General features: G+C 42.0%; 2 protein-coding genes across 3 annotated transcripts; one reads left to right on the forward strand and one right to left on the reverse strand.

Moving 5' to 3' along the window:
* The first annotated feature begins 114,860 nt into the window (after positions 1–114,860).
* On the forward strand, positions 114,861–287,815 carry EGFLAM (EGF like, fibronectin type III and laminin G domains). The gene is made up of 23 exons (XM_081230395.1): positions 114,861–115,048; positions 165,386–165,495; positions 166,670–166,753; positions 170,011–170,037; positions 178,149–178,266; positions 179,485–179,620; positions 199,367–199,533; positions 235,662–235,777; positions 236,374–236,692; positions 237,358–237,458; positions 238,720–238,820; positions 240,833–240,977; positions 244,249–244,438; positions 253,951–254,076; positions 255,201–255,444; positions 258,702–258,813; positions 263,610–263,726; positions 266,139–266,319; positions 274,251–274,329; positions 277,325–277,468; positions 284,080–284,163; positions 285,683–285,786; positions 286,827–287,815. Exons 1-23 carry the CDS (start codon positions 114,952–114,954, stop codon positions 286,979–286,981), a joined length of 3,057 nt encoding a protein of 1,018 aa, XP_081086521.1. The 5' UTR covers positions 114,861–114,951; the 3' UTR covers positions 286,982–287,815.
* Positions 287,816–298,101: 10,286 nt separating this feature from the next.
* On the reverse strand, positions 298,102–388,373 carry LIFR (LIF receptor subunit alpha). Of its 2 annotated transcripts, XM_081231056.1 has the most exons (21): positions 388,093–388,373; positions 386,821–386,857; positions 357,232–357,392; positions 355,469–355,583; positions 352,902–353,038; positions 346,644–346,807; positions 341,635–341,809; positions 339,154–339,408; positions 335,420–335,549; positions 334,807–334,976; positions 332,650–332,795; positions 331,312–331,474; positions 329,124–329,194; positions 318,591–318,804; positions 316,145–316,324; positions 313,361–313,462; positions 312,616–312,783; positions 308,464–308,625; positions 307,447–307,540; positions 305,721–305,799; positions 298,102–305,336 (listed from the first exon to the last, which is right to left on the reverse strand). In XM_081231056.1, exons 3-21 carry the CDS (start codon positions 357,371–357,373, stop codon positions 304,710–304,712), a joined length of 3,294 nt encoding a protein of 1,097 aa, XP_081087182.1. In that variant the 5' UTR covers positions 357,374–357,392; positions 386,821–386,857; positions 388,093–388,373; the 3' UTR covers positions 298,102–304,709. The 2 variants fall into 2 exon arrangements, with proteins under 2 accessions (XP_081087182.1, XP_081087181.1); XM_081231055.1 differs by lacking the exon at positions 386,821–386,857.
* Between the last annotated feature and the right edge of the window lie 188,343 nt (positions 388,374–576,716).

Consider the following 576,716-nt stretch of genomic DNA (forward strand, 5'->3'; position numbering starts at 1 on the left):
GGGGCTTCTTTTTCTCTTCTGTAAAAGGTGAAGGAGGTCTTCTTAACAGAGCTGTGATGGATGACTGTAAGATCATCAGTGTTCAGGCTCCTACTATCTTTCTTCTTGACTATCCTTAGGGGTTGCCTTACATCCTCAGGGTCACTTCATGGTCCAAGATGGCTACTAAAGCTCCAGCCATCACTTCTAGGTTTTAGACAGGAAGAAGGTAAAAGGGAGATGGGAGCAAAGGACAGAGGGCATGTACCAGCTGCCTGTCCCTCTTTTAAGGAGTTTCCCTTAAAGTCCCACCTGACAAATGCCACTTACATCTCAGAAGCCATCCTAACTGCAAGGGAGGCTGAGAAATATATTCTTTCAGTTGGACACATTGCTTTCTGGAATAAAATTAGGGTTAGTTTGGTAAGAAGGAAAGAGATAATGAGTAGACAGCCTCGGACACATTACTGTACCAAAATCCTGAATTTGGGTACATCAGGGCCCAAATTTTAAGTAAAGAAAGAAACTCAATGCCATCCTTTGGGCACTTACAAAAAGGATGAGTTCTCATGTCACGGGCCTAAAAAAGAGACATTGACAACCCAGCGGACAGCTATCAGTCTAAAGTCATAGAAGCCTTTCTACTTTGGGTGAATAGTGAGAAGCTGGCGGAAGAGATTTCTTTGGCCTTCATGCTAATATTTGCCTGAGAGTCACCAGACATACCCCAATCCCAAGTCATAATGATAGAGCGTGACAGAAAAGCGAGCTGAAGAAGGTAGATGATTATCATTCCCCAAACTTCCAGGGATGACCATGAAAATATGTATTTTTTTCTCATATACCCTTGCTGAGATTTAGCTCAGATATGGAATTATTTGTGATGCAGTGTAAATAGTTGTATCAAGTTACAGCATAAAGTGTTGGATCATTTGAGCTCTCAGCTGAGTTGGCAGGTTTGGGATGAGGAGATGGGTCTTTTCACATAAAGCCTAAACTTTTCAGCACGAGAAGCACGATGTGAGTGGAAAGTGCTCAGTGCAGAGGAAGAGCTTGCTGCCTGATGAGTAGTTCTTCCAAAACCTGATGCTACTGCCCTACCCTGGCTGAGGCAAATGATTTGTGCTACGTCGCCAGTAGTGGTGTAGAATTTCCACTCTGATACTTGTACTCATGTGCGAAAATTGGTTTAGGATCTGCCATAGCTGCAAGCATCCTGGAAACAGGTAGGCTGAACTTGTGGTGGTGACACTGCCAAGGACAGTCCCCTGCTGTCTGTGACTTGTTGTGACTCTACAGAGATGAACCCACCCAATAAATCAAAACGATTGACAGCTGCTAGCTCCTTCCTAAAGTCTTTGGATTGTACTTGCTTTACCAATTCTACCTCCTCCTTCCTCTTTCTCTTTCCTTTTTCCTTCCACATAGGGCCTTTTGTTATTCTGATCTTTGGTACCTAAATCACCATCGGTTCACAGTCCGCTAAACATACTCTAGACCAGGCCTGTGTGTCCTTTGATATACTGTGCTCTCTGAGTTGGAGAAGATTTTTATGGTTTGCCCAAAACTGTGCTGAAAGTACCTATAAGTGAAAAACAAAGATAAATTCTTGGAAAGGTAACTGGGGGAGAGAATATCGTGACACGAGTGGATAAGGGAAGACAAAATACTCCGCTGTGCAAGGGGCCTCGGGGGCTGGAGTGGGGAGAGTCCTCAAGAGCACAGCAGGACTGAGAGCTGGGCACCACCTCAGTCAGAAACTCCACAGGGTGGGGTCTGAGCACTGCCTTTCCCGACAGCCTCTGGGTGTCAGCCATGAACCTGCATCCTCCAAACTAGAAACTGCTAGACACGTTACCTGCCTCCAGAAAGAAACTTCAGACATCAATATTGCTGTTGAAGGGTTTATAATTGTGTCAGGACTTGAATTTGGGGCTAAGAGTTTGGGGGTGGTTGTGGCAGAGACGATGGAGGATCTGGAATGCTGTTCTACCAGTTCCCACGAAGATGGAGAACAGCACAGTGTAACAAGAACATAGTGTGAGCCGCACATGTGATTCCGATTTTTGCAGTAGGCACGATTCAAAAAGTAAAAAGACACAGGTGAAATTAACATTAATAACCTTATATATCCAAAATAGTACCATTTCAAAATGTAATCAATGTGAAATATTAATGGGATACTTTACAATCTTTTTTTTTGCATAAAATCTATAAAATCTGGTGTGTATTGTCTACTGACAGCACATTGCACTTCAGACCAGCTGCATTTCAAGGGCTCAATGGTCACACTTGCTAGTGGCTGCCATATTGATCAGCACAGCTGTACGAAGATCCATTGCTTCAGTATATCAAAGCAACTTTCAACTCTCTTCCCCATATCCTCCGTCTCTCTCTGGTCATTTTGAAATCTTTCCCTTCTTTCTACTTGTCCCCTTTTCCCTAACTTCTTTTCCAATATTCTCCACTCCTTCTCTCCCTCCTTTTCTTTCTTATAGCAACGACCTGTATAAATCACTTCTGGACTCATTAGAAATGAGAAGAGGGCCAGGGCTAGGACCAGGAAAAAAGGGACAAAAAGAGCTTAATTTTGTGGTATAATAGAAGGAATATATGGCAAATGGTATGCAGTTTTAGCCCAAACCACACCTCCTCAAGCTCCAGGAAGAAGTAATATTTCTCAGTGAATTTTGTATGGAAAGGAGTTCATTAAATGAATTTCATTTATAATGAAAAGAAATACTAACTCTCCTCTGTGATTTAATTACTCCATGCCCACGTGTGTCAAATTTTCCGGTGGCAACCATGCTGGTTTTCTTTACCAAAATTGAATTTCTTTTAGTTGCATAGAATCTAGTTAGTTGCTCACTCTCTTATCTTTATGAACTAGCATCCAAGCTCATGCAGAAGGTGTACGAAGCATTCTCAGATGCTACACTCCTCTTTGTCAACAGAAGACTCCCAACCATAACCATGTTTCTTAGAAAAGAGGAATGAGGAAAGAGTTTCTTTCGCGCCCTCCATCTTCCTTCTTCTTCTCTGATGTTCAAAGACAGCTGAGCAGAGCCTGAGTGGTCACATAATGAGGTGGTTGTCTCAAAACTGTGAGCTGTGGGTTTTGTTGGGGCTGAAAGCTATTCTTCAAAGTCTTGAATGTACAGGAAGCTCAGCCTGGGCTCCGAGGGACATTAGGTTTTCCCCCAGTTTCCTTATTTCCCTCTGGTCCTACACTACTACCTATTAAGTCCATCAAAGATTATTTGGTTGATTCTGGGCAGCCTTCCTAATTATCCCAACTCTTCTTCTTGTTGGAATGCATTATGAATGTAAAGATCATTTCCAAAGTTTGGATATGGTGCCCTATTGACATACTGCCTCCAACTGTCAACCCATTGAGTTAAAACAGGCCAAATCCATTATTCAACTTCTTCACTAGAAATCAGTTGTTTCGCTGAATATTTTAACAGCTCATTCCTGCATTTAGATATAATTTTGGTGAGGTTGCTTTTTCCTGTCATGTGCTGGTTTGACATTAAAACTCTGCTTTCTTTAGCTTTAGCCTCGCTGGCTACACTGAGCCAAAGCTTTTGTTGTTTTCTGTCTAGCTTATCCACCACCCACTTCGTTTGACCTTATAAACATGTTTAAATAGATTTCTTGGATAATGACCATTTTAGCTGGCAACTTCCCGTTTAGATATTACAGCAGGCATAGTGCAAATTAGAGGGCAGAGCAAAAAGCACTAAGGATCATGAGACCCTGGATAAATATAGTCAGACCGCTCAGCCTCCATAGGACAAGGCTGCGTTCTGATCCTAGTTTACTCACTGACTCAGTGAGTGACTCTGGGTAGGGAGAGTAAAACACTCACTGATTTCATCCACTGGTGGCTCAGTCATGTTGATCTCGATAATGGGGGCCAAATAAGGAGCTTACTGTCACAAAGATACCTCATTTCCATCCTGGCTGTTTCACTGTTTCCTGGGCTTGCCTCTGAATTCACTCTGAGCAAAACAAAGACGCCCTTTGTGCACTATATACTGGGCGATCATTGGGGTGACTGGCCTGATCAGCGATGAGAGGAATGTTTCTAAAGTTTAGCCGATGGGCAAATAGAAAGAGCTGGTCAACCTGATATTAAAAGGTAGCCTTGAAAATGTGGCTTTGTTCAATTTGGTGTTACCTTGATGGGATGTGCTTCCCTGCTCTGTGATCTCAGTAACTGCCCAGGTCCACAAATGATTCAAACTTTCAGTTAGAAGCCTGATGAGGTTCTGCTCAGCACCTCACACAGCCTTTGGCACGTACTAGATGCTCAGTGAATGTTGAGAGAGTGAGCGAATGGATAAAGGACTGAAGAATTAGGAGTGATTACATTGGCAATGGCCTCGTTCACATCTCTGACAGCATCTTTCCTTGGGGACTTGATTTCCCAAGTGTCAGAATTGTCAAATCTGAACTTCTTCAAGTCTTCTTGCTTTTTCTGATTTTTAGAGCAAGGGTTTTTTACAAATTGAATTATAAATGACATACAATATTGTATTAGTTTTAGGTGTACAACATCATGACTCAATATTTTTATACAGTAAGCATTTTCAGTTTCTTGCTGGCCATCTGATGGGCCTTTTATGTTCAGTTGTTTGCAGGATATCATACTTTTGTGACCTAGATGGGAAATATTTTGGCTAACTTTTCACTAGTCCTTATTAAATAAACTTAGCTTATCTCCCTTCTCATTCCCCAAAATGTATTTCCATCTTTTCGGAGGTGGAACATAAAACTATATAGCAATTTGATGAGCAACTAGGTTGATTTTTTCAAAACGCAGAAAACTTGCAAAGCAAGAAAGCAACTGGCAAAACAAATTACAAAAAATTAGTCAGTTCATACTTTTTCCTTTAGAGAAAGAAGCAATTTCATATGGATGAATGATGTTATATTTACTAGTTAATAAACACATCACCTCATACTATATAGTTCTTTTACATTTACTGACCCCAAATACCTTTAAGCCCTCATAAATATTGCTTGAGGCAAATGGGACAAGTGAAATGTGCTACTTGAGCAGAGGTGGTAACTGAGCTTTCTTTCAAAGATCTTATTTTTAAATTTTTTTATTTTTTTTAATTGAAATACAGTTGATTTACAATGTTGTGTTAGCTTCAGGTGTACAGCAAAGTGATTCAGTTTTATGTAAATATACACACACACACACACATATATATATATATATTCTTTTTCAGATTCTTTTCCATTATATTTTATTATAAGATATAGAATATAGTTCCCTGTGTGATACAGCAGGTCCTTGTTGATTATCTATTTTATATATAGTAGTGTGCATCTGTTAATCCCAAACTCCTAATTTATCCCTCCCCAACCCCTTTCCCCTTTGCTAACCATAAGTTTGTTTTCTATCTCTATGAGTCTGTTTCTGTTTTGTAAATAAGTTCATTTGTATCATTTTTTAGGTTGCACATATAAGTGAGAGCATATGATATTTATCTTTCCCTGTCTGGCTTGCTTCATTTAGTATGATAAACTCTAGGTCCATCCATGTTGCTGCAAATGGCATTATTTCATTCTTTTTATGGCTGAGTAGTAGTCCATCGTATATATACACCACATCTTCGTTATCCATTTATCTGTCAGTGGACATTTAGGTTGCTTCCATGTCTTGGCTACTGTAAATAGTGCTGCTATGAACATTGGGGTGCATGTATTTTTTTTGAATTAGAGTTTTCCTCTTTTCCAGATATATGTCTAGGAGTGGGATTGCTGGATCATATGGTAACTCTATTTTTAGTTTTTAAAAGAACCTCCATACTCTTCTCCATAGTGGCTGCACAAATTTACATCCCCACCAACAGTGAAGGAGGGTTCCCTTTTCTCCACACCCTCTCCAGCATTTATGATTTTTTTTTTTTTTCGGTACGTGGGCCTCTTACTGTTGTGGCCTCTCCCGTTGAGGAGCACAGGCTCCGGACGTGCAGGCTCAGCAGCCATGGCTGACAGGGCCCAGCCGCTCCATGGCATGTGGGATCCTCCCGGACCGGGGCACGAACCCGTGTCCCCTGCATCGGCAGGTGGACTCTCAACCACTGCACCACCAGGGAAGCTCTGCATTTATGATTTGTAGACTTTTTGATGATTGCCATTCTGACCAGTGTGAGGTGATACCTTATTGCAGTTTTGGTTTGCATTTCTCTAATAATTAGCAATGATGATCATCTTTTCATGTGCCTGTTGGCCATCTGTATGTCTTCCTTTGGAGAAATGTCTGTTTAGGTCTTCTGCCCATTAAGGATCTTGTAGTCTATTTGGGAAATTAAAGGTGTATATAAAAGTGAATAACACGGGGTAGATTCTGAGTACCCATTAAATAGTAGGAGTTCAGGCAATGGTGATACCACCTCACTGTATCAGGGAAGCCTTTCCAGAGGAGGATGTGTTTATGAATTTAAAGGATTAGTGAAGCTAAAACAAGTGGAGAAAACTAACTTTGGTGGATCAGGGATGCAGAGAAAGGGGCAAAACCAATACCAATAAATCTAATGGTTTTCCAGATTCCTTGAAATGTTTTGGGCAGGTCAGTTTCCAAGTACACATTGTAACTTATGCTCTGTATGTACTGATTGTACTGAGTTTGAGTCCCGGTGTGACTCTCACAAAACAAGATTCTGATAGGTTCCTGAGATAGCACTGAAAGCTATAGAACAACCCTCAGCTAAACGATCCAGCATCTCTGACCAGGAGCATAGGAGACACTGCCCTGGACTACTCAGATCCTCTCTGGTTCATTTTTCCATTTTGGTGTGTCCTTCTTTCCCCTGGCTTCTGCGTGATTTTGTTTCTGTGTTCACACCTGTGACTCTCTCCAAAGACTGACTCTTTGCCTTTGAGCTTGAAAGCCAGAAGCACCTGAGGGTTTATATATCCCTACGCCACCCCGACCCAATGACTGACTGGCAAAGGAGAGTGAAAGCCCAGATCCATCGCCTCAATTTGGAATAAACCTGGTGGTGTAATTCACACTCCAGAGTTCTGCTGAAAGATCAGGCTCAAATAACCTTTGTGAAATTTTCCCTAAAATCATAGCCCTACTTGGACTTCCCCCTTCCCTACCCACCATCCATCTTCCTCTACCCGCTTATGAAACAAATCTTCATTTCAGAGTCCGCATCTAGAAAAATGTCCTTAAAATAAGGAAACACGTTTATCTTCTAGTTTGGGTTTAAGGTCTCTAAAAGAAAACCAAGAGGGAGGGGATGATGATACAGCTAAACCAGAAATTAATCTCTCATTATTTTCTGAGCACAGGAAGACTCTACTCTGCCTCCTTTCTTCTCCACTGTCCCTTCCCCTGTCTCCGTTTTAGAGTCCTTCAAGGCACAGTCAAATACCACCTTTGGAAATGGTAAACTCTGATAACTAGTTCCTGAATAGAAATGAACGAGTCATCCCCCCCATCCCCACCATCCCCAATACAACCTGTGTTCACGACATGCAGTTTGGAAATGATGATGATCATAGTCACATAATCATAGTCACAGCCCTATTTCACTGCTCTATACCCACGCATCCTCTTGCTCAGCCCATTGATGGTTACCAGGAGGCAGCTTGCCAGGAAGGAAGCCAGCTGTGGTGGCTGCACAACCCCAGGAGCCAATCCATCAAGAAGACATTTGTGACTTTTGGGCGTGGGGGTGAAAGGGAACAAAAGTAGTATTTGTTTACTTGCGTCATGGGAGCAGCATTGGGAGAAATCACTCCTGACCAACCAGTGCCATTTGGTGGAGGCCAGGCTTTGAAGACCATCTAGTTGCCCATAAGGAAAGATACCCAAGGGATGAATCCACCACCATGACTTTCTCTTTTCTTCTGTTTGATTTTTTCAGAAGGAGTGCCAATCCTGTGACAGGCTATACTCATGTGATGATTACTCTATTGTGAACTCACTGACGCTAATGATGTACAGACTTTCCAAAGTTCAGCTGTGTTATAATATCCCCAAATTAATACTAAAAGCATTTCTGGGAAGAAGAAGGGAACTACTGTGACATATGGGCCAAATCTGAGGATTTGTCTGAAACTGATCAGCTGAATTTTTACCTCCTTTGTCCCCTAATTCCTTGAGAAATAAGAGTCGATCAATGTCATGTCTAATTATTCCAAAGAGAGAAATAATTGATAGCACCTTGCACTTAAGAAAGGCCTTCTTTGATGACTAGAATCACTAGAAAGTCAGTTTGTATCTCATGAATTTTGAGTTATTGGAAGTTCAATCTTAATAATTCTAATCGTGAATTGACTGAATTCCAGAGTACTTTGTACAAAAATTCATATTGAAAGAAATGCTACCCTAAAAGATGTTTCAAATGCCTTGATTAAAATTTAGATATATGGGACTTCCCTGGTGGTGCAGTGGTTAAGAATCCGCCTGCCAATGCAGTGGACATGGGTTGGAGCCCTGGTCCGGGAAGATCCCACATGCCGTGGAGCAACTAAGCCAAAGCACCACAACTACTGAGCCCACGTGCCACAACTACTGAGCCTGTGCACCAGGAGCCCGTGCTCCACAATAAGAGAAGCCACTGCAAAGAGAAGCCCATGCACCACAACGAAGAGTAGCCCCCGCTTGCCACAAGCAGAGAAAGCCCACATGCAGCAACAAAGGCCCAACTCAGCCAAAAATAAAAATTAATTAATTAATTAATTTAAAAAAGTAGATGCTGTTTCAAGGATGCAGCCTTGAGAGAGTAAGGTGGTGTTGAGACCATCGGAACTGAATATAGGACTGAACCCCTATATGAACTTTTAAGATTCTGGTGGTCAGGTGTGATGATCTACTCATCTTACCTCCGCCAAAGACAAGCCTCAGCACTACAATAAGTCCCCTACATATGAACCTTAAAGTTGAGAACTTTCAAAGATGGGAATGTGCATGCCAGCCCCTGTATGCCAGCTGCTTTACTATACTACTGTACTTTTCAAGCTGCTGAACTTTACTTGAACCAAATGCTTAACTCATAAAGAAAGAAATCAGGAGAGGGCAGATAGCAGAAGCAAGGAGAACTACAATCCTGCAGACTGTAAAACGAAAACCACATTCATAGAAAGATAGACAAGATTAAAAGGCAGAAGACTATGTACCAGATGAAGGAACAAGATAAAACCCCAGAAAAACAACGAAATGAAGTGGAGATAGGCAACCTTCCAGAAAAAGAATTCAGAATAATGATAGTGAAGATGATCCAGGACCTCGGAAGAAGAATGGAGGCAAAGATGGAGAAGATGCAAGAAATGTTTAACAAAGACCTAGAAGAATTAAAGCACAAACAAACAGAGGTGAACAATACAATAAATGAAATGAAAACTACACTAGAAGGAAGCAATAGCAGAATAACTGAGGCAGAAGAATGGATAAGTGACCTGGAAGACAGAATGGTGGAATTCACTGCTGTGGAACAGAATAAAGAGAAAAGAATGAAAGGAAATGAAGACAGCCTAAGAGACCTCTGGGACAACATTAAACGCAACAACATTCGAATTATAGGGGTCCCAGAAGGAGAAGAGAGAGAGAAAGGACCCAGAAAATATTTGAAGAGATTATAGTCAAAAATTTCTCTAACATGGGAAAGGAAATAGCCACCCAAGTCCAGGAAGTGCAGCGAGTCCCATACAGGATAAATCCAAGGAGAAACACACCGAGACACATAGTAATCAAATTGGCAAAAATTAAAGACAAAGAAAAATTATTGAAAGTAGCAAAGGAAAAATGACAAATAACATACAAGGGAACTCCCATAAGGTTAACAGCTGATTTCTCAGCAGAAACTCTACAAGCCAGAAGGGAGTGGCATGATATACTTAAAGTGATGAAAGGGAAGAACCTACAACCAAGATTACTCTACCCAGCAAGGATCTCATTCAGATTCGAAGGAGAAATCAAAAGCTTTACAGACAAGCAAAAGCTGAGAGAATTCAGCACCACCGAACCAGCTCTACAACAAATGCTAAAGGAACTTCTCTAAGTAGGAAACACAAGAGAAGAAAAGGACCTACAAAAACAAACCCAAAACAATTAAGAAAATGGTCATAGGAACATACATATCAATAATTACCTTAAATGTGAATGGATTAAATGCTCCAACCAAAAGACACAGGACTGCTGAATGGATACAAAAACAAGACCCATATATATGCTGTCTACAAGAGACCAACTTGAGACCTAGGGACACATACAGACTGAAAGTAAGGGGGGGGATGGAAAAAGATATTCCATGCAAATGGAAATCAAAAGAAAGCTGGAGTAGCTATACTCATATTAGATAAAATAGACTTTAAAATAAAGAATGTTACAAGAGACAAGGAAGGGCACTACATAATGATCAAGGGATCAATCCAAGAAGAAGATATAACAATTACATATATATATATATATATATATATATATATATATATATGCACCCAACATAGGAGCACCTCAATACATAAGGAAAATGCTAACAGCTATAAAAGAGGAAATCTACAATAACACAATAATAGTGGGAGACTTTAACACCTCACTTACACCAATGGACAGATCATCCAAAATGAAAATAAATAAGGAACCAGAAGCTTTAAATGACACAATAGACCAGATAGATAAAATTGATATTTAAAGGACATTCCACCCAAAAACAGCAGATTACACTTTCTTCTCAAGTGCACACTGAACATTCTCCAGGACAGGTCACATCTTGGGTCACAAATCAAACCTCAGTAAATTTAAGAAAATTGAAATCATATCAAGCATCTTTTCTGACCACAACGTGATGAGATTAGAATTCAATTACAGGGAAAAAAATGTAAAAAACACAAACACATGGAGGCCAAACAATACATTACTAAATAACCAAGAGATCACTGAAGAAATCAAAGAGGAAATCAAAAAATATCTAGAGACAAATGACAATGAAAACACGATGATCCAAAACCTACGGGATGCAGCAAAATCACTTTTAAGAGGGAAGTTTATAGCTATACAAGCCTACCTCAAGAAACAAGAAAAATCTCAAATAAAAAATCTAACTTTACACTTAAAGGAACTAGAGAAAGAAGAACAAACAAAACCCAAAGTTAGCAGAAGGAAAGAAATCATAAAGATCAGAGCAGAAATAAATGAAATAGAAACAAAGAAAACAATAGCAAAGATCAATAAAACTAAAAGTTGGTTCTTTGGGAAGGTAAACAAAACTGATAAACCATTAGCCAGACTCACCAAGAAAAAGAGGGAGAAGACCCAAATCAATAAAATTAGAAATGAAATAGGAGAAGTTAACAACAGACACCGCAGAAATACAAAGCATCCTAAAAGACTACTACAAGCAACTCTATGCCAATAAAATGGACAACCTGGAAGAAATGGACAAATTCTTAGAAAAGTGTAACCTTCCAAGACTGAACCAGGAAGAAATAGAAAATATGAACAGACCAATCACAAGTAATGAAATTGAAACTGTGATTAGAAAGCTTCCAATAAACAAAAGTCCAGGACCACATGGCTTCACAGGTGAATTGTATCAAACATTTAGAGAAGAGCTAACACCCATTCTTCTCAAACTCTTCCAAAAAATTGCAGAGGCAGGAACACTCCCAAACTCATTCTATGAGGCCACCATCACCCTCATACCAAAACCAGACAAAGATACTACAAAAAAAGAAAATTACAGTCCAATATCACTGATGAATATAGATGCAAAAATCCTCAACAAAATACTAGCAAACAGAATCCAACAACACATTAAAAGGATCATACACCAAGATCAAGTGGGATTTATCCCAGGGATGCAAGGATTCTTCAATATACACAAATCAATCAATGTGATACACCATATTAACAAATTGAAGAATAACAACCATATGATCATCTCAATAGATGCAGAAAAAGCTTTTGACAAAATTCAACACCAATTTATGATAAAAGCTCTCCAGGAAGTGGGCATAGAGGGAACCTACTTCAACATAATAAAGGACAATTACAACAAACTCACAGCCAACATCATTCTCAATGGTGAAAAACTGAAACCATTTTCTCTAAGATCAGGAACAAGGCAAGGATGTCCACTCTTGCCACTATTATTTAACAGAGTTTTGGAAGTCCTAGCCTTGTAAATCAAAGAAGAAAAAGAAATAAAAGGAATGCAAATTGGAAAAGAAGAAGTAAAGCTGTCACTGTTTGCAGATGACATGATACTATACATAGAGAAGCCTAAAGATGCTACCAGGAAACTACTAGAGCTAATGAATGAATTTGGTTAAGTTGCAGGATACAAAATTAATGCACAGGAAGCTCTTGCATTCCTATACACTAATGATGAAAAATCTGAAAGAGAAATTAAGGAAACACTCCCACTTAGCACTGCAACAAAAAGAATAAAATACCTAGGAATAAACCTACCTAGGGAGACAAAAGACTTGTATGCAGAAAACTATAAGACACTGATGAAAGAAAGATGATACATACAGATGGAGAGGTATACCAGGTTCTTGGATTGGAAGAATCAACATTGTGAAAATGACTATACTACCCAAAGCAATCTACAGATTCAATGCAATCCCTATCAAATTACCAATGGCAATTTTTATGGAACTAGAACAAAAAAATCTTAAAATTTGTATGGAGACAGAAAAGACCTCGAATAGCCAAAGCAGTCTTGAGGGAAGAAAACAGAGCTGAAGGAATTAGACTCCCTGACTTCAGACTATACTGCACAGCTACAGTAATCAAGACAGTATTGTACTGGCACAAAAACAGAAACATAGAACAATGGAACAAAATGGAAAGCCCAGAGATAAACCCATGCACCTATGGTCAACTAATCTATGACCAAGGAGGCAAGGATATACAATGGAGAAAAGACAGTCTCTTCAATAAGTGGTGCTGGGAAAACTGGACAGCTAAATGTAAAAGAATGAAATTAGAACACTCCCTAACACCATACACAAAAATAAACTCAAAATGGATTCGAGACCTAAATGTAAGACTGAACACTATAAAACTCTTAGAGGAAAACATAGGAAGAACACTCTTGACATAAATCACAGCAAGATCTTTTTTGACCCACCTCCTAGAGTAATGGAAATAAAAACAAAAATAAACAAATGAGACCTAATGAAACTTAAAATCTTTTGCACAGCAAAGGAAACCACAAACAAGATGAAAAGACAACCCTCAGAAAGGGAGAAAATATTTGCAAACAAATCAATGGACAAAGGATTAATCACCAAAATATATAAACAGCCCATGAAGCTCAATATTAAAGAAACAAGCAACCCAATCTAAAAATGGGCCGAAGACCTAAATAGACATTTCTCCGAAGAAGATATACAAATGGCCAAGAAGCACATGAAAAGCTGCTCAACATCACTAATTATTAGAGAAATGCAAATCAAAACTACAATGAGGTATCACCTCACACCAGTTAGAATGGGCGTCATCAGAAAATCTCCTAACAACAAATGCTGGAGAGGGTGTGGAGAAAAGGGAACTCTCTTGCACTGTTGTGGGAATGTAAATTGATACAGCCACTATGGAGAACAGTATGGAGGGTCCTTAAATAATGAAAAATAGAATTACGACATGATCCAGCAATCCCACTCCTGGGCATATACCAAGAGAAAACCATAATTCAAAAAGACACATGTACCCCAATATTCATTGCAGCAGTATTTACAGTAGCCAGGTCATGGAAGCAACCTAAATGCCCATCGACAGACAAATAGATAAAGAAGATGTGGTACATATATACAATGGAATATTACTCAGCCATAAAAAGGAACGAAATTGAGTAATTTGTTGAGACATGGATGGATCTAGAGACTGTCATACAGAGTGAAGTAACTCAGAAAGAGAAAAACAAATATCGTATATTAACACATGTACGTGGAACCTAGAAAACTGGTACAGATGAACCGGTTTGCAGGGCAGAAGTTGAGACACAGATGTAGGGACAAATGTATGGACACCAAGGGGGGAAAACCGCGGTGAGGTGGGGATGGTGGTATGCTGAATTGGGCAATTGGGATTGACATGTATACACTGATGTGTATAAAATTGATGACTAATAAGTACCTGCTGTATAAAAAAATAAAATTCAAAATTAAAACCAAAAAATTACAGTAACACCTAAAAAAAAAAAAAAAGAAATCGGACCTCAGGTGTCTATCCTAAAGTTGATCACATTCCTGGGATCAGGAGAAGTCATCATCCCTGGGGGAGAACTTTACTCATTTAATCGTTTTGCTGTTCTCTTCATCTACTGTCTCCCTTGTCCCTCCAACTTCCACTCCTATGTATTTAATATATGCCCTTCCTTTCATTGTTCATACATTTACAGATTTTTTAAAAAATAAATTTATTTGGCAAAAAAAAATTTAAAAATGAGATATACTATAATTAGCACTGCCTTCACCTACCATTCCAAGAGAAAGCATATTTTTTTTTAAAAAAGAAAAGTTTATTTTGGCACAATTTGGTCTTAGTGATTCTCTATGGTTCCTCAAGGATGGGGCTTTGTAATCACAGCTGAAGGGATCTTATCAAGTCTTGATTAAATGAATGAGTGAACAGAATATAATATCATCAATCTATCCATTCATCATTTTTAGTACCTCTCTCTTTAACTATGCTTCCTAAAATATTATTTTCACTGTGAATTGGTTTTATAAAATTCTTTTAAAGCAAAGGTGAAATTCAGTTCAGTCACTGTCTTATTGAAAATACCAAATTAATAAAGCCTAAATTTATGATATTTGACAACTTTATAGTAGTCGACATCTATAGAATAGATTATCTAGACTTTCATAGGATCTATATGACATCTACAGGATGTCCAGCAGAAGAGAGGCTGCTTTTGCTGTGTGTCTTTTCTTATCTGTAAAGAAACTTTCTCAGAATCCCCCAAGAAAATTCATATGTATTACTGGCCAAGATTGGATCCATGCTCCTTTCTAACAATAACTGGCAAGGGAGATGAAATTATAAAATTAAAGACTAATCAAAATTTGCTCCCTGAGTCATGTAAAGAAAGGGTGAAGGCTTGAACCAAAGCAAAGGAAGGGAGGCATGGACGATAGCCGAGAAACCGGAAAACATCTGCTCCAACTGCCTTCCTAGGAACCTAGCTTCTTCTGCCACTGCAGTGGGGAAAGATGTGTTCAAGGTGTGTGAGGTGACTTTTTGTAAGGGTGGCTTATAAGTAAAGGCATGGGGCTATTAAGTTATGATTAATGGATGGACATGCTCACCTTTTCAAAATGTCTCACTAATGAATCTTCTGAAAAGTCTTACCTTATTCCTTTGGGTTAAATTATTTTATCCAGAATAAAAGTACCTAATAAAATGCATGTGAAATTTTAGAGTGATATAGCACAGTAAATAGGATATTTGTTTAATATTTATTTAGCAACTTTTTAAAAGTATCTAATAGCAAGGCACTATGCTAGTGCCGTGGGAGATACAAGAATACATCATAAATAGACCCTACTGACAATCATTTGGTTTGAGTGAGCTATGTGCACAAAAAAACAAGGTAGAACGTGATGCCATAGAGATGTGGCTGGCTACTGGAGTTTAGAGGTAGGAACTATAACTTCTGAATAATGTAGAGAATGGGAAGAGAATGGTGGAGAAGGTGGTATTTGAATATGTCTTGAAGGACTCTAAGATGGCAACAGGGGAAAGGACAAGTGAGACATAAGGGTTTTGTGGGGAGATGAGAAGCATGGAAAAGAGATCTCCTTTCCCTGAAAGAAGTTGGCAACTCATGGTTGGCCTTTGGTGCAAGGCTAAGGGGTTTGGTATTTATGACAAATACGGAGAGGATCCATTAAAGGCACTGAAAAGAGAGATGACTTTTTAAAAAAATAGAATTTATTATTTTAGAGCAGTTTTAGGTTCACAGCAAAAGTACAGTGAGTTCCCACATATCCTTGCTCTCATGCATGCACAGCTTCCCCGCTATGAGCATCTCACTCCAGAGTGGTACAGTTTGTTACAAACTACATTGACACATCATTATCACACATCATTATCATCATTATCCCAGTCCATAGTCTACATTAGAGTTCACTCTTGTATATTGTACATTTTATGGGTTTTGACAAACTTATAATGACATGCATCGACCATTATAGTTTCATATGCAATAGTTTCACCACTCTAAAAATCCTCTGTGCTCTGCTTGTTCATCCCTCCCCTTTAAACTCTGGAAACCACTGATCTTTTTACTGTCTCCGTGGTTTTACTTTTCCCAGAATGTCATACAGTTGGAATCATACAATATGTAACCTTTTTAGATTGGCTTCTATTACTTAGTAATCCATGTCTTTTCAGGACGTGCGTCTTGAGCTTTTATTAGTGGAATTGTTATAGTTTTGATTCGTGCTTAAATTGATGGGGAGGGGATGATAATAGACTATGGCAGTAGTAGAGGCAGTTAGTTATTCATTAATTATTTGAAAGGACCTAGCTGGAAACAAGAAATATTTATCAAATACTTACTGTGTGCTAGGCTTTATGCTAAACGCTGTGGACAACAAAAAATAGAAGCAAGCACAAGCCTTACTTTTTTTTAATTGAAGTAGAGTTGATTTACAATGTTGTGTTAGTTTCAGGTGTACAGCAAAATGATTCAGCTGTATATACATATATACCTATTTTTTTTCAGATTCTTTTCCCTTATAGATTATTACAAAATATTGAGTAGACTTCCCTGTGCTAAACAGTAGGTCCTTGTTGGTTATCTATTTTATGTATAGTAGTGTGTATATGTTCATCCTAAACTCCTAATTTATCCCTCCCTCCCACCCCTGCAATGAGCCTTACTTTTAAAGAGCTTTAAACTTTGGAGGCAAAGTACATACACAAATAACTAAAGTTTGTACATTCACCCATCATTCGCTTGGAGGAATAGCCTTTCCTGTGCCTTTTAGATAAAATGCTTTGATCACAGCCTAGAGCATGTCATGTCACCCCTTCTGTGCTTTGCATACAGAGTGCCCTGAACCCACAGGGCATGTCCCCAAAACAAAGAATAAGTCACTTTTGCTAGAGCTGAGGGAGTATATCTTCCTTCAAACAGGATGGGTAGGGGTCCCAAATGTTTGTTGTACTCAGGAACAGTTGGCAGACTAATGACCTATTCAGGGATCCCTTGTTTCTCCTGCTGTATTGTCCTCTCCAGGTTTGGGGAGTTGGATGACTCAGGAGCTGGCCAGTACTAAAGCTTATAGCTAAGCTTCCCTTTGACATTTCATTGCTACCACTTAACAATATCCAGGCTTTGTAAATGGTCACAAAAAATAGTATTTTATCAGCTTTGAGAAAAGCTCCATCATGGGGAGAAGTCTTTGTCACATGTATAATTTCACTGTCAGTTTCTTAGACATGGTTGCATTTGGAAATGCTTTAGTTCCAGCCCATTTATGTTATCTTGGAGAAACAGGTCCATTCTTCCAGTCTCATTGATTATGTCCTTATTCCTCTTTGATGTCAGAGCTTGGCTGGATTATTCCAGTTTCTTGTCATCAGTGTTTCAACAAAGGCCTTTAAGTAGGCCTTTTAGAACAAGATGACTACAGACCTCATAGAAAGCAATGAAATTGTTCTAAGATACAGATGAAATGGTCCAAGACTAGTAAGACAGTGGGAATAGGATTGTCTTCCCTGCTGTTTCTCTATATTCCTAAGCACCCCTCTAACTTCTGGGTCATAGACGAATTAAAATGAAAAACTTACTTTTCACATCTCCTTATTCCAGCCCAAATTCTTACACACAATTATTTCTTATAATTTCCTCCCAGAATTACAAATATTTAAGCTGACATAGACAAAGATAAAATTAGAAAAGAGGATAAATTCCCAAATCAGTTCTTTGAAAATATCTACAAAATAGAAGGAAAACAAACAAACAAACAAAAAACAACCCTTGTAAGCCTGATTAAGGTTAAAAAGAGCAAAAAGGTTAGGAATGAAGATGGAAATGTAATATAGATTCTAATGAAATGAAAGTAATTATGAGATCATTTCCCAATGGCGGCAAAGTTGAAAACCTAAAATAAATGTAAAGACTGGTTCTGCTTACAGTATAAGCAAGTAATCCCCTACCAGACCAACCATAAACTACAGACCAAATAAAATCAACCACTCGAAGGCACTGGAAAGGTAGATTCAGGGGACAGATTTTGGATAGTCACTTAGAAGAAGGAAACATTATGGGGTGAGTTCCCTCCTCTTTTTTCTGAAGGCTGGTTTCAGTCTATAACATACAGGGTGGTAAAAACTCTGAAAGAAACTCTCGATCTTATTGGCTTGTAGAACTAGAGGATTCAGGGCAACCGCAGCCACAAGAAAGTAAAGCGATTCCTGGAAAGAGCCAGAAAGGGAGAGCTCCAAGGTCTGAGTATGAACTGCTCAAATCTCTGGCTGACCCCTCAGCTATTACAAGAGCAGACTGAGAGGCCCATCTAAGGCTAAAAGAATGGAACTGAGATTTGCGGTCCTACCCAAGAGATAGAGTGTGAAGTTTGAATCCAACCATCTTGATTGCTGCTAAAACAAAGAAATTAAATGCAGAGTGTCTACAACTTAACACTGCAATAATCAAGAGACAAACAAAGTTACCTGACAAAGAAAGGAACAGGAAAATGTGACCCATTTTTTGAGAAAGAAATCCTAAGGTAGCTTACATTTTTGGAATTAGCAGATGAATATTTAAATCGGCTATTTTAAATATGTTCAGTGATATGAAGAAAAATAAGTTCAAAGTTAATGAAAAGCTGGGACATTTCAGCAGGAAATAGAAACCACAAAAAAGGATTTAAAATTAAATTTTTTTTCCATCCTAGTGTAGTGTCTGTCCCTCTTTCCAAGAGATCTGTCCTTTCCTGTTAGAAATATCATCAGAATGACAAACAGCTGAATTTCCTTAGAAGTATGACTTGTTCTTCTGTAATTACCTAGAGCTTATTTCTCCTTTCTGTGCCTTTTAGCTCCTTGTTCTTCACCTCACCTCTGGCTCTTGCTAAAGTAGAATTTAGAGTCACCAACATCTTTTAAAATCAATAACAACAACAGTAAACTTGCAGGTAAGCTTTGAGGACACCATGCTGTATAGTTTGGTCTCCTGGTGCTTATATTCTAATGGAGTAAAATAATTTAATGCAGGGGTTCTCAACTTTGGCGACTTGGAATCACTTGGCAAGTATTTTTTTTAATGCCTGGGTTCCTCCCAGAGATTCTAATTTGGGGGATCTGGGGTGCGGTGCAGGCAATAGCATTTATTAAAAGCTCCCCAGACAATTCCAATGGGCAGCCAGTGTTGGTAGCCACCAATTTAACGTGTTACCCATCAAAAGAATTAAGAAAACAATGTTTGGGGCAAAGGAATTCTCAAAGGAATATATCCTGAATGTGAAATTTCAGACATTGTGGCTTTTGCATAAAGGAGATAGTTTGGAGTTTAGAGATGAAAGTCCTTCTGTTACCCCTCAGTTTACACAGTGTAGCAAGTGAAAGTTTTGTTGATGGCTAAGGTCAACTTGGCCCCAAAGCTTTCTGATCAAAATTCCTCTTATATCCTGACTACAGGTTATATGGTCGCATTAGTTACCATTTACTAAGTGCTACTGGCACGTTATCTTATTGGATTCTCACAAGGATATTGTGAGGTAGACATTCTAATTTCCACTTCACTAATGAAGAAACAGAGAGGGCAAGCCACATGCTGGAGCCCACATAGCTCGGAAGGGAGACAGCCAGTTCTTACATCCCAGGGGCCAAACGAGTGGTGCTGAGCAGAGTGGTCTGAGGAAAGCGACCGGGGGGATAACTCCCAGACCCACTCAGCCCGGAGGCTCTGCAGACCCCGGTCCATGCTGCAGCCTAGGTAGGGGCGCTGCTTTTGTATCCTGAGTTGTGCTACCCTAAATTAAAAATAAGCCCTCTCTTCTTTCTCCTGGAACATTAGCAGCATTTCCATCCTTCACTCTCTTTTCAGAAATGAGAGTTGAAGAAAGACACTGTATTGCACACTTCCTTTCCCCTGTCACCTGCTCTGTCAAGGCCACCAGAGATATTCGCGGCTGAACAAAATCAGGAAGTGACTGACATGTGTCTTTGTGGTTCCCATCCCCTTTTTCTGTGCTCTTTCTTTCCCTTTGTGGAATCTAGAACCTTTAGGCTTTTTAAGCAAAACTTTCTCTCAGGAGAGGGTAGAGTCAATCCATTACAATACAGTGTGAATGACTGATAGAGTCCCACGTGCTGCCTTTCCCAGGGACAGTCACATTTTAACAGGGGACAAAGAGTTCAGTTTGGGAGTCCGATACATGTGGACTTGACTCTCAGGCTGCCGACTGGTTATGTAATGTTTGGCAAGTAACCTAACCTGTCTTAGTTTCAATTTCCTCATCTCTAAAAAGGGAAGAAGACCTCAGAGGACTGTGATGAGGATTAAGAAGATTTGAGAATGCACCTAGCATGGTGCCTGGCATGTAGTAGGTGCCTGTTAAAGGTCTGGTCCCTGTTCCTTCCACCTCAGTGGCAGAAGTGATGCATCTGTTGGGCAGAAATGAAAGTGCTTGGGGCTCTGTTGTTTTGGAGATCCCTCAATAGCAGATGGCCTCCGACAGCCTCTATGCCACAGGCTACACAAGTCGTTGTTGAGGAACACACTGAACTTTCCCCACTGTGAGTCACACTCACACACACACACACTCACACTCCATTGTTGTGTGACAAAAGATTATTTCACGTAGGCAGGCTGGGACTGTATTTCACATCCAGGCTTCTCATCAGCCCTTCCTTTCAATCCTGAAGCTTCCCCGGAAACCTATTTGTGAATGTTCATATCTCACCTCTGATGCACTAAGTGTTTGGATACATTCTGGACGAAACAGCTACCTCTTGGCCCTTCTTTCTACAGAGGTTGAAATGCAGCTCCTCTGAATGAAAAACTAGCGGCTGTGTTCACATAGAACGTGGCTGAAATGCAAATACACTTTGGAGCTTGTGCCTTGACGGCATCGTGCTAAAAGGTGATTGTGATTAAAGAACAATGCAAAGCCGCTAATTACCAAGCTTTCACAGAAGCTTTGTGCACAAGCTTGACTTTCATTATCTGTCTCTGTCATCCCTGTAAAACAGCCCATTAGACTTTCTACTAAGGCAGAGAAACCAGCTGACAATGGAAAGGGAGTTGTTTAATTGCTACTACCTTTGCAAGTTTGAAGTGCATTTTTTTTCTCATAATTGTTTCCAGGAAAAGAAACCTGGATTTGAGGACCAGGTTGGATAAAGGAAGGACTGAGATGGAGCTGGCTGCTACATCAAAGTTCCTCCGATACCACAGATCCCGCCTGGTTACAGTAGGCTTCTGACTTCACCTCGACTGGGTGTACTCTTCCAGGCTTGAAGCCACAGTGATCTGGGTTCAAAGCCCAGTGCGGAGGCCACTTATAGGATGGTAGACCTTGGCAAGTCATGTAATCGCTCCACACATCAATTGCCTCACCAGTAAAATCAGCAGAATGATAGTGCTCCAAGGGTCTTTGTGAAGGTCAACAGAATTTATATAAGGTGCCATCACATTGCGCAGAGGAGAGTCAACAGATGCTACTGCCCTTTTCTCTCTGTATGCACCCAAATGTCGTTGGTCCAGAGCAATTACATTTGCTGAGATCAAATGAAGTGGCCATTAAGGGCAGTTTTGGAAGAAGAGAGAAGTCACAGAGGGAAAATACCCTCAGGGGTGTGTGTGTGTGTGTAAGACCCAATTTTTGAAACTCAAGGTATAAACTATAAAAACTCCAGTACATTTGAATAGCTACCTTATGGCAAAGCGTGCAAGCAGGAGGCCCAACACCAGCACTAAAAAGGGCTACCATTTACCTGGCCTGGCGATGTTTACTTCCTTCAAACGTCATGTTCATAACAGAGGATTTGATGAGTTAATTCAAACCAAGTCAAGGCATTACATACCTTGCGGAATAAATAACAATGGGTCACGCGTTTCTGAGACAGGTTTTCTGGGCTCTTTTTTTTTTAAACCAAAGTAGTCTTTCCTGGCTCCTGAACACAAGCCGTCCTCATGTATTTCCTAAGATAATCCATTATAAATTATGACAGGCTCCGAAGGGCCTGGCGGGCAGCGCGGCCCTATCTGCTGCCCAGGTCTCACTTTTCCTTGTCATCTCCGACAAGTTCCATGAGTGACCGGTCAGGGGACGGCTAATTCTAGTCCACACATTTTTCAGATGAGCTTCATTTTATTTTTAATTTCCCCACAAATGCACGCCAGGCACAGATTTCAACAGTTACAGACATAGCTCTCTAATCTGTGCCGCCCTTCCGTAGCTCAGACTACCAAATGAATTAAGGTCCAGTTACATATAAAAGTGATTATGATCAGCAAAATGTCTGCCCAGAGCGGCCCTCCCCAGAAAAGGGCGATTCGTGAGTCTGACACTCCCCTTTGGCCATCCATTTTGATCCTGTACGATCAAAATGACCCCACCAGCAACCTTCTGAAACCTACGCTCCCTTCAGATTTTATAGCTCAGGGGCCTCTGGCCACCATGGAGCAGAGAAATAAATTGTTTTCTTGTGTTGGGTGAAATTTATTTGTTTTCTATCTTCATCTGACAAGATTTCAGGAGAGCTGACCTGATTCTTTTGAAAACTTCCTATTTCACTTCTACTGGCGCCTGGCTTTCTCTTAGAGGCAGATGACTTCTTGCAAATCCTAACAATTGAGGGACAGGACTTGACATCATTTTAGAATTCTTGTTAGGCTCATCCAGGCATTTCTCAGGGCAGTTCAGGGCTGTTTTCCCCTTAAATGGTCAGCGGCCAGGAGCACATAAGGTAAACACTGCACAGAGAGTATAAAATTAACTCAGGACCAGGGAGCAAAGGAATAAAGGCCACCTCTCTTTGCTCACAAAGGGTTTATAGCCTACTTCAGGGAAGAGGAAATATTCCAAAGGATGCATTTACTTATAGTACTTTATCATCGCATCTTGATAAGTTAGGGAGTTAGGTACAAGGCTGAGAGAACAAGGACTAGTGTAGCAGAAAGAGTTTTTATTAGGGACCAAGGAGCTGGATTTTGCCATCAGAGAAGTATGTGATCTTGTATACTTCAATGCCTCTCTCTGGGGGTTGGTTCCCACAAATGTAAACTCTATTATATTCGGGGCTTCTGTGACAAGTGGTGACGGAGCTAGGGAAATCTGGAAAGCCTTCCTCATTGGAGTTTTTAGAACAATGATCACAAAGGCATAACCAGGCTGATCCTGTGGGGACATCTCAGTAGCCCCCGAATCATGCCTCTTATGTGGATTTTTACAACTTGCTGTGCAGACCCCAAAATGGGTGAGGCTGAGTCTACTCAAACCATTTGATACAGTTCTTGTCCGGGTGGAACCAAGTTTATAAACGGTCCAACAAGCTCCACCAGATCTGAACCCCAAGCAGAGCAAGAGAGAGGAAAGGCTGCCCTCACCGGCAGAAGCGCGCATTATACCCGCTCCCCTACACCTGCCAGGCCAGGACCCAAATGCCCTCTGGGACAAGCCAACCTTGGTAGCCACCCAACTTGAGAATCTTTTGAGCTCTTCCTGTCGCCATGCCCCACCCCATCCCATTCCACCCTGGCCTCTTTTTTCTCCTCCCTGGCAGCCACTCTGTTTTCAGATGTTTACCCTGAATTAGAACCTCAGTGGCCAGCATGAGGCTTGGGGGAGGGAGGAGGGAGAGTGCCCAGAAAGAGAAATTCCTCTGGGAGGCATCTAGGAGGCATCAGAGGGATGCCTACTCTTTCTCTTGGTGTCTGGCAGACTGTGCGTGCGTGTGCGTATGTGTTTTCACTGGCTGACAGTGGTCTGTCTCTCTGGCTTGTAATGTCCTTAATCCTAGATTAGCCCAAGTCGGATGCCTTTTTTGGGAACACTCATCTCTGAATGCCCCATCTCAGTGGTCTCTATTTGATCAGGACATCCGGATTTTGTAACATCATTTTACAACCGTTCCCCCAACCCTGATTTCATCCTTCGGAGCTCTGAGGACATGTAACTAGAAGCCACTCCAGTTACTCTCCCCCTCTGCGGTGGACCCGTGTCACCTGCCGCCCTGGCATCATCACCCAGGCATGCACTGTCACACTCCCAACCGGAATGTCAGCTTGCTGTTTGAGATTCACACCGACACTGGGTCCCCAGAGGGCCCCTCCAGGAGCCAGGGCGGCCTGCGCTTGGGAACACATAAAAGCACAGGAGTCCCCTGGCTTTCTGGCAGCACTTCAAGCGCTAGCCCAATGAAGAGATCTTGACAGCATACTTGTAAACTCCACAGGCCCCAGGGGCTCAAACACCACGATATTTATGCTCGTGGGGTGGACAGCCAAAATAGTTGGGTTGTTATGCAGACGTGGGTCTCTTAGTCGGGGCCAACATTTCTGACACCTGTTAATTGGCATCTGAGAGAACTGAGTCGAGGGGGTTGGGGGCCTTTGGAGCAGCTGCTGGCCTGTACCTGAACAGCAGGGAGTCCTGTAAAGGTTTGGCTCACCAGTGGGGGTGGGGAGCTTCCCGGGTGGGGGGTGGTGGTGGTGGATGAGCAAGTGAGTCCCAGCATTGCCAGAAAGGATCATCAGAGAAGGAAGAAAATAGGAAGGAGGGTGAGAAGAAAAGAGACCAAGAGGGAAAGAAAAAAATAGAGAGGGTGGGTATTTTTAGATTTGCTAGTGCAGGGCTTTGTGCCGTGGCACCCTGGTCCCTGTTTCTGCAGCACCAGTTCTCCTGGCCCAGGTTAGGACGAGCACTCCTTCCCCGCTGAGGCTGTAGACCCACCCACGTTTCAAGGTCAGCTGCAGGACCACCAGCCCCCACGAGCCTCCTCTGGAAACCCCCAGGTCCAGCCCTCTCTTCCTCCCGCGTGCTCTCACCCTCACACACAGTTCAGCACTCCCCCACTCTCCCTGTGCACCTTGTGCTCCTTCCCTAAATGGCCCCCTCGCCCCGATGATGTTCGCTCCTTGGCATCATAATGGAGACTTTCTTTGGCCCTTGCTGCCCTAGACTCACAGTGGATTTTCAGTTTCCACAGCTGGATGGCTGTTCTCCCTTTTCTTCTCTTTAGTTCCGGGCTTTCTGCTTCAACTTCCACTCAGCAAAGGCCCCTCTCTGTCCCCACTTAGCTTCAAGCTGACCTCGGAGCCCTGTGCATCTTCTTCCCTGTTCCTATCTCAAGGTTTGGATGGTCCACAGTTCAACCTGAGGTGAGACTAGGTTTAAATGACTTAGTAAATGTCATTTCTATATTTCATTATTAACACACACAAATGTCCAGAATGTCCCTATTTGTGAACTGACTTATGTTCCAAAAGTCAGCTTATAAATTAGTGGTTGAATCTGGAAGTCCATGGAAACAATATTATAAACGAATTCATTCATTCATTTATTCAACAAATACATCTGAACAAAAGGCAGTCACTGTGTTGACCAACCTGCGGGAAACAAAGCCCTTGTCCTCAAGGGGAGTATTCCCTGGTCAGGGGAGACAGATAACCCACAAATAAACAGGTAAAATATATATGGCAGAAGATCCTAAGTGCCATTGAAAGGAATACAATAGGGAATGGGAATAAGGAGTACTGGAATGGGGCTGGGATTATAAATAGGGTGGCCTGGGAAAGCTATCTGAGGGAAAACTGAAGGAGAGAGAGTGGGTGAGGAAAATCCAGACTCAAGGCAAGAGTGAAGTTGGGCTGTTCAAGGACCAACAAGAGGCCAGAGTAGCTAGAGCTGAGTGAGCACTGGAGTGAAATATACTGGTTGGTTTCCTGGCCAGCCCACTGGTGGTCAATTTAACTGTAATTCTAATTCAATGCAAGGCACATTTACTGGGTGCTGACTCTCTGCCAGGGTTTAGGGCTGAGACTCATTCTCTTGACTTCCATAACCATGGCTCTCTGGGAATATCTCTTTGGAGTATCAGCTAGGAGTGTAAGAGACTACAGAGCCCACTCAGGGTAGCACAGTGGGCAGGCAGATGACAGGCAATGCCCAGTAGACAAAACCTCCCTCCTAGAGGCAATGTGGGCATTAGAACCATCTCTCAATTTGCTTGTAGACCAGATGGCTTCAATCACCTGGGGTGACCAACCATCTCTTGATTTGGAAACCTGGGCACTTGATTCATTGCTGAGTGTTGGTTTTTGTCCATAGACGTGTTATATAACCTTCCTGATCTTTGATTTCCTGGTAGTGATAATGACTGCTTCACCTCTTTTGTGAAAAATTAAATGAGGTTAGTGTCCATAACAAAGACTTGTAACACAGAACAGCCTACTGATCTGAGTCATCATGATTTTAGAACAGCCACTCTGTCTTCTACATCAGGGAATTAAGGGGAAAAGGGCTCAGGAACAGATACCTTCCAATGACACCTTCATATATGGAAATATCTGTTAAGTTTTATGTTGGCTGTCTAATCTCCTCTGGAAAAGGTGATGAGGGTGGGCAGTTTCAAGATGGTGAATAACTCTGCTAAAAGGTCCAGGTAGAAGAAACAGGCTGATGAAAGAGAAAATTGCCTAACTCTAGGGGAGGTTGTGGAGTAGAATTTGAAGAAAGGTATATAGTTCATCTCAAAAATGACAAGCAAGTGGACAGACCCAAACAAATCATTACAGAGGTAAAATCACATTTCCCCTTTGGGCACTGCTGTTTTCTCTCCATTTCCCTGCATCCTCCAGTCCCCATTTCCCACAATGTTTAAGCTGCTCAAATAGCCCAAGTCTCACTACCCCAGCCTCAGCCATCCAATCCCTCCCAAATCTGCCTGCCTTCCCTCCAGTGCCCTTTTGAATGGGGCACTCTATGTAGGAAGGAAAGAGAACTCATTTCCTTATTATAAGGCAAGCTGTACATTCTGGAGCACCCTTATTATTGGAATGTTCTTCCTTAAACTCACTTAAAATCTGCTTCCCTGTGATTTCTACTCCTAGGTCCTGGGTCACCCTCTGAGGGACTCAGAGGCATCCTGACTAACTCTTCTTCCAAGACACAACTTTTCAGATATCTGAAGACAGGTCCCTTTCTCACTACCCTAACCCCAACACGTTCAGTTTAAGATTTTCTCTTTATCTTTGGTGTACTTCAATTTTGCCATGAAATATTTTGTTTTGTTTTTTAAATGCTGCCCTGTATACAGTATGTGCTTTTAATCTGAAATTTCATGACTTTCTTCCGTCCTTAAAAATTCTTAGCCATGACTTCTTTAAGTATTGCTTCTCCCCCAGTCACTCTTTTTCTTTCATTGAAATGATTAGATATGTGTCAGAACCTTCTCAATCTACCTTCCCCGCCTGTCTCTTACAACTCTTTCATATTTATCTCTTTGTCTTTCTGAGCTGTGTTCTGAGTGAGTCCTCAGAACTGTCTTCCAATTCACAAATTCTCTCTTTAACTATGACCAATGTAGTGTTTACCCAATATTGTTTTATTTGCTTGTATCTATATATTTTAACTCCCTATTATTCCACAGCAGCTGAACTCCAGTCCACCTCTTTCTGCTCCAGAATTTGGCTTCCAGCCATGGAAAACTTTATCTTTCTATTAAATATGAATTGCACAAAAATGTCTACCTTAATTTAAAGTACAGCTTTTCCTTTTAATGTTCTCCTTTTATATTCTAGTTTCTCTGGTTATCTTTTCAGAATAATAATGGCCTCAAAATGGGAACTTAACTCTCTGTCTTGACCTTCCCCCTGTAGTCCTTGAACTGACCTCATATGCCTGATCTCCTGAGCTTTACTTATCAGGATCCTATCCTCTGAACTCACTCAATGATCCCCAGAACTGAATGCAGAATAGTCCAGAGAATGCTTGGAAAGTCAGTCTTAGAGACAGGGAACACTTAGCAAACAGGATTCTAACAACTTGTGTTCTTTTACGGATGCATCTATAAAAGGATAAAAGAAAGACACTAGATAAATTTCTTTGAGGCAGTTAATGAGTAGGCCTAAACTATGCAGGGCTTAGGGTCATCTGTAGGGTCTGCAGGCCTTAGTAAATAATGCTTCTTGATCTGGGGAAATCAGGCCAAATTCCAGGTAAGAAGCCTCAAAGGGGAAAAGAAGTTGTCAAAGGCCAGTGGGAGGGAGTCTGTGGAAATAGGAGGGCCAGACATGCTTTGGCTTTGGAGGTAATAATGGTTCAAACTAACTGAATGAAGCATATCTTTATGGGCCTCAGGTACTTTCCTGGCTTGTTTATCATAATCCCTCTTTTGGCCAGGAAGTCACTCAATTCCCGCTCAAATTTGCTCATTCCACTACCATCCCACCCAGTCTCCAAGAGACATTTTTGATATAAAGATTTTCATAGAAACCTGAAGCTTCAGTGCTAGGACAGCAGGACTCTATTAAAACTTTAATATTATATATATATATATATATATATATATATATATTGCATTTCTTTCAAACTCAAGTTTGTTCAGTGCAGCTGGATAGCTAACATTCCACCTTAGATAATACTTTTCTCAGCCCCTAAACTTCTTTAACTTTTCCCAGAAAGTTTGGCAGAAAGACTCTGGGCTTCATCTGCTGGCAGATTTTGATCAAAGGGTGGGGTGCTGGGATTCAGGAGACCAGCACACACACACACTGGCCTTGGAGCCTAGCCAGAAGTTACAGGGACACAAGCAGGGTGTACTTGCCACTCTCCCCTCATGGTGTAAGCAAACAGCCTCTGTTGCATCACTTGTTTGGCTGCTTAATGTGAAGACCACGCTAAATTAAGAGCCAAATGTCTGGATTCAAGCTCCAGCTCTGTCATCGGTCAGCTGTGTATGTTTGGGTAAATCATCTGATGCTTCTCAAACCCAATTTCCTAAACTGCCAAATAGGGCTAGTGAATGCACTCTGACTCACAGGGTGGTCATTAGACCAAATGGCAGATTGTGCAGATTTAGCTTTGTAAATTATAAAGTGTTCAATGTGTGCAAAGAAGTACTTGTATCCACCATGCACATACATGTTTGTATGTGAACAAACATACATGATTGTTTCATGTGAACATACCTGATCTTTACAAGTAGACTCTATGATTCTAGAAAGGGGAGGCTACAAACTATGTATCTTTGCAGTACCTAACACAGTGTTGCACGCCTACTGACACTTAATGGGTAAATGAAAGAATGAGATGGGAAAAAGACAAGGACTTGGCTATATCATATACCTAGGAAGAGTATTCAACATCATTTATCCAACAAAGAGTTATTGAAGACCTGCCATGTTTAAAGTCTTGTGTAAGGCTTTAAACGTAGATGAGTGGCCTCTACCTTAAGGAAATTAAGTGGAATAAAGTGCTAAGAGGAGCGTCTGTACTGAATACAATGGGAACACAAGGAAGGGCTTGGCCAATTCTACCCCACTGGGGGTTGAGGGTGGAAATGAGAAGAGGAAGGAAGAGCGTCATACAGAAGCTGAGGCATGAACTATGTTTTGAAAGATAAGTGGGTACGTGACATCTGGGGACTCAAAAGGCCTGGGTACTGTGTTCCAGAGGGAAAATGTGAGCAGAACCAACAAGAGAGCAGGGCTAAAGGCTTACAAGTTGTTTGTAGGGCCAGAGAGTAAGGAGCAAGGGAGGAGTGGTTAGGTGAAACTAGAAACTAGAAAAAGGAAATCTTTCCCACTCTAAGAAAGGGGATTTTTCCCACACACTCTCCTGACTTCTCTCCATTCTTGGGGAGGTGCAGTGACTTCTCTGATGGGTAAATTGGAGAATAGAGAGCATGTATTCTGCTCAGCCCTGTCCTTCTTCCTTTTGGGATCTGGAATGTCTGCCACATGGAAATCTGCTTCTCTGTGCGCCAGTCCACATGCCTGGGGCCTGCATGCAGGAATCTGCCTAATTGGGGGTCAGCTGGCAGGTCCCTTGGCTCTCTTACTAAGCTATATTCTCCACTTTAGCCTTGATCAGTAGTGTAGGTGATATTCCGGCCGTGTTTGCACCTTTTGTTTGATTTTGCAATTTGTCCAGAGCCCACATGGGGAAGAGGGATATGCTTTGTGTTGGGTGCCCCACCAGGTAGATAGGGGCTGGACCATGGAGGGCTTGGAATGGTCTGCCTACAAATTTAGAATATTGTGAACCAAAGGGTCCCTGCTACAATGAGCGTGGGATGAGAGGACCTGTAGAAGGAAACAACTAATGTAGACTTTGTAGGAAAAGCATGGATCTGAGTTTCAGGAGAATTGGGAGCCACCTGGGCTCTGGATGACTTTGGGCAGGTCACTTAAACCTTCCAGGTCAATTTCCTCAACTGTAGAATGAGTTGGTTTATAAAAATCTCTAATGGCCCTCTCAACTTACATAAACTTAGATCAGGGAGGATTTCCTAACAGGAGGAAGTTTTGAACACTGGAGCAGGTCAAACAATGTGGCAGGCTGTGGAATTTCTTTCTTTGGAGGTCTTGAAGAAGCGGCTGGTTTAGCATCCCATTTAGATAAGCAATTTAACTTGTATATGCCAGGTACTCTATCACAAGAGTTATGTGAACTCTCTTATTTAGTTCTCATGCCAATGTGTGAAATAGAGACTATTATCATTCCTCATTGACATTCAAGGAAACAGAGACTTGAAAGAGTTAAATAACTTTCCCAGGAGCCTACAACTAGTAAGTGCCAGTGCTGGGCTTTGAACTTGGGCGGTCTGGCACCACGGCTGCACCCTCCAGCACTCCACTGCACCACCTCCGTGCTAAGAGGCAGGTCTGGGTCCTTTCCCAAAAGCCCATCATGATCCATGGTGTCTCTGGAGGGACCCAGTTTGCAGCTTCTCAGACATGTGCAAAAAGCAGGTGCTTGGCTAGTGAGAGAAACCAAACTCTTTTGGCTCTCTCTTAGCTCTATGTCCTCGCTTTTGACATTCAGGGGTGAGAAGCACTTGTTTGGCAATTAATAATACACTGGCTTGTCACATCTCTTTATTGATGTCTTTATTGTTGTTCAGTTTCTATGTGCTTATGATTTGTCTCCTTCCTTAATACTGATTGCATAATTACCACCTGTCAGGCACTGTTCTACATGCCTCAAATATGTTATTCCATTTAACACTCACAACAATCCTTCAAGGAAGGTACTATTATTATCCCCAATTTACAGCTGAGAAGACTGAGGCACAGAGGGAAGAATGTTATTATATCGTTAATAGAACATAGACACTGACAGCGTATACTAGCTCTTCAGTAAATATTTGTGAATGGATTGACTAGTCAAGGTTCATTTATTTCAAAGATTCCCTTTGCCCAGGTCTTTCCACAGTCTCCTATTTATTCTCTACTTAGCTCTACTTTTTCTATAAGCTCTATCTGTTCTTTTATTGGCTGTGTCTAAGATGCTGATTGAAAACAGAAACAGCCTTCCAGGTGTGGGACATTCCTAAATACCTGTTCTAGAGGACCATGGGGAAGCCACAGGAGCCTCCCAATCCAGAATACACACACAACGCCTTAAACTCAATAATTATGCATCAATTGACTAACTTATTGATGGTATGTTGGTTTGCTTCACGATCTGCTGGTGAACATGTTTGTTCATTCTTTCATGAATTTCAGGTCTGAGAGTTAGAATTTTTCTTGCTATTTTTGTTTTTCATTCATCTGAATATTGGCTTAAAAGTAGAAATAAGAGAAACTAAAATCAGCAGAATGAGGGCTGCATGGAGTAAATATGCTTTTCTGAACTGATGTGTGTGTGTGAGTGTGTGTGTGTGTGTGTGTGTTTACATGTATATACATATTTTGGAAGGTGGCTGGGGCCTGGGGCAGGGGGGAACCTCTCCTCTCTATCTCTTGATGTCCTGTAAACTGTGTCAACTCCAAAGCCACAATTTCTATTTTTACATTGGGCTCTGACAATAACTAGTCAGATTTTTATTTTATTTTACATTGGTCTTCTCCAATGGCGATGCACCCACTTTGGACACACTGTCTACACTAGCATTACACTTTGCAAACCAACCCAACCTGACTGTAGCTGGGACAATCTGTAGTGGCAGCAGCAGGAATTCACATAAATCAGACGCTAGTCAGGTGTGGGAGCTGAGGTTGACTGATCCTATGTGCCCCCCACCTCCTGTATCCTCACTTGTTTAAACCCCTTGTGGACAAAATCAATTTTCCACGAGAAGGGTTAAACAAGAATGAACACAAGAGGCTCTTTGCCTCTTCACTTCCGACCCTTCTTTGGTGAACACTCTGCTCCAAAATTGCAGTTAGAAAAATCTCAAATTCAACCTTGGGCATGTTTCTCTTGGCTTCACTTGTGACACATCTCTAAATAAATGTTAGCGTTTTGCAACTTTGAAAAATACCAGAAGTACACATTTCTCCGTAGAACCCAGGAAATTCTCAGTATTAGAGCATGAGCCATAACTGTGACTCTTTACTGGAGAATGAGTGTGCACAACCTCCCTCCAGTGCATGCTTAGGCCTCTCTAGATCAGGTGGTGCAGGTGGCCATCTGGATAGAATCAGTATCAGCTCAGCAACAAGTCCTGTGAAGACCCCAGGTTTCAATTTTCTAACAGGAGACTCACATTCTCCACCTGAACTGACTGGTGTGAAGAAAATATGGGTACACTGAATGTACCTAAGGAAAGGTAATGCTTGTCCACACATTCCTGTAGTACAAGTGGAGCTATGTTATAACTTCTCACAACGCAATCCACAATAGTGAGATCTGGTCATGCAATCTATGACTTTCCCTGGACATGTAGTAAACAGTTCATCTATGTTAAAATCAAGGGTAGGCAAAAAAAATATGAAGAAGCAATTCACAGAGGAGGAAACATAAATGGCTACTAAACATATGACGAAATGAATTATCATGGTGGTTATCAGGGAAATGCAAGTGAAAACTACACCAGGTTACCATTTTATGCCATTAGACAGGGTATAAAATGACACTAAATGATGGTATGGATGTTGAACAATGGGAAAACTTATACTCTGATGTTGGGAGTATACATTGGTTCAGTTGCTTTAGAGAAAAATTTGGCATTATTTAGTCACGGTGAAGATGTGCATTCCCTTTGCCTTAGGTAGTCCACTATTAGAACAAGTCTCACACGAGTGCAAAGGAGATATGTACATGGACATCTGGAGTAAGATTACTAGTTAAAGCAAAACAATGGAAACAACTTAACGTCCATCAACAGTGCATAAATAAATGGTGGTGCCTTCATATAATGATGTAATATATAGGGGTGAAAATGAACAAGAGCAACATGCATCAACATGGATGAAGGTCACAAACAAAAAGTAAGAGAACAAAAGCCATTTGTAGACTAATAAATACAGTATGATATTACTGATACATAGTTAAAAACAGGCAAAATGCCACATGTTTCTCAGGGATCCATATATATGCATATAATAAAAATGTAAAGAAATGCATGAAAATGAAAAGCACAAAATCAGGATGTGAGTTGTTCTGGGATGGAGAACACACATGTTCTGGGATGGGAAGGATACACAGAAAGTTATCTATTATTTTGATAACATATTTCTTAAGCTGGGTGGGTATTCATTGTATTCTTCTTTATATCATTTTGTATGCCTTAAATATTTTATAATACACTTAAAAATATTCCTTTGAGATGCCAAAGAATTGCAGAGCTAGAAAGGCCTTAGAAATCATCTAGTTCAACAATCTCCCTTTAAACATGATGACAAATAACTAAAATCAGAAATGGAAGAGGAGGCATTGTAACTAATGACACAGAAGTAAAAAGGAATATAAGAGACTACTATAAACAATTATACACCAACAAATTGGATAACCTAGAAGAAAGGATACATTCTTAGAAACACACAAACTATGAAGACTGAATCAGGAAGAAACAGCAAATCTGAACATACCTATAGCTAGCTAGTAAGGAGATTGAATTAGTAATCAAAAACCTCTCAACAAAGAAAAGTCCAGGACCAGATGGCTTCACTGAATAATTCTACCAAACATTTAAAGAAGAATTAGTGTCAATCCTTCTCAAACTCTTCCAAAAAATTGAAGAGGAGGGAATACTTTCAAACTCCTTTTACAAGGCCAATATTACCCTGATACCAAAGCCAGACAAAGAGACTAAAAGAAAAGAAAACTACAGACCAGTATCCCTGATGAATATTGATGTAAAAATCCTCTACAAAATATTAGCTAACCAAGTTCAATAGCACATTAAAAGGATTATACACCATAACCAAGTGGCATTTATCCCTTGGATGTAAGGATGGTTCAACATACAAAAATCAATGAATGTAACACACTACGTTGATAGAATAATAGACAAAATTTACATGATCACCTCAACTGATGCAGAGAAAGCATTTGACATAATTAAAAATCCTTTTTTGATGAAAACACTGAACAGATTATGAATAGAGGGAAACTACATCAACATAATAAAGGTCATACACTAAAATCCTATATAGCTAACATCATACTCAACAGTGAAAAGCTGAAACCTTCTCCTCTAAGACAGAAAAAGGACTAATATCCACTCTTGCCATTTCTATTCAACATAGTACTGGAAGTCCAAGCCAGAGCAATTAGGCAAGAAAAATAAATAGAAGGCATTCAAATTGGAAAAGAAGAAATAAAATTATCTGTTTGCAGACTACATGATGTTATATGTAGAAAATCCTAAAGATTCCACAAAAAATGAAATTGTTAGCATTAATAAACTAATCCAGCAAAGTTGCAGGATATAAAACCAGCACTCAAAAATCAGTTGCATTTTTATGCACCAACAGTGAATGATCTAAAAAGAAAATTAAGAAAACAATAACATCAAAAAGAATAAAATACCCTGGAATAAACTTAACCAAGGAGGTAAAAGACTTGTACACTGAAAACTACAGAACAGTGATAAAAGAAATTAAAGAAGACACAAATAGGTGGAAAGAAATCCCATGTTCATGGATTGGAAGACTTAATATTGTTAAGACGTCCATACTGCCCAGACCCATATACAGATTTGATAAAATCCCCATCAAAATCTCAATGGCATTTTTTGTAGAAAGGAAAAAAATAATAAAATACACATAGCATCTCAAAAAATCCCAAATAGCCAAAAAACCTTGAGAAAGAAGAACAAAGCTGGAGGCTGCACAATTTCTGATTTCAAAACATATTACAAAGCTATAGTAATCAAAATGTATAGTGCTGGCATAAATACAGACATATAGACCAGTGGAACTAAATAGAGAGCTCCCAGATAAACCCTCATGTATATGGCCAAATGATCTTTGACAAGGATACTAAGGCTACAAAATGGAAAAAGGATAATCTCTTCAATAAATGGTGTTGAGTAAACTGAATATCCACAAGCAAAGGAATGAAGATGGACCCTTATCTTACACTATATACAAAAATTAAAGTCCTAAATGTAAGACCTGAAACTATAAAACTCCTAGAAGAAAACACACGGAAAGACTTCATGACATTGGAGTAGACAATGATTTCTTAGATATAACACCAAATGCACAGGCAACAAAAGCAAAAACAGATAAGTGGTACTACATCAAACTTTAAAACTTATGCACAGCAAAGGGTACTATTATCAGAATAATAGGCAACCTACAGAACGGGAGAAAATATTTGCAAACCACGTACTGAATAAGGGATTAATCTTCAGAATATACAAAGAACTCCTACAACCCAACAACAACAAAACAAATAACCTGATTAAAAATGGGCAAAGGACTTGAACAGGTATTTCTCCAAAGAAGATATACAAATGACCAACAAATATATGAAAAGATGCTCAATACCACTAATCTTCAAGAAAATGCAAATAAAAACACAAGATATCACCTCAAAACTGTTAGGATGGCCACTATACAAACCAAACCAAACCAAACCCCAGAAAATAATGAGTGTTGGATATGAAGAACTTGGAGTTTTTGTGCACTGTTGACGGGGTTATAAAATGGTGTAGCCATTATGAAAAACAATATAGGAGTTTCACAAGAAATTAAAACTAGAACTACCATATGATCCAGCAATACCACTTCTGGGTATATATCCAAAAGAACTGAAAATAGGATCTCGAAGAGATATTTGCACACCCACATTCATTGCAACATTATTCACAATAGCCAAGATCTGGAAGCATCCTAAATGTTCATCAGCAGATGAACAGATAAAGAAAATGTGTACACACATGTAATGGAATACTATTCAGCTTTAATAAAGAAGGAAATCCTGGCATGTGCTACAACATGGATAAACTTGAGGACATTATGCTAAGTTAAATAAGCTGGTCACAAAAAGACAAATACCGCATGATTCCACTTATATGAGGTAGCTAAAGTAATCAAACTTATAGAAACAGAAAGTAGGATGGTGGCTGCCAGGGCCTGAGGGGAGGGGAAAATAAGACTTTGCTTTTCAATGGGTATAGAATTTTAGTAATAGAAAGATGAAAATATTCTGGAAATCTGTTGTATAACACCATGAATGGCATATAGTTAACAATGCTGCACTGTGCACTTAAACATTATTAAGAGGGTAAATTTATGCTGTGTGTTTTTTTACAACTAAAAAACAAAAACACATGATGAAAGCAAGGTCCAGGATGATGGAATGACTTACCCAAGATCATGAACTAGTTAGTGCTGGGGCTAGAACGGGGGCTGGCCAAGTCCAGATCATAGGCCTTTTCTCTACACCTTGCCACCTCCTTGTGCTGATCTGTTTTATTTGTAACACCATTTCAGAGATGTGAGACGGCCTTTAGTGATGATGGCTCTAGGGGAGAATCAACTCTTTGTTGAACCATGATGCCTCTGCTTCAAATATTGCCTTGTATCTTTGTGAGGCTTGCCCATCAAACTTCTATAAATGAGTTCCTAATTTTATTGCAAGCAATCACACATTGATATCGTGCTCAGCTTTTGCTGCCTTTCAATTGTGGAGCTCAGGGCCCTTCCAAGGCAGTTAAGATTCATGATTTGCTTACTGGATAACATGACAGCTATATTATAGAGAGAAAACTGCTGAGGTCTAGGAAGGTTAAAGGGCCTATCTAACATTACAATGTCATCCTTGAGGGGAAGACGCTTTATTTTAAGGTCAAATTATTTAAAACGTCGCCACCCCCTCCTTCACTTCAGCAGACGGTGGTCTGTCTCATTCCCTAGCAGTGGAAAGTGATTAAAATATAGAAGTTTGAGTCCCAGCAGTACCTTTTGCCCTTGGAAATGCCCTTCCCACCACCAGCCTCTGTGAGACAAGTATAAAGCGTTTCCTTGGTTCTAAGGACACCCTTCTGAAAATTTTCGTACTTTGGGGTGACTGAGAGTCCAAGGTGAGAGGGGGCATGGGAACCGCTCCCCAGAGCGGGAATGTGGGCATGTTAAAATAAGTAGCCCCTGCACATGGGAGTTCACAGCCAAAGGCGTCCTGAGTCCAGTCATAACTCATGGTTTCCTGAACACTCCAGGGGCTCCTGAGGGTAATTAGGGCTGCCTTCTCAGGGGCCCATTTGCCCCAAATGGGCCCCTGGGGATTGAGGCTGGGCACCCGGTCAGCCGGCCTCTTGGATCAGCTCAGGTTCTGGGTTTAGAAAGTAAGAGGCTGCCAGCCACGGACCCGTCTTCCCGGAGGCTTTGCTTCCTTTCGGTGAACTTGCCTAAACTGGCTTCCAGGAAGAATGACAGACGCCCGGCATTCTTCAATACAGACAAGCAGTGGCCGCGCGGGGTGCCGGGGTGACAGCTTCCCCAGGACCCTGCTGGCCCCGCGTGGGAGCCGTGTGGACCCCGAAGCCCCGCCTCCCAGGGGGGGTTTGCTGCTGCCCAGAGACTCCTGGGACCCCAGCGTTTGTGGGTATCCCTGCGCCCCACCGCATCTCCCGCCTTGCATTCCTCACCCCGGGGTGGGCATGCTTGTCCCCCCCAGGCCTCCAGCCTGACCTCTGGGTCCTGATGTTGGCACGGATTTATGACCCTGAGCTGCTTTTTTATCTCTTCGGGAAGTAAAGGTTTTGGTTGGGAAGTTTTTCAATTTCCTCCTGGCTTGGACCAAACTGCTCAGATTTCCAAGGGTGAGATTCCCCTCTCCTCCTGGCTAGGAGGCTCACTTCACCTGCAGACAGGCCTCTGCAAATGCTTTGAGGGTGGAGCAGACAGAAAGCCCCTCCCTGGCAGGCCTCCTCCTTTCCAAAATGTACATGAGGGGCAGGGGCATAAGGTCAGCCATCAAACAGCCTTCCCTAAGTGTCCCCTCCAAGTCAGTCACCAATTCTCCTAAGCCACAATCTCCTAGGACAGGGCCGGAAACCGACGCCTTCCCCCAGCGGCCCAGGTGGCTCTGCTACACCCCAAAGTTCTAGACCAACTGCTGTAGTCACAGGAGACAGAATGGGGCAAAGCAAATCTTAGTCCCCCTACTTTTAGGGGGACTAATCCTCCTGAAGCCGTACAGCATCATTCGCAAGAAAAAATGATGAACCCAAGACAGTGCAACAATGCCATGCGTCGGCTTCTCACCAACAACATTGCGCCTTTTTTCTTTCTTTCTTTCTTTTTTTTTTCCCTCCATAAGATCCCCTCCTTCTAATCCCCATACTCACCCTCCCACGCAGTTTTCCCTCTTAGCCTGGTGCCCGGCACGATGTCATTTGAAAGTCAGGGAAAGCAGTAAAGTCGGGACATCCCTTTTATATACCTTGGTGAATATCTTCCGTTTTGATGGGCCCTTTTATCCTGAAATGCTTCACCCACTTTATATCCCAGGATAACTTCACCCACCACTGAAGTACCGCCAGCCGGCTCAGGAGGGTAAAGTGGCAGCTGTTCCTCTGTTTAAGGCAGGAAGCGAAGAAGAACATGATATTCAATTAAAACTGCAGGGGGAATTCAGCGAGATAGCAGGGTCTAATGGAGACTGATGGCCCCGGGAGATCTGCCGGTCTGAGTTCTATCCCCATCTCTGCCACCAGCTCATGGGGCTGACCTTGGGCCTGTCGCTAAAACGTTCCGGGCCTTCGTTTCATCTGAAAAATGGTGGTGATGATACCTGTATCCTCACAGGGATAGTTCTGAGGATTAGGGAGATTAGGAAAATACACAGGGCTCTTTTGATCCCTTCAAAGTCAGCAGCAAAGGATGGATGGATGCAGAAAGCCGTCTTAGGCTGAGTGGAATCAGCTGCCAATTACAGGATGTGATTTGGGGTATAATGAAAAGGCGGCCAGTGCAGAGTTACCTCGCCTACCAGCCTGAAGAGTTGCTCTGAAATCCCATTTCTGGAATGGCATGCAGAGAGCCAGGTTCAAATATAAACGTGACCTATAGGAGCAACAGCACATCACCTGCCTTCTCATGAGTTGGCTGGAACAGTTTGCCAGTTTCCCAGGAGAAAAAAGTGTCCTGAGTGAGTGAGGAATTTGAACAGGTCCATGTTATTGGTGCAGAGTTTAGTACAAAGAATGAGCAAACTTGGTGTCAGAATGATGGTGGTTAGGGACTTGGGGAGGGAAGTAATATCACGGAAGCTGGTTTTTTAAAACACTTGTAATCAGTGTTAGGTTCTCAATAACAATAAGATAGCCCTCCCAGGGTGATGTTGGCTGATGTCTGTCCTCTCTGTAAGACACTGTATATATCATTTCTGATCGATTTTTGCTCTTTATATATAGCTATCCTTACATATATATTCAGGACACCAAGAAAAAGAGTTGTTCTCCAGAAAGCATTATGATGATGATGACTGCAGTTGTGTTGGCCAGTATTATCATTTCCAGGTACACGTTTGGTAGGTGTCAGTCATCCTACTAGGGAGGGTGATGGAGTCCAGGTGCTTGAGATGGATTCCCAGTTCTATCACTTTGCTCTGGGACCCTGAATGCTTGAGCTTTCTGAAACCCAGTTTCACTATTTGGAAGATTGGGGTAAGAGACCTACTTCACAGCTCTTTGCAGAGAATCAAATGACGTGGTGCAGTGTGCACAAGGCATGTGTATATGGCAGAGGGCAATAAAGAGGAGAGCTGTTGTCTCAGTCAGGGTAGGCTGGGTTATGCTCAGTAACAAATAGCCCATAACACCAGCATTCTATGGCTCAAAGCAACAAAGGTAGATTTCTTACTCCGGCTACAGGTCTACCACAGGTCAGCCTAGGGGGAGCTCTGCTCATTGTAGTCACAGTAGGACACAGGCTGGTGGAACAGCCATCAACCGCTGGGTCAGAGGGAAATAAAGAACTGCATTGGCTCTTAAAGCTTCTGCTTCTAGTTCATTAGTCCAAGAAAGTCACACAGCCCTATCGACTTCAGGTGGGTGGGGAAGTGCGATCCTACTACGTGTCAGAAGAAGAGAGATCTGGGCTCTTTATTCACAGCCCTATGGCAGGCACAGTTGCTGTTCTACAAGGCTGGATAAGATGTGGTCCCTGCCTTCAGGGAGCTTACCCAGAACTTACCTCCAGATCATGCCCCAGGGTCTCCAGAAGAGCGCACGCACCTTCGGCCCCAGATTCCCTCCCCCACCTCTGCCCCACGCCGTCTCCTGGTCTGGGCTGCACTCAGTCCCATCTCAGGAATGCCTGTGCTAAAGGCAGGTGGAACACCCACCTGCTTCCTTGGCCTCTGCCACACCGGTTGTAAAATAACCCCAAGGCCCCTCTTTCAGAGCTGGTGTCCTGCCTTTGTCCTTCACCCAGACTGCTCGGAGAGGTGCCCAGGCAGCAGACCCCTCAGGACGGCCTCCCCTGGCTGCAGCTAATTGCACTGGGCTTGACTGCTGCTGGGAAGCACACCTCCTCACCTGCCTCCAGCCCTTCCTGGGCCTGACGCCTGCCGACCTTCCCTTGGCCCAAGCTCAGGTCTGCCATTCTGCCTTTGGGGAAGAAGCAGGCAAACTTAGGTCAGGCGTTGCCCCTCCCAACCTCCCTTAGAACCGTTTTCCTGCTCTTCTGCCAGACTGTAGACATCTCCGACGTCCCCTTCTCCATCATCCACAGATTCCTGGCATGGCCTGAGATTCAGCAAAGTTTTCCCTCCTTCCTCCTGAATCATGTCCCTTCTCCTTGACATTTCGGTTGGGACCCTGAAAGAAAATGAAAGGGTTTAATGTAATATTCTTAGGAATAACAATAAATAGCTTACCATGTGCCAGGCTCTGAGTACATAACAAATACTAACTCGTTAAATGTTCACAACAAGCCTACAAAATTGGGATTATTTATAGTCTCATTTTAGAAATGAGGTGGAAACAGGCCCAGAGAGGTGAAGTAAGTTGTCCAAGGTCACACAGCTAGTAAGTGGCAGAGCTGGGATTTTAACCCAGGCAGCCTGACTGCAAAGCACATGCAAATCATTTTCCGTCATGGTAGTTATTTATACAGCGGTTGAGAGAGGTGGTTGAAGTTATGGGTTGTAAGAGCGATTCACTCCCAGATGCCTTCATGAGGTATTATGAGGCTGTCACTGCCCTCTGGTGGTCATTAGTGAGCATTGCCACTCAAAGTGCACTGATCCTAACCCGCTGGCAAAGCGTTCCTCGGAATTCAGAGTAAACTGGCAAATAAATGTGCAGCTTACATGAGACAGTGTCATATTGACTATTTCTTTCCCTCTGGCTTGGTGTGTCTTTCCTCTGGGAGGAAAAAAAAAAGGAAGGGAGAACAAAAAGCACACAGGCAGCTCTCCACCTCTATGAGAATAAGCAGAAGAAAACCACAATTATGTGACTATCAATTAAGTCTATGTGTTTATTGTCATGGAAATTGTGATGTAGCATGGATGCCCATGAAACGTCATCCTAACCAGATGCAAAAGCACATTTTCAGTCGTTTATAACTAAGTTAGGGTAAAATGCTCGCCTTAATTAATCAGGGTATTCTTCCACTATAGAACGCTGCATGCAAGAAGATTCTTATTTTAAAGTACAGCCATTTTGGATCATCTGTGTTCGAAAAGAAATCCGAAGTCATTTTTTGGTTTGATGTAGAAAGATGAAGGTGACCATGTCTAACATGGTTGTAATCGGACAGCTTGGCCTGAGAAAGTGTTTCATTAGTTACTACAATTCAGGAGTAACCTGGCTTCTTATTAAGCTCCAGCCAAGAGGACCCCTCAGACAAGGTGATCCAGTAAGTCTTCATGGGTGGTGGTGGGGGGAGAGGGAAAGATGACGGAGGAAAAGGATCCCCGCCTGCAGCCACAGAAACCCCTGGTCTGGGCCTGGAGGCTTGTCCGGGAATTGCCCAGATGAGGCCCCTGGTAACAGGTGGGAGATCTGAGGAGTCATGGCTTCTGGAGGGTGGGTTTTCAGCCCCAGATGGAGAATCATCAGCATTGGCAGCTCTTAATTTGGCTATTTAAAGTTTCCCTTCTTGAGAAGACCAAGCAAGTTATACATGCACAGGACTTTGGTCACACCAACAGTAAATGCTTCACTGATCAGAATTCCTCTGTGTATTTTTCATCCCCTGCCAACACACTTTGCTCATATCAATGTGAAAAATTGCAAGAAAACTGCTGATAGGAAAAGTTAGTAAGACAGACCTACTTTCAGGACACATTTAGGATCTGTACTTAGCCCCAGCCGCAGGTCATGCCTGGACGATGAACATTCATATCCTGTCCTTGGGTAACGTTTCTGGTCCATGCCTCCACCTTCACATCATTGTCTCCACGTGGGCCACGTGCAAATCCATTTCCATACCGCTGCCTCTGTCCTGGGGTCCCAACTCGCATCCAGCTGCCCAGCGGCAAGCTCCATCCAGTTGTGCCCCAGGACCCCACTCAGCATGTCCAAGGTAGACCAGAGTGTCCTGTCCCTGGAAGTGCCTCCCCTCGACGTCTTGATTTCTTTCACCAGCTTCACCATCTCCCTGTGATTCCAGCTCAAAACCTGAAACTCCTCAACGTTGCTTCACGCTCCTGCCCCACCCACTGGATCTAGTCACTTGCAGAGATGGCTTACATGTGTCCTCTTCTTCCTGCTTCCCACCCTCACTGCCCCGGATGGCACAATGTAGTGGATGAACACCAGTTTCAGAGTGAGACATGGGTTCAAATCCCAGCTCCGTTGTTTAGTGTATGTATGAGTGTGGACTTTTTACTTAATGTATTCAAGCCTCATTTGTACAATGGAAGATTGATGATGAGTTCAGTAGGATAATATAGGTTAAATGTCTGGCATGTGGTAGGTCCTCAGTGTATATTATTTCTCTTTCCTTCTGTTCAGGCCTTGCTGTTTCTCACCAGGGCTAACTTAACAGCCTCCCAGTTAGCCCTCGCTCCTTTGCTTTCCATCACTAGTATGGATTGGATACCCATTATTTGCCAGGCACTAAGCTGACCACTAGGAAGAGAAACATTAAACAATTCCACAGGGCCCTGCCCCCGTGAAACTCTAGTACAACAGAGCAACTTAAATTCTCTGCTTCCAGGGATTTATTTGTACTCTTCTGCCCAATGAATCTTGCTAAAGCATAGATCACTCGTGACATTTCCTTCCTCAAGACCGTCAGTGGCTCCCCACTTCTCATCTCATGAGATATATGTTCCTTTGCCTACATTCAGGCCCTCACCTCCTCTCGCAGCCTAATTCCCTCCGCCCCACAGACCCTCTGTTCTGCAAGCAGAGCTACTTGCCAGTCCCACAATAAAGTAGATAATTGTTTTTTTTTTTTTATGACTGATTATTGTAACGTCCTTCTTGTTGGGAGAAATCCCCGTGACTGTGGGTCTTGGTGAGAAGCAGGATTCTCTTCACACAGAAGTGGGAGCACAAGGTTCTTTCTCCCAGTCTGTGGACACTGGGAGGTAGGCCAATGGTCAAGGCTTGGACAGTCCAAAACCCTCCCCAGGATTCTGAATTTTGAGGGAGTGACATGGTATCAGATGAAACACTTAAAGGTTTTAACTGAAAAGAACTTAAGGAAGAGACTATTTACAGAGGTATGGGCAGGGTTAAGGGGGTTAGGAAAACCAACAAGAGGTGATGAAGTCCTCCCAACCCCCGGGAGTAGCAACACCATTCCCTTGGGATGTACTTATAAAGACAAATCTAGATGAAAGTTTATGTTCCCCCCAACTTAAAAAAATGTGACAGTTTTCTAATTTTATCAGCAAAAATGTGAAGAATCACACAAGAATGTATTCTCAGCTTGTCTGCCCAAGGGGGGAAGGGCATAATTTTAGTCTGTGACTCTAGAGCTCAAAAGACCTGGAGGGATGGGAATGCAGGAGTGGATTTAGCATGTCTGATCAGCAGCCATCCTCTGTGTTTCTGAAGAGGGCCCAGTTACCATGTTCTTCACCAAGACCTTTAGAAATAATGCAGGAGGGGAGACCCACCATCTTTGAACAGTACATGTGGGCTGGGTGTACGAGTGGAAGGTTCTACAATTGAAACAGGGTCCCTGACTTCAGTGGGGTGGAGAGGCAGTAGGAGGGGGCTAGTGGGGGGGGCAGAGGAGAAGCCCTTACCAGACAGAGACAAAGTGTTTACCATGATAAGCAGAAGAGTTGACTTGTACTAGGAGTGATCGAACAAGCGTTTTTGGTAGAGAATTCTCGGGCGGTACAGTGGTTAGGATTTGGTGTTTTCACTGCCAGGGGCTGGGTTCAATCCCTGGCTAGAGAACCAAGATTCTGTAAGCCGCGTGGCCAAAAAAATTTAAAAAGAATTTTTGGCAGAAGTTTACTGATTCTGAAGTTCCATGTGTATATGGATTATCACAGCCCTATTTGCATAACTGAAAATAATTTTCAGGGTGAGAGACTGTAGATTTGCCCAATTTGGGGTAATATAAACATGTGGCCAGGGAGAAGCAACACTGAAATACCACTGCCCTCTCAATTCCTGACTCCCTTCAGGGAACCAGAGGCCCAAGGATGGAGGAAGGGAGTGCCACTTTGACACAGGCAGACAATTGGACACCAGAGAGGCGTCGGGGGCCCCTGTACCTGACCACCACCTGCCCTTCAGCAAAGCCAAGGTGTCCAAGTTATTGGGAAAGAACAGCTGGGATAAATGAACTTGAACTTAACTAGTCACAGGGAAAATATGTTTTTTTTTCTTGATTTCACATTTTTGTATCCAACTAAAATGATCAATTTAGTGACAGAATTGAGACTTTCGATCTATAAACACCAAAGTGATAGCATGTTCTGCTGATTCACAGTTGACCTGTTTAGTATGGGGTAATATTCCTCATACACAGAAGGGACTTGGACCTGGGAAGACCTCACTTTATTCAGACTCAACCCATCAGATCTCAAAGGATGATAGTCTAAGTGAACTCAGGCCACAGTTTTAGAGCTCTCTTTCCTATTGATGAAAAAGGAATTTCCAAAGACAGTTTACAATGGAAGACCCTCCTGCTGGCAGAATAGTGAATGAGATAGTGTGCTTGGGCAAGTATTCAATACACTCCTAATGCAAACCTGGTGGTAAAGCAAAACTCCCTGACTCAGCGAAAAACTTGAACTGTTTTGATAAACTAAATTGAAAACGTCTCTCTTAGGTCCTGATGCCTAAAAGTTATCAATAAAAGTCATCAAATATAATTAAATAATTTCCATATCTTGTGACCACGTGTCTGTTTTGAGCTAAGCCACAATGGCAGAAAGTAATAGTAGACAGAAAAATACATGAAGAAGTTGGGTACCGTAGGAAGGACCCTGTAATAACATCTCAAGGACACAGTATGGTTCTTCCTCCTAGTTTTCCAAAGATCTCTGAAGACCATTTACCAAGGTAACTGGGTACTTGGGAAAAACATTATTTTGACACTGACTCTAAGCTAACAGATTCTTAGAGATTAGCGAGGGGGTTTGTGGAAGCCACGTGATAAGTGACATTTTGTCCAAATCCACCTTGACTACAGCTTAGTGAGATTCCAAGCATATTCTGGTTATTTCACCAGCCCCTGGGTATATAGTTAAAATTAATATTTTAACAGTTAGAAAAATCCCAATCTGTGTAGTAAGATATCTCATGGTAGGAAGGACCCAAAGAAGATTCAAAGAGCCCTACCAAATTGGCAATAAATAAATAAATAAATAAAAATAAAAGTAATACAAATTTCCTGGGTTAAGGGACGGAGGTATTCATATAAATTAGTGCTACTTGAAAGATACAGGGGTGGTGATTCTCCAAAATAAGGATATTTACCTCATAGAGATATTGTGATCATTAAATGAGTTAATACATGTGCATGGCAAACTATAATCCCTTAATAAAACTTAGCTACTATTTCCACAATTATTAATAATTACAAATCCTATTTAAGTCTGCATGGGGGTGTGCAGAAGACACCCAGATCTTGAAGAATTACTATAGGTTATTTGAGGCTTAATCAGGGATTACGCCTAAAATCCTGTCACTAAATTGATCATTTTAGTTGGACACAGGGATTCTAGAGTTTAGGTAAGAGAATGAAAAGTAAATCCTCCCAGTACAAGAGCTTTCCACCTCAAAATTCCCTTGGGGCTTCAGTGGTCTGAGGCAAATCAGGATATCTCCTCCAAGGTGAAGTTATGTCGGTGCTTTTACACCTCTTACCAAGAGGACTTTGGCCTGAGAGGCTGGGCGGCCAGTTCCAGGTGGGTGCTGAGGCTACCAGACCAAGATGGCATTTCCCTCCTCCCGTGGATGCACTGAAAATACACTCAAGAAACAGAGCTGCACATCACCTAGCTCTGAAAGCCAGTGGGCCTGCGTTCACAAGTTCCACAGGATGATAGCAAACAAAGAAGCAGTTGTCAGTGGGTGAGCCCTCCTTAACAGCTATCCCTCCAGGGCTCAGTGCGGTAGAAACAGGCAAAAACACCCATCTTCCCTGGAAGGGGTTTTATTATTATTATTTTTTTTACATCTTTATTGGAGTATAATTGCTTTACAATGGTGTGTTAGTTTTCTGCTTTATAACAAAGTGAATCAGTTATACATATACATATGTTCCCATATCTCTTCCCTCTTGCGTCTCCCTCCCTTCCACCCTCCCTATCCCACCCCTCTAGGTGGTCACAAACCACCTAGCTGATCTCCCTGTGCTATGTGGCTACTTCCCACTAGCTATCTACCTTACGTTTGGTAGTGTATATATGTCCATGCCTCTCTCTCGCTTTGTCACAGCTTACCCTTCCCCCTCCCCATATCCTCAAGTCCATTCTCTCGTAGGTCTGTGTCTTTATTCCTCTTTGACAGCATATTTTACAAACTGATGTTGCCTGAGGGTCTGGCTTCCAGTTAGCATTCATCTAGGTGCTGACTGCATTCCTCCAGGGAACCCCAAAGATCCAGTGGCCACTTCCCAGTCTTCTCCCTCTGGCTCACTCGAACAATATAACTAAGCCAGCCACCAGTATTGACTTTCCTGTCTTGAGACCAACAATGTTGTAGAAAGAGGCCGTTCCATCCACCTGGCTCCCAGTGAGGGAGCAAGAAACTTTTGTCGCTTGTTACTGCATTACTTAGCCTATGCTGACTGATACTCCCTCTTTACCAAGTGTCCCATCACCCAGAAGCAGTGTGCTCTATGGAATGGTAAGATGGCTTAGGCAGTATGCAATTACAGCGCCAGTTTGGTGTGCTCTCCTGAAGATGGAGAAACCAGTCAAAACCAATGAGCATATTATGCAGTCTTTCCCACGACATGGTTAGAGATCTGAGGAGAAGATGTAGACCTAACTGCAAACTTTCGCCTCCCCTCTCTGAAGCTCCAGGCTCTGTTGTTGTAGAAGTTGTTTTAAGCAGGAAAAGAGTACTTCCCCCAGGGAAACCGACAGTAGCCACATGGACTTGGAAGCTGAGTATGCCACCTGGTCAGTTTTGGCTGCACATCCTACTGGGTGAACAGGCAAAAGAATCTCCATTTCCTAGGCTCTTGCCAGCTGCTGTCAGGTTGGGTCCTACTAGGGAGCACTGACTGGATATTAGAAAGTGAGCAGGGGACAGGACAAACTTGTGGTGTTTCTAGGTGCTGGAGGTATCTTTCCAGCAGATAGTAATAGACACCTCTATGCTCTGGAGTCCTCTGACAGGTGCAGCATTGCAGCATGGAGATTTCCTGGAGCCTACAATGGAACTCGGTGCCCTCTCAGTGCTGCCAACACTAGCCACACAGTGTCCCCTTGGCAAGCCAGCATTGCCATCTGTGCTTCCCATTAGGGATGTCCCAGCACCAGCTGTGGGAGCCCCGTGTTCCGGGACTGCTCCAGGTGGCACCCCTCTGCAGCAGTCCCGCTGGCTGCGAGACGCCCCCGGCAGCGGGGAGGATGAGCTCTTGGCTGTGGATGAAACCACCTCCTCTTCTTTGTTTCTGCAGCCGTAGGGATAGAAACTTCTTCCTTCAGCTACGTTTCTCTGCATTGCCTGGGCTTCCTGATTTTGCTTTCTTGGCTGATTCCGTGTTGTTGTAAACAATTCCCTGAATGAAATCCTTAGTTAGAAATGTTTAGCTTGGTATCAGCTTTCCGGATTGGACCCCTGAACGATACACTATCCATTTTAGAAAGCACATCCCGAATGCCCTCCCCTCCCTGAAGTCTTATCTGATCTCCCATCCAGAAGTAATATACGAACTATTTGCAATTATTTAATGCTTTTTGAACATCTTTTGACCTTTGTGATTTTCTGTCTTGTAAAAAATTCACTTATGCTGTCCCACTCGATTTCCATTAGATGTAGACACACTGAAAGCAATCACTGAATTGCAGTCATTTTTTAATCTCCTACAGCAACTAGCTTGGTACCATGAACTCAGTTGACGTTCTGAGAAAATACCAGTTGATTTGAATTGCTGTTCTAAACGGTAACCTAAGATATTATGGTATCGCCACTCATCAAGATTCTATTGCCTTGGCTCTGCTGTCATAGTTGTACTCATAGCAATGAGTAAATTTGGGGGTTAAAAAAGAACTGTGGTTAAATTGCAAGAAAAAAAAATTCTATCCATAATTCCCCAAACTGAAATGAAAGTATTTGTACACCCTATTTCCTGCCTTACACTCGTTCTTTCATACACTTAAAACAGTGCTTTCTGCAAACATTATCTCATTTAAACCTCACGTTGATGATGAGACATAGGAATTGGTACCCTCACTCACAAACAGTACCAAAAGGCAGAGTTTGGGCTCCTACCCAAAATACTAACTCCAAAGTCCAGCATTCTTCCTTGCCTTTTGTCTGAAGTTGGGTTCTGGTAAGTCAAGGATCAGATTTCTCTCAATCTTTTCTCCCTGCTAACAAATGCCATTAGACACCCAGACGGCCATGTTTTATACAAAGGTACAAAAGAGCAGATTATCTGTGATTCCTTTTTTCATAGGAAGTAAAGGGGAAAATGACCATTTTATTCCTCTGGCTTAGAGAATGTGGACAATCGTGTTCTCAATTTCACAGTTCATTGCATGAACATTTATTAGATTAGCACTGGTTTAGAAATGCACCACAGAGCCTCCCAACATCTTGGCAGTCGCGTTTTGATTGCTTTTCAGAATTGTACTGCCTGTTCTCCCAAGACTGAGACCAAGGTTTAGCGAGTTAAAACTGAAATGCTGCGGGCAGAAATTGAATCCAATCCAGGCAAGGCTCAAGTTATTACTTTCTTCCACCTGTTGGTTATTTGGTTTTTCACTGGTGCCACTTCTTGTCTCAGGGGCTGATGTTATAGGAGCAGATCTCCTTTCTCAGAGCGACTTATGTACCCTGGTAGAGAGGGGAGACTCCTCCCATCATTGGCCCTGTATTGGCCACCAACGACCTGAAAATATAGCCCCAGTAAGCTCATCTTGGGTTTGGCTGGAAAAGACTTGTTCTGTGGCCAAGCAATATGAGGTGCTATTTGAAGGATGCTGGGAATGGCCAGGCATAAATGCCATTCTCTGCACCACAACCCTTGTCTTACATTGTGGTTGATGCCTAAATTCCACCAACAGTAAGTCATTTTCTCCTTTCCATCTGGTTCTTGAGTCCTTATTCCTGAGAAATCGATCACGTTGATTTTGCTTCTCTCATCATGCTCGGTCCCCGTCTCCGATCAGACAGTTTGGGCTCCAGAACCTGAGCCACTCACTTGCAGCCACCAACCTAATGTGGGCAAAGTGCTTAGGATACTTCCTGGCAGATAGTAAATTCCTCCAACAATGCTAGTTATTACTGCTATTGTTATCATTATTACTATTATTAGATTTGTTTTGTTGCCCAGATCAGCAAATCACGGTGGCTGATATTTACTGAACACATACCATTTTAGGCACTTATTTTGCTATTTAATCATTGCAACCACCCTATGAAATAGGTATTAATACCTCATTTGAAGGATGAGGAAAAGGAGCCAGAGACTTAAAGCATGTTTCCCAAATCTAAAGGGCTAGAAAGGGGCAACCCCAAAATTCAACTGTCGGCACGCTTAAGAGTGGAAGACTTGAAGGGAGGGGCTGCAAGATGAGTCTAGCAGACACGTCACCTACTTCTATGAGGGCTGGGAGATACAGCCTACCTGAAAAATACTGAAAGAAATTTGTCTGGACAAAAGGAAAAATTCAAAGGCTTGTGTCATGGAGGAGTAGTATGGGCCCTCTTTCTCCCCCAAACTTTCAGAATGGGGCACATAATATCAGGAAAAGCCTGGTGTCAACTGAAAAAAAAAAAAAAAGCACAGTGTGAGAGTTGTGAGTTAAGTTTTATTTGGAGCAAAATGAGGACTTTAGGCCAAGAGACAGTATTTCAGATAGTTCTGAGAAACTGCTCTAAAGAGGTAGAGGGGAAAGTCAGTATATGTGATTCTGGGGAAGGGGGAGTCCATGCACTCAAAAGCATACTTTTTTAAAAAAATTATTAATTAATTTATTTATGGCTGTGTTCGGTCTTCGTTTCTGTGCGAGGGCTTTCTCTGGTTGCGGCAAGCAGGGGCCACTCTTCATCGCGGTACGCGGGCCTCTCACTATCACGGCCTCTCTTGTTGCGGAGCACAGGCTCCAGACGCGCGGGCTCAGTAATTGTGGCTCACGGGCCTAGTTGCTCCGCAGCATGTGGGATCTTCCCAGACCAGGGCTCGAACCCATGTCCCCTGCATTGGCAGGCGGACTCTCAACCACTACACCACCAGGGAAGCCCCATAAGCGCATACTTTTTGCAGAAGGTTTCTGCTGGTCTCATGAAGGTTACTGCTGGTCACGAGTAGACGTCATCTTGAAGGATTTTAGTGCTTTTCTAGGTACGAGGAGATGCAAGAATTGGGCTCATCAAATTTTCTCCTGAAAATATCTAACTATCTGAAGGCCTTTTCTGCCAGTTTTCCCCGGAGCACAGAGTGCCTCATTCCTGATCTCCACCCTGAACTCCTTTCAGGGGGTGTTGAAGGTCAGCGGCTGCAGCAGTTTGTGACTTAATCCTTGGAGAGGTAGATGGCAAGTGCCAGGTTGTAGTTGGCACTGGGAATAGCACACCTTAAGGTAGAAGATGTATTGGAAATATTGTTCTCAGCCTTCCTTTGTTCACAGCAGACGTATGTGGTGGGTGACTTCCACGGGGTATGTTTAGGTTTGTGTACAACTTCCGGCCCTGACCTATGGATCTCTCTTCTACTTCTCCACTCAGGGAAGCACACTGGAAATTAAGTGAATCAAGTAATGTCTTTGGACCAAATAACTCTAGAGAGCATTGTTCTGGTGACCCCGGTGGGCTATCTCCAAGGGGAACCTGACATTCCCATGCTCCCTGCAGGGTATCTGTGGGTGTACTCATACCTACGGCTCTACCGTGAGAGTTGGCATACTTCTTGATAGAAAAATGGAAGATGGGACTTCCCTGGTAGTCCAGTGGTTAAGACTCTGAGCTTCCATTGCAGGGGCCACGGGTTCGATCCCTGGTCAGGGAACTAAGATCCCGCCTGCCACACGGTGCAACCAAAATTTTAAAAAAAAGGAAAAGTAAAGTAAAACGGGAGTGAGGAAAAGGACAGAGGTATGACCGCGCAAACCCAGATCTTGCAAGCACACATCAGGCATGGTTGAGAACAACTTGGTCGTGTCATCTCCCCAGATTTCCAGCTTGGCAAACCCATGCTCTATTCCCAGACTCAGGCTGCAGAAGGAGTCCAGCCAACCCTTGGTTCTGGGTAGGGGGCTGAGGCTGGGCTGACAGCCAGGAGGGCAAAGCGACTGGTGGAGCAAAATCAGTAACCAGGGCTTCCCTGGTGGTGCAGTGGTTGAGAGTCCACCTGCCGATGCAGGGGACACGGGTTCATGCCCTGGTCTGGGAAGATCCCACATGCCGCGGAGCGGCTGGGCCCGTGAGCCATTGCTGCTGAGCCTGCGCGTCCGGAGCCTGTGCTCCGCAACGGGAGAGGCCACAGCAGTGAGAGGCCCGCGTACCACACACACAAAAATAATAATAATAATCAGTAACCATCTCTCTGGTGACCAGTCTGGCTCTTGGGTCTCCTGTTGTCCCCTTTACCTGCTCTCCTGTCCTACCTTTCCTGTCCTCATCACCTTCCATCTTGGCAGCCACTTCCCAGTAACAACAGTGTCGGCAGTGGAGGCCCCTGTCGCCATGTTATAACCCGCCAAGTTCCAATGTCATGTCCCAAGGTGGGGAAATTGTAACTGAAAAGTAGCACCACATGAAATATGAAGGTACATGAAATCACCAAAATGGAGTTCAGAAATTTAGTTGTGGTGCCATATTGTACATTATGTTTGTCAAAATAAGCGTGCCCCTCTGTTAGCCCTGAGTACGGGGAGTGGGGGCACCTACCCCACTCTTCTCCATCCCCAACTCCCTGGATTTTCCAGTGAGAAATCTCTGTCCCTTTCGCTTCTGTCTGGACTTCCTTTCCAGTCCTCCCGGTTCCCTCCTTCTCTTATCACCCCGCCTCCCTTTTTTCTGTCCTGTATCCCTTCCCTCGCCTCATATTCTCATTTTGCTGCTCCTCTCCACCTCATGTCTCTTTCAAAACTGCTACATGATGGCAAATGACAATGACAAACCAGAAATCTGACTAAAAGTGACTTCCTCCCTTCTTCTAACTCTTTTTTCTGGAGACTTGGAATATGCATGTAAACATTTTTCTTTTCCCACAAGGCTTGTACATTTTTAGTTGGAAATGGTTTCATGCCATGGCAAAGCTTTGATAAGCAGAAGCTATTAACTGAGTTCCTCAATTACCTATATGTTTTGCGGTGCCATATTTTTAGGAGAAAGGTAACTGACAAGACAGCAAGCATCATGAATTTTGAAAGGATACTCCTATATAGTAACCTATTGCCACACAAAATGATGTATAACAAATAACTGCAAAACTCAGTACAGTAAATACTTGTTGAATTCTGCTCACTCAGCTGCAAGTCAGCTGCAGGGTGGCTGATCCGGGCTGGGCTCCAAGCTGTAGGCTGGTTCTGTTTCTGTTCTATGAGTCTTTCCTCATCCTTGGATCAATGAGATTCTTGGAAACGTTCTTCTCATAGAAAGGATGGAAGTCCAACTGGCCAAGCCCAGTTCAAGCTTCTGTTTGCGTCGTATCTTATAACATCCCACTGGGCAAAGCACCTCCCTTGGCCAAGCCCAGCGTTAAGGGGTCGGAAAGGATACTTTGCTTCTAGTGGAAGGAACTGCAAAGTCACAGGATAAAGGGTCTGAGTACGGGGAGGGCTGAGGAAATGGGGCGACTGAATTCAACCTACCACTCCTGGGACAGTAGCTGCTGCATTTAAAGCCTTGAATAGCCAGCAGTTGGATGAAAGCTTCACTTTGATTAAACTCTGGTGGCATAAGGAGACCTCCTGAGGCAGAGGCAGTGGGGTGTGAAGGAAAGTGGGCACAGGAGTGTCCCTGGCAATGAGACACCAGTCAGCACTCTACTCACAAAGGATCACTTTCCAGGACACTATCTGCCTCCTTTTGTAACCTTCAGGTTGTCACTTGTCTACTTAGAGCCTCCATTTTTTACCTGTAGAATGGGCGCAAGGGGGTAGAGAGGACAGTATGAACTGCATGACCTCTGGGTTCCCTTCACACTGAGGAGTTTGTTTTTGAAAAAAAATACTTAAAATACCCTTACTTCCCTTGTCCCTTTCTCCCAAAGCTAGATTCACCAAGCAAGACCTTAACCCAACTTTCTGCCTGCTTCACACCTAAGCCCAAGCCAGCTTGCTATCCTGAAGGGAATCACACAGCAGGCTTGCCCAGCCCACCTCAAACTTAGGACCAAAAGCTCCAATGGGCTCTTACGTAACGACTGGGCAGTTGTTCTATAATCTCCTAATAAATGCACTTTCCAACCTTATCTCTCCTCACATTTCCAATATTTCTTCCTTGCCTCATGGTCATGGGATGACCTTACTTTATAACTTTGTAGACAATATAGAAACAATTTAAAAAAATACCTCATTTCCCCTCCAATTTCACCAATGGACTTACAGCTGTACTCGCACATGGCTGACAGAAGCAACCACAGCTCAGACACGTGAAGGTCATGTAACAGGAGTAAGAAATAAACCCTTGTGTTCCGTTCACCACTGAGATTTTGGAGTTATTTGTTACTGCAGGATAACCTAGCGAAAGCTGACTAATATATGTTTCCTTTTAGTTTATCACACTAATACATACAGTGAAAGCGACTCTGTCATGGAAGAGTCCATGATCTAGAGTTAAAAGACCTCCATTTGAAATCTATATCTGACATTGGACTTGTTACCTTGGGTCTATCACTTGACCTCTCGACCTCATTTTCCTTGTTTGTAAACTGGAAATAATAAAATTTGATGTTTTTGAAATTATTATTATTTTCTACTCTAACCAATAATAATAATTACTTCCACTTTTTGCTTTCTTATTATTGAGCACTTACCAGCCACTGGGGCCAAGCACCTTCCATGGGTTTAATCTTCCCCACAATGTCATGAAGTAGGTTTTTTATCCCCATTCTACAGATATAGAACTCAAGGCCTTGCAATATTAAGTAATCTAGCCATGGTCGCATAGCAAACAAGTGTAGATACAGGATGTTTGCTGAAGCTGAAACTACTGAACTTAGCAAGGATTTCAACTTTACAATTAGAAAATAAAGCCCCCAAGAGGGAATTTATAAACTCCAACCCACACACTTCAGAAGTTTAGTATTTTTAAGATTCATTGTTCTTAATTAGCTTACCTAACACAACAGCATTGTGCATAGGTGAGAACTACATTACATTTGATTGTTTCTAGATTTTTTTTAAAAAAAGGTTTTCTTGTTTTGGGCCACAAGATGGAGCCCAAGGCCAACAAGCTCTAACAAGCTGCTCCTGTCTGACCTTAAGTCACTTCCCAGCACAAATTTGCCAGATATTCTGGCACTTTCACAACAGGCTTCACACCTTGCCCACACCAGAGGGCCCAAGCTGGAAGAACTGACCAACATCCATGGGGTTCCGGACATCTGGATACCTAGGCCAACACTGGGACTATATTTGGAATTTTTTCCCATAAATTTGTTAACATTTTTCCAAACCAAATAAATTTACCTTGGAAACTCCCGTCATTTCCAGAAATGACACGCCTGTCTACCTCTGGCCAAGATATATTATTACAAGTGTTACCATTTAATGCAATGAAATAGATATTTATTGTAACAAACTTTTGAGTTTATTATTACATTAAAAGTCCCACTATACTACTCAAGCATGGCTCACGGAGCAGCACTATGGGCAAAACCTGGGGACTTATTTGAGATGCCGAATTTCAGGATCTGCTCTGGACCCACTGGATCAGAATCTGCATTTGAATAAGATTCCCCAGGTGACTTGTGGAATCCAATGTCAGTTTGAGAAGCACACAAGAGCCACTAGCCCATTTGTGGTCTTCCTATAAATTTTCTTTAAAAAGTATCTCGCTGCAGGCAGATGCAGCCGTAAAGTTCTGAGCACAGCGGGTTTTCAGCCTCTGCTAGCATGTGTGCTGGGGTTCTTGTGCTGGGGTTTAATCTGCACCAGGGGCTCTTGTGCTGGGGTTTAATCGGCACATTACACAGTGACCTTGATGATTGATTTATTGACAGTTAGATCTGTCCTCTTTCTCTCTCTCTCCTTTCTCCTTCCCACCTTCCATTCCCCTCTCTCTATGGTACCTATACCAAGGATCCATATATAATATTTGTTTAACCAGAACACAACAGGTTACCTTGCAAAGGTGTCCCTAAAAAGCATTTTTCAATTTTCAGCTCCTTGGAATATTGATGTCACATCCATTAGCCCTGGTAATCAAGAGCTGGTTATATTCTGAATCCTGGGATAAACATACACCCACTTACAAACTCACACTGCAAAAAGGATGAAAAAAACTGATTATGCATCTGTTTCTTCCCTACCACGTTCCCATCAATCCAATACCCCTTGCATATTTCTTTAAATGCTTTGGGATCTTGCTTTAAAAATAACAGCAAAATATTCTTGATGGTCTTTGCTTTAATTCTCATCTGGTCCTTCCTAAACCTTTTCTGTCTGATGCCCAGCATCTGAGGAATAAGGTAAATCCTCCTGGAAAGCTCTGGCCTGGACCAACCTTCTCGCTGGATCATTCCAGGGGCAGTGACCTCCTTGGTTTCATATGCCACCAACAGAATGAAGTGTTACCTAAAAGAAGAAGAGTTATCGAAGGGTAAAAAAGGGTCTAGAGGAGCACAGGTGAAGAGGCATAGATAGATGGGGAGAGAGAAGATGGGAGGAGTTGGGAGGTAGGAGGAAGAGTGAAGAAAAAGTGCCAGTGATACAAGGTAATAATAATTACAATTAATGATAAGTATAATATTCCCCATCTCCTGCAGAATTAAAACCAGGGCCCGGGCTTCCCTGGTGGCGCAGTGGTTGAGAGTCCGCCTGCTGATGCAGGGGACACGGGTTCGTGCCCCGGTCCGGGAAGATCCCACATGCCACGGAGCGGCTAGGCCCGTGAGCCATGGCCGCTGAGCCTGTGCGTCGGGAGCCTGTGCTCCGCAACGGGAGAGGCCACAACAGTGAGAGGCCCGGGTACCGCAAAACAAACAAACAAACAAAAACAGGGCCCATAACCTGTCCTCTTCACATTTCCTCAAACTCCGCCCAAGAATTCCCACACTGCTATGGCCACGCCCACCTCACCAGGTTCTTGCTTCAGGGATTTTGCATTGATCTTATCTGCATTGACACAGGCTTCCTCCAGGTATCTACCTGGCTCACGTCCTCCCTTCTGGAAGTTTTCTGCTCCACGGCTCTCCTCAGGCCCACCCTACATAAAACTTTACAAACACACCTCTCCCACCCACTCTTAATCCCGTTTTATTTTCCTTTTCAGCCTTTATCACCTCCTGACATCTTTCATATCTGTTTCTTTCTCTGACTTGCTGTATCAGATTTTTTTTATTACATCTTTATTGGAGTATAATTGCTTTACAATGGTGTGTTAGTTTCTGCTTTATAACAAAGTGAATCAGCTATACGTATACATATATCCCCATATCTCTTCCCTCTTGCGTCTCCCTCCTACCCTCCCTATCCCACCCCTCCAGGCGGTCACAAAGCACCGAGCTGATCTCCCTGTGCTATGTGGCTGCTTCCCACTAGCTATCTACCTTACGTTTGGTAGTGTATATATGTCCATGCCTCTCTCTCGCTTGAGTTGCAAGACAGCAGGGACTTTGTTTTGCTTGCGATGGGACCTCCAGCACCTAGGACAGTGGCTGGTCACAGTCAGGGACAGTAAACCTCTGTGCAGGTGAGCCTGTTAACGCAAGTTCCTGTGCCCAACGCACAGTGAGGCCAAACAAACTGAAACATCAGAGTTTGGAGCAGAGAAAGGTTTATTGCAAGGCCATGCAAGGAGACGGGTGGCTCATGCCCTAAAAGCCCCGAACTCCCTGAAGGGTTTCCTTAAAGCACTTTTAAAAACCAGGCGAGGGAGGGGTTTGCAGGGTATGTGATCAGCTTGTGCACAGTTCTCTGATTGGCTGATGGTGAGGTAGCACGGTGGTGTCACAAGGGTTAACCTGATCAGCCCTTAAACTCCAGGAGGCCTGGGACTGTGTGCTCATGGTTATCAAGTAGTGAACATCTTCCATTTGTCAGGGAGGGGGGAGTTTCACATCTGCAAAACAACTCAGGAAATGTGCATCAAATGCTATTATCTAGGTGCTTCAGAGGAGCTAAAGCATAGGATATGGGGGAAGACCCCACAGGGTCCCGCTCGATTAGTATGGCTTGCTGCTTGCTGGGCACTCTTCTAAGTGTGCTACGCTTAGCAACCTGTTTCATCATCACAATAGCCCTGTGGGGTAGGTTTTGTACTGAAGAGAAATCCGAGGCACAGAAAGGTGAGGTAACCTGCCCAAGGTTTCTTTGTTTAGGTTCTTCTCTGACTTTACCTCGACCAGTCTTTCTCTGGGGAAGGACAAGTGTGGGCAAAGTACTGCTCCCTGGCCAAATTCAGCCTGCTGTCTGTTTGTGTAAAGAAGTTTTAGGATGGCAGCAATGCCTGCTTTTGACATACTGTCTGTGGCTGTTTTTGCACTAAAATGGCAGCATTGAGTGGTGTGACAGAGGCCATGTGGCCTGCAACATATTTACTATCTGACTCCACAGAAAAAGTTTGCTGACCCATGTTCTTGACGGTAACCTATCAGGAAAACGAAGCCAAACTCCTGGTCATCTAGTTGAATGCGGTGGTTCAATAACTGTTTGATCATGTCTTTTTAGGCATTCAAATGAATTGAGGGAAAAGAATTACAATCTTGGCCTTAATAAACATGTGTTCTCATCTCTGTTCTGTTCCTAATGAGCTGTGTGATCTAAGGTCAATCATTTCATGTTCCTGGATCTGTTTTCCCACAGGTAAAGCTCTTGCTAAATGCCAGGCTCTGTTCTTGGCATTTTACTATAAAATAATGCTGTTTGATATTCTGAGTTAATCATTGGGCTTTTCGTAAATATTCTGACTCTGTCCTTGCATGCACATGGTAGAAGTGTGCTTCCACACCAACTGGGAAGTAAGTGTGGCCATGAACTTGCTTTGGTGAATGAAATGTTAGAGGAGGTGGCACATGTAACTTCTGATCAAACTTTAATAGCCTGTGCACACATTTCTTCATTTTCTTTCCCCATTTTTCTCTCTACCATGGCAACCAAAAATGTTTCAAGAAGTGGATATTATGTCAGCTGGGTCTCAGAGTGCAGATACTGCAGGGCAGAAACCCTGGTTGTCCCTCATGGAGCATAAGCATTCAATACACCTGGTTTGTTTTGTTTTTTTAAGCCACTGAGATATGGAGCTGTTTGTTACTGAAGCACCAGCTAGCCTACCCTGACTAATGACACAGCCCATTACGATTCTCTTCAGGTCAAATTCTAGAGTCTTAAAAATAAAACTCCATCCTGCAATCACACTCCTGGGCATATATCCAGAGAAAAACATGGTCTAAAAGGATACATGCACCCAATGTTCACTGCAGCAGTGTTTACAATAGCCAGGACATGGAAACAACCTAAATGTCCATTGACAGAGGAATGGATAAAGAAGATGTGGAACCTACCTAAGGAGACAAAAGACCTGTATGCAGAAAATTAAAAGACACTGATGAAAGAAATTAAATATGATACAAATAGATGGAGAGATATACCATGTTCCTGGATTGGAAGAATCAATATTGTGAAAATGACTCTACTACCCAAAGCAATCTACAGATTCACTGCAATCCCTATCAAACTACCACTGGCATTTTTCACAGAACTAGAACAAAAAGTTTCAAAATTTGTTTGGAAAAACAAAAGACCCCGAATAGCCAAAGCAATCTTGAGAACAAAAAACGGAGCTGGAGGAATCAGGCTCCCTGACTTCAGACTATACTACAAAGCTACAGTAATCAAGACAGTGTGGTACTGGCACAAAAACAGAAAGATAGATCAATGGAACAGGATAGAAAGCCCAGAGATAAACCCATGCACATATGGTCAACTTATCTTTGATAAAGGAGGCAGGAATGTACAGTGGAGAAAGGACAGCCTCTTCAGTAAGTGGTGCTGGGAAAACTGGATAGGGACATGTAAATGTATGAGATTAGATAATTCCCTAACACCATACACAAAAATAAGCTCAAAATGGATTAAAGACCTAAATGTAAGGCCAGAAACTCTCAAACTCTTAGAGGAAAACATAGGCAGAACACTCTATGACATAAATCACAGCAAGATCCTTTTGGACCCACCTCCTAGAGAAATGGAAATAAAAACAAAGATAAACAAATGGGACCTAATGAAACTTCAAACTTTTGCACAGCAAAGGAAACCATAAACAAGACCAAAAGACAACCCTCAGAATGGGAGAAAATATTTGCAAATGAAGCAACTGTCAAAGGATTAATCTCCAAAATTTATAAACAGCTCATGCAGCTCAATATCAAAAAAACAAACAACCCAATCCAAAAATGGGCAGAAGACTTAAATAGGCATTTCTCCAAAGAAGATATACAGACTGCCAACAAACACATGAAAGAATGCTCAACATCCTTAATCATTAGAGAAATGCAAATCAAAACTATAATGAGATATCATCTCACACCAGTCAGAATGGCCATCATCAAGAAATCTAGAAACAATAAATGCTGGAGAGGGTGTGGAGAAAAGGGAACACTCTTGCACTGCTGGTGGGAACGTGAATTGGTACAGCCACTATGGAGAACAGTATGGAGGTTCCTTAAAAAACTACAAATAGTACTACCATATGACCCAGAAATCCCACTACTAGGCATATACCCTGAGAAAACCATAATTAAAAAAGAGACATGTACCAAAATGTTCACTACAGCTCTATTCACAATAGCCCGGAGCTGGAAACAACCTAAGTGTCCATCATCGGATGAATGGATAAAGAAGATGTGGCACATATATACAATGGAATATTACTCAGCCATAAAAAGAAATGAAATTGAGCTATTTGTAATGAGGTGGATAGACCTAGAGTCTGTCATACAGAGTGAAGTAAGTCAGAAAGTGAAAGACAAATACCGTATGCTAACACATATATATGGAATTTAAGAAAAAAAAATGTCATGAAGAACCTAGGGGTAAAACAGGAATAAAGACACAGACCTACTTGAGAATGGACTTGAGGATATGGAGAGGGGGAAGGGTAAGCTGTGACAAAGCGAGAGAGAGGCATGGACATATATACACTACCAAATGTAAGGTAGATAGCTAGTGGGAAGCAGCCGCGTAGCACAGGGAGATCAGCTCGGTGCTTTGTGACCGGCTGGAGGGGTGGGATAGGGAGGGTGGGAGGGAGGGAGACGCAAGAGGGAAGGGATGTGGGAACAGATGTATATGTATGACTGATTCACTTTGTTATAAAGCAGAAACTAATAATATATAAAAAAAAGAAGATGTGGTACCTATATACAATGGAATATTACTCAGCCATTTAAAACAATGAAATAATGCCATTTGCAGCAACATGGATGGACATAGAGATTGTCGTACTGAGTGAAGTAAGTCAGGCAGAGAAAGAGAAGTATCATATGATATCATTTATATGTGGAATCTAAAAAGAAATGATACAAATGAACTTATTTACAAAACAGAAACAGACTCACAAACTTAGAGAATGAACTCATGGTTACCAGGGGGGAAAGGTGGAGGGAAGGGTTAGTTAGGGAGTTCGGGATTGACATGTTATTTTTAAAACAGATAACCAACAAGGACCTACTGTATAGCACAGGGAACTCTGCTCAGTGTTATGTCGCAGCCTGGATGGGAGGGGAGTTTGAAGGAGAATGAATACATGGATATGCATGGCTGAGTGGCTTTGCTGTGCACCTGAAACTACCACAACATTGTTAACTGGCTATACTCCAATATAAAATAAAAAGGTTTAAAAAAAATCAAAAATAAAACTCCTTCCTTCACAGGGATGGGATCTTCACTGTTTTTGTCATGAGAAGATGACTTCTCCCTGTGCTGTGGAAGAGGAGTGATAGAGGGTACAGGGGAAATGGACAAGGAACAGGAGGGGAACAAGGTTCTCTTTGAATGGAGAAATAGCAATCCAGATTGCCCTGTTGTTATTTCAGTTATACTAGTTTTAGGTGATCTTATCCCCAAATATCTGCTCTTGTGGCCACTTAAAAATTCTATCACTGCTCATTCCTTGGGTCAGATAGTAAAAGCTCTTATTAGAATATGTGTGCATGCAAATTCCTATTGTTTTAGGAAGGGTAGAGAGTTAAGTTATTAGCAATCACAATAAAAACCAAGGCATCAAGTTTTATTCCCTGGAAGGTAAATGAATGTGGCCTAAGAGAGTTATATTTTGAAAAAGAATGCGGGGAAAGGTTCATACATGGACATTTCCTGCAAATAGAGAACACGAAGTGGCCAGGGTTCAAGGTTCCTGGGGTTGAAGGAGAACTGAAAGAGAAAAAAAGGAGGATGAGGAGGGAACAACACAAAATTTTAAGTGTCAGTCAGACCCAGGATTGGTATGAGTTTTAAGATTAAGGATGTAAAAGAGAGAGGTTGAGCATTTTGTTATTTTTGTCAATTCAGTTTGAAAAAGATTCAACTTGGCACCAATAAAGGTGAGGGGTGGGCAACAGATATTATCTGAATTGTAAGCATGATGTGTTGTCCCCATAAGCCATTTATTTTTTTCCCTTCCCATTTTTTGTGAGAATACCTTCAGGTTGCATTCTTCAATTTACAGTGCAGGACATCTGATGGGCACAAGAGTCCTGTGGCTCATATGGGTAAACTTTCACTACATTTGGGCATTGGGTGGAGTTATTTTATCAATACAAGTTGGAGGGGTTTTGCACTGTTCTAGAATGGGCAACTAATGTCTGTTTTAAGATGAGCCATGGGCCATCTAAGGTGTAGGTGTCCTTTTGTGTGACCAGCAAAGCCAAAGCCAAATGGCAGCCACATTAGAGGGCCAGGTGTCTGAGCAGTGGACGAGCCACGTGACTGTGCGAGCTGCTGCCCTGACCCCTCCCCAAGAGCAACAAATGTGCCCTGAGCACCGACACTGTGCCAGCAGACAGTCCTCCTCTGAGAATGTTGGCTGCCAGGCCCCATGATGCACAGCTCCCAAGGGACCATCCACTTCTGTTAAGGGCTGCATTGGTGCTCTTCAGACAGAACGCAGCCTGAGTGTGCTCCTGGGAGTTGTACAAAGTAGTGACCTTTGTCTCTAACCTCTTATGAGCATCTCACCTCCCAGATACCATGGATATTGACAAGCTTTTACAAGCCATTGGCCAAGTTTCCAAGACCAACTCTTCTGGGGTCAAGGCAGGAGAGAGAGGGGTCTCTCAAGAAGCTGAATGGGTGGGAAAAGATGGAGTGTGACCTTGCACTCATGATGTATATAGGAGACAAAGGAGGCTCTAGGGCTAGAATGGGATAAGAGGCTTTGGAAAGTGCAGGAACCCCCTCCTTCCTGAGCAAAGGTGGAGGCAGGAACCCTCCTGGGAAAAGTCTCAGGAGTCAGGACACTATTTCAAGGTATCCAAATGAGTAGTACATGTGGCTAACATATTTCAGGAGTTTTGAGGAATGAGAAGGCTTTGTGGACTAAATGATGTCATTCCTTCGAATATTCTCTAAAATTTTTTTTTTTTACCTTTTGTATATATTGCTTTTATAATCAGAGATGGCAATAGCTACTCCCTTTTGACAAAATTAACTCGTGTGCTGAAAAAAGAGGTGGCAATGTAATATATACCATTAATTCTTTATTAATTATTTACATTGTTTTATAATAATGACAATAATTATACATGCACATAATTATACATAATTATAATTTTAAAATAATTATTAAATTAATAATTAAAATAGTTAATTTATATGAATTATTGAGAATGCTAAGAATGAATGAGCATTAGCTATGGCCTGGGATGTATCCATTTTTTCCAGATGTGTACTGAAGGGTAGAAAGTATTTCTGACATCTGGACCATCAGGACATGTGAGCTTCTTGCTTCCAAAAGTTAGTCATATCATGTGAACATCTGTGCTTGGTATCCAACCCCTTAGTAATTATTAACTGAACTGAAAAGCACAGTTTTGCTATCCAGTAAGCCTCTGGTTTGAGGCAAGTTTTTTGTTATGGAAATTTGTTTCCCTGACCCACCAGTATTACTCTGATGTGCTCTGATTTGAGATTTAGAGACCTAAATGCTGCCCAGGTTTCTATAGAAAGCTGACAATCTTTGCAACATCTAGTATATGCATTTGGAAATGTGAGCTTTCATATTAATAAGATTTTGCCTTAGTTGTTTGAACTCATATTGCATCCCATAGCAAAGAGAAGAAGCCCCATCATGTCTGAAGCCCTGGGAAGGTGGGATTTTTAGCTCACACTATTCTCTTGTGGGGCAGAATTTCTTTATATCATTATACACATGAAAAATGTGAAAAAGATCTGCATTTCCTGTCATTTCTCCCTTGCATTTTCCCCACCCTCCTTTCTCCCTTGTTTCTATAGTTCCGTAATTACAGATGCTTTGTAAAGTGCTTAGAGATATGGTTTATAGGGAAGATGTCATATAAAATGAAGTTGCCATGCGTGTGGCTCTACTATCTCAATGTGAAGCATTTTGAGCACGAGGAGACTTTTCAACAGCAAATGAAAATGAAATGAACAAAATATTTTTGATTCATTCTAATAACACTGGTGAGTGATTTCCTGTAGCACCATGAGGTCAGAAAACCATGCTTAGTTTCCTCTGCAAGATGGATCAGAAATGTAAAAAGAAATATTAAGCCTAGAATGATAGTAACTTCCAAATTTGGAGCTAAAAGGAAACTTGAATTCATTCAACCTTTTCATAGATGGGAAAATCAATACCTACATAAGTCAAAAGCTTTGCTGAAGATTGTGCAGGCAGTGGGAGAGTCAAGCTCAGAACCCTGGGCTCTTAGTTCCCAGCCAAGTATTTGTTTCAGTAGACTATATTGCCTTGCTCTACCTGCAGCCAGGGTTTGAGGTCATACAACCTCTCTCTTCCACTAGGATCTCTTCACTGTGCTTCACTGCAGAATCAGAATTTGGGGATCATCTTGACCTAAACCTTAACAGATATAGGCTTCCAATCTTGGTATGTTGCATAAAGGGCATTGGAAAAAGAAATGCCACCCTGCTGGATAAACCCACATGATGGGAGAAATGAGGAAGAATTATGAAAAAAATGAAGACATCGGGTTGTAAGAAGTATGGATATCAAAGCTTTGATTTATGCTCATGATCATTTCCAAGCAAATTTTTCATGTTTTCAATTTTACTTCTTCACAGACTGAAATGTGCACCAGTTGGATTCCATTTCAAAGTTAAAATTCCAATTCAGTGAAGTTAAGATGAAGATCTGAGTTGACTCTTGTTTCAGTATGACCTAAGTCTCCTATCCATGCCAACTTTTTCATTTTTTTCTTTTTTGTGCATTAATGATGGCTTCTTTCCTCCTTGAAGTTTAACTCCATAAAATATCCTCTATAACTGTTCTACTTGTCACAGTCTAAACAATTCTCCAATCAAATTGTCCTGCCTAGCACAATACCTCCTCTCAGAAAGCCAAAAAAATAGTTATGGAGCAAACAAAGTGCAGCTGTGTTGAAGTTGTTTAATAGCCCGCCAATGTACAGTCCACCAATTGCACGGTGGGAGATGGGGGATGGTCAGAGGTTGGGGGAGGGGTAGAGAGACTAGCATAGACACCCAAAGAAAGAGCAACAATTTTGATTTCAGAAACAAATTAAAGAGCACCTTTTTTTCCAAAAGATACTTGGGGTAAGAATGCAAATTGTGATCTAATAATATAGGCTCCAGCATCAGGACTGCCCAGGGAGAAATCTTATCTGGAAAAGTTAAGCAGGTGGGTGGCTGTTTCCATGGAGATTGTTAGCTGCCTAGGGTGAAGCTCTCTGGGAGTCTTTGTGACATTCTGTGGTGTCCATTAGATGGGTGAGGGTGTCTTACCAGCCCTATAAGATCCCATTGGCATGGCCAGACAGTCTTAACGTCCTTGAAATTGGCTGCACATCATCAGAAAGTTAATTCTTTAGTGGTCAGGAAAAAAGAAAGGAATTTTGGTTGGGGGCAGGGGAATATGGAGCTGGCTGGTAAAAATGGCTTGAAGCTACAGAGAGTATTTTACAATAAGCCATTGATGATGAAGAATTTCAGAGCTGAGGCAGAGACGTTATTAGCCCATGGATGGGTTGTGAGACAAAGCAGAATGGGATTATAGCAAGTGCCCCCAATACGAATAGTGTTCTGGCTTTTCATCTTTAGGCTTCTGTGGAAATGTATGCTTCCCGATTCACATGTGCAAATCAGCCAAATGTCAGAGAAAGAGATGTGTTCTCTCTCCTATTGAGTTCTATGAAGCACTAGATGGAGGGGTGTTTTGAAATCAAACTGTAACCTTTCTTTTGGTAAGATTCACTTGCTGAAAATAACAAAAGTCTTCAAATATTGTTGAATAATGTTTCAAGGGTAAAAATTGAATTCTTAGAGGTTTAGTTAGTCACTTACGTTCTATTTTAAGGAAACTTAAATCTTTATTTTTTTCTTCATTGCTAGAATATCTTTCCACTTTATTTGATGAGCTTTGTCCAGGTGGATCACAGATATTTGTGACAGTTTTGCTGGTTTCATATTTCTGAGCCAGGCTCAATTTTATAGGCCAGTTAGTTTTACCATCTGTCTCAGTAACTCTCAAATATTGGAATGTGTCAGTACCCATTGAAAGCCTGTTTTCGTTTGTTTGTTTTTTAAATTTTTTAATTGAAGTAGAGCTGAGTTACAATATTGTGTAAGTTTCAGGTGTACAGCACTACAACTCTGTTATACACACATATATATATATATTCTTTTTCAGATTCTTTTCCCTTTTAGGTTATTACATAATATCGAGTATAGTTCCCTGTGCTAAACAGTAGGTCCTTGGTGGTTATCTATTTGTATAGAGTAATGTGTATATGTTAATCCCAAACTCTTAATTTATGCATTCCCACTCTAACTTTCCCCTTTGGTAACCATAAATTTGCTTTCTATGGTTGTGAGTCTCTTTCTGTTTCATAAATAAGTTGATTTGTATCTTTTTTTCTTTTAAGATTCCACATATAAACAATATTGTATATTTGTCTTTCTCTGTCTGGCTTACTTCACTTGGTATGATAATCTCTAGGTCTATCCATGTTGCTACAGGTGGTATTATTTCATTCTCTCGTATGGCTGAATAATATTCCACTATATATATATATATATATATATATATATATATATATATATATGCCACATCTTTTTTTTGTTTTTTTTTATTTTTTGCTTTATAACAAATTTAATCAGTTATACATATACATATGTTTCCATATCCCCTCCCTTTTGCGTCTCCCGCCCACCCTCCCTATCCCACCCCTCCAGGCGGTCACAAAGCACCGAGCTGATCTCCCTGTGCTATGCGGCTGCTTCCCACTAGCTATCTACCTTACGTTTGGTAGTGTATATATGTCCATGCCGCTCTTTCACTTTGTCACAGCTTACCCTTCCCTCTCCCCATATCCTCAAGTCCATTCTCTAGTAGGTCTGTGTCTTTATTCCTGTCTTACCCCTATGTTCTTCATGACATTTTTTTTTCTTAAATTCCATATATATGTGTTAGCATACAGTATTTGTCTTTCTCTTTCTGACTTACTTCACTCTGTATAACAGACTCGAGGTCTATCCACCTCATTACAAATAGCTCAATTTCATTTCTTTTTATGGCTGAGTAATATTCCATTGTATATATGTGCCACATCTTCTTTATCCATTCATCTGATGATGGACACTTAGGTTGTTTCCATCTCCGGGCTATTGTAAATAGGGCTGCTATGAACATTTTGGTACATGTCTCTTTTTGAATTATGGTTTTCTCAGGGTATATGCCTAGTAGTGGGATTTCTGGGTCATATGGTAGTTCTATTTGTAGTTTTTTAAGGAACCTCCATACCGTTCTCCATAGTGGCTGTACCAATTCACATTCCCACCAGCAGTGCAAGAGTGTTCCCTTTTCTCCACACCCTCTCCAGCATTTATTGTTTCTAGATTTTTTGATGATGGCCATTCTGACTGGTGTGAGATGATATCTCATTGTAGTTTTGATTTGCATTTCTCTAATGAGTAAAGATGTTGAGCATCCTTTCATGTGTTTGTTGGCAGTCTGTATATCTTCTGTGGAGAAATGTCTATTTAGGTCTTCTGCCCATTTTTGGATTGGGTTGTTTGTTTTTTTGTTATTGAGCTGCATGAGCTCCTTGTAAATTTTGGAGATTAATCCTTTGTCAGTTGCTTCATTTGCAAATATTTTCTCCCATTCTGAGGGTTGTCTTTTGGTCTTGTTTATGGTTTCCTTTGCTGTGCAAAAGCTTTGAAGTTTCATTAGGTCCCATGTGTTTATTTTTGTCTTTATTTCCATTTCTCTAGGAGGTGGGTCCAAAAGGATCTTGCTGTGATTTATGTCATAGAGTGTTCTGCCTATGTTTTCCTCTAAGAGTTTCATAGTGTCTGGCCTTACATTTAGGTCTTTAATCCATTTTGAGCTTATTTTTGTGTATGGTGTTAGGGAGTGATCTAATCTCATACTTTTACATGTCCCTATCCAGTTTTCCCAGCACCACTTATTGAAGAGACTGTCCTTTCTCCACTGTACATTCCTGCCTCCTTTATCAAAGATAAGGTGACCATATGTCCGTGCGTTTAACTCTGGGCTTTCTATCCTGTTCCATTGATCTATCTTTCTGTTTTTGTGCCAGTACCATACTGTCTTGATTACTGTAGCTTTGTAGTATAGTCTGAAGTCAGGGAGCCTGATTCCTCCAGCTCCATTTTTCGTTCTCAAGATTGCTTTGGCTATTCAGGGTCTTTTGTGTTTCCATACAAATTGTGAAATTTTTTGTTCTAGTTCTGTGAAAAATGCCAGTGGTAGTTTGATAGGGATTGCATTGAATCTGTAGATTGCTTTGGGTAGTAGAGTCATTTTCACAATGTTGATTCTTCCAATCCAAGAACATGGTACATCTCTCCATCTATTTGTATCATCTTTAGTTTCTTTCATCAGTGTCTTATAATTTTCTGCATACAGGTCTTTTGTCTCCTTAGGTAGGTTTATTCCTAGATATTTTATTCTTTTTGTTGCAATGGTAAATGGGAGTGTTTCCTTGATTTCACTTTCAGATTTTTCATCATTAGTATATAGGAATGCCAGAGATTTCTGTGCATTAATTTTGTATCCTGCAACCTTACCAACTTCATTGATTAGCTTTAGTAGTTTTCTGGTAGCATCTTTAGGATTCTCTATGTATAGTATCATGTCATCTGCAAACAGTGACAGCTTTACTTCTTCTTTTCCAATTTGAATTCCTTTTATTTCCTTTTCTTCTCTGATTGCTGTGGCTAAAACTTCCAAAACTAGGTTGAATAAGAGTGGTGAGAGTGGGCAACCTTGTCTTGTTCCTGATCTTAGTGGAAATGGTTTCAGTTTTTCACCATTGAGGACGATGCTGGCTGTGGGTTTGTCATATATGGCCTTTATTATGTTGAGGAAAGTTCCCTCTATGCCTACTTTCTGCAGGGTTTTTATCATAAATGGGTGTTGAATTTTGTCGAAAGCTTTCTCTGCATCTATTGAGATGATCATATGGTTTTTCTCCTTCCATTTGTTAATATGGTGTATCACGTTGATTGATTTGCGTATATTGAAGAATCCCTGCATTCCTGGAATAAACCCCACTTGATCATGGTGTATGATCCTTTTAATGTGCTGTTGGATTCTGTTTGCTAGTATTTTGTTGAGGATCTTTGCATCTATGTTCATCAGTGATATTGGCCTGTAGTTTTCTTTCTTTGTGACATCCTTGTCTGGTTTTGGTATCAAGGTGATGGTGGCCTCGTAGAATGAGTTTGGGAGTGTTCCTCCCTCTGCTATATTTTGGAAGAGTTTCAGAAGGATAGGTGTTAGCTCTTCTCTAAATGCTTGATAGAATTCACCTGTGAAGCCATCTGGTCCTGGGCTTTTGTTTGTTGGAAGATTTTTTATCACAGTTTCAATTTCAGTTCTTGTGATTGGTCTCTTCATATTTTCTATTTCTTCCTGGTTCAGTCTTGGCAGGTTGTGCATTTCTAAGAAGTTGTCCATTTCTTCCAGGTTGTCCATTTTATTGGCATAGAGTTGCTTATAGTAATCTCTCATGATCTTTTGTATTTCTTCAGTGTCAGTTGTTACTTCTCCTTTTTCATTTCTAATTCTATTGATTTGAGTCTTCTCCCTTTTTTTCTTGATGAGTCTGGCTAATGTTTTATCAATTTTGTTTATCTTCTCAAAGAACCAGCTTTTAGTTTTATTGATCTTTGCTATCGTTTCCTTCATTTCTTTTTCGTTTATTTCTGATCTGATTTTTATGATTTCTTTCCTTCTGCTAGCTTTGGGGTATTTTTGTTCTTCTTTCTCTAATTGCTTTAGGTGAAAGGTTAGGTTGTTTATTCGAGATGTTTCCTGTTTCTTAAGGTGGGATTGTATTGCTCTAAACTTCCCTCTTAGAACTGCTTTTGCTGCATCCCATAGGTTTTGGGTCGTCGTGTCTCCATTGTCATTTGTTTCTAGGTATTTTTTAATTTCCTCTTTGATTTCTTCAGTGATCACTTCGTTATTAAGTAGTGTATTGTTTAGCCTCCATGTGTTTGTATTTTTTACAGCTCTTTTCCTGTAATTGATATCTAGTCTCATAGCATTGTGGTCGGAAAAGATACTTGATACAATTTCAATTTTCTTAAATTTACCAAGGCTTGATTTGTGACCCAAGATATGATCTATCCTGGAGAATGTTCCATGAGCACTTGAGAAAAATGTGTATTCTGTTGTTTTTGGATGGAATGTCCTATAAATATCAATTAAGTCCATCTCGTTTAATGTATCATTTAAAGCTTGTGTTTCCTTATTTATTTTCATTTTGGATGATCTGTCCATTGGTGAAAGTGGGGTGTTAAAGTCCCCTACTATGATTGTGTTACTGTTGATTTCTCCTTTTATGGCTGTTAGTATTTGCCTTATGTATTGAGGTGCTCCTATGTTTGGTGCATAAATATTTACAATTGTTATATCTTCTTCTTGGATCGATCCCTTGATCATTAGGTAATGTCCTTCTTTGTCTCTTCTAGTAGTCTTTATTTTAAAGTCTATTTTGTCTGATATGAGAATTGCTACTCCAGCTTTCTTTTGATTTCCATTTGCATGAAATATCTTTTTCCATCCCCTTACTTTCAGTCTGTATGTGTCTCTAGGTCTGAAGTGGGTCTCTTGTAGACAGCATATAGATGGGTCTTGTTTTTGTATCCATTCAGCCAATCTGTATCTTTTGGTGGGAGCATTTAGTCCATTTACATTTAAGGTAATTATCGATATGTATGTCCCTATTCCCATTTTCTTAATTATTTTGGGTTCGTTATTGTAGGTCTTTTACTTCTGTTGTGTTTCTTGCCTAGAGAAGTTCCTTTAGCATTTGTTGTAAAGCTGGTTTGGTGGTACTGAACTCTCTCAGCTTTTGCTTGTCTGTAAACGTTTTAATTTCTCCATCAAATCTGAATGAGATCCTTGCTGTGTAGAGTAATCTTGGTTGCAGGTTTTTCTCCTTCATCACTTTAATTATGTCCTGCCACTCCCTTCTGGCTTGTAGAGTTTCTGCTGAGAGATCAGCTGTTATCCTGATGGGGATTCCCTTGTGTGTTATTTGTTGTTTTTCCCTTGCTGCTTTTAATATGATTTCTTTGTGTTTAATTTTTGACAGTTTGATTAATATGTGTCTTGGCGTATTTCTCCTTGGATTTATTCTGTATGGGACTCTCTGTGCCTCCTGGACTTGATTAACTATTTCCTTTCCCATATTAGGGAAGTTTTCAACTATAATCTCTTCAAATATTTTCTCAGTCCCTTTCTTTTTCTCTTCTTCTTCTGGAACCCCTATAATTCGAATGTTGGTGCGTTTAATGTTGTCCCAGAGGTCTCTGAGACTGTCCTCTGTTCTTTTCATTCTTTTTTCTTTATTTTGCTCTGCAGCAGTTATTTCCACTATTTTATCTTCCACCTCACTTATCCGTTCTTCTGCCTCAGTTATTCTGCTATTGATCCCATCTAGAGTATTTTTTATTTCATGTATTGTGTTTTTAATCGATGCTTGATTCATCTTTAGTTCTTCTAGGTCCTTGTTAACTGTTTCTTGCATTTTGTCTATTCTATTTCCAAGATTTTGGATCTGGGAAATAGAATCTTGGATCATCTTTACCATCATTATTCTGAATTCTTTTTCAGGTAGACTGCCTATTACCTCTTCATTTGTTAGGTCTGGTGGGTTTTTATCTTGCTCCTTCTCCTGCTGTGTGTTTTTCTGTCTTCTCATTTTGCTTATGTTACTGTGTTTGGGGTCTCCTTTTTTCAGGCTGCAGGTTCGTAGTTCCCGTTGTTTTTGGTGTCTGTCCGCAGTGGCTAAGGTTGGTTTAGTGGGTTGTGTAGGCTTCCTGGTGGAGGGGACTAGTGCCTGTGTTCTGGTGGATGAGGCTGGATCTTGTCTTTCTGGTGGGCAGGTCCACGTCTGGTGGTGTGTTTTGGGGTGTCTGCGGACTTTTTATGATTTTAGGCCGCCTCTGTGCTAATGGGTGGCGTTGTGTTCCTGTCTTGCTAGTTGTTTGGCATAGGGTGTCCAGCACTGTAGCTTGCTGGTCGTTGAGTGAAGCTGGGTGCTGGTGTTGAGATGGAGATCTCTGGAAGATTTTTGCCGTTTGATATTATGTGGAGCTGGGAGGTCTCTTGTGGACCAGTGTCCTGAAGTTGGCACTCCCACCTCAGAGGCACAGCACTGACTCCTGGCTCCTCAATTTGGGATGATTTGTTGTCTATTCATGTATTCCACAGATGCAGGGTACATCAAGTTGATTGTGGAGCTTTAATCCGCTGCTTCTGAGGCTGCTGGGAGAGGTTTCCCTTTCTCTTCTTTGTTCTCACAGCTCCTGGGTCTCAGCTTTGGATTTGGCCCCGCCTCTGCGTGTAGGTCGCCGGAGGGCGTCTGTTCGTCGCTCAGACAGGACAGGGTTAAAGGAGCAGCCTCTTCGGGGACTCTTGCTCACTCAGGCCGGGCGGGAGGGAGGGGCACGGAGTGCGGGGCGAGCCTGCAGCGGCAGAGGTCGGCGTGACGTTGCACCAGCCCGAGGCGCGCCGTGCGTTCTCCCAGGGAAGCCGCCCCTGGATCCCGGGACCCCGGCAGTGGCGGGCTGCACAGGCTCCCGGAAGGGCGGTGTGGGCAGTGACCTGCGCTCGCACACAGGCTTCTTGGCGGCAGCAGCAGCAGCCCCAGCGTCCCACGCCCGTCACTGGGCTCCGCGCTTTCAGTCGTGACTCGCGCCCGTCTGTGGAGCCCCTTTAAGCAGCGCTCTTAATCCCCTCTCCTCGCGCACCAGGAAACCAGAGGGAAGAAAAAGTCTCTTGCCTCTTCGGCAGCTCCAGAGTTTTCCCGGACTCCCTGCCGACTAGCTGTGGCACATTAGCCCCCTTCACGCTGAGTTCTCGCCGCCAGCCCCAGTCCTCTCTCTGCGCTCTGACCGAAGCCCGAGCCTCAGCTTCCAGCGCTGTGCGCCCCGGCAGGCGAGCAGACAAGCCTCTCGGGCTGGTGAGTGCCGCTCGGCACCGATCCTCTGTGTGGGGATCTCTCCGCTTTGCCCTACCCAGGTATGTGGGGAGTTTCTTGCCTTTTGGGAGGTCTGGGGTCTTCTGCCAGCGTTCAGTAGGTGTTCTGTAGGAGCTGTTCCACGTGTAGCTGTATTTCTGGTGTATCCGTGGGGAGGAAGGTGATCTCCGCTGCCACATCTTCTTTATCCATTCATCTGTCAATGGACATTTAGGTTGCTTCCATGTTCTGGCTATTGTAAATAGTGCTGCCTTGAACATTGGGGTGCATGTGTCTTTTTGCATTATGGTTTTCTCTGGATATATGTCCAGGAGTGGGATTGCAAGATCATATGGTAGCTGTATTTTTAGTTTTTTAAGAACCTCCACACTGTTCTCCATAGTGGCTGCACCAATTTACATTCCCACCAGCAGTGTAGGAGGGTTCCTTTGAAAGCCTGTTAGATTGTGGCTTCTTGAGCCCTACTACCAGCGATTCTGATTCAGATGTGGGACCAAGGAACCTGCATTGTGACAAACGCTCTAGGTGATTCTGATTCTGATGCAGTTTGTCCACCAGCGGCACTTTGAGAAACCCTGCCTTGCCTCCTCCCCTTCTAGTTGCTGTCCCCTTCTGCATGTCCTGCCCTCCCTCAATTTCCCACCGCCAGACAGAATTCTTTCAGGATTCATATCAAGGGGAAAGCCAGGGGCCCCAAACTTTCTCAAAGTCCATCACACATATCATCAGAACCCAATTTCCCAATTATTCCAACTCCAATTCTTCCATCCTTTGAAATCAGTCTCTAATTCCCCCTGCTCTAGAATGTCCTCTAGAAGCAGGCAAAGTGAGAGATTAGGAATAGCTTTTCTTTAGGCAAATCACAGTTATCTCTTTAGCCTTTTGGTCCTTCAGCTACAAAATGAATTGGTTGGACAAGATCAATGGTTCTCAAGATTGTTTGGGACGCAGAGTACCTATGAGCCTTTGTGGAAAGCTATAGAATACAGAACTATTCAGTTAAGTCCAGGAACAATTTCACTAAAAGAAAACTTGGCCATGCAATATAAAAGCACAACCAGGACCACATGAGGAGCAGATTGTCTTTCCCAAACATGGCCACACCCAACTACACATCCCTTCCCATATGTTCTTTTTATAATGTGTCTGACACTCCTTTCACTGAGAGGTGGGCTCTGTGTTACCTCCCCTTGAATCTGGGCAGGAATTTGTGGCAGCTCTGGTCCACAGAGTACGGTGGAAATGATATTTGTGAGCTCCAAGTCTAGGTCATCAAAAGAATATACTTCTACCTGGCACTCCCACCTCCCAGTGTACTTGTACCTGTCCCAGCCTCCATACTGTGAGGAAGCTCAACTATAACATGAGGCAATCATTCTGCCATTAAGGAAGTGGTGCCACCCAGGTGTCATGGCTGGATTAAGGGAAGGAGAATTTTTGCTCTGCCAGCATTAGGACAATCTCTTGTTATCTACATCTTTGCTGCTGAGCTTAGGAGTTCTCCAATTATATGCATTTAGGAGTTTTCTGTGGTAGGCCTGGTCATCACAATAAGGAGTTTTTATTTTATTCTAAGTGTAATGGGAAACTGTTGGTGGATTTCAAGAAAAGGCATGACATTATTTATGTTTTAAAAAGATAATTCTGACAGGTTCATGAAGAATAGGTTGTGTAGACAAACATGGAATCTGGGAGGCCTGTAGGAGGTTATTTTAGGAAAAAAATTATGGTGGCGTGGACAAAGGTGGCAACAGTAGTGATAAAGATAAGTAGATGGATTTGGGATGTGCTTTGGAAGAGAGATGACAGGATGTCCCAGTGGATTTGTCATGGGAGGTGGTGAGAAAATCAGGGTTCTCTTAGCTTTTCATCTTGATTACCCAGTTGGAAAATAGCGTCATTTACTGAGATGGTTAAGAAGGAGGGAGGAATACCTTTGTGTTAGGGAGATGTAGAAATCAATAGTCATCTTTTGAGATCCTATTAGTCATCCACACAGATATATCAAGTCCAAAGAAGGATACAAGTGTGGAGTTGAGGAGAGAGGTCAAGGCTAGAAATGTAAATAGAGGCATCATCAGCACACTGATGCTATTTAAAGCCATGGGGCTGGCTGACATCAGGGAGAGAAGGGTAGCTGGGAAAATCAAGTGGGTCAAGGCAAAGCCCTGGATAATCCCTGTTTGGAGAATTGGTAAACAAGATGGAGCTGGCAAAGGAGGCTGAGAAGGAGATGCCATTGACAGGAAAACCAGGAGGGGTCAGCATGTTTACAGGTGCTTAGAGCATGCCGATGGGAATAGATGAATAGAGGGGAAATAAAGGCAGAAGAAAAAGGAAATAACCACAGAAGCAAAGTCCTTGAAAAGGTGAGGAAGGAGAGATCCAAGCACAAAGGAGAGTTGGTCTTTCATAGGAACAGGGAAAGCTTTGTGACTGACCAGAGTGCAGACAGACTGTGCATGCGCAGAGGCTGCAGACTGGTAGATTTGATGTGGGAAGATGAGAGGGTTTGGCTTGAATCACTTGCTCTAAACCCACTTGGTTTGTTTATTTGATAATCCTATGGGAAACCTGTTTATAAAAGTCAGCTATTCTGGGAGAGTTCCATTTGGCATTGCTCAAGGCGTTTGTATTGCAGATGAGCTCAAAGCTAAGATGGGCACTGAGCAAATGGTGAGGTAGATAAGGCTTATCTTTAGAAACCCTCCCTCCCCCAACTCCTTCACCTCCTCATCCCTTTGTTCAGCGTTCTCAAAGGACCTTGGTAACTCAGGTCAAAAAGAAAACATCAGGACTTCCCTGGTGGTCCAGTGGTTGAGACTCCGAGCTTCCACTGCAGGGGGCACGGGTTTGATCCCTGGTCGGGGAACTAAGATCCTGAATGCCAAGGTGTGGTCAAAAAAAAAAAAAAAAAAGCATCAGACAAACTTCTCTATACCAAGCTATAAGGGCTTAAGTGACACCCTTCCCAGGACTGTTTGACTTTATAAAGAGAGTTCTGGGAAAAGGGAAGACAGTTCCCAACCCAAATTCCCATGGGGAAGATTTGGGGGGAGTGGCTTTCCTCCCTCGAATCCCAGTGGGGACAACAGTCATAAACAATTACGAGACTAAGAAACAAAACATCAACCAAACCGCTGTTTACAAATCTGATGACTGCTTACAGATGCTTTCTGTTTCATCTTTCAAGGTATTTAACTGTGACATACTGTGAACCCTCATGATGGGGGGAAACAATAAGGGAAGGAGGAAGGAAGCAGGAGGGAGAAGAGAGGAAGGAAAGAAAGTATATTGTTTGGCATAGTTTGCGGCTCTGTTATAATACCTCTCTAACAGTCCATTTGTATATTTAGCAGCAGTTCTAGTTGGAGTATCCAAGCACTGGGATTATAAGGTGATCTAGAGCAAAATGGACTTTTTATGAAAGTTGGTTTAATGATTACCATCAGTCACCACACTAATCTTTAATAATAAAATATAAAATTTCAGTTAAAGCGTTTGTGTGTCATATCAGATACAAAGGAAAGAAACAGAGCTTGGCTTTTGTATAATAAGGAGAAAAGCAGAATAATTCTAACAACAACAGTAATGATAATGGCAGTAGTAGCAGCTATGATATCGGGCATCTACTATGTGCCCAGCACAGTGTTAGGTAATTGATATTACCCCATTTAATTATTCTTGTTTCATCTTGTTGATATTTTAAAAGCAGATACTTTCATAAAATAAGTAGCTGTAAAGTTTGCAGACGTGGAAAGGTCAGGAATAAGGTGGCTCTCGAGACCTACAAAGGTAAAGGGGGGGACAGTGATCTTTAGCAGTAGGATTTTGTCAAATTCAAAGAACACATGTTCTCTGTGTTGATTTCTGCCTCAACTGTCCCTTCTCCACTCAAGTCAGAGGAAACAACACTTAGCATCTGCATTCACTTTTCTGTCTCAGGTCTAGATATTTCCCAGACTCTCCACGGATGGTGAATGCTGTGGAATGAAAATAGCGTAAGGTCAACCTATCCTTACTGCAGAAAGTTATCACTCAGCATAAACCCATGCCTGGCTCCCCCACCATTAGCCAACAGGTGACACTGAGGTTTATGCTATTTTGCATGGGGTGGCTCTCTGGTGGACTGAAGTCGGCAGCAGGTGTCACACCAAGCCTGCATTTGCATCTCATCTCTGCTATTTATTAGCTGTGTTACCTTGGGCAATTTCCTTAGCCTCTCTGATGCTCAATTTCCTCATTAGTAACATAAGGAAATCCTGGTTTCTTGTTAGGATCAAATCAGAGAGTGTATATGAGCATACAGAATTTGTAAATGGAGAAGGAACACTGAAGGAAGTGGGGCAACAAAGAAAAGGAAGGAAGGCGGGGAGAGATAGAAGAAGAAGGAGGAGGAGAAGAAGAAGGAGGAGGAGGAGGAGGAGGAGGAGGAAGAGAGAGAAAGAAATTGCTTTGAAGACTGTAAATTGTTTTGCACATATGGGAAACATTTGTTTACTGGCTAAAATGCTGAATCAATTTCAATGAAAAGAATCATAATGAATAGCTAACAGTTTTCTCTTTCTCTCCTTTATCCCCAGTAGTTTCCAATATCTGCCCCACCAAAACGTTTGTAAAGAGGTAAAATCGCAGTTTACAACATCACCGTCTTGGGGCAATCCTAATGAGGGGAAAAAGAAGACAGTATGGAGGTTTTTGATAAGTCAAAAGCTGAACAATCAGCCCCTGAATAATTGAGAGCTAGCGGCTTTTGCAGCACTGCTTCATGCTAGTAAGAGAGCTGGACACACAGTGAGGCATTGTGTACCCACCCCCCCTCGCCTGGCCCCAAACACAGGGATGAGTATTTGACCCCGATGCAAACTCCACCAAGTCCAGAACAGTCTGATCTGCATTTGGTGCAGCATACTCTGTGTGTGTTCATTGTGTATACATCATACATGTTTAAAATATAAGTCTACCATGCTTTCTAATGATTGCAGGGAAAATCAGGCTACCTGTCTGCATACATCACTTACTTGAAGCAGTATTAAGAAAATATTTCCACTTGATTTCCTGAAAAAGTGTCAATGGAATGATTTTTAGGCCATGAATTTAGTAACAGGCAATAGTATAATTATTAAGTGAAATCTATAATATGTATTACATATATATTATAAATCTAATTATAAATTAAATATATATAATACATCTAATTATAAATTAATATAGATTTAGAAAGTAAATGAATATATAATTAAGTGAAATCTATTTAGATTTTACTGGAATTGGTTTTGCTATCTTGACTTCTGCATAAAAATGGATATTTACACTCCCACAAGAATCAGTAAAAAAAATAAAATCCCTCCAATTCTTGTATTCTTCTGGACACTACTGCAATGGAATAAATAATCCTATCAGTCAATGCTTGTGCTATGAAGGCTGTGATTTCTTTTACTCTGCAGCAGAAACCACGTGTCAGCGGGCTCATTAGTACAGGGCAGATGCCAGTACCATTCCAGAAGCGTGCAGGCCTGGAGAAATAAATGCTTTCTGAGAATAAATGGGGTCAGCAGCCACTGCTACATTTCCAAATCTTTGGCCTTTCTCCTTAGTCTGGGAATGGAATGAGGTGTTTTTCCCAGAGGTCATTCTGTCACCTCCTTCATCCCACAGGAGGTGAGAACTCATCCCTGGGCTGGAGGTGAAGACGGGAGCAGGCACTGGCATGGTCCCAGATATCAGCATGAGGCTGGGCTCATGATTTCCAGGAAGCCCAGCTCACGTTGTGTAGGGCTCCATCACTGCCTTACTCCCTGGTAATTCTCTTCTCTGCTGATTTGTCAGGTTACGGGAGAGGTAACAACTTTGGAAACAATACAGACCTACTAGAGATGGACTTGAGCATATGGGGAGGGGGGAGGGTAAGCTGTGACAAAGTGAGAGAGTGGCATGGACATATATACACTATCAAATGTAAAATAGATAGCTAGTGGGAAGCAGCCGCATAGCACAGGGAGATCAGCTCGGTGCTTTGTGACCACCTAGAGGAGCGGGATAGGGAGGGTGGGAGGGAGGGAGATGCAAGAGGGAAGAGATATGGGAACATATGTATATGTATGACTGATTCACTTTATTATAAAGCAGAAACTAACACACCATTGTAAAGCAATTATACTCCAATAAAGATGTAAAAAAATAAAAGATTGGATACATGTGTATGTATAACTGATTCACTTTGCTGTACACCTGAAACTAACACCAAGATTGTAAAGCAACTATACTCCAATAAAAAGTTTTTTTAAAAGAATAAAAAACAAACACTTGGATTGATGTGCCACAGACTACCTTCTATCATGTGTAGGAACAGGGATAACTGCTGGGGGCCAAGAAGGGATAGGATACGGGGTCTATTTGAAATGGAGCAAGTGTGTTTGCTGTGGAAAGAAGTCCCCTGGGTTCTAACACTGGCTAAATGGTGGCTGAAATCCTAAAGCCCGGGGCAGACGCCCCTGCTTAAGGTCTTGACCCTGCTGCATCCACAAATATTTCTGTGATCAGAATCATGCTCTGTCCATGAATTAGCCTATAGAGAATTACTAAACATTCAGACGATAAAAGAGTCAATGACCAAAACACACACGTTCTTTCATTGTGAGAATGAGAAGGGAGGGCTTCAGATTTAGTCTTCAAAACAGCTCAGTGTCGGTTCACTCTGTTGTGACCCTCATGTGTTATTTCTTTGAAACCATCGGGTCTTGCCAAATGCAGGGCAGGGCAGGAGTATCAGAGGGAGACCTTGGCAGGACGAGGGGGACCAAGGACAATCTTGAGTAAGTATTGATCAAAAGGCTGAACCTTCATCCTAGGGCTCAGATTCTTCAAAAATGGCTCCTTGGTATCTAAATTACCAAATTTGGATAAATTCTTTTTAAAAGACAGTTCATACATATAAAATAATTTTCCTTAAAATCAAAGTATCTAGAAAAGAGGCTTGTTGTTTATAGAAGTATGTTTCCTCCCTGAAGTGCACAGTAAGCACCACTTTAGGACTTTCTTCCACTCTCTTGCTTGAATCATGAAGTCTCTTGTGGCAGAGACTATGTGATCTCTCACCAAACCATTTCCATTTTCCCCCAAGGCACGCGGCTGGGGCGCATGTCCCAGCCTCCCCTGCAGTCAGGTGCAACCATGAGACTGAGATCCACGCAACGTGGGCAAAAGTGATGTTTGCTTCCACTGCCACCCCCAAGCCTGGTCCATAAAACCTCCTTTGCAATCTTCCAGGCTCCCTCTTTTACTGATCACTGGCTGGAAGCAGAGTAGTCAGGAGAAGATGGGGGGTTTAACCTGGGGTTCTCAGACCCCCAGAGAGGTCTGTGGACAGAGTTCAGGAGACCTGAGAAGTTGAAAGGGGAATTAATATGTATCTTTATTTTCTCCAGCTAACCGACATATAATAGTTTCTTCAATTATGAATGAAAGCAACAAACCACAGTAAAATTAACAGCATCTGTAACTTTGTCACTAATAGAAATGACAGATAGTTTCATATCACATTACAGTGGTTGATGAGATCCCAAAATGCTGTGTGATCATCACCACTGTGACGTTATGGTAGTTCTTATTATAACAAGTGTATATATCACCATTTCTTTAATATTTTGATAACTGTATCTCAGTCTTTTTGATGTTGCTATCTGAAGTCATTCACTGTATGCATTTAAAAATAATATTTAAAAAATATTATTCTGGGGTTGGTCCTTAAGCTTCACCAGACTGCCAAGTGGGTCCATGACACAAAAAAGTTTGAGTTCCTGCCTTGTGGGGGGTGGGCCCATGAGATAGAAGGACCCTGGAGTCCTGAATGACTGCTTGGAGCAGACCCCTCCCTTTCTCCTACTCCCTCGCTCGTTCTTCCATCAATTCACATTAACCTGTGATGGGAGAGGGAAATAAACCATTGCTTCAACAGTTAGTCTACTACCGATTTGCTTCCACAGGAAGGTAAGTAGGGAGGAAGTTAACATTCGTGCTGAGGTTAACATTCTGAAACTCAGGTTGCCAGGTCTCACTGGCAGGCATCCCGCTGCTGGACTCTCACCTTTGTGATGCTCAGCCAGGGCTCCTTGGCCTTCAGCAGGATGAGAGCACCTCGTTCCCCAACATTCTCAGACTGTGTTCTCCCTCAACTGCATCCAAGTTCAGCTTGGGAAGGGGCATAATGCAGCTGGTGTGATTGCTCATGAAAGTGGCATGAAGTAGCATCTGCCTATGTACACCACAGTTGTGTAAAATCACCCAGCTGACCAGCTCTTTAACCAGGAGACTTAAAGCAGTGAGCCATGGAGCACTCCATAGCTCTCTGTCTTTTTCCTTTCAAAGTTAATATTTCTTTCATTGGGGAAGCCATTACTTCTAAAAATTATATACATTTATTTATTATTTTTTCTTTATAAATTTATTTATTTTATTTCTTTTCGGCTGCATTGGGTCTTTGGGCAAGCAGGGGCTACTCTTCTTTGCGGTGCCCGTGGGCTTCTCATTGATGTGGCCTCTCTTGTTGCAGAGCATCGGCTCTAGAGAACAGGCTCAGTAGTTGTGGCATGTGCGCTTAGGTGCTCCGCAGCATGTGGGATCTTCCCGGACCAGGGCTCGAACCCATGTTCCCTGCATTGGCAGGCAGATTCTTAACCACAGTGCCACCAGGAAAGCCCTGTATTTATTTTTTAAGTTGGTTTTAAAGCAAAAAAAATTCCAATGTGTTCATCAAATTTGGTAATTAAATGAGTGAAGAGATTGTGATGACCAGTGGCCAAGCATACGCTTCTTGTTATAAGTTTAGCTGAAAATCGCTTTTTCTTTCCTTTTCTTTTCCTGATTTAACAGAATATCTTCCCACAATTCTATTTTAATGGGCTCCTAATGATGTTCTGTGTATTTGCTTGTACGTTATTGGAGGGCAAGGGGTTTATAAGCTTAATGAAGTTGATGATTATAGAAGTTCAAACCAAAATCACATCTGTAACATATGCAGTTCTTTTTTAACCTCAATGTACTTGGCAGTAGCTAAGGCATCAATATTGTTTGACTTTTAGCCTTTTACATAGGCATATGGGCAAACAAAATACTGTAACTACATTCCTAGGTTCCCAACAGTTAAACTTCAAGGAAGCATATGACACACTTAAAATTAGTTTTATAATTTAATTTATTGTTTGAATATATAATGTAATGCAGACAATATGCAAACAACATAAAAGATCATCTAGTGAAAAAGCAAGTCCTTCTCTTTCCCTTGCCTTCTAGAAACCCAATTTCTCTGAAAACTACCACTATTACCCATTTCTTATATATCTTTTCAAAGGTATTCTATATATATTTAAATAAGCATGTATATATTTATTTTCCCACACAAATATGATATTATACTTAAATGCTTTTTTGGAACCTTTCGTTTTTAACCTAACAATATCATCCAGAAGTTCTTTCCATATCAATGTATAAAGAACTTTTTCCCTTTCTGTATAGTATTCCATCCATTTTAGGGATGTACCATGTTCTGTTTAACCAGTGCCTATTAATGGACATTTATGTGGCTTCCAATCTTTTCCTATTATAATATTGCAATGGATATGTTTGCCCAGTAATGTCACTTTGCACATATGAGAGTGCCTGTCTGTTAACCAAATACCAAGGAGCAGAAGATATGAGCATTTTTATTCTGAGAGATACATAAAGGACTATGATTATACAATCATGTCTTTATAATGACCAATGTTGGACTCTTCCACTTGGGAGGAATTCTCATGATGCAAGGAGCCAGCAATTCGCTTGGCCTCTCTGGACCTTGCTGAAGGGCTAAGTAGGTACAAGAGTCTAGACCTAACGATGGTCAACCAGAAACGAATTTGAAGGACGCAGAGACATCTGGGAGCTTGGGGTGGGGAAGCTAAGACAGGGGTGAGAGGAATGGGCTAATGACATATAGAATTAAGACCACCTGGCTGAAGATGCCAGGAAATGCAAGGGCAGCTACCTGGAAAAGATCACTGTGCCGTTGTGGTGAAGGGGAGAGACAGAGAGAGACAGAGACAGAGACTGAACACGGAGCCTGGAGTTACAAGACCCAGCTTTGAACTCCAGCTCCACCACTTATGAGAGCTGTGTGAATCTGGGACCAATTATCAAGGCAAGGTTGTTGTGGGTGATACAGAAAGGGTGCATGTGAAAATGCTTGGTTAACAGTTTGAACTTTTTTTTCTTTTTTTCTATTTACTTCATTATTTATTTTTTTTATTGAAGTAGAGTGGATTTACAATGTTGCATTAGTTTCAGGTATACAGCACAGTGACTCAGGTATATCTATATCTATATCTCTATATAAATCTATATCTATATCTATATATGTATATATGTATTCTTCTTCAGATTCTTTTCCCTTATAGGTTATTATAAAATGTTGAGCAGAGTTCCCTGTGCTGTACAGTAGGTCCTTGTTGGTTATCTATTTGATATATAGTCGTGTGTATATGTTTTTTTTTTCTTTTGGGGGGGGCGGTTTGTGGGCCTCCCATTGCTGTGGCCTCTCCCGTTGCGGAGCACAGGCTCCGAACGCGCAGGCTCAGCGGCCATGGCTCACGGAACCAGCTGCTCCGTGGCATGTGGGATCTTCCCAGACCGGGGCACGAACCTGTGTCCCCTGCATCGGCAGGCGGACTCTCAACCACTGTGCCACCAGGGAAGCCCAGTCGTGTGTATATGTTAATCCCAAACTCCTTAGTTATCCCTCTCCCCCAACCCCGCACTTTCCCTTCTGGTAACCATAAGTTTGTTTTCTATGTTCGTGAGTCTCTCTGTTTTGTAAACAAGTTCATTTGTATCTTTTTTTTTAGATTCCACATATAAGCATTATCATATGATATTTGTCTTTCTCTGTCTGGCTTACTTCACTTAGTATGATCATCTCTAGATCCATCCATGTTGCTGCAAATGGCATTATTTCATTCTTTCTCATAGCTGAGTAATATTCCATTGCATTATATATATATATATATATGCACACCACATCTTCTTTATCCATTCATCTGTTGATGGACCTTTAGGTTGCTTCCGTGTCTTGGCTATTGTAACTAGTGCTGCTATGAACATTGGGGTGAACTTAACAACTGTTAGTGGAATCTGAATGAATTTACGTTTCAACATGTTTAGGCACAAAGGAATACTAACTTCAGAAAGTTCATCGGGACATCAACTCCATAAGAACTGGAGCTGTGTCTGGCTTGTTCACTGCTGTGTCTGCTGTGCCCAGAATTGTGGCTGGTGCTGAACAGGTGCCCGATGAATATTCTCTGAAGGAGGGAAGTTCAGGCCATTTCTACTTCACTGAGGAAGGAAATGAACCAGAGAGAGAAGGAAATTAACCAGAGAGCCTGGTTAAGGCTGGAGATAGAGTTTTGAGAGTTACACACTCACAATTATTAGTCCTAATCTTTTTTTTTTTTGCGGTACGCGGGCCTCTCACTGTTGTGGCCTCTCCTGTTGCAGAGCACAGGGTCCGGATGCGCAGGCTCAGCAGCCATGGCTCACGGGCTCAGCCGCTCTGTGGCATGTGGGATCTTCCCGGACCGGGGCACGAACCCATGTCCCCTGCATCGGCAGGTGGACTCTCAACCACTGCGCCACCAGGGAAGCCCTTTTTTTTTTTTTTTTCCCTAATCATTCTTTATAAGGAAAACCTAACAATGCAGGTATTTTATGAAAATTTGTCGATTGCATAAATGAATGGATGCATGAATGAATGAACTTTTCAGAGTACTTTCAGAAAGTATTTCATGAAGTCAATGAGTTCCCCCAACCCGAGAGGAAGAAAAAGATTATTTTTATTTGAAATATTTATGTTACAGTGACTTGAACGGTTGACAAAGTTATTCTATATTTTACTTTTTTGTATGTTTAACTATTTTTTGACCTATGTTTTGCTTGGGATAAATTAACAGATATGTTGTTGGTCACATATTTCTAAAGTCTGTTTTACGTCTTAATGTAGTTTATGTCTCCATATGGAAATACACAGATAAGGAGGAAATTCCTCAAACTTTCTCACAGATTAGGGTTGTTTTTTGTTTTTTTGTTTTTTTTCTGCGGTACGCGGGCCTCTCACTGCTGTGGTCTCTCCCGTTGTGGAGCACAGGCTCCGGACGTGCAGGCTCAGCGGCCATGGCTCACGGGCTCACGCTCCACGGCACGTGGGATCTTCCCAGACCAGGGCACGAACCCGTGTCCCCTGCATCGGCAGGCGGACTCTCAACCACTGCACCACCAGGGAAGCCCCTGATTAGGGTTTTTGAAATTAAATGAGGAAATTGAGGTAAATGATCTCAAATGACCACTTTTGGCCTAAAATTATAGAATTTTGAGAATAAAAGCACAAGGGGAGAGCGGAGGTTAAAAAAAAAAAAGCCCGGGATCCCTGTGGGACAGAAGTCACGTTATACTTGGAGGATGATAATATACACCTCACATTTATAGGGTGTTGACTAAAGGCCAGGCCTACATACCTTGTTTCACTTAATCCTTACAATCCCTATAAAACGGGTGTTGGAAATTCTGCCTGGTGTCCAGCAACTGGAAGGGAGGAGATCATTCTAAGCACAGACCATGATTCGAAGCAGCAAAGTTGCCAACAATAACATGCTTTGTAAAAGTAATTGCTGCCCCAAGTCAAAGAACTGTTCCCCCCACCCTTCCCCCAGCTGAAAGGGCTATTAAATCTGGGGGTGGTCTCTCCAGCTACAAAGACACACAGAGATAATGTCATCTTTGACTCTGAGGGACAGGGTTCTGTGTGGTTATGACTTCATGGAACGGGGCTTTTTTGCTTGCTGTATCCCTTTCTCTAGAATCAGTTCTTTCCTTAATTGGTGATACTCTTTCTCCTTTCTAGTTTCTACTTCTGCTGTGAACTGACCTAAGACAATGTAGCAGCATAGAGTTCTCAGGTTCTTTTTATTCACAGCGGGTGTATATCAGTGATCAGAAGTAGGTGAGGACTGCAGATCTCTGAGCCCATCATCACACTACAGGTAATAAAAGCAAGGCTCAGACAAATTCTGCTCCCACACAATTATTTATTATTTATAAAATTTAGTTATTGACAAACAGGCATCAAAGCATGTAACTTAATGACTTCTAGTTCTTGCCCTTCCTGATGCTCCAATTACTTCCTGTTTGAATGGCACATTTGGGGCAAATGCCACAACATCCTAGAGGTGCAGTTCAGTTAACCTTGTAGTTATCAGACAACCAGAATCCTCCAAGCCAGCAGTGGACTTGGGACTATTCTGGAATTCAGCCTTAGGAACCATTTTATTGTGTGATGAGATTTATATTCTTAAACCCTGTCCATTCAAGGACAGGCAGTGTTTCTACTTATTCTAGCCTAGTAGCTGGCAAACGGTGCAAAGGCCAAATCTGGTCTGTGCCTATTTTGTAAATAAAGTTGTACTGGAACACAACCATGCCAATTCATTTAGTATTGTCTATGGCTGATTCTGTGCTATAACAGCAGAGTTGAGTGATTGTGACAAAGATGGTTTGCCCGCAAAGCCAGAAATAATTTACCATCTGACCTGTTTCAAAAAAAAAAAGTTTTCTGACCCCTGCATTAGCCAATCCACATATATTAAGCACGACTGTTTTCATCAATGAAAACCCATTGCTAATATCCATTTTGCTAATTAGCAAAACCTCTGGTGCAGATCAGAGATAAATATAGCTGAAGTGCTTACAGCAGCTGCTTCTGGAGTGTGGCCTTCTTATTAAGTATTAGATGACACCCCCAAAATATGCAAGTTCTACTAGGGTAATAGTAGACTCAGAGTATTTATTAAAACTAACACACATTTATAGAACATCGTCAATTTTGAAATTTTAAAAGTAAGTTGCAGTCATCATAAGACTTTCTTTTATTGCTTCTCAAAGCTCATTTTTGTTAATGATTATGATTAAATTTTCAGGTACTCTCATATCAATATTAAGCCCAGAGTTTGAAAACTATGTTATCCAATTGGATCTCAATGCAATAACTAAGATAGAGCAGTTTATTATTATCCCATTTTACAGAATGCAAAACCTAAGGTCCAAAAGTATATCTACTTTTCTCACAGTTGCAGAACTGATGAGTGATAGAGTGAGGCTTGAATCTGAAGCTTTTCATTTTCCATATCTTATCATCTCTTCTCTACACCATGATAACTTTCCAATAGCAACAATGAATTGATCTTTTTTTTGGGGGGGAGCAAACTGCAGATTCTAACTTCAGCCAATAGAAATATATTCTGTCTTCAGAAAAAAAAGAAAAACATTCTCAGAAACTTCTTGATTATTTTGCAAACAGACTTTGTCTCCCTTCTCCACATTGTTTATTCTTAAAGTTGTAGAGCCACCATTGGGTTGCAGGATTGGTTACTAGAGGTGGGGAGAAATTTCCCAGAGGAATCAAAGGAATGAAGGTAAATACTTGAAAATGGATCTGTTTCAGCAACCACATAAAATGAGACCCTACAGAGTCAAAGAAGTCTTTGAAGGACCACCCGGACTTAGAAATCTGTAACTGTAGCACAGCATAACAAGGCTCCAGGGCTAGTCATAGACTCAGACATGTTAGAAAAGGAAGAAGCTCATTATTAGGTCAGCGAGTTCACTCCACCTCGCTGTACAATGCTGGGTTGTTCTCCCAGCTGTGCTGGGCTGCATGGGAAATTCATTTATTATTGATTAGCGGGGGTTATGAGAACTGGTGTGGCATCTCCTCAGCCTTTTCTCAGCCACTCTTCCCCATGACTGTGACCTGCAATTCCCCATAATCTATTCCTTCCCATCCTATGGAATCATCTTGGTTGGATTTAAGCCCATAATTGGTGCTGGTGCATTTTGCTTCTTCTACCTGCAGGTTCTGAGTTGGAGACGGGAGAGTCTTTCCTCCAAGACTGTCCCTTCATCTACATGGGCTCTAATAGGCCTCCATCATTACCATAACTGGGGGAGAAGAAAAAAGGGCAGGTATTGTAGTCAGGAATAAGAATGTTAAGCTATGAGCCCAAGAAGGAAGCTAGAGGGCATCTTTCCAGACCCTAGTGTGATTGTCTGCAGGCGACTTGGATGACAAGTCATAACCTTATGGATTCTAACAGCCATTGAGAACCCGCATTGGAGACTTTTAAAAACAACTTTAAAGCAACAAGTCAGTAGTGTAAAGAGACAAAAATGAGTTCAGGTGTAAGTCTACCAGTAGATGGTAAAAAAGCAGTAATGTTAGGAGAAGTCCCTGTGTGTGTGTGTGTGTGTGTGTGTATGTGTGTGTGTTGAGAAGACTCTAGTCTCTTAAAGATAGCTTCTCATTTCTGAACCTCTGAGAATCTTCTTTGTGATTCTTCTAGTTGACTTTTTGGTGATGCGTGGAAATAGCAGTGCCAATGTTGGGAGCAAGACAAGACTTTCAAAAGTTTGAGTTTGAGATTAAATATTTATGATCCAGCCTAAATAGAAGAGTGGAGGGGGAGGACAATGACAATGTTGGGAGAAAGACAAGACTTTCAAAAGTTCGGGATTGAGATTAAATATTTATGATCCAGCCTAAATAGAAGAGTGGAGGGGGAGGACAATGAAATCTTGAATACTGATTTTGGGGGAGAAGACTTATTCCTCTTTTAAAGATAATTTACTTGCCACATAACACTAACTTTAGGACTATGCAGTGAATCATTCAGGATGGGTTAGGTTGTCCTGTGAAAATACACAACTTCAGAATCTCAGTGGCTTAAAACAACTAAGGTCTATTTTTCATCCATGGAACATACCCATTATCAGTGTTGACTTCACTCTGGAACACAGGATTACAGAACAGCTGCTCTATGGAACAGGTCTGATCATTGTGACAGAGAATAAGAGCTTTGGAAGGACTTGAATCAGCAATTAAATGCTCCAGCCCAGAGCAACTATGCTCACAACTCACAACTCATTGGGCAGCAGTGGTCATGTGCTCCATTCAATCACAAGGGCCAAGGAAGTATAATCCTACCAAGTACCTGAAAGGCAGCTGAGAATATTTGTAAAATAGTACTAATGACTTCCACATGTCATTAAGATTGACAGGGCAAATTTTGACCTGTAGTATATTCAAAATCACACATGTCAAATGCTTCTGGTAAGGCTGACTTTTAAAAAGCAGACACAGTATCTGGAGGATCTACCCGATGGTTCTCTGCACTTGGAGAGTAAACATGGGGATCTCCTGGCAAGTTTGCAAAACACTGATGCCTGGGTCCCACTCCAGGGATTCTAATTTAATTAGTTTGAGGTGCAGCTTGAGCATCAGGATTTTTTAAAGCTCCCTGAAGTGATGCTAAGGTACGCCCAGAGTAGAAAGTCAGTGATCTCTTCTAAGCATCAGGGCTTTACCGTGATTTTCAACTCCAATACTATCTGTCCATCTGTGTGGTCTTAAGTCAATTAACTACTCTGGGTCTCTGTTTTATTATCTGTGAAATTAGGGGTGGAATACAATGACTTCTACAGATACTTCCAGCCTTAAAAATCTCTCCTAGACTACTGATATCTATTTATACGGAGTTTCAGAGCTCAAGTTAATGTGTAAGTGCAGCTAAATTACTCTGTAAGTTCATCTGGTTAAGCTCCTCTATCTTCGATAATGGAATAAAGGCAATAATTGGCAGGAGTCTTTACCAGGTAAGTAGCTGTGTTTTTCCAGCAAACCAGGAAGCCTGGCCAGACTTGGGGATAAAGTCATGTTATAAGAAAAGATATGAAGTTAACTTGATCTCTTGGTTACTTGTGGACTGAGGGTGAACATCCTGCTCTAAGATGAAAAACTTGTATGACCTAAGGCTATTAAGATAAAAATAAATTTTAAGAAGCCACTTCCCTCAATTCTTCTTGCTGAAAATGAAAAAGTTAAAGGTTTCACAATTTCTTCACCGTGTAATCCTATCTCAGTGCTGTCAGTGTCTTAATAGCGTATTGATTGGCTCACACTCCTGCTATCTTTAGAGAAGCATTATTACTCTGTTGGGCCAAACATAAAAAACTACTTTTAAAGACCCTTTTAAGAGTTTTTTTTGATTTTTCAAAAGCTTCTTAGGGGCGTATTGAGCTTCCCTGGCAGCTGGAATTAACTCTACAATGCTCCTTCTCTATTTCTGACACAATGAATTCATCTGAAGCCGGCAGGTTATCAATGACTCACAGGCGGGAGAAGATAAGGGGGTCCTGGAGATAAATTAATGTGGTAATTAGTTACACGAACACCTGTATTTTTAGGTTCTTTCTAAGTGCTACCGTTGCATTGGAAACTCGTGATAATTATCAATAGCCATCTTAAGTATGTGAAGTTGAGTAGTATTAATGGGTAGGAAGTGAGGAGAGGAGAAGATGGATTGTAAAAATGAAAACTGTTAGTGTGTAAAATAGCATTAAACTGCTTTTCAATTATCAAAATGCCTGACAGCTGAAAAAAGACAAACTTCATTTATAGCTCTCCTATATTTATTCAACGTCTGCAGCTCTCTTCTTCAGTTATTAGAAAAAAGCATCAGAATAATTTTTATTGAATGCTTAGAAAAATATTTGATGATAATACACCACCAGAATGTTATCACTGTGGGCGATGGTATTGTGGGTGAGTCTTTTTTCTTCTTTTGGGAATCTCTATGTTTCACTACTTTTCTCTGTTAAGCAAAACATTTTTTACCTTCACTCCTTCACTGTGTTTTGGGAAAAATTACTTAACCATCTTGAGCCTCATTCTGTACCTCAGAATGAAGATAATAATAGTATCTACCTCAAAGAGTTGTGGTATTAGATTAAATCGCATGAAACAGCTGATACTTGATCATTTTTTTTTTTTTTTTTTTGGCGGTACACGGGCCTCTCACTGTTGTGGCCTCTCTTGTTGTGGAGCACAGGCTCCGGATGCGCAGGCTCAGTGGCCATGGCTCACGGGCCCAGCCGCTCCGCGGCATGTGGGATCTTCCCGGACTGGGGCACGAACCGGTGTCCCCTGCGTCGGGAGGCAGACTCTCAACCACTGCACCACCAGAGAAGCCCCTTGATCATCTTTTGACCTATGAACTTGGCAACTTGAAATGGTTCAATGTAGTAGTAAACATTTAGCATTGTGCCTGCCAAATACTAAGCACTCAGGTACTATTCACTGTGAAAGAATGTTAAGGAAATATAGAGAGAACAAATTTAAAAATAGATAGGATATAATATGCAATTTAAAACATTACGTTTATGGAGGTATCATTTGCATATAGTATACAGTTCTAGAAAAGCTGACAAACGCATACAATAGGGTAACCACAGTCAAGATACAGAGCAATTCCATCATCACCCCCAAAATGCATCGTGCCGCTGGTAGCCAGCCCCTCCCCCCTCCCCCCTCCCCAGCCCCTGGCAACTGCTGATATTTTTCTGTCCCTATAGTTCTGCCTTTAATATGAATTTCCCCCCTTACTTGAATTAACTAAATGTATTCATTTGCCTCCTTCCTACGTGGACCAACACTTTCACAGGCAGAAGGGAAGTGCCGTCACTCTGGCCAGCCGCTGATGAAGTTCCTTGAGAGAAGCCACTTTTAATTTGCTCTGAAGGGTGAAGGATGCTGGGGTTCAGGGTGTGAAGGGGGCAGGGACAGGCATTTGCTGAGGCTCGACTTCCAGGAGTAGAGGTTCATTCCTCGTGAAAGGAGGCGAGAATGTGCTCAGGCAGCCCGTTTTGGCTACTTTTCCTGGGATCCAGTGTGGTTTTGGACTCGATTTTTCTGTTGATTGTAACATATACACAGCTTGTTGGAGGTCTCAGGACCTAGGGGTCATTTTAAATTCTGTATCTCCAAATAGCGTTTAGCAAAGAGCCCTCTTCAGTCCGGTTCTCCTTTTAGAAAAGTGCCCAACCTGTGGATGTAGGCGAAGCTCTCCTTTCTTGGATGCTGGGGCACTTTTATCAGGGTCAAGCTCATTGTCATGCTCTTTAAGGTATTTTTTCTTGCCCTCTTAGCAACTCTTCATGATATCACTTGGCTGCATATTATTGGCCATAGCATCCAGTTGACTGATCTTTCTCATCTTGAAAATAGAATGTCACTCCCCTGTGACAAGCCTGCAGTGCTCCCTTGGGCTCACAGGATGAAACCTGGCTTCCTTTGCCTGGCACATAAACCCTTCACCATCTGACCCCACCTGGATTTAAACAGCACCATTAATCAGTTTGATTTTGGGGGGCATATAGAGCCCAGTACCCACCAAATAGAGAACCTGGAACTTTTGCAAGCATAGGTCACTTATTAGCTAGAAAACAAATTACAATAAAATTTTTTTGGTATCACAGAGACTGCTTCCCATAGTGGAAAAGTGCACCGACTTGGGAGCCCACCTGCTTTTCTTTGGATCCTGACCATTCCTCCTACTAGTCCTATGAGCTTGGGACAGTTACATAACCCTCTATGCCTCTGTTTCCTCATCTGTGAAACTCAAAGGCTTGTGGTGAGGAAAATGGTAGTCCCTTAATCATGTCACACTCTCCAGGATTCTCTACCTTTGTACTTGCTGTTTCTGCCTTGGAACATGCCTTCTCTGCCTCTTTGAACTCACAGGGAATCCATCTGGCAGGTTTATTGTATGGAAGTTGCTGGGATTGTTGTCTTCCCACTGATCTGTACCCTCCCTGAAGTAGGAATAGCACCTAGAACTTAATGAGTATTTACTGAGTGCTTATTACAGGCAAGGCATTATTTACCTTTTACATATATTAATTCATTTATCTCCATAAAAACTCCAAGAGCTGGGTACTATCGTTTTGCCCACTTTACAGATAAGGAAACTGAGGCTACGTAATTTACCTAACTTCACCCAGCTAGGGAGAGTTTAAGATGGATTCCAAAGAGTCTACATTTGTAATCATTGGGCTGTATCGAGAGTAGGATCAACTAACTAAATAAAAACTACAGTCCAGTGCTTCTCAAATAATTGTGTCCATGAGTCACCTGGGGACTTTGTGAAAATGCAGATTCTGATCAATAGGTCTGAAGCGGCACCAAGATTCTGACTTTCCGACAGGCTCCCAGCCAGTGGACTACACTTTGAGAATCAAGGCCCTAGACTTGTGGTTCAAAGCTTTGTTTGTTGGGTTTTTTGGTCTCAGGACCCTTTTACACTATTAAATATTATTGAGGACACCAGAGAGCTTTTGTTTACATGGGCTATATATGTCGATATTTACTGTAATAAAAATTAAAAATGAGAAATTGAAAAAGTATTTTTAAAATATTTAAGGAAACCCATTACATGTGAATAAAAATAATGCATTTTAATGAGCAATAACTATATTTTTCAAAATAAAAGATTAGTGAGAAGAATGGCCTTGTTGCACATTTTTGCAAATCTTTTTAATGTCCAGTTTAATAGAAGATGGCTGCATGCTCACACCTGCTTATGCAATCTATTATCATATGACGTGACATGCAGCCTCTGAAAAACCCCATTGTGTTCTCAGGAGAGAATGCAAATCAAAAAAAGCAAATGGCATCTTAATATTACAGGAATAGTTTTAACCTTACAGACCCCACCAGAAGGTCTCAGAGACCCCACCCAAGGGTCCCCAGACACTACCTTAAAAAAAACACTGCTCTAGACCACTCTTAAGAATCCGAGAAAACTCTGAAAGTCATTACGTTCACTGTGGAATTGGGCTATTGACATTTCGTAAAATTTCTGACTTCTAAAATTCTGTGAGGATACTCTTTCTGAATCTAGATTTTGTATCTATTCCAGTTGCAGTTTTCATCCTCATCTGCATCCTCTGATGGTGCCTGATCATAGTCTCAACACAGAGAAGACTCTCTTCAGAAAACCATCAGCCAAAAAGGTAGTACTCTCTCTCTTTTTTGAAAAAATTTTCTTTTCTTTCTTTATTTATTTGGCTGCGATGGGTGTTCATTGCTGCACGTGGGCTTTCTCTAGTTGAGGTGACCCGGGGCTACTCTTCATTGCGGGGTGCAGGCTTCTCATTGCGGTGGCTTCTCTTGTTGCGGGGCATGGGCTCTAGGTGCGTGGGCTTCAGTAGTTGTGACACACGGGCTCAGTAGTTGTGGCTCGTGGGCTCTAGAGTTCAGGCTCAGTAGTTATGGCGCACTGGCTTAGTTGCTCTGCGGCATGTGGGATCTTCCCAGACCAGGGCTCGAACCTGTGTCCCCTGCATTGGCAGGCAGATTCTTAACCAGTGCACCATTAGGGAGGTCCCGGTAGTACTCCCCTTAGATAGAATATTGATAAAGAAGAAGGTCAAGTGGAAAAACATATTTTATTGAATTCCTTAAAGATTTTTAAAAATTGCTTTAGAATAGATCATCCTAAACTAATGTATTAAATGACTTATATAGGATTTTATGCTATATACATTTACTACATTTATCTTTAGTTTTTTTGTTCACACATAGTTTCACAATTTTTAAAATAAAAGATGTAAACTGAAATCATTTGATATGCTTAAATATCATATACCCACTTCTTGTCCCTAATTTTTAATACCTTACTCTTATGCCTGGATTTCCAAGTTTATAGCAGGTGTTCTCAGGAGAACATTTGAGTAGGTTCCTGGGCTGTTTGATTTGCATTCCCCTTTGAGATCTGAAATGTTTCCTTAACACATTTGCTTCTCCGCTGGGTCTGTATCAACTGACTCCTCTAACTGTATGTCGAAGGAGTTATGCTCATTGGCAAATCTGTTCATCATTATGTTAGGGCGAGGAAAATAGGACCCTGTGAGTTCAAGCCTTCAGGCTGTCTCTGGAAGAATATCTCCTCAAGCCTTGATGCTCTCAATTCAGAGAATCAGAGAATCTTACGATGAGGAGTGATCTTCAAGGTCATCTAGACCCTTGCTACTCAAGGGTCAAGGCACAGGCACCACCTGGGAACTTGTTAGAAATGCAGAATCTCAGGAGCCACTCAGACCTACTGAATCAGAATCTTCATTCTAACAAGATCCAAAGATATGAAGTATGCATGTTAGTGTTTAAGAAGTGCCGCTCCAGACCAGCCCCCCATCCAGTGGAGAAATCCTATCTGCAGCGTCTTCTGCCGGGGCTGCCCCTCAGTGCTCATAAGTCTTTACCTTCAGGCTTTGGGATACAGATCAAAGATTCTAGATCAATGATTCCCAAGTTTGATTACACATTAAAATCACTTGGGGGCTTTTGCAAGGAGCCCGCGAGGGGGGTTGGCGCGCGCTAAACGGGAGAAGCACTGGTTTGAGAAAAGCATGGGTCGCAAGTACACATTGGGACCCTGCCATTAATGGAGGGGAAAAGCGGGGAGACGCCAGCAGATTCCATCCTGTAAGCTGGTAGGAAGCCTGAAGGCTTGATGGGATTCCAGTGTGATAGGAGGCAAGGACATGCTTCAGGACCCCGGAGGAAGATGGCGGAAGAGTAAGACGCGGAGATCACCTTCCTCCCCACAGATACATCAGAAATTCATCTACACGTGGAACAACTCCTACAGAACACCTACTGAACGCTGACAGAAGACCTCAGACCCCCCAAAAGGCAAGAAGCTCCCCACATACCTGGGTAGGGCAAAAGAAAAAAAGAATAAACAGAGACAATAGGATAGGGACGGGACCTGCACCAGTGGGAGGGAGCCGTGAAGGGGGGAAGGTTTCTACACACTACAAGCCCCTTCGCGGGCGGAGACTGCAGGTGGCGGAGGGGGAAAGCTTCGGAGTAGCGGAGGAGAGCACAGCAACAGGGGTGCGGAGGGCAAAGCGGAGAGATTCTGGCACAGAGGACCGGTGCCCTCAGGCACACACCAGCCCGAGAGGCTTGTCTGCTCGGCCGCCGTGGCGGGCGGGGCTGGGAGCTGAGGCTCGGGTATCGGCTTTCAGTCGGAGCGCAGGGAGAGGACTGGGGCTGGCGGCAGGAAGAGAGCCTGAAGGAGTTAGTGCACCACGGCTAGCCCGGAGGGAGTCCGGGGAAAGGGTCTGGAGCTGCTGAAGAGGCAAGAGACTTTTTTCCCTTTTGTTTCCTGGTGCGCGAGGAGAGGGCATTAAGAGGGCTGCTTGGGGAAGCGCCGGTGACAGGCACGAGCCGCGGGTAAGGCACGGACCTCGGAGACGGGCGTGGGCCGCCGCCGCCGCCGCCGCCCGCCCGCCGCGGCCCGCCGCCGCCGCCGCCGCCGCCGCCGCCGCGGGGCCTGTGTGCGAGCGCGGGTCACTGTCCGCCCCGCCTTCCGGGGGGCCTGTGCACCCCGCCACTGCTGGGGTCCCCGAGACCCGGGGACGGCTTTCCCGGGAAAGCGCACGGAGCGCCACGGGCTGCTGCAACGTCACGCCGGCCTCTGCCGCCGCAGGCCCGCCCCACACTGCGCGCCCCTCCCTCCCCTCTGCCTGAGTGAGCCAGAGCCCCCGAATCAGCGGCTCCTTTAAACCCGTCCTGTCTGAGCGAAGAACGGACGCCCTCCGGCGACCTACGCGCAGAGGCGGGGCCAGGTCCAAGGCTGAGACCCGGGAGCTGTGAGAGCAGAGGCAGGGAAATCTCTCTGTGCAGCCTCGGAGGCAGCGGATTAAAGCTCCACGGTCCATTTGATGTGCCCTGCGTCTGTGGAGTGCATGAATGGACAGCGAATCATCCCAAATTGAGGAAGTGGACTTTGAGGACAAGATTTAAGACTTTCCCCCCTTTTCCTCTTTTTACAACGAATTATTCCAAATTAAGGAGGTGGACTTAGAGAGCAAGATTTCAGACTTCTCGCCCTTTTCCTCTTTTTACAACGAATTATCCCAAATTGAGGAGGTGGACTTGGAGAGCAAGATTTTTGATTTTTCCCCCTGCTCTCTTTTTGTGAATGTGTATGTGTAATCTTCTGTGTAAGATTCTCTCTGTATAGCTTTGCTTCCACCATATGTCTCAGGGTTCTATCGGTCCGTTTTTTTTTTTTTTTTTTCAATAATTACTTTCTAATTTTAATAACGCTACTATATTTCATACTTTATTCTATTTTACTTTACCTGCTCTTTCTTTTTTTCCTACTCTCCCTTCCTCCCTCCCTCCCTCCGCTCCTCCTTTCCTTCTTTCTTTTTCTTTCCTCCCTCCCACCCTTCTTCTTTCCACTTTCTTTTTCTTTCCTTCCTCCCTCCCTCCTGTCTTTCTTCCTTTCCTTTCTCCCTCCCTCCCTCCTTTCTTTCCTTCTTTCTTTCCAGCCTTCCTCCCTCCCTCCCTCCCTCCTTTCTTTCTTCCTTCCTTTCTTCCTTCCTTTCTTCCCTTCTTCCTTTCTTTCCCTCTCTCTTTCTTTCTTCTACTAATTCTTTCTTTCTACTTTTTCTCCCTGTTACTCTGAGCCGGGTGGATGAAAGGCTCTTGGTGCTGCAGCCAGGAGCCAGTGCTGTGCCTCTGAAGTGGGAGAGCCAACTTCAGGACACGGGTCCACAACAGACCTCCCAGCTCCACATAATATCAAGCAGCAAAAATCTCCCAGAGATCTCCATCCCAACACCAGCACCCAGCTTCAGTCAACGACCAGCAAGCTACAGTGCAGGTCACCCTATGCCAAGCAACTAGCAAGGCAGGAACACAACCCCACCCATTAGCAGAGAGGCTACCTAAAAACATATTAAGGCCATAGGCACCCCAAAACACACCACCAGACGTGGACCTGTCCACCAGAAAGACAAGATCGAGCCTCAACCACCAGAGCACAGGAATTAGTCCCCCCCACCAGGAAGCCTACACAACCTACTGAAACAACTTTAGCCACTGGGGTCAGACACCAAAAACAACGGGAACTACGAATCTGCAGCCGGCAAAAAGGAGACCCCAAACACAGTAACATAAGCAAAATGAGAAGGCAGAAAAACACACAGCAGGTGAAGGAGCAAGATAAACACCTACCAGACCTAACAAATGAAGAGGTAATAGGCAGTCTACCTGAAAAAGAATTCAGAATAATGATAGTAAAGCTGATCCAAGATTCTATTTCCATGATCCATAATCTTGGAAATAGAATAGACAACATGCAAGAAACAGTTAACAAGGACCTAGAAGAACTAAAGATGAATCAAGCATCGATTAAAAACACAATAAATGAAATGAAAAATACTCTAGATGGGATCAATAGCAGAATAACTGAGGCAGAAGAACGGATAAGTGAGGTGGAAGATAAAATAGTGGAAATAACTGATGCAGAGCAAAATAAAGAAAAAAGAATGAAAAGAACAGAGGAGAGTCTCAGAGATCTCTGGGACAACATTAAACGCACCAACATTCGAATTATAGGGGTTCCAGAAGAAGAAGAGAAAAAGAAAGGGACTGAGAAAATATTTGAAGAGATTATAGTTGAAAACTTCCCTAATTTGGGAAAGGAAATAGTTAATCAAGTCCAGGAGGCACAGAGAGTCCCATACAGAATAAATCCAAGGAGAAATACACCAAGACACATATTAATCAAACTGTCAAAAATTAAACACAAAGAAATCATATTAAAAGCAGCAAGGCAAAAACAACAAATAACACACAAGGGAATCCCCATAAGGTTAACAGCTGATCTCTCAGCAGAAACCCTACAAGCCAGAAGGGAGTGGCAGGACATAATTAAAGTGATGAAGGAGAGAAACCTGCAACCTAGATTACTCTACCCAGCAAGGATCTCATTCAGATTTGATGGAGAAATTAAAACCTTTACAGACAAGCAAAAGCTGAGAGAGTTCAGCACCACCAAACCAGCTTTACAACAAATGCTAAAGGAACTTCTCTAGGCAAGAAACACAACAGAAGGAATATACCTACAATAACGAACCCAAAGCAATTAAGGAAATGGGAATAGGAACATACATATCAATAATTACCTTAAATGTAAATGGACTAAATGCTCCCACCAAAAGACACAGAGTGGCTGAATGGATACAAAAACAAGACCCATATATATGCTGTCTACAAGAGACCCACTTCAGACCTAGAGACACATACAGATTGAAAGTAAAGGGATGGAAAAAGATATTCCATGCAAATGGAAATCAAAAGAAAGCTGGAGTAGCAATTCTTATATCAGACAAAATAGACTTTAAAATAAAGACTATTAGAAGAGACAAGGAAGGACACTACATAACGATAAAGGGATCGATCCAAGAAGAAGATATAACAATTGTAAATATTTATGCACCCAACATAGGAGCACCTCAATACATAAGGCAAATACTAACAGCCATAAAAGGGGAAATCGACAGTAACACACTCATAGTAGGGGACTTTAACACCCCACTTTCACCAATGGACAGATCATCCAAAATGAAAATAAATAAGGAAACACAAGCTTTAAATGATACATTAAACGAGATGGACTTAGTTGATATTTATAGGACATTCCATCCAAAAACAACAGAATACACATTTTTCTCAAGTGCTCATGGAACATTCTCCAGGATAGATCATATCTTGGGTCACAAATCAAGCCTCGGTAATTTTAAGAAAATTGAAATTGTATCAAGTATCTTCTCCGACCACAATGCTATGAGACTAGACATCAATTACAGGAAAAGATGTGTAAAAAATACAAACACATGGAGGCTAAACAATACACTACTCAATAACGAAGTGATCACTGAAGAAATCAAAGAGGAAATTAAAAAATACCTAGAAACAAATGACAATGGAGACACGACGACCCAAAACCTATGGGACGCAGCAAAAGCAGTTCTAAGGGGGAAGTTTATAGCAATACAATCCCACCTTAAGAAACAGGAAGCATTTCGAGTAAACAACCTGACCCTGCACCTAAAGCAATTAGAGAAAGAAGAACAAAAATACCCCAAAGCTAGCAGAAGGAAAGAAATCATAAAGATCAGATCAGAAATAAATGAAAAAGAAATGAAGGAAACGATAGCAAAGATCAACCAAACTAAAAGCTGGTTCTTTGAGAAGATAAACAAAATTGACAAACCATTAGCCAGACTCATCAAGAAAAAAAGGGAGAAGACTCAAATCAATAGAATTAGAAATGAAAAAGGAGAAGTAACAACTGACACTGCAGAAATACAAAAGATTATGAGAGATTACTATAAGCAACTCTATTCCAATAAAATGGACAACCTGGAAGAAATGGACACATTCTTAGAAATGCACAACCTGCCAAGACTGACTCAGGAAGAAATAGAAAATATGAATAGACCAATCACAAGCACTGAAATTGAAACTGTGATTAAAAATCTTCCATCAAACAAAAGCCCAGGACCAGATGGCTTCACAGGTGAATTCTATCAAACATTTAGAGAAGAGCTAACACCTGTCCTTCTCAAACTCTTCCAAAATATAGCAGAGGGAGGAACACTCCCAAACTCATTCTACGAGGCCGACATCACCTTGATACCAAAACCAGGCAAGGATGTCACAAAGAAAGAAAACTACAGGCCAATATCACTGATGAACATAGATGCAAAAATCCTCAACAAAATACTAGCAAACAGAATCCAACAGCACATTAAAAGGATCATACACCATGATCAAGTGGGGTTTATCCCAGGAATGCAAGGATTCTTCAATATACGCAAATCAATCAATGTAATACACCATATTAACAAGTTGAAGGAGAAAAACCATATGATCATCTCAATAGATGCAGAGAAAGCTTTCGACAAAATTCAACACCCATTTATGATAAAAACCCTGCAGAAAGTAGGTATAGAGGGATCTTTCCTCAACATAATAAAGGCCATATATGACAAACCCACAGCCAACATTGTCCTCAATGGTGAAAAACTGAAACCATTTCCACTAAGATCAGGAACAAGACAAGGCTGCCCACTCTCACCACTCTTATTCAACATAGTTTTGGAAGTTTTAGCCACAGCAATCAGAGAAGAAAAGGAAATAAAAGGAATCCAAATTGGAAAAGAAGAAGTAAAGCTGTCACTGTTTGCAGATGACATGATACTATACATAGAGAATCCTAAAGATGCTACCGAAAAACTACTAGAGCTAATCAATGAATTTGGTAAAGTAGCAGGATATAAAATTAATGTACAGAAATCTCTGGCATTCCTATACACTAATGATGAAAAATCTGAAAATGAAATCAAGAAAACACTCCCATTTACCATCGCAACAAAAAGAATAAAATATCTAGGAATAAACCTACCTAAGGAGACAAAAGACCTGTATGCAGAAAACTATAAGACACTGATGAAAGAAATTGAAGATGATACAAATAGATGGAGAGATATACCATGCTCCTGGATTGGAAGAATCAATATTGTGAAAATGACTCTACTACCGAAAGCAATCTACAGATTCAATGCAATCCCTATCAAACTACCAATGGCATTTTTCACAGAACTAGAACAAAAAATTTCAAAATTTGTTTGGAAAAACAAAAGGCCCCGAATAGCTAAAGCAATCTTGAGAACGAAAAACGGAGCTGGAGGAATCAGGCTCCCTGACTTCAGACTATACTACAAAGCTACAGTAATTAAGACAGTCTGGTACTGGCATAAAAACAGAAAGATAGATCAGTGGATCAGGATAGAAAGCCCAGAGATAAACCCACGCACATATGGCCAACTTATCTTTGATAAAGGAGGCAGGAATGTACAGTGGAGAAAGGACAGCCTCTTCAATAAGTGGTGCTGGGAAAACTGGACAGGGACATGTAAAAGTTTGAGATTAGATCATTCCCTAGCACCATACACAAAAATAAGCTCAAAATGGATTAAAGACTTAAATGTAAGGCCAGAAACTATCAAACTCTTAGAGGAAAACATAGGTAGAACACTCTATGACATAAATCACAGCAAGATCCTTTTGGACCCACCTCCTAGAGAAATGGAAATAAAAACAAAGATAAACAAATGGGACCTAATGAAACTTCAAAGCTTTTGCACAGCAAAGGAAACCATAAAGAAGACCAAAAGACAACCCTCAGAATGGGAGAAAATATTTGCAAATGAAGCAACTGACAAAGGATTAATCTCCAAAATTTATAAACAGCTCATGCAGCTCAATAGCAAAAAAACAGACAACCCAATCCAAAAATGGGCAGAAGACTTAAATAGGCATTTCTCCAAAGAAGATATACAGACTGCCAACAAACACATGAAAGAATGCTCAACATCATTAATCATTAGAGAAATGCAAATCAAAACTACAATGAGATATCATCTCACACCAGTCAGAATGGCCATCATCAAGGAATCTAGAAACAATAAATGCTGGAGAGGGTGTGGAGAAAAGGGAACACTCTTGCACTGCTGGTGGGAATGTGAATTGGTACAGCCACTATGGAGAACGGTATGGAGGTTCCTTAAAAAACTACAAATAGAACTACCATATGACCCAGCAATCCCACTACTGGGCATATACCCTGAGAAAACCATAATTCAAAAAGAGACATGTACCAAAATGTTCATTGCAGCTCTATTCACAATAGCCCGGAGCTGGAAACAACCTAAGTGTCCATCATTGGATGAATGGATAAAGAAGATGTGGCACATATATACAATGGAATATTACTCAGCCATAAAAAGAAACGAAACTGAGCTATTTGTAATGAGGTGGATAGACCTAGAGTCTGTCATACAGAGTGAAGTTAGTCAGAAAGAGAAAGACAAATACCGTATGCTAACACATATATACGGAATTTAAAAAAAAATGTCATGAAGAACCTAGGGGCAAAACGAGAATAAAGACACAGACCTACTTGAGAATGGACTTGAGGATATGGGGAGGGGGAAGGGTAAGCTGTGACAAAGCGAAAGAGAGGCATGGACATATATACACTACCAAACGTAAGGTAGATAGATAGTGGGAAGCAGCCGCAGAGCACAGGGAGATCAGCTCGGTGCTTTGTGACCGCCTGGAGGGGTGGGATGGGGAGGGTGGGAGGGAGGGAGATGCATGAGGGAAGGGATGTGGGAACAGATGTATATGTATGACTGATTCACTTTGTTATAAAGCAGAAACTAATTAAAAAAAAAAAAAGAAATCTAGAAACAATAAATGCTGGAGAGGGTGTGGAGAAAAGGGAACACTCTTGCACTGCTGGTGGGAATGTGAATTGGTACAGCCACTATGGAGAACGGTATGGAGGTTCCTTAAAAAACTACAAATAGAACTACCATATGACCCAGCAATCCCACTACTGGGCATATACCCTGAGAAAACCATAATTCAAAAAGAGACATGTACCAAAATGTTCATTGCAGCTCTATTCACAATAGCCCGGAGCTGGAAACAACCTAAGTGTCCATCATCGGATGAATGGATAAAGAAGATGTGGCACATATATACAATGGAATATTACTCAGCCATAAAAAGAAACGAAACTGAGCTATTTGTAATGAGGTGGATAGACCTAGAGTCTGTCATACAGAGTGAAGTTAGTCAGAAAGAGAAAGACAAATACCGTATGCTAACACATATATACGGAATTTAAAAAAAAAATGTCATGAAGAACCTAGGGGCAAAACGGGAATGAAGACGCAGACCTACTTGAGAATGGACTTGAGGATATGGGGAGGGGGAAGGGTGGGCTGTGACAAGGCGAAAGAGAGGCATGGACGTGTATACACTACCAAACGTAAGGTAGATAGATAGTGGGAAGCAGCCGCAGAGCACAGGGAGATCAGCTCGGTGCTTTGTGACCGCCTGGAGGGGTGGGATGGGGAGGGTGGGAGGGAGGGAGATGCATGAGGGAAGGGATGTGGGAACAGATGTATATGTATGACTGATTCACTTTGTTATAAAGCAGAAACTAATTAAAAAAATAAATAAATAAACTTAAAAAAAAAAAAAAAATCACTTGGGGATCTTTTAAAAATCCCTATGTTGAGGCCCTATCTCTGACTAATAAAATCTGAACCTCTGGCATTGGTATTTTATGAAGTTCCCACAATACTCTAAATGTGTAACCAAGTATGGACTGGTGATCAAGAGCTATCCATTTGCATCTTAAGCCATTTACTTCATTCCTTGCTTTAATTTTCTGTGAAAATACACATATCCCCTCATTTTGCCTGGAAATAGTTTTTTTTAAATCAGCATAAATAATTTATTGCAAACATTTTCATATCATACACTTGTAGGCTTGACAATTCACACAGCAGTATTCTGGGTTGGAGGAACCAGGAGTTAGGGAATGAGAAGAAAGTATATGATGGGATGTTAGGTTGCTGAGGGGCAGACTTCATGCCTAGTTCTTGGTCATGACCAGTTCTTGGCCAGCTAAGCTGCCTTGGGCAGGAAGGGGCTAGGTCAGGCCAAGAAGGGGAAGTTCTCCTTTGGCCAGCCCACTTCTGGTTTCCAGCCTTTCCTCTTGCTTCTGCATTCGTGGTTCTCTGGGGGTGAGGGAGGTGTAAGGAAGCAAGAACCTCTACAGCTGTCGGGTAAGTGGGCTCCATCAGCTGAACATGGGGTGCCCAGTCTAGTCCTTGGCCTGATGGGTCTAAGAGAAATTTTGCTAATGTCATCGTCTTGCTGGCCTCAAAAGTGACCGGATGTTTTTCTCCACTCAATAATCCTCTTGAGTAATAAGCACTTTCATCTGTGACATGACTGTTTCAGAAACTGAAAGCTGCATTTTTTCAAGATTATGGGAGACTGATTTTGTTGACGTTTATTACCTTTTAAACTATCTAGTTTTATTTTAATAGTGCTGCATTAGACTAAGTGTTGCTTGGAAATATATAAATCTTGTTAACAGTAATTCTGAACAGACTAAATACATGATCAAGTCAAAAGTCTGAGGAGTAGGGAGAGAGTGTTATTTTAAAAGGAAATTCAAATTACTACCCATAGTGATTTTAATTGACTATTACTAAAAATATAACACAAAGTGAACTCAATAATAAATAAGTTTGGGAGTTCTAACATTCTAGAGTCTAATGAGTATCATTCACATATTCAAATAAAATTTAGAAAATGTACAACTTACAAACTTTCCTTTTCACATATGTGTTTTGAACACTAAATACTCGTCAAATTAATTTGGATATTCGGGGAGGAGGTGCCATCACATCTTCTTCTCCCTCCCATCCCTGCTTACCCAGGCTTCAAATCTGGAGAAACATATTCAAGTGTTGTTTAACCATGAATATGACACATTAGACAGATTTATAGATACGTGAAGGATTTAAAAATTTGATTATTCTCAGTTCTTTAAACATCCCAATAAGTAATCTAGAGAGGACATTGACGTTTACTCTGTAGACTAAGCAAGTATTGTAGGAAGAGAAGATTGTGGTTTGGGTGCCTGAAAAGTACAGAGAATTTTAGAGTATTTCTGTTCTCCATTAAGGAACATGTAATTTGGCTGCCTAAAAAAATGTGAGCGAGGAAGATGGAGAACGTTTTAAGAAGGATCTTTTTTCTAAGTATAATTCTTGTCTTCTATTACTGTAACATTTGAATTTAATATGTTTTTAATGAAATCTCAATTTTGGTACATATTTTCTACTTTCTTCACTGGCTTACATTTTCATTTCAATAATGCTTTATTTTTGGACTTCCCTGGTGGTGCAGTGGTTAAGAATCTGCCTGCCAATGTAGGGTACACGGGTTCGATCCCTGGTCTGGGAAGATCTCACATGCCGTGGAGCAGCTAAGCCCGTGCACCACAACTACTGAGCCTGTGCTCTAGAGCCCGTGAGCCACATCTACAGAGCCCGTGTGCCACAACTACTGAAGCCTGTGCACCTGGAGCCCGTGCTCCGTAACAAGAGAAGCCACCGCAATGAGAAGCCTGCGCACCGCAACGAACAGTAGCCCCTGCTCGCCGCAACTAGAGAAAGCCCACGCACAGCAACGAAGACCCAATGCAGCCAAAAATAAAAATAAATAAATTTATTTTTTTAAAGACTAATGCTTTATTTTTACATTTGAATACAGATAAATTGAAACTGAAGCTAACACTTTAGTTTGTCTATTCTACTTTCAATTAAAACATTTGGGAAAATTTCCCTGTAGTGACTACTTTCTAAAATTGTTTAAAAATTGTGAAAAAATCCCAATCATCCCCCAAATGAATATTTTACATATATTCAGATTTCTTAAAGAAGGGCACACCTGTAAAGAGCCACCTATTTGAACTGGTAATTTTGTTTATCTACTTGACTGGTTGTTAATATGTTAAATTGTTAAAATTTGAAGTCGTGCTATCAAACTTGTGAGCTAATTCTGTGGACTTTCGGGAACATGTGTGAGAATAATGCTCTTCCCATTCTCTGTATCTTCCACTTCATTTCCTTGACTTCTGGGTTTCTTCTTTGTCCTAATTTCCTTACATATAGCTCTCTACTGTTTGAGACGGGCCCAGGTATATACCTGCATGGGTGGGGATCCATGGGGACACTTTCTTACACATTCAAAGTCATTGTATTGCTGCTGTCTGATTTTCACCTCAGTAAAAGTGAATAGCTTGAATTGTGTGTCATTATTATTGTTGTGTCCACTAAACCCATGATTATAAATAGAGCCTAGAACCAAAGAACAATTAAAGCCATCCCTCTCTGTTCACCACACAAATACTTTCAGGACTGCCGTCTTCATGCAAGTCAACATCTCCACATTCTCCAACTGCTTCTTGGGTTTTTTCCCATCATCTGGACTCAGCAACCACTTTGGTCTATTCCTTTAGCTCAGACACCAGAGCCATGGCAGCATTTCCCAGGATAAGCCATTGGGGTCTGGACATAATTGAGGAGGATGTGCCTGGGGCCATTATGCCCAAACGTGGATTCAAGAATGTCCCAGTGGGGAAAGGTCTTGTGCTCCATTCAGTTCAGCTCAGGAAACTGATGCCAGGGAGGCAATGTGACTCATCCAGGGAATATAATAAGTAATAAGCAAGGAAGAAAACAGGGAACATGGAAAGTACGCATACTGGATCAATTAAGAGACACTAAAGCTGAAGGAAAATATGAATGGGCCTCAGTGTTCCCAGGAGCAGAGAGGACTAATTGGCGGCTACCAGTGGTAGTTGTATCCTGTGTGTATCTTTATTTGTTTTGATGGCTCAGCCATTCTTCCTTCCCTGGAGAATCCCTATCTAGTATATCATTATCTTTTGGGAGATATCTTTCATTGTCCCAAAATACACACCTTGATTTTCCATTATTTCCAGTTCACATTGAAAGTATCTGGATCAAAGCTTTATCTTTGGTCTTATTTGCCATCCTAGCAGTAATCCACTAGTGCTTCTAGCATTTAACTCTGGAGAGAACTTAGCTTGTCTCTGTGATAAATGTGAGATCGATGGAATGAAATAAAGCCAACATTTAGTGAATGCCAAGGGTATGGTATGTATAGTGCACTGGGTTATCCCAGCTGATGGGCACAGCCTTTAAAGTGGGTGTTACATCCCATTATACAGGGGAGGAAACCAAGGCTAATTTCTCCCTCATCCTTCACCATTGATCTTTCTTTATGTCAACAATTAACTTAAAAACATGGATCTAAGCCATCCCTCTTATTTTTTGGATTTTCCTTTGAAGCTATCCCATTCCTCTTTGCTTCCAGCAGCCCTGCTATCCTGACGGGCTACACGACTTCTTCTCTTGCTTAAACTTTTTCCTTTCACACCTCTCCTCCCTGGGGGCTGGGTACAAGCCAAGTCTCCTCTTACTCAGCTACTTTGCACCTCCTTGACACCTCCCACTTGGTGACATCAGACTGTATCTTCAAATCTCCCAGTCCTCTCCTCATTTCCTCCTTTAAGAAACATCCAAATACAGATATAACCAAACTCAGATGGAAAAACTGGTCTTTTGCTTCCTTCCACAGGTTTTCTCTTGGCATCAGAAAATCCGGATTTTCTGGTTATTTAATGCACTGTCATTAAATAACCCCGAAACTGAGCCAGCATTCCTCTGCTTCCTACACCCACCTCCCCACACTGGTCTCCCCTGCCCCTCCTTTCTCACACCTCCCCATTTCCTCTGTCTGGATGGACTGGATATGGCCTGCTTGGAAACTGTGAATCTGCATCCTAAGCCTTCTCAGAGGCTTTTGTCCTGCTTTCTTTCTTTCTTTCTTTCTTTCTTTCTTTCTTTCTTTCTTTCTTTCTTTCTTTCTTTCTTTCTTCTTTCTTTCTTCCTTCCTTCCTTCCTTCTTCTCCCTCTCTCTTTCTTTCTCTCTCTCTCCCCCCTTCTTTCTTTCTTTCTTTCTTTTAACAAGACCCTGCTTTCCAAATTCAAAGTTTTTCTGAGAAGAAACTTTTTGCAAGAGTTCTTGCTGTTTTTAAGTAGTGACATCTGTCTATCCTGGGGAAAGTAAAGAGGTTCTTCCACGATGCTGAGACTGTGAGCCCCAGGACTAGCGAAGACATCCTCTCATCCAACACCGTCATTTGATAGAGGAGAAAAATAAGGTCTAAAGAGGTTGATTGAATCACTAATGTCCCATTGACTGTTCGTGACAGGGCTAGAGCCACAGGGAAGGTCTCCTGACCTCTAGTCCACCGAGATTTTCTTGAGATTGTGTCATTTCACAAACAAGCCCTGCATTTTGAAGTTGCATGCTGACTCTCGAAATAGATGCCCGTTAGTATGCTGAGCACTTGCCTGTGGGCACTGCAGGGCTCCTGCATTTTGTTGTGTTGTGTGTGGTTCACAGGTCACTGGAGACCCCAACATCGTCAATGTTCTGCGGGTTCCCTGCATTTCCAGGAAGACGGTAGCTCCAGCTCTCTCTTTCTTACATTAAATCTGGCAGCACCAGACAGAATCACATGATCTGTGAGGTCTGCCTTTCATGCCCCCTCCTCTTTGAAGGGACTGCCTGTCTCAAACTTCTTCTCTCCTTCTAAGATGTCTGGGGTCTGTATCTCTTCTCTTGGTTTCTCAGTCCCTACCATTCCTCCTGTCCCACCAGATACTCCACCTAGGCTGCCCTATATTCTTTTAAAATTCATTCACACTTTCTTTTTCTTTCTTTCTTTCTTTTTTCTTTTTTTTGCAGTACACGGGCCTCCCACTCTTGTGGCCTCTCCCATTGTGGAGCACAGGCTCTGGATGTGCAGGTCCAGCGGCCGTGGCTCATGGGCCCAGCCACTCCGTGGCATGTGGGATCTTCCTGGACCGGGGCATGAACCCGCGTCCCCTGCATCGGCAGGCAGACTCTCAACCACTGCGCCGCCAGGGAAGCCCCATACTTTCTTTCTAACCCCAATAAAGACATTCCTATGATTAAAAATATAAGTAGTAAAAACATCATCCCAGACCCCTCAGTCCCCTTCCCACACTCAATTAACACTTGCACTCTGTTCTGCATCTTGCTTTGTCCACTTTGTCCACAAGTTTGGGAATACCAGGTGATATACCTTGGTAATTCCAGTTCTGTCCCTGGTGAATCCTATTATGTATATAAGCATGATTTAAACACTCATGATGCTGAGTGCTGTATTTTATAGTATAAGATTACATAACTTATTATTTGAAATGCAGGGTCTTCCTCTCCTGACACACAACAGCATGTTGCACTCTTACCTGGTGCTTCCTTTGCTCTGCTTTGTGCGCAACTGCCTTCTCTCAACAAAACGGTGGTCTTCTTGAGTGCAGAAGAAAGACATTGTTGTCTTTTCTTTCCTGTAGTCATTCTGTTCTCAGCACAGAGCCTTGCACATAATGGGATCACATCTTTATTAATGCTTGTTTCATACTGAGGATGGGAAGTGTTTACACTTTTTGCTGATCTATTTTTATTTGTGTATTCTAATTAAAAGTGAATGGGAGGTTTGAACTCTCCTCATTCTTCTTCTTCAAAAATATATACATCTAGGGGCTTCCATGGTGGCGCAGTGGTTGAGAGTCCGCCTGCCGATGCAGGGGACACGGGTTCGTGCTCCGGTTCGGGAAGATCCCACATGCCCCAGAGTGGCTGGGCCCGTGAGCCACGGCCGCTGAGCCTGCGCGTCTGGAGCCTGTGCTCCGCAACGGGAGAGGCCACGACAGTGAGAGGCCCGCGTACAGCAAAAAAGAAAAAAAAATGTATATATATATATATATATATATATATATATATATACACACATCTAGAGATGAAGCATGAGGAGGGATTACTGGGGGTGCTGGTCATGCTGTAGTTCTTGGTCTGGATGGTAGTTATACATGTGTGCTCACTTTGATATAACTCATCAATTGGCACAGTTCTTATTTGTATACTTTTCTTCATATGTTGTATGTCTATTAAAACATGTAATATGTATGTGTATAATATATAGTTCTAGTTTGATAAGATACTGTGTTTGTGAGAGTTTGTGGAAATAGTCATGCTTGTGTATTTCTTGTGGGAGTGTAAATTGTATAATGTCCTTGGGAGGAAATTTGGCCAAACTATCATAATGAAAAGGCGCTTACCCTCTGGCTGAGCAATGGCTAGCCTAGAGATGTACCCTACAGTCTATTATAACATGTGCAAACTGTTATACATTCAAGATCATTTACTTGTCTATAATAATAAAACTGGAAACAACAGAAGGAAGAACAAACAGATTGTTGTACATCCTACTATAAAATATTATTCAGCAGTTAGTAAAAGGGAGGCAGATCTGTTACTGCTGATTTGGAAGCATCTTTGGGTTAAAAACTGTGTACAAGATGCTCCTGTTTGTGTTACGTATGTGTATATATATTTGCTTGTATGTTCATAGAATATCTCTAGAAGGATACACAAGAAACTGATAATAGTCATTGCTTCTGAGACAGGAAGCGGTAAAAGGAAACTTATTTTTCACTATACACTCTGCTTGATGTACATTTCAAATTTTATATGTACCTGTAACCTATTCAAAAAATTAATTAAATCCAAAGCTGCTTCTTTGCAGCTGACTTTTCTTCATTCTCATTTACGGGCTTCCTAAACATTCTAGAATTGGTGAGTTTGCCTTTACTTTCTTGCAACAGCCTCCAAAACCATTCCATGAAGCAAAGATCATACTCTTCTTCCATGATATTGAGCAAAGCAGGCAGGTCACTCTTCTGCTGGTGACCTTATTAACTGAGTTTAGACCTCAAGTGAATTTGAACAGATTTTTGTGTTTTTTTAAGGAAACATTCAAAGCCTCTTTGCCCTCTTTAGTTCCTCTCCTCCCAGAAGGCAGGAAGAGAGTGAAAGACAAGTGTTCCATTTGTCTTTATTCAGATTTACAAGTGCTGTAAACTGGCTGTCAAACTAGAAGAAGAGAAAACCTTGGGGGATGTGGTTTGACTAGCAAAGGAAGGGAATAAGTCGGGTCTAACATGTGCCCCAGATTTGTAACAAGTAGATCTCAAGAAGTAAGGTTTTATCTCAATAGCCTGAGAATCCAGAGCGTTTGGAAGCCCTCAAAAGTAAAATATAACAATATAATCAAAGGTAACCCTTGCAAAGAGGAAACAAAGGGGCCTCTGAAGAAGCCAAGCCAGCTTCCAAATTGCCCATGGTCATCTGCAGAAGATGGAAGGGAGGCCTGGGGCCAGGGATGAGGAGGTGGTACGGGTGCTTGCTGAGGATTTCAGCAAGAAGGCTGAAACTCAAGCTTGCAAAATTCGCCATGGACAATTTGTACAGGTCTTTGAAAAGGCACATTCAGAGCAAAAATGGCTTGGATTAGATGGTGCTGTTTTATTAGATAATAAAGAGAAAGCAAACCCTGAAACTCAGCGATGATTTCGTCCGGCTCCTTCATTTTGCCAAGATGCACTATAGGCAGAGCCTATTATTAAACACCCAGATCTCATGATTCTTGGTCCACTGCTGCGTCTGCTCTCCACCTGTCTTCTTAAAAGTCTGGACTCTGGAACCAGACCACCTGTACAGAGCTCTGTCTCTCAGGAGCTGCATGATTTGGGGCAGGTTACCTAATTTTACATGCTTCAGTTTCCTCATCTGTCAAATGGGGATAATGCTAATAACAGTAACTACATGGTATGGTTGTTAGTGGGATTATAAAGCCCTTCAAAGAGGGTTGGGTACATGGGAGGTGTTATATAAATTCTAGCCATAATATTAATGGTTAGTATTACTTCCAATTTCTACATCAGGGAGAATCATTTTTAAGTGGGAAAGACCACAACACCAACATGGGAGGGGTCTTCATGGTAATAGTTACTTGGCTCTGGGTGCCACCTGAGGTCTGATATAAGAAATCCCTTTCTCATAAAAAGAGCTATCCAACAACTTCTGGGCTGGTGGTAAGGTAGATGCTCTTTGTCACAGGTGGAGTTCAAGCCAAGGATGCAGAAGGCAGATTCCTGTGTAGAATGGAGGCGGGACCTAGATGACCTCTAGGGGCTCTGATCCTAAGGGTCTAGGATTCTGCTACCTTTGAGACTAGTAGCCTTGGGGACAGTCACATGGCCGGTCTCCTGGACATGGAAGTGAAGAGCACAGTTTGTAAGACTTTTCTCCTCCAGCTCCGTGTAAAAGGACAAGCTCTGGTGTGACATCTAAGACTTCCAAAGACTCATGACTTTGAATTTCTTTATGGAGAGCTGCACACCTGAGAATGCCAACACAGAAGGGAACATATTCTTAGATCTGGCTCAGTACAAACCCTCTAGCCAGGGAGGATACTTCATTCCTAAAAGAGGAGTAGAAATCTTTGGGGGTTGGGGGGGAAGGGAGATACATTGGTCAACATTGTTCCCTCCGGGTCCCCAAACCCAGGTTAACAGTGAAGGGCCAGGATGCCAGGAGCCTCTGCCATGCTGCCAGGTGGGGCCAGCCCAGCACGAAGTCCCATGCCAGCGACCTCGGCTCCCTCTGCGGGGTACTTCCTAGGGCCTTTAATGTTTCCCCAGGAACTGGCGAGGGTTGCTTTTCCCTCAGGGTTTATTCCCTCTTGGTTTATTTATTGTATCTGCCTTCTCGTCTCGCTGGCTTGAAGATCAGCACGCAGGTGTGCAACGGGACTTAAGTCCACGGGTCTCCTCTAGCAGCGCCACCTGGAAACCCGGCAACAGGCGCATTTTACTGAGTTCTCGGGCAGCAAATCCGGAGGGGAAGGGGTCTTTTTCGGGCCAGCTAGCCGATCTGGAAACCCTGGTCCCAGGATCAGTGGCCAGGACTCCCCGTCGGCCTCCAGCCCCAGCGTGGCCGGCGCGCACCCCCTCCCAGCCGGGTCTTCTCGGTCTGCCAGGGGGCTCGAGTTCGCTTCCTTCCCCCCCGCCCCCGCAAAGCCAGGCTTAACCCAGAGCTTCATCTCCTCCCCTGGAGGGTCTCAAGTTGCCTTCCTCTGGTGGGAGGGCACCACACTTCCCCGTGCCGGGCCCTAATCTCCACCCGGCGTTTCCAACAGAGTGGCAGGCTTCAGCTCTCCATCTGCGCGCCTTAAACCCCATTTATCTTCTTAGCGCCTGTGTCCTGGCCGGCCCCGCCCCCTCTTCCTCCTACGCACCCTCCCGCCCCCCCCCCCCCCCCCCGCAAATCACAGACCCTCTCCTCCTCCCTCTGCAATCCCCCTTACTCCTAGTGCGGTGGACCGGCTAGAGCAAGCTTTGGAGGTGTTTGGTAAAGTACCCGAGGAAGGTGGAAGCGACCTAGAGGGGCGCGGCCGGAGGAGAGTATACCAGGGGAGGGGGAGGCGCCGCACGATTTCAGGCTCAGGACTAAGGCAGAGGGTCCTGGACTCGCAGTCACCTAAATCCTGCCCTGCGTCTCTAGCGGTTGAAGTCGGCCCCTCCTAGCGCCCCAATCTAGGTCACCAGCCGGGAAGGGCTGCGCTGGGGGTCGCTAGAGGGGTGATGCGCGGGCTCTCTGCCCTAGAGATGGGCGAAGAGTAAATTGTCTCAGGGCCTGCCCCTCTCACTTCCACTCGATTGTAATTCCATCCCCGGGTCTGTCGAGCCTCCCTCCCTCTCTCCCGCGGCCAGCCAGTCCCTCCCCGTCGGCTTCCCTCGCCGCCCCCATCCCCGCCCTCCAACCCCCACCCCGCCCGAAAAGCCCTGCTGCTCGAAGCCCGCTTCACTCCCGCACGCGGATCTCCCGGCTGCTGTCCTGCCTCCGTGGACTCCTCCGTGGTTCCCGTCCAGCTCCTCAGCCCTTCACCTCCTCAGCTCGGTCAGGGGATCCGCGGGGGCCGCGTCCTCCGACGTATCTCAGGAGACGCCCTTTCCCTGTGCGCCCAGGACTTGGTGAAACTTCGCAGGCGCCCGCGGTGAAATGGATTTAACTCGAGGCGTCTTGCTCCGGCTCTTGCTCCTGGCTTCCAGCCTCGGACCCGGCGCTGCGCCGCTCAGATCAGCTCTCAGAAAACCAGGTAATGCTCTCGGTGCTCCCGGGAGCATCACGTCCGGAGCGCCCAGGTCCCCGTCTCTAGCGAGGACCCAAAGCGGGCAACGCACCGCCTCTCTCACCCCTGACCAGCGGCACTTAACTAGGTTCTTCTCGGCCCAGAGCCGAGAAAAGACGCCAGCCTCGCCCTCCCCCTCCCAGGCCAGGCTGTTCCAGGGATATTTGTTTGTTAAAAGAATGATCTATTTTCCAGACACAGTAGAGGTGGAGGGCTCTGTATTTGACCACAGGGAGCTGAGAGTTGGGGCAGCGATCATGCTGTCTCAATTACAAGGATTGCAACTGTGCAAGAAAAGTCAAACAGCTCCTCCTGTGTCTCTAAACAGCTTATTGAATTCATATTGTTCAGAGCCCAGCGATTTCCTGTTAAGTGTCTGAAGATTTGCCTGGTGTACCCTATGCCCATCTCCAGCCCTTCCCACGCACTGTGTAGGGATGTGGCCTCTGCTGTTAGGATCCTCTTCCACTCTGGGGCCGTTTTCTCAGAAAGGAGCACCCAACGGGTTAATTTTTACCGTGATTTGAGCTCCTGTCTTTGCTCTGCGATTTAAACAAAGATGTACAGCGTTGTGGGCTCTTACAGTGAACTGCTGAGAACCCGAACACACTAACTTGCATTTTCTCTAGTTACACAGGCAGAAAGCCTTACTGTGTTTTTGCCTACTATGGTTTGGCCTGTGTGGTGAGATTATTCAAAGTAGAACATTCTAAGCAAGAAAGTTCTAAACATTGTTTCTCGGATAATGAGTTTTATTCCTCTTTGCTGAGACTATATTTAGAATTCTGAAAAATCTGTTTTTTCTTAGTTTACTTTGCAAGCGGGGTTGTCTTATGGTAGTAATTACATCGTATGAACAATGGAAAACAATATAACTTTATTTGAATACAGTCTGCAAAACTTTGCAGAAAGCACAGTTTGTCTTCACAAATAATGTTGCCGTTAGAAAGAGACAAACAGGGGAAATTTATCAGAGGGCAAAGAAAATAATCTTGGCAGGTTCCCATATGGCTGCTTAAATATTTTCACTGCTCCGGGATCTCTCCACTTGGAAATATGACTTGTTGCCTTTCTGCTCTGGAAGATGCCTTCACCCTTCAAGCTTCATCTATTATCACCTGCGCCTTGCTACCTGCCTTGGAATTTATAATTGTTATTATAATCTGAAGCCCACTTAAATTATGAGCTATTCTAGTCCCACTGATCATTCACTTTGGAGAAAATAACAGCAGTCCCAGGTGATATTATATTAAATTGTTTCTTTCCTACACGCACACAGACACACATCTTCAAGGATTTCAATGAAGGGCTTCTTTCTAACTTTCCTCCTTAAAATACCCACATGTGATCATCTGCATTCTGTGGGTTTATTTACATAAAATCATCTAGTCACAATTTTTGAACAATGCATAGTTATACCTGTAGTTCTTAAGCATGAGCAGTGTATGTAGTGTTCTTTTAAGGATAGATTTCAATTCGTTTAAGCAGAATTTTTTTAAAAAGTATTTCACGAAAGCCTGCTGTGTAAAAACTGCTCGTATGGTTCACCATATTTCCTTTCTTATTTTCTGTAGTTCCTCTCCTCCAAATATTTCCTACCTGGTTCATCCAGGGTTTCACTCTGTTATTCATGCCATGAATATGCCATGTTGGTCTCTTTGGTTTTATTTGAAGCATAGATAGGGTGTTGATAGTGGAAACTCTACATTTTAAATATTTTAGCACATTAAATATATCAAATTTGAGGTAAAAGGAGTGTTTGGACTAGGTTCAGCCCAGGAGAGTTTTTCATTACTTGATAATTTTATCTAGACACTGGCTTTCAGGTTGGAAGGCTGCTCAGATTAAAATGACAGCTACTTCATAAACTTTGGGGGCAAATATCCTCCTGGGCTCATTTACAACCCTTGGAAAGATTAGTTTTTGATCCAGAGAATTGGTCGAGATTAAAGACTGAATGTGCCCCACTTGGCTCTGATGTGAACAGCAGCCAGCTGATTTATAATCTTCCCCAGACACCAGCAGATCCTGCTAGTATCCATACAGGAGTTTCTTTGTACCTTGTTTCCTCAATAGAAATTGATTTGTGTGCAGTACTTTGAAGGTAGCATGGCTACCCCTAAGGTGTACTGCAACAGTCCTGTTTTATTTGGCTGACCCTGTCTTTCTCCTCACACCCCTAAATCTCCCTTTGACAAGTTCGGCTTTGTTAGAGAAATCTTGGATTCAAAATCCACCTGAAAATTTCCCATCCCCCATCTACTCCTGGTGAGAAAAAACCAAGCAGCACCTTCAATTATGAGTCTCATTTGGGTCCAACATGGACAACTTTTCCCTCCACCCCAAGATAGATACTCCTCTGTCACCGAGTGTTAATAAAGAAACCTCTGCATTTGCTGAGACTCACAAGAAAGAACAATTCGCAAGTTAAGTCAAATTAAATAATAAAAAGGAACATTAATTAATTGCTTTCTACACTGTCCTAAGAACTTGACACATACTGATTTATTTAATCAACCCAACAGGTCTGCGAGATGGGTACTATTACTACCCCTGTTTAACTGAAGAGGAAATTGTGGCTTAGAGAAATTAAATATCTCACCCAGGGTCACCCACCTAGTAAGAGCCTGAATGGGAATGCAGGCTCTGATACCCAGGAGCAGAAAGGAGTCCTTAGCAGCCCGGTTAGGAGAGGTGTGCAACCCCTCAGGGAGGGTGTCTTCCCCCTGGATGAATGGGGCGGGGCTCCCAAATTCGAATCACAGACCTGACAGGAAGTGAAACACCCTATTGTACAGCTGGGCTGAGCATGACCAAGGGACTTGCCCAAGTTAACCTCAGAAGCTCAGCTGGGACTAGTACCCAGACCCTCTTGAGCAGTCTCCAGTTCTTCCCTTACCCAGAGTCTCACCAGGACCTGTAGGGAGGATTGTTGTGCCTCTGATGTAGGGCAGTGGGGAGGGAAAAGGAAATCCAGACACATCTGCTGGGACCAGCATGTGTCAAGCCACGTGTGTTCCCACAGGCAGATTGGTAACTTAACGGTGTTAGCTTAACTCTCTGGCACAGAGAGAGGGGCTGGAGGGCTGCGTGAGGGCCCTGCCTTTCCTCTGCCTTTCCGGCTGCCTGAGGTCCCAGGGTCAGTGGGACAAGGTCAGGTCAGGGTTCAGAATTCAAGGTTTTCCCCTGGAGGACTGGAGATCCACAGTCATTTTGGCGGGGAGATGCAGGTCTGTAATCTTTTCCTTTCCACTTTTTCCTCAGTGTTTCTCTATCTGAAAAAGTGGACTAAAACAAAGATCCAGGGAAACTCAGAAAGAAAAAAAACAAAAGCCTGGAGGACCAGAGCACAGTTAGCGCAAGGGCAATGTGCCTTGTCGGTTGCTGGTGAGGAATACATGCGCCTCTAGGTGGTTTCTGCTGCTACTAGTGTGAGGCTGAATGGCTAAAGGGTGAAGCAAAGGTCAGGGGTCATCCTCTTCTACGTCCCCCACCCACCCGGGATAACCTGAAATTCACAAGAGACTGGTTATGTCCTCACTTAAAGCTCTCACCCAAGTCCCTTTCCCAAAGCATGTAATCTGGGGGGGCTCAGCTCTTCCAGATGTCACCCCCCCCTTTCCAACCAACCCTACTCCTCCGCAAGGCTGATTCAGATTGTCTTGCTTCTTGATAAAAACTGGAGCGACAAACGCCCTAAGGGGGATTATATATATTTCTCCCCAGCACCTAGCTACTAGTGTCCTATGCAGTTCTGGCACCATAGCAGAAATATTTCCCTCTGATCCTTCCTTCCATCAGCCCTCCTACCCTCCCATTTGTTTCCACATCATACCTCATCCCTATAAGGAAGCCCCTGCCTCTCTTTCTCTTTCTCTTTCCTTTGATCCTCTATGAGGTAAAGGGACAGAGAGGTCACGGTCAGGAGTAAATGTGTATAACATGAGGCAGTACTTTTTTCTCAGAATTCTTTCTCATGGGAGAGTGACTTGACCAGAAAGGAATTGAGTGGTGTTTTTCTTTTTGGCTTTGTTTTTGTTTTTGCTTTTTGTTGCTTCCCTGAGCCCAGGGCTTTAAAAACCTTAGAATTCTTCTGGGAGTAATTGTCCATCTGTTCATGGGTTACTGTAGCTCAAAAGTGGTCCAGTGAACCAGAGCTAGATTTCTGGAAAACAGGGACTCAGGTGTCTGAGGTGGAGGTGGGATCTCAACTCCTGCAGTGTTATCCTGGGGAGCTCCTGTCTTCTCCTACCTGACCCACTAGGCAAGCAGGACTGTATTTCTCCCAACGGACTAAATGAGTGACGTGATATAATGATTGCAACAGAGAATCTTTTGAGCTGGTCAAGACCCTTGCCACTTGTTTTGGTCACAGCAAGTTGCAGGTAGTAGAAGTGCACCTGCTATTTCAGGGATAAAAAAGGGAAAGGGTGAGGAGATGCTGCAGAGACTAAATGGCAGTTTGTAGGAGAAACCCCCCAAACCCATCTTTGATTGCACTGGTTGTGAACCGTCGTTTCGAAGAAGGACCCCAAAGTGTGCTTCAGCCTCCTGAAATGAGCTGGAAGACATTTGCTTCCTTGAAGAACCCCGATCTCATGGGATGGGGGTCTGGGCCTGGGGGCAGAGAGAGACTCAGGTGAAAATCAAATCAAATTTCTGCCAGCGGAGGGCGCAGTTTCCAGAGCTGGCACAGAGCCGATCTTAGACTTCTGACCCAGGCGAGTCACTGCTGAACTTCAATGTGTATAAGAATTCTTGGAGTGCATCCCAGACATCTGCTTTTTTAAACAAGAACCTCAGGTCACTTGGTGCATGTGGTTCACAGTCCACACTTAGGGACGTGACGGAGGAGAACTTGGGCTCCTCCCATAGCCTCCCTGCCTCCACCCCAGGTACTCTCCGGTACCCTGACAGCCTCCACTTCGACAGCAAGCATCTGTATTTCAGCCAAAACAACCCCAGTGTTTAGACTCTCTGCCAGGTTTCCGAATGTTGGATTCGGGACTTGAGGTCCTCTGAAGGACCCTGAATCAGGACATCTCTTCTGGGCAGGTCATCCTTCTACTCACCCTCTTTCCCAGTAACCCCGTCATTGAGAGATGGCTGCACACGGTGGGGACACCCTTCAGTAGCATCAACCAGAAGCCAGGCTGTATATGACCAGCCCCTGCCCCTCATTTCCTCCAGGCCCATTCCATCCCTGCTCCCACGCAGCTCCTTCTTTCAGGCAGGCTTCTCCTGGCCGAACCAGAAGGCTTGGGTGAAAGCACAGACTCTGCTATTCAACAAATTTGGGTTCAAGTTATGACACTTTTTAAAAATTATTATTAGTTACTTGGTGACATAGGGCTAGTTATATTAGCTCTGTAAACCTGGGTTTCCTTGTCTGTAAAAATAGGATAAGGAAAGAACCTACCATTTAAGGATTAAGTGAGGTAATACATACACCAAGGCATTCAAAAAGGATTAGAAGCCTGAAGCTTGAAAACAATGTTTATGAAATTGGGATTGTTTAATCTGGAAGGGGGTGTGGGCGGGAGAAGAATGTGTTTATTTCCAGGCATCAGAATAATTAACATAGACACTTATGAGTGCATGTACTTTTATCCTTTCTTGTACATGTTAATGTATGATTGACAACATAATTTTAATTTTACTGAGTTGTACAATTTTTTAGATAAACTGACAAATAAGAAAGACTCTTTGGTCAACCACATGCCTTGGTTTGGGGTTTAGAAATGTGGCTGTGAGGTTTGTGGTCTTGCTTGAGTAGATTCTTTTGAGAAACAGTATCCCCAAGGGTGATGGACAATTTTTGTCTCGTAATTGTCATGTGGAGGTTTTGTTCCTGAAAGAGAATTATCCAGACTGACATGTGACTGGGAGTCTGTGAAAATCTCCATGAAGCTAGAGAGCTAAGAAATGGTCAGGGTCTGCTCATTGATCATCAGTTTGGAGTAATTTATGAGCCACTACCAGTGACATAGAAAGATAGAGACTGGGCTCCATTGGCTCTTCCTTTCTTATTAATGATTCGTGCACTTCCAGAGCTGTAAAAAAAACCCACTTACCCCAGATAACCCCACCAGCTTATTTTAAGAATCAAAGGAAATAAAGCAGACTAGGGCTTTGAAAGAACTGAAGTGTTACACAAAGATGGGATGTTACTATCTAATAATACTCATACTAATTATTATCACCTTAACCAACCAGACCAACCAAGGACACACTTTCTGAAGCTTTGATCTCTTTTCCAGTCTCTTCCTCCCCATCCCTGTAAAGACACTTGAAGATTCTTTCTTTGTCTGACTCTGCAAATCCTGAGCAATTTAAATCTTAACACTTGTGTTTGCTGACAGAGCACCCAAAATCCTGAATCAGATTTAATGCAGTGTTAATGCTATTTATTTTTCTTGATGCAACAAGTTTATATTAGCCAGTTAATGGTTTACATTGTGCAAAAGGAGTTGTATCAGCAGGTACTTTTCTGTAACATCTGGGCAGTTGGAAACATAATACTTAAATACAACCTGAGTTTAAAGCCTTCTTTGGACAGATGGCTAATTTTATTGATCTAATCTTACACTTAGGAATAGGTCCCATTATCCTTTGCTGGTAATTCTTAGAGTGAGCAGAGACGTAAATAAGCTGGATGATGGCTGTGAATTAGACGCTTGTTTGCTTGTAATTTATTTTTTAAATACTTCAGTATAAACAGTCATGGTGTGAATTACTTTAATCTCTACCCTAAGGGTGCTTAATTAACATTTGAAGTAAACCAGGATAGAAGGTACCTCTCTGGCATAAGAGTTTACATCGTTTTTTAATGTCTTGGTGGCTGTGTCATACCAGTGGTTAAATATTTTGAATTCACCTCTGTGCTGGCCAGGAGTCTACACTCCAGGGCTGGTTAGTTACCACTTGAAGAGCTTTACTATGATGTCTACTCTCAAAGGTGGCTGGGAAGATATTAGAGGGATTGTTAATTGGCACAAACAAATTATGTTAGAAATAATGTTTTCATTGGTGAAATATGTGATTGGCTAGAAAGATTGTACATGCCCCTCTATTTTTGCATGGACAAAGAGTAACAATTCAGTAAGCCCAACAATCAAGCTGCTTTGGCATTGGGCCAGAGCTCCATTCAATCCTGTATCTTCCTCACTTAACAGTAGATTCCTTTGCCTGATCACTCTGGATGATTTGTTGATTCTGCCCTTAGAACACTGATGCATCTGCCTCAGCAAGGTGCTTGCAGCTGTAACAAACAACTCTAAATCTCAGTGGCTTGACATAAGATTTATTTTTCATTTACTCCAAGCCCAAAGTGAACGTTTCTTGTTGGGCAGCTCTCCTGGGCTGCCCTTCTCCAAAGGGTGACTTGAAAACCTGAGTCACTCTGTCTTTAATACCTTCACCTTGTAATGCCACCATCTTTATTTTTTTATTTTAATTAAAATTTTTTTTTAATTTTTTAATTTTTGGCTGCACTGTGTCTTTATTGCTGCACACAGGCTTTCTCTAGTTGCAGCAAGCGGGGGCTACTCTTCATTGAGGTGTGCGGGCTTCTCATTGCGTTGGCTTCTCTTGTCATGGAGCACAGTCTCTAGGCACGCGGACTTCAGTAGTTGCAGCATGTGGACTCAGTAGTTGTGGCTCGCGGGCTCTGGAGCACAGGCTCAGTAGTTGTGGTGCACAGGCTTAGTTGCACGGGCTTAGATCTTTCCAGACCAGGGATCAAACCCATGTCTGAATTGGCAGGCTGATTCTTAACCACTGAACTACCAGGGAAGTTCCTACCATCTTTAAAACGGGCCTCCAAGGTGTCATGGAAGGTAAAAAGAAAGAAGGCTTGTGTGGGAGATGTTTATGTGTCGGGCCAGAACGCGGTCACAGGGCCTCAACCTAACTGTAAGGAGGTCGGGAAATGTAGTTCAGCTGTGTACACAGCAAGACAAGGACCAGACGTTGTGGATTGTCTCTCATGCAGTGCTTTGGAGTTCCTAAAAGAACAAACAGGGATGTTAAAAGAGTAAGTTATTTGAGAATTTTTGCAACTTCCTGCCCATCAATTGTTCATATATGTGGCAGAATTTGGCCTAGAATTTGCTTTCATTGTAGTGTACAACGTGGCTGAAAAGCAGATAGTTACCACCTATCTTGACTTGTTGGAGGCTACCATGATTTAATAAAAGTTCCTAAAAACCAGGCAGCCAAATTGACTTATATCAGTTTACAGTAGGGTCCAAAAATAGGTATATGTTTACGTGACTACATGCTGTTTGTTGCTACATATTTCCTACATTTTACAAAAAGTAAAATAAATCCCTTTTAAAAGGTAAAATAACTACTCAGTGGGTTAGAGTGAATTTCTAAGGAACGTCAACTAGAACTTCAGTTTTTACCACAGTTTTCTAGAAGCTCCTTCTATTTGTATCCCATAACAAAAAGGAGTATTCATGGTAGAATAATTTATTCAGTGAGAGATGCACCTTAAAATATAAAAATCATTTTTTAGACACCACAGCCTGCTTTGATGGGGATGAAGATGATCCCCCCAAAATAAATTGATATGTTTTGTTGAACCACTGCACTTTTCAAAGCACTTTTAGAGAAATGATCTCGTTTGATCTTGTAACACTTGCCCCACTGGGAAGTCAAGAGCTGATGACTTAGCAAAGAGGAAACAGGCACAGCCAGGACATGAGCCCAGGTTGTCAACCCATAACCCCTGATGCTTCCCATCAATCCAGAGGTTTTCTTGCAGCTGATGGATAAGAGCATGATCACTGTGATGGCCCTGAGTCTAGCTCTGCAGCCAGGAGGGACCCTGCCAACAAGACTTGCCCACGTTTTACTCGCAGAGGCTTCATGCGTGTCACAGGACACTCTGTAGAATGAACTGGTACTGCTTTCAGTCATACTCCTGACCAGTTGGTGTGTGTTTTGCAGAATATGTGATGACTGAGGGACTGTTTGCAAATGCGAAGCAGCTGTAGTGGCTGGAGGATAGCTCCAGAGTCCTCCCAGTGTCTCCTATAGAAGATCCTTTTGGGGTCTCAGGGACACCCAGGATACTCAGGCTGGCTTTGTTGTTCCTCCCAGCTTCCCATTCCTCCACTATTTAGCCATCTTCTTTAGTGGAAATAATATTTGCTACACCTTCAATGTGAGTATTTCAAGGTTTATCATTCAAGTCTCAAGGCTTTCTGGTAGTTTCTTCAGCATCTTTTTGATGTTCTAGGAGTTCCTAATGGCTGTAGTTAAACAAGTAAATCATTAGGTTGGAAAAAGAAGTCTTCCTTTGATAGCTATTTTAGAGTAATTGGTGGGCTTTGGCCACAACCTACACACATAACACACATCCCTGAAGCTTGGAGGAATTGTAACAAGAATCCAATCAAACAGACAAGGGTTTGAATCCTAGTTTTAAAATTTATGGCTGCCTGATCTCAGACAGAGTATTTAATCTCTTTATACCTTAGATTTCTACCTGAAATATAAGGCTCATAATACCTACCACAAGGGTTTTATCTGATAAATCAGTGAAATAATATGATGACTGGAAATGCAGCTAGGTAAGTACTTAAACATTTGGTACATAATGGGCACTCCAAAGTTAGTCCATATTAACTAGGTTCTTTTTGATTTATAGAGTTTATGTAGTGGTAGAGATGGTAGTTTTCCCATATTTGATATAATCCCAAATATTGACAACATTGACACAAATGTATAATTGAGCTTAGGCTCCCATGAAAATGGAATTGAAAGGAATTTCATTTCCTTAATCTCATATTATAGATTCTTCAAGTTTATATCATCAAATGATGACTTTTGGTATCTAGATCAGTCATTAAGTTCATTTTATTGATAAAAGATCTGGAACCAGCATCGAGTTTAATAAAAATAGCTCACATCCTTTTTGGCCTTTGTATAAAACCAAGAAGAAAGATCCTGTATCAAGATTATATATAGCTACTATAGTAGTGATAGATTTTCATGTATCAGCTATATGGCTCTGTACCCCAAAAGAGGTTATTTTCAGTTGGAATATAAAGAAAATTTTCCTTAGCTACCGTCTTTACTGTGGTATTAAGATAACAAGTATAAAAGATGCTACTTCTATGATATCTGCTCTCTCCCCATTTTGAGTTAACCATACTCTCTGCCAGAATACTCTTTCTAAAATGCAGTTCTAATCCTGTCACTCTTGGGTTTAATATTCCTTTCTGGCTCTCTACTGCCTTCTAAATTCTAAAGCTGAGCATCCAATGTCTATTAGAGTATGGCCTCCACTTCCTTTTCCTGTCTTCTCACTGAATACATAATCTGTATTCCAACCAAGCTCGATTATTTGCTCTTCCACAGTCCTCCTCTTTGCTTCCCAGTGGTGGACCTGTCCAGTTGATCCATCCCCTTGGAACATCCTTCCCTCATCTCTGCCCAAGGAAATGCAGTGACTCTTCCAAGCATGGCTCAGTGCCATTCTGTGAGGTCTTCACGTACCCTCCCAGCCAGAAGCCCCTACGCTTTTCTTCCATTTTGTCTTGTATTATGTTTTTGATGTACTGACCCATGCCTTGTCTTAGATTTGTAACTTGTGGAGGAAAGCCCTATGATGTCTTCACCTGTGTGTCCCCTCCATCGCCTGCTGGAGTGTCTTGCATTCACCTGGTCTTTCCCAGACAGCTGTGCAGTGGAAAACGATGGCCTCATTTGGGGCAAATACTTTTTAACATGGTGTGATTAATTTGATCATGTTCCCAGCTCCCAAATTCACTTCCTTCCTCCCTCATGATACAGAAAAGGTGTCATTTCTCTGTGCCAACATTTTTTCTCAACCTGAGAAGACATTTGAAAACCCACACTGCCGTGTGATTTAGAGAAGGAAATGGCCCAGGAGTCAGTCTGTAGCAGTATATAATTTAAATCCTACCTCCATGCTGCCAGAGGCTATTGGAATTGTGGGTTTTTAAGGAGCGTCTGATCAAGTCCATACTCTGAAATATGTCATTTTCAATACCCAGAGAAGAGGTAGAGTTTGAAGTAATATGTGGGGCTGCCTTAGACCTGCTTTTTATCATGTTTTGGAAGGTTAAGAAGCAAAGGCAATAATGCTGTTTACTCATACATCAAAAGATAATGGGGGAGGATGAGTTAAAACAGTCCAGTGTTCAGTTCCCCTCCTTCTTCCAGTTGTCTTTGAAAGTAAAGGAACATAAGATGTGTGTGGGAATGGCATTGGCGATATGATAGAAAACGTCAGGTTGCAGGGGAAGGGATAAAGCCAGTCCATCTCTCATAACGAGATCTGACTGTGAGTTTGGGAGGAAAACAGTACTCAACAGTTTTCTTCAGTTTTATTGTGCTGACCCTGGCTTACTTACGAAGATCAATCCTTTAATCCCTGGAAAGTAAAGCAGCCCAATGCCAGAGTGTTTGCAAAGGTTTTTCTGGTCTTTGTTTTGTAAGGACTGTCATACCTGATAAAATGAATGCTCCTGGGTGGCCCAATTGAAAGCAACCAATTGATTGACCCATTCATTGATTAATTTCTTGATATATACATACACATACATACATATATATATATATATGTATGGAAAATAAACTGCATTGTAGTAGAATTAAAAATAAACAAAGTAAATGATATGATGCTGAAGTATTTAAGGGGAAGTAATGTCTGAAATTTACTTTGAAATACATTAAAAATCAGATTCACTGATGGAGACAGGGATAGATTGTTGATATAGGTGCGATCAAAGAAGTATAGTAAAATGTTTATGGTAGCATCCACGTGGTGATTATACACATGTTCATTCTAAAACTCTTTCACTTTTCTGTAGTGTCTGATTATTTTCATAATAAAGTGATGGAAAAATGAACTAAGTATTAAGGAAACCAATGAAATGACTACAGAGTTTTTCCCACACAGAGTGAGGTTCCAACATGCTCTGCCCTGCACCCAAATAACGATGGGTTTTCTACTTTCGTCCTGCTCTTCCCTCCACATTTCCTCTCTGTCCTTCTCTGCCCTGCTCCTTGCTGCCTGGGGCTGGCCTTACTGTATCACTCAGGCTGCTTTGCCCTTTGGCTTTTTGGGATTCAGCTAACGAGAGGCATCGGAAGGAGATCAGAGGAGAGCAGCGGAGAGACTCTGGTGTACGTCTTACCTGATTCCACCCTGCTTTGGTACTGCTTTGCTGGCAGCAGTTGCATTTCTCTAAAACTGCATCTCCTGGCTGTCCTTGGCTTCCAACTCTGGCTGGCTCCAGGAACAGTATTTTCTGCTCTTGTACTTTCTGCCCTGGGTACCGGCAGCATTTCACTGCTGCTGGTCTCTGGGTGCATCAACAGCCCTAGTTGTTTCTCAGAGCTGTTCTTACCTCTGTAAGATATCTTTTAATTACAATCTTTTTAGATTAAGTAAATTCTTCTTCCTGCTGGGACCCTAATTGCTACCTTTGGTACCACTGCTTTGTGATACATGCTCTGTTTCTACTATTTTCCTCCTTAGGTGTAACCATGAGGTTTTGATTTGTGCTCAGCTTGCATTCAGAACTCTCTGAGGATCAGGTCTGATTTAGCTTAAGGATGCCTGCTGTAAATTCATGAAGTAACTGCAAGAGCAATAGAAACCTTGATCTTTTGAGAATGAGCTTGTCCTCTGGGCCCAAATCTGCTGGCTTCTTGGCTAAGAGCACATTGAGATTGACCTATTCATTGCTGTGTGGTATTGAGAAATGATTGCAGTGATGTCCAGGGTTCTTAATAGAAATTCTAGAAACTCAAAGGTTTCTGGAACACATATGAAATGAATGGAAGATAATTCTTCATCTCTTGAGAAAGCCCCCTGAACCCAAATTAACCTCTTACAACTCCAGGGAATTTGACCTAAAGGGGAAGACCACAGTGAGCTTGGACTTTCTCCCACTTCTGTTAGGTTTGTTGCTAGTTTTTATGATGATGATATTTTTTTCAACTCTGTTCTGATTTCTTGGCTATAAATATCTTGTACCTGATATTCTACAGATCAATGCTTATTATTCAAACTTTAAAGAATTAATTAGGTAACACCTATTGTCTTCATTTGGATTTCCCAGGAACAGACCATAGGATAAAGATTTGAATTAAAATAAGTTATATGAAAGATAAAACAAAACAAAACAGAACAAAAAGAGTGGGAAAGTGAGACAGGGAGTCTACTGAAAAGGCAGTCAATGAAGGTTTTCTCATCAAATGAGTTAACACTGTGATGATTAGAGCTTATACTCATGGGAGAAACTGTAGAAAATGGAAGAGAACACATAGCGCAGAGTTTTCCTACCTGAGGGGTGAGGGAGCTGGGGTATTTACATCATCAATTCCATCTGTCACCAAGGGAGGGCTGCTTCAGGGATGGGTGTTAATTTCCTGACACTTCTGGCCTGCCAGGCTTATGGGTAGAGCAGTTTTCTATGTCTTCTGAGAAAATTCTTAGGACAAAAGGTGCAAAGATTGGTAGCTAGAAGTGGGTTGGCCAGCTTTGAAGTGGTGAAGCCTGAGGAATTATGGTGGGTACTAACAGTTCTTCTACACCCATAATTGACTAATTATATTTGGAAACTCAAGACTGAATGTCATTTACCATTTTGATGGACAACCTTGCCCCCTCCCCTGCCCCCACAAGGAGTTTAATATATTATGAGAAGAAGGGGAAAGATGTTTGGATGCTCCAAGGAATTCGAGTTCTTAGTCTCAACCTATATCAAGATTTTCAGGGGAAAAAAATTTATATTGCAGTACAAAATAGACTTTTGATTAAACCAGTTCTCCAACTGGAGATATTCAGGAAGGGTGACTGTTTGGGTTTTAGATTCAAGAACTACAATCACAGGGCTTCCCTGGTGGTGCAGTGGTTGGGAGTCCGCCTGCCGATGCAGGGGACGCGGGTTCCTGCCCCGGTCCGGGAAGATCCCACATGCCGCGGAGCGGCTGGGCCCCTGAGCCATGGCTGCTGAGCCTGCGCATCCAGAGCCTGTGCTCCGCAACATGAGAGGCCACAACAGTGAGAGGCCTACGTACCGCAAAAAAAAAAAAAAAAAAAAAGAACTACCATCACCACCAACCACCCTCTACCCCCCCGCCAAAAAAAAGCTTTATTTATTTGTGCTGAGAAGGCCAGTAGACATTGGAGTCTTCATTGCTTATGGTTATGCTCTGTTATTTATTTATTATTATTATTATTATTTTTTTGTGGTACGCGGGCCTCTCACTGTTGTGGCCTCTCCCGTTTCGGAGCCCACGCTCTGGATGCGCAGGCTCAGCGGCCATGGCTCACGGGCCCAGCCACTCCGCGGCATGTGGGATCCTCCCGGACCGGGTCACAAACCCGTGTTCCCTGCATCGGCAGGCGGACTCTCAACCACTGCGCCACCAGGGAAGCCCGATATGCTCTGTTATTTAGAACTTGAGTTTAGGTTGTTGATTGTTACAGTGGGGAAGAACCCACATTTACGTTTAAAGGCATGCGTTGTGCCTTCACAAAGCAGTAGTGACAGCTAACATTTATATAGTGCTTGCTATGTGCCAGGCACTGGTAACAGCACAGCCTCCTAAGGCTGGTATCATAGAATCCAAAAATTTTAGCACTAGAAGGGACCTTAGGGGTAGCTGTCTAAACCTATATGGCTTAGTGAAGGTAAGTCACTCGCCTGGGGTCATGCATCTTGTTAGTATCAGAATCAGCACCAGGACCCAAGCCTTCTGACCCCTGACCTAGTGCTCCGTCTACTAGACGCACCACCCCTATGACCATGGGGTAGGTAAAGACTCATGTTCTATTTTCATTGACTATCTCTTTCTTTTTGAACTTGGTCTTGCTTGTAAGTTTAGAGGTAATGAACCCTTAGCCCAGGCTCCTGTGACAGTGCCATGCCTGGAGAAACAAATGAGCTGTGAAAAGGCAGCCCAAGCTACCTTCTCAGCTCAGCTCCAAAATACAGGGTCTGTGAGAAGCACCATCTTCTAAGCCACAGAGACCCACAGGTAGACAGACAGTGGTATTAGGGCAGAGAAAAGAGTACATTTGTATAGGATCAAAATTCCCATCTGAAATTATTTCCACAGCATGATTTTAAGTGAATCCTTCTAGGAGGCACCCTTGAAGGGGAAATTGAGGGGAAATTTGTGTCATAAGACAGTGTCAGTGGCTTAGTTAATCACTTGGCTTGCTTCTCATTGTTGGGGATAACCTTGAGGAATTAATCCACTATGGCAAAGTTCCAGGGCATTTTTTTAAAACACAATTACAGTCATACTTTGTCAAGACTGACTTGTACAGAATTGATCCTTTAGAGCTGAGGTTAGCAAATTTTTCTGAAAAGGGCCAGATAATGAATATGTTATTTATTTCATTTTTATTTATTGGGTCTGTATCGCAACTACTCAGCTCTGCCATTGTAAAGCAAAAATAGCCAAGGGCAATATGTAAATAAATTTACATATGTTTCAATAAGGCTGTTTCAATACAACTTTATTTACAAAACAGGCAGAGGGCCACATTTTGCCAGAACCCTAGTCAGCCTAAGCCTTCAGATAGTGTACGTCACCAGGCCTGTTGCTTTCTTTTGTTTGCTGCCTCTATGGTGTCTGTATTCATTATTAATATTATTATTATTATTTTTTTTTTTTCCCGATACGCGGGCCTCTCACTGTTGTGGCCTCTCCCATTGCAGAGCACAGGCTTCGGCCGCGCAGGCTCAGCGGCCATGGTTCATGGGCCCAGCCTCTCCGCGGCATGTGGGATCCTCCCAGACTGGGGCATGAACCCAGCCTCTCCGCGGCATGTGGGATCCTCCCAGACCGGGGCACGAACCCGTATCCCCTGCATCGGCAGGCGGATTCTCAACCACTGCGCCACCAGGGAAGCCCCCATTATTAACATTATTGATAACCTTTTTTTTTCCTGATGAAAGTTTCCTGTGTCCTGGCAAATAGCTTGATTCAATTCCCAAACACAACAAAGATGGGGGTGTTACAGCAAGTCCAGGGGAGTTAGCCTTAGAGAGATGTGAGGTCTTCCCTCAAGCTCTCCATTTGATATAGGTAATGGGCCATATATGACTATGTCCAAAATACACACACATAGAAAGCATTGTAGACTTGACCCATATCCTAGAAGCCCCATTCTGCTCATATTTTAGAGTAATGACAATAACTCTGTCTTAAAGGAAAAATAAGGGAGTTCCCTGGCGGTCCAGTTGTTAAGACTCCTCGCTTCCACTGCAAGGGGTACCGGTTCGGTCCCTGGTCAGGGAACTAAGAGTCCCATATGCCTCGAAGTTGTTATCAAGAGTAACTATTCTCATATAATTATGGTAGAAACTCTCCTATCTGCTCCAATTTGGATTGATCAGTTAATTGGAAGAGTCAGTTAAGTGGACAGCTTAAATATAGTTACATTTTATTTTCAGTTGAGAGATAGTAGTGGGAGACTTATTTGACAATGCTTGGATGTAAGGATAATGCTTCTTCTTCTTCTTCTTCTTTTTTTTTTTAACATGGGCCCACTGATTGGAGTTCTTAGTCATCCTTCAAGCATAAACTGCAGCAATAGGGCATTATCTGAGTATAGCAAGGCTCCAGATTTTTCAGTCTTTTAGAGTAGCTGCAGGTGTTGCTTAGAAAACACCTTTATTGAGTTATCCCAAAGCAGTCAACCTAGTTTTTACAGAAACAATTTTTTCTTGTTATGTTTGTATTTCATCCATTTACAGAATGGAAGGCCATGTAATTAAAATAACAACCAGGAACAATGCAACTGACCTTTGGTAAGCATACCACTCAGCTGTGGAGTGAGTGGATGCCCAAGGGCCATACAGAGAGTGGAGCCCTGCCAGCACAAGCCTTCTGGGACACTGGGGCCATCAGTATCAAGGACACTTGAGAGGGAATCTAGGATGTTGGTTAATACAGGAAGTAAGTAGGACTTTCTCTTGCTCACAGTACTTTAAAAAGTTGTTTCATTTGGGTTTGTTAAGACAAGTTTCCTGCCCACTTGTTCAAACTCATATTTTGCACAGGTAATTTCTTTGCAGTAGGCTGTACACAAGCTTCTGCCAAATGCTGATGAAATTGTCAACTAACTTGGCCTTGGTGGAGTTCAAATCAACTAAATGCTTTTCAGTGAGTTGAGTACCCTTTGTCCATGAACCTGTCTTCTCTAATGACACATGTAAAAAAAAATACAGTCATTAGTAAACTATTTCAGAATTAAAAAACCTTAAGACTCATACAGCTCTACTACATGCCAAGTATTATTTCAAGTGCTTAGAAATAATATACTATTATTCCTCTTAACATCCCTTAAATGTAGATCTTATCTCATGACCATCTTGCAGATGAAGAAACAGGCAGAAATTTGAGTGACAGAGCTGGGCTTTCTTCTTAGTCATTTCTTTCTGTCTCTCCAGAGCTGAAGTTGCCTGAAGAGGATGGGTTGGAAGCTTGACCCAAATGAGTACTCTGACAGTCAGATCTTTTACATCTTATAGTTCTCTCCAATAAGCACAAATGATGGGTTGTCAGCCAAGTGTATCATGAGGTATCAGCCCAGGGGTGGGGTGTAAGGTAAGCACAACTTCCCAAATCTCCAGTTCTGCAAGGAAGACACATTTGACTTGGTGGCCAAGTCAAGAGGAGGTCCTGCCAGGTCATGAGAAGCCCTGAGTAGGAGCTGACAAAGCCTCTTTAATCCTCAGCCAAAGACCCTGAAACTCCAGGATACTTAGCTTTTATGGATATAAAATTGCTGTTAGAAAGCTAGATCACTGGACTGAATATCTGAGTGCAGGGTACTGTGTCACCAGCACCATCTTGCTATGCTTGACCCAAATTTATAAAATCGTGAGTAGGCATCACTCCTGAACAGTAACTTGGCACCTATGAAATGATGACCAACATATGAACATGCTCAGACAGTCAGGTCTGATCTAAACAGACCAAGAATCGGTTGAACACAGCAGGCCTGGCCAGAGCCTACCACAGAGATCAGGCAAATTAAGGACTCCACCAATGTATTAAGTGGTTTTCGTTGCCATCAGACAAGAAGTATCTATGAAGGCAATGATAGAAATATAGGAGACTGACAGATTATGATGATAGTGCTTATGTGTATGGTGCTCAGAGTTGGCAAAACTCTTGTCTATATCATTAGCATTGCTACTGATGATAGATTTTGGAGTCAGATAGAGCTATTTTACAATCCTGCCTCTTAGACTTGTGACTTTAGGTCAAGATCCTTAATTTTTCTGAAGGTCAGTTTTTGTTTCATGTGTGAAATGTGAATAAATCCTTTACCTTTTGGAGTTTCATGAGTTAAAGCCTATAATGCCTATGAAGTGCGTAGCACAGAGCCTAATTTGTAGTAGGTTTAATGATCTCCTTTACACATCTCTTTACACAGAAAGAGTCACAGGAGTGGCAGGACCTGACCCTATATCTTCTGATTCTTAGGTCAGTCGTCCTTGTCCTTAATCACATGTTCTCTAGAGGCAGGCACATTTCTGTTTAATGAACTGTAAGGCAAAGGATCGATCCAGTCAGAATGGGCACCCAACTGATAGAAGAAAATAAATCAGTGCTCTGAGTTGAGACACAGAAGTGAGTATCATTCATCCCCTGAGTGGGGCGAGGGGAGCAATGACAAATGAACGTGCTTTTGCCAATCACTTACTCATGATTACATATTCATTTATTTATTCAGCAATTGTTTATTTAGCAAGGACCATATGCCAGGTATTGTGCTAACTGATGGGAATAAAGTGAATAAGAAATATAGTCATTTCTCTAAAACTCATTAACGCTCTGCAGAATTCCAAAGGTATAATGATTGCTGTTGGAAATAGAAATTACTTAGTCTGTAATTTAACTATATTAGATTTAAATCATCTGATTAAAGATTACAGAACTAATTATAAAGCTGAAAGATACATTATGAACTTCTTTTTCAGTATAATTTCTTAATATATACCATTATTAATTTATTTTTACATAAATGGGAATTCAGTGCACACGTTAGATGGTCTAGAGATTTAAAAAGAAACTGCTAAAGATAAAAGGTCTTAAATATATGGTAAGGCTGTTTTATTGTATTACTCAATTTTCTTGACATCTTCTAAGACTTTTAGTATAATTAGTAAAATAGCTGTAACTTCTGAGGTTATGAAAGAAAGATGGTCATTTTGAAAATTGGAAAACGAAAAAAACATATTGCTGGGAAAGAAAAGACCTCCACTTTAGTATTATTTATTTTCATCTTCTGGTCAAATAGAAAGCCCTTATTTTGCAATTGAACTTTAACTAGGAAAACTAAATAATTTCATAAAATTTTATCAAAGAGTCTGATTGAGGAGTCCATATTTAAGGTTGAGAGTGGAGTTTTCAATTCCTGAGACTTTGGTCCACAAGTTGAGAAAATATAGGGCTCCTATCAGTTCTTGGAGAGAAGTGGTAGTTTTTGGTTACAGAATAAAGCTTAGGGCAACCTAAATGCTAATTTTTCATGTGGTAAAACATTTTCAACTATAAGAAGGAAAAAGATGACAAGCATTTGCTTTATTTTCCTTACAAGTTACACAATTCAGTTGTCTAGACAATATTACATTAACCACATTGTTGAGTAACCCCTCCTCTGGTTGTGTAGACCAGATGTGTGTTATTTCTTCAATACTGGGGCAGTTTTAAGGGATAGAAAGAGTACTGGGTTATAAGCCAAGAGCCCTGAGTACAAGCTATCCCATCATTATGTCCTATAATTGGGTCCATGATCACCCTACATTATTATGAGGGAAATACTAGGGAAACCCTTTGTTGCTTACCCGTTATTAACCCCCAATTCCTGCCTTCTGTGGAGAGAGGGCATAGGAAGGCTTCTTTTGATGATACTGTATAAAGTAGAACATCTTTAAACTCATGTCTTATATCAAACCAGCCTCTCCAAGATCCACTCTTCCTCTAGACTTGCCCTTTTCTTTTTTTTTTTTTTTTTTTTTTTTTTTTTGTGGTATGCGGGCCTCTCACTCTTGTGGCCTCTCCCGTTGCGGAGCACAGGCTCCGGATGCGCAGGCCCAGCGGCCATGGCTCACGGGCCCAGCCGCTCCGCGGCATATGGGATCCTCCCAGACCGGGGCACGAACCCGTATCCCCTGCATCGGCAGGCGGACTCTCAACCACTGCGCCACCAGGGAGGCCCGCCCTTTTCTTTTAAGATACCATCTTCCAGTTTTCCAAGCTTGAATCCCAGGAGTCATCTTTAAGTCCGTTTCTCTTCTCCCCTACTTGCTGATTTGTCTTCCTTGGAAGTTGCTCTTTTATTTCCCTCCCTCCACGTTCCAGTTTCTAGATCTTAGTTCAAACTCTTCTTACTCGAGGCTTACCATAGACTCCTAACTAACCTGCCTTCTGTCGTTCTGCCTCCTTGCCATCTGTATTAGTCAGGGCGAGCTAGGTTATGCTACAGTGACAAACAATTAGAAAATCTCAGTGGTTTAAAACAAAATTTACCTGTGGTTTATGTTACCTGGTTATCATAGATTCTAGGGGTTGACTTCCATTGCCTCTTTACTCAATGACCCAAGCTCCACTCTTTCGAATTTCATCAGTTTTCCAAGGAGAAAGGGGTGTTGGATGATCTTACTCTGACAATTAAATGTTCTGTCCCAGAAGTGACACACTAACTTCCACTCACAGACATTGGCCAGAACTAGTCACATGGCGGACATGTGGAGTCCACTCATGAGCTTGCAACAAGTGGAGAAATGGATATTGAGGAGCACTAGGGGGCTGCACTGTTCCATCCTACAGTAAAGGCCAGAATCCTCCACTAAAGACCAAGTCCTCCAATGAAGGCCATTGGAGTTTCTGCAAAGCACCCCTTTACCTAAAACCTTTCAGCCATTCCCACTCTATCAGATGGCCTAGAATTCATGGATCTCTAACATGTATTGAATAGCCAATAGTTCTCAAGCCTTTGCTATGTCAGGTATCCTGCTACGTTCTTTAATCCATTATCTTATCTATCTCTTACAACAAATATTCAAAGTAGGCTTTATTATCCCCATATGACAGATAAAGAAACTGAGACTTAAAGAGTGTCCAAGTTTGGGTTTCTCCGAAATCCGACCATGTGGCAAGGACTTGGACACCATAAAGCCCAGTGAGGGAGGGGGCTTGTGATAACAGCAAGAGAGGCATGTCAATAATGGGACAATGAGTGGGTTACCACAGCGGGCAGCTGCAGACCCTCTGAGAGACTGCAGAACAGGGCTCTACACTGCGGGCCAAGGAACTCCTATATGTCATTGCTTGAGGGCTGCTCTTGAGATGTGAACTCCCCAGCACCTTTGCCCTACCCTACCCGCAAGCCAAGCACATGCTGTCAGCCTTCTGCAGAGGCAAACAGGTTGCCAATTTTCTGGAACAGTGTTGATTCCCTGAGGGGATATGGGCATTGGCAGCTTCTGCTACAGAGTGGTGAATCTACTTGCCCAAGGAATACAGTGAATAAGATTTAAATCCAAATACTCTTTTCCCCCATTGTCCACATGGACCTCTCACTATTTACTAACACCGGAGGTGGATCCGGGCTCCAGCCAAAAATGTATCACTGACCACTCTCCAAGCCCTCTTGTCCTTTTTCTTTCTACCCCTGGGTTCATACCATTTCTTTCTTTTTTAAAAAATAAATTTATTTTACGTGTTTTTATTTTTGGCTGTGTTGGGTCTTTGTTGCTTCACGCGGGCTTTCTCTAGTTACAGCGAGTGGCTACTACTCTTCATTGCAGTGCACGGGCTTCTCATTGCGGTGGCTTCTCTTGTTGTGGAGCATGAGCTCTAGGCGCACCAGCTTCAGTAGTCGTGGCTCGCGGGTTCTAGAGCACAGGCTCAGTAGTTGTGGCACATGGGCTTAGTTGCTCCACGGCACGTAGGATATTCCCAGACCAGGGCTCGAACCTATGTCCCCTGCATTGGCAGGCAGATTCTTAACAACTGCACCACTAGGGAAATCGCATACCATTTCTTCTGCTGGGAATTCTCTCTGTCCCGTGCCTCCTGTTTAAGTTCTATCCATATTCTCTGCTCAGCTCAAACGGCACCTTCTCCCTGAAGCCTTATTTGATCATCAGAAATCCTGCTCTCCCCTCTCAACCCTACTGTGGTCAGCTTCACTCTTCTAGCACTTCCCCTGTCCTTTCTTGCGTGGCAGAGATGCATGGACAGGTCTCTCTGTGGATTAGACTGTAGGCTCTTTGAGGGCATGAATCCTATTTTATTCAGTTGCTTCGAACACTTGGTGGAATAAGGCAGATAAATATGACTGTACATGTGCTCACGTCCACATGCACATTCATTTCACATTCAGTCCAGGTTGGCTGAATTTGCCAAACGTCACACTGAAGTCTGGATTCCGGAGGAGGTGGTTTTCTGCTTTTCTGCTTAATGCACCACCATCAGCTTCTCTACTCACCTGACTTCCAGCCCCTGTGTTGCCACTTGCTGTGTCCGCTCCGGAGAGGGACAGGCGAAGGAGCTGACCGATGAGGACAGAGTGGCCTCCAGCAGTTTGTACACGTCATGTCTGGGGGATGCGTACTTGTCATTATTCCCATTTGAAATGGCAGCGGAATGAAGATGCTTTGCCTAGTTCAGGTGACATGACCAGGAGAATGTAATTAACCTTCAGGGGACACACCATATCACCATGAACTATGTGCCAAGAGTTTCTAGTGGTTGGGAGGCAACAAAAACCTTCAGCTTTGCGTGTTCAGAATTTGGTTAACCTGCAGTCTCGGTGGTGCGGTGAAGAAGGGAATTCCCCTGGGCTCTCCCTGGCTTCCAAAGAGACACTCTCCTGTTGCTGAATAGCAACTTTCAGATTTCCATTGCCCACCGGAGCTCCATGACAAGAAATAACATCAGAATAGATGGCCCTGGCCTCCATGGTGTTGCTGTTCCCGTGAGGTTTTCTCATATGGCAATCCCAACCCCTCCTTGGGAATAGTACTGTTCATTTCTGAAACGCTAAGCCCAAGGAGGTACTTTGGCTACAGGTGGTAATTCATTCTAAACAAAGATAGATGACCTTTCTCATCTTCCCCCCCACCCCCAATTATGGAAACAGATTATATTCTTAGTCAAATCCTTTTTGAAAAAACTATGTCTAATAACTTGCCTTAACAATTTTCTGCACAGAAAATTCTTAATTATGCAGTGGACCAAAAAAAAAAAAGGCATTTTCTTTTATCTGTTTTGCGAGTTGCCTTTTAATTTCATTGACTGCCCCTTTGTTCTTATAGGGCTAAGAGTTTGTTTGAAGAATGGCTTTGTCGTGTTTCCTGTGACTGTCTCCATGGCCTAGATAAAAAGTCTACCAGAAAAACACTGAAAAAATCAGCTTGTTAGTTGTGAGTCTCTTGCAAGAGCAGACAACCTAAAAGTTTGCTTTTATCTTTCAGATTCTGAAATCCATCCCATTTATAAATCGCTCATGTCCCCCCATTTGCTATTTGGCACTAACCAAGTACCCACAGTCAGTGAGTTAATAATTATTCCTGTACCAAAACCACAAAGATTCCAGATGTACAAAGGGGACAGTGCTCACAAGTATATGTATAGGCAATTTAAGTCCACTTTGCAAAGGTATGTGTTGATATTAAGAGAATTTTGTATATATATGTGTAAGCAGATTGGCCAGGGCTGGGAGGGCTGGCAGTGATTCATCAAGGTGAACTTTCTGGAGGAGTCAAAGTCTGTGCCAATGTTGGAAGGAAAGGGCATAATTCCATAGCGAGTCATATAAACATTATTATTATACTTGGTGAGATAGTTGATATTTCTATGGAGAACCATTAACAATTGTTAAAAGTAAATCAATTCCTGCTCTCGGTCTTCTCCTCTCTCTATGGAACATACAACAGAGATTTGCCGTTGTGAAAAACTGCTCTGTTGGAAAGCTCCTTTCCTGTGTTCTGTTTGTTTTTAGGTTGCAGCTTTTATTTCTGCCTTTAAGCCTCTGACTCCATATGTTTTTCACTTCCACTCAGAGGAGTTAGGACTGCTGTTGACTGAGAATGTCTAGTCTAATAAGGCTTTTTATTTCTGACCTTTTAATTTGTCTAGTGTTTCAAACTACGAAGACCCTTTGCTTTCTAATCTAGGCTGGTTTGCAGTTGCCCTCGTAGGTGGTGTGGTGGGAAGAACATGGGATTTGAAGGCAGAAGACCTTGGTTTGAATCCCAGTCTCAGCTGTGTGACTTTAGACAAGACCTTCAACCTCTCTGAACTTCTGTTTCCTTGTTTGCAAAGTAAATTAAATAAGGAGGACAATACTTATTGGCCCCAGAATGACAGTAAGGATTACATTTAGTCACATACATTACGTAAATTTAAATGTGTTATTTTAAATGATCAGTGCTATAATTGTACAGGCACTGAACGGAGACTGGGCTGCCAAGAATTTCCCCTTTAAGGTCTTCTTCCATTCCTGAAATACTTTAACTGTAAACAGTTACTCACACCTAAAGCATATTTTTCCTTAGCAGTTGCCCCTTGTCAGTCCCCAAAAGTGTCTTCACATGTGGTTCCTCAAGATGAAAGTGCTGGAGTTATAGGTTTTATGGGATTATTTCCTAATGTTAGTGCATCATATCAAAATTGCACAAGAAGCCAACATTATTCTTGAACGTCTTTATTATTATTATTATTCATAAAGTAGAGTATATAAGCTTTGATGACTACACATGTGACTCCCATTTAGGGAGCCATTTGTAGGAAAAGTATTTCTCTTAAGCATTCTGTGGGGTTGATACCCACACTGGGAGATGCATGTGGAAATTGATACCTGTTAAGGAAAAGTAGATTCCAGACCCCCATCTCACACTCACTCCATGTGCTCACTCATTAGGAACGCTTTATATTGATGTTTCTTTCTTCTTCTTTTTCTTTATTACTCCAACTGTCAGTTATTACTGGATAGCAAACCACTCCCAAACTCAATGATTTATAAGAGCTATTATGTATTCTCACTCATGTCTCTGCAGGTTAGCTGGCATCAGACTGATCTTGGCTGAGCCCAGCCAGGCAGTGCTGTTTCAGGCTGCAGGTTTTTCTGGGCTTGATGCGTTGTAACAGTTTAGGTTCAGGTCCACCCCACGTAGGTCTTATGTTGATTCTGGTTGAAGGGGTTGTCATGGCAATGACAGAGGCACAAGAGGCAAGCCCAGGACTTCCCTGGTGGCGCAGTGTTTAAGAACCTGCCTGCCAGTGCAGGGGACACGAGTTTGAACCCTGGTCTGGGAAGATCCCACATGCAGTGGAGCAGCTAAGCCCGTGCGCCACAACTACTGAGCCTGTGCTCTAGAACCCGCGAGCCATGACTACTGAAGCCCGCGTGCCTAGAGCCCATGCTCTGCAACAAGAGAAGCCACCGCAATGAGGAGACCGCGCACCACAAGGAAGAGTAGCCCCTGCTCGTTGCAACTAGAGAAAGCCCCAACAAAAACCCAATGCAGCAACAATGGCCATTGTAAAAAAAAGCAGCAAAAAGACCCAATGCAACCGAAAGTAAATAAATAAATAAATAAATGTATTAAAAAAGAAAAGCAAGGAGTATTAAAAGAAAAAAGAGGCAAGACCAAGGGCACAGAACGTATCAAACATTTTATGGCATCATGTCTGCTAACACTCATTGGTCAAATACTGCTAAGCTTAAAGACAAGTAGCAAGGAAATAGATACACACTGCTTACCCTGAAACCAAAGCAAAGCACATGGCCACACCCAGTGTCAAAGGGGCGGGGAAATATACTCTTTTCATGTTGGAGCATGGGGAGGTTACATATTTTTTGTCAATAGTCTAATAGTCCTACTGCCAAGTACATACGTTGAATTCCTATACACAAGATACATATGTGTGGTGCAACTCTACAGTATAAACATGGAAGTTCCAATGCCCCTCTACAATGGCCATCCTGAAATGACACATAGAGGATGATTCTCCTGTACAGAACCATTTCCACTGTTAAAAAAAGATAAGATAGGCTATAGATTTTATAGGTTTGTCTTGGGTCTATCTATAATTCTACCATCCTGCTCCCTTTCTAAAAAGTATATCTACCTTGATTTATTTTTTAAAAAAGCAACTCATGGAGCTCAATAGCAAAAAACCAAACAACCCAATCCAAAAATGGGCAGAAGACCTAAATAGACATTTCTCCAAAGAAGATATACAGACTGCCAACAAACACATGAAAGGATGCTCAACATCATTAATCATTAGAGAAATGCAAATCAAAACTACAATGAGATATCATCTCACACCAGTCAGAATGGCCATCATCAGAAAATCTAGAAACAATAAATGCTGGAGAGGGTGTGGAGAAAAGGGGACACTCTTGCACTGCTGGTGGGAATGTGAATTGGTACAGCACTATGGAGAACAGTATGAAGGTTCCTTAAAAAACTACAAATAGAACTACCATATGACCCAGCAATCCTACTACTGGGCATATACCCTGAGAAAACCATAATTCAAAAATAGTCATGTACCAAAATGTTCATTGCAGCTCTATTTACGATAGACCGGAGATGAAAACAACCTAAGTGTCCATCATCGGATGAATGGATAAAGAAGATGTGGCACATATATACAATGGAATATTACTCAGCCATAAAAAGAAATGAAATAGAGCTATTTGTAATGAGGTGGATGGACCTAGAGTCTGTCATACAGAGTCAAGTAAGTCAGAAAGAGAAAGACAAATACCGTATGCTAACACATATATATGGAATTTAAGAAAAAAGAATGTCATGAAGAACCGAGGGGTAAGACAGGAATAAAGACACAGACCTACTTGAGAATGGACTTGAAGATATGGGGAGGGGGAAGGGTAAGCTGTGACAAAGTGAGAGAGAGGCATGGACATATATACACTACCAAACGTAAGGTAGATAGCTAGTGGGAAGCAGCTGCATAGCACAGGGAGATCAGCTCGGTGCTTTGTGACCACCTAGAGGGGTGGGATAGGGAGGGTGGGAGGGAGGGAGATGAAAGAGGGAAGAGATATGGGAACATAGGTATATGTATAACTGATTCACTTTGTTATACAGCAGAAAGTAATATACCATTGTGAAGCAATTATACTCCAATAAAGTTGTAAAAAAAAAGCAAATCATTCTTAAACTTTGGTACTTTAGGTATGATTAGTCATTAATTGCTTACAATAAAGCTCATACTGATGACAGCATGCCGTGACTAAGGACCACAGGTAGATTCCACTAACCGCTAACCAGAATGTGTGGATAGTTTATTACAAAAGGATGTCCTTGGAACATTGTAGTGATCTGGGCTTTTTTGATGGACTTTTTATTTGGACTTGAAAAGGGAAGCATGTTTGTGCTGGTAATCAAGACAGAGAGAGGACCATGTTTGATATTTGAATAAGTGGGTGTTTTAACATAATATGCTTGAAAATTTTTAAAATATATATGGCTAATGAATAATATATAGATGGACAAACTGTCTAATAAGGATGACCAAATAGGACATCCCTTCTCTTCTTTAAGTTGTATGTTAGAAGAGTCCCACTATTTCAACACATGGAAAAGGTTAGAAAAGTATCCTTTACAAATAAGAATTTAATTGATTTTTTAAAAATTTATGCTGGAACTGAGAGGGGGATCCTGATTTGACTTGGTAAGTAATATAACTGTATACCTTTCTACATTCCCGAAATGCACCCAAACAATAAATAAGATTATGATGATAGTTATCAGACAACTAGTGAAGGCTACCTTACACATTTCTAGTAGGAAAAAAAAGCCTATGTAAAGCAGAATGTAATCCATTGCTAAGCCAACCTCCTTTTTCAATTGATATTGGGTTGAAAGACCACATCGCTTTACACTACCTACATTGTGAAGGCAGTATCACAATTTAGGTAGTTCAAGTAGCAATTCTGAAATGTGGAGGAATACTTGTTATATATTTAGCATTTGTGCTATTTAAACTGCAAAATACAATCAGAAACAAGAATAATTGTTCTGATTTTTGTTTCCAAGAATAATTGTTAAGATACTTTGAGGAGTTTAACAAGTCTACTTCTGGCTAAACACAACACTCCTAGACGTGCAATTCTTTTTTTTTATTTAACATCTTTATTGGAGGATAATTGCTTTACAGTGGTGTGTTAGTTTCTGCTTTATAATAAAGTGAATCAGCTATATGTATACACATATCCCCGTATCCCCTCCCTCAAACGTGTCCCTCCCACCGTCCCTATCCCATGCCTCTAGGTGGTCACAAAGCACTGAGCTGTTCTTCCTGTGCTATGCGGCTGCTTCCCACTAGCTATCTATTTTACATTTGGTAGTGTATATATGTCCATGCCACTCTCTCACTTCATCCCAGCTTACCCTTCCCCGTCCCTGTGTCCTCAAGTCCATTCTTTACACCTGTGTCTTTATTCCTTTCCTGCACCTAGTTTCTTCAGAACCTTTTTTTTTTTAGATTCCATATATATGTTAGCATACGGTATTTGTTTTTCTCTTTCTGACTTACTTCACTCTGTGTGACAGACTCTAGGTCCATCGACCTCACTACAAATAACTCAATTTCATTTCTTTTTATGGCTGAGTAATATTCCACTGTATATATGTGCCACATCTTCTTTATCCATTCATCCAATGATGGACACTTAGGATGCTTCCATATCCTGGCTATTGTAAATAGCACTGCAATGAACATTGTGGTACATGCTTCTTTTTGAATTTTGGTTTTCTCAGAGTATATGCCCAGTAGTGGGGTTGCACAGTGATATGGTAGTTCTATTTTTAGTTTTTAAAGGAACCTCCATACAGTTCTCCATAGTGACTATAATCAACTTACAGTCCCACCAACAGTGTAAGAGGGTTCCCTTTTCTCCATACCCTCTCCAGCATTTATTGTTTCTAGATGTTTTGATGATGGCCATTCCGACTGGTGTGAGGTGATACCTCATTGTACTTTTGATTTGCATTTCTCTAACGATTAGTGACATTGAGCATCCTTTCCTGTGTTTCTTGGCAGTCCGTATACCTTCTTTGGAGAAATATCTATTTAGGTCTTCTGCCCATTTTTGGGTTGGGTTGTTTTTTTTTTTTGATATTGAACTGCATGAGCTGCATGTAAATTTTGGAGATTAATCTTTGTCTGTTGCTTCGTTTGCAAATATTTTCTCCCATTCTGAGGGTTGTCTTTCATCTTGTTTTTAGTTTCCTTTGCTGTGCAAAATATTTTAAGTTTCATTAGGTCCCATTTGGTTTATTTTTGTTTGTTTTTATTTCCATTTCTCTAGGAGGTGGGTCAAAAAGGATCTTGCTGTGATTTATGTCATAGAGTGTTCTGCCTATGTTTTCCTCTAAGAGTTCGATGGTGTCTGGCCTTACATTTAGGTCTTTAATCCATTTGGAGTTTATTTTTGTGTATGGTGTTAGGGAGTGTTCTAATTTCATTCTTTTACATGTAGCTGTCCAGTTTTCCCAGCGCCACTTATTGAAGAGGCTGTCTTATCTCCACTGTATATTCTTGTCTCCTTTATCAAAGATAAGGTGACCATATGCACTTGGGTTTATTTCTGGGCTGTCTATCCTATTCCATTGATCTATATTTCTGTTTTTGTGCCAGTACCAGACTGTCTTGATTACTGTAGCTTTGTAGTATAGTCTGAAGTCAGGGAGCCTGATTCCTCCACTCCATTTTACATTCTCAAAATTGCTTTGGCTATTCGGGGTCTTTTGTTTTTCCATACAAGTTGTGAAATTTTTTGTTCTAGTTCTGTGAAAAATGACACCGGTGGTTTGATAGGGATTGCACTGAATCTGTAGGTTGCTTTGGGTAGCATAGTCATTTTCACAATATTGATTCTTCCAATCTAAGAACATGGTATATCTCTCCATTTGTTGGTGTCATATTTAATGTCTTTCCTCAGTGTCTTATAGTTTTCTGCATACAGGTCTTTTGTCTCCTTAGGTAGGTTTATTCCTAGGTATTTTATTCTTTTTGTTGCAATGGTAAATGGGAGCATTTCCTTAATTTCTCTTTCAGATTTTTCATCATTAGTGTATAGGAATGCAAGAGATTTCTGTTCATTAGTTTTGTATTCTGCAACTTTACCAAATTCATTGATTAACTCTAGTAGTTTTCTGGTGGCACCTTTAGGGTTCTGTATGTATAGTATCATGTCATCTGCAAACAGTGACAGTTTTACCTCTTCTTTTCCAATTTGGATTCCTTTTATTTCTTTTTCTTCTCTGATTGCCATGGCTAGGACTTCCAAAACTATGCTGAGTAATAGTGGCGAGAGTGGACATCCTTGTCTTGTTCCTGGTCTTAGAGGAAATGTTTTCAGTTTTTCACCATTGAGCATGATGTTTGCTGTGAGTTTGTCGCATATGGCTTTTATTATGTTGAGGTAGGTTCCCTCTATGCCAACTTTCTGAAGAGTTTTTATCATAAATTGGTGTTGAATTTTGTCAAAAGCTTTTTCTGCATCTGTTGAGATGATCATATGGTCTTTCTTCTTCACTTTGTTAATATGGTGTATCACATTGATTGATTTGGGTATATTGAAGATTCCTTGCATCCCTGGGATAAATCCCACTTGATCATGGTGTATGATCCTTTTAATGTGTTGTTGGATTCTGTTTGCTAGTATTTTGTTGAGGATTTTTGCATCTATGTTCATCAGTGATATTGGTCTGTAATTTTCTTTTTTTTGTATTATCTTTGTCTGGTTTTGGTATCAGGGTGATGGTGGCCTCGTAGAATGAGTTTGGGAGTGTTCCTGCCTCTGCAATATTTTGGAATAGTTTGAGAAGGATGGGTGTTAGCTCTTCTCTAAATGTTTGATGGAATTCACCTGTGAAGCAATCTGGTCCTGGACTTTTGTTGTTGGAAGATTTTTTTTTTAAATTAATTTATTTCTTTATTTTGGCTGTGTTGAGTCTTCGTTTCTTTGCGAGGGCTTTCTCTAGTTGTGGCAAGCGGGGGCCACTCTTCATCACGGTGCACAGGCCTCTCACTATCGTGGACTCTCTTGTTGTGGAGCATGGGCTCCAGACGCGCAGGCTCAGTAGTTGTGGCTCACGGACCTAGCCGCTCTGCGGCATGTGGGATCCTCCCAGACCAGGGCTCAAACCCGTGTCCCCTGCATCGGCAGGCAGACTCTCAACCACTGTGCCACCAGGGAAGCCCTGTTGGAAGATTTTAATCACAGTTTCAATTTCATTATTTGTGATTGGTCTGTTCATATTTTCTTTCTTCCTGGTTCAGTCTTGGAAGGTTATACCTTTCTAAGCATTTGTCCATTTCTTCCAGGTTGTCCATTTTATTGGCATAGAGTTGCTTATAGTAATCTCTTAGGATGCTTTGTATTTCTGTGGTGTCTGTTGTAACTTCTCCTTTTTCATTTCTAATTTTATTGATTTGAGTACTCTCCCTCTTTCTCTTGATGAGTCTGGCTAATGGTTTATCAATTTTGTTTATCTTCTCAAAGAACCAGCTTTTAGCTTTATTGATCTTTGCTATTGTTTTCTTTGTTTCTATTTCATTTATTTCTGCTCTGATTTTTATGATTTTTTTCCTTCGGCTAACTATGTGTTTTGTTCTTCTTTTTCTAGTTCCTTTAGGTGTAAGGTTAGATTGTTTATTTGAGGTTTTTCTTGTTTCTTGTGGTAGGCTTGTTTTGCTATAAACTTCCCTCTTAGAACTGCTTTTGCTGCATCCCATAGATTTTGGGTCATCGTGTTTTCATTGTCATTTTCTCTAGGTATTTTTTGATTTCCTCTTTGATTTCTTCAGTGATCTCTTGGTTATTTAGTAACATATTGTTTAGCCTCTATGTGTATGTGTTTTTTATGTTTTTTCCCTGTAATTGATTTCTAATCTCATCACGTTGTGGTCAAAAAAGATGCTTGATATGATTTCAATATTCTTAAATTTACGAAGGCTTTTTTGTGACCAAAGATGTGATCTATCCTGGAGAATGTTCAGTGTGCACTTGAGAAGATAGTGTAATCTGCTCTTTGGGGGTGGAATGTCCTATAAATATCGATTAAATCTATCTGGTCTATTGTGTCATTTAAAGCTTGTGTTTCCTTATTAATTTTCTGTTTGGATGATCTGTCCATTGGTGTAAGTGAGGTGTTTAAGTCCCCCACTATAATTGTGTTACTGTCGATTTCCTCTTTTATAGCTGTTAGCAGTTGCCTTATGTATTGAGGTCCTCCTATATTGGGTGCATATATATTTATAATTGTTATATCTTCTTCTTGGATTGATCCCTTTATCATTATGTAGTGTCCTTCATATCTCTTGTAACATTCTTTATTTTAAAGTCTATTTTATTGATATGAGTATTGCTAATCCAGGTTCATTTTGATTTCCTTTTGCACAGAATATCTTTTTCCATCCCCTCACTTTCAGTCTGTATGTGTCCCTAGGTCTGAAATGGGTCTCTTGTAGACAGCATATATATGGATCTTGTTTTTGTATCCATTCAGCGAGCCTGTGTCTCTTGGTTGGAGTATTTAATCCATTTAAGTTTAAGGTAATTTTTCATATGTATGTTCCTATTGCCATTTTCTTTATTGTTTTGGGTTTGTTTTTGTAGGTCCTTTTCTTCTCTTGTGTTTCCCACTTAGAGAAGTTCCTTTAGCTTTTGTTGTAGAGCTGGTTTGGTGATGCTGAATTCTCTTAGCTTTTGCTTGTCTGTAAAGCTTTTGATTTCTCCTTCTAATCTGAATGAGATCCTTGCGGGGTAGCATAATCTTGGTTGTAGGTTCTTTCCTTTCATCACTATAAATATATCATGCCAGTCCCTTCTGGCTTGTAGATTTTCTGCTGAGAAATCAGCCCTTAACCTGATCGGATTTCTCTTGTATATGATTTTTCGTTTTTCCCTTGTTGCTTTCAATAATTTTTCTTTGTCTTTAATTTTTGTCAGTTTGATTACTGTGTGTCTCGGCATGTTTCTCCTTGTGTTTATCCTGCCTGGGACTCTCTGTGCTTCCTGGACTTGGGTGGCTATTTCCTTTCCCACATTAGGGAAGTTTTCAACTATAATCTCTTCAAATATTTCCTCAGGTCCTTTCTTCTCCTTCTGGGTTCCCTATTATATGAATGTTCTTGCATTTAATGTTGTCCCAGAGGTCCCTTTGGCTGTCTGCATTTCTTTTCATTCTTTTTTCTTTATTCTGTTCCACAGCAGTGAATTCCACCATTCTGTCTTCCAGGTCACTTATCCGTTCTTCTGCCTCAGTTATTCTGCTATTGCTTCCTTCTAGTGTATTTTTCATTTCAGTTATTGTATTGCTCATCTCTGTTTGCTTTTTGTTTAATTCTTCTAGGTCTTTGTTAAACATTTCTTGAATGTTCTCAATCTTTGCCTCCATTCTTTTCTTGAGGTCCTGGATCATCTTCACCATCATTATTCTGAATTGTTTTTCTGGAAGGTTTCCTATCTCCACTTCATTTAGTTGTTTTTCTGGGGTTTTATCTTGTTCCTTCATCTGGTACATAGCCCTCTGCCTTTTCATCTGTCTACCTATCTGTGAATGTGGTTTTTGTTCCACAGGCTGCAGGATTGTAGTTATTCTTGCTTCTGCTGTCTGCCCTCTGTTGGATGAGGCTATCTAAGAGGCTTTTCAAGTTTCCTGATGGTAGGGACTGGGGGTGGGTAGAACTGGGTGTTGCTCTGGTGGGCAGAGCTCAGTAATACTTTAATCTGCTTGTCTGCTGATGGCTGGGCCTGGGTTCCCTCCTTGCTGGTTGTTTGGCCTGAGGCAACCCAACACTGAGCCTTCCCAGGCTCTTTGGTGAGGCTAATGGCAGACTGTGGTAAGGCTCACACCAAGGGGTACTTCCCAGAACTTCTGCTGCCTGTGTCCTTGTCCTCACAGTGAGACACAACCACCCTCTGCCTCTGAAGGAGACCCTCCACCACTAGCATGTAGGTCTGGTTCAGTCTCCTATGGGGTCACTGCTGCTTCCCCTGGGTCTCAATGTGCACACTACCTTGTGTGTGCCCTCCAAGAGTGGAGTCTTTGTTTCCCCCAGTCCTGTCGAAGTCCTACAATCAAATCCCGCTAGCCTTCAAAGTCTGATTCTCTAGGAATTCCTTCTCTTGTTGCCGGATCCCCAGGGTGGTAAGCCTGACCTGGGGCTCAGAACCTTCACTCCAGTGGGTGGATTTCTGTGGTATAATTGTTCTCCAGTTTGTGAGTCACCCACCCAGCAGTTATTGGGTTTGATTTTATTGTGATTGTGCCCCTCCTACCATCTCATTATGGCTTCTCCTTTGTCTTTGGATGTGGAATATCTCTTTTGGTGAGTTCAAGTGTCTTCCTCTTGATGATTGTTCAGCAGTTAGTTGTGATTCCAGTGTTCTCACAAGAGGGAGTGAGAGCAGGTCCTTCTACTCTGCCATCTTGATCCAATCTCCTTTTTCATTTTTTTCTGATCTGATCTTTATGATTTCTTTCCTTCTGCTAACTTTGGGGTTTTTTTGTTCTTCTTTCTCTAATTGCTTTAGGTGTAAGGTTAGGTTGTTTATTTGAGATGTTTCTTGTTTCTTGAGGTAAGATTGTATTGCTATAAACTTCCCTCTTAGAACTGCTTTTGCTGCATCCCATAGGTTTTGGGTTGTCATGTTTTAATTGTCATTTGTTTCTAGGTATTTTTTGATTTCCTGTTTGATTTCTTCAGTGATCTCTTGGTTATTTAGTAGTGTATTGTTTAACCTATATGTGTTTGTATTTTTTACAGATTTTTTCCTGTAATTGACATCTAGTCTCATAGTGTTATGGTCAGAAAAGATACTTAATGTGATTTCAATTTTCTTAAATTTCCCAAGGCTTGATTTGTGACCCAAGACATGATCTATCCTGGAGAATGTTCCATGAGCACTTGAGAAGAAAGTGTCTTCTGTTGTTTTGTGATGGAATGCCCTATAAATATCAATTAAGCACATTTTGTTTAATGTATCATTTAAAGCTTGTGTTTCCTTATTTATTTTCATTTTGTATGATCTGTCCATTGGTGAAAGTGGGGTGTTAAAGTCCCCTACTATGATTTTGTTACTGTCGATTTCCCCTTTTATGGCTGTTAGCATTTGCCTTATGTATTGAGGTGCTCCTATGTTGGGTGCATAAATGTCTATGATTATTATATCTTCTTCTTGGATCGATCCCTTGATCATTATTTAGTGTCCTTCTTTGTCTCTTGTAATAGTCTTTATTATTTATTTATTTATTTATTTATTTATTTATTTATTTAGCATTACGCGGGCCTCTCACTGTTGTGGCCTCTCCCGTTGCAGAGCACAGGCTCCAGACACGCAGGCTCAGCGGCCATGGCTCACGGGCCCAGCCGCTCTGTGGCATGTGGGATCCTCCCGGACCGGGGCACAAACCCGTGTCCCCTGCATCAGCAGGCGGACTCTCAACCACTGCGCCACCAGGGAAGCCCAATAGTCTTTATTTTAAAGTCTATTTTGTCTGATATGAGAATTGCTACTCCAGCTTTCTTTTGATTTCCATTTGCATGGAATATCTTTTTCCATCCCTTCACTTTCAGTCTGTATGTGCTCTTAGGTTTGAAGTGGGTCTCTTGCAAATAGCACATATATGGGTCTTGTTTTTGTATCCATTCAGCCTGTCTATGTCTTCTAGTTGGAGCATTTAATCCACTTACATTTAAGGTAATTATCGATATGTATGTTCCTATTACCATTTTCTTAATTGTTTTGGGTTTGTTTTTTTAGGTCTTTTCCTTCTCTTGTGTTTCCTGCCTAAAGAAGTTCCTTTAGCATTTCTTGGAAAGCTGGGTTGTGTAGGCTTCCTAGTGGAGGTAACTGGTTCCTGTGTTCTGGTGGATGAGGCTGGATCTTGTCTTTCTGGTGGACAGGACTGTGTTCAGTGGTGTGTTTTGGGGTGTCTGAACTTATTATGATTTTAGGCAGCCTCTCTGCTAATGGGTGGGATGATGTTATTTTCTTGCTAGTTGTTTGGTATAGGGTGTCCGGCACTGTAGCCTGCTGGTCGTTGAGTGGAGCTGGGTCTTAGCATTGAGATGGAGATCTCTGGGAGAACTTTCGCCATTTGATATTACATGGGACTGGGAAGTCTCTGGTGGACCAATGTCCTGAACTTGGCTCTCCCAACTCAGAACTCAGGCCTGACACCTGGCTGGAGTACCAAGACCCTGTCAGCCACATGGCCAGGTACGTGGGGAGTTTCTTGCATTTTGGGAAGTCTGAGGTCTTCTGCTAGCATTCAGTAGGTGTTCTGTAGGAGTTGTTACATGTGTAGATGTATTTCTGATATGTTTTTTGGGAGGAAGGTGATCTCCACGTCTTACTCCTCTGCCATCTTGAAGGTCCCCCATGGTGGTTAGTTTTTTATAGGCTGCGTAATTTCATAGGCTAGTGAGTAGGAGGATTATTCCAACTAATTTGCATAAGAGGTGAGATTTCCAGGAATTGGGCCACCACCCACTTTTTGACCTTGTGTGGTGGCCCTTGGAACTGTCATGGTGCCTATGGGTGTGTCACTTAGATGCTAATGTATTACGATGAGCATATAATGAGGTTCAAGGTCTACTGAAGGTTGAACCTTCTGTAGTCTTAGGCCTAGTTGGTTCTAACCAGTTTCGTCATGTCCTATGGCTATGTCATTCTTTTAGAGGTTGTGCCCTGCCCCCTTCCCTCCTATTTCACTTCCATACCCTCTTTGGAAAGATGACTATGTTTCCTGCAGCAGACCCCTGCTTCTTAGGGGTATCTGTGTCTCTATCTGAGGTCTATCTCTTTAGACCTCACATTGGGAATGACCCACAGGTCTCAGTGGGTCTCTGACCTAGAGCAAGTGGCCTCTGGTCTCAACCAGAGATCTAGTGATGGAGATGTGACCCATTCTTGCCACCATGGTTTCTTCTTTTCTAGCAGTCCTTGTGGCAACTTGGGTACGTGGGAGAGCAAATTCAGGTTTGTGGCTAATTTGGGGATGTTAGTACAGTTTGACAGGAGCCTGAACTAAGGTCATGGCAGTAGCACTAGAAGGAAGATGTGGATTTATTCAGTCAGTCATTTAGTCAATCAGCAAATATTTCTGTAATGCCTATTATGTTCTAGAGACTACTATAGGTGCCAAGGATAAAGGATGATCACAAAAGGCCTGGCCCTCATGGAGCTTACATTCTATGGTCTATTGGGGACAGCATGGTGGGTGGTGTTGTATCTGGAACATAAGAGAGAGGGAGGAGTTAAAGATGCTCCCAGATTTTTGGATTGTGGAGAACATGGGAGAGGAGATTTGGAGACTGAAGTTGGTTTTAATCTAGAACATTTGGAGTTTGAGGTGTCTGTGAGCCATCAAGGCTGAGATGCTTAGTTAGATATGCAGGGCTTACTTGAAAAGATACACTGGGCAGGTGCTTGGAGATACTGTGGGAATGGATGAGACCACCTGGAAGAATGGGACTCACAGTAGGGCTCAGCCAGGAGCAGGTGTACATCAGGACCACCTGGGGAGCTTCTTCAGACTTTCTGCATCAGTGTCCTTGACCCAGACATTTTGAGATTTTGAAATACCCCATATGGGCATCCTCCCTAAACTACCACCATTGAGATGTCCTCTAAGGGGAATGTGATTACGTTGAAGCAACAAAAAGGGTTGAGAGTTACTGGTACAACCTGAGAGGAGGCCAGCGTCCAAATGAAAGCCTCTACAGCTTTGTGAAATTTGGAGGTACATGCCAGAAGCTCCAAAGCTGCTGGCTAGGGACTGAACAAATCAAGGCTTTAGTGTCAGTTTTTCACTAGCTGCTGAGATCTCACACGGTGCTTAGCTGCTCTGAGTTTGAATTTCCCCATCATTAAAATCAGAGGGTAGGCCAAACCAGTGATTCTCACCCTGGGGTTTAGCAACTAGCAGCACCAGTATCCCCTGGGAGCATGTTAGAAATGCATATTCTTGGGCCCCATCCCTTACCTCCTTAATCAGATATTCCAGGTGGGGCCAGCAATCTGTTACGCCAGACTGTCACGTGATTCGGATGCTCCCAGACGTCAGAGAACCTCTGGATGAGATGAATTTGGAACTCCCTTCTAGCTTAAAATCTTCTGCTCTATACTCTTGTCCAGATGCTTTTGTCAAGTTTCACAGTCTAAGTCTCTTTGTCCCTCTCCCGTGTTAAATGATCTTAGCATTTAATCATTGTTAATAATGAATCATTGTAAAATGATTTAAATGATTTCTGCTTGTGGTGGGGAGGATGCGCATGTGTGTATGTGTATGCCTGTGTGTGCATGCGTGTGCACGTGTGTGTGGCAACAGGAGGCTGGCGAGTGGAGACTCAGCCTTCCTGCTTGCTTTTTCGGATGATGTGGTCAGAGTGAGCCTGCACCAGTGAAAGCAAAGTGTCACAAGGTGTGGTCGCCCACAGTAGGCACTCAGAAGCTGGTTTTGGCCTTAACCCCCTCTAACACACCTGGAGTTAGGGGAGCGCGGGGCCTCGAAGTTGTTACCAATTGTTACTCTAGTAGGTGGCCAGCTCTCTGGTGCTACCACTGTCTCCAGCATCCTTCTCCATTTCTGGCATGTGTGCTTTGTTTGGCTTGCTAACTGTTACCAGGAACTGCTGTTAGAGGCTCTCAGCTAGATTTCCCTTTGCTGGAAGTCCACAGATGGGCCGGAAGGACTCCTCGGCAAGATCCCCTCACAACCCAGCTGAGCCCAGTTTATGAAGCTGCGTGATGCTCGAGCTGGGCCTGCCCCTAATGCTAGTGCATCCAGAACAAGAGTTCAAATGGACACCTACATACCAACTGTCAAAACTTACAGTTCATTCACAAAATAAACAGTTAGATGCAAGATTTTCTCTCCTTCTGACTTGACAAATATACTTTCATAATGACCTGGAAGACCAGGTTCAAATTTAGATTTCTCAGCCTCCCTGAATTTCCACTTTGAAAGAGCCAGTGTGGACAGGACTGGTCCCTGAGGCCCGGTCTGCTGCTCTGCTTGCTCGGCCTCTCCCTGGAGGCTGCGCCTGTGCACACACGTGGACACCGCAACCAACAGCCCAGCTCCATCCACTGGCCGTCCTAGCAAACAGCGACCCACTGGCCACCCCATCACTGAGGGTGCACACACCGGCAGCACAGGTCCCCCTCAGAAGGACAGACACAGGGAAGAGGCCACTGAGGACCAGGACGCAGGCTCAGGACTATCCGGGCAGGGAACCCAGGGTCTTGTGTGCTCAGGGAGTGGTCCACAAGCGGAGGGGCCCCAGGCTCATCTAGGCCTGGGACACACACTCCAGCCAAGGGGCATGGTGTGGCCAAAGGAGGATCCAAACTGGGTCTTCTAAACCAGGGCCCACGTTTGTCTGGGTCTAATTGTGCCAGGAACCTCTCTGAGTGATTCTCTTCCCTGTCACCTTTAGTGTTCTGTGGATGCTTCCCCATGTGCTATTCAGGGAAGTGTGAATGTCAGAGTAGGAGGGACATTAGAAATCATAGAATCCGGCCCATTGGTTAGCAGACGAGTAAATCGAGGCACTGAGCAAGGGTGGATTACATTCTGGAAAGATACATTGCTCCCTGGAATTGTACTCTGGAGTGGTGGATTGTGGAATTACATGCTGGAACGGTGGATTTCAGAGGGAAGTATGATTGTGAGGTGAACCATAAACCCCCCACTAAAAGAAGCTGGGAGGGCTCTGGAAGACATTTCATGCTGCCCCTCAGTGTCTGAGAATTTCCTGAATCCCTAGGTCACTAGAACAAATACTGTTCTGTGTCTTAAACCCACATTTTTACTACTGCCTTGAAGGCATCACCTTGAAAGTGGCTCTAGTGGCAGATTCTGGTTACATTTTCATAGTGCTGCTTTAGTAATATTAGTTGGAGCAAGCTTCAAAAAGATGGAAATAAGGTTTTTTTCCTATTCAGAATTTCCTGATTATTTTTAGTTAGTCTGGGCATTTTCCATTGCATCAGTGAATATAACTCTGTTCATTCCATGAAAATCAAATAGCTAAAAAGCGAGCAATGTATTTCTGTCACAGATGACATTTTTGTTTGCATTTTGGAGTGTTTTTATGAATTGGATTACAAAACTAATTGAATCGGAGATGAATTTTACACAGGAAGTTGAAGTATTTTATGAAATAAAATTACCATAAGAAATCGACTTAATCATTCAGAAGTTTCTAATGCAAAAACATGGTTTTGAAAGCCCTCCAAAGAAGAAAGCCCAAGAATACAGCTCCCTCATGGCAAAGAAACGCACTTTTTATTTATTTATCTCTTAAGAAGTATGGCTTTTAGCTTATAAGAACACAGCTTCAGGATAGATTGTATAAATGCATTATACTAGTTTTAAATGCTACAGTTCTTCAAAACTAGTTTTTTATTGCATAATATATAATCCAACATTCTAACCATAGTTGCTTAAATATGAGTTATTTTTGTATTTAACTGCTTAAATCTTGTTTAGTCCACATGTAAGTGGCCTACCATTTTAATTTTTTTTAATGTTGAGGAAGCACTAATACATTTTTATATCATAATAGATAAAAATCCCAGAAGACCTCAGTGTTACAACTATTATCAACATTTTTTTGCTTCCTTAAGAGTTTTTAGAGAGAGTAACTTGGGCTCGACTTGCCCTGTCAAATGACTGGACTTTCTCCTGATGACTCAGAGGTTGTAGAGATGTGAGGAAAGTCTCTTTAGTTTCACTCCTAATCTTTCATTCCCTAGCTGGAAGAGAGTGAGAGAACTAGTTTGCTTGGTTCATTCCGGTTGGGACTACACTCCAATGTCTCTTTATCTCCAAAGCTAATACCAGGCCAAGCCTCAAGACTTCCCAGCTGGTTTCTCTGGCCTTTCCAGGTCTGCAACCGCCTGTCTGGAATCTATCTCCAGCTCAGAGGGGCCCTAGTGGGTGGTTTACTCTTGCCTTCAGCTTGCCCGCTCTATAGATACTCCAATAATCATACAAGGTCTGTATAAATATTGTGCTTGCCCTACAAATCCAGCTTCAGATGGCCCCCAGCTGGACACCTGCCTTTCGTTCAAGGACACCCCAGACAAACTCACAAAGAGAAAAATGCTGTGCTCACGATGCAAATATGCCTTAAGACAAGGCCTCTGATGCTTCCTTCCAACCAGACGGCCCTTCACACGCCCCTCCTACTCATACGATTTAGTCACCGATCCTATGGCCTTCAACTGCTTTGCTGAAAAAAGTTCCATTTAGTTTACTAACACACATTCTTCTGAGGAGGGCGCAGGCTGAGGGAACTGTGGGAGGGAAACTATATCCCTTAGAATCTGGAAAGGCCAGAGAAACCTTGGGGGAAGTCTTGACAAATGGCAAATAAGTTCCATTGTGAGCACAGCTCTGAACAGTTGGTGGTGCTGCTCCAGGCACTGGGTTGAGGAGGATTTCTGAGGCCTCCATGAATAGGAGAGAATGGACTTCCATGTGATCAGTTTGATGCCGAGGGTGACTTCCAGGTTTCTGGACGTCATGGTGGATGATGATACCACTTACCAGAACAGGGATTACTGGAGGGGCTCAGGTTAAAGAGAAAGATGATGAATTCACTTTTGATCTGTTGAATTTGAGAGGCCTGTGTGACATCTGGGTCCACTTGGCAGTTGGGTACATAGACCTGCCCTCTGGAAGAGAGGGCTGGGCTGGGGAAATGGAATGGTGGGGGAGCCCACCAGCATATATGTGGTAATGACTGGCAGGGATGAGAGCACCCAGGAAGAGAGTGTAGTGGAGCTGAGAGGAGGGTGTTCGACAGAATCACCAAGAACACAAACTTTAAGGGGTTGAGAGAAGAAGATCATCTCTTCTCTGTTACTACTCACTGTCTCTATCTCCTGCCCCGTTGATAAGATCTTACATCAGTAGACTCTAGACCTCAGTTTCTTCATCTGTAAAGTGGGAATAATGTCTCCTTCCTCTATCCCATACTCTTATGAGGATCAGTTGATTTCTGGTGACACGTTGTAGGTTGAACAAACATATTTACTACTGGTCCCTAAAAAACCCCACTAAAATGCTTGTCAGCTGGGGCAAAGAGCATTAACCAGCAGGACAAAAGGATCAGCAGATGGCAGTGATGAAATTTTGGAAACTGAAATGCCCATGGACAAGTGGCAATGTATTTAGAAACCAAAGAATGGTGGTTGCTAAGCCAGCAGTGAGGGGAAGATCAGAAGCTGGCTAATACTTGGAATAGTGCTTTAAAATACACAAAAGTTTTCTTCTCTCTCTCTCTCATTCTCTCTCTCTTTTTTCTCAGATCTCTTTTTCTCTTTAAAGGAATAAATGTTCAAGTAGAAAAGGTACTGATACATTGTATGAATAAACCAGTTTTTCCCTTCCTTTACCAGTGGACAATTAAGTTATTTCCAGTAAAAATATTAAATAAGAAATGTGCAGATAAAATCAGAGTACACAAACTCACATGGGGATAGGACATGTAACACCAAATGGTTGTTACCTCTGGAAGAGAGGAATGGAGAATGGTGTTTCAGCTATATTTTATCCTGTCCCCCAACATACATACATTTATTTATTTATTTATTTATTTATTTATTTATTTATTTATTTATTTATTTATTTCCAGCTTTATTGAGATATAATTGACATATAACATTGTGTAAGTTTAAGGTGTACAATGTGGTGATTTGATACGTAGAGAGAGAAATGATTACCACAGTAAGGTTAATTGACATATCCAACACTCACATAGTTAGCATTTGTGTGTGTGTGTGGTGAGAACATTTAAAATTTACTGTCTTAGCAACTTCCAAGTACTATTAACTATAGTCATCTTGCTGTACCTTAGATCTCCAGAACTTACTTATTCAATTTATAACTGAAACTTTGTATGCTTTGACCACCTTCACCCACTCTCCCTGCACCCCCCGTACCTTTTCACCTTCTTCCACCTCTGGCAACCACCAATCTACTCTCTGTTTTTATTATGTTTGGCTTTTTTTGTATTTCACATATAAGTGATATAATATGGTATTTGATTTTCTCTGTCTGACTTATTTCACTTAGTACAATGCACTTAAGTTTCACCCACGTCATCACAAATGGCAGGATTTCCTTTTTTATGGTTGAATAATATTCAATTGTATGTATGTGCATATATATCTATATCTATATCTACCACATATTCTTTATTCTTCCATCAATGGACACTTAGTTGTTTCCACATCTTGGCTATTGTTAATAGTGCTGCAATGAACATGGGAGTACAGATATCTCTTTGAGATCCTGTTTTCATTTCCTTCAGATAAAGATAACTGCCCAGAAGTGGGATAGCTGGATCACATAGTAGTTCTATTTTTAATTACTTGAGTAACCTCCAGACTGTTCTCCATAGTGGCTGTACCAATTAACATTCCCACCAAAAGTGCACAAAGTTTCCCTTTTCTCCACATCCTTGTCAATCCTTGTTATTTCTTGTCTTTTTGATAGTAGCCATTCTCGCAGGTGTGAGGTGATATTTCCTTGTGCTTTTGATTTGTGTTTCCCTGATTTGTGATGTTGAGCACCTTTTCATATATCCGTTGGCTATTTATTTGTACATCTTCTTTGGAAACATGTCTATTCATGTTCTTTGTCCTTTTCTTTTTTTTTTTTTTTTTTTCTTTTTTTTTGTGGTACATGGGCCTCTCAATGCTGTGGCCTCTCCCGTTGCGGAGCACAGGCTCCGGATGTGCAGGCCCAGCAGCCATGGCCCATGGGCCCAGCCGCTCCGTGGCACGTGGGATCCTCCGGATCGGGGCACGAACCCGCGTCCCCCACATCGGCAGGCGGACTCCCAACCACTGCACCACCAGGGAAGCCCCTTTGTCCATTTTTTAATCATATTATTTGGTTTTTTGCTATTGAGTTGTATGAGTTCCTTATATACTTTGGATATTAACCTCTTATCAAATATATTGTTTGCAAAAGTTTTGTCCTATTTTGTTTCTTTTTAAAAAAGATTTGAAAATTCAAATAATAATAATAATATCATTACATGTTAATTATTTTTAGAAAGGGAAAAGAAAATCTTCCAATCAGTATTCAAGGATACCTGAATGAATATACTGTAAAGGCAGCATGCTCAGGGCACTGGCTTCCTGACCTGCTCTAGTTTAGAATCTTCATGAAGCTGTGAGGCCAAGACCATGGTCATGACCCCATCTCTCCTCCCCTACACATCATGAGATCTGGCTGGGCCAGCCTCTAGGCCTTCATGTCCTGTGAGGCCCCGTGTTGATGCCCCCTTGGACACAGTTACATCCAAAGGGACATAATTGTGAGATGTAATTTAGAATCAGAACTGTCTGAGAATTGAGGGCATAGGGAGCAAAAAATTGGGGGAAATACTGTTCTAGGTTATGGCCAGCCACCAAAGTAGGGCAGAGCAAGAGAGTGCCTGTTCTGTGTCCTTTGTAATATCAGGTCCCCCCATTAGTGCTTCAGTCACTGTTGACTGACAAATCTGTGTGGCATTGTTTTCGGCAGCAATAGCCTCTTTCCTGGACACCTTCATTTTACTGTGATAGTTAACTTGTGATACGGGCATATTATTTTATGCAGGTACATTACCTTTGGTTAAGAGCTAGTAAATCTGCTTCATTAATTACAAACTATTTTTAATCTTACTGTTAGATTGAGAGACAGACAACAAACATGAGACAATGCAGCCTCCCCTAAACGGACTGGTATAAACTAGTACAAACGCTTCATGAAGCGTTATTTTGTAGATTTCCTTTCGTTCTGAAGGAGCCTGGTCATACTGGCGCCCATGCAACATTTGGTCTTTGAATATAAAGATACTTTTCCAGGTAATTTTTTCAAATTATGAAAAACAATATAATAACATTCTGTAAAGCTTACTAAATAGAAGAAAACAGGAAAAAAAATCATCCTTAATCTCAACTACTTTAATGTAACAATTAGCCTTTTACTCTTGGCTTCTAGTTATTTTACAAATGAGTATTTCGTATGACTCTAATAACAATATTGACGGTAATTAGGTATACTTTTTATTTAACACTACATCCTAATTGTTGCTACAGAGTGATACAAGCCTGATTCTTAAAACAAGCTTTTAATTTTGAAATTTATTTAGATTTATAGAGAGTTGCAAAAATAATAGAATTCCTGTCTTTTACCCAGTTTCTCCTCATGTTAACATATTATATAACTGTGGTACATTTGTCGAATCTAAAAAATTAACTAGTGCTAGTACTAACTAGTAATAGTACAATATTATCAAATAAACTACTGACTATTTGGATTTCACTCATTTTCCCACTATGTCCTTTCCCTGTTCCAGATCCTAAGAAACCATAACGTGTTTAGTCAAATTTCATTTTTGATGTTTGTATAACAGTCCATCTTGGTAATGTACTATTATTGGCTTGACTTTTGCCCTGTTTCTAAATATTTAGATTGTTTATGGTCTTTCCATAACACAAGTGATCCTCTGAAGATCATCTTCATGCGAGCAGCCTTCTCTTCTTTTAAGATTCTTTCCTCATGACAGACTGTAATCCCACCTCAGAGAGTCCAAGGGAAGGAACATACTTGTGGCTCTGGATATTGCTGCATTTTGCCAAATTGTCTTCCAAAATGCCTGCGCTCATTTACTCTGCCATAAGTAATTTTTTGAGACTAGCACATTTATGTACTCTTGTCAGCATTAGTTACTATCACTTAAACATTTTTGGCTAATTTAATAGGTGAAAATGACATCTCAATTTTAAGAAGTTGTATTTATTTGATAACTAGCAAATTTGAATATTTTGCCATGTGTATTTATCAGCTATATTTTCTCTTATGGGAGTTGTCTTTTCATATTTTATTTATTAGAGCCTGAGTATGTTTTTTCTCAGTATGTATGAGTTTTGTAATAAAGGGATCCCTTAGCCTGCATTTTGCTGCAATTTTGATCTGTTGTTTTTATTTTTTCTTTTGTAATCTTTGAAGAGCATAATGAAGTTTTATGACATGGATCCATCACTTTTGATTTATTTTCTTTAGCACTTTTAAGCTTAGAAAGGTTTATCTTCAAAAAAAAGTATCTGATTTTAAAATTCAATTCTTTTCCATAATTTGATTTCCCATCTTTAACCATTTGATTCATCTGAGATAGTTTTGGTGTTTCGCCCAAATGTCTGACCTGGCTACCTCTCAGTCACCAGCTGCCGATGACCACACCTCCTACATCAGCAGCAGTCAAAGCTGCCTTTGTGATCCTAGATGAGTAGATGACACGCACCCCTCCCCTGCATTGCCCAAGCCAGAATCCTTGGAGCTTTCATGACTCTCATTCATCACCCCACCCACATCTACTCAACCATGGCGCTCTGTTATGTGGTGCTTCCCCCGACTCTTTGAGGAGGAGTGTATACTGCTCCCTCTGCTTGGGACACTTCTCCATCCCCACTTTGTCGCATTCTTATTAGTCTGCCAGGTGGAGTCAGGTGTGTCCTTGCTATGTGCCACCAAACTGCTCCATCCTTCCCTTTATGTTCCTCACACCCAACTGTAATGTCCTGCTAACTTGTTGGTGGTCCCCTGTGTCTCTTCATTATTAAGGTAGCCTCACCGACTAAGCCAGTGCCTGATACATATAGGAGCTCGATAAATATATGTTAGGTGTGTGAAAGATTGAATAAATGAAAGAATATGCTGATAAAAATAAAAGTCATATCTAGCTGTGTTCCAGCAGGGCTTGATTTGAATACTTTCTTAGAGAATATGAACATAAAGGGGATAGTATATTAGAATTCAGGCTTTTCATGGTACCAGCATGTCATGGATGCTGTGGATTGGTTGTTCAACAACATCCATTTTACCCTCCTTCTAGGTGTCATTACTGTAATGCAAAGGCTGGAGAAATAAAAGCATTTCCCAGACTGCCTTGCAGTCAATATTCTGGATGTAAATTAGGTCCCACCAATTAGATGCACTCTTAGGACTTACAGAAGGCAGGAATGGGAGGAAGGCCACTTTCTGGCTGCTGTTTCTCCTGACAAGCAAGGCCATCAAAACATAGCAACTCATCATTCCAAGGTTCACCACCATTTTTGTGTGTGTCTGGAGGCAATTGAAATGGTAAGAATGACAGGATCAAGTGTGAAGGCTGGGGTTTCTTGGTTTTGAATCACTGCAATAGCGAATTAGCTAGTCATCATCTATCTACTTATTATCTCTCTCTCTTTCTCACCTATTTATTTACATATTTATAAAATAGAGCTAATGGAGACTCCTGAATTCTAGTCCCCTAGTCTTTCCACCAATTTTGTAACCATGTTTCTGCTTAAAATACCTAGAGAGTTTTCTGTTTTCTGTACTGAACAGATCCACAAAGGATACAAGGACTGGTTTCCCACTCACTGACCCAAGTAGCCCAACTTGATAAGTTGTAATTTTTCCTAAAATGAAGAGAGTAGTGCTATTCCTAGGACCTAGGATGAGATTGTGCTTACTGGTTATTCTGTGGTCTGTGAGGGTTCTGTAAATCATTTCCACTATCTTTTCCCCCATTCCCAGCTTCCTTTGAGATTTTGATAGCATAGACCTCAACTCAGCAATAAAACTGCCCAGTAATAAATAATTATACAGCTGGACCCAAATGTAAAACTACACAGGAAAAAAAGTATAGGTAAATGATTCAGATCTTTGAACATATTAAGAGCTCTTTTAAATCAGTGGGAAAAAGAAAAATAACCCAATTGAAAAATGTACAAAACACATGAAGGGAGGAAGAAAAATAGCCAAAGAAGATACTAAAATATTCCTCCTTCTTTCTTATCAAAGTAGCAACGATTTTAAAGTAATACTCAGATCTGGGGAACATGTGTTCCTTATACTGGGCATTCTCATACACCTCCATAAGCTTCTAAATTGGTTAATTTTCTAGACGTAAGTTTGGTTATATTTATAAAAATCTTTAAAACATTCATTCTCTGGATCAACAGTTTTCAGCCGGAGTCAATTTTGCCTGCCATGGGGCATTTGACAATGTCTGGAGATGTTTTCGGTTTCCACAGCTACAGTTGGTGGGTGCTACTAGCATCTAGTGGGCAGAGACCAGGGATGCATCTCAACATCACCCTACAATGCACAGGACAGCCCGCATGAAAAAATATACAGCCCGAAATGTCAGTAGAGTGGAGGTTGAGAAATTCTGTCTTAGACACAAAAACTCTGCTTTGAGAATTTACCCAAATGAAAAAATTGAATGTACTTCAAGATTCATTTATTAAATCCTTTTTGGAGAGCAACAGGTCAGTAGCTATTCAAAATTAAGATGTATATGCTCATAATTTTTAATAGATATCCATCCTAGAAATGCTCAGATTTTGTGCATGAAAAGGCACACACACAGATGTTCTTCTCAGCATTATTTTTAACAGTGAAGTTTTGGAAACAACCTAAATGTCAATTACTGGAGTAACAGTTAATGTCCGTGCATGCTCTGCATAGCAGAGTATTTGGCCATCCCACTGACCACTACTCTTTTCCTATCATCCTGTCCTCCTTTGGGAAACTCCTGTACAGTGGATAGGCTTGGTGGAAGAACTATTTCCGGGACTCCATTCATCCTGTCCGTTTCCAGTTTGGAAACCAGAAAAAACTGATCTTTCCTCTCTGATCCTTTGGTCACATGACATGTTTGTCACATGACATAAGTTTGGCCAATCAGATGGGACTTTAAATCTTGAACCAAGGCAGAGCCAGAGAATAGTTGAAGATCAAATCCCTGAGTGGCAGCACTGGTGGCAGTGGTAGGTGTCTATGGCAGTTATTGCCAATTGATGACACTGAACCTCTGTTACTTGGTCCACCAGAAAGGCCTTCGATTTTGTTATTGAAAATATTGGTGGTGGAAGGCCCCAGCAGTAGCCCAGTAAATAGACACATTAGATCTCTGTGAATTGCAAACAAAGTATCCCAACTGATATGCTGGAGAATTATACACAGTCACTAAAAAGAAAGATCATCAGGATATATTAGTAGGTGGAAAATCAAACTGAAGAACACTCATTCACTAAAGGAACGTTTATTGAGCTCTTCCATTTATTAGTCTCTGTGCTCTGAACAGGACATACCTAGTTGCTGCCCTCATGGAGCATTATTTAAAATAGCAAAATATCAGAAATAAATTGTGTCTAACAATAGTGGAATGAGATACACTATAAATTATGGCACATGCATTATATGGAAGAGCTAACAGCCATTAAAAATAAAAATAATTATTTTGATTAGTAAATACATACTATCAGTTTATATATATATTAATATATATATATACACTATATATACTAAGTCAAATAAGAATATATATGAATATATATTGAATATGTATAATATGAATATATATGAATATTATATGTAATGAACACAATAAACAATTAAAATTATATATACATTATATAAATAAAAATATATATATGTTTGTATGTGTGTGTGTGTGTGTATATATATATATATATATATATATATATATATATATATATATATATTTCAAAAAATTTCATGTAACCAAAAGGAGGTATACTGTATAAAAATGTTGGCAGGGCTCATTTCTGAATGATGGAATTTTTTGTTTTTGTTTTCTAAATTTTGAAATCTGCATATGTTGTTCCTATAAACATAAAATTTATTGTTGATAACCATAAAATTATTTAAGGTAAGAATACAGTAAAACGTTTGAAATTTCCTAACCCCATTTTATACTAAACCACATTTTTGAAATATTCAGCAATAAGAATATACGAGCTATATAAACAGAATCTATATAACATATCTATAAAACATATATGTTACTGAGTAAACCAAAAAAAATTCACTATCTTGCTTTAATACATTCCAAGCGCCTTGGTCTATGCTGCCCTGAATCTCCCTTTGCTGGTCCTTGAGGTATTAGGAGTTACAGAAGGGACTGTGGGCGATAGCTGGGCTGATTTCCCTCCCATTGCTGGTTTGGGAGGGGTCCGTAGAGGTCTGGTGAAGTCAGCTGCCACAGGTGTGGCCTCCTGGAGAGATGTCTGAGTTTCTGGCCTGTGAAATCATCTTTAAGTATGCTCTCCATCTGTAAGCACACACTCTTATTATCTCGTGTTAAGTGTCCTCAAGCTGGGATGCATGGAGCTTTAACACCATCTCTTTTGCTTTGGGGCAGGCAAGGTGGGGCCGCCTCTTGATATCATGCTGGAGGCACTGAACTGTACAGCTTTCAGCGTCCAGTGGAAGATGCCAAGGCATCCTGGGAGCCCCATCATGGGGTATACTGTGAGTACCTGGCACGGGGATTTCTGTAGTGGGTGTGTTGGGGTAACTGTTCCTCCTTCCCATCTCCTGTATACGGCCTCCTGATACCAGCCTTCCCGTGTGGGGCTTCATTCTCCCTCCGTGAAACCAGAGGAGATGTTTCCTTTTAAGGTCATTTGTAAGTGCCTTGAAATTCAGTTGGCTCTACTGAGTCCTTGCCCTGTTCAGGGATGGGAAAATATAAACTCAGTAGAAGACATGCTTCCTGATCTCCAATTGCCCACAGTTAAATTTGGAGACTAAAGCAGAAACATGGGAAATAATGAGTCACTGTCCTATTTTGTCAATAGGACAAAATAATGTAAAATCTGAATGAAAGTGACCGGGTGGACAGGCAAAGTGGAGAAGGGAACAGAGAATGCATTCCTACCTCCGAGAGTTTACAAACTGACCCTTTTTCAGTTTACCAAAATGTTTTCTTTGAACAGTGTTTTCTAAAAATGAGTCAACTTTTAGAAGTTAGGATTGGGATTGACATATATCCACTAATATGTATAAAATGGGTAAGTAATAAGAACCTTCTGTATACAAAAATAAATAAAATAAAATTCCAAAATTCCAAAAAAAAGGAAGTTAGGAGATTTCAGATAAATACCTGAAAGGCTGAAATCTCTGGGACTATCCAGAGAGCTGGCCACCCCAGGCTCACCTTCCTATGGGGCGCCAAGCCCGCTGGAGCTGAGCTGCCCACCAGGATGTAGACCCCCCATAAGACCCCAGACCCACCATTCCCTCCTGTCTCCCCTTCACCAAGGGAGAGAAGCCATGTATCATGACCCTTGTCCTGTTGTCCTCTTAAAGTAGAGAAATGGATTTCTAGACTCAGGTAGAATCAAAAGTGGGAAAATGAAAGATTACCTGAGAGAATCATGGTTTCAGGGAAAATACTAGGAGCCGGGTCCAGCCCTCTCCATTCCACTTTACTCCGTGTCTTCCTCTGGGTCTCGGCAGGCTTAGGAGTTTGCAACTCTGGCCAGGTATGTCTGATGTTTGCTGACAAGGGACTAGTGTGAGAGAGGTGAGGCAGCGTGCCTCAGGACCCGCTGTGGTTGTGAGTACAGTTCGAACCACGGGCCCTTGGTCTGGTGGAGACGTGCTGGCCCCGCTCTCACCCGGATGTCTGCATCTTTTCCAGGTCTTTTACTCTGAGGTCGGCGTAGATAAATCCCTGCAGGAGCGGTCCCACGGTGTGCCACTCGGCCTGGATACCCTGACCACGGTGAGTAGCTCCATCCTGGAAGCCTCCTAAAAGCACATCCCTGGTTGGCATTTCATTGATATTCAGAAGGATTTCTAATTTGGTGTATATATGAATGTATAATAATAATAATAATAGCGACAACAACGAAAACTAATATTTGTATAGTCCTTTGGAATTTAGAACGTCTTCCGTGGCCATAAAGCCATCACGTGCATGTGTATCTCCAGAAAGGCAGCCATATGAGGAAAGCTTCCAGAAAGGCAGCTTCCATGCTGGACGCAGCCCACCCCATTTATCCTGTGAGAAAACAGCTATCTTACAGCTGTTTTTTTCCCCTTCTTTTCTCCATAAAATTCAATTCTGATTTTTTTTTGAAATCCCAATAAAGCTTTATAAATAAATATGACACATTTGTATCTTCTCAACTCCCTGCAGACACAATGCAGAAGAAAATGATGTAATTGGAAATGTATATTCAAACGGTGCAAGTTGTTTATTTTTCTTCCCCAGCCGGCATCCTGTCCTTCCACTAACCAGTTGCTGGCTCTTCATCTATTTCTTTTCTGTTTCCTGTCAAGGTCTCTTGGGGTGAATTTCTCTGCCTTAGGCACGTTCTGTTTTCTTTTCTTTCACTCGCTGCCTCCTTCCCCATTCTACTACAATTATTCTACAGGCTAGAGCCTTTCTAATTGCTCTACAAGGAGTTAGCATCAGTGCCCAGAATACCGTAGCTATAATGCTGGAGGAAGAGGTGGTGTTTGTAACTCCTATTTAGTAAATGCCTGCAGGGCGCAGCACCTAGAAACTTATTTGTCATCCGTGAATGAGTGGCTGTCACTTACTGAGAGTCTGTTACCTGCCAGGCACTCTCCCTCATGCTTTTACATTTGTTCTTCCATTTCATCTTTACAACTATCCTGTGACCGCATTTTCCTGACAAGGATGCTGAGACTCAGAGAGGTGAAGTAACGTTCTTCAAACCATACATCAGCAAGTAACCGTTGACGGTAAACCTAGGGCAGACTGAATTCTGGGTCCTGCTCTGGCTATTTTTACCAAAGCTCTCATGACTCAAAAAAGAAGAGATGCACGTGTTCGGCTTATTTGTATTTTGCGTGCTGCTTTTATTCTGACTTTTGCTTAAGTACCCCTCATTTGCCTCAGGAGCCCTCAGCCCCAGCCTCTGTGGTTTAGTCTATCCTGAGGTTGGGAGATCGGGTTGGCTGCACCTAGGCCACCACGGGTTGAGGTGCCATCTCCCCTTGACAGCACTGGAACTTTCAACGAGCCCCTGGACCCCACTGTGGGACTGACATCATCCCTAGCGGTGTTCCCAGCTGCCCAGCCTCCTGTTCTGCAGTGAGTGTGGCTCACGCACAGCCTGTGCAGAGAGGGCACGGTGCTGGTGACAGGGGTCCTGGACCCTGCATGGTGCCTCTGAAATCAAGATCCTGCCCCGTTACATGAAGCCGGGCCCGACACTCTGGCATTTCTGGGAAGGCCACTGCAGTGCAAACAGAAAGCAGGGGCCAGGAAGGGAGACAGGCACCCTCGGCTTCCAGACCTCCTTCCTCCACTTACAGGTTGGGTAACTTTGGCCAAAGCTACTTAAACCGTCTAAACCTCAACTTTCTCCCATGAAAGGGGTGTAATACTTATACTGTTGTGAGTGGCAAATAAAATTGTGCATGTAAAAGCCTTTAGTAAAAAGTAAGAAGGTATATAGATGTTAGTTGTTATTCCTGATGATCATTGCCTTTATGTTAAATATATTCTCTCCATTGACTACACCGAGGTGTTAGAATATGCTACCAAATTATAGCATTTGATTACCTTGCCGATTTCAACAAACCTGCACGGTTGCTACTCTCTACCCAGCATGAGATAACACACGGTCGCTGTTCTTGGGCAGCTTTTGGTCTCATTGAGAAAACCACATTTACATTGATAAAACAATTAGAGAGCAACATGAGACCAGATGTCATTTACATGCCACTTACTAGACAGACTGAGGTTTTGAAGACGGAGAGATTAGTGTAGGAACAAGTGGTCAAGAGGTAAAAGTGGGGGCTGAGAATTGAAGCAGGGGCAGTTTCTGGAAAGGCAGAGGAGAGAGAGGGGCACTCAAGTCGAAAGGAATGGTTTGAACCGAGGGAATGAACACATATGTGTGGTACATGCTCGTGGGCTTGTGTGTTTGGGCAGAGGGGCAGGGGAGGTGCAGAATACAGAGAATGGAGAGAGGAAATGATGACTAGACATAAAGGCAGCAAGTCAGGAAGGGGGAGGGGAGCGGTCTGGTACAGCAGAGGGGGCTCTGGATTTAGATGACTTGCATTCAGATTCCTGTATGACGACAAACCAGCTGGGTAACCTTACGGGGTCTCAGTTTCCTCATCAACAAAACAGGAACTGGAATAGGAGCTATATCACGGGTAGCGTATCTGTGGTTCCCAGCCTGTGTGCTTCAGGGCTCTGCAGCAAACTCACAGGGGTCTTGTGGAATATTTGAACTTTGCACGGGAAACAGCAACATCTGTGTAAACTACTACTACCAAATCTTTTGGGTATAACTATTGAATAAATGGAACTGTTAAGGATTTTTTTCTGGATTAGAGGTGCTTTAAAAATAATACTGTGGGGGCTTCCCTGGTGGCGCAGTGGTTGGGAGTCCGCCTGCCGATGCAGGGGACACGGGTTTGTGCCCCGGTCCGGGAAGATCCCACATGCCGCGGAGCGGCTGGGCCCATGAGCCATGGCCGCTGAGCCTGCGCATCCGGAGCCTGTGCTCCGCAACGGGAGGGGCCACAACAGTGAGAGGCCTGCGTACCGCAAAAAAAAAAAAAAAATACTGCGATACTAAAGGTGCCACGAACAGAGAAAGTCTGGGAACCTCTGTACTCCATCACATCATCCTGTAGCATCCTACAGACCTCAATCTGTCTAGTAAGTTGCATGTAAATGACATCTGGTCTCATGTTGCTCTCGAATTGTTTTATCAGTGTAAATGTGGTTTTCCCAATAAGACCAAAAGCTGCCCAAGAACAGCAGCTTTTAATGTTGTGGGCATTAAACAAGGTCATGGTCGTAGAACCCTCAGCACCACATGCAGCACAGAATAAGAACTGAGTGAGGGTTCAAGAGAAACCACATTGCCAAGGTGTGTGTTTGCTGCCGTTGGCAGTACGTGGTGGAGGGGCAGCTACTCTACGTGTTCATTTTAGTTCCTGCAAGCTTTCCTTTCCTTTTCATATTCTGTTTTTTCTCCTCTCCAGGGACGATTGGATCATCAGATGATTTTTGTAAGTATGCTTTCGAAAAGTTAAACCCTTGCCCCAACCCTGGATTCAGGGGGTCTCTTTTCATCAAAATGTTGATTTTTCTGCATCTCCCTCGCTGATGAAGGCCCACGGAGAGTGCTTGGTTCTAGTGGAAGCAGCAGTCGCGGAGCATACCGGGTGAATTTTGAATCATTTAGAGAGAAACTTTTTTTTTTTTTTTTTTTTTTTTTTTGCGCTATGCGGGCCTCTCACTGTTGTGGCCTCTCCCGTTGTGGAGCACCAGGCTCCGGACGCACAGGCTCAGCGGCCATGGCTCACGGGCCCAGCCACTCCGCGGCACGTGGGACCTTCCCGGACCGGGGCACGAACCCGCGTCCCCTGCATTGGCAGGAGGACTCTCAACCACTGCGCCACCAGGGAAGCCCCTAGAGAGAAACTGTTTTATCTCACATGGTAGAGTAAGGTTAAGAGTAACGTTTTTAAAGGTTGAAGTAATTTAAGTTCTGTTCCAAGACAAGGTGAAAAAGATTGAAAAGGAGAGAAGATATTTCAACTAGCGAGCCCCACTGTGAGGGGAGCTCCTTCACCCCCTTTTCTAGTGAGCCCCAGTGTGAGGGGAGCTCCTTCACCCCCTTTTACTTCTTCTTTCCTCACTGCCTCTAACAATCCTAGACCTTCTCAATGAGACAAAACCGGGTCACCTAAACCTGGTCGACTGACTTCCTGGAAGAATGCAGAACAGAGGATTGGTTCGATTCAACTGAAGAAATGACCAAAATAGCCTGGTGGATTATGTGGAATCCTGATGCACTCTTTGATAGTCTGCCTATATAAAGGCTTCTGATTTGATTAGCATTTGACACTTAACCTTTTCTTAGAAGAACAACCAGCAAGTTTCATCCCGGAAAAATAAATAGTAAAACAAATCAGGACAATTTGGTGATGTTTTTAGAGTTAGAAATAGAAATGGATGCTTAAACTAGTGGTCTTCAACACTTTTGTTCATGCATACCATCAGTTAAAAAATATTTGAACATATACCAATATATGTATATGTATGTATTTGTAAATTATACATCTGCTACTCTACATATATATTGTGTACATTATAAGATCCCACAACATTTTAAAGGAGGAGATAAAATAGAAGTAGAAAGTTCTTATGTTTTCTTCCAACATCTCAGTAGATTGTCTTGCTCTCTCAGGGGGATGCACCACTGCCCTGCTTTGGAGTCCACTGGTCTGGCTGACCCAGAATAGTGATTCTATTTGGGTCTTATCCAGGGTTAAGGGATAAAGCAGACAGGAATCATGAGACTTGCATCTAGTCCCAGCTCTGTCACTAGAGCAAGGGTAACTGTGGGCAAGGTCACTGAACCCCCTTGAACCTCTCTTTGACTATAAAATGAAAAGGCCAATTAGTAATGGTTGCCAACTGGGCGATTCTTTGTTCCCTGTGGGCATATGGAAATAGGTGTGGGCGTTCTAGTGAACTAGCTTCAGGGATACTGACTCTCCTGCAATATGCAGGGTAGATCCATACGAGGAAGATTTGTCCAGCCCCAATGCTGCCCCTCTTGCAAAACCCTGGAAAATACTCTATGTTTCTGTGACCACTCAGGGAATGGAAATCCCTCCACTCTGGCCTGCGCAGCCTTCCTCTGGACCTTTGGGAGAAGGCTGTTTGGAAGATAACCCTTTTCTATTTCCCTGTGCCTTCCACCTAATGATGCTAAATATTCCCAACTTCTACTAAGGCAGCCGAGGCACAGACTTAACTTACAGAGTCAACTGTGAAGTTGAACCCAAGGTTACTAGCTACCAGTGAAGGTTATTTTAGAACAATTGTAGAATTTCCATGTTGAAACTTTGGCCCAGAGAAGTTAAGTGACATCCCGAAACCACGCAGCTCTTTGGCTCTAGAGTCTGGGTCTCCTGGCTCCTAGTCCAGTGCTGTCCCACTTCATGCCTCCTCTTAGCTGTGCTCACTGGATGCCCTCCCGGTGTAGGGGCTTCTTGTCCAGACTAGTGAACAAGACAACATACAGCTTCATTTCTGGAAACAAACCACCTGGGTTTCCAGCAGTAGGAGAAAAGTGCATCATGGAAGCGGGTAAAGGTGAAGTTTGATTCAAGGTCAGAGATTTAAGTTCAGAGCCATTCAACACGGTTTCATCATTGCAAAGTGAACAGAGATTCAGTTAAGAATTGTCCCATCTTTTCAGGGGCTCCTCTTACATAGCTATCCAGGTTGTTTTTGAACACTGAGTCTAGCATGAATTAGAATGAAAGTTTAGCAGTCCCCAAATCCCAAATAACAGTGATCTTAACAAGATGTGCATTCTTGTTCTGTCATGTAATGGTCTGGATATAACCAGTTTAGGGCTTTTCTGGTGGCTTCCTTGTGCCAGGTTTCTTCCATCTCATTGCTTTGCCAACCCCTCTGGCCTGCTTCCCCATCATCCAAAATAGCTTACTGCCTCATCCACATTCTAGCCAAAAGATGAGGAAAAGGGGAAAGGGAACATATCACTATTGAAGGAATAATTCAGAAATTGCCCTCAGCGTTTTTGCTCACATCCTATTGGACAGAATTTAGTCACATGGGCACATCTAGATGCAAGGGAGGCTGGGAAATGTAGTCTTTGAGTGGCTGTGGTCCAACGAAATGTACAGGGGTTCTATTACAAGAAAGGAGAGAATGGATACTAGGGGCAGAGAGTCATTCCTATCACAGACTGTGAATGGAGGGAATAGATCTGGTGCAGTAGACATGGAAAAGGCAGTTGGACATCTGAAAAACAAGGTGCTAGCCTGAGGATTAGATGTACTCCTTTCTGAGTCAGGCAGTCGGAAGCGTATTAAGTCGTGCATTTTATCAGTGAAACCAGACCCATTTTTGCCCCACCCAGAGTGTAGTTATATAAACTTTCTGGATCCAGTTTCGTCATCTATAAAATGAGGAGGATAAGACTGACATCTCAGAGCTGTTGTGAGAATTAAATGTGGCACTGATACACAAGGATTTTATAAATTCCAAAATGGAGTATAAGTTACGATTATATTATGGTTATACAATCATAAGATAAAAGTTTGTTGCTTCTGGTAGTCTGTGAGGGAGGCAAGTGTCCTGGGGAATAGCTCACTTGGTTGTAAAGTTGTTGGAGCTTTCTTCCTGGGCTCAGTGAACTAACCAACTAGGCTTGCTTTTATCTTCTACAAATATAAATTTTCTGATCACATGACAGCCACTGGTGGTGTTAAAAGACAAAGGAGGCAACCTTTGGAAGGGGTTTTGCATTTCAGAAAGGGACACAAAGTAGGGTTATTTTGCAGCAATGCACCCAACTTTGCTCCCCGCCCCCCCCAAAAAGTATGGAAGGGGCCAGAGGAGACTGTGGAATCACTCTGGCTTTTACTCCAAGAAAGCAATTTCTCTGACTTTGTTTCTCACCATCTTGTGCAGAATTAGGTCCAAGAGAGATACATATTTTGACTCATTTTCAAACTTCCACAAGGTAAAAAAAAAATACTTTTTCTACTTTGAAAAGGGTATATTTAGCATCTTATCTAGCTTGATGAAGGCTGAAGTAGTGGCCATAAGACATTGAAGGACAGAAATAGAAAGACTTGTGGAATTGTGCAACATTTTACTAAAACATTCAAGGGTTATCACAAGTCACACTCCTCTGAGGGATTCCATTTGGAAGGAGAGATATTGGAGGAAGAAGTGACAGTTAGATCACTGAACCCAGCCCCTCTTTTTACGACCCCAACTACTCAGTCCCCTTGACCCTTGCTCTCTTATGCTAATCTACCAGCCTGTCCGCTCAGGAAAAGACACCAGAAAAGACTGGAAATAGTTAGCTTCTGGGAGGGTGACCCTCCCCCTCTCAGAATATACCTGGGCTAAAGGTAGCACTGGTCTTCAAACAAAAAGATTAGTTGTTTTTTAATCCACATTAAGAACTTCTACAAGTGTAGTTTCCCTTGGTTTTCAGTGATCACTTTTAAATTGCGGATACATATCTTTCCATGTTTATAGATAAAATAATTATCTGGTCTTCAGTGTTTATGATAAGAACTTTTGATTTAAATATTATTTAATATTTTTCATTCATGGATTATCCAATTAGAACTTGGTCCCTGGAGTCAAACAAAGCAGGATTCAAATCCCCACTTTGCCACTTAATAAATATACAGCCTTGAGCAAATCATTCACTTTTCAGAGATTCGGTTTTCTCCTCTGGAAGTGAAAATAAGAGTGATACCTACCTCATAGGCCTGATGGAAGGCTCAGGCTATATATATTCCTGGAACAGAGAAAACAGTCAATAAATGGTAACTAATGGTAGCTGTATTTGGTATTGGCGCATAGCTAATATCTACAATAATCTATGAAACCACATCACTACCCCTGTACTTCATACAGTGTAATGATGTCACAGGAGGAAGGGATTCTACAGCAAAGGCTGTGAGAGCATTGGGTTGGTTTGAAAGTGTGATTCCGCTTCCCTGGGAAAAAGCCTGGGAGTGGCAGTTGGTAGAGGAGGGAGACAGGAGTCTTGTATACACCTGGGGCCCGCGGCCTCCTAACCACCCAACTTGAAATGAAACCAGGAGACAGATGGTGGAATTAGGATGCACAGATGCAGAGAATTAGAGCAGGAGTGAGGATGGGGGTCAGGGAGATGTGAAAGCAGGACCATATGTTCAGCAAAGACCCCTTGTGCAGTTATATGTAGGATGCAGTCAGGGGGAGAGAGAAGGAAGGGACGACTGGAGACGGACACTCTCTTGGAGGCTGTAGAAATGGCCCAAGTAAGGATTCAAGGGAAGAAGGGAAGAAGGGAACAGGTCTGAAAGGCATGTGGAGGTGGCTGGGGGGAGGTGGGTAAGAGGCAGTCAGCTTTGTCTCTGGGGTTACTAACCGGGGTCTGGGGCAGAGATACAGATGCTGTTAATCAAGTTGGAGGGGTCAGTAGGAGAAGTTGGTTCTTGATGAGGTAATCTGTTTATATCCTACATCTTGGTTTGATTTTTTTCATTCACTCAGTAGTTCATTTATTCATTCATCAAAAAGCACTGTTTGAGCATTTGCTACATGTCGGATAATGCTAAGCTTTGGGATGCCGGAGGAATAAGAACTTGCTTCCTGCCCTCAAGCGGGTGGGGAGAAGGTGACCAGTAAACAGACAATGACAGTATAAGGCGAGTGTTGCTATGATTGAGGTACACCAAGGACACCAGGGAAGCATAGAGGAGGGATGCCTAACCAGACTGGGGGCTAGGGGGTCAGAGAAATGAGGTAATGTCTTAGCTGAACTGAGTCATGAAGGATGAGCAGGGGGTGAGGCAGGCAGGAGCAGGGAGGACATTCCATGGAGAAGGAGCAGCCAGTTCAAAGGCCCAGAGGCAAGGAATTGAATGGCATAAATGTGAGCCCTGCCAAGTTCTTAAGCATGACTGGAATGTAGAATGTAAGGAAGGGAGGTGGCAGGAGATGCTGCTGGAGGGATAAACAGGGGGATGCAAAGATGCTATTGTAAGTGGAAGTGACATGATCAGATTTGGGTTTAGGAAAATAACTTAGCAGTGTGGAGTACAGATTGGATGTGCAGGAAGTATTGGTGGCTGGGAGAGTCAGAGCCATTGTCATCATTATGAGGACTTGGACTTAAATGGCTGTGAGGATAAAATGACATAAACAGATTTGAGTGATACGAAAGAATATTGGTAACTGATTGAATGGTGGTTAGGGAGGAGGGGTGGTGAACACAGAGAGGAAAGTGTTGAGAATTTCTGGTTTAGGTAATGAGAGAGAGAACACAAAGGGTGAAGCAATTTCTCCTTTTGTTTTTGGTAGTCAGAGGAGGGATGGTTAGTTGAGCTTTGGTTATGTTGAACTTGAGTTGCATGGTAGTTGCTGGGTAGAGAAGTTCAAGAGGCAGTCACAAACCCGTGTCTGGAGATCAAGAGGCAGGTTAGAGCTGGAGATGGTGGGAGATGTCATTCAAAGGTGCTAGAAGCTAAGGGAGTGGTAGATGAGCTCACCTAAGCAAGGCTACAGAGTGAGAGGAGATGGTGAGGGGTGAACTTCTGGGAAAGACCAACACCTAAGGGGCCAGCAGAGAATGGGGAGTCAGTGGAAGATACTTGGAAGGAGCAACAAGAGAAGTAGAAGGAGACATAGAGGAGCAGTCATGGTTTCCAAGGAAACCAAGAGATTTCAGAAGCAAGGGTGGGCAACAGTATTGAAAGCTGCAAATAGTCAGGTAAAGATGGAGACATTCCCACTGGGTTGACTGCAGAGTTGTTGTGGTAACTTTGGTAGGAACATCTCTGTTGTTTGCAGTGAGGAGAGGCCAGACGGGAGCAAGTTGAGGAGTGAATAGGAGGCGAGAAGGTAGGGACAACTTCTTTAAGAAGGTTGCATCTCTGGAGAGGAGACAGGGGCATATGCGTGGTGGGGAATAATTGATTGTCTAAGATAAGAGTGACTTGAGCACAGTAAATACTTACGGAAGCATCAGGTAGATAAGGGAGAGGTTGGAGATACAGCAGAAAGAGAGGAGGGGAGACAGATGGAGTTCAGAGGCCAGGAGGTGAACCAAGCCCTAGACCAGTGGTTCACAAACCTGGCTGCCCATATTAGTAACACCTGGAGAACTTTAAACAAACTGACACCCAGGCTCTGCCCCCACAGAAGTTCTGATTTAAGTGGTCTGGAGTGGAATCTAGCACTGATATTTTTTTAGATCTTCGAGTGATTCTAATGTGCTTTCATGGTTAAGAACTACTGTAGTAAGTATTCAATAACTATTTGTTGAATCTTTTTAAAAGTTTTGTCGATCAGTTGATTAGTTCTTAGCAACAATGAATGTTTAATCATTTGCAGAGGATGTTGTGAAGAAATATAAGACAGGATACCTGCTCTCAAGTGGCTTGCGATTCCATGGGAGAAATAGTAATAATTTTTAATATGTATAAGTGCTAATTTAGTGGCACAATACTTGGTAGGGTAATATCAGTTCTGTGTGGTCAGCTGTCAAGGGGAAGATTTTGGCCTCAGAGAAGGTGGAACCTAGGTAAGTGGAGAAAAAGAAGGGTTTCACATGCCTAAGACAATAAGCATTACAATCCTGTTTCTTGAGGACATCCTTGGTACCAGCTACTTTACATACATTATCCCAAATATTGTAACTATGCAAGATAGTTATACATCATCCCCATTTTACAGAAGAAGAAACTAAGGCTCAGGGAATTTAATATCAAGGCCATAGCTAGCAATAAGTGACAGAGTCAGAATTCAAGCCCAGTACTGATTGATTCCAAAGTCAGTATCCTTTCCACAGTGTACTGGGACCAGTGGCACCAGGCTCCCACTTACTATTTGGTACCGTAGTGTTAAGATGGAGCAAGTCATCTTCAGCTGGTACTTTTTGCTCAAGGCTGTTTGTGCAGGTGAAGTTCACACACACATCCATCATCAGTCCTAGTGGTTCTCAATGTGGGTGTTGATGAACCACCAGCAGCATCACTTGGGAACTTTTTAGGAATGCAAATTTTCAGACCTCTTCCCAGATTTACTGAATCTGAAACTTTGTGGGCCAGGCTTAGCAGTTTGTTTTAAGAAGCCCTCCTGGTGATTCTGATGCAGTTTAAAATTTGAGAACCAAAGTTTGAGACCCTAATTTGTGGATATAAATCAAGAACCTCAATTTGCTGTTGTGGCTAGTCCCTGAGCATCTGTGATATGCAAATGGAAAGAAAGAACTGGGGGATTCTAACCCCGGAAAAGATTGTTACCTGAATTCCAGCAGCCAGTACTCTCATTCCAGTACTCTCATTGAAGAACTCAGATGTTATGAGCAACATCTGATAGGGTGAATGAGTCCCAGTTCTACGACAGTATATTGATTCCAATAAAGGATAATTCATTAGTCTTGGGAAATATGTCATGGTGTTTTCCTCTTTGCAAATTAAAAAAACTTGGCCAATCCTAGAGGAAAGCAAAACAATCTCCTAAGCAGATTTCACAGGGGCCTCAAGATGCAGCCCTCATGAGATTGTCTGGTTTGCCTCAAAAGAACTTCTGATCATTGACACATTTCCTGTTTGGTCATTAACAGGAGGAAGTGATCGGAGATTTGAAACCAGGCACTGAATACCGAGTAAGCGTGGCAGCTTACAGCCAGACTGGCAAAGGGCGGCTTAGCTCTCCTCGGCACGTTACCACTTTGCTCCAAGGTAAAATGCGTTCAATTCATTAATAATAAGAAAGTGATGGGTGCTATTCATTCATACCTTCATTCAGTATATCAGTGAGGACCTACTATGTACCAGGCACTGTGCTATGCTAGGCTCTGGGAATTCAGTGGTGAACAAAAACAGGCACAGCCCCTGCCCTCTCAGAAGTGAGTGGCGTGGGTCGAGATGTTATCTGATTAATGTGTGGCCGTGGACAGTGAGAAGGGCTTCCCAGAGTGCTGTAAGATCTTCCGTTGTAAGATCCGATATAGGGGTGCGGTGAGGATTCCCTGAGGACATGACTGCTAAGTGGGAATTAAGTAAGTGGGAGTTAAGAAGGCGAGGAAGGGGAGTGGGAGGAGAGATCTTATAGGCCAGGGGAACCCAACAAAGGCTCATTGAGGTGGTCTGTCCTGGACACTGGGGGACAAAAGTGGCTTGAAGACATCGTTGCTCATAGGAGCTCCTTGTGGAGGGAGAGGCACATGGTAGGCAGGTAGATCCAGTGCATCCGAGGTCTGCCCAGCTGGCTCTGGGAGCGCTCAGAAGGAGCGCGTTCTCCACCCCAAGGCTCAGGGAGGGTTTCAGAAAGAACCATATCTTTGGCCCGGTTTTTGAAACCTGCATAGGGTTTTGCTAGGAAGAGAAGGCAGAAAAAATATTTCTGGCCGAAGCAATAAAGAAAGGCTGGGAAATGTGAACGTCTAGATATGAAAATAGTAACAGCAGTTACCTTGGGGCGATAGGATCATCCTACATCTTTACCCATGAGGCTTTTCCCAAGTGTCCTACCATTGATATGTATTGTGATGATAGGGGGCAGGAAGGGATACACAAAAGAATTGAAAGTAAGTGACAGTAACGCTAAGCATTTAATTTTCCTTGTAGGTAAACATCAATTCCGACATGCTAACAGAGGTTCTAAAGGGTACACATCATTGTGTGTCCTGGGGTCAATAGTCTGGACATAATGCAGTTGGATTTCCAGCCTGGGGTGCTTGAGGAGAAGGGAAGACCAGCTCTCATTGACAAACCTTACATGAATCCAGTTGAGAATCCAGTTGTGATTTTGTGTGTGTGTGTTTATTTGGTTTGGAGTGTGAGGCAGTTCTGAACAGAGATGTTTAAGCTCTAGAAAGCACACATGTTGTTTTATACATGAAACCTCTCCAGCAGCAAAGACCACAGCCAACTCTAGTCGTTCGCTGTCCTGCCTAGATTCCTGCCTGCTTCCAGTAGCACCTCAGCAGCTGCATGTCACTGTGGTTTCTGATTCCGAGGTGGCCCTATCTTGGAAACCTGGAGAGAGTGAAGGAAGCTCCCCTATTCAGTACTATTCCGTGGAATTCATCAGGTAAGTTAGTGGGTCCCATTCAGAAGCCAAATGTACTGACCTCAGTCAGTCCAAACACGATAGAAGACTCCATTGCCTGTGAATTTAAGAGACGACAAAGGCTTGGAGGCCTATATTTAAACTCTGACTTGGGCCAGCACCTGTCCCCAGCCCTCTTTGAGGGTGGGTCATCTGGTTAACCTGTCTGTACCCACCTGACCTCTTCCCCACTTCCCCGCCACAGTCAGACTGTCCTAGACTCTGAAAACTCCCGAGGGACCACTGCCAGCCTGCCTGCATTTCAAGCTCAAAATTTGCCACCCTGGGTTTGAAACATTATGTCTGAAGTATATATTTGGTGGTGACTTTTCTCGAGGGAGAGGAAAAAAAAAACCTTTAAAAACAAGTGCAATGCATTGTTGCCTTTGCATCCATATTGCCTTGGGGAAAGTTTCTTGGTTTGGTTTCAGCTTTTTTCTCTTGTCTACCTCTCCAGCTCTCGTATTCAGATTATCAGAGGTAGAAGAGTGATTGGAAGTTCTTCTAAGAACTTAGAGATGTAAAAACATGGATTCTCAATGCTGCTATGTAATTTTAAGCAAGAACAAAACTGAAAAAACACCCACCCAACCAATGAGCAAAAGTAGTTCCCCATCTAGGGCTCTTCCTCTGAACTCTAGTTGCAGTTGAATTTTGAATTGAAGCCCCTAGCTGATGAAACAATGTTGTTCTCTACATTAAAGGTGATTGGGTTTGTCTGAGACCAGTTGCTTCATGGATTCATAAAGAGTCTTGCTCAGCACCTCATTCCTTAGGCTCTCTGAAGCTGGGGCAAAGGATTCTGCCATGATTTGATTAGCTCTGCTTCTGTTTCTTGACTTCCTAGCCTATTTTTTGGTAGTAGAAAACAGATATTTGTTTCTTCAGAGAAGTACTGCACTGAGTCTCTTTAATGCTTGAGTACAGAGCTCGTTTCAGGCAGGACTTACTGAATTGCAAGTGGCAGAATCTTGAAAGAAGATGAGGCCGTAATGTATTGGCCCCTATGAGTGTCAAGTCCTGTGACAACTCTAAATTTGGGGAAGACTAGTTCCATATCACATCAGCAGTCTGTCTCCATCCATCCCTGTGCTATGCTCCCCCCTTTATTGGCTTCAGTTTCAAGCTCTTCCAGTATGGTGGCAAGATGGCCACCAGGTACTGAAGGCTTGCTGTCTACTAGCTCAGCTCCCCACTGGAAAAGAGTGGGTCTTTCTCAGTGGACCCAGTAGAGTCTCAGTATTCATTCTAGTTGGCCAGGCTCTGGTACCTCTTCATTCGCTGAGCCAATCACTGCAGCCAAGGAGAACAGTACACTGATTGGGCAGATACTCGTCATATTCTGAGCTCTGGAACTAAAGACTGGTGGGTCATTCAGGCCTGGAGTACACAGATTGAGAGTTCAAGAGGGTTGGTTCCTCACAGCGAAGTTGTGCAATTAATGGAAAAGGGAGGAAGAGATGCTGGGAAAATTAAACAATAAATAAATAAAAGATGCCCCCAGCCAAGCTCCAGACCAATGCCCTTCAGTGAGGATAATCTACAATCCTGTTGTTGAACAGATTTAGTAGGCAAAGCCCGGAATGTGCCTGGAGTAGAAAAGATTCTAAGCCTGGTTCCAATAGTAGTTAAACTGCAACAGTGAAAAGTCCTAAAACTTCAGCTTTCTCATCTGTAAAACTTGGAGTGAAACTTAACATTTCTAATTTACTTGTCTAACATCAGCAAAGCAAAATGTAATACTTTAAAATTTTGAAAACTGGGCAACGTTTTTCATAGTAGCCCAGCAGGTCATCTGTGTAACCCTCAGCAAAGATGATAGTTATCATTTACTATTTTTTTTTAACATCTTTATTGGAGTATAATTGCTTTATAGTAGTGTGTTAGTTTCTGCTTTATAACAAAGTGAATCATTAATTTTGTGGTAAAACATGTATTCCTTTTTTAAACTTCAGTCTGGCATATTGGTAAAAGGTGGAAATTGCAGTTTCTTAACCTGTGTGTACAACTGAAAGTAGAAAATGAGATGGATTTAGAGGCAGAACTGCTAAACAGAACTCCTCTACTGCCAGCAGGGGGCCCTGTGCAAGTCACTTCGCCTCTGTAGTCTCAGTGCCTCACATAGTTGAGGGTCCCCAAAAGGAGAGCGTTTTACAAGGACTTGGGTGCAAGTAGTTTATTTTATTTGGAAGCAGGGATGAGAAGGTTGGGAGAGGGATGGAGGACATCTGACTGTGTGTTACAGAAGTCACTTCTGCAGGCAACGGGGGCCTCTATAGGGGCTTAATTCTATGGAGATCTCTCTGGAGCACACAGAATTCCTCTCTCATTTGCCTATCAAAAAGACAAGAGCCATTTACCCGCTGGCTTCTGTCCTCTTTTTGGTTGACTGAAAGTTTCCCCCAGGGGTACAACTTCCCACCCTTCTAGGCTCTGCTGGCCCTTGGATTAAGGAGGCAGGTCCAGGGAAGAAGGAGGAGTGATGTGAGCACAGCATGTGCTTGAGCTTCGATGCTGACCTTGCAAGGCAAGTTGGGCTCACATGAAACTCTCCACATGACAGCCACAGCTGAAATCAGAACTGGGAGAAGGGGAGGTGACACAGGCCCCAGAGGCATTGACTACAATGTCCTTACAATGCAAAATATGGGTGATAACTTCTTCCAGCCTTGTAGCGTGTCCTCATTAGGAGGATCAAGTGAAATCACATATGAGAAACAGCTTTCTACAAAGCTCTTTTGAAATGTCCATGTCAAAAACCAAGCTAAGGAAAAGGAAACAAACAAGCAAAAAAGCAAAAGCCCTATACACCTGTAAGGTATATATGGGTGTTATGTACCTACATTTAACAATTTTAATTCTTCTCCAACAAAAATACATCTTAACATTCAAACCTCTAACATTTGAGGGGCTCAGACCCCAAATTCTTATGTATAAATATTTTTAAAGTATATACCATTTTAACAAACTGTTAAATATTTTTTGTATCTGTTTATCTTAACAAATATACCTCTACAATGTCCTGGAGACATTGTAGATGTCTTCATATTTAGAACTCCTGGATATCTCGGTGTTCCAAATGGAACATGGTCGCATAAGGAAAGCCAGCTCCTGGCTCCAGCCCCTATACTAGGAATTCTGCTCCTGCTATCTCTTCCAGAATATGTAACCTCGGTCGAGTTATTTAATCTCAGGACCTCCATTTCCTCATCTGTAACATCAAGTTCATGCGACCCTCACAGCAGGGTTGTTGCTGATAGTCTTCATAAAGTGTTTATACATAGTAGACATTCAATATCTGTTTATTTCCTTCCCCCCCCACTACCACTATTGCCCCTTTACAAAGAAAGAAATTGGGACTCAATTGCTTAAGTTGCTTTGCCAAGGTAAAATGACTGGTTAGGGACAAAATTAAAATTAGAACTGAACTCTCTCGACTTCCAGCCCAGTGCTCCTTCTACAAAGCCCCATGTCCCCTTCATGTCTGTGATCCACCTTCAGAGATGGAATGCTGGACTCAGCCCGCCTGGAGCTCTGCTGGCTAGGGAAATGGGAAGCCTCATCTTAGGCTGCTGTTTGCCATTATTCCAGAAGGAAAGCTCTTGCAGCTTGTCGTGGCATTTAATGTTTGGCTGCAAAATAAATCCCCACATTCGTTTGTAAACATCTCAGAGTCTATCCCATTTCAGTTGAGAGCCTGAGGATATGTGTTTAAAGAGAGCTTCCCTGGGCTCTAAATCAGAAACTGCAGTTAGTGTGAAAAGCTTTGGGGGCCTACAGTTATCTATTTTTTCCAGAGAGGTCTGTTTAATGTTTAACATTGAATTCTTTTTGCCCAGATACCTACTGTGTACACAAACACCTGTGACAGGTCTCTGGGTGAGCCAAAAGTGTCTTTTCCTATCCCAGAGGCAGGCCTTTGACAGGCCAAGGCTAGGAAAGTGTAGAAATCAGTGTATTGCCAGAAGTTATCCTCAGATTTCACCCATCTGAATGTGAAGTTCTTGTCTGAGTGCTGTCACTGGAGGATTAGCTTCCAGTCCTCTGTCTCGGTAGGTGCTTATTCATCAGTTGCCCTTATTCAGTGAGGATAACGGTGTCAAAGGCATTGTTGGGAAATAGTCTCAAAAATCTTTTAAGGAAAAATGTAAGTGGCTAATAAGAGATTAACCTGAAAAATTACACTAGACCAGGCTATGGGGTCTCATATGGAGAGGGTATGGACTGCTTACTTGCTAGTTTTGTTCATATTTTGGGTGGACATTCCATGTGTTTGTGATGCTGTCTTAGGTCATGGGCTTAGGACCAAGCAAATTTTTGTTCTTCAGCCAGCTTCTGCCTCCTGTAAAATGGAGGATGCCCACAGGGTGAGCACCTTGAAAGGTGCTCTCAGTGATTGTATCAGAGAGGAGACTTGGTCTCTGGCTCAGGCAGGATGAGAGTAATCTTCATAATGTCTCCCAAAGTTGGCCTGGGGACTATTCATCAGCTTCCTTCTTTACAGTAGATTTAAAATTTTTAATCAGTGTAGAAAAGACTTGAAGAGGCAAATTCTAAGTAAGCCTGCAGGCTGTAACGTATTTTGCAAAGTTTTTAAAACTTTTTCTTCCTGCTTTTCTAAAACAGAAAAAAAACATGCATTTGAAGTAGGAAGAATATATATGTATATATTTTTTGCCTGCTGTTGGGTCTTCGTCACTGCACACGGGCTTTCTCTAGTTGTGGCGAGCGGGGGCTACTCTTTGGTGCATGGGCTTCTCATTGTGGTGGCTTCTCTTGTTGCGGAGCACGGGCTCCAGGAGCGTGGGCTTCAGTAGATGTGGCACGTGGGCTCAGTAGTTGTGGCACGTGGGCTCAGTAGTTGTGGCTTGCGGGCTCTAGAGTGCAGGCTCAGTAGTTGTGGCATGTGGGCTTAGTTGCTCCGCAGCATGTGGGATCTTCCCGAACCAGGGCACGAACCCGTGTTCCCTGTATCGGCAGGCGGACTCTCAACCACTGCGCCACCAGGGAAGTCCCAGGAAGAATATTTTATTTCTAAAGTGATACTGAAAATTTCTTTGTGGGCAGCAATCTTAGTGTTCATTAAAATAAGAACCAGGCATAAATATAGCTACCTATGTTTTGAAATATTTTGTCTATAAATATCTGAGAAACTTTCCTCCTTCTGCCTAAGAATTTCCTCAGGGTAAGTGCTTTTCTCATAAGTGAAAAATATATACTATGTTGGCAATGAAAACCCAAAGGCCTGGACAAATAGTCCTTACCAGTAATGTTTCAATTGGGGTGCTGTGTTCCATATATGCTATCTATCAGGTTGGTTAAAGGTGAAAACAGTTTTCATTTAACTTACCTATACAGTTAAGTCCCCTACATATGAATGAGTTCCGTTCTGAGAGCACGTTTGTAAGTCCAATTTGTTCGTAAGTCCAACAAAGTTATCCTAGGTACCTAACTAACACAATCAGCTATATAGTACTGTACTGTAATAGGTTTATAATACTTTTCACACAAAGAATACATAAAAAACAAACACAAGAAATGAATAAAACATTTTTTAATCTTACAGTACAGTACCTTGAAAAGTCCAGTAGTACCAGCTATATCACTGCTGCTTTAACACTTGCTTCCGGACATCCTGGGCTTGAAATAAAGATACTGTACTACCGTCTCTATACAGTACTGTACGGTTAAGTACACAAAAGCACAACCACTTGTAGAGGATGCACGCATGTGACAACGTACGCCAGACACATGAACTAGCTTACATGACTGGACAAGTGAACGCATGTTCGCATCTTTGAAAGTTCCCAACTTGAAGGTTCGTATGTAAGGGACTTACTGTAGCTTTTCTGTAGGTGTAACCTGATTGGTTAAAACTGCTTCAGTGTTTTGTATTGTCAGTTTTTGGAAAGGACAGATTAAAGCTTTCAGTGGCTATTTTTAATATAAAGTCCACCAAGGCTAATTTTGGGTGCATGTGAAAGTTCAAAATATTTCTGTGTGTTTTAGGGACATAGGTCAAGAAATGATCTCAAAAATCTCAGCCCAAGACACTAATACTAATAAATATGAAAGAGCAATGCTTCCTTTCTTTTCCCTTTCACACCTTTCTGCCTAAATAATTCCCTGGTCCCTTGCAGATGCCTTCTATAATAAGACTTGCAAAATTCATCTTCACGCAGAGCTGCTTTTAAGCTGATGGCAATGTCTACATATTGGTTTTACTTGAGAATCTCAAGGTCATGCACACCTGGCTGGTACATTGAAATTATTATTTCAAAATAATTTTGAAAATTATTTTACAGATTGATATTTTTGTCAAAAGTCATCTGTCTTTCCATCCCATCATCAGCCGACAAGTAACAAATGAATTTAATTAGTTTCCTCCTAAGAAGTGACCCTGCAAAGTCTGTTACTGACATGAGGATCAAGTCCGGGATTCAGAGCGGAAGCTGAACGGCTTATGGATTCTCCTTGAACAGTTTTAAGGGGTGATGTGATATGACTTATGGTCAAGGGCACAGGCTATGAAAGTTAAAGAAGTGTTTCATTCAGAAGCGAGACTTACAGTCCAATGCTTGGTATCATCTCTCAGGTTTAAGTTTGTCCAAATGTGGAATCAGAAGACACAGCTCTGAGCTGGCCACTAATCCTGGGGACAAATGGCTTTATTCCAGTTTTAAGCTTCCTTACATATGAAATAAGGCTGGACTGCTTGACCTCTAAAATCTGGTGGCTCTGATTTTCTGTCCTCATGACAAAGGTGAGGAAGTATAGGCGGTTTATTACACAGGGCTCTGGACCTAGCTTCCTGGTCCAACCCTTACCTCCACCACTTTTGAACCATAAGATTTTAGTTGCATTATTTAACTTCTCTGTGCCTCAGACAGAAGAATGGGGATAATAATTTACTTACCTCATCGAGCTGTTGTGAGATAAAGCGAATTGATGCACACAAAATGCACAGAAGAGCACCTATTATACAGTAAGTGCTCAGTCAATGCAAGCTGTTCTTATTAAGGCTTTTATGATAGGTCTTTCCTGCTTTCCTTTATAGCCATGTTCTTTCTCCGCTAAAGGTCTTTATGCTTGCTATACTCTGCCAGGATATATCTTCTACTTCTTTACCTAGTTAACTCTTGTTCATCCTTCAGTTCCCCTGCTTAAGTACCACCTCCTCCAGGAAGCCTGCCCTGAACCCTGCCCCCCACCTCAGACTAGGTTAGGTACACCTGCAACATTTACGAGCAACACTCAGCACACTTGTAGTTAATTGCTTGTTCGAAGTCTGTCCTCCCTGCCAGGACATGAGGGCAACGTCTTGACTGGCTCCCTTCTGTGGAATATGGCACCTACATGAAGTAAACATAGCACGTGTCAAGTAGGTGCTGGAGAACATTTGGATACAGGCAGTCATGTGATTGAATCCAGATAGTGACAACTAGCTGCCACCTTGTGCAAGATCCTTGACCTCTCTGAGCCTTACTTCCCTTGGCTGTAAAGTAGGGATGATAATAGTGGACACCTCAGTAGGGTTGTGAAGATAAATAGATGTCTGTACAGTACTTAGAAGAGTGGCTTATGGAAGAATATATATATATATTTTTAACTTATTTATTTTTTTTGCGGTAAGTGGGCCTCTCACTGTTGTGGTCTCTCCCATTGCGGAGCGAAGGCTCAGCGGCCATGGCTCACGGGCCCAGCCGCTCTGCGGCATGTGGGATCCTCCCAGACCGGGGAACGAAACCATGTCTTCTGCATCGGCAGGTGGACTCTCAACCACTGTGCCACCAGGGAAGCCCTGGAAGAATATTTTTAAGTGTCAGTTCTTTTCCTTACCTTGAGCCCCACGGTAATGGAAGTGTATTGACATACTAGTCACAGGAGATTGAATGAATCCTTTACCACTGATTTCTAAGGCCACGGCAGAAACCAATATCATTCCTTACTAACTGCAGAAATAAAAGGCAAACAAAATCCAACCTGGATCTGCATGCACGTCCCCTTTCCTTCCCCCCGACCCAAAGTTACTTATTGCTTTTGTTTTCTCATCATAAAAGGGATAGTGGTATGTGGTAAAGCTTCAAATAATACCTAATGTATAAGACTAACTGGAAAGCTGCCATTGCGATTTTATTTCATATTAATGATAACTTGTGTTTTGGAGCCCTTCATACCTGCAAGTGAATTGCCAACTTTTTCCATAGCGTTTTACTAGAACTTATAGCAATAACTGGGCAAATGGCTGCAATATTTAACAGTGATGTAGCCCTGTGTTGGTTTTCCTGCCCCCCAAAATTATAGAGCTTGATATACTTAAAGAATTGTTCTTATACAATTAATCAATTTTGAGGAGAAAGGGGAAAAACAGCAACAAAAATCTCCCTTTCTTTTCAAGAAATTGTCTAGGAAGTTGTGCTGTTTAAGTATAAGCCTTCCTTACAGCCAACAATAGAATTAGAAATAAGCAAGAGTGGGCTTGTTTGGGTGTCAGCTGACATTTCATATTAACAAGTGGTGTTTTGTGAAAAATTCCTTTTTCTTACCTTTAGTTTCCAAATTGAAAATCTCAGAACCACTTTCCAGAGTGGTATGTAGTCCCAGAAATTCTGGTAGCCATCAAGTTCCTCCATTCAGGATCAAATGGAAGGGCGATTCTGAACGTTTTTGCAGAAGTTTGACCTAGAGTTCTACAAATTGATCCCTTAAAGCTTCAAGCCTTCCTACCGTGAGCTTTCCTGATGTAATCCCTGGTCAGACTGATGGGAGTTGACACAAATTGAATTCTTGGGTACCAGTGTTGGGAGCCATTTGTAAACTGTAAATGAAAGTGTGCCCTGCAGTTGCCCCATCAGGGACAAATTGCCAGCTGAGTTTATCATTACCTCATTTTATCCATCTGTTTGTCATTTGGTTGGGTGGAATCAATTCATAAATAAAGAAATATGGCTGAAAGCTGCAGGTCAAATAATACATCTTTCTTTTTTTTTTTTTTTCTTAACTGTGATTACTTAGTGGTTTTGGACTTCCCTCTGCAATTTATTTTAGTGTAGAGCAAATCCTGCATAAAACCAAGTCTGTAAAATTGAGAGGGACTTGGAGGCCTTTCCGAGCAGGAGGTTTTCTTTCACTCCTGTCGTATTTACCCTGGATAACTATGGGATCTTAAAGCAGGCTGCTTAACCGGTAGTCTGTGGATCCCCAAGGGGCTCATGGATGGAAGGCAAGGGGTCCCTGAACTTTGGTTGGACAAAAATTACGCTCTTAGTTTTACCGACTGAAATGTAATGTTTTCTTCAAATATGAATGTAATCAACAAGCTGCAGTGGCATTAGCAATTCCTGTGACTTTGTCACCATTAGAGTCACAGATATGTTCTTATCCCATTACAATTGTTGCACATATCACTCACATATTTATGGTTATCACTACTGTGAAATTATTAAATCTATTGCTAAGTGTTGTTATTTAATGTGTTAATGAAGAAGTATGTATATTAATATATCATAATTTTTTATTGTTTTGGTAATTGCTTCTAGTATAACTGGTTTCCTTTGTGATCCTATGCATTTTATGCATTTAAAAATATTATTCCAAGAAGGGATTCACAGATTTCCGCAGACTGTCAAAGTAGCACAAACAAGGTTAAAGACTGTTGTCTTAAACGTTTTTTTTTGGGGGGGGGGTTGCATTGGGTCTTCGTTGCTGTGCGCAGGCTTTCTCTAGTTGTGGCGAGCAGGGGCTACTCTTCATTGTGGTGCACAGGCTTCTCATTGCGGTGGCTTCTCTTGTTGCGGAGCACTGACTCTAGGCGTGTGGGCTTTAGTAGTTGTGGCACGCGGGCTCAGTAGTTGTGGCGCACAGGCTTAGTTGCTCTGCAGCATGTGAGATCTTCCTGGACCAGGGCTCGAACCCTTGTCCCCTGCATTGGCAGGTGGATTCTTAACCACTGTGCCACCAGGGAAGTCCAAGACTGTTGTCTTAGACCAGGGGTTGGCAAATTTTTCTGCAGAGTCAGGTAGTAAATATTTTGTGCTTTGCCAGCTTTGTGGTCTTTTTCTCAACTATTGAGTTCTGCCATTGTGGCAGGAAAGCAGCCTAGACAATACCTAAACAAATAGTTGCGGCTGTGTTTCAATAAAAGTTTATTTACAAAAACTGGCAGGCAGCTGAAGTTTGCTACCCGCTGGTTTAGGGCATTGTGTTATTGCTAATGTCTAAGTTTGAAGATATTTTAATTGAGCTCAATTCACCCTTTACTGGATACTTACTATGTGCATACATTCATCCAAACATGTATGTATTGAGTATCTTCCATGTGCAAAGCATGTGCAAGAGATTTCGGGGTGAATCAGCCATTGCCTCTCCTTGGACAGTCCAGTGGGGAAGGCAGGTGAGCAGAGTCCAGAGCTGTGAGTGTTGCGGGCAGGGGTGGGGGCCAGGGGCCTAGAGGAACACAACCTTGACATCTAACCCAGTTTTGAAGGAATCTGGGAAGGCTTCTTACAGGAACTAAGGAGGACATATCAGCAATAACCAGGCACAAGGGGAGGGAGGATGCAGTGTGAAAAGGCTCAGGCCAGAAGAAGCTACTCAAGCAGTGGCTTGGAGGCAAAAAGAAAATGTTCTTGGACTTGCTCAGAAGCCTGGAGCTCTGTGTAGTGAGAGATAAGGCTGGGTAGGTAAGCAAGGATTGGAGCAGGAAAGTCTTTATAAGGATCTCCTTTTGTCCTGACAGGAACAGGGAGCTATGGGAAGGGTTAAGCAGAAAAGGAATTGGTAGTATTTACATTTTGAAAGATCATGCAGACATTCCAAGGAGCACGGAAATGAATAAAACAATCAGCATGTTAATGCACTCACAGCCTAGTAGGGAAGACAGAAATGTAAAATTCCATTAGAAGGTGGAATATTCAGTGTAATGGTAGAATCAGGTTTAAGCGGTAGGAGAATCCAGAGAAGAATTTTTTCAATTCTGTGTCTGAAAGGATGCTTAGAAGGAATAACATGAAGGAAAATATTGAAGGAAGGAGCCTCCAAATAGCCCAAGGTCCTCCAGAAAACATTAAACCATGGAATGCTAGGTCCCATACTGAGGGAGGGAGGACACACATGGTCCCCTCCATCTCAGACCTATAGAGTGGTCTCCACTGTCAAGGCCATTCTGGATGTTCTGTGGATCCCCTAGAGGGCTATTTTCTTCTCCAAAGAGTTCCTCTCTCAGAAGTATTTTCTTAGCTGGATTTAACCATTCCTAACCCAGTTTCCTAGTTAATGTCTCTAACATGCTTGAATATCACTCCCCACCTCAGCTTGAACTTTCTAGAGAAGGGGTTCTCAACCCGTGGGCTCATTAGAAGGTAAAGAAATCAGCTGAGGGGGTCCTGACCAACAGGTTTTCAAAAGTAAAATGAAACAGAAAAGAAAATATCAGAAGGCATCACACGTAATAAAAATAAGAATTATTTTGTGAAACTTGTGTTTCAGCTGTGTGTGCATATTTGTGGTGTGTACCGGGTCACTATGTTCAATGTATGTCTTATTGTGGATCATTCACAAATGTTGAAACACAGTGCTCTAGAGAGTGATGTATCTAGAGCATACTTGGAGTTTAACAGGCTGCATTTCCACTTTATGAACATTTATCTGTAAGTCATAAATTTGTCTTCATGGCTGAAAAAATCTGTTTTCTTTATTCTCGGAGTTTTAGAGTTGGAAGCACCATCTAAGGTATTCTAGAAGAAAAACTTCTTGTCCAGTGTTTTTCAAATTATGGGTCACAACACTTCAGTGGGTGGTGAAATCAGTTTAGTGGGTTCTCAGAATTTTTAAAAAAAGAAGAAAAGAAAGGAAATGAAGAGAAAGAAGAGGAAATAGCAAAGTGAATAACATAGTAAGGATAAGTACTTTTTCTTGAAACTTTTTTCAGTTTTGTACTCACATGTGAGTCATATACATATAGTATACATATATGAATAGGTATATTGGGTTGCTATACAAAAATGTATTTCCTACTGTGAGTTGAGGTCAGAGACATTGAATGAAGTCCAACCTCTTACTGTGTTCAGGAAGTAGTTGGTTACATTTCTGATGGATGGCCACCCAACCTCGGCTTCAAGACAGCTGCTGATGCAGAGCTCAGCCCTTTCATGCAGTTGACTTTGTTGTCAACCATTCCTAATTGCCATCAAAGGGTCGGTCTTCTTTATAATGCACTGCCATTGGCTTCCCTGTAAGGAGCCATTGGGCCTCCTAGTCCAATATGGATAACACAGAAGGCATCTTCACCATCTTCATTTGACTGTCTATCTCTTATCTAACGACACTGGCATACGTTCACTATATCCTCTCTACCCCAAGCCAATCAATACCAGCCCTTTGAACTCTGCCTCAAGTGGAGATGGGTCTAGAGCACTTCTGCCAAGTGATCAACCTAGAAAACCACTTTTTCCAAGGATATGGACACTAGGCCTTTTCAACAGCAAGTAGTCCAGAGAATTCATATTGAGTTTGTGATCAATGCCCCCTGCCTTCCCCATAGATCTTTGCCACACCAGGTTTTCTCTGCCTTATTTCTAGGCCATTGGCTTTTTAAAAAAACCTAATATAAGATTTTACATTTATCATTTGAGTTGGCTTTGCCCTTGTGTTTCTGCACACGGAAGTCATTTTGACGTTTTATTCTGTCATGAATGTCTTGTGAGGTCACGTCCCAAGCAACTATTTGCATTTCCTAAAGTTCTTTTTCAGATAGTTTGTTAGTGTATATAAATGGAACTGATTTTTGCTTTGTTTTGTTTTTTGTATCTTGCAACTTTATTGAATTTGTTCATTAGTTCTAACAGTTTTGGGTGGAATGTTTAAGGTTTTCTATATATGATACCATGTCATCTGCAAACAGAGACAATTTAACTTCCTCCTTTCCAATTTGGATGGCTTTTATTTCCTTTTCTTGTGTAATTGCCCTGGCTAGGACTTCTAGTAGTAGGTTTCTTAGAAGTGGTCAGAGTGGACACATTTGTTTACCCTTGTTCCTGATCTTAGAAGAAAATTTTTCAGCTTTTCACTGTTGAGTATGATGTTAGCTGTGGGCTCGTCATATATGGCCTTTATTATGTTGAGGTAAATTCCTTCTATACCTAGTTTGTTGAGAGTTTTTATCGTGAAGCGATGTGGACTTTTGTCAAATGCTTTTTCTGCATTTATTGAGATGGTCCTCTGGTTTTTTTCTTTCATTTTGTTAATGTGGTATATCAGATTTATCAATTTGACTATGTTGCATCCCAGGGATAAATTCCACTTGATCCTGTAAGATCATTTTAATGTGCTGTTGAATTTTGTTTGCTAGTATTTTTTATATTTCTGTGAAAAATGCCATTGGAATTTTAATAGGGATTGCTTTGAATATGTAGATTGCTTTGGATAATATGGACATTTTAACCACACCTCGAAGGTATCACCTACAATTTCTACTTATAGTTTTTTCAAGTTAAAATTTTAAAGTCACTTGCAAAGTTATCTGACTACAAAATCATTCTAGAATTTTATAATCTGCTTTTCACTCTTTTACAGTTGCCTTGCTTTCACTTACTTCAAAGGCAATTATGTTTTAGTGGTTCAGCTTTACCAAGTCTTTCAAAACCATTAAACATAGCTATCACTATATTTTTTACTCATATTCACTAGTTTATATAATATGGCATTAAATAACATAATTACAATAACAAACATGAAAGTCATAAATAAATTTAGAAATAAACACAATGGACTCTTGATAAGCCAACACCTGAATTAGTGGGAACTAATGAGGATCATTGGTTAATCTAACAAACTGGTAGAGGCTGACAAGGAAAGCTTTGACTATGTGTGATATGCAGAGGTGCCGTATATTTATTTACCTACTTACTTATGGCTAATGTTTTTATATATTATACCAATCTTTTATATAGGTTAATTGATCATTCATGTTAGGAACCCATATTATTTATTCTTTTTGGATATTCCACACTATATTTTACATGTAGTTGGTGCTTAATTTATCCACATTCATACATAGAGCTAATGCTGCACTCATCTCTTCTCCACCCAGAGGTGCCCTATTCCTTTTCAGTTATCACAACTCAAATATATTTGAAATCTAACTTAAATTCTTCCTGGTCTCATATACATTCCCCAGGATGCCAGTTCACATTGACCTGTTCAAATATGGCTCTTGAAATATGCAACTTTGCACTGGCTTCCTAATTGTCCTTAGATGTATTATCTACCAATTAAATTATAAAGTCCCTGAGAATGGAGTTGTGTTTATAGTTCCTTAGAGCCTCCCAGAACATAACTTCTGTGATGGATGCATGGTTGATAATCATTAATCACTTGCCAACTGAATAGCCCAAGGCAGTCACCTACTGGGTTTGATGGTACCAAGAAAAATGATTGTCCACTAAGGGTGAACTTGGCAATAGTTGAGGTGGTCAAAATGCCACAAGAAAGGGAAGAAAACAGAAAAATATACCACCCTGTGGTATTATGACTTTGGATAAATTATTTTCCTTCAGTGTCCATGTGGGTAGAATGAGAGAATGGACTAGACAGTGACTCTAAAAGTTTTGGGATCACGATTATCTTTGAGAATCTGATAAGAAGCTGAGGACACTTTTCTTAGGAAAATGAAATGAAGTTCACACATAGAATCTTGCATGTAATTTCTGAGAGCCCTCAGACACTTGGACCAAACAATCTCTAAGATTCCTGATAACCAGGCTAGATGCTAATATTGCCAGTGGTAATGCTTCCTCCCACCAAAACGAGCCAGTGGGTGTTTTGATTACTTGAACCAGCTAACTGGGTTTTGAATAGTCACTGCTGACCATATTGTATCTGCCCCACCTGAACTCCCCCGCCCAACCACCTTCCAAAGGTGTCCTACGGAACTCCTGAGATACAGGATGCACAACAAACCCTATCCCGCTATTTGGAAAAGTTTTTAAGAGCCTGCCCTACTGCTGGCTGCCCATCTTTACCTGGGATGGCTGCACTTTCTTAGGCTGCTTCTTCCCCTCTAGGCTTTTCCTGGTTGGGGCAATTGGGAGGCTAGTGTTGCTATGGTGATTTGACTGGCAACTTTGTAGTTAGGATGATTTTCTTTAGTGAAAAAAGATAAAGTTATTGTTTGAGGATGAACTAAGACAATACTTTTGCCTGAGTATCTCTCTCTCAACCTTGCCTTTGCACTTTTGTACCTCAAGAGACTCTAAAAACATTTAAATGCAAAACCCATGACAAAATCAGAGGCAAAATATTAAAGGTTTTGGACTGGTATTCAATCTACATGAGCTTTCCTGTCTCACTGTATGTAATGAAATTAAATGTTAATGATGTCAATCTCTTATTCGCTGAAAATGTAGCTTTCTTTCTTGCATTAAATGAGCAAATAGAAAATAATCTCTTTTTTTGTGGGGGTTGGGAAGCTGTAATTTTTTACATGAAAATTGTTGCAGATATTTGCAGGTAGCCCTGGGTTGACAGTGGCACATTCTGAGAGCAGTGACAGGTCCTTTCCTCTATAAATGTCACAAGGGAAACTTAGCAAAGGCTAACAGGAGAGTTTTATCTAAAGATCATATCTTTCCTGACTTTACTGTTAGGCATCCCTGTGGCTTTCCTCTGTGAAGTGATTTTGTTCTAATTTGAGTTTGTAAATGTGTTTCCTTCCACTCACTGAGGTTTTCTCTTTGATGACAAAGTTAGTTTACATGAGAAATCCATCTTTAGGGAAAGGATACCGAGAAAGAGAAATGAGCCCTACATCCTACAGTGGTCATGCTTGTGACCTCTGCTCCTCCAAACACATGGATTCTTGTGAGATATGGGCCCCATAAACTTTTCTTCAGCACAGTGAGCCCAAGGAAGCATCTTTTGCTGGGCTTAAGGACTCCATCTGGCTTTCAACAATTCTTGCTAATGAAAAACTAGGAGAGCACATATTAGAGAAATCCTTGTACCATCCAGGCATCTCCTTTTAGCAAAATGAATCTTTACCTCCTTGCCTATTAAGTTGTTCATAAAGGGCAAACATCAATATTTTTTGCTTCCTGCCTTCCTCTAAATATCTGTGAGAAGAGGGGTTTAACAATAGAAGAGCTGAGAGGTTGGTCAGGGAGCAAAGTAAAAGATGGAGAATCCCCCAATCCCTATCACCCCAATTTTTCATTCAGCATCAAGGATCTTCTTAATCTAATCTTCCCCCATCAACCCAATTTGGCCTCACCATTTATCAGCTGTGTGACCTCAGGCAAGTTACTTACCTATTCTGTGCCTTAATTTCCTCTTCAAAGAAATGGGGGGGCTGTTTAATATTAGTATCTACTGTATAGAGTAATTGTGAGAAGTAAATGAGTTAAACTATTAAAAAAAATGCTTGATATGCATTGAAGAACATGATAAATGATAGCTATTATTAGTTATTAACAAAACCTCTCCACTCCAGTTAGGCCATTTGCACTGTCCCCCAGCCATGCACAAAGATTCCCAAATTTCATTTTGTAGTTCTTATTACCTGGAAAGCTCTCCTTTCTCCCTCCAACTAGGAAGTCCATATAGAATAGCACTGGCCAATAGTAAATGCAAACCTATATGAAATTTTAAGTTTTTTGATAGGGGCATTTAAAGGGTAGTAAGAAACAAGTGAAATTAATTTCAATAATATGTATTTTTAACTCACTGAATCCAAAATATCATCATTTCAACAGGTAATCAATATAAATATTAATGAGATATTTTACACTTAAAAAAATCCATTGTACATTTTACACTCACAGCACATCCCAATTCAGACGAGCCACATTTCAAGTACTGACTAGCCACGTGCGCTAGTGCTACTGCATTGAAGCTCATGGGTATAGAGTGAGCAGGTGGCCAAGGGTTGCCTGCCAGCTCTGTGAGGTGGGTACATCCCTTACATAATGGCTAATCCATGCTGAGCATTTACAGTGTGATGCTGTTACCGAACCAAACTTGGGTCTGCTTGCCCGAGCGCAGTAAAGCCGATCTACTGACACCAGGTTGTGGTGAAGGAAAGTGCAGCGTTTATTGCGAGGCACCAAGCAAGGAGTCCAGGTAGCTAGTGCTTAAAAGACCCGAACTCCCCAAAGGCTTTCAGGGAAAGGTTTTTAAAGGCATAAGGGAAGGGGGTTGTGGGGTGTGTGATCAACTCATGGACACTCCTCTGATTGGCTGGCGGTGAGATAATTGTGAGTCAATATCATCAACCTTCTGGTTTCAACCAGTCTGGGCTGTACGTGCCTGTGAGCAGCAGACAGTTAACTTCTTCCACATGGTGGGTGTTTCAGTTTCTGCAAAACAGCTCAAAAGATGTGGCTCAGAATATTATCTATAGCCCTTGAGGAGGAACTAAAGGTCTTTGACTTTGTTGAATGGCTAAACTATTATTATTTTAACTTGTTTGACGTTTTTTTTTTCCTTTCTCACTTTTCTGATTAAATTTATTCTTTGACTAAAGTTTTTCTACAGGCAAAAGGCAGGCTGAGGACATTGGGAAGAGGGGGCTCCTGTTCTGGGAGGGCCCCATAGGGTCCTGCTCAGTTACATTGCCAGGCACTGTGCTGGGATACAGAGCTCATTTCTCCTTTATGACGGCCCTCTTAAGTAGGTACTTTTATCACCCCATTTTACGGATGAGGAACTAGAGACTTAAAGAGGTGAAATAGCAGCTAGTGATCAATAGAGGCAGGATTTGAACAGCTCAGCCCAACTCCAGAGTTTGTTCTCTTACCCCCTGTATGCTGTCCCCCAGATGGAAGCTAGACTTTTTTTTTTGATCCTTTTATAATTCTTTTTTAACAAACGTCTCCAGGGATAGGGGACCAGGGGAGGGGGGAGGAGGGGGAGCAAGGCCCCAGACCCGCAACCCTTCCCCACCCACCCCTTTCCCCCTTATATATTTATAATCTATATACAAGCCCCAGGAGGTGGGGGCAAAGGGTGCTCCCTCAGTGGGGTGGGGGCAATCCAGGCTCCTTGTCCCATGGGGACCCAGGCTCCTGTGCCCTTCGGGACAGTGCTTCCTGAGAAGGTGGCCCTGTCCGCTCCCAGTGCTTCAGCGTCTAGCTTCGGGCATCCGGTGGGGAGGCCTGCTGGTAGAGGTCGATGCTCTGGCTGTGGAAGACTCCACTGTAGGTGGAAGGTGGGACCTTGAGATGGGAATTGAGGCCAGAGAAAGACCTTCCAGCTGGAGGAGTACGTGATGACCCAGGTCCCCCAAGGTTGCTGTTCAGTTTTCGATAATCCTGGAATGGCTTTAGTTCTACTGGGTGCAGCTCTGCTCGCCCCAAGCTAGGGCCGAAGGGCCTGGCAGGTGAAGGCAGCACCCGCGTAGCAGGAGCAGGCGGGGGCCACACAGCCAGGCTGGAGGGCCGCAGAGCAGGGCCCACAGGTAACAGAGAAAGGGGGGGTCAGGCAGGAGGCGGCACTGGTGGCAGGGAGCTGCAGTTCACCACAGGCAGCTGTGAGTCCACCGTGGGTGGAAGCTTCTTCTGGGCAGGGGCCCCGCAGGGAAGGAAGCCACTTTGGCCGCCAGGTTGCAGAGGAGGAGAATAAAGATCTGAAGGGGATGGCAGATCCTGTCGCACCTGAAGCAAGGGTAGGTCTGGCAAAGGGCTGGAGCAGAAAGCTGGAGGGTGGAGGAAGGAAGGTGGAGGGTAGAGAACTCCTCCAGCTGGTGACTTCCCCAGCTCTGTTGCTTGCAGTGTGGAGAAATCCAGAAACTGGCCCTTGACAGCTACCCCAGAGAGCAGTGCCGAGGGTCGGGCTGGGCCTGGGAGGAGGTACGGGGCTGTGATCTGCAAGGGTGCAATGAGGGTGTCCCAATGGCGGAAACCTCCGTCATTGGGATATAGCTGAGAGGCTGTGGCTCCCCCTGAAACCTGAGAACTGGGAGGCCCAGGGCTGCCATAGAAGACCTCAGGGTACAAGCGTTGGCCTGATGAACTGGTCTCTGGGCCACAGTGCCCGGAACCCAGGTGCTTGGATTGTGGCTCCGCTGAGGCAGAAGCACTGGGGAACAGCTCCCAGTCTCGGGCGATGCGAATGGCCTCAGTGACTGATACCGTTAGCTCCTCCTCTGCTTTTCAACCGTCTCCCACCACTAGGCACAGGTCCGAGTCCATGCAAACATTCGGCAAGTTGGCACACTTGTAGTTTTGTGAAGAGTAAGAATGGCCATGCTACAGAATCTTCTTGGGTTTTCCCATGGCAGTTCACTCAATTAGTCACCCTAGAACATTTATATTTGTTTATTTTGTGAACAGATTGTGAATAGATGGAATCTGTGCTCTCCTGACCCCTGGGAATGGGAACTATCAGGGGAAGGCTTGTTTACGAAACATCTGGAAGGCAGAGTCCTTGAAACCGAATTCCTATGTGGGGATCTTTTTACCACAGTCAAGGCCATGCAAGGAAAAGTGGGTGATCTTTAAACAGTGCTTAGAACTGGCCCTAAAAAGGATCTACTTTCTTTTATTGGCAAGAGCTTAAAAATCATGACCTGGGATTTCAAATCCAGATCACTTTTAGGTGGGAAATGTTCACTCATTTTGATGTCTTGCTTCCAGAACTCAAATGCTGTTAGTTGACATAGCCAGCAAACTTTCCTTCCCTCTGCTGTAACTGAACTACTGCTTCTCATTCTGTTTTGTTTTTTAATCAACAAAGGCCAGATTTTGACAAGAGTTGGACCTTAATCCAAGAGCAGCTCCAGATGGATTCCATGGTCATCAAGGGCCTCGATCCGGACACCAGCTACCAGTTTGCCGTGAGGGCCGTGAACCCCCACGGTCTCAGCCCCCGTAGTCAGCCCAGTGACACCATCCGAACCGCCTGTGAGTACTGCGGTCCTTCTGAAGGACAGACAGACGTAGCTGCGTTGCTGGGATTGACTCCTGAGGACCCACTTGACGGAGGTTGCTTAGCGCCCCGCAAAAGGGCAGTCTGGAAGGGGGTGTCCTCAGCCTTTCCTGCTGTGGTTTTCCCAGGTCTTTGGAAGTTAGAGGCCCTCCACAGGGCCAGGCTGCTTCTTTGTACGGGAGGTCAGCAGAAGGTTTATTTCTGCATTATCCTTAGGGAGTTTGAGGTCAGTTTTCTTTCATGGGTACAAAACAGATCACATACCAAGATGATGTGCAGCCCCTGCCCCTTTCCATCTTTTGGAAAAAATGGGTTCAGCTTAGAATCATAGGAGAAAAAATGCTGCTCCCAGACCCTTCAGGGTTATTCTTCACCGGCAAATCAAGGACGCTCAAGTAACATCAGCCCCTCGGAAGGATGGTGAAGGAGAATCCAAGTCGCTAGCATGCCGATGTATAGCTGGGGGTCTGTAGCATAGGCTCTGTCATAGTGCCTCTCTGGGGGCCTTGGAGAAGCTTGGGCCAGTTCATCAAACTGTGAAAAGTCAGATTCAGATTGTGGTCTGGGGTTTAAGAGGCTCCCACACGATTCAAGAACTATATTTCGATTGCTTAGTCCACCTTGCCAATCTGGCTTAGAAACCTCTGTCTTTTGGAAGTGGGAGGTACATGTACACAAACCTAGAACCCTGTGTCGTGGGGAGATCTCGGAACTGACCTGTTGGCACTTCTTTTGTTTGAAAACTGTAATGTTTTCAATTTTGCCGGTAAATTCCCCCAGGTTCTTGTGTCTGAAGAGCCCCACTACCATCCCTGGGTCTCTTCAGCCAGGAAAGGAGCCCTCAGAAAAGAAGCCTACGTAGCACCGCCAGAGGCTTGCCTTGGCCAGCACAGAGCCCTGCGTTCATTGGTTAGCTGATCTTTCTAAACTCCTCCCCTCTGCTTCACAGCAGCCCTACAGCTGACTTCCGTGCCCACCTGCTGTTTCCAGGGGTGGAGATTCACCAAGTTCCCTAAGTCCTAGGAATTTTGGCTCTTCTAAAACCAGCCCTCACCCTAACCTTGAATGTTAGGACTCCATCCTTCAAATTGAATTGTTGCGGAATATGGGGATGTAGTGAGTCCACACCCTACATACACACGCACACACACACACACACACCCCTACATACACAGTAACTACCATCACCCAACAATTGTTTCACTGCTTTTTAGAATTTAGAAGCTAAAACTCCCCATTCATGCGGCAAGGGATGAAGCTCCTTCTTTCTAGAAGAAATGTTGACAATTTTATTTCAAATCAAAGGACGGCCACCTTCCACTCTTGCTGGATGAGATCTACTCTGTAATCTTTGGTTAAGCTTCGTGATGCATGGCCAAAAGATGGGGCAACAGTAGCTGAGGCAGGCCTCAGGATCTGACTGTGTTTTGAAACACGTAGTTTGTCTTTCTGTATTATAAACCGAGCAGGCACTGTGTGCTGTGTGCCTACCCACCCTTCCCCAACGCTGAACTCGTCCGCTCCCATTTTGTGAGCTGCCCCATGTTCACTTCCTTCCTTCTATCCCCTAGTATCTCCTTCTCCACAGAGGCAAGAAAGTGCAAAAAGGATGAGCTCTAACACCTCAGCTGGCCCTGGACGTGGATGTGGAGACTGGAGTCAGGGGAGGGGGCGTGGAGGGGCATCTCTTGAACTTTTTCTTTTTAAACTGAAACACTAGTCTGGTCTTGGAGTTTCTGATAATTACTTCCCCTTTGGTAGATGCCAGCTCTGTGAATTAAGTGGGATAAGGTATGTGAAAGTGCTTTACAGATATGTAACATTTTGTTACAATTGGTCTCCTTTGTGAAGTAAACTTTATCCTTTCAAAGTAATTGTGTGCAAGAGATGTGGCTGATTCAGTGAAAGCTCTCAATTATGAAATATTCTTAAATAAGTCAAATTTAACTGTTTATGTATATACAGCTACTCAAATCAGGATAACAGAAATAGAATTTATTAGATAGCCTGTTTCATGAATATATAAGAATGTGCTGTCATTGGTATTTCAATTGTGATTTTTTTGGTCATGACCATTTCTAATGTTTTAGAAAAACCTGTATTCTGGCAAATTCATACTTCTTATTCTGCTGTTTGTCTAGACTATTATTTTACCTCCAAAACCCACTTTTCCATATATAAAAATGCCTAATTACCAAATAGCCCTTATTGGAATTCTAATAAATTCTGAATATCAGAGCTACCATTGGGAAAGTCTCCTATGAGCCGTCAGCATCTCGAGCACTTACCTGGGAAGCCCCGTAGTAATCCTTACAAAAACCCTGTGCCACAGGAATACTATCCCTTTTTAATAGTATCCTTTTTTAAAAAAATAGATTTTAAAAAATTGAGTCTTTGAAAGATTACGTATTTTCCCAAGAATAATAATTGTAAAGGCAGGATTTGAACTTGGGTTTGGCTGACTGCTAAACCACTTCCCTGAGGGAGATTCAAATTAAAGAATGTTCTTCTTCTTCTAGTGCAAAATGGCATGAGAAAGGTAAGGTCAGCAGTTAAATAAAGCACAGGGGACAGTCCTTGTAGAATCTAGGGACTAAGGAAGTTCTGACAGCACAGAACAAGAATTTTAAGAATTTTTTTTTCTTTTAAAACCTGTAAGGTGTATTGCACATACCAAAAGGTGAGTAAAACATACATGCAGGTCTGAAATGCTACCAGCAAGCATCAGTATAGCCCTGGTAGTTTACAGCTGGCAGCCCTTGTGATTGGTTAGACCCAAGCCAAGAAGTTGTTAAATATTTTGAACACCTCCTGAAGGAATTTGTGAGATGAGTATTTCTACATGCTGGGCTTCCCCTTTCTCATAATTCCTACTCCTCCCCACCTCGGGTCCTTCCTTCATGGATGTTTTGTGGGTTGATGCTCCCTGAACCGTGAACCTCAGGACAGATGTCAAGTGCACTACCAAGGTGCAGCGGGCTCGATGGGAACCCTTGGATCACACCCCAGACACTGCCACTCGCTGAGCTCCTCTGTCACCTGTTTTAGGCTTGCATCCACCTCCTTTCATAAAAAATATAACACAGCACCTCTAGTTACTCACAAAGCATTGACTTCCCCTGGACCTATTAGGGCCCGACCCTGTTAGCAGACCTCGGGTGCTCTGTGTCTGTAGTTACTGAAAGCCAGAGCCCAGCGTTTTCCTTAATTGGTGCTCAGCCTGAGTGAGGAAGAGAGAGGGTTTTGATGGCTTCAACGGGGAATTGTGAGGTGTGTTCAACATCCACATCTTAGCTCAGCTCCACAACCTTACAGGTAGAAAGGGAAGGAAAAATTAAGATGTTTTAGTGTCCAGATCCTCTGCTGAGAACTAGATCATTTCCGACCTTGACTAATAAAGACGCTACCCTTTATTGACTCCCATCCTCTCAGCAGAGATTTTCCACATGTCAGCACCTCTTCTCTTCCTCTAAGGAAATAAAAGAAAGACAAAGATCATGATTCCTCATTCTTTACCCCATCCTACTCTACTTTTCTTCTTCCAGAAAGAAATGCCAAAAACATTATAATTTGCCTATTATTCCATGGCATTCTATTTTCTCTTAGTTGATCTTATAAATTAGCCAATCAGAACTGGACTGGTGGAGCCTCACGAACACAGGGGCACATATGTGGCTTTGTAGTAAGACACGTATTCGCCCCGTCTGGTGGTCACTTATGCTCTGGGATTCAAGCTTAGCTTGATCAAGAAGGATGGAACAAGTAATATGGGATATGAATTGTAAATAATAGAAATGGCAGAAGTCAGAAAGTCATGTGTTTTCTTTCTTTTTCCCCAAAACAAATGAAATGAAATGAAAAGTCACTCATATGTGCAACCAACTCTAGGATTATATAACCTTCCCTGGGTATGGAACTTGGTCCTACCACCCTAAAGCATTTAATTTCTCGTGTTCTATCCTCATGATACAAGCAGAGAAAGAACCAGTAAGTTTTTCACTGAAGTAAAATTGGTATCCTCAGGGAAGTCCCCAGTAGAAGGTGTTCTTTTGTTCCCAGCACAGGTCATTTTGCTCCTTTCTGCCTCAGGGCTTTTGTACCTGCTGCTTCCTCTGCTTGGAACTCTCTCTCCCCAATCTTTCTATGTCCCTATGACCTCCCTCCCTTTCTTCTTTTATATCATAGCTCAGATGTCACTTCCCCAGACAGGCTCCCCTAAACTTCACACACTGTCTCCTCGGCCCCGTTCCCTGCTTTGCTATGGCCCTTTCACTGCCTGAAACTCTTTACTTATCTGTCTCCCCCCTTCAGTATAAACTCCATACTGGAGTTGGAACTACTCATTCAAGGTTGTGTTCCTAACACCCTGTACAAAGTAGGCTCTCAATAAAATATTGATTGAGTACATGAATGACTGAATGTGACTTCACAAGCCAAGAGCCCGTGACTACTTTGGTGGCTGGATAACTTTCTACTGCTGCTGTCTGGGAAATTTGAAGAGAAGATGTGAGGAGAAAGTTGGTCTAGAGACCCACCAGGCCAAAAATGGGTTTGCCCATTGGCAAGGTTTATAGGCAAAGTCGAGCTCCCAGAATTGCAATGAGACACAAGTAAGAACAAATTAGAGTGAAAGAGGGAGGGAAGAAGGAAGGAAGAAAGGAAGGAAGGAAGGGAGGGAGGGAGGGAGGGAAGGAGAAAGCAAACCCAGGGAGTTTAAGTTCAAGGCATTAGGATGGAAAAGAGGCCTTTGAGAGAGATTTCAGTGATCAGTAGAGTTCCATTTGCTAATAAGGAGGTTGAGGAAGGGAAAGACATTTTCCAACTCTTTTGAATCAAGCCCTATTTTACCACTGTGTTCTTTTTTTTTTTAAATTCTTCCATTATGAATTATGATCATTTTTATAATTGAAAAGATGATGGATCTGAAGATTTAGGAAGCTGGTTAAGGATATTATTACATTGATATTTTCCATTTTCCTATTAACAGTAAATTTTTGAAACCCTTATTTCTTTTTTTTTGAATTTTTGAATTTTATTTTATTTTTTTTTTTGTACAGCAGGTCCTTATTAGTCATCAATTTTATACACATCAGTGTATACATGTCAATCCCAATCGCCCAATTCATCACACCACCACACATAACCCCCACCCCTGGCTGCTTTCCCCCTTGGTGTCCATACGTTTGTTCTCTACATCTGTGTCTCAATTTCTGCCATGCAAACCGATTCATCTGTACCATTTTTCTAGGTTCCACATATATGCGTTAATATACGATACTTGTTTTTCTCTTTCTGACTTACTTCACTCTGTATGACACTCTCTAGATTCATCCACGTCTCTACAAATGATCCAATTTCGTTTCTTTTTATGGCTGAGGAATATTCCATTGTATATATGTACCATATTTTCTTTATCCATTCGTCTGTCGATGGGCATTTAGGTTGCTTCTATGACCTGGCTATTGTAAACAGTGCTGCAATGAACATTGGGGTGCATGTGTCTTTTTGAATTATGGTTTTCTCTGGGTATATGCCCAGTAGTGGGGTTGCTGGATCATATGTTAATTCTATTTTTAGTTTTTCAAGGAACATCCATACTGTTCTCCATAGTGGCTATATCAATTTACATTCCCACCAACAGTGCAAGCAGGTTCCCTTTTCTCCACACCCTCTCCAGCATTTATTGTTTGTAGATTTTCTGATGATGCCCATTTTAACCAGTATGAACTGATACCTCATTGTAGTTTTGATTTGCATTTCTCTAATAATTAGTGATGTTGAGCAGCTTTTCATGTGCTTCTTGACCATCTGTATGTCTTCTTTAGAGAAAGTCTACTTAGGTCTTCTGCCCATGTTTGGATTGGGTTGTTTGCTTTTTTAATATTGAGCCACATGAGCTGTTTATGTATTTTGGAGATTAATCCTTTGTCTGTGATTCATTTGCAAATATTTTCTCCCATTCTGAGGGCTTTCTTTTCGTCTTGTTTGTAGTTTCCTTTGCTTTGCAAAAGCTTTTACGTTTCATTAGGTCCCATTTGTTTATTTTGTTTTTATTTCCACTACTCTAGTAGGTGGATCAAAAAAGATCTTGCTGTGATTTATGTCAAAGGGTGTTCTATGTTTTCCTCTAAGAGTTTTATAGTGTCCAGGCTTACATTTAGGTCTTGAATACATTTTGAGTTTATTTTTGTGTATGGTGTTAGGGAGTGTTCTAATTTCATTCTTTTACATGTAGCTGTCTAGTTTTCCCAGCACCACTTATTGAAAAGACTGTCTTTTCTCCATTGTATATCCTTGCTTCCTTTGTCATAGATTAGTTGACCATAGGTGCATGGGTTTATCTCTGAGCTTTCTATCCTGTTCCATTGATCTATATTTCTGTTTTTGTGCCAGTACCATATTGTCTTGATTACTGTAGCTTTGTAGTATAGTCTGAAGTCAGGGAGTCTGATTCCTCCAGCTCCATATTTTTTCCCTCAAGACTGCTTTGACTCTCCGGGGTCTTTTGTGTCACCATACAAATTTTAAGATTTTTTGTTCTAGTTCTGTAAAAAAAATGCCATTGGTAATTTGATAGGGATTACATTGAATCTGTAGATTGCTTTGGGTAGTATAGTCATTTTCTCAATATTGATTTTTCCAATCCAAGAACATGGTATATATCTCCATCTGTTTGTATCATCTTTACTTTCTTTCATCAGTGTCTTATAGTTTTCTGCATACAGGTTTTTTGTCTCCCTAGGTAGGTTTATTCCTAGGTATTTTATTCTTTTTGTTGCAATGGTAAATGTACTCCTATGTTCTTTCTTGATCATTAGAATAAACTTTAATATTTCTATGCTAAGTTAGAGTACATTTTCCCTCTGGTCCTCATGAGTCTAATTATGGTCTCAGATCCTTAGAGATTGTGTAGGGAGGTGTGAGAGGTGTCTGGTTGGGGTTTGGTCTTTGCCATACTCTTCTCCCCACAATCCATTTTCTTCAACAGTTTCAGAAACTTCTGCTGAGCTGAGACAACGCTCCTTGACCCCAATCAATCAAATTTCTACAATAAACCTGATTCCATGATGTTCTTTGCCTCCCCCACTACCCCATCCCCCTTTTCTTGTCTCTACGGTCCTGCTTACTCAGACATTGCTCTGTTCAGCTGTTGTTGGGTGTGTATCTGTTTATGTCCTTTTGTCATACAACTGTCCATGTGTGAATCTGACCTAGTTTTGCTCTGAGATTTGGACCCTTGTTTTTAATTGCCTGCCTCTCCAGAGACCAGCTTGGCATGCTGGGTCTCCTGGTTTCTCATATATGTAGCCACAAAATAGATTTCCTTTATCCCCAGTCACTAGAAATGGCCCCTATTTGGTGGCAGTGCCCTGAACTGCCTGCATCTGTGAGCAGAGGGGAAGCAAGTGGGGGCAGAAGACAGTGACATCGCTAGGGGTGGGAGGAACATTCAGGAAGGGACTGGAAGTAGCTTCTTCCAAAATCCCCGTGACTTATCATCACCCTCCTGCAGCTTCCATACAACCCGCTCCCTCCTTTGGTCAATGTCTATGGAAAGTCCTCAGCAACCCTTGAAACCTTGTTACTGCCCCCAAACACAGTACCTTTGGACAGGGCAGAATCTGGCAGCCATGGCTGTGCCTGGAGAACTGTCTTCTTGGACAGACACAACAGGTAATAACCTTGTTGTGAGACCTTCTTGGAAAGTCACTTTATCTCCCTGGGCCTCAGTGTCCTCATCTCTAAAATGGGCACAGTAATGTCTGAGGCAGGTGATATTTTCTACTTCTCAAGATTATTTTGAGGAAAATACATGTGAAACAGAGATTATGATGTCAGTCCACTTTTCAAGATGAAGGAGAGGTTGATACTTGTTTCCTCACATAGTTACTGAAGGATGGTATAACTGACCTCAGTGACCACCAGCTGGTCTATTGCTTTTTCTTTATGACTCTGTGCCCTGAGCTGTGCTCTTGGGACTTGAAGTCATTAGAATGTAAGATTTTAGGAACCAAGGGTCAGGAGCGAAAACATTCCTGACAGAAGTGGAAGAATAGAAGAGACCACATGAGTTAAGTCAAGTAGAATCATTAGGATGGGTTTTGGTTGGTTGGTTAGTTAGTTTTAAAAGACTGCAGATTTAGAAGATATCAGAGAATTAAAACTGCTAGGCACAATGAGCCATGCTAACAATATAATTTCATGTCTCTCACTGCTCAAGCACATCCTGGATTCAGGCAAAGAGAAAAACAAAACAAAACCCCGCAGAGTTATAGTACCGTACCTCTAGTTTTTGTTTGTTTGATTTTAACCTTCCAAAAACTAGACTTTTACTTAGACAAGGTCAGCAGCTTTTTCTGCAAAGTGCAAGATAGTAAATATTTTGGGACTTTTGGGTCACCTTTGCTGTTTTAGCATGAAAGCAGCCATAGACAATAAATAATGTGTGTGACTGTGTTCCAATAAAACTTTATCAATGGACACAAAAAATTGAATTTCATATAATTTCTATGTGTCACAAAGGATTATTCCCTTTTTAACCTTTTTCAACTATTTAAGAATATAAAAACCCTTCTTAACTTGTATACTGTTAAAAATGATTAAAGAAGACAATTTAGGTAATACAAACAAACTTAAACATTTCATGAAGTAAGCAGTGTCCATTCTCAAAGGACCAGAGGACTGCAAAATGAGGCAGGAGGCAGGAAGCTTTTATAAGATAAAGAATGAGGAACAAGGACGAAAAAAGCAGAAAATGAAGAAAGAAGAAGGACGTGAGTATAGAGCTCAGAGTTGCCTTGGCATTTGGAGATTGGCTGACTGGATACAGGCAGATCTCGAGACATTGCTGGTTGGGTTCCAGACCATCATGATAAAGCAAGTATCATGATAACTCGAGTCACAAGAATCTTTTGGTTTCCCAATGCATATAAAAGTTATGTTTACACAATATTGTAATCTATTAAGTATGCAAAGGCATTATCTCTAAAAAAAACAACTTAAGTACCTTAATTAAAAAATACTTTATTGTTAAAAAATGCTAGTCTTCAATTTGAGCCTGCAGTGAGTTGTGATCTTTCTGCTGGTGAAGGGTCTTGCCTCTGTCGATGGCTGCTAGCTGATCAGGCTGGTGGTGGCTGAGGCAATGTCTTAACATAAGACACAATGAAGTTTGCAGCACTGATTGACTGTTCTTTTCACAGTCGATTTCTCTGTAACATGCAAAGCTATATGATGGCATTTTACCCACAGCAGAACTTCTTTCAAAATTGGAGTCAATCCTCTCAAACCCTGCTGCTACTTTATCAGCTAAGTTTATGTAATATTTAAAACAATTTTTAAACATCTTTATTGGAGTATAATTGCTTTACAATGGTGTGTTAGTTTCTGCTGTATAACAAAGTGAATCAGTTATACATATACATATATCCTCATATCTCCTCCCTCTTGTGTCTCCCTCCCATCCTCCCTATCCCGCCCCTCTAGGTGGTCACAAAGCACCAAGCTGATCTCCCTGTGCTATGCAGCTGCTTCCCACTAGCTATCTGTTTTACACTTGGTACTGTATATATGTCCATGCCACTCTCTCACTTCGTCTCAGCTTACCCTTCCCCCTTCCCGTGTCCTCAAGTCCATTCTGCACTGCACGTCTGCATCTTTATTCCTGTCCTGCCCCTAGGTTCTTCAGAACCATTTTTTTTGTAGATTCCATATATATATGTTAGCATACGGTATTTGTTTTTCTCTTTCTGACGTACTTCACTCTGCATGACACACTCTAGGTTCATCCACTTCACTACAAATAACTCAATTTTGTTTCTTTTTATGGCAGAGTAATATTCCATTGTATATATGTGTCACATCTTCTTTATCCATTCATCTGTTGATTCTTTGTTGTCATTTCAACAATTTTCACAGCATCTTCATCAGGAATAGATTCCATCTCAAGAAATCAGTTCCTTTGTTCATCCATAAGAAGCAACTCCTCATCAGTTAAAGTTTTGTCATGAGACTGCAGTAATTTAGTCACATCTTCAGGCTCTACATCTAATTCTAGTTCTCTTGCTAATTTTACCACTTCTGCATTTACTTCCTCCGCCGAAGTCTTGAACCCCTCAAAGTCATCCATGAGGGTTGGAATCAACTTCTTCCAAACTCCTGTGAATGTGGATATTTTTACCTCTTCCCATGAATCATGAATGTTCTTAATGACATCTAGGATGGTGACTCTTTTCTAGAAGGTTTTCAATTTACTTTGCCCAGATCCATCAGAGAAATCACTATCTATGGAAGGTATAGCCTCACAATATGTATTTCTTAAATAATAAGACAAGTCAAAATGACCTTTTAATCCATGGGCTGCAGAATGAATGCTATGTTAGCAGGCATGAAAAAACATTAATCTTTTCTTTTTTTTTTAAAGAGGCAATGAAATTTATTGATTGTTAGGAATGAAATAAATAGGGAGGGAGGTGCAACTGTGTTATGTAAATTGCCCACCACTCTATACACTGGCAGCAGCTATCCAGTTCAGGGTTTGTGTTTGTTTGTATTCACAGATGTGCTCATATTGTGTCTTTTCTAATATTTTGTCATCCCATGACTTTGAGCTTGTAAATGGCTTCCTGTGCTCCTTAGGATGAGAGGAGAACTGCTTAAAATCATGTACAAACCTGACTGGACAGACCCTCACTTATCCCCAATCCCCCAGTCCAGCTCACAGTATTTTGGAAACAACATTACTCTTGTCTGTCTCCATCAGAGCTCTTGGGTGACCAGGTGCATTGTCAGTGAGCAGTAATATTTTGAAAGGAATCTTTTTTTTGTTTTTTTCTTCTGAGCAGTAAGTCTCAACAGTGGGCTTAAAATATTTAGTAAACCATGTTGTCAGCAGATGTGCTGTCATCTGGGCTTTGTTGTTCCATTTATAGAGCATAGGCAGAGTTGATTCAGCATAATTCTTAAGGGCCCTAGGATTTTCAGAATGATAAATGAGCATTGACTTCAACTTCAAGTCACCAGCTGCATTAGCCCCTAAAAAGAGAGTCAGCCTGTCCTTTGAAGCTTTGAAGCCAGGCATTGACTTCTCTTCTCTAGCTATGAAAGTCCTAGATGGCATCTTCTTCCAATATAAGGCTGTTTCATCTACATTGAGTATCTGTTGTTTAGTGTAGCCACTTTCATTAATGTTATGAGCTAGATCTTCTGGATAACTTGCTGCAGCTTCTATATCAACACTTGCTGCTTCACTTTGCACTTTGATGTTATGGAGACAGCTTCTTTCTGTAAACCTCATGAACCAACCTCTGCTATCTTCAGATTTTTCTTCTGCAGCTTCCTTAACTCTCAGCCTTGTTCTGGATTAGGCTTTGACCTAAGGGAATGTTGTGGCTGGTTTGATCTTCTCTCCAGACCACTAAAACTTTCTCCACATCAGCAATAACACTGTTTTGCTTTATCATTTGTGTGTTCATTGGAGTAGCACATTTAATTTCCTTCAAGAACTTTTCTTTTGATTCACAACTTGGCTACCCGTTTGGCACAAGAGGCCTGGCTTTGGGCATATCTCAGCTTTAGACATGGCTTCCTCACTAAGCTCAATCATTTCTAGCTTTTGATTTAAAGCGAGAGACATGTGACTCTTCCTTTCACTTGAACACTTAGAGACTATTGTAGGTTTATTAATTGGCCTATTAGGCCACTGTTGTGTCTCAGGAAATAGGGAGGCTGAGGGAAAGGAGAGAGATGGGGGAACAGCTGGTCAATGGAGCAGTCAGAACACACACATCTATCGATTAAGTTCACCGTCTTATATGGGCACAATTCATGACCCCCCCATTACAATAGTAACATCAAAGACCACTGATCACCATAACAAGTATAATGATAATGAAAAACTTTAAAATATTGCAAGATATGTCAAAATGTGACACAGAGATATGAAGTGAGAAAATGCTGTTGGAAAAATGGTGGCAATAGACTTGCTCGGCACAGGGTTGCCACAAACCTTCAATTTGTAAAAAGTGCAATATCTGCAAAATGCAATAAAGTGAAGCACAACAAAACGAGGTGTGCCTATAGGCTGTATTTTTGGTTGAGTGGAACATTTTCAGGGACATGAAAGTTATCTGAGTTTTGGTTTACCAATGTGGCAACCCTGGCAGAAGTGGCTTCATCTTGGGCCTAGAAATATATTTCACCAGTACAAAAACAGGTGGCCTTCCAGATTTGGCCTGTGAGATGTAGTTTGTTGACCACTGTAGTACATTGCTGGGAGTTATCTTCCAAATTTTGGGAGACTCTCCAGGAAGTCTGGGAAATCCTCTCTTTGGTAGTAATTCTGTCAAATTGGAAGGAATCAATTAGTGCATACTAAGGAAATTGTCCCCTTGATAGAAATCCCTGCCATTTAATTTTCACATGAATGTTCTGAAATAAATAAGAGGCCTGGAGAGCCTGCAACCTAACTATATTCAGACAGGTTTGTACTACTGTAAACAGAGAGAGAGGAGAGAGAGAGAGAAGAGGCATTGTTTGGTGTTACTCCAGGGACTTGGGATGGACCTATTAATTGGTGAGCTTCGTGGATTTGTAAATCTTTAGAATGTAAGATGAAAAAGTGAACAGGAAGAAATCATTTGTTTCACTCCTCGCCTAGACAAATCTGCATTTTAAATGTGCAGTTTGTGCATAAACATAATTTCAAGTGTGATTTTACACTCAGGTGCCCTCCAAGGTAACCTCTCCATTGACTTGCTGACGCCATGATGCCTGTAAAGCTGAGGAACACTCATTTGTGCAACTTTATTGGTTCTAAAGGGAATGATTCACTTTGCTGCTTAAATACCTGCTACCTATTAATTGCTCTTCTGAGACCTTTATACATCCTACGTTACCATACATTTACTTACCATCGGTGCACCGATATTTTACCGCCTCTGGCTAGATATGGATGAATGACTAAAACAAATGATAAAAAAAACCATAATTTTCTAAAGAATTGGCACTCATGGTGCTCTAGTTTCAACTGTGGCATCTCTTTGATCAGTCAGCTAGTGTTTTGCATTCACACGGTGAATATGCTATTTATTCACTCTGTCTCAATGGATTTTTAAACGTTAGTATATTGAAGTAATACACAAATGTTCTTAACTATTTTTCCTTTTGTTTCCTCCTACTTGCTTATTATTCGTTTTGTTCTCCTTCCTTTATACTCATCATTTCATGGTTAATCTTTTCTGCTCTTTGGAACACTTCTTGCTCGTCCACAATTCTCCACTGGGATCGTTTCTTAGCATCTAAATCCCTGAATCACTTAGGTGCTCTGATGAGGAAGGAGGGCTGCATTCGTGGTTTGGCACAGAGAAGGGGGTGTAGGAAATCAGCTTGACCCAGTGACAGACGTGTGGGAGGGACACAGTGCACTCTGGCTGAGTCTGGTGGATCTCGTCTGAATATGCAAACACATAGGAAACAGATTTGTGCAAGTAAGAAGCAACGAAGGGAGAAAAGATGACTTTTCTTATGATCTCAGGTGTCACCAGGCTCCCAGCGGGGAACAGGGGCTCATGCAGTTTGGTAATTTTTTTTTTTTTTTTTTTTTGCGGTACGCGGGCCTCTCACTGTTGTGGCCTCTCCCATTGCGGAGCACAGGCTCTGGATGCGCAGGCTCAGTGGCCATGGCGCACGGGCCCAGCCGCTCCGCGGCATGTGGGATCTTCCCAGACCGGGGCACGAACCCATATCCCCCACATCAGCAGGCGGACTCTCAACCACTGCGCCACCAGGGAGGCCCCAGTTTGGTAATTTGAAGTGAGTTTAGCAAAGGGACTCTTTGCAAAAGTTTGAGTAGATGTAAGGAAACCAAGAGGGGGCAATTACCAGCATCTGGAGACAGACAGGGAGGGCAAGTGCTGCGACCTTCACACACGTGTCCCGTGACAACCACCTAGGGAGGAAGTAGGAGAACAAACACTCTGACTCTTTTCCTCCCTCCTTCACTCCCCTCCTGGGGCCTCTGGCTGGGCAGACACTGTGGGAAGCCAGACAAGTCTGCCTCCCAGGGCCCAGGGCAGAGGTAGATCAGAGGGAGGAATCTCCCATAAGAAGTAATAGGATCATCTCCTATAATAAGAGGATGGTGCCTTTTAGATGGATTGCAAAAATATTGATTATTTTTGGTCTTTCGCTCTTAGAGAGCACAGACCTCATCTCGTTCATCTTTGCCTATTTAGTTTTGTTGACTGAAAAAAAAATGTACAACGTGAGAGTTGTGAGTTAAGTTTTATTTGGGGCAAAGTGAGGACTGTAGCCTGGGAGACAGCATTTCAGAGAGCTCTGAGGAACCGCTCCAAAAAGGTAAGCGGGAGAGGTCAGTATACATGTGATTCTGGTGAAGGGGGAATCCATGCACTCAAGCGCATACTTTTTGCAGAAGGTTGTTGCTAATCTCATGAAGGTTCCTGCTGGTCACCAGGAGCAGACGTCACCTTGAAGGATTTTAGTGCTTTTCTAGATATGAGGAGATGCAAGAATTGGGCTCATCAAATTTTCTCCTGAGAATATCTAACTATCTGAAGGCCTTTTCTGCCAGGTTTTCCCAGAGCACAGAGTGCCTCATTCCTGATCTCCACCCTGAACTCCTTTCAGGGGGTGTTGAAGGTCAGAGGCTGCAGCAGTTCATAATTTAATCCTCGTAGAGGTAGATGGCAAGTGCCAATCTGTAGCTGGCAGCTTATTTCCTTGAACATAGGAGATAATGAGGTCTCACAGCTAATATTCGTTTACTGAGGGTTTGTAAACTCATAGAGCTGGAAAGGACCACCTCCACCTTCAACACATGGGGAAACTGAGGCCCAGAATACCCCAGCAGCCCTCTCAAGGTCACTTGGTGGCAGATCCCGGGCAAGAACCCAGTTTGGTGATCACTTTGTTTTCAACTTGATTCCCAATGTTAGTGGGATTCCTATTTTCTAAAGAATCAGTTTCTCAAGTTATTTTATGTTATCTCCGTTTCCTCTTTCAAACAAATATTTCATGCCCACTATGTGCCAGGCACTGTTTCAGATGCTGGGGATTCAGCAGTGAACAAAGCAGGCAAAAGGAATTCCTGACCTCACAGATCTTACGTTCTAGTCAGGGCAGACAGAAGGTGAACAGATAACATTAAAAATGTAAATAGTGTGTCAGTTGGTGAAAAGGCTATGGAGAATAACGAAACAAGGAAGGGGATGGGCAGTCAGAGAAAGCCTCCTGAGAAGGGGACATCTGAGTAAGAAGGACGGGGTGATAAACCTGGATCGGTTGATCTATCTATCATCTATCCATCCACCCGGGGGGAGAGCACTCCAGGTAAATGCTGAGGCCTCGTTACAGGAGCATCCTGGGCTGTTCATGGAAGAGCAGGGCTGCCTGTGTGGCCGGGTTACGGGGATGTGAGGGAGAAGAGTAGAAGATGAGGTCAGAGAGGGAGGTCACAGTCGGTGGAGGCTGATTAGGACCTTGGAGGCCAGTGGAGGCCACTGGACTTTGCTTTTTCTCGGAAAGAGATGGGTAGACTGGGAGAGTTGGGAGGTAGGATGGGCTTGACCAGAGGGGCAAAAAGACCTTACTTAGGTTTCAACAAAATCACTCCTCAGTGGTATGTGAAAGAAGGACTGTAGCTGGGCAAGGGCAAGAGCAGTGAGACTGATTAATGAAACCTCTGTAATAATCCCAAAACAGAAATAGCTTTTTTGTTGTCTCTAAATAGTAAACCATACTTATTATTAGGAAAAAAAAATGAACAACATATAAAATGCAAAACAAAAACAAATCAAGATGAAAATTATCTGTAATCTCAGCATCCAAACATAACCACTATTAACAGTTTGGTATATAATCATCCAGAATTTTAAAAACTCCAGTATGAGATCATAGAACATATACTTTTTCTGTATAACAAAATATGGTATACATCTTTAAATATAGATTAATATAGATCTACATCATTAATTTTAGTGACCACAGTATATATCATTGTAAATCTCCACCATTTATTGAACTAATTTATTATTGATGGGCTTTTACATTGTTTCACTATTATATACAAAACTAGGCCACTTGATGGTTCCCTTACTTACCTTTTGTCTTGTCCAAGTTTGTATTTACCCTTTTGATATCTCTATGAAGGAGGGTGGGTCAGGACTTTTAGTTGTCTCTCCCTAATGTTTATCCATGGGTAGACCAATGTGTGCAGCCAATTTGCACTATGGATGGCATTTGAAGCCCAACTGTCTTCCTGCTATTCTAACCATTATTAAATGTTTTGATAGATAGTATCCATACTAAAGCATGGTGTTCATACACACTTTTGAGACAAAATCTTAAAAAAAAATAACCTGCTGTAAGGATGAAACTATCTAGTTTTGAAGTTTAGGTCTCATACTGGAGGTTTTGGTGGTTCCAACTTCCCTTTCCCACTTGCAAGGAGAGTCATTAGTGTTGCCATCTAACTCCAACCATACCATTTCCCATATTTTAAAATGTAAATGTATGTCCATTTTGGCCCAGTGAAATGTTTCTTCCATCAGTAGTCTTGATCACGTGGTCATGGTGGGATTCCAGAGACCCACAGATTCTGAGGATCACAAACACGTAGGGAATGACCAGCTGCTCCTCGGGAGGAAGGACGGAGACTGATGCCCAGGTGGTGGTAGTTCACAAGTCAGCCAGCAGATGGCGATAGTTCACAGACTTCCAGAGCCGGAAGAACCCTTTAGAATCAGTTTGGAGTCCCTTGTGGTGGTTGAGATGAGGACAAAACGGAGAGGTTCCATTATGTTGCCTCAGACGACTGACTTCTTCCATGGTTAACTAGTCCCACCAAAATGGGAGAGGGCAGCTAATTTTAGATTTTAGTTTTTGCAATGGAAAGAAAAGTTCACAAGCAGAAACTGAAGTCTCTTCAGTGATCTGAGACGTTTATAATATCTTACTTCACATCAGTGCTGAGCCCTAATGGTAAAAAGAACTGATACAATAAATTTATCTCTAAAATAAAATGAAATAAAGGGCTGTGAAATTCAGAAAGAATTTAAACAATGAAAAACAGAAGAGTGAGAGAGAAGAAAAACTGCAAATGACTGGAAGATAAGTCAGGCCTTTTTTGATTGTTTTTGCATCAAACATCACCACTGGTAATTATTTACATTAATCTGGAAAATGTTTTGGTGATGCTCAAGAAAGTAAAGAATTTAGTTTCTGAGTCTACAGTGATTATTTCTCTTGTTTAAACATTCATTTGCCAATTCATTTTTTATAAATGTATTTATTTATTTATCTTTAATTTTGGGTCTTCGTTGCTGCATGTGGGCTTTCTCTAGTTGTGGCAAGCAGAGACTACTCTTCGTTGCCGTGCTGCGGGCTTCTCATTGTGGTGGCTTCTCTTGTTGCGGAGCAGGGGCTCTAGGCACGCAGGCTTCAGTAGTTGTGGCTCACAGGCTCTAGAGCTCAGGCTCAGTAGTTGTGGTGCACGGGCTTAGTTGCTCTGTGGCATGTGGGATCTTCCCAGACCAGGGCTCGAACCCATGTCCCCTGCATTGGCAGGTGGATTCTTAACTACTGCGCCACCAGGGAAGTCCTGCCAATTCATTTTTTAAAATGTGTATTTAATACCAATGATATGCCAGGCAGTTTCTGGGTGCTGGGTTCTTAGCAATAAGTAAGATAGACAATCTCTGCATTCATGGAGCTTATATGTGGAAGAATAAGTCTCAATAAATAAGTAGATAATAAATACTTATTACATTATCCTACATAAATAATATGTTAAGTGTTAAGAGAAAAAGAGAGGGGATGAGAGGGCATAGAGGATGCAGGAGCTGCTGTTCGGAATAGGCTACCAAGGAAGCCTTCTCTTAATAAGAGGTTTGAGCAGAGTCCCTCCTTGTGGGGGGAGCAGCAAGTGCAAAGGTCCTGGGGTGAGAGCAGGCTTGAGATATTCTACAAACAGTAAGGAATATGGTAAGTGAGACGAATGTTAGGAAATGAGGTCAGAAAGGTAGCCAGAGGCCAGGGGTCAGATCATGTCCAGTCTTGTAGGTTCTGGTGAGGACTTTGGGTTTTATTCCAAGTTAGATGCAAAGATCTTGAAGTGTTTCGAGCAGCAGAATGATCAGATCTGATCTACTTTTTGAACAGGATCACTATGGCTATGGTGTGTGGACCCCTGCAGACAGGAAGGGAGACGAATAGAGAGGCAATATATTGCTCGAAGGAGCATATATATGAAAAGAAAAGGTAGAGAGCCAAACCCAAATCATGGAATTTTGGAACCAGCAGGTTGTTTAAGGACCTAGCCAAATTTCCACAATTTTCTGATAAGGAGCTGAACTATCACCAGATTATGTGACTAGTTCTAGGTCACAGTTAGTTGCTGTGAGTATTAGATTCACAGGACTCTCTGTCCAGGGTTCCTGGCATTCCCTACCCTCCTCTCTGTGCAGAGACACCACTTGCATGCGTGGTTGGGCCCTTCCGTGTAAGAGCAGTGTCACTTCTTAACATCTGATACTTAATTTGTCACCCATCTTCTGGATGCTTGTAGCTCCTTTTTAGAGCAGGGGGACTGTTGTTTCCATGATCCCAGGTGCAAACATTACACGTGAGTTTCCTGAGACGCTTCTTCCGTTGCAAGGCTTTATGTCTTCCAGCCAGAAGTGCTGGGATTCCTTCTCTTCTCTTGGTGCTTCCAAGAACACCTTCTGACCCTAAACACATTCTGGGTCCTACTGCACAGCCCCCAATGGAAATCCTGTGCTTAGACCGTTAGCATTCTGTGCAGTCAGACAGTGGTCTACAGGTACCTTGTTGTAAACCTGATGGAGATTAAGAATCTGTAGGGATCAGTGTTCCCAGATCTTCTGTTGCAATGGGCTATTATTTTGGGCACCATAGGGTATAGTTCTCAACTGAGGGTGATTTTGCCCCCTATAGGGCTCTTGGCAGCCTCTGGAGACATGTTTGGCTGTCTCAGCTGAGGGGAAGGTGCTCCTGGCATCTTGCAGGGAAAGGCCAGGGATGCTTCTAAACAGCCTACAATGCACAGAACCCCACCGTCACCACACACACACACACAAACACACACACACACACACACACACACACCAAAAAGTGATCCAGCCCCATATGTCAGTAGTGCCGAGGCTGAGAAATCCTATTACAAGACAAAAGTAAAATTAGAAAATCTAAGCCTTGCTCAAAATAAAATGGCAATCAGGCTGGAAAATTAACTGACATTCAAAAAATCAACTCAAGTGAAGACTTTTTCTCAAACTTTTTTTGGACTGCAGCACACAGTAAGAATATGCAATTTGTACTGCAGCCCAGAGCACACAAACATATCTAGAAATACATGTGTGTACGTGCAGATGCCTCATCGAACAATACTCACCGATGCTAAATTCAGAGCTTTATATTTTCATACCATTTGGTTCCATTTTTGAAAACTGTGGTCAGGCCCCAGTGAGTTATTTTTACTCGCCCCTAATGGGTTTAAAATGTGCAGCTTGAATAATACTGAATCAGATATATAAGGAAATTGAATAGTTTCATATAAATGACATATCAGCACTGAAAGGCATAGAGTGAGGGTAGATTCTGTATAGAAGCCACCAAAAGGATCAGCCACTAATTCCACAAATAGTTATTTCTGCCACACCCTTGTCAGAGTTGAGCCAGTCCTTGCTTTCCAGGGTTCAGGAGCCAGTCCAGTGAACAGACACGTGGCGTGCGCTCTACGGAGGTACTCTGCAGCGTGGGGAAGGGGAGGGGTTGATTTTGTGGGTGTGGGAACTGAGAGGTGGGTTGGCAAAGACTCCACAGTGAGGTCACACTGGGCATGGCTGGGAAGAATCGAGTGGGATTTCTCCAAAGGGACAGTGGAATAGGAACAGGAGAATCCAGGCAGAAGGATTTCTGGGTTGAGTGATGAGGGAGATCTTCAAGGGTATGAAGGAGGCCAAAAGATACAAGCGTGCGGAGGGAGAAAGTAGAACCTCCCCTGCACCCTGTGTTGGGTAATGTAAAGCCACCCTCATTAGCGTGTTGCTCTCCTGCCCCCTCCTTGTTTACAGGATAAAGGCCACACTCCCTAGCCCAACGTTCAGTATCTTCCATGGTCTAGCCCCAGCCAACCTCTCTCCCTTACCGCTCTTGACTTCGTAGCATGAGGCCTCCATCCCGGCAGATGGATGCCAGCTACACCCACTGTGCCCAGGAGGCTGCCTGCTCTGTCAGTTCCTTCTCCTCCCTTGCTCAGCAGATTCTAGGTGGTATCTTCTCAAGGTGTAGGTTTCAAAACCCTGCAGAAATTCTTCCCTTAGAAAGCGACCCATGGCATTCCACTGGATAATTCCATTCAGTGAATTCTCAGCATTGGCATTTCATGAGTTTCTCTCTGATGAAGAAAGGTTTGTGAGGCTTCAGTGCTTGGAAACTCTCAGGGCACCCCGGCTCCTCCTCGACTCTCTGTGTCTTGGTTTAATCAATCTGCCACAAAGTCTACTGCAATTGAGAACAGATTACTCTTGTTTTCATTCATTTTGAAAAGGTTTCTTGGGCACCACTAATCTCATGGCCCAGAGAGAGGCTGCCTTGCTTCTGTCACATGCTCTTATGGAGTTGTCGATTAATTGTTGGGCAGGATTGCGGGTTGGACTGCCTCCCCTGATTTAAGACTGGTTCTGCTCCCATGACAATATTCACAAAGTAGGAGCTGTTTTCATCATGATGGGACCTCCCCAGCTTAGTTATCACCAACAATCTTGTCCACAATATGGCTATCTTCTGGGGCCATGCAAGCTTTGGGAATGTGAGTTTACTCAAGACATTGGAATGTATTTTTTTCTTCCGGTTTTATTGAGATATAATTGACATACACACTGTGTAAGTTTAAGGTGTGAGGCATAATGATTTGCCTCACATACCTCATGAAAAGATTATCACAATAAGTTTAGTGAACATCTATTATCTCATACAGACACAAAATATAAATTTAAAAAAATAGAAAAAAGTTTCTTTGTGTTGAGAACTCAGGACTTAACTCTCTTACTAACTTTCATATATGACATCCAACAGTGTTCATTAGATTTATCATGTTGTCCATCACATCCCTCGTACTTACTTATCTTTTAACTGGAAGTTTGTACGCTTTGACTACCTTTATCCAGGTCCCCCTCCCTCAGTCCCCACCTCTTATAACACAATTCTGATCTCTTTTTCTATGAGTTTGTTTGCTTGTTTGTGTTTGAAGTGTAATTGACCTACAACACTATGTTAGTTCTTCACACACCATAGTGATTCGACACATCTAGTTATGATGTGTCACCATACAAAAATGTTACCTGACCTAGAAGGTATTATGCTAAATGGAATACGTCAGACAGAGAAAAACAGTTACTGTCTGACTTCACTTACATGCGGAATCTAAAAATCAAAAACAAACGAACAGACATAACAAAACAGAGTTGTAGATACAGAGAACACACAGGTGGTTGCCAGAGGGGAGGGGGAGCGGGGGGCAAAGAAATAGGTAAGAGAGGTTAAGAGGTACAAACGTCCATTTGCAAAATACATGAGTCACAGGTATGAGATGTACAGTGAATGTATTTTTAAGTCATTTGTATTTCACCCATGCACAATACCACTTTGAGGAAATTTACGTACATACACACACACACTGTCTCACACACACTCACACACACACACACTGTCTCACACACACTCATTCACACACACTGACACACACACACACTGTCTCACACACACTCATTCACACACACACTGACACACTGACACACACACTCACACACCTTAATTAAAAAGAAATATGATAAGATGATCAGAAACCAGATAGAGATAGGTAACATAATTGTATGAGATGAGACAGTTAAGTCCTGGATGTCACTAAACGCCAAACTTCTTATTAGCAAAGACAAGAAAGAAATCAAGGTCTTATAGAACTCTCAATGTCTGACCAAAGGATGCAAACTAGTTTTTCAGTGAAAATATTTTTATTTTCTGGATACAGTTACAGGAAGAAATTACCGAAGAAATCATTATATAAAGAATATTGAGCATTATAATGAATACTGACTGTAATGGTGTTTTTAATAGTGGTTTAATGATGAGGAAATTTTTTTTGCATGGCTCGATTTGGACTGATCCTCCTAAAAAATTGCATTGTTGAGTAATGGCCTGTCTATGGGAATGATCAAAATTGACAGAAAGAAAAACCTTCGAAAATTAGATGCAGGGATAATATGTCCCTTAGAATTATTCAGTAAATTCCTTGATTATATATATATATATATATATATATATATTTTTTTTTTTTTTTTGCGGTACTCGGGCCTCTCACTGTCTTGGCCTCTCCCATTGCGGAGCACAGGCTCCGGACGCGCAGGCTCAGCAGCCATGGCTCACGGGCCCAGCCGCTCCGCGGCATGTGGGATCTTCCCGGACCGGGGCACAAACCCGTGTCCCCTGCATCGGCAGGCGGACTCTCAACCACTGCGCCACGAGGGAAGCCCTGATTATATTTTGAAGACCAACACCTAACATACATTTTGCTATTGAATACCAGAGATTTTTTTTTTGCAGTACACAGGCCTCTCACTGCTGTGGCCTCTCCCGTTGCGGAGCACAGGCTCTGGACGCGCAGGCTCAGCGGCCATGGCTCACGGGCCCAGCCGCTCCGCGGCATGTGGGATCTTCCCAGACCAGGGAATGAACCCGTGTCCCCTGCATCGGCAGGCAGACTCTCAACCACTGCGCTACCAGGGAAGCCCAGAGATTTTTCTTTTAAACTGGAGTTCAAAAGGATATTTCAAAAGTATCTTAATTCTTTTTCTTTCGTTTATTATTTTTGTATGGTGGTAAAATATACATAACGTAAAACTGACCATTTTCACCATCTATAGTGTACAGTTTGGTGGCATTAAGTTCATTTACAATGTTCACAACTGTCACCATCATCTACCCCCCTGAACTTTTCCCGTCACCCCAGACAGAAACTCTGTCCATTAAGCAATGTAATAATTCTCCATTCCTTCCTCTCCCCAGCTCCTGGTCCAAATTATTTTGTCTTTTTTTATTGAAGTATAGTTGACATACAATATTATATAAGTTTCAGGTATACAACATAGTGATTCACAATTTTCAAAGGTTATGTTCCATTTATAGTTATTATAAAATATTGGCTATATTCCTTGGGTTGTACAATATATCTGTGTAGCTTATTTATTTTAGACATAATAGTTTGTACCTCTTAACCCCCTACCTCTGTCTTGCTCCTCACCCCTTTCCTCTCCCTACTAGAGAAAGACAAATACTGTATGATATCATTTATATGTGTAATCTAAAAAATAAAACAAACTAGTGAATATAACAAAAAAGAAATAGACTTACAGACATAGAGAACAAACTAGTGGTTATCAAAAGTATCTTAATTCTTTTTAGTTCAGACACACTCTCTCTGAAGATAGTAGAACTTCCGTTGCCTTCCTAATTTGTCTTTACTAAACCAGAAACAATCTGTATAAATCACCTCCTGTACTATGTATTTCAGCATCAAGTATTTCTTTACTTGACCAACTGCTTGTCTACACAGAAATCACCATCTTGATTCCTGAAGTTTTTCTTTATCCCGTCAAAATTTTGCCAGTTTATGTCTAGGTGTAGATCTTATTTCAGTGGAAATATTAGCCCTTTCAAAATATATTCTCCTGCTTTTGTTCCAGCTCAGACAAGTTATATTTTTATATATATTTTTTATTTGTTTGTTTGTTTGTTTGTTTTGTGGTACACGGGCCTCTCACTGTTGTGGCCTCTCCCGTTGTGGAGCACAGGCTCCGGACGCGCAAGCCCAGCAGCCATGGCTCACGGGCCCAGCCACTCTGCGGCATGTGGGATCCTCCCGGACCGGGGCATGAACCTGTGTCCCCTGCATCAGCAGGCGGACTCCCAACCACTGCACCACCAGGGAAGCCCCTATTTTATGTTTTTGATTCTCATTTCTGTTCCCATTATTCTGGTAAATACCAAAGAAACACCCATAATCCCTCAGTTTGGACCTTGTGCTCTATATCCACATCCATATCTATTATTTTCTTTCATATATTTTTTAATCTCTTTGACATTTTTCTCAGCATTCTGGGATAATTCCTCAGGTTCATCTCCAAATCACTGGTTCAAGTCTCTCCAGTATCAGTTTTGTTCCTTATTATCTTAGGTGTGGATTTTCAATCTCCTAATAAAATTCAGGCTTTGTTACATTGCTTTCTTTTTATTATGGATAGTTTCAAGCAGAGTGAAAAATATCAGGAATCCTTTGGATCCATGACTTCCCTGGTGGTCCACTGGCTAAGACTCTGTGCTCCCAATGCAGGTTCGATCCCTGCTCAGGGAACTAGATCCCACATGCATGCTGCAACTAAAGATTCCACATGCTGTAACTAATGATCCCTCAAGCTGCAATGAAGATCCCGAGTGCCACAACTCAGGGCACCGGCAAAGCTTTCTTGCCGAATCTTAACAGTTGCCGTATTTTCTTCAGTGTTACCAAACAAACAAAAATTACAGATATTGGGGCAGCCCCTGTGTACCCCTCCCCACACCATTCTTCTCCCTTCTTTCTGAGAAGTATTTGTATTTAGAGTTTATGATTTCCCTACATTTTAATCATTATATGTAACATGTATATATATATATATACATACAATATAAAACAATGTGGTGTTGTTTTGATTGTTTTTACATTCCTTATAAATGCAATGACATGGCAAGTATCCTTTTGTGACTGATTTTATTCCACTGCATTATGTTTTTGCAAATTAAATTGTAAAGTTCTACTTCATGCAGTGTCACTGCTGTATAGTGACACTGGTGTATAAATATACCATAGTTTATCCATCAATTATTTTGATGTTGGACATTTAAATTGTTCCAATTTTTTGCCATTACACGGTTGCAATGAACAATCTCATATATGTTCCCCTGAGTATGTGCTTACAAATGGAATTGCTAGGTTGTAGTGCATGCATATCTTCAGCTCCATCGCCTTTGAGAAATTTGTTCCTCAAAGTGATTGTAGCTATCTTCACTCCCCCTGGAAGTGTGTTCAAAACTCTTCTTGCTGTATGTCCTTGCTGACACTTGGTATTAGTCAGACTTTTACACATGGTTAGTCTGATGGATATAAAATATGTCATTATTGCTTTGATTTGCATTTCTCTATTGTTAGTGAAGTTAAACATAATTTTATAACTATTAGTCATCTTATGACTTTTTATATGTTTTGCCTATTTTTATTGGAATAAACATGTACTTAATTATATACATAGTGTACATTTACATATAAATAAATATTAATAAGCATTAATATATGTAGAGTTAAATGCTTATCCTTAGCCAATAATGTGTTGCAAATATCTTCTAGTCTGTGGCTTATCCTTCACTTCACTGATGATATCACTTATGATATCAAGTATTGAATAAAAGTATATTTTAATGTAGTTAAATATCTCAATTTTCTTTATAATTTATGCTTTCTGTATGTTTTTTTAGAAACTACTTCCTTTCCCCAAGGTCATTAAGCAAAATCTTCTGTTTTATTCTAAAATTTTGAAAATTCTGCTTTTCATATTTACAATCTTAATGTATCTAGGATTTAGTTTTAGGCATGGAGAAGTAGGAGACTAATTTAATATTTTTTCCCATACAGACAACCACTTGCCCCAGCACCAATTATTGAATTATTCATCTTTTCTCCTGTTGATTTGCAACAGCATCTTTCTGATGTATCAGATCTCCATACATCTGTGAATCTGTTCCCGAGTTCTACAGTCTATTTCTTTATCAGTACCACACTGACTTCCCTGGTGGTCCAGTGGTTAAGACTCCATGCTTCCACTGCAGGGTACATGGGTTCCATCCCTGGTCATGGAACTATGATCCTGCATGCCACACAGTGCGGCCAAATAAATAAAATAAAATAGGATACCACACTGTCTTAGTTTCTACAACTTTATAAAGTCATGATATCTGGTAGGTAATTCTACTGCATTTTGTTCTTCAAAATTGTCTGTTCTTGACCCTTTGCTCTTCAATATAAGTTTTAGAATCAGTTTTCCAATATGGTGAAAAACCTGAAGGGATTTTAAAAATCAGACTTATGTTGAATTTTAAAAATTAGAATTATATTAAGTTTATAAATAATTTTTGAAGAATTAGTATCTCTGTGATATAGAATCATCCACTTCATGGCTATATCTCATCTGTTCATTTGGATATTTTTCAAAGGCTTTTAATAGACTTTTCACATTTTTTTCATAAAAGTCCTTCATAGCTTTTGTTAGATTTATTCCCAAGGCTCTTATATTTAGAAGTCTGTTTTAAATTTTTGGAATCTGTGGAATTTTCTTTTCTTTTTCTGTAGTTACAATTTTCGTTTCATGCACTTTTCCCATGTACTTTTTTTAAAATTAATTAATTTATTTATTTTTGGCTGTGTTGGGTCTTTGTTTCTGTGCGAGGGCTCTCTCCAGTTGAGGCCAGCGGGGGCCACTCTTTATCGCGGTGCACAGGCCTCTCACTATTGCGACCTCTCTTGTTGCAGAACACAAGCTCCAGATGCGCAGGCTCAGTAATTGTGGCTCACAGGCCCAGTTGCTCCGCAGCATGTGGGATCCTCCCAGACCAGGGCTCGAACCCGTGTCCCCTGCATTGGCAGGCAGATTCTCAACCACTGTGCCACCAGGGAAGCCCCCCCACCATGTGCTTTTGAAAAGAATATGCATCCTCTTATTTTGGTGTCTAGGGTTTTATATATGTCCTTTTGATCAAGCTTTTTAATATCATTGTTCAAATGTTCTATATTATCAGCTTGATCTAACAATTACTGAGAGAGGTATGTTAAAATTTTCCATTGTATCTCCCTGCACCTCTCTCAATTTTTTTATTGATATATATATGAGGTTGTAATATTAGATATGTACACATTTTGTATTCCTGATGGTTTCTTTACTCATTACTAAGTAAGAATTGTTGTCATTAATAATACTTCATTTTTCCCTTAAAGTCTATGTTGTCCAATAATAATGTAGATCCACCAGCTTTCTTTTAGCTATTGCTTGAAACATCTATTACTTTTTTTTTTTAAACATTTGATCTCTCTGTGTCTTATGTTTTAAGTACTTTTGGGAAACAACCTAATGCTTAACTTTTAAAATTCCAATCTGACAAGCACTGTCTTTTAACTGGTGAGTTTATTACGTTAATAGTTATTATAATTGTTGACATTTTTTTATGTCTACCATCTTATTTTGTACTATTTACTCTGCTTTTTCCATTTTCTTGGAGAGGGCGTCTTTATCTTTGCTCCTTTCCTGTCTTCTGTAGAATTGACTGTATTTTCTTAGTCCCCTTTCCTCTCCATTGGGATGAAATTATATATTCTTTTATTTACTACCCATAAATTGTTAACTTTCAAACTTTTATGGTCTAAAGCTAATAAACATCTATTACCCTCTTCACAAACAATAAAAGGACCGTAGCAGCTTTGATCCAAATCAATTCCTTCTTGTCTTACATGTTACTTTTCAGCATTTTTGTTACACTTTGTTTAATAGGTACAAGTTTAGGCTTTTTATATATTTATTTTTATAGTAATGCTTGTTTAGATTTATCCATACAGTTTCTCTGCCCACTACCCTTTGCATCTTACTCTTTCCTTCTTCCTGAAGTATACTTCTCAGTAAATCCTTGAAGGTCTGTTAGGGACAAACTCTCTCAGGCTTTGCGATCATGTTTTTGTTTCACTCTCACTGCTGAACAATCATGTAATCAAACACAGAATTTCGTGATGGTAATTATTTTCTCCTAGCACCTTTTCTCAGAGGAGAGAAGAGGGATGATAGGGTGTAAATGTCTTTGGTTTAAACCATTTGCCAATCAGAATACCTACAAGAGAACTGAACCACAGTTGGTGCTCCACTCTGAAGCCACTTTAAGGAGCACAGAAAATCCACAGAGACACTGGAGCTCACTCTCACAATAGCATCAGTCATCTTGCCCTGCAGTTGTAGGTACATGTGTCTTCCTCCTCACTGGATTGTGAGCGACTGGCGAGCTGCATCTCCTCTCTCTTTCTCATCTCAGTCTCTCTATTCTACCTCCTGATTCCCAAGTGCAAGATCTGAACCAAGCCCTGTCCTGTACAATACTAAGCCAATTGTAGATCACACCAAACACATCTTTTTTTGTTTGCTGCCCCCCAATCTCTCCTACATGATCCATCCTTTACTCTCTGCTTTTCTAGATCATTCCCATCAGCATGCAACCATGTATTCCACACTCACAGAAAAGACTTCCTAGATCCCACAATCCTTCCATCTACCATTTCATTTCTCTGCTTTCCTTCAGGCTACAGTTATTGTGTTGTCTACATTAACGGTTACTACTTTTTTCCCAACCTCCTATTAACTCTTCAACTCACTCCAATCTGCTTCCAATCCCACCACTCATGTAAAGAGAGCCAATGACCTCCATATTTCCAAACACAAATTCATCCCATGAACATAGAACATGCCATTAAATTTCTTAAAGTAATGTTTAAATGATAATGAATGTTTTTATACATCTGACCATTTTCTTAGGACAAATTCCTAGTAGTAGAATCAGAAAATCAAATAACTCAAACACTTAGTATATACTGTCAAATTATCTTGCAGAAAGAGAAAAAGAGGGGTGGGGTGGAGAGAGAGTAAACTCTCACTTTTTAAGCCCTGTTATCTTCCTGACACTATGGACAGTAGTTTTCTGTTATTAATAGTTACCTGAGAATTACTACTAAACTCCCAGTGAAAATGACTGATTAGACACTTACAGCATTGCCAATGACCAGATTAAAGCTAGGGTCTTTCAACAAACATTTTTTTTTGCATTTGTCATGTGCAGAGCACCTTGTAAGAAGATTTAGCTCTTATAGAGAACATTCAGTCATTCACCCACTCTCTTATCTAAGTAATACGCACTGAGGGCCTGCTGTATACAAAACCCTGCCAGCCACTATTTCAGCTGTTTAGAAATATTTTACTTGCCTATCTAAATTGTACACTGCCCACTCCACCTCAAGTCCTGAGTATCCCCACAGAATGTTGTCAACAAATTAGTATTCATTATTCTCTGAAGTTACAAAGAGTCCACACCTGAAATTTTCAGCACACCATGATGAAAACATGGCCATAGGTTGTCCTGCTGTGTTCACAGCCACCTCTTGCGTTATGCTTTGCCTATGTATCTCCTCCATCAGCAGGTAGTAGAGAAGCAGGTACCTAACACCTTGGTTTCTGGCCATCTGCTTAGCTTTCCACAGCCCCATTATCTTTAGAAAGGGAGACTCCAAGGGAGAAGGCTATAGCAGGTTGTGCTTGGTTGACTGGTTTGTGTTCTTTAAAAGACAACACTCCACAGGGGTTGTGCAGTTGACGCTTCCCCTGTGTGTGCAGGCATAAAGATCATAAAGGTAAAGGAGTGAGGGAAGTTTTGAGGTGGGGGCTCTAGAAGTCATTTTGTGCCTGGGGTGCCATTCTTGGGCTGTTGTCAAGTAAGTGTTTCATGAAGCATGATGAATGGAAAAGAGCAAACATATCTGCCTGTAGCTGGTTCTCTAGAGCCATTCTCTCCCAACCATCCCACCCCTACCACCACAGAAACGTACCCTAGGATGATTTAGTTTCACTCAGGTGGAAAGAAAAGAACCAGACAGATTATCTGTGGGAAAGGGAGGAGCAAAGGAAACCATTCAGCATTCTTGCAGAGCCTCTGAGTCCCTGTTGCTAAGGCTGATGTTGGGGTTTTGAGGATACTCAATTAATAACACTTCTTCTCTTTGTCCATTTTCTGAACCAACTGAGAAATAAGACAACCAACTCAGACGATAAAGAATCAAATGCCATCCTCGTCCTTGTTTATGATAAAGGCTAGATCAGAGAACATAGTTTACTCTAAGGCACAAGCTCCCTTTTGCAAACTCCCTTTTGCCCAATCCAGGCTATGGAACCCACTTGAGGGAAAGTTTGGGTTTACAGAGAGATCACGCCTGCCCAGGTCACTGCTTTCCACTTGTCGAGGTAGAGAGGGAAGGTGGGAGAGACCAAATTTGCCCCAAATTCCTCCTCCCTCCCCCAGGTCCTTTGATAGATTAGCTTCACTCAGTTCAGAAATATGGACCAAATGCTTCTACTCAGCATCTAGTTTCTGTCTCTACCTCTGTAGGGAGACAAAAATGTTGGACGAGCATTCACCAGTATTTCAGGAAGCTCTTCTCATGATTGCAGCTTCAGGAGTGAAGAATAAGTGCTCCTCTCTCATCATTGCTAAGAGCTGTTAAGAGACCCAAATACAACCTGGTCCTTATGAATGAAGATGAATTCTGATAAATGATAACTCACATCTTCTGGGAGGCTTATATTATTGAACACAAAGTTACAATCCCCAAGGCATGTAACTTCCATGCTGAACTAACTCCTTTTTTTCATCCACATAAGTGAAATTCCCTAGTTGTTTCTTTTTCAAACTTCGCTTGGAGTAACAGATGCTTGCAATGTGTCTGAATTAAAAGTGTAAACTTTAGGGTCGCAGAATGTTAGTGCCAGCAGGTCATCAAATCCAGTTCAGTTCCTTGTTTTATTAGAAAACATGAGAACCGGTGAAATTAAATGACTCATTCAAGGTCACACAGTCATTTGTGTCCATCTCTCTCCCAATTTTTGGTTTCCATGACTAGGGGTATTTCCAACTCTGCCACGATACATCAGAGAAACTTACTGTTTATAGAAAACCGGTGATGCCTCAATAAAACCAAGCATACAGGTTTTTTTTTTTAAATAAAAGTCATCCTGTAATATAGTAATAGAAATTTGTCCTTTCTGTGTTAATTTTTCTTGTAGTGGAATAACCCTTGAACTTGTTTTGTATTCAGTTAATGGTTTGACTATTCTGGTTCTAAATAAATGACTCCTTTTTAATGTTCTCTTTTCCTAATTTACAAAGTGTCAAGTAGAGAGAGATGAGTTATGCACTTTAATTATAATAACCCCAGGCTACTGGGAGAATTCTTATCAGTGGCTTGGACTGTACATTCTGTGCTCACTTAGAAACAGCATTGGTAAAATCTTCAGGGAAGCCATGGATTTGAGATCTGAGGTGGTGGGGTCATCAGGAAACAAGAGTGGGGAACTTCATTCCAGATGTCTTCACACCATACTGTGTCTGGTCCTCTCTCTGCTCATTTCCTTCCTGTTAAAAATGGGAAATGACAATTAGCCTGGATAATTATGAGAAACAGGAAGAGATGCTGCAAAGAGTATTGGAGTGCAGCATCAGGAGTCCAGAATTCTAGACCAGCTCTGCCACTGAACTGTCTCTGTGGGCTAGTCGCATGGTCTCTCTGAGCCTCAGTTTACTCCTCTGTAAAATGGACTTGTGCTAGCTGATCACCAAGGCCTTTCTACAAAAGTCAAGATGTCTTTGACTCTAAGTCCTTCTAATTCCATATTCTTATCCTATCCTTATCTCATACCCTTTGTTTCCCCAAACTGAGCAGTAACCTCGGGCTTCAAAGAGATAAGTTATATGCAGTATCAAACAGAAGCAATGATTATAAGACCCAAAGAACCTTATTCATTGAACAATATATGTCTTATTTTATTTGTCAAAATGAGCAGAGAAGGTAGAGTCATTTCCATTCTCATCATGGTACCATTTCATAGCCGAAGCAATGCATTTGTGGTCCTTTCCTCTAAGAGTTTCCTTCAAGGTAGACTTCCTAGGGTGGGTTAAAGGACAGGATGAGAACTCAGTTACCCACACTCCAACCCCTGGTTCTTCTATACCCTTCTGGCTAAAGTATATTAGATACTCGGTGCCAAAACATGTGTATGTTATTTTGCGTATTGAACTAAGGGTCATATGGTTTGGTTCTGGTCCTGAATTTTCCACTAATGAGATGCATGACCTTGGTTTTAAGTCACTTCTCTTCTGTGGCCTGAGTTTCCACATTTATGAAATGAGACTTTTGGACTAGATGGTGTTTAAGTCCTCTTCCAGCTCTAAATTTCTTGCTCTGAGTTGGGGAAAGAGACAGGGATGGTGGCAGTTTGGGGAGAATGTCTTTGGATTTGGGGACAAAGTCTCACCATACAAGGATTTGTCCCCAATATTCCACCATTTAAACAGGCCTGCCCAGCTGGGCCAGGACAGGACAAAGTCCCACCATAGTGCAGCACTGTGGTAGTATCTCCCGTGCCTGGTGGAAGCCTTGGCTGTTGGTGAGCATGTGAAGTATTAGTTAAATGGAGGATGGGGAGGCATATCAAGAAGTCTAAAATATGGTTCCTGCCCTCAGGGGTTCACAATTGAGTTGAGAAACACAAGGGCAACATTCCGAGACCAGGAGTCCAGAAGATGTAAAAACCATCTTAAATATCCATTGAGTTCAACAAATTGTGGAAGCTTATTCTGAGCTCATGATTAGGGACATATATTCGTGGGTGGATGGCACCATCCAGGAGGAGTTGGAAGAATGTCCTACAGGCCTTGGCTGCTCCATCTTTTCTGGAGTCACCATTTTTTTTCCAGAAGAGTCTGTTGTTCTCTTTTTAAAATATCTCTTGATTTTGGTCTTTGGATGATACACATTCAGCTCTGTCTCCACAGAATGCGTGCAGCTGGAAGGATGGGTAGACTATGTATAAGGACACACAAGAGGGAAAAGGAAGGTGATGTGGACAAGAGCATTAACCAAAGTCTTGGGGTAGGAAAACATAAGACATGTTCACAAGTCAACTGGTAAACCAGTTTGGCCATTAAGACTTTGGAAGAGGGGAAAAAAAGAGTCAAAACCATGATTTGGAGTCCGATCATAAGTGGCATGATGTAATCAAAAAAGAGACCAAGGATAAATCTAGTGCTGCTGTTTATTGTCTGTGTGCCTTTGAGCAAGTTAATCTTTTTCAGTTTATACCTTCACATGGTAAAATGGGAGTAGTAATATCAATTTCACAGGATTTTATGAGAATTAATAGAAACAATCTATGAAAAGCTCTTGGTACAGTAAAAATGAGCAATAAATGTTAATTTTCTAAATCCCAGGCTCTTCCTCTCTCCACAGTGATTTCTTCTCCTACAGGCACTGGGAAAGCAGCAACCAGACAAACTTGGTTTTGAGTTAGGCTTGGCCAGTTACAAAGGCTTTCATCTTGATCAAACGACTTAACTTCCCTGACTTCAGTTTCTTATCTACCAAATGAAATTTACTACACTTACCTTTCAGGATTATTGTAAAGTTTAGAAATGTATGATATGAAGCAAACAACAGTACCTGTCAGTAGGAGAGAGGCAGTAGGTTTCAATAAGTAGTGGTGATAGGAGAAGGGAGGGAAAAGAGGAGCTGTGATCATTGGGATTCTCGACCAAGGAGCATGGACATCTATCTTGTTGGCAGTTGGTTGAGGTCTTTGAAGATTTTTTTTCCAGATAGAGTATTATAAGATGAAATGCAGAGAACCTTGACATGATGAGAATAGTACAAGAATGGCTAGAATGTGCAGGGAAGCTGTTTTCAAGGGCCTCTGGCTTTTTGTGTGAAGACATCTGGCACACAGCTGTGCTGGCTGGATGCAGGTGGCTTAAGAGAATTTACATCCAGGTATAAATCTGACATCAACAGGCTTGGATTTTCAGCTGACATGTGGGCTATTTTAAATAAAACTGAGGAATTGGTGTGGAGGTGGTGAGAACACCTCCACCAAGATGTGCCTGATACCTGAGAACAGGACCTTCTCTGATGCCTTTGGATCACCTGCCAACCACGTCTCCCTCTTCCTGGTGCAGGAGGAGATATCCAGTCAGCAGCATGCCCACTGAGCAGGCATCCCACGCTCCCTTTCTGACATTTCCTTTAGTTTCGTGTTCAATCTGCTTGCTCTTTGCTTAGAAGAGGGTGAGTTTGCTTTTGTGAGAAAGGTTAGGCTTAGCTTATTCTGAAAGCAGAATTGTCTTTAAGTTCAATTTATGTTTTTAATGTCATTTTTTTCTTTTTTTAACTAATCATTCAATAACTAATGGTCATCAATGACCTACAAAAGTCAGTTTCTGTTGCCAGAGTTGTTACAGCCGTAAAGCCTGGTGTCTGGTTGTGACTGGATTAGAGAAGACAGCTGGTACCTGTGCCTACCCAAAGCCACCAGGAGGAAATGGGGGCGCTATGGAGCAGCACTTTGAAAGACTCTCAGATCCTGTGGGTAGGGCTTCCTGTGTCTAGCCTAAGTCAGGACTGCTGTGGATCAGTAGACTTTGTGGATGACAACTGAATAAAATTGTTCATCTGACCATCCCCAAAGAACAATACCCTGTATTGTCCCCTATGAGTTTTTCTCAGCCCACCTTCCAATTCTGAAAGATCCTGTTGTCCTGCTAAGAGGTTTGGAAATGGTTGACCTCCAAGATGCCACCCAGGGACACTTTTTTTTTTCTGGGTGTGGGAGTGTTTGCTCTAGTATAATGTCTCTTTCTTATTTTGAAGAACTTTTAATGAAATATCTCATACATCAAAAGTATATATATATATATATATATATATATATATATATATATATATATACTTTTATATATATGTGATATTACTTTTATGTTTTTATATAATATATAAAAATAATATGAACACTTATGGGTACCCAGCATCTATCTTAAGAAATAGAATATTATAGAGTACTATCAAAGGCCCCTGTGTGTCACACCTCATTCATATCCCTCTTCTAACCTTTCCCATGTATTTTTGGTCCTTGCCTTACTTTTCTTAAGAGTTTGAATATAGTTGGCCATCCATATTGATCCGTGGTTGGTTGAATCCGTGGATGCAGAATCCACAGATACCAAGGACCGACTGTACTCTGCCATGTTATATAAGGAACTTGATCATGTGGAGATTTTGGTATCTGAGGGGGTCCTGCACCAAAACCACCCCTCAGATGCCAAGGGAAGAGGGACAACTGTATATATATATATATATATATATATATACTTAAATAATATATAGTTTTTCTTCCTGTTGACTTTTATATAAATGGCATCAAACTGGATATGCTCCTGTGCAACTTGCATTTTTTGCATGAAATCTTGTGAGATTAAACCATGTTGATTCATTAAATATCCATTTATTCATTTCCTGTGTTACATAGTATCCCATTCCATAGATATACTATAATTCATTTATCCATTATCTGTTGATAGATTTTTGGGGTATTACTTGATATTATAAAAATAGCAAAGTTGGGTTTTTTTACAATTACAAATTCTGATGCTATGAATGTGTTATGCACATGTCTCTTTGCACATGTGGAAAAGTTTCTCCAGATTTTGTAAGTTGGGGTGACATTGCTGCGTCAAAAGGTATGAACATATTCTACTTCATTAAATATTTCTAAGTGTTTTGCAAAGGGGATGTACCCGTTTACACACCTAACATCAGAGTGTGAGTCTGCACTGATCCCATCCTTGGTAATATTTTTTATTGCCCAACTTTTGTATTTGCCAGTCTTGTCAGTATAAAATGGCAGCAGCTCTTTCTGGTTTTAACAGGCATTTCCTTGTTTTATTTTATTCTTTTTGCGGTACGCAGGCCTCTCACTGTTGTGGCCTCTCCCGTTGCGGAGCACAGGCTCCAGACACTCAGGCCCAGCGGCCATGGCTCACGGGCCCAGCCACTTCGCGGCATGTGGGATCTTCCCGGACCGGGGCACGAACCCGTGTCCCCTGCATCGGCAGGCAGACTCTCAACCACTGAGCCACCAGGGAAGCCCTAACAGGCATTTCCTTGATTACTTATGAGATGAAATGTTTTTCATATTTTTTGCTCAGTGCTGCTTCCTCTTTTGTGTTCAATTCCTTGTGTATTTCCGATACATCTCCATCCATTCAGCACAGCTCTGTATGTGGCTGTGTTAGCATAAAAAAGGGAGTGAAGGCACGTGTTGACTGCGGTGTGCTGCTTTTCTCTGTGAAGGCCCCGAGGAATCAGGAAGTGGGAGCTATGGACCCCATTATATAACCGACACAGAAGTCAGCGAGGATGATGACACATATGAAGATGACTTAGATTTGGATATTTCCTTTGAGGAGGTAAAGAAAAGTACTGCTTTAAAACCTGGGTGTTTTTGTTTCCTTGCTGAACAAGGTGATTTAGTCAATGGACCACTAACGTTTTACTTAAAACTTACTTAACTTGGCTCATTTGCTTTTAACACGTTTATTCCCTCTGACGATTAGGCACCAGGTGATCATAAATTAATAGTAACTAAGTACCAACCATGCTGATGTTCTGTAGTCAGCTCCTGCCTGCTGACTTCACAATCTGGCAAAAACATATTTAGATTCCCACCAAGTGAAATTTTATAAACTCAGTTTTTATAAGGAAATGAACAATTCCTTGACAAGGTAAATGCATCTTTGTGATATTGTAATAATAATAAATCACATAATATCAGCTTTAGCACTGATTTTCTGAGTAACACAGGAGAAGGTACTTAAAATCCTTGAGCCTCAAGTTCTTTCTCCATAAACTGGAGTCAGTACTATTTGCCCTCTGTACAGCCCAAGGTTTTGGTAAGTATCAAAATTGACTATATTTTCAAGTATTAGGCGTCAGCTATAAATAAGGCAGTCTAGTTACTGTGCTCTGTGTTAATCCTGAACTTCTTTTCCTTCTCTGTCTTTAGGTTAAACCGCTTCCTGCTATCAAAGAAGGGAATAAGAAATTTTGGGTGGAATCCAAGATGGCGCCCAGATCGAACCCAATAACCATTTCTAGGCTTGTCCCCGCTACTCCAGCATCTCTCCCCATGACTGAGGTGGCTCCTCAGCCCGCTCCAGTGGAGAGGAAAGGGAAGAATGGTGCGGCTATGATGCCAAGGCTTTTTGACGTGTCTTGTGATGAAATTCTCTGCTCTGCTGGCAGCTTTTGTGTCAATGACTACACCTGGGGGGGCTCTCGATGCCACTGCAACCTGGGCAAAGGTGGTGAGAGCTGCTCAGAAGGTAGGCCCTTGGGGGGTGGCGTGGGGAACATGGTGGTGGGTTGGCCCTACTGGGAGCCAGAGGGCAGGTTTGCATCCACACGTGGTTCCTTCAAGTCCTTTTTCTAAGATAAGCCCCTTCTCCCATGTTTTAGTCACTAAATTAGCTAGTTAGCTACACAGGGCAAATGTGAGGCAACTTCCATTGCTTCTAGTTAGATAGCAGCCCTATTCTTATATCTGCCAAACATGTAGTCCTTTTGGAGCAATTAATAAGTCATCCTGATGGCATCTTAGGGGTGGGTTTACTTTTATCACACCTCTACTAAGAAAATGCAGCAGAAACATGTGTGTGAAGGTTAAGAAGGATAATAATTGAGCCAACTTATATTACACAGATGTTCAGCTAGAAAGCAGGTGTCAGTGGCCTTAAAGCCATTGATTTCTCTTTAGGGTGGCAAGTAACCATCTCCAAAGATCCAGTTTCTCCCTAAGAATTTCAGAAACTCAGAGTCCCCTGGAATGAGAATCCTGGGGGTAAAGAGTAGAGTGAAGAAGACGGTAAGCTAGGTTTAACAGACTGTCAGGGGTTTTTACTTAATAACATCCAGGCAATGGTGTGTACTGATTTTTTGCATTTGAAGTGAGGAAACAGCATGCTTTTATTTTGTCTTTTTCTCTTTTCAGATATCGTTATACAGTATCCTCAGTTCTTTGGCCACTCCTATGTAACCTTTGAACCTCTGAAGAACTCTTACCAGGCATTTCAAATTACTCTTGAATTTAGGGTAAGAAGGATTAATCCTTTGATGAGTGCTTACTGGACACCGTAACACAGCAGTGTGCTACATCAAAGGGAGGAGGAGAGGGGAGAGGAAGCAGGGGGTAAACCCATTCACAGGTTAGTGAGAACGATGGGCACACTTACACACTCAAGGGCGGCAGCAAAGGGAGGGTGGGTTCTGTATGTTACTGAACTATGGAAATGGTTGGCCTGAAGGTTCCCAGGAAGAATATTTGGGTCCCACACATGTTGCTCGTGTTGACTGAAAAAAAAATGCACAACCTAAAAGTTGAGAGTTATGTTTTATTCAGCAAATTTGCTGAGGACTTAAGCCCAATAGCTCTAAGGGACTGTTCCCCAGGCTAAAGTCCTCAGCAAGTCCACCAAATAAAACATAATTCTCAACTTTTAGGTTGGGCAATTTTTTTTTCGGTCAACACTCATAATAGTGACACTTCTCAGGCCAGGATTTCAGAAGGTATAAATGCATTCTCCAGCCCCAAATTCCTTTTAAAGGAAGCCCAAACAACGTTCATTATTATGACTGTAACTGAACAGATAGAAAAATGACTATATGCAACCCTGGCACACAGTGAGGGCCCAATAGATGCTCTCTGATCTGAATCAGCTGTGGATCAGAATTCATTGCCTTCAGCTTAAAGTGATTCTTTTGGGTATCTCAGATGACAGGAAAAGGTTTGGATATATGGAAACAAGTCCCCTTCAGGTCACGGTCAAAGTGTTGATGGTCCAAAAGATGATCTGTCCCAGTCTAGGACAGACAACATGGGTGAAAACTAAACAAGTCCATGGGCTGTTTGTATTGTCATGTTCTCCTAATGGGAGGAAAGAAGCAAATTTACATGGGAAATTAAAAAAAAAAAAGGAAAAACTAAAATGCTCTTTGGTGAGCATAGAATTTGATGAGCATGAGAGCAGCCCCTGTGTGACTGCGGTCTTTGTGCACATGGTTTCCCAGAGCCTCTGCTGGTGGATCCATGAAGCCAAGTAAAGAGTGGGTCAGATATGGGGCCACCTTCCTCTCACGTCACTGCAAAATTCCTCACACACTGTTTATACCGCTGCCCTCTGTTTATTGAAAGTGAACTGGGACTAGGTACCTGGGAAGTAATTGGAGTCCACATGCTTGTAAATAGGAACGCAGTGGAGATGCTCAAGTTTCGTATTCATGAGTGTTTCCAGGTGGCCCTTTATGGAAGAAGAAGTGCTCATTGTTCGTGTGGCTTTCGTTCCTATAATAACAGGCAGAGGCGGAGGATGGCTTACTGCTCTACTGCGGGGAGAATGAGCACGGGAGGGGGGATTTCATGTCCCTGGCTGTCATCCAGCGCTCACTCCAGTTCAGGTAACTCCTTCCAAAAACCCCTCAGATTTTTAATACTACCCTACATTATGTTTTCCTTTTTATAGTGTGAACAAAATCTATACACAATGGATCCCTGTAAATAAAGGAACAGTGTGTATAAGATGAGCGTGGACGAGTTTACTAAATCCTGGGGTATCAGGATTGCAGGGTTACCCCTCGAATTTGAGTGTAGAACCTTGTAATCATTTATTCATTCAACAGCAAATGTTTCTTGAGCCGCCACAGTGTACCAGGCACTGCTGCAGCGCCTGGGAATGTGGCGGTGAGCCAGAGCGATCGAGTCCTTTCTCTCCTGGAGCTTTGGTGGATGCGATGGGAAGAAGGCTAGGACTTCCTCCTTGTCCCCTGCGGTAGATACGGCTGACAGCGTGGAGCCCAGAGAGGAGCCCATAGCCTCCTAAGGGTTTCCAGAGCCTCAGACCCCATCCTTGTCTTTCCTCAGGGCTGTGGTGGACTATTTGACTTACCTCCTCTGCCCTGATCATTTGTGTCCCAACGCACCTTGGAAGCCACCATTGGTTTATGTGTGGTTTTCTGCATGCAGAGTTCTATGGACGTGCGAGTGTTTTAACCACCCTCATGGAGGTGCACACGGCACCTATTTGAGGACAACCAATGGGGATCAGCTGGGTGCTTCTCCGTGGCTCACTGATTAAGATCCTGAGGACACTATTCTCCTGCGGCCTGACCGTCAGCAAATGACTTAACCTCTCCGAGCCCATGTTTCCTGCAGGACTACTGTGAGCATTAAATGCATGAAAACATAAGAGTACTTAGAGTCGTGCCTGACCCATAGCAAAAGCATTGAGTAAGCACCAACCATGATTGTCTTTTGACTATTTTAGCACAAAAATTACTTTTGGTTAAGAAGGATAAGACTGTCAAGCATTTCACGTGGGGTAGAAAATGCCCCCACTCCCGTCCCCACATCCTTTGCTAAATGCGTTGATTGATGGGAGATTGAGGTCAGCCAGCAGGATCTGGGCTAACCTTATGCGGATCTAACCCTTGGAGGATCTGATTGACTCCCACTAGCCCCGCTGGTTATTTGCTGGTAGCACCTCTCCATCTCTGCACCTCCTACTGAGTGATTCTGAGATGCCCCCCTCTACGTGAGCCTGTTTTGCAACACCTCTCCACCCCATTCCACTCCACTGACGATCAGGAGACAAAGGGAGGCCATGAGAAGTGGGCTGCAATTAGTGCACATCCTGATAAGGACAACACCCACCATGCTTCCTTCCCCACCGGCAGTCTCAGAACCCATGGTGACATGGCATGGTGGCTGCTTGGAGGTTGGCTGGAAAAGGTCAGAATCCTACATGTCACGCATAGTGACCAGAGAGCACCCCAGGCCATACGGAGGTTGGGAAAAAAAAACAAGAATAATGCAACTGTCTGAGAATGCTCGTTCTCCACCCACATGCCCTCTGAGCTGGAGACTCCCATGGAAACCATCCCTGCACTCAGGCCCAGCTGAACACAGATGGCAGTGCTGGCCAGCTTGTCAAAACGAGTGTGAAGACTTGGTTTCTTTTTTTTTTCTTTTTTTTACATTTTATTAACATCACTGAGCCTGTCATTTCGGAGCTGTGGGAAGTCCCCAGAGAAACCCCCGGAAGCAGAATGGTTCAAGCTCTAATCCTCTGAACCTTGAGTCCATGTTCAGCATCTGGTCATTGCTGAGAAGGAGAGGGAAGATCTTAGTTGCCCAGGATTCTCTAAGCTGCAGAGAAAATTGGGTTAAAGGAGACCCCACACTGAAAGTTTCTATAGGCAGATTAAAGACAACCAGGCTGAGGAGGTCTCAGGGAAGGAGACGTCTAGCTCTTCCATGTGTAGATTTAAACAGCTCTTGATATTTGTAAACCTAACTCTGAACGGACTGGCTCTCAAAGAAGCCATTACCCTGGAAGTGATGTCCATGGAGTCTGAAAACATAATGAACTGGTTGATCTAAGAATTTTCCTTTTCTTTTCTTCCCCCACCAGGTTTAACTGTGGAACTGGGCTTGCCATCATCGTAAGTGAAACCAAAATCAAACTAGGGGGCTGGCACACGGTTACACTCTACAGAGATGGGCTGAACGGGCTGCTGCAGCTGAACAATGGCACCCCGGTGACAGGCCAGTCCCAGGTGAGTGCGAGCCTCACTCCCTGCCCCCCTGCCCAGCACGTACCACAAGCACCCTGGCAGGGTCCCACTGCAGAGAGCTGGCAGCCCTGGCAGATGGGCTGCTTTTCATGGCAAACCCATGCAACCTGGCTCTGATGTGCCCCTGCCAGCTTTCCACCCTAGGTGGGCTTTCAGGGCACGTGTCCATCCCACATCTACCGAGGAGGAGGATGACTTTGCCAGCATCATAGCCCTGGGTGCACAGGGACGTGCAGTAGGCTCTGTGCCCGGGGACATGTTCTCTTTCTACAAGGACATCAATGTCAGGGGGTGGAGGAAGGCCCATAGTGGAGGAATTGAAGGCATTATTAGTGCCAAGCACAAAGCTTGCTTATAAGGCAGAGGTGTTGCAATCCTGTGGCTTTAGAAAATCGTCCCGGGGCTTCCCTGGTGGCGCAGTGGTTGAGAGTCCGCCTGCCGATGCAGGGGACACAGGTTTGTGCCCCGGTCCGGGAAGATCCCACATGCCGTAGAACAGCTGGGCCCATGAGCCATGGCCACTGAGCCTGTGCGTCCAGAGCCTGTGCTCCGCAACGGGAGAGGCCACAACAGTGAGAGGCCCGTGTACCGCAAAAAAGAAAAAAGAAAGAAAAAAAAAAGAAAATCGTCTCGAAAGGTTCAGTTGGTTCAATATTCAGGAGTAATCCATTCATCCACCTTTTTGGGGCCATGATTATAGGAAGTGGTAAAGCAGCATAACTGTTGGGCTACTCAGCAAATCACCTAGGTATTCACATATTTGTCATGCTCTGAGCAATTTTAGGACTGTGTTTAGAATAAACAGTTGGGATTAGCAACCTGCCAAGGAACTGAGCCTGTAATTCTAATCAGGCAGGTATCTGTATTCTCTGAGGAAAAAAGTAGCAAGAAAGCCTTTGTGTATATGTGTATAGCTTTCTCCTTGCCCGGGCTCTTCACTATTCTTTGCTGACAAGACATGTTATATTAAGGGTCATGACTTGCTGATTAAAAAAAAAAAGAATAGAAAAAATAAATCTCACTCATTTGAATCCCAGTGGTTCCAAAAGAACAAGAATCCAAATATAGTGAATGTGAATCCAGGAAGATCATTTATGCAGATATGCATATATTTCTAAGGAAGGGAAAGATGGGATAAATGCACTGCAGAATCACATAAATGCCAGAACAATAGGCCTACTATGGTTAAAATTAAATTTGACAGGAATAAAGAAACTTTGAACTTGGGTCCAAAATACTAACATGAATACAGGTGGAGAAGCTGTAACAGAAGTAACACATGTGTAAATGTCTATGGTTTAAAACAAGGAAATTCAATAAAGGTTACTAAATAGGGCCATGTGATAACAACAAGCTAAAGAAATTATAGGCTGCATTAATAGAGGCATAGCATCTAGGAAAATGGAGGTGATAATCCTATTCTATTCTGGTGCCTATGTGTGTAGTTTGCCATACTCTAACAGGGACTCTAATCCTCGAAGAGGATTGCCTTCAGAGTATATGATTTTAATGCATGTAAGCATTAATTACAAAAAGCATATAATTTTGTGGATACTCAGGGCAACATCTGCCTCTTGACTACCAAGACTTGCTAAGCAAGTTGTATAAGCAGGACCGCAGATGTGGAATGTTTGAGAAAACTGTCTCAAGAGATAGTGACTCTGTCTTAAGTCAGGGTTCCCCCAAAACAGACCTGAGGTGAGGAGTCTTATGCAAATAATGCACTAAGAAAGGGATCCCATAGGAAACCTGTAAGAGAGGGGATTAAGATGAATGGGGGAGGGGCAGAAGTCAGTAAGAGCGAGATCTCAGGCAAAGTTCATCAGGGTCTGGCTTTAGCCTGATCCCACAGGGGAGCTCTGGAGTGTAAGTAGTACCACGGAGTGATGCCAACCAAAAGCAAGGGAATTGGACTTTCACACTTAAGCACCCGTTAAAACTTGTTAAGGGCTGTGCCAGGGGACTGCAAACTCCAGGATACCACCAGTTCTCTGCACAGGCAGGCAAAGCAGCCTCCAGAGGCCCAAAGACAGCCCTCATTAGAGGAAGGTAAAGGCTAGGCTCAAAGACTATTGCCTGGGATGTTGTGAAGGGAGCTTCAGAGGAGCTATCCACCCCTCTGATGCACTTAATGTTCCAAAAAAAGAGAAAAGGATTTAGCTGTCGGTCTCCTGCTGTGGTCCTGGATCAGGGAATAGGGCCAGAAGGGTGAGGAAGGGATCCAGAAGAAGTAAATCCTGAGGATCTTGGTGAAATAAGCCAACAGGGCACTCAATTCGTCTAACGAAAGCTATATGCCAGTGGCTGGCAAATAGTTAATCCTTAAAATCCACTGTAAATAATTTAAAGCTGCCTAGCTCATATTTAATATACTATTTACAAATGATTCTTATCTATTCATTAGAAAAGATAAAGCAATGATTAGGTGTTTTACTTATTGATAACAAAAGGATAAAGGGTAAAGATTACATTTCAGTGGCTTACATTCTAGACATTTTATAACTTCTGGCAGCATACCTTTTCCCAACCTCCTTCTATACCCTTTAATCCAAGCAAATGAGATATTTCTGCCATAAAAATAACAAATAACCAAGAGCACCTTAATTCTGTCCCACCTAATGTTCAGCTCTGTATTTTGTAACCTCAAAGTCTACAATCCAGGTTGTGGTTTAGTCTAAGATTGGAAATGTCCCTACCTAGCTGTAATAACACTTTAAAAAAATTGTATCCATGAGCAAATTTCAAAATATTTTGCAACTCAGTCTTGGCAATTTCCCTCTCCCTCACAAATGCCCCTTGCAGGATATAGTATAAAGGTGACTAGGACCGTAAAATGGTAAACGTTAGCCCACGTATACACAAAATTAGTATTATCACCTTTTGAGACACAGAATAGCCCTATGACCCATCCAAGATACACAGTACATTGGTGTCAGGACTGGAAAGAGAAAGGTTTTTTTTTGGTTGCCCATCATGGTACACTGACTGTTGGGTTGCTCTTGGCTCCAACCCACCTTCCCTTCCCTTCTAGGTTCCAAAATCATCCCTTCTCGAAAGACAGCCCTGTGAGAAGCTCTCTTGAGTTTTCTATGGTAACCGTGGGTTTAATTTTCCAGTAGGACAGTGACTTAAATACAGATGGAAGAAAACACTGGTGCTATAAATTGCATCTGAACCATGTCCCTCATGAAAATCTGTTGTGTTTTAGCTTTTGACTTTGTGTAGTGAGTTACTGTTTCCATCTTTCTTAAAGGGCCAGTACAATAAAATTACCTTCCGGACGCCTCTCTATCTTGGTGGGGCTCCCCGTGCTTACTGGTTGGTGAGAGCAACAGGGACAAACCGAGGCTTTCAAGGCTGTGTACAGTCACTCACTGTTAATGGGAAGAGAATGGACTTGAGGCCCTGGCCACTGGGGAAGGCACTCAGCGGGGCTGATGTGGGTAAGTGGTTGCCCAGTGGGTGGGATGCTCTCGTGGGACTGCCTTTCTGCTTTGGGCCAGGGTGGGGAGAAGCTTCATGGGCTACAACCCTAGGCAGATGGTTACTGCAGAGCTTTAGGAGGGAGGTGGGCCTGAGGGGTGAGGTTGGTGCTCTGAAGACGTGATGACCTTGACTCTGAACACTCAGACGTGGTACATAAGACCAAGGGTGGACCAAACCCTTGGTTGTGTCCTGCTGCCATCTTGGCCCTCTTCATGAAACGTAGCCTGGTCTCATCTGACAAGGCAACAGCAATTCAGCCCTTTCACCCTTCCTCACCCAGTCCAGTGGAAGAACCAACACAATAATGTAGAAAGATCGTTTGTATACTCTTTGCTTCTAAAAGAAGTGGCCACATTCCAATTCTTGACCACCGTGCCAAACACGTTCTTGACGCCCTCTCATTTATTCCTCGTACTGACTCGAGGAGGTAGAAATTATTATTATACTTATTTTACACATGAAGACACTGGGACTTGTAAAAGTTAAAGAACTTATCTAAAATAAGGCAGAACTAGGATTGTGTTTTTTTTCTTTTTCTCTATTTTCCTTTTTTTAAATTAAGATTATTTTTTGAGTAGTTTAAGGTTCACAGCAAAATTGGGGGGAAGGTACAGAGATTTCCCATATGCCCTCTGGTCCCACACACACGTAGCCCCCCACCCCCCAATTATCAACATCCCCCATTAGAGTGGTATATTTGTTACAATTGATGAACCTGTTGACACATCATAATTGCCCCAAATCCTTAGTTTACATTATGGTTCACTTATAGTGTTTTATGTTCTATGGGTTTGGACAAATGTATACTAACATATATCCATCATTATGGTATCATACAGAGTATTTTCACTGCCTTAAAATTCCTCTGTGCTCTGTTTATTCATCTCCTCCCCCCATCTCCAACCTCTGGCAACCACTGATCTTTTTATATTCTCTATAGTTTTGCCTTTTCCAGAATGTCATATAGTTGGAATCATACGTTATGTAGCCTTAATAGATTGGCTTCTTTCAGTTAGTAATATGAATCTAAGTTCCCTCCATGTCTTTTCACGGCTTGATAGCTCATTTCTTTTTAGCACTGAATAATATTCCATTGTCTGGATGGACCACAGTTTATGTGTTCACCTACTGAAGGACATCTTGGCTGCTTCCAAGCTTTGGTAATTATCAATAAAGCTGCTATAAACATCCAGGTTTTTGGGTGGACATAAGTTTTCAGCTCTTTTGGGTAAACACCCAAGAGTGTGATCGCTTGATCATGTGGTAAGAGTATGTTTAATTTTGTAAGAAACCCCCGAACTGTGGACTGTATCATTTTGCATTCCCGCCGTGAATGTATGAGAGTTCCTTTTGCTCCACATTCTTGTTAGCATTTGATGGTGTCAGTGTTCCATATTTTGGCCATTCTGAAAGGTGCATAGTGGTATCTTGTTGTAATTTGCATTTCCCTGATGACATATGATATGGAGCATCTTCTCACATGTTTATTTGCCATCTGTATATCTTCTTTGGTGAGGTATCTGTTAAGATCTTTGGCTCATTTTCAATTGAGTTGTTTGTTTTCTTATTATTGAGTTTTAAGAGTTCTTTATTTATTTTGGATAACAATTCTTTATCAGATGTGTCTTTTGAAAATGTTTTCTTATCTGTGGCTTGTTTTCTCATCCTCTAAACATTGTGTTTCACAGAGCAGAAGTTTTAAATTTTAATGAAGTTCAGCTTATCAATTATTTCTTTCATGGATCCTGTCTTTGGTGTTATACCTGAAAAGTCATTGCCTTACCCAAGGTCATCTAGGTTTTCACCTGTGTTATTTTCTATGAGTTTTATTGTTTCATGTTTACATTTAGGTCTGTGATCCATTTTGAGTTAATTTTTGTGAAGGGTGTAAGGTCTGTGTCTAGATTCTTTTTTTTTTTTTTTGTATGTGGAAGCCCAGTTGTTCCAGCACCATTTGTTGAAAAGACTAGGATTGTTTTTAAAGCAATAAGGACATTTATTCCATCACTGAAGGCAGCAGATAGATAATTCTAAGGTTGGTTAACTCAATGACTGTTTTAGTCAGCTAGGGCCACCATAACAAAATACCACAGACTGGGTGGTTTAAACAACAGATATTTATTTTCTCACAGTTCTGGAGGCTGGAAATCCAAGATTAAGGTGTTGTCATGTTTGGTTTCTCCTGAAGCCTCTCTCCTTGGCTTGCAAATGGCCACCTTCTCACGGTGCCCTCACATGGCCCTTTGTCTGTGCTTGAATCCTGTGTCTCTCCCTTTTCTTATAAGGACACCAGTCAGATTGGATTAGGACCACTCACATGACCTTATTTAACTTTCATTACCTCTTTAAATGCCCTGTCTCCAAATACGGTCACATTGGGAGTTAGGGCTTCAACCTATGAATTTTGGGAGGACACAGTCCAGTCCCTAACAGTGACTCAATGATGTTAGAACTCTGGGTTGGTATCTCAGTGGTTCTCTTGTTTTTCACTCATAATCCCAAGATGGTGCCCCAACTGTGAGCATCACATCCTCATATGACATTGTTATTGCAAGAAGTGGCAAGCTCCTTTCTTGGGTCTCTTTGTTCTCCATCTTCAAGACGTCATTTTGAAAGAATGCATGGTGAATACCATGTGCGCATGATCTTGCTTCTACCATTCACATTTGGCTGCATTTGCTCTACCACATATGATCCTATTCCTCCCTCTCTCCATTTCTGAGTCAGAGCTAGGATTTGATCTTCATGACTCCAAGTACAGTTTGTTTGTTTTGTTTCTTTGTTTTGAAGCTAATATTAGTTGAGTACCTACTACATGTAGCCACCATTCAGAACTACTTTAATCTTCTCGAGATTCCTACAAAGTAGGTGCTATGATTAGTCTTAGTGTTTACAGATGAGAGCTGGTGGTTCAGAACAGTTAAGTAACTTGCCTAAGGTCACACAGCTAGTAGGTGGTAAAGCTGGTAAATGGTGACCTCAGCAATTCTGGCACCAGTGCCTGCCCTCTTAACCACATCTGCCACATCACAGGCTCCCAAATTGGTTTCAAATTGCTTGCTTCTACTTTTCTCACTCCTAAAGGTGACACCATTGTTAAAACTACAAAAGATGGAGTTTACTTGAAAGGAAAAGGTTACTCTCCACCTGTTATTCCCTATGCTACTTTTTCCCTCAATTGATCACTTGGTCAAAGCAAGGAATCAACAGTAGTGACTAAAGCTATTACAAAGGCTCCCGCTGTGGTAAGGTGAGAACCAGCAGGCCCACGAGAAGTCTCCCGTGGTGTTGAAAAGTCTGGACTCTGAAGGCAGATTGCCTGGATTTGGCAGGTCAGTTAACCTCTTTGAGACTCAATAGCCCCATCTATAAATAGTAACTGCCTCATAAGATTATTTTATCTGGATGAGTCACGGTGCATATAGAGTACTTAGAATAAAGCCTTGCACATAGGAAATATGTTGTAAATGTTTCCTGTTGTTGATATTCTTATTAATATTCTGACTCTACCAATCCACAGGGTATAAGCTGTTTCTTCTCTCTTCATTGGACTAACAGAGAAACAGCCCCAAAGGACAGATCTGGCAGTCTTGTAATCTCTGACAGGTAGTTAAGAAGTTGCAAATTTGAGTAAGGGCCAATTTCTGACAGCATTTTAAATTCTCACCTGGTACAATACTAACCTCTCCATTGAGCAGATGAACCCAGAGGACCCACCTTGCTGGCTCTGGGATCCCTGGGGGCAGCTATTGGATTATTCCATGGCTCTCTGTCAACCTTAGTGGCAGGCATTGGTCACATGGCCTTTTTTTTTTTCCATTTCTTCCCATTTTCCCCCCTGGGTACAAGAGCAGGGCTGGCCATCCTTCCTCACCTCCATATTTGCTTTCCTTTGAATAAGTCCTCTGGAAGTTCAAGTTCCTATAACTTAAATGCAGTCTCACCATGGAGGAGACTGGGCTCTTGGAAACAGCGGTGAATTTCCCATGGAGATGCAGGCTTCCAGAAGAGGGTGAGGACAGTTGCACGTCATGGCTCCTTCCCTCTGATCTCTAACTTGGCCTTGCCGGCTTCAACCACAGTTTTTTCTCTGTCCCACCTCCCCAAACCCAAGAAACTTGTTTCCAAGGGGCCTTTCATTACTCGACCCCTCCCACCTCATCTCCTTCATTAAATTATTTCCAGCTATTGGATTCTCTGTGAACTCACATTCTAGAATAGTCAGAAATCTCAGCAAAATTTTGTATTCTCTGGCCCAGACTTTTCTTTTATTATTTCCACCCAAATTCTCCAACCTAAGCCACCACCACTCATTTTTTACAATCCCTTCTTGGATCCCCGCCCTGCAGTGTCACAGAGCCAACTTCCCAAGTTATTCGAGACTCATGAGGTCTGCAGGGGCCACGGGTCTCACTATGGCTTATCACTCTCTTACTCTTTCTTCCATTTGGTAAATACTTATTTAAGCTCCTGTGCTGGTCACAGCACTGGGTGCTTAAGATAAAGCAATAAACAAGACAGGATCTCAGCTCATCCCTCCTGTCATAACTCTCCCTAGGAGAGACCAAATTAATCAAATAAACATCACAGAAATAAATGTAAAATTACAATTTGGAGTGTTACAAAGGGGAAGTGCAATATAATGTATAATAGGGAGATTTATGGGCTGGGGGTCAGGAAAAGCATTTCTGAGGCTGTAATGTGAAGTTGATATCTGAAGCAAGAGTAGGAGTTAAAAAGCAGAGATGAGAGGGAAGTGCACTCCAGGCAGAGGAAATGCCCTGTCCCATGGGAGTATGAGGGGAGGTGGGTCTCATGATCTTGTTTGTGTTTTGCAACGATCCCTCTGACTATAGACAGCTTTTTGGAAAGGGTCTTCATGGGGGGCATGTAGACCAGCTGGGAGGCTGTGCAGGAGTTCAGATCAGAGATGATGGTGATTTGATCCAGGGTGGTAGTGGTGACACACTTGACAGATCCTTAGGAGGGGAAATAGACAAGCCTCATTGTCGCGCTGGATTGCGGGACGAGGCACAGGGAGGCTGCTCGCCCTCCATGGTCTCCTTAGTGTATTCCACTCCACCTTCTCTTCCCTCCCTGGGAGTCTGATCTCTCTCCTGCCCCTCACTTCATTATCTTGCGTAAACTTACATAACAGTTAATGTATAGGCAGTATCAGTGTCAGTAAAAGTTATTTTATATATTGATGACGTGGTCCTGCCAGCTCCCTGTACACAGGATCTGACACCTCCTTCCTCCTACTCTCACAGTTGAGAGTTCTCCTTTCTCAGACTAACCTTTTTATCTACACTCTGCACCCATCCTTCCCTATGTTCCTGGGACCTTGCTGCCGAGGTTGTCGCTTCTCAATAACCCAAGGCTTCTTTTTTTTTTTTTTTAACGTCTTTATTGGAGTATAATTGCTTTACAATGGTGTGTTAGTTTCTGCTTTATAACAAAGTGAATCAGTTATACATATACATATGTTCCCATATCTCTTCCCTCTTGTGTCTCCCTCCCTCCCACTCCTCCAGGAGGTCACAAAGCACTGAGCTGATCTCCCTGTGCTATGCAGCTCCTTCCCACTAGCTATCTATTTTACGTTTGATACTGTATATATGTCCATGCCACTCTCTCACTTTGTCACAGCTTACCCTTCCCCCTCCCCATATGCTCAAGTCCATTCTCTAGTAGGTCTGTGTCTTTATTCCTGTCTTACCCCTAGGTGCTTCATGACATTTTTTTTCTTTTTTATTTACTTTTTTTTTTTTTTTTTTTTTTGCGGTACGCGGGCCTCTCACTGTTGTGGCCTCTCCCGTTGCGGAGCACAGGCTCCGGACGCGCAGGCTCAGCGGCCATGGCTCACGGGCCCAGCCGCTCCGCGGCATATGGGATCCTCCCAGACCGGGGCACGAACCCGTATCCCCTGCGTCGGCAGGCAGACTCTCAACCACTGCGCCACCAGGGAGGCCCCCATTTTTTTTCTTAAATTCCATATATATGTGTTAGTATACGGTATTTGTCTTTCTCTTTCTGACTTACTTCACTCTGTATGACAGACTCTAGGTCCATCCACCTCATTACAAATAGCTCAATTTCGTTTCTTTTTATGGCTAAGTAATATTCCATTGTATATATGTGCCACATCTTCTTTATCCATTCATCCGATGATGGACACTTAGGTTGTTTCCATTTCCTGGCTATTGTAAATAGAGCTGCAATGAAGATTTTGATACATGACTCTTTTTGAATTATGGTTTTCTCAGGGTATATGCCCAGTAGTGGGATTGCTGGGTCATATGAGCTTTCGTATGCTATGGACCCTTTTGGCAGTCTGGTGAAGTCTATGGACCTCTTCTCAGAAGGATGTTTTCAAATGCAGATAATACATATACATGATAGGAAAAAAATATATTGAAATAAAGCTATATAATAAAGTTCTGTTATTAATGTATGTGCTTCTTTATAAAGCATTAAAGAACAGGATTCTTCAATGGTGGGTGCAATAACGACCATGCTGTCAAAGGAGTGATGAGAATAAATGATGTTTTGAGATACCCGCAGCAAATGGAAAGTGATTCACCCCGTTCTCAGGTCCATTGGGCACAATTCACAAGAACTGCTAATACTGGAGATTCGTTACCTCCATTAATAAGTAAGGGAAATACTCAAGTCCAGTTAGAGATCATGGAAAATAAAGATAAAAGTTTTTCCCCATCAAAGTTCATGGACGCCTTGCTCTAGCTTATTCACACCCACTCAGGTCCTCTCCAGCTTCAACCAGTGCCATGTTTGCGTGACCCTGGACCCTTTTGATTCGGGAACCCTGTGGACTTCTCTCCTCTCTTTCAAAACCTGAGTCAGCAACCTTCCAGGCCCCCTGTCTGAACTTCCTGTGGTGGGGTTCTGCCTTCCACTGCAAAGCAAAGCTGCTCCCCTGAAGCTGTGAGTGGTTCTCTCTTTGCAAACCCCTCCTGGACCTCTCAGTGGTATTCACTTGACTTCTCTCGGCTTTTGCTTCCCCTGAGCTTCTGGGAACCCACCTTGTCTGGGTCCTCTGTGTCCTTCATCTGTTCCCCCTTTGTCTTCTCTGCCAGTTCCTCACCCTCCTTTGGTGCCCTGGGATTTCCAGGGGCCGTTCCATCCTGTCCTCTCTCAAGGAGCGCATATGTTCTTGGTATCAGGGTCACCCCTACCTTGCTGCGGCCCCTCCAGCCCTCACCTGTGTGCAGGAAGGGCTCAGCAGCAGATATTTCCACCATCACCTTATGCTTAAGTTGAACGAAAGCCAGCTGCTCTGCTCATTGGAAGCCAGGTCCTGTTCCCAGCCTCCCTCGTTTCCTTCCTCTTGCCACTCTCCTTTCGGTCTTCCAAGCTAGAAGCCTTGAGGTTATGCTGGAGTCTTCCTCTACCTTCAACTTCTAGAATGAACCGGCTACTCCTGCTTGCCCTGTGCCTCTTTGATTGTTCACTTTCTCTCCATTTCCTCTGCGATCACCCTCTCCAGCCGCAGTTTATCTCCCCGTAGGATTTCTCTCCTCTTTCCCACCCCCATGGCTCACAATCTATCTTGTATACCATTGCCAGCACAATCTTGCTGAAACACTGCTTTCATCAAGTAAACGTCTCTGGCTGGCTTTCAGCCCCCCTCCCCGTCAACTCCCACCTATAAAAAATAGTTACAAAGCAACTTTGTAAAATAATTTTCCCCATGTGTATCTAAGATAAGCCAAGGACTCCACTTCCTCCTGTGGGACAAGACCTTCTCTGAGAAAACCTCCCAGCCCACAGAAATCGGTGGAGCATGGGGACCTGTGAGAGCTTGGCTCTCCAAATTCCAGTTGGCTTCTCTATGGAGGCTGTGGTTGCTGGAAATGTTCTCAGGGCTGTGGCTGAGAAAAACAAGAGACCACTGTCACTTCTGCCTGAACCTCCAGTGGCCCCCAGCTGGAATTCATAGAGGCCAGCCCACCTGGCTGGAGGGGCAAGCCATCTGGAAGGGCTGTAATTAAATCTGTTATCAGCTCCTGGAGTGGGTCTCCTCTCCTGGGTACACTGTATGCCAAGCCCTTCCCCCTCCTCCTGAGGAGGCTTTCGGAAAAGAAAAGGCTGGATGCGTTTTAAAAAAACAGATGACTGATGATGAAAGGATGAGAGAGTCACCTGTTGAGATGACACAATCAGGCCACGGGGGTTCCTCATCTCACGGGGTGGTGGGGGGTGGGGGGGAGGGGTGTAGGGGGGCGGCTACCAGCTCCCACGGGTGTCACACTGGAGACTGTGCGATGCACAGCTGGACCCCTCGCGGCTCAGCCAGAGATGCACCCCCTTTGCCTCCATCCCAAGAAAAAGGGCTTTGGACTCACCTTTGTAGTTCTGGGCCAGGTTGTGGCCCATCTGCCTAATTTATTTCTTATACACAAGGAGAAAAGGAAGAGCAAAGGAGCAGAAGAAAAGCAGCCCAGGATGGCTTCCCTGGTGGCTCAGGGGTTGAGAGTCCGCCTGCCGATGCAGGGGACACGGGTTCGTGCCCCGGTCCGGGAGGATCCCACATGCCGCGGAGCGGCTGGGCCCGTGAGCCATGGCCGCTGAGTCTGCGCGTCCAGAGCTTGTGCTCCGCAACGGGAGAGGCCACAACAGTGAGAGGCCCGCGTACCGCAAAAAAAAAAAAAAAAAAAAAAAACAGCCCAGGAAAAGTCAGTTTGTTTTCACTTCATCTGGTGACCTACACTTGAAAATGACCAAGTGTACCTTTCACGGGTCTCTCCGATGTGTGTTTGGTAGAGAGAACTAACCCATCTGATGTTGAACCTTTCGGCACTGTTTACTTCCGGTCACCTTGCTGGCCCTCATAAGACTGTAACGTTGAGTTTAGAAGTAGAGATTCTGGAACCCCCTGCTAAGGTATTGTGGAGCCCCCCGCTCCCCTCCCTGCTCCAGACAAACGAGTTAACAGTCCAGGCCAGTTAATAAGCTTCTGACAAGTCTCCTTACCCGCTTCTGTGCTTATCTTGCTTGACCCAACGTTCAACCAACAAGGCGGGCAGCACTTAAGGTAATTGGGGCCAAACAAATGAGAACGCTTTTAACATAAACACTCTGGTGACATTGGAGGGACGGTAACACACTCTTGTGAGGACAACAGCGAGATGAGTTACCGGCAGAAACAACTCTGTCATCCCTGTCAGTGGTCATAAAATTGCCCAGTTATTTATTGTTTGATTTCCTGTGTCCACCATGTTTGAAAGCATCCCTGTTCTAAAGCTCTTCATAAAGAGTAAACCAAAATCAAATTAAAATGAAGGGAAGTTCCACTTATCCTGAAAGCTGGTTTGCAGTTCTGCAGAGGAGGAAATCAACAGGAGTGGGGCATGAACTGTATTTGTTCAGAAGCGTGAGCTGTCGGCGTGCTCAGTCTCGGACTGGCTCACGTGATGAATTGGCTTTGTCGTTCCCGTTCTGTATTTAGGGGAATGCAGCAGTGGAATCTGTGATGAAGCCTCCTGCATCAATGGTGGCACCTGCACAGCAAGCAAAGCTGACGCCTACATTTGCCTCTGTCCCCTGGGATTTAGAGGTCGACACTGTGAAGACGGTGAGAAAGAAGCAAGCTGATGGCGATTTCTGTCTGCATTGTTAATTCATGTTGATGTACTTTTTCATCAATGTACTTTTAGCAAAGTCCCAGATATTTTTATGGGATTAATGTTGCTTTGTTGGGAGGGATGGGAGAATCTTTTCTTTAACCAGCTTGGAGTGTCTTCAAGTGTCAGAGTGGCAAACCAGCCAAAGACAAGTTCTCTTTAAGATGGTCCTGGGCCAGGCTTTGGTGGGCTCATCTTGGCCCTCAAATAGCTTTGAAAAGCCTATATTTGTGGAGTTTGTGTCGGGATTTGAAGCATTCACAGCTCAGGCTCCTTAGACTATCTGATGGTTTCAGAGAAAATGTTGGGAAGGTACACACAGAAACATTAACAACGTGATGTTTCTTTTTCTTTGTACTGTTCTGCTGAATTATTCTACCTCTCAATACTGTATATATTGATTATATTTATATATATACACATATGTATACATACATATAAACACACACACGCACACACAAATACACACATATAATAATGGACATTTTGAAAGAGTTAAAAGATTTTGGAGAAACCAAGCAGGGTTGAACATGTTTTAACTTTTCTGCCAGTGATTCAGATTTGGCCCTAAGACACCATCCGGGGGAAAAGTTTTTTTTAAACACTGTCTAATCTCAAATTTCTCGTCACCTAGAAGAGGGCGTTGTGAGTCAGAGTAAGCCAAAGCTGTTACACACCATCTGCATATTTCTGTAGCCTAACACACTAAGGGTTGATCTTTGCTCATGTCACTGAAGGCCAGTGGGAGGACTGTACTCTGCCCCATGTAGTCATCTGGGGACGCAGACGTCTGCCTTCTAGTGGCTCTGCTGGGGCCTCAGAATCCTCCACTGATTCCTGCATCCAGCCAGCAGAGGAAGAAGAAAGAGCAAGTGGAGGATGGAGGGAAGCTTTAGGGGCCAGACCTGGAATTCTGTGTACTACCCCCACCCACATTCCAGTGGCCAGAACTCAGCTACACCACCCACCTATCTTCAGAGCAGCTGAGAAAGAGAGTTGAGTTCTGTACCCAGGAGGAAAAGAAGATGCTGCTTCTGGCACGGAGGGATTTCTAACCACGTGCTCGTTCTTTCAGCTTTCACCTTGACCATCCCTCAGTTCAGAGAGTCTCTGAGGTCCTACGCTGCAACACCCTGGCCACTGGAGCCCAGACATTACCTTTCCTTCATGGCATTTGAGATCACGTTTTGGCCTGACTCAGACGACGGCGTCCTCCTGTACAGCTATGACACGGGCAGCAAAGACTTCCTGTCTATCAACATGGCAGGGGGCCACGTGGAGTTCCGCTTTGACTGCGGCTCTGGGACTGGTGTTCTCAGGTAAGGGCTGAGACCGTCAGGGTCCCCCTCCCCTCAAAAGCCAGACAACAGTCACTTTGAAGAAAGAGAAATTTGTCATCTACCAGCTTGCTCTCTTCCTGTCTTCCCTACACAGTTATCTTTTCTGAAACCTGTCCTGATTCATACAGATGACGTGCTTCCCAGAGATCATGCTCTCCTGCTGGCAAGGTTTCCTCTTCTTGAATAACTACCCAGTCCTCTCCACCTAAGATCATGCAACGCAATCAGCAGAAACGTGATAACTTGTCAATCGGCGCCTTGCTCAGAGCATCACTTAGTGGGCAAATATATGACAACTGGTTTAAAAAGTACCAATAGAAATGTAATGAACAGAAATGTCCTTGGTGACCTCACTTTATTTATTTATTTATTTTGTCCATTGGAAGAGGTGTGTATCAGAGCCACAATCACTTAAAAACATCAAATTATTATTCATCTGCCCTATTCCCCACAAACGTCCTATTGATAGAAGCTTAACAAGTTGTTTCCATTAGATTAAGAGGATTTCAAAAGGACACCGACTTCCTCACCAGCACTGGGTGAACACACTGTGTCATTGCATTACACATGCTCCTACGTGAATAAATACAGAATTGTCACGTAATCACTCATTGCTACGCATCAATAGATTGGGGGGGCCTCACTTTAAATTTTAACTTTCCTCTTGCTTTATTTCTTTGGTGGCAACTAGTTATCTGGCATGGCTCTTGTTCTTCTGCATATAGAGAAGCTGATAGCAAATCACCAGCAACTGCAAAGACCCTTCCCAGACCAACGTGCTCGTGAAGGCTGTGTGATGACTGGTTTCAATGGCATGGAGTAACTAAGTGCTTCTGAAGCGCTTGCTGGTGTCTGCAGGTTGGGTCCTGGGTTATCAAAACTTTCCTTCTGTGATCTAGTTTGTACTATTCATTGTGGCAACATCTTTGTGAATCCCTCAGAGCCTTCAGTTGGGAGGTGCAGATATTTTTCTTACTTGTTTATGTCTCCCTCTTCTCACCGTGTTCCTCCCATGGTAGTTTTTACCTTCAAGCAGGAGGCCTGCTAATCTAATGCAGGCATGCCTCTTGTTCCTACATTTGGCGATTTCTTCGCTTTTGAAACACACTGCGGTGTTTTGTTCAACACTGCCCTGCAGCAGGAAATCGGTTAGTCTTTGTTGTTGTTTTAAAGGAAATCCTGGGCTGTATTGAATCACAATTCATATTGCTAGACTGTCATTTCTAGAAAGAGTTTGTCGCTGAGATCTTATAGCCATGTGTTGCCCTTAATTGCTGATCATTTTTCATGGCTGATGGGAAGTGCTTACTGCATTAGGTTTCAACAATTCTTTAAAAGGACAGTTTGTTTTTGTCCTTAAGGGCTGAATTCCTACACATCAGTGAGCCCTCCCACCTTGGGGAATGGACAAACACTTTTGTACTTCTGGTTATGCAAGAACATCCTGTGTCTCAAGACAACTTTGGTGGGTATTTAATTGATTCAATTTACATATGATTATGCAAAACAGTCTAAGCAATTCACTTAGAACTATTTGTCAGGTCGAGAAAGGAAGACACCTTGGATATCACCTTGTACTTTCAAATGGCCTCTTCCTGGATGAAGAATGAACAGAAAGGGCTGAGGAGGGTCGGGGCTCATCAGCCCTCCTCCTGCACAGATTGCCCCCTGCTCCCTGCACCTCGACAGTGGCAGCTCCAGCTATGGGGTCACAGTGGAACCTTAGAAGTCCAGCATTTCCCTCTTTCATAGTTCTGTTTCTATTTTTGACAAGAGGTGTTTTTCATTTTTTTTCACATAAGTTATTGCTTCCCTGCCTGGAAAAAGAATTCTTTAGTATTAGGTGTGATGAAAAGGAGGCAAGAACTCAGAGATTCCAAGGAACAGACCACCGTCTGCTCCCCTGGGCCATCCCCTCTCCAGTGTAACTGACCGATCACCGTTAGTATTTCAGACCGCGCTTTGGAAGATGTTTATTCTGAAAACCACTTCCAAGACTTCCTGCTTCATTAAGACAATTCAGTGAAACACTCAACTACTGCGGAATTGGCCAGATCATTTTAACTTTAGGAAAAGGATAAGGTGGTCTGATTTATGATGAACTTGATTCAAAAATCGAGACAACTGCCGTGAGCTCATAATGGCCACAATCAGTATCACTCTGCTGAGGGAAGCCGCGTGTCGACAGGGAGTGACCTCTACACAACAAGAACAGGCTCAGGCACCGTTAGTTATTATGGAGATGGGCTGCGGAACAAGATCTTTATTGCATATTGATTGAGCCAAGGTGCTTAAATTCTAATTGCTAAGGACAAATGGCAAAAGCATTTGTCAGAGCAAAAAATCAAGTGAGGGGGTGGAGACCTTTCAATAATTGTGCCCATTGGTATTCCTGGTGGGTTTCTAAAGAGAATCTAGGACCAAAAAATAACTGGGAGGTTCAGTGAAGGCCAGGAACTATATAGACATCTTTAGAAACACAAATGCAATACTTATACCCTTTTACACACCTCGCTGTAAAGTGTAACATGTAAAACTCTTATCAATATCATTTAAACTTCAAGTGTTTCCATCTTGAATTAATAATTGAATTGTTAAAGTACTTTTAATCCTTTTCACAATATCAGACAACATGGAAACTGTCTCCCCAGTATTTTATTATGAAACATTTCAAACATATAGAAAAGTTGAAAGAATTGTACAGTAAAATCCTTATACCCACCACCTATAGCCTACAATTAATGTTCTACTGTATTTGCTTTATCATGTATCTATTTATCCTTATAGTCCCCATCCATCCATCCACCCATCCATCCATCCATCCACCCATCTTATTTTTTATGCATTTCAGAGGATGCTACAGATATCAGTACATCAAGGAATCTGTTTTACATCATAGCCTATATAATTTTCTCTTCTTCAAAGCTTGTATGCAACTCTGATCACACTTTAGCTTCATGTCACCCCTCATCTTGAAAACCAGACTAATCCTACCCCCATTTCAGACTTGTTGTAAGGAATAAGTAAAATGATAAGTGAGATACTTACTTCTCCCATGAAGGGGTCCAATAAATGGAGCTAGCACTGCTGTGTTTACCCAGAAGGAAAGAAGCTTTTTCTTTTTGCTGAAGGGAGTGAGGTGCCTAAGGTTGGCACGTTTCATGTGAGCCAGATTGGTGGACGTTATTTCTAACGCCAGTGATGCTAACCCATGCTCAGTTTCCTTCCTTCAACAGGAGTGAAGAGCCCCTCACCCTGGGTCACTGGCATGAGCTGCACGTGTCTCGCACAGCGAAGAATGGTATCTTACAGGTGGATAAGCAGAAAGTAGTGGAGGGAATGGCGGAGGTAAGAAGGACGTCACCTCCTGATGGCTTATGTGAATGGGGTCACTATTTCCTTCCTGTCTTGGAGGTGAAAGTGGCAGCATAATGATTAAACACAGTGCCAGTTTACCTGGGCTAACAACCAAGCTTCCCACTGGGCAAGTTACTTAACTTTGCAATTCCTCAACTGTGAATATGGGGATGATAAGAGGGGCCTCATAGGGTGGCTGGAAGGATGGAGTGAGCTCATACAAATGTAGCGCTCAGAAAATTGCCTGCCTACCTCCATGCCTCCCAACCTCTGCCTTTGTTCATGTTCGTGTATAAGGAAGTTCAGAACACAACTCCAAGGCAGGGCCAGAGATGGGGTGGTCGCGGCTCAGAATCTAGCTCCATTTCTCACCAGTAGTGTGAACTCAGACCAGTCACTCGATCTCCCAAGTTGGTGTTTTTGCATCTAATAAATGGGGTAATGGTGACACAATAATGATGTCTTAGAGAGTTGTGAGAATTAGAATAACTGTATTTATAGAACACCACAGAACCTGGCATATGATCAGCACTTTGTAGCTTTACTTATTGTTAATAGTGTGCTATCATAATAGCCTCAAGAGCTCAGAATTTCCACTCAAGTTTATAATGTTCATCCATGATTTTATTTCCAAGGTCATGTTCAAAGGAAAATGACATTTTTAAGGAGCGATAAGAGAGATTTGCTTTAAACTATAACCTACTGCGATTCTGTACACACACGAAATTTACAGACCCCTAAAGCAGAGGGGACTTTAGATTTGCCAGGATGTTCATTACAACAGTCTTCACTTTGTGCATCACAGATTTAAAGGGCGGCATCGATGAATGTGGGTGTTCTGATAAGAAAATGAATTGATAGAAAAAAGAAAAGGAAGGAAAAGGGACTCTTGGTGGTAGGAGGTATTTGGTTGAGGAGGAGAGAAGAAAGAAGGACACACATGTCAAGAAGGCAGCTTTGGGGACAGCAGTGGTGGGTGGTCCTATCAGAACCAAGGACCTCCTTGGGAATTAGAAGAATCAGAAACTGGGCTCTGCTTCAAGAGGCGAGTACCTTAGAAAATATCCCATATATATTTGTGGAAGGAAGGAAGGGAGAGGGGAAGGGAGGGAGGAAAGATGGAAGGAAGAAAGGAAAGCAGGGGAGAAGGAAGGGAGACAAATAAAGGAAAATGGATTTTAATGGGAGAATGGGAGTCACTTCTTGTACAATCCAGAAAACTCTAACAGCTGACTTTAGTCCAAGACAAGATTGGAAGCTCACAGGCATAGATCTAACTGTGTGTTGACTTAATAATATAAATTCAAAAAAGCATTGTATCGCTTTAGGCTCTAGTTACCAACATCTGTAAAACAGTAACAAAACTTAGGATGAGCCCGTTTGTAAATAGGGAGCTTAAGGCCTTTGATTCTAAATAAGGAACTCTTCAGGAGGCAGTATTTACCATTGGGATCCTAGAGTGAAGAGGTAACACAAAGGTAGAAACCACACCTCGGGTTCTGTTACTACCACGCCAGGGAATGAGAATTAGACAATATGGTAAAACCAGTGTCCTCCCTATTGGCTATTTGAACGGATGGAGCTGACCGGAGGGCTGCCCACCTGGAAAGCAGTATAAACATGTGGGAAGGAAGGCGTGGCTGTTCTGTGTGCATTTGAGGGTGGTTCTTGTGAGGCTGCCTTGAGACAGGAGTGGGAAGGCCCAGTGCTTGATCTCCAGAAGTTAAACCTTAATCAGACCACCCCGCAGGGGTCTCTGCCCCCGCAGCTGTCCTGTCCATACCATGTTCAAAGGTGTGGCTGAGAGGGGCAGAGGTCTTGGAGCTTAGAGATGGGTGGGGACGGGGATTAGAGGATACTGCTGGGGGCTAACCCAGCCCCTAAGTATCCAGGCTACACTCGAGGCCAGATTGCTGGCTGCAATGAGAAACATCAACAGTGCAGGGTGAGCCAAGCTATGCAGACTCAGAGGAAAGGCAGTGCTTCCCAGGGCTTCAGGAAAACCCAACCAGGGCGTTTGCTCAGGTTTTCCAACCACTCCCAGCCCGAACGGAAGCGGGAGATCCAGGCCCAGAGCATCCCAGGGCAGAACAGGCTCCCCTTGGTGGCTCTGTTTGTTTATCTCCTGCGGTCCTGCGTGGGCGTGGCCGCTGCAGCCCCGCCTCTTATCCACCGGCCGGTGGCGGGGGAGAGTTTTGATGGGCAGCCAAAAGGGACGCCTCTCACCCCACGAGACCCCGCCCCGTTCTCTGGACCCAACCAAGAAACTGCAAGTGTCTTCTAAACGGCCTGCTTCTCTGAAATCCTTTGACCCTGCAGCCTTCCTGCTTTGCTCCTAGTATTTTATTTTAAAGACAAGATGGAGATGGGTTCATGGGGGTGTGTGCTGACAGCTCCTGTCTGGTTCTCTGTTTCATGGGGCCACAGGAATTCGCGAAAGCCCTTCTTTGATGACCACCCCCCTCCACCTCCCCGCTAGTTAAATAAGAACCCTCGAAGCTGCCTGAAGGTTATTGACGGAAGGCAGTTCAATCTGTCTAATCCAAGACCTCTCTGCTTCTACCTGGCTGGACCCCGCCACCGTGAGCGCTCCCCTACATGGAGCTCCCTCCTCTCTGTCTCCATCGCAGCCAGATCCCAAATCAGTTCTCCTCCCTCTGGCCAGTTATATTCCTAAAACACAGTCTGACTGTTCTCCCTCCTGCTGAAAACTCATTGCTTTTGGGGTGAAGTGCACAGTTCTATCCATGCATGATCTGGTCCCTCCTTGCCTCTGCCCTATACCTACATGCCCTCTAAGCCCTGACTTTGTCCAGTTTCTTTCTCAGTTCTAACTCTCCCTAGTGCACCTCCCCACTCCTTAGGTCTGGGGTAGAGTATGCGATGCCCCTCCCCCCTGCCAGGTGCACCCATAGTCACCCGGACAGTCCTCACAGGGTTAATCTTACCTGCCCAGTCACTTGTCTGTGTTCACCCCAGCGTAAGCCTCTGGAGGGCAGGGACCTGGGCTTTTGTTTTACATCTTTATTGGAGTATAATAATTGCTTTACAATGGTGTGCTAGTTTCTGCTTTATAACAAAGTGAATCAGTTATACATATACATTACATATGTTCCCATCTCTCTTTCCTCTTGCATCTCCCTCCCTCCCACCCTCCCTAAACCGACGCACATGTGGTCACCTTATCTTTGATAAAGGAGGCAGGAATGTACAGTGGAGAAAGGACAGCCTCTTCAATAAGTGGTGCTGGGAAAACTGGACAGGGACATGTAAAAGTATGAGATTAGATCACTCCCTAACACCATACACAAAAATAAACTCAAAATTAAAGGATTAAAGACCTAAATGTAAGGCCAGACACTATCAAACTCTTAGAGGAAAACATAGGCAGAACACTCTATGACATAAATCACAGCAAGATCCTTTTGACCCACCTCCTAGAGAAATGGAAATAAAAACAAAAATAAACACATGGGACCTAATGAAACTTCAAACTTTTGCACAGCAAAGGAAACCATAAACAAGACCAAAAGACAACCCTCAGAATGGGAGAAAATATTTGCAAATGAAGCAACTGACAAAGGATTAATTTCCAAAATTTACAAGCAGCTCATGTAGCTCAATATCAAAAAAACAAACAACCCAATCCAAAAATGGGCAGAAGACCTAAATGGGCTTTCTTATTTACTGTTGTTTGTGCAGCACTTTGTACCTGGGACATGTAGTATGTACCCAATAATATTTGTTAAATTATTAAATGCTGCTACTGTTTGTATTTCTTTTGATCATAAATCAAAGCAAACAATAACTTATGTTACCCAAAGTGTGTTCATCCCCCAGAGGTCTCAAATGTGTATGTTATCTTAGGACATTTTAACATTTTGCTTAATTAAGACTCATGTTTAAAGGAGTTTAGACATTACATCTCACACACTGCTTGTTATCTAGCCCAGCTGTTGCGTTTAGGCTGTTGAAATGACCAGAAGCAGGGGAAGCCTTTGGGGATTGACAATGGGGAATTCTCCGAGAACCTGGAAAAGAATTTCTCTGCCCTTGTATTTGATAACAAGGAATGCCTCCCACCTGCCATACCTTCCCTTTCTCTTGGCCTAAAGCGATTCTATCTTTACCATTAGTGAATATAACAATAGCTGCCATACTGGAACGCAGATCCTGCATCCAACTCTAGGCAAAGTGCTAAATCAGTGGAATCTCAGCCGCCAGGACAGGCTAGACTGTACTGCAGTCAGCACACATAAGCCCAAAATAGCAGCACCTTATAATAAGGAGTTACTTCTCACGCACACTACATGTCCGTCAATGGTCAGCTGCAGCTTTAATCTGAGACCCAGGCTGAAGGAACAGGGCTTGGGGGAGGAGGGCATGGTGAACCACTCCTGGCTCCGAAAGCCTCTGCCCAGAAGTGATTAACTTCTCTTCTGCTCATGCTTTATTGACCAAAGCAAGTTACATAGCCCCACTTGAGATTGGCAGGTTGGAGGTAATCTTCCTGCAGGGAGAGGGGTATTGATGATGGAACAGTCTACCATATTCACTCGCATTTTATAGATGATGAAACTGAGTCTCAGAAATGTCAAGAAGTTTAAACAGGTGGTAAGTAGCAATGCAAAACAAGGCAAAGGTCAAGCCAATGTGTAGACAGGTTGTCATGATGAGTCTTGAGTCTCTGCCATTTACTCCCTGACAGGGAACCAAAGGTACCTTTGGTAATCTTAACCATTTTTTTTCTGAAGTTGCACCGTGTTTTGTTTTTAATCTGTTGGCAGGGAGGCTTCACCCAGATTAAGTGCAACTCGGATATTTTCATTGGTGGGGTCCCCAATTATGATGACGTGAAGAAGAATTCAGGCATCCTCAAGCCATTCAGTGGGAGCATCCAGAAGGTACAGGCTTCCCTTCCTCATGTGTATTGTGTGATCTTGACGGCAGACAATGGAATTGAGAACTGTGATCAGTGCAACCTGCTGCACCCAAGAAAGAAAGCTTGAGAAATTTTTAACATTTTTTAAATTATATTTTTTAGTGCTCAGAGCATACCTTTCCAACCCCACTTTCTTATAACGTCTGCTCCTAGCTATATCCCGCAGACATCCCATGAATGCAACTCAGTGGAGATGACTTTGTACAGCACATCCACTAAAATATCCTGGGATTGTTGAGGGAGGCACCTGGCACCAGGTCGCTATAGACACTTCTACAAAAGGGAAGGAAGAGGATGGAGTCTCATAGGGACTCCTGCTTCTCTTTGGGGTCACTTTGCTTTTTGCTCAAGGCAAGACCCAATTGTTTTCGCCGCCTCCCCTCCTATCCCCACCACCATGATTTAACAGTTGTTCGTCAATCATGTAACCATATTCTTGAGCACAGATTAGAGTCCTTCTATAGAAGGTCTGGAAAAAAATCCACTCAGCTAGTAAAAGAGACAGGATGCTGACCCCAGTCATATCTGTCTCTTATTCCTTCTCTTGGGGCTGCCCATGATCTCTCCAGTCATGAGATCATGTTCTGTCCGCAACAGATACGCAGGTTGATCCACCAACCCAGATGTCCAGGACCACTAAACACTGGGGGACAAGAATTTGAAGAAAAGCACTGCCGGTTCTTGGGTGTTAGCAGTATCCTGTTTCTTTAGCAACCACTGGAGGAATGGGGGCCACTGATCCCTTTCACACCTGCAGCAAAGCAAGGAGAGTCTAAGAGGATGGAGGGACAGTGAGAGAGGAGGGTCCTCTCACGATTTGCACATCGGACTCTGGGAAGCGCCCCTGGGGCTGTGTACTCTGTATCCCAGTGTATGGCCCAGAAAAGGGGCCCAGTCAATATTTCCTCTCTCTGGTGTGCTTCCCTTTGTTGCTGAACTGTGGTATCAGTGACACGTCAGTTCGGATCATTGTCCCTCCAGGAGTAGAACAGGGACATGGCCCCCATCGGCCACGTGTGTAATCACGGGTTTGAAATGAGGAAGCGGGCTGAGTTGCTAAGAGGCTTCACCTTCCTTCCTACTGTGTCAGGTTTTGCCCCGTCTTCACACAGCACACACAAGCCTTTCCTCCTTACTTCCTGGAAAGGCCCTCCTCCCCTCCCAGTGACCCAGTCATTGGCTCTGCCTTACCCTGCAGTGGGCCGCGCCATTCTTGGCTTGTTCAAGTCCTGCATTCTCAGCAAGAAAAGGAGGAGACTGCGGAAGGATTCTGGCTCTTGTCTGGCAGCTTCTGAGATTCAGGGCTAGGGGAAAGTTTTCTCCCAGCTCTCCCGACACTGTCTAACAACTAGACAAACCTGTGGAAACATGGGTTAGTGGCTGGAAGTGCCATTGCTCATCTCTTAGGTCTCCCCGCATGGTGGACCTTCCCCTGGGATGTGTTCTCTCTGTCTCTGAGTTCAGCCAAGCCTGTGAGACTTTGAAATACCAACAGCTCAGGGCCAATGCACACTCCGTTTATTTGTGGCTGGGGAGACCAGTGACCTTGCCCTATAATTCATCAGTTTCACTAAAGCCCCATTGCAGGGACAAAGGGTGACAGCAAAGATCTCTCTCGTCCAGTGAATATGCACAGCAGCGCTAAGAATGTGACCTGAGTTTCACTCCAGGGAAGAGGATGTGGAGAGAAAGGGGATTCCAGAGTGTCAGGGGAGGCAGGAAGCAGGAGGGAGGGGGGCGATTGCGGAGGCCGAGATGGTGGAGCTGGAAGAAGCTGCAGAGAACTCTGGCCAGGGAGACACAGCAGCACAATTCCACCACCTCCAGGCGCAATCACCCGCCCTTGGATTCCTGCCTGTGTAGCATTTTGTGTTGGATTCTTCCTTACTTCGCTTTACTAGTAGCATCTCTCAACCTTGGCTGCACCTTAGAATCACCGGGAAGCTTTTTGAAGTTACCGATGACTCCATTTCACCCGCAGAGATTCTAGTTCACTTGATCTGGGTGGGGCTTGGGCATGAGTATATTTCTTAACCCTCCCCCGCTCCACCTCGGGTGATTCTAATATGCAGAATTAGAACCCTAATTTTGTGGTTATTGGGACTTCTTTACAACCTCACTGAGTAGCCAGGCCTTCCAGAGACAGAGGAAGCTGCGTGTATAGTCTTATAAATGATGCAGAGTGTCCCAAACACCAGATGTAATCACTTCAGTCCCTGTGTCACTTACAAGACTATGAAAGCAGCAAGCGGACTTTCTCTCTTTTGTTTAAAGCTCCCTCACTAGGCATAGTTCACATTAGCTGAGGAAAGCTGTAGAAGACCGAAAAGACGTTTTCTGAATTCCTGAATTTCTTTACATTTTCTTTCCTAAGATCATCCTGAATGACCGGACCATCCACGTGAAGCATGACTTCACGTGGGGCGTGAACGTGGAGAATGCAGCCCACCCCTGCGTGGGAGCCCCCTGCGCCCACGGGGGCAGCTGCCGACCCAGGAAGGAGGGCTATGAGTGTGACTGCCCCTTGGGTTTTGAGGGGCTGCACTGCCAGAAAGGTACACCACAGGGAGGGTAGGGGGAGAGGGGACTCAGGTGCTGCTCCTGGGAGCAGAGGGAATGGACGGACCATTTGGGGGACCAGTTGATAACCCTGGGATAGCCATACCAATTATTTTTATCAATGATGTCAATAGCATATTAGATGCTGAATTATATATAAACTACTATAATTATTTAATAAGAATTAAAATGCTGAAACAGTTCTGTAAACAGTAAGTAAATAGTTCCCCCCCTTCCCCCAACCTACCATGGCTCCTTCCCTGAGAACCCCGTCATGGTCTAGCAAATCAAAAGGTTAACTCATAGGGAATTCCCTGTTGGTCCAGTGGTTAGGACTCGGCACTGTCATTTCCGGTGCCCAGGTTCGATCCCTAGTTGGGCAGCCAAATTAAAAAGAAAAAGTTTAACTCATAATGTGGGTAAGGGAGGTTTCCAGGACTCGTACACCTGAGCCACTCCCAGAGCCTATCCTGACAGGTGGATGCCTGGGCTTTATAGACCGATAAATATCTTGACTAAATATTTTTGGCTCCTACCTGTGAATGCAGTAAAGAGAAATCTGAGAAATCTTGCCAAGTATGGCAAAATATGAATTGTACATTAGTTGCTCCAAACAAAAATATGAATAACCTTCTATAGACTGCTATTTTCCATGCTGTGTATGTTTCCTCTGTACCTCAGTTTCCTCATTTGTAGAATGGGAATAATAGAGCAATGTTGTCTAACATAAGAGAATTGTAGCGTAGATTAAATGAGGCAGTGCATATTCCTTAGAAGAATGCCTGGTAAGCACTCAACCAATATTAAACATTATTATTCTTGGTGAGAAAAATAAAATGCACCAGCAAGTGCTGTGAGCTGCTCAGCTTTCAACCTGCCCTCGTGTGAAAGCAGAGCAGGTCCCAGACCACAGGCCCTGCTGGACTGAGCTTTCCACACTAGCTCAAGGAGGCGGAGGCCACGGCGGGTCCACAGGAGGCCTGTGTTGTGCAGCTGTGTCATGTCGGGCCACACGGGCCTTCTTGTTAGAATGCCAGGTGACTTCACCTGTCTGGGAACTAATTAAAAAAGGTAGACAGGCCGGAAGGAAAGAAGGCAGCCATCCTAAGTGAAGGAACGTGCTCTTTCTCTTTCCTATTTGTTTCCAGGTTCCTGATTTTTATGAGAAGTGGGGCTTAGAGGAAAACAGGTAGATATTTCGGTACATGGAGTGCTAGGAGAGGTTGTTTTGCAGCAGTCTTGGAAAATAGGAAAGGTGCCAGTTTTCCAGCTGGAAGACTAAGTAGTAGTATACTGAAATGAATTGTGAAACCTGCATGGCAAATCATATGAAATATATTCATTAACATAGCTCACCTTGGTGACGAACCCCCAAAGAAGAAGAGCATTTGTGAATGAGCCTGATTATAATTCTAACAAGCAAATCACTGTTTAGCTAATAGCATGTACTTGAAGAGGTTTAGCTCGAGTGGCCCGTTCATTCAGAAAACTGGATCTGGATTTCACACTCCAGCATTTGAATCTCCTAGGTCTTCCAATTTTACTGCAGGCAAATTCAAGCTTGCTCCTGCCTTAAATGCTAACACTAATGGCCAATATATAAAGTCCAAGCTTAAGTGAACATTTAGCTTTGGGAATTAAAGGAGGAAGGAAAGGATCACTTGTGATCTTGTTAACCCTGCTTTCCTGTTACAGAACATTAGCCATACAGATAAAAAGTGCTCACGTGTACAGCTTTGTAACTATAGGTTCGGGTTTCAATGAGAAATAAATCTCCCCAGAATGAAGAGTCAGCTCGCTGAGGCGGGCCTGGGCCTCCTTGCAAGATCCAAGGGAATGGACAGTGGCAGGGAGGCTCTGGGGGACTTTTAGGGCTCTTTTTCTTCAACATCCTAGGCTCGAGCCAAGATAAAACCCAGACAGAACATCAGCTGTCCTTGTGTTATATCAGTATTTCCTTGCGCTTTGAAATAAAGATGGTGTTTCTGGCAAAAGGGCACCTGTGGCCAATCCTAAGAAGATTCATATATAGGAGGGATGGCCTGTATCCCATAACTTCTCCTGTTATATGGCTTGAGAGGATTAATGGGACGCTGGGTGCAGGTTAGGACTGTTAGGGACAATTTTTCCAGGCCCCAGCAGGCTCTCAGGAGCGCACAGTTACCAAACAGACTTTTGAGGTGATCGTCTAGTCCTGCGTAAGGATCGGAAAGAAAGGGAGGAGCGCTGGTTCCACAGAAATGCAGGAGAACAGTCTAAAAGCTGGGGTATGTTCTTCGTGAGAAAGACAAAGAATGGTTAGAAGCCATCCTTGGTTGTCAACGAGCATCCTGTCTGATCCAGCAAGGTGATTCTTAGCCTCGTATATTTAAGGGTTGTTTCCGTCCCTGATTAACAGATCATGCTTCAAAAGCACGAACCTTGGGGCTTCCCTGGTGGCGCAGTGGTTGAGAGTCCGCCTGCCGATGCAGGGGACACGGGTTCGTGCCCAGGTCTGGGAAGATCCCACATGCCGCGGAGCGGCTGGGCCTGTGAGCCATGGCCGCTGAGCCTGCGCATCCGGAGCCTGTGCTCCGCAACGGGAGAGGCCACAACAGTGAGAGGCCTGTGTACCACACACACACAAAAAAGTACGAACCTTTCCTAGCACTCCCCACAGAAGTTAAACCAGTCCTTTTCCAGCGGGCAGCACATTGTAGAAATCCCCAGCGCCAGGCCTCGCTTAGTCCATACCAAGGCGTACCTTCTCCGTCAGGAAATTAGCTTCTGGATCCTCAGTGAGTCTGGTTCTTTCTACCCTCCTCAGAGGCAAATTCCACTGGGACCCTAGTCGGGAGACTGGAAACTTGTTCTCACCTCTTGGTGGTGCAGACAGGCTGGGGCCAGAAACTCAGAAAAATCCTGGAGCGGCCCAGGCTCCCGGACCATCAGAACGTTGGGACCCCCGTCCTGCCCTTTGTCTCTGACAAAATCAGAGGCAGGAGCAGAGCCTGAGCCCAGGTGGAGGTGGGCACCGGGCTCCCACTGAAATGAAGAAAGGTGAGCCTCTCTGTCCCCAACCGGGGCAGGAGGGGCCAGAGGGTCTTCCGACTCCCAGCCGCGACTTCAGGTGCCAGCAAAACCCACAGGGCTTGGTGGTCCCCTCACCTTCCGTTTGGGGGCTGTCACTCTTAGGTGCCTTCTTCCACCTCAAACCTCAGCACTCCATGCTGAGCACCCCCAGTACCGAGGCCCTTTTCTCATCTCACCAGAGGGGTGTCAAAAAGCCGCCCTCCTCAAAAAGATACTCCCCATGCTTAGAGATTTCTGTCTTCTTTCTCTCTGCTCTCATCCACATTTACCCACCTGTGTCCCAGTCCCTCAGGGCTCTTGTATTTAAGCTACTAACAAGTTAAGGCAGAGTTCCACGAAGCACATGTAAAAAATTAAGTTCCAAGGAATACTGATGGCTGTTTTGCGCTCACACAGAGAGACAGACAGCATACGTTCATAGGCACAAAATGGGAGGGGGCTTCTGGGGTCGAATAAATCTGGGTAATCCATGGTAAACAAACCACTGTCTCTTCTGTGGGACTTCTCAGAGCATTTGCTATGTTCTGCGTGTCCAAGACAGGGGTGCAGGATGCAGCTGTTTCCTCCTGGGGTTCCCCCAGCCCATAGCAGACAGGCCACTTGGGAAAGAACTCTGAGCCCGGTCCTCCTCTCCCTTCCCTGCATTAGTTTGGGCTCAGGCCATGCAGGACCCTGCAGGCCACTAGATGGGGTTGTTTCTCTGTAGCAGCTGAAGCTGCTCCACACTCACTACCGACCCCAAAAGCTAATGGCTTAGGTCACACATTTGTCAGAGATGCGCAGTCCTCAGAGATGGGAACCTGCCTGATCCATACTGATCGCCCACATTCTGGACATTTTATGTTGTGTTTAGTAAATTCACATCGTACTGCTGGGTGTGATTTGGGTGATTTTTTGGGCCGGGGAGAGGGGTCCCAGTGCATAAAACACATAGCATCATTAAGTATGGGCTATAATTTAAGAAAACTCAGTATGAAAAAACACAAGTGGATAAGACATAGAAATTGTGCATACTACAGGGAATTTGTTTTCTTTTGATGGTGTATCATAAACAATGGAAAATTTGGGGGGGTGTTCAACCTAGATGTTCATGTTTAGATAGCTGAAGACTGGTAGTGTTGAAAAACATTTTTTTGCTGTTCTTTATGGCTGCAGAGTCAGTTTCATGGAACCAAGACATCTGCTCCAAGTAGAGCTGTCCAGCAGGGGAGGGTGCTGCCCTATGGGCGAGAGAGCTACCCATCGTGGAAAGTGTTCCCTGGGGCTGGATGACCATCTCTCAGGGGGTTGTTGAGAAGAGTCCTGGCCGCTGGGAAAGCTAGGTTACAGCACCTCAGGTCCTTCCTTCACTGGTGCTGGGACTGTATGAAGGAACCAGCAAGCTCCCTTTAACTCGTCATGGTCCATTGGGAATTTCAAGTCCCTGCAGTGGAAAATGCTTTGCCTAGCTTGCAGGCTGCTATTCATTGGGGTATTATGTGTGTTACCAGAAGGCATGAGCTTTTAGGTCTAAATGTGAGGAAGCACCCAAAACACTTTTCGACTAGTGCCTTTGCCACAGAAAAAAAGACAATGTAGAAGAAATTGGATATAAAGGGTTAGGGTCAAATATAGTTGTGCTTACAATATTTAAACAAACCACAAAGGGCCAGAAAGGGCTAGATGGTCACTTCTAGCTGTAATGTTGTAGGACGGAATTAATATCTATCCACATATGCTGACGACACTGAGTATATTTTCACCGGTTTTGTATTCAGTGGTGTCATTTCTAGAGCGTTCCCCTGATCTTTGTTAGTCGCCACATCACCAGAGCTCTGGAGTATTGCAAAGGGGGTGGGGTGGGAATTAGGGTGATATTTTCCACTACGGAGAGAAAAGAGGCAGCTGGCTGGCTTATCATTCCTTTTTCACACATAGCCTGGAGCCAAGAAAATAAACGGTCATTGACAAGGTAAGTAACTTTAGCAAGGAATTATTTCTCCAGGTTTAGATTAAATGGGGATTGTCAGTACAAGCTCAGGGGAGCCTCAGAGGTGTCAGACAATTTATTACATACATCTTCTTGGTCCACCACCACCTGTGCCTCCACTTGTGAGCTGGGACTGGGGAGGTGTGTTGGGTGACTTGGTGCTAACCATGCAGATTTCCAGTGGTTCCTGTTGGGAATCAGATTCACATTCCGTAAGAGGAATGTGAATTCCTGCAGGGCTTCACGAGAACAGCAAGGCTGGTTCCCAGAAATCTGCAACCGAAGTAATTGGGATTTTATGAGGACTGTGAGATTCTGACCTTCCCTGTTCTGTTTCATGCTGGCACCTGGCAGAGTGTGGGAACTATTGCCTCAATAGTAAGTACAGTGAGTCCTCTGAGAAGCTGTGGCAGTGCCCTGGGCTCACGCCAGGGCAGGCTGCGGGCACAGTGCAGGCCAACCACCTGCAGAGGTAATGAGGGGGACACACCTCCCAGGGTGGTGGGCATCCTCCCACCAAAATCGCCGGCCCTGGGGACACACGTGTCTCCCAGCTGGACCTCGGGAAGCCCTGAGCTCCTGAGCTGGGGGGGGGCTTAGCAGGCACCTGGACGGGGCTCCTACACACCCCTTTGAGGGTCCAGGTGCAGAGCGTGCCCTGACCATTTCAAGGAGTCCAGGGGAATGATGACTGTTGGCCACAGACCCACATCCATGGCCAATAACAGCAGGGACAGGCTCTGCCTGAGGCTCAGCCAAACCCAGCAGGGGCGCCGGGGTGATGTTTAGCTCCGGGTGATAGTCTCTCCTCCTGTCTCAGCACTAGCAGCCTGCAGTCCAGGGCCTGCCAGCCCAGCTGAGAGCTCTCCTGCCCTCCTGCATTTCCGCACTCTTACTTCTCATCCCCCCTTCTGGCCCTCTCCTTTCTATTTCTGCTCCTCTGGGTGTCTCTCCCAGCCTCACCTTTCCCATCCCCCTCTCCTTCCCCTGCCCGGGGCTGCCATCCAGTTTTATACCTTCTCCACGTTTTCTTTTCTCCTCTTCTGGCATCTACTTTCCCCTTTTTCCCTCTTCCCCCCATCTTTCTGCTCGTGCCATTTTGCATCTTTTTCCTTCTCTCGACTTCCTTGTCTTCCTTCTTCCTCCTACTTGCTTTAAGCAGAGGAAGACAGGCCTGTGGTACAGCCCAGAATCTAAGATGCAAGAGATGTTCATTTCAGTCTCTAAAAGGCCCTCCGGTCAGCAGGCCCTTGTCTTGGGCTGTGCTGCCTCAGGGGACAGTGAAGCAATTTCTGGGATAGTCACCTCAGAAACTGTCTTTAACATTTTTTACTTCTGTTCTGCATTTCTTGTTTTTTTCTCTCTCCCTTCCTCCTTTCCTTCCTTCCTTTATTTTTTTATGAAGAGACTGGGAGCGTGCTTTGGGTGACCTGCTAACATAGGAACCTATATTCGGGGGCCCAATGTCATTGAGTTTTGGGTTTTGCTTTCCTTCCTTCCTTCCTTCCCTCCTTCCTTCTTTCTTTTAATGTTTAGAAGTTGAGTTTAAACTCTCCTGTTGTTTATAGTGTCAATAATTGTACGTTTTCTCCCCTGGGTACAGAGTCCTTAGTTCAGTGTCTTCTTTGTACCAACAACATATTTTTGTGAAACTAGAACTCGTTTTCTAAGCTGGCTTATTCTCTCTCGTTTTGCACATTTCTTTAAACATGAGATTCACTCTACCTTAGTTTATTTAAACTGCCATTTGTGTCTTTCTAAAGAGAAAAGAGATATGGCTATCATCTCTTTAGAAGAAATTCCCTAAATTATCCCTAATTTGTGACACCAAACACAACTCCTTAGCCTATTCTTTTACTGACTGTATGGAAGAAGGAGATTCCTCAAGAAAACAAAGATGAGAAGTTGGGAGGAAGGAAACACACCTCTAAAATATTGAAAAGTAAAAAGTGGGCTCAGGGCCAGAACTGGGGAGAGCCGGTCTGGCTCATGGTCTATTGCTTTCTTAGCTGTATGATCTTGAGCAAATCCTTGATGATTTTATGCCTCATTTTCCTATTCTATAAAAATGGGGGCTTCCCTGGTGGCGCAGCGGTTGAGAGTCTGCCTGCCGATGCAGGGGATGCAGGTTCGTGGCCCGGTCCGGGAAGATCCCACATGCCGCGGAGTGGCTGGGCCCGTGAGTCATGGCCACTGGGCCTGCGCGTCCGGAGTCTGTGCTCCGCAACGGGAGAGGCTGCAACAGTGAGGCCCCCGAACCGCAAAAAAAAAAAAAAAAAAAAGTGGGAACAATCAAACCCTCCCATCCTCCCCCCACCCCACTCCCTGCTCCTTCCTGTCATTGTGGTGGAAATCTTGTGAAATACAACACCGGAAGGTGATTTGCAAACAATTGTCAAAGCCTCATCCCCTCTGCTTCACCAGTGTCTGAGGTCATGGCTGAAAGGGCTCGGGACCAGATTGGCTTCAGCTAGAGAAATCCTGGTGGGTTTTGTTGGGGGGATTGTTTTCTCTGCCTCCCTTGGAGAACGGGGTTTTCCCCAGCTGCTCCTAGCATGGCCCAAGACCTGCCCTTTGGCTTCCAAGAATAATTGGGCACAGTTCAAGTTTTGGCATATTGCAAGGCCTTCTCGGCAGTGCTGAGACCGATAGGAGTGACGGCCAGCCCCAGAGAGGGGACAGCAGGGAGATGCCAATTACAGGCCATCAGGCCGGGCAGTCCCAAACCAGGCCAAGTGCCTGTGCAGCCAAGAGGAAGGGGCCGCCAAGTTGATAAATGTCCTACCTCCAGGAGCTGGCTTTCTTTGTATTTTCCTGCCACGTGGTGGAGTGCTGGGGTCAAGAGAGCCATGTAGCGTGTAACCTCCATTTTCTGTTCTGTCTCAGCCATCACAGAAGCCATTGAGACCCCTCAGTTTATCGGCCGCAGTTACCTGATATATGACCATCCAGATATCCTCAAGAGGTAAGAAGCTTCCACAGGCACCTTCCTTATCTCCTGGTAGGTCAACTTCTCAATATCTTACCCAGAGCGTTTCCTTATCTTCTGTGCCAGAAGATAGTTCTCCAAAAAGGCACGAGAATTTAGCCATAGTCCCAGGGGGGAAAAACATACAAAATAAACATAGAAACTAGAACAAAAACAACACAAAAAACAAACTAAAAAATGCAACCTTTGAAACAAGCCCATGACAAACGACCCAAAGCCTTTCTGGTCCAAGGGACGTTCCCAGAGAAAGGGACGTGCCCAGCCCCGGGATTTCTCATATTCAGGCTTTGAGAAGTAGTGAGAACTTGATGCTCCCGAAGCCAGGGTTATATGAGTCCGATTCCCCAGCAGGGCAGTCAGCGTCATGCTGCTCTGTGGCCATGGTCTGAAGAAGCCAGCCGAGGAAGGGTTCTGGGGCACCCTCCACCAGACAACAGCCCCAAGTCCGTGTCCTACTTTGCGTCTCCATCGACGAGGTCCACTGTCCTCTTCAGGCTCTTTCCAGTTCGGTGGGGGGCTCCTCAGCTCTCTTCACATGGATACAAGAGCATGATCTAAGGAGATGCCTGAGTCACAGCTGTGGCTTTTAATTGCTGGTGGCAGACGCTCCTGCCCTGCTCCGGGCTCCAAGCTCCTGGTCTGGAATAGCCTATTTTGCATGACATGGGAAAGACTGGCTCTAGGCAAAGTCTTCAATCTAGTGAAGCTTGGCTTTGGCGCTTTCAGTTTACCCTTTTCTCTTTCTTTTCCTTCCCCCCTAGCTCTTTGTAGTTTAGAGTGTGCCATCCCTCACCCTACCGCCAGCACAACCATTCTAGAATTTTTCCATCGTCTTCAGGTTGATCACATCTTCACAGACTAAGGCAATGCTTTAAGCCAAAGGCATCCAGTTCTTAGGGTGGAATTTGGTGGCTTTTCGAGGAACAAAAGAGGTTGAGAGACATTTTCCTAGGGCACTGGATGTCCCTGGTGACTCTGAACACACACCAGACAGACAGGGCTTTGTTTCTCTAATCCCATGTTGTGTTTATCAAGGTTGTCTTGCATGGGCCTTAGGCAAAATGGATTCCCAGCCAAGAAACCCTTTTCTTTCTTAAGCCCTTTTTGCCCAGAGATGGAAGGGTGTTCAGTCCCCAGAAACTGGGAGGGTGTGAACAAGGCCCAAGTTTCTAGCCCCCTGGTGCTTAGTGAGAGGCACTGGGTGGTTGGGAGCCGAGGGGTTTGGTGAAAGTAGGAGGTGCAGTGCCCCAAAGCAGAAAGCCCAATGGCACCTTTGTGCATTTATGTAGGTTCATGTACGTGTGCATGTGTGTGAAGCTGCAGGTAAAAGTCAAGTTCAAGGTCTGTTTCAGTTAGATGCCTTTGGCGGCAAGTAACAGGAAACTCAGCTCAAAATGTATTAAACATGGAGGGTATTTATTATTTCGCATAACAAGCTGTCCAGACTTAGACTGGATCCTGAGTTGATTAATTCAGATAATCAACTGTATTATTCAAAGACCCATTTTCCTGCCTTGTTATCCTCAGCATATTTTCCAATGGTTATACCTTTTCTGGTTATAAGACAGTTGTTCATAAATGCTCATTAAATGGCTATAAATCATGGCAATATCCCATGCAAGTAAAAACAACTTTTTTTTTCATGTGACTCTTTTAAAAAGGAAAGGAGTCTTTTCTAGAATCCTCCTGATAAATTTCCTCTGTCTCATTGGACAACAGTGGGTCACATGCCCACCCCTAAACCAGTCACTGCAAGAGAAATGGAACCATTGTGACTGGCTTGTACCGATCAATGTATCCAAGGCAAGTGAGGGAAAGAAGGAAACTTGGACAAAAGATTGGGAAAGCAGCTCTCTAGGGAACAGCCCGGGGCTGGATCACTCTGCACCTGGCCTGGTGAAGAAGTCAGTATCATGGACCCTGCTTCTCGCTCACCACTCTGAGACCCTGCCTGGGGAGGGCAAACTTGATCTCCTCCTGTCTAGCTCAGGCTCTGGGAAGCCTCAGACAAAAGTCCCCTCCACTGTTCACTACTGAATGCACTCTGCAGCTCCAGGCCATGTTCGTGAGACAGAGGGATGGTACACATGACAGGAAAATGGACAAAGAGCTTTTTCCAATAGTGCCATCTTAGGAGCAATATTAAATTATGTTTACTCTTATCTCACCTTTTATTTAAGGACCTCATGGTTGCTTTTCTCCCTATTGCAGATGAAACACTGGTCACTTTCTAGGGAAACTGGATCTGTGAACTAGTCTATTCCCAAGAATTGTTAAGAACATCCCAGAACTGACAGGGACACATAATCACGTGATCCTATTCCCAGCCAAAGTAGGGCCGGGACCTGACCTTCCTGACCACCCCTTCCTTCCTCTCATCTTCCTGTCCCTCTCCACCCTGCTTTTGCCCCAACACCCCTAGAGACCATTATCCCATCAAGGCACCTTCCTTGTCTGACACTCTGCCCCTTGTCCAGTCATTCCTCCTCTGCCCTCAAGGATGTCACCTCCAGAGATAACCATCCACAGCCACGATCATAGCCCAGAGAAGCTGCCAACTTGAACCTCTTGGTAATTAAGGAAACCACTTCCTTTTGAGGAATAGGGGACACTTTCCCAAGGACGGGGAGTGGTAGGACAGGAAAGAGAGAAGACTGAGGTGTGTATTGGGGGTGCAGGCTGGGACCGTGGCATTGGCCACAGTCTGGCTGGCCTGTGACTCATCAAATGCTCTCTTGTGGCATTTGACCACACCTGGGGAGAGAGACAGACTCCAACTGCAGAATGAGGAGGTCAGACCTTTAGACCCATGGCATGACCTGTGGTGGTGTTGCCTTTTCTAATCTCCTGGTAGTAAGAGTCAGAAATGTCAGATTATCCTCATAATTGGCAGATAAAACTGGGATTCCTCAGAAATGAAAGTTGGTGGAGACTGGTTGATTTGATGTAATTATTTGTGTATTTCCTCCAGGGTGTCAGGATCCAGATCAAATGCATTCATGAGGTTTAAGACAACTGCCAAAGATGGCCTGTTGATGTGGAGGGGAGACAGCCCCATGAGACCCAACAGTGACTTCATTTCCTTGGGCCTTCGGGATGGAGCCCTGGTGTTCAGGTAACCCCGACTCCAGCTGCTTTCTACATCACCTTGCGATTTTTCTCAGACAATACAGATCGTGCCAAACAGAGGGTTGCAGAGGGAGCCAGAACACAGTCTGCTAGAATTAACAGCTGCCTGCAGCTCCGAGTTAATTTGAGGCTCCTGGTCTTTCTTTCCAATATCCATCCCTAGAGCAGCAGTTGGTCAGCTATAGCCTGACGGCCAAATCTGGCACACCACCCATTTTTGTAAATGAAGTTTTATCGGAATACTGCCACCCTCATTCACTTATGTATTGTCAACGACTGCTTTCATGAGACAGTGATACCCTTGAGTAGTTTCAATAGGGACTGCATGGCAAAGCCTGAAATATTTATTATCTGGCCCTTTAGAGGAAAATTCTGTGACTCCTGTTCTAGTAGGTTACTGCCATATACTCCCCACTTACAAATTAGGAAGTAGTCGAAAGAGGACTTTGATCCTGCCAAGCATGGACTCGGGTACTTGGCCCAGTGCTCTCCAGCTCAGGAAGATCTGAAGATTTAGTCTAGAGACCTTTCTTTATATTCCGATTCTGCTCCCTATTCACTCTGGGGCCTTGGGAAGGAGAATGCCTGCTTTGTCCAATGTCCCACTGCAAAGAACAAAGCACAGATTCATATCTCAACAGGGCAACCCAACATTTGGATTTTTAAAAGTGCTTCTTGGGTGATAACGGATAAGCCAGTTCCAGAAGTTCTAACATCTTTTACGTCAGTTTAGACTGCTCTCAAATTTGTCAGATGGGTACCTATGAAGTAGCTAAAGGATTACCTGGATGACTTCTCACCACCAGAAGCTGGGTGGCAGCTGGGTGCCAGCAGGATTCCCAGGGGGCAGACACCAGCTGTGTACTATGAAAACGCTTCTCTACAGATGGTGATAGCTCAGCCTCACTTGAGGTTAGAAATGTCTTGTTTAGACCAGTGATTCTCAAATTGTGGTCTCGGGACCCACAGCATCAGCATCTCCTGGGAACTTATTAAAAATACAAATTTGCAGGCTCCACCCCTGACCTACTGAACCAGAAAAATTCTAGAGATGGGACCCAGCAATCTGTTAACTGTTTCTCCATGTGATTCTGACGCCTGCTAAGGTTTGAAACCCGTACTCACCATCTGTTCCATGGGGACAGGAATTTCTCTGGCTTTTCCTTCTTTAATCCCCCCTCTGGTGACTAGCACAAGTGCTCATTAAATGATATGGAATTAATTGGGATTGAAATAGACAGAAAGTGAGAGTGGAACTGCAGAGAAGATGAAGGCTTAATTGTGGGGCTTCAGTGGGTCACGCTCTGGGATTGCTGACAGCCAGGGTAGAATGCTATGTCTCTGCAATGCTGATAAAAGGCATTTTGAAAGGACATGTCACTTGTCCAACAGCACGCTTGCCCCTACCCAGCAGAGCGTGCTCAGCGATGCGACCCTATGGTGTTGAGGACTTTGGGGTGCCGCGTGTGGCTGAAAGCCGGAGAGAGCCGTTCTCACCACCTCCGTCCCCTCCCCCGGGCCCCGAGGTCAAATGCTGAGCTCTTCACACCCCAGTTTCAGGCTGGCTGCCGCAAAGCCATTTTCTTGTGGTTTTCCTGTGGTTAACCTCGCCAAGGCCTCAAGTACTTGATTGTGCCCAGAAAAGGGAACTGAAACAGTAGCTCAGCTGTGGGTGGGAGGCCCAACTTCCCCCTAAACCGCCAGCGAAAACCCAGCTGGACAGGGAGGCTCGATCTGCTCGGGGCCCCTCACAGCCCCCGCTGGCTCTCACAGCGGGCCCTGGGCAGACCCCCAGGCCCCAGGACACCCTTCTTACAACTCCACGCCATCCCGATGTATTTCTTTTCTTACCATCTCTTTCTCAGGTTTCTGGAAATAGGCCCCGTGTTTTCCTCTTAAGCCTGGAGTTCTGGCTGTGCTCTGCGTAACGGGCACACCACTCAGTCCCCACCGGAGGCAGGCAGACATCTGAACTCTTCCCTGGGCCCCAGGCCCGGCGCGGCTGCTTTGCTGCATTTCCTGCCTCTGGGCAGCCACTCCCCCCAACATTACTCACCCAACACAAAAGTATGGAAGCCCAGCAGGAGGCTGGGCACAGAGAGGAATCAGAGTGTGGCCACTGGTTTGAAACTGTCAGCATACAGAGAGTCAGCTGTGGGGCTCGTGTTAGAGGTTACTGGATTCCTGGGCCCACACCAAGAGATGCTGGTGGAGGAAGTCCCGCTGAGCGCCGGAATCTCATTGGAAGCCAGCAGGAACCACCGCGCCCTGAGAAACAGGGTCTGAAGTGGTCACAAGCATGGGCTTCAGAGTCAGACGTGCCGGATTCCCACGGCCACGTGATCTCCTGCAAGTTACCCGACCTCCGTAAAAGGAAATGGTTAGTCGTGAGGACTGAATGAGTTAATTCATAGAAAGGCCTTAGTGCAGGGCCTGGCATATCTAGTTATTAGTGATGATGATTATCCTTGATCGGGTGTTTTCTATGTTCTAAAAACTCCGATCACTAACATATGTCAGGAAGTTGGCACGATATATCTACTAAATAAAATTTAACTATTATTATTGTTATGGTTGTTATTATTCTGAATAAGGCCCTGCCCTCAAGCAGCTTACATCAGTGGAACCTAGAGAGTGAACTGGTTGATTGGGTAGAGAACCATTTTTGAGGTTTTGGTGTTTGATCCAGGTCCAAAGCAAACAGTAGGGAACCTAAGATAATACAATATAATCTCAGCTTTCTTCACCTAAATGCTTGTCCTTTTGCTAAGTTAGTGCTCAAAGCACTTCAACCAGAGAATAAGGAAAAACAGTGGGATTCTAAAAAAAAAAAATTATGTATGGTTTTGGTGCAAGGTTAAGTAAAAGAAAGGGAATCAAAGTGCTCAGCGATGAGTGTGGTTTTTGCTGTTTGTTTCGTTTCATTTTGTTTAATGATTATGTTTAGGGCATGAAACCAGGTGTGTGAATATCACTTTACGGGTGCTCTTTCCCACTAATTTTCCATGTGACCTTGATAACATTTTCATGTAGCAGAGAAAGGAAAGCAGTCTGACATTAGCAAAGTACCCTGTGCTATACTTTAAAGGAGGCCTAAGTATAAGTGCCACCATAAGGACCCCACCTGATGGCATTTTCTGGTGGCCCACCTTGGTGCTCAGCCTCCTAGCCTTCCGTGAGCACCAAATTGGGTAGGTACGCTTGGATCAGGATAACTGATTCATGCTAACCGGATACACAGGACATTGATAGAGAAACCAGGTGTGCATTTATTTGTTCATTTATTCGTTCATTCACATGTTTTTACCTTTTTTAAAAAATGGAGGTATAACTAAGTGAAGTGAGTCAGAGAAAGACAAATATTATATGATATCACTCATATGTGGAATCTAAAAAAAACATGACGCAAATGAACTTACCTACAAAACAGAAGCACACTCACAGACATAGAAAACAAATTTATGGTTACCGAAGGGGAAGGGGGTTGGGAGGGATAAATTAGGAGTTTGGGATTAACAGATACACAGTTCTATATATAAAATGAACAACAAGGTCCCATAACTATATTCAATATCCTGTAATAACCTATAATGGAAAAGAATCTGAAAAAGCATATACATAGACTGGTGTACACTTCACTGTACACCAGAAACTAACGCAACGTTGTAATTCAACTATACTTCAATTTTTAAAAATTGAGGTTTAATTTACATAAAGTGAAAAATGCTAGGTGTACAGCTCAATACATTTTTAAACATGTAAACTCCTGTGTAACCACCCAGAACAAGGTATAGAACATTTCCCCACCCACACCCAGGAAGGCTCCCTCATGCCCTCTCCCAATGAAGGCAACCACTATTCTTGGTCATTTATTATTTAAAAGAAAGAGAAGTTCCAGGGTGATGTATCAGGTATCTGGGGGAGCAGGAGGTTATTCGGAGGGTCTGAAATCAGAGAGAGTGGGGGGGGCGGTTGGAGAGTCATGCCAAAGATGTGCCAACTGGGCCACACCACCACCTGCAGTGATGGCTGGATTCCTGTCTGCTGGGTTCAGCGTTTGCTCCCTTGAATACAGCCTGGCTCATTGCATGAACAGGCATGTTATCAGGCTGGAGAACAGAAGAAGAAGGCCCGTCCTTTGTCCGAACACAACTGAAAAGGTTTCCATTCACTTGATTACAATCACATTCCAGTCTAGTGCCACTGTAGCTATACCCAAGTCACCTTGATTCTGAGACCTGGGTGTTTCTGGACGTTCTGGTTACATATTTACAGCCTGTTGGTTTACTCACACACATGACTACTCTTCCAGGAGAGGCTTGATAAGTTTATCTCTTGGCGGCAACTTTCTCCTATTGCTAGTTCCCCCAGGTTGTATTGTTTGATGCTATATCCAAGCTGCATTAAATACTGCATATATTTGGGGCAGTGGGATTATTTGTTTGGCTCCTACTATGTGCTGCGCTCTTTACATATGTTATCTTACTGAATCTTCCCTAAGATCCTTCAGGGAAGGTATTATTACCCCATTTCACAGATTAGAAAATTTAGGCTCAGAGAAATGAAGCAAATTGCCCAAGATCACAGAACTAGTAATTGGGGAGGCTGGGAATTGAGGCGGATTCATCTAATCCAAGTGTCTAGGCTCTTCTATCACCCCGTTCTGCCTCTCATAAAAGCCCACATAGTAATTCAGCTACATTTCTGCCAACCAGCTCTCAGCCCTTCCTTATACTCATTCATTTCTTCAACAAGCATTTGGCCACTAAATAATGAAATCTGAAAATTCCACCTCCAGGCTGCTTCATACAAGGAGACACTTGATGTGGGAAAATTCATTAGAAAACAGCGGATTTTTCTGGGTCAGAGCAACAGCTTTGTCTCAGAGTTTGTCAAGTCACCCGAGTTCTATTCTTGGTTAAATGTCGATGGGCTGTGTGACTTCTTTGAGGCTCCAGTATTAAAGAAAGGACCCATAGTGCTTTCCCTGGGGAAAGCCAAAGCTTTCTATTCTTGCTCCTTTCTTATACTGAGTGCATGCAAGAACTCAGTGACTAATGTGGGTTTCCTCTCAATATTCCTATTTCTTGGCCAACGAGCTAAAGGGGAGACATGTCCTCTTACAAGATGAGGAGAGGGTTGTCCAGGTGGAATACATTTTCCTTCAAAAGCATGATTACATAGGCTTTATTATTTTATCAAGGGGAGGTCTAGGCAGCTGGCCCAGTGCCCGGCCTAGAATCGTCACTCACCAAATATTTGTTGTATTGAATTAAATTAGAATAATTGAATGAACACTGGACTAAGAGGGTTATTTCTCTCTGGTAAACAACAAACGCATGTCTTCTGATCCCCTTAGCGTATCACAGTATCTGGCAACTGAAATAGGAAATAGAAAGCTACCGAGTAAAATGTGGCAGGGTGGGGGGCAGGTAAGACACCAAGTTCAAGTCCTATACGTTAGCTTTGAGATTTTAGGCAACTTCCCGTAAATTCTTTGGGGCTCAGCTGGCTCTGCAATGTTTTGTCTTTTGAAAAGTAAAAACACATGAATTAGTTTCTGAGAACTGCCATAATAAGTTACCACAAATGGGGTGACTTAAAGCAATAGAAATGTATTCTCGCACAGTTCTGGAGGCTGGAATTTCAACCTGGAACTGTTGGCAGGGTGTCTTCCTCCTGGGAGCTCTGAGGGAGTCTGTTCTATGACTCTCCCCTGGTTTCTGATGGTTGCTGGCAATCCTTGCTGTTCCTTGGCTTATAGATGCATCGTTCCAGTCCCATCTTCATGTGGCGTTCTTCTCCGTATGTCTTTGTCTCTGTGTCAAAATTTCCCCTTTTTATAAGGACACCGGTCATATTGGATTTTAGGCCTCCCTAACCCCATATGACTTCTTCCTTAACCCCATATAACCCCCGTATAACCTCTCTTAACTAATTACATATGCAAAGACCTTGTTTCCAAATAAGGTCACATTTTAAGATTCTGGGTGGACATTAATTTTGGGGGGATACTATTCAACCTAGTATTGATACAACACATTTCAAACGATAAAGCCCTTTTGTTCCTTATACTCTAATACTGTACATAGAGCCTAAAACAAATCAACCTTGAGGACATTATGCTAAGTGGAAAAAGCCAGTTACAAAGAGACAAACACTGTATGACCCTACTTATACAAGGTACCTAGGGCAGTCAAATTCATAGAAACAGAAAGTAGAATGGTGGTTGCCAAGGGCTGGGGGAGGGCGAAATGGGAAGTTGTTTAATGGGTAGAGGGTTTCAGTTTTACAAGATGAAAAAGTTCTGGAATTGGTTGCACAGCAATGTGAATATACTTAACACTACGGAACTGTACACTTAAAAATGGTTAAGACTGTAAACTTCACCACAATTAAAAATAAAAAACCAGTTTTGGTCACTCATGGCCTAATCTGGGGACCCAGTGTCTTTATAACATTGTTTTGTTTTGTGTGAAAGAAACGACATCCTGAGCTCCAGAGAACTTCCGCAGTGAGAACCATTTGTGAACGACCCTCAGTCTTACATCAGTGTTTTATTCTGTTCTCTGTCTTGTTCTTCTCCGACGCCTTTAGCTATAACCTGGGCAGTGGTGTAGCATCCATCATGGTGAACGGTTCATTCAATGACGGTCGGTGGCACCGAGTCAAGGCTGTTCGGTGAGTACCTGCCACAGTGTGCGACAGAGCTGACGGGATGTACTCTCCAATTCCCTTTAGTCCCATTTCCTGTTCCCCATCCTGGCCTGGCACCCACGTATACTTGATCCGGGTCATTAGGGTATCTCGGTACCAAGTCCCACCTGTGCCCTTTACTAACACTAGCAGACCAGAGAGGCTGAACTCGCAAATCTTCACTCAGCAGAGATCTTCTAGAGAAAGAACTTTGATGGCTAAACTTGAAGAAGCCCTCACCTTCCAGGTAGATCTAGATATCTCTAGTGAGATAAGATTTCAGGGCAGGTGGACTTTGAGGAGATTCCAGAATGCTGGGAGCCAGGTCTATACCCCACAGTAAGAAGAATAGGAAATCCAGGTATTCCCCCAAGGAAATGACTGAGCCAGATCACAGCACTTTCAATAAAAGCCATCCAGCACACAGGGCTTCCAGTCTGCTTCTTGGTGCTCAACACTTATCTGTGTGGCAGTTGAGGATCACTAGGCATTTGAATAAAGTTTCCAGTATGAAAGATGGATATCAGAACAAATAGATACAACAAAGCAACTTGGAGGAAACAGAGACTATGAATGAAAAAAATGATGAAAACATGAATATCATCAGTGAGATAGGAGAGGTTATGAACCCAAGGAACAAGAAGTGATTGCTATAAAAAAGGAACATTAAAAGACCAATAAAGAACTCGTTAAAACAAGAGGAAGAAAAGAGGGAGAAGGAGAAGAAGTGTGGCTGGTTTTTGGAAACCACCTTAAAAAACTGCAAAGCCCTTGCCACAGATGAACACCTCCATTCCACTGTCCTCAGAGTCACTTTTGGGTGACTCTCTGGGTCCTTTAGAAACCTCAAAGCCATTCTTCGTCCTCCCTGAGAGTAATCTTCTACAAACAAAGACTACTGCACTGGCTTCCCATTGTGCTTAGAATCACATCCACACTCACCATGTGTCACCATGTCACCACCACTCCTCCTGTTACAGTACTTCTCTGGTTCCCTCTCACCTTCAGGATAAATTCTAGCTAAGCTCCTTATGCCCTTCACCATCTGCTTCTGGCTTCATCTTTTATACTCTACTCCCACCTCTAGAATGCTCTATACTCAGTCTGTACCAACCCCCATGTCTTTTCTCTCATTGCCGTTGCCACTTCCTGTCTGCATTAGCCTTCTCCTTCACCTGACCCACCCAGCCTTCAAAACGCACCTCAGAATCTTTTTTCAGAAGCTTTCCCTGGGCTTCTGTTCTCTTCCCGTAGAATTCCACAGCTCTCGGCCATTCTTCTATCATAGAGTGGTGACACTGTGTGATCACTGGCAATTTGATTTTTTGTTTGTCTTAGGAATTTCGGTGGTTTTCTGTTTGTTTTTGTGTGTTTCATTTTAGCAGCTCCATCATTTAGTATAGTGCCTGGTGCTTAGTAAGGACTTCAATAATACATTTGTATTAAAATGAATGCATGACTGAATTATTGAATGAAGCTCCAAAAATGGTGGCGGTTTTTACAGGGATGGCCAATCAGGAAAGATAACTGTGGATGACTATGGGGCCAGAACAGGCAGGTCACCTGGCATGATGAGGCAGCTCAACATCAATGGAGCTCTGTATGTGGGTAAGTGACCTTGACCTTTGACGAAACCTAAATTATGCCAGTGCGTTTTCTTCTTAGCCTTCCGTGTGTCATGCTAGGGCTTCCCAAAGCTGTGTACTTCATGAGATCAGTCAAATACTTGGAAATCAGGAAGCTCTCCAGATATTCCATTCTTCCTTTTTCTGAACTTCTGACTCATGGCTGAGGGGTCAGGAAGCACTTAGATGATTTTGTGCTGTGGACCGATCCACCAGGAAAACCCTGCTTTTCTTGTTTATAGAACAGGAACCTGCTAAATATAGCTCCTTGAATTCTCCCTGAGGAAGGAGGATCTGTCTTTCCGGCCCCCCTCAGAGTTAGAATGAGTGGTGTTTTTGTAAATAGCTTAGAACCCACTAACACTGACACATCAACATGAAAAGATACCTCTATCTGTAGGATATTTCCTAAAAGTGAACTTAATCGAAAGCATTCAACATCAGTGTATTTCTCGTGGTTTAAGATAACATCACTCCGGGCTTCCCTGGTGGCGCAGTGGTTGAGCGTCCGCCTGCCGATGCAGGGGACACGGATTCGTGCCCCAGTCCGGGAAGATCCCACATGCCGTGGAGCGGCTGGGCCCATGAGCCATGGCCGCTGAGCCTGCGCATCCGGAGCCTGTGCTCTGCAACGGGAGAGGCCACAACAGTGAGAGGCCAGCGTACCGCAAAAAGAAAAAAAAAAAAAGATAACATCACCCTTACCACACATACTACATTTTGTTGACATTATACAACATTTCAAAATTTACCAGGTACTATTTGGTTTTAAGTGGTCAACTAGGTCAGAAATCACTTATGAGGTGGATACTTATAGACTCTGATTGTGTATCATATTGATTCAAGTCAGCTTGTTCCTTCAAGGACAATTATAAATTAGACAGCTGCAATGTCCTGAGTTCTAGGTACCACAGCCTCACCTATCCTGTCAGCTGAGGGATGCCTTGGTGAGTAGACACTCAGGCAGACTGAAGAGGCATCCTTCCCTTTGACTCATGTCATCTTCCTTTGGCTTCCTGGCAGGTGGAATGAAGGAAATTGCTCTGCACACTAACAGACAGTACATGCAAGGCCTCGTGGGCTGCATTTCTCATTTCACGCTGTCCACCGATTACCACATTTCCCTCGTGGAAGACGCCGTGGATGGGAAAAACATCAACACTTGTGGAGCCCAGTAACACCAGTTGGCTCTGCCCAAGGGACAGAACCTTCTATGCTGAGAATCCTGGGGGCCCCAAGACCTTGCCTGACACCACACACAGAGGCACGGGGACCAGGTGTGTTTCCTTTCATCAAGGAGCAAGTACACCCTGATGGGAAACTAGGACCGAGACAAGAGTCCCTGGGTGGCCTTTCCTGCTGACATTCCTTGGGCCAAACCCAACGGAATGCTCTGTGTAGGAAGCATCGGACTTTGTCCATTGAATGTGTAGTGGCCACCAGAGATCACACATCACGGCGAATTTCCGAGCCTGTCTGCTGTAGCTCAATGACTGTGTTGTGATTCATAGTTTGTAAGAAAAAAAAAAAAAGAAAGAAAGGAAAAAAAACAAAGAGAGAGAGACCCAAAGGGCAGTATTAAGATACTTCTCTCCTCCCCTGACTCTTGACACTCTTACTGACAGCAGAATGACTGTAAGACCTTCAACCTCAAACTTCTCCACTTTGGCCCATGAATTACTAGGATTAACCCCTTCCCCTCCTCACTGGCTGGTTCAATGTGCTCTATGAAAATAAGGATTATGGGAGACTAGAGATAGAATCATAATTATAAAGCTGCCCCCTGAAAGTTTACCTTTAATGAGAAATCCTTACTTTTTATAATGCAAATCTAAGAAAATGGGCACCATGACTTTGTAGCTGTCCTTTTGTATGTGTATATTTTTATAGCTACAGATTGTCCACACAGTATACTTTTGCAAGTTTGGGTGGACAACCCTGAATTCTTTGCACACTTCCTAAGAATTTTCTCCCAAAGGAGACTTGTCTGGGCCCTGTGTGGCATCAGCAGAGCGGGGTAGGTAACTTGGGGTGGGCACTTCAGGGAGCTGACTGTTCTCTCTCGGTAAATGATGACTCAAGGAGGTGACTGTGAAGCTTCCAGAATAAGCAGATGGAAAGGCACATGTATTACTGAGGTGGGTCACTGTTATTCTCGTTTTAAGTGGGGGGGGGTGTCTGTAGTGAACCTGAATAAAGAAGATGAACAAGGCTACAGCACGTTCATTTAGTCGTTCGTTCACCTGTGTAGGGGTTACTGATCCCTCCCGAGGCGGTGTCTAGAAATGGACACGAATACAGTCAGTGTTTCTCAGGCTGGGCTGGGGGCGCCCTCAGCCTGGTCTGAACATCTGGGCAAGAACCAGAGAAGCGGGGCTGCTTCCTTCTGAGCCATCACAGTGCCACTTTGCTACTCACGTGGTGACCCCAGAGACAGCTGGCTCACTGGCAGATTCCCATGGCAGGACTTGCTCAGGGCAGGTGAGATGAATGCTACCACCAAAGAGGCGGGAAATGTGATCCACCTCACACAAGCGCCTGTAATTAGTCCCATCATGACTCTGCTCTTGTTTGTGCAGCAGGCGGTCAGCGAAGGCTTCGAGCTTTGTGCCAAGCACAGTTTTAGGCACATTAAGGGTTCTAGAAAAATGAATAAATAAACTAGAGACGTTCACCTTAAGCATCACCCTTCCGCCTCCTGTCTTTGGGAACCTTTGATGACCAGGATCCTTCCTCTCAGAGCAATAATGCTCACAACGACAGCAATTCCTCCTCTCCTGCGCACGTCACCTGTGAGTGCGGAGTGGAGAAAGCCACGTGGTAGAGAGTGGGTGTCACCCACAGGTGAGCTCCCTGTCACCCTCACCTCAACACCGTTTCCTTGGAGACATCCGGGGTCAGTGCTTCCCAAGATATAACAGAGTTGCTTTCACAACTCCAATTGATTCACATTTTGAATCGATTGCCTCCAGTCAAAAAAAAAAGTTGCGGTGATTTTGGCAAAATGTCCAGTTGAGCTGAAGCCAAAAGAGTTGTGCTGTGGATGGGCTGTTGTTCCCTGCAAGTGTCATCCTGAGAAGAAGCACAGTAACCCGGGGCTGGGGGCCCGGGAGTGATGAGGAGGAGGAATTGCCTTTCCCTAGGTGGGCTAGAAAAAGAGGGGTGACAGGTGATGAAGTCAGAGCCATAGAGAGGCTGCGGGTGAGAAGGCAGCAGTATAGGGGGACCCAAGAGGAGCTGATCGTATGGGAGGGCTCAGTGTGGGAGAACAGGGTAAGAGACAGTACATCCCAAGCTCTTTCACCCTCTCAGTGGCCAAAATTCGGGAAACACGGGATGAGTTTATAGCAGAGGTGGTTGGGGGAATATAAACTTTGTCCTGAAGCTGAGGCACTAGACCTAGGTTCAGATGGGCAGGACAGCCGAGGAGAACTCAGCCTGGTTTTGTGGGTCCCCCGGTTTCCTCTCTAAGTGTATCTGCTATCTACCGTCACAATAATGCTGCACGTCAAACAACCACAGAACCTCAGTGGCATACCGCAAGGTGTGCTGATTGCTTCCATGCCTCAAGTGGTCAGCTTGGCATTTCTGCTGATCCTGGCTGGGCTTGACTAGGTGGTTCTTCTGGTCTCAGTGGGGCTTGTTCACATGTGTAGGGTGGCTCGCTTATTGTCGCCTTGGCTGGGATGGGGAGGTGACTTGGGTCTGCTCCACCCTCCTGCTGGGACCCGTGAGCTAGGCTGACATGCCCTTCACACGGTGATGGAGGAGGGTGAGAGCGCCGGAGCTGAGGTCTAAGGCGTTTTACAGCCTGGGATTGGAACTGCCTCGTGTCACCTTTGCCACATTGTGCTAGTCAAAGTCCGTACGTTCAAGAGATGAAGAAATAGACTCTCTCTCCATTGTGAGAGCAACTACAAAGTCACCCGGCACAGGGCATGGATTCAGGGAGGGCGGAAAATTAGGGCCATTAGTGCAACCAATCCCCCACCGCAAGTCCTGTGCTGTTGGGGAAATGGTGCAACAGGGATGAGGTGACCCCTGACGGGAGTTCATCCGTGGGGTCCCTGGGGCTGGGCGGAGGCCTGGGAGGTGGCAGTCATGGGCCCAGCAGGGGGAGCAGCGCCTGCCTCTTCCAGCCCCGCCTGCTGTGCCCCCTTCGTCCACGTGCTGCCTGATACCTGGCAGCCGTGTTGTCATCCTGAGCAGGAGGGCCTGGCAGGGGATGGGATCTGTGCCACGGCTTTTGGGCAGTGGCTCTGTGCACGTCATGTTGGGGAAGGCTGGCTGCACGCTTGGCTGAAGGAAGAGCTTTAAGGAGGAGCCAGGGAGCCTGAAGATTAACGCCATCCCTGTCCCGCCCACGAAGGATATTATGAAGCCTGGGTTACTGAAAAGCTTTTGTCCCACAATCAGCATCTGAGAAAATTCTCCAGAACTTCCCATGTGTTCTAAGCAAGGACGGCTGGGGTGTTGTCAAGAAGGGGAAGGGTAAGCTGGGACAAAGTGAGAGCGTCGCATGGACATATATACACTACCAAACGTAAAATAGCTATAGCTAGTGGGACGCAGGCGCATAGCACAGGGAGATCAGCTCGGTGCTTTGTGACCACCTAGAGAGGTGGGATAGGGAGGGTGGGAGGGAGACGCAGGAGGGAGGGGATATGGGGACATATGTATATGTATAACTGATTCACTTTGTTATAAAGCAGAAACTAACACACCATTGTAAAGCAATTATACTCCAATAAAGATGTTTAAAAAAAAAAAAAAAAGAAGAGGAATGTTCTTGCTTTTCCTACAAAAACTGACTTGCACACCGGCATGTGCTTCCTCTAAGCTCGCCTGGCGGCTCTTTCTCAGAAAGGTCTGCGGGGTCATCTTTGTCCCCGTGCTGCCCCAGGGCCTGAGGAGCGGCAGCTTGGTGACCCTGCGACTCAGGCACCTCTGAGCGGCTGCCGGTCTCCCCTCTTCTTTGCCTTCCATTTCTGGGCCCAGGCCTGTCCAGCCCCCAGGCCCCTCCAACACAAACAAGCCCTCCGCTTTCCACATGCCCACAGCCTGGGCTTCAGAGGAACCGGCGCTTCCCTTCCGGTCTCCTCGCCTCCCTCCCTCCCTCCACCGCCCACCTCTTCTCTCCCCCTTGCAAGGAGCCGTCTCCTCCCCCGAGTGGGTGGAGGGATCTCGGAAATGTGCCCGGAGCTGGCGGGCCCAGTGCTTTCCACTTGGAGGAAGTGCTGCATTTTTCACCTTTCACCCAGAAAAATAGGATTCTCAGCAAGCTTGTTTTTAGCACAGAGAGCTCCCAAAGGAAAGAGAAGAGCGGGTGGGAGGGGCTCGCTGCCCCTCTCAGAGCTCTGACAGCCAACCCCCTGCCAAGGCTGCTCCCCCCCCTGGGAGGGAAGCACCAAGGGGCAGCCTGGTGGGGGGGCCTGGCTGAGGGGCACAATAAAGGCAGAGAATTCCAGCTCCACATGGAAAGACGATTCACCCTTGAGGGGCTTGGACGGAGCATTTACTGCTTGCTTCCCCGTCCCTGCCTGGTCTCTTCTAGGAACACCCAGTCGCTGCCCTTGCAGGTGGAGGGGGGGTAAGGTGTGTGCCCTCAGACAGCCAGTCCCTTAGCTGAGAAGGGTGTGTGTTTAGCTTGTCAAAGGCAGGAACGAAGAGCTCTAGGACTACCATCCAGGAGGAGTCCAGAGGGACGCGGGCTGCCAGCACGGAGTCCAAGATCAGAATCCAAAGGAAGGGATTTGTGCTGCGTTCAGCCCAGTCCGCATAGTTACTTGCCAAGATGGAAAAGGGGGGTCATTCAAGTGCCTCGGCACTGGGTATTCTACAGCTCGCACGAAACAAACAAGGGAAATATCAGTGGCCCTGCGTCAGCCTCGGGGAGGCTGTGGAGTAGGAGGTCTGAAGGCATTTAAGCTCGTGCGTCCTGGTGGAAGTGACAGGCTGTCATTAGGAAGTTCCAGTCTACAGGTGGCTATATTCAGGCAGCAAAATGACTAAGCCAGTTCTACAGCATGGTCTGGCTGCTGAGACAGACCCTGTGAGTAATTGCACTTCAACCTCATGTTCAAAGAATGTTCACGTATTTGATCTCGGCACCAGCCCTCCTCTGATGACAGCCAGAGCACATGGGCAAGGCCAGTTTGACTCACAAAGACGAAAGCTGGCCAGAAAGACCGAGTGACTTGCTCCTGGTCCCACCACAGGACACAACCATAGTGCTTCACTGTGGAACTTTTCTACCCCTTACCCAACCTTCAGTCAGATGCAGCGGCCCGTGGACCCCAGGCTTGTTCAGGGGCTCCTGGGGCTCCCTCCGGTTAGCTGTCATTGGCAAGAGAGTCTTGTGGGTGAGGGGGATTTGGGCAGAGGCCAGTCCCCTAGTGTCTGCCTGCTGGGCTCTCATCATAGCTCCAAGTCTGCTGTCTTCCAAAGCTCTCCCATCGCAAGGACTCTGGGTTGAACCAATCTGAAAGCAGAGACCAGAGCCACTCCATCGGAGAGGGATTCAGGGCCCCCGACGGGCAGTGAGGTCTGGGCTTGAAGTCTTTTCCTTCTCTCCTCTGGCTTCTCCTCCACAAATAACCTCCAGCCCTCAGGGGAGTTCCTGCAAGCTATTTCCAAGTAGTGGTGTGCTCCCCTGGGCCCCTGCCCAGCCCTGGCCAAGCTGGGAGCAGCAAGAGCAGGGCAGGCAGCAGAAACAAACTCCCTGCCTCTCCTCCTGCCCTTGCTAAGACATCTGTATCCTAGAAAGTGCACGGCTCCCAGGAGCACTCGCCTTTTCCTGGAAAGACGTGCAAGGAACTATGTGTCTCAGCGCTTGGGCTGCGTTTGCTGCCTTTCTCGTTGTCCTCTCTGTCCCTCTGACTTGCTCAAGATCCAAAAGGTTTACCAAGGCACAGAGATCTTTGACCACGTGGTAAGGCCTCCCTCACCATGTCCCAGCTGCCCACCTTCAAGCCAGGGCCCGGCCTGGGGCTCTGGACACCTCGAACAGCCTGGTGCTAAGGGGCTGCACCTCCAACTTGGCTAAAACAGGACTTGGATGGGAATATCTGTGAGAAGGAAGGCCAGGGAAGCGCAAGGAATCTGCTCTTCTACGCTCATTTAGAAAAAAAAAAAACAACCGGCGCCAGGCCAGAGGATTAGCTATGGAAAACCCTGTTAGGAAACTGGCTGAAGGAAAGTAGAGGCAGAGTAAAGGGACTCTCAGACGAGAGGACTGTGGGGGAGAGAGGGTGAGGGTACAGGGCCTGCTGCACGGTGACTCCCAGCCCTGGCGGCAGGCATTCCTTGCTCTCACAGGCCTTAGGGTTCACAGGGCAACTGTGGGCAGGGTGGGTATGAAACGGGGGGCACTGTCCAGTAGAGTAGAAAATGTGCCCACTAGTTGTCCAGGCCACATATTCGCCTCAGAAATAGAATAAGCTGTGTGATCTCCTGGTCCAGCGCCTCAGAGGATTTGCCCAGGGTTGGGGCCTGATTCGTGGTCACATGACTACCTCTGGCCTGGAAGCCTGAGGTCCTTAGAGTTTGTTTGGAGGCTTTGGGGTTGATAGGATGGGGTGGGGATGCGAAATGATTTCCTGGATCCTCACAAGCACTGCTGGAGCGGCCCCTCCGTGGATACTCACTGTATGCAAACCAACCTGGACGAGGCACTGGGGAGAGGCCAGTGAAGTCTCTATCCCTCAAACCAGCATCGGCCAGGCCTGTGGGGTCCTGGGAGACTCGGGCCCTCTTCCAAGCCCACTGGGCACCTGCTTCTTCAAAGGCAGCAGGAGACCTTTCTGAGAGGCCTGGTCTCTCTTGTAAGAGCTCTCCTGATTAGATTAGGCCCGCCCTGTGCAGCCTCCCTTTTCATTAACACAGGATCCACTGATGACTAACCTGATTGTGGGAGTGCCTTCCTGTCATAGGCACAGGCCGGGCCACACTCCAGGGGGTGGGATTGTACCAGGTGTGTAGAGCTGGGCCCAGGAGTCCCAGGGACCATCTTAGAATCTGCCCCTGCCAACCCTCTTCACCTCTGACCCCGGTCTCTCCCACCTCCAGACCGTACTTCACCAGAGACCTGCTTTGTTTCCTTCAAGTGCACTTTACGTCATGTGCTGTCCCACCCGAAGAATGTGCCACAGTCTGCTACTTCCACAAACCATGAGCCAAACCAAGACTCCCAGGATAAGAGAACTTCTATTCCCAGAAGCATGGCAGTCTTTTAAAATTTCTCCTTATATCAATAAATATTGCAATATCCTGTTTCCCCTGGGTCCTGGAACCGTCACCGATGACTAGGGGCCCAGCTTGGAATTCAGTGGATGAGCCCTGAGCAGCCCCTGTTCCAAGCTCCTGCTGGCCGCCCCATCATCTCAGAGGAAACGGCACGTAAGCAGTAGAACTCTGCATTAGGTCAAAATCTTCACTAGTCACTCAGTGGTGAAAACCACATATGACAGCATAGGAAAGCTGGTTTGGGAGTTCTTGAGCATCACGGGCCAGTGGCACCTAGTGTGAATTCAAGTGTGGCTTCTTAATGCTGAGAAAAATCAGTGCCAAACAGCTTCATCTGCGTTTTAAAGTCATCCATTATTTAATGAAAAGTGTGAACAGTACAAATGTCCAGAATGCTGAATTTAAAGAATTCATCTATACTTTGGAATCTTATATATCCATGAAAGAATAATGCCATAAAATATCCTATTGATATTCAAAGATTTTCAAAATGTTATATAAAAGAATCAAGTTCGGGCTTCCCTGGTGGCGCAGTGGTTGAGAGTCTGCCTGCCGATCCAGGGGACACAGGTTCGTGACCCGGTCCGGGAAGATACCACATGCCGTGGAGCGGCTGGGCCCGTGAGCCATGGCCGTTGAGCCTCCGTGTCCGGAGCCTGTGCTCCGCAACGGGAGAGGCCACAACAATGAGAGGCCCACGTACCACAAAAAAAAAAAAAAAAAAGAATAAAAAAAGAATCAAGTTCCAAAATAGAATATACAATATAATTTTATATATATGCATACAGGTACAAACATATGAAAATATGTGTAAATATATATATACATACACATTCACATAGAAAAATGTCTGAAAGGACAAAAAGTAAAACGTTAAAAATAGCTAATGCTGCATGAGAAGGTTGAGGGATTCTTTTTCCTTTTATCTATTCTCGAGCTTTTCTTCAGGGAGTCTGTAGTGCTGATTTATTGTTCTGTTCACTCAGAATATCACCTTCCTTCTTTTGGGGGACTGGTCCTCTTCCAACTCTAACGATGTGGTACTTGTGGAAGTGGCCCTTGAATAGAACTTCTGTTGGGCCACACGACGGGACCAGTGATGGACACGTGACACAGGCCAGGCCAAGCAGAGTCCTCCCTGGGAGCTGGGAGGAAGGGCGCCCTCTTCTCCCTGAACGTAAGGCTGTAGACTTGGAGGAGCCTGGAACCACGGGTCCAGCTCTTTGGGGACGTCTGACCTGAGAGTTTCGGTGTAGAGGAGAGCGATGTGTCATTTCCGGGTGGAGTACGAGACTGTAGCCCAGCGCAGCCTGCAGCAAGTACCAGGGCACCTGCCCATCAAATAAATGCCTGGAAGATGGGGCAAGGATTGTCTCCTAGAGAAGCAGATATGCGATTGGGGAGAGAGAGATGGGGGCAGGAACGAATCGCTTGATGATGCAAATTGTCACTTGGAAGGATGGAGAGAACCCGACAGAGAGGGTGAAATACATTCTAAAGCGGGAGGAGGTGGGGAATGGGCAGTCGGTGGGAGAAGGGCCCTAACCTGTGGTCACTTCCAATAAAGCCCATTTATCCCCTCTCTGCTCCTGTCAAAGAGATAACAGGATGAGGGCAAATCTCCTCTGAGGAGAACAAAGGGTAGCTGCGTGCAACAAATACTGGAGCATCTGCCATGAACAGCAGGATCTTCTCCCAGATGACCTGGGAAGACTCCTTCCTCTTCAGAGGCATGCCAGCTCCACGAGGACTGCCCTGTCTTGCCATCCTTGGAGACTCTTCCACAGGCGTGTCACCTCTCTGTAAGATAACATTTCTAATATCTAGGGAAACATATTAAACTGCTTTTTCTTTTAAGGCGCAGTTATTTAAAGAATATTCATCAAGCACTTGTGATGCGGCGGACACTACGCTAAGTAAGCTCTGTGGATGCAGCCGTTCGACTCCTGCTATCAAACGAAGCCTTAGGATTGTGCTCGGACCGCGGAGAGGTGGGTGTGCTGGGAAGGCAGACGACGGGGCTCCCAGGAGCCTGGAGAGACTTACTCTGAGCAGCGCCGCTTAGACGGAGAGGGGAAGTTACCCAAGTGAAGAAAGGTGAAGGCTACAGCATTGGTCCCATGGGAAGAGATCCCGTGCTTTAATTAGCAGGGCTCCTGCTGGCTAACTCCCCTCTTGGGTACCTGAGAGATGTCACTAAACTAAGGTGCATCTAAGCCAGTTTTAAGGCATTTACATCTTTAAGGTGCTGGTCAGAAAGTCCGAGGTGCTCCTGAGGTTTCTCAAGGGATAGAGGAGCGTGTAACAACCCGACATCTGTTCTGTCGGGAGTGTTGTGTCCGCTACCCGGCATCCCTGCAACTGCGCAAAGCTAGGTGATCAAGACCCACAGCTCGGAGCTGAGGACAATGAGGTGAGAGGTGGGGGAATTTCTCCGGGGTCGCCCAGGCAGTCAGTGGTGGTGAAACTAGCCGGGGGCCAGGGCTGCGCAGCTCACACGAGGCAGCCGCTGCCCGGGGCGTGACACCTGCAGAAGCCACAGAAAAGGAAAGGAGCCACAAAAGGTGATTGAGGAAGTCAGACTCCAGGTACATCTCTGAAGAGGGTGCGTCGTCTGCACTGGTCTTTGGGCCATTTGGGACCAGGAAGGGCCACGTGTTGTTAATGCTCTGCTTCCTCAAGGCTTCCCACCTCTCCATCAACTCGAGGAAAATGTGGGTAGGGTGTGTGTGCAAGGCCTCTAGTGCCAGGAAGAGAACCAGACCCGCCCTGCTTCTGAAGGCTGAGTCCAGAGTGAAGACCCAGCTCTGCGGCCGAGATCAAGTTGGCTGGGGACAGCAGGGGGAAAAGGTTTCAATGTCAGCTGAGACTTGAAATTCTTTCACATCTTGCAAACGTGTAGGGATGGATAATTACGAGCTCCATGCACAGCAGTTGTACTCGTTTTAACATGATTCCCACTTAACAGTTTCTATCAAAATCATCCTTAAAAGCTTTTCTTGTTTCTTTAATCTGAAAGTAATTACTCTGGGATAAAAATCATCTCAGGTTTAATCCCAAATCAGTTTAAGACATTCTCTTGTTACTTCAACTTCATTGGTTCTTGCAGACTGACTAAGTACTTTTAATTCAATTCTATTATTAGTCACTCTGGGGGAAGGGTAATGGATTAAATTTATAGGCCATTGAAAACCAGTTCTTACACAGGCCTTTTGTAATGAACTTGTTTGTACGCTAACGTTTTAGTGTGATGGTGAATACCATACATGAAAAAACATTACTCATACACCTCTATTTTGCTTTCCCCTAATAACTACATCATTCCTCTCCTTTTGATCCTTTCAAACTTCCTGGGGTTGATGGTGCTATACATTTTGGCTCAAGAACTCACCATCTGGGAAACTAGATATGCACTGAGGTCTCCGTAAAGGACAGACCACAGGTATGAGCTCTTAAATAGTAACATGTGTTTCACAGTTAATTTAAAATTGGTCTACAGTTTCTTCATAATACATCAGTTGTTACTTTGGGTGAGAGTAGGCTACGTAAGACTGAAGACTTAATTTCTCTCCTTATGAAATTCTATTTAAGATCACTTCATCCTTTAAAATTACTGAGGTTTAGCTGAATCAATGACTATATTTCCAAATTCAAAAACTTGATAATAAAATTTTGATATATTTCTAGAATTTTAAGAAATGTTTAGGTTATCCTCAGAGGAGAACAATTAAAAACCATACTTTAAGGGCCAGTATTTATTTAGTATGTGTTTTATAATGTTGGCTCCCCACTATCTGATTATTTTCTGGTAACCTGTCTGGTAAATAGAATATAGGTTTAAGAAAACTTATGGAAGGTTATATCAATGGCATAGTAATATATTAAAATATTAAAAATTTAGTCAGAGCCCTATGTGATTGCTTCATAACCACTATAATTCTTATGAGATAGAACCAAAAGTATTAACAACAACAAAGCAGGAGCCACTTCTCCTAAGTGCCTAAAACAGGAGGAAAAAAAAAAAAACCCAAAATAATGTCCAAATCTGTCAGTGTAAGTTGTAAGAAAATATATTTATTTTTCCATGACAATACTATGATAAAATTGTTAAATACATGCATGTTTTAAAAACAAACATAAGTAACATCTTTAGAGTTAACAGCCAAGCATACTAGTTTTACATTTAAGGTGTCTTAGTAATAGGTTACTTATATTCTATGTTCTTGCTATTAACCATGTCTCCCAAAAGATATGGAAACTAAATTCTGAAATTCTACAATGATATAAAATGTCCAAATTTTTCCTTCTAACAGCAACATAATCTCTAAATTTTCATAAGGTAGAAAATACTTCAGTTGTCTCTGTAAGCAGAGTTGTTTTATTCCATATTAAACTCGGACTTTTGTGAATCAGACTGAATATCACACAAATATACTGCAATCTATAGTTTGCTTCCTGCATATGTATATTTAAATGTTTCCTGATATGATTAAGCACGATTTTAGGTACAGAACATCACAACTGATCATTCAGATTAAAAAAAAAAACAAACGTCTGTAGTGGTAACATTTCAAGAAATGAAAAATGAAACAGTTCTGGATTTGCAGTTTCTCCCTATCTTTCAGCTACATTTGCACACACCTGACCAAACAAAAATTAGTAAACAGTTACTAGTATTTATAAAAAACTGAAAATATTTAACATATAACATCCCCTTTAAAAAAACACTCATTCTACAAACAACCTTATAAAAGACAAAAACTTATATCTGTTCACAGTATGTGTATTTTGTAAACAGTAATTCACTATAATGCAATTTTGAAAGTAAAAAATGGTAACTTCCTAGCATTATAAGGACCTCTGACTTGTGGCCAGCTAATGAAAGAGAAAGAAAGGTAACACACTCCTACTAGGAAAACTGAGTGTTCTAAAATGACTTTACCTTTGGACATACCTTAAGGTGGCACCATCTCAAATTTAGGATGTCTCTCTATCCAGGCCAAACTTTTTCAAGCAATTCTGAATTGAAATGTAAGAAAATGCCTTACTCCTTTTGGAGAAAATAATTGGATAAAACAAATCCCAATCCCAGGGTATCATGTAATACCTACCCTTCCACAACAGTGAATGGAATAGGGTTTCTTTTTGTGTGTTGTATTCATAACGTATTCACATTTTTCTGAAACATTATGTTGGAAGGAAAAAATTAAGTTGAAGGATATATCATAAATAATGGGAAAAAGTATTGAAAATCAAATTGGGGACAGAGTATTTGAAAAAAAATTATGAAAATCATTATTCAGTACTGTTTTCTACGATCAACTACAAACATACTAATGTTAAGGTGAAACCTAACAGTTAACTTGTCCATGTTTTTTTAATGAAAATTGCATTACCACCTAGAAATCTTCCGATCTTTTATAATATACCACCGGAATGCTGAGGAAAAATAGTAAGTTCAGAAATTGAAAGGTACCCATTTAAAATGGAGTAATTCTTAAGGGAAGTACTTTTTAAATGTATAAGGAAATTCAATACATTTAAGTGAGCCATTCAGTCAGGTATACGAAGTATTTTTGGCTTAAGTGCAGCATAAGGTCTATATTGTTAGTTTTTTTGTTTTGAAGTTCTGATTGGCTACTGCAAAGGCAATCTTAGAAGATATATGTAAATGTAATAAAAACCAATTCTTTATCAAATTAAACATTCATTTTTTTCCCCCATTCACATCTCTCAGTTTTTAGGGTATCAGTTATAGCAACCAAAAAGTAATATGTTATTACTGTTTTGTATTTGGTTAGTATTTAAGAGCTTTTGAATTTATTGTTTCTACGTTTCTTCAACTAGGCACTTGCACATAGGAAAAAAAATTCAGAGGGTTTCCCTCTTAAAAACATCACTTTTCATTTTCATAAAAATGTTGCACAGTTAGAATTTGTCTTGCACAGGTAAATTCTCTTGATAACATGGACATGTATAATCCAAAATATTAACATTCTTAATAGAGGAAGAAACAAATGTTACCCATGGTTAAAATTAATAGAATCCTGTCATAACTCAGTATCATAATTATAAGGGTTTGGATATATTCAAATCACATCCCCTGAAATTTTACCATATACAGTAAAGCCTGACATTTCAGTGAACAGAATGTTGTTCTTTAATCCATTATCAGCATTAAAAATATTCCTTTGTATTATAATTAGCATGAATATGATCATGTAATAGTTAAGACAAAAGTACTAACTGAAAAGGAATAAAAATCTCACCACCCTATTGAAATAAGAGGTTTAAGTATTAATAGCCCTGGTACATAATCCACGGAGGTATAAATAGATCAAATTCAAAACAAGCCATTAACAATGATATTCTAAGGTCATGTCTAAAAGCTGCATTTCCAGTAAGTTTAGTCACAACTTATTTTCTTTTGTGAAAGATCTTCTTCTGGATATAAAAAATAAAGATGGGCATGGTACCATGATACATTGTTTCAGCAGGAAATACCAGTTTAAAATAATGCTTTGAAGAAAGAGTTTATCAGGAGAATGAGTGCTTATCCTAGTCAGTTAAGCTTACACATCAATGTGTTGTTGATTTACTAGGAACACTTGGTTGGTACAAACATGTCTCACGTTGTGTACCCATCAAATAAAAAGATACTGTGAACACTTAAAATTAGGTTGGAATAAGATATCTAGTGATGCTTTTGCATGAGTCTTTCTCAAGTTTTCACTCAAACTGTGGAGTCACTTCTAGAGTAGATTTGAATCTTCAAGCCAATGGTCTCAGATGCACACAAGCTAGATCTTGACACACACCACCTTTCAGGAAAACTCTGCTGAATCTGCACATTCTGGGATGGAACTCAGTCAATAAAAAATGGACTGAACTTCCATTGATTAGCTAATGATCCTACATTTGACTTCTGAGATGCCCAACTTTATACTTTCAAAATAAGGATAAAAAGGCATTTTAGAAAAGATATACAAATTTTAGCATGGTTCAAAACAGAAAACAGTAAAAATTAAATAGAAAAAAAAAGTTTTATCTGGTTATGTGCCTGAGCAGTAGAAAACTTTGAGATAACATTTTCTGCATATTGACAGGTTAGGGAGTACTTTCATTTCAAGCTATCATAAAATTGATTCCAAATTCCTTTTGGAAGAAAATGTTCCCTAGTCTCCTTCACTAAACTACATCTAATTATTCAAATACAGAAAGGCCTGTAATGTTCTTTAAATATGGACGGTATGAAGACAATTAAGAAATTACAGGACTAATTTCCAACAAGAATACAAGTTGCAAGAAGGTTTAAGAATGTGACTTTTACCACAGTTTCCGAGAGGGCAAGAGGAGTAGACGTTCTAAGTGCAACCCTTCAGATCCATGAACCATGAAAGCAATGCTGGTATGGAAAATGAGGCTGAAACTTTTCCGTGAATGGCTGCCTCTGTGTCTAAGCTGCAGGAACAAAGCACCTCTATCACCTAAGCACATAAACACCCAATTCAACTATCCAGATACTCGGGCCATAATGTCAAATCCAGGCTTCTACAGGTTCAGCACACTGAAGACTTCAATCGTATACGGATGCTAATCCATGCAATACATACTTTACAAGGTCTGTCTAATGTCAAAAGCCTAGCTAAGTCTTCCAAGAATACTTTTATGTTAAATATTGTTTATTTAAGATGGCCACTCACAAGAGAAATGCAGTCAAAATGACCACCAGAATCTCCATTCCTCACAAGGGAAGCTTGATCTGAAACTGGCTGATAAGTTAACTGGCTTGTAGGAGATGTGAAAATGTATCCTTTACACAGCACTAATCAAGACATAATGGGATATACTTCTGCTTCAGACATTTAGAATTTTCTAACCAATGACTGGGCTCTAGTTGGAAACTTTAGCAGGAAAGAGGGGTTTCCCAATTATTCTCCCAGTCAGGAAGCGCTGGAGGGAACACATCTAGCCTCCCCTTCTAAGCAGCCTTTAGTTAGCCCTGCCCCAGAAAGAGGCGCTAATGTGACTGGACAGAGAAAGGCCCTATTAGACCACCTGTCACCCGTGTGCATGGTCCTGGCACCGAAAAGCAGTGCACGTTTACCAGGGTCTCCAGTGCCACAAGCAGCCAGAGATATGTGACAGAGGGTGTTTTCTCTCTCCCCAGCCCCCTCCCCTCGCCCTGTCCCCATGTGCCCAGGTGGGGCAGGGGTTGGGAAGTAATCCCTTCCCATCTGCAGAGCAGGTCTGGCTATCCTCAATTCACCGGGAAGAGATAAGGAAAACTGTTTTGACCTCAGACCTAAACCACACTCTTCTAAGCATATCACAGGTTCTAAGGAGCCTGCCCAGACTAACAGAGTGATACCCTGCTTCTCACTAACCCAGTGATCCGGCGTATGGATCTCCAGAGGCAGGGGAGAGGTGGGCTGCACTCTGAATCTTTTTCATGCAGAAAAAGCTGTGAAGTCTTGGATGGAGTGATAGGACTCAAGAGCCCCGGTGATATTCACCATTAGCCAAACAAATGAGTCATAATGTAGGTTACATAGGGCTCTGGATACAGATGGTCACCGTTGAAACGCATATGCATTAATGGCAGAGATCAAACAATCTCTTCTGGCCTTTTCCCGTTACCTCAGGTTAGTGGAGTTTAGATCAGTAAACTTCTACCTTGGCCAACACTTATCCTAAAGAGAGGAGGTACATGATTGGTGAGTTTTGATGGGGAAAAAGGCATGAGTTGGGGGCAAGAGGGGTGTGGTAACAACAAGCTTAAGCAGGGAGAGAAGGCAGGCCCAGGTCTGAGTGTCTGGGGTGAAAGCAAAGGGAAGGAGCCCAACAGGAGAAATGAGAAGACAGAGTGAAGTGTTTACAGGTGGCTCTGGTTTGATATAATTTTCATTGTTGAAAATTTCTGTGAGCTATTATGTAATTTTACTACACTATCTGTATACATAATTAATTGTATTTCACTCCACATGTTCATAAATCAAGAAGCTCAGGAATTTAACTGAATCCTAGCAATTAAAATCAGGATTCATAAACAGAGTACCTAAACAGACTTTCTCCCTTGTCACCCATATTGTGGCTTTTTTCCACAACATGGTTTTTACAACGATACATTATGGGCTAGAAAAAAAATAACTGATCCATTATGTGCAAACACATTACAGAACCTCAGATGATAAAAAAAAAAGGCATATCTTGACTTCTTTAGATCTTCCAAATTTTCAAGTACTTTGGCCTTAACTCAAAATACATAGACAACCTGAGGGCAGGGAAAATATACACTTTTTAGATTTTCAGTTTGCTTTTCCAAGAACCACATTCATTCTAGACATCACTTATGAAAACCAGAGGTGGGCAGAGGATGCTGTGAGGACACAACTCTGGACGACTCCCAGAGCAACTGCTGCACCTTTAATACGGGTATGCCCACGGATTCAAAGCCATCTTATGATATTCCACATAAAATAGCCCTTGAGTAACTGTCCCTATAAGAAGCATTATCTTTTTAGTTTTACATGTAAAAATCTGAGGACTGAATCAGATAGTCTGGACTGATGACCCTTTAAGAGGGAGGAACTGCTAAGATGCACAGTGAGGAGGAACACCTGCTAGAAGGTGTCTGAGATCGTCACTGCCTGGGCAACCGGGGCTCAAAGCGTGGTCTTCTCAGGAGGGACTGAGACCAATCCGAACTATACAGATGGCTAATGCCGCCAGATATTGCTTAGTAGTCGTCTCAAATAGTAAGTCACTGGAATTACATGCTTATGAGGAATATTGAATTTGCTCATATATTTATAAAGCTGACACTGTCACCAAAAAACAAAACAATGAATTTTTTTTTAAAACTTAAGATCCATAGTCCTAGAAATTTAGTTTTAAATATTAGGGCAACCTAATAAGGGAAGCTAGCATGAAAGCTAAAAAATAATGGAACGGTGTGAAAAATTTTTCAAAGCAAGAAAACAGGATTCTGATTTGAGCTGGTCAGTGTCATGCTTGTTTTCCAAGTTTGTACCCCTGAGAAAACTGTTTGATAACCATTATACAGTAGGCACAGAAATCAACATACTTTATCAAACAAAACACTAAATAGGTGTTGCTGTTGGTACATTAAAAATTATATTAGTTTTCTTAAATGCTGTGGATAGAGAATAATGTTAAAAGTTTTTAAATCTGTGCTTGTTTTTCATCTAGAATGGAGCAAATGTCAGGCAAATAAACATCATCTGCTACTCTGACATTTTTCTCCCTTGCCTGCAAATCTGCTTACAATTCCATAAGGTATATGCATGAGAAAACCTGATGAACAACAGAACAGAATACAGTTGCTGTGGGATTTGTTTTGCACGTATGGACCAGGCAGTATCCGTTATTGAAATGCTTCCTAAAGGTAAAGCAATGTGAGAATTCTTTGGCTCGAATCACAGATAGCTCCAAACTGTGAGTTGTGTGGACTGAATTTCGGAGTTACTGTGTTTTGGCTTTGAGACCACATCAGAAGCACATTAACGCTTTCAGTGTAACTTGCATGAGTGAAGTCCACCTGGCTTAGCAACACTTCACAGGATCCCTCCAAGGCGCCCAGTGCTGACCCGGCAACAGGAGCTCATTGAGATGGTAGACTGACGTGACAGGGAGACACTGTTAATCGTTTGGTTTGTTCTGAAAAAAGTTTGTGAAGGACCAGCCTCCTCCATTAGATTTAGGAGAATCTTCATCTTTAGGAGGAATCAGAAATTGTCGGGAGTTAATGGAGCATGGACTTCCAAAAGAGACAATTTCACTGTTGCTGTCTGTGGACCTAGGTGAGTCTGGAGATACTAAGTTCCAAGTATTTACATTTGCCTGAGGTCTGTATCCTGCAGTTTTGTCTAAATCATCATCTGCAGCCAGATCTTCTTCTACAGTAGAAGTAACGAGGAGGTGCATTTGTGGCTTATAGCCCGTCCCCCCTACAGGGTCATTTTCGGGTTCTTCCTCTGGTTTTGCCTGAGGCTGGTACATGGACTGAATGTCAATGTAAATGACTTGTGAGGCCCCTCCGGCTTCATCCGCTCCTGGGTTCACTATCTCTTCCTCAATGACTGGTGGACAATAGGATACAACCACATGGTTTTCCGGTTGCACATCAGCGCTATCTTCTGGACGCTCAGCTACTGGAGAAACTATTTCTGTATCTTCTATTTTAGGAACTGTTGATCGAGTTTCCAGAACCTCGACATTATTTGGGGTACAAGGATTCATTTCCAATGTTTTAAGAGTGTTGTTTCCCTAGAAATAAGTTTTAAAACAGGGATTAGGATGCCACGAAAAGCTGCTGCAATGCCTCTCCGACAAAAAGAAGCATTGTTTTATATTGTTTTTCACAGCTGCTTATAAAAATGTGTCTCTACTATTCTGTAGTGCATACTAGAGCAAAGCTACTTTCTTTTCCACATATCAGTATTTTCCTTGGTCTTAATCGTAGTGAAAAAAAGACCATGTACAAACAATTTAAAATTCATAATTTTAGAAGTTCAGCAGATGTTCAAGCACCGCTATTTTCTCAATACATATTTTACTCTGGATGACACTGACATGTTAAAAACTTTTCACAAAAAACTAAAAAAAGGAAGTCAGTACTTCAAAGGTAAACGTAAGAAAATAAAGGATTACCTCACAGACACTCTTTTGAAACTGTAAAGCTTTACAATTTTCTGGATTTGGAATATCAGGGTAGAAGGTTTCTTTAATCCTTTAAATAAAGATGATTAAGTACATTTAATAATGATCAGATTATCAATTAGACAATAAATAAGTTAATAACTTATCAGGCTTATTTTGACGTTTCATATGAATACTCTAATGAATATCTGAGATAAAAATGGAAGATCATTTTCAGCACGGTCAGTCACTAGAGCTTTGAATATAATGCACTGAGAGGTTCCTATCTGAAAAGCAGAAACAGCACTTCCATCCCTAGAGCTACAGTATCTTCTGTACCTTATGGAAATGGGAGGCAAAGAATTCAAGTGGTGATTGTGCTATCAGGTCAAAGGTCAAATACAGGCATCACTCGCGACCAAAATATGCAGACTGCAGACTGGATTCAGCGCAGTCAACTACTTGGGAACATGTTTGCATTATGTAGTTCTCTACTGCTCAAAACAGGCTCTGGATTATCAGAAAAAGGAAGGCTATTGATCTGGAGCAAAAACTAAACACAAACAAGAACGAAATTTGCTTAGTGCCCTATCACATGTATAGCCGTTAAAAACCTTTATTATTTGAAAGTCCTGCAGGAAAAAGAAGTGTTGTTAATATAAGTCCGAAATGCTCTAACTTCTAAACTATCTCCTAACTGTATCTTTTTTTTTTTGTATTGAAATCGTTTTTAAAATGTGATTTTGGGTAATGAGAAAATGGTTACCAAACAGGGTATTCTACAGTTCTAAACTGTTACTATTTTGATTTATAAGCCAGGATTGCTAGAGTACATTCTCTTCTTTATCATGAATGACGGCATTTTTAAGGCCAGTGAGGACAGTCTATGCATGGACATAGCCAGGTGCCACAAGCCCAGCCCAGGGCAGCTCCCGCCGGCTGGCCACGAGACGCTCTCTCCCGAGCCCCACGCTTACCCTACCTCACCTCACTCAGCTCACACCACTCCCTCGGCTGCTGCACCCAGACACACACTTCTCACTTCCTTCAGAAGATCAAGCTCTTTCCAGTTTCTGGGCCCTCACAGAATCCATTCTCTCTGCCTGGCGCATTCTCTCCCTCTCCTTCCCCTTTGGGACCCTGCTGCAGTGGAACGTCCACAGGGAAGCCTGACCACCTCCTGTGACGTGATTCCACGCTATTCTCCTCTTGCCACCCGTGCCCTTCCTAGCACCCGCTCACAGTCTGTACCCATATATTTATTAAATGCTTACGGGTTTCACGTCCATCCTCCCCACTATCCTATAATTCTAATGGCCATTCCTATTTAGTTTGCCACTATGTCCCCCTCCACATGGGAGGGGTCATTCTTATTTGTTGAATAAATGACCAGATTTTCTAAATAGGTCACCAGGACAAGTGATACCTCAATCATTAAACTACATGTAATCTTGCATATAGCTATTCACCTATTTATGCCTATAAATATTTTTTTAGTCCAACTGCTATTACTTTAATTAGTAAATATAGTAGGGAAAATTTTACACTTTTACTTTGTTAATTTTAAAACCTTTAAATAATGTGCCATGTTCTTGCCTAATATTAATTCCAATATTAATTCTGACCAATACAAATATTTTTTACTACCTTGTTTCCACCAAAAAGTTGTACTTATTTTTTAACACATAAAGTAAATAATCATGCCCTTAAGAACAAAACAGCAAGAGTAAATCATTACCATTCTCGTTTCCGATAGCAAAGGATACTCGTTACCACTCCGACAATGACAGCCACTGCCACGGGGATGAGAATGGCAATAATCAACGCCACAGCTGAAAAGAGAATATTGCAGATATAAAATCAACATTTTTAGTATGAACTAGAGAATAAATTTGCATTATAAGATATTTAAGTCAGTAGATTATTTGAAGAAAAAATCCAAACTGCTCCAGGGAAACTGAAAAACTATTAAAATATAACCTTAAAAAGTATTGTAATAATTTTTATACTAACACTTAAATTCTTCAGAGCAGTGTTTCTCTACCTTGGCACTACTGACATTTTAGGGCAGATACTTCTTTCTTGTGTGCTTTGCAGGGAGGAGGCTGTCACATGCATTGTAGGAAGTTTATTAACAGCATCCTTGGGCTTCTAATGACCAGATACCAGTAGCACCAACCAAAAATGTCACCAGACACTGCCAACTGTCCCCTAGGAGGCAAAATCACCCCCGGCTGAGAACCATCTCCACATGGTCCTTTATTTAATGGCATATATGAACTCCAGCCCAGGGCTAGAGAATAAGCCCGTGATCAAATGAAGGTTGTTTGCTGTTGACAAGCTAGTCAAGTCCATCACTCTTCTCTACTTTCCATCTCAAATTTATGAGTGCTGTGCTTTATGCTTTTTCTTAAGGCTATTTCTTACACTCTTCCCTGGATATGTCAAAAATCACAGAATATTTCGGGTAAAAACATTTTAAACCAGTTGACCGTTATATAAGTTCAACATGAATTTAGAACTCTAGACTTCAGAGGTACCCTTAATTCATTAATTTCTTAAGTACGCATTAGGCAATAACTGGTAAGAATAAATATGAAGTCATCTCATGGCCTTTCATTACTGCCCTCCACCCACTATAAAAGTGTAACAAAATGTGAAATTTTAAAAAGGGGCGTTCCTATATAAACAAAAATCACTAGAAACACAACGCACGTAAGTTCGGAAAGCAACTCGATGACAACATTTAACTCACAATTTTCCTTTGTCACCACAAACATGCTCTTCTCTGGCCCCATTCCTCCATTTGTATAGGCTCGCAAGACCAGATGGTAACTTGTTTTACCTTGAAGATCAGCAATTCTCAGTGTCTTCTGGGATATGTCGGTAATATTCTTAACCTTTATGTCAGAACGACCTATTTTTAAAGTGAAGAAGAGTATTACTGATCTCTATACCATTTTCATCACATGGTTACTCAAACCTGTCACATTCACATCCTTTTTAAATGAGTCTGAATGCTGGTCGCCCAGCCAGAGCCATGTTCAAGTACTACCTCGGCCAGGTAGTAGCTATATTATCTGTACCTATTATTTAAACGCCTCTGAACCTGAGTTTCTCTAACTATGAAATAGAATATCATGACTTAGCTCTCAGGGCTCTGTGAAGTTTTTGTGCACATTCTCTAGAATAATACCTGGCCTATAGCAGGCAATCAATAAAAGTCTCTTCTTTTTCTTTTACTAAGAGCATGAAAACCCACCACAACCAAAACCCACGGGGGCAGCGACACTGTCACTCCGGCTGATTGTGCCTGTGAGTCAAGTGAGAAACTCAAGGAAGCAAGATCATAAGTCAACAGAGATCGCTCCAAACCACGCAGGAAACGAGGCAGTGCATCTGAGTTCTCAAATGAGAGATTAGAGAGGACGCCCTTGAACCATTTTGAAAGGAAATGTGGAGAATTGTTTACATTATTAAATTATTTTTTAAATTTTAACCAAAAGAATGCAGTTTAATAGCTTAAAACTAAATCGTATTATATGGCTAAAAACAAAAAGTAGCAGTTCCCTGCCAGCATCTTTCCCCACCAGGAACAATCACTTCAAAATCAAGTTACCGGTCTCTTTGGGTACTGACTTCCATATCTTGAAATAAACTTAAGTTGGCAGTGCTTGATTTTTAAATATTAGACATTAGTTCTAACACACAACCACTACCCCTTCTCCCCTCGAGCCCACATCATTCATAGAGAAACATCAAAAAATTTGGTAACTTCAGTGTTCACATTGTAATGATCATATAAATACAAATGACTACTAAGACAAACTGCTTGATATGATCATATTTCCTTTCTTATTTTTCTGTTGTTATAACTGCTTTTCTTCCTTATTTGCTTAATGTACCAATTACTGATTCGTCCAACACCCTCCAATGAATATTCCATACAAGTTTCCATGTGGTCCAAAACAACAGCATCCCAGGGCCGCTGCTTCCCCCAGCTGCTGCCCACTCCCCCCAGGCTGCTTCCTGGGGCGTCTGCTCTGGACTGCAAGTCTTCTAGGTGCTCTCATCCTAGAACTCCCTGCCCCACTATTTCCTCGTATTGACACACGCTCTTCTAGGAGCTTCTGGAGAAGGGATACATGGGGGAAGTAATAATGTGCAGCCTTCCATGTCTACAAATGTCTTCATTCTACACTCATAGATAGTAGTACAGATACTACTGTATCTGTAGATAGATTGGCTGAGTACAGAATTTTAGGTTGAAAATAATTCTCACTCAGTATTTTGAAGATGTAGCTGTGATATCTTCTAATATCTGGTACACTGTTGAGAGGCCTGCTACCATTCTTATTCTTGATCCTTGCACAAGAGATGCTTTTCTGTTTCTAGGATTTTTTCTTTATATATCAGGTGCTCTGAAAATTCAGGGTGACATACTTCAGCATAGATCTTTTTCTCTATTTATTTTACTGTGTGTTTAATGGCACCTTTCACTGTATATACTGAGGTCTTCCAGTTTTGGGAAATGTTTTTCTTGTGCTATTACTTTGATAATTTCCTTCTCTCCATTCCACTCTTCTCTCTTAACAGAACTCTTATAAAGGAGGACAGTGCAGGTCTTTGACTCAAACTCCAACTTTCTAATATTTAACCTCCAAGCCTTCTCCTTTGCCTTTGTCTCGTTTTCAGAAGAATTTCCCCATTTTTCATTTAATTTCTCCACTTGTATTTAATTCCTTAAAAATTTCATTGATCACATTTTTAATTCTGAGGAATTCTTAACTGTCTTCTGTTTGTTCCTTTTTATAACATCATGTCTTTTCAATAAATACAGTATACGTCAACTATCCAAGCATAGTTTTGTTTTAAATTTCTGTTTTCCCACATTGCGTCCATTTCCTCTGGTTTCTCCTGGTGTCTGTCTTTCAGGTTAGAAGCTTTCTCAATCATCTGGTTATCCCTGGCTGCTCGTCATGTTCGAGAGTGAGCCACTAAAAGGCTCACTGGAAGCCTGGTGTACACAGGTGGGGTTTACTGGGGGGTGGGCTTCACTTATATCATGGATGAGGAATGACCAGGTGGGTTCCTGGCTTTTCACTGGGATAATCTCCCAAATATCAGCATCTTTTATGTCTTTCCTCAGGAACCACTTACTCTAATCCTCTCATGTCCTGCCCAGAAAACAGGCCTAGCTGAAGATGTCCTATTAAGCAGGTGGGAAGGAGGAAGAGGGAGAGTCCCACGGTTTGCTACAGTGTCCCTTGTCTGGAAGCTCTCTGGTCCAGGATAAACCTCTTGTTCTCATGCAGGAGAGACAGCACTCACGTGAGCTACATGAAGCTGGTGTAGGACTTGGGGGTTCTACCTGCTCCTTACAGACTTACAATCAACTCCCGCTGTCCAGCCCAGATTCATCCTAACCCTTGGCCTCCACTTCTGGTGCTGCAGGATGAACCAAGTTACTTCTCACTGATGCCCAACTGTCCACCTAGACTGCCCCGCCCTCCACTCCTCTAGGTCACTCGGCCCACTTCCACACCCAGTGTTTCCAAATCCTCTTTTGTGCCTCTCCAGTTCTCTGTGTCTTTGTGGCTTTATGCATTGTTGTTGTTTTTTTCTCTACTTTGCTCTAACTTTAGTGACCAATCCGCCCTAACTAGAAGTCTACATGTTAGAATTTTAACTGGTTCAAGTGTAAACTTTCTGAGCACCTGAGGGAAATTACACTGGAGTCTGGATGTTTGCAGAATCTGATATTTAGGGTTTCCCTCAACTTTGAAGGTTCAGGAAATGCAGAACTTAGTGGTCTGTGGGAGGCTCATGTTTACGCAGCTGCTCTCGGGACGTGACTAAGCTAATGCCCAGTTGGTCAGCATCTCCCCATGGCGTTGTTGTTCTCTACTTCTCAGGCATAAAATATTATAATTAAAATGGTTTCTTTCCAAGGAAAGGTCATTAAGGAAAATAAAAGCTCTCAAATTGAAGAGATGATACGTTTGTGTTGTTCAGCCATGAATAAAAAGCATCTGGCTTCCAACAGAAATGTAATTTAGGGTTTAAAGCCCAAAGTCTGCACAAACATTTCTGTATTTGTAAATTTGAGGATTCTCAAAGGTCTGTGGACATACACTTACCACTTGTCAAGGACTAACTGTACTTTTTAAGATTTAATAGATACACACATCCCCAATCAAGTCAATTAAGTTTCCTAGCTCATTAAGGTTGTGGCTAACTGTGTGGATGGCTCTTTGTCAGCTAAAAGGAGACTCTGAAGCCATTCTTTAGGTTCCTGAGTTTTCTCTTCCATTAGTGTAAGTACAGGAAGACCTATTTTTTTTTTTTTTTTTTTTTTTGCGGTACGCGGGCCTCTCACTGTCGTGGCCTCTCCCGTTGCGGAGCACGGGCTCCGGATGCGCAGGCTCAGTGGTCATGGCTCACGGGCCCAGCCGGTCCGTGGCATGTGGGATCTTCCCGGACCAGGGCATGAACCCGTATCCCCTGCATCAGCAGGCGGACTCTCAACCACTGTGCCACCAGGGAAGCCCAGACCTTTTTTTTTTTTTTTTAAAAATAACCTTCATAAAATGCTATGTTATGGATCATGCAAGATTAGAAAGAGATACTCTCTGTCCTGTAGGGCTCATGATCAAAGGCCTCAGAATAAATGATTTAAATGATTTCTGAAAGACTACATGCCATTGATCACATAATAAAATCTTAAAAATCTCATATTCATCAAATGACTGCATTTTCACTTCCTTATTTTTCAGAGCGTTCTGGAAATCTGTATAAACTACTCAGTAGCTTCTTTACTTCTTTTTTTTCTTTCCTCCTCTTTTTTTTTTTGTAGTTAATAAAGAACTTCTAAGAAACAGTATACTTATTCTAGTAATTTACTTACCCGATTCCAAAACCCTCATCTTAGATGTGTCTCTCTCTCCTTTTTCAAAGTAAAATAAATACCCTCTTAAAAAGCCTCTAAGCTCTTCCACAGGAATTTCTTCCCATTTCACTAATATCGAATCTGCAGACGTATCCTCAACAGTAAAATTTGGTGCAACAGTTGGAGCTGTAAAAGGAAAAAAGTCAATAGCTAAAGGAGGGTTTACTAATACAGAGCAAGACATTAAGGTTTAATGAGATTTCTAGCCTCAAAAATAGCTAAACTTGTAATTAGAACTTTATTTAATCATAAACTTTCACAGATATTATCACAAGCACTTTTGCTGTGAAGATACAAAGGCAGAACTTACAACTTTCAGACATAAAACATATCTAGGGAGGTAACCTATGCAAAATTTTTAAATGGCTACTAGAATAGGCTTTACTAATATTTCCCCTCTTTACTGATAGTCTTGAATAAGTTAATAGTCTTAAAACTTTGTATAAGTGTAAATTAGTATTTTTGACATCCAAATTAAGATTTAATTTTCTTAATGACAACAGTAAAATTATGAAACATAAACATTAAACAAATGAAAAGTAATTATAAATAATTTTACAGTTATCATACAAATTATTTTTCTTCCTTGAACTAATAAACATCTCAATTCAATCTATTTTTAGAATTCAATCTTAAAACTGATGTTGTTTTATAGTTTCTCATATTACCTTGAACTCTAAGAAAACTTACCCATTTAACTTACCCAATTCTTCTACATATCCAATTATAGAACGTAGTAATTGATATCCTTGATTTCTGCACCCATACACGAAAAAATTGTATCTTACACCTGGTCGAAACTGATCTATAAGATGAACACAACCAGTAAACGTTCCTAAGTACATATTACTAAAAATATCTATTTTAGAAATATAAAATTTATAATAACTCACTTTGAAATTTCTAAAACTAATTTTAAAAAGGTTACAGAAAATCCACATTTTCAAAATTGGTAAATATTCAGAGTGAAAACTGACTCAGCAAAAATTAAACTCACTTCTGTTGTAATGAAAAGGTTAGTATTATAACGACATTACCTTGAAGGGAAAAAGTGGTAATCAAGGCTTTCATTTTGTTCCTTCAAATTAAGCAATGACAACTTCTTCCCAGATTTGGTCTAAGGTCAGTTTTCTAACCAATCCCAGGCCCATGTCATGCCTCGGAAAAAGCCCTTCACTAACTAGTGTTATTTGTGGGTTGGAAAGAACCCACTGCTCTTCCCTTGTTCCAAGAAGCAGATACTAAAATGTCCACTCTACTTGGACACTTCAGTGTTAAAGGAAATGGGCCATAGAGTCTATTCCTCTTTACAGCATCAGCATTTAGTGCCCTTGAGTTAACTCCACAAGACATACAAGAGAAGCACCATAACTTCGATCCAAGTTAATCACTTTTAAATGCCTCCTCGATACAATGCAACGTGTAAGTGTTAGGACCACAGAGGTGGATATGTAACAAGGCCCCTGACCTGGAGCAGTTGGCAGAGAGGTGGCAGGACAGATGAGGAGGGGTAAGCATAAGACCCTGTGTTAGACTAGAGGGGTCTATCACAGAGCCTGTGGCCCCTTCAGTGAGGGACCAAGTGAGCCTAAGAAGATCAGAAAAAGCCACCAGGAAGTGAGCCTTGAAGGGTACTTAGTAGCTCACCTGCAGTGATCAAGGAAAAAGACACTGCCTGGGGGAAAAATGGCAGCCTATGGGATTGCATTTAATTTGTGGAATACAATTATTCTAGTGTGGTTAAAGCACTTGCTCTCGGAATCAGAACACCAGTGGTCTTCAGGCTCAAAAGTGAGATGGTTACCTCTAAAATCACTCTGCAACTTTTTCTGGGGGGGACAAGTATACTTGAGGTTCTGATTTTACACCACATGTATGTTAGTAAATCTGTACCTAGCTTTATATTATGGTTATGCATACCAGTATTCTATAAGGTTCTTCCGCCTGAAAAAGAAAAAGCCTGAGGGGTTAGAGCATCAGGAATGTGTTTTGAGATCATAAAAGAGAGAGGATAGTTGAAAGAGTGGGTGACTGAATAAGAAAGGAACAGGAAACGTGCAGGGTTTGGCCACACCCTGCATAGCAGCAACAAATAAGAGACAAAATCCCCAGCCACTTAAAGCTCTGAATTGCTTTAAAGTTAAATCCTGGTGTGATCACATACTAGTTTCGTGACCTTGGGCAAGTTACCCAACTTCTCGGAGCCTTTGTCTTCTGAGCCACTACAGGGCCTTTGTTCACCTGCCTCAGCATCAAAAGTGCTCCTTTTCATCCTACAGGTCTCAGCTTAAACGCACATCCCAGATATTCCATCTAAAGAGACGCCTCTTCACATCACTCCACCCGGCCCCAGTCCATTCTCATTATTCTCAAAGCCCAGGTGAGAAAGGAGGGAAGAGGGCTCAGAATTTATACAGAGTACACTACAACTGTGTAAGGCTCAGGCAGCTACACATGTTGCTGGTTAGTGACGTCAGTTGTAAAAAGGATAAAGGCGACCATCAAGTCATTGGCTAGTTATTCACGTGAAGGAGTTTGGCTCTATTCCAAGTAGAACTGGAAAATAATCTGAAGCCACACGTAGGAATCCAATGACTGGGACTCATCCTCACCATCTGACAGTGAGCAAAGTAGACGAGCGGAACGTGTTCTCTGGAGGGACGGGATCAGCAGCCGCTTGCTCGCCTGAACTTCACTAACATGAGGGAGAACCGAGAGCGGGAATGACGTCAAGAAGCTTCACTACCAACTGGTTCCAGAATTTCCACAGGTAAAGGCACAATCCACTCTCACCAGTTACTCAGAAGGAACAGTGATGGTGGAGAGAGGGCCAGAATTCCAAAGGTCAAGGCTGGTTCAGCCCGTAGGTTACCACATACCCCTCCTGGTTGCGTCATCTCAAGGGCAGCCCACCGTGCGGGGCTCGCGGCTCCTGAGCAGTCAGGCACTGGGAGCTGCCCCTTCCCTGCCACGCCCGTGCCCCCCCCCCCGCACACCCTACATCAGGGTACATGGGAACGGCTGCAAGTCCTTTGTGCTCAGTAACCTGGGCCCTGGGCAAACAAGGGCAAAAGGATGGTGAGTGACGTCATTACAATTATAAATAATGCTGTGTTGAACACTCAGGTGTAAATCTGTGCTGCCCTCGGATTATTTCTTAGAATAAACTCCTAGACCAGTAATGACTAGATCAAAGCCTATGAGTCGTTTCGCACACATACTGCCACAAACTGCCTTCCAGAAAAGTTAAACCAATCCACACCCAGCCCAGTGGTGAGGGGAACAGTCACTGCATTGCAACCAGTCACTCCGTATGTTGCTCTTTTTAAAAATATTTTTTTTGGTGGGGAGCATGCTGTAGTGTATACGGAAGTAGAAACATAATGGTGAACACATGAAACTTACATAATGTTATAAACCAACATTACCCCAATAAAAAGTAAATTTAAAAATTATCTTTAAAGAACTTTAATTGCGAGACACTCACCAGATTCTATTACAGTTTCAGTGCTGTTTGAAGGGACTTTTTTCCAGTCCATGAGGCAGGGTTCAGACCGAGATGAGTTACACCATTTAATTACATAGTCACAAGTCACGTTGGGGTCATAATTCCAAGTGAGCAGAATCCCATTTCCCATTCCAACAGCCTGCTCTATTTTGAGATCATCTTCAAGAAAGAAGGATATTTTACCAGTGTTAAAAATAATGTTTTAAGGTAAATCTCATGAAAATGGGCAAGAGTTATAAAAATCACTTCACCGTGCAGACATTGCAAAATAGTGCTAAACTAGATAAACCTTTAGCAAAGTTAGAAGTGCTGCTCTGTTGTTTTCGTTTTAACGATGGCAATTACCTGTGCATATATATTAACTCAGCAGCTGGAAAAAAAAAAAAAAACAATGAAAAAGCACCTAGGATCAGGCAGTGACATAACTGAGCCGGGACCCGAGGATCAAGAGCCATGAAGGATGGGGCAGGGGGAATACAGGCACTAGAGGGTGGCATGGCAGCTCGGGGGCGGGGGGAGAGGCAGGCGGGAGGCTGGTGAAGAACATGCGTGGGTGTCAGAATCCCCCGTCTCCTCGTCCACTGTGGGTGTGAGCTCCACGAGGGCAGACGGGGGCTTGTGCCTGCAACTCCAGTCCTGAGCACAGGCCATGCAAAGCAGGAGCACGATGACATGCAGTGAATGAGTGGGTGGGCCAGCCCCTCTCTTCCTTTCAAGGGAGACTGCTACCCCCATGGGTGGGCTGAAGGCATTGTGGAGACAGGACAGTGATGAAATGCTGTGGGGTGGGGTGGGATGGGATGGTCGGTGTGGGAAGAGAGGGGAAAGCATCCGCGAGCACGGATGGGTGAGGTGCAGAGGCTGGCAGAAGGGGGCCGTGCTGAGGTTTGGCTTCCTCATCCTGCCAGATCTCAGCCTAGGCAATAAGGGAGGCCCAAGGCTGGGGGTGAGGAATTAGCATGGGTTAGGGCAGCGTGGCCAAAGGGAGAGGGAAATTTTCCAAGAAATAGGGGAAAGAAGTAATTTCTCTAACTGATGTATATTTAAGGGTTCAGTAAAAAGCCATGGAAAGGTTTTTTGAACAAAATTTGCATTCATAAGCAACTACTACTGGACACAAGACAACAACTTGGCTGGGAATACAGAAGACTTTGGATATGACAGCTTCTTGACTCAATGTGACTAAAAATCCACAAGGTAACCTGCGCTGAGGCCGCAAGGCCTCTGACTCGGGAAATCCTCAAGGAACAATGATTTGTTCTGAGCTGTAGTAACTGTCTGAAAGCTGATAGCCAGACCGTTGTTAGTTCTGTAAATTACTGTGTCCTGATGGACACACAGAAAAGGTAGGAACATAGTTCTTGAATTAAAAGATAACATAGCGAGAGCCATTAAATACCTAATTTAAATCAGCAGGTTATCTTGCTATGGGCGTTCACATCTCTCTCCCTTTTCTTTCTTTTGACTCCATACCACTACCTGCAGACCTCTCTTCTCCGGTATGCACTGATACCTGGGCTCTGGACGATATTGTGTGTCTCAGAATGTACGGTGTGTCCCCAATTCCTTCCTTCTGATGTGCCCACAACTGACTGAAATGAAGAACCAGTTACATAACAAGCAGTAAGACACTACCTCAAGCAAGAACTGGGAAGATACTTAGGACCCAAACTGGACCAATTTTTCTGCCTCTCCGAGTGGGTAGTCATAGAAAGGTGCTCCCATATTAGGGTGGGATAGCAAGGGGGACCAGGGAATGACTCAGAAGAGGAGTTAACTAGGAGAAGAGGCAGGAGTGGCCACTGAAAACTTGTGACTCAAAAAGCTGTCAAGGCAGCTAAGGAGGAATGGACTAGTCACTGGTAATCCATCAAATTTACAGGGGGGGCACTAAGGAATTTTAAGATTACACTGCAGTTGTTTTCTTAAAGCTTACACTGAAGATCTAATTTAGACTTTAAGAAGAATTTCTGATCAATAAAGGATTCCTATTAATAAAGAATGCCTTATCAACAGAGCTGCCATTTAAAATGAGTAGTTGTTCCTGCCTGACAGTTTGAAAATAGCCCAGCTGACGTAAGTATCAACTGTCATGGTCTTGGGGAGCTATGTGAAAAGGGTATCTGACTAAACTGTTAAGACATTTCTAAGAGTAACATCCACTACCATAGCTCTACAACATTACGTGTTCAAGTCGCTGGGTTTAGTCATGTTTTATCCATCCGTGTAGATGCTTCAAGTCCATACTAATGACTGCTGCCTCTCCACATCAATACGTGACATTAATCTGCCTGTTCCTCCTTACATAGCAGCAGCAGCAGGGTATATGAGAAGAAAGCTGACATTCAGGAGAGCAAGTAACACCTTCCAAATGTTGCACCTTCATTTCTTGTTCTTATATACTACTTTTATCTTAAGTACTCACCATTTGGAATTTCCATACTAGCTATTTTAGAAGGTGGTGACGAGCCCACAGAATTTTTTGCCACCACACTGATGATGTAGTCACTTTTATCAAGTTGTATTTCTGCCTTATGTTGAGGATCAGGAATTTCAGAAAGGGACTGTGTTTCCTCGTCTGACGAACATGATACATTATAGGAAAGTATTTTTCCATTAGCTTCATTAATGGGTAAAGGCTACAAAAACAGAAAAATAAATTCTGTTATAAAAACGTGCGAGGAGTGATTACGTGACAAGGCCAAGGCCATCGAGTCTAAACTGGACACTCTGCTAATCCTAACAAAGTAACGTTAGAAAAGATGAAGTCGTTGACAGTGCACAACGCAGATTTAAAATCCACTGAGATAAATCAGGAAAGTGATTCTGAAGAAACACTACACCTGCTATAAGCAGCAAGAGCATACAGAAATATAAAAATTAAGTAACAAAATATTTAGCCTCATATTTTTCAGAAGTAAACCAAAAGGAGTGATGAGCAACATTCTTCTACTTAAAAAATAAAATATTAAAAAGGATGGCATCATTTTTTTTAAACAGTTATTGCTTTCTCATTTTAAAGGAGTACTTGCTCATTATAGAAAACGTGGAAAATACTAAAAAGTTGGAAGAAAGCAAGAAAAATCTCCCATATTCCCATCTCTTAAATACTCTTACCTTGTGATATTTCCTTCAAGTTCTTTTCCTAGATGGAGATTTTTATTAAAATTGTTTCAATCATACTATACAATTTACATTTTTTCACTCTTGTATAATAAAAACCTGTCCATAATACAGTTATATACATTTTAATAGCTTTATATTTCATGTAGCATTTTTATCACTTTACTTGAATATTCCTTAAATAAGTGAAATTTAAGTTGTTCCCAATTTTTCGCAATACTAAAATGAATCTTTTGGTGCAACATTTATTTTTCATAGCTAGGATTAATCCTTTAATGTGAGTTCCCAAAATTGGACTTACTGGATAAAAGGAAAAAAAACCAGTTTGAATGTTTAACATCTTTATTGGAGTATAATTACTTTACAATGGTGTTAGTTTCTGCTTTATAACAAAATGAATCACCTATACATATACATATATCCCCATATCTCCTCTCTCTTGCTTCTCCCTCCCACCCTCCCTATCTCACCCCTCCAGGTGGTCACAAAGCACCGAGCTGATCTCCCTTGTGCTACGTGGCTGCTTTCCACTAGCTATCTATTTTACAATTGGTAGTGAATATGTCCATGCCACTCTCTCACTTTGTCCCAGCTTACGCTTCCCCTTCCCCATGTCCTCAAGTCCATCCTCAATGTCTGTGTCTTTATTCCTCTCCTGCCCCTAGGTTCTTCAGAAACATTTTTTTTAAGATTCCATACAGATGTGTTCGCATACAGTATTTGTTTTTCTCTTTCTGACTTACTTCACTCTGTATAACAGACTCTAGGTCCATCCACCTCACTACAAATAACTCAATTTCATTTCTTTTTATGGCTTAGTAATATCCCATTGTATATATGTGCCACATCTTCTTTATCTATTCATCTGTCAATGGACACTTAGGTTGCTTCCATGTCCTGGTTATTGTAAATAGAGCAGCAATGAACACTGTGGTACATGACTCTTTCAATTATGGTTTTCTCAGGGTATATGCCCAGCAATGGGATTGCTGGGTAATATGGTAGTTCTATTTTTAGTTTTCTAAGGAACCTCCATACTGTTCTCCATAGTGGCTGTATCAATTTACATTCCTACCAACAGTGCAGTAGGGTTCCCTTTTCGCCACACACTCTCCAGCATTTATTGCTTGTAGATTTTCTGATGATGGCCATCCTGACTGGTGTGAGGTGATACCTCATTGTAGTTTTGATTTGCATTTCTCTAATGATTAGTGATGTTGAGCATCCTATCATGTGTTTGTTGACAATCGGTGTATCTTCTTTGGAGAAATGTCTGTAACAGGTCTTCTGCCCATTTTTGGATTGGGTTGTTTGTTTTTTTGATATTGAGCTGCATGAGCTGCCTGTAAATTTTGGAGATTAATCTTTTATCAGTTGCTTCATTTGAAAATATTTTTTCCCATTCTGAGGGTTGTCTTTACATCTTGTTTATGGTTTCCTTTGCTGTGCAAAAGCTTTCAAGTTTCATTAGGTCCAATTTGTTCATTTTTGTTTTAATTTCCATTTGTCTAGGAGGTGGGTCAAAAAGGATCTTGCTGTGATTTATGTCATAGAGTGTTCTGCCTATGTTTTCTTCTAAGAGTTTTATAGTCTCTGGACTTACACTTAGGTCTTAATCCATTTTGAGTTTATTTTTGTATATGGTGTTAGGGAGCATTCTAATTTCATTCTTTTACATGTAGCTGGTCAAGTTTTCCCAGCACCACTTATTGAAGAGGCTGTCTTTTCTCCATTGTATGTTCTTGCCTCCTTTATCAAAAATAAGGTGACCGTATGTGCATGGGTTTATCTCTGGGCTTTCCATCCGGTTCCATTGATCTATATTTCTGTTTTTGTGCCAGTACCACACTGTCTTGATTACTGTACCTTTGTAGTATAGTCTGAAGTCAGGGAGCCTGATTCCTCCAGCTCCGTTTTTCTTTCTCAAGATTGCTTTGGCTATTCAGGGTCTTTTGTGTTTCTACACAAATTATGAAATTTTTTGTTCTGGTTCTGTGAAAAATGCCCTTGGTAGTTTGATAGGGATTGCAATGAATCTGTAGATTGCCTTGGGTAGTAGAGTCATTTTCACGATGTTGATTCTTCCAATCCAAGAACATTGTATATCTCTCCATCTGTCTGTATCATGTTTAACTTCTTTCATCAGTGTCTTATAGTTTTCTGCATACAGGTCTTCTGTCTCCCTAGGTAGGTTTATTCCTAGGTATTTTATTCTTTTTGTTGCAGTGGTAAATGGGAGTGTTTCCTTAATTTCTCTTTCAGATTTTTCATCATTAGTGTATAGGGATGCAGGAGATTTCTATGCATTAATTTTGTATCCTGCTACTTTACCAGATTCATTGATTAGCTCTAGTAGTTTGCTGGTAGCATCTTTAGGATTCTCTATGTATAGTAACATGTCATCTGCAAACAGTGACAGCTTTACTTCTTCTTTTCCAACTTGGATTCCTTTTATTTCTTTTTCTTCTTTGACTGCTGTGGCTAAAACTTCCAAAACTATGTTGAATAATAGTTGTGAGAGTGGACAACCTTGTCTTGTTCCTGATCTTAGAGAAAACGGTTTCAGTTTTTCACCATTGAGAACGATGTTGGCTGTGGGTTTGTCATATATGACCTTTATTATGTTGAGGAAAGTTCCCTCTATGCCGACTTTCTGGAGGGTTTTTTATCATAAATGGGTGTTGAATTTTGTCAAAAGCTTTCTCTGCATCTATTGAGATGATCATATGGTTTTTCTCCTTCAATTTGTTTATATGGTGTATCACATTGATTGATTTGCATATATTGAAGAATCCTTGCATTCCTGGAATGAACCCCACTTGATCAAAGTGTATGATCCTTTTAATGTGCTGTTGGATTCTGTTTGCTAGTATTTTGTTGAGGATTTTTGTATCGATGCTCATCAGTGATACTGGCCTGTAGTTTGCTTTGTGACATCTTTGTCTGGTTTTGGTATCAAGGTGATGGTGGCCTCGTAGAATGAGTTTGGGAGTGCTCCTCCCTCTGCAATATTTTGGAAGAGTTTGCGGACAGGTGTTAGCTCTTCTCTAAATGTTTGATAGAATTCGACTGTGAACCTATCTGGTCCTGGGCTTTTGTCTGCTGGAAGATTTTTAATCACATTTTCAATTTCAGTGCTTGTGTTTGTCCTGTTCATATATATATATATATTTAAAGAAACATTCATTCATTCATTCATTCATTCATTCATTTATTTATTTATTTTGGCTGTGTTGGGTCTTCGTTTCCGTGCAAGGGCTTTCTCTAGTTGTGGCAAGCAGCGGCCACTCTTCATCACAGTGCACAGGCCTTTCACTGTCGTGGCCTCTCTTGTTGCAGGGCACAGGCTCCAGACGCACAGGCTCAGTAGTTGTGGCTCACGGGCCTAGATGCTCCGCGGCATGTGGGATCTTCTCAGACCAGGGCTCAAACCCGTGTCCCCTGCATTGGCAGGCAGATTCTCAACCACTGTGCCACCAGGGAAGACCCCGTATTTTCTATTTCTTCCTGGTTTAGTCTCAGAAGGTTGTGCTTTCTAAAGAATTTGTCCATTTCTTCCAGGTTGTCCATTTTATTGGCATACAGTTGCTTGCAGTAATCTCTCATGATCCTTTGTATTTCTGCAGTGTCAGTTGTTACTTCTCCTTTTTCATTTCTAATTCTATTGACTTGAGTCTTCTCCCTTTTTTTCTTGATGAGTCTGTCTAACGGTTTATCAATTTTGTTTATCTTCTCAAAGAACCAGGTTTTAGTTTTATTGATCTTTGCTACTGTTTTCTTCATTTCTTTTTCATTCATTTCTGATCTGATCTTTATGATTTATTTCCTTCTGCTAACTTTGGGGTTTCTTTGCTCTTCTGTTTCTAATTGCTTTAGGTGTAAGGTTAGGTTGTTTGAGATGTGTCTTGTTTTTTGAGGCAGGATTGTATTGCTATAAACTTCCCTCTCAGAACTGCTTTGGCTGCATCCCACAGGTTTTCGGTTGTTGTGTTTTCATTGTCATTTGTTTCTAGGTATTTTTTGATTTCCTCTTTGGTTTTTTCAGTGATCCTTGGTTATTTAGTAGTGTATTGTTTAGCCTCTATGCGCTTATATTTTTCACAGATTTTTTCCTGTAATTGATATGTAGTCTTAGAGCATTGTGGTCGGAAAAGATACTTGATAAGATTTCAATTTTCTTAAATTTACCGATGCTTGATTTGTGACCCAAGATTCGATCTATCCTGGAGAATGTTCCATGAGCACTTGAGAAGTGTATTCTGTTGTTTTTAGATGGAATGTCCTATAAATATCAATTTAGTCCATCTTTTTAATGTATCATTTAAAGCTTGTGTTTTCTTATTTATTGTCATTTTAGATGATCTGTCCATTGGTGAAAGTGGGGTGTTAAAGTCCCCTACTATGATTTTGTTACTGTCGATTTCCCCTTTTATGGCTGTTAGGATTTGCCTTATGTATTGAGGTGCTCCTAGGTTGGGTGCATAAATACTTACAATTGTTATATCTTCTTCTTGGATTGATCTGTTGATCGTTACGTAGTGTTCTTCTTTGTCTCTTGTAATAGTCTTTATTTTAAAGTCTATTTTGTCTGATATGAGAATTGCTACTCCAGCTTTCTTTTGATTTCCATTTGCATGGAGTATCTTTTTCCATCCCCTCACTTTCAGTCTGTACGTGTCCCTAGGTCTGAAGTGGGTCTCTTGTAGACAGCACATATATGGGTCTTGTTTTTGTATCCATTCAGCCAGGCTATGTCTTTTGGTTGGAGCATTTAATCCACTTACATTTAAGGTAGTTATCGATATGTATGTTCCTATTACCATTTTGTTAATTGTTTTAGGTTTGTAATTTTAAGTTTTTCCCTTCTCTTGTGTTTCCTGCCTCGAGAACTTCTTTTAGCATTTGTTGTAAAGCTGGTTTGGTGGTGCTGAATTCTCTTAGCTTTTGCTTGTCTGTAAAGCTTTTAATTTCTCTGTCACATCTGAATGAGATCCTTGCTGGGTAGAGTAGTCTTTGTTGTAGGTTTTTCCCTTTCATCACTTTAAATATGTCCTGCCAATCCCTCCTGGTTTGGAGAGTTTCTGCTGAAAGATCAGCTGTTAACCTTATGGGGATTCCATTGTATATTATTTGTTGCTATTCCCTTGATGCTTTTAATATTTCTTCTTTGTATTTAACTTTTGATAGTTTGATTAATATGTGTCTTGGCATGTTTCTCCTTGGATTTATCCTGTATGGGACTCTCTGCGCTTCCTGGACTTGATGACTATTTCCCTTCCCATATTAGGGAAGTTTTCAGCTATAATCTCTTCAAATATTTTCTCAGTCCCTTTCTTTTTCTCTTCTTCTTCTGGGACCCCTATAGTTCGAATGTTGGTGCATTTAATGTTGTCCCAGAGGTCTCAGAGATTGTCCCCAATTCTTTTCATTCTTTTTTCTTTATTATGCTCTGCGGTAGTTATTTCCACTATTTTATCTTCCAGGTCACTTATCCGTTCTTCTGCCTCAGTTATTCTGCTATTCATTCCTTCTAGAGAATTTTTAACTTCGTTTATTGTGTTGTTCATCATTGTTTGTTTGCTCTTTACTTCTTCTAGGTCCTTGTGAAACGTTTCTTGTATTTTCTCTATTCTATTTCCACGATTTTGGATCACCTTTACTATCATTACTCTGAAATCTTTTTCAAGTAGACTGCTTATTTCTCTTCGTTTGTTTGGTCTGGTGGGTATTTACCTTGCTCCTTCATCTGCTGTGTATTTCTCTGTCTTCTCATTTTGCTTAAATTAACTTACTGTGTTTGGGGTCTCCTTTTGGCAGGCTGCAGGTTCGTAGTTCCCATTGTTTTTGGTGTCTGCCCCTAGTGGGTAAGGTTGGTTCAGTGGGTTGTGTAGGCTTCCTGGTAGAGGGGACTGGTGCCTGTGTTCTGGGGGATGAGGCTGGATCTTGTCTTTCTGGTGTGCAGGACCGCATCCAGTGGTGTGTTTTGGGGTGTCTGTGACCTTATTATGATTTTAGGCAGCCTCTCTGCTAATGGATTAGGCTGTGTTCCTGTGTTGCTAGTTGTTTGTCATGGGGTGTCCAGCACTGTAGCTTGCTGGTCGTTGAGTGGAGCTGGGTCTTAGTGTTGAGATGGAGATCTCTGGGAGAGCTTTCTCTGTTTGGTATTATGTGGAGCTGGGAGGTCTTGGTGGAACAATGTCCTGAACTCGGCTCTCCCACCTCAGAGGCTCAGGTCTGATACCCGGCCTGAGCACCAAGACCCTGTCAGCCACATAGCTTAGAAGAAAAGGGAGAAAAAAAAAGGAAAAAAAATATAACAAAATAAAGTTATTAAAATACAAAATAAAAAAAATTATTAAAAATAACAGAAATTGGGCTTCCCTGGTGGCGCAGTGCTTGATAATCCATGTGCCAAAGCAGGGGACACAGGTTTGAGCCCTGGTCTGGGAAGATCCCACATGCCATGGAGCAACTTAGCCCGTGTGCCACAACTTCTGAACCTGCACTCCAGAGCCTGCGAGCCACAGCTACCAAAGCCTGCATGCCTAGAGCCTGTGCTCCGCAAAAAGAGAAGCCACTGCAATGAGAAGCTTGCACACAGCAACGAAGAGTAGCCCCCGCTCGCCACAACTAGGGAAAAGCCCGCGCACAGCAAGAAAGACCCAATGCAGCCAAAAATAAATAAATAAATGTATAAATAAAATAAATAAATAATTAACTAAAAATAATAAAGGAAAAATAAAGAAAGAAAGAAGGGAGCAAACAAATCCAAAAACAAAATCCAACAATGATAACAAGTGCTAAAAACTATACAAAAAGAAAGAAAACAAAAAAAAAACCGGACAGACACACCCCTAGGAGAAGTGGTAAAAGCAAAGCTATACAGACAAATTCACACAAAGAAGCATACACATACACACTCACAGAAAGAGAAAAAGGAAAAAATATATATATCTATATAGAAAAAAAGGAAGAGAGCAACCAAATCAATAACAAATCTACCAATGATAATAAACTCTAAATACTAAACTAAAATAAACATAAAACCAGAAACAAATTAGATGCAGAAAGCAAACCCCAAGTCTACAATTCCTCCCGAAGTCCACTGCCTCAACTTTGCGATGATTCGTTGACTATTCAGGTATTCCACAGACGCAGGGTACATCAAGTTGACCGTAGAGATTTAATTTGCTGCTCCTGAGGCTGCTGGGAGAGATTTCCCTTTGTCTTCTTTTTTGCACAGCTCCTGGGGTTCAGCTTTAGACTTGGCCCCGCCTCTGCTTGTAGGTCACCTGAGGGTGTCTGTTCTTAGCTCAGACAGGACGAGGTTAAAGTAGCAGCTGATTAGGGGGCTCTGGCTCACTCAGGCTGGGGGTAGGGAGGGGTACGGAATGCAGGGCAAGCCTGTGGTGGCAGAGGCCTGCCTGACGTTGCACCAGCCTGAGGCGCACCGTGTGTTCTCATGGGGAAGTTGTCCCTGGATCACGGGACCCTGGCAGTGGCGGGCTGCACAGGCTCCCGAGAGGGGAGCTGGGGATGGTGACCTGTGCTTGCACACGGGCTTCCTGGTGGCTGCAGCAGCAGCCTTAGTGTCTCATGCCCGTCTCTGGTGTCCACGCTGATAGCCGTGGCTCATGCCCGTCTCTGGAGCTCGTTTAGGCGGTGCTCTGAATCCCCTCTCCTCATGGACCCCGAAACAATGGTCTCTTACCTGTTAGGCGGTTCCAGACTTTTTCCCATACTTCGTCCTGGCTAGCTGTGGTGTACTAGCCTCCTTCAGGCTGTGTTCACGCAGCCAACCCCAGTCCTATCCCTGGGGTCTGACTTCCGAAGCCCAAGCCTCAGCTCCCAGCCCCCACCTGCCCTGGCCAGGGAGCAGACAAGCCTCGCAGGCTGGTGAGTGCTGTTTGGCACCGATCCTCTGTGTGGGAATCTCTCCGGTTTGTCCTCTGCACCCGTTGCTGCGCTCTCCTCTGTGGCTCCGAAGCTTCCCACCCCCGCCACCCTGTCTCCGCCAGTGAAGGGGCTTCCTAGCATGTGGAAACTTTTCCTCCTTCACAGCTCCCTCCTAGAGGTGCAGGTCCCGTCCCTATTCTTTTGTCTCTGTTTTTTCTTTTTCTTTTGCACTACCCAGGTATGTGGGGAGTTTCTTGCCTTTTGGGAGGTCTGAGGTCTTCTGCCAGTGTTCAGTAGGTGTTCTGTAGGAGTTGTTCCACGTGTAGATGTATTTCTGATGTATTTGTGGGGAGGAAGGTGATCTCCACATCTTACTCCTCTGCCATCTTAAAGGTATCCCTCACATTCAAACTTCTTTATTTATATAGCTAAACTGCTTATTAAAATAATTGCTCCAATTTATATAGCAGTGCATGGGACCCTCTGCTTCAGACTGACACTGACATTAATACTCTGTTGCAGACACTGCTCCAACAGACGTCCCTGATGGCTCTCCAATGGCCTGGTAAAGTGGACATGTTACCATCCTAAGACTTGTGGGTTTCATTTGATACTATTCATTCCTTCACACATCCCCCTCCCCTGGTTTCTACAAAAGCTATTTTCTTCTGGTCTTCCTGCCTCTCTGGCCTCCCCAACCCCCCCTGCTGGATCCTCCTCCTTTGCTGGTCCTTTATATCCTGCCATCACCTACAGTTCCACTCTTGGCCTCTTTCTACCCTGCGTGCTCTCCCTGAGTGATCCCATCTATATGCTTACTCACAGCTATGTCTTTAGCTCAGACCTCTCCCGAGCTCCAGAGCCTTACATCAAACCACCTCCTACTGAACTGTACTCAGATATCCTTGTGGCACATGTTTAAAAAACTCAACATGTCCAAAACAACTTAATTTTCCAACCAAATATGGCAGAACCATCAACTAGTCACTGAAGTTAGAATCCAAATCGCTTCAATATTTTTAATCCTTGGTTCAACATTTATCTCGTTTGAACAATATTCTAAACTTTCTCACATTGAAGTAATTTATATCATTGTTACTATATTATTGTGAAATCTGACAGACAACTGAGAGTAACCAGGGGATTTGCTAATCAAGAGTAAGAGGCGATGCACAGTCATATACAGACAACCTCAAAGCAATGGAATGTGTATACAACTTGCTCACAGACTTCAAAGATTTACTTTACTTAAAGCTGTAAAGATGTCAAATTTTTATAAAAATAATAGTTTAAATTTCAATAACAAAATTCACTGTTTAAAAGAATCTGGTTATAACTGTTCCTATGAAATCTGGTGTAGAAGACAACTGTTCATGGTTTTCACGTTCATAAATCAGATTAAAAAATACAGCAACAAAAACATCTGCTCTGGTAAGGAAAAGCTAGTAAACATAATGCAATTCATATTTTATCTAAAATTTTAGAAAACTATGTAAAACTTTATAATTGTCATATTATAATGCAACTTACTTAGGGGACAACAAATTACACATGATATATATAAAAAGTTGGTTTCCTAGTCATTGAATTGAAAATGCAGCATAAACACTTGAGATTCTAACTTGTGGTTTCTGGCTGCATTTCTGACTAAAGTGAGAGAGATGGAATTCATGAAATCCTTAGTCCTTTACAGGCCTCATAAAATCAAACTAAAGAATGCTCAGCTCTTGACACAGAGATCCTCACTACAGTGACTGTGGTGCATCTGCAGTGATGTGGAATCTGGGGCTTTTAGAAGCCAGGTTACATTCTCAGCAATACTATATGCTAAGCCAGTCTGGGAAGTCCTGGCTGCCTGATAACCCAGGTACCATATGTAAGTTAAGTAGTTCAGCATAATAAAGTTATTTAAATATTCAAGGAAGAATTAGATATTTACCTTCCAATATATTATTAAGTTTTTTCCGTCAGAACTCCACTCTCTCCAAGTATCTGGTCCCTTTGAAGGAACTATAAAAGAGATTTAAAAGTTAGTATTTGAAGTTGATAAGATCAATAAGTGGGATGGTGGTGTTTGAAATTTTTGTCTAGGTTTTTGAAATTCTCAATAAAAATGTGAAGAAGTTAGTGGCTTCCACTTAGAAAATGGAGCAATGGAAAAGCTGAGCTCCAAATGTCTACAAAACACAAGGCCCCTTACAATGGGTTAAAATCACCCTCAAGTCCCTCAAAAATGGGTCCAAGGCTGCCTCTCCATCTCACATCCGTCTCTTCCCCCTTACTCAAGCTGGCTCTGGCTACACACTGGTTTCCTGGCTGTTCCTCAGACATGCCAAGGACACCTGTCCCAGGCTTTCTGCACTTCCTATGCCCTCTCTTCCTCTGCCTAGAACTTTTCTCCTCTGAATTAACTACGTAGCTTCCTTCACCACCTCCTTGATATCTCAGATCAAGTGTTACCTTATTAGTGAAGTCTCTTCCAGCTACTCTATTTAAAATTGCAACCTCCCTCCTCAACCGCCTGGCCTTGATTCCCTAGCCCTCTCTCTAGGTTTTATTTTTTTCTGTGGCACTCACTGCCATCCAATACGCTATTATATACATATTTTAAAAACTCATTTCTAGTCCACTATCCTATAAACTCCATGGGCAGAGACTGCTGTTTTATTCCCTGCTATATTCCTAGTAACTAGAACAATTCCTGACACATGGTGGATACTCAACAAGTATTTGTTAAATGAATTCATCTTAATGAGGCATAAATAAAATGTTTCCTCTTGGCACCAACAGCTCATCAACTGAAAGCAAAAGCAGCCAGTCTCCACAATGACCAAGGATATTGGTCTCGCTTCCTGACATTCATGCCCTTGTGTGGTCCCTCCCACACTGTATCAGCGTTGGCCTGTGTGACAAGTAGGGTATGGCAGATGTGATGTATGTCCCTTCTGAGGCTAGGACATAAAAGACATTGTGGAGGCTGCCTTGTTCTCTCTTTGATCACTAAGTCTGGGAGTTGCTGGTTGCCATGTTGAGGACACTCCAGTAGCCCTATGGAGAGGCCCGCACGGTGAGGAACTGAGGCCTCCTGCCAACAGGCATGTGACTGAACCATCCTGAAAGCCAATCCTCTAGCCCCAATCAAGCCTGCAGCCCCTACCCACATCCTGACTGTAGCCTCAGCTAAGCTGTCTGAATTTCTGATCCACAGACACTGTGAGATAACAAACGTTTGCTGTTTTAAGCCACTGAGTTCTGAGGTAATTTGTCATAGCAATAGATAACTAATACACTCTCTCCCTGGACTCAAGCATGATCCAAATAATTCTTACATGTACTGTAAGGATCCTCTCTCATCTTTCTAGTCTTCATGTAGAGAGACAAAATCTGGGTTAATACCTGTCATTTTTTATCTTACTGTTTGTTAAATTTTTTGGAAGAAATTTTATATTCCCTGTATTATATAGTTCAAATAAAGCTTTTGCTATCTTTTGTTGAATGACTTCTGAAAATCACACCTATTTCTAAATTTTTTGCTTTGTTTTAAAGCTGACACCTGCTTAATCAAGAATAGTATCTCATTCTGTCTTTAGAAATTATCATACTTAGAAAACCAGTTACCTGATTTTATAGATATATTGACCTGGGTGTACCACAGAAACTAAAGTTCAAGAACTTGTAGTCCCATCCATTTCTCAGGCCTAGGTCACAAATAAAAATTCCACCAAATTAGCTTTATTAATAATTGTTTTCAATAAAGAGACACTCTAAATAGGTTATGAAAACTCCAGGAATAGGAGGAAAGAGTGTGAGAAAAATCACTCCATAATCTTACTACAGTTTCAAGTTTGGTTTCCTATGTATCATTTTAATACAGTTGCAATCATATTGTGGATAGGGTAGCCTAGTCCTTTCACATAACACATGCCAAGGATTTTTCCATATTATCACAAAACTTGAAAAACCATCATTTAAAATGTCTGTCTGATATTTTACTAGCAGATATTATATAGTTACACAATATATCTAAACATTCTCCTGCTTTTAGTCACTTTGGTGACATTTTCTTTTAAAAACAAAATTTCAGGATCCATAGTAATAATTAGCCATAAGTCATTCAGTTAACTTACTGGCTTCTGTGGTTAAATATTGTTTTCCATTGCTCCACTTGCTCCACTTCCAGAAGGGGTCAGTACAACAACGAATCCGGAAAGTATATATAGTATATGGATTTAACTTATCCACAGCAGCAAGATAACTTGAATTTTCTATTCCTCTCACTGTGATATTTCGCTATTAGAAACAAACATATATATTACATATATAATATCACATGTATATGAATACATACATACACTCATATACTTTTTTTAGAAGAAAGCCTCCCAAATTTGTAACATAAATTGACTGAATGTCATAAGAGTTTACCTCTATAAAACCAAAGACAGTTCATCCATTATATTTTAATTCTTATATAAATGCCAAATCAGTGAAATTATGTTCTGCAACAGCAATAAATGAAATTGAGGTATCTTTTTAGTCCAAATGTTGGATCTAAGTAATAATGGTCAATTAATTACGCAGAGAAGATGATATTCAGTCAATGGTTAATGGTAATGCAATATACCTTAATATAACTTAGTAATCTAAGATGACCTTGAGGATTAAATACATTATTCAGATGATATTTGGAAACTGACTGGAGGCAGGCATCATCTTATGCATCTTTTTTTATATGGCACTTAGAACCTCTAGTGTGGTGCTAAACATGTGGACTATTCAATATTTAAACTAAATAAATTAAGATGAAGCAATTCTAAACAAATTTGAGAATTTGCATGCCTCAGGAAAGTCTCTGAGTTCCCAATTACTTATTGCAAAGAAGCTTTCTGGGTTACGTTTTGCAGGTTGACTGATTTTCTAGAAATTATCAGTAAGTTTCCAAGTGACTATTTAAGTACATCATTTATTTTGGACCTACTCCAAATTACAAGATGGTGCAGCATAAAAGTCAACCTAAGTATTTAAAATGTACTAAAAAGCCCTGTTTTGACTTATAACGCCCAATTATAACTTGCTCCTATTGCTGCACTTAGCAGTTTTAAAAATCACATCTTCTCTTTGGTGCCAATTAGTCCATTAACTAACACCAACGGTTACAGCAAAAACTACTAATTCATTCATAAATTTATTGAGCACCAGTTACATGCCAGGTACTATACTAGACCTGGAAATATTCTGAGTAGTAAAAGTCAAACTTACGTTCTATAATATCTGGTATTATCATTGTTTTTAAGTGCTAAATATAATGCTGTTATGATATTGATATATAATGTCTTCACTCTTAGTAAATCTCTATAATAAGTAATCTGAGCACTTATGCATACCAATTTACTTAATTCTTTTTGAAAACTAAGTATTTTATCCAAAATAACCTCAAAGGAAGTTTATAGAAGAATCTTACTCACCAATTCATGTACTGAGTTAGTTTTATTAATTTCAATTTGACATAACAGTTTAATCTTTGCAAAGCTGCCCGGTAAATGCCAGGAAAGTGTAACAGCTGTTGAACTGATATCCTTCACTTTGATTGAAGTAGGAATATGGGGATGAACTGTAAATACAATTTTCAAAGATTACTTTAAAAGCTCTTTTCTAATATGACAAATGAGAGTCAAAGAAAACAAAAAAAAGATGTCATCAGTGCTAATCAACAATGTTCCACCCACTGTTGTGTGGAATACAAATCTCACCTTTACTGCTGACACCAGGCCAGCATTGTTTAAGAACCATTCACACTCAAGGTTCCTCAGTTGGCATCAGAAATACTAAAAGGTAGTAAGTCAGTCTCTACCTTTAAGGAGCCCCTCATTTACTTGGGGACTGACAAACAGAAAGAAGGAAAATCAACAAGAGTATATACATTAAGTCCTAAATGCATGGTACAGATATTCACTGCTACAGGAATTTAGATGTAAGTGTAGATGTACAGTGAAGATAGGACTTAAGATGAGCTCTGAAGGATGAATCAGAATGAAACTGGCAAAACAGTTGCAGAAAATCATTTCAGGCTGGGGTCTTGGCAAGAACAAAGGTACAGTGAAGCAAACTGCACATTACACTGGTGATAGTGCATATACCACATCGAGTGATGGGAAAGAATCACGTGGAAGATATGGCTGAAATGGCAGAGGGCAGAAAAACATATATAAAACTGCCATGCAAGTATAAGATGTAGCTTTTATGACCTTATGGAAAAAAATCAAGACATAACAAAGATGATGAGAAGGAATAATTGATAAAAGTGACTTATATTCACAAGTAAGGCAACAGGAGCATCTACTAATCACTTGCCAGGCTGTATTATAATGCATTTGGTTTAAGCCCTTACGCCCCTGACTACCTCTAAGAGAAGGCCTCTACGCCACTGCTCTGTGTGTTGCAGAGCCTGGCACAGAGTAGATACACATGGAATGACCACAGGAATGAGTGCCAAAAAGACAGGACTCTTTTATTTCTATTTTGAGCTGTACATTAATAGGGTTGGTAAAATTTCAGAAATCACCAGCAGTAAAAAGGAACAAACTATTTACTGATACATACTTGGATGGATCTCAAGGACATCTTCCTTAGTAAAAAATGCCAACCTCTAAAGGTTAAATAGTGTACAACTCCATTTACACACCATTCCCCAAATAACAAAACAATAGCGATGAGGAACAGACTAGCTGTTTTCCAGGAACAGAGATTCTAGCACGTGCCCATGTGTGTTGATGGGGGTGGGGGTGGTGTTGCTACAGTGACAGCGGGAGGCGGTTCCTGTGGGCGACAGAAGAGCTCTGTATCTGAACTGTATTGGTGGGTGGCGTGAATCTGTACGTGGATCCGACTGCACAGAACCACACACACACATACACACACATACACACACAATTAAATGCATATAAAAACTGGTGAAAACAGAGCAAGGTCAGTAGTCTGGTTCAGTGTTGAACCAGGGTCAACTGCCTAATTTGGACATGGTACTACAGTTACATAACAGGCTACCACTGAGAAAGTCGGATGAAGGACTGTAATTATTTTTGCAACCACCTGTGAGTCTACAACTATTTCAAAATAAAAAGGTTTTAAAAATTGGGCAGGGCTTCCCTGGTGGTGTAGTGGTTGAGAGTCCGCCCGCCGATGCAGGGGACATGGGTTCGTGCCCCAGTCTGGGAGGATCCCACATGCTGCAGAGTGGCTAGGCCCGTGAGCCATGGCCGCTGAGCCTGCACATCCAGAGCCTGTGCTCCACCGCGGGAGAGGCCACAACAGGGAGAGGCCCGTGTACCACAAAAAAAAAAAAAAAAAAAAATTGGGCAAAAAACTATTTTCAGAAATCAAAAACTATCAGATAAAGCCACTTACAATTTCTATGAAACAATTAATTCAAATTTTTATTTGAATTTAATAAAACAGTGAAACTTGAAATTATAAAGATTTTTAAACGAAATTTACAAAATTAGTATTAAGTAACTATAAAGGAAATAATCAGTAAAAAGAAATCCCTAGAAGCACTTTTCATTAATCTCAAGACATTTTACCACTTCTAAAGTTATTAGACACTGGTTTATGCAGCAGCTTACCTTTTTCAGTTATGTTAACTAAAAGTGTTGATTCTGATTGACCCAGAGGATTTCGAGCATTCAACGTAAAATTGTATATTTCTTGATTTGGAAGCATTTGAAAGAACAACTGATAGCTTTCATTTGTGGACAACTCAACTCTTCTAAATCTAACATATTTTCCTGAAAAACTGAATTAAGAGAACATTAAGGAATATTAAAATAATTTCAAAATGGCAAGAGATTTATTGCAGGAAAAGATGAACGGGTAAATTTCTAATAAATGTTTTTTTAAAAAAGTTTGTATTTCTAATTATAGATATACTACATATTCAGGGAAGAAAATATATACAATGCAGAAAACAGAAGAAAAAAATCAGCCATTAAGCCCACTACCCAGAGACAGTCTCTATTCATATTTGAGGGTTCTTCCTTCTAGAGGCTTTTTAAAAAAGACAACAAGATATCGAGTCTGCATGCGTTTAAAGTGCAGTATTTATAGTATACCCAATTTTCTACAGCATATTTTGCTTTATATTTGTTCTCATAAATGAAACAGAGCATCTTCTTATGTCATTTAATATCCTTCCAAGGTACTCCTCACTGTTTGACAACCTTTCCCAGAGACCTTTACCTTTCAAATAAAGTGTAACTTGTATTGCGTGGGCCCACCAAGAACGTCGGTCTTCCTGGATTCCAAGTGCATACAATCTCTTTTAAGTCATATGTCTCACAGTTCAGTTTTTGAGGAATATCAGGTGGATCTAATAAAAAAAAAGAAAGAAAGGTAGTTACTTTGATTATGTACATTTTCTCTGAAAACGTTATGTTTCATAAATGTTAATTACATTTTGGACAATTTCCTTAAAAAATCATTTGCTTACATTCCGAATGGTGCAGGAATTACCATTTTTTGTATAGCATGTTGTTTCAGAGTTCATATTACATTAGGAGTGATGGATTAACATAGACTTAAGAGTGACCATTAGCTCATTTGGAAACTCCCCAGTAGCAACCTGAAGAGATCAACTGTCATGTTTTTCCCTTAAATCCCATTTCAGAGTCCATCAAATCTCTCAAAGGAAACTTTGTCCAACTAGTTAAATCAGAAAAATCTACAGGTTAAAAGTATTATTACCTATCCTTTTTATACTGTGATTTGAAAAGAAGTACCAAATCATAAGTCAGTATAAGCCATGGTACAAGTTTCAGAGTTCTTAAATAAGTTATAAGGACTATTATTTACAAAGTCACTCTTGGTAAAATTCTACATATCCCTATATTCCAAGTGACTACTGATCTTTTGTTGTTTTTCTTCTTTAATGAGACTGTTCTGTTTTTGTAGGGGCAAGACTAGAAAAAGAAAAAAAGTTGTTTTGTTTTTGTTTTGTGAGAGTGATAAATAAAAATTCTACAGTCTGACACTGATTACAGAAAGTGATATTTCTGTAATCTTACTTATCCAAGCATATACAGAAACTGATATTTCCTACTGTCATATTTATCCAAACTATCCTCCATGGAAGTAAGTTTTGTTAAATGACTATCTACTCACTGAAAAAGTCTAAAAGATCACTTTATTTTTAAAAACCTGAATTTTTAAAATAGTCCTTAGTTTATCAAAAAGACTTAGAAAATTTCACATACTTTCCCCAGAGATTAGCATTACATCCTTCAAATATCTTAGGTAACATTAAGAGCAGTAATGAGTATTTATATGAAAGTTTACCAACTGGATAATAAAACTAACACTGACATATTTATTTTGAAAACTGTTTTAAACTTAAAGACAAACTTTTGGTCATTTTATTAAATTCACATACCCCAAATTTTGAGGATATTTAAAATGCTGATTATTTTAGGATCTGGCCGATATATTAAGTTGAAATACTTAGAATCCAAATAACAGGAGCAAACTAGACAGAAGTAGAAGGAAAAATTGAAGGAGAAAAAAATATGAGAGGGCAGTACTTGAAATATACTGATTTTCTTTTCAAAGAAATTCACTTAGAAAAGAATCAATTGAAGCTAGGTAAAAGTTCGGTATAAATCAATTGTCTTTCTATATAGCAGTATATAGAAAACGCGATTTAAAAACATCAATTTTTAATGGCACCAGAAAACATCAAACACCTAGGAATAAATTTACCAAAAGATATAAAAGACCTCATATCACTAAAATAAATCAAAGAAAATCTAAATAAATGGAAGGCTATACCATGTTCATGGTTTGGAAGACTCCATATTGTAAGAATAAAAATCCTCCTAAATTGATAGATTTAATGTAATATCAATCACAATCCTGGCACATTTGAATGTGTATGTGTGTGTGTAGGGGAAAACTGACAAGCTGATTCTAACATTATTTTCAGCCTTTTCAGTAAATGATGGAATAACAGGCTACCCATACGGGAAAGGAAAGTAAATCTTGATCCCTAACTCACACCGCAGTCTGCCCTTGCTGCAAGTTTCTAAAGAGCTCCCTCTGAAGTGAAATGTTACTGCTGTTCCTGAATTGACAAATATTGATCAATATTTCAACCTCCAAATGTTATAAATGAAAGCTAAATTATGAACTAAATAGGTTTGCTCTAGCACTATGACAAAAGATTAGAACATTGTTAGAAACAATAAAAACAGTGAATATCTCATCTTTTAAGTTTTAATTTTTTATTTCATTCTTTTAAGTGAGTATCTCACTTTTTGATATCAGTTATCAAGGAGTTTCACTACACTGGTTCTTTACTTAGACTCCATGATCATTTGTGAGGAATGTTGCACATCACTTCCTAAAATTCCATTTAGGAAAGAAAATTTAATTTTTTTAATTTCTAAAATTTAAATTCAAATATATCCTCACTCTCACTTGAATTCCAAAATGCCTTACTGGAAGGCAAAAAGAGAGTAAGGTTACAGCCATCAAGCTGAGAAGGGCACCTAATCCCCTTCCTTTGGGAATCTATCAGCAACTGAATGTAATTTATCATAAATTCCTATGGAAGTAAAAAAGTGACTGAAAGAGGCTGATCCACAGCATAACTGACAATCATAAGAAAAATCACTGAGTGAGCAAAAGAAAATGACAAAATCCATTCACTACATTTCACACACTTTATTCATGAGACCTTCGGACCACTAGAAACGTTAAGTTCCGAATGTGAGCAGGAAGGGAGGCACTGCTGGAGGCAAAGCCATCAGTGCACTATAACATTACAGTTACCACAGGGGAGGGGACAGAAAAACTCTAAATACGAAAGTATCTGTGGGGCTTCCCTGGTGGCGTAGTGGTTGAGAGTCCACCTGCCGATGCAGGGGACACGGGTTCGTGCCCCAGTCCGGGAAGATCCCACATGCCGCGGAGCGGCTGGGCCCGTGAGCCATGGCCGCTGAGCCTGCGCGTCCGGAGCCTGTGCTCCGCAATGGGAGAGGCCACAACAGTGAGAGGCCCACGTACCGCAAAAAAAAAAAAAAAGAAAAGAAAAAAGTCTCTGTGGATGCATAACACAAGCCATATAGGTAGGGCAGTCCACCCACAACAACTTTTGGAAACATCATGGAATGTAGAAGTGACCATGTTAAAAGATGCCCCTGCATTACGGAGAGTACATCAGACACAGAACACAGTGAGAGGGGACTCTTCCTCCCACCATGTCCTGCAGCCACCCTCCTCTCATCAGAGAAGCGTAGGTTATGCTTTTGAAAGATTTTGTGTAAAATCATTACAATTTCTTTAATTCAGGTACTTAAAAAAAAGGTATGCTTTAATTAGGTGGGAAATTAATTTATATGAAAAAATTCCTAAATGATGTAGGAATAAGAAATATTATATACTACCTGCCCTTGACTCAACAAAGCTGTTAACTAAGAATTTAAACTAAAAATTAGCAGATGAGGGCTTCCCTGGTGGCGCAGTGGTTGAGAGTCCGCCTGCCGATGCAGGGGACACGGGTTCGTGCCCCTATCCCGGAAGATCCCACATGCCGCGCAGCGGCTGGGCCCGCGAGCCATGGCCGCGGAGCCTGTGTGTCCGGAGCCTGTGCTCCGCAACGGGAGAGGCCACAGCAGTGAGAGGCCCGCGTACAGCAAAAAAAAAAAAAAAAAAAAAAAAAAAAAAAAAAATTAGCAGATGAATGTTTCAAATCTTATTACAAAAGCTATTTTACAGATACACAGGTATGTAGAAAACAAGCTTAGAACTCACCTTAAAACAAGCAAATATGCTGGTACCCTCATATGTCATTTGTATCAAAGAATAAAAAAATAAGAAATAAATAAAATCATCCCCCCAAAAAAGCATTAAGGCTTTCAAAGAGGATCAAAACATATTAATAGGAACTCTTTTCTTAAAAAAAATAATTATATACTTACATCCTGCAAAAATAACTGTTCCAAACATGTTATCTTCTACGGAGAAAACCACATTTGTTCCACTACTTTCGGAAGCAGAAATATTACGGATCTTGATTGCAACATTTTTCCCATCAAGATGGATAAGGGGACAATATGTACTGCCAATCTGTGCTGATAACACTTTTTCTTGAGTCACACAACATACTGTTATATCTGAGCCTACAAGTAGCACTCTGTCTTGAGGAAAAACCTTAGTCTGAGGATCAGGAGACCCTAGAAAGAGCAAAAGGAATTTTAAATACTTTAGAAGTCTTTTACATAAATTAGCCCAGTGTACATAAAACACACTGTTAGGTACTTTGTAATTATGGTGGCCCAAAAATAAGGTATGCCCCCCAGGTTTCAAAGGAGCCAGACATACACAAGAAATAAAAATGTGTGTGGTTTTATTTACTTATGACGGGGTGATGGTGGGGGAGTAAAGGGGACTGCAGGTCACCATGTAAGGTCACAGATTAATATCTAAGAAATCTAAACATTCAAATTAAGTGGGTTTATCCACATGTGAAAAATCCACACCAAGAAAAAGGTACACATTAAATAATTCCATTCCTCTGAAATTATTCTATGTATTTAGATCAGATATCCTACTTTCCATCAGCTTACATGCATGGTTAAATACTCCACATCCTAAAAAGCGCTTTCTAAAAAAATCCCAACTCTGTAGGTTAAAGCCACCCCTTTGTTTTTATTTTCCTAAATAGCCAATTTAAAAATATTATCTCTAGTCTCCTTCCTACCTACTCACTCTTTAATCTACTGCAATCTGGCTTCTACTCTGGCCACTTTACTAAAATGGTTCCATGGCCTAACTGCTCAATCCAATGGCCACGTCTTAGTAATCTTTCCTTCAACTTCCACAGCATCTGGTATGTTGCCTAAAGTCTTCCTTCTCCAACTCCCTTCTCTCTTGGGGTGTAGACTACTTACTTTTGCTACTCTTAACCCTCCGGCTGCTGTTTGCTTTGCTGGCCTCATTTTCTTCCATCCTCCCCTCCTCATACAAGCTTCTAAGAGATGTGTCCTTGGTCTTCATGCCCCTTTCCTTGAGTTATGTTAACCTCCAAGATTTAAAAATTTTCACATCACGTATGTTAACGATTCTCAAATACACAGTTGACCCTTGAACAACACGGGTTTGAACTGCATGGGTTCACTTATGTGTGGAGTTTTTTCACTAGTAAATACTACAGTACTACAGGATTTGCCGTCGGTTGAATTCTTGGATATGGAACCACAGATACAGAGGTTCCACGGGTATGGAGGGCTAACTATAAATTATGTGTGGATTTTCCACTACATGGAGGCTCGGAGCCCTTAACCCCCAGTTGTTCAAGGGTCAACTGTATATCTCCAGTTCGAACTAATCACCTGGATGCCGAATTTGTATTCCCAACTGACAATGAGAAATTGCTCCCAGGCACTTCACAGCTACCTCAAGCTCAACACATTAAAATCGAAATTTATCTTTCCCACCTAGTTTGTTCATATAGTTTCTGTCTCATTGGACAGCATCACCAGCTACCCAGCTGCCCAAACTAATAGTCATCTCTGGCTGTATTTCTCCCCTACCAAAAGCATAGTCACTAATTCTAATTCGGTCTCTTCAGTGTTTTCATACTTCTTCCCTCTTTTCATTTTTAAACCCAGGTGTCCTATTTTATACCTTCACTGTCTTTTGCTGAACTACAAGATTCTCCTTATTAATCTGCCTGCTTCCAGTCCTTCCTCCCTCTGATCCATTTCTCCACATTGTCACTAGAGTGAATAATCTACAATGATTACCAGCCTTTTAAAGCACTTTATTTTATTGTCAACAATTTTCTAGGCCCTCTCTCACACTGCAAACATTATACCTGCATGAGTTTTATTCAATGTACAGATGATGTTTGATATACTTGCAGAGTCACACTGTTAATTTAATTTTATTTTTTTGTCCACACCACATGGCATGCGGGATCTTAGCTCCCCAACCAGGGGTCGAACTTGTGCCCCCTTCATTGCAAGCTCGGAGTCTTAAGCACTAGACTGCCAGGCAAGTCCTATACTTGCGGATTCCCATGTTCTCTGCAGTAACTGCAGCTCACAGCGGTCTGCTCTATGGGCAAGAAATTGGGAGCTATATTTTAAAAACATGGACTTGATCTCATTACCGTCTACATAAAATTTTTAAATGTTCTTCCAATGTCTATTCGAAGTGATTTTTAAACCTGGATGTTTATCTAATCACTCAGTATGTTCTTTAAAAATACAGATTCCTGAAGCCTATCTCAGAGTTTTTGAATCAAAATGTTCTGGGGTGGAAGACTTGGAAGATCCCCAGGTGACCCTCATGCATCCAAATGGGGTTCAGAGAACTAAAACCGTGAGCTAAACCCTACCCTTAAGCAAGAGTAATCTAATTCATCTGAAACGAAAATTCTTTAAATATGCACTTACAAGAGATGTTCTTCAGTGGGCTCCAGTCGCTCCACTCTTTGCGACCAGAGAACTGAGGATCATCAATGTAGCATCTAATTCCCACATAGTGAGTGGCACACTCCAAGGGCATGTCTGAAGTCCAGCTCCAGTGATGAATTGTATCTCTGCCATTCAGAGTTGTGTTGTGAGTCACCTACAAAATGAACACAAACACAAAATTCTATTTCCAAGTACTATGTCCTGCTTTCCTTTAGGGTTAAAAAAACACAACAGACTGTATACAATTACCAGCTAAGTAAATCAAAGCTTTGTTCTTTTGTAAAACTATCTGTTTTCTATAAGGCATAAAAGGAGAGTTGTAGTTACAATAATTATGATTCATTTATGTCTACTTCTTCAACTTTAGGGCCTACTTCATCATTACACAAGATGTTAATATTCCAAAACATTCAATACAGTTCACGAGAAAATACATCATTGCCTAAAATGGTCCCATTTTTCATGGAGAAAAAACAGTTAATGCTTTTTTATCTCCAAGGGTTAAAGTCAAAGAGAGGAGAGCATTTCAACAAAATAAACTATTATTTTAGACTGGATTTTTTTTATATAAGTGTCATATATTTCAAATTTTATTTTTAAATATGCAACCTGTAATAATATAGAAAGCTTAATTTCAATTGTGGAAAATGGGCAAGATTTCAACCAAATATATGAGGATATACTAAAAGAGACCTTGGGACTTCTGGTTAAAGACAACAGATTAAATAAATGTACTTCCTTCTCTTTACTTCATGAAATTCCTCTAGAACAAAAGTACAAGATTTTTTTTTTTTTTTAAAGGCACAGATGCACAAGGGCAAAAAATTGAAGAAACAATACCGGTAAGATTCTGGACACTGGAAAGCAGATGGGCAATGGTAACTAACTATGCATTCTAAAGGCTGGGGCACTCCTGCCTTCTTCCCTACTCAGCCCCCAGGATACTGATGGCCAGGTACATACTCACCAGGTAAGAGTCTAAGCAAACTTTTCTAAGGAGCACATGAACAGGTCAAGGTAAAAGCCTAAAATAATATTAAAATTTTTCCAGCTTGACAGCCCATCCTTATCCCATACAGTGATGCCCCAGGCAACAAGTCCCACCCAGGCAAACAAAAGTTCCAATTAGACTTGTTTTATTTTTCAAGAACTACTCACTTAAATATGAGCAGCAACCAGGATGACCAGAAAGTGGAGAAAAAGTTCGAATGTGAAAGTCAAAGATCAAAATAATAATAAAAAAAAGCAATGTGAAAAAACAGAGTGCACAGGAAGAAAAAAAATTTTAAATCACTGATATCCTCAAAGATAAGAGATAATGCATCCATGAAATAAGAACATGATAAATTTTTTTTTTAAAAAAGGACTAAGACAAGGGATCTCTTGTATATTAAAAATTATATTAATAGAAATTCAAAAGTGCAAGATAAAGTTCAGGAAAAATTGCTCAGAAAATGGAGCAAAATACTGACGGAATGTAAGAATGATAAGATAATTAGAGGAAAGGTCAGAAAGGTACAATTTCTAAAGAACAGAAGTTAGGAGAAAAAAGAGATGAGGAAATCAAAGACATAAAATAAGAAAATTTCCCAAGCTGACAGGCATGTGTTTTCAGACTGAAAGGGGCCTAACGAGTGTCCAGCACAACAGATGAAGATAGATCCACAATGAGAAGCAAATGGAACAATGCCTTCAAAATCTTGAGAAAATTTCCCAACCTAGGATCTTTTACCCAGCTAAACTAGCAATCATGAGTGAATGTAGAACAGACATCTTCAGAAATGTAGTATCTCAATGTATTAATCAAGTAGCATTTTACATTCCCACCAGAAGGGTATGAACCTTCCAATCCTTCTGCATCTTCTCAATATTTGGAATTGACAGTCTTTAAAATTTTCCTGGCAACTAATTTATTTTTTTTAAGTAAAATGTATCTGTAAGCTACCACTGCAGTTAGCAGAGAGCATCTACAAAAAATAGCAAATAACTACTAGAATTTATGCTTCCACCAAAATGAGGAAACAAGGAATTCAGGAAAAAGAGGATCCATCATAAGACAACTATAAAAGGAATCCTCTGGAGGAGGATGAACCATAGCTTCCTAACAAATGTGTTGAAAAACATAGAGGTTTGTCTTGAATGAGTTACAGGTATACCCAGGTATTAATCTCTTCAAACCAAGGGTTGGCTACTGGGAGTGGAGGCTGCTGGAGCTCCTGAGAAACCTCAGAATACTCAGCTATCTGCCACACTTTGTGCTATACAAATATTGGCAGCATCCACATGAGCTCTTATATGAAAAGGGTCAGGAAGTAAGTCAGAAGGCCCTCAGAGAGATGTATTCAGAAAGACAAAACTGATGTTTGTTTGAACATTTCGACAGATTTACATAACCTAGAAAGAATTTAGGATTGAATTAATAAAGCAGACAAATAAAAACTAAAAGTACAAGACAATACAAGAAGATGTACAAAATAAAGGAAAAGTAAGAATAGTAAACACTACTTGGTTCAGTTATAAATAGTGTTTACATAACTGTAATCCAAATAATGAATACTGGTCTACCAAAAATTATAACATAATGATATTGGAAAAAAATAAGTGGAGAGAGAGAGAGCGCGCACGTGCATGCACATGCATGTGAGTGCACGTACATGCGAGTGCGTGTCCCTTGGCTGGGAAGTGAGACAGGACTAAATTCTCATTTTCCATTGTGGGAAGTTAATATAACATGGCTCAAAAAACTAAAATAATAATAATAATAAAAATAGCAACATAAGTGTGTTATCTGGAAACATGGAGACAAATAATAAAAGAATCAGCTAAAAGAATTCATTGTTTACAAGAGAGAAAAATGAGAGGAGGAGAGAGGGCTGCATAACTCCCAGGCATCATTCACATCCTGGCTTGCGCAGTGCAAAGCTTCCACAGCTGTTTGTGAGGCTGCGGGCAGAAAATGTCAAGTTATAAATGAAACACTATAAATTAAACTTATAAATGAAACTCACATTTATAGTGTTTCATGATCTTTAATGACCTTTAAGCTATTACAAAATAATAGCATTATAACTTATAAGCAAATCTACCTTAAATACTAATACTAATAATATAATTATAAATAAAAATGTCATATTTTACTATGGACAGGAGTAACTTTTTAAAATTAATTTGTTCTAGCTCTATTTTTCTTGCCTCTTGCTATTTTTCCCCACAGAAAGATTTTTCCCCAAAGATCATATTCCAAAAAGTAGGGAATTACTATCTTGCCTTTGCTGTCTTGTTACACATCTTGTGGCAATGAGTTACATGACCTTAGAATAATATTTCCATTCATTTATGTTTGATTTCACTTACATGTCAAAGAGTATCCCTCTTACTCTAGCATCCCTAAGTCAGTTAAAAAAACAAACAAACCATCTAGCTCCCAAAGGAAGTAATAACAACTAATAGCTGTTTAGTAGCTTTATAAATATCATATCATTTACTACAGCAATTATTAGCACCATTTTACAAATAAGAAAAAGGAGGTTTTGAGAAGTCGTCCTAAGCCAGTAAGTAGTAACGTAGAATATAGAATGTTAGGCCATAAAAATAGCTACACAATACAATTTTAAATAAGTAATAGTTTTAAGACAACAATGGTAGAGCTATATCAAAGTTAGTTGCAAATCAGACTGACACACAAGTATTGCCATTAAAACTCAAGAAAAGAGAGAGCATTTTTACATTGAGGTAATTAGAATGGGCTTTAAAATAAGGGATAGGATTTGACCTGGGTCTTGAAATGTGTATTCTATTTGCATAGGTGAAAAGGAAAGGGAGGGCATCTTAGATGAGAATAAGTATACTGATTATGTAATACAATACAGATCGTACTGGTTAAGGAAGAGCACAGACTCTGGAATCAACTGTCTGGGTTTGATTCCTGGCTCCTCCACTTAATGTCTTCCTGTGACTCTCTATCTTCATCTGTAAAATGGGGGTGATGCTAATAGAGCCTCCCCCAGGGGCCTGTTGTGAAGATGCAAACTATTAACATATAGAGAGCTTTCACAATAGTGCCGGGAAGGGGAATGCCAGAAGCATTGGATACAAGATAACTACAATTATGGCTGCTATTGTTTCAGGATGTAATACATAGGCTGTCAAAAAGGAAAACTAATACAGTGACTATGAAATACAGGATAATCCTATTTATTATCTTTACTATTTTATCTACGTACTTAGGCAAATAAACTGTAAAATCATTGTCTTCTAATTCTTAAGTCTATAACTAGGCATATTTCAAGTGCATTTAAAGAGGAAAAGAGTAAAAGGATGAAAGAGGGAATTCCCATGTACTAGCTGTCAATACTTTTCACTGCTATTTCTCACTATTCCTTAGATGAATAACAAACTAAAGATGGATCATTAGGAAACTATTCATAAACAAGATTTTAAAAATTAGAGGAAAAAAACCATGTACTATTAAATATAAGAATGTTATTTTGGATTCAGATAAGTTCAAACTTACAGATTTATTCAAACTTATAGATTTATACAAACTTATAGATTTATACTTATAGATTCTCAACAATTACTATGGCTAAATGTGTTGCAAAACATTTATTTTTATGTCTATAATGTTAGATAATTTATAGTAATATGTAAATTAAACTATATGTATATGTTTAATTTCATTTATGTAAAAACATGCATATAAAAAAGGTTAGACAGGAATACACAAAGATATTGTTTACTATGTTCAAGTGGCAGAATCATGGATTAATCCTCCCTTAATTTCCTAAACTTCCTATAATGGTTACACATTATTTCATTAATTTAGTGGGGTTTTTTTGGCATAGCATACAGTTTTTAATGAACCCCCAAAGGATATCTGATTTACTTCTTTAATAATCTAAAGGTTCACTGTTGCCACTTTAAAATTTAAAAAAAGTATTCAGTTTCTTTAATGGCACAGGAAAAAAACTATTTTTGTTCAAACTTACTAATTTTACGATTTCCATATTCTTTTTACGTAGAACTTTGATTTCCCAGATGACATTTGAGTGATGTGGAAAAACAGAACCCTTGTCATTCCACTTTAGGTGTAATGTAGAAGTTGAGAAATCAGCAGACAAATCCAAGATCTCTGGAGCATCTGGAATTAAGGCTTAAAAAAAGGAAACAAAAGATAAAACTTAGTCAAATGAGTAACTATTTTTCATATTATAATCCCATTAATCAACTAATTTTAAACTCTACTTCTTGATCAAAAAACAATTAAGGATTAAAGTAAATTCTTGCACCTCCTACTGAAAAAAGAGAATAAATATATGTATTTATTTGTATAAGCAGCTCCCAGTTGCTCATCAGCCAAATCTGAGAAAATTATTTACCTGCCTGCTGTTTCAAATCCATAATACATCTTCTAATACAAACAGTAACTGAGTTCCCACAACACTCCAGTGTCATTGGGTCTGAATCTCCAAGCAGATGACATTGGAGAGAAGTAAAAAAGCTCCCTTTGTATAGATTATGGACAGCTGGCCTTGGTAAACCTTTCCATCTGTTTTCTCTGCACCCTTCCCCACTCATCTCCAGTCACAGCCTGCATGCTAGGGAAAGTTACCCACTTGAGGATGCAATGAGCTACTACTGGCATAGGCAGCAGTAAACAGCAGCAAGACCGTGGTAGTGAGCAAAGCACTGAGTTGAGGAAGCCAACAAGGTTCTAAGAAGTACTTGGCAGGATCTGGGAAGTCCTTCAGAAAGGCTAGTTTGCAGTGGTGTGCAACAGGTCTGCAGGTGATTGAGAAAGAGATAAGGTGATCCAGCAGGAGACAGCTGGAGAACGCCTGGCTATAGTAATAAGGATGTGACTCAGGACGCCATATATGGAAAATAAAGGACAAAATCTAATGGGCATTTCAAAGAAATGACTGGATCAAAGAAATGAAGGATTAGTAATAACAAGACATGAAAACATCTAGGATTTCTTCAAGTCACTAGCTCAGAAAGCAGGAAAAAAGGCAAAAGGAACCAGGGACAATTGTGAAGAGATGTGGGAGTATGGCCACGGATGACTAAGTACTGGGGAAAAAAAGACCATCAATGGAGGGGGGAGGTGCAGACAGTGAGAATGGGGACCAATCAGAGCGTACACACAGTCTCAAGAGGACTCGCTGAGTGCAGCTCAAGAAATGAACATAACACACCAACACAAAACAGCCGAAGCTTGTTTGAGAGCTAGTGACACAGTCACACCTTCAAGGAGCCAGAGACCCCAGCAAGAATCCCGAGAGGGAATGACGTAGAAGCAGAAGGAAACCAGAGAAAATCTGGGATCGCTGAGATCAAAAGAAATGGGTTGTCGTCCAGGCCCAAGAAAACAGAGTTCAGAGAGGAAGGCTGAGAAAAGACCACTGGGGGTCTTTTGATGCTGGTGAGGGTACCGTCAATTCCTGAGAAAGAAGGCTGGCAGGGAAGTAGGCTCTGAAGCTGTAGTACAAAAGGTAAAGAGAAAAACCATGCTCAAGGATAGAGCCTCTCACAGGGAGAAACTGGTAAACTTAAAAAAAAAAACAAAAAAAAAGGTAGCCGCAAGAGTAAGATATTCTTCAAAATCTTCAAGTCTTCCTACCTATAAGGAATGAGTATGTTAATGAAAAATGTGGGGTCAGTGGAAAACACACAAGGTATGAGCCTGTTCTGTTCTATGAAATTCAGGCTTTCTGGTAGGAAGGGCTCTTTCTTGCCTGTGCTCTCCTCAAATGACAGTAAGGTGAAGGTAAGTTAAAAGAAATCCAGAGTCACAGGCTCTCAGGCCCCATATCTATCCTAGTGCTGCCCCAGGAAGTTCAAGGACCATTAAGTAAAGTCACGTCCAGCACAACTGCGGGAGCTGACAGAGAGAGGCTGGCTGAATGTGCTGAAGAACAAAAATGGCAAAGCAGACTAATATAAATTATACGTAACATAAATTAGTCTTGGAACTTAAAAATAAGTTTTTACTAAACTTACTGAAAATGTGCTGATCACAGCGCTCTACACTGGATTTACGTACAATGTTTAGGGTCGCACAGGAAATAGAACATGTGGATTAAAGCCTGAAATATGCAGCAGTCAACAGTTACACAGCTACGTAACGACAGTGGAGGATGCTTTACACGAGAAGTTTAAGTGGGAAACTGCTTTTAAAAAAGAAGGAGCAAATGAGGAGTAACAAGCTGATTCAGTGCCAGGAGGGACAAGTTCAAGGTGGCAGGGCAACCACACAGAGCAGAGGCTGCCAAGAACACGGATCCTTCAAATGTTCCAAGATGTCACAACGCAGTAACTTAAAATTATTAAACATGAGAGTACTTTATTAAGGCAAGACTCATCTATTAAAATGCTTCCCTCCCTGAAAAGTACACATAATTAACATTTTATCTAAATAGCAGTGGGCTATTCTTCAAAACACAAGTCATATCTAATATTTCCAGCTAAAGACAGTAACAGCCATAATTACAAATGAAAAGATTAAACACAGTTTTTTCACGACTTCATAGTATACTTCTTCATTGTGTGCCAGGGGAGTTCCCCTAAGCTCCCACGAACTGTCTTCTGCATTTTTCTCCAGATAAAATACACTTGAGGACAATGTTAGCTTGCTTTCTAGAAACTAGAAACTTTTCAGCTAGAAAAAATTTCATCAGTCTTGTTTATTTTTTAAATAAAGCTGGTTTATCTTTACCCATAACCTCCATGCCCCTTCTGCCTTAGAACATCAGAAGATGGGAGCTTTCCCAGCTCTTTTATAGGATCCATGTTATTTATTCTGCCTCATACAGATGCAAATTTTTAAGTTATTTTAAGAAACTTAGAGATTAAAAATCTTACAAAGACTTATTTTTGTGCTTGCCCTTGTCAATTAGAAGCTTATTAGAGGGGACTTTCCCAGTGGCGCAGTGGTTAAGAATCCGCCTGCCAATGCAGGGGACATAGGTTCGATCCCTGGTCCGGGAAGATCCCACATGCTGCAGAGCAACTAAGCCCGTGTACCACAACTACTGAGCCTGCACTCTAGAGCCCGTGAGCCACAACTACTGAGACCGTGCGTCTCAATTACTGAAGTCCGCGTGCCCTAGAAGCCTGCACGCCACAACTACTGAGCCTGCATGCTGCAACTACTGAAGCCCACGCACCTAGAGCCCGTGCTCCACAACAAGAAAAGCCCGCGCACCGGAACAAAGAGTAGCCCCCGCTTGCCACAACTAGAGAAAGCCCACATGCAGCAACAAAGACCCAACACAGCCAAAAATAAATAAAATTTTAAAAAGCAGCTTATTAGATATTAGATATTATTAGATATACATATATGTGTTAAACATCTTCTTTGCTTTATATGTATACTTTTGAAAGCATCTTAAGATTTGGAGAAAACTTAATTTCTCATACTTTTATTTAGTAGCAAACTGCCAAAGAACCCAAATCTTCTAATGCACAGCTCCACTATCATTTCACAGCATCTCTTGCATATGACAGGTGTTCAAAGGTTTGCTGATGGACCCACCTCCCTCTCTTATATTCATTTAATTTGCTTTTCATTTTCTTATCAGTATTTTTCTTATTTGAGTAGCAGTAGTAATATCTTAGTGTTGGGATACTGTTAATCTAATATTCAAATCACAATGAGGCCCATTATTATTAAAAATGCTGTCAACAAATTACATGCTATGCAAAAACAGTGAACTATTAATCAAGTAAGTCACCTAGAGTCTGTCCTGATTTGCCTTTCTAAGTCTAACACTGTTATCTTCAAGTAGCTTCCCAGACAGAACGTTCTCAATCCCTACTGAAAAAGCAGACAGCACAAACTGGCTCTCTGACAGAGTCCTGGGGAAGTTTTTAAAAATCTGGAATAAAATTAAGTTAGATTCCCTCATACCTTAGTACAAAATAATTCCAGATGGATGAAAGATTTAAGCATGATAACAAAACCAAAAACTCATGAAGAAAAATATCGAGATTCTATTATATAAAAATGAAAATCGGTGGTATGAAAGAAACACCACAAAGTTTAAATTTTAAACTTGGAAAAGTATTTGTAGCAAACAGAAGTGATAACCATACTATACAGAAAGCTCTTGTGAACTAATGAGGAAAAAGATGAATTTCAACATGAGAGAAAACTTACAAAGTACATAAATAGTTCAGAAAAGGATAAAAATGATAATTTAAACAAGTAATCACAGAAATATAAAAACAACAGCGCTATAATTTGGGGGCCATCAGATTGAAATCACAAAACTAAGAGAGATAGACAATACCCAGTCCTGGCAAGGATGCAGACAAGCAGGCATGCTCTAATATGATGTCTGTGGAAATGCAAAAAGATTCAAAATGTGGGGGAACAACTGGTAGCGGACATCAAGAGTCATAAAAAGCGGATGTCTTTAATGTAGCATTCCCAATTCTAGGAATTTAGTCTAAGAAAATCATCACACAAATTCAGCAACATATATGTGCAAAAAATGTTCATTAAAGCATTGGTAATAATGCTGAAAGACTAGAAATAAAAATCTCAATGTTACTAGTCAGTGACAATCCCGAACTCCCTAGCTATCCCACCCCCCCACACTTCCCGCCCCCCGCCCCGCCCCAGTTTGAAATTGACATGTACACACTGCTGTATTTTAAATGGATAACCAACAGTAGGATGGCCTACTGTATAGCACAGGGAACTCTGCTCAGTATTATGTAACAACCTAAATGGGAAAATAATTTTTTTTTAAAGAATAGATACAGGTACATGTATAACTGAAAAAAAAAAGACATCAATCTAGTTCAATTTTATAAGGCCTCTATTTAAAATGATGTGGTAATTGATTATAATAAAATAGTATAAGTAAAAAAATTTAAAAATATATATATATATATAATTTGCTAAAAATAAAATCAAATAAAATACAAGTTGCTAAAAAAAAATCAAGGACAAAGTAATTATGGTACCTCCATTCAACGGAATACTAGGCAGCTATAATGTAGATTTATTTACATAATAACTTGAAAATCTATCTATATCTTCTGATAAGCCTATCATAAAGTAATATAAACTTTACTGTTTATATATATATATATACACACACACACACACACACACACACACACACATATATAGAGAACACATGTAAGTATTAACAATATTTCTTCCTGGGTATTGGGATCATGGCTGATCTGCACAAAACAATCTCACATGTATCTCACATACAACTACAGAAAGAAAATAACAAACATGGCTCTTCTCTATCTTGAAAACAGCCCTAAGTAGCACTTTACCCAGACAATACTTCAGCCAGAAAATGAGACCGGTTCTAAGTTCCTGGACAGCATGCTTTGCTATTATTCAAAATCTGTGCTATGTCAGACACAGACCACTCCAAACATGCACCTTGCCTGTAAAATTGGAGAGATCACCAAGTTGCTTATATTTTCTTTCCCTTGCTTCAAAATAAGTCATCCTTATAAGACTCACTGTAATATCATTATGATGCCATCCCATAATAGTTGTCAGAAGGCAACAAACCTGCCTACCCCACCATTAAGAGAGTCAAGACCACTGGAGTTTTTAAGGTCTCACTGCATGGCAAATTCTCCATCTCCAAGAGCCTGGATTTATTTCATGCTTCCACCCAGCTTGTAGCATACGTCCTAGGCATTCGGTCAACACATCTATAAAAGATGCCTGCTATGTGCAAGGCACTGCACTAGACACTAGGTGTAGAAGACAAAGTCTCTGCCCTCAGGGAACCCATTTTCTTGTAGAGGAAACACACAGGAAGCACCTAATTATATAATAAATTATTTATGCAATTGTGAGAAATACCACAAAAGAGAAATACAGACTGCCTAAAGGAATGTTAAGAAAGGAATGGGGTCTCCTCTGGGAGGGGATGGTCAAAGACTATTTCCTAAGGATGGCTGAGGAATTCTGAAAGGCATGCAGGAATCAACAAAGTAGAGGGGTAGGAGAAGAGAATCCAACCATGGGAAGGACCTTAACTTGTGTGACGTCTATTTGACTGACCAGAGGAAGAGTTTGCTTCCATCTTGATCTTGGCTATGCTCCACAATTGGAAGTATGGTCGCCGGGTAAATGAGAATATTAGTTTAACAAAATATATAAAAGAATGGTAAATTCCTGTCAATTATACAGCAGCACAATACTAACAAAGGCACCATTCTGAGTTATTTTCAAATCAATTTTCTTTTCAAATACTTACAAATGTTTTTTTCATTTAGTGTGAATTTACTTATAAAACTTCGAAAATCATGTAAAGGGTTTATTGTTATTTCATGATCACCAGGTAAAAGAGCTGGGATTTTAATATTTTTCTCCAATTGATAACAAGAATGGGACCTGCAATATAAGAAATCAAATTTTAATTAGCAGATAAAATTGAGCACAATTTTCATAAAAACTTGATTAACACAAAATCCAGTGGAAAATACTTTGTTCTTTTGTATACAAAAATATGACAGGTTATATCGCATTTTAAGACTGCCAAAAAGCGAGGTAAATGGTAAGTCCACTAATGTGTTGGTGGGAAAAATAACCAAGACTGTATCAGAAAGTCAAGAGAGTAAGCAGAGACGATTCTATCAAGAAACTTAGGGCTTTAGCATGGCCTTCAAACCCCGCCCAACCCTGCCTTTGCACACACCCTGCCCCCCACACCCCCCTTCTGGACCGACCACTACAGGGTCCCCATCACTGAGACCTCAACCAGCTTGTCTGCTCCTCTGTCTTGCCTCACGGTTCACTCGTACAACACGTTCTCATGTTCTCATCAGCTCCGCTTTCAAAGTGCCTCTAGTTCCCACCCATTACCTCTCAGACAAAAGTGAATTTTTCTTCTGTGGTTCCATGGCCCTCTGTATCTTTATAGGGCATGTTTACACGCTTTGTTATTCACATACATTTCTAATTTCCCGTAAAATTTTAATTCAAGCAAAAGGACTTTGGGTGTCTCCTGCATCACCGCCCTGCCCCACACAGGCCTCTTCACATTCCTAAGTGAATTAGGACTGAGGACTTGAAAGGGTCGGCTAACCTCACGTGTGTGGTTTCTTTGCGTGCCAGCAACACAAAACCACCCAAATTCTCTAAATCATGCTTTTTTATACATTGATACCATTGTACCCAATATTCTCTCAGGTTGGAATGGCTTTCTGTCCTATTTCTGCTGAGAAAACTGAGTATTCCTACTCCACCACCAGGCTTCTGACAGCCTCTCTGGACCTCACACTCCTTAGTCAACGCTCCCTCAGACCATCACAGGCAATTAGCATCAGCACTTAATCCACAGCATCATTATGTCTGCTTCTCGTGAACTCCTGGAGCCAGGATCACTTCTTCTCTGTGGGTTCTGCAGTAGTCAGTAGTGTTATTTACCAGATTTTTCGGATTCTCCCCTTCTGGATTCACAGGAGGATTGCACTTCCCTGCTCCTCTGAAACAAGGCATGGCCATGGGATATTAGGTGTAGAGAAAGTGAGTGAAAGTCACAGTTTCTAAAAGCCAGGAAGGCTCTAAAAGCCAGGCAGGCTCTGCTACCCTCCTGTCCTGGTGCACTGGGAGATGAGGGCCCCCTGGCCTGTGGCCCTGAGGGAGGGAAAAGGGGCAGAGATGCCAGCTGACCTCAAGATAGACACAAAACACAAGCAGGAGTAATCCTTTATTTTCACTGCAGAAAATAAGGACATAAGATTCGAGGGTTGTTTCTGCAATAAAACCAAGCTCGTCCTGGCTGATAAATTACCATCACACTTAGACTAATGTTCAACAAATGTACACCGACTGGGAAAAAAAATCTGAGTGTATTTAAATCCACATTTATGTCAATTTACATTAGGACCACTTATCAGCACACCGGTGCTTGGAGCTCTGCACTGAACTTCTCTGGCGTTGCTAAACAACTCAGAGCCCTGCTGGGATCAGGGAAGGGCAAGGAGAGTGCTCTGGCTAGCAGAGGGCCGGACGGCTTCCACTCCAAGCTCTGGGACTTGCAGCCACTCCAGGATTACCTGAGAGGGTAAGGCAGTGTGACGGAACCTACCACTTGCCTCCTAATGTCCACTTCCCCCTTTCCTTAGTAACACTCCCCCAGGTTTATCCGAGTACATGGCCATCAGCTATGAGAACACATCACCTAGCCTCTTATGCAAATAAGTCTAGCCACTGCACTAAGTTCTGCCAATGAGATGTAAGCAGAGGTGCTGTACGGGACTTCTTAGAAGTCTTCCTAAAGCAAACCACCTCCTTCCTGCTTTCTGGAAGGCAGACATGACAGCCACTCCTGAAGCATCATCTTGAACCATGAGATCACACCCTCAAGATGGCTGAGTAGCATGAAAAAAGAGTAACCTGGGCCTCTCATGGCCATGTGCACCCACGTTGGCCTTGAACTGCCTACTCCAGACCTTTCACATGACAGTAAACGCCTGTCTATTACTGACGTTTTCTGTTAGGCAGAGTCAAAACTTGAACTTCATTGATACAGGTAGGCACTGGTTTAGGACAGACCAGTAAAACTTCCCCACAGACGATCAGAATCCCATGAGAAGCGTTTCCCATACTCAACATTCACATGATAAAAGAATCAAAGTTGTGGCCAGGAGAAGGGTTTGTTTCCATCCTGACTGAAGTAAGATTTAGATTTTTAGAAAACAGAGAGCTAAGATTTAAAATTTCTTTAAAAAATTTCCAGAATGAAATCTTTATATTCTAAAATTAAAGACAAAGAACCTTTAGATTATAACTATAAATTAACCAAAGTATGTCCATTACCCGTTTTCAAAGCAAACTTCGTAAGCAGCACCATGGCTGGCTCCAGAGGGGGCTCTCCAAGAACAGTCCCACACTTGTAAATTGTTAGTTACACACTTCAAATCACGAGGAGTCCCTGGAGAAGGAGAAACAAAACACACACACGCACACACGCACACAAAATGCTTATTAATTTAACTGCACTGTAAAAGTCAACAAGTGAAACCGTCCCCAGCCATAAGTACAAGCGTATGTGTCTGCAGAAGGCCCATGTTCTTTATGCAGAGATGAACCTGCAGTCACAGGAGGTGACTGGCTTTATATTTCTTTCTGTAGCTTTGGTTTAAAAAATCTAGTGAGTAAACTGATGAAAGTGGGTCAACCACTAGACCACTCAGGGGTTAGGCCTCTCTCAAAAATTCCACTTCCAGAAAGCTAAGATAAATAGAGGGAGTGGCTATATGGACTCAATGAAGGGACCAAGAGAGCGCCTGGGAGAATTTTAGCCTCCAGTGACCCCATTTGCAAAAAAGTAAAATTAAAAAAAAAAACAAACTCTAAGACTTTAAGTAAAAACTATGTATCTCCTATGCCACAAACACAGCTTCTAAGCACTCCTAACTACTAGTGCTTCACAGCTTGTTACCAGACTGCCACCTACACAGAAATCCCATAGCCAATATTTAGATCTTTATGAAGCACATCACATAAACAGTAATACACTGACATGAGTCTCTGAAAAATATATATTTTGTGTAGGCCTAAACAACTGAAAAGTAACAAATAATTCAGAAGATTACAGTCCTAATAGTATTTACTCACCTCTATAAAATAACATTAGATCATGGAATACATAAGCACTATACAATGAAAAACTGTCATTCTAAAAAGACAGTGAAAAGAAAGAAAGGAGAGGACTTGAGGGAGGGAAAGAGAACAAAAGGAAGGAAGGAAAAGAGGGAGGGAGGCGAAAAGCAATTAGAGTGTGAAAAAGGTATTCTATCTCAGATTCTCTATATAAATGTCTATTAAAAAGGTTTTTTCTTTAATTTTTACATGTGATTGGTATGATATTTACTACAGCAATGAATTATAAAGCTATTTATGTAAGACAGAAAACAAAAACATTAGAAACACATTAGAAATCATTAGTAATCATAATAAAGTTATTTAGTAGTAATTTGGGGGGAAAAGAGAAGATCTCTTTAATTATGCAAATAATATAAAAACTAAACTCAGAGGCGGAAGGGTGAAAATGCTCTTTATAGGGTAAGCTAGATTAACCCCTACAAACATTCTTAATGTTTTTAAACAAAATGAAAACAAATCATATATTTCTTAAAGCAGATATCTGGATTTAATTTATGTGACATTCTGAAAGGCAAAATTACAGACAGAAAATAGATGAGTGTTGGCTGGAGGTGGGGATGGCGGGCTGACGGCAGAGGTGCAGGGGCATGTTCTGGAATGACAGACTGGTCTGTATCTTGATTGTGCAGGTGGATATATGTCTGTATGCATCTGTCAAAACTCACAGAACTTTATCCTAAAAGGGTGAATTTTACTGTATATAACTTATACCTTAATTTTTTAATGGGGAAAGAATACTTAGATCTATCTTTATGGGCCTTTTTAAAAGAAACTAGAAGTACATTAAAAAAAATGACATAGAAATGGATTTTAACCACAACCTGAAGGGTTCAATAAAGTCTCAAGATTGCTTCTTAAGCAAAACAGTAATGACATTGCAACCAGTTCATTTTCTCTGACTCTGACGCACTTACTTCTTTTCTGGCTGTTTACTTGATTCATTAAATATAGAAGAAGAACTGTTAATAAGAGCCACTGGAAATTTGAAGTCATCCTCATTCTTTTACTGTCCCCCATCCGGGATGGTCGTTTCAAACATAAGGAAATGTCCATCATCTGTGCAATGTAGTCAGTTCTGCATGAGGAGAAGAATTTCAAATGGTGTTCAAACTGGTCCAAGGACACTCCTTATCTTGTGCACATCAACACTGAAAATGGATACTGACAAATACCAAAACATGCTGCACATTAAAGCCATGGAGACACCAGACTCAGCTACCCTGGCTTTAGGAGATGTGACAATCGGACACAGCTGTTGCTCCGGGATCCATTATAGGGTCAGGATAGGCTTCAAATTCAAGATTACAACTGAGCACATACTTATCAACACTCCAGTACTGCTAGAGTATAGAAAAGCAGTGCATAAAACTGAGGTTTTGACAATTTTAAGTGATATATGAAATGGCATTTTTAATTTTAATTAGTATATATTAACTTTTATAGTCACTTATTTATGACAAGTAATGTTGGTTTTCTTTTCCATGTACACTGTGATATTAAGTTTCTATTTTACATAAATTTAAATAGTTTAAAGAAAAAATTAGGGTCATTAATCACATATGGGGGATTGCAGATGTGACAAAAATATTGACAATGACATACAAATGACTGAAGTGTAACAAACACTTCAACAACTATAACGGGGAAGGGACTATCAGTAGACGAGAGATTTCAACATATTTCTGTTGAAAACTGAGAGCGCGCGGACGAGCGGTGACTGCATCCGGCGGGTGGTAGGGAGGGGCTGCAGCGGAGGGAGGCACTGTTCAGCCCAACATACCCATCAGCCTAGCGAGTGCCAGGCCCTCCTCCAGGCACGAAAGGTGCAACACCGAGCTAGACGAAGTCCCGCCCCTCAAGGAGCTTAGACGCTAGTTCTAGAGACACATACATAAACAAGTAAGGTCCTGATACGAACTTTAAAAACTTGAGTAAGTCAATGTGCGTGAGAGTGTGTGAGTGAAGGTCTAGCATCTGAGCTGGGATCTGACTAATGAGAAGACTGCCATGGTAAGATCAGGGAAAGAGTAGCAAGAGCAAATACAAGGACCCTAAGACAAGGACAGCTTACCAGGTTCAAAGGTCAGGAAGAGGGGCTGAGAGGAGGTGGGCTGGCCAGGCCACAGAGGGCCTTTGGTCATCAAAAGGATAAGGGCTTTAACAGGTCGAGATGAGCAGCAGCCACTGGCGTGTCTTAATCGGGGGAGACCCATGATCCGATCTGCACTTTGGGAAGATTTCTCTAGGTGCTACATGGAGAACGGACTCTAGGGGAGAAGAGAGGCAGGGGAACCAGAGTCCAAATGAAATAATCAGTGGTGAGGACCCTCTGCTAAGGTTTTCAAGAGCGGAGGTGGTGATAGGTGGTCAGATTCAGGATCTGTACAAGAGATGGAGGGTCTTATCAATCCATTATAGGCAGGACAGAGTGGTGGTTAAAAACACAGGCTCTGGGCTTCCCTGGTGGCGCAGTGGTTGAGAATCTGCCTGCCAATGCAGGGGACACGGGTTCAAGCCCTGGTCTGGGAAGATCCCACATGCCGCAGAGCAACTGGGCCCGTGAGCCACAACTACTGAGCCTGCGCATCTGGAGCCTGTGCTCCGCAACAAGAGAGGCCATGACAGTGAGAGGCCCGCGCACTGCGATGAAGAGTGGCCCCCACTTGCCACAACTAGAGAAAGCCCTCGCACAGAAACGAAGACCCAACACAGCCAAAAATAAATAAATAAATAAATAAATTAAAAAAAAAAAAAAAAAACACAGGCTCTGAATCCCAGCTTTTGCACCTACTGTGTAACCTTAACCGCTCTGTGTCTTGGTTTCCCCATCTGTAAAGTAGGAATGATAACTGTATTTTTCTCATAAGTTTGTTGTGAAGATTAAATGAATAAATATATGCAAAGCACTTGTAATAGTGCCAACAACATATACGTGCTATAAGTGTACTTTGTGTATTATATGAGGTATAGGGAGAAGAGAGAAGGCAAATATGACTACTAGATTTGGTGGAAAAACAATACTGGATGGATATGGTGCCACTTAAATCCTCTGGGCGTGCGTGAAGGAGGATGCAGTGGTTCATGGGGCTGAAGCTCGAGGATTCCAAGATCTGTTTATATAAGTCAACTCTGACATGCTCCTACACCCCACTCCCAACAGCAGTGTTCTCCCTACAGAACATAAAAGAATTGTTGAGGACACAGAGCAGCTAACAAAGACATGGGTGTCACAGAGGAAAGCCTTCCACACCTGACCCTGGGGGATTCCTCCGAGTAATGATGTTGGCATCCACTCTTGTTGAATGAAGCTTGCCAGACAACAAGTCCTCCGAATGTGCTGAAAACTCCTTGTCAGACCTAATATTGCCTCATTTTTATACTGGAATAGATGACTAAGGATCATAAAACATATAAGAAAGCCTAAATCGTTGAAGAGAAATTCAGGATAAACAGGATCCCCAAAAGGAAAATAAAAATTACTCCCAGAGGAAATAGGGATAATGTGAGAAATAGGAAAAGTAAAAAACAAAACAAAAAAAAACAAAAAGAAAATCACTTCTAGATAGTACTCTCTGAGCAGGCATGGCACAGTCATAAAAACAAGAAGAGGATGCAATGAAAAAGGAATAATCAGAAATAAAAATAACTCTTACACTTTACATACATTGGCTGATAGTAAAAGATTTCTAATGACAGATAAAACATTGAGTAATCTTTCAGAATACACAAAAGACAGAAATAGAAAATGTGAGAAGAGATGTGAGAAATAGGAACTTGAAAAAGGAAAGGTGATCGAACATCTAAATAACTGGAACCTAACAAGAGGATTCAAGAAACATGTTTCTTAGTGAAAGCAAACAGCAAGATGGCTGCTTGGCTACTGCTGAGCACTGTCACAAACCGGGGAAGTGAAGCCCAAGTAGCACAAATGATCATAAGCAAACATACACGAGGCACAAGCATACATTTCAAAAGTGTTCACAATTATTTTCTGGATGAATAACTTCCTAGTCAATCACAGTTTCGCCGAGCTTACTTATTAAAATGAAAATGTATTCATGGAATGTCTAAAATGCCAATTGCTGAAGTTATAGAATTACGTGGCGTGTACAGGAATAATAAAGGAGACCAAACCATGACTAAAATAATCACAAACCATATTCACTGACTGGCTAAACATTATCTTGAAATGAGACAATCCCTCACTACAAGTTTACAGTTGTCTAGAAAAGAGTGTGTCCCATGAAGTGGCAGGCGGGGTACTGTGGACTAAGGCTTTCATCCTGGCTCCATTACTAATTAGCGGTGTGAATGAGCGCAAATCACTTAACCCACCACCCCCCCGCCCAACCTCCCTGGCTTCAGCCTCAACCAGGGTGGCATGGAGGCAAGCTCTGCCCAGAGTACCTAGGAGAGACTTCCCCAAGTTAAGTTGGGATATTCTATTCCTGTTGGCAGGCACAAGCACAAGGTCAGCAGTGCCAGCAGCACTGTGCCAACAGTGCCAGCCCCACCCATGAGGGACATGACTGAGCAGGTCTGCGAGGGTCAGGGTGGGGTGCTTGGGAACAGAAGAATCAATGGCACTGTCGCCAAGTCCAGCTTAACTGAAAACAGGCAGGATGATAAAGAGGACTTTCTTGTTATAACATTTACACAGAAAACTTTGAGCAAGTCATCAGGCCATATTATATTACGCTTGTAACAGATCTGACTTCTCTATCAAATGGACTTATGTGAGGCCGGAACAATACATGAACAGAGCCCTCCAGTGCACCTCCAGGAAAACAGAGACCCATGAAACTTGTCCCTGCTCCCTCCTGATAGATGCATTGTCAGAACTTACTTTTTCCCCATCAATGGCTTATTCTTTAGAGGAAAGCACATTTTTATCAAATTTCAGGAGCTAATTTTAAAAATTAGAGTAGCTGTCTTTTGACACCAGAAGAATGCAAATGTAAATTTCTAAAGGGGTGAGACAGGGAAGAAACTATTCAGGCAGGTGTCAACCGGAGCCCTGTGTCCTTGGTGGGGACAGCCACCTGCTCTAAAGGTGGCAGCAATGCGCCTTGTTTTGCCAGATTTTCCCTTTTCAAGACTAGGTAGAAATCTGGGATTTTACATGAAATACTCAAATCTGTAAACATAAGCAACTAACTCATATTTTTTATACATTCTAAAGGCCAAACAAAATACGCCTTCAGACTGCATCCTGCCCAAGGGCTACCAGGTTCGTATCCTGCTCAATGTAATTATTTTAAAGGATTCAAAAATGTCAATAAATCCTTCAGTTTAGGAAAACTGATCATGCAGAATCAATGTATAAAATTGTTTAACACAAAGAAAAAAATCTGCCTTTTGCTTATTAGTTCTTGTGTCTTTGCGTGTATCCTGCCCCTCTGTCTTAGGCGTCTGAGCGTCCGGGGCTCGGCCACCAACCTCATAGGCGTGGTCCCTCCCCTGAAAGTGGGCACAGAGGTGCTCTGTCTGCTTTCTCATCGGCTTTGAGAGTTCTGCCTCTAGGCTACGTGAGGTTCTGGACTTTTCTGCTGAGGATACAGTAGTTAGAAAAAAGAGTGGAGAAAAGTAAAGCTAAAGGCAGAGGAGTGCCAGAAGCTGCAGTCCTGATGTATTTTGTTTAGTTGTTACGTTTGTTTTCTCTTTTCGGGGGGTGGAGGGGAGACAGGTGGGCAGAGAGGGAGCAGGAACATGACAGAGAGTGAGTGAGCGCGTTCTGCTGGTGAGACTCTACTGCGGCCTGGAAGGGGGCTTGAGAAACACCTGCTCAGGCACAGAGAGGCACAGAGAGGTGAGCAAAGACGACCCAAAGCGTCTTTATTCCGACCCTCTATTCTTGTCGCCACAGTGAGATAAATCCCTTGTCATTAACACACAAAGGAATGAAACACTGGAAGGAGAAAAGCTGCTTAATCACAGCACAGCAAAATAAATGTGCAAGTAGTTCGCCGAGCCTACAGGAGAGGAGGTGCCTGGGTGGTCACCCTGAGCAACCAGGTGGGAAAGCAGACAGTGTCCTACTGCTGAGTCCCATCCTCCTTAGTGTCCCTTTTTTTTTTTTCCCCCCTCACTGTTTCCTGTTAGGGAACATAAAAATCATTAAAAAACTCTGACCAGCAACCACTCTCCTAATTCCACTCCCCAGTCCTACCCGGTTCCTCAAGCACCGCCCTCTGAGGAATGCTGTTCCAGGAACAGAAACTTTGCAGGCAGGTAGACTCTACTGTATTATTAAAGTGAAGCGTGGGGATTTAAGTAAAATAAGAGATGTACCTATGGAAAACCCCAACCTGGCCGGACTGGAAAGCTCAGTTTGGGAAGGCAGACGGAGACCAGGCTGTGTAGGGAGACGTAAAGGTTTGAAGGAGGGGGAAGCTTGAAGGCAGTGGTGTTTAAAGGAGACTGATTAAGAGACAACTGCAATAATAACATACACAGAATCCATATTCAACTGAAAAAATGTAGTCCTCAAAGATGCCACCAAGTACCCAGCACAATGAATTTAAACAGACTCCTTCCACAGTACAGCACCCATAATAACTGTGTAAAAGAAGCTCTGAAAAGCTTCCAGGGAGGGGGAGGGGGAGGTCCCACCCAGGGCCCAGGAATGAGCGTAACATGGGAGCAGCTCCCTGAGCCAGGACGCTGCGACTGCCCTGTGAGCCCCACGAACCCTCTACTGTCACGTGGGGAAGGTGACAGCGCTATCTCCAGAGCGGGCCACGGGTGTACAGGAGACACTGGGTGTGTGGTCAGTAAACACTCTGGGGGAGGAGAGGGGAGGTGGGGAGGAGAGGAAAACACAGACTTCTTAGCACTGAAAGCTAAAGAGAACGTCTTCCAAAAGCCGAGTGAAAATTACTTTCACGCTTGACTTCTATACTCAAACTATTAATTGAGTGAGAGAATAAAATACACTTTATAAAGATATGCCAGATCTCAAAAGATATTTCTTCCTTGCAGCCATTCTCTGGAGACTACTAGAGGACATGATTCACCAACAAAACTAGGCAGAAAACCAAAAATGAGCAAAATGATCCATGAAACTGTTTTAACCCAGGAAAGAAGCCCTGTGCCTCCCCTCCGATCTCATTCCAGGTTACACTGAAATTGATTCCAGTCTCCAAGCTGCCGGACCCCTTCATGACTCTTTACATTTGCACACGTTTTCCCTTCTGCCCGGAGTTCCCTCTGTACTCCTTTCTGCCACCCTCTCCTCAATTCACCTGGGAGACTGCTGGTGGGAGTCAGGAAGAGCTCATTACCACCTTTGTGATACCTTCCCGTTCCCCAAAGGTCTGATGCTCCTCCTTCTGCTTCCAGGACACTTTAATTACATCTCTATTACAGGGGTTGCACAAACTGTGACCTGTGGGCCAGAGTCGACCCACCTCTGCTTTTGTAACTAACGTTTTACCAGAACAGAGCCACACCCATCTGTTTACATACTGCCCAAGGCTGCTCTCGCATCCTCATGTTGCGACTGAACAGCTTCCCCAGAGACTGCAAGGTCAGCAAACCTAAAATATTGACGACCTGGCCCCTACTAGAAAGTGTGCTGATCTCTTCCTAACTCTGTAATCCTCCAACAGACTATAAGCTCCTTGAGAGGAAATGCTGTCTCTCTGTTCACTGTAAGGCACTTCCCCCTTCCCCCCCACCCGCCATCAGTGTCCAGGCACAGCTCCTGGTACTCAGCACTCAAAGCTCAAGCTGGCTGATAGGTGAGTGAACACCAAGATGTAAATGAATATGTATATGTCTGCACACTATGCTTTGATTACCAGGCTTCACCACTAACCCAAGTACTGCCAACACTGGGAAGCTAAGTTCGAGGTGTAGTTCCCAAACCATGCACTAAGGTGCCCCAAGGCACAGAAGCAAATGAACTGGGGTACCACAGTATATTTTAAAATTTCAGAGGAAACAGTGACATCTATCCAACACTATGAGAACCTTTAGCTAAAGGGAGTTTGGTTTCAACACTAGGTCATGCCACAGTCCTCTCAATGACATCATATCTTTGTGAAGGGGGAGGGAAGACTTGTCAGATGCTGTGATAAAACACAACTACCAGCCAAAAATCAATGTAAAGGTGGAAACAAGAGTGGCAGTGCCAAATCTGTTTCCAAGGTTTGAGAAGCTGTGCAATACCCAGGCAGGTGCATATACGTGGCTTTTTAAGAGTAAAATAAAGATATTATTTCCTTTGCGTTGATATGCATTATTTTCTCCCAGTGCTACTAAACTGTCAGGTCATAAACACTCATTAATATAATGGGACCTACAACTTCATAAAAAGAACTGTTAGGTTATCTTTTTTGCCCTGGGGATACTATAAGAACATTAATGAGAGAGGGCAGACAGCAGAAACAAGAAGAACTACAATCCTGCAGCCTGTGGAACTAAAACCGCATTCACAGAAAGACAGATGAGATGAAAAGGCAGAGGGCTATGTACCAGATGAAGGAACAACATAAAACGCCAGAAAAACAACTAAATGAAGTGGAGATAGGCAACCTTCCAGAAAAAGAATTCAGAAGGACCTCGGAAAAGGAATGGAGGCAAAGATCGAGAAGATGCAAGAAATGTTTAACACAGACCTAGAAGAATTAAAGAACAAACAAACAGATGAACAATACAATAACTGAAATGAAAACTACACTAGAAGGAAACAATAGTAGAATAACTGAGGCAGAAGAATGGATAAGTGACCTGGAAGACAGAGTGGTGGAATTCACTGATGCAGAACACAATAAAGAAAAAAGAATGAAAAGAAATGAAGACAGCCTAAGAGACCTCTGGGACAACATTAAATGCAACAACATTCACATTATAGGGGTCCCAGAAGGAGAAGAGAGAGAGAAAGGACCAGAGAAAATATTTGAAGAGATGATAGTCGAAAATTTCCCTAACATGGGAAAGGAAACAGCCACCCAGGTGCAGGAAAGGCAGAGAGTCCCGTCCAGGATAAACCCAAGGAGAAACACGCTGAGACACATAGTAATCAAATTGGCAAAAATTAAAGACAAAGAAAAATTATTGAAAGCAGAAAGGGAAAAATGACGAATAACATACAAGGGAACTCCCATAAGGTTAACAGCTGATTTCTCAGCAGAAACTCTGCAAGCCAGAAGGGAGTGGCATGATGTACTTACAGTGATAAAAGGGAAGAACCTATAACCAAGAATACTCTACCCAGCAAGGATCTCATTCAGATGGAGAAATCAAAAGTGTTACAGACAAGCAAAAGCTAAGAGAATTCAGAACCACGAAACCAGCTCTACAACAAATGCTAAAGGAACTTCTCTAAGTGGGAAACACAAGAGAAGAAAAGGACCTACAAAAACAAACCCAAAACAATTAAGAAAATGGTCACAGGAACATACGTATCGATAATTACCTTAAACGTGAATGGATTAAATGCTCCAACCAAAACACACAGGCTTGCTGAATGGATACAAAAACAAGACCCAGATACATGCTGTCTACGATGCACCCATTTCAGACCTAGGGAAACATACGAATGAAAGTGAGAGGGTGGAAAAAGGTATTCCATGCAAATGGAAATCCAAAGAAAGCTGGAGAAGTAATACTCATATCAGATAAAAGAGATTTTAAAATAAAAAATGTTAAAAGAGACAAGGAAGGACACTACATAATGATCAAGGGATCAATCCAAGAAGTAGATATAACAATTATAAATGTATATGCACCCAACAAAGGATCACCTCAATACATAAAGCAACTGCTAAGAGCTATAAAAGAGGAAATTGACAGAAACACAATAATAGTGGGGGACTTTAACACCTCACTTACACCAATGGACAGATCATCCAAACAGAAAATTAATATGGAAACACAAGCTTTAAATGACACAATAGACCAGATAGATTTAATTGCTATTTATAGGGCATTCCATCCAAAAAGAGCAGATTACACTTTCTTCTCAAGTGCGCATGGAACATTCACCAGGATAGATCACATCTTTGTTCACAAATCAAGCCTCAGTAAATTTAAGAAAAGTGAAATCATATCAAGCATCTTTTCTGACCACAACGCTATGAGATTAGAAATCAATTACAGGGAAAAAAACATAAAAAACACAAACACATGGAGGCTAAACAATACATTACTAAATAACCAAGAGATCACTGAAGAAATCAAAGAGGACATCAAAAAATACCTAGAGACAAATGACAATGAAAACACGATGATCCAAAACCTATGGCATGCAGCAAAAGCAGTTCTAAGAGGGAACTTTATAGCAATACAATCCTACCTCAAGACAAAACAAACATCTCAAATAAATAATCTAACCTTACACCTAAAGGAACTACAGAAAGAAGAACAAACAAAACCCAAAGTTAGCAGAAGGAAAGAACTCATAAAGATCAGAGCAGAAATAAATGAAATAGAAACAAAGAAAACAGTAGCAAAGATCAATAAAACTAAAAGCTGGTTCTTTGAGAAGATAAACAAAATTCATAAACCATTAGCCAGATTCATCAAGAAAAAGAGGGAGAGGACTCAAATCAATAAAATTAGAAATGAAAAAGGAGAAGTTACAACAGACACCATAGAAATACAAAACATCCTAAGAGACTACTACAGGCAACTCTATGCCAATAAAATGGACAACCTGGAAGAAATGGACAAATTCTTAGAAAGGTATAACCTTCCAAGACTGAACCAGGAAGAAATAGAAAATATGAACAGACATATCACAAGTAATGAAATTGAAACTGTGAGTAATAATCTTGCAACAAACAAAAGTCCAGGACCAGATGGCTTCACAGGTGAATTCTATCAAACATTTAGAGAAGAGCTAACACCCATCCTTCTCAAACTCTTCCAAAAAATTGCAGAGGAAGGAACACTCCCAAACGCATTCTATGAGGCCACCATCACCCTGATACCAAAACCAGGCAAAGATACTACAAAAAAAGAAAATTACAGACCAATATCGCTGATGAATATAGATGCAAAAATCCTCAATAAAATACTAGCAAACAGAATCCAACTACACATTAAAAGGATCATACACCATGATCAAGTGGGATTTATCCCAGGGATGCAAGGATTCTTCAATATACGCAAATCAATCAATGTGATACACCATATTAACAAATTGAAGAATAAAAACCATATGATCATCTCAATAGATGCAGAAAAAGCTTTTAACAAAATTCAACACCCATTTATGATAAACACTCTCCAGAAAGTGGGCATAGAGGGAACCTACCTCAACATAATGAAGGCCATATATGACGAACCCACAGCAGACATCATTCTCAATGGTGAAAAACTAAATGCATTTCTTCTACGATCAGGAACAAGACAAGGATGTCCACTCTCACCACTGTTATTCAACATAGTTTTGCAAGTCCTAGCCACGGCAATCAGAGAAGAAAAAGAAATAAAAGGAATACATATTGGAAAAGAAGAAGTAAAACTATCATTGTTTGCAGATGTCATGATACTATACATAGAAAATCCTAAAGATGCCACCAGAACACTACTAGGGTTAATCAATGAATTTGGTAAACTTGCAGGATACAAAATTAATGCTCAGAAATCTCTTGCATTTGTATACACTAATGATGAAAAATCTGCAAGAGATATTAAGGAAACACTCCCACTTACCACTGAAAAAAAAAGAATAAAATACCTAGGAGAGACAAAACCTACCTAGGGAGACAAAAGACCTGTATGCAGAGAACTATAAGAAACTGATGAAAGAAATTAAAGACGATACCAACATATGGAGAGATATACCATGTTTTTGGATTGGAAGAACCAATATTGTGAAAATGACTATATTACCCAAAGCAATCTACAGATTCAGTGCAATCCCTATCACATTACCGATGACACTTTTTACAGAACTAGAACAAAAAGTCTTAAAATTTGCATGGAGACACAAAAGACACCGAATAGCTAAAGCAGTCTGGAGGGAAAAAAACGGAGCTGGAGTAATCATACTCCATGGTTTCAGACTATACCACAAAGCTACAGTAGTCAAGACAATATGGTACTGGCACAAAAACAGAAACATAGATCAATGGAACAGGATAGAAAGCCCAGAGATAAAACCACGCACCTATGGTCAACTAATCTATGACAAAGGAGACAAGGATATACAATGGAGAAAAGACAGTCTCTTCAATAAGTGGTGCTGGGAAAACTGGACAGCTACATGTAAAAGGATGAAATTAGAACTCTCACTAACACCATACACAAAAATAAACTCAGAATGGATTACAGACCTAAATGTAAGACCGGACACTATAAAACTCTTCGAGGAAAACATAGGAAGAACACTCTTTGATATAAATCACAGCAAGATATTTTTTGATCCACCTCCTAGAGTAATGGAAATAAAAACAAAAATAAACAAACAGGACCTAAGGACACTTCAAAGCTTTTCCACAGCAAAGGAAAGCACAAACAAGACCAAAAGACAACCCTCAGAATGGGAGAAAACATTTACAAATGAATCAATGGACAAAGCATTAATCTCCAAAATATATAAACAGCTCATGCAGCTCAATACTAGAAAAACAAATAACCCAATCCAAAAATGGTCAGAAGACCTAAATAGATATTTCTCCAAAGAAGACATACAGATGGCCAAGAAGCACATGGAAAGCTGCTCAACATCACTAATTATTAGAGAAATGCAAATCAAAACTCCATGAGATATCACCTCATACCAGTTAGAATGGGCATCATCAGAAAATCTACAAACAACAAACGCTGGAGAGGGTGTCGAAGAAGAGGAAGAGGGAACCCTCTTGCACTTGGTGGGAATGTAAATTGATACAGCTACTATGGAGAACAGTATGGAGGTTCCTTAAAAAACTAAAAATAGAATTACCATATGATCCTGCAATCCCACTCCTGGGCATATACCCAGAGAAAACCATAATTCAAAAAGACACATGCACCCAATATTCACTTCAGCACTATTTACAATAGCCAGGAAATGGAAGCAACCTAAATGCCCATCGAAGGACGAATGGATAAAGAAGATGTGCTACATATATACAATGGAATATTACTCAGCCATAAAAAGGAATGAAATTGGGTCATTTGTAGAGACATGGATGGATCTAGAGACTCTCATACTGAGTGAAGTAAGTCAGAAAGGGGAAAATAAGTACCGTATATTAACGCATATATGTGGAACCTAGAAAAATGGCACAGATGAACCAGTTTGCAGGGCAGAAATTGAGACACAGATGTAGAGAACATATGGACACCAGCGGGGGGAAATGGTGGGGGTGGGGGGTTGGTGCTGTGATGAATTGGGAGATTGGGATTGACATGTATACATGAATATATATAAATGGATAACTAATGAGAACCTGCTGGATAAAAATAAATAATAAATTTAAAAAATGTATATTTTGTCATTCCTGAAGGACCTCATTTGAGTGGATTTGTGCATATAAGCAAGGAATTGTCCAGTCGATGGTTAATCAGTAACTGGGAAGATACCTGGACATATGTATTTAGAAGTCATCAGTTATAAATGATGGTTAAAGCCACAAGAGTAGAGGATGCTGTTCAGTGAAGGAATGTGGGGTGAAGGACCAGTGGTTAAAGGAGTTCCACCAAGGATGTTGAGAAGGAATGGGTCCTAATGGCATCTCAAGTCAGTGGAGGAAGGATTGTGTTATTTAAGAAAAAGTGTTGGGACAAGTGGTAGCATTTGGTGGGGAGAGGGGAAAGCTGGGCCCCTGACTCATATTGTTCACCATAATTAATTTTATATGGATTAAACCTTAAAATGTTAAAAGGCTTAATTGTACTTGAAGACAATATAGGTGACAATTTATAAAATATTCACATGAGAAAGAAGTTTATGGTCAGAAATCATAAAGGACAAAATTGAGAAATCTGACTTAATGAAAGTCAAACAAAAACCTCGCTAGAAAGTAAGAGAACTGGGAAATATATTTGCAGTGTATATAACACGGTTAATATGCACATTGTGACATTTCTTTCTAATTGAGCAGTAAGGAACAGATTAATGCCTAATTAAAAAGGTAGACAAAAGATAGAATAAGCAGTATACAAATAAAGCATTGTAAATCACCAATAAACATGAAAATGTATTTTGATTACATAAGGAAATGAGATTTATGGCTAGCAGTTGGAAGAGATTAAAATTAAAAAAAGAAAAGATAACCCTTGATAGTAGAGAGTATGGGGAAGTGTGGACTGGGGAATGAAGCTGTTCCTGGTTCTTTTTGAAGGTGAGCTTTTATCATGCTTTCTTTCACGTTAAAAATCTCTTGACATGTTTTTGAACAAGAAGGAATGTTCTTCAGGTCGTTTCTTTACTATAATAGTAGAGTGTTTCACCTTTGTGATAGAAGGAAGAAACAAGTTCATTTGTCTGACAGACGCTTGTTGACATTTCTTGAAGGCTGTTGAAGTCACTCCTACTATAGCAGAGCTGAGGTGAGACATGAGTGGCTAGATGTCCCTCTTCGGTGGGGTGGGGTTTCCAGGGGCCTCTGAAAGATGGGAAGCATTGGCGAGTGGAGAATGTTGGTGGGTGGAAAGAGCCATTCCCTGGAGCTGTGGTTTGAGGAGAGGCCTAAGGCCTGTGGGAGTGAGGAGGTTTGGGGAGTCACTGGTCTTCAGCTGTACTGTGGAGGGCATGGAGGCAGACTGCTGGTGGCCACTGGAAGGGCCTGGTCTACCAGGCAGAGCAGGGACTTGATGCTGGAGCAGCAGGGGCCTTCGAAGGGTTTTAAGCACCTGAGTGATGTGCTCCAATTTGTTATGACATGCTGAAGTTGATAAGGAACAGGCTCTTGAATGAACAGGGAAATCCTCACTGGAATGATGACCAAAACTGACAGAGAGGAATGTCAGGATCCCGAGAAACAAAAAATCTGGATGACAGTGTACCAAAAATTCCTAGGACATTCAGAAAAACATAAGCTAGATTCTTATAACACAGCAAAGGTTGAATTTCAGTATTATTCTCCTGCATGCACAAGGCAGACTAAAATATGATACTGGAATCCCTAAGCACTTGATCTGTCCTCTAATTTAAATCCTAAACTTTCTTTGTTCATAGTGCCCTTAGTGTTTCATTAATGTTTTTTTGTTTTTTTTTTAATACAGCAGGTTCTCATTAGTTATCCATTTGATACACATCATTGTATATAGGTTATACCTTTCTAAGGTTATACCTTTCTAAGAATTTGTCCATTTCTTCCAGGTTGTCCATTTTATTGGCATAGAGTTGCCTGTAGTAGTCTCTTAGGATGTTTTGTATTTCTATGGTGTCTGTTGTAACTTCTCTTTTTTCATTTCTAATTTTATTGATTTGAGTCCTCTCCCTCTTTTTCCTGATGAGTCTGGCTAATGGTTTATCAATTTTGTTTATCTTCTCAAAGAACCAGCTTTTAGTTTTATTGATCTTTGCTACTGTTTTCTTTGTTTCTATTTCATTTATTTCTGCTCTGATCTTTATGAGTTCTTTCCTCCTGCTAACTTTGGGTTTTGTTTGTTCTTCTTTCTGTAGTTCCTTTAGGTGTAAGGTTAGATTGTTTATTTGAGGTGTTTGTTGTTTCTTGAGGTAGGATTATATTGCTATAAACTTCCCTCTTAGAACTGCTTTTGCTGCATGCCATAGGTTTTGGATTATCGTGTTTTCACTGTCATTTGTCTCTAGGTATTTTTTGATGTCCTCTTTGATTTCTTCAGTGATCTCTTGGTTAGTTAGTAATGTATTGTTTAGCCTCCATGTGTTTGTGTTTTTTACATATTTTCCCTGTAATTGATTTCTAATCTCGTAGTGTTGTGGTCAGAAAAGATGCTTGATATGATTTCACTTTTTTTAAATTTACTGAGGCTTGATTTGTGAACAAAGATGTGATCTATCCTGGTGAATGTTCCATGCGCACTTGAGAAGAAAGTATAATATGCTGTTTTTGGATGGAACGTTCTATAAGTATCAATTAAATCTATCTGGTCTATTGTGTCATTTAAAGCTTGTGTTTCCTTATTAATTTTCTGTTTGGATGATCTGTCCATTGGTGTTAGTGAGGTGTTAAAGTCCCCCACTATTACTGCGTTTTTGTAGATTTCCTCTTTTATAGCTATTAGCAGTTGCCTTATTTATTGAGGTGCATGTGTGTTGGGTTCATATATAATTGTTATATCTTTTTCTTGGGTTGATCCCCTTATCATTATGTAGTGTCCTTCCTTGTCTCTTGTAACATTCTTTATTTTAAAGTCTATTTTATCTGATATGAGTATTGCTACTCCAGCTTCCTTTTGATTTCCATTTGCATGGAATACCTTTTTCCATCCCCTCACTTTCAGTCTGTATGTGTCCCTAGGTCTGAAGTGGGTGCCTTGTAGACAGCATATATATGGGTCTTCTTTTTGTAACCATTCAGTGAGCGTATGTCTTTTGGTTGGAGCATTTAATCCATTCACATTTAAGGTAATTATCCATATGTATGTTCCTATGACCATTTTCTTAATTGTTCTGGTTTTTTTTTTTTTTTTTTGTGGTTCGCGGGCCTCTCACTGTTGTGGCCTCTCCCGTTGCAGAGCACAGGCTCTGGACGCGCAGGCTCAGCGGCCATGGCTCACAGGCCCAGCCGCTTCGTGGTATGTGGGATCTCTCTGGACCGGGGCACAAACCCATGTCCCCTGCATCGGCAGGTGGACTCAACCACTGCGCCACCAGGGAAGCCCTGGGTTTGTTTTTTTGTAGGTCCTTTTTTTCTCTTGTGTTTCCCACTTAGAGATGTTCCTTTAGCATTTGCTGTAGAGCTGGTTTGGTGGTGCTGAATTCTCTTAGCTTTTGCTTGTCTGTAAAACTTTTGATTTCTCCATCGAATCTGAATGAGAAACTTGCCAGGTAGAATAACCTTGGTTGTAAGTTCTTCCCTTTTGTCACTTCAAATATGTCATGCCACTTCCTTCTGTCCTGTAGAGTTTCTGCTGAGAAATCAGCTGTTAACCTTATGGGAGTTCCCTTGTATGTTATTTGTTGTTTTTCCCTTGCTGCTTTCAACAATTTTTCTTTGTCTTTAATTTTTGCCAATTTGATTACTATGTGTCTTGGCATTTTTCTCCTTGGGTTTATCCTGTATGGGACTCTATGCCCTTCCTGGACTTGGGTGGCTGTTTCCTTTCCTATGTTAGGGAAGTTTTCGCCTATCATCTCTTCAAATATTTTCTCCGGTCTATTCTCTCTCTCTTCTCCTTCTGGGACCTCTATAATTCAAATGTTGTTGTGTTTAACGTTTTCCCAGAGGTCTCTTAGGCTGTCTTCATTTCTTTTCATTCTTGTTTCTTTATTCTGTTCTGCAGCAGTGAAGTCCACCATTCTGTCTTCCAGGTCACTTATCTATTCTTCTGCCTCATTTATTCTGCTATTGATTTCTTCTAGTGTATTTTTCATTTCAGTTATTGTATTGTTCATCTGTTTGTTTGTTCTTTAATTCTTCTAGGTCTGTGTTAAACATTTCTTGCATCTTCTCGATCTTTGCCTCCATTCCTTTTCCGAGGTCCTTCTGAATTCTTTTTCTGGAAGGTTGCCTATCTCCACTTCATTTAGTTGTTTTTCTGGCGTTCTATGTTGTTCCTTCATCTGGTACATAGCCCTCTGCCTTTTCATCTCTTCTATCTTTCTGTGAATGTGGTTTCATTTTCACAGGGCTGCAGGACTGTAGTTCTTCTTGCTTCTGCTTTGACAAAATATTTTGATGCTACATATCCACTGAGATATTTCACAGATTTCTCAAAAAACTCCACATGTGCAAAATAAACTCACCTTCTCTTCCAAACCTGCCCCTTGACAAGCCCATCTCCATTCATGGCACCAGTCTCTCCTGGGTCACACTCAACTACTCTTCCTTCTTACCCCTCCCACCTACTCACCAGTTCTACCTCCAAAACACACCTTGACTCTCTGCCCTAGAAACTACCCCTACTTCTATTCCCACTGCTCTGGCAGGCCCTATCAGCATCTCTGGCATAGGTCATTCACATCAGTTCTTAATTCATCCCATGGTCTCCGGCAGGGGCCCCCCACAGTCCGTCTCCCACAATGACTCACCTGGCTCTGAGCAGCAGCTCCATCTCAGTCTCATTATTCATCCCAACTCCAGGCCAAATGTCTGGAGGCTGCCACACCCACTGCCCCTCGACTCCCGTCCCTGGGGCAGCTCTGCCTCTTGGCTCTCTCAAAGACCATCACATCCAGATACTGGTGGTCTCTGCATGTTTCTGCTGCACTGTGGGGAACCTCCACTTTGGTCATTTACCATATCATACCAAGTATTACAAAGATTATTCTTTCCCTCCCTCCCACTCTCATATCCCATTAATTATAAGTTCCCTAACAGCAGAGATTTGTCTTTCCAACATTCCTGCATCTAAGAGGGCTTTACATGCACTACATATTCCAGATTCATTTAGTCAATTAAACAAATCCATCCAAATGACATCTCTGGTAAGGACTTAAAATATTTTCATAACACCCAGTTATTTCTTTACATTCTGAAGAGAAAGTTGAATGCTATGCTTTTGAATGCACCTGTCTGCTACGGATAAATTTATGAATAGAGAACCAATATTGGATCAAATTGCTGGAGGCTTTTTACAAAATAGATGAAGTAAAACTATCCTTAATGCCCTTTCTAAACTCTAAGAGGAAAAAAATTGATAATTATGTAATAGTTTTGAGTTTTTGAAATGCTGGTTTTAGCTAAGTTTACCATAATACAGAATTCATAAATACTACTTTTGAGATACCATGCACTGTTTACATATTGTTTATTACAGGCAAGGCACTGTTTTAAGTTCTTCAAACGCAATATTGGATTTTAATCCCTATAACGACCCTATGGAGTTCCATATCATTATTGTCCCCCTTTTTATAACACAGAATACGAGGCACAGAGAGGTTTTTGATGCTTGCTTGACGTCCGGCAGCTAGACAGGGGCCGAACTTGTATTTAAATCCAGATCTGGCTATAAATCTCATCTCTAGACTAGTACACTAAACTGAAAAACGTGGAGCAGAAAACTCACTGAAGTGGAGTCAGGAATCCAGGGCTCCAGTCTCCATTCCACCACTGACTGGGTGGCAGGCATGAGACCTCAGGCAAATCCCCTCACATCTCTAAAACCACACAGGTATGACCCAGGGCCTACTTGCTCTACTTTAAATGTCATAAGAAATTTATAGCTGTTTTCTTCTCAGGACACCTTGCTTGTCACATCTATGAACTCGGATATCTAGAATGTGAGCAGGAATGCTGCTCCCCCAACCCTGCCCAGCTGAGTGCCATTCCTGACAGAAATACCACTTGCTTTACCAAGCCCTTCCAACCATTACAGTAGGACAAAGGTCAGGCAGTCGATGTCAGGAAACAAAACAGCAAACAGCTACCATCTTACTGTTCTCCTCCAAACTCAACATACACTTCTGATTGGTTAGCTCTTGACTCAGCAGGTGTAAGCCCAGACATCCCCTGAGGGCCAGGCCGATGAAAGGGGTGACGCTGGCTGCAGGAAACACAGTGAGGAGGACGGGAGGGCTGTGGTGGGCGGCCTCCAGCTAGCGCCTAACTCTCGTATTACCACCGGTTAGGAACACGTGCCCAGTGTAGTCACAGACTTTCAAGGTTTTCAAAAACAGCCAGAAATGCAGGGATTTTTTTCTTTAATGTGAAATCACCTTATTTTTAAATGCTGGCAACTAATTCCAATTTTTCAAAAAAACAGTATGTGGGCCAAACAAAACACATTTGCAGGCCCAATAGAATTCCTGGGGCGCCAGTTAACAACCTGTTTCAAAATGTATGGGCATGAAAAAATTCTTGCCTTGCTGTTGAAATAATCTCAAAATATAAATTGTTTGAAGACATATATTTCAGGGCACAGATATTGACCAAACTGTACCCGAATGTTTTCTTAACATTCTTTAGGGCTGGAATCTGAAAGTTCTGTTCTCCAAAAGAATTCGAATGGCTTTTTCTTTCTTTTTTTTTAAAAAATAAATTTATTTATTTATTTATTTATTTTTGGCCGCACTGGGTCTTTGTTTCTGCGCGTGGGCTTTCTCTAGTTGCAGCAAGGGGAGCTACTCTTCATTGCAGTGTGTGGGCTTCTCACTGCGGTGGCTTTTCTTGTTGTGGAGCACAGGCTCTAGGTAAAAGGGCTTCAGTAGTTGTGGCACACGGGCTCAACAGTTGTGGCTTGTGGGCTCTAGAGCGCAGGCTCAGTAGTTGTGGTGCACGGGCTTAGCTGCTCTGCAGCATGTGGGATCTTCCTGGAAGAGGGCTCGAACCCATGTCCCATGCATCGGCAGGCAGATTCTTAACCACTGCGTCACCAGGGAAGCCCCACTGAATGGCCTTTTCTTGATTGGTCATATTATTCAATCCCAGATCTAAAAATCCTAAGCATCATTTTAGAATAAAATGCTTCTCAAAAAAAACCAAAAACTAAAATAAAATCTTTAGCATTTGACCAGGGTTACAAGGTCTTCTAAGTATGTGGAAGCACCGCATTCACCTAACGTTCACTTGAGTCTTCTACATAAGACGGAACAGAGAATGAAAAATACAACAGAACCTGAAATAACTATCATTTGTCAAAACTATCTTGGAAATGGGCATCTTATCAAGACAGCAGATTCTACAGACCAGAAACATGTGAGCCTGACGCTGATCCTGGATAAGATTACAGAACGCATTAGGAAAGGAACCCTAATCCAATATACCCCAGCCCCACCTCACCCCCAAATTGACAAGGCCAATGCACTGGGAAAGCCAGCATCAGAATCAGACATCAAGTGTCTGGCTTTGAAGAAGACCTTTCCTGATGTCTGAAAGATGTTTATGAGCAAGATGAAGGTTGCATAAAAAAGAATGAAGGGGGCTCTTTCACCACGTGATCAATGCTACTCAAAGGGTGCTAATTAATTGATGAGGCCAACCTGGATGAAGATTATGGACAGATGTGCCAGAGTTCTGTTTTTCTTAACAGTTTCATTAATGAAATGGAGGAAGATACAGGAATCACATTTCTCAAATTTGTGGACCAAAAAATGGGCAAAGTAGAAAATATAATGCACGTAATAATGAGGATGCTAACAAATTAATCTAACAAACTAATCCGATAAGATAAATTTTGCATTGATAATTTCAGGGTCCCAAAGAAAGTGGTTATGATGATGACAATAACACACAGAAGATAAACAAATACAGTTTGGAGGAGATATGACTTAACAGCAGCATGTGGGAAAAACACAAAAGACTCGTTAGTGAAATGGGCCAATAATGTAATGTAACGGCCAAAATAACAAGAAGAGGGACAACTCTCTCGTCTCCTCATTTTATCATAATATCTAAAATCCTGTCCTCTGGTGGCATTAAAATTGAGGGATTCATTTTTAGTCTAAAAAATGAGTAAACAGGTAATCTAACATGAAAGTATTATTAATATGAAACATAAGCTATTATTGTTGTCTTTATTACTGTCCAAATTATTATAAATTCTTGCTTCAATATAAACCTTACTCCAAGTATTCTGATCCCTTCTCTCCATAGGTGCAACCTGCTCCCTATTGTTTTTCCCCAGCTTTACTGAGGTACAACTGACGAATAAAATTGATTGGATTTGAAGTACACAGCATGATGATTTGACGTGTGTATATGTACGCTGTGAAATGACCACCACAACCAAGTTAATAAGACATTTGTCACCTCACAGTTTTCTTTTCCATGTGTGGTAAAAATGCTTAAGATTTACTCTCATAACAAATTTCAGGTATACAATACCGTATTATTAACTATAGATCCCCAGAATTTATTCATCTTATAGCTGAAAGTTTGTGTCCTCTGACCAATATCTTTAGCTCAAGCGGCTACTTCATTACTCCCACTTCACCTACTCCCTGTTTTATAACCACCCACACTTAGGATCTCTTAAACTTTTAGCAACGTAAGGGTAAGGCATCAGTACATCTGTGTTTGATAGCTTTAAACACATTGAATGCTTTCTCACCATTTGAGTTTAATCAAAAGCTTTAAGAAAAGGGCATGATGGACTGAGCATAGGAAGAGCAGAGTCATTACTGTTGCACGTGTCATTATTAGGAAATAACGCCTCAACATTATTAGGAAAGTAAAAACAAACTTCCAGGGCCGGGCCTGGCTGGGGCCTTGTTGGGGCTTCTTCCCCTCGGTCTGCACTCCTGCCAGGTTGTTTCCTGGTCTCTGGATTCCCAAGCCTCCATGACACAAGTTGGAGGGCCCCTTCTGAATCGTCGGTCTCACATGCCTGAAATTTTCCATGGCTCTCCCTGGCCTACGGAGAAGGTGCCAGCTGTCAGCATGGCATGAGGCTCTCTGCTGTTCCAAGCTGCCTAACTTCAGTCCCACCTACCTTTGCCCTTGGCCCCACACTGGCTCTGTGCTCGAGTCCCAACAAACGCGGCAGGCTCTGCTGTCCTCTGTGTCACTGACACCTTACCCTCTACCCAGAATGTCCTTCCCACTCCACTCCTCCCTGTCCATTTAACAAACACCAACTCGCCCTTCAAAACTCAGCTCACATCAGCTCAAGGTTGCTCCAGATCCAACCTTCCTCTGTGTCTTTCCTTATTGGTCCCCAAAACTGAGACAAATTTCAGTTACCATTCATCTAGACTATCAGTGTTGTCTATCTTGTAGTAGGATTAGGAAGTAAAATATTCCTTATGTTTTTATCAGAAGCATAAAGACAAAAGGCAGATCAGACCCACTCAGCAATGTCTGTGACCTCTTCTGTCCCTGTAAGCATTTGAGTTTTTGATCCCTGCAATACAGCCCATGGAATGCGTGAGTACAGCAATCACAACTTTGACTATTCGTAAGTGAGCTGAAAAGTTCCAAAACAGAGTCACCTGTACTTTTATTGAAGCTTGCATTTGAGAAAGGGTAAGTTGGCTAAACTCTACGTCTAGACAACAGCCTAAGGTCTGCAGGTCAACACAGTTTGGTTGCTCTCCCTTTACTATTACATACTCAGTACATCTCAAGAGAGATAAAGGGTATTTCTTTGTGAAAAGAGATCCCCCCACCACCACTAAAAAAAAGAAAGCTAATTGCTGGTTCCAGCGGAGGCCAATGGAGTGGAATAGGCCATGGAAAGCAATGGTGTAGATGGAAAAAATGTGAGATAAAGAAAGAATAAAATGTTGGCTTTGCTAGTGGCTCCAACCTGTGACATGACTTCTACATTCTTTCTACACAGGAACAAGAAAAAATGATTTATGAAACTGTCTTCTTTTATTAGGCTGTATCAGGGAAATAAAATACACCGTCAGTATTTGTCATAAAGGTCCCGAGACAATTCTCATGAAAACTGAGGGTGTACTTTACATCAAAACATTTACAGCTGCTGCCAAAACTGTCCCTACACAAGGAACAAATTACAAAATTAATGTATTCTTATATACCGTCAAATGGAAACCGTAAACTGCAGGCTTTTTGCCCTCATCCTCAGTGAGACCACGTGCTGGAATATCTCAAATGGGGTATCGATAAATTCTATCCACCCTAAGTGTATTAGTAGGAACCCACAGCAGTAATTTTACACTAGATAATCTCAAAAAGGCATACCCTTCACAGAGGATACACAGTAGCAATTTTAATACTATTAGCCCAGGATATTCTCACAGATATATAATGCAAGTCATCACTAAATCATCAGTAAATGTCAAGGTGAAATAACCTAGTCTGCTCCTCATGTACTTGGTAGAACAAGCAAGAGGCAATGTTTGTGTTCATTGAAAAGTAACATCACAACATAGTTTCTTTTAAAATCGCAGGAGAGGAAATGAGGCCCACTTGATTGTCAGCTGCTGTAACACACCTTTTACTGAGTGGGTGTGCCTCCTGGCCCTGAAGTGCTCTGGTCACTTTCCTTGTCATGCAAGTAGTGGGGGCGTGTCTGCCCTGCCCTCTGCTGCATATCTGATGCCTACCTGCTGCCCGGGGGGGGGGGGGGGGGGGGGGGGGGGAAGGCCCTTAATAGTTGCTGAATGAATGAATCACATTTCATTTTAACAACTCTATAAAAGGAAAAAAGATCGGACCCTGACTTTTGAGAACGTTATCATACAGAACTACGGAAACCGGGAACAGAAGGAAACAAAGGGAAAAAAAAAGCTTTTGATTCAAAATAAAATTTCTTGGCACTGGAAAGCATTTCAGTTTTAAAGTAAATAATAACTCAACAAAATATTTCTCAGTGACCAGAAGCAGTGAAATATTTTGTCAGAATGTCATAAAGTGCTTCTTACAACAGTTTATATGTTATTCTGCTTAGAAATCCTATATTAGTAGGAATATTGGCCTTAATCATAACAGAATAGTGAGGGAAAGGTTACATTTATCTAACACATACTACTCACAGGCACGATAAGGTGGATACTATTATTCCCTTTCACAGGTAAGAAATCAGACACAGAACTTGTCCAAGTTCTGTGGGTTGCCTAACCAGTAAATGAAAAAAGGAAGCTGCTCTCATTCTCTTTACTACATAATATGCTCCTTATGTTGGAAATTCAGGAAAATAAGAATAGTGGTCACCTGTAATTTCAGCACAAGGAGATATTCTCACCTAACACCTGGTGTACAGTCTTCCCGGCATTTTCCTACACAACAGGTAGAAAACTGCACACTCCTGCTCGCTCGCTCTGCCTTTCTCCAAAAACAAACAAAAAAACCTCAGATCCACTTACACATGCTGTCTTGCAATCTGCTTTTTCAGTTTACAAATTTTGAGTACCTTTCCAAATCAATAAATACTTCTTACCTCACTGTCAATGAAGAAAGGGTTTTTCATTACAAGTATTGATATATAATACCACAATTTATGTAATCCATCTCCCTATTATTGAGCATTTAAGTTGTTTCTAGCTTATAACTATCATAAACAAAGCTACAAAAATCATTTTTGCAAACTAAAGGTTGGGTTTTTGGTGTACTTTTAGTGGAGGTCACCAGAATCTGGAGATGAGTTTCCAAGCTTGGGGGAGCACCCCACCCCTCGCAATTTGAGACACCCCACTATGTGGACTTCCCGCCAAGTGAAGAATCATTGTGCGGGGAGAGAGCTACTGACAGGAATACGGTGCCCACAGGCACCGCGTAGGCGAGGACCACTGCTATAGACTGGTCTCTGTGCACACACTTTATTTTTTTTTCCTTAGTTTAAATTCCTAGTGGTGGAAATGCCTGACTAAGGGACATGGCACATTTTTGAGGCTTTCGGTGAGTAATGAACAAAATTGCCCTCCTGGAAAGTTATAACAATTGAAACACCCACCAGCAGCATTTGAAAGTGACAATCCCCCAAAACCTAATGGTTAGCTAGATTTGTTTGTAAACAACCAAATCCCTATATGGCTCTAAGTTTTAATAATAGTGAAACTATTGATAAAACATATCTAGAAAAATAGCAAACAATTCAGACAACAAATGCTAAATTTTAAAGTACATATGTTTTCAAACACAAAATATAAAACTTAAATGACACCGGATCCCAGCAGACTGAACAGAATGAATATTACAAGATCTAGTGACATCAGGCTCTGAAAATTGCCAAGCTAGTAAGTAAAACACATCTTCATTTGTCCATCTGACTAATATTAAGCTTAATAGTTTGGGCTTTAATAGCAACATGCTCTATTGTTTAACAAGAAAAGAAACTCATGAAATCATGTATCCTTTCAAATTTTATAAGTATTATCTTATAGCTAATGTGCAATCTTAAGTTCTCAAAATTCTCTTACGTATTCATTTATTAAACAAATATCTGGGCTGGGCACTGTTCTACGGAGACACAGCAACGAACCCCACAAATTTCCTGCTGTTCCAGAGGGGAGCTCAGAACCCTGCAGTTAGGAATCAGCAAATCGTGGTTACAAACACCAGTCTGGAACTACTGGATTCTTAGGCAAATTAGAACACCTCTGGGGCTTGGTTTATCAGTAAACTTAAAAAAGTTGACCAGATGATCCGAGGCCCCTTCTGGCCCTTAAATTCTATACTTTCTTTGGTTTTGTCTGAATGCTTAAGCTCCTATTACTCGTAAATGCTTTGCATTTTAAGTTATATACAGGACTATATATAGCCCTTCCTTAGAAATCAGAATGAAGCTCTCAGCCCCTTCCTCCCAAATTTTACATCTACAGTAAAACTTTGGTGATCCAGGTAACTTCAAGGAATGATACAGGATAAGGTTCGTGTTAGATGAAGACTTATGCTCCCAATTTTAACTGTGTGTTTGAAAAGGATCCTAAGATGTTCTTGCCTCCTTCGCTTTTGAACTGCACTATAAATACTACAGCATGAAACATGAAACAGGACCCACTGGTGTGGCGGCAGGTCTCCAAGCCTGGGACTGGGAAGGCTGGCACCCAGCTTTAAGGTGGTACGCTGGCGGCTGCAGCACTCAGTCGTGATGGTGGAGTCTCACCTCTCTCCAGCTTACCCTCATCCCCATTTCAAAGGCACATTCTGTCTACAGAATGTCTACAATTCACTGCCCCACCAGCATTTTCAATATGAGAAATGGGAAGCATTACTTCTGCCACCACTTGTTATTTTCCACCACATGTTCCCACCACCACTGTTTCAACTGTCCTCCGATCCAGGGTTTCCTTGGAGAAGCCTGCTCCTGCAAGCAGTGAGAAGAAGGCAAGGGGCCTCAGTATCCCAAGTCACCCTTAGGGAAGAGCCACACACTTTATGGGAGTGTTAGCGCCTTCTTGTGGTCTTCCAGGATACTGCCACTTAATAATACAGATAAAGATTCTCAGCTACAGGCACATACTGATTGCAAGTCTTCCTCTGTACCTGCCCTGCAAACCAGAAGAATGGGAAGAGGCAAGATTTTCTCACCTCTCTGCAAAAGTACATGAAAACTTCACCCACCAGAAGGTTTTCTTCAACTTCCAACATAAAAGCATAAAACAGTATTTGATAAACACAACCTTTGCTCACACGAGCAACAGGAGCAGCAAGGACTGGTAAGGAATGCATGGGTCGCAAATTTTAGGCAATGTAAGACAAATCTGGAACTGCTGCATCTCTGTAGTTCACAAAGGAAAGGTAAAGGTAGCAGTAAAAGTACTTTAACTCAAGCATCTAAGCCTCAATGTACCGGTGACCTATAAAACAGATGCTTATGGGCTTCCGCAATTTGCCTGAAGACCTTTCACTGCAAGGAGAGTGACGAAAATCAAAGGTAACTTGATTTAAGATTTTGGAATCACAGAATCCATCCTTTACATAGCATGTGCACAGAGCTTAAGAGAGAATGCTGGAAGATAAAATTATCTTACATGGGAACAACTTGTTGGGTTCAGGTATCAACCAATTAGGATAGGAAATAAAAAATCAACCCCCCTCATTCTGCAAGATCACAACTCCTGATATCGAACAGGACCTCAAAAGTCACAGTTAAGAAAAAAACAACAGATTCTAATTAGGCATTTACAACAATTGCTTGGCACAAAACTCATTTCCCAAGCTTTCAGTTAATATAAAGGAACATATATTTAGAATGACAAACAGATTAGAAGTTGGGAAGAGGAAATACCACAGTTCCTGATACTCCCTAAAATAGAACACACACACATTCTTCCTGTGAGAATAAAAGTACCTGCATAAAATACATACATTTTATGTGCTCATTAGTCGGTCATCTGCCCAAAAAGGTTCAAACATTCACTATACCAAAAAAGGCATCTCTGAAATTTTTACCCTTAGGCAAATGGCTAATCCACGAAAATCAAAGATGGAACTTCTAAGTAAATTACTCAGAAATCACTATAATGTCCTGGAAAATTAGGCATGCTTTTAAGGCTTCATACTCTAATTTCAGGGAACAGAAATCAAATGCAACTGACTTAAAGCAACAATTTGAGAGGATGTGTTAACAGTAGACCAGATTTGGTAATGTCAAGGGCCAGAACCAAGATGGAAAACTCAACTAAAAGACTCCCAAATCTAGGTATTTTGACCCAAACCAGGCAAGATTATTTCTTAAACTCTCTAATTATTCATTAATTCTATAAATATTCACAGTCCATTCTGACCAAGGCTGTTCCTGGCACGGGGGAAGCAACGAGGAACAAGTAGATCCGTGCCTGCCCTCCTGGAGCTTCCAGCAGGTGGAGGAACTCCGTCACCCAAGGTCTCCTTCCCACTTCTATAAATGTGCCTTGACATATGCAAATACCCAGGACACTAATCCCAGTGCCTGCTCTCTCCTGCCAGCCACTTTTTCATCATAAATACCAGCCACACAGGCGGCCCTCTGTTCCTCTGGCGTGCAAGGCTCAGCCCCACTGCAGGGCCTTTGCATGTGCTGTTCCCTCTGCCTGAGTCACCATTCTCCAAAAACACACTCAACTCTCAGTTTAAATCTCTCCACCTCAGAGAGGCTTCCAGGGCCACTCAGTCTAAAACAGCAGCCCCTACCCTGCCCCTGTTTGCCACAGCAAACCTATTTTATCACTTGTCTAGCACTTATCACTCTCTGATATTACTGCCTTTATTGCATCTCTGCTTTTTATCCACCTCCCTCACTAAGATGTGAACTCATTAGAAGGGGATCTGTCTGTCCTGTGCACTGCTATGTTCTTAGTTGCTAAAAAGTTGCCTGGGATATAACAGATGCAATATTAGCAGTTTTGTAGCACAACGACAGGTACTGAATAACAAAGGAAAAAGAAAACACCTTAAATGTGAAAAGATTTGTTTGGTCAGTTAAAAAGAAAAAAAGGATTATGACAGTACAGTTTCTTACATTAGTCCTAAAATCATTCTCAGAAATAAGCATAATGGAAATATAAAGCTTAACACTGGCTAATACTCAAATTATATACTGTATTTGGCTCAAGTGCTAGCTGGCATTAGTCTTACTTTTACAATTTACTCTGTTTTAAAAGCACTCTAAGAGACCTCAAATTTTAATTTAAAAGGGCCAAATACTTTCTAAAAGCATACTCCCTCTTAAAAGTTATGAATAACCTTCTCCCAAAGTGTACAATTTATAACCATACTATAGCAACATTAAAATATGAGATACTGGTGATAACCTACAGAAGGCAGGGATGTTAGTGCCTAATGGCAAACAAGTTTTACAGCTGATAAACTGCCTTTATCTTCAACTTAATCAAAGGTACGAGCCTCTTCTCCATGTTCAAAATATTCAAACTCTTAAGAATTTTTCTTACAGATTATTCTTTTTTTTTTTTTTTTTTTTTTTTTTTGAGGTACACGGGCCTCTAACTGTTGTGGCCTCTCCCATTGCGGAGCGCAGGCCCAGCGGCCATGGCTCACGGGCCCAGCCGCTCCGCGGCACGTGGGATCTTCCCAGACCAGGGCACGAACCCGCGTCCCCTGCATCGGCAGGCGGACTCTCAACCACTGTGCCACCAGGGAAGCCCTCTTACAGATTATTCTTAACAATTTATATCTATTCTTTTATTTCTTTTGTTGAAACAAAGAGCTAAGGTGTTAATCAAGGAATATGACCTTAGTAACTGGCCTTGACGTCTCATGCTTCACCACAAAGACACCAAAGATCCTTATGGATTGCTTTGAAATTATATAAAAGGAAAGGGTGTACATTGGAGAGAAGGGGCATTTATTTCCTGGACATGATGCAAAGAAGTAAGTTACTACTGCCTTTGGCCCTTTGGGAATAACTGAAATCCACTTACAAACCTCAAAAACTAATGTTTTACAATAATTCTAGAGCAAAATAGTAGAAACAACCTACCGCAATGAAGAAGAGGTTAAATAAATTACGGTTCATCCTTAATGGTACTCAGCAGCTGTTAGAGAATGAGACAGCTCTTAGGTACTGATGTAGAGACTGCCAAGATTTAGTACTCCGCGGGGAGGGGAGGGCAGGGAGCTGGTGCAGTACAGAGTATACAATGCGTCCTCATTTGTGGAAACACAAATAAAAAGAACACATACAAAATGTTTACACTAGCATAGGCTTTATCTGGAAAGATATACACAGGAGTTAGTAACCCTGGGTCCTGGGGAGAACAGGGTGCAGTGAGGCCTGGCGGCGGGGGGAGGGAGGTATACTTTCCACTCTATAGCTTTTTATACATACTGAATCTTCTACAGCGTGCATAGGTTGCCTGCCCCACAAATTAACATGATAAATCTTAATGTTATAATAAGTTATACTATTGCCAACATATTATTCAGTGAGGACCATCAATAAGCAAAAGCTTTCAAAAATCCCAAAAGTTTGTTCTCTTCAACAGCGAAGTTCCTGATCCTTATTTCCCAGAAAAGAATCCCAGTCTCCACTAACTAGAGAGAAGCACTTGTGATCTCACCTATTACAAAGCAAATAAGCCTCAATTCAACCCTTGGAAGGGAAATCTAAATCGAGCTTGTACCTACCTAATGAAGCCTCCAAATCAACAGTTTCCCCTTGGCTCTAAAACAGAAAGTCAACGTAAGAAACAAGTAAGAGGACAGTGTTTTTAAAAACACACACGCTATACTTAGGTTTCCTTTCCCCTGCCAGGCTTAGACAAGGAACCCTCCGATACTAGTGAAATGTGAGTTCAGATCTGTGGCAAAATCAGCATTTAAGGGAAGGGGCAAGCATCATTTGCACTAAACGAACGCTTTAATTTTTCTCTTCTGGGGAGGGGAATTTGCTTTAAATTTAATTTAAGAATCATTTTTGGACCCCTGACTAAATGATACTACTAAGTCACTTAATTTTAATCCAAGCAAATTTCTTTTAATTAAAGACAAATCTGAAAGTGAAAACGAACAAATCAGAAGGCAAACTTTAAACTGAAACCTTTCTGTTGAAGAATGTATCTTAAAAGAACACATTAAAAAATGCAAAAAATTCATTTCCATACAAACGCCATTCAGTATCAGTATATATGCTATATCAATATTTGACTGCAGTAACACACCCATACAAAAAGGAGCACACAGGTACCCAACCGCAAATAAAACACCTCATATTTTTGGTAGCCAAAGGTGGGGACGCGGACGGTGGAGGCCAGAATCATGTTATTCAAGGCGTAAATTCACAGCATTTGAAGCACAGTTTTCTGTCAGACACAACTCAGGATTCCTGCTCTGTCTTTTGAAATGACGCATTAAAAGTGTCATCTTTTACGAAGCCTAACTTTGATCGCCAACTCTTTAACTGGTTTTCATCAGTATAGCGCCTTCGGATACAAGCACATAAAATACAGGTGAATCAAATACACCATGAATACAGAAGGGACAGAGAACTAGTTTAATGAAAAGTTGAGGCACGGGGTCACGAAATCACTTGGTTGATTACATCCCTTAACAAAAATAAAAATTCAAGCTCGTTCCCATCCCCCAGGTAGCCTGTGGCCTCAGAACTCGCTGCCCTACGTGGGGCAGAAGTTCGCGGCCGGGGAGTCGGCGTCCTCTGGGAGCCGAGGGTGGCCCAAGGGTGCTTGGAGAGCGGCGCGACCTGGCGCGCCCCACCCCCCGCTCCCGGTCACTCCTCTCGGACGCTCCCCGACACCCGGGCCGAAGCCGGCCGGAGCGCTGCCCCCCGCCCCCCGCGGGCCGCCGGGCGCTCGCGGCGACGCGCCCACGGGACTGGGCTCCAGGCTCTGCGGCTCCCACTCCCCGCGCCTCGCGCCGCGCCCACCCGCTCCCCGTACTCACAAGCCGCTCCCGCGCCGCTATCTCGCCATCCCCGGCCGTCAGCTTGGCCGCCTCGGCCGCCGCCCGGGGGCTGCCAGGAGTCCGCAGTAGCGCGGGGGCTGGAGGCGTAGAGGAGGGGGGCCGGGCACAACCCGCCGCCTCCACCGCCGCCGTCTTGCCTCCCCGGTCCCAGCACTGGGCTGCTCCAGGCGGCCACGGGCGAGGGTCGGCCCGCTGCCCTCCGCGAGCCTCGGGAGCCGCCGCCGCCGCCAGAGCCGCGCGGAGGCAACAGTAACGGCCACGGCCAGCTTGGCGAGAAGCTCCAGCGGGGACTGCGGCGCGCGGGGGCGGTGCCTGCACGCCGCTCGGCGGGGGGCGCTGCTGTCCCGGCCCCGCCCCCGGCTCCGGCCCCGCCCCGCCGCCCGCGCGCCCCCGCCGGAAGCCTCCCGCGCGCCCCCGTCGCCGCCCCCCGCGGCGGGGCCGCGCGCGTCCGGCGCTCGCCGCGGGGCCGCCCCTGGGAGCAGGAGGGGAGCGGCAGCGCGCGGGGGCCGAGCACCGAGGGAGGTGCTTCCGCGGAGAGTCCAGTCGCGAGGCCAATCTCAGGAGGTCATGGAAGAGTCGGGGAGAGGAGCGGCCCAGCTGGTGCAAATGCTCGGGGAAGGCCGGCCTAGCGTGCGGCGGCCCTGTGTGGAGAGCGGCCCCCCAAACGCTGTCAGTGCGCTTTGCAGACATTGCATAGAGGAGAGGACGACGCAGGGCCGTGTTTTAGCTTCTTTTGTAAGGACACACGAAAACCAGCCTCTACGCCTGGGCGGGGGTAGGGGGAGCGATTGCTTAGATTTTATGAGTTACCTAAAATGCCCCCATGGCTGGGGCGCTGCCACTCAGCCCACTTTCCTCCTCCCCGATGCAGGGCTCCCTCAGCCCGAGAGGGCCCGCGGGAGCATTCTGAGAGTATCCTGGAGCCATCTAGTCTTGCCTCCAAGGCGTGGTGGGCTTATTTGTGCGGAGAAAAAACGGATCCCTTAATGGGGTGAGATTTTTCCTCCTTGCATTGTTCCCATTTCCGCAGTTTCACTTGGCCTCGATTTTCTTCCCGAGTAATGCACCAAATGTAATTAGCTGGAGAGCGTTTGATGGCGCAGAATCGTGGTTTGAAGATGTTTACGCTCTATGCCGGACGCGTTTGATGATGTTCTCTTCGACACAATTAATTTTGCAACGTTCAGAAATGTGCCAGATGGAGCCCCTGGCACGCAGAGTCACAGGGCACTGCAGACACACCTTCAATAGGAAGCCAGCTTGTTTGTTTCATTTGTGATTTATTTGATGCACCAGCACCAAGGCCAACGTGTTTTTTAGAGACCTCTGGATGAAATTCCAGAGCAATTTCTAAATTAGCAAAGCGAAGCTTATTTTCTGAGATAACATTTCCCTGTTGATAATGTAACTCAAATGGGCGCAGAACACCAGCAAGTACATTGATTGAAAAGTAGGCTCCCTAAATGAAAATATGTGTTTCACAATAAGACATGGTCCCCACTAGACTTCTAAGGGCCAGCTTCATCTGTGTGCATATTTTGAACGCCAAAACTAAATGCTTCCTATTATCCCTAAGACCTAGTTTGCAAAACAGTCTTCTACTATGTGTACTGGAACCCCTGTTTAAGATGTACAACGTTGCTTTTTCCGTTACCCTGGTTCTTGAGTCCTTGGTGGTTTGGGAAATTTATCTTATTTTTAAATTTTTTAATGGACGAAGGGGTTCAACAAAGGCACAAGGACCTAGGGTCTAAGAAAATCGTGATGCAGCCCCTACATGGAGTTGAGAAATTCCTTCGGTAGGAAAAATTTGTAGTTAATTTTAAGCATATTACATAGAATGTTAACTTCTGTGACTTTGTTTTATATATATAAAAAGAGAAAAAGATACAAAGAAAACAAAAGAGAGACATAGAAACATTTTGGGGAATAATAATGCCTAGCATCTATTGGATACATACTGTGTCTGGCACCATCCATCACCTCATTTGATCTTCACAACACACCTGTAAAATAGGTACTGTTATCACACCTAGGGGTTGATGCAGGTTTTAGGAGAAATTTACGCAATTTGGGTGGTCCTCCCAAAGGAAAAAGAAAAACAAAACAATATAGCACATCCAAGCTGCTCCAGCACTACCCAAACCAAGGGAAAGTGACAAAGGGAAAATCCAAATAGAAAGAGACCTCAATCTCAGCTGATGGTGGTTAAAATACCTTACTTTCGCCAGCTGTACAAAAACGTGACCACCTGAATGTATTGCTAGGTCTGCCAGGGTCTTGGATGTGGAGCTAGAAAGATGCCTTAAAGCTTATGCTTTGATTAGCTAATTGCCTCCGATGTATACCCTCATTTCATAGGTCAGGAAACTCAGGAACTTGCCACAGCTTCTAAGGAGCACCTCGGTGCCCGCACCATGCTGAGGTGTGAGGTCTGGTTTGAAAAGCGGTGTTAGACACACTTTTCATGAGAAATAATGGATGTTATAGTTCCATAACAAAACCAGGGCTTTAAACATATGTTAGCAATTTTCTGATTATGACCAGAAACTCAGTGTGCAGTACTCGATACGGTCCTGCCATCTAAGTTGATAGTAGTAAAATTTCCGTAACTATTGTTTAAAAGGTGAACTAAGCACTGTGGAGTCTTAAAGGAATTTCAACTCAGTTTCGTGTGCCACGGATTGACACCATTTTTATTTCCCGTGTCATAGACCAGTCTATGTTGTATATACTATTTTATACGATAATTACTTTTTTTTTTTACAAAAAAACCTAAGATGTTGCAAACTAAGTATCAGAACATAAAGTTTCGTTTGAAGTTTATGTTGTAGAATATGAAGAGTCTGACAGTAGTTCTCATTCAATGTTTGTTGAACAAATAAAGAATGAAATGGAAATGATTACATAATTAGAAGTAAGAAGGTAGATTATATAATAAGCTAAAATTGAATGGGAATGAAGCAGCAAAAAAAGTTGAACTTAAGCTACTTGCTGGATAAGCAGAGCTGATCTCTTTGTTAATTATTGTATGCCCAAGATTTGTGCTCTTCTTTCTAGCTATTGACTTTTCTTTTCTCCCTGCATTTCTGTCTTATTCATTAAAAAAAATTTTTTTGTAAATAAGATTTCATTTGAAATGCTTAAATATATAAAAAAAATCTTTAAGTGAAAGAAAAATCGTAATCACACCTGTAATGAAAATTTTGGAAATGAAAGGCTTTATTCTTGAAAGGATCAATCACTCACAAAAGCAGCAAATGTGAGATGATGGGGTTTTGTTACTAAATTACTCATATCTTGGCCCATACACAGGCTTCTTGGGATGTGTGATCTAACATGAGTACTGTTTACCAATCAGTGGGACAAGATATGGCTTTGTTCCTGGAAGAAGTTTTGGAAACAAATAAAAATCTACAAATTAAGCATAGTTATTAGCCAGTGAATAGTTGAAATGAGTGAAGCTGTTCTTCATTTTAAGCCTGACTAATAAATGTAGATTTAAATTGGTTTATTTTAGAGCAAAGTTTTGGACAAGATACAAAATTTAATTAGATATATGACAAGAAGATACATGAGAATAATCAGCTAATTTTCTCTAGATGTTATGTTCTTTACCCAAAGTGGTTTGGAATGTTATTTGAGGGGCATGAAAAATGCAACAAACACCATGAAAGATATTATCTTCCCCGGATTCTGTTTAAAATACTCTCTTTCAAATAGAAAGATTTCAGGGGTGTTATGTCAACTATTTTGGTAAATTATTATATCCCCAGCATGGCCACAGCAGGATTGCATTTTGTCTTTTGCTTAGTTATACTGTGCCTTCTTTCAAAGAGACTTAAGGTGGTTTACAATGAAAGACAAATATTAAACAAAAAAACAAAAACAAACAAACCTTCTGGCTAAGACAAACAATAGCATTTGAGCACAAAACTTAGCTCCAGGTTTCCCCGTAGCCAAATGAAATAGGGGAAATGAAGGTTTTTGTAACTCTCATTGTCAAGTGCAAGGAATCACAAAGCAGAATTTATTTAGGAGAAAGTCTTTTCTAGCTCAAGCTTGGAGAGGAATTTGTCATTAGGGTCCTTATATGACGGATATTCAAACGTCTAAGTTAACAGGGACACTGCACAACACATCATTGGTTTTGGCCATCTTTTGATGACAGGCAGAGCTGATATATTTTTTCTGGTGAATAACTTTGAAATTGCTATTGTTGAAAGTAAGTAGTGAGACTCCTATAGAGTTATTATTTTTTTTATTCTGCCCTATGAAGGCAAGCCAAGGACATAATATCAAATCTTGGTTTTCCCAGTTTCTTTCTTTATAAAAAGGACTAATTGAAAGTACCTATCAGAGGGGGGCAGAGAGAACAAATGAGTTAATTTCTATAAAACCTCTTACCATGCTGCATTGAATATTCTATAGTTTTCCTCAGGCAAGGGGTGTACATAATAGTTTTTCCTCCCCTCTTATAATGTCTTTCATGGTATACCACCTCAAATCCCTCTTGGAAGAATGCATGGTGTATGTGCCTGACAACAAGTAAGCAGTAACTATTAGCTACAGATAGTATCATTATTACCACTTCTAAATCTATCAAAGCAGGTAGATGAGCCTGTTTGGGGCTACATGTAGTAGGGAGGTGGTTATAAATCCTGTTATCCTCAATGCGTAAAGCTTAGGAATTAGAAATTGTTTGATTTGAGAAGCACTGAGTAAGGGGTGTCCTTTCCACAGAGAGACTAACATTTAGTTAACTCCCTGGGTCCTAAGACCTGTCACCTGAAGAATCCTGTTAAAATTCTTATACTTCTGAGAGGTTAAAAGTCTGTTAAGCTGTTAAGGCTAACTCCCAGAGCCAGAGCCTAGGGTTGGGGAGGGAGTACCAGGAGTGTGGAGAGAGCCACTGAAGGCAGGAGAGGACACCACTAGCAAATCCTCTCTTTCTGGAATAAACCCTGCCTGTCCCCTCTGCCTCCTTCTCCATCCCTCCCTTTAGGTCCCAATGAACTGCTGTCTGATTGAAACTTCATTTCAAATCCTTGCCATCCTCTCACTCAGTCACTTTCCTGTTTCTCTTCCTGCCTCTCCCATCTTCTCTTTTCTGCATATGTGTCCACTCACATCACACGTCTTATCTTTTGGTCCTCCATCCCTTCAACTTTTATCGTTTCCTTTTGACTTACCAGGCTCTCTCCTCTGTCCTTGCTTTTCTCTTTCTTTCCCCATATTCTTTATGTGTTGTCTAGAGTCACTGAGGGGCAACACAAGACATTCAAATTGATGCTACATTATTCCTTATAGTTCATCATAGACCCAGAATCCTGTGCTCATATTCTCAGTTGAGCTAATGGATCCCACAAAAGAGCTATTTACTCCAATCTCGGTGGTGATATTAAGCCCATTATTTAATTTGTTCCTACAGCTACTGCACTCAGTGTGTTGCCAGAGGCATCTTGCACAGATGGAAAAAGAAGCCAAAACATTAAGGAATTGAGCTGCGGTCAAGCCAGAGGTAGTGGAGTGGTTCGAAATCAGACCCAGACTACTTAAATCCTTGAATGTATTATTCTAACTAGTGCACTTAATCCACAGCCTTCAACGTACTGTACAAGACCAAAAAATCTAAAACCAAAAGAGAGTGAGTTGTTGCTTCCAATTTCTGACTGTGGAGAATTTTCAATGGTTACACATTTGCCAGCAGAATTAACTGAAGGTCTCTAACATCGGGTAGCTGAAAAATAACAAGTCAGTTAAATAATTAATTGTAATAACTGCAATGTCCCTGGAGTTTCCTTTGTGCACGTAATCTGGTACACCGCCTGGGTCTCATATTGGAAAACAGAAGTGGCCATCACTGTGGCAGCTCCGGCCAACAGCGACATTGCTGTTGATGATTTCCCTGCTGGAACTTAAGGTAACTGAGGACACCACTCTCAAACAAGTCTGCAGCTCTGAGATTCTTTTCTGTGACATGCCCAAGAAATCTGGGTTTCCTGGCTGTTTAATCACAGACTCTTACACTCAAAGAGCTGACAGAAACCTTAACGCTACCTAAATTAAGATACCATCCAATTCAAACTCGAGTGCTCATAGAATCTTATTCTACCCACCTAGATAGGCCTAACCTGGACTACATCCATTAATCTAAGCTCGCTAGATTTTTCTCTTAACTCTAGGAAAGAGAAACAGGTATACCTGTGACCCTCAAGTTGAGATATGAGTATTGATTGGTGATTAACATGAGTAGTCTCATCTCTGGGCACTTTCTTTGTGTTATAGGTATTAGTCCCACTTACAGGTGAAGAGACGGAAGCTCGAAGTAAAATAACAAAGATCTGAATTCCAGTCTAATTCGAACGTCATTATAGTGATTTAGAAGACACTGGCTAAAAGTAGGGTTCAGAACACTTACTTGCTAGATACCAGCAATGAACATTTATTGAGCACTTACAGAGTGCCAGGTACTGTGTACCACCTCACTCCATCCTCTCTGCAACCCTGTGAGTTGCAGGGAGGGTTGTCCCCCCCATTTACAAAGGAGGCCACATGGACATTGACAACCGTGTAATTCAAGCCCCAGCAGTCTGCCTCCAAAACCTACACTCCTAATTACTGGATGCTGTGTTCCACTATCAGTGCCAGTCTGACTGCTAACCCTTTTGCCGCTTCTAGTTTCAGGAGCTTCACTAGGATCTCACCTACAATTTGCTGCTGCTGTAGGTGAGGTTCTGACAAAGTTGAGCTTTGACCAAGTGCTATACAGAGCCCTTCTCAATCTGAAGGCCTGGTCTGAATGTTCTCCAGTCTCTCCTTAACGCAATTTGCTCCTCTCATTTGCCTCTGTCGGCATGAATCTAACTCTTTCTCTCATTACATCCCTGTTTCGGATTTTATTACTCAGTGAGATAGATGATGTGCTATTTCTTCTGGGTATTATTTGCATTCTGCCACGTCGTACAGGACTGCGTCTGCAGGGCCTGGCCCATCCCACTGTCCCCAAGCTTCTCCCCTCTGCACTGAGACCCCACGATCAGATTTTCACACTACCGTTTACCTCTGTGGGGTTACTGCTTCCCTCCAAATGAAAGTGTCTCTGTATTCAAAACCCCAACGGCCAGGAGCATCCCCAGATGCTTCCAACGGATTTAAAGAGAGTGTAGGTTTTGCTTCTGCTGTACGACAACATCTTTACACACAGCAGTTTTGTTAGGAGTTTCTTAGAATTACACAAGAATTATATTTATTGAGCCCTGGATTTTCAATACATTTGTCCATCTTTAGGCAATAAGAAATTTCAGTTAAAGAATAAAGAATATCAATAATTCACAAATACAGTTTTCAGTATAATAAACATCAGTGAAGACTGATCAATGACGATTCCTTTCCTGCAAATGGTAGAAATGCAACCCTTACTAAGTTTGCAACGCAGGGCAAAAAAGGGGTTGGGGAGAGAGCATGAAAAAACATAAAATCTTTTAGATGGCCATGGAGATTTGTGATCAGGTCTGTGGAAGGGAGATCAATCCTAAATGAAGGGATGCGTGATGGGCAGGTTTATGAGGAAACATAAGATGGGATAAAAACATCCCTCTGTCATCAATTTTAGATTTTTAAATTCAATATTCAATACATATTCATTGAGCGCTTACTACATACAAGTGCTAAGGATACAACAGTGAACAAAACAAACAGAGCCCTTATCCTCATGACGTTTGCATTGTAAGACCCTTTCAAAACATAGTCAGAGTGTAATCAATTTCCTATTAGTTAAGTATAAATAGTTTTCTATTGCTCTCTGTTTTTCATTTTTTGTTCCTATCATATCACTAGATTAAGTTTCATACTTAAATGCTTAAAACCTTAACATTTGATTTCTCAAAGACACACGGTTAATTACAGCTTGCAAAAGTATTAGAAATTAACATGTACTCTCCAGCCTAAAATATATAGGAAATTTGTTGTTCCTTTGATTTTAAACCTTTTTTATTGGCTAAAAGTAAAAATAAAATATGCATATATCTCAGCTGGCTTAAAATCAATGCTTTCTTTACTTTAGGTATTTTCTAATTGCTATTCAAGGGAGAGGGAAACAAAAGAATTGTTTTTTTTTTCCCAGCCACTAACACAGCAATAGATCTGCATATTAATATTATTTTTATCCTTAGTTCCCTTATCTGCTGTCTCTATAGTCTGGCTCACTAGTTTCCAAAGATGTTAAGAAGTTAATCTGAGTTTTATGAAAAAAGGGAATCCCTAATCAGAGATGTTTGGGTGACAATGGGTTAAATAAAGCCACACAGCTTTTTAGATTATAGGCCTGTAGAGCCATTAGTTCATTACAGATCTCCAATTATAATATAATGTGATGTGATGCAATGTGATAATACAATATAACATAATATACGGTGTAGAGGACACCGCCCAACATTCATTCTCCCATCTTTCTGTAACAATATCCTGATTTCCCATTAGAGAGCCACCCCCTACCCCATTCTTAGTCCTTCAGTTCTGGAGGTCCATTTCCCATTGCTTTGCTTTAGAAATGGTCATAAGATGAGTGATGTACTGGTAAGTATTTAACAACCAATTCTCCACAGAAAAAAACCTTGATTTATAGCATTTGCCAATTTCCATGGTGTAAATACTCCCACCGTGGCCAGTTTCAAGCTACCAAGTGAAATTACTGAATGTGGAGTTGGGAAGAGATGTGCAGAGTTGAGTTGTAGGGGCCTCTAGCACACCATATCAGATACACCCCAGACTCAGAATCAGAACACATCCCTCTGGGTGCATGACTCAAGCCAGACCAGCTCCTTAGGCCTGATTCCTTAATTTTTTTTTTTTTTTTTTTGGTGGGGGGAAACTGTTGTGGAAGAGGCAGTGTGTTTAGCTGGGTTTGCTGATTGAAGGAATTGGAACCAATTCTGGTGATCTACTTGCCATTTGGTCCATTTCAAAGGAGGCTGGCTGAGAGTGCAGTAACTCAGAGAAGAGAAGGACAGAGCTGAGAGGTGAAGAGAGACCAAGTTCTGGTATCGCTCTTTGAGTCCCTGGATCTGGACCAGCCTGAGCCTCTGGACTTTGCAGTTATGTGAGCCAGTGAGTCCCCTTCCTTCCCCTTCCTTCCTTTCTCTGTCTCTCTCTCTGTCTCTCTGTCTCTGTCTCTTTCTTTGCTTATTTATTTACTTTTCTTTTATTACATCTGTTTGGATTGGGTTCTGTTCCATTGAAAGACTATGGCCATGCTATTCTTTTTTTCAAAGAGCCTCTCATGAGACTAATATTCCCCAGAGCAACTTGGGAACTGCTGTTCTAGCTTATTCTCCCCCATTCACTTTACAGGGTTCTGGACACTCAGAGGAACTTCCACTTCTCTGTCTTTACCTAGAAACCTGAATTGGTAACTGTCTTCTAAACTTCTGATGTGACTAATCTAAAGACTGTTCAGATTCAAGGTATTCAAAATGAAACTCATTTTTCTTTCTACTGAAAGTACACTCCTCCTATGTCCCTGGTTTTCATTAACTTATACACAAATTATGTTCCTGACCAGAGATATAACAGAGAAGGACACAGTTCTTGTCCTCATGGAGCTCTCATTCTAGAGGGAAAAACACACCATCAAATAGGTAAATAATACTGTGTCAATGTCAACTTGAAATAAGTACTTTGGAAAAAAAATAAAGTGGGTTTGAGGGATAGAAAATGACAGAGGTTGCTATTCTAAATGGGGTAACTGGGGAGGCTTCCCAGAGAAGGAGTTTTTGAATGAAGAGGTATAAATTAAATGAGAGATGGAACCTAGGGAATATCTGGGGACCAATATGTGCATGGCTGAATGTTTCAGAAATGCAAAGAGGTCAGGGTGGCTGGAACGTGGGTAACATGGGAAGCATGGAGAGGTTGGAGAGGTATCAGGGGGCCAGGTTAGGGGGTGCATTGTAGGGAGGATAGGGACTTTTTATTTTCTTCTCTATGTGATCCCTCTGGCATATGTATGAAGAGTGGATCATCCCTGTGATGGTCAAGAAGAGAAGCAGGGAGGTCATTAATGGGCCTTTTACAGTTGTCCAGTGGAGACACCATGCTAGCTTAGACCGGGATTCTTCTAGCTACCTTGGTTGGGCATCTTTGACTTGCCTTCTCTTTCACTTGCTACATACCCACAGAGATACCCAACTGTGGGTTTTGTTCCCGCAAAGCACCATGCAGCCATTGGAAGCAGGTTGAGTTTCCCAGGATGAAGACAAGGCAGGAAGGAGGAGGTTGATTAGGGAGTGCTCTTGGGATAACAGCCTTTCAAAAAGAAAAGGAAGGAGGCAGGATTGGGCAGAGAAAAAAGTTCAGCTGCAGTGCAAGGAGTTCTGAAGCTGGGATGATCCTTCAGAGCTGTCCCCAGCTGGAGTGAGGGGTAGGGGCCTTTATACCCCTGCAGCAATCAGTCACTGGATGCCAGTCATCCAGCAAGAGGGCATGACCTTGGATAAAGGGGCTTGACAGCTGAGGGCTCTCTGATGGCAGCATTCCCGGTGACTTGGAGAGTAAGACCTTTGTTCCTGAAGTGGGGTCTGGGCACTATATCACAATATCCACTACACCATCCCTTTTTACATTTGTTACTGAAACTGCCCTGATTTAATTTCTCATTCCTCCTGCTTAGGCTATAGCCCACCGTGCTAACTCCAGAATTATACTCCAAGGAAAAGCCAAATTGCTCCTTGTTGCCTATAGAATTACATTTAGTCTCCTTAGCACCGTGTTCAGGACCTTCTAAAAGCCACCCATCAACTCCTTACTGCCCATCTCACAATCTATGCAGACAAGCCTATTTGGCACACCATATAATCCATGCTGTTGCTTGAACCTGAAATGTTCTCCTCCCACTTTATCTATCAAAATTCCATCCTTCAGGACTCGCTCAAATTCTACCTTCTTCTTTCCCCAGAATTTCTATTCTGGTAACTCATTCCATTCTGCCGGGACGGAGTTGCTTATTTCTTAGCTGGGTAAACACAGTAATGAAGTCCTCATCATTTCACCCCCCTCAGTTCCCAGCAGCATTTAGCAGAGTGGGCTCTCCATAAATGTGGGGTGACTTGGACTATTTCAGCTTTCATCAAAGGCTAGACAATATCCTGAGATGGCAGTAGAACAGAGTGGTCAAGCAGGACTTCTAGATCTCTACCACCTGGGTTCAAATTTGGCTCCATCACTTACTAGGTCCATAATCCTGAGCAAATGTAACCTTTTATGCCCCAGTTTACCCATCTGTAAAGTCCTCATTTTCATAATCATTACACCTACTTCACAGGGCTGTTGTCAGGATTAAACGAATTAGTATAACTAGAGCATTTAGAACAGTGGCTGCTACTTAATAAGCACATATAAGTGTTGGCTCATAATAGGGTCCGTGTCACACCAGTGCCCTTGTTGACCCATGCTTACCCGTGCCCATCAAGACAGCCACAGAGGAGACCGCTGCCCTCTCTAAGCATGATATATTTAGTGAAAGGGCCTTCACACAGCTCTTCTGCAGGGAAATCTGTTAACAGAGCTCTTGTTTTCCTCTTATGAACATTCCTTTAATGAGTGAGGATATTCTTGCAAAATGTTCTGGAATTCTCTGCTTTCCTGGGGCTCTTTCAATCTGGACTCAGACCTGGTTTTATAATGAATATTATGCACTTTTCCAATGTTGCAAGCGCAAAGCATAACATTTTTAAGTGAACAGATTCACAGACACTTTTGAACTGAAAAGATCTTTAGAGGTCACCTAGTCCAGGAGACAAGAAAACAAGGAGATTATGTGATTTGTCTAATTGATAATACAAACCTATCCAAGTTATTAAAGGACAAAGTTACTCAATAACATTAACCAGTTTTTGCCCAAAGACACTACTTTCTTCAGTATGTATAACTCAAACAAGAGTAGATGTAACTTGCTAATTCTCCATAGAACAAAAAATGAAATGTTGTTTATTTCTCAGACTTATTGTTTAATTGAAAATTTCTCCTTGATTTGGTACAATACCTAGTAGTTTCATACTTAGCTTTTCTTCTGAGAACAAATAGTGTCCATTATTATTCAGTTACGTATTCGTTCATTTACTCAAAAGATATTTGTGGAGTGCCTTTTATGTACCAAGCAGTGAACTGAAAGTTGGAAACTTTTTAAATGAATCAGCCCTAGTGTTCTGAGACTGACCCACATCTGTGGAATCTGTGTGTCTGCTGGGTCATTCAGATTCAAGGGACTTCAGAACATGGGTTCAGGCTAGGAATTGACCTTTATCAGCCAAAGGTTAAATATCGTCAGTAGCAAAGTCATACATATACAACCAATATACAATCGACATACAACCATATATACAACCAATTCTTACTAAGTGAGAATGGTTCTTTAAAAACAAGTAAATGCTGCAGACTTGTCTCTTCCTCCCTCTCTCTTTCTCCCACTGATTGAGCTCCACAAAATCCAGGACCAAAAAAGATGGTATTCCAAATTTTGTAGCACAGCCTCATGTTATTATAACACAATACCAGTGCAGATGTTATCATGTTTCTCTGATATGTTAATAAGTGTTAGATGAAAAAGAATTTCCACGGTCACATCAATTTGGAAAATTCTGGTGCAAGAGCATTAAAGAGGTTTCGTGCAGTGTGCTTCATTTCCTGCACCTTTAACTTGCTGATATGCATCATGGATCTCTATGAGGGGATAAAGTATTTGACCTAAGTCAAATTAATTTGCCTGTGGAACCCTCTGTTTGCAGTGCATTGTCCATGAATATTTCTGAACCTAAAGTCAATTCTGTAAGCCTGTATAATCCACCATCCATTAGTTACTGCTTTTTTTTAATTAAAAAGAAATCCTTTTATAGTTTAAGCCTATCTTTCATATCATATAATATTTCATGTTGTATTTTAATATTATTTTTATAGAGAAAAATGACTCAAAATCATCAGTGTAAGAATCTTATCTGTACTTGAAGATCGTTATTAAAGCACTCCTCTGCATATGCGCTACCAGCTGCTGATCCAGCTCTCACGGCAGACATCTCCAATCCATCAAAGAACTCTTTCCATGCAGATCTGCAAAAGGTACGAAATCTTTCTCAATGCCAGGCTTTAGACAACAATTTCCAATCCATGAAATTTGGCCTGCTAGGTTGAAATGATCTTGCCTTCATTGTTAACAATATCCACCCCCTACACTGTGCCTACTATGTGCCAAGCATTTTGCGAGTCCTTTTACTTAGAATCCCTCACTTCATCTCCATTTTGACTGCCATCACACTGGCCAGCATCTCTCACCCAGACTATTTCAGTCACCTCTTAACCAATCATATTGCTCCCTTCTGCACTAAGAGAACAATGTGAAGGACTTCCATGGTCTCCAAGGCCAGCAGGATTTGGACCCTCCCCAATCTCTACACTTATCACTCTCCTGAGGTGCAGTCATGGATCCACAGCTGGATTGGCAAGTCTGAAAGCTCAGCCTTCTTAGTCCACTATGAAGGGATAAAGCCCTAGGGAATCGAGTCATGCTAATCAGCTCACCAGAGATGAATGTGTACTGCACAATGTTAATTTATTAATTTACAATGAGAAGTGGAGCAATCCAACCAACCAGATGTTCATGTTGGCACATTTGTGACCTCTTTCTGGAAGCTATTAAGAGTAGTCATTGAGAGCTTGTGGGCTGGAATCAGACTGCCTGAGTGTGAATCCTGCCTCTGTGCTTACTAACTGGGTGATTTCAGGCAAGTGAGTCAGTGTTCCTTTCAGTGTCTACTTCCCCATCAGTAAAACGGGGATAGTAATAAAACATACCTCCCTGGATTGTTGGGATGAGGATTAAATGAGAATATATACTTGTTACGTCCTGCTCAGAATGGAAGTTGGTACACAGTAACACAATAAATATTAGCTACTGTTACTAGAGTGGAGATCTACTCAAACTAAGTTAATATCAGAGCAAAGAAAATTAAACAATATTAAACAGATTTTTTTCAAGTTGTGTTAACTTCATAAATTACTATTTATGTATTCATCCATTTAATAGTTATGGATACTCAAATAATTTCATACACTATGAAATTCACTTGGTAATCCCACATCCCATAAATGCAAATGAATTCATGGATAAATATGGAAATGCACAAATCAATCTGTATCTTTGCACTTATCCGATTTTGTCCATTTCCCAGCTCTCTCCTTGCTTTCAGTTTAAAACCTTTAAAAATCAATTGTTGGGCTTCCCTCGTGGTGCAGCCGTTGAGAGTCCGCCTGCCGATGGGTCAGGGGGTGCGGGTTTGTGCCCTGGTCCGGGAAGATCCCATATGCCGCGGAGCAGCTGGGCCCATGAGCCATGGCCGCTGAGCCTGCATATCCGGAGCTTGTGCTCCGCAACGGGAGAGGCCACAACAGCGAGAGGCCCGCATACCGACAAAAAAAAAAAAAAAAAAAAAAAAAAAAATCAATTGCTATAAATTTCATCGCTTAAAAAGTCTGCCTGCCCCTCCATGTGCCTTCTGTCTGCACACTCACTGTCTCTTTTCCTCACACCTGCCAAGCTTCTTCCCTCCTTAGATTTCCCTTGTGCTGTTTCATCTGCCTGCAATTCTCACCCCAACCCTTGTCCTGGCTCACGTCTGCTTGGCCTCAGAGAAGCCTCCCTGACCCCCAGACGAGGTTTGATCCCTTCATTGAACTTACCATAGTTGTAATTAACTGATCATCATTCAGTGTATTATTCCCAGTAAAATCAATGAGGACAAGGACCCTTCTTTTTTGTTCACCGTTGAGTCCCCAGTACCCTGCACATAGGTAGGTATTCAATCAATAGGTGTTGAATGAATGAGTTTAATCTTCTCAACAGCCTGTATTTCCTGCAATGGAAAAGTCAAAGTTTCGAGCTGTCAAGTGATGCACCCAAGTCACACAGCCATATTTGGCAGAGCAAGGTTCACACTCAAGTCTTTCTGACTCCTACCCAAGCCCCTTACTACCCCACATAGCTGCCACTTGATTTCTGCAAGTTACATGCCTATCTACACACATTGTTCTCTGTAGCTTCAACTACATTCTACTTTGCATCCTTGCTGTCGCAGTGTTTTCTATCCTGGGCTCTGGGCTTTTTCTTTCATTCTTGAACTAATCCAAACCTTCCCTATCATATTTATACAACTTGTTTACTGGTATAGCTATAATATGCTACATTTCATCTTATTAAGACATCTTTTCTCTCCTATAACCCTGCAATTCCACTCCTAGATGTATACCCACCAGAAATGTGTACATGTGTTCACTAAAAGGCATGTACTGGAATTTTCATAGAGCACTACTCGTAATAACCTGAAACTGGAAACTATCCAAATGCCCATCCAAGTAGAATAGACTAACTATTTTATCTTCACACAATGTCATATTATGACAATGAGAATGAACAATCTTCAACTTTACGTGACAGTATGGGTGAATCTTACAAACATAATGTTGAGGGAAAAAAGTCAAGTACGTATTATATGATTCTATTTATAAAACGTTCAAAAACTGGCAAACTAATTTATAATATTACAAGTCAGGATGGTGGCTACTCTTGAAAGAGTAATGATTGGAAATTGGAGGAAATGGTGAAGGTTTTCATGACACCGATGATGTTCTGTTTCTTGATCTGGGTGCTAGTTAGGTATTGGTGTTTTGCTTGTGGAAATGCATCAATATGTGCATTTATAATGTGTACATTGTTCTTTATGTATAATAGACTTCAGTAACAGGTTTTATGAAATGACTTCATATCTGTTTGTTTCTGACTACTTCAATTTACAGAGACTATTTTGAAATCTAATGCTAGTGTCCAACCTGCTGGCCACTATTTGCCCGGATGGGAGCTTCCTGTGCATGTAAAGAGCCCGCTTTGAATTGTTTAAAGTCTCACTTGGAAAAAAAAAAAAAGCCCCCGGTGGTGTCAACCAAAAATGTCTCCAGATATTCCCAGATGTCCCCTGGGAAACAAATTGACCCCAGTTGAGAACGACCGGCTTAAAATGGCTTAGATGATTTCCTCACCTGCATCCCTCACCGGCTTCCTCTCTCATCTTCCTTTCTGCCCCTCACTTGTACAAATCCAGCCATCTGTCCTCCTTGCTGTCTTCTGAATACACCAGACACGCTCTCACTCACTTCTGCACCAGCTGTTTCCTCTGCCTGTAATGGTCCCCTCCAGGTGTCTGTGGGCTCACCCCCTCACCTCCTTCAAGGATACGCCCAAAGGTCACCTTCTCAGTGAGGCTTTCCCTGGCCTCTTTATTTAAAATTTGAATCCTCCAGACTCCCTGTCTCTCCACCTGGGTTTATCTTTCTCCAGAGCACTTACTGCCTGATAACCTGGCAAAAAGTTTACTTATTTTGTTTGATGTCTGTCTCCCTTATGAAAATATAAGATCCAAAGGGGCAAGAATTTTGTTTTCTTCCCTGCTCTATCCCATGCCTCAAACAGTGCCTGACACATAGTAGATGCTCAATTAAAACTTGTTGAATAAATGAATGAATAAATAAATAAATAAATACAATCTAGAGCCCAGTTCAGTGACTGACATTCAAATGACATCCAGAATGCTTTAGGATTTAATCACTGTGCTTCTTCTGTCTTACTGTTCTTCTTGTAACCCCCATCCCCCAAGATTAGGGTCTACCCCTTAACTCCAGATGGCACCATGACTTTGGTTGACTAGCACTCTTGATTGTGACTACTCCCTTCCTTCCCACCACCTCTGGTCATGCTTAGCCCACCTGCCAGGATATTCACCTGCTCATCCTCACATCCACCTTCCTAGTGCAGGCTACCTGTCTGGATCACCACCTTCCTGTCCCTAGATTCTCCAGGTGTTGGGACCCTCTGTTGCCTCTCCTTCCCTGCCCTGAACCTGCACTGTCCTCGTCCCTCCTCTTCTCCCAGCAACACCCTCACCCACCACCTTCCCAGAGGTAGAGATGGGTCTGATTCCCAGTTCTGACATGACCTACTGATGTCCCCAACTCCACAACCTCCTTCTGTCAAAATCTTGGAAAACTCAAGAGATGATGTCTCTCATTTCTCTGTTTGTTTACCACAAAACCTGAAATTGTGGCAGGCCTTTCTTTCCATGAAAAGCTGCCTGAGTTTTCTTGCTTCCACTTAACTGTAATGTGAGCCAGCACTCAGAGCCGTAGAAACCTGACACCATTCAGTAAGCAAACAACTGTAAATGCCAAGAGTCAAGATGCCTCAAGTGAAGGAGAACTTGGAGTCAAGGTTGGTCATCATTTTTGTTGCGTTAACATGACAATAGACAGTTTCCTTGGCAGACATCACAATAATGTTAGCAGGCACTTCAACTTTATGTGACAGTATGGGTGAATCTTACAAACATAATGTTGAGGGAAAAAAGTCAAGTACGTATTATATGATTCTATTTATAAAAGGTTCAAACACTGGCAAATTAATTTATAGTATTACAAGTCAGGATAGTGGCTACTCTTGGAAGAGTAATGATTGGCGATTGGAGGAAAGGGTGATGGTTTTCATGACACCGATGACGTTCTGTTTCTTGATCTGGGTGCTAGTTAGGTATTGGTGTTAGTAGTTAGTAGTTAGTTGCCTGTGATAAGCAAGAATCAAGTAAAAAGACACATAATATTTCTACCTCAGGTTCGCCTGCATGCCTGTTGTGGGGAGGCATTTGGGGCAAAAATCCAGATAGACCCAAAGTAGAAACCTGTAAAAATTGGCAAAGCAATACTCTTAAAACTAAATTTTTACCTAGAAATAGATCTGTGGACACTTTCCCTAAGTGCTCACACAAACAAAACCATTGATGGAAGCATAATGCGTTTGCCTGTGATAAAATTGAAGATCATTTATCAAACTGTCCATGGAATCCATGATTTGAACTGACACTGATGACATAAACAGATATTCGAGGTTATAAGAATCATGAATAGCTCAAGGAATTCAAGGACAATAGTTGAAAAGATGATTATGATTTGGTTTCTGGACATCTGGCCATGAGATCCAGCCAACCCACTCTCCTCCCTCCTCTCTCTTCCCATGCTGACTTCTAACACTTTTCCTACAAGCTACCAAAGGAAGGAGCTGACAAACATAAGCCCTCCATGCCCTTGAACTTTTCAGTGCTTGAGTGCTCTGCGGGAGGACAGCCATCTATCCCCCTCACAATGGCCAGGAGGCTGCGGGGGCAGGACAAGAGTCTGCTTTCCTGGCTGGTTCTCTGTTTTCTACACTGATCTGAAAATGATAAATACACTTGTTACTGTATCAGGCCTGCAGAGGAGGAAATGTGATGTGAGAAAGGGCAGAAATGGCTCAATCTCTGTGATCACACAAGTTATGTATGGATTATACATGTTGGAGCTACTTCTCTGCAGTCAGATGTTGAAATCTTGAGTGCTAAGTTTGTCAACATCTAGATAGAGTTTAATGGTCTTCTAAATACACCTCATTTTATTAATTGTGCTCCCTTTATGTTTTGAGCATTAACAAATAAAAGTGTTATGTTTTGGGCTTCCCTGGTGGCGCAGTGGTTGAGAGTCTGCCTGCTAATGCAGGGGACACGGGTTCGAGTCCTGGTCAGGGACGATCCCACATGCCGTGGAGCGACTGGGCCCGTGAGCCATAACTACTGAGCCTGCGCATCTGGAGCCTGTGCTCCGCAACGAGAGAGGCCACGATAGTAAGAGGCCCGTGCACCGCGATGAAGAATGGCCCCCGCTTGCCACAACTAGAGAAAGCCCTCGCACAGAAACGAAGACCCAACACAGCAAAAATAAATAAATAAATAAATAAACTCCTATCCAAAAAAAAAAAAAAAAAGTGTTATGTTTTGATTTTTTAAAAAAAGGAAGTGATTTTTTTTAAAAAAATCTCATGTGTGGAATTTCCCAAGTCTCTGGTAAAATGCCCAAATGTCTAGAACTTGGCAGAGTTCCAAATTGCCTCAGAAATGTCTCCACAGTGCTTCAGTGAATGGTGGCATAATGCAAAACATGTTGATCCTGTGTTGAGTCATTAATTAGTGACACTTATTGAACACTCGTTGTATACAAGGCATTATACTAACACAGTATACAAACAAAGATAAGAGAAAGGGAGCCTAATTATACCAGGGAGACAAGCAGAGGAAGCTTTCTTTAGGTAAAAGGAGAAGGGTAATGGAGAAACAACTTTACTTATAAACTTCCTTACCTTAACGTTGTTCCCTGATAATGAATAAGTGAAAATACAAGCTATTAATAGAAAGACACAGCAAAATCCAAAACCTGTTTTTGTCAAGAGACTTGATGCAGAGCATCTTGGTTAATACTCATAAGTGAGTCAGTAAAGGTCATAATAAAGACTGAACTGCTTTTCTCTGTGATATTTTGAGAACTCTGTAGCAAACAGCTCTGATCTCAGCCTTTGGTAATTGACTTAAAGGGACAAGAGGTTGCCAGCATTTTTTCCCCTTAAACTTTATGCATCTATAGAAAATCTGGCCTCCATCAAACTAAATAATTGTGAATTTCAAGCAAAATTAATTAGGTATGTAGGCTCAACATACCTAGTGGAAAAAATTCATTAACATGCAACCTTGAAGTAGAAAACACAAGTTCCTATGACTGCACTTAGACCTAACTGCAGTCTGTAACATTGGGTTCCTTTCTGATATTTTCCCAAGAAGGAATAGGCACAGTTTGCTTAATTCAAACACTTTGGAATAAAATTGCTTGCTTTATTCATTTTAGAAAAAAAAATCCCCTTTGGGGGAAAGGAAAACCCAGTGTGTGAGTTCACTTCCCTGTCAGATTGCTGATGCAAAGTAGGAGAAGTATCATCAAGTCTATGGTAGACAGATTGAATGTTCCCTGCCCAGTTTTCATTATCCCCTTCTTGCTGGGAATAGCAGGAACTTTTTTCTTTTGGGGAATATTTGTGATTCAATAGCTGTAACCCATTCCTGTCTCCAGAGATGAACACATGGCCCAATAGGGCATTTCTGGCCACAATGACTGGGTCAAAGATTGGCCTTGACCCAAGCCAGACCAATGAGACCCAGTTTGGGGATTACTAAATTGGTGGCCACCATCTTGCTCCTCATGGGAGAATCTGCCTGAGAGTGAAGCTAACACAGAGGAAAGCAGAGCTGAGAGATGGAAAAAAACAAAACAAAACAAACAAACAGACAAAAAAAACCCCAGGTACTTGAAGCTATCTTTTGAGCACCTAGATCCAACTATAAGTGAAACCCTGATTCTGGCTGACTGACATTCTTTACTCTGTCTACCTCCTTATTCCTTACCTGCTGGTCATTCCCTGTCCAACTTCCAGGACTTCTACCTGATCACATCCTGCCAAACTTCTCTGGTGCAAATCACCTGCCTAGACTCCCCGCTGCCCCCGTCCCCAGACCCTCCAGGTAGTGACCTGCCTGGTGGGTCTTCTTCCCATGAGGACCTACACACTACCCTCATTTTGCCCTCTTACCTGCAACATCTCCCACTCCCAACACCTTCCCAAAGGCAGGTCTGGTCTCCAGTTCCAACATGTCCACCATGCTCAACCAGCAACTAAACTTCATTCCCTCAAAACCATGAACATTTTAGTTCTGTAACCAATAAATTTGGTTCGCTTCAGGCGGTTTGAATTCGGTTTCTGTCACTTGTAACATGAAAGTCCTTGATCTTCATAGGTAACAGAACTTAATTTTTTCAAGCAGATTGATTTCTTTGGAAGAATCAAGGGTTACCCAGAGTCAGGCTTTTTGAATATTATAGGCATTCAAGCACAGAGTAGCATTTTGTACACAAAATATTTTTCAGTAAAATATAATGAAATATAATGCATATAAACTAAAATGAGATGAAACTAATTATATATGCATCTAGTAATTCAAAAGAGGAGTCTCTGTGGTGCCTCTTTAAATTGAAATGACATTTCTTTAAATACATGTTATCATACAACTGGTAATTAAATGAGTGGCTTTAGAGCAACACACTCAATTGTGGCTGACAGACGACCTGCACTGGTAATATCTTGGGAGACTGGTTTAAAATTCAGATTCCCTGGACACATTCCAGGGCCATTGAATTACAATCTCTGGGAATTAGGTCTCAGAATGTTCATTTTGTTTGAAATTCCAGGTAATTTTCTAGGCATACAAGAGTTTGAGCACCATTTGCTTTAAGTCTTATTGCATATATATATATATATATATATATATATGTATATATATAATATTTAATAAACCTTCAAGTGTTACTGTCTGAGCCTAAAGAATAATTCAAAGAACAACTCATCATTGATAAGACTGAAACTGGGGGCTTCCCTGGTGGCGCAGTGGTTGGGAGTCCGCCTGCCGTTGCAGGGGACGCGGGTTCGTGCCCCAGTCCGGGAGGATCCCACGTGCCGCGGAGCGGCTGGGCCCGTGAGCCATGGCCGCTGAGCCTGTGCGTCCAGAGCCTGTACTCTGCAACGGGAGAGGCCACAACAGTGAGAGCCCCGCGTACTGCAAAAAAAAAAAAAAAAAAAAAGACTGAAACTGAATGGGTGCACCTATAAAAAGCAGTAAGGTTTAGGTAATTTATAAATGCTTACAGGCTGGATGTAGTCAGCTCAGGCTAACTTCACTGTGGTAACAAATAACCTAAAATATTAATGGCTTACAACTTCAAGGATTTATTTCTTATGCATTTCCATTTCCAACACAGGACACTCCAGAACTCAGGGCTATTGGAACAACCTTTCTCTAGGACATAGTTGAGTTGGTCTTGTAATGGAGGGTAAAGAGAAGAGGGTGACTGCAGGCTGGCTCTTAAAGTCTCTGCTTGGAAGCGACACACGTTACTTGCAGCCATATTCCATTGACCAAAGCAGGTCACATCACCATTCCTGTGTTCAGTGGAGTAGGGAAGGATCATCCTATAGAAGAGGATACTAAAGGGAGGAACAGCAAACATTTTGAACAGAAATATAATCTACCGCATAGGACATTTGATAAAGAATTTCTTGTGTTCTTGAAAAAAATAATGGGGGGATCTATGGTTAGGTAAGTCTGGGGACTGCTGCTTACTCTAGCCCTCCCTGGAGCTGCACAATGTAAAGCAGCATACTAAAGGCTCTCAGAAGTCCTGCAATGGAAAAAATGTTAAGATTATTTAACCCCATGTTTCCAAGCTTTGTTTCCATGGAGGCCTTTTTGAACACCATCTCAACACACCTCAACAATCTGAAGTTCACTGGATGAAGACGTCATTTGTGTGGTAGACAAAATAACATTTTCTTCGTCCTCTACTACAAAGCATGCATGCGGGATGTTCCTAGCCAAATATTGTGTAATAATTTCTGTGTAGCTTCAAGCTATTCATGCGATTAAAAAATTCTGGTATTTTACTAAGTCATCAAAAAACCTTAGTATTTTACTAAGTCTATGCAAATATCCTTCATGTTATTCCAACTAGTTACAGGCTGTTGAAATTTAGTAGCGTTACTGGAGAGCACTTAAGGAGTGAATCTAATAAGCCGGTTCTTCCAGGTATGATGAGAGTGTTCCAGAAAAGATTTTACTTTTAAATCTTTCTCATTACCATGTTTGGAATTATGCAATTCCTGTAAATTGAAGCAATGCACTTTTCCATTTGCGGGAACCTGTCATTTTACAAGATCATAAGCAGTTCTGCAGTTATTAATAAGCATAAAAGTACTCAATTCTATGAGTGTCATGATGGGGGAGATCATGTCCTACTTTTTCTCTACCTCCACCCAATGCATCCTTGCACCTCCACTGGGATGCTGGTGATGTACAAGGTTTTTGCTGCTGTGTAAGTGGAGGTTCTTGTTTCTCAAAGTCATTGTGTGGCTGGAGCATGCCACAAGCAGAGGTGGTTGTGGTCATCTCCCAATTTTTCCAGTGTTAACACTTTTATGGTGTTCACTGGTGGTGAACACCTTTATGAAAATCCATCCTCTGTTCTCTGATGTTTTTCTCTCCTGTATCACTGCCTCTCCGTCTTCCCCTGGCTCTTCCTCCTGATCTACTCCTTAAATTATTGGGTTCTTCTGATTCTTCCCTTGGTCTTCTCTCAACTCGCTCTACACCTGCCAAGATGAATGAGTCCACTCTCTTGGCCTTCTGCCTCACCTGGATCTGTCTCCCTCCACCTTGCTCCTCAGCTTTGGTACCATATCCTAAGTGCTGACAAATCATCTCCACCTGTTGTTGCGTATCGGCCTCACAATGAATGTATCCCAAACAAAACCTTTCATTTTCCTCCTGAACTTGTTCTTATATTCCCTGTTTCCATTCATTGCCTCACTACCTATTTAGTCTCCTGAGTAAAAAATGGGACGTTATCTCTGACCTCCCCATTTCTTCTACCCAAAGCTCCAACTCATGCCCACATTCTGTGCAATCTCAGAAGTATGAGACTTGAGACTTCCGCTCTGTCTCCACGTACTGCCTTGGTTCAGATGCTGGCCCCCATCTGCCTGGATTCTGAGTGTGTGGTGTCACGGTGAAGAGTATGGATTCTGGCACCCAGACAGCTTGGGATGGAACTCTGACTCTACCTGCTTCTTGTAGACTGATGAAGCCAAGTTATTTAACCTCTCCGTGCCTCAATTTCCTCTTCTACAGGGAAGGATCATTGCAATACCCACCAAGTGGGGTTGTTGTGAAGATTGCTTTGGTAAATATATACAAAATGCCTGGCACAGAGTAAATGCACAATAAATGTTAGTTACAAGTATCATATAACAACTTTTTAGCTAATTTCACTGGTAATAGTATTTTTCCACTCTCATTAGACTCATCTTCCTAAGAAACAAATCTTATCATGTCACTCCTTAACTTCTACTGGCTTTCCACCATTTAAAGAATAACATTCAACTTTCTTAGCAGGACCTGTAAGACCCTTCAAAAATCTCTTCCTAACTACCGTTTTGGGTTCATTTCTGGCCACCTAGGCTTTAAACACTGAGTCTACACTAAATTTCTCACCATTCCTCAAACCCTCCATACCCAGGGATAATTCTGCACCTTTGCATGTTCTACTTCTGTGTTAGTCAGCTTTCTTAAGTTATGATGCTATACCGACCATCCCCAGGTCTCAAAGGTTTTCAACCACACAGGTTTATTTCTTACTTACATTACATGTTGTCTGCAGGGTAGCTTCAACTCTACTCCAGGAGTCTTCTTTACTCTGAGATCCACACTAAATGAGCAGTCCCTTTCTGGAAATGGTTTTATCATGTGGCAAAGGGAAAAGAGTGACTTTGGAATGTCATGATGGATTTTAAAGGTTTGCTCAGAAGTGGCACAAAATACTTCTACTCAAATTTTATTGGCCAAAGTTAAGTCACCTGGCCAAGTGTGACCTTAATTGGGGTGGGGAAGTATAAACCTCTCCTGTCCCTGTATATCTTTCCCTATACTAGGGACATGAAACAAATAATTAGAAACAATAATATAGTCTCCCGTTGTTCCCTATATTTGAAATGCCATCACATGTCCCTGCACCAGGCAGTTAGTTCACTTCCCAGCATCCTCTCAGAACTCCACTCCCACTTTTAATAAAGTGCTTGTCAGACTATACTAAAAGTATCAGTTTACATCCCCCTTTCTCTTGTGGGCAAAGGCTACAACTTCTTGATTTCTCTATCCCTGGCACTAAGCCTCCTAGGACTCAGAACATGTCAACAGAATGAATGAATGAGGCAGTTTGTTGCTTGGCCATTTATAGGCAAGGTTGGTTAAGATTTTCTGCTAATATGCAGTGGTAAATGGCCAAGTAACTAAGTAACTCCTTCATGCAGGCAGAAACAAGACTTGATCAGTGATAAGTCAGTGTGTTTTTTTTTCCTCCATGCCCACCAAATATTATGTCATTTTCTTATTTTGCTCTTAGTCCATTGCTATGTACCAAGAAAAAAAATGCCTTGGAAAGATACTATTTCTGCATATAGTCTTAGAAATTTATATACATGTAATATTCAAATGAAAACAGATTATGTCTATATAGTATTTGTCAAAACTTTGTTTCAAATCCAGTAATCTATTGAAAAGACTATACCAGTAAAAACCATCTTGATGAACCATCAATAAGTATCATCTTTGGTAACCTTCTGGGAAGATACTAAATCAAATTGCTAAGATATTCAGTTTTACCTCCTAAGTATTGCAAACTCATCCCTCGTCATCTCTCTCCTCCAGCACTGTCTTAGTTTGGGTTCTTCTTACCTGCACTTTTACTACAGGGTCCTACTTTGTTTCCCTCTGCCCAGAATACTCTCCTGCAATCAAGAATGCCTTGATTGATGAAAGATGCCTTTCCATCAGGCATCACCTTCCTTCTGAACTCTCCCCAAAGCCCTCTCTTTAGCATCCACCAACGGGGTTAAATCCTGTCCCTGTATATCTTTTTATCATTGTGTTTTATCACATCACATTGTAATTATTTGTTTATGCACGTTTCCTCTTTATGGAATGAGTCTTTTGACAGCAGGTATTGTGGTGTCCAGTTCTTAATCAGAGCAGAGTGCCTTTGCACATACATAAGGTGCCCAATTAATGTTTGTTACATTGAGTTGCTGTTGAACTGAAGGCAAAAATTACGGCTTACACATTTTGTGCTAAGTAATACAGTACAATTGAAAACACTTTTTTGATCTGGTGCTTTAATGTGTGATCATATTTTCATGATTCATGAAGAATGTAGGGTTTCTTATGTTTTTATTTAATTAATATGAATTTTAACTTTTATATATAAGCTTTGTGGAAAACTTTTTGGAAATGAACCAATTCTTATGAGAATTTATTAGTATCCTAAGAAAAAAGTCTTTAAAAAATATTCTTCGTGGGACACTGTATGGCTAAAGAAAATTTAGAAGATACAATGTCTCTTTATTATCCTTGCCACCAAAAACAAAAATGAAACTTTTACTGAGACATAAAAACTACAGAAAGAGAATTTAAGCTATGTGTGTCTTAGAAAAACAGTACAACATGCTAATTTGACCAGGTCTTCCGAGAGAAAGGAAGCCAAGTGCCAATTACATTTACCTAATTTAGCTCAAGAATGAAATTTTCAGTTTTGGTAACTCTAACACATGTTATGTAAGAGATCATGAGTATAAGAGGGAGAGAAAAAGGGCAAAAGAGGTTGTAATTAAAGTAAATCTTCCCAGAACCCTGGATTGCACCAGGAACGTGGCCAGAATAAGCAAGGCTACTGACTTTTGCCAGGGTCATGTTTAGAGGTTACTTTATCATAGCCCTTGCTTGAAAAACATAATTTGAGCAAAGAAGAGCTCCCAATGTTCAGTGATCTCCATGTGCTTCCCATTAGGGTCGGAAGAAGAAATGCTGTGGTATCTTCCGCAAATGGAATGGAATGGGAATTTTCAGATCTCTTTCCGACTTGGCAAGAGATGCCACGCTGGACATCAGGAAGATCCAGCTATTTCTAGAGTACAGGGACATACAGTCACACAGAGTCACCTAGGAACCATCGTGAATGGTTACTTAGTCACTCGTCTTCTGTGTAGGAAAGCATCTAGCTTAGCTCAGAATGGCTATCTACCTTAATTTAAATAACATCATTATTTTTATTTAAATTTATTTTTGGCTGCGCTGGGTCTTTGTTGCCGCACATGGGTTTTCTCTAGTTGCGGCGAGCAGGGGCTACTCTTCCTTGCGGTGCGCGGGCTTCTCCTTGTGGTGGCTCCTCTTTGTTGCGGAGCACGGGCTCTAGGCACAGGGGCTTCAGTAGCTGTGGCTCGTGGGCTCTCGAGTGAAGGCTCAGTAGTTGTGGCACACGGGCTTAGTTGCTCTGCGGCATGTGGGATCTTCCCAGATCAGGGCCATGTCCCCTGCTTTGGCAGGATTCTTAACGACTGTGCCACTGGGGAAGCCCGACATCATGATTTTAAAAGTCTAAAATATTAGACAAGCAAAATATTATTAGTGAGTTCCTTTGCTAGCTGAGCTCAGATTTGGAAGCTCCCTGAAATGGCCTGTCAAATCTTCACGTATTCACCCAGCCCTACTAAGAGAGCATGACAGATCACATAGGAGTGTCGGTGCCCTTCCCCACCTCCCACTGGCAACCAGGATAGTGTGAAGACCAAGCCAAGTGTAGCATCACTGTCAGTTTCTTATCCAATATCCACTTCCCTCTTTTTCCTCACTAAACACTTGTCCAGCTAAATATTCTCTTTCCCAGCCCATAAAACACAAGTAGATATTTGCCTGGGAGTTCTGATAAAGCTCTGATTTCCTGTTAAAAGAAGACACAGATAACACTCTCTTCCTGCTTTCAAAGCACATGTGATGTCTGAACTATGGCAAACATCTTGGGACATCTTGAAACATGAGGTTATAAGGATAGCAGAGCAGAAAGATAGAATGACTTGGGTGCCTCATGGCATTGTGAGCTGCAAACAATGCCAGCAATCACCTAACTCTGGATTTTTGTAATGTGTGAAAAAGAATCCCCTATTTCTTGAAGTTACTATTGTTTGGGTTTTCTATTACTTGCAGTCAAACATATCCCTAACTTATATACCAAGTCTGTTAACAGAAGCTCAATTAGGGATGCTCAGAGAAAAGCCAGTCTCAGGCTACTAGTAGTAGAGAGATAATAGTTTAGAAGAGGTAACAGATAGATTTTTCTCCCCCTTTCCAAATGTTCCTTCATTTCCCCTGCAACATACTCATGAAATTTTGGACCAGTCATAGAAGATGGAATTAAAAGTTCCCATTTTAAAACATCAGTCCTGATACATGACATACCAACATTATGACTTCATTTTTTGAATCATGAAGTTTCTTCCAACACTAAGAATCATCAGCATCTATCCTACCCATGTTAGACTTCAGCAAAGTGTGTAACTTAAGAGGCCTGGTCAGTTGAAAATAAAAGAAGTCTCACACTTATTTATAATTTTTAATAAAAGAAGATACAACTTTATTACATCAAATTTTATATAATCTGGTCTTCATTATGAAAATCCTCTTTAAATTCCAGATGGAGGTACAGTATTCACCTTTTATTACTCAAATTTAAGACTCAGGTATAAGACTTTCATGTGGATTCCATAACTATCTTTTGCAAATTGTATTTTTATATATTGACTACAGTCATATTCCATGTGCTAACATGTAGGTTTCTATAGGCATAGATCATATTTCTGTTTAAAAAAAAAAAAAAACTCTCCAAACTGGTAACATCTGGTTGATGGACTTGGTTATGGATACATAACCTGGAACATATCCAGACCTGAGGTGCATGTAAACATACAATTACACTCGATCCGTCACATCAAAGCCATTTTCTGTCCTGGCTCCAATTTTGGTTTGGCACATTGTTTCATCTTGTTCTGCTCTAAAACTCTCCAATTGTATTTAGAAGAATGGGTACAAATGGGCAGCTTGCTTATCTTCCTTTAACTCTCCCATTTGGAGAAGTGCCCACCAAAGAATTTAGAAATGAAACAAATTCATCACTTAAACATTTCTATTAATGATAATAGCCACCAATGGCTGAGAAATTTACCAGGTGCCAAGAGTGGTTCTGAAATTGATACAGACATCATCTCCTTTAGCCCTCACAAGTCTGGGAGGAGATCTCAGGCTCCTGATACTCCGTCCTTCACGCATCCAGTCAGTGTGTGTTACGAGCAGTCACTGGGCTGGACTCTGGGACTGCAGTAGAGAACAAGGTAAACCCAATGCTCCCTGCTCTATGCTGGATTCACCCTCTACATGTACACGGATATCTCATGGAGTCTAATGCAGGGGGAAGAGACATCACAGTGCAGCAAGACTGAAGAAAGAGGGAAACAAAGAGCACAGGAGGAGCCCTAACCTAGGGTGGGGCGGGAGGTAAAATCTCACTCAGAAAATGATGCTTAAGCCTAGACATTCAGGGTTATTCACTTAATGGGGGAGGAGGTACCGGTGCTGGGGATGAAATCATTCCAGGCAGATAAGACAAAATGTTGTTGGATCACACAGGGGCAAGACAGGGCCAGACAGCACTTCTGAGGGGACTGAAAAAGAGCACTATTGATGGAGCTAAGAGAAGCAGGGATAGAAGGGTGAGAGGGGCCAGATCTCGTGCGCCGTGCTTGGGACTTTATCCTAAAGGCAAGGTGAAGCTATCTAGAGTGGTAGCTGTCACTGTTTTGTGTGACTGGGAATGTGAGTGGGGGGGGAGGGGGATGGAGAGGGAGAAGAATGATCAGATTGAAATGCAGATTCAGAGAAATTAGCACCTTTGTCCAAAGTTACTCCAAAGCTAGAATCTGATCCCAGCGTGCTTGATTCCCATCCTTTGCTCTTAACCCGTCATTCTTTACCATCTTTTAACTTTACCGGCTTCATGCTAGTCAGGGTACCTTATTTCTATTGAATCCACCAGAAGACCATTCAAAAACACATGCATCTAGTGCTTACTATGTATATAAGGTGTAGGGATTCAAAGGCCCTGCCTTCTGTTCCTTCTCCATGGTGAGAGTGGAATTTGGAATCTGTATTCTGACCCCATCCATTTATCCATGTCCTAAGGCTCATTTTTTTAAATTTTATTTTTTAAATTAATTAATTAATTTTTGGCTGTGTTGGGTCTTCATTGCTGTGCATGGGCTTTCTCTAGTTGCGGTGAGCAGGGGCTACTCTTCGTTGCAGTGCACGGGCTTCTCATTGCGGTGGCTTTTGTTACGGAGCATGGGCTCTAGGCACGTGGGCTGCAGTAGTTGTGGCACGTGGGCTCAGTAGTTGCGGCGCACAGGCTTAGTTGCTCCGTGACATGTGGGATCTTCCCAGACCAGGGCTTGAACCCGTGTTCCCTGCATTGGCAGGTGGATTCTTAACCACTGCGCCACCAGGGAGGTCCCTCATTTTATTTTTAAAAAATTTATTTACACTAACATTCACCATTTTTTTTTTTTTTAATTTTGGCTGCGCCTTGTCTTCGCATGCCCAACTAAGAAGTCCTCATGCTGCAACCAAGGCCCATTTTATTTTTGACCGATAGCAACATTATGTCATAGTGAAAGTTAACTGCAGCTGGGGGCAGTGAAGGAAACCATTCTCCTGCTAGCAAAATCCCCACCATCCGATTTAATTCTGACAACAACCTTGAGAAGTGGGTACCCTGCTGCAGATGAGTAGACTGGGGTTCAGAAGGTTAAGTCACTAGCCCAAGGTCACACAGGTAGAAAGTTCCAGAACTGGGAGACCAGCATCTGTCCTCTCAGAACCAAACTCTCAGGGCTACACAGTCAAGCAGTTTCTCTCTGATTAGTTCACTCCTGATAAGGGAGGTAGGGAGACAATGGGAAGAGGAAGGGGCTTAAGGGAAATTATTTTAACACAAAGAATATTGTAATAAAGCATGGTATGAGACTGTCCAATTATTCTCCATGGCTTTAAATATTTTTAACCAACCTTATTGTTATAAAGCCCCATAAAAGTCATTACTACATAGAAAGGAAATGGATTTTCAATTCTAACTAAATCCCAAAGCACATTTTTACTTTCCAATTTTTTTTCTTTAGGTTAAAAGTTGCACCTAGTTAGGGTTGATAGTAGGACATATGATTTTGCTCAGACAAATAAGTAAGGAATAAAATATTTACAAAATTCAGAGGTAATATTTGCTTAGGTCTTTGAGTATCTTTTTAAAAAGGCCTTAGATCCCTGTGGATTAATCAAGCACCTCTCAGATCTTGTCTTTTCAATGCTCAGGAAAGGAACGGCTTCTAATAGGATAAAAGGTATATTAAGACCTGAACTTGGGAATTTGCCTGAATGTTTTTCTTTAGAACTAGGTTTGCTTTGGCAAGTTTTATAAAATGCTCTGAGCTTTTCACTTTATTTATCATCTACCCCATCATCTATCTCAACCATTTACTACAGGTTAGCAATGTTTTTATATACTATACCTATCAGAATTAAATGGATCAGATTATGCATATATTTCTTAATATTAATTGTGCTTTTACATTGAGGAGATCTATGATACTGTTGTCATTTTTTACAATTATGCTCTTTGGAATACTGCCTTCTTTAAATGTCATGCTAACCCCTCTCCCACATTTTTTTTTACAAGTAGCTATTGATCTTGCTAGACCATGTTTAAACAAGCAATAGTAACGCGTAGTATTATACTTCAAAGAACCATGAATATTAAAGTGAATGCTCCTTAATTGTAAAAAAAATGAATAAAATGGATCAAAGTGATTTTGCTTATTAAAAACAATTAGATTTTTTAACAACAATCAATTCTCAAATAAGTGAAATTGAACCTCAAATTATATGGGAAAAAACCTGTTCCTGAAATGCTGTAAAATTCAAATCTAGAGCCATTAAATTCAGAAAATTAGGAGAGAGGGTAAGGATAAGAGTTGATTACCTTATTCAGTTAAAGAAGAGTATATAGAAAATACTGGAATGGAATTATAGCATTATTCAAATTTTACTTACAAATTAGAGAAAAGGTCAGAAGGCAAAAAAGAAAAGAAAGTGTGTGTGTGTGTCTCTTTCTCCACCTCTCCTTTGTCCTCAGATAGGAAGTAGCCCCACCATTTAAAAATGGAGTCCCTAGGGAAAGACAAAAAAAACCCTCGCTAAATCTCCCAGATCAGTTTGGACACTCAGAATGACTGGAGTTGGAAGGGTGGCAAAATTTGTTCTTTTCACAATTTAGAAACTCTCTTCTCTTAATTGGAACTAGGTCCTTTGCACGCTTATCTCATTTAATTTTCATGAGCCCAGAGGTAGATCACATATTGATTATTCCCGTCTAACTGATATTATTCTGAGACACAATCAATCAAGTAACTTACCAGAAGTGACTCAGTTAGTAAAGGCAAGATCTAGAATTAGTCTCAAGTCTTTTTTCTTATTTTCCCTTCCTGTCCTGAATATAGAAATATAGGTTTTTATCATTTACTTTCTGGCAATAAATTATTTCCACAAGAGAATAGATTGCTGAAAAGCATCCTTTAACGGTGATGGGTAGAGACAGATCCTATAGGGGAGGTTGCTTTGCAAGCTGGGGACTTTCTGGGACAACTGGCCAAATAGAGATGAGGGGAGGGTACCAGGAGGTGAGAGAGGGATCCTGTAACATACGGAGGTGGGAAAACATTTTGTCACTTTTCCCTGGACCCTAGAGACCCATGTACCATTGTGAACATCATTTTGGTGTTTCCTTTGACATGCTGTGTCCACACTTGTGCCTGGCATAGCATACAAAGGGAAAGCAGCCTTCCTAGTATAGTAGAATACGTAACTGAGGACCTCCATATAACTGCTATTTCAAAGGGCAAACACTCTTTCAAAAATGGTAGTAAATAATAAGAACTGTCATTTATGAAGTGCTTACTACACATCAAATATCATTGATTTTTAATGATTAAAAATCATTAACATTTAATGAGTTCTCTCTATGTACCAGACACTATTCTAAGATCTTTGCATATATTATCCCACTCGACTCTCACAGTTATTCAATCAAGTAGATACCATCACTATCCTCCTTTATAGAAGAGGAAATGAAGGCACAGGCTGAAGAGCTACTTGTCCAAGAACACAGGAGCCAAGCCCGGGGATTTGACTCCAGTGACTCGGAATGATTTACATGTTTTTTTCAAAAGATTTGTGTTGACTCCCTGCTACATGCCAGTCTCTGAGCGAAAGGTGACAAAAACCCTGCCCTCTTGGAACTTATAGTCTAGCAGGCAGAGACAGCAGGCAAGTGATGATATAAACAAATGCGTAATTGCAACGGCACAGGGAACTCTGAAGGGTTTACAGTGCTATGCCCTAGTTTCCTTTAGTCATCACAACAACACTATTCCTATTCTTCACTGCAGAAGCAAGGTTTAGGGAGAGAAAGAGAAAATATTTAAGCGTTTGGCTGAGGACAATTGACTCAGACCCTCCCAAGTTATGAATCAATTACTTCTTCTGGGGGTATGTCACATTTTAGTTGCCATTAGCAAATCATTTAGCTTGCAAGCCTAAGCGGTAATTACAGTTACGTGCACATTAAGAGTTCCAGAACACGAATTTTACTTTAGCACAACTTGCCCTATTTTTATATGCAAAGATTTCCAACTACTTATATAGCAGAGACCAGGCATTTAACTGACCACTCACATGGGCACACAGGCAAGAGACACTCAGCCAGGGAGTCTGTGCTTATACTTTAAATTTTCATCTGTTTTGTGGAATGTAGACTTTGGATTAAAGACTGTTTATTTCTGTTCAAAGCACTGGAAATAAAAGGTTTGTGCAGATGTTTTAATGACACCATATAGATTATTCACAAACTTTTGTGGTCAGTTGAGCCACTATAGTCAGGACCAATGACTCACTCTGAACTAGGTTTTGTTGGTTCTTAAAATATTGTTTCAGTCTTGTCCTTAGCAAAGTTAATGTGTTCATCACAAACATTGCTAGCTGGGGAAGCAGTGGTAGGGGTGAGATTGTGTGAAATATTCCACGTGACCAAGTCTGTTTCCAATGTCCCAGTCATTCTCAGGCTACTTTTGACCCAAGGAGCCTTCTAAGCTGGGAGACACCTCGAACTGGAGCCTCTGGTCCAAACCCTTCATTCCATGAAGGAGAAAGCTGAGTCCCTGATATGACCAATGTCATGGGCCTGCTGGTGGCACAGATGTGCTCAGAATGCCAGCCTCCCGACAGCCACCATCCACATCTCCTTTCTCATGCCGTGCTGAGTGCTGGACTGAAACTCTTCATTCTCTTCATTTCCTTTGATGTCATTGTTTCTTCTCTTCCCACTCTTTCAGCCCTTAAGTGTTGTGTCACAATCATCTAAAATGGCATGTATTAACCCACTTACAATGGCTTGTAGAAACTGCTAACTAAAGCATGAGTTATGTAATTCTACTCTGTTTTCCAGGGGTATGGAGTTTTAAACAGAAAACACTTAACAGATGGAGACATAAAAAGGCATAGACAAGGAACATGGGAGAGCCTCATAAATAAATTTTACAAGACACCTTAATGTTCTGTGTAAGAAAAGAATATATTGGATGGTGATAAACATGACAGATGTGGGAGCTGTTTATTTCAGCAATGAACAGAGTCAGGCAGAATTTAGTTGCTTTTCTAATTTGTCAGAGAAGATTCAAGAGGAAAGGGAGGATTTCAAGTATAAAGGCAGGGGAATGTTTATGAATGCTATCAGGATGGGTGATCTGGCATAGGCAAAAACTTAAATCTGTGCTGTCCAAAATAGTAGCTATCGGCCACATGGGGCTAAGTTGAAATTATTAAAATGAAATAGAATTTAAAAATTCATTTCCTCCATTGCACTAGCCACATTTCAAGTGCTCAGTAGCCACATGAAACTAGTGGCTACTATATTGGGTGGCACAGGTATAGAACATTTTCATCATTGCAGGAAGGTCTTTGGGACAGCATTGACATAAAAGATGTATCATAGTAGGGGAGGAATGGATGAATGGAGAAAGGGGACCATAAAGTAATGTTTACCAAAAACTAAGGTTGTACTAGTTAAAGAGGAACAAGGGAGATGGGATACACTGAAGTCATCCAGAACAGGAACCTAAATTAGGTTTGCTCTTAGACTTAAGTCATTGGCTAAATTAAAAAAAAAAATTGTGCATCTCTGGGCAGAAAAAACCCTGTGGTTTTAGCTGGTAGATATTCCTTTGTACAAAGAAAAGTATACCTTCCACCAAACTATAAAAACAGTAAAACGATCAGTGGTTTCCAGGGCCTGGGGAGGGGAAGCAAGGGAAGGAGGCGTGGGGAAGTGAAACGCAGGGAGTTTTTAGAGCAGTGAAACTCTTCTGTATGATACAAACATGGTGAATACAAGGCATCATATATTTGCCAAAACCTGTAGAATGTACAACACAAAGAGGGAACTCTAATGTAAACTCTGGACTTTAGTTCATAATAATGGATTAATATTGGTTCATCCATTGTAACAAATATACTCCATCTAATGAAAGGTGTTGATAATAGAGGAAATGGGAGGTGGGGTGGGAGGGAGTGCGTGGGAGCATGTGGGAACACTGTAATTTCTGTTCAGTTTTTCTGTAAACCTAAAATGCTCTAAGAAATAAAACCTATGAATTAACTATTTCTCATAAAATAGTTTCAAGCACTCTGAAAGTCTTCATTTTCACATAAACACTGAGATGACAATAAAACACATTAATCTAGTGTCAGCTGCTAATGTGATTGTGTTGAGATAGATACATAGATAGATATAGACTTGTCATGTAAAAAGAAAACAAAACAAAACTGTGTACCTTCTTCCAGCTGTCCACAGCACAATGTCATGCACTCATCTTGGTGAGCAGAACACGAGCTGGACTTCAGTCCACACTTGCCGCCTTCCTGAGGTGTCTTTGTGCAGTGCACGAACTGCACAACTGTACACAGTGGCTCTAGTGGACCCCATCCATTGCTATTTTGGGGCTCCAAACAGTGACTGGGGACAAAGAAGGATCCTCTCTCTAGGGTGCCAGTGACTCACTGGAGGAAGAGTCTGTTGAGAATAGATCACAGTAAACTATATAAGAAATAAAGAGCCCAACACTCAGAAGCGCCAGAAAAGTTGAGTGGTAAGATGCCAAAAGGGACACAGAAAACAAAGCCAGGAAGACAGGAGCCAATACTGTACCTCGAAGCCTACATCTGAGATGCAGCTGCAGCAGCAGCAGCATTTCCCTCTCTGAGCTGGAATTCAGAGCTGATAGTGGTCTTGGCGAACCCAGTTCTGCAAGGTGAAGGCCCGGGTATCTGGTGGGAGAGACAGCTTTGGGAGAGAGGGTTAGGATTTGAGGATGGTCAACCCAGCAGGCTGTATATGCTCATATGGCATAGGCTGGGGGCTGGAGGGAAAGAGGAGAAGAAAAACGCATGCCAGCAATGCCTGGAATGCATCAGCTCTGCAAAACAAAACTCCTGGGAAAACCAAGCTGTGTCTTGGATTGTGGTTCAAGGAAGTAGTAAGGGGATACAGAGCTTTTCCTTCTAAGCTATCTGTGCGAGCCCAACCCAGGTTAGGAGTTAGCAACGTGCTTCAGATGTCAGCGTGAAAGGAACTGATGGGGCCAGTCTGACCTTGTAGTATTGGAGTAATCCTGAAAAGAACCACCTGTCGCAATAGGTGACCCTAGCAGCCAGCTTCACAGGATGACTGGGAAGGGAAGCTGAATTGTGACACCTGCTCATTCTCAGCCACGAGGGGAGTCTCTTCAGAACAGGAGTGGAGCGCTGTGGAAATTTTGTACTGCCCCTGAGTGTCTAAGTCAGATCTTCCTCAAGCCTGGCTTTGGATCCTGCATCCAAATCACCCTGGGATACTTATTATCAAGGTAGACTTCCCAGGGCCCAACCCGGACCAAATGAAGCTGTATCTTTAGGGATGGAGTCTGGGAACCTGCATTTTCATCAGCTCCCTCAGTGATTGTTAGATACTCGGAAGTTTGACGGTTATGGATAGAGACTGGTTCTCCTCAAACTCTAGCGTGCATTAAAATCACCTGGAGATGATTGTTAGCACAGATGCTGGCCACACTACCAGAGCTGCCGATTCAGTATCTGGGGTGGAGCCAGAGAATCTACATTTCTAACAAGTTCCCAGGTGATGCTGTTGGATTTAGGGCCTACACTTTGAGAACCACAGCAGCACATAGAGAATCTCTCTTCCCCTGGTAATTTCTTAAAAGCTACGGAAGTAGAAAATTCCACTTATCATTCATCCGCATAATTGAACTAATTCCTACCACCTTGTTATTCAGGTGACTAATACCCATGACCTGTTTCTCACCTTGTCAGATAACTTGGAGCTTTAAATTGACAACATGAAAAAGGATCTCACCTGGCCAGCCCTAATCTTGTCTCTTGTCCTGCTTGCAAATGTTTATATTATTATCAGCCCTGTCCTTTTCTCCTGTTTGGTGGTGACCTGCAGAAAACCATTCAGCTTTGTGTTGCTCTGGCCTTCAACAACTAAGATCAGCCCCTTTCTTTACTTGCCATAAAGAGATACCCTGCAAAAAAAGAAAAATGCTTACAAAAAAAGAGAAACCTGAAAATATTCTGAAATTCAAAAAGTGTTATTTTGGGGAGTCTTCTGGGACAGGATGTCCCCATCATCAGCTAGAGGAAGCCCAGCTGCTGACAAACACTATTTTGCCTTGCACAGATCAAAGAGAGGCATTTATTGAAGGAAGGGATGGAAGTATTTGATGAGGCCCTTCTGCAGACTCCTCGTAAACAGGATAGGCCCTATCAATGAAAGCTTATACGCAGCCAGGCCACCATGCCCAGGAACAATGGAGCAGCGCAAGCACAGTGGATGGCAAGGAAAGAGCCTCGGTCCTGACAAGATTGTTCTGCCAAGAGAACGCCGTAAACAGGATTAGCTGTAATGAGATTATCAACTCAGGACCTGGAGGTCTGAGCTGGAGAGTTCAGTGTTGCCTAAGGAAAAGACACAGAAGTAGCTTGTAGCGTGAGAGGATTACAAAGCAAGGGGCAGGGGCTTTCCCTTCCTGGACCCCTCTGGACCAAGGATGCCATCTCTTGTGGACTGAAAAATTAGTGTGCTTGCAAATATTGCTTTGCAGGAGCAAAAGAACCTGCAGCTAAAGCCTTAAAGAAGTGGTTCTCGGGCTTCCCTGGTGACTCAGTGGTTGAGAGTCCGCCTGCCGATGCAGGGGACACGGGTTCATGCTCCAGTCCGGGAAGACCCCACGTGCCATGGAGCGGCTGGGCCCGTGAGCCATGGCCGCTGAGCCTGCGCGTCCGGAGCCTGTGCTCCACAGTGGGAGAGGCCACAACAGTGAGAGGCCCGCGTACAGCAAAACAAACAAACAAACAAAAAAACCAAAGAAGTGGTTCTCAATCAGAGGACACAGGCAAAGTCTGGAGACATTTTTTGGTTGTCACAACTGGTCGGGGGGTGCTATTAGCATCTAAGGGCAGAGGCCAGGGAAGGTGCTCAAAGTCCTACAAGGCACAGGACAGCTTCCCCCTTCCAACAAAGAATTACCCAGCCCCATATGCTTGAGAACACCTGTGCTGGAGTGATTAAGAGGGAATCCAGATAGGATTTTGATAAATGACAAGCTGGATCCTGAGCATGGGAAGGGGGAAGAGGTGGGGGTAGGGGTGGGTGAGGGAAGGGAGGGGCGTTGGGAAGAGCGGGCAAGCATTTACGGAGCCTGAATCTTGAGAGACGTTATCGTTCCCCAGGAGGTGAAAACTAATTCTTGGGGAACGAAAACACATAATCATTTATGTATAAAGCACAGTATGTCTATAGTACCTGAACACTTGAGCCACATTTTTATGATATTAAAATTTCATGGGAGGCAGCAAAGTGATTAGGGGGAAAAATGTCTCAAAAGACTCCTTAGGGAGATGATAATGAAAGAAAGGTCAAGAAACACTGGTCTATATTAGAATCTGGATGGACATGCATTCTGCAGCTGAATCCAGGAATCACGTGGTGGGAGCCTTCTAAGAGATGAATGGGTGGCCGTGGCTCCGGGACTTAAGACTGGTTCCTTTTTGCCTTAGGGATAAAATGTAAATAGCCTTGTGTTTGAAGGCACACTTTCTCAGTGGCCACCACCGCAGGGAAAGTCAGCACTCTTATTCTCAGCCACAGTGAATCACTCCTGTGCTACTCCCACCTCACTGGCCCTTTCCTCTCCTTCCCCCAACATCCTTCAGGGGCTAACTGCAGCTCCTCCACGAAGGCAAAGGGCTGACAGAAGCTCTAACTCCCTCACCCCCTGGCTGCCTGTCTCTTCCCTGTGCTTCCCTAGAGGAGAACGGTAGTTTATTTTTATTGTAGCATCATTTCCACTTTATTGTAATAACTCACTGTCTCGAGGGCAGACATCTGCACCCAACACAATGTCTGGCCCATAGTAGACCCTCAATACTTATTTGTTAAAATATGAGAGAATTTGCACTCACTACCCTCTTTGAGATAGCAATGATCATCCCCATCCTACAGAGCGATGCCTGGATGAGGAATGGGTGTGCCCTTCCATGCCCCTTTTTGGGTCCTAAACCTCACCCAGACCTTGGCCAAGAAAGAGAGGAAGAGCAGGCTTCCCAGGAGCTGTGCTTCCAGCGAAAGAGCATCACTTAGAAATGGGTCACAGATAAAACAAAGAGCAAGGACAGAAAGTGAGTCAGAGATATGAGGTTTAAAATTCAAGGCTTTTCCTTTCTCTTGACTCCAGGGGACGAGTCAAGATGGCGGAATAGGAGGATGCGGAATTTGTTGTTCCTCACAAGTACATCAAGAATTCATCTACAAATGGAACAGTTCCCACAGAGCACCTGCTGAACATTAGCGGAAGACTTTCAACACCTAAAAGAATGAAAGAAAGAAGGAAAAAAGAAAAGAGGAATCATAAAAAGGACCAGCAACCCTGGCAGGAAGCTGAAGGTGAGGTGAGGTCTCCACACTCAGAAAAACTCCCTCACGGTGGGGAAATCAGCTGGGACAGAAAAGGACCTTCAGGGGATCAAAGGAGAACACAGCTGACAGTCCACAGAAGGTAGGACCAAGTAAGAACTGCACGCATGGTCTACACTGCAGCTCTGCGCATTCCAGGCTGAATCATGAGTCGTCTGTTGTGAAAGGGAGCTGGCTGCTGGGAAGTGGGGTTTGGAGCGTGAACCCAGGGAGGGGACAGCTGTTGGCTGTGAAAAGACAGCCTGAAGGGACAGGAGTAAGGAGCTTCACAACCAGGAAAGCCTGAGGGAAAAGCCTGAGATACCATAAAAGCAAGGTGTCACTGTTGAGTGGTACGCAAAGGGTGGAGCCCTTTCCCCAACTGCTGGCTTCTTCAGCCTCCGTGGGCACTGGGAGGGCTCCCACCTGAGCAGGCCTGCTCCCCTCTCGGGCCGGGGTCTTCTCCACCTGCGTGGGCTCCGGGGGCCTGAGCGCTGCCCATCCCAAAGCCTCCTTGGGGATCAGCCCTGGGTGCCCCTGCCCGGGACGAGAGTCCACTGATGCTGAGTGCTAAAGCGTAGGGTTGGGAGAACGGATCTGGGGAGAGGAACACCGTTGGCTGCGTGGATACAACAGAGGGGATGGGAGTGAGGGGCTCTGCGGCCAGGAATGCCCCTAGATGAAGCATGGTCTGCCTGAAAAGCGAGGCGCCATTGTTGAGAGGTTGGGGAGCGGGGCCACCACAGCTCCCACACACCAGCTCCTGCCTCCGTGGACACCGGGAGGTACTCCCACCAGAGCGACCATGCCACAGTCTGTTCCAACTGCCTGCCGGTCTCCACTGTCACAGGCAACTTGCAGACACTCCAACTGTGGCCACGGTACCCCTGCCCTGGCCTGCGTGAGTAAGTGTGCCCCAAGCAGCCTCTGCTTTTGCTCCCTCTCTCCTGGGCGGGGAACAGACACCTGAGGGCGGCACGCGTGCAGAGGTGGGGTCAAAACCAAAGCTGAGTCCCAGGGGCGGTGCGACTAAGGAAGAGGAACGAGAATCTTTCCATGTAGCTGCACAAGCTATGGATTAAATCCCCGAGATCGGCTGGGTAAATCCCACCTCTGTGGCATACCTGAATAGACAACAAGTGTTCCCACCTCTGAGACCAGTCTAGCCTTTGCAGCAGTGGACTTTGGGGTCAAGTACACATGGGAGTCGGGCCAGGTCAGAGTCTGAGCTGCCCCTACAGTGCTCACAGAAGGTGCAGAGACCTACCTAGAGGTGTTGGAAGACCTCCTGGGGAGGCAGGGATAGGCTCTGGCTCACTGTGGGAGCAAGGACACTGACAGAGGAAGCCCCAGGAAAATAGTCTTATTACTATTATTCTTTCTTTATTTGCTTCTTTTTGCTCAGTTGTTGCTTTTATTATTTTTTATCTGTTATTTTTAATTTTTATTATTTAAAAAATTTAAAAATATATATATAATTTAAAGTTTTTTCTATTTTTATTTTACTTTTTTGTTGCTTTGTGGTTTTTTTCTTGTTTTTTCTTTTATTCATTGTTTTTATATGCCTATTTTATGTTTTCTTCACTTTTTTGTTTGTTTGCTTTCTGTTTTTGTTTTATTTTTCATTCTTTCTTTTTTTAGTTTAGTCCTTATTGACTGTTCTCATATTAAAATTCTTTTGTTTGTTTGTCTGTTCCCTTAGTGTTTTTTTGTTTTTGTTTTTTTCTCTGTTTTTTTTCCCTTTCTTCTGTGTGTGTGAGTGTGTGTGTTGTGATGTTGCTGCTGTTTGTTTGCTGTTGTTTTTGCTATTTGTCTTGGGTTTTGTCTTTTTTCTTTTCCTTTTTTTTCCTTTTCTTTTCTTTTCTTTCTTTTTTCTTGGGCTGCACTGTGTGGCTTGCAGGCTCTTGGTTACCCAGCCAGGGGTTGGGCCTGGGTCTCCCAGGTGGGTACATAGAGTCCAGGACGCTGGACTGCCAGAGAATTCCCAGGCCCAGGGAGTATTAATCAGCATGCATGCTCCAGGCGGTATCTATATCAACACCAAGACCCAGCCCCACACAACTGCCTGCAGGCTCCAGTGCTGGACACCTCATGCCAAACAACAAGCAAGACAGGAACACAACCCCACCCATCAGTAGACAGGCTGCCTAAAGTACTAACCTCACAGACACACCCAAAACACACCACCTGACAAAGCCCTGCCCTTCAGAGGGAAAGGACTCAACTCCACCCCCCAGAGCACAGGCACCAGGCCCTCCCACCAGGAAGCCTACACAAGCCCCTGAACCAACCTCACTTACCAGGGGTCAGACAACAGAAGCAAGAGGAACTACGACCCTGCAGCCTGTGGAAAGAAGACCATAAACACAGTAGGTTAGACAAAATGAGATGACAGAGGAATATGTTGCAGATGAGGAGCAAGGTAAAAACCCACAAAAAAACAAAAACAAAAAAAACTAAGGGAACAGACAAACAAAAGAATTTTAATATGAGAACAGTCAATAAGGACTAAACTAAAAAAACAAAGAATGAAAAATAAAACAAAAACAGAAAGCAAACAAACAAACAAAAAAGCAAAGAAAACATAAATCAAAGAAGAGGAAATAGGCAATCTACCTGAAATAGAATTCAGAGTAATGATAGTAAAAGTGATCCAAGATCTCAGATATAGAATGGAGGCATGGGTCGAGAAGATCCAAGAAATGTTTAACAAGGACCTAGAAGAACTAAGGAACAAACAATCAGTGATGAGCAACACAATAACTGAAATGAAAAATACACCAGAAGGAATCAACAGCAGAATACCTGAGGCAGAAGAACAAATAAGTGAGCTGGAAGATAGAATGGTGGAAATAACTGTCGAGGAGCAGAATAAAGAAAAAAGAATGAAAAGAATTGAGGATAGTCTCAGAGACCTCTGGGAAAACATTTGAATTATAGGGGTCCCAGAAGAAGAGAAAGGGAAAGGGCCTGAGAAAATATTTGAAGTGATTATAGTTGAAAACTTCCCTAACATGAGAAAGGAAATAGTCAATAATATCTAGAGGATACACCAGGGACCATGCTGAGGTTCCACTTAACACAGTTTGAAAATCATTGCCTTAAAGTCCTAGAGCTAAGATAAGCATTTTTGGTAAAGTGCCCCCAAATTTGATTGTCAGTGTTCTGGCACCAGTACTAACAGGGTCACCAGCCCAAGTATGTAGTCCTTCGGGCAGAGTAGTAACAGTGAAGATGGAAGGCCTCGGTGGGCAGGCAGAAGTGCCCAGCTGGAGAGTGGAGGGCAGGTCACGAGCTAAGGTGCAGCTCCGTGTTGTCATTAGTAGAGAGAGGACTGCATCATAGGTGGTCCTTGAAACTGTGGGAGTGGGTGCAATCACAGAGGGATGAAAGTTTATAGTGACATCAGGGCTGAGTGTGGAAGATGGCAAACTCAATGTTTTGTAGTTTCAGTTAATTTTTTAGGTTCAGCTTATTGTCTCAATTAGATCACAGACTCCTTGGTGTTGTGGGGAGCTTTGGACATGTAAAAAAATTTTTTTTGGTCATCTTAGTGCCTTGGACCAAGTAGATGCTTAAGAATTAAATAAATGAATGAATTAAAACTGTTTCCTCCATCATTAAACTTCTGGAAAGAACTTTCTTTTTGCCTCCACTTCCCTTACTTTCAACAATTTGGGTTCTCCACCGTCTTGTGACTGACATGTCTCTTTAACAAGTTGCCGATGACTTCTGTGTTGCCAAATCCACTGACCTCTTCTCGAGTCAGAGTTACCAAACTCAGGTTCAGCTGCTCACCACTCAAAAGCCAAAACTTCAAGAGGCAAATGTCAATAGAAAGGAAAGGTGCTTTAATCAGAAAAGCCAGCAATCTGGGGAGAAGGTGGACATGTGTCCCGGGACCAATTCCGAAGATTCTGCTCAGCCATGACAGTTTTTAAAGGGAAAAAAAGGGAAAGAATCCCAGTGAGTCACTGAGGCAGGAGGTTGGATACTGTATCATTATCCATTGCATGCAGACTGGCTGACTCTTTCTTCAGATATTATCTTGCCTGTGTGATCTGCCTGCAGGATTGCTAAGGGGGCTGTTGGGTGTAAGGAGCTAGTCATTTTTTAACTGCTTCGTTCTTCATTCTTCTTTTTATCTAAGAGAAGAATCAACAGGTTAAGCAAGGCATGGTGTGCCTTCAGGAGCCCATAAGTCAGGAGTTAGGTTAAATTGCCTAGTGATCTCATTCCTATAATAGGTTCTTTTCAGGTTAGAGGAGAATAGAAATGGGCAAACAAGAAAAGAGCAAAAGAGCCGCTTTCACCATTTTCTGCAAACTCTGCAGCATTCAGCACTGAGACCACTCCTCCTTCATTTACTCTCACCTCCCATGGTTTCCATATCACCACGTTCTCTTGGTTCTTTTTCAATCTTCTTGAATATTACTGTATAGCCTCCCTTGCTGGCCTTGTCCCTCTCTTAGTCCCCTGAAAGCAAAGGCTAACTTAAATTTCTTTTTGTCTCTCTCCTTTTCCAAACTCTACCTTGACAATGGCATTCATGGTCTTAGGGACAGCTTCTATGAAGAAGAATCCAAGACTGAATCCAAGTCTTCTTTATTTTTTTTTTTAACCCCACATTTGTTTATTTATTTATTTTTGGCTGTGTCGGGTCTTCATTTCTGTGCGAGGGCTTTCTCTAGTTGTGGCAAGCGAGGGCCACTCTTCATCACAGTGCGCAGGCCTCTCACTGTCGCGGCCTCTCTTGTTGCGGAGCACAGGCTCCAGACGCGCAGGCTCAGTAGTTGTGGCTCACGGGCCTAGTTGCTCCGCGGCATGTGGGATCTTCCCAGACCAGGGCTCGAACCCATGTCCCTTGCATTAGCAGGCAGATTCTCAACCACTGCACCACCAGGGAAGCCCTGAATCCAAGTCTTCTGAATCCAAGACTCAAACTCTGATGCCTTTCCTGATCATTTTGGACCTAGTCCTCTGGACTTGAGTGAAGAAGCAGAGTGCAGGCTCCCTTTCACAAAGTGGCCAGCAGCCCTGGGTTAATGCTGAAACACAGCACTGGTCTGGTGAGCTACACAAGGACAGAGGCAGAGTGGGGGGGATGCAGCAGGAAGGTTGACCTTAGAGGGAGGGACCAGTCAACTAGGACACAAACTTGAAGGACTGGAGTAAAGATGGGAGGAGGAAGAGGTGAAAGGTACAGGCAGATCTGGTGTCACCTCAAGTTTTCTCTCATGGACCTGGAGTTCTGACCATGGCACAGCTCTTCCATGGGTTAGTGCACCCCTGAGAGGATCAGGAACAACACTTAGGTACTGATTTCCAGATCATATTTCCATGAGGCTCTGCCACACCACTGCACTGGGACCTCCTTCTTCCTTTAGGCTCACTTGGCATCTATTCTCCAGAGTTCTGCACTTGGCTCTCCTCTTTTTATTTCCAATGTCACTTTGCTGGGTGATCTCACCCACTCCCATGGCTTGAGACATTATTTTTAGGTTGACAACACCCAAATATATATCTCCAGCCTAAAATCCAGACCATTAATTCTACCTATAGATTCCATAAAAACCTAAAACATCAACATGCCCAGCTGGAAGCTGTTGTCTTCTCCTCCAAGCTGACTTGGTTCCTCTACCGGTCTTCTCTCTCCTGATAATGATACAGTCAGCCATCTGGTTATTCAAACCAGAAACTGCAGAGTCATCTTTGACTCATCTACCTTCTTCCATTCCTAAGTCAACTCTGCCTCTTAATCATTTGTTCATTTTTCACACTTTTCCTTCTCCACTGCCAAGGTCTTGGTTATCCCCCATCTTCTCTCACCTGGATAGTCCAACAGTTTCCGAACCAGTCACTTGTGTCTTTTTACAACCCCCCAGTCTGTCCTCCAGGTCACTCTGTAACTTCCTTTTCAAAGAGGGAAGTTGATGAGCTTTCTCCACGGTTCAATAACTTCTCACTGCACACTGCCAGATAAAATGTAAACACAATGCCTGGCCCACAATCTCCTTCCTCATTTGCCTTCTTCCTTCTCGGTTTATTTACAGCCATTTTCCAAGTAGTACTTCAGGCCTCATCTACATCTAGTGGCAATCTCCCCAGGAGCCTTTCTCTTTCCTAATTCCATATCTTTGTGCGTGTGTGCCATTAGCCGGCATGCCCTTTTCCTTTATCCTGGTGGATGCCAACTCATCCTTGAATGCTCAGGTCTTGTATCAGCTTCTCCTTGAAGCCTTCTCTGACGTCTTCTTATTTCTCTACACCCTTCCACCACCACATTCCTGTACATACCTGGAATCTAGCACTTAGTGGACTGAATTGTAATTTCTCCTTGAGGCTTTTATCTTCCCCACTAAAATCTGAGCTCCTGGAGGGCGGGACCCTGTCTTGCGATTTCTCTCTACTCCGCAGCTAGCACTGGGCTTCTAAAACTGTGTTCTTCAGAATTCTAGTCCCGTGAGTTATTGAAAGGTGTTACTCACAGGAGGATGTAGGGTCAAATATGTTTGGGGAAAGCTGCATATTGACAATACACAAGAGCTCAGGGAAGGCTTTCAGCAGAAACCTGTTTGATCTGGTTTAACTCAGTCCCTTCAAATTCCAGGGCAAGAGGAGACCTTTAAACAGATCCTTATAACATATGTGCAAGGGACAAATGTGGAGATGTGCCTTGGGTGACATGGAGAACAGAGAAGGGGCTGAACCAGGCTCAAGGGGCTCAGGAGCACATCTGGAGGAAGCAATCTCCATCTCTCACAACAAGATAGTCACCAATTTAACCCCCAGGAGGGAAACTCTCTGGTACTCTAATACTTCCAGAGAATGACCTTCAGAATTGAATGTGAATATCAGAAGCATTTCATTATGCAAAGCAAGTCAAGTCCTCCAGGATGGCCCCCTTTCTCTTCAATGCTGTGGTCAGAATCAACTTGGAACTGGCCTTCCCCAGGCTGAATCCCATCCCCAAACTCAACTCACGTCACACCTTCCAGCTATTACCCTATGATTGTTTATATTTTCTTGTGTATGACCTAGTGGTCTTTAATCTCAATACTCTAGGTTTCCTGAGGGCAGGCATTGGTTATTTACACTGTTCTCCTGCAGCCTCTGAAAGTCCCAAGCACATAGTGGGTACTCAGTGCATGTTTACTGAATGTAGTAAACACAAGCATAATTTAATATTTGAGGGAGCAAAAATGCAAATGTGATAACACAGCCCCTGAGCTTGGATACTTGGGGCCCTGGGGGATGGGACAGACACTTTTTGTATTGCTTCTACCCAGAAGAAAGTGAATTCACTAGTTCCAGTTTTTTAACTCCCAGACCCATGGATGGGAGAAAGGGGCAGAGGAGCATCTGTGACCTGGATATCCAGCACATCCCCCCAAAGAAGGCCAATCGTTTTAAAGATATCGAGCTGTACTTACAGCTTTGCACAGAGGCAGCGCCACACAGGGGTTTAGGGCAAGGGATGTGCTCAGTGCATGGACTGCAATCCTGGCTTCACCATTTGCTGCTCTGTGACTCTGGGGAAATTACTTGACCTCTCTGTGTGTTTTCTCATCTGTAAAATGGGGATGATAATCCTAGTAGCTACCTCCTAGGATTCTTATGAAGACGAAATCTCCTCCTCTCCATTTGACATACAAGGAAAGCAATGCCCAGAGAGGGTAAGTAACTTTCCCCAAATCTCACAGCAAGCCAGTGGTAGAACCAGGATTGTTGGAAGACTGGTAAAGTCAGGTGCATGGGGTTATATGCAGTAGTATAGGTAACAAGAGTCACAAACTTGGAATTGACTTAGAGGTGATCATGATGATAACAACATTATCTTTCAACTTGCGAGTCAGAATATGGGACTGTGCATGAACCCTACCTCTGTCTCTAGAAAGGATGTTTCTATCAGACATAATCTATGCATTTATAAACATTTTTTTAAATAGACAAATGAGATCATAGTTTCATAGTGATACAGGCTTCATCCCAATGCACAGATGAGGAAAAAGATGTACAGTGAGTGACTCAGCAGCTCACCACTAGAATCTCCTGGATGCCTGCCTGGGCTTCTGTCAGATGCACTTGGATGAATTTCTATTCAGTATTATTACTGAGGTCTTATTGTTAAGAACATGTTCTTTGGGTTTCCTGCTTATCTCTAAGCTGAAGAAAATGAGTGCGTGTTCTTTTCTTTTTTTTTTTTTCTGTTTGCCTTTTCAACTTTCAGCTTCCATGACCTTAAAAAAAAAAAAAAAAGGAAGCACAAGCTGAACTGGTCTAAAAGCAGCCTGTTTGCAACATGATATGGGACCTGGACCGTGAGCAGCTAAACCCTGGTGTAGGGTTCTCTAAACACATTTCAACCATTTTTCCAAGTGGCAATTGGTTTATTTCCATCGAAACACTTGAAGATGATGAATTTACAGTACATTTCCTACTCCACTGAAGGAGCAATGGTAAAATGGTAGGTACGTATATCAGAAGGGAAAATAGCTCATGGAAATTTTTTTTTTACTTTGAAGAATAGGCACACTTTAACAGTCCTTGTATTTAGCCAAATGCATTGTTAATGTTAGAATCGGTTAATGCAACATTCTCATAGTCCATAGTTTTTATTAAGGTTGATATTTGATGGACCAGATAACCTCTAACACTCGGACATCACTTTCTGCTTTAAAATGCATGACTCTGTATAAAAATAAAGTCATTTGCTCCCTAAACCTGGGTAACCTGGTGCATATGTGAACCAACTCTGAAAAGTGTTACTGAGTTGTTTTTGTTTGTTTCAAAGAATTTACTGTACATATGTAAATATATGTGTGTATATATAGTATTATCCATTGTTTTGCCAAAAGCCATAATCCCCTTTGTCAGTATAAGCATAATGAGGGATCTTTCTGTATGAGAATGGCATAGAGAAGCACAGATAACGTGATGGTCCCTCCCAAGTCTAAATGGTAGAACTCTATGATTCAAACTGTGGAGTCAGGACTAATCTCGTAGGCTTTGGCAATTGCTCCCTCTCATCTTCTCTAACCTCTTCCTCCTCTTTTATCTAAGGAGAGTGAGGTCGGTACATATGACTAAATTTATGAGTGGAAAGAAATGCAGTGTAACTTTAAGGTCCTTCTTTAATACCTATGACTAATGAAACATTCATTATGGTGTTAAATAAATCTTCAGGGGATTTCAAAACAAAGTTGCTCTTCTCTTCATTCCATTAACTTACCATCCAGGGGTCCCCACCTTATCAAAGGTCGCTCCTTCTCATTGGCTGTCCTCAGTAGTCCAACCCAAATACAACTGTTTCGTCCTTTAAAAGTGGCATTCGAGTCCCCTCCCAACCCTTCTACAAGCCTCCCATGTTTCAGTCCATTAGCCCCAAGGTTGAACCGACATCTTCCCTCTTCCTGAAGTCTGTTACTGCTACCACCTCCTGGCTGCGTGGCATTGCTCCCTTAATCCAGATCCTTAGTATAACCAGCCGAGGTCTCTCCCACCATCCTCTAGCTCACAGTCACACCACTATGACCACCTTCAGGGTTCTTCTTGCTGCCTTGGCCAAAATCCCCATCTCCATCAATGTCTTCACTGACACAGCCATACTTGCCTTCCTTTGCCAATACCTCCAAAAGCCATGCCCTCCCAGTCACCACCAAATTCTCCATCAGAGCTTCCACTGCTGTATCTCTAAAATATGTCAACCAAGAGTGATTCTGCACGCCCTCCCCGCCACCCCACTGGGGGTCATTTGACAACGTCTGGAGACAGTTTTTGGTTGTCACAACTTGGAGAGGGGAGTGCTATTGGCATTTAGTGGGTAAAGGGGTGCTGCTAAACTTCCTTACAATGCACAGGACAGTTCCTTGCAACAAAGAAGTATCCAGCCTCAAATATCAACAGTGCCAAGGTTGAAAACCCTGCTCTGGGAAATAGTGGAGGCCTCTCTTCTCTTTTGGTACCTTTGGCAGAAAAACAAAACAAAACGAAACAAGACAAAACAAAATCTATCCTCCTGGCACACACAGTGGAACCCACTGTTCTTTCCCCCACTCCTCAGCTCAGGACTGGAGAAAACAAGCAGGATCTTGTAGAACCAGCCTCTTCATTCCTCATGTGGGTTCTTCTCCCTCCTGGGCAGGAATTAGGAAAGAGGGGCTCCATCTGGGCAGAAGAACCCATTCAGACCAATGGTTTTCAAACCAGACTACATCACACATTCATGTCATTTCAAATATTTTAAATATTTAGAATGCGGATACTCAGAACTCAAACTGAACTGGTCAGGGATGGAGTCTGGGTGATATTTTTTTAAAACACCCCCAGATAATACCAATGTGCAGCCAGGGTTAATAAACCCTGTGGGAAATAATAAACTGTGTTTATTAACTGTGTTAATAAACTGTGGGAAATTATTCTTCTGGGGCCTTTTAGCATTATAGAGCATCCCGCCTTCCAGCAGGAGCGAATTCTTCCAACAGTGCAGTCAGCCTTGGTCATCTGGGCAAATGTAGATTGTCTGAGGGTCTTTCCTCAAAGTTCTTCTATATCTCACACTGGGGCTTACTCTAATTTTTAATATTTATCAAAATCAGGAAAAGACAGTAAATCAAAGGTTAAAAGCTATCTTCATAATTAAGCACTTCCTGCTAGCTATTTATTTGTCTTGGGGAAAAAATGCCTTTTTCCTCTTGCAGAAAGATAAAATAATCCTAAATTAAAGTTTAAGATGAATTATGGCTTACAAAAAATAATGGGATAGTATCATGTCACAAACATTGTCTCTATGAAATATAGCCAGTCTAATTCTGTACATTTCCTCCCTGTTTCAAAACAATGGAGTCTTTACAAGGCAAACTCATCTAGCATTAACTTTGGAATCATTACTGTGCTCTCACTGATGAAATTGATAAAATAAAAGTACTTTTCAATGCTTAAAAATCTCATTAAATAATCTGTAACTTAATTAAATCATATCTAATTTCAGTTTCTTCCTTATTCTTCTGCAGCCACACACTCAGCATTCTAGAGTAGAATAAACATTGGACCCCAAGTTGAGAAGCCTGAAGCCTAGTTCACACCTTGGTATCACTTTAGCAAGTCACTTTCTCTAGACTGTTTCTGAGTCAGTATAGTGATGGTGCCACCAGGTGATAGGTAAAATCCTTTTCAAGTTAAGGAATTAGCAAGAAGGCAACTTTAAATAACAATGAGGTGCCTGATTTTCTGCCTTGGCATATAGTGTGGAAACGTGGTATATATCACTCAACAAGTATTTACTGAGCCCTCTTGCTATGAAAAATATGGGGCATTGCTATGGAGAATTCAAAGAAATAGCTATTATATCTCCAAGGTTTTACTATAAATAAGATTGTAACTTGGTTGGAGAGATACAGTTACTTCAGATAAAAACATTTAGAAATGCCAATTGGTATTTCATTAAATCAGTGAACATTTATTGGAAACCTATTGCATGAATTAGATCCTAACCTAATGAATATCACAGGTAACAGTGCTGATAGGTTTAGGGAGCAGTGGAAACGTTGCCTTTACATAAACTTCAGTAACACCCTCCATTAACACTGCAATTTGTGGCCTGGTGTTATCTGCTGTCTCAAGTATCTTTCAAGTACCTAACTTACTGCTGTGGAAATAACATCTGTTTCTCCTATTCCTGGGTAATTCTAGAAATTCTCTCCCTGTCATCTGCTCCAGCTGAGGTGATCACCTCTCCTGTGAATGTTCCAGTGAACGTTTCTAAGTTGAGAATAATAATCAATAATTTGGCAGCTAATTTAATTAAATATGCATGACTTGTGTACTTAGTAGGATACGCGCATCCCAAGCATTGTGTTGAATGCTGGCAATACAGAAAGTACCTATTATTTATAACTGGCCTATGTAGCTCATAGTCAAGCAAGGAAAAATGCATGGAAATAATTAAATTGTGGTACACTGTGATAAATAAGGTCTGTTCAGTGTTCAGAGGTAGCTCATTCATTCATTCATTTAGTGCCTATTTCCTCTGGTCAGTATCCCAGACATGTGGCATACACTGGGGAAAGAAACAGACACGATCCATAGCCTTAAGGAGCTTGCAGCTTAATGGAAGAATAGACAATAAACAAGTGAATGAACAAATAAGAACTGTATGTAATTTCTAATAATAGTAAGTTCTATAAAGGAAACAAACAGGTTGCAGTGATAATGGAAGAGGTGGACCTACACTTTTTTTAAAAAAATTAATTTATTTATTTTTGGCTGCGTTGGGTTTTCGTTGCTGTGCACGGGCTTCCTCTAGTTGCAGTGAGCGGGGGCTCCTCTTCGTTGAGGTGCACGGGCTTCTCATTGCAGTGGCTTTTCTTGTTGCGGAGCATGGGCTCTAGGCACATGGACTTCAGTAGTTGTGGCACACGGGCTCAGTAGTTGTGGCTCACGGGCTTCACTGCTCCGTGGCATGTGGGATCTTCTCGGAGCAGGGCTCGAACCTGTGTCCCCTGCCTTGGCAGGCAGATTCTTAACCACTGCGCTACCAGGGAAGCCCTGGACCTACACTCCTGAAGTGGTACCTAGAAAGTTTTCTCAGACATCTCAGCTGGGACCCCACAAACAGAAGAGTCCATCATGCCAAGAGCAGAGGTGAGATGCCCCCAGCCCAGGGGGCACAGCACGGGCTAAGCCTCAGAGACAGGAGGGAGTGTGGTGTGTCAGGGGCCTCAATCAGGTGCATGGTTAGAGAGGAGGGTGGTGGAGATGAGGTTGAAGGCAGAGCACACAGGGCTCTGTGCACCATGGAATAGAATGTAATATAAAGCCCAAGGAAAAGCTGTTAGAGGCTATTCAATCAGGGATGGTGAGGATCCATTTAGGTTTTAGCAAATAACTCTGGGTGCTAAATGGAGACTGTATTCAAGTGGGACATTTGTGGTTCTGGGAAGGCCATAGGGGAGGTTGAGTGACCCGGACTGGGCTGGTGGCAGTGGGAATCCAAGAAAAAAAAACAAAAACTCTGGAGTTGAGGTTTATTTTGAAGAAAGAAGCAGTAGGACTGTGATGGATGGGGGGAGAGCAAGGGAAAGAGAAGGTCCCCGTGAAGGTGTCAAGGAGGTCAGTGCACACACATGCCTGAAGCTTGGGGAAGGGCTCAGAGCTGGGGACAAAAATGAACAAGCCTCTGGCAATGGCCTGGTGTCAAAGAATAGGAAGAGGTAAAGTCAGTTACAGAACTGGATCGAGAGGGAGCCCTGTCCCGAGCGATCCCAACATTCATGTGCTCTGCGCAAGGTCCCTGAATGGTTTCACGTCACCACGTATAGGAAGCAATGCGGTGGGGATGGATTGATCAGGGTACAGCATTGACTGTTGTCTGTTTCCATAAGCCGAAGGAGTAGAAAACAGAAAGCTCCTTGATCCATAAGAGAGGAAGTGGGTCAGACTCCTGGGAAGCTAAGGAAGCCCATCTTCCAGCTCCTGCGCTAGTACCAACGGACCCCTTACAAGGTCCTGGATATAATTTTGTATTTGGAAATTTGGTACTTTTTGGGGGGAGGACCCCCAAATTATGTAAGCTCAAGCCTCACAGAATCTAGCCCTACCTCTGATGGAGAAAATTAAGGAACAGAGCATGAAATCAAAGCCCCCAGTGACCTGACAATTTGACTCTTGATGGGGCCTTTTGATGCGACTGAGTGCTGAGTCAGCTAGAAGTTGTGGCAGAGTCTTTAAGAAAAGCTTTATTGTTGAAAGCTAGCTACTTCCTGACCTATTCACATGCACCTCAGCCAGAAGCGTGGTGACCACATTGTGCAAAAGAAGGGAAAAGCCTAGGTCAAGGTTGGGAAAACGGAGTTCAGCCCTGGGCAGCAAGGTGGCCACCAGAACACCTTGCGTGCAACTGACAGAACGTACCCATCCCACCAACAGAGAGAACTTCTACTTATGCAAACCCAAAAAGTTTGAAAAAGAGGAGGAAGAACAAAAATGGATAGGCAGACTAGCTACATAATTTGCAGGACCCAGTGCAAAATGGAAATGTGGATGGGCTTCTTGTTCAAAAAGTATTAAGAATTTCAAGATAATGACAGCAGAGCATAAAGCCAAGTGCAGGGGTGGTTCTAAGCAGGGGCCCTATATGGCTCTACAGGTCACATGCCCATGAAGTCAGACCTGGGGACAGGAGAAAACTTAGGGATATCACATCTATTGGGAATGTACTATACTGCAGACACAGGGCAAGACATTCATAATTCATTTTATCTTCATAACCACGCTGTAAGAGAAATACTACCAACATTTCACAGGTGAGAAAAAGTCTCAAAAAGTTAGTTTTTTTGCACAAACACACACAGGTAGTATGTTTGTGTGAGTTTAAGGGGAGGGAGAAAAGAGACCAGAAGTCATTGCCCAGTGACTTCAGAACCAGGAACATATGGGCCTCTATTATTAAGCTCAGTTAACAAAGCCAAGATGTCAAAACGGCTTGATTACTATTCTTGCGAACCACAATTGAGGCAGTGAATGGGAAATTGAAAACACAGTTGTCCTTTACCATTTCCTTGAACCGTTTAGCTTTGTGCTACTGCAGGGAGGTTGTCATTCCAACAAAAGCAGACGTGTTTGGAAGCTTCTAGGCTTTTGGCTTTTGTATTTAGCTACTCTGGTTGGCACAGGGTTAAATGACTACTGCTTTATTTGCAATTTATTTATATTAAAAGTGAAATGTCAAGTTCACACAGGGTGAAATAAAGGCCACTTTATAAACACGCAAACAAACACAAGTGTTCGCTGCCAAAAATATCCAAACAAACCAAACCAGAGACAAGAAATATCTCCTCAGCTCAAACGGTACAGTCCTTCCACTGCCTCTTCAACAGATGAAAGAAAATCCTGAAATTCAGGACCAAACTTGATCAAATGCTAATTTAATGTTGTCCCTTAGTGGACACCAAGTTAAAGGGGAGTTGTTACTTATCCAATTAATGTGAGCACTGTGGACACCCACATTACAAACTGAGGGAAAAAAAAATCTAATACAGTATTGGAATTTTTAGTATTTTGCCAACAGTCTTTAGCGGCTTGAACACGTTCCTGTTGTCACTCATGCTTGTCTATTTACACACACCTATAAAGCATCATTAAGATTCCTTTTATACAAAGAAAATTGTTTACTTGAGTATAACCATATACACACATGCTTATATGTGAACTTCAAACATAGGTGTTCTTAGCCTTTATGACGCTTTAGCAAAGAGGGCAATAGTAGGACCTGCATACTCCTGAATCCCAGAGATGACAGATGTGTGACTTGTAAGGTACATGGGGATCCGACATGATTATCACCAAGGAGACACGACCTGGTATCGGTACAAAGAGCTGGAGTTGAGCCTGGAATTTGCCTGTGCCAGCTCTGTGGCCCTTGAAACTGGTGAAACGGGTTTGGCACTTACATTGTTCTATATCCGTGAAATTCAGGGATTCCACTGAGAGGAGAGTCTATGGGATCGTGGGTCTGGTCCCTTTTCTGAGAAGGGAGGAAATGGAAACTGGCATCTTTTCTTTCACCCATCACCTTATATAAAAGTAACAGGGAGGCCTACAAATTCAATCTCTCCATGTGAGGAAACAGTCCCCCATTGGTATGAAAACAGCAGGCATAACATGTTTGGTGAACTCACAGCTCTGGTCTTAAACAAGGAATTTAGGTTATTCTTACAGCCTGGTCACTAACTGAGATATGTTTTGGCCTACTCCATGAGTAAGACACAGTTGAGATCTTGTTCCTAATTCCAGAGGTAGGGGAAACCCTGCATTTCTTAAGCAAATAGCACAACATGAAACAAAGCCCAATACTTATTCCAGTAAAGCTTGAATCAATTTATTAGCATATATGTGGTATAAAATTTGCTGACTTACCTACAGGAAGGAAGTCACTGGAAGAACAATCTTTATTGATCTTGCAAAAAAAGGAGGCCAGAATATCCTTGTATCTGTTTTTATGGAATGTCACTACCAATGATGTGCAGGGGCCCAGCACTCAGAGCAGGTGGTTTATGCTGTAGTGATAAAGTGCACAGAGGCCAGAGTTAGGCAGCTGGTTCAAATCGCATCTCCGCTAGTTTCTGACTTTGCTAACCTCTCAGCCTCAGTTTCATCATCTGTAAAACAGGGATATTAATATCATCCTCTGAAGGTGCTGCTATTTCCTACTTATAATCTATGCTCTCTTTCTTCTTTTTCAGAAGCATGATTTTCTTCAGTTTTGTGATATTTTGTTAGAACTTTGTTTCCCAGACTTTGATAAAGTTAGGGTGGCATGTGACTCAGTTCTGGTAAATGAACACACGCAGATGTCATTGAGTGGGGCTCTCCCGATGGAGACAGATTCAACTGGCAAATGCTTTTGCTCTTCACATCCCCCCTCTTCCTGCCTGGAATGTGCTATGGCACTCAGAGATGGAGCAGCCACTGAGAAATGAAGTCCCACCCTAAGAGCGAAGGAACAAGGAGGCTTAAGAAGCCTTGCTCCTTGAGCAGTTGCACATATCCTGGATTGCCTATTCCTGAGTTCCTTGTTATATTGAGAGAAGAAGGAGGAGGAGGAGAAGGAGGGGGAGGGGGATAGGGTGGGAGGAGGGGGAGGGGAAAGGGTGGGAGGAGGGGGAGGGGGAAAGAGTGGGAGGAGGGGGACGGGGATAGAGTGGGAGGAGGGGGACGGGGATAGAGTGGGAGGAGGGGAGGGGAAAGGGTGGGAGGAGGGGAAGGGGAACAGGGTGGGAGGAGGGGGAGGAGAAGGAAAAGGGAGAGAGGAGAGGAAGGGAAGGAAGGAGAAGAGGAGGACGCTGCTGCCTGTTAAGATAAGCCACATGCAGCCAAATGCAACCCTGGCTGATATTACCTATCAAGGTTGGTGTGAAGAATTTATACGAGTGACATTCTTAGCACAGAGCCTGGAACAAAGACTTTAGGAATAGTGATGTATACTGAGTTACTTATAGGAAGAAACTATTAGCAGAGTAACATGAGGGCCATCCCCAGCCATAGAGGAATAATTCCCTGCTAAGGTAGGTACCTACCTCCATCTGAACGAGTTGACTTGCCTTCTGGCTGCATTGTTCCTCCCATGGCATTTGGGAAGCCTGTGGAGTGCTGCTTTCCTGGCAGCTGCACAGCCCCTGTCATTTCTCTTGCCCCGTAATTGCCTCTAGGAGTGGTACCATGTCCAATGTCATTTCAAGACCGGTGGACCCAGTATGATTTTGAATCCCATTAAAATTCTTGTCTGTTTTCTTTTAATTGCACTTCATAGGGAATGCTAATTAAACTCTTAAAAGAACCAGATGTGGTACCTGGCACAGGAATTTGTCTGAAAATCTAATTTAATGACTGTTTCCCCTAATAACTTCCACACCCAAAGAGTCAAGAAAGGCGGTCTTCCCAGGAATGGAGAGAGTCTTCTAACACTAGCAGTACAAAAACTGTGATGGTAGGACTTCAAAGACCCCACACGTGTAACATATGTGATGAACATGGGATGACGTTGCCCTTCCTGGTTTCATCACAGTTTCAAGATGACAAAAGCATTTACAACTCGAAGTAAGCTTGTATTGCCATTCAGATGTAATGTCAGTTTGGTTCATTACAAAGGGAGCTGTTTGCCAAAGGCACAAACTTTCAGTTATAAGATGAATAAGTTCTGGGAATCTAATGAACAGCATAGTGATTCTGGTTAATAATTATTATATACTCGAAAAGTTGTGAAAAGAGTAGATCTTTAACGTTCTTACCACAAAAAAAGAATTAGCTATTACGCATTAGCTAACACTATGGTGGTAATCATTTTGCAATATACAGGTGTTTCAAATTAACTTGTTAAGTGTATCAAATCAACACCTTCAACTTACACAATGTTATATGTCAATTATATCTCAATAAAGTGAAAAACAATCACATAAAAGAAAAAAAAAACAGAAGAAGAAGAAGAAATTGCCAAACTATTTTCCAAAGTGGTTGTTCTGTTTTGCATTCCTAGGAGCAGTGTATGAGAGTCCCAGTTTTCTTGGTTTGTTTGCATAAATTTGTATTTCCATCTGTTATCATTTTCCATCTGCCTGAAAGACTTCTGTTAACACTTCTTGTGATGAAGTTCTGGTCTGCTGGTGATGTATTCTGTCAATTTTTCTATGTCTGAAAGTCTTTATTGCACCTTTGTTTTAGAAAGACAATTTTGCTATTGACAGCTTCAGGACTTTAAGGTATTGCTCCACTGACATCTTGCTTACATTTTTTCTAACAAGAAATTTGCTGTCATCCTTATCTTTGTTAATGTGTCTTTTTTACTGACTGCTTTTAAGATGTTCTCATGATCTCTGGTTTAGAGTAATTTGATTATGATGTGTCTTACTGTGATTTTCCTCATTGTTTTTGTGCTTGGAGTTAATTGAGTTTCTTGGATCTGTGGGTTTCTAGTTTTCACCAAATCTGGAAATTTTTGATCATCATTTCTACCAATATTTTTTTCTATATGAGTTATTAAATGCTGTGTGACAAATAACTCCAAAATTTAGCAGCTGAAAACAATGCACATTTATTATCTCACACTTCCTGTGGGTCAGGAATCTAGGTACAGCTTAGCTGGGTGCCTCTAGCTCTGAAGCTCTCATGCAGTTACAACCAAGGAGCTACTGGCTGATGTCAGAAGACCTGATTCCAAGCTCACTCACATGCTTGCTGGCAGTCTACATTCCTTGCCAGGTAGACCTCTCTACAAGAATGCCTCATGATGTGGCATCTGGCTTCTCCAGAGAAAAGACATCCCAGAGGGTGAGAGAGAGAGAGAGAGAGAGAGCTCCCAAGATAGAATCCAGAATCTTTTTGTAATCTAATTTTGGAATTTATAGCCCATCACTTCTGCCATATTTCCTTTATTAGAAGTGAGGTAATAAGTGAATCCCACACTCAATAGGTGGGGATTAAAGAAGGTCATGAATGCCAGGTGGCAAGGATCACTGGGGGAGCCATCCTAGAAGGTGCCCACTACCCCCACTTCTCCTTCGGGAACTACAGTTACACATTTATTAGGCCATTGAAGTTGTCACAGCTCAGTGATGCTCTGTTTTGTTTCTTTGTTTTTTAATTCAGTTTTCTCTCTGTACTTCATTTTGGATCATTTCTCTTGCTCTGTCTTCACAATTGTTAATCTTTTCCACTGAAATGTCCAGTTAGCTATCAATCCAATCCAGTGCATTTTTCATCTCATTCATTGTACTTTTCATCTTTAAAAGTTCAATTTGGGTCCTTACTATATCTTCTACATCTCTACTTAACTTTTCAAACATATGAAATAGAGTCATGGTAATGGTCAATTCTGGGTCAGTTCCAACTGGTTGCTTTTTCTCCTCATAGTTTCCTGCTTCTTGGTACTTTTTTATTAGATGCTACACATTGTGAATTTTACCCTGTTGGATATTTTTGTATTCCTAATAAACATTTTTAGCTTGTTTTGGGACAGAGTTAAACTCCAACAGAGTTACTTGGAAAGAGTTTGAGCCTTGTGGATATGCTTTTTAAGATTTGTTAGGTGGGAGTGGAACAGTGTTTAGTGTTCAATGATTAAAGCTAATTACTCCCCACTGCTGAGTCAAGACCCATCTGTGTGGCCCACCCCATTCTGCATGAATCAGGATGGTGTTCAGTCTATAATGTAAGAACAGGTATTATTTCTGGCCTCATATGGGAGCTGAGCATTGTCACCTCTTGCCCTTTTGGATGGTTCTTCCTCTGGCTTCCAGTAGTTTATCCCATACCTGAACTTATCAGCCAAATACACTCAAAGGAGCATCTTTCTGGAATTTCCTCTCTGTGGATTTCTCTCTCCTCTCTAGTGTTCTGTCCTGAGAACTCCAGCTGCTTTGCTCTCCTCCGTATCTTAGATGTATCTCCTCAACCCAGGGTGTCCTCTGGGTTTCCCTTCCCTGCACTATGCCCTGTAAATTATCTCAAAGCAGTGAGTTGGGACAATGACAGGTCTCACTTGGTTTTATTCCTGCCTCACATAGATCACTATCCTTTGTTGCCATATTCAGTATCTTGAACACCATTGTTTCACAAACTTTTAAAGGTTTGGGTTGTCCCAAGAGAGAGAGAGTCATTCTGGTCCTTGTCACTCCATCTTGGTTGGAAGCAGAATTCTGGTCTCCAGGCAAAACATTTTGAGTGGACATCAGCAACCTTGCTGAAGTATCATGCTGATGTTTATTCTTTCCTTTCTTTATAGTGGATAGGGATAAATGAGAAACCCTGGTGTGTATGGAGACAGGTTAGGGGAGAAGGAAAGGAAGGGTTAATTTTTTCTCCACGTTTAGAAGCTGCTTTTTACAACCCTACCCACATATTATTTCACTAAAACTCATCTCTCATGCTGCCATTGGATTTTTTAAAATTAATTTATTTATTTGTGCTGTGTTGGGTCTTTGTTTCTGTGCAAGGGCTTTCTCTAGTTGTGGCAAGTGAGGGCCATTCTTCATCGCGGTGCGCAGGCCTCTCACTATCGCTGCCTCTCTTGTTGCGGAGCACAGGCTCCAGATGCGCCGGCTCAGTAGTTGTGGCTCACGGGCCTAGTTGCTCTGCGGTATATGGGATCCTCCCAGACCAGGGATCGAACCCATGTCCCTTGCATTAGCAGGCAGATTCTCAACCACTGCACCACCAGGGAAGCCCCTGTCATTGGATTTTTGTCATAGGCTATCCACCCATGGTTTTGAGGCTCACAAATGTTCAAATCTTTTTCTTACAACCTGGCACTAAGTTAAGGCCAGATTCTGGCTACAAGTGTCTTAGAAGATAATCTTTCGGTTCATGTCTACATGGAAAATTAAGAAGCTGATTCATCTCTAGTAGTTACACCAAACCATTTGGTGCTGTTCACCAATGGCCATTAATATGTCAGCAGCATCTCTGTACAAATCCCATCCTCTGCCTGTGAAAAGAATACTAATTAGTTTGACTATACCAGAATCCAATTAGCATTCCCTCTTCTCATCTAATTTTTTTAAATGTGATTTTGTTAATGTGAATTTTAATAGTGATTTATGGTCACCGCATCCCTTTAGCTTCTCATGTAACTAGGTACGTCCTTATTGAGGTCAAAGTCCAACAAGAGCTGCCTTGCTCATAATTCTCGTTCTTTTCCATTTCCTGTTATAATATTTTTGTAATATTTGTAATCTTCTACTTTTAATCATACTTAACTACACCCCATTCTCAGGCTGACTTAGTGCGCTCTTAATGGCAGACTCCACAAAGCACGTTTCCTGGAAAGGCTGTTCTGCATTAGCTGGGAAGGACAGGAAATGTTCATGTCAACACTCTGAGAACCATAGTCTCCTACGACCAGAGGAAGCGAGTTCACACCAAGTTATGTAACCCAGAGGGTTTGTCAAATGCTTTAGTCAGGGGAGGGGGACAGTATCAGCTTAAAAGCAGCTTGGACATTTCTGAAAGGGGGAAAAGAGCCTTGATAAGCACATATGATTAAATATTTTTTTCTGCCCTGGAATTTGTTATGAACCTGACATTTTTCTTAGTAATACACTGACTTCCACAATCTACATAGATAAGTACCAAATAATTACCAGAAAAATAATGCTGCAGTGTGGGAAATGGCACCCTCCCAATCTGAAGGAGTCAATGTGCATTCCTAAACCCTTACTGGAGAACCACTAAAGCACATAGGAGAAACAGATGTGACAGGCTTGAGGTGAGAGGAAGCTTCTTGGAGCTCTAAGAATTTGAGGCAATCAAGATTGTTGTGGGTAAGAGCACAAGTTTTAGGGCATGACTCTCTGGGTTCAAACCTCAGTTCTACTACTTTCTAGCTCTGTGAACTTGGGAAAATTACTCAACATCTCTGTGCCTCGATTTTGCCTTCTGTAAGACGGAAACATAATAGTATCTACTTCATAGAATTGTTGTCCTGTGACAACTGGATTAAAATAAGCTAATAAATGGAAACTTTTAGACCAGTGCCTGACATATAACAGTGTTAGCTTCTATTTTTCCTTTTTTGATTAATTGAAATATTTTTGAATATAACATTGTGTAAATTTAAAGTGTACAATGTGTTGACCTGATACATTTATATATTGTACAGTCAGACCTTGAGATATTGCTGATTTAGTTCCAGACCACAGCAATAAAGCCAGTATCACGATAAAGCGAGTCACAAGAATTTTGTGGTTTCTCAGTGCATATAAAAGTTATCTTTACACTATACCATAGTCTATTAAGTGTGCAATAGCGTTATGTCTAAAAATACAACAGCATACCTTAATTAAAAAAATACTTTGTTGCTAAAAAATGCTAACAATCATCTGAGTCTTCCAAAAGTTGTAACCTTTTTGCTGGTGGAGGGTCTTGCCTCCATGTTGATGGGTGCTGACTGATCAGGCTGGTGGTGATTGAAGGCTGAGGTGGCCGTGACAATTTCTTAACATAAGACACAATGAAGTTTGCAGCACTGATTGACACCTACTTTCACAAGCGATTTCCCTGTGGCATGCAATGCTGCTGATAGCATTTTACCCACAGTAGAACTTCTTTCCAAATTGGAGTCAATCCTTTCAAACCCTGCTTCTGCTGGATATGCTAAATCCTTTGCTGTCATTTCAACAACCTCCACAGCATCTTCAGCAGGAGTAGATTCCATCTCAAAAACCCACTTTGTTTGTACATAAGAAACAATTCCTCACCCATCAAAGTTTTCTCATCAGATTGCAGCAATTCAGCCACATCTTCAGGCTCCACTTCTAATTCTAGTTCTCTTGCTATTTCCACCACATCTGTACTTATTTCCTCCACCGAAGTATTGAATGCCTCAAAGTCATGCATGAAGGTTGGAATCAACTTCTTGCAAACTCCTGTGAATGTGGATATTTTGACCTCTTCCCATGAATCATAAATGTTCTTAATGGCATCTAGAATGGTGAAAACTTTCCAGAAGGTTTTTAACTTACTTTGCCCAGATCCATCAAAGGATTCACTATCTATGGCAGCTATAGACTTATAAACTGTATTTCTTAAGTAATAAAGTGGAAAGTCAAATTATTCCTTGATCCTTGGACTGCAGAATGGATGTTGAAACAACATTAATCTCACTGTACAACTTCATCAGAGCTCTTGGGTGTCCAGGTGCATTGTCAGTGAGCAGTAATATATTGTTTTTGAATTTTTGAATTTTATTACATTTATGTTTTTATACAGCAGGTTCTTATTAGTCATCCATTTTATACACATCAGTGTATACGTGTCAATCCCAATCTCCCAAATCATCACACCCCCACCCCCACCCCCCTGCCGCTTTCCCCCCTTGGTGTCCATACGTTTGTCCTCTACATCTATGTCTCAATTTCTGCCCTACAAACCAGTTCATCTGTACCATTTTTTTAGGTTCCACATATATGTGTTAATATATGATATCTGTTTTTCTCTTTCTGATTTACTTCATTTTGTATGACAGTCTCTAGATCCATCCATGTTTCTACAAATGACTCAATTTTGTTCCTTTTTTATGGCTGAGTAATATTCCATTGTATATATGTGTCACGTCTTCTTTATCCATTTGTCAGTCAATGGACGCTTAGGTTGCTTCCATGACCTGGCTATTGTAAACAGTGCTGCAATGAACATTGGGGTGCATGTGTCTTTTTGAATTATGGTTTTATCAGGGTATATGCCCAGTAGTGGGATTGCTGGGTCATATGGTAATTCTATTTTTAGTTTTTTAAGAAACCTCCATACTGTTCTCCATAGTGGCTGTATCAATTTACATTCCTACCAACACTGCAAGAAGGTTCCCTTTTCACTACACCCTCTCCAGCATTAGTTGTTTGTAGATTTTCTGATGATGCCCATTCTAACTGGTGTGAGGTGATACCTCATTGTAATTTTCATTTGCATTTCTCTAATGATTAGTGATGTTGAGCATCCTTTCATGTGTTTCTTGACAATCTGTATATCTTCTTTGCAGAAATGTCTGTTTAGGTCTTCTGCCCATTTCTGGATTGGGTTGCTTGTTTTTTTGATATTGAACTGCATGAGCTTCTTGTAAATTTTGGAGATTAATCCTTTGTCTGTTGCTTCATTTGCAAATATTTTCTCCCATTCTAAGTGTTGTCTTTTCATCTTTTTTATGGTTTCCTTTGCTGTGCAAAAGCTTTGAAGTTTCATTAGGCCCCATTTGTTTATTTTTGTTTTTATTTCCATTTCTCTAGGAGGTGGGTCAAAAAGGATCTTGCTATGATTTATGTCATAGAATGTTCTTTATGTTCTATGTTTTTCTCTAAGAGTTTTATAGTGTCTGGCCTTACATTTAGGTCTTTAACCCATTTTGACTTTATTTTTGTGGTGTTGGGGAGTGTTCTAATTTCATTCCTTTACATGTAGCTGTCCAGTTTTCCCACACCACTTATTGAAGAGACTGTCTTTTCTGCATTATATATCCTTGCCTCCTTTGTCATAGATTAGTTGACCATAGGCATGTGGGTTTATCTCTGGGCTTTCTATCCTGTTCCATTCATCTATATTTCTGTTTTTGTGCCAGTACCATATTGTCTTGATTACTATAGCTTTGTAGTATAGTCTGAACTCAGGGAGTCCAATTCCTCTAGCTCCATTTTTTTCCCTCAAGACTCCTTTGGCTATTTGGGGTCTTTGGTGTCTTCATACAAATTGTGAAAATTTTTGTTCTAGTTCTGTGAAAAATGCCAGTGGTAGTTTGATAGGGATTGCATTGAATCTGTAGATTGCTTTGGGTAGTATAGTCATTTTCACAATGTTGATTCTTCCAACGTAAGAAAATGGTATATGTCTCCATCTATTGGTATCACCTTTAATTTCCTTCATCAGTGTCTTATAGCTTTCTGCATACAGGTCTTTTGTCTCCCTAGGTAGGTTTTTTCCTAGGTATTTTATTCTTTTTGTTGCAATGGTAAATGGGAGTGTTTCCTTAATTTCTCTTTCAGATTTTTCATCATTAGTATATAGGAATACAAGAGATTTCTGTGCATTAATTTTGTTTCCTACAACTTTACCAAATTCATTGATTAGCTCTAGTAGTTTTCTGGTGGCATCTTTTGGATTCTCTGTATATAGTATCATGTCAGCTGCAAACAGTGACAGTTTTACTTCTTCTTTTCCAATTTGTATTCCTTTTATTTCTTTTTCTTCTCTGATTGCCATGGCTAGGACTTCAAAAACTATGTTCAGTAATACTGGTGAGAGTGGACATCCTTGTCTTCTTCCTGATCTTAGATGAAATGCTTTCAGTTTTTCACCATTGAGAATGATGTTTGCTGTGGGTTTGTTGTATATGGCCTTTAGTATGTTGAGGTAGGTTCCCTCTATGCCCACTTTCTGGAGAGTTATTATCATAAATGGGTGTTGAATTTTGTTAAAAGCTTTTTCTGCATCTACTGAGATGATCATATGGTTCTTCTTCAATTTGTTAATATGGTGTATCACATTGATTGAATTGTGTATATTGAAGAATCCTTGCATCCCTGGGATAAATCCCACTTGACCATGGTGTATGATTCTTTTAATGTGTTGTTGGATTCTGTTTGCTAGTATTTTGTTGAGGATTTTTGCATCGATATTCATCAGTGATATTGCTCTGTAATTTTCTCTTTTTATAGTATCTTTGTCTGGTTTTGGTATCAGGGTGATGGTGGCCTCATAGAGTGAGTTTGGGAGTGTTCCTTCCTCTGCAATTTTTTGGAAGAGTTTGAGAAGGATGGGTGTTAGCTCTTCCCTAAATGTTTGATAGAATTCACCTGTGAGGCCATCTCATCCTGGACTTTTGTTTTTTGGAAGATTTAAAATCACAGTTTCAATATCATTACTTGTGATTGGTCTGTTCATAGTTTCTATTTCTTCCTGGTTCAGTCTTGGAAGGTTATACCTTTCTACGAATTTGTTCATTTCTTCCAGGTTGTCCATTTTATTGGCATAGAGTTGCTTGTAGTAGTCTCTTAGGATGCTTTATATTTCTGTGGTGTCTATTGTAACTTCTCCTTTTTCATTTCTAATTTTATTGATTTGAGTCTTCTCCTTCTTTTTCTTGATGAGTCTGGCTAGTGGTTTATCAATTTTGTTTATCTTCTCAAAGAACCAGCTTTTAGTTTTATTGATCCTTGCTACTGTTTTCTTTGTTTCTATTTCATTTACTTCTGATCTGATCTTTATGATTTCTTTCCTTCTGCTAACTTTGGGTTTTGTTTGTTCTTCTTTCTCTAGTTCCTTTAGGTGTAAGGTTAGATTGTTTATTTGAGATTTTTCTTGTGTCTTGAGGTAGGCTTGTATAGCTATAAACTTCCCTCTTAGAACTGCTTTTGCTGATTCCCATAGGTTTTGCATCGCTGTGTTGTCATTGTCATTTGTCTCTAGGTATTTTTTGATTTCCTCAGTGATCTCTTGGTTATTTAGTAACATATTGTTTAGCCTCCATGTGTTTGTGTTTTTTATGTTTTTTCCCCTGTAACTGATTTCTAATCTCATAGTTTTGTGGTCAGAAAAGATCTTGATATGATTTCAATTTTCTTAAATTTACCAACGCTTGATTTGTGACCCAAGATATGACCTATGTTGGAGAATGTTCCAAGAGCACTTGAGAAGAATGTGTATTGTGTTGTTTTTGGATAGAATGTCCTATAAATATCAATTAAGTCCGTCTTGTTTAATGTATCATTTAAAGCTTGTGTTTCCTTATTTATTTTCATTTTGGATGATCTGTCCATTGGTGAAAGTGGGCTGTTAAAATCCCCTACTATGATTGTGTTACTGTCGATTTCCTCTTTTATGGTTGTTAGTATTTGCCTTATGTATTGAGGTGCTCCTATGTTGGGTGAATAAATATTTACAATTGTTATATCTTCCTCTTGGATTGATCCCTTGATCATTATGTAGTGTCCTTCTTTTTCTCTTGTAATAATCGTTGTTTTAAAGTCTATTTTGTCTGACATGAGAATTGCTACTCCAGCTTTCTTTTGATTTCCATTTGCATGGAATATCTTTTTCCATCACCTCACTGTCAGACTGTATGTGTCCCTAGGTCTGAAGTGGGTCTCTTGTAGACAGCATATATATGGGTCTTGTTTTTGTATCCATTCAGCCAGTCTATGTCTTTTGGTTGGAGCATTTAGTCCATTTACATTTAAGGTAATTATTGATATGTATATTCCTATTACCATTTTCTTAATTGTTTTGGGTTTGTTATTGTAGGTCTTTTCCTTCTCTTGTGATTCCTGCCTAGAGAAGTTCCTTTAGCATTTGTTGTAAAGCTGGTTTGGTGGTGCTGAATTCTCTTAGCGTTTGTTTGCCTGTAAAGTTTTTAATTTCTCTGCCAAATCTGAATGAGATCCTTGCTGGGTAGAGTAATCTTGGTTGTAGCTTGTTCTCCTTCATCACTTTAAATATGTCCTGCCACTCCCTTCTGGCTTGCAGAGTTTCTGCTGAAAGATCAGATGTTAACCTTATGGGGATTCCCTTATGTGTTATTTGTTGTTTTTCCTTGCTACTTTAATATTTATTCTTTGTATTTAATTTTTGATAGCTTGATTAATGTGTCTTGGTGTGGTTTTCCTTGGATTTATCCTGTATGGGACTCTCAGTGCTTCCTGGATGTGATTAACTATTTCCTTTCCTATATTAGGGAAGTTTTCACCTATAATCTCTTCAAATATTTTCTCAGTCCCTTTCTTTTTCTCTTCTTCTTCTGGGACCCCTATAATTTGAATGTTGGTGAGTTTAATGTTGTCCCAGAGGTCTCTGAGACTGTCCTCATTTCTTTTTACTTTTTCTGCTCTGCAGTAGTTATTTCCTCTATTTTATCTTCCAGGTCACTTATCCGTTCTTCTGCCTCAGTTATTCTACTATTGATCCCTTCTAAAGAATTTTTACTTTCATTTATTGTGTTGTTCATCACTGATCTTTTGCTCTTTAGTTCTTCTAGATCCTTGTTAAACATTTCTTGTATTCTCTCCATTGTATTTGCAAGATTTTGGATCATCTTTACTATCATTATTCTGAATTCTTTTTCAGGTAGACTGCCTATTTCCTCTTCATTTGTTAGGTCTGGTGAGTTTTTACCTTGCTCCTTCATCTGCTGTGTGTTTCTCTGTCTTCTCATTTTGCTTAACTTACTGTGTTTGGGGTCTCCTTTTGGCAGGCTGCAGGTTCGTAGTTCCTGTTGTTTTTGGTGTCTGTCCCCAGTGGCTAAGGTTGGTTCAGTGAGTTGTGTAGGCTTCCTGGTGGAGGGAACTAGTGCCTGTGTGCTGGCGGATGAGGCTGGATCTTGTCTTTCTGGTGGGCAGGTAGGTCCACGTCTGGTGGTGTGTTGGGGTGTCTGTGGCCTTATTATGATTTTAGGCAGCCTCTCTGCTAATGGATGGGGTTGTGTTCCTGTCTTGCTAGTTGTTTGGCATAGGGTGTCCAGCACTGTAGCTTTCTTGTCGTTGAGGGGAGCTGGGTCTTGGCGTTGAGATGGAGATCTCTGGGAGATTTTCACCATTTGATATTACATGGAGCTGGGAGGTCTCTTGTGGACCAGTGTCCTGAACTTGGCTCTCCCACCTCAGTGGCACAGCCCTGACACCTGGCTGGCGCACCAAGAGCCTATCCTCTACATGGCTTAGAATAAAAGGGAGAAAGAAAAGAAAGAAAGAAAGAAGATAAAATACAATTAAATAAAATAATTAAAATAAAAAATAATTTTTAAGAAAAAAAATTGTAAATAATAAAACAACAAAAATAACAACAACAAAAAAACCGGACAGACAGAACCCTAGAACAAATGGTAAAAGCAAAGCTATACAGACAAAATCACACACAGAAGCATACACACACTCAGAAAAGGAGAAAATGGGGGAAAAAAAAATATATATATATATTGTTGCTCTTAATGTCCACCTCCTCAGTTGGGGATGATTCATTGTCTATTCAGGTATTCCGCAGATGCAGGGTACATCAAGTTGATTGTGGAGATTTAATCCGCTGCTCTTGAGGCTGCTGGGAGAGATTTCCCTTTGTCTTCTTTGTTCGCACAGCTCCTGGGGTTCAGCTTTGGATTTGGCCCCACCTCTGCGTGTAGGTCGCCTGAGGGCGTCTGTTCATCACTCAGGCAGGACGGGGTTAAAGCAGCAGCTGATTCAGGGGCTCTGGCTCACTCAGGCTGGGGGGAAGGAGGGGTACGGAATGCGGAATTAGGGGTGAGCCTCGGCGGCAGAGGCCAGTGTGATGTGGCACCAGCCTGAGTCGCACCGTGCGTTCTCCCGGGGAAGCCGTCCCTGTATCCCGGGACCCTTGCAGTGACGGGCTGCACAGGCTCCCCGGAAGGGGGACGTGGACAGTGACCTGCGCTCGCACACAGGCCTCTTGCTGGTGGTGGCAGCAGCCCCAGCGTCCCACGCCTGTCTCTGGGGTCCGCGCTTTTAACCGCGGCTTGCGCCTGTCTCTGGAGCTCCTTTAAGCAGTGCTCTTAATCCCCTCTCCTCATGCACCAGGAAACAAAGAGGGAAGAAAAAGTCTCTTGCCTCTTCGGCAGCTCCAGACCTTTTCCCGGACTCCCTCCCGGCTAGCCGTGGCACACTAACCCCCTGCAAGCTGTGTTCACGCAGCCAACCCCAGTCCTCTCCCTGGGATCCGACCGAAGCCCGAGCCTCAGCTCCCAGCCCCGCCTGCCCCGGCGGGTGAGCAGACAAGCCTCTCGGGCTGGTGAGTGCTGGTCGGCACCGATCCTCTGTGCGGGAATCTCTCCACTTTGCTCTCCGCACCCCTGTTGCTGCTCCCTCCTGCGTGGCTCCGAAGCTTCCCCCCTCCCCCACCCACCGTCTCCGCCCACGAAGGGGCTTCCTAGTGTGGGGAAACCTTTCCGCCTTCACGGCTCCCTCCCACTGGTGCAGGTCCTGTCCCTATTCTTTTGTCTCTGTTTTTTCTTTTTTCTTTTGCCCTACCCAGGTACGTGTGGAGTTTCTTGCCTTTTGGGAGGTCTGAGGTCTTCTGCCAGCATTCAGTGGGTGTTCTGTAGGAGTTGTTCCACATGTACATGTATTTGTGATGTTTTTGTGGAGAGCAAGATGATCTCTGCATCTTACTCTTCTGCCATCTTGAAGGTCCTCTCAAAGTCTTGTTGAAAGATTTAACCAGGGGTTAGGTCTGAGTGGTTCAATGTGGTATCCACCAAGCACATGTAACTATTAAGTGATTCAAGTGAGTCTAAGGTGACAGAATAATTCAATTTAAATTTTGTTTTTTTTTAATTGAAGTAAGGTTGATTTACAATATTGTATTAGTTCAAGCTGTACAGCAAAGTGATTCAGTTATACATACATGTAAGTTTTCCATTATAGGTTACTACAAGATATTTAGTATAGTTCTGTGTGCTATACAGTAGGTCCTTGTTGTTTATCTCTTTTCTATATAGTGGTGTGTAACTGTTAATCCCAAGCTCCTAATTTATTCCTCCCCCACCTTTCCTCTGTAGTAACCATAAGTTTGTTTTCTATGTTTATGAGTCTGTTTCTGTCTTGTAAATAAGTTTATTTATGTCATTTTTTTACTTTCCACATGTAAGTGATATCATATGATATTGTCTTTGTCTGACAATTCACTAAGTATGATAATCTCTAGGTCCATCCATGTTGCTGCAAGTTGAATTATTGCATTCTTTTTTTATGGCTAAGCAGTATTCCATGGTATGTATGTACCACACATCTTCTTTATCCATTCATCTATCGATGGGCTTTTAGGTTTCTTCCAAGTCTAGGTTATTGTAAATAATGCTGCTGTGAACATTGGGGTGCATGTATCTTTTTGAACTAGAGTTTTCATCTTTTCCAGACATATGCTCAGGAGTGGGATTGTTGGATCACATGGTAATTCTATTTTTAGTTTTTAAGGAACCTCCATACTGTTTTCCATAGTGCCTGCACCGATTTACGTTCCCACCAACAGTGTAGGAGTGTTCCGTTTTCTCCACACCCTTGCCAGCACTTATGACTTGTAGACTTTTTGATGATGGCTATTCTGACCGTTGTGAGGTGATATCTCATTGTAGTTTTGATTTGCATTTCTCTAATAATTAGCGATGTTGAGCATCTTTTCATGAGCCTGTTGGCCATCTGTATGTCTTCTTTGGAGAAATGTCTATTTAGGTCTTATACCCATTTTTTGATTGAGTTGTTTGTTTTTTGATATTGAGCTGTATGAGCTATTTGTATATTTTGGGAAACTTTGTTTATTTTTTGTTTATTTGGTTTTTTGCACTCTAATCCTAGGTTTATTCAACACAATTCTTTTAGTCTACACAAAAAAGTACAAACACGACATTATCTAAAATGCTACAAAGTTACAAAACTCAAAGCAGAAAATTTATAGTACTGACTGTACAATAAAAGCCAAAAAAGCAATGTACACATTGCCAAGGTGACCTGCATGACCACCATGAATACTAGTACAACAGGACTCTCAACTTGCTCACCAGTTTCAGAGAGAAAGGGAGACGTGGGTGTGAGTGTGTGCACGCACCTGCACGCACATGAGTACATGTAAAAAGAACCATTTGGGGCAGATAACAGGGGGTATTTGACCCTAGAGGTCAGAAGAGGACTCAAGCAGTGGAGCAGGGCCAGACTAATGGGAATGGCAGTTGCATAAAAGCACACCCTTTCTTAATGTTTTTTGTTTTGTTTTGTTTTGTTTTGTTTTTGCAGTATGCGGGCCTCTCGCTGTTGTGGCCTCTCCCATTGCGGAGCACAGGCTCCAGACGCACAGACCCAGCGGCCATGGCTCACGGGCCCAGCCACTCTGTGGCATGTGGGATCTTCCCGGCCCGGGGCATGAACCCGTGTCCCCTGCATCGGCAGGCGGACTCTCAACCACTGCGCCACCAGGGAAGCCCAGAAGCCCTATTTTTAATTGATTTTAAACTAATACTTGATTCAGTTATGGAATAATTTTAAGTATGTTTGGAACAATTTGGATATGTGAATTTATTCTTTAAAGTATAAATTTTATTAAATCTAAATATGGATCAAGTATTTCTGATAAAAATTTGGTGCCCAGATTTTGTAGCTAAAGTATAAGAAAAAAAGATGGCAAAATATTGATATTTTAAAAATACTGATTTCATGCTAAAATGATAATATTTGGGATATTGAGTGAAATAAAATATATTAAAATTATTTTCCCCTTTCTGTTTTTACTTTATAAATATGGCTACTAGAACATTTAAAATTATATACATGGCTCATATCATATTGAACAGGGCAGGGCTAGAGTATGAGGAGCTTATTTGCTCTGCTTAAATGTTTGGGTTTATCCTGAAAGCAATGGGAAGAAACAGGATCGAATTTACATATTTCATATTTACCTATCAGAAAATTTACCCTGGCAGCAATTTTAAGGAAATGGATTTGAAGGAAATAAGATCAGAGCTATGGAGGTCATTCAGCTGAAGAAATGTAGGCAAGAGAAAATCGTGGTGTGAATAGTGGACGGCAGTGTGGATAGAGGAAGCAGGCATATTGTAGATTGTATATTGTAGATTGCATACTGGGGTAGATTTCCTCAGTAAGACTGAGTGAGCAGTGTCCAGGTTGACTCTAGGCTATGAGCACTGGGGACCTGGATAGATCCTCTGGGATGGAGCCTAGAGGATGAGGAATGGAACTTAATTTATGTGTCAGACTAAGTGCCACCCCTGATTCCTTCAGCTCATTTAATCAAATGGCACTGGCTCCCACAGCCAAAATATTGCTTTTAGGAACTACTAGCTTTCCTATACTCTCCCAAGTATGCTCCTAAGTTAAGAAGCACAAAATTAAGTCCTGAAACTATCTCTCTCGACCTCTCCTTAAAAACAACAACAAACAATCCAGATATCTTGCAATCTCATCACTAGATGAACATAGTTAACAGCCCTCACTTTGTACTCAAAGAGCTTCTGGAATGCAAAGGGAATATTTTTAAAATGAGGATGAAAGAGAAGGTTTGGGGGAGACATTCCTCCCCAAGGGAAGCAACGCAGTTCCATGGAAACAACAGAGGCTTGGAGTCCAGACACATCTGCCCTTGGATCCTAGTTTTTCTCCTTTCCGGTTCTAACTCCTGGCACATGAAAGCCTCACAGTGAATATCTGTTGAACAGATGAAGTTTATGTAACTCCTCTGAGCCTCAGTTTCCTGATCTGGATAAGCGAGGCAATGATTTTCACTATGAAGAATTGTTTTGCACATGAGATCAGCCTGTATATAGAGTCTGACACTTAAAACTCATTAAATGATATCATTTTTGATTACATCTTGGAATAAAATTAAAATAGAAGGCAAAACTCAAATGCTGCACATGACCCACTTTCCATTCAGACTACCATTTTGCAGATTTCCAGGGCAAGGTGGACATGGCTGGCATATATCACCTAAATCATAAGGTGATCCTAAGCCCCAAACTCTTGTGAGCATCAACCTTCAGCTTTCTCTCCAGCACATCTCCAGGCAGCACAGTAGGATCACTACCATGGCTTTTGTTAGTTGTCTTCTTTTCCTTGTCCTCTCCCCAACCTACATGCCCCCTGGGGAAGAAATCTTAGAAACTCAAAATGCTAAAAAGAGGACACGAGGGATCTGAGCCAGAACAAAGGTGTTGGATTACCCACAGACTCATTAACTAAAGTTGGCTGTTCCTGAAATGGCAGCTGACGCTATTGTGTATTAACTGAAAAGATCACCGCCTGTGACCTGCCCTCCTTTCCATGCTGAGTGTGCGGCAGCCGTCTCCAAGTTTTGCTTTTTATCACAGCTTAACAAATATTTAGGCGTAAAGTACAAAAAGCAGGCCAATCACTCTCTCTGTCATCTAAGAACAATACAACTCTTCTTCCCAAACATTTTGCAAGGAACTAACCCACTCTCACCCACTGGGCTGGAAAGGGGACACCTAAGAGCCATTAAGAAGTATGAGGCAGGCTGCATGGCCAATGAAATGGCCAAGGAAATGGCCAAGAAATGGAAAGCTTGTCCAGACATTGGCATGATAATGTTCCCAGAGAAACAAGGTCCTGAACCTTTCATCCATCAAACCAGCATTTGCAAAGTGGCTCTGTTGTATCCTCTTATGTCTGATCCCACTGGAAGATATGATCCTGGTCCTCGAGAACCTTATCATTTATCAAGATCAGCAAAACACACACTTGAAAGAAATAGAAGTCAACTAAGCACTTAATGGGTGATATTGACTCATAAGTGGAAGAAGTGTTTCCAGAAAGGAGAATCGATGCGGGCTGCTGATGCTGAAAAGGTGTACATGAAGGGGATAGAGATTAAGCGAGGCTATGAAGGGTGAGTAAGATTTCAGTAAAGAAGGAATGGAGGGAGGATGTTGGAAAGTTCTGATGTGTTTGGGGTGGGACTGGGGAGGGAGATTCAGAGGCAAGCAGGTGCTGATAAGTAAAGTACATGCTACCCACTCAACACCCTCACCGTCACACTATATTTCACTCAATCCTCTCCTCAGTTTCCCTCCTCTCTCAAGCCTCACCTCACACTTTTCTTTTGTTAACCTTAAATTCCCTCTTTCAATATCTGTATCCACCACCCTTGCTCGTAAATGGACTTAAAATCACTTCTAATGTCTTGTGTATGGAATTCTTAGCTTCCAAACAAAAGCAAAGACCCTTGTGAGTTCCCAGCACAAGGCAGAACGCATGCTCAGTGAATACTACCCAGGGGCTGAAATTGAATTTATTTCCCTCCACAGCAAGCCCCTGAGAGGACCAAAGAGTTCCATGACTGCTGTCCTGGCATTCTGGAGAGATGTGGGGGATCAAATTTTGCTAAAAACTGCAAAGGAATCCTTAGGGGAGACAAAAGCTCTGAAATTGTAAGGTCATTTGATAGCTAGCATTGAAAGAACTCAGTTTGTCTGTCTCTGTTTCTTTTTCTTTCCTGCCTTCTCTTTATTTATTTAAAATTTTTTTTTCCAGAATTTTCCACAAGTGGGTTCATTCACAAAGAGAAAGCCAAGTTTTGGGTACAACACCTTCACAAAACAGAGGCCTTTGAAAACATTGGTCTGGATCCAGACACAATACCCTTCCCCCCCCTCACTCCATCCCTAAATTACTCCCTATAATTTGTTCAGCTTGATGCTGCCCTGAGTGTCCAGGTGGCTGGGACCCTCAGCCCCTTTGGGACAAGAAGGGAAAGGAATCCTTCCTCTCCTCTCCTCTCAGAGGCTCTGAGACAGCTGGCCCTCTGCCTGGCTATGCCAGAAAGTGGCATGACCACCAGGGTGACTGTGGTCAGCTCAGGAAGAAAATCTCGGGTATTCACAGCTAAACTATGGTTTGAGAAATGCTGGCGACTGAGGGTTGGCTGGGTAAAGGAGCGAGAATAGCAGCAGAAATGCACTCTTTGACTCTGCTTCTCCCCGAAACAGGCTCTGCAAGAACTAGAGAAAGGATCCCAATGTTCATGGCGGGGCTGGGCAGTGGCGGCTCCACAGTGAATGCCAGTGCTGGCTCAGCAGGGCTCTCCTTTGGGGTCTTGTTGAGGGTACCAGCGATTCTCAAGGTCCTTTCCATGACATGGGAGTAGCATGCTTTGACCCTAAGAAAGATCCCCCTGGAGCCCAGGATTTTCCAGTCCAGTAGAAAATCCCAGATGCCTCTTCCACTGGAGACACTGCTCCCATTATTTCTGAGCTCTAGGCACATCAGCTTGTGCTGCGGAGACCCTAGGACCTGCGTCACCGAGTTGAGTAAGGAATCTACCCATATTAGTTGGATGTTTTCTTTCAATTGCTCCTTTCCACAGTGGAACAGCAGTAGGGAAGGTTTCTCTCATGGTACATGTGTCTGGCCTCTGCATAACTAAACTCTTCTGTCCTTAACTCACCGCCTTACGTGGGCCCTAAAGACCTGGGAAACAGATAGGAAGTTTGCTCTTTCTCTTTCACCCCCTTTCTGTTTCATCTTGTTCTTTAAAACAAATGAGCCTGGATGTGGACAAACATATTTGTAGCAGAAGCTTGCACCCTGGGACAGGGTCATGTGATCCATGCTCCTTCTTTATTTTTATTCAGTTAAGAGAATCAGAAAAAGCACAGGAGGCCCTCAGGACATACAAATTTAATGTGGCAGCTAAAATTGGCATCTTCGGGAGCAGCTCAAGCAGGCTGGCACCCCCCAGGCAAAGCATTTCAAAGAAGTTGAGGCTGCTTGGCCAAACTGAGGAACACCTTGGGGTGGGAGTAGGGGTGGCAGTTGAGAGGAAGCAAGTCCTCTCTCCTTAGAACTGAGCTTTGAACACTGTCCTCCAGCTAAAGAAAACAGGAGGGGGGCTCACTTATCCACAGGCCTGCAACGTGGATGATCGTTTTTTCCTTCTGTAAAGACTGATGTTTAAAGAAAATCCTCTGGCGGGCCGACTGCAGTTTTGTTTGTACCAGAGCAATAGAGCTCTTGGTTATAAATACGCGAAGCATAATGAAAAGATTACGGCTCCGTGGCCAGGGTGCAAATTGGTCTGGGTTGTTTACTGCCTGAGGAATGCCTTCCCTCCACCCTTCTCTCCCAGTGCAATCCCACACACAGAGGAGAGTCCACGAAGACAAAGACCTTTTCACATCCCATTTCTCTGCTTCCCAGAGCTTGCTCCATTGTGGATCTGGCCATGTCAACGTGAGGATCCACCCCTGGGCAGGAGGGGCAAGGTGGAAGGGAGGCAGGGAAGGAAACGGACTCCCTGATCCAGGACTGGCCAGTCTGTTGGAGGCCTCATTGGGTTCTCTACAATGTTTGGCTCACACAGAGGGGGTTGGTATTGGACTAACCATGGATTTGGGTCGGCTTCAATGATCTCTGAGAGATAAGAGGAGGACACTGAACTTTCCCAGTGTCCATGCTGGCATGGATGTACATCTTTAGGGCCAGGCTAAATCTGTTCTAGAAGAGGGTGATTGAATGGGTGATTAAATCCCAGGCTTGGAATCCTGGCTTTGTCATTTACGAGCCCTGGGTTCTTGGACACGTGACTTGGCCTCTTTCCCCACATTGGCTTTCTCTGCCCTGTGAAGCTGAAATGAGCCAAGGAACACAAAACCTCATGCCCGGGACATGGGACGTGCTTAGTCAGTGAAGGCTATCACCAGAGCACCAGATACAGGAGTGATGGGGAGTTTGGAATGGCCTTTCACTGTCTGTCCGCGGCTTCCCAGGAGCCTGAGTTTACTTGACATCTCTTTCCTGCCTTAGCTCTGCTGAAGCCTCTGGTTTCAGTCTCCCATCAGCCTGGGACTGCTACTACTTGCTGCCGTTCTTACGCCAAATCTTAGAGTTCACCACTCTGTCTTCATGGGCAGCTTAGTATTTTAATCCTTCTCTTCTCCTGCCTTGTCACTTTCCTCAAGAAAATAACATCATGTACCGCAGCCCAGAAATGAGGCAGAAGAGTTTCTTCACTCGATTCAGAGTTAGGTTTTAAACCTTTGCATTTGATCCTAGGGGTTTCCTCGGCTAGATCAATGAGGCGATTTGCACATGGATGCTTACTTAGCTTGTCTGTAAAAGCCAGGTCTGGAATTTAGTCTCCTAAGCATGAAAGAGATAAAGGGAAGATAATTCTATCAGGGTCCTGATGGTAAACAGTGGCACGCTCAAACTGGATAATATGAGGGCTTGATGCAAGGACTATTGACAAAGATGCGGGCAGGGTGTAGGGGAACCACAAGGGATAATGCAGTACCCCAGAGCAAGTAACAATGGGGATAGTTAGCACCTCTAAACCAGAAGGAGCCGGGAGAGGGGGCTGTTACCAGAAGTGGATTCACAGAGCGGTGAGGAAGGGGCTGTTTGACAGAAGCTGTGACCCTCAGCTGAGCGATCCAGGCTTGGCAGCCCCACGAGATAGGAGCAGGGGGAATAGTGACCCCAGCCTTGCTCTCCTCCCTCCTCCGTATCTCCTGCCCATGCAGAGCTCCCCTCTGGCTGAATCTGCTCAGGAGCTGGAAGGGATGAGACCCATGTGGGAATCCCTACTGGTCAGCCTTCCCTGCTGTGGGCAGAGAGCAGGGTAGAGAAGAGCACATTAGGGAAACAGAAGACAAGAAGCCTTGTGTGTTGGAGCAGGGGTGCGGGGAGTGGGAATCAGTAATACACAGAAGAGCTGCACTGATCTCAGTAAGTATAAAATCTGGATACCCTTGTCAGTGAGCCCTCACCCTCTCAATCTACAACCTACTGATTCCTACTAATTTCTCTCCCTCTCTCTCTCTCTAGCAAAATATCCAATTTCCATGGAATTATTTCTTCTTTTAAACAGGCTACAAGTTGTTTAGTAATATATTATGACATTTACAAATAATGAATAATTAAACGAGAGTAATCACAACAAAACAAAACTCTGTATGGTAATCATATCAGTAAGACTTGCAGTAAGAAAGAGCCTTACTAGAATGTTTTTCCATATTGCTCATCTCCCTCCAGAAAGCTGAGGCATGTGAAGTACACCTACGCCCACCACCTTTCTCCTCTCAGTGCCCATCGACGAAGGAAGGAGACACAATGCTTCCAGCCCCTTAGTGCTTTCAGGACGTGCTCAGTTACTTTTTCTTGGTGGCCACCATCAAGTCAATCAGACTCACTGATGCCAGCATTTTTCTCCTTCTTGCCTTCATCAAAACATTTGCCCTGTGTCCCATGCCTTAGAGAACATATTCTCCCAGAAAACTACTAAAATAACTTGTGAACAAGATTTTAGGTCCAATAGTACTTTCTGTAGTATCTTCCTTTTTTTTTTTTTTTTTTTTTTTTTTTTTTTGCGGTACGCGGGCCTCTCACTGTTGTGGCCTCCCCCGTTGTGGAGCACAGGCTCCAGATGTGCAGGCCCAGTGGCCATGGCTCACGGGCCCAGCCGCTCCGCGGCATGTGGGATCTTCCTGGACCAGGGCATGAACCTGTGTCCTCTGCATCGGCAGGCGGACTCTCAACCACTGCGCCACCAGGGAAGCCCTGTAGTATCTTCTTTATTCAAACTTCTTTCGCATCTTTCCACCTCAGAGCTTGTCATTTTTAGTTGTCCTGTCTCTGGGGTTAACAGTGAAGAGCAGAACTTCTCTCTGGCCTCCTTTTTTCACTGTGTTGACTGAAGATTAAAATCCTTATATGGAAGTTTTCCTTAGGTTGGGTTCCCTGGAAACGGATTCTGAGGCAGAGAGTTGCAGGCAGAAAATTTATTGGGGAAGTGTCTTGGGAGATGGATGTACCCATAAGAACCTGGGGAAGGTAGGACTGGGGAAGGCAGAAGCCGAGCCACAGAAGCCTCAGCCATTCCTAGGGAAGCTCTGGAGCTGGGATGGACCTTCAGAGATGTCCTAATTGAGGCAAATGTAACAACATTTGCAGCTTCACATCAGCCAGTCATTGGCGACTAGCTGTCCCTGGGAGAGAGGATAACCTTAGGTGAAGTGGTTCTCTGTAGCCAAGGACAATTCTTAGTGAGCCAGGTAGCTATGACCTGTCAGCAGCTGATAGTCCTAACACCCGGGGCATGCTGTTCCTGAAGAGAGGACCTTGACAGAGTCCTGCAGAATCCATTCTAGGCCACTCAGATCCACTTGCATCTCATAGTAATTTTGCCCCATCTGGAAACAGCGTCTCCAGGGTTATGGTTAGTCTTGTTTCTTGCTAAAATTTAGAAGCACTAATGGTATGAACAATAGCCCAACAGCTGCAGTTGACCTTTCATTCATAACTGATACTCATGGTCCATATCCTCTACCACTCACCATAGGTTTCTCTCACATTCGGCCAACACATCTACTTGTCCAGGTAGATCACGTAGTGGGGGTCTTAGACCCTCTTTGCTGAGTTACCAAGTCCTTCTCAGATTGTGGCTGGTGCCTGTGCATAAACCACTAAATCCAGGTGTGGGAGCACCAAAGGACACCCATCCAAGGCCCTACAAACAAAAAAGGCAAACCCATACCTGGAACGTGTGTCAATCCTAGTCAAGATAAACTACTCCTCCACCTAGAGTGGAAAAGATTCAAAAGAATTGATTTGATACCAAACTACTGATTGGTCTACTTCAGTGCCATATTGGAGACCCAGCATTACTCTTTGTTACAGGCAGGTCAGATGGACATTCAACAGCAACATTAGCTAAACCAGCCCTTGTAAGTGAGTATGCTGTTGGGCCCATGCATAAGCCTTCCTCTCTGCCATCATGGCAGCTCTATTCATGAGTCCATTGTACAAGCATTGGGCTGAAGAGAACAGAGGCTGGATGACATCTACTAACAGAGCCACTTGGTTATTTAGTACCTCTTCTGCAGTGTATGCTATCTGGTAGTGCCACCACCACAGTCCCAGCCAAGTGCCTCCTTCCAAGACATCTTTGTCCCCCATCTTTCAATTGTTCTCTTAAAAACCCTGGCACACTAGCCAGGCCATCTGCCACATGCTCTGCTTCCAAGGACCATTCCAGATACCAACTGTTCTAGGTGGGGTGCCCTGGAAACCAGACTCTGCGATAGAGTGCAGAAGGTTTATTTTGGAGTGCACTCAGGAGACATATTTTTAAGAAACTGAGCAAGCAAAATTGGGGAGAGGGGCAAATTGAAGCAAGGAGTGCAGACTTTTTTTATTCTCATATCAGTTAGTCGTTGGCCACAAGGTGCCCCAGTGAGGAGGTCATAATCTTAGATAAGACATATCTTCAGCAGAGGGCGATTCTTAGGAAGGGATATAACTATGTGTGGTCAAGAGAAAATATTTCCAGTAGCTTGGAGATGGTTATGCCAGTCCTGAAGAAGAAACTTAGGCAGTGAATCACAGTAGCCACTACAGTGTTAGACCATCAGTTTGTTCTAATTTAGGTTCAAGTTTCCTCTAATTCTGCGTAAGAAATTACCCAAAACTTAGCGGCTTAAAACAATATGAACATTTATTATCACACAGTTTCTGTGGATCAGGGATTTAGGAGCAGCTTAACTGTTTGGTCCTGGATCAGGGTCTCTCACAGGTTGTAGAGAAGATATTGGCTGAGCCTGCAGTCCTCTGAAGGCTTGACTGAGGCTGGAGAATCCACTTTCACAATGACTCACAAATATTGCTTGCACATTGGTGATGGCTGTTGGCAAGAAGCCTCAATTCCTGGCCACATGAACCTTTCCATAATGCTGCTATGAGAGCCCTCATAACAGAGCAGCTGACTGATCCCTGGGCATGTGATCCAAGAGAGAGCAATGCAGAAGCCACAATGTCTTTTATGACCCAATCTCAAAAGTTATACACTGTCACATCTATAAATCCTTTTGGTAATCACACTGTCCCTATTCATTGTGGAAAGATGCTATACAAGGGCACGAATACCAGAAGGCAAAGACCATTGGGATCATTTTGGAGACTAGCTACAACAAAGAGGTAGCTAGTCTACCTCTACTTCACAAATCTAGACATCTTGAACCAAAGGTCCTTCTGTCAAATGCTCATGTCATTTTAATATTAACTCAGTGTCTAAGAGGGGTGGGGGCTAAAGAGCTATGAATAGCCAGGACTTGAAGGTGGTTGGAATCCATCACTTCCCTCCCTGCTACATTGTTTAATAAAGTACATGTAACTATGTTTCCAGAAAGCAATCCATCACCTTAATAATATTCTTGTGCTGCAGATTATACCAACATTTAAAATATATTATTTATTGCCCTAGAAATAGGTTGAAAAATCATATTATTGTGCTCAAAGAGCTTGTGCCAAAAAAATCACATGGCTTCTGATTGGGGTCTTCTCATATTTTCCAGGATTCTGTAGAAAAGCTTATATATCATCATCTTGGAAATCCAAACACTAAATAGCGGTTTTATGATTATTTTACACTTTTATTCAAGACAAAGTATCTAAGTTAATGATGGGTGATTATGCTCATAAACAATTATTAAGGCCTGTTAGCTAGTGCTTCAAAGGTAAAGAGCTAAACTTGGCTTGAGGGACACTACAAAGAAAGAGAAATACATGGTTCCTGCTCTTAAAGACATTGGTATCATGTGAGGGAAATAGCACAAACCCATAATGATCTCATAAGAACTAAACAGATGTAGAAACCAAACTGGAAACTTCCAAGGAAACAAAATCTTAGCAAAGTTCTCTCTGGCCTCCATTGATCATCAAACACTTTTCTAACCTAGAAACAAGCCCAGTTTGAAAATTGAAGAGCAAATCCCTCCTGCTAGCTTTATGTCAGGGATGAAATGGAAGAGGAGAGGAGGGGTTTGTAGTCCTTACTGCCCATCACCTTAGTGGCCCAGAGGAGTCAACCCCAGCTATAAATGGAATGTTGCCTCCAAGATACCCTCTCTATCCACCAGATCACACCACATCCCCTTGACTGAGGGATGCTCTTTTGCCCAAGGCTGTAATTCATTTCCATGACTACCAGGAAGGCCAGAACAACACATTCCTCCCAACAGGAACTACATTTATTTTGTAGGTAGAAAATCAATATCCTTTATTTTGTGGAGATGTGTATACTGGTTTAAAAGCATTGTACTCGGGTCTGATAGGAAAAGCCTATGTGACATGAACTTAGCTGACATGCTGGGCTTGGAATCAAGTGGACTGAGATCTTTCATTTATTTACTCACCCATTCAACAAATTTATTGCTCATGCAGGTACTGTGTTAGGCAAGGAGAACACAGAGCTTAAAAGAATAAATAAATAAAAGAGTCCCTGTTTTAAGATCCTCAAGTTTGAAGGGAAAATAGACAAATATGATATTAATTCATAAACCCTGTGATAGAAATGTGCCATGAGCTTTGGGAGAAAAACCTTAGACTTTGTTAGGTAAGGATAGGGAAGAAAATGTGCTCTAAGCAAAGGAAACAACATTTTCTAAGACACAGAAACCAGAAAGAACATGATTTGTTCAGTTAATTGCTAACTCTAGCTGGACTTGAGGGAATTTGTGGAGAACAGGTAAGAGATAAAGTTGACAAAAGTGTGATCCGGACAGATTTGGCGAGCCCGGTCTAGGAGTTAGGGTTTATTCTGAAGGTAATTGAGAGCTTCTGAAAGATGTTAAGTGGAGTGCAATGATTATATTTGCTTTAAAAAAATCACTCTGGGAACAGTAAAGAAGAAGGATAAGAATGGATCGGAATGGATCCCCAGGGGATTCCCACATTTACGAGGGAAAACAGAGCCAAGAGGAAAACCGAGATGGAGTAGCCAAAGGATTAAGAGGAAATCCAAGTGAGAGTGGTTTTGTGGACTAGAAGGAGAGTATTTCAAGTAGGGAGAGACAAGAGCATCCAATATCATACAGAGGATAAAGAAGGCAAGGATTGAAATATGTCCATTAGAGTAGCAACCAGGAAGGCATTAGAGACGTTAGTGAGAGGAATTTTGTGAAGTGGGAGACGTAGACTGTGGGTAAGGGGAAAACAGGAGCCAGGAAGAAGAGACAGAGAGGACCACCTTTTTAAACACCCTGGCTCTGAAGCGATGAAAGTCCCTCATTAGAGGAAACATGCAATGCAAGGATTTTATTCTATTTTTTTTTTTGAAGATCAGGGAGATTTGAGCATATTCCCATGTGAGTGAAAGATACAGGAAAGAGCGCAGGTAGTTAAAGGGGCAAATTCCTGAAGATGTGGGAAGGAACAGGATCTAGGGAATGGTCGCAGGGCTTTGCCTGAGACTAAAGACACCTCTTCCATGGTCTAATGAGAGTGCAGGGGAAAGATGGTGGTGCTGAAGTGGAGAGGTCTCCCTCTGACACCTCTGCTGCTGTCTGTGAAGTAGAGAGTAAGGTCTCTGCTGGGAGTGTAGGGGCAGGTGTTGATGGGCTTGAAGACTTGGGACAGGTAGAACAGTTGGAAATAGGTACTGTGGAGAGTGGGAGAGAGAGCCTGTCTAGGTGAACTTGGAAGAAGTCTTGTGTTAAGAGGAGGGCTTCTCTCCTCTGATATGGGAGGAAAGAGAAAGTCTGGTGCTGCGAGATTCTGTGATGTCGGGGAATTCAGGTAACTTCCCAGACTTCCTTCTTCCTTGTGTGAATTCTCTCTGAGGTTTCTCCCATGTTAGCTCTCAGTTCTGTTTCTTTTCTTACTCTTTTTTTAAAAAAAGTAACTATACATCAACAAACTGGCAGTGTGTCATAACTGAGGGGAGATGGCACTTCCTCTCTATGTGCCTGAAATAACAAAGTGATTCAGCTTCTGGTGTATTAATTAAAGTCCAGTTAACTTCCATGAAAATAGAATCTATTGTACCATCTTTATATATTTAAACCTTTAGTGACAGCAACTTCTGGAACACATCCAGAGCAAAGCCCTGGCAAGGTCCTCAATCTACGACAATGCTTGTTTTCTGAACACGTTAGATAGTTGCACTCAATTCAATAAGCACTTAGGAAGCAACATCGTGTACCTGCAACTATCTCATCAAATCTAAATAAAATTCTCCTGTTTTGTTTGGGGCACAAATAACAACTCTATGTCATTGTGTATCTCATTTATGGAAAATTCTATAACCACAGTAATGGTATAACTCTTAGAAGTTTATTTTTGACAATTCTTTCTTCCAAAATTCTTCCATGATTTAAAAACAAAACAAGAACACACACACAAGCAAAATGCAAGCCCTCCTCTAGCTAATTACTGCTCACTCTGACACCCCAAGGACTGAAATGGGGGGAAAGGCTTGAAGATGAGATCAGTTTATGAGAATGGAGAAGAAAATAATAAACTCAAATCCCTCAACCAATTATTTCTCAGAAACAAAACTTGTGTCTCTTTGGCCTTGCATTTATTTTGGGAAATGCAGAAGCCCTGGGCAGGGGTGGCCTTTCCTTTGACTTGGTGTTTGGGCCATTCCCACTGAGAGTTCAGGGAACTGGTTCTGCTCCCCCCACAGCTATTACTCTTTCATTTGGAGAGCCTGACACCCCATCATGGTGGGAAGTTGGGACAATCACTTGGCTTGTGCAGCCAGCACTTTCTCAGTTTAATTATACTACAGGGAGAAGCATGCAGCTTGCTGCCTTCAGTCCAAGGGCAGCCATGGTGCTGCCTTCAATCCAAGGGCAGGATTGGAGAATGGGCTCTTCTGCTTTTCTCTTTCTGATGACCTGGGTTCTATTGTTCAAGGACCACATTCTTTCAAAACATTTTACATTAGCAGCCATACTCCATATCATTTATCTAGTCATTTGTTGAGTTTACTCTCTGTCTTCCTGTGAAACTGTATAACCAAGAAGATGGCATTAGCCCTCTTTTCTTTACTCCTATTTCCCCAGTACCTAGAACGGTGCCTGGAACAAGTAGGTGTTCAGTAAGTATTTGCTCAATAAGTATTTGAGTTAATTAAATGAGAATTAAACTGAAAGAACTCATGTTGATTCTCTTTCCACAATCATATATTCCCAGAGGTGGGAAGGAGGTAAGAATGGTGAGGGCTTCTTTGATTCCTGAGCATCTGTAAACTATGAAGTTCCCAGCTTAAATGGTGGAATAAAGTTTTCTCTCCCCTGAAACTCATGGCTAGAAGTATGAGGATTGTTATAACTCCTGCCTCTTCCAAATGAGGCTGAAGAGACCTGTGGGTGGCTGTTCATGTCACTCTCATGGGATGAATAACTGGTGTTTTGGGTAATGTCAGCAGCATTACAGAGTCATACAGTTTGAGCCACTTTTTAAGAGTTTAGCCTATGGAATCCTTATATATTTCTAAAATCAAACTATGTTGACTCTTATTGGGATAATCATACACATTGTTTTTCAAATGGGATACTCAGAGATTGAAAGGGAAGCTATTGATTACACTGGACAAAAGGCATAAATTGGGACTTTCCTAGAAAAACCAGGTTGAATATATGATTACTTAGTAATAGAATTTATTTATAAGACTTTTAGAAACATGAGGTCTGTGGAGAGCAAAACATATTAAAGTGGAGTGAAGAAGCCTTTGAGAAGTCTTTCTTCGTCTGCTGTTGGGCACAGTTTTTCACAAATTATCCCAAGTAGGAAAGGCCAATCCTCAATCACTGTTGGGAAACTCTCCCATCTCAACAAGTTCCTTGATACTCATACTTTCTTTCCACATAAATCATGCATACTTGATGTGAAGACAGAAACGCCAGCTATGAGCAATTAGGAACAACCTTTTTTTTTCCCCCTTGAGCCAAATAATTCCAAGGCCTTCATATCAGTTTCCTTCTTATGTTATTTTCCAGTCACTTTATCAGATTTCCTGGTCTCCTCTGTGCCTTTTCCAAGGTTCTCTTTGGGTGCCCCTAACATTTGATACCCAGAATCAAGCCCAGTATTGCAGGAAGGATCTGGTTGACTTGATTTACAACTGTACCACAGCTGCGAAAACGATCTCGCAAGGGAATGCAGCCCTGGTGCTCAGTCTCTGTTACAGGTCAACATTCATCTCTGAACATTCCTTTAAGAATTTAAAGCCCATCAGTGCTACCTGTTAGGCCTTGACCACACTGTCGTCTCCCAGACAGCAACAGCTTGTTCTGGAGTAATCTTTTAGTAATGAGCTACCACAAAGACCTCCAGCTTATCTTGTCTAAACATGAGAAGTGAACGACTTTGCTAATTTTGCCATTGTAGAGTCCTCCTTTCACAGGCATTTTGCACAGGAAAAAGTGAGCAGGCACTTGAATGCCACAAACAATGTTGAGAATGTGGGAACTGTCTCATGCCGCTGGGACAGTCAGTGCCCAGGAGGCCCACTTGGCAAGAGGAACATGCTGGTTGAAAGCACGCATTGTATCATCCTTGATTCTTGCTTGGCCGACCCAGACACACAGACTCCAAGACTGACAGGGCCTAAAGGGCCCCTCCAGGTGGGCAAATGCACCCCCTCACCTTATGAATGACAAGACTGGATGGCAGGTTCTTCCTGTCAAGACAGGCCTTAGAGACGATGGAACAATGTGTCTCTAAACATCATTTGGGGTTTTAGTAAAGTCTGTGCCTCTTTCATCTGATATGATTTCTTCCAAAAAGCAAGAGCTGTTCCTAACTTCCGGATCTCTTTCAACACAGTTGCTTTAATAAGGAACAAAAGAAAAATGAGTTTAACATCTCTTTCCACTGAAATCTTCTATGGGGGAGATAAATCAAGCACTCCTCATTTCTATTCAAGATTCAACAAGCTGCAAAACATTGAATCTTACCTCCACCAGGAAAAGTTTGGGGAGAGTTGAACTATCTCACAAGACTGAGGGGAGCTTCTTATTTAAATGATCCCTGCAGAAATCTTTCTGTAAAAGAAAGAATTCCTCATTCCATCCTCTTTTCTTTCTTTCTTTGATGTTTTGTAAATTATATTTTCGGAGATTGTGGCTGGGCAAAGTGATGACTTTTTGTACTTTCTAAGTCTGGAGTTTATACTAAAAATAATTGGTATTAGACCAAAGGATGTGGAGGTATTTCTCCCTTCCACATGGGCTCTCCTTCTGAAGAGGGTTATATCCGTCCCTGTGCGCCACCCTTCCCACGCTCAACTCAAAGCCAATAATTGTAGCAACAATCATTTTCATTGTATGCTTTCCCTATCGTTCTTAGCTTCTGTGGGCAGATATCTGAAAACTGGGCTTTGCTTGGTCAGTCACACAAACTGAAAGTACATTTTTGTCCTGTCATTGACTGATAGCTTATTCCTGACAGCAAGAATGACCCCAGATCTTGTCAGAAATAGAAACACGGAAATTGAAATCATGTGGCCTCCCTCTGCAGAGGTTTGAAATGGGGCCAAGAAGGATCAGGCTTCATCCTTGAGGGGAGTATCACCTCCAGGAGCCCAATCTCTCACTCAAAAATATCTGGTATTTATCGGGCAATAAACTAGCAATTGCAAGTAAGTCCAGCAAATGCTGATGGCTCTTCATTTTACATTCTTAATATCGACACTATATTCTGACAGACCTGGTTCAGGAAGTCTCCCCAGCTTGAGTGAGTCAGATGCATGGGGATTTCTGTGTTTGCCTATAAGCTGAAGTGCATTTGCCCCCTTCCTTCCTTCCTCCCTCCCTCCCTCCCTCCCTCCCTCCCTTCCTTCCTCCCTCCCTTCCTCCCTTCCTTCCTCCCCCCTTCCTTCCTTCCTTCCTTCCTCCCTCCCTCCCTCCCTTCCTTCCTTCCTCCCTCCCCCCTTCCTTCCTTCCCCCTTCCTTCCTTCCATCTCTCTCTCCTTTCCTTCTTTGCACTTTTTTGGAAGAGAAAATTGTGGTGATGGACAGTGACTAGAAGGGAACTCCAGTCTTTGGCAAAACCTTGTTAGTGATGTGGTAACAAGAGAATTTGTCAAACTCTACGGAGGCCAGCTGAAGCCAAAGTTATGGATTGATTCCTTTTATTTTCTCTAGAATAAAAATACTTAGAAGGCAGAAAACAGATCCCTTCTATATGAGATACAATATTAGTAGATTGTGGGAGGTTGATAAACAAAGTTAGCTGAAGTTAGTAGCATTTGTTAGTAGCCTCCCAAGCTCCCATATACTAATTTGACCTTCCCAGTTCCAATTTGGGAATCCATATCATCCCAGGGAAGCTAGTCTAAACTAATCCATGTATCCATACTCCTTTCTACGGGGATCATTGGGGTGAATGTGCAACTTAAGCTAGTCCAGCAGATTCTAAGGACTTCTGTTGGGAATGCTGGGACAAAGATGCTCTCTCCTCTGGATATGAACAAGGATTCACATATTATAAAACAGAAGCTGCTAGCAGCCATCCTGCGACAGAAAGTATCACAGGATAAAGCCAATTTCATGGGAGGCAAAGCAGACAGAAAGAAATCAGGTCCATTTTGGCATCCTTGAGCCACTGGATTGAACTGTACTTGAAACCAAACCTACAACTAGATTTTTCGGTTATGTTGAGCCAATAAATCCCTTTTATTGTTTAAGCTGAGGTGAGTTGAATTTTCCTGTATACACAACCCAAATATTTTTAATTTAGAAAATCCACATCTTTGACTAAAGGAAACAATGTGGGGCAGGATGGTATATACACACACACACACACACACACACACACAGAAAGAGAGAGAGAAAGAGAGAGAGAGAGAGCACTTGGTCTCTGCACAATGCATTAGAATTCTTTGCGGAATACACACTGTGTAAGACACATCCTTAGCTTGGTAGTCTAATTGTAAAATAAAATCAATGCATATGTTCAGAATTAGAAACTAATATGCAAATGGCATGCAGTGGTACAAAATATGGTGCTCCCAGAGAGGGGGGAAGGTCAATGAAAGAGGATGAGAGGCTTCATGGAGGAGGTGAGATTTAGTCAAGAACATGTGGGAGACAGCTGGATGAAGAAGAGAAAAATAAGGTGAGAAACGTAAGCCAAGAGACCCTGAGCTCTAAGGCACCTTTAAAGGATTGTGACCCTCAAAGCCCCAAGCTCCATCAGTTTGCTTTGTATACTATTCAGCATGGTTTCTGGTGATGCAATAATAATAAGCTGAAACTGACCCTTTACTAAGAAAACCAATATAAGCTCTCTCTGGGCGCATGCCATCACTTTCTCATGTGCAAAAGTCTAGGTGAAATTCAGCTGTCTAGGCTCTTCCCTTTCAGTTCCCTGCATAATTTGTGCCTCTGAGTTACAGGAAATTTCTTTCTGAAAAGCCATTTGGAGACATATTGTAATATAAAGCTCCTGAGCATTCCACTGTAACGATCAATAAAGGCAGCACTCCCTGCAGAAATAATCAAACACAGGATGGAATCTAATATGCACAGAGCTGATATTTTAACAAAACTCAAGAAACTCACTGACTCTTTGCTTGAAGCTGTGGCCCGGTTCATCTTCCTGCCTTTGTCTTATATTTTTATATACTTTTAAGGTCAAGCTTTTTGAAGTTGCTTATAGTTATTTTATTCTATTTTAGTTGTTCAAGGCTGCAACCAAGGTCAAATCTACATAAAAATAAGCATGCTGGCAACCAGCAAAGAGTCTGTTATTCTAGGAAGAAATAACATGGCATCATGACCCTGGGTCCCCCATACACCCTCCTCACACTCTCCTTTTGACTCTTTAAGGAAGAGGCTGAATGCTCGTGGCTAGTATGTGCCAAGTAAACCAGAAGTGCTTTCTTGGAGAAGATAAGCTTTTCTAGTAAAAAGACATCCTGTCCATACTGAATCACCATGGAGTGGAGGATGGGAGATCCTGGCGGGACATCATTTTCATTCTATTAACTGGATTAGGAACAAGATGAAAAACAGTGTCTCTCATTCTTTCTCTTCTCACCATGACTGTGTTTGCCTTCCCTTTCTGGAACTGTTCCCTGTGGATATGTCCCACAGTCATCAGATCAACATTCTGAGCTTGTGCTTAAAAACCACCTTTGGAGGATGCTTAATGCATCTTAAATGATAATGAGTCATAAACAACAACAACACCCTCTGCATAAGATTTAAAGAAAATCATTCTCACTACGATGGTTGTTTTTAATCTTTAGAAAATATGAAGGAATTTATATTATAGTAACTAAAGAAATAGGATCCTTCAAATATTCCTTAGCTCAAGGCATCATTCAGAGCTTCAATAAAGGGATTTTGGTGTTATCTTTAAGTGAAAATTGACATTACTACAATTTATTAAATGGATGTTACTCTTCCCACCATCCCACCCATGGTGGCCCCCACCCCCTACATATTCATATAATTATAGAAGTAGAAAAAGACAGTGACTTCAGAGCCCCATATGACTGAACTGGGGTCAGGGGTGTTCAAGAACGTAATGATAGTGCAAGCATTTATTCTCTTGGGAGTAGGTTTATCAAGAACGTGTCATTTGCCCCAGGCCGTTGAGAGGCCAGTACCTCTTCAAAAGTACTAAAGACATTAAAGACCCATTATTACTACTCAGCAATAAAAAGGAATGAACTATTGACAGTACAACATTGATGAAGATCAGAATAATTATGCTCAATGAAAGTAGTCAGATTCCATTTATACAACTTTCTAGAAAATGTAAACTACTCCACAGCGATAGAAAGCAGATCAGTGGTCGTCTGGGGTAGGGGGGAAATGCAAGTAGGGGCACAAGAAAACTTTTCAAGTTGAATCATACAATCATTATATTAATTGCCAACTAAACAATTGGCACTTGCCATCTACCTCTACGAGAATTAAATCATGAGCTACTGCAGCCGCTGAACTTCAACACCCCCTGAAAGAAGTTCAGGGTGGAGACCAGGAATGAGGCACTCTGTGCTCTGGGAAGAACTGGCAGGACAGGTCTTCAGATACTTAGATATTTTCAGGAGCAGATTTGATGAGCCCAATTCTTGCATCTCCTCTTATCTAGAAAAGCACTAAAATCATTAATGGTGACGTCTGCTCCTCATGACCAGCAGCAAGTCTCTGCCAAAATGTGTGCTTGACTGCACGTCCCCCTGCACCCAAATCATATACAGCACTGACCTTCCCCCTACCTCTTTGGACCGGTTCCTCAGAGCTGTCTGAAATGCTGTCTCCTGGGCTATACTCCTCATTTTGCCCCAAATAAAACTTAACTCACGACTCTCACGTTGTGCTTTTTTTTTCAGTCAACAGATTGTGGTGATGTCTTTACAGGTGTATTCATACCTCAAAATGTATCAAATTATACATTTTAAATGGGTGCACTTTATTGTTTGGTACCTCAATAAAGCTGTCTTTGAAATGCAGTGATAGAACAAATAGACAACAGGGGATGAGGGAATGATGAGGAGAGAAAAAAAAGTGAGGGACTATTTCTCCTAGTGCAGCCCAGACACTTTTATTGGGGTGCAGTTCCTTCCAGTTTCAACCTAGTGTCTCAAAAATGAATTCGTGTCTTGATACTTTATATCTCTAGAAAAGAACCTTACCTAAACCACAGCAAATGGTTTACAAGATAACCACTTGTAACTAATTAATTTATTATTTCAACATCTAAAGAAATCCTCTCTTACTTTTTGGATATATCTTATCACCTACACACCGTATATACATTAATAATATCTTTCTTCTGGATACTTGATACTCCTTTTATATATATATATATATATATATATATATATATATATATATATATATATATAAATTTATTTATTTACGGCTGTGTTGGGCCTTCGTTGCTGTGCATGGGCTTTCTCTAGTTGTGGTGAGCGGGGGCTACTCTTCGTTGGTGAGCGGGAGCTACTCTTCGTTGCTGTGTGCGGGCTTCTCATTGTTATGGCTTCTCTTGTTGCGGAATGCGGGGTCTAGGTGCACGGGCTTCAGTAGTTGTGGCACGCAGGCTCAGCAGTTGTGGCTTGCGGGCTCTAGAGTGCAGGCTCAGTAGTTGTGGCTCAGGGGCTTAGTTGCTCCATGGCATGTGGGATGTTCCCAGACCAGGGCTCGAACCCATGTCCCCTGCATTGGCAGGTGGATTCTTAACCACTGCGCCACCAGGGAAGCCCGTGGATACTTAATACTCTTTATTGGTTGCCATAAGAGTTTTGATGGGAAAGGTTTTACAATGCTCAGTCCTCAAATAATACATGTAATTGTGGGAAAATAAATGGGCACTTGGATGATTGACTCGGTTCCTCCAAAAAACAAAAAAAAAATCTGTGGCAGGGAAGAAAAAGATAAACACAGATGGAAGATGTGTAATAAGCAAATGCAATGAGAGGCCCTTGATGGGATCACTGTTGAATCAAATCAATTGTAAATAGACTTCTTTGTAACAACTGGGAGCTTTTAGGTATAGTGAGTGGGAAATTATATTAAAGAGCTTCATGAGCGGGAAAATGGCATGGCTGCACATGAAAATACCTACAGTGCTTAGAGCTGCGTACAGAAGTACGAGGGGGAGATATGAATGAGGTCTGGGATTTACCTTAAAATTCTTTAGCTGAGGAAAGTGGGGAGGGCATGGAGCAACTGTGGCAAAACTCTTAATAATTGTTGAATCTGGGTGATGGCATTGGGGGATTCAGTAAACTATTTTTTTTTTTTTTTTTTTTTTTTGCGGTACACGGGCCTCTCACCATTGTGGCCTCTCCCGTTGCGGAGCACAGGCTCTGGACGTGCAGGCTCAGCGGCCATGGCTCACGGGCCCAGCTGCTCCGCGGCCATGTGGGATACTCCCGGACCGGGGCACGAACCCGTGTCCCCTGCATCGGCAGGCGGACTCTCAACCATTGTGCCACCATGGAAGCTCTAAACTATTCTTTTTACTTTTGTATATATTTGAATGTTTCAAAATGAAACATTTTTCAAGACTTTGTTAAAGGACTTGTTACATTTAGAAAGAGGAGAGGGGCATGAATTAAAGAGGTGACCAAAGAAGAAAGGAAAGAATTGACCTGTGAATGAGCAGAGGGATTGAGAGAGTGGGAGTTGCGGTGGGTGGGCTGTTGGGTGGTGGGTATGGAACTGCCTCAAATCTATTTCTAGACTAGAAATACAGCCTGCCTGAGTGACATTGGGAAAACTGGAGAAACTGCTTGACCTCCCAGGTGTGTGGGAGGAGTAATGGCCTTGTCTGCAGCCCCAGTGGATGCATTGAGTTATTCAAGGGCCTCATATTCTCCCAACTGCCCTTCTGAGCTATGACGGTTCTGCCCTCTCCAAACTGCTCCTGGATCAGATGACAGGAGGCCAGCCCGCATGTTCTGCTCCTGTCCCCAGTGACGTTGATTTTCCAGGAGCCATATAATCTCAGAAACACTACCATTTTCTCTGATGCATTTGAAGTTGGAAATCGGTATCCCTGGTGGTCCCCCTCCCAATGGCACCACAGACAAGGACCAGGCGACAAGAAAAAGTGAGATGACCCCAAACAAGCTCTCCCTCTGTGTTTACAGGGCAAATCATGACTTCTCAAGGCCCACAAATTATAGGGAGAGAAAGGGTGGAAAAATCCAAGAAAAAAACACCCAACCATACCACCCATAAAAACATGCCAGATGGGAGGGGAAGATGCCTATAATTCTACTGGTTTTCAAATGTATTTATTTAGTTCAGTCACTTATGAAACAAAACCCAGAAATTGCAGGCATCTCTCCTAAACAAAAGAACCACTAATGTTTGTTTCTGGTCAGCATGTAAAACTTGGTTAGAACCCAAATGTTAGACATAGGTTCCTAAGGAAGGTTCCTTACAGCCAGGCCTCAGATATGGAGGGCCTGCCATGCTCATTCTTATCTAACTGTCAGAGTTCAACCCAGAGTTACCAACAACTGGAAAAACATTCAAGAGATGCTCTTCCTACCTATGTCAAGGGGAAACTTCCTCCAGAACAGTCACCAAAAAAGAAGTAAAGGTAATTATTCAAACCACAGCACTGCTAAATTTTCTCACTGCCCTGAGCCCCTCAAAGAAATCTTCATTCAGACTATCTAGATTCTACAATGTTATCAGTCATCAACAGATTTCAACCTTCCTTGAAAGTGCTTCCAATTGTTTCAGTGGCTAAAACAACCTAAATCAACACTGGATATAGCAAAGAAAACAAACCACTTATAAACATTCTCACACCTGCCAAAACTGGAAAGCTATAAATAGGGCAAACACTGTTCAAAAATATTTCTCAGGGAGAAAACAGGCGGAAAAGAGTGAATAATTTTCAAAGAAGGATTTTTTTTAGTTAGTTCATTTTGCAACTTGGAATTTCTGTGGCCATAAAGAAGGGAGGAAAACATAACTCAGCTATGGTAATATGTTTCCTACACCCATAGGATGTTAAAATGCTGTCAGCTTGATGAAAGCAATTACATTGCATACAATATTGATAGAGTGTTTCAGTCAGTGTGTCATTTCTCCTATAGCTTCTGAGAGAAAGCAATTGTGTTAATACAATTAGTAGCCCTTTTGTACTTTTAAGAAAAATAAGCTGTTTTCTTCCCAGAGAAAGCTTAGTTTGTCAAGGTCATATAACTACTAAACCAGAACCAAGGTTCAAATAATATTGAATTGATCAACTCTCTCATTAATAATGCAACCTGTTGTATTTGTTTTTCAAGCATTTAACTCTATTGTTAAGTGGTCACTATTGTAGTTCTAAGGAATAGAAATCTTCGGAGTTTAATAATTTTGAGTTAGAATCTTGCTTCTGCCATTACTAGCTGTGTAAGCCAGGGTAAGTTCTTAAACTCAACCTGCCTTGGTTATTCCAGAAGTGTCCCATGTGGTTTGCTTCTTAGAACGTTGTGATTAGTTGATCTGGCTACTGATTCAATGATTGAAAATAAGTCTATTTAGGGAAAAAGTCTGAGGGGATAAAATTATGTCTTTCGTGTGCAGAATACTACCACACCACTAATTTTCTCTTCTGTAAATTGAAAATTAAATGAAATAGCATATGTAAAGTGCTCAACATAATGTGTGGCAATACAAGTATTCAGTAAATGATGTAGTTATTGTTAATAAATACCTTCTGATTAGAATTACAGATCCATCATTTCCTAGATTAAAAGGACTTCATTTATATGTACATATATGAATATAAAATGACAATAAATGCCATATACATGTAAATGACACCGTTTTTCCAAGGGACGATTTGATCCAAAAACGCTGGTGAAGCCAGGAACTTCATCTTCCTCCTCTACAGCCCAGCCTTGGCAACCCTGCTTCAAAATAGATGCTTTGTTCATTCTTTCACTAGTTTCCTCCCTTCGGTTTGGAATCTGAAATATTCTTTTTTTGGTTTCTGACCCTATGAAGGAGAAGAGCTACCAGACCAAGAGTATTCAGAGCCTCGGATTAAATGCTGAGGTGGCCCTGCCTTTATATGCGAAACTGTAATCTTGCTGCAGACCCTGAAGGATTTGTCACTCTAGGAAATGTTTCTCAAGGTCAAAAAGAAAATCAACAGGACTAAAGACTGACTATGGACCCCAGCATGTTGAGCTGTTTCATTCCTTTTGAGGGGCATTTTTAGAAACATGCCATTGCTTAATTTATGTAAGAAATACATACTGTGTGTGGTCCCCCAACATGCATATGTGCTACCCATGTGTAGGTTTTAATATTGTTTTTCATTCTTTCTTATCTCAAGGTCTATATGTCCTAGAAAAGCATGGTGGGAAGGCTTTGTTTCTACTAAGCGAGCTGCTCTTCCAGAAGAGACGGGTAAAAAGATGTTATCTGGGTCCTCTGAGAAGCAGATGCCAAGATGGGATTAAACATGCGAGGATTTAATAGGGGAAATTTCTGTGACAGACCACATGTAGGCAGCTGATGTGGCTGGGAGTGTCCACGTGAGACCGATTCCAAATAGAGAGGAGGAAAGAAGTGTGGGCGGATGCATCCTAGATGGCCCTGCCGGCTACAGAAGTTTATCCGGGTCGCCAGGGAGTCCAGGAGTGAAAGTCAGCTGTCAGAGGAGTCCTGAGTCACCCAGGAACAGGCCTGCCTTGGAATCACTGCTGTGTACAGTCATGGGCTAGGCTTAGCCTGAAGACAGTGTGACCTTAGTGCAAACAGGAGCTGGATCTCAGATCACAGCAGCTGGAGTCAGTTCTGCTCCCTGCAGCTGGAGGTTTCTGAGACACATTCTCATGGCTGCTCCAGGAGAAACGAGCACTAACTGCTGCAGAATCTCTTACAGAGAACTCAGGCCACTGGAGAAGGGAGAGAGGTTGCCTGCGGAAAATAGGGGCTGACCCCTTCCCCCCCACCAGGACACACACATACACACACACACACACACACACACACACACACACACTGTGAACACATATACAGTGTGGGAGACCTACATATTCTGAAAGGCACAAATACACCTCTTTCTGCAAAATAGTATGCATCAGAGAAAGTCTCCGCAGTTCTGTGGGCTTGGGGTGCTGGCATGGGGACCACTGTCATGTTGACCTGGTTACTTACAGCCAGCTCCGAAGCAGAGGGGACAATGTGTCTTTCTATGTGTCTTTCTTCTGGACAGGAAACATGTCTTAGAGGGGGAGTTAGTTGAAGAGATGAGGAGGAGAAAGAAGAAGGAAGAAAAGAAAGGAGAGAAGAGCAGAGAGAGAGGGTGAGAGAAAGCCAAGAGCTTCTGATTCACATTCGGGCCTCCGTTCTGTGCTTTGCATGAACCAGAGAAAAGGCCAGGAGAGCCCAGGGAGCTCAGTCAAATTCCCCCAGAGGGAGGTGACGTTGGCAGCTGGGGGCAGGAAACCTTCTGCAGTGGGTCAAGTCAAGTCAATGAAATGTCTCTGGCGAGGTCGGTGGGGTCTCAGCAGAGCAGTGATGATCTGTTAGCACCAGAACCCACCCTCCATGGGAGGCACAGAGCTGAGTGGAGGACAGGCCTTCCACAAGGTAGAAACTGGATAAACTGAGAAGCCAGGCCGAGCTGGAGGGGAAGAGCCCAGAGTGGGAGCGACCATACCCAGGCAATGCCCTGCTAGTGGATGTTTGAGGAGAACCTTGCAATTCACTCAACAAACAGTATGGATGACCTGCCAATCTTTATGCCCGGTACAGGGGATGCAATTCACTGTGAGAAAAAATAGAGGTCGTCCTTGCCCACATGGGGCTACGTTTTATTTGGGGAGATAGTATTAATAAAATAACCCGCAAATAAGGGTCAGATTGTGACTATGGTAAGTGCTCTGAAAGGGGATACGCACTGGTGCTGTGAAAAGATATAACGGGGAGACTTGGTTTATTCCAGAAAGTCAGAAAAGGTCCCTTGAGGAAGTGACTGTCAGCTGAGATCTGAAGTGTCAGACAGCCTTAAACTTGCACACAGGAGAGGGCAGAGTGCTGCAAGCAGAGAAAGCACATACGCCCCAGCCCTGCGGTGGGAGCAGAAATGGTGCGTGGGATGCTGGAATAGAGACAGAGGCCGGGGGAGCCTCCAGACAAGATGCTGGAGGTGCAGCAGGGGCAAGATTAAGGTCTAGCGGGCCATGTTAGTGTCTTCATTTTTGTCCCAGGAGCAGGCGGAGGCTATGGAAAGGCTTTAAAGTGGAGAGAAGGGATACGATGAGATTGGCATTCTGAGGGAAAAAAAATCATTCTAGCTGCAGTGTGGAGCTGAATTGGAGAAGGTGAGAGAGAATGCAGGCAGAATAGTTAGTGCAAGGGAGGCTGGTGGACTTGAGCAGGATGGAAGTGAAGGGGATTCAAGGGATGATTAGGGGACAAAATCGAAATGAGTTGGCAATGACTTAGACATGGGCTGAGAGAGCAGGAGTGCTGCTGAGGTTTCTGGCTTGTACATCTGGCTGGTGGGGATGCCTTCAATGAGAGGGGGAACCCAACAGAAGGACCAGGCTTGGGATGGAGATGGGAAATGTTCCTTTGAGACATCCATGAAGAAATATCAAGTAGGCAATTGCATTCATGGCTGTAGCTTCTGACAGTCAGGGTGGGAAGGTAGCTTCTGTTGCATTCTGCTGCACTCTCCTTAGGATGGATGTATGGGGGAGAAGGGATACACTGGCAAAGACAGTCAGTGGGCCTGGGCATGTGGGTGTTTGCACCTCTGTGCCTCTCTCTCCAGGACAATCGGAGCCGCTGTCTATCCTGGGTGCTTGAGTTAGGCTGCTCAAGAATTTCTGACACTGGGTAAACAGGGCTTGAAAGAACCGGTTAGCAAAGGATCAGAGGAGACCTAGGAGGGGGCTCTTGAGTCCTTGACAGAAGGAAGTTCTGGGGCCTCATATTTGTCCTTCATACCCCTAATGTGAGCCACTCATAGTCCAACAGCACTGTTGACCTTTGCTCTGATTTGTTTTCCTGGGAACCTTGAAAAGCACAGCATGTTCCTGTACGTGGACACAGTGTTACCTTTGGCTTGGCCTGAGGTTACCCCAGGTGCAGAACAGTGCAGGTGGTGCTCCTACCAGTTGGAGGACAGAAGCGGGGACATAGCCTGGTCCTCCTGCTTCCCTCCCCCAGGGTGTGGGGTACAGAGGCTCCATGAGGAGAAACAGGGAACTGGTTTCCCCATGAAGTTGTACAAATGAGTATCAACGGGTCCAACAAGGGTTCCAGGAAGTCGAGTACGGGCACCAATGCATTGCTTGAGAGCCCGGGGGGCAACTGGGCCCCCTTCTCCCATAGAACACCCCTGGGTGCTACTATCAGAAAGGGAATAATGGGTGGCTGAACCCTGGGTCTGTCTGATTGGTCTGTTTTTATATTTCCTTAGATGTTGAAACTCTTTCCACCTGGGGATGGGGACAGACTTAATCCTCTGAATTTGGGAGAAGGAATTAAGGATGGTGTCTCAGTCCCTGCTTCTCCTCTTTTGGGGTCTATTTGCATGAAACATGTATTTCCATCTGTTAGAGAGTTTAGCAGTAAAGACCCTGCCCCTGTGGGCAAGACTTGCAGTTTTCCCTCCTCGTATCTGATGGGGTGGGTAAGTTGTATTCTGCAGCATCCTCCTAGGAAACCCATTTGGCCTTCCTATTAAACTCTGCTTTCTAATATCAGCTTTAGCAATACTAAATGTGACTTTAAAAACATCTGCATCTTCCCACTTTTCGTGTCTATGTTGAGCAGAAAACAGGACTGTCACTGTTGGGCCTTTTAAAACTCCAACATATACAGAAGACTATGGAGAACATCAACCCTAGGGGAGCTTTCTACAGCTTAAAAGTGAAGCATCCTTCCAGTTGAGAGAATTTACCCCATTGAGAGAATTGAGCTGAACCTGCCAACTGCTATATCGACTATGATCTGGTACAAGTATATAATGGATACTTTTTTTCCATCAATAAGTGTGAAGTGGTCATATAGCGATTATAATGCAGGAAAAACTGAAGAAAACTCTTTTTGTGTCTTTCCTGCACTCACAGACTGGTCAGGCAGAATACTTTTCCATTTGCTCCTTCAGGTCCATTTCCACCCTTCTCCACTCTGCCATGTGCCCCAGGAGGCTGGCCGGGAAGAACAGCATCAATGGGCTCCTGTTGGGTTCAGCCAGTAAAAGGCACCAGAAGGAAGAGAGAGGCTGACAGAGAGGTCAGGGCATTTTTGACCTCAGTCTCTGCTGTTGTGGTCCTGTTCTCCTCCTGAGGGTCAAACTCCTATCAGATGTCTCCTCTCCCATGTTACAGCTCTGACTAAATTCCAATAACTCCACCTTCTCTTTGGCCTCTTCAAGCTTCAGGGCAGTAATGGCCACTCCCCATCATCAGCCCCCTTGGTGCTGTACCATCCCTTCTGACTCCATACCCCTGGCCGTGCCTCTACAAATAGTCCCCTTTTTAATACTCTTAGATTACAACCTTGAACACACTGTTTTCTTTTGAGACCCGAGCACTTCACTACGTTACCACGAGTGGATCAAAAGACATCTGAATTTCAGTCCAGATTCTTTGCCGTGTTCACACATTCGCTGCCGTGTATGCAACCAGTTACCATCTAGGGAGATGTCTCTCTGGGACACTCTGCCCCTCGCATGCCTATCTCCCTGCACAGACAAAGTTCCCAAGCTGTCTCCAGTCAGGTTACAGGCAGGGAGAGCATTTAAGCACCGTGAGTATCTGCATTAGAAGCACCTGAAGCTCCGTGTGACTTAGAACCTTTGCCACTCTAGAAAGCCTCAAATCTGCCCCACCCCATTAAATTTAGAGATGGAGAAAAGTTATTAATGTGATTATAAATTTCACAATGCCTTATTTGATTGGAAACTCTCTTACTCTTTGCTGTGTCCAAGACTAAATAAATTATTGGGATCAGATATGGTATTCATTAGTCTTAGTCCATGGGACACCCAATTTGCTTTTATAGTAAGTATCTGGTGAATACCCTAGAGTTAGGCAGGGGCAAAAACTTAAGGATGATTTTCTTTATTGGACATTTTCCTGCTAGTCCCCAAAGTAGAGGAGTTTGGCTTTACTGATTCTGGATAACAGAATAATGCACTTAACTAACATTTATCCAACACATATTGTGAGGTAGATTCTATACTAGGCATTTTACATGTAAAAGCTCCCAATATCCACAGCAATGGTGCAAAAAAGTTATTATCACTTCATTTTACAAATGAAGAAACTGAAGCCCAGAGAGGGGAAATGATTTTCCTAACAAGAAAGAGCTAGTATTGATCAGGATTTGGACATGGGTTAAAAACTTCTAAAACACTTATTTCATCTGCCATTTTGGTCCCTTGTTTGGGCAGACATAGGGTTTGAACTTTGTCATTAACCAGCTTCGTGATGTTGGACAATTCTCTTTACCTCTCTGGGCTTCAGTTTCCTTATCTGTGAAATGAAGAGGCAGAGCTAAAGAAATTTCAGCTCCAGGGCTTCCCTGGTGGCGCAGTGGTTGAGAGTCCGCCTGCCGATGCAGGGGACGCGGGTTCGTGCCCGGGTCTGGGAAGATCCCACATGCCACGGAGTGGCTGGGCTCGTGAGCCATGGCCACTGAGCCTGCATGTCCGGAGCCTGTGCTCCGCGACGGGAGAGGCCACAACAGTGAGAGGCCCGCGTACTGCAAAAAAAAAAAAAAAAAAAAAAAAAAGAAATAGAAATTTAAGCTCCAAAATTACTGGATACTAATGTGTATGTAAACGTATTACCCCATAATGGGTTGTTTCAGTCAGGGTTCAGAAGTCACTCTAGTTACTTAAACAGAAAGAAATTTAATACAGAAATATAGGTGCTTACAAAGGCAATTGGAAGGAAGAGAGGAGCAGGAACTGGGGTGATCTGCCAGGAATGATGCCCAGAACAATCCTGCTGAGATGTGGGACCCCTGGGCTAGAGGCAGGTGATAAAGCAAAACGATTATGGGCTTGACATCAAATAGCCCTTGGTAACACCTCCAGCTTTCCCACTTATGAGTGTGGCAATGTAGATAGCCTTTCTGAGCCCTATAAAATCAGATAACAAATGTGAAAATATCTAGCACATAGTAGGTAGTCAATTAAGTTGTGCTCTTGTGCCCTCTTCCCTCCTCCTGAGGTAGAAATATGCTTATCTGGAAGTGGAAATATGCTTATCTGTAAATAGAAAGAAACATGTGCAAGCTGGAACAATGAGAAATAATGATAAAGAGATAAGATGGGGCCAGAGAATAGGTTTTCCTAAAAAAAACAAAAAAAACAAAAAAGGTAGGTAAACAAGCTTGAATTATATAGGCAACTGCTGATGGCAGTTTTTATATAGAAAAATGATATGAGAAATTTGGTGCTTTGGCAAGGTAAATGTGACAGCCATATTCAAGAAGTAAGTTGTTCTCTCAATGGTTAATAAGAGATGCATTCCTTTGTCAGTCTCTTTAAAAGAATGTTCCTTCCAATTTCATGGAAAATGCCCCTTGGGAAGGCACGGCGTAGACTATAATCCTTGTTTAGTGGGAAATATTTAATTGAAACAATGCCTCTCTTTGTTAAGCATAGAAGAATATTGTATCCTTCCAATAGGTGTGGTACTGTGGGCCTGGGACATAGGGTCCCTGAGTCCTAGACAGAGGGCTGAGAAATAGAGTGGTCATGGTAAGAAGACCTAACTCCAGTAAGATAGTGTCCCTCAAAAGGTACACAACTGGGAAGCCACTGAATGAGAAGTTACATCAACCAGGAAAGCTAAAGTATACCCCATCCCACAACTATGTGGGAATCACACAGATGAGAAAACAGCAGAGATCCTCCAATCGGCCCAGGCATGAGTTTTCAACCTCTTAGTAACATGGCATCTGTAAAATCACTTAGGATCTCAAATGATTACAACTTGAGTGACCTTAGACATAGAAAAAAGTTTGTAGTTCCTTCCAATGTCAAGAAATTTTAGAACTAAAATCTACCTTGGTGTGTGTGTATCTAGTAGTTGCTTAAATACACATCTGGTGGATGCTTACTTAATAAATTTGGAGTGAACAAATTATCTACCAAAAATCTCTCATGATTTTTTTCAGTTCTATTGAGATATAATTGCCATACAACATTGTATTAGTCCAAGGTGTACTAAACATAATGATTTGATACATGTATGAATTGCTAAATGATCACCACAATAGGTTTAGTTAACATCAGTCACCTCACATAGCTGCAATTTTTTTTCTTGTGATTAGAACTTTAAAGGTCTACTTTCTTAGCAACTTTCAAATGTGTGATAGAGTATTGTTAACTCTAGTCACCGTGTTGTGCATTACTTCCCCAGGACTTATTTATCTTATAAATGGAAGTTTGCACCTTTTGACCACTTTTACCACCCTGCTCCCTGACCCATTCCCTGCCTCTGGCAACCACCAATCTGTTCTCTGTTTCTGTGAGTTTGGTTTTTATAGATTTCACATGTAAATGAAGTCATATGGTATTTGTCATTCTCTGCCTGACCTACTTCATTAGCATAATGCCCTCAAGGTCCATCCATGATATTGTAAATGGCAGGATTTCCTCCCTTTTTATGGCTGAATAATATGTATACTATATTTTCCTTATCCATTCATCCACTAATGGATGCTTAGGTTGTTTTCATGTCTTGGCTATTATAAATAATGCTGCAACAAACATAGGGATGCATATATCTTTTCAAGATAGTGATTTCATTTCCTTGGGATATATACCCAGAAGTGGAATTGCTGGATCCTATGGAAGTTCTATTTTTAATGTTTGGAGGAATCTCCACCGTTTTCCATATCAGCTGCACCAACTGACATTCATACCAACAGTGCACAGGGTTTCGTTTTTCTCCACATCCTCACCAGCACTTGTTATCTCTTCTCTTTTTGGTAAGAGCCATTTAACAGGGGTAAGGTGATATCTCATTGTGTTGATTTGCATTTCCCTGGTGATTAGTGATGTTGAGCACATTTTCATGTACCTGTTGGCCATTTGTATGTCTTCTTTGGGAAAATATCTATTTAGTTCCTCTGCCCATTTTTACTAAGATTAGTTTTTTGTTTTTTTTCTTTTGCTATTGAGTTCTGTATGTTCTTTATATATTTTGGATATGAAACCTCTATCAGACATGTGATTTGAAAATTTCCCCATTTCGTAGGTGCTTTTTCATTTTGTTGTTTCTTTTGTTATGCAGAGGCTTTTTAGTTGGGTATACTTCCATTTGTTTATTCTTGCTTTTGTTGCTTTTGCTTTTGATGTTAAATCCATAAAAACGTTGCCAAGACTGATGTCAAGGAGCTTACCACCTATGTTTTCTTCTATGAGCTTTATGATTCGAAGTCTTACATTCAAATCTTAATCCAGTTTGAGTTTAATCTTTAATCCAGTTTGAGTTTAATCCAGATTTTTGTGTACAGTGTAAGATTGGGGTCCAGTTTCATTCTTTGAATACAGATGTCCAGTTTTCCCAACACCATTTATTGATGAGACTATCATTTCCTCATTGTATATTCTTGGCTCCTTTGTTGTAAATTAATTGACAATATAGGCATGGGTTTGTTTCTAGGCTCTCTATTATATTCCATTGATTTATGTGTCTGTTTTTATGCCAATACTATACTGTTTTTTTTTTTTTTTTTTTTTTTTTGCGGTATGCGGGCCTCTCACTGCTGTGGCCTCTCCCGTTGCGGAGCACAGGCTCCGGACGCGCAGGCTCAGCGGCCACGGCTCACGGGCCCAGCCGCTCTGCGGCATATGGGATCCTCCCGGACCGGGGCACGAACCCGTATCCCCTGCATCGGCAGGCGGACTCTCAACCACTGCGCCACCAGGGAGGCCCCTGTTTTGATTACTATATATTTGTAATATAGTTTAAAATCAGGAAGCATGATGCTTTCACCTTTGTTCTTCTTTCTCAAGATTGCTTTGGCTATTTAGGGTTTTTTGTGGTTCCTTACAAATTCTAGGATTATTTTTTCTATTTTTGTGAAAAATGCCATTGAAATTTTTGATAGGGATTGCATTGAATCTGTAGATCACTTTAGGTAGTAAAACATTTTAACAATGTTAATTCCTCCAGTCCATGATCACATAGTATCTTTCTATTTATTTGTGTCATCTTCAAGTTCTTTCATCAGTTTCTTATAGTTTTCAGTGTACAGATCTTTCACCTCCTTGATCAAATTTATTTGTAGGAGTTTTATTATTTTTGCTCCAATTGTAAATGAGATTTTAAAAAAAATTTGTCTTAGAAATGCAACTGATTTTTGTATATTAATTTTGTATCCTGCAACTTTATTGAATTTGTTCATTAGTTCTCACAGTTTTTTTTTTTGGTAGTCTTTAGGGTTTTCTATATATAATATCATGTAATCTGTAAATAGAGACAGTTTTACCACTTCTTTTCCAAATTAGGTGCCCTTTACTTCTTTTTCTTGCTTAATTGCTCTGGTTAGGACTTCCAGTCAGTACCATGTTGAATAAAAGTGGTGAGAGTGTCTTTATCTTATTCCTTATCTTAGAGGAAATGCTTTCAACTTTTCAGCATTGAGTATGATATTAGCTGTGCACTTGTTACATATGGCCTTATTATGTTGAGGTATGTTCCTTCTTTGCCCACTTTGTTGGGAGTTGTTATCATGAATGGATGTTGAATTTTGTCGAATGCTTTCTCTGCATCTACTGAGATGATCATATGATTTTTATCCTTCATTTTGTTGATGTGATATATCACATTGATTGACTTGTAGGTGTTGAACCATGCTTGCATACCTCAAAAAGTCCCATTGGATCATAGTGTATAATCTTTGTAATGAACTGTTGAATTCAGTTTGCTAATATTTTGTTGAGAATTTTTGTATTATATTCATCAGGGATACTGGACTATAATCTTTTTTTTTTTACATCTTTATTAGAGTATAATTGCTTTACAATGCTGTGTTAGTTTCTGCTGTATAAAAAAGTGAACCAGTTATACTTATACATATGTTCCCATACCTCTTCCCTCTTGCATCTCCCTCACACCCACCCTCCTTATCCCACCCCTCTAGGTGGTCACAAAGCACAGAGCTGATCTCCCTGTGCTATGCGGCTGCTTCCCACTAGCTATCTACCTTACGTTTGGTAGTGTACATATGTCCATGCCACTCTCTCGCTTTGTCACAGCTTACCCTTCCCCCTCCCCACATCCTCAAGTCCATTCTCTAGTAGGTCTGTGCCTTTATTCCTGTCTTACCCCTAGGTTCTTCATGACATTATTTTTTCTTAAATTCCATATATATGTGTTAGCATACGGTATTTGTCTTTCTCTTTCTGACTTACTTCACTCTGTATGACAGACTCTAGGTCTATCCAACTCATTACAAATAGCTCTATTTCATTTCTTTTTATGGCTGAGTAATATTCCACTGTATATATGTGCCATATCTTCTTTATCCATTCATCCGATGATGGACACTTAGGTTGTTTCCATCTCCGGGCTATTGTAAATACAGCTGCAATGAACATTTTGGTACATGACTCTTTTTGAATTATGGTTTTCTCAGGGTATATGCCCAGTAGTGGGATTGCTGGGTCATATAGTAGTTCTATTTGTAGTTTTTTAAGGAACCTCCATACTGTTCTCCATAGTGGCTGTACCAATTCACATTCCCACCAGCAGTGCAAGAGTGTTCCCTTTTCTCCACACCCTCTCCAGCATTTATTGTTTCTAGATTTCTTGATGATGGCCATTCTGACTGGTGTGAGATGATATCTCATTGTAGTTTTGATTTGCATTTCTCTAATGATTAATGATGTTGAGCATTCTTTCATGTGGTTGTTGACAGTCTGTATATCTTCTTTGGAGAAATGTCTATTTAGGACTTCTGCCCATTTTTGGATTGGGTTGTTTGTTTTTTTTGTTATTGAGCTGCATGAGATGCTTATAAATTTTGGAGGTTAATCCTTTGTCAGTTGCTTCATTTGCAAATATTTTCTCCCATTCTGAGGGTTGTCTTTTGGTCTTGTTTATGGTTTCCTTTGCTGTGCAAAAGCTTTGAAGTTTCATTAGGTCCCATTTGTTTATTTTTGTTTTTATTTACATTTCTCTAGGAGGTGGGTCAAAAAAGGAACTTGCTGTGATTTATGTCACAGAGTGTTCTGCCTATGTCTTCCTCTAAGAGTTTGATAGTTTCTGGCCTTACATTTAGGTCTTTAATCCATTTTGAGCCTATTTTTGTGTATGGTGTTAGGGAGTGATCTAATCTCATACTTTTATATGTCCCTGTCCAGTTTTCCCAGCACCACTTATTGAAGAGGCTGTCCTTTCTCCACTGTACATTCCTGCCTCCTTTATCAAAGATAAGGTGACCTATAATCTTTTTTTTCCTTGTAGTGTCCTTGTCTGGTTTTGGTGTCACAGTAATGCTGGGAGTATTCCCTTCTCTTCCGTTTTTTTGGAATAGTTTGAGAAGGACCAGCATTAATTCCTCTTTAAATGTTTGGTAGAATTAACCAGTGAAGCCATGTGGTCCTGATCTTTTGTTTGTTGAGAGATTTTTGATTACTGATTCATTCTCCTTACTAGTAATTTGTCTGTTCAGATTTTCTATTTCTTCATATTTGTAGGTTATGTTTCCAGAAATTTATACTATGTTGTCCAATAGAAGAAGAAAGAGAACAAAAGAATTACAATACAGCCAGAAAATAATTAACAAAATGGCAATAGTAAGTCCATACCTATCAATAATTACTTTAAGTGTAAAGGTACTAAATTCTCCAATCAAAAGACACAGAATGACCAAATGGATAAAAAAAACAAGACTCAACTCTATGCTGTCTACAAAAGAACCACTTCAGCTTTAAGGACACACACCGACTCAAAATAAAGAAATGGAAAAAGACATTCCATGCAAATGAAACCAAAAGAAAGCTAAGGTAGCTATACTTATATCAGACAAAGTAGAATTTAAAACAAAGAGTATAGTAAGAGATAAAGAAGGTCATTATATAATGATAAAGGGATCAATCCAACAAGAGGCTATAACATTTATATATATTTTTGCACCCAACATAGGAGCACCTAAATATATAAAGCAAATATTTGACACACCTGAAGGGAGAAATATACAGCAATACAATAATGTAAGAGAATTTAATACCTTACTTTCAACAATGGGTAGATTATCCAGACAGAAAATCAATAAAGAAACACTGGACTTAAGATACATTTTAGATCAGATGAACTTAACAGACATTTATAGAACATCCCATTCAAAAGCAACAGAATACACATTTTTCTCAAGTACACACAGAACGTTTTCCAGGATAAATTATATGTGTAGCCAAAATAGAAGTCTTTAACTTAACTTTACATCTCAAGGAACTAGAAAAAGAAGAACAAATAAGAACAAACAAACTAAGCCCAAAGTTAGTAGAAAGAAGGAAATAACAAAGACCACAGCAGAAATAAATAAATAGACTAAAAATACAATATAAAAGATCAATGAAACTAAGAGTTGGTTTTTTGAAAAGATAAACAAGATAGATAAGCCTTTAGCTAGACTCACCAAGAAAAAAAGAGAGAAGACTCAAGTAAATAAAATTAGAAATGAAAGAGGAGACTACAGCTCATACCACAGAAATACAAAGGATTATAAGAGACTACTATGACCAATTATATGCCAATAAAAGTCTTCATTTTTCAAATGAAGTAGCCAAAAACTGAAGTGTTAAGTAATTGGACCAAGGTCACCAACTAGATAGGGGTAGAGCCAGGTCTAAAACTCAAGTCTCCTGACTTTCAATTGAACGTTTTATCTTATTCCATGTTGCCTTTGGTTCTTGTGTCTGAGGGAATTGGGTGTACATACATCATGGTATTGCCTATGAGAAATGTTTAGGATCAAAAACAGATAATTATAGCCATCTTCCTGGGGCTCTGTTAGGTTCTTGTGACCCACAGGTCTCCATGGTGACATCCAGGAGTGGAAGCACCACTTCTACAATGCACTCAAGAGAGTCATACCAAGAACATGGCTTGTAGAGCCAAGCCAAAGGACCAGTTATGGGGTAGGGGCTGGCTCAGTACGCATGGATTTCTTCTGAACCCTCAATTTTTACTGAAAGTACTAAACATCTCCTCTGGCTTCCTCTGGTGTCAAAACATGAACACTACAGAGGCAAAGTGGGGTCTTGAAATACTACTAACACATCTGACACACATACAAAGGACCAAGAAAGTAAGAAAGAAAGAAGTGAAGAGATAAAAGAGGAGAGAGAGAGAGGGAGAGGGAGAGAGACTGACAGAAAAAGAGACAGAGAGGGAAAGTAAGAGAGCAGAATAGAGCTAGGAGAGGGTGACAGTAAATAGATGCATATGCCAATGAAGCCTTTTTTTCCTGGGCCACACCCTCCATCAGAAATCTGAAAGCTGGGCTCTTTTTCAGGATCTCTGAAGCTGTTTTGCGTTTCTTTCCATAGTTTCTAGGTGGCTATTTTTTACCAGGATCCCTGTGGGGAAATGGTTATTCTCTCAGCTCAGTGAGGGCTATTGACAAAGACTTGTTCTTCCTTGGAGGTAAAGAGTGACTTCTGTGAGGTTGAGGGAGAAAGTCTAACATCTCTAAGAGTTAAGACACCCCAGCTTAACAAGTTGTCACAGCTGCCACTCCTGCCAGTGGGAGCATCTTGCCAGTTGCCTCAGTAACAGCAGATGCTTCACAGTGTGGCCCTTGGCGACAGTAACAAGGAGCACTGACTCTGCTCACAAAAAACAGAAGCTCCTATGATGAACCATGGAGATAACTGTCGGCATTTACTTATATCAGTGCCTTTTTTAAGCCTCAGCATCTCTCAACTCATCTAGCAATTTCTGCGCTTCTCAACAGGAAGAAGACTGCATACAACTCTCTAAGCCCCACCTCTAGAGGCCAACTCCTAGCAAGTTCCTGGTGCCCTTTGGCCAACCATTTCACATTTTCATATACATCTTAGAAAAAAGTCTCATATATGTTCACAAGGAGCCCTGCAAAGTGATTCACTGAAGCATTCTTTGTGATGGAAAAATCTTGAAAACTACTTAAACATTCATCCACAGGATATGGGATAAATACACGTTGCTGCATTCGTAGAGTTTACATTAAATAGAGTAGATAAAACGAACAAAACGGAGCTAAATGTAGCAACCAGGATGAATTTCAGAAATATAATAATGAGGAAGAAAAACTATATACAGAAGGATACTTTTTATATAAAGTTTGAAAGCATGTACACTTATGCTTTTTACTATACATGGAGAAAGTGGGAAGGAACCTAAAGAAAGTGAGAAAAAAATCATGGCAATATTTGGGGAAAGAGGGTTCAAAGTAGAGAAAAAAGCAAGGGCCTAAGGCCTGAGGTGAAAACGTATTTGATGAGTTTCAGTAAGAGCAAGCAGGTGGGTGTGGCTGGAGCAGAACATGTGGGAGAAGGGAGAGTATAGGAGATAAGGCCAGAGAGGCAGCCAATTGTCAGAACGTGAACGCCGGCCTTGCAGTTGCCACTGGAAAGTTTTGGCCCAGAAGCCTGTAGTACGAGGCCTAAAATTAAGGCCCAATATTATGCCCTGCACTGACATGGTGGGGGGATAAGAAGGCCTCCAATGTCACACCAGAAGGGCTGCCCCCCATTCTGCTTCTGCAGAAAAGATCCCCTTGCCAAACACCCCTCTGAACAACTGGACCAGTTAGAGTTCCTGCTTACCCCGGAATTATTCAAACAACCAATCACATCCTCCTGTGGGAACCAGTGGGCACCTTTCCCTCTTAATACTACAAAGCCTCCCTGTTACCACTCCTGGTGCTTCACTCTGCTCCTGAGTGCAACTCCCATGCGGCCATGTGTGGTGCGCAGTGGACTCCTCCCCTACACTGTGAGTGAATGTGAATGTGCTGTCGTCAGGCTCATCTGTCCAGTGCCCAGGAAATGGCTACAAGGGTCTGTGTTTGATCCCAGACACAGAATCCCCCCCTCACCAATGGGGTGAATAGGAAACCATGGTAACAGAGTCACATGATTTGACTTATGCTTTAAATGGATACTGGCTTCTGTTGAGAATGAGCTACGAGGAGGTGAAGACAAAAACATAACTACCAGATATGGGGTGGGGGCCTGATCCAGACATGACCATCATCTCACACAGAGGACAGTGAAAGAGGTGGTGGGGAAATGGGCCTGGATCTGAGATCAAATGTGGGTGTGAAAGAAAATGTCACTGCTTTTGTTCTGATAACTGGTTGCCATTTTTTCATGCTGGAAAACTGGGAGAAGGGCTGGTGTACAGTGAATCACCCTGTCTTATACAAGTTGTCACACAAATCAGAAAAAAAGGGAAAGAGTCTAACTCATTCGGTTTTAATACCATATCCAGGGCAAGAAGACAAAATTGTCTATAGATACAGCTTCACTGATGAACATGCACATGAAAACCCTAATTAAAATATTAGCAATTAGAATTCAATGATGAAGAGGAGCTTCAAGATGGCAGAAGAGTAAGACGCAGAGATCACCTTCCTCTCCACAAATACATCAGAACTACATCTACACGTGGAACAACTCCTACAGAACACCTACTGACAGAAGACCTCAGACCTTCCAAAAGGCAAGAAACTCCCCACGTACCTGGGTAGGGCAAAAGAAAAAAGAATAAACAGAGACAAAAGGATAGGGACGGGACCTGCACCAGTGGGAGGGAGCCGTGAAGGAGGAAAGGTTTCTACACACTACAAGCCCCTTCGCCCCCTTCGCGGGCGGAGACTGCAGGTGGCGGAGGGGGAAAGCTTCGGAGTAGCGGAGGAGAGCACAGCAACAGGGGTGCGGAGGGCAAAGCGGAGAGATTCTGGCACAGAGGACCGGTGCCCTCAGGCACACACCAGCCCGAGAGGCTTGTCTGCTCGGCCGCCGTGGCGGGCGGGGCTGGGAGCTGAGGCTCGGGTATCGGGTTTCATTGGGAGCGCAGGGAGAGGACTGGGGCTGGCGGCAGGAAGAGAGCCTGAAGGGGTTAGTGCACCACGGCTAGCCCGGAGAGAGTCCGAGAAAAAATCTGGAGCTGCCGAAGAGGCAAGAGACTTTTTTCCCTTTTGCTTCCTGGTGCGCGAGGAGAGGGCATTAAGAGGGCTTCTTGGGGAAGCGCCGGAGACAGGCACGAGCTATCTCGTGGCGTGAGCCACGGCTATCAGCACAGACCCCAGAGACGGGCGTGGGACACTAAGGCTGCTGCTGCCACCACCAAAAAGCCTGTGAACAACCACAGGTCACTGCCTCCCCTCTACAATCAACTTGATGTACCTGCATCTGTGGAATACATGAATAGACAACGAATCATCCCAAATTGAGGAGGTGGACTTTGGGAGCAACGATATATATATTCTTTTTCCCTTTTTCTCTTTTTGTGAGTGTTTATGTGTATGCTTCTGTGTGTGATTTTGTCTTTATAGCTTTACTTTTACCATTTGTCCTAGGGTTCTGTCTGTCCGTTTTTTTTTCTTTTTAAACTTTTTCTCTTAATAATTATTTTTTATTTTAAAACTTTATTTATTTTACTTTTTTTATTTAATCTTCTTTCTTTCTCTTCTACCTTTTATTCTGAGCCGTGTGGATGAAAGTCTCTTGGTGCTCCAGCCAGGTATCAGGGCTGTGAATCTGAGGTGGGAGAGCCAAGTTCAGGACACCGGTCCACAAGAGACCTCCTAGCTCCACGTAATATGAAATGGCGAAAATCTCCCAGAGATCTCCATCTCAATGCCAAGACCCAGCTTCACTCAATGACCAGCAAGCTACAGTGCTGGGCATCCTATGCCAAACAACTAGCAAGATAGGAACACAGCCCCATCCATTAGCAGAGAGGCTACCTAAAATCATAATAAGGCCACAGATATCCCAAAACACACCACCAGACGAGGACGTACCCACCAGAAAGACAAGATCCAGCCTCATCCACGAGAACACAGGCACTAGTTCCCTCCACCAGGAAGCCTACACAACCCACTGAACCAACCTTAGCCACTGCGGACAGACACCAAAAACAACGGGAACTACGAACCTGCAGCCTGAGAAATGGAGACCCCAAACACAGCAAGTGAAGCAAAATGAGAAGACAGAAACACACACAGCAGATGAAGGAGCAAGGCAGAACCCACCAAACCTAACAAATGAAGAGGAAATAGGCAGTTTACCTGAAAAAGAATTCAAAATAATGATAGTAAAGATGATCCAAAATCTTGGAAATAGAATAGAGAAAATACAAGATATGCTTAACAAGGACCTAGAAGAACTAAAGAGCAAACAAACAGTGATGAGCAACACAATAAATGAAATTAAATATTCTCTAGAAGGGATCAATAGCAGAATAACTGAGGCAGAAGAACGGATAAGTGACCTGGAAGATAAAATAGTGGAAATAACTATTGCAGAGCAGAATAAAGGAAAAAGAATGAAAATAATTGAGGACAGTCTCAGAGACCTCTGGGACAACATTAAATGCACCAACATTCAAATTATAGGGGTCCCAGAAGAAGAAGAGAAAAAGAAAGGGACTGAGAAAGTATTTGAAGGGATTATAGTTGAGAATTTCCCTTATTTGGGAGAGGAAATAGTTAATCAAGTCCAGGAAGCACAGAGAGTGCCATACAGGATAAATCCAAGGACAAACACACCAAGACACATATTAATCAAACTATCAAAAATTAATTACAAAGAAAAAATATTAAAAGCAGCAAGGGAAAAACAACAAATAACACACAAGGGAATCCCCATAAGGTTAGCAGCTGATCTTTCAGAAGAAACTCTGCAAGCCAGAAGGGAGTGGCAGGACATATTTAAAGTGATGAGGGAGAAAAACCTACAACCAAGATTACCCAGCAAGGATCTTATTCAGATTTGATGGAGAAATTAAAACCTTTACAGACAAGCAAAAGCTGAGAGAGTTCAGCACCACCAAACCAGCTTTACAACAAAATGCTAAATGAACTTATCTAGGCAAGAAACACAAGAGAAGGAAAACACCTACAATAACAAACCCAAAACAATTAAGAAAATGGGAACAGGAACATACATATCGATAATTACCTTAAATGTAAATGGATTAAATGCTCCCACCAAAAGACATAGAGTGGCTGAATGGATACAAAATCAAGACCCGTATATATGCTGTCTACAATAGACTGACTTCAGACCTAGGGACACATACAGACTGAAAGTGAGGGGAGGGAAAAAGGTATTCCATGCAAATGGAAATCAAAAGAAAGCTGGAGTAACAATTCTCATATCAGACAAAATAGACTTTAAAATAAAGACTATTACAAGAGACAAAGAAGGACACTACATGATGATCAAGGGAACAATCCAAGAAGAAGATATAACAATTGTAAACATTTATGCACCCAACATAGGAGCACCTCAATACATAAGGCAAATACTAACAGCCATAAAAGGGGAAATTGACAGTAACACAATCATAGTAGGGGACTTTAACACCACACTTTCACCAATAGACAGATCATCCAAAATGAAAATAAATAAGGAAACACAAGCTTTAAATGATACATTAAACAAGATGGACTTAATTAATATTTATAGGACATTCCATCCAAACAAAACAGAATACACATTCTTCTCAAATGCTCATGGAACATTCTCCAGGATAGGTCATATCTTGGGTTACAAATCAAGCGTTGGTAAATTTAAGAAAATTGAAATCATATCAAGTATCTTTTCCAGCCACAATACTATGAGACTAGATACCAATTACAGGAAAAAATCTGTAAAAAGGACAAACACATGGCAGCTAAACAACACACTACTTAATAACCAAGGGATCACTGAAGAAATCAAAGAGGAAATGAAAAAATACCTAGAAAAAAATGACAATGAAAACACGACGACCCCAAACCTATGGGATGCAGCAAAAGCAGTTCTAAGAGGGAAGCTTATAGCAATACAATCCTGCATTAAGAAATAAGAAACATCTGAAATAAACAAGCTAACCTTACACTTAGAGCAATTAGAGAAAGAAGAACAAAAATACCCCAAAGTTAGAAGGAAAGAAATCATAAAGATCAGATCAGAAATAAATGAAAAAGAAATGAAGGAATTTCTTTTCTGACACTGCAGAAATACAAAGGATCATGAGAGATTACTACAAGCAACTCTATGCCAATAAAATGGACAACGTGAAAGAAATGGACAAATTCTTAGAAATGCACAACCTTCTGAGACTGAACCAGGGAGAAATAGAAAATATGAACAGTCCAGTCACAAGCACTGAAATTGAAACGGTGATTAAAAATCTTCCAACAAACAAAAGCCCAGGACCAGATGGCTTCACAGGCGAATTCTATCAAATATTTAGAGAAGTGCTAACACCTATCCTTCCCAAACTCTTTCAAAATATAGCAGAGGGAGGAACACTCCCAAACTCATTCTACGAGGCCACCATCACCCTGATACCAAAACCAGACAAAGATGCCACAAAGAAAGAAAACTACAGGCCAATATCACTGATGAACATAGATGCAAAAATTCTCAACAAAATACTAGCAAACAGAATCCAACAGCACATTAAAAGGATCATACACTGTGATCAAGTGGGGTTTATCCCAGGAATGCAAGGATTCTTCAATATATGCTAATCAATAAATGTGATAAACTATATTAACAAACTGAAGGAGAAAAAGCATATGATCATTTCAATTGATGCTAGAAAGCTTTTGACAAAATTCAGTACCCATTTATGATAAAAACCCTCGAGGAAGCAGGCATAGAGGAAACTTTCCTCAACATAATAAAGGCCATATATGACTAACCCACAGCCAACATCATCCTCAACGGTGAAAAAATGAAACCATTTTCACTAAAATCAGCAACAAGACAAGGTTGCCCACTCTCACCACTCTTATTCAACATAGTTTTGGAAGTTTTAGCCACAGTAATCAGAGAAGAAAAAGAAATAAAAGGAATCCAAATTGGAAAGGAAGAAGTAAAGGTGTCACTGTTTGCAGATGACATGATACTATCCATAGAGAATCCTAAAGATGCTACCAGAAAACTACTAGAGCTAATCAATGAACCTGGAAGAGTAGCAGGATAGAAAATTAATGCACAGAAATGTCGTGCATTCCTATACAATAATGATGAAAAATCTGAAAAAGAAATTAAGGAAACACTCCCATTTACCACTGCAACAAAAAAAGAATATAATATCTAGGAATAAACCTACCTAAGGAGACAAAAGACCTGTATGCAGAAAACTATAAGACACTGATGAAAGAAATTAAAGATGATACAAATAGATGGAGAGATATACCATTTTCCTGGATTGGAAGAATCAATATTGTGAAAATGACTGTACTATCCAGAAGCAATCTACAGATTCAATGCAATCCCTATCAAACTACCACTGGCACTGTTTACAGAACTAGAACAAGAAATTTCACAATTTGTATGGAAACACAAAAGAGCCTGAATAGCCAAAGCAATCCTGAGAAAGAAAAACGGAGCTGTAGGAATTAGGCTCACTGACTTCAGAGTAAACTACAAAGTTACAGTAATCAATACAGTATGGTACTGGCACAAAAACAGAAATATAGAACAATGGAACAGGATAGAAAGCCCAGAGATATACCCACGCATATATGGTCACCTTATCTTTGATAGAGGAGGCAAGAATATACAGTGGAGAAAAGACAGCCTCTTCAATAAGTGGTGCTTGGAAAACTGGACAGCTACATGTAAAAGTATGAAATTAGAACACTCCCTAACACCATACACAAAAATAAACTCAAAATGGATTAAAGACCTAAATGTAAGGCCAGACACTATCAAACTCTTAGAGGAAAACATAGGCAGAACACTCTATGACATAAATCACAGCAAGATCCTTTTTGACCCACCTCCTAGAGAAATGGAAATAAAAACAAAAATAAACAAATGGGACCTAATGAAACTTGAAAGCTTTTGCACAGCAAAGGAAACCATAAACAAGACGAAAAGACAACCCTCAGAATGGGAAAAAAATATTTGCAAACGAAGCAACTGACAAAGGATTAATCTCCAAAATATACAAGCAGCTCATACAGCACAGTATCACAAAAACAAACAATCCAAAAATGGGCAGAAGACCTTAATAGACATTTCTGCAAAGAAGATACACAGATGGTCAACAAACACATGATAGGATGTTCAACATCACTAATCATTAGAGAAATGCAAATCAAAACTACAATGAGATATCATCTCACACTGGTCAGAATGGCCATCATCAAAAAATCTAGAAACAATAAATGCTGGAGAGGCTTTGGAGAGAAAGGAACCCTCTTGCAGTGTTGGTGGGAATGTAAATTGATACAGCCACTATGGAGAACAGTATGGAGGTTCCTTAAAAAACTAAAAATAGAACTACCATATGACCCAGCAATCCCACTACTGGGCATATACCCTGAGAAAACCATAATTCAAAAAGAGTCATGTACCAAAATATTCATTGCAGCTCTATTTACAATAGCCAGGAGATGGAAACAACCTAAATGTCCATCAACAGATGAATACATAAAGAAAATGTGGCACATATATACAACGGAATATTACTCAGCCATACAAAGAAACGAAATTGAGTTATTTGTAATGAGGTGGATGGACCTAGAATCTGTCATACAGAGTGAAGTATGTCAGAAGGAGAAAAACAAATACCATATGCTAACACATATATATGGAATCTAAGAAAAAGAAAAAAAATGGTCATGAAGAACCTAGGGGCAAGATGGAAATAAAGACACAGACCTACTAGAGAATGGACTTGAGGATATGGGGAGGGGGAAGAGTAAGCTGTGTGAAAGTGAGAGAGTGGCATGGACATATATACACTACCAAACGTAAAGTAAATAGCTAGTGGGAAGCAGCCGCATAGCACAGGGAGATCAGCTCTGTGCTTTTTGACCACCTAGAGGGGTGTGATAGGGAGTGTGGGAGGGAGGGAGATGCAAGAGGGAAGAGATATGGGAACATAGGTATATGTATAACTGATTCACTTTGTTATATAGCAGAAACTAACACACCATTGTAAATCAATAATACTCTAATAAAGATGTTAAAAAATAAATAAATAAATAAATATTAAGAATTCAATGATGAAATTACAACATAAAGCATGATCAAATAGGGCCCATTTAAGAAAAATGGTTTAAGAAATGAAAATATAAAACTATTAAAATAATTCATCACATTAATTGACTAAAGAAGCAAAATTACATGAGTATCTTAACAAAAGCCGAAAAAGCACCAGATAAAATTCAATATCTATGTTTTTTTAATAAACTCTTAGAAAATGAGCAATAGAGGGAAGCTTCTTTAACCTGAGAGAGGCTTTCTACCAACCATCTACTGCAGTCATCAGGTTTAATTTAAAAGTTTAGCTGCAATTTCCTTAGGGTCAAGAACAAGACATGAATGACTTGGTATCATTGCCACTCTTTAACAGAGTACAGGAAGTCCTGGTCACTGCATTAAGACCATGAAGGAAGGAGACCAAATTGTTATTATTTCCAGTTAAAATATCATGATCAAATGCACAGAAAACCGAAGAAATCAGTAAACTGCTAAAATTAAAAGGGAGTTCAGCAAGTTTGTTAGGTATAAAAACAATGTGTAAAATTTAATACTGTTCCTATGAATAGGCAATAACTCGATAGGCAATATAATAGAATGTAAGATACTATTAATGGTAGCAACAAAAACTATAAAGTATGTAGACATCAACCAAAGAAAGAACATCTTTATAGAGAATAAATTTTAAACTATTAAAGCACAAATTAGAAAACCTAAACAAATGAAACATTAAACAACATATAGTTTATCACCTTGCTCTGACATCATCGAATTAAGTTTTCCTTGATTAGTTTCTAAGTTCAACGCAATTAGAATCAAAATCCCAGAGTAAAATTTTTAACATGAAAAACAAATTCCAAAATTTATGTAGAAAAATCAGTATTTTCAAAGAGTTAAGGCAAAATCAAAAAAGAAGATATATCAGATATCGGAACACATTACAAACGAAGGAAACGTTTATTGATAAAGCTAACAGAAGTGGCAGACTGGGAGAAAATAATGACAACAGCTAAAACCCACAAATAATTAAATTTTAAAATACGTGAAGAAACTTTTGTAATTCAGTTAATATGAAAATGAAGTTCACAACAGAGAGTGTGGGGAGGATAAGCCACCCTATCAGATAATATGACAACTTATAAGCCATAATTATAAAAGCCAGCAAATTTGGACACATAGTAAGAAAAAAAATGGGCGAAAGTACATAAAGGTAAATCACACAAGGAAAAGCCAAATGGCTAATAATTAGTGAAGAAAGTTCTACCTCCCTAGTTATCAGATGAATGTAAATTAAAGCCACTTAATAATAGAGATTAGCAAAGATTAGAAAGCCAGATAATAAAAGTGCTGGTGAGGATACGGGGACACAGTAATCCTCATACACCACTGGAGGAAGTGCAGAGCAATGCAGTCTTTCTAGAAAGCAAACTAGCAATGCTTAGTGAAATGAAGAATGCATACATACGACAACCTAGCAATGCTTAGTGAAATGAAGAATGCATACATACGACAACCTAGCAATGCTTAGTGAAATGAAGAATGCATACATACGACAACCTAGCAATGCTTAGTGAAATGAAGAATGCATACATACGACAACCTAGCAATGCTTAGTGAAATGAAGAATGCATACATACGACAACCTAGCAATGCTTAGTGAAATGAAGAATGCATACATACGACAACCTAGCAATGCTTAGTGAAATGAAGAATGCATACATACGACAACCTAGCAATGCTTAGTGAAATGAAGAATGCATACATACGACAACCTAGCAATGCTTAGTGAAATGAAGAATGCATACATACGACAACCTAGCAATGCTTAGTGAAATGAAGAATGCATACATACGACAACCTAGCAACGCTTAGTGAAATTAAGAATGCATACATACGACAACCGTAAAACCTACTCCTGAGTTTATATTGCAAAGGAGCTCTCCTCTAAGTGGGTACAAAGCTGTATCAGAGGATATTCGTGCCAGGTTGTTGGTGGTAGCAAGGATTTGGGGACGACCTAAATGTCCATGGATAAGGGAAACTGATAAAGGTAATGTGTAATATGATATGATGGAATCCTAGGTGACTATCAGACATAAGGAACAAGATTTACATGTAGCAACATGGATGGACCTCAAAACAAAGCGTTCAGTAAAAAAAGAATAAAAAGGATGAGATTCAAAGCTTGTTGGCATTTATGTAAATCAAAAACACTGGCACAAAATGACATTATTTTTCAAAGATATATATGTCTAAAGAAACATAGGGAAAATGAATTATAAAGACATAGATTAGGTACGTTACAGTGAGTGCACATAGGAGAAAGGGGGTGATATGGAGGATGAAGGGGAAAAGTACAAAAGTAATAACAGGGGCCTCATATGCACTGCTGTTGATAATGGGTCATGAAGAAAAGAGGTTTACTAACTCAACTCTCTGGGTAAAGAAGATGTGGTATATATATATGTGTGTGTGTGTGTGGTGTGTGTTGTGTGTGTGTGTGTATATATATATATATATATACACACACACACACACAACACACACCACACACACAATAGAATGCTACTCAGCCATAAAAACGAATGAAATAATGCCACGCGCAGCAACATGGATGGTCCTAGAGATTATCATACTAAGTGAAGTAAGGGGAGTGGGGGAGGGATAAATTAGGAGTTTGGAATTAGCAGATACAAACTACTGTATATAAAATAGATAAACAACAAGGTTCTACTTGGGAACTATATTCAATATCCTGTAATAAACCATAATGGAAAAGAAATATAAAAACAAACAAAAATAACTCAATTCTCCTCACCTGAGACTTATGAAAGGCAAAGCAATGAAAAGAAATAAAAGGAGTGTTGAAAAACGCTCTAGCTGATCTGTCTCTTGGTGTTCTGAACCATCTGTCTCACTTCTTCAGAAATGAATTAACCCATTAGCTAGGACCCAGTCAAAGAAGAGCTGTCTTCTCTTGGACAGTCTCTTCACCCTTTAAGCCTCAGTTTCTTCACTTGTAAGAGTACCCATCTGCCAGTTTTGATGGGTGAATTAAAAGAGCTGACCCATGCACATCTCTGCACAGTGCCTAGTTAGGGGTAAGTGCTGAGCACCCAGTGGCCACCATGATTTGGACATACAAACTTAGAACTTGACAAAACCTGATAGGTGAGTGAGTCAATTCTTATTTCATGAACATGGGACTAGAGGACAAGAGGAATTACGTGAGTTTCCCAGGGTCCAGAGATAAGAGGGAGAACAGAAATGAGAAGGCAGCTCAAATCATTCTTCATCCAGTCGTATCCACTACCACTCACTGCCTCCTCAGGCGTCCTTGAGAAGATCTATACAAACTAATTTTTCTGGGATGAAGAGCAACTTTTATTCATGGCATGTTTATTTTTTTAACATCTTTATTGGAGTATAATTGCTTTACAATGGTGTGTTAGTTTCTGCTGTATAACAAAGTGAATCAGCTATACATATACATATATCCCCATATCCCCTCCCTCTTGTGTCTCCCTCCCACCCTCCCTAACCCACCCCTCCAAGTCGTCACAAAGCACCAAGCTGATCTCCCTGTGCTATGCAGCTGCTTCCCACTAGCTATCTATTTTACATTTGGTAGTGTATATATGTCCATGCCACTCTCTCACTTCATCTCAGCTTACCCTTCCCCCTCACCGTGTCCTCAAGTCCATTCTCTATGCCTGCATCTTTATTCCTGTCCTGCCCCTAGGTTCATCAGAATCATTTATTTTTAGATTCCATATATAAGTGTTAGCATATGGTATTTGTTTTTCTCTACTTCACTCTGTATGACAGACTCTAGTCCATCCACCTCACTACAGATAACTCAATTTCGTTTCTTTATATGGCTCAGTAATATTCCATTGTGTGTATGTGCCACATTTTCTTTATCCATTCATCTGTCGATGGACACTTAGGTTGCTTCCATGTCCTGGCTATTGTAAATAGTGCTGAATGAACATTGTGGTACATGTCTCTTTTTGAATTATGGTTTTCTCAGGGTATATACCCAGTAGTGGGATCGCTGGGTCATATGGTAGTTCTATTTTCAGTTTTTTAAGGACCCTCCATACATGGCATGTTTAAATCCATGTGGCTGTCAATATTTCTGGCCAATGGAGCACGGTGAAAGGAATGAAAAATACAGATAATAGAAAAGGTCATTTATCCACATTGACTCTTTTTAAAAGATATACAATAATGCAATTTCCAAATAATGCCAATGATTGTCCAAAATTAGAAGGAAAAGTACCTACAGAGTTAGGAAGAGGAAATTACAAAGTGGGGTTTTAGGTATCAGCGTGTACTAAGCCAGGTAAGCAGACTGTGGACAGTACCTCGAGGGCCATCATTTTGAGACCCTGCAAAGTAGATAAGGAAGGGAAATTTAAAACCAGGGCTCTCCACCCATCCTCCAGAAGAATGCTTTAATTTCTTTGTCTCTAATATCAAATGTGGAGGCTAGCAAGCTGCTGCCAACAGCTGGAAGCCTGCCATTCTGATGGAATGCTGCTATCCCTGTGAAGGCATCAATATCATGAACAATTCTGAACACATGAGAAGAGCCACCAAGGCCATACAAAAATCTGGGGGCCCAGCCAGGATTAGAACACCAGCCTCAGCCACAATGTTAAATACAGTGAGAGTGTATATGGGGGTGAGAGTCAAAACAGGATGGTTTCCAAGAACCCAATGCTTGAAAGCCCAAAGACAGAATCTTGAGGATGCCCTGGTGTAAGCAGCATTGTTATTCAACTAAATAGACCCCTGCCTTCTTGCTTACTTTCCTTCTCTCTCTCTTCCTCAGCTTTGTCCTACTACTTTTTCATGCCCCCAGATGTAGAGCTTTTTGGTATTGGCTCTGTAATCCAGTGCATATGTTCCTATCTCTAGGGGCAAACAATTGCACTGTATGTAAATTTTCCCCTACTGCATGCCAAAAAAAGTCAAATGTCTTCTGTTTACTGTCCGTTACGCTGTCTTTCTGTTAAATTTCTTCCTGTGAACTCTGACTTCTGCTGGTAATCTATTTTCACCCTTTCAACAGCAATGAAACCTCAGAGTGATGTTCAATCTTTGTGGGGTAACAGAGAGCAAATCATTAACTATGAGTACACTCAAATGCCAAGCAAGGTTTTCCCCAAAGTCACTCCTTGGAAAAAAGAGGGAATTGCTTTATATTCTGAGTTTCTTACTATAGGATGTTCTCATCCTTATTTTATTTCTAATAACACCATTCTTTTCAGGGAAGACACATTATCCTGAAACACTCATAATCAATGCAAGATTCTGATGTTTATAAGTGGAATCGGTGAACTTTCATACATATTTATTTTTTCTTTCCCTTGTATGAATGGCCTCATATTTGCAAGAGTGGATGTTGATGTGAACACGCCTTCTAAATATCACTTTTAAAAATATTACAGTAAGTGGTTACATAGTGGATGTCGAAAATATGTAACTGCAGGATGAAAGAAAACAACTGTCATAGTACTATGCTGTGGCTTGGAATAAAACAGAAATACGATAGTGGAAAAAATATGACTATAGTAATATTATGTAAAATATGAAATAATATATAAAGTGATATTAATATATCAATTTTATAAGTGTACAAAATGATTAAATATATGTAACTAAATTAATAACTTAAGTATTTATACGTAGGTGATTGGTGCTTTTTAGGTACATCCCTAAAATTTTTGGTGAGGGGGAATGGGAGGACTTATTCAGAGGATGGCAGAGGGTCTCATGTTTGGCATTGCCTTCTACTAGGGCATGTACAGTAGATATACAGACAACGGCTGAATACTAACTATGGTTCCTGGGGAAGAACTACCAACACTTCACAGCGAGTTCTTTTCTTTCCTCAGTGTTATTGTGAAAGTATGTTTGCCTAACAGTCCTTATCTTGATTCCAGATCCTTAGTGAATGTTGGCTCTATTCTACACATGACCATGGTAGTTTTTCAAAAAAGCACTCTGGGTCCTATACAAGGAAATGAGTGTTTGAAGTATTACTTCAAAAGTAGCCACTTTAGGAGACTCTATACATTTATTCAAAGAATGCCAGTCACGGGCCAAAGCTGCTGGGGAAGCTGTTTGGAGGACTGTCTTCCAAGAGTCAGTTCATAGGCCAAATGACAGAGCCAGGCTCTGCACTTTATAGGCAGCCCCCTTATTCTAGTTTTTAACCCCAAATGGTTACACTCACGCCATTTGCCAGATTGGCCTCTGGATGACTTTCAGCTCTTTCCAGAAATCATTAAATCCACTCCCTTCCACTGGCTCCCATCCCCCAACCCCAGCCCAAAGGATGAGGACTTGGCACAGAGTAGGACGCTCAGAAAAATGCTTTGCAAACTCCGAAGACAGTTCCACAAGAGGAGTTCCAAATGTTTAGAGGAAAAACAACACAATTAGAGTAAGTATATGACCTCCCAATGAGAATGAGCTGAAAAGAGACAACATTCCTTTGAGTTCTAAGTACAGGGAGATTTGTTTTTAAAAATCACTTTATATTCTTACCTCATGTTTGAAATGTGCAAGCCTTGCATTTCATACCAGGTCATCAGGTATAGCAAATACTTGTATCTGCTTACTGTTTAATCAAAATAGAAAGCCTTAGGCTTTTTTTTTTTTTTTTTTTTTAGGGACTAACCTTATAAACCAAAGCACAATTTACAAACCCGCTATGTACTTTAGCAAGAATCAGTGAAGTAAAATGAATGTGCAAACTTGGATTCTTTAGCAAAACAGTGAAATCATCATCTCAAGTAACAATGCTAAACATGGAACTATAGGCAAGGATGATGCAGTATAGAAGTAATGAATCATCATCTTCAGTTATTCATTAATAAAGGGTCTGAAAGTTAAAGTTATATGGACTTGTCTCATTTGCAGCCCAGCCCTGGTTAATAACATTAACATCTTTCCTCCTACATTTTTGTTCCAACATGTTACATTCTCTTTGTATATCATATTCTGGTTTTATCTTTACTGGGCAGTTATTTTGTTATAAATTTATTAGTATTCATTTTTTGACACAATCTCCCAGCACATAACCTATTCCCTGTTTGGAAATTACACTTTTTTAGAAACTTATTTTTATTCTTTCAAGCCACTAGGGTATCTTTTAGTAAGTTCACTGAGGTAGTAATTTCCCAAGTAGGAGTAGCTGACCCTTTAAATATTGTCAAATGGCCAACTTGTGAGTTGATAGGAAGATCCAATAAATGCAGACATAATGCAACCCAAACCAGTTAAGAAATATGACTTTGGGGATTTAAAAAGAGAAAGTGAGTCCAGGGAAATGTGCTAATTCTTTTGGAGAGAACTGTAAAATTAGGGAATGAAGGAAAACAAATTAGAATTTACATGTTTGGATATCAGAAGAGCATTTGATTCAGAAGAGGAATCTTACGGTTAGATTAATTCAAGCTGGGTTGACTATTTGAAGAGTAAGATGCATAATTCTAATATGGTACTGGTTAGACTCACAGTTCTCAGAGCCTCTAGAGAGAGCATGGGGGTGCCAAACACAGACCATGAAGGTGAGTCCTTTCACTGTGCAATAGTTTTAGGAAACTTCTTCCAGGAACTTCACCCAGAGGAAAACCCAAAGGAAATAAAAACAATTTACATTTGTCCACACTATAGCATTTCTCTGGATTCTACCAGGTATTTTTTAGATATTCTCAAATCAATTCCTCATTCTCACCTCTGGCACCTCACTGCAGCAATAGCAGACATTGAGAGTGTGTTTGCCTTTGTCAAATGCTTTCCGCAAACATGATCGGCTCAGATCCACACAACCATTTTTTGGCTTAGATTTGTTTCTCCACTTGAATGTAAGCTCCAGGAGGGAGGTATTTTGTCTCTCTGACCTACTGTTATATCCTCAGAACCTAGAAGAGTGCCAGGTACGTGGAAGGCATCAGCAACCATTTGTTGACTTTTATGGGTGAGGAAACTCAGGGACTTCCAGAGAGTAATAATGACATATTTGTTAAGCTCCCTGAAGTCTTCAGACAGCTGTTCTATTTATCCTGTTTTTGCAGACTCCCATATTTTACAAGGGCACTACCTTCCTTTTTTGTCATAATTACTCTACACACCTACACTAATACATATATATTTGCTATTGTTTCTTGTTTTTTACTTAACCCTTCTCCTGAGCAATTACATCTAAGAAATCTTGAGTTTGGTGTGCTAGTTATATAATAAAGTGTTTTCTAGTACACATAAAAATGAATACTAAGCTTTAAATTTAAAAAGGAATAAAAACTTTGGGCATGTACCACCAGAAATCATCTCACATAGTACAAGGCGCTATGCCTACCACATTTGGGCCAACACTGTTATACTGGGTCCTTATAATAACCCTGTGGGAGAGGTCTCATGAGCAAAGCAGAGTAGGCACTGTTAGCTCATTTACCAGTGAGTTAACTGAGGGGGATGGACACAGGGTCACACAGCTAATAAGCGGTAGATTTAGAACTATGAATGCCTCAGTATTCCTCATTGCCAATTTACTCTCTTCCACTATTTTACTGCTCCCTCAGCATTCCTGGAGAAATCTACAGCTAAGCTGGTATCTGCTCTTTCTTAGGGTGGCTGCCTATACCAAGGGTCTAGCTTAGAGCTGTTTGAAAGCAATCTTGAAAGTGTGAAACAGACACCTTAGGCAGGCCTTAATTTGTAATTGTAGTCAAAGGAGGAAGCACATGTTAAAAAATTGTTGGTGAAAACTGTGTCTCATTTGTAATAATGAGCACAGGACAGAAAAGGGTAGAGAGTTGGGCAGTGAAAGGAAAAAAATCGAAATTAGCTTAGAAAAACATACTCCCAGGATGCTTATTTGCATGTACTATAAAACCAGGTAAGGCTCATTTGACATAATCATGTCAACCACAGTTCAAGTAGATGAGCCTGCCTACTATGTACCAGGTCTGTTACCTGCACTATCTCATGTATTCCTCATGGCAGGTAGGTTTCTCGCTCAGAGTAACCTTCTCAGGATCACAGACCTGAGAGAGAACAGAAACAGACTTTGAACAGGGTCTCTCTAGTACATTCTTTCCTTTCCCTCTCTGCAGTCGTTACCTCAGTGGTGGTGAAGCATTCATATTAACCTTCAGTACATGCTTACATTTTGGTCGGATGATGAGACCAAATAATGCTATACACCAAAGCTGAAAGCTTACATGACCTATAGGCCTGTTGGGATGGGCAGCTCTGAGATGTGGTCATGGCTTTGTGGTCCATATTCATCTGAGGTCTGGCCTAAACCTTTGGATGACTATGCAGCATCTATAGGAGCTGTTTTATACCAACTTACATTGAGTGGACCAAGGGTCCATACTGAATTGTGCAGTAAAGTGCTGAAGTTGCCTACGGTGCCCACAAAACCCTTAGGACTGGTCTGAACGAATAGAGTGAGCCAAGGTCAAGTGGCTAAAAGTCCAAAAAAGAAGCCTTCCAAGGCTGCCATAATCTTGGCCCATATTTTTTAAAGTGACTGGAATGATCTTGCATCTGAGTTCAAGAAAAGATGATAAGGAAAGTGTCAAAATCCGTCCTCCCAGCTATCATTCTGCTGACTGATAGCTTCGTGTACTATATATACAGCTCTCAGCTCTGCCATGCATTTAGCATCATATTCCGATAGATGGCAGATGTCAAAGAATAGATGGTCTAGGGAGCCAGAGATTTTTTTTCCAAATACATCCCCTGTCTTTAAACTTTCAGCAGGCTACTATGAAAACACCTTATAAATCTATTTTTTTAAAACCACTTAATATTTTAAACCAAAGAGAGAAAGTAAAAAACAAAACTCTTTAGCAATGCATCTCAGTTCACACACCTTAGGATCAGGAAGTCTTGACCAAAGTCTAAACAAAACACCCTCTGTAATTCCAGCCCATTACTCTATCTTCAACAGAAACTAAAGAGAAAGCTCTCACAACGGGGAAAACACCCACATTTTGAAGGGTCAGAGAAGGAAGCTCCAGTTGACTACCTATGGAGGAGTGGAGAGAAATTAGGAATTCCAGGACTCACACGAGGCTGGTGGCTTTATATGGCAAGGAAGAAACATCACAGAACAGTTGGATGTACAGAGCTGCAGATAAATGAGTTCCCTATGGAGAGAGGAAAGGAATAGAAGGCCTGCCTGTGTTTCTTCAGACAGTATCTCTTTAGAAAAGCAAAGCTTGTAATTAGGGTCATAATTTCTTAAATTCTCTCTTGCAACTGTGCATCACTTCAGGGTGTTCCTTAAAGGTTATTTAGCTATTTTTAAAAACTTCCTTACTCTAGTTGTTTTTTTTTTTTTTTTTTACTGAATTCCTTTAAAAAGCCAACTGTTCCCTTGAGAAGTCTAGCGATTCTAACTCAGAAGCTCTGGTCCAAATCACCACTGTTCACCTGATAACACACAAAGTACCTAGAAGGAACTGTGAGCTTTCTAACTTCTGCTATAAAAATGGGATCAACATCACAATCCTGTGTCAAAGCATTAGTCACTAAAATGTACCCCAAGACCCCCTTGACCACCCAGCCTATGAGAGGACATTCAAAGAAAATAGGTAACAGTCAGCAACAGTCAGTAGCTCTTGTTGGTTCTTCCATGAGGGATTCTAAGAACCAGGCTCCCCTAGGTGTTTCCCTTCCTGGAGGAGAGCAAGGTGATTTGGGTGGCGTTTAAGTTCCCCTCCACCTCCTGGTGACTTCACTTAGTTGCTATAGCTGCTCTTACTTCTACGTGATGGTGGAGTTAGCCTCCTGGCCATTTCTGTATCACCTCATTCTTCCCATTTCTGTGGCTTTCTTTTCCACTCCCTCCCTCATGGAGGGCTCAGGATGGCTTTTTCTTTGCCATAACTGCTGCTGTTTCGCTGAGATGGAGAAAGGAGGAAGGGGATGAGAGGAGGGAAGATTGAGCTGTCAGAATTTTCCTCTTCAGTGTTAAAACTCTCACGAAGCTCCTCAAAGGCTAGTGTTACTCTCCTGATTTCTCACTGTGTCTAAAACGGACCACTAGGGTGTCCATTCTTTCACAAATCACTATTTCCAAGAGGGACTTGGAAAAATTCCCTTGGACATTTGGGACTCTCTACATAATGTCAGAATCCTAAGCTTTTAAACTAAACTCCCGGGACTTCCCTAGTGGTCCAGTGGTTAAGACTCTGTGCTCCCAATGTGGGGGGGGGGGCCAGGGGGCCTGGGTTCGATCCTTGATCAAGGAACTAGATCCCTCATGCCACAACTAAAAATGATCCCGTATGTCCCAACTAAAGATCCCATGTGCCACAACTAAGACCCAGCACAGCCAAATAAATAAATAAATATTTTAAAAAAATAAATAGATAAAGTAAACTTCCCACAATCAGCCAGATGCTTGGCACCTTTTCTCTCTCCTGCTCAGGAGGAGTTGTCACTCCTATCCAATATGCTACTACATCCATTCCCTATATGCCCCAATATCTTCAACTATCAGTACAAGCATCCATCCCTTTCTCCTTAAGTCTCCTTTACTCCATTAGTGTTTCTCCCAGGGATCTATAAGGTTCTCAAGCAAATGGGACACTCAGAAGCATATTGTGAGTCATGATGTTTTCTAAACTGGGTGTGTAGATTAATTCCTCACTTTCTCCCAGGGCTCTTAAACTCTAATAGCAAAAATTTTGTAACCCAAAGTGGAAGACAATTTATAAAGCATGCCCAGCCTCCTGCCATGACTATCAGCTTCCTTCAGCAGGCAACCTAGCTTCCTTCTGGCCACCAGCCATACCTGGGGACCTCATATTGCAGGAGGTAGGATTGAGAGCAACTGGCAAGTCTCTATTCTTGAACTACTGGTGATAAACCTATTGTGTCACTTGTGGGGACCTGCCCTCTCATCTCGGAGCCATTCTTCTTTGTTGTAATGTGGGTCTCGCCTCTTGACCTTCCCTTCTGAAATCATATTGCTTTCAGTATTTTTTGAGAATCCAGCTGGTGACTCCAATCTGCTTCCATAGAAACTGCTTCCTGTCCTCAAGAAACCCTCAGATTCCAAATTCATGGAGTCAAGAGTAGGCCCCTCTTTTTAGTGGCTGTCTTCTTGATTGAGATCCTGTTGAAATGCAGACAGCCAAAATCTGCCTTCCCCAAATGGGTCAATTGACCTACATCCCTGGCTTCTCCTGTGCTGCCACCCAGAAGCCTGGGTGTTGATATACTGGAAAAAAAACCAAACTACCACAAAACAACCACATTAAAGTATGTGTGTGTGTGTATCTACACACACACACACCTCATGCATTTCATTGTGTTGTAGTGGCCAACAGCAGTCTTTAACCTTTAAGAATTGGTGGAATCTCTTTAATTAGTAACATTTAAAACTAGAAGAGACTCAGCATCAAAAGGAAATAATGACAATTTTGAAATATTAACACTTTGAGCTTATTAGAGTCCTCCCATAGCTCTGAGAGGACATCATGGGCATGTTCACTTTTTTTTTTTTTTGGCCATGCCGTGTGGCTTGCAGGATCTTAGTTCCCCAACCAGGGATTGAACTAGGGCCACTGCAATGAGAGCATCAAGTCTTAACCACTGTACTGCCAGGGAAATGCCCCATATGTTCACATTTACTCTTTGATTTATTTTAACTTTTCGCTATGGTGCTTTTCACACATAAACAAAATTGAGAAAGTAGTGTACTGAATCCTTGTGAACCCAACATCCAGATTCAACAACTATCAACCCAGACACAGTCCTACTTCATCTATAACATACACACACATTCCTCTTCCACCCTACCTGGATTACTTTTTTTTCATTCAATTGGATTTATTTCATAGTTCCAAAGTGTACTATTGAAATTAATGGCACAAAAATGAGCATCGAGTTAAAATCTTACAAAACATTATAATCTCTGCAAAACCTCATAATTTTATGAGTTTTTTTAAAGAAAGAAAAAGTATAATTGACTTATAATATTATAGTAGTTTCAGGTGTACAACATAGTGATTTGATATTTTTAGATATTACAAAATGATCACCACAATAAGTCTAGTTACTATTTGTCACCATACAAAGTTGTTACAATATTATTTCTATATTCACTATGCTGTACAGTATTTATTTTATAACTGGAATATATCTTCTTGTTGGATTGATCCCTTTATTATTATGTAATGTCCTGCTTTGTCTATTACAGTTTTTGTTTTAAACTCTATCTTGCCTGATATAAGTTTTGCTACCTCAGATTTCTTTCATTTCCATTTCAGGGAATACTTGTTTCTAACCCCTCACTTTCAGTCTATGTGCATCTTTAGTTCTGAAGTCAGTTTCTTGTAGGTAGCATATACATGGGTCTTATTTTGTCATTCATTCAGCCACTCTATGTCTTTGGATTGGAGCATTTAGTTCACTTACATTTCAAGTAATTATTGGTAGGTATGTACTTATTGCCATTTTGCTAATTGTTTTCTGGTTGTTGTTTTAATTCTTTTTTGTTCCTTTCCTCTTTTGCTCTCTTTCCTTGTGATTTGGTGACTACTTTTAGTGTTATGTTTGGATCCCTTTCTCTTTCTCTGTGTGTGTATCTATTACGGAGTTATGGTTGTGGTTACCATGAGGTTCGTATATAACAACATATGTATATGTGGTTATTTTAAGTTGATGATCTCTTAAGTTCTAATGCATTCTAACAATCCTGCCATTTTACTCCTCTCCTCTCTTCCATGTTTAATACTTTTGATATCATATTTTACGTCTTTTTGTTTTGTGTATCCTTCAACTATTTATTGTGGATATAGACAATTTACTACTTTTGTCTTTGAACCTTCCTACTAGTTTTTTTTCAATTAATTAATTAATTAATTTATTTATTTATTTATTTTTGGCTGTGTTGGGTCTTCATTTCTGTGCAAGGGCTTTCTCTAGTTGCGGCAAGCGGGGGCCACTCTTCATTGTGGTGTGTGGGCCTCTCACTATCGCAGCCTCTTGTTGCGGAGCACAGGCTCCAGATGTGCAGGCTCAGTAGTTGTGGCTCACGGGCCTAGTTGTTCCGCGGCATGTGGGATCTTCCCAGACCAGGGCTCGAACCCATGTCCCCTGCAGTGGCAGGCAGATTCTCAACCACGGCGCCACCAGGGAAGCCCTTCCTACTAGTTTTATAAGTGATTGATCTACTACGTTTACTGTATGTTTGCCTTTACCAGTGAGATTTTTCATTTCATAATTTTCATATTTCTAATTGTAGTCCTTTCTTTTCCACTTAGAAAGGTCCTTTTAACATTTCTTATAAAATTGCTTTAGTGGTGCTGAACGCTTTTAGCTTTTGCTTATCTGTAAAACTATTTATTCTCTCATCAAATCTGAACGATAGCCTTGACAGGTAGAGTAGTCTTGGGTTTTTTCATCACTTTGAATATATACCATGCTACTCCCTCAGGCCTGAAAACTTTCTTCTGAAAAGTCATCTGGTAGTCTTATGGGACCTCCCTTGTACATAACTAGCTGCTTATCTCTTGCTGCTTTTAAGATTTTTTCTGGATCTTTAATTTTTGTCATTTTAATTGTAACATGTCTTGGTGTGAACCTCTTTGGGTTTATCTTGATTGGGGCTCCCTGTGCTTCCTAGATTTGAATGTCTGTTTCCTTTCCCATGTTAGGGAAGTTTTCAGCTATTATTTCTTCAAATAAGTTCTTTGTGAATATTATTAAGCTGATGTTGTCCCAGAAGTCTCTTAAACTATCCTGATTTTTTAAAATTGTTTTTTCTTTTTTCTGTTCAGCTTGGGTGATTTTCACTACTTTGTCTTCCAGTTCACTAATTTACTCCTCTGTATCATCTAATCTGATTCCTTCTAGTGTATTTTTTACTTCAGTAATTGTATTTTCAGCTCTATTTGGTTATTTTTTTATATTTTCTAACCATTTGTTAAACTTCTCACTGTATTCATCCATTTTTCTCTGAAATTCACTGAGCATCTTTATGATCATTACCTCAACTTCTTTACTGGGTAGATTGCTTATCTACACTTTGCTTAGTTCTTCTTCTGGGGTTTTGACCTGTTCCTTTGCTTTGAACGTATTCCTCTGTCTCCTCATTTTATCTAATTCTCTGTGTTTATTTCTATGTATTAGGTAAGTTGGTTACATTTCCCAGTCTTAGAGAAGTGGCCATATATAGAAGTCTTTGGGGTCCAGCAGCACCTTCCCTCTGGCCACCAGATCTATATGCTTTAGAGGCACCCCCTATATGGGCTTCATGGGCCCTTCTGTTGTGGCAGGACTGACTACTGTGGGCAAGCTGGTAGGTAGAACTTGCTCCCAGCCCAGTTGGCTGCCAGGCCCTGCCTTGTGCAGTGGCTGCCAGCCCATTGGTGGGTGGGACCAGGTCCTGGGGCTACTAGATTATTTTGAAACAAATTCCACATTTTATACCATTTCATCCATAGGTATTTCAGTATATATCTCTAAATGATAAGAATTCATTAAAAAATTACACCTAAAACATTTGAAATAATTCCTTAAATGTCATAGTAGATCCAGTTAGTATTAAAATTTCCCCTATTATTTTATAAAATTGTTTTTAATAGCTGCTTTGTTGAAATCAGGATCCAAAAAGTTCTACCCATTGCATTTGGCTGATGTGTCTCAAGTCTCAAAAACTACAGCTCCTTCCCTCTTTTCTTTCATCTTTGCAATTTATTTGTTAAAGCCACCAGGTTACTTACCCTGCATAGTTTCCCACTGTCTAGATTTTGCTAATTTTATTTCCAAACTGTTGTGTAAGATGCTCCTCAACCCCCTTATTTCTTGTGAACTAAAAATTAGATCTAGAGTGTCACCTGATTTAAGTTCCATTTGTGTGTGTGTGTGTGTGTGAATACTTCACAGGTGGTGTTGTGTACCATCTTCAGGAGGTATGTTATTATTGTCTCTCTTTCTGTGATGTTAGCAGCCATTATTTATTAAAAACTGCTTAAAACCAAATTTTTTTCTGAGGTGATATTATACATACTTTAAACTATTCATTAGAAACACCTTCAAGTTTTATTGCAGTCTCAGCCCATTTTCATTTCCATTAGCTAAATAACATTCTTTCTTTTAATCATCAGCTTCCAAAATTTCCATCAGTCATGCTTGTATGTCATTTCTTCTGCAGTGAGATGGCTACTCTTGCCCTGATTCTTCCTCCACCTCCTTCCCACCCCTTACATCCCCCAGGAAGGGAATATGAATATCTTGATGGTACATTTTGTATTTTATAGCAATACCTTTAGAATACTGTCTTGTTTTTACAGCATTTTTCCTCTGCCTGTCCCATAGTGACTGTTTTCCTAATATTAAACTTGCCTCTAAGATTCTGATTACCAATTACAATGTGTGGGTTTTTTTCCACATACCACTGAACAATTCTCTGACTTGTCAGATGGCTTACAATTCAACTCAATTCTGAAACTATCTTCCTGGAGATAGCATCAGATTCTAGAAATTAAGGGCTCAGTCCCATAAGATCGCCCTACCACTTCAGATGTCAACTACAAGTCTAGTTTTTTACCTGTGATTTGGACTGACTGGTCATGAATCAGAGGTTCCCAGAACCCCTCCTTGGCTTTGATTAATATGTTAGGCCAGCTCACAGAGCTCAGGAAACCAGTTTACTCACTAGATTATCATTTTATTATAAAGGATATTAAAGGATACTAATCAATAGCTAGATGAAGAGATATATAGGCAAGGTCCCAAACAAAGGAACTTCTGTCTTTGTGGTTTGGGGCCTGTCACAGAGATACATGGAAGTATTCTGGTTTGAGAATGTTCCTCAAACCCTGTCCTTTGGGTTTTTATGGAAGCTTCATTACATAGGCATGATCAATTATATCATTGGCCATTGCTGATTGATTCAACCGCTAGCCTCTCTCCTCTGCCTAGAGGTCCAGAGGGATGGGACTGAAAGTTCCAACCTTCAATCATGCGGTTGGTTCCCCTGGCAACTAGCATCCATCTGTAGATTCTTTCCAAAAGTCACTTTTATATAAACTCAGGTGTGGTTAACAGGGATTTGTTATGACTATCAAGACAACTTTAATGTTCTTATCACTTAGGAAATTCCAAGGGTTTTAGGAGCTCTACGTCAGAAAAGGAGATGAAGACCAAATATATATTTTTTACTATAAATCACAATATCACATCTTCCTTTTCTTTCTCATTTTGACTTCTGCTCATGCACAGTATTCATGATACATGAAAGTTTTGTTTGTCTGCTGCTGATAACCTAAAGTCCCATAAGTTGGAGGTCTTGGCTCAACCCTCTCTTTTGTTTTTCTTCAGCCTCTTGCCTAATCCAGGCAATGTTGACCACTCTTACTTACTGAAATGCCCTTCCTTTTCTAGGATCACTCTCTCTGGTTTTCCTCCTACCTCTCATATTACTTTTTTTTTGGTCTCCTTCAAAGTCACCTCTTCCTCTGTCCATTCCTGAAATGTGAGTTTTGCCCAGGACTTTGTCTTTGGCCCTCTTCTCCTTTCACATGATGCTGAGTGAACTGATTCATCCTCTTGGCATCAACAACCAACATAGGAGCATGACTCCCAGTTCTAGATCTTCTGCCAAGCCTTCTCTTCTTAGCTGTAGGATTGCACATCTGGCTGTTTACTAGAAATCACTCCCAGATAATGCCACCTCAGTAGGAATGGAACAGAGCACATTACCTCTCATTTCCAGCGTGCCTTGCCCCCTAACCTCCCACCCTCCCACCCCAACCTCCTTACTTCATTCTCTAGCTCTGCGAATCACACCACTATCAACCACAGTCATCAGCTCAGAAACCTGGGCTCCTCCTAGGCTCCTTTCTCTTCCATCACGTCTGATCCATCACCATTCATGCTAACTGCTCCTATTCATGCTTTCTCATACTTGTCCCCTTTGCCATTACCATTACCCCTTATTGCCTAACTTGTTTGCCTGCTTCCTAAATTCTGCCCCTTCCATTCATCCTTCACACTGCTGCCAGAATAATCTTTCTAAAACACAAATCTGACTTATGGTAATTTACACTTAAATTCCAAACTCCTTGATATGGCAGTCTTCATTCAACCTTTGGCCATGGTTTCTGTAGCCCATACGATGTACATTCCAAAGATTATATGCAGTAACACATGTCAGTTTACTGATACATTGCCTGGCTCGATATACAGCAACTAGTTTCCATTTTTGGCCTAAATGTTTGCCTTCCTTCTTGTGTCATATGCCATTCCATGTCATAGTGTATTTGTACATGCTCTCCCATCCTCCCCAACCCCTCCTGGCCTGTCTTCCCTTTTTCCACCTGGGTGGTACTTACTTATCTTTTAACCCTCAGTTCAACTCTATTCACTTCAGGAAGGCTTTTTTGAAATCATATGTAATTAAACACCTCTTCTCTGTGTTCCTAAAAATTCCTCCATTACTTCTGTCATGGCCTCTACATAGTTCAGTATTGATTTATTTGCTTCATAGACTGTAAGCAATGTGTAGTAGTTCTTGAGGTTTAATATTTATATCCCCAGTAATAGACTCAGTGCCTGGTCCATTGTGGGTGTTCAGTCAAGGCAAAAATGAATGAAGCCCAGATAAAGACAAATACCATATTATATCACTTATATGTGGAATCTAAGGAAATGATACAAATGAGCTTATTTACAAAACAGAAACAGCCTCACAGACATAGGAAATAAATTTGTGGTTACCAAAGGGGGAAGGCAGGGAAGAGATAACTTAAGAATTTGGTATTAGCAGATACACACGACTATATATAAAACAGATAAAAAGGACCTACTGTATAGGACAGGTAATTCTATTTGATATCTTATAATAGCCCATAATGGAAAAGAATATGTATATATATAAATATATATATGTATATTTGAATCACTTCACTGTACAACTGAAACTAACACAACATTGTAAATCAACTATACTTCAGTTTAAAAAATGAAGCCCAGTCATTTCTACCTCTATATACTCATAGTGTGTTCAGGCCCTCATCGTCTCTACTTGGATAACCATAATTACTTACAAGTTGCTTTTCCTGATTTCAGTCTCCATCCCAGTGAATGCATCTTTCAGCTCTGATCATACCATTTTCCTCCTTAAAAGTCCATCACTCTCCAATTCTGATATGGCCCCTCAGTAGAGCAGGGGTCCTATTGAAAGCTGGGATTGTTGTACTGTGCATATAAAAGGTGTGAAAGCAGAAAACTGGTTGAAAAACACTAGCCTATAAAATTAAATCTAGGATTATCAGCATGGTTCCAAAATGTCATCTGATTTGGTTTCTCTTCTAACCTCCAAACAGCCTTGGACCCAGCTATTCTAGACCTTCACTCTTCCATCCAAACCAGGATGCCCTGGGCTCTCCTGCATTGGTTTTTGCATAATATGGAGGCTTGAATTTCTTTCTTTCACAAAATCTTCATCCTTCAAGATCCATTTGAAATGCCACCTCCTCTGTGAAACCTTCCTTGACTCTGTGTCCTCCAGCATGTTATGAGTCTCATCACTCTTCCACTTAAGGTCCAAATTCCTATTTCAGTGACTGCATTTTATCTTTACTCCACTCTGTATCATGTAATGGAGGGAGGTGCTGATATCACCGTCCCTCAGTAGGGTATAAAATCCTTAATGAAGATGGAAGGTGTTTATTGTACTTATTTTGTAGCATCATACCTGGCTACACCCTCCTCTAGCCCCAAGTACCTAGCACAGTTCTCAACTGTCAATATTTGCAGATCTGATTTGCATTTTTCTTAGTAAAAGTGGTTCTTCTCCTACAGTCCAGTTACTGGAACTCACCATTCCCTCCATTTGTGGATACTGATTCCTAAAGTCTCTTGTTTTTTTTCTTCTCATAGTGAACCTTTGGCCTTACCTCACCTTGAATCCTTAAATTCTTCATATTTCCTTCTGTCAGAACTTCCCTGGGGAAAAAACATTCTACCCTAATCCCTTTAAGAAATACTATCATTTTAGCATGCTCAAGATTTCTTTCATCTCCTTCCCCTATATTCAGACTTCAGACCCCACATCTGTTTCCTTGAAGAGACCAATCATTCCCTGCATACCCTGCTTTCATATACTAAGCCTTTAAGTCTCTTCATTTCTGCTTCCCACCTCCAGTGGAACACCTTCAGAATCTCTTTTTAAAATCTTGACTCTTTAAAAACCCTTATTCTCCATCCATTCTTATGTTGTCTTCCCAACACAAAAATAAGAAATGGAACACTTATCGCTGGTTAAAAAAACCTTGCTCAGATAAAGCCCAGGCTTCAGCATCCCAACTTCATCCACTAGAACTGAAGTGTCATTGTTGCCTTTAATCACATTTATTTTATTGCCTCCATAAAGCAATAAAATATTTCAATCCACACACTATGCAAACAGTCAGCTGCAGCCAGCTATAACTTAGGAAGAGAAAAACTTGGCCCATGCTATTTCATGAGGTGGGTTTGGGTTGAAGAAGACATTCCTTCTGTGCTTTTCTTTTCCTCTCACCTTCTTCCTGAGTCCCTCTGTTGTCTCTACTTTTCCCAATTTGTTTTTGCATCCTGCTTCCTCTCTATTTGGATTCTAATTGGGCCTTCCTTTCCCTTTCATTCTCTTTAAATAGCTTCTGCCTTTGCACACCTCAGTCTGTACTGATGTGAATTATCTTATCATCTCCTTCTTCTCTGCACATTCATTGTACATTTTGTGTGGTCTGTTTACTACCGTATGTTTGCAAAGGGAGTACATCATGGAGATCAGTGTCCTGGTTGGGGCATCAGGCTACATTTGGATGCTCTGCTCAGCCTCTTTCTAGTTGTCTAATCATGGGCAAGCTGTTTAACATCTCTGACCCCCAATTTCCTCATCGGTAAAGCAGATGTAACAGGAGTACTTAGTTCATGATGAAGATTAAGGTTAGCACTCATTATCATCACTCTTTGGCTCCAACTGGATTAAGGAACATGGGTCTTTCGCCCAGATTTGCATAAACATATAGGCTCTATTCATCACCTCCACTACCATTTTTTTTGAATTTTTAAACTTTAATTTATTTTTTTATACAGCAGTTTCTTATTAGTTATCCACTTTATAGATATTAGTGTATACATGTCAATCCCAATCTCCCAATTCATCCCACCACCACCACCCCCACCACTTTCCCCCCTCGGTGTGCATACGTTTGTTCTCTACATCTGTGTCTCTATTTCTGCCCTGCAAACCGGTTCATCTGTACCATTTTTCTAGGTTGTACATATATGCATTAATACACGATATTTGTTTTTCTCTCTCTGACTTACTTCACTCTGTATGACAGTCTCCAGATCCATCCACGTCTCTACAAATGACCCAATTTCGTTCCTTTTTATGGCTGAGTAATACTCCATTGTGTATATGTACCACATCTTCTTTATCCATTCATCTGTCGATGGGCATTTAGGTTGCTTCGATGTCCTGGCTATTCTAAATAGTGCTGCAATGAACATTGGGGTGCACGTGTCTTTTTGAATTATGGTTTTCTCTGGGTATATGCCCAGTGGTGGGATTGCTGGGTCATATGGTAAATCTATTTTTACTATTTTAAAGAACCTCCATGCTGTTCTCCATAGTGGCTGTACTCAATTTATATTCCTACCAACAGTGCAAGAGGCTTCCCTTTTCTCCACACCCTATCCAGCATTTGTTGTTTGTAGATTTTCTGATGATGTCCATTCTAACTGGTGTGAGGTGATACCTCATTGTAGTTTTGATTTGCATTTCTCTAATAGTGATGTTGAGCAGCTTTTCATGTGCTTCTTGGCCATCAGTATGTCTTCATTGGACAAATGTCTATTTAGGTCTTCTGCCCATTTTTGGATTGGGTTGTTTTTTTTTTTTAATATTGAGCTGCATGGGCTTCCCTGGTGGCGCAGTGGTTGAGAGTCCGCCTGCCGATGCAGGGGACACGGGTTCGTGCCCCAGTCCGGGAAGATCCCACATGCCGCGGAGCGGCTGGGCCCGTGAGCCATGGCTGCTGAGCCTGCGCGTCCGGAGCCTGTGCTTCGCAACGGGAGAGACCACAACAATGAGAGGCCCACATACCGCAAAAAAAAAAAAAAAAAAAAAAAAAAAAAAAAAAAAATATTGAGCTGCATGAGCTGTATATATGTTTCAGAGATTAATCCTCTCTCCATTGATTCATTTGCAAATATTTTCTCCCATTCTGAGGGTTGTCTTTTTGTCTTGTTTATGGTTTCCTTTGCTGTGCAAAAGCTTTTAAGTGTCATTAGGTCCCATTTGTTTATTTTGTTTTCATTTCCATTACTCTAGGAGGTGGATCAAAAAAGATCTTCATGTGATTTATGTCAAAGAGTGTTTGTCTTTTGTTTTCCTCTAAAAGTTTTATAGTGTCCAGTCTTACATTTAGGTCTCTATTCCATTTTGAGTTTATTTTTATGTATGGTGTTAGGGAGTGGTCTAATTTCATTCTTTTACATGTAGCTGTCCAGTTTTCCCAGCACCACTTACTGAAGAGATTGTCTTTTCTCCACTGTATATCCTTGCCTCCTTTGTCATAGATTAGTTGATCATAGGTGTGTGGGTTTATCTCTGGGCTTTCTATCCTGTTCCATTGATCTATATTTCTGTTTTTGTGTCAGTACCATATTGTCTTGATTACTGTAGCTTTGTAGTTTAGTCTGAAGTCAGGGAGTCTGATTCCTCCAGCTCTGTTTTTTTCCCTCAAGACTGCTTTGGCTATCTGGGGTCTTTTGTGTCTCCATACAAATTTAAAATTTCTTTTGTTCTAGTTTTGTAAAAAATGCCATTGGTAATTTGATAGGGATTGCATTCAATTTGTAGATTGCATTGGGTAGTATAGTCATTTTCACAATATTGATTCTTCCAATCCAAGAACATGATATATCTCTCCATCTGTTTGTATCATCTTTAATATTTTTCATCAGTGTCTTATAGTTTTCTGCATACAGGTCTTTTGTCTCCCTAGGTAGGTTTATTCCTAGATATTATATTCTTTTTGTTTCAATGGTAAATGGGAGTGTTTCCTTAACTTCTCTTGCAGATTTTTCACCATTAGTTTATAGGAATGCAAGAGATTTCTGTGCATTAATTGTGTATCCTGCTACTTTAACAAATCCATTGATTAGCTCTAGTAGTTTTCTGGTGGCATCTTTAGGATTCTCTATGTATAGTATCATGTCATCTGCAGTGACAATTTTACTTCTTCTTTTCCAATTTGTATTCATTTTATTTCTTTTTCTTCTCTGATTGCCATGGCTAGGACTTCCAAAACTATGTTTAATAATAGTGGCGAGAGTGGTCATCCTTTTCTTGTTCTTGATCTTAGAGGAAATGCTTTCAGCTTTTCACCACTGAGAATGATGTTTGCTGTGGGTTTGTCGGATATGGCCTTTATTTTGTTGAGTCAGGTTTTTTCTTCATGAATCTGGCTAATGGTTTATCAATTTTGTTTATCTTCTCAAAGAACCAGCTTTTAGTTTTATTGATCTCTGCTATTGTTTTCTTTGTTTCTATTTCATGTATTTCTGCTCTGATCTTTATGATTTCTTTCCTTCTACTAACTTTGGGTTTTGTTTGTTCTTCTTTCTCTAGTTGCTTTAGGTATAAGGTTAGATTGTTTATTTGAGATTTTTCTTATTTCTTGAGGTAGGCTTGTATTGCTATAAACTTCCCTCTTAGAACTGCTTTTGTTGCATTCCATAGGTTTTGGATCATCGTGTTTTGTTGTAATTTGTTTCTAGGTATTTTTTTAATTTCCTCTTTGATTTCTTCAGCAATCTCTTGGTTATTTAGTACTGTATTGTTTAGCCTCCACGTGTTTGATTTTTTTTCCATTATTTCCCCTGTAATTGATTTCTAATCTCATAATGTTGTGGTCAGAGAAGATGCTTGATATGATTTCACTTTTCTTAAATTTACTGAGGTTTGATTTGTGACCCAAGATGTAATCTAGCCTGGAGAATGTTCTGTGTGCACTTGAGAAGAAAGTGTAACCTGCTGTTTTTGGATGGAATGTCCTATACATATCAATTAAATCTATCTGGTCTATTGTGTCATTTAAAGCTTGTGTTTCCTTATTAGCTATCTGTTTGGATGAGCTGTCCATTGCTGTGAGTGAGGTGTTAAAGTCCCCCACTATTATTGTGTTACTGTCGATTTCCTCTTTTATAGCTGTTAGCAGTTGCCTTATGTATTGAGGTGCTCCTATGGTGGGTGCATATATATTTATAATTGTTATATCTTCTTCTTGGATTGATCCCTTGATCATTATGTAGTGTCCTTCCTTGTCTCTTGTAACATTCTTTATTTTAAAGTGTATTTTATCTGAGTATAGCTACTCCAGCTTTCTTTTGACTTCCATTTGCATGGAATATCTTTTTCCATCCCCTCACTTTCAGTCTATATGTGTTCCTAGGTCTGAATTGGGTCTCTTGTAGACAGCATATATGTGGTTCTTGTTTTTGTATCCATTCAGCAAGCCTGTGTCTTTTGGTTGGAGCATTTAATCCATTCACGTTTAAGGTAATTATCGATATGTATGTTCCTATTACCATTTTCTTAATTGTTATGGGTTTGTTTTTGTAGGTCCTTTTCTTCTCTTGTGTTTCCCACTTAGAGAAGTTCCTTTAGCATTTGTTGTAGATCTGGTTTGGTGGTGCTGAATTCTCTTAGCTTTTGCTTGTCTGTAACGCTTTCGATTTCTCAGTCGAATCTGAATGAGATGCTTGCTGGGTAGAGTAATGCTGGCTGTAGGTTCTTGCCTTTCATCACTTTAAATATATCATGCCACTCCCTTCTGGCTTGTAGAGTTTCTGCTGAGAAATCAGCTGTTAACCTTATGGGAATTCGCTTGTATGTTATTTGTTGTTCTTCCCTTGTTGCTTTCAATAATCTTTCTTTGTCTTTAATTTTGGCCAATTTGATTATTATGTGTCTGGGCGTGTTTCTCCTTGGGTTTATCCTGCCTGGGACTCTCTGAGCTTCCTGGACTTGGGTGGTTATTTCCTTTCCCGTGTTAGGGAAGATTTTGACTATAATCTTTTCAAATATTTTCTCGGGTCCTTTCGCTCTCTCTTCTCCTTCTGGGACCCCTGTAATGCAAATGTTTTTGTGTTTAATGTTGTTTCAGAGGTCTCTTATGCTGTCTTCATTTCTTTTCATTCTTTTTTCTTTATTCTGTTCCTCAGCAGGAATTCCACCATTCTGTCTTCCAGGTCACTTTTCCATTCTTCTGCCTCAGTTATTCTGCTATTGATTCCTTCTAGTGTATTTTTCATTTCAGTTATTGTATTGTTCATCTCTGTTTGTTTGTTCTTTAATTCTTCTAGGTGTTTGTTCTTTAATTCTTCTAGGTCTTTGCTAAACATTTCTTTCATCTTCTCGATCTTTGCCTCCATTCTTTTTCTCAGGTCCTGGATCATCTTCACTATCATTATTCTGAATTCTTTTTCTGGAAGCTTCCTATCTCCACTTCATTTAGTTGTTTTCCTGGGGTTTTATCTTGTTCCTTCATCTGGTACATAGCCCTCTGCCTTTTCATCTTGTCTATGTTTCTGTGAATGTGGTTTTTGTTCCACAGGCTGCAGCATTGTAGTTCTTCTTGCTTCTGCTATCAGCCCTCTGGTGGATGAGGCTATCTAAGAGGCTTGTGCAAGTTTCCTGATGGGAGGGATTGGTGGTGGGTAGAGCTGCCTGTTGCTCTGGTGGGCAGAGCTCAGTAAAACTTTAATCCACTTGACTGATGATGGGTGGGGCTGGGTACCCTCTCTGTTGGTTGTTTGGCCTGAGGCAACCCAACACTGGAGCCTACTGGGGCTCTTTGGTGGGGCTAATGGCAGACTCTGGGAGGGCTCACGCCAGGGAGTACTTCCCAGAACTTCTGTTGCCAGTGTCCTTGTCCTCACAGTGAGCCACAGCCACCCCCTCCTCTGCAGGAGACCCACCAACACCAGCAGGTAGGTGTGGTTCACTCTCCTATGGGGTCACTGTTCCTTCCCCTGGGTCCCAATGTGCACACTCCTTTTGTGTGCCCTCCAAGAGTCCCCACCACTATTTTTAACACAAGTTTGTGTGGGGGATGTCTCTGGCAAAGAAAAAACTGGTACGTTGTACATCATCCCTGTCTTAAATGATCTAACCCAAGGACTTGGGAGTCTGTTAGGTTTCTGAACATTCCCATAAGCTTTATAGCCACCCGGGATGCCTTTGGAATTTGTTCCTGGTTTGCTAAGATCCCCTGAGAGTATATAGTAGGCCACTGTAGTATCCATGAGCAGCAGGACTAGGGGTGGAAAGATCCAGAAAATTTCTCCCTCTGTGAGGTGTCACCAGTCCTCCAGGAAAAAAAAAAAACAAAACAAAAACCAAAAAAACAGAGCTCTAACTTCCAGGGGAATCCCATCATCCATTAAAGTATTCAGAGCTGGGTCCAGAACAAGCACCAAGCTGGGACAACAAGCACCCTCAGCCAATTTCCCAAGGACCAGGACACTAAGTCTTCAATTCGGACAGGAAAAAAAAAAAACAATTCAAAAGGTTGGATGACCTGGGCATATTAACCGTGTGACTCTAGGCAAGTCGATTGCCCTCTCTGGACCTTGGTTTCCTGATCCCCGGAGGAGAGGGCTGGATCTATGAGTAATCGGAATTAGTTGATTGTTAAGATCTCTTTCATCATGAGCATTCATAATTCTATAAGGCAGCTCTTCCTCAGCCAGGCCAGTAATGTGCCCAGGTACATAGGTATCCATACCCATCCTGGATTATCCAGTACAGCAATGACTTCAAATATTTTCTCTAATTCTCAAAGCAAGTGCACATTATTTACTTTAGAAAATATTGCGAATTTGAGAATAGCTCCTGCTCATTGACAATAACACCAGCTTATTTCCTTGCATGTGTTCAGTCTCAGCCCTCTTGATAGAGACCAGTGCTTGATAGAATGTGTGACCCCAATTATACCCTCATCCCCAGCAGCTGGCTAAGCCCAGATTGGGAACAAAGCTTTTTTCAAATTTAACCAGCACTTATCTGGCATTTACAGTATGCCAGGCACTGCTCTAAGACTATGCAAATATTAATTCATTTAATGTTCATACCATATGAATTGAGAATTTTTATTATTCTCATTTACATATGGGAAACGGAGGCAAAGAGAGGTTAAGTAAGGGCCCAAGTCACACAGCCAGTGAGTAGCCAAGCCAGCTCTTAACTGTACTCTACCCCGCTGCTGTCAGCTGCAGGCACTTGGGTGGAGCAGTTAGTGTTGCTGAACCCTCTGCCCTGGCTCATGGTCCATGTTTCTTCCTTACTTTACTGTCTCCAATTTGCAAGGGCTCATCTCAGTGAATCTCTTAGCAGATCTTCAGGCTTCGATCTCTACGTGACTGTGATGTAGTGGAAGATGCTCTGTTCCCCCAGTCAAAACACATGTGTCACATCCCCACCTCACCTTTTACTGGTTCTGTTACTTCAGACACCCATCACCTGCCTCTACTAGCCTCATTTTAAAATGAGACTATTAGTACCTGCTCAGCAACAGAGGGGAAATCCACTGAGCCCACACCTGGGAAAGTACCTTGAAAGTTACAAAGTGACATATAAATTAAGAGATAATGTCAGCATCTGGCACCTCGCAGGTGATAGTCATTTATTACACATTTGTTGAATTGATCGTAGGCGAGAAGCAACACAAAATTTAGGAGAGCGTACTGACTCAGGAACATGTCTAAGCCCTAGCTAGGTTTGCAATAGAGGAAACCATCAAATCGTTATTTCCCTAAGCCCTCGTATCTCTAAAATGATCTGCTCTAAACAGGCACATTTTCCTCAAAGAAGCTCAGAAGCCAGAGGCTCTGGAACACACGTGTGTGTCCTGTGGAACCAGGGATGAGTTGGGCCAAACCACAGGCCTGGGTTCGGGGGGATGGGTGGTAAAGGAAGCGGCTTGGGGAACTTAGGTCTGTGTCTACTGAGGCCAGTCATCTGCTCAGGGTGTCCTGTAAGCTTGATGACAAGGACCAAAATGGGTGCCAGCCAGAGTCAAGTTTTAGCTAAATCTAAATAAGAGACTTAAAATACCTACCTTCTCGATCCCTGAAAATAGAAACTTGAAATCAACAGCCCCTGATTCCACCCTGAGTCTGAGACGGGTCCAGCTAGTCCCCACTGAGGACAATGGCAAATGCTCCAGCCACCACGGGCACTGGTGGGGCGCCTCAGGCTTCAGGTGGCTCTCAGTTCAAGCTCCACTCAGCTCTACTGACTTGGAGGAATTAGGGAGCCTCTGAATGTCAGCATTGTCCCCCTTTCAATGAAAAAACCGTTGTTCTAAAAAAATAATCAAATAAACAGGACCTGCTGGCTTAGAGGAATCTCTGTGAGCTTCCAGGAAACAACATTCCCACCACTGGCTCATTTTCATGGGGGAAGCACAGCCTGCGGGCAGAGTGGAGACTTGTTAGACACCATCTGCTCTGTGTACTGGAGAAGTGGGAGCACTGGGGCAGCCAGGGGTACTGAGAAACTGCTGGGCCCAGGAGGGAAATAAACACTGCCCCACATATATTCTAGGAAGAGAAAGTATGGGCTTGATGTGAGAAAGGCAGAATCCGCACCATTGAATCCCCAAATATTTTTATGGGGGGTTGAAAGCAAAAAAAATTTACCAAAAACTCCCCACAAGCCCAAATAAAGCTTCAGTGTGTTCCCATTTATAGCCAGCCTGATAATCACACCCTTCGTGTCTTCTGCAGCTGGGCTGGAACTCAGCGAGTGGAAGGCGCTTCCTATAAACAAAGGCTAGCAGAGAGAGATCGCCTTGCCTTCCTCCTGTTCCCGGGCTTCCACCTCCGCCCCTCTCTGCAGAGCCAGCAAGTCAAACAACTGCTTAACCTCTTGGCTTAATTAAAATTTTGGCTCCCTCTTGCAAACTAAGAGCCAGAGATAAAGGAGAAATAAATTGGCCACTGGAACTCGTGAAGGAAGCTTGCATGCAGGCAACGTGCTGCTCTGTCCTACCCATCCCCGAAACTGGATCTGTGCAAACTGAGGCTGGCTGAGATACCCTCCAAGGCTGCAAGCCTCTGCTCTTGGGAGAACACCGCATCACTCTGCCCACCTGAGCTCCAAGCAAGGGGCTGCAGTTCTTGGAAGATGGTTTTCCGTAAGATGGTAGAAACTCAGAATTCTAATCCACAGCCAAACCATGGAATCAGTGAATGCCCATTCCAGACCTTTGTTTTTCTCCTAGTCTTCGCTCCTCCAAAGGGAGCCCTCTCACTCCATTCTCCTGACTGTTTATTTTATGTACCTTCCTCCTAACCCCCAAAGTTTAGCTCAGCTTCCCCAGCCTTCACCCACCCACTTTCTCACCATCCCTGTGAGCCCCTGTGTCCTCGCTCAGTTCTGAACTTAGAACTCTGGGTGATGTGGCTCTTGTTTGAGCTGTATAGATCATCTCTTGGCTTCTCTGCTGTCTCCTCTGTTACTTCCATCTTCCTGTGCTCATCACGCTTTGCCCTTCTTCTCCCCCACCCCGTCCACAGTAAGTGTTTAAAGTCCATGAAAGCAGCAACACAGTCTATAAGATATCAAAATCTTTTAAAGGTTGAATACCTCTTCAACCAAATGTTAGCTATCCATAGTTTCTCCCTCTCTCAAGGTCAAGCTTGGGTTCTGTTGCATCCATGCGTTTCCCTGCCATGATCCAACCAGCACCCATCTCTCACTTTCCTGTCTACCTTATTCTCTGCCTCTTTGATGCATCTTGTTTCATAGGTTCTAGCAGGTGTAAGGGGTCTACAGGGTCTTCTCTCCACCTTTCCAGCAACCCATGGACTTCACAAAACCTGGTCACCTAGCTGCTGCTTTATTATTTGCAACTCTATAAAGCATGGGATTTTGTTGTGATAACTGCTTTCTGTTTTCTGTGTGCGTGTATAAATTTTGTTTCCTTTAGAAGACTGTATGGCAGTGGCTGTTTGTCTATAGCACGTATAAGTATCCCCTGGACGCTTATTAAAACATAGAGTCCAGCCCCCTGCCACAGACATTCTAAGAGATCATAGGCTTAGAGTCAGGCCTAGGAACTTAGGTTGGATTTTGAGAAAGTTATTCTAAAGCTACTCTCTGTAGATCAGGTCTTAACTTGTTTCTATGTTGTCCATGGTATGGGACAGAACTGAGCCTGGTGAAGATGGCTGCCCCACGGGGTCACCAGATGGTTGATTTAAATGAGGTGGGATTCCCATCTGAGCTGGTTTTCTGAGCCAGCCTGTCTTCCACTGCAGGGTTAAAACTTTTCACCTGCACCCCCGCTACCCCCCAGATAAATGACCTCCATAAAACACAGCAGGAAAATCCCTCAAATTCCAAGCTAATTGACAGAGATTCCGGGGATAGTTAGCAAATACTTCTCTCTTCTCTACTGACAATCAGCAAGAACAATAGCTGGCCCTCAGCCCACCCAGTAAATATCATTCCATCAGGATTCTCTGCAACTTTGTCTCTTACTACAACATCTATGAGAATCGGAATTCTCTAAAATCAAATTCCAAGCCTAAAAGAGAAAATGTTATGATACCTGGAAGCAGACCATTCAGATGTTTTGAGTTAATTTGGCATGACTGAAAGAATTTTCACACTTGCAAAAATATCAGAGTTCATTTTTGGCCTCCAAAGAACTGAAATATAGCTCTGTTTTCAAACTCTAATGAATTTGGCATGAACACTGTTCTGAAAATCAGTGTGAGTTTTGGAAGACCCAAAAAGTGAAGTGTGAGCTCATGTAATAACAGATTTCAGAATCACAGATTGCTGACACTAAAACAATGCTAGATAGTACCTCATCCAGACCCAGCTTTTAGAGTTGAGGAAACTAAGGCTTTGCCCTATATGCCTAAGTACCAAAACAACAATTAAACCCACAGCTCCCAAAGGCTACTTTATTCCAGGTGGGGGTTTCAGCAAAACATAAATGAAGATAACAGGAAGTACTTTTAGTGGGGCAGGATGGTTTGTGGTTGCAGGGTGTTCACGGAGGCTGTAGCAGTGCAGAAAGAACAGCAGACCAGGAGGCAGAAGACATGGGCTTTGTGTCCGGTCTTGGCCAAGTAAAACCTCAAGACCCTGAACCAGTCATGACTGAGGGTTAGTGTCTTCACCTGTAAAATCAGGGCTGTATTATTGATGAAGTGAAGCCAAGTGTGTGAAGTACATTACAAACTCTCCAATTCTATTGTCCCAGCAATGCCCACAGTTGTACCCGGATGGTCTGCTTAAAGTCTCCGTGTCCCCTTACTTCAAGTCCTTTTGCCTAACCACTAAATCCAATTTTTGATCCTGGTTCTTTGTGGCTTTTTTGCCCTCTCTGATCTCACCCTGCCCAAAAAGGAACACCCCTGGGCCCAGAGACGCCCATTTCCAGTCTGGAACTAACAGAGCAGAAGTACAAGGCAATGGCTTCCATTTCTGTCTCCCAGGATTACACAGTTCCCTGACCCACAACAGCTCCTTGGTGTTTATTAACTTGTACCAAAGGAAATAGAATAGAATGGAAAAGAATGGAATTGAATTTTGTAAAAATGAATTCAAGCCCATCCCTCCCCAAGTTCCAGTCTCCCTTACAGAGAAGACTTAATTAAGAAGGTCTTATCTGGTGAGATACAGATTTTTTAAGAGGTGAGTTCTACCTATTGCCAGAAAGTGAGGAAGATTTTTTTTCTAAACTGCACTTTTCCCAGGTCTACTATCTACTTTTCCCAGTAGAAAATGATCCTCTTTCTTCCAAGAGAAAGTGTATAGGTTTTCTATGTGGGAGGATGGTGCTGATTTGCTACAACATTTTATTTGCAAACTCTCATTATGGGCAAAATTATGATTATTTCTCTTTTGTGGCTCTGAGGTTTTTCTAAGAACCATAATGAGGAGACTCCTAGAAAAGGAAGACAGTAACTCAAGCAAACTCATTTTTCTGGTTTGCTTTTATGGTCCAGTCTAGAAACTGTGGCTCTCTCCACATTCCTATCTGTGGGTCCAGTTGACTTTCCCCAAAAGGAGGTCCTCACTTAAACAGCACCTCAGTGCAAACATAGCTCAGCAAAACCTCCAACAGGAGGTACCAGACACTGATTATGTCTGAGTCAAAGATGTTACAAAATGTATAAATGCCACAAAGTCTATCGGCTATTGGAGTTAGACTGTATTTATCACAGCAAGGGGCAAGTAGAAGGGGGTGGTCTCTCTTTGAAGATCTCAAGTCTTGGCCTGTGGGGTGAACTCCTCCACCTTTTGGAATACATGGAATATTCTGGAATGTTGTGGGATGCCCTCCATGCTGGCAGGAACCCCTCCTGGATTCCCTGGGATGAAGTCTTCGTCAACACTTCCACCTAACCTCTCACCTTCTCCACCCGCTAGAGAATGAGGCCCATTAGGAAAGGAAGACTAAGCCATGATCTGAAAACATGTTAGCAAACATTTTAATTTTACCCAAGAGATCATCAGAAGCCACTAGAAGAGACGAGAGTGACACCTGAAGAAGATAGTTTGGGCTCCTCTGTTTAACGACTGAAGCCACTATACGTTTTAATGGGATTGTATATTTGTAAAGCACACTAGAGTCTACAGAATTCTTTGCACAGGCATGATCTCATTTGATCATGGCACCCTGAGACATAAGGGGATTGCTGCCCTCACTTAGAGATGAGGAAGTCAAAGCTCAGAGGGTCTTCAGACCCAGGGCTCTTCATCCCATACCCAGTCCCCAGTCCTTCAGCAATCCCGGTAGGGCAGGTGGCTGATAAATGCTGATTCAGAAGGTCAGCTGATGGGCCATCTCTCAGCAACACTGTGAAGGCAGGAAACGAACCCTCAGTGGCAGGCAGGAGCTAGATATTTTCTCTACATTTTCTCACTGAATTCCCCCAACTCAGCCTTCTTGGGTTCAAATCCCATCTGCAACAATTGTCAGAAGTGGGGCGCTTTAGGCAAAGTGTATGCTCAGTCTGTGCCTCAGTCTCCTCATGTGTAAAACCGAGATAATGTTATGCCTTCCTTTCAGTCTTACCGTGAGGGTTAAATGAAGCAACCCGCTAAAACACAGAGCTCTGTGCTACGGACTCATCGCATATTACCTATTACTACCGTGGTTATTTCCCTTCTTTTTATACATGAAGAAAGAACGCTCATAAAGTTTAAGTGGGAACGTTGCTGAGATTGGAATCTAGTTTGACCCCAAACACCTTATTGTTTTTACTGCCTCCTGATACCCTCTGCTTCCTCACGCTCTGCTCTTCCTTCTCCTCCTGGCCTCTTCCTCCTTGGCAAGCAGCCTATTAGCCTTCCAAGCATTTCCGATCCCAGGCTGCCTGCATCAGAATGAACTGAGACCTTCCCCATATGGACAGAACCAGAATTTCTGGAGTGGAACCCCGGGAATCTGCATTTTCCACAAGAAGCCCAGGTGACTCTTCTGCACCTTGACGGAGTTCGAGAGTCGCTGACTCAGAGGGACCACTGCAGCAGCTGTCACTGCCCAGACCGCCCCACCTCCCCCTTCACCCAGGAAGTGCTCCAAAGCTATGCTGCTGTGGACCCTCCCTCCCCTGCACATCCCCCACCTGCTCTTTCAAGATGGGCAATTAGAGATACAAGGCTGATGCAGCTCACTCTGTGATGACTGGTCATTCCAATCCATTTTGAGTATGGCTTATTGAAGTAATGCCTTATTTTGCCTCAGAGTCAGGCAGGGTCATCAGAGTGGTTAGCGGGTAGAGAGCGGGGAGGAGAGGCAGGGGTCAAGCTACATACATTCTCTGCACAAGACACCCACCATGCACAAAGATGTAACAACTACCCACCTAGAAAATCACAAACTGTATCAGGGTCAAGCCTACAAAAATGAGATAACACAGCAGAGCAAGCAAGTGCAGAAGGGGAGAAACTAAACCAGTATTTGTATTAGAGTTTTATCTTATCTCACAAGTGCAGCAGACACTTTCCAGAGAGGAGGCTGGGTGTCATTGACCATTTGCTCTCATTTGTTCCAGCTTTGCAGAGGCTAGTCAACTGCCCCACCCCCAACCCAGGTGTCCACAAGAAGCTTTTACCAGATGCTTCTCTGAGGCTGCTAAGCCTGAACCTCGGAACGTAACCCCAAGGCAAACAACATTTCTGCTTTCTTATCGTGATGACTGTTTTTTTTTTTGCCCAAATTTCTTCTTAAATTGGACTTAATCTCTGGTTATGTAAACAGCTGAAGATATCCTCATTCCTGGGAGGATACCAGAGATCAGTACTTGAGTAGGGAAGGAGATGACGGAGTGGAGAAGAATGAAAGGAAAACAAGTACTAATTATTAAACATTTACAAGATTTACAGAATCACACACCATCTGGCACTTTTTCCCTCCACGTGCTCTGTGCCCATTAAAGGCGAGGAAAGACAGGCTTCTCACCATGGAGAATTTGCCTAATTATGTTTTCTCTCTTCTAAGGCGGGAAGGGTTTCCATGGCTGGGTTTAAAAACATGCGTCCTATGGGCAGCCACCTTTGCTCCGAATGGAAATGCAGTTGCCCTATCTGCCTTGATTTGATGTGATCTCTTATTTTACAAACGGGACTTGAAACCACTTCACAAAAGGCACTATGCAAATATATGTGAATAACAGGCAAACCACCCAGGATTCTGGGCATGTTTTTATAACAGGCCAGAAACATTGCCCCCAGCTTAATTTTGCCTGCTGGTGTTTGGGGCAGGGGAGCAAGCAGTTCAGGGTCTGGGTGTGGAAGGAGAGGTGGGGTGATAGAAATAAAGAAGTTCCTGATGTGCCTCACCCTCCCTAAGAGGGTAGGTGTGGGTTACCCACCATGTTTTCCATATACTTGAATTTCTGGAGCAGGTTTAATGTTACTATTACAACTTATTGTCACCCAATAGTTCGGTTAATGGGTGTTTTGATTTGGGACTTGGAAATCCTGTCATTGCAATTGTAAGTGCTGTCCTCCCAATCCTCAGATCCCAGGTGGGGACAGTCCAGGTGAGTCATGCCCCAGAGCCCCTCTTAGACCCTGGGGAGTCACCCAATATTAGTGGCCGAATCATCCTCAGGTACCATCTAGTCCAACTGCCTCATTTTACAGATGGGCAAATTGAGGCTCAGTGGCCCAGTGTCACTGTGATATACTGAGTTGGTGGCTACACAAAGGTAAGAATTTGGGCCCCATGAGTCTTGGTCCAGGAACTGCCTTGCTGCTCTTTAAGAGTTTACAAAGTATAGACAAGATATGAATATACTTTCTGAAATCATCATTTTAAAAAGGAGAGAGACAAATGGACAAAGGTAAAGAAGGAAGCTATGTCTAATAGTGGGGCGGGGGGCAGAGTGGCCCGAGCTTGAGCTCTGAGATGAGACACAACACGGACCAGCTGCTCAGTTGATGTGTGGACTTGGAATCTGACCTAACCTTGCTGAGGCTTAGCCCTCATCTTTAAAACAGAGAACATAGTGCCTGGGTTGTACAAGGATTAAAGGAGATAATGCACAGGTCCTGGCACACACGAAATGCTGGCTCTCGTTCTAACCCCAGTGCAGCCATCCAAGGATTTGAATAGACTGCCAAGGCATCAGTCCTGGGGGGCCTGTCCTTCAGCCAGATTTCCTCCCTGCCAACTCCTCTCTTCCGGCCCAGGACCCTAGCTGCCCAAACCCGCCCCTCTATCTCCCTCAACAATTAAGACAATCATGACAATTTTAGTACTCAGCTCTACGGATCTCTCCAGAGGGTGGCAGGGCACTGACTAGATATGAAGTTGCGAAAGGACACAGGTTAAAGGGTCCTGGTAAGGAAAAGAGAAAGGGAAGAAAAGGAGAGCCATTAGGGGGTTCCTTTCATCGGTCATACCAGTGCTGGATGATGTAAGAAAGCCTTTACAAGAATGGGGAAGGTGAGGTACAATCACCAGCATGTCAGTCCTCCATGGAAGTTACATGGCAGCAAAATGAATGCCCATCACTTTTCTCTTGCTTTGCCTAAGTTACTAAATACCTTAAGTTAGTGCAAAAGCTTGGCTTTCCCCGCCCCCCAGGACCATTGGAACCATGTCCCGTGAAAGCTGGTTTAAATAACATTCTAATCATGGACTGCTCAGTCATTATACAATGATAATTAGTATTTTATAAAGATCCTGATTCAACAAAGAAAGATCAAATAATATTCAGTATAGTTTTCATGAGAAATACATTTACTCATGTTCTGAGTCTCTGGAACCTGGCCTTTCATCTTTCATGCATATTAACCAGAACACCCTATTTTCTGGCTGTATCAGAAAGGACAATCCACTCTCTTTCTTAACTCTAGATCTGCAGTATTCCTTTTGAGTCCCTATTTATCTTCTTGCGAAACATGTGCCCAAAAGAACAAGAGGATAACATTTTCTCAAGACAATATTTGTTTTGCAGAGTGTATCCCTGATACTGGACACCACCCAGCTGTTGGAGACCCTGGAGGTCGAGAGTCTGAGGTTCCGACATTGCAATTCAAACCCCAAAGCACAGTGGATCTTCATCTTGGTTTCAGAAAAGTCTTTATCTTCATTTTTTTTTTTTTTTTTTTTTTTGGACACTGGAGCTGACCCCCAGAGATAAGAACGAACAGAATGTGTTCCGTCTTCCCCAAGACTGCTGCACCAGCATATATTTTCCACTTAAAGCTTTTAAGTATTTGACTTATACGTTGACGAACACCCCCAGTGGACTGTTAGGGTTTGGTTTAATCTCCAAGAAAACTGGCATTAAAATAGAACTTTTCCCGGCAATAATCATCTCATTTACGATAAATTATTCTATTCTCAGTACCTTTGAGACACATGAGAGCTTTCATGTAATAAAGAAGCCATTTGTTCCTGAATATCTTAATGCATGTTTCCATATTTTTCTCATTTTTAATGCAAGTGCCATTGACAGTATTGTAAGAGAATGTCTTTTAAAAGAAAATTTATGGCAAACGTTCCAGTGAAATGGATGGCAGCATGCATCATTGCAGAGCTATTCTGCTGAAAGGAGCAGAGCAGAGATGTTCTAATTCTCATTTATGTGCATAAAAGAGTAACCTGGACAGAGAAAGACAATGTTATTGGGCAAACTGATAAGATATGGGAGATCTCTATTCAAGGTGGGCACCATCTTTGATTTGCTGTATGTACTTAGTCATTGCTATGTCTCAGATGCCACCTCTGAAATACAGGTGGAAAGGGACAGATGTTGGAGAAGGCCATGGTGACTACTTAGAAACAGTTGAGTCTGAGCTTTTATGTGTTAACTGGAAAAAGAGGCTGTTTTGAAAGGACAGAGAATCCAGGAGCAGATAGTATGGTCTTTGCTAGAAATTTGACTATTTTGATTTTCTAAACTTCCATTTCAGAGCTGCTTATTTGGCTACTATCTATCTGAAAAGCCACCATGATGGTGGTTCTTGATTGGGAAGGTGGTAACAGGGTCTGGAAAGGGAGACAGTGTCAGAATCAAATATACCTGTCCCTGCTTCTATGATTTTAATTTATGCTAGACTCTTGGGGCAGAAAAATCTTTTGAGAAATCTCCTCAGATATATAATTCTGATATGCTTCCTAAGAACCACTGCATTACTATAAGTATGAGATTTAACCTCAATCATATGTACTGACAAGAAAATGCATTCTTGACATGAGCAATATAGCACTTCTGGGATAAGAAGCCAACTCCCACGGACAGCTAATGATGTTCTTTTGGTAAAATGCTCAGTTCATTTTCTGGACATTAATACTGTCCATCAGTAAGAGTGAGCCATTGTCTAGGGTCAAGCTAATTCAAAGTCACACTCTGGCTAAAAGAGTTAAAGTCTTTGGGGTGAAGAGTTTACAGAGTAGGGATCTAATTTTAGTTTTGGACAGATGAGCTATTTTGGCCTTGGGGATGATGCCTAACTGTACTCTAAGCATTGCATCTAGCTCTCAATTCCCTTCCAAGCACCTGGAAAAAGGAGAAAAAATACAATAAGAGGGAGATGATGAGTCGCTGTGAAGATGATTTAATAGAAGCCAAAGCTAGAAGGAAAGAGTAACGCATGCATTGCCTTCCTACTATGTGCCAGGCACTGTGTTATATGTTCCCATTGTTAGAATGGAGACGTGTAATAGGAAATGTCTAAGGATGCTGGATCCTGGGGACCAATGGCTCACATCTTCTCTAATATGGTAGCCAGTAGCCATTTGTAGCTATTGAACACTTGAAGTGTGGCCAGTGCAAATTAAGATGTGCTATAAGTGTAAACTACATAAGAGATCTTAAAGACTTGGTTCAAATAAAAAGAACATAAATTATCTCATTAATAATTTTATACTGAATACATGTTGATCTGTTAATGTTTTGGATATTGGGTTAAATAAAATGTATTATTAAAATTAATTCACATCTTTCTTTTTTTATGTTGTTTAAATGCACGAGCACTAGAAAACAAAATGACATAGGTGAGGCTTGTGTTTGTGACTCTTGTTATACTTCTGTAGGGTTGCACTGGCTCAGACTGTTAATAAAACTCAGCTCTGTCATCAAGAAGGGGAAAAAAAGACCTCCATTTAACGTGATAATCCACTGTTACCCAGGGGCAAATGTTCCAAACTCTTCATATGGACCAAGCCTCTGAGTTACTGAATTTAAGTTGAATCTGCTAGGGATACATCAATGGCACAGGCTTTGACCAGGGGCTGCAGGGAAGACCCCAGACTCAGCCCCAAATGGACAGAAGAGCCAAGTCCCTGTGGAACAAAGGAAGTGGTGATAGAAAAGTGTGAGCACTCACAAGCCATGTGAAATGGCTGGGGGTAAGGGGGTGGCACTGAAATGGGGAAAAGGGAAAGAGGACTTGGAGAAATCAGGAATCAAAAGGGAATCTGTTTGCTCTGTTCAACCTCGAGATTTCAAAAACTGAACAGGAATTTTATGCACAGTAAAAGCTGATATTCACTACATCTTCCAGAATGCCCATTACTGTCTTAAATGTTCTACATGTATCAGCTCCTCTAATCCTACGAAAAGCCCTATTAGGCAGGCATTACTATTATCCCATGGAAGATGTAGAAACCAAGCCTGGACAAGTTTAATAACTAGTTGAGTTTTCTCATTTGCTAAGTGATGAAGCTGGGCTTGAAGTTGAAGAGTCTAAGTCTACCTGTGTGGCTTATGCCCTACACCACTGCGTGCCTGAAAACCCAAGCCCTCCCATCTTATGGGGCTGTGAGAGCCTTGGGGAGAAGACAAGGGGTGGGAATGGGTCCCGGTCAAATTCCCTTCCATTATTTTCAAGATAGCCTGGGAGCTGGGACCACAAAGAAAGCACATTTACACAGGTAGCTGGGAGTTGAGAATCTGCGTTTGGGTGACTGGGCAAGAAACGTGGTACAAGGTAGCTAATGAGGGTGTGGGCTCTGTGAGCCAGCTGTCAGGGTTTGAGTCCCAGCTTGACTACTTCCTAACTGTATCCAAAGGCACAGTTTCCCCATCTATAACATAGGTTAATTCCAGTAGTTGCCTCAAAGAGTTGTAGAATTAAATGAGATGCATGGAAAGTGCTTATTAAGTACATATAGTGAGTCCAGCAGTAGATATTGGCTGTTATGACAGTAGAGGAGATGTAGGATACAGCTCTAAAGGCTGCCACCCACAGGTGAATCAGCACATTGAGAGTCGATGAAATGTAAATAGAAATACTCCTGAGCAAGCCAGCTTTGCCCTAAGGCAGAGGAAAGATATGCAAAAGAAAAATGCTGTAACCTTGGATCTTCTTCCTCAGGAGATGAGAGGCTGTTGAGACCCTTGAGGACATCTCCTTGATGCTCATCAGTACAAGAAGTTAGGGTTAGTTTGACTTCCCTTTGCCCATAGTAAAGAAAGAGTTCTTTGCCTTGAGTGGTGAAGCACCTCTCTAGGGAAGAGGACCTCCACCCTGGACCCCTAAGACATCACACTGTGGGCCCAGCCTCAATGGATTGGCATAGCAGGCTGGGCCAGAAGTGTACCCAGGAACTGCCTGTATCAGACATCAGCTGGGTGGGCTGGAACAGCACAAAGGGTTGAAGCAGGATTGGAGAATTTCTGCTCATAGTGGTCAAGGGGCAGCATGTCCACAGCAGGCCACAGAGAAGCAGGAACACAAAGAGCTTCTGGAAGCTTCTTGAGTAGAAACTTCTATTTACAACGCATCCAACCCCACTTCCCTGTCTTTGGGCGGTATGCTTAGAAGCTAGAGATATTTAAATGTGGTTTTCCTAGATTTGGTGTGTCTCGTAGGAGGTGTTCCTCTGAAGCTCAGGCCAAGAGGACCACAGGGAAGGAAATTTTATTGTGGCCAATGGAAGCCAAGGGAGCATTTCAGAATGAGGGCATTGGCTGTTTCACTACATTGCAGAGTAGTCAGGAGGAGGTTGACCTTGGATTGGAGCTAAGGGGAAAAAGTTTGGGGCAGACCTTGAAGGGTGGGCTCACCTTCCTTCCCATTTCTCTATCAAAATGTTATGGGCAACCTAGTCTCTGAGCAGAGAAAAGCAGGCCCTTGGATATTACTGGCAAGAACTATAACATCCCATTGAGGAAGACATTCTCTACCACAACAGGGAGTCTCGAATTAGTCAAAGACTTGGAATGGTTTCTTGATAAATGAAATGTAGTCAATTTTAGTGACTTCTTTGGGGGATATTACATGTCTTGTTCCTTTCTCTTTGTTTACTTTGGATTGCCAGTGAGGTCAAGTGCACAGATGTTGATCTCATCCCAACAGCCCAGAATACGTGAGCACATCTGCAGCCCAAGAAACAGCACTCAAGTGACCAGAAGTAAAATGTGGTGCTAAGTGACCCAAACAATTGAGAGGATACAATCTGGCACAAGCTGTAGCCATTAGAAAGCCATATATATATATGGTAGTGTCATTTTAAAAAGAGATATAACAGCACAAAATGTTGAACCAAGTTTAACTCATATGTTGCTGGTGGAAAGGTAAATAAACACCTTAGAAAACTGAGCTGAGCATATAAATACGTTATGCTCCAACAATTCCACTCCTATGAACATACCTAACAGAAATATATACACGTGTGCACCAAGACACATTTTCTCATTTCCACACTATTCAAAAAAGCTAATATAGGGACATCTCTTTTGCACGACATCAAAATCTCCCTAGTCCTACCTTTGCTGTTGCAACTGATTTCATGCAGGCTTTGGCTACTGCAGGTACCATCAGTATAACACCTTACCTAGGGCCTGCACCATGTACACCTGACTTCCTGCAATGCAGCCTCTCTGACTTGGGATTCCCTTGGAAAACTCATGCATGCATGACCTGGGAGAACAGGAGAATTTATGCTGGTGGGACCATTCTTGGTCAATGGGAGACAGGAGCCAATAAGCAATGGATAAATATTTCTACTTCTGTTCTCCCTGGTAAACAGTTCTGAAATGCATTTCAGACGGCCCCTTAGAAGATGCTGATAGGATTGAACAGCAGCTAACTGTACGAGTAGTTAACGTAACAAAATATCCATATATTGACCTCTCCTCTTTACCGATTTCACACTCCCTGGCCTGCATGCCTGTTCTCAGGGAAAATGTTCCCAAATGAAGTGTCCACAGGCAAACTTCTGTCTTGGGGTCTCCTTTTAGGGGAACCCAAGGCTAAGATAGCTCAATTTGGAAACTACCCAGTAGTAGAATGATTAAATAAATTGTGGAATATTCATAGGAAGAATTGTTGAATTCCTTTCCCCCAAAAATTAATGGAATGCACAAATATCATGTCAAATCAAAAAGCTAGCTAGAAAAGAATATATACTCTAGAGTCCATTTATACAAAGTTCAAAAGCAGGCAAAAGGAAATCATGGTATTAGAAGTGAGGAGAGTGATTACCTTTAGTAAGGAGGAAAGGGGCAGTCATTGGAAGAGGTTATGGGGGGACTTCTGGGTACACTGTCAACATTCTCTTTCATGAACTGGTATTGTTATGCGGTGCTCACTTTATGATAAATCCTTGCACATTTGTGCTATATGTGAATAAACATGGTTTTAAGAGAGCTTAAGATCAAGAAATTGTGATGACCAACTCTTTACTCAACAGTGTGCAATCTTGTTTTAGGAAGATCACTATTTATGTATACAGTCTATTGTAGGAGATGCCAATTCCAGTTCCTTCCCTAGCTGGCAAGGTAACATGGACAAGTGAAAATGGCCCAGTGGGACTGTGATTTTCTGAACAGGGTGGGTTCTCTTCAGTTCCAGCCAGTGTTGTGGTAGTAAACTGGTAATCCAAAAAAGCAAAAAAGCACAAGTAATCGAGCAACTAGGGTTTGGAAAATTAGATTCTGGTCCCAGTTTTAGAATTGAAATTGTTTTGTTTACCAGGGCCTCAGTTTCCCCATCTGTATTTGGATGCCTTCTGAAGACATTCTTCTCATATCAGAACTTCTAGGTTTATGTAATGAGCAACAAACCATGTGAAGCTATCCTTTGGGACTGGACAAACTTCACAACATGGCAGGGACAACTTAGTGGTGCTGGGCCATTGACAGACATTCCAGGTTTGAAGGTTGCCACTTTCTCTCCTTCCACTCCTGTCACTTATCAATGGGAAGGTGAGGCTTCCCCAAGCCATCAGCCTAACAACGTCCATTGGCCTTCTGGGGAAGTCCAGTCCTGATGCTCCATAGTCCTTGAACTTCTTGATTTCTGGGGGAGTATAGATCCACTTTCTTGAAAGGAAACAAAGTAGAGCAGGGAGACTTCACCTGGGCTTGTACTGTGGCTCTGCCACGTGATAACTATGCATTTATTTCAACCTCACTTTCCTCCCCTGAGTTCCTGCCTCACAAGGATTGTGACAAAAAGCATCAGCTGCTTAAAGTGTCTATATCACAGAGTCTCTGAAACAGGGTGTCAAATAAATGTTAATCACCATGATTATTGTTACGATTTATCAAGGCATCTCTTTAGAGGTGCTGAACAGCCAACGGCTCAGATCCTCATTAAAATTTAAACTTGTGTCTCCTTGTGTTTCATTTGGTCTCCTTTACTCTGTTATTTTAGAGAGTCAGCCAGAGCCAATATTTCTGCAAGATCCAGACAGGTCTAGACACGGATATTCTAATCTAATCCCAAACTGCAGATTCAGGAATGCTCACAGAGAGATGCTGCTATGTATTGTGCTGGAGAAAATTCACATGCAAGGAGGCAAAAGATTCAAACTTTGAATATCTGAGAAGGCAATTAGGTAGTTTAATCTGTGCTCTTAATTTATTTTCAGATAATATGTATAAGTTCTCTAGACAGGATCAGTAACTATATCAGAGCTTGAGATAAAGGGGAAAATATAGGTCATACCAATTGTTTTAATTTGAAATTTTGATATTTTGTTCATCAAGGGCTTTTTAATTACTTTTGATTTTAAAATTTTGCATTAAAATCTTACGTATCTTGATCACTGAATTTTTTGGCACCCCTTTAAATTTTGCACTTGAGGCAACAGTGCCCCACTTGCCTCACCCTAGTCTTAGCCTTACTCACAGTCCTGCTAGTGCCCTAAGTCAACAGGCACTTAGTGGAAGATTTTTTTTTTTAATGTATTGATCACTTCTAGTTGAATTCAATCAAGAATATGATTCAAAGGCTTCCCTGGTGGCGCAGTGGTTGAGAGTCCGCCTGCCGATGCAGGGGACACGGGTTCATGCCCTGGTCCGGGAAGATCCCACATGCCGCGGAGCGGCTGGGCCCATGAGCCACGGCCGCTGAACCTGCGCGTCCGGAGCCTGTGCTCCGCAACGGGAGAGGCCACAACAGTGAGAGGCCCGTGTACCACAAAAAAAAAAAAAAAGAAAGAATATGATTCAATATCTTCACACAATGAGTCAGGTTTTCGTGGAGAAATCACTAAACTGGAGTCAGAAAGCCTGGCTCTAGCTTTAATCTGGGTGTACTAAATTGCTTGAGTACAATACTAGACTTCTCTGAAATTCTGTTTCTTTGATTTTAAGATAAGTACAAGCAATACATACATTTTTGGTGTAGGCTTGGATACCTAAATGCTTTAAAATATTATGTTAAAATATTCATTTTGATTACTGAGTTTTTTGGCATCCCCTATATGTGCAAGGAGTATTAGTAAGAGTTCTTGGTTGCAAACAACAGAAATCACTGCAGTTACCTCAACTGTAGTCACTGGACTATATTGGCTATTTCACCAAATATCATTGAGGGCTAGATAATTAGGTTTGGACTACTCAGCTATGACCAACACTCTAATTATTACCCCAGGAAAGACACTGCTGTTACAGAGCTGCAGGGAATTGCCACTAGGACCATCGCAACCTCTGCCTCTGCATACCAAATGTCTCCCTGTCACCCACAACAGAAGTCTTCCACTCAGCACTCCTGACTCTGCAAGCTCTCCTCCAAATCAAAGTTTTGCATGGGTACATCTGAGGAGGATCGGCCCATGCCTCTATCTAGCTGTAAAGGAATTTGGGAAAATGAGTTTCTGGCTCCTAACTGGGGAAAAGGGCTCATAAATCTGGAAAATTTCAAACTAAGGAAGGGTACTGGGTAAGTGCTGGGCATCCAGATGGCATGATGCATGTCCACTGCAATAAAGTGGTTCTTGCAGGCTAGGGTAGCATTTATGGGTATATATACAAACATGGGGCAAGGGACTAAAAGTTCACATGGAAAATCACCTCCCTCTTCCCTGAAGTTACACTCACACTTGAAGCCACCCTTTTTCCCTGCCTCTCCTGGAAGCAAAAGTGTTTATGAGAACTCGGGCTGAGATACTCACTCCTGGTGTCCCCATCACTCACTTAAACCCCTAGATTCCCCCATTTCCTTTCTGTAATCTGGTAATAAGTGACTGAGCTGCCTCAAGGGATGCTCTCTGGACTCATTAAATCTGAAAATGCTTGGGAAATGCATCTGCTCAGGCCTGCAGCCAACTATCATCATGGTCAGCTTACAGACAATCTCTCAAGCAGCAAAATATTTTCAAGTTCTAAAATCCTGACCCTAGCCCATCCCTTTATTTCCATCTTACCTAGCCTGGTTAAATTCTCTGTATAGGACACAAACATTCAAAATGAAAGTTCTGCCTATCTCTCTTTTTATAGATTTCCAGGGGCCCATGGCACCAACACAGGGAGGTGTGCTGTGAAAAGAAACAGTGAATTTCCCGGGAGTGCTTCCTCCTCTGAACTGATCTAACTTAAGCTCTCTGAAGCTCTTCTCTTCCTTTAGCTTCTGAGAATGGGGTGCTGGACTGAGAGGCAAGGATTTTTCATTGGCATAGCCATTTATCTTAATTAATATGGACTTCTTGTGTCCTGCTCTAGTTTGAAATCTGTGGCTACCTCAGTGTGTGTCTGTGTGTGTGTGGTTGTTTTGCTTCTCCTTTTATATTGTGAATTGACTGACAATGGAGACCAAGACTCATCTCTGCCTTCCCCCCAACAATGCCTAAAGAAAAAATATCTTTAAGAATAAACAAGGGCAAATCTCATGACTATTATTCAACATAGTTTTGGAAGTTTTAGCCACAGCAATCAGAGAAGAAAAAGAAATAAAAGGAATCCGAATCGGAAAAGAAGAAGTAAAGCTGTCACTATTTGCAGATGACATGATACTATACATAGAGAATCCTAAAGATGCCACCAGAAAATTACGAGAGCTAATCAATGAACCTGGAAAAGTAGCAGGATACAAAATTAATGCACAGAGATCTCTTGCATTCCTATACAATAATGATGAAAAATCTGAAAGAGAAATTAAGGAAGTACTCCCATTTACCATTGCAACAAAAAGAATAAAATACCTAGGAATAAACATACCTAAGGAGACAAAAGACCCATATGCAGAAAACTAAAAGACACTGATGAAAGAAATTAAAGATGATACAAACAGATGGAGAGATATACCATGTTCTTGGATTGGAAGAATCAACATTGTGAAAATGACAATACTACCTAAAGCAATCTACAGATTCAGTGCAATCCCTATCAAACTACCAATGGCATTTTTCATAGAACTAGACCAAAAAATTTCACAATTTGTATGGAGACATGAAAGACTCCAAATAGCCAAAGCAATCTTGAGAAAGAAAAAAGGAGCTGGAGGAATCAGGCTCCCTGACTTCAGACTATACTACAAAGCTTCAGTAATCAAGATAGTATGGTACTGGTACAAAAACAGAAATATAGATCAATGGAACAGGATAGAAAGCCCAGAGATAAACCCACGCACATATGGTCACCTTATGTTTGATAAAGGAGGCAAGAGTGTACAATGGAGAAAAGACAGCCTCTTCAATAAGTGGTAGTGGGAAAACTGGACAGCTACATGTAAAAGAATGAAATTAGAACACTCTCTAACACCATACACAAAAATAAACTCTAAGTGGATTAAAGACCTAAATGTAAGGCCAGACACTATAAAACTCTTAGAAGAAAACATAGGCAGAACACTCTCTGACATAAATCACAGCAAGATCCTTTTTGACCCACCTCCTAGAAAAATGGAAATAAAAGCAAAAATAAACAAATAGGACCTAATAAAACTTAAAAGCTTTTGCACAGCAAAGGAAACCACAAACAAGATGAAAAGACAACCCTCAGAATGGGAGAAAATATTTGCAAACAAAGCAACTGACAAAGGATTAATCTCCAAAATATACAAGCAGCTCATACAGCACAATATCAAAAAAACAAACAATCCAATCCAAAAATGGGCAGAAGACCTTAATAGACATTTCTCCAAAAAAGATACACAGATTGTCAACAAACACATGAACGGATGCTCAACATCACTAATCATTAGATAAATGCAAATCAAAACTGCAATGAGGTATCACCTCACACCAGTCAGAATGGCTATCATCAAAAAATCTACAAACAGTAAATGCTGGAGAGGGTGTGGAGAAAAGGGAAGCCTCTTGCACTGTTGGTGGGAATGTAATTGATACAGCCACTGTGGAGAACAGTATGGAGGTTCCTTAAAAAACTAAAAACAGAACTACCATATGACCCAGCAATCCCACTACTGGGCATATACCCCGAGAAAACCATAATTCAAAAAGAGTCATGTACCATAATGTTCACTTCAGCTCTATTTATAACAGCCAGGACATGGAAGCAACCTAAATGTCCACCGACAGATGAATGGATAAAGAAGATGTGGAACAAATATATATATATATATATATATGGACCTAGAGACTGTCATACAGAGTCAAGTAAGTCAGAAAGAGAAAAACAAATACCGTATGCTAACATATACATATGGAACCTAAAAAAAAAAAAAGGTTCTGAGAACCTAGGGGCAGGACAGGAATAAAGACGCAGACATAGAGAATGGACTTGAGGACACAGGGAGGGGGAAGGGTAAGATGGAATGAAGTGCGAGAGTGGCATGGACATATATACACTACCAAATGTAAAATAGATAGCTAGTGGGAAGCAGCCGCATAGCACAGGGAGATCGGCTTGATGCTTTGTGTCCACCTAGAGGTGTGGGATAGGGATGGTGGGAGGGAGATGCAAGAGGGAGGGGATATGGGATAGATGTATATGTATAGCTGATTCATTTTGTTATACAGTAGAAACTAACACACCATTTTAAAGTAATTATACTCCAATAAAGATGTTGAAGAAAAAAAAAAGAATCAACAAGGGCAGTTAATGAAAGCTTTTTCAAAATAACTTCTATTTTTATATAATAATCTTCCTTTGCTCCTTTCTTCTTTTCATCATAAATTAGTTGATTTTTCCACAAAAACAATGTAATAAGTGGTGATTATATCTTAAGGCTAACATCACAGATGGCTCTTTAATCAACAATATTGTTGGGAATTTTTATTGGAAAGGAAAGAAATAAGAAAACCCCTTTTTTTCTATACTGCTACTTAAAAACCCATAAAAACAATAATTCCAAGTAAGAAATTATTTTGGAAAGAGTCTATAACTTGAAGGAGGCTGGAACTCAAGGAATATCAGGTTGCTTTGGGGAGGAGGCAATGGAAACATCTGTGGGGATGCTTAAAGGACTCTGCAGACATGAAGTTCTGCAAACCAGAAGATGCCAACATTGGGTCTTAGTTCAATCTAATTTCATTACAAACACCAGGGTAGTTATATCTCTATAACTCTTCTCAGGTTTATTAGACTTAATACAGCTTGCCTTTTGGCTTACAAATGGGACCAATGAAGAAGAAGAAAGAACACATTTCAGGGTAATAGGTAAGAGTTGAAAGAAAGTGGGAAGAAGATTAAAGTGCATGTGTCACCGTGTGTGAGAAAGAAATTCCCTGGCATGGAACTAATGGAAGTAGAAGAGTGTATTATTCTTCTACTGTGTATGTTCTCCTCATAAAGATTGCTCTTAATGTAAGGCCTTATAGAACATGGGAGATAGGAAGAGCATAGGTGTGACATGCTGTGATTTATATTCTTTAAGGGATCCCTCTTGCTGTTGTATCTGTTGGGGAAGGTGAGCAATGGACTGGGCAGTAGCAGGGGAGGTGGTGTGAAGTGGTCATACTCTGGATATATTTTGAAGGTAGTATCATCAAGATTAGTGGATGGTGGTGATACCTTCAGCCCAGTGGATTGGTTTACTATAGAAGATAAAGTCAGGAAGAAGCTCCTTGTCTGGGGTATATGGAAAATGCAGATGTTCAGGGGCTTATTGTCCTATGTTGACTCAGTGGCAGAGCTGCAGCAGGGTGGATCGAGGAAGCATCTGGGCTCTGGACTAGACTCACCAACTGGCACAATGGAAGAGAATGCTCATTGCTCTAGACTTACATTCAGTAAATACTTACTGCAGGCCGACTGTGTACCAGGCACAACACTGAATCCTAGGAATAGAGACAAGCTAGTGAACAAGGTTCTTGACCTCACAAAGTTTATAATCTATCTACTAGATTGCTTTATGGATCTGGGTATAAAACCTCCCAGCCTACTTTGTACTTTCTTGCTTCTATTCAATTTTTCTCATGTCCTTTCCTCTTGTTAAAATACTTTCCTTTTCTTGAGGTCTATTTTCACCTATCAAAGCCCTCTCTGGTTCATTTCCCAGGCTGCCTTCTTCATGAAGCCTCCTTGATTTTTTAGCTTCAATTTTCAAGGCCCTTTTTGATACTTTTCCTGTAATACTCACTACACTAGAATATGCTTTTCATATACCTGACTCTCCTCTCTTACTAAACTGAAAATTCCTTGAGCCTGAGTCTTGCCACTCATCTTTACACTGGCCAGAAAACTCAGCACATACTTGATACCCAGGAAGTGACCAAAGAAAGAATGAATACATTTTCTCAAGGGAAAGAGCACCCAGAGAGAAGTGCAAAGGATCAAGGGTGTATGCACTGATAGGGGGAGCAGAAAAGAGAAGTCAGAGGAAAAGACAGAGAAGGAGCAGCTGTGAAAAGAGCAGATACAGAAGGAAACAGGGTCAAGGAAGGGAAGAGGGGCAACAAATCAGCAGAGTTGCCACTACGGTGAATCTCTGCAAGGATGGCGTCACTGGATATCAATTAAAGGACGTTGGGTGGTGGAACAGAGGCCAACTTGTAGGCGGCTAACAAAGGGAAGCAGTGAATGTGGCCATGCCCAAATCAGCTGTAACTTTGTCTGCATTACTCTTTATCTGTAGGACTGGTTCACTGGTCATTCAAAGTATCTGTTTCTCAGGGTTCAGTGCAAGACACAGAAACCATTCTAGGTATTCCATATTGAAATTGCCACAGGAGAAGTCAGGGGGCTGCCAATGGATTTTGGTTTCAAGATCAAATCACTGGTAGCATCCAGAGAACAGGCTACTGCTCCTGCTGTTATTGAGATGACCATTGTTGTGGTCCCAATTGCCTCAGCCCATGAAGCTGGACCCTGGAGGCCAGGTTGCAACACTCAGATCTCTTGGAGTTGACTCGTAGGCAGCCACTGCCTCATGTCTGCCTTCCAAATCTCATGCAAGGGCAGCTGTCAGGTGGAGTCCAATTCTCAAGTAGAGCTGTAGCTGCAAGGAAGCCTTGAAAAGGTCATTTTCAGCTTTCCAAGCTCTCCAAATAGAAAGAGGGTCAAATGGGGGTTGAGAGCACTCATCCAAATATGTCCCACAGCATCCCAAGTGGTCAGCTAAGGCATGAGAGCCACAGCCAAGTTACTGTCACTTTGAGTGGAGGTTGGGTATGCCAGGGGCTGCCAACTCATGTGTTTGCTAGGAAGACTTTCCTGCCACCTACCTCCAACTTCAAAATTTATGTCTTCGTCCTGTGCAATTCTATAGCTCTTTATTATAATATTGCTACATCCTCCCATGTTTTATTGTTAATTGGGTATATGTGGTTCTTCCTCACCAGATTACACATTTCCCACAAAATATAAAAGCTTGTGTCTTAATCTGTTTCTGACTGCTATAACAAAATTATCATAAACTGGGAGGCTTATAGAAAACAGAAATTAATTTCTCACAGTTCTGGAGGCTAGAGAGCCCAGGATCATCGCACTGGCAGATTTGGTGTCTGGTGAGAGTTGGCTCCCACCTTGATGGCTGTCTCCTGTCTGTGTCCTCGCATACAGCAAGGAATGAGGGAGCTCCCTGGGGTCTCTTTCATATGGGCACTAATTCCAGTCATGAGAGCTCTGCCCTCATGACCTAATCATCTCCCAATAGCCACCCCCCACCAATACCATCACCTTGTGAGTTAAGTTTTAACACATGAATTCAGGAGGGACACAAACACTCAGACCAGAGCAGCTTGGGATAGAGTTTAGTCACAGAAAGTGCTCTATTATCATAGTTATTATTGTCTTGATTTATCTCATTCCTAAATCCTAGTAGTTCTATAGGTGCTCTATCTTGGCTTTTTAATGAGTGGATTCTTAATGCTCTGTCTGTATAAATAGTAACTTCTCCTCCCAACACCCCCTCCCCTACTTCCCAATCCCCCCCCCACCAAGACTTCCCTCACATCATTCATCCTACCCCTAGGTCCCAGATACATGTTGTGGGAAAATAAAAGAGAGTACTACTATACAAAAAAGTGAGGACATCTATTTTAATGAAATAAGATGCTTAGTTTTCCCTGGGTAATGAAACGTTATCAGGCTGCCTTGACTCCCGGGGTCAATGTCTCTGGGGAGCTGACTTGCTGAGTAAGACTTGCACCCACACAGCTGTTGCCTTACTCCGTCTTTGGGGCAATATTGCTGAAGATGAATGACAGGTTTTTTGAGATCAACATCACCTCCCTTGTCCCATACAAAACCTTGATGTGGCTGCCAATATTTCTCAAATTAGTTTACGACTGAGTTGCTATAACATAGTTTTCTAAGGTGACTTGTTGTAAGTTCTGTATACTGAAAACTGTATGAACACTTTATACTCTGAATAAAGTACAGTTATATTGGACAGAGAGCCTTTTCTCTAACTTCACGTGTGGCTACCTAAGACAGCCTTCCACACGGTGAGGAGAGCAGAGAAAGGCCTTCAGAGGGCAGGATCCAGCCCTTCTGTTGAGTTTGGTTCCAGGACCTTTGCACAGTTACTCTTACAAGACAAGCAACATGGTGTTTTGTGCATTTAAAGTGCCTCAAAGGGGCTTCCCTGGTGGCGCAGTGGTTAAGAATCCACCTGCCAGTGCAGGGGTCATGGGTTCGAGCCCTGGTCTGGGAAGATCCCACATGCCACAGAGCAACTAAGCCCGTGCACCACAGCTACTGAGCCTGCTCTCTAGAGCCAGCGAGCCACAACTACTGAGCCCACATGCTACAACTACTGAAGCCCACCTGCCTAGACCCTGTGCTCCACAACAAGAGAAGCCACCACAATGAAAAGCCCGCGCACCACAACTAAGAGTAGCCCTAGCTTGCCGCAACCAGAGAAAGCCCGCATGCAGCAACAAAGACCCAACACAGCAAAAAATAAAAAAAATTATTAAAAAAAAAAGTGCCTCAAAGATATTTTCTTAGTGTCAGAGGATAAAGCAATAATACACTGAAAGCTGAATTTGGAGGCAAAGTCCAGACAAAGTCCAGTTGGTTATGATCTCTCTGACTGAGATGTCTGATTTGCCAGTATATAAATTTAGTTCCAGCTGGAGGTGGGCATCTGCTGCATTTGAGGGCTCTTGACAGACAGCTCATTCCTTTGAATGAGAATCAGCAAGTCTAGATCAAAGGCGAGTCCTTGGGGAGGGCCCGCTTACAAAGTGGTTTCATCCTGAGGAAAGAGACTGTCTCCAGCTGGTGGGAAAGGAAGCCCACAGCCATGCCACCGGCAGGCAGGGGTGAGGCCCAGCGCGTCCACGGGACTCGCTGCCTCGCCCTTTCCCCTTGGCAGTGCTGCTCTTTCTCTCAGTCCAATGCAGAAGCCTCAGAGGGAGTTGGCTGGCCTCTTCACATCTGCTTGTCTCCACTGGGTTCTGAAGCTCCTCTAGGTCCTCTTTGTGGCAGGCATTCATCCCCTAGGCTGAAAAGGAGCATGGCTCCAAGGGAGCTCCGTGGGATCAGGGCCAGGGACGCCAAGGAGTATACAAGACGGAGAGGGTCCCTTCCTTTGAGAACTGAGTTCCATGGCAACCCACCAGGATGTCCCTGCTCCGAGCCCACTTCCCTACTATTGCCTTGAATTATTCATACGCTTTTGCAGAGGAACAAAAGGCAGAGTCATTTCATCTCTCCAGAACTGACTGTCCTCAAAGAAACTTAAAATTCACCAGGAGCATCCTGAACTCTCCCACGCACTTTGGCAAGTGACAGAAAAGTGCCCCATCGTCCCCCGCCGCCGGCCCCTCCTCTCCTGCCTGGCTGAGTCCTGCTGAGCGGCTGTCTCTGGCCACTTGGTCCTTCATGCTGCACTGTGTTCCTCTGCTCACTGATCATTAGGATGGGCACGTATCCCAGGCATCCCACTGGATGACCTTGACATCTTGATAGGCCCCAAGGGTTGGGACGGATGCCCTGGCTGGACCCTAGGGTCACATTCAGTCTCCTTAGGCTTCCCTTCCCTCCCGTTCCTTGTCCTGGATAGCCCTGATTCACATAAGAACACAAATGGGAGAAACAAAAGAGCCTTTGTCCCCTCACCAGGGACCTCACCCCCTTTACTTTCAACCCAAGTCCATGATTCCTAGTTCACCAAGGAAATACAATCCACCAGGCAGAACCTGCTTACCTTCCTCTGCCTCTGAACTTACTCAGAGAGGCACCCACTGTCTTCACACCACTGTGTCTTCCCTTCCCGATTCCAAGGAATCTTACCTCTTAAACACTACTGTCTCTAGCTATGCTCTTTGCTTAAAAACCTGGCCCTTCTGCTAATACCTCACTCGCTTATGTTCAGGGTGGCAGTGTAGCCTGTGGATTAGAGAGCCGGAGGCTTGGGCTGAGCACCCGTGCTTCCCACTACCAGCTGAGTGAACTGGGGCAGGTGCAGGCTGCCCCCAGCAATGGGGTAGTTCATCAATTGTCAAGGTTTCTGGCAATAGTACCCTCTGGAGATCAGAGGTAGGACAGTCCCCAACAACCTCACTAACAGGCGCATGTCACCATGGCCGCCAATCTGAGATCAAATTCTGAAACAAGTACAAACATTTATTGGCAAGCAGGCACAAAACTGTCACCCCAGATCTGTTTTTGCAAGCTTGACTTGGCCCTGCCCCATCCTCAAACACTCCAAAAAGCACCTTGTGGAAAAGAGTCACTTCAGGGTGTGGAGAAAAGAGAATCCTCCTACGCTGCTGTGGGAACGTAAATCGGTGTAGCTGCTATGGAGAACTGTATGGAGGTTCCTCAAAAAACTAAAAATAGAATTGCCATATGATCCAGTAATCCCCCTCCTGGGCATATATCCAGACAAAAGTATAATTTGAAAAGATACATGAACCTCAATGCTCATTGCAGCACTATTTACAATAGCCAAGACATGGAAGCAACCTAAATGTCCATTGACAGATGAATGGATAAAGAAAATGTGGTACAGGGACTTCCCTGGTAGTCCAGCGGTTAAGACTGCACTTCCAATGGAGGGGACTCAGGTTCAATTCCTGGTCAGGGAACTATATCTTGCATGCCACAACTAAAGATCCCACATGCTGCAAAGGAGATCCTGCATACCACAGCTAAAGACCCAGCATAGCCAAATAAATAAATAAATAAATATTTTTAAAAATGGGCAAAAGATTTGAACATTAGAAAATAAAAAGATGTGGTACATATACACAATGGAATATTACTCAGCCACAAAAAAGAGTGGAATAATGCCATTTGCAGCAACATGGATGGACCTAAAGATTATCATACTACATGAAGTAAGTCAGACAGAGGAAGACAAATACCATATGATATCATTTATCTGTGGAATCTAACATATGATACAAATAAACTTATTTATGAAGCAGAAACAGACTCACAGACATAGAAAACAAACTTATGGTTTTCAAAGGGGAAAGGATGTAGAGGGATAAATTAGGAGTTTGGGATTAACATATACACACTTCTATATATAAAATAGATTAAAAAAATAAGGACCTATTATATAGCACAGGGAACTTTGCTCAATATCTTATAATAAACCATAATGGAAAAGAATATGAAAAAGAATTATACACACACACACACACACACACACATATCTGAATCACTTTGATATACACCAGAAACTAACAAAACATTGTAATTCAACTATACTTCCATTTATAAAAGAGTCACTTCAAGTTAGATGGAACAACACTCGGACAGCACGACAAAGATTGGGGCGTGGTTTTGGGGACACAACTACCTCTGGGGCATGAATTCCTGATTAGCAGACATCAACTGCTAACTACCTACCCTGAGGCTAAGGTTAAATTACACATACAAACATCATACTGAATTTTATCCTGAAATATCTTAAAGTAAATGGTCACACATTCAGTATAATGGTAAATGACTTCACCTCCCTGTGCCTCCATTTCCTCATCCTGGAAAATGGCAGCAATTGTGATAAAAACCTCACAGGGATATTGGGAGGATCAAATGAGTTAGTTAATACACAGAAAACACTTAAGATAGAGCCTGGAACATAGTAATGACTCAATAAAATTTGTTTGTTATTATTGCACTTCTTGAAACTCACTTATTCCCATCAGCCTACAGTACTGTTCCTTACACCTTTCCTCTCCATCCATTTATACCCTTTGAGGCTAAACTTCTTCAAAAACTAACCTTTACTCTATGTTTCCACTCAATCAGATTTACGTCTACATCAGTTTTTCACTTGACTTTACCTTTTCATCACATTTCTTACTCAATTCCTCAAACATTTGTTAATCTCATAACAATTGCATCCTGTGCTAAGTGCAGGGAGGGATTTCAAGAGGTATATTTGACAAAATCTAACCCCCTCAGAGGCTCATGATAGAGTTGGAGAAAAGAAGGCACAACTCTAAACGCCTTGAAGTTCAGGGCCTCCTCCTAAAATGTGATTTTAAAGTAGAAGGAGGACTGTTCATGTGTCACATGTGGAAATGATTCACTGTCTCCAGTAGAATACACATCAGCTTCTTCATATTCCTAAGAATTGTGAGGTTCTAAAAATAGAAGAGATCAAACATTGCAGGATTCTCACAATTTCAGGGTGTTTTATGTTTGACACAAAATACTTTTTACATATACTTTTAAATACTTTTTTAAGATGCCCCCCAAAACAAAATCCATTCAAATGACATGTTTGAGTGGAAGTTAAAATTTTCCTTGAGTAGCAACAGAATTAGTTATTATCTAACTTGAATGTAAAAGCCATGCCTGGGGACACCACTTTGCGTGTTCCTGACATCAGGGCAACAGATAAGGGTCTAGTCAGTATCTGGGCCAAAATCACTGATTACTGTGCAACCTCCAGTTAAGTAGCAAAGTGACCTGGGCACCGTGGTGTGTACAGAATTTTCTGCCTGACTCTGCCTCAAGCTCTGTGTGATCTTAAGCAAATGATCTCCTCTCTTTGGGACCTCGTTCTCCAAATCTACAAAACAAGTGCTGAAATACAAGCTCCAAGACGGCAAGTCTTTTGGCCTCAGGACTTCTTAGCACTCTTAGAAATTATTGGGGGCCTCCCTGGTGGCGCAGTGGTTGAGAGTCCGCCTGCCGATGCAGGGGATACGGGTTCGTGCCCCGGTCCGGGAGGATCCCATATGCCGCGGAGCGGCTGGGCCCGTGAGCCATGGCCGCTGAGCCTGCGCATACGGAGCCTGTGCTCCGCAACGGGAGAGGCCACAACAGTGAGAGGCCCACGTACCGCAAAAAAAAAAAAAAAAAAAAAAAAAAGAAATTATTGGAAATGCCAAAGATTCTGTTATACCTATTGGATTATATCTACTGATATTTACTGTAATAGAAATTAAAACTGAGGAGCCTTTAAAACATACGAACACAGAAGCACACATTCTATTTGCCATCAGAGCAAAGATGTCATCGGATGTTATGGAGCCTCTGGAAAATTCCAGGGTACACTTGAAAGAAACCAGAGTGTGTCACTCCAAAATATGCCTCTTTGGCATATCTTGAGCTGAAAGCAATTAAGAAGCAGTAAACATAGAAAAAACTCCCCCCTATCTGCCTAAAGGCAGGAAATAATTTCTTTTACTGGATATAGACTCTTATCAGCCCAGTGATGTCAGTAGAGGAATCCGCAAATAAACCTTATTAAACTAACGCTTATCTTTCTGGTCACTTTTTTTTACCATTCCTATGTCTAGACCAAACTTCTTTGCCTTGTCAATTTGTCACCAATTTATTGTTTCTTTGTCTGAAAGGTATAAAAGCTTCCTGCTCTGGGCACTTCTTCAGGTCTTTAGTCACTTGTGAAGGTCCCATGTACATGTAAAAATTCAAGAGACTGCGTATGCTTTTCTCCTGTCAATCTGTTTTTGTCAGTTTACTTTTTAGACCAAGCCAGGGACCCTAAGAAGCCTGAGGGAAACATTTTCCTTTACTACACACTAATGAGAGAATGAATATTAAAACAGAAACTTAATGTCATTATGGGAATAGTTTTGACCTCATGGACCTCACATCCCACCCTGAGGACCTTTGATCTAAAGGCCATGGTGCAGTGAGACCCTCCCATCATAAAGGTGACTTTTGGTTTCATTGAGGAAAGGGCAGACTGGGAAAGTTACTATTTTAAGTGCAAACTGTAGATGCCACTTCACACCCTCCTGCTTTCTCTGTGGCCTTCAGAGCTGTCAGGACCCCATGGTTGTGAGTGCCTGAGAACCCCCTTTGTTTCCACATGTCTTGTTTGTTGTTACCAGCAGGGCATCCCAGCTGACCTTAGATCATCCCTCCCACCTGCCCTGTTCCTGCCAGGCCAGGCCCGAGGTCAACACTCCTGGACACAGCCGGTCCTTGTGACAACTGGGAGCCCCAGAGAAAGGAACTTCTGGAGCCACTGGGAAACTGACTTCTAAAGGGACTGGTTTTCCTTAACTCAGAGAACCCAGTGTACCTTCTGCCAAAACAGGCTTTGCTGGCAAACATCCTATGCAAGTGGCGAGACTCCAGTGAGGTGTAAGAGAGGATGATGAAATGCACCAAGCAGGAAGCACCAGCAGAGGGTAGATGAGGTCAGGAGAGGGGTGAGCCGTCAGCACTGACAGGGGTGCCAAGGGGTCCATCTACACCTGGGAGCCTGAGCTTGGAGAAGCCTAAGTCCTGTGCTCAGAGTCACCTAGGGCTCTAGGCCCTGAAGACTAATAGGATAACCCACGTTCTCCTACCCATTCCATCATGCATTTTTAACACCACATCTTTTCAGTTAAATGGCATCTTCAACAGATATCTCTTGCATTCCTATACACTAATGATGTAAAATCTGAAAGAGAAATTAAGGAAACACTCTCATTTAGCATTGCAACAAAAAGAATAAAACACCTAGGAATAAACCTACCAAGGGAGACAAAAGACCTGTATGCAGAAAACTATAAGACACTGATGTAAGAAATCAAAGATGATACAAACAAATGGAGAGATATGCCATGTTCTTGAATTGGAAGAATCAATATTATGAAAATGATAATACTACCCAAAGCATTCTACAGATTCAATGCAATCCCTATCAAACTACCAGTGGCATTTTTCAGAGAACTAGAACAAAAAATTTCACAATTTTTATGAAGACACAAAAGACCCTGAATAGCCAAAGCAGTCTTGAGGGAAAAAACGGAGCTGGAGAAATCGGACTCCCTGACTTCAGACTATAATACAAAACTACAGTAATCAAGACAATATGGTACTGGCACAAAAACAGAAATATAGATGAATGGAACAGGATAGAAAGCCCAGAGGTAAACCCACACACCTATGGTCAACTAATCTATGACAAAGATATACAATGGAGAAAAGACAGCCTCTTCAATACGTGGTGCTGGGAAAACTGGACAGCTGTATGTAAAAGAATGAAATTAGAACACTCCCCAACACCAGACACAAAAATAAAGTCAAAATGGGTTAAAGACCTAAATGTAAGTCCAGACACTATAAAACTCTTAGAGGAAAATATAAAACATAGAGAACACTCTATGACATAAATCATAGCAAGATCCTTTTTGACCCACCTCCTAGAGAAATGGAAATAAAAACAAAAATAAACAAATGGGACCTAATGAAACTTCAAAGCTTTTGCATAGCAAAGGAAACCATAAAAAAGATGAAAAGAAAACCCTCAGAATGGGATAAAGTATTTGCAAATGAAGCAACTGACAAAGGATTAATCTCCAAAATTCACAAGCAGCTCATGCAGTTCAATATCAAATAAACAAACAACCGAATCCTTTTAGGCAGAAGACCTAAACAGACATTTCTCCAAAGAAGATATACAGATTGCCAACAAACACATGAAAGGATGCTCAACATCACAAATCATTAGAGAAATGCAAATCAAAACTACAATGAGAGGGCTTCCCTGGTGGCACAGTGGTTGAGAGTCTGCCTGCCGATGCAGGGGACACGGGTTCATGCCCCGGTCCGGGAGGATCACACATGCCATGGAGCGGCTGGGCCCGTGAGCCATGGCCACTGAGCCTGCATGTCCGGAGCCTGTGCTCCGCAACAGGAGAGGCCACAAGAGTGAGAGGCCTGCGTACTGCAAAAAAAACCCAAAAAACAAAAAAACAACAACAAAACAACAAAAAACTACAGTGAGATATCACCTCACACCAGTCAGAATGGCCATCACCAAAAAATCTACAAACAATAAATGCTGGAGAGGGTGTGGAGAAAAAGGAACCCTCTTTCACTGTTGGTGGGAATATAAATTGATACAGCCACTTTGGAGAACAGTATGGAGGTTCCTTAAAAAAATAAAAACAGAACTGTCATACGACCAGCAATCCCACTACTGGGCATATACCCTGAGAAAGCCATAATTCAAAAAGAGTCATGTACCACAATGTTCATGGCAGCACTATTTACAATAGCCAGGATATGGAAGCAACCTAAGTGTCCACTGACAGATGAATGGATAAAGAAGATATGGCACATATATATAGTGGGATATTACTCAGCCATAAAAAGAAAAGAAACTGAGTTATTTTTAGTGAAGTGGATGGACATAGATTCTGTCATACAGAGTGAAGTCAGTCAGAAAGAGAAAAACAAATACCATATGCTAACACATATATATGGAATCTAAAAAAAAACAGTTTCTGAAGAACCTAGGGGCAGGACAGGATAAAGATACAGACGTAGAGAATGGACTTGAGGACAAGGGGAGGGGGAAGTTTAAGCTGGGATGAAGTGAGAGAGAGGCAAGCACCTATATACACTGCCAAAGAAGAATCAATATTGTGAAATATTGATTTATAGGACATTCCATCCAAAATAGATAGCTAGTGGGAAGCAGCTGCACAGCACAGGGAGGTCAGCTTGGTGCTTTCTCATCACCTAGAGGGTTGGGATAGGGAGGGTGTGAGGGAGACGCAAGAGGGATGAGATATGGGGATATATGTATATGTATAGCTGATTCACTTTGTTATAAAGCAGAAACCAACACGCACACACACAAAAAAATGGCAGCTTCACCAAGATGTTAGCAACCCAGGGAGTCTAATTAGCTCCCCCACTCCCATATCCCACTCCCATTCTCTTGTAGGATTGTGAGCACTACAGGGTGACTGCAGGGCACACTTACAGTCACGATCCACAAGCAGAGTCCATGGTCACACCTGTTCACATCTGAGCAAGCACTCTGGAGAATGAAGTGTTCCAGCTCAGGTCCGTCTGCTTCATATCCTCTCAGAAAACCAGACAAGACACCCTGAAAGCAAAGCAGTGACAGCTCAGAAATGACATGGGGCACAACCACACATCCAGGCAAAATGGTAGCATGGGTTGGCACCTCTCCTGCTACCCCCTTCCCTTTCTGCATTCATCCCCCACATCTTAGGGCAGAGATCTACAAAATACTTTGTTCTGGGAACTCTTAATATTCTTGGAAAAATTATATGTCCTCACACATTTTTAAGTTAACATATAAAATTTTTATTGCAAGTTTAAATAATTGAGAAATACATAACTTCTGGTACACTGACTTTTAGAACTGTTAAATCACTCAAATGTATGAAATACCTACCTTCACCTATTTGAAAAACACATGAACAAGCTCTTTTTTAACAGCAAGAAATTATCCATCAATTATTGTTCCTCCTTGAACTCATATTTCCATCTATGTTACCCACGGAATTTTGTTTTAGTAAAATATACTTTTAAGCTTAGAAATATGCTATTGATCACCATATCATAATTCTTGGCAACAAATATGCACATAAGTTAATGTTTTACATATTAAATTTTTCTAGATGGAATATTTATTACGATTATTATTACTTCAAAATTGAAAAAGTTGAATGCAGTCCTGAAGACGGTGGAGTAGAAGGACATGCACTCATTCCCTCTTGTGAGAGCACCAGAATCACAACTAACTGCTGAACAATCATTGACAGGAAGACAGTGGAACTCACCAAGAAATACACCCAACATCCAAAGAAAAAGGAGAAGACACAATGAGATGGTAGGAAAGGCACAAGCACAATAAAATAAATTCCCATGACTGCTGGGTGGGTGACTCACAAACTGGAGAACACTTATACCACAGAAGTCCACCCACTGGAGTGTAGGTTCTGAGCCCCACGTCAGGCTTCCCAACTTGGGGGTCCAGCAATGGGAGGAGGAATTCCTAGAGAATCAGACGTTGAAGCCTAGTGTGATTTGATCACAGGACTTCAACAGAACTGGGGGAAAGAGATTCCACTCTTGGAGGGCACACACAAAGTACTGTGTGCATCGGGACCCAGGGGAAGGAGCAGTGACCCCATAAGAGACTGAACCAGACATACATGCTAGTTTTGGAGGGACTCCTGCAGAGGCGGGAGTGGCTGTGGCTCACCATGGGGATGGACACACTGGCAGCAGAAGTTCTGGGAGCTGCTCCTTGGCATTAGCTGTCCCAGAGTCTGCCATTAGCCCCACCAAAGAGCCGGGTAGGCTCCAGTGTTGGGCCGCCTCAGTCCAAACAACAAACAGGGTGGGAACACAGCCCCATTCATCAGTAGACAACTGGATTAAAGTTTTCCTGAGCTCTGCCACCAGAGCAACACCCAGCTCTACCCACCACCAGTCCCTCCTATCAGGAAACTTGCACAAGCCTCTTAGATAGCCTCATCCACCAGAGGGCTGACAGCAGAAGCAAGAAGAACTACAATCCTGCAGCCTGTGGAACAAAAACCACATTCACAGAAAGACAGACAAGATGAAGAGGCAGAGGGCTATGTACCAGATGAAGGAACAATATAAACCCCAGAAAAACAACTAAATGAAGCAGAGGTAGGCACCCTTCCAGAAAAAGGATTCAGAATACTGATAGAGAAGATGATCCAGGACTTCAGACAAAGAATGGAGGCAAAGATCGAGAAGATGAAAGAAATGTTTAACAAAGACCTAGAAGAAGTAAAGAACAAATACCTAGAAGAATTAAAGAATAAACAGAGATGAACAATAAAATAACTGAAATGAAAAATACACTAGAAGGAATCAATAGCAGAATAACTGAGGCAGAAGAACGGATAAGTGACCTGGAAGACAGAATGGTGGAATTCACTGCTGCGGAACAGAATAAAGAAAAAAGAATGAAAAGAAATGAAGACAGCCTAAGAGACCTCTGGGACAACATTAAAGGCAACAACATTCCCATTATAGGGGTCCCAGAAGGAGAAGAGAGAAAGAAAGGACCAGAGAAAATATCTGAAGAGATTATAGTCAAAAACTTCCCTAACATGGGAAAGGCAATAGCCACCCAAGGCCAGGAAACTCAGAGAGTCCCAGGCAGGATAAAACTAAGGAGAAAAATGCAGAGACACATAGTAATCAAACTGACAAAAATTAAAGACGAAGAAAAACTATTGAAAGCAACAAGGGGAAAATGACAAATAACATACAAGGGAACTCCCATAAGGTTAACAGCTGATTTCTCAGCAGAAACTCTACAAGTCAGAAGAAGTGGGATGATATATTTAAAGGGATGGAAGGGAAGAACCTACAACCAAGATTACTGTACCTGGCAAGGATCTCATTCAGATTCGATGGAGAAATCAAAAGCGTTCCAGACAAGCAAAAGCTAAGAGAATGCAGCACCACCAAACCAGCTCTACAACAAATGCTAGAGGAATTTCTCTAAGTGGGAAACACAAGAGAAGAAAATGACCTACAAAAACCAATGCATAGGGGCTTCCCTGGTGGCGCAGTGGTTGAGAGTCCGCCTGCCGATGCAGGGGACACAGGTTTGTGCCCCGGTTCAGGAAGATCTCACATGCCGCGGAGCGGCTGGGCCCGTGAGCCATGGCCTCTGAGCCTGCACGTCCGGAGCCTGTGCTCCGCAACGGGAGAGGCCACAACAGTGAGAGACCCGCGTACCACAAAAACAAACAAACAAACAAACAAAAAACCAATGCATAACAGTTAAGAAAATGGTAACAGGAATATACATATCAATAATTACCTTAAACGTGAATGGGTTAAATGCTCCAACCAAAAGACACAGGCTTCCTGAATGGATACAAAAACAGGACCCATATATATGCTGTCTACAATAGACCCACTTCAGACCTAGGGGCACATACACACTGAAAGTGAGGGGATGGAAAAAGGTATTTCATGCAAATGGAAGCTGGAGTAGCAATACTCGTATCAGATAAAATAGACTTTAAAATAAAGAATGTTACAAGAGACAAGGAAGGACACTACATAATGATCAGGGGATCAACCCAAGAAAAAGATATAACAATTATAAATATATATGCACCCAACATACAAGCACCTCAATATATAAGGCAACTGCTAATAGCTATAAAAGAGGAAATCGACAGTAACACAATAATAGTGGGGGACGTTTACACCTCACTTACACAAATGGACAGATCAACCAAGCAGAAAGTTAATAAGGAAACACAAGCTTTAAATGACACAATAGACCAGTTAGATTTAATTGATATTTATAGGACATTCCAACCAAAAAGAGCAGATTACACTTTCTCCTCAAGTGTGCATGGAACATTCTCCAGGACAGATCATATCTTGGGTCACAAATCAAACCTCAGTAAATTTAAGAAAATTGAAATCATATCAAGCATCTTTTCTGACCACAACGCTATGAGATTAGAAATCAATTACAGGGAACAAAACATAAAAACCACAAACACATGGAGGCTAAACAATACGTTACTAAATAACCAAGAAATCACTGATTAAATCAAAGAGGAAATAAAAAAAAATACCTAGAGACAAATGACAACAAAAACACGACAATCCAAAACCTATGGGATGCAGCAAAAGCAGTTATGAGAGGGAAGTTTATAGCTATACAAACCTACCTCAAGACAGAAGAAAAATCTCAAGTAAACAATCTAACCTTACACCTAAAGGCACTACAGAAAGAAGAACAAACAGAACCCAAAGTTAGTAGAAGGAAACAAATCATAAAGATCAGAGCAGAAATAAATGAAATAGAAACAAAGAAAACAATAGCAGAGATCAGTAAAACTAAAAGCTGGTTCTTTGAGAAGATAAACATAATTGATAAACCATTAGCCAGACTCATCAAGAAAAAGAGGGACAGGACTCAAATCAATAAAATTAGAAATGAGAAAGGAGAAGTTACAATGCACACCACAGAAATACAAAGCATCCTAAGAGACTACTACAAGCAACTCTATGCCAATGAAATGGACAACCTAGAAGAAATGGGCAAATTCTTAGAAGGTATAACATTCCAAGACTGAACCAGGAAGAAATAGAAAATATGAACAGACCAATCACAAGAAATGAAATTGAAACAGTGATTAACAATCTTCCAACAAACAAAAGTCCAGGACCAGATGGTTTCACAGGTGAATTCTATCAAACATTTAGAGAATAGCTAACACCCATCCTTCTCAAACTCTTCCAAAAAATTGCAGAGGAAGGAACACTCCCAAACTCATTCTATGAGGCCACCATCACCCTGATACCAAAACCAGACAAAGATACTACAAAAAAAGAAAATTACAGACCAATATCACTGATGAACATAGATGCATAGGAAAAATGCATAGATGCATACAACATAGGAAAAATCCTCTAGAAAATACTAGCAAACAGAATCCAACAACACGTTATAAGGATCATACACCATGATCAAGTGGGATTTATCCCTGGGATGCAAAGAATCTTCAATATAAACAATTCAATCAATGTGATAAACCATATTAACAAACTGAAGAATGAAATCCATATGATCATCTCAATAGATGCAGAAAAAGCTTGTGACAAAATTCAACACCCATTTATGATAAAAACTCTCCAGAAAGTGGGCACAGAGGGAACCTACCTCAACATAATAAAAGCCATATATGACAAACCCACAGCAAACATCATTCTCAATGGTGAAAAAATGAAAGCATTTCCTCTAAGATCTGGAACAAGACAAGGATGTCCACTCTCACCACTATTATTCAACATAGTTTTGGAAATCCTAGCCACAGCAATCAGAGAAGAAAAAGAAATAAAAGGAATGTAAATTGGAAAGAAGAAGTAAAACTGTCACTGTTTGCAGATGACATGATACTATACATAGAGAATCCTAAAGGTGCCACCAGAAAACTACTAGAGCTAATCAATGAATTTTGTAATGTTTCAGGATACAGTATTAATGCACAGAAATCTCTTGCATTCCTATACACTAATGATGAAAAATCTGAAAGAGAAATTAAGGAAACACTCCCATTTACCACTGGAAAAGAAAGAATAAAATTCCTAGGAATAAACCTACCTAAGGAGACAAAAGACCTGTATGCAGAAAACTATAAGACACTGATGAAGAAAATTAAAGATTATACCAACAGATGGAGAGATATACCATGTTCTTGGATTGGAAGAATCAACATTGTGAAAACGACTATAGTACCCAAAGCAATCTACAGATTCCATGCAATCCCTATCAAACTACAAATGGCATTTTTCACAGAACTAGAACAAATAATCTTAAAATTTGTATGGAGACACAAAAGACTCCGAATAGCCAAAGCAGTCTTGAGGGAAAAAAACGGAGCTGGAGGAATCGGACTCCCTGACTTCAGACTATACTACAATGCTACAGTAATCAAGACAATATGGTACTGGCACAAAAATAGAAATATAGATCAATGGAACAGGATAGAAAGCCCAGAGATAAATCCACACACCTATGTTCAACTAATCTATGACAAAGGTGGCAAGGATATACAATGGAGAAAAGACAGTCTCTTCAATAAGTGGTGCTGGGACAACTGGACAGCCACATGTAAAAGAATGAAATTAGAACACTCCCTAACACCATACACAAAAATAAACTCAAGATGGATTACAGACCTAAATGTAAGACCGGACACTATAAAACTCTTAGAGGAAAACATAAGAAGAACACTCTTTGACATAAATCACAGCAAGATCTTTTTTGATCCACCTCCTAGAGTAATGGAAATAAAAACAACAATAAACAAATGGGACCTAATGACACTTAAAATCTTTTGCAAAGCAAAGGAAACTACAAACAAGACTAAAAGACAACCCTCAGAATGGGAGAAAATATTTGCAAAGGAATCAACAGACAAAGGGTTAATCTCCAAAATATATAAACTGCTCATGCAGCTCAATATTAAAAAAAAACATATAACCCAATCAAAAAATGGGCAGAAGACCTAAATAGACATTTCTCCAAAGAAGACATACAGATGGCCAAGAAGCACATGAAAAGCTGCTCAACATCTCAACATCACTAATTATTAGAGAAATGCAAATCAAAACTGCAATGAGGTATCACCTCAGACCAATTAGAATGGGCATCATTAGAATATCTACAAACAACAAATGCTGGAGAGGGTATGGAGAAAACGGAACCCTCTTACACTGTTGGTGGGAATGTAAATTGATACAGCCACTATGGAGAACATTATGGAGGTTCCTTAAAAAACTAAAAATAGAATTACTATAAGACCCAGCAATCCCACCACTGGGCATATACCCAGAGAAAACCATAATTCAAAAAGACACGTGCACCCCAATGTTCACTGCAGCACTATTTACAATAGCTAGGTCATGGAAGCAACCTAAATGCCCATTGACAGATGAATGAATGAAGAAGATGTGGTACATATATACAATAGAATATTACTCAGCCATAAAAAGGAATGAAATTGGGTCATTTGTAGATATGTGGATGGATCTGGAGACTTTCATACAGAGAGAAGTAAGTCAGAAAGAGAAAAACAAATATCATATATTAACACATATATGTGGAACCTAGAAAAATGGTACAGATGAACTGGTTTGCAGGGCAGAAATAGAGACACAGATGTAGAGAATAAACTTATGGACACCAAAGGGGGAATGTGGTGGGCGTGATGTGTGGTGGTGGGATGAATTGGGAGATTGGGATTGACATGTATACATTAATATGTATAAAATTTATGACTAATAAGAACCTGCTGTACAAAAAAATAAATAAAATTCTAAAATTCAAAAAAAAATTGAGAAAGTTAAAATTTCCTGTCACCATAAGACTCTACATGTTAATCAATATTCCAGGTTGATTTATCATTCCAATTTATATTGGTATATAATTGAGTGAAATAAATAATTATAATATAAAATTCAAAAATAATCATTAAACATACAAAAGGAAACTAGCCTTTTTAAAAGATCAATTTATGTATCACAGATGAATTTTGCTCATTGCTAGAATAAGACAGTATTTTGTGGAAATTACCATCAAAAAGAAGAGAAGCTTTTGGGTCACTAAAGGTGTAGAAAAGTTGAAGCAAACAGAAAACTTGTACCCAAATTAAAAAATAAATACGGATGTATAACACTCCAGAATCTTCGGGCAAAGCTAAAGGAACTTGCTCCCCCATGAATTTGAGTAAATATTTAAGAAGATAACCCACATAACTTACTTTAATTTGAAACTCTAATCTTAATCTTTCACATCCTCCTCCTTGAAATCAATGCAAAATATGTACTTGAGACCCAGAGCCTTTATTTGGCACCAAGTTGACCCTTTTTTTTTTTTTTTTTTTTTTTTTTTGCGGTATGCGGGCCTCTCACCGTTGTGGCCTCTCCCGTTGCGGAGCACAGGCTCCGGATGCGCAGGCTCAGCGGCCATGGCTCACGGGCCCAGCCGCTCCGCGGCATATGGGATCTTCCCGGACCGGGGCACGAACCCGTATCCCCTGCATCGGCAGGCGGACTCTCAACCACTGCGCCACCAGGGAGGCCCCAAGTTGACCCTTTATTTGGTGCCCTGGAGGATTTTTCTCTGCGAGGCAGTGCACCATAGTAAGGTGCTACCTGCATGACAGGTAGAACTTCCTTTTGAAAAGTACCACAGGACCATGGTCAAAGGTGAGGTGGGGAATGAGAACTAGCAGGATACCTAGGATCTGCCCTCAGGGGGATCATTTTGGGAAATAACATGTAGGGAAACAGGGAGCTGAAAATTCTCTTGAAATTACCCATGTCTGTGTACTCTTTGATGGGATTTTGTGTGCCCCTAATGGTGGGTTGTTCTGGGTGCCCTCTGTCCATCATCTGTCACTTGACTGCACCCACCCCAATGTCTATTTCCTTCAAGCCAAAGATCTCAAGCCCCCCATTTCAACAGGCCAGCCAGAGCCATCTTCCTCTGAGTTCCAGTTGCTCATTTCTCCTTCTTTTTCTTCGTCTCTCCCCATCCTCAATCTTCCAGGCTCAGTTCTCATTCCCAAGGACCTCAGATCTTGCTTTCTGATTGTTGCACAGTAAGATGTGCAGGCTGATGAGTTGAGATGGTCCAGATACACCATTTGCAATCCAAAGGGAGGCCATTGCTAAAGGCCTTGCCCTGGTTGGTGAAGTAGGTGAGGACACTCCTATCTTCTTACCTCCTGCGTTCTTTCTGAGTTCTTTCCCATCTCCTGGGGCCTCTTCAGTCTCTCAGAGTTTCTAGGCACTATAAGCTGCAAATGCCAGAGGTGCCAACCAGAAATTTCTCCTGAATATCACCTGTTTGCTGGGCAGAGAAACCCCTGTGTCCCTAGCTCAAAAGGCTCTCCAGAGCCTAGCTTCTGGAGGAGGTGGCGTTGGAAGGGGGATGCCACTCAGTAAAACCAGGTTTCCTTGGCATCCTCTCACTTTCTCTCCCAAACTCCTCCCATCACATCTCCACGCTGCTTCCTCCCTCCCCTGCCCCAGCTCCCTCCTGGGCAGGTATTTCTAGGCTGAGGGGCCTCCCTTGCTGGGAAGCAGAGAAGAGGAATACCCAAGCGCTTGGATCCCCTGGGTGTCCTTTACTCAGAAATCCAGGGGTTCCTCCTTCTTCAATCCTCATCCTGACAGCTCAAGAAGTATCAAGAAGTTTCTGGAAGTGGTGCCATTAGATCTGAATGAGTGATCTGTTGAATAATTTTCTAGCTATAAAATGATTAATTCATTTCTAATTTTATCAAGTGGTAGTTTGTAGACTGCTTAGCAAGGCCATTAGCCATACTGAACCATATGTTTAACAACTTTTGTGGGGCAACAAGACATTTTTATGTATTGAGTGAGATGTCAGTATCAGTATCATTATCCTCATTTTACACATGAGAAATTAGTTGGCCAAATTCACACAGTTAATATCTGATACAGAAGAAATGTGAACTTGGGTATTTCTTTTACCTGCTTCTAAGACCACACTTGTCCATGGCGCCCCACTGGCTCTCAGCTTTCTAGCCTGACATTCGGGGCCCTCAACAATCTGGCTCTCTCCTGCCTTTCACATCTTCTTTTCCTATAGCCAGGGTATACCTGGGGTAAGAGGCAAAATACATAATAATCAACATAGCAGGCACCACCTAACAATAGACAGTTGGAAAGGCCCACATTTCAGCCCTGCACACGCCCATGCAAATTCCACCCGCTACCCTGAGGATGCCTGCCATCCTACTTGGATTCATACTGTCCCCTTGACCTTGACATTCATCCCAACCCCACTCCCCATGCACTTTAAGTCAAGGGCTGCTCTGAGCCACTCTAAGGTTTCCAGTTTGTGTTTGATCAATCCATAGCAAGGTTCTCTTTCTGCTAATTGGTTTTCTTCCACTCTCCAACAGTTAAAAAGGCAGTTAAAAGGTAACTTATTAACATTTATGTGTGTGTTTCTCACCTACAAGGCTAAAGCTTCTTGAGAGCCACATCCCCGTCTGATTCACCTTGAATTCCCCAGAGTATCTGACCCCACACCATCTCACCTGGTCGGTAGCAGGCACTTGATACATATTATATATTTGTGAATAAATGGGCAAATATTCCTTTTTTATGAAACAGAGTGTTACATCTTGATTATCAGACAGAATCCTCCAGTTTGCCATACACTTAATGTATCCCCGATATACAGTTTCAAGCCACATGTAACAATTTTCAGAAGTAAGTTCTTTGATATCTCTGAGTTATCTCTAAAGCAGAGCTGTGGAATTCAAAACAAAACAGCAGAACAAAAACATCTTATTACTAAGCCCCAAATGTTCTTAGCCTGTTGCCATATTTTTTGTTTACTGACTGGAACTGATGGTGTAAATTAATACTTGATGTCTTCTTGAGCAAATTACATTCACTGGATTTTTCAACCTTGGATTCCCCAAAACAGGATATTTGCAAGTAGGCAGGGATTCCTAAATTGAGATAAGAGAACATGGAAGGGTGATGTCCACTGAAAAATGTAAGGTACTATGCCTGCTTTCCATAAATTTATAATTTCTTTGTGTCGACTACACATGGAGAAATGATAACAAGATCTATCTTGGTGCCTAGGTTCAAATAAGTAGTAAGCGCTTGGGCTGGGAAGGAAAGGCTGCAGAAGGAGTTCAGATCTGAGCTGGGTCTTGAAAAATGTTGAGAATCTGCGGGAGGAGATGAAAGGTCTATAGGAGAGGGCTAAGGGTTAAACACCAGGAAGAGTTCAGGATCAGAGAAAACCTGATTCCCCTGGGTGAGATTTTCTACAAACTCATCTCTCTGTGCCAGCCTGAGTCTTGGCACCTTTGCTCCCTTATTCCCCATTGAACAGCACCATTGCTTCCTCCCACTGTTGCTACTTTCTCAGCCCTCATGGGAGATGGAGACTGGCTGTGTGTGGCAGGGACTGCTAGTCAACGCACTGTCTGTCCTCCCTTTTTTTCTGGAAATAAAACTTAGTGCTGACCAAGGGGATATAAACAGAAGTGGTGTGCACCTTCTGGAAAATGTCCTTAAAGGGAAGTGGCTTATCCCACCCTCACCCACATCCCCTCATCTCCTTCCTGCCAACTGGAATGCAGATGCTGTTGCTAAGGGTTATCGAGCAATAACATTGACCAAGCCGGGGTCCCTGACAACTTGGAGTGCCTGGCAGCACTGAACTGCTCC

Source organism: Mesoplodon bidens, assembly GCF_964165515.1.
Source record: "Mesoplodon bidens genome assembly, chromosome: 4".
Classification (NCBI taxonomy): Eukaryota; Metazoa; Chordata; class Mammalia; order Artiodactyla; family Ziphiidae; genus Mesoplodon; species Mesoplodon bidens.

Bases quoted from the DNA above. Each gene is read 5' to 3' on its own strand.
- EGFLAM (XM_081230395.1), top strand. From the start codon at position 114,952: ATGGATTTAACTCGAGGCGTCTTGCTCCGGCTCTTGCTCCTGGCTTCC. The intron at 237,459-238,719 runs GTAAGAAGGATT...CTATAATAACAG, and splicing joins AAATTACTCTTGAATTTAGG to GCAGAGGCGGAGGATGGCTT. The intron at 255,445-258,701 runs GTAAGGGCTGAG...TTCCTTCAACAG, and splicing joins TCTGGGACTGGTGTTCTCAG to GAGTGAAGAGCCCCTCACCC.
- LIFR (XM_081231055.1), bottom strand. From the start codon at position 357,373: ATGATGGACATTTCCTTATGTTTGAAACGACCATCCCGGATGGGGGAC. The intron at 332,796-334,806 runs GTAAGCTGCTGC...TTGTATTTACAG, and splicing joins AGTTAACATAACTGAAAAAG to TTCATCCCCATATTCCTACT. The intron at 331,475-332,649 runs GTGAGTAAGATT...TGTTTCTAATAG, and splicing joins CTAACTCAGTACATGAATTG to CGAAATATCACAGTGAGAGG.